At 45.3% G+C, this 576,716-nt stretch overlaps 5 protein-coding genes across 9 annotated transcripts; 2 read left to right on the top strand and 3 right to left on the bottom strand.

The window, feature by feature from the left end:
• Positions 1–231,054: 231,054 nt before the first annotated feature.
• Trib1 (tribbles pseudokinase 1) lies at positions 231,055–239,086 on the bottom strand. The gene is made up of 3 exons (XM_057792677.1): positions 237,871–239,086; positions 235,775–236,067; positions 231,055–233,374 (listed from the first exon to the last, which is right to left on the bottom strand). The coding sequence occupies exons 1-3, from the start codon at positions 238,228–238,230 to the stop codon at positions 232,909–232,911; spliced, it is 1,119 nt and encodes a 372-aa protein (XP_057648660.1). The 5' UTR covers positions 238,231–239,086; the 3' UTR covers positions 231,055–232,908.
• A 47,954-nt stretch (positions 239,087–287,040) lies between these two features.
• Nsmce2 (NSE2 (MMS21) homolog, SMC5-SMC6 complex SUMO ligase) lies at positions 287,041–492,110 on the bottom strand. 5 transcript variants are annotated; one of them, XR_009058472.1, is made up of 8 exons: positions 492,011–492,110; positions 487,320–487,490; positions 447,999–448,105; positions 415,541–415,694; positions 296,407–296,507; positions 295,968–296,074; positions 295,056–295,185; positions 287,285–287,389 (listed from the first exon to the last, which is right to left on the bottom strand). XR_009058472.1 is itself a non-coding variant. In XM_057791843.1 (7 exons), exons 2-7 carry the CDS (start codon positions 487,474–487,476, stop codon positions 287,272–287,274), a joined length of 744 nt encoding a protein of 247 aa, XP_057647826.1. In that variant the 5' UTR covers positions 487,477–487,490; positions 492,011–492,110; the 3' UTR covers positions 287,041–287,271. The 5 variants fall into 5 exon arrangements, 4 of the variants coding, with proteins under 4 accessions (XP_057647826.1, XP_057647827.1, XP_057647830.1 ...); XM_057791843.1 differs by lacking the exon at positions 295,056–295,185 and having other exon boundaries at positions 287,041–287,389; XM_057791844.1 differs by lacking the exons at positions 295,056–295,185; positions 295,968–296,074; positions 296,407–296,507 and having other exon boundaries at positions 287,041–287,389.
• Positions 492,111–492,158: 48 nt separating this feature from the next.
• Washc5 (WASH complex subunit 5) lies at positions 492,159–533,769 on the top strand. The gene is made up of 29 exons (XM_057792118.1): positions 492,159–492,300; positions 494,326–494,635; positions 495,076–495,221; positions 495,953–496,037; positions 497,040–497,140; positions 498,565–498,757; positions 499,311–499,463; positions 502,606–502,719; positions 504,613–504,784; positions 507,685–507,812; positions 509,629–509,758; positions 511,805–511,917; positions 513,185–513,351; positions 513,428–513,503; positions 514,646–514,756; positions 515,563–515,703; positions 516,391–516,471; positions 516,997–517,098; positions 517,783–517,962; positions 519,131–519,255; positions 521,239–521,401; positions 522,152–522,254; positions 522,351–522,430; positions 523,182–523,285; positions 524,004–524,133; positions 525,605–525,701; positions 527,620–527,773; positions 529,221–529,308; positions 533,387–533,769. Exons 2-29 carry the CDS (start codon positions 494,450–494,452, stop codon positions 533,441–533,443), a joined length of 3,480 nt encoding a protein of 1,159 aa, XP_057648101.1. The 5' UTR covers positions 492,159–492,300; positions 494,326–494,449; the 3' UTR covers positions 533,444–533,769.
• Positions 533,770–535,769: 2,000 nt separating this feature from the next.
• Sqle (squalene epoxidase) lies at positions 535,770–554,600 on the bottom strand. Its single transcript, XM_057792784.1, has 11 exons — positions 553,500–554,600; positions 551,433–551,685; positions 545,045–545,225; positions 543,124–543,220; positions 542,280–542,393; positions 542,025–542,196; positions 541,425–541,520; positions 539,980–540,122; positions 539,523–539,619; positions 537,314–537,401; positions 535,770–536,234 (listed from the first exon to the last, which is right to left on the bottom strand). The coding sequence occupies exons 1-11, from the start codon at positions 553,785–553,787 to the stop codon at positions 536,042–536,044; spliced, it is 1,722 nt and encodes a 573-aa protein (XP_057648767.1). The 5' UTR covers positions 553,788–554,600; the 3' UTR covers positions 535,770–536,041.
• Positions 554,601–566,553: 11,953 nt separating this feature from the next.
• On the top strand, positions 566,554–567,256 carry LOC130888970 (U1 small nuclear ribonucleoprotein C). The gene has a single exon (XM_057792387.1). The coding sequence runs from the start codon at positions 566,570–566,572 to the stop codon at positions 567,047–567,049; it is 480 nt and encodes a 159-aa protein (XP_057648370.1). The 5' UTR covers positions 566,554–566,569; the 3' UTR covers positions 567,050–567,256.
• Positions 567,257–576,716: the final 9,460 nt, after the last annotated feature.

Genomic DNA, 576,716 nt, shown 5'->3' with positions numbered 1-576,716 from the left:
CTATGGTGGCTTCAGGCACTGAGTCCCTCTCTATGCAAAAAGCCTGGGAAATTCAGCTTCCCTTATAACAGAGCAATGGTAATGAGGTTATTCATTTCCCCAAGAAGCGCTGTGGTAATCAGTCCCTTAGCTGAGTGCTCTCGCACTAAAGCTTCCCCACAAACATAAGCCCAACAATCAGTACACTAATTGAAATGCCAAGTTGAAGTTCAATAGATGCTTGCTGCTGGGGTCAGAGTCATTACCAGCCGTTAAATGTTATATGTAAAGATCCATGAGGACATGCAGCTCCAGTTGTGTGCTTTAACCCTTCCCACACCCACTGTGGGAAGGAACAGAGAAAACAAGACACATCGGGGGCAGTAGGGGGCAGTGGGCAGGAGCAAGACTGCTCTAGTGCAGGAACTGGCTGTAGGCTTAGCTGGGGAAAAGCGGAGGAATCCAGGCTCTCAGAAAGCTGATGGCAACAACTTCAAACCGCTTTCTTTACTAAAGAGTGCTATATCAGGAATGCCCAAGACTTGGGCATCAGACCTTGATGCCAAACATGGACAACTTCAGCTCTTTTTTTCACACCCATAAAGCAAACATCATAATGTTTGGATCTTGGAATTGCCAGAATTATTCGTTTAAATGCTAAGATGCATGTCTAATCAAGCAGCAGTTACTGAAGAAATAGAACCATCACCAACAACAGCAAACCAGAATCCCAGCCAACAATCTCCATTGTGAAGTTTACAGAACTGGGAACTCTTAATGGGGGTATGAAGATGAACATAGCCTAGTAAACTTTTTTTAAGATTCATTTATTTATGTTATGTGTATTAAATACTCTATCTACACATACACTTTTATGCCAGAAGAGGGCATCAGCTCCCATTATAGATGATGTAAGCCACCATATGGTTGCTGGGAACTGAACTCAGGACCTCTGGACGAACAGCCAGTGCTCTTACCTGCTGAGCCATCTTTCCAGGCCCTTGGCCTATGAAACTTTAGTAAGGAGATATGCATCACATACTCTGGGATTGGGGTCTGTGCTGTATTCTGTGTAAGTCAGCACTTGCAGTACTCAAGAAAACTAGCACAGACTGAAGCTATTGCACAGCAAGGGTCAAGAAACAAGAAGCCCAGCATGCCTGTTTTCAAGGGCCATTGCGTTTCCCTCTGGCACTTGGCCTCCTAGAGTTGAAACAGAAATAAAATTTCAAAGTCAGCTGCAGAAGGAACCGAGTATCTCATAAACAAGGTATTTCAAGACAGGGCACACGCTGCAGACAGGTGAGAGCCCGGTACTTGAAAGGAAGGGATGGAACTTTGAGTTCATCTTGCCCATCTTAGTTCCCTAAGCCTGCATAATAAACAACCACAGATTCAGGTCCTCACAAGAGAAGGGTTCTCTGCCAGAATCCCAAGATCTGGAAATTCTAATTCCAGTTAATAGCTAAGCTACAGGGCCTCTAGAGGTTCCAGTGGTTCCTGGTGATGTTTGGTTTCTATGGCAGCATCACTCCAACCTCTATCCCATGTCAAGTTGTTCTGCATCTCTGGGTCTTCTTATGTAGCCTAGACGGATGTTGTCATAGGATTCTGGGCCCACCTATGTATTTAAGGTGGTTTCGTCTCAAGATGCTTGCCTTAATTACACCTGCAGAGAATTTTGGCCAGGTATATTCACAGGGTCCGAGCATTGGGGCATAGAAATATTCGAGGAAGAGGTGCCATTATTCAACCCACTACAGTACCCCGAGGTTCCATTATGTTTGAAACTTCTTCCCATCGGTTCTTTCCTCTCTCCTATCAGCTGCATCAATCTCTCATTTGCCTGCCCAGACCCAAAAGCAAGACTTTGTCTCCTAGAACCCAGCCCTGCAGTGTTTCTTCATGCAGTAAATATTAAACATCTTGAAGAATTGTCTAGACATGGAACTTTAACTTCCTTACAACCCACTGGGCCTTAATCCCTCGGAACAGGGCTTCTGCCTGTACTAGTAAATTAAACAGTCCTCTCCAAGGCCTCATCTCTCTTCACAACCCCCTCCCTCCCTTGGCCCCAGCCACATTGGCCTTTGGCTGATTCTGATCTAAAGGCTTGCGTATTTTAACATAGTTCATCCTTCTTCCGAGAACACCTTCTTAGTACTCCAGGGAAACGGCACTAATCCGTAAATACATATATAGAAAGAGACTTCTTTAGGGGATTGGTTCATATAATTATGGAGGATGGCAAGGTCAAAGCCTTCAGCATAGTTGTGCAGAGTCAGAAAGATCCAGTACTGCAATCTGAGCCCTGAGGACTTGGGCTGAAAAACCAAGAAGAGCTGGTGTTCAAGTTCAAGCAGGAAGGCCACAGTTCTCTCTTGTACTGGGGCGTCAGGCTTTTCTTCCATTCAGGCTTTAATAATTGGATGTGAGCCACCAACATTTTGAAGGGCAACCTGCTCTCCTCAGATTTCACTGGTTTAAACCATGCCCTCCTTTGAAAATACCCTCACAGAAACATGAGGTAGAACCTTTGGTCACGTGACTGAGCACTGTGGCACTTGCGAGTCGGCAGATAAAAATTCAACTTCAAATTTCACTTAGCAGGTATGGTACACCAGCCTGTAATTCAGAACTTGGGAGGCAGAAGGAGAAGGATTTGCTGCAAGTTTGTGAGCAACCTGGTCTACATGGAGGTTTCTAGCCTCCTCAGAGCTACAGAGTAGGACCCTGCCTCAAAAAAATTAAGTAAATAAAACCATGCAATATCTCTACTACTTGTAATAGAAAGCTTACGACTCAAGTTTCTGACCCCTCATCAAACATTACTGTTTAAAAAGTCCTCTTATGTCATTCACTCTAAAGTAGAATCTATGGTTTGGTTTGATTTGTTATACAGGTAGCAAGGTTCAGTGTCTAAGACTACCATATTATTTGCGTATGTATTTAGTCTCTGTCATTTCTGCCATCATCGTCACTAGATATATGATATTGAGGAAGTTTATCTTGGTCACCATTTTAGCCCCACTGTATCAATTACTGCATCACACATAGTAGGGACTATGTTAGCCGGTGTTAGTTTGGGGGCCAAACTGAAGATGGAGTTCAAAGCGCAAAAGATACATTCTGGATAACATCTGTGAAAGACAAAAGGATGGGGCGGCAAGAACCATGGAACCAAAATGCAACTCAGATTTGTGGGAAAGAGGTAGAAGAAGAATCTTAGATTGGAGGCAATTCTAACAAAATTTCAGCCAGCCCAATGGGGAGTCTTTGAGACGAGTTTTGCATCCTTAGGGCCGGTCCTCCATCTCCAGTCACTGACTGGTCACCACATCAAGACACGAGCCATCAGTAACAGTGCATGGTTAACCTAGAGGACAGAGGCTGGGCTGGTCATTTGCACAGTCAACTCGGGTACAAGGTGACTATTAGGTTATTATATGGATGTCTTTTGGCCGTGACTTGCTGCAGCTGTCCTGAGCATATGTCAAGGCTGGACATCATGTCCCTCTTCTGCCATCAGTGAAACTTTCTTGGCCTCTTTGTGCTGGCATGGCTTCTCCTGGCTTCCCTTCTTCCTCTCTAGCTCTTCTTCCCCTTTTGTCCTCCCTTTTTCCCCTCAACCCCAAAATAAATTTCTCTCCTGTTGTGGTTTGAATAAGAAGTATCCCCCAAAAGGTGTCTGCTGATGTGGTCAAAGGAGCCTCGGGTCCATCCCAGGCTGCTAATCCAACCTGACATCCACATGGTGCTGGCTTTGACAGCATGAAAAAACACAAGAGTAAGAGTAAGGGGGTCATGGATTCTTCTCGTTTTCAGAGAGCTGCTGAGGTCAGGCAATGTGTGGCAATGCTTGTGTCACTAAGAGGAGGCCTTGTGAGGACAAGCAACCTGAAAGAGCATTGCAAGACACCGTGAAAATAAAGCCTGGGTTTCAATAGAGATCCCAAGATGTTTGCTATGCCACAGTCGTGAGACATCTGCTCAGAAGGAGCTACAAACAGGGAGTGGAACTAGCCCAAGAGAAAGATGTATATTGCAGGCATCAAAGATGGAGGGGTAGAGCCTCTACCAAAGAAGGCCTTTGAAACTAAAGTCCCAGACACAGTACAGCTATAAGATTTGGTGTTTGACCTGCTGGGCCTCAGTCTTATTTTGATGCAGTATTTCCTCACTACGCCTCCCATTCTCCCCTTGGAATGGGAATGTATAATCTACACCACTGTATGTTACAAGGGGATATCTTGCTTTATGATGTTACAGGAAAGTTGGACTAACTGCATTTTGCATTATGGTGTGGGCATAAGCTATGGGGATCAGGGAGTGGAATGCTATGGTTTGAATGAGAAATGTCAGGTATTTTAATCGTTGGTGGTCACGTTTGGAGAGGTTATTGGAACTTTGATGGCATGAAGGCTTGCTAGATCAAGTGCGTCACTGGGATGAACCTTGAGATTTCCTAACCTTGCTCTCTCTACTTCCAGATCACTCTTTGTTTCCTGTGTTTGATTGAGAGCTTGAGATGTGATATCTCAGCTTCCTGCTCTGGCTCCTACCACTGTGCCGCCCCTACCATTATGGACTTCTACTCCTCTGGCACTTTCAGCCAAAATAAACTCGAAGTTGCTTTTGGTTATAGAGTTCTATTACAGCAACAGAAAGGAACTAATACCCCCCCCCCCAAGTGACCTTCCAGGCCTCCTCCTTCTGCCTCTCGGTCCTGCACACCTCAAGGCACATACGGTCACTGCCTTCGTAGTTTGGGTTTTATTAGTGTGGTATTATTTGGTGTTATTACTGCAGAGCACTCTTTGTGTGCCTGCCCTTGCACTGAACCTCCACTTGCATCGTCTCAGTTATCCTCATTCAGCTCCCAAAGAAATCTTACTATTCCACTTTAGAGGTACAGAAATTGAGACTCCGAGGGGCTACTTATCCAAAGTTCACATAGCTTATAAACTGCCAGAATTAAAACTCAGGTCGATGCAACCCTTCAGTCTGTCTTCCAGCTAGTCGGAAGACTGGCAAGAGTCAGCATGTCTTCTTTCAACTTGCATGTCAATCAAAATGCAGCTTGTAGGGGATGCAGCGTGGTTGCTGTGGTTTAGGGGCCATATTATACAATTCCTTAGAGCCCGGAAGGGCCTGGTGTAGCTGAGCAGACAGCAGGTGCCGGGTGGCCACCTGGGCCACACTTGCTGTGGAGGCACTGACAGCCCTGAAGGGGTTAAGAGCTCTGGTGGAGAGGGTCTGGCTGTGGGCCACTTCTTCTAAATAATAAGCCCCTGGTATTCTTGCTAATGACATTCTCACTGCTTCAGGTTTTACTCGCAGGAGTAATGAATTAATTAGTGAATATGGGTGAGAAGCTCTTTGAAGCTGTAAAAAGCCCACAGTACAGATGCTAAGCAAAGGAACCAAACAGACTAAATCAGAGAGCCCATGAGGGCCAGCTGGCTCTTGGGGAAGCAGCCCCCAGCTCTCTCTGAGGACAAGTGCAGACAGAACAAAGGAAAGTCAAAAATTCCTTGAAAGAGCACCCAAGACCTGTGCCTGCCATCAGAGGCTCCCTGGCCCATTCTGGGGGTCTAGCAAACAGTCACACGGTCTTCTCGTTCCCACGAATTGGCAGTAGTCCCTGTGGGACTGTGGGGGGGGGGTACCTGAGGCCACTGTTGCCGTCCGGCTGTGCCTTGCCCCGAGCTACTCCATTTGATGCAAAACAATTTCTCAGACGTTACTTTGCCCTGAGAGATGGCATTTGATTCCATCTGAGGACGGAAGATGACTCTGTACCTTGGACATGTAAGAGACACATCTGTCTTGTGCCACCAGCAAGGCACACACTGGTAAATGACTTATTCCTAAACATAGAGAGGGTGCAGCCCTACAAGCTTATCAAAATAAACTGAGTGTATAGGAAGACAAGTATTTCCTAAAGTCATATCAGGAAAACTAAACCCAATGACTTGCCAGATATATCAGACCAAAAAAAGGGTACAACTCCCTCACCTGGGTGCCATAAAGAGAAGATCTCTAATATTACAATGGCAGTCACACCACTGGCTTGCCACCTGACCACCTGACACATGCAAGGAACATATAGGCAGAGAGCTTCCAGTTGTTCCAGAGGTTTGGGCCTGGCATGTCTATGTTGTTGATAGAGTCCACTTACACCTTTCACCCACGCATCTGTCTAGACCTGCTGTCTGTCTATCTGTCTCTCCATTCATTCAGACCCAGCTCTGCCGTTTTCTTCCTCGGCTTCTGAGATCTTGCACCGCTTTTCTGCAGTTCTATGGTGGCTCTGCAGCCTGAACAGCAGCAGCAGCAACATCTGCAGCAGGTCTCTGACCTGGTCCATTATCTCATCCCCAGAGAGACTCTCTTTGTATCCTTCCAGGTCTCCTTTTCCACCTCTCTGACCTCGTGGAAACTCCTTGAACTCTGTGCTTAAGCCTCTTTAACCCTATATAGCCATTCTACATTTAATAGATAATTTAATGTATAAATGCAACCTACATTTATACATATAGAGAGATCATTTACTATGTGCAGCTATGTAGAAGGATGGGGGAGAGATAAGCAACAATAAGGCTATTTGAAATGGCCTTAAGGGGTCATATTATTTTATATTTACCTAAAATTACATATAATGCATATACATGTATATTTATGCATATATGTGTGTATATAATATATATTGATTATATAGCATCCCACTTGGACTGTGAATTTGACACTGTGGAAGGACAGAAGCATTATGTCTATATTTCTGACATAGTATGCTCAGGACACCATGTAGTGAACACAGCATGGAAGAGAGACACATCATCACTGTCTGCCATGGCTGTTATAGTGGTTTCTTTTCTGCTACAAGATATACAGAAATATTGTAGATGTGTGTGTGTGTGTGTGTATTCTCAATATCCGGGGGCCCACCACAACCAAAGCCACATTTGACTTCTTACTGCATCAACTATGGCAGAAGAGGAGACCAAGTAAGAGATCATGAACTAGGAGACAGAGAAAGACCAAAGCCTGCTATTGGGAAGCTATTCTCGGGAAGAAAGGCCTTGGGAGCAGGTCCCTGCATGGGGAGCTCTTCGTGTTAAAATCATGCTTTTCACAAGCATATCGTCTCATGAGATATCCCATCCTTATCAACGTTAGGTTTCTGAGCAAAGTGACATTGATTGTTGCTATGGGAAACAGCGTAACACTCCTGCTTTTGGGAGAGTGGATCCAGACTGTCCCCATGGATGTCACCTGGAAAGAGAACTCAACCTCAAAGGCAAGATAATGTGAGGGCTATTGGCCACATCTGAAGGGCTGATTCCTCCAAATAGAGCTGGAAGGCCAGACTGGGAGCTCAAAGGATGAAGGATAGCTCATACAAGCAGGCATTGAAGAAATTTGGGAGCATGGTGTTTGAACCAGAAGTGAAAAAACTGGCCTTTGGAGTTGGGAGTGTCACTCTGTAGCCTTGAATAACCTAGAACTCAATCCCAGGTGAGACAAACGCTGTCTCTGCAGAGCCCTCAGCTGCTCCAGTCTTGGGCAAGCTCTGTATCAGCCATGGCCATGATCCTATCATCTCAACACACTGGAACACTCCACCTGCCCCAGCCTCCCTCCTGGGGCTGTGCATGGAACTGGGTCAGCACATACCGAACGTGGGACTTAAATTGAACTGCTGAAACCCATAACTCAGTAGGATGCTGAGAAGGACCTGAGGGTCAAGAATACTCAGGAACACACTAAGGACCCTTCAACCAAAATTTCACAGCGACGTCAGGAGAGGCAAGCTAGGATCTCCAAAAACTTGAAGCAAACATCTAACTGTAAAATCATAAGGGACTCAATAGCACCACCTTCTGTCAATAAGAAAAACTACAAGCAGCCAAATTTGAAATCAGTATTAATAAGATGTTGAGGCCTTCAAAAATCATTTACTGGGTCAAGACTCTGAGGGGAAATGAGGCTTACAAGAGACAAAACAGATTGTTGAAAACAGGGGCAAAGGAGAAACGTGTGTTTGAGACTCCAAGCCTGTCTCCGTGGGTGTTCTATCTAAGGCTGAGGAGGCAATTGTGTCTTGATTATTAGAGAAGGGGAGGAGGAAGAAAAAGAGGAAGAAGATGAAGAGAAGGAGCATAATGAAAATGTTTAACCCTGGAATGAGCAGCATGCAATTTATATTAGCAATGTCCCCATTTTGCATGGCCACCAGTTGGATTAAAGACTCATGTCCTGGTGGCACAGCAGAGGTTCTCCGGCCACAGGGCTGCACCGCCACCAGAGAAGCATGAACTGGAGCACAGAGATGCCACTGCAGCCACCTCCTAGTTGTCTTGTCCAATTCTGTTCCCTATGAAGGAGGGAGGGAAGCTAGAGTTCTTCCAGGAAAACAAATACCTGGGACACTGCACGCTGCTCACCGTTACCGGTAGCAGGGGCCTCCCCATTGACATTTCAAAGGCAAGCATGGAGTTTGCTCATGTTTCCTGGTGTTTTCAAACATTCCTAAACATCAGCAGTTGAACTTCGGGACTGTTTAAGGACAAACAGAATGTCATCTTTCCTGCTTTGTGTCCAGAACAGAATTCCACAGTGACCACTGGCATAGATAGACCTGGGCTTGTCAATTGTTCAAGAAAAAAAATGCAGATCCCTTCCCCCACACAGAAGGGCCAAGAAAACAGAGAGCCACAATCCCAAGAAGACTGCTTTCTTTGTTTCTGGTTTTTATTTGCCCTGGTTTGGTCTGGTCTGTTCTGAGGCAAGGTCTCTCTATTATGTAGCTCTGGCTTCCTGGAACTTGCTAGTAGGCCAGGCTAGCCTTGAACTCATGTAGACAAACCTGCCTCTGCCTCCCAAGTACTAGGATTTTAAAAGCACTCTACCACACCTGCTCTTCCCAAGAGGACAGCTTTTTAAACACTGTCTGATATAATAGCAAATGGTTTCTCCTCAGTCAGCAATGGGACTTGGGGCCACAGAGAAAGTGTTCTGATACCCACCCTTGCCTAGAATGGCCTCCAGACTTCTCATTCATCACAGTTCTCTGGTTCACGAAAATGTAATCATTCGTGGGTTCTTCACTCCTCACTCGACATCTATCCTGCCTACAACTTGTACTCCTATTCAAACACTGAACAATGCCATTTCCCTAACCCCAGCCAATCTTCAGCCAGGTACTCTGGGTCAGCCGAGATTTAATGGTGTTACAATCTTCCTGTATCCACTAGGAAAGCAGACCCACTCAATGCATCAGAGAGCCTGTTGTAGTTCCTGAACTCAGCAAGTCAGGCTTCATCCTATGCACAGGCTGCATAGTCAGAGCTAAGTGGCTGCTGGCATTCATTAAATAGCTCAGTGATGTCCAGTCCAGAATCAAGACCCTTCCCCTGACTGTTTTTGCTGCTCAATGTTTCAAGCTTTCAAGAATCAGTAGGAAATGGAGGGGAAAGGCCTTGCCTGCTGCCTCTCTCTCTACTTCATTATTCTTCCCAGAACTGTACATAAGTCTTCCCAGGGCACATAACAGATCCAGAACCCAGTGACAGAGTCACTTCTGCTCTTATTGCTGCAAGATGCCATGTCCTTTCTCTGCTCTTCTCTAATACCCATGTGAGTTCACCTTCTTCTGATAATTCCTGGCTCCTCAATCACAGCGATCAATCCTGTTCCCTCTGCAGGCTCTATCTGATGGTGTCACAACCTTCTCATGTCAAGAACATATTCACTTAGTTTAGCAGAAAGGCTGGTGGCGAAGTGTAGACTGAACCACCAGGGCTTTATCATCTTTAATGTATTAACTTATCAGAAAGTTCTTACCTGAGCTCGTATCTTGAAATGAACCCCCTACTCTTTCCTCTAGAAGTCTGAGATTTTAGGATCTAACACTGAGATCTTTGATCCATTTGGAATTGATTTTTTATGAGATGAGAAAGAAGGATCAAGTTTGACGCTTCTCCATTTAGAGAGCCGGGTTTCCCCAGCATCATTTGTGGAAGATGTCGTGTTTTCTACAGTCTTTTTGGCATCTGCGTAAGCTGTCAGGTGCCCACAGGTGAATGGACTTCCATCTGGGTCCTCAATTCAATTCCACTGTCATTGTGTCTGGTTTTGTGCCAGTATCAAGCAAGCTTTACTCCTGTGACTCTGCAGTAGAACTTGCCATCATGAATGGTATACCTCCAGCAGTGTTTCTATTATCCAGGGCCATTGGAGCTATCTGAGTTTTTGTGTTTCCATAAGACCTTTTTCGTTGCTTTTTTTTTTTAATTTGCCTGAAGAATTGCCTTGGAATCGTATTAAGATTGGGTTGAATCTGCAGATCGCCTTTGGTGGAATGGTAGTTTTCACAGTATCAATCCTACCATTCCATGAGCATGAAGATCTTTGCGCCTTTTTTGTTGTTGTTGTTATCGCTTCACTTTCTTGTGTTAGAACATTTTCATTGTAGAGGTTTATTCCATGGTATTTTGTAGCTCCTGTAAATAGGATTGTCTCTAGGGCCTTTCTGTCTCACATATTAGTCTTCAGCATATGGGAATGCTACTGATTTGGCTGCGTTGGTTCTGCTGCCTTTCATCTTATTGAAAATAGTTATCAGCTCCAGGGATTTCCTCATGGAGTCACTGTGCGTAGAATCACATCATCCGCAAACAGGGATACTTTGACCCCTTCCTCTCCTGCTTGAATCCCTTTTATTTCTTTCCCTTAGTTTATTTCTCTGGCTGACTTCAAGAACTACATTGAATAGAAATGCCAAGAGTTCTTCATGTTAGTGGGAATGTGTCAAGTTTTTTCCCCATTTCGCATGACGGTGGCTAGAATTGTTTTATACAGCTTTTATTGTTTTGAGATACATTCATTCCTAGTCTCTCCTGGGATTCTGTCATGAAGAGATTTTGTTTTTTCTTCATCTATTGAGATTATTGTGTTATCTCCTTGAGTCCATTTATCTAATAAATTACATTTATTGATATACTTGAAGCTGAACAGGTCCTGCAGGTACTAACAGCTTAAACACCCTCTTAACACTACCTTCATTATATCTTGTAGGTTTGTAGGTTATATTTTTCATTTCCATTCAATTCTATTTTATTTCCTTCTTTATTTCTTCAGTGTCCCATTCACCATTGCATCATTTATCATTCCTGAGTTGATATGTTTTCTGTACTTCTCTTCGTATTGATTTATAACTTTATACCATTGTGGTTATCTATCCCAGTTACTGTATTTGTTAAGGCTTGTTTTATGCCCAACATATAACCTATTTTTAGAAAGTTGTCTTAGTTGGGGTTTCTGTTGCTGTGAAGAGACACTATGGCCATGGCAACTCTTAGAAAGAAAACTATTTAACTGGGGACTGGTTTAGAGTTCCAAGATTTAGTTCATTGTCACAATGACAGGAAGCATGGCAGCACGCAGGTAGACATGATGCTGGAGAAGGAGCTGAGAGCTTTACATCCAGATCCAAAGGCAGCAGAAAGAGAGAGTGAGCCACTAGGTTGCCTTGAGCTTCTGAAAGCTCAAAGCTCACCCGCCAGTGACACAGTTCCTTCAACAAGGCCACACCTCCTAAGAGTATCACTCCCTATGGGCCTATGAGAACCATTTTTATTCAAACTACCACAAAAATGACCCATGAACTACTGAGAATAATGTCTATTCTTTGGTGTTTAGGTGGAATGTTCTGCAAGTGCCTTGGTCTCTCTGATATATAGTGTCACTTAACTCCACTGTTTCTCTCCAATTGATGTTCCCAATGGTGAAAGTGGGGTATCCAGATAATCCTGTGACTGTGGTGGGATCAATCTGTGGCATTGCAGTATTTTATAAATTTATAATTTTATAAAATTAAGTGCATATATTTTGAGGAAGAAAATTTCCTCTTGATGGGTGGTTCCCTTGATCAGGACAAAGTGACCCTCTTTCTCTCTTCTGACTAGATTTAGGTTAAAGTCTATTTTTGGAAGATATTAAAATAGCAACTCCTGCCTGCTTCCTGGTTTCATTTGCTTGGAATGACTTTTTCCTTCCTTTCAATCTAAAATAGTGCTACATCTTTGATCAAGATGTATGATTCCTGGAGGCAGCAAATATATGGATCCTATTTTTTTAATCCCATATGTTAGTCTGTGTCTTCTGAGGGGGAATTGAGAACATTGATATAAAGACTTATTATTTAAAGGTGCATGCTGATTTCTGACATTTTGTACATTTTGTGGTGTTTGATAATTCCTCAGTGCTCTTTTTTTCTAATGAGTGACTGAGCATCTTTTATTTTTCCCTCTTGTAGCCTCTGGGATGTGTTTATCTTCCTTTTTAGTCCAAAGCATTCCATATAATAATCCTCTATAGTGTGGATTTTGTGGTCATCTATTCTTTTGGTATGGTTTTTATTATGGAAAGTTCTTCTTTTGCCTTCAATTGCAACAGTGAGTTTTTGTCTGGGTATATGAGGCTAGGCAGCAGTTAAGAACTTCCTGAGTTTGGAATACATCATTCCAAACCCTTCTTGATTTTAAAGTTCTTGAATAAAAAGTCAGTAGCTATTCTGATAGGCCTGACTCTATGTGACCTGGTCCTTCTCTCTTTCGGCTTCTAATATGCTTCCTTTGTTCTATCTATTTGTTGTTTTAACTATGCTATGGCAGAGGGAGTTTATTTTCTGATCCTGCCTATTGAACATTCTGTGTGCCTCTTGTATCTGGATGGACTTTTTCTTTTTCTAGATTTTGGGAAAGTTCTTCTGTGGTTTGATTTTAAATAGTTTCTATGTCTTTCATATGAAATTCTTCCCCTTCTTTATGCTCATAGTTCATGAATTTTGCATTTTCATAGGGTCCCAAAATTCTTGCATTTTTCAGTAATACTTTTTAAATTTACCATTGATCTTGACTGAAAATCCAATTCTTGTGTTTTGCCTCCAAATCCTTATATTTTGTCTTCTGTGTGACCCGCTCTAGAGACTTTCCACCGAGCTTCTCTTTTACTCTGTTGTGTTTTTCATTTCTATTGTCACTGATGTCTTAGAGATCAGGTACTATCCCTAGTCAACCCCTGCGAGTTATGCAGAGTCAGCAGGAACAGTCACTTTCCAGAGGTTACCTCACTCTGATAACTGAATATCAGATGCCTACAAAGCAAACAATTAGTAGGCATTAATTATTTTACACCTGACAGTCACGCCTTTAATCCCAGCACTCGGGAGGCAGAGGCAAGCAGATCTCTGTGAGTTTAAGGTCAGCCTGATCTATGAAGTGAGTTCCAGGACAGCCAGAACTGTTACATAGAGAAACTCTGTCTCAAAAAAAAGAAGAAGAAGAAAAGAAAAGAATTAAGCCGGGCGGTGGTGGCGCATACCTTTAATCCCAGCACTCGGGAGGCAGAGGCAGGTGAATCTCTGTGAGTTCGAGGCCAGCCTGGTCTACAAGAGCTAGTGCCAGGACAGGCTCCAAAGCTACAGAGAAACCCTGTCTTGAAAAACTAAAAAAAAAAAAAAAAGAAAAAAGAAAAAAAAAAGAAAAAGAAAAGAATTAAACCTGACTTCTCAGTGGAGACTCTAGAGCCAAAAGAACCTGGACAGATGTTTTACAAACTCTAAGAGACCACAGATGCCAGCAGCCCGGACTGCTATACCCAGAAAAATATTCAATAACAATAGGTGAGAAAAGAGACATTCCAAGATAAAAACAAAATTTAAGTAATATCGATCTACAAATTCAGCCTTACAGAAGGTGCTAGATAAAAACTTCAGCCTGAAGAGCTTAATCACTCCTGAGAAAACTCATGGATACACAATCCCAAGCCGGCAAATAAAGAGGGGGGGGGGAGGGGACACCACAACAACAATATAACAATAACCAAGAAACTGCTCATTGATAATTCTCAACATCAAGGGTCCCAAGTCCACAACAAAGAAAGACACAGACTAGCAGAAAGGATGGGAAAAGAGGATTCATCTTTCTGCTGCACCCAAGAAACACACCTTAACATCAAACATATACATCATTTCAGGGTAAAAGGATGGAAAAAGAAATTCCATGCAAATGCCCTAAGAAACAAACCAGTATAGTGATTTTAATATCTAAAAAGATAGAGCTCGAACCTAAACTAATCAGAATAATCACTACATGCTCATCAAATAAAAAATTCACCAAGAGGGCATGGCAATTCATAGCACCTATGCACCAAAAACAAGGGTACCGAAATTCATGAAAGAAACACTACTACAGCTTAAATTACATATTGACCATAACACACTGATAGTAGGTGAATTTGATACCCAATTCTTGCCAATAGGCAGGTCATCAAGACAAAAGGTAAACAGATAATTGCTGAAGCTAACTGATGTCATAAATCAAATGGCCTTAACAGATATTTATAGAATATTTCACCAAACATAAAAGAATATGCCTGTTCTCAGCACATCATGGAACTTTATCCAAAACTGACCACATACTTGGACACAAAGCAAGTCTCAACAGATACAAGAAAACAAAATGAAATAATACCCTGCATTCTACCAGACTACCAGGGATTAAAGCTGGATATCAACAACACAAACAACAGACAGCTTACAAATTCACGGAAACCAAACAACTCACTACTGAATGAAAAATTGGTCAAGACAGGAATTAAGAAAGAAAACACAGATATTCTAGAATTGAATGAAAATGAATACACATCATACCCAAACTTATGAGAAACAATGAAGGCTGTTCTAAGAGGCAAGTTCATAGCAGTAAGTGTCTACATAAAAAAAAAAAATTAAAAAGATCTCATACTTGTAACTTAACAGCACACCTGAAAGTTCTATAACAGGAAGGAAGGAAGGAAGGAAGGAAGGAAGGAAGGAAGGAAGGAAGGAAGGAAGGAAGGAAGAAAGAAAGTCATACCCTAAAGGAGTAGATGGCAAGAAATCATCAAACTCGGGAATGAAATAAATAAAACAGGAACAACTTTAAAAAAAAAAAAAAGAAACAAAGAGTTGTTTCTTTGAGAGAATCAGTAAGATTGACAAACCCTTATCCAAATTAAAAAGCAAAGAGAGAATATCCAAATTAACAAAATTAGAAATGAAAAGGGGCACATAATAGCAAACGCTGAGGAAATCCAGAGAATCACAAGGTCATACTTTAAAACCTTTTCTCCACCAAATTGGAAAATCTAAATAATAATAATAATAATAATAATAATAATTTTGTCAGCAGATTTACCAAAGTTAAATCAAGATCAAATAAGTAATTTAAACAGACCCACAACCCCTAATGAAATAAAGTTGGCAGTAAAATCAAAAACGAGACAAGACTGTCCACTTTCTCCATATCTATTCAGTATAGCACTTGAAGTCTTAGGCAAAGACAACTGAAAGGGATCAAGGGGATACTAGTTGGGAAATGCAGGGACATATGCAGACCAGAATAGCAATGAAGGCAGCTGTTGAGTTGTTTAACTAAGCTTAAACCATAAACTTAGCTAAAAATATTATGTTTTTTTTTCTTGTAACTCAACTGTGAAGTTCTTGAGTATGAACTTTATAGATGACAAACACCAAGTCACAATGTGAAAAGTGTAGACACTGAATGAGTTGCTTTCCTTGTAGGGTTCCACCCTAGAGTGTTCTTACTCTATCCGCTATATTTCTTACAGGGCAGGAGCCATGTTTTATACTTTGGGAATCTGCATGTGGAAATACAATAATTATCTAGAATATAGCAAGGCAACAACTTACAGAATGAAGACATTGTGTCATGAAATATATTAATGAATGAACAAACAAATGAATGAATGAATTTCTCTACCCACTAGATTATAAATTTCTCACAAGCAGAAGCTTTATACCTTATACTTTTCTGCACTTCCTAAAAAACAAAAGTGTTGATGGTGGTGGTGGGGTGGTGATTGTGTTAGTGGTATGACCATCATAATGGCCTCCATGACTTCTTCGAGTCCTTCACCTTTTCCCTTCCTCCCAAATAGATCATGCACCTGAGAAACTCTCCAACCTCACAGAACTGTTGGAAGAAGCAAATGACAATGTGTCAGAGCAACATTTTGCAAATATAAAACATTCTTCGAATGGTTTTACCCTCCAGGGCAGTCCCTAGCTTTGAAAGAAAGTGGCTGTCCAACCACTTTAGCAAAGACCTGTGCTCTGGAAAACACCTGGGGCCATATCTTGTCATATGTTAAAAGGTTTCAGAACAAAACCACATCTTGTCTAGGCAGAAATACAGCAGCTTCAAAGTCCCTGGTCCTAAAAAGGCTCTGATCGACTCTCTATCCCCAGACGCGGTGTCTGATGGAATCCTAGCCTACCCTCGCTCTTTTACTCAGGATAGGGCACCGAGACGAGGCTCTTACAAGGCTGTGAAGCCTTTGTCTTTTCTGCCAGGGTGACAAATACCTGAGGGGTCCGAACCTGTCAGAGCTCTCCACAGGACTCTGGCAGCTATCAGAATCCTGCTCCAAGACTCCAGATCAAACACTCGTCAGCCGTGATCGGGAGAAGTCATTCTCCTCTCTAGTCTTAGTTCCCTTTAAGTCACTACGTCTTCGAAGTGGATGTGTTCTGCATCCCTCAAAAGCCTGCAATTAAACAGTCCTTTCCCTTTCTTACGTCTGGAACATTCCAGAATCAAACAAGCTTCTTGGACTTTCACAGGCGCTTCCCCTACCCCGGACAGAAACTTGGCTTTCATCCTGTTTCTAGCTACAGCCCATGCACATTCCCCAAGGTTCTGTCTCTGACCCTCTCTTCTCCACAACGCTTGCCACCTTTTAAAGTATTTCCCTTATTTCCCTTGCTATCAGATGGCAAGAATCTGCATAATGGTGAGGATAGCTGCCTGTCTTATTCACTGTCCTGAACAATGCATCTGGCACATTGTGGGGCTCAACACTATCTGTTAAATGCCCATAACATGCTTACTGAGCACCTATTGTGCTTTAGGTTCTGAGCCTAGCAATAACATTTAAAGAGCCCTTGAGATGCTATCTAGCACAGGAAACAAATTGAGGTCAGATAAATCCATTGATCAAGAAAACAGGAGTAGACATGTATGGATGATGGACTTGAATGGTCCAGCAGAAGAGCTAATTCATTGTGTGGGGCACTGCTTAGTGAGAACTACCCAAGGGCTTGACCCCACTCTGAGTAGTAAGATAAACAACACTGCCCAGAGACAGGGAAGCAGAGCAGTTTCTTCCAAAACAAAAAGAGGGCTTATTCTAGAAAGCACTACAGGCAAGATCCTGTCCTTTACTAGAAGAGGTATTTAGCCCTGAGATTATTTAATAAGTGTGTTGAGTGAATTAATAAGTTATTCAAATAAGAAGAGGCAATACAGACACTTTCTGTCTCTGTGGCTCTCTGCCTGCGTTGCTGTGGTCCATGACTAAAACCTCCTCCCTAACAAAGGTAAGTTTGGAAGGAAAATATTTCCCTCTGCCCTTAAGGTTCCATAACTGATTTTATGATAAACTGACAACAGTCACATTATCATGTGAAAACCTACAAATTTCACGGAGAAAGTGTAGATGCCCAAAAGAATGGTGAGATTTTTTTGTAGTTAAAAATAAAGCATAGAGTAAAGGAAGGGAGAAAATGGCGTTCTTAGGAAAGAGGCCGGTGGGAACATAGATGGGCCAGGTATGATGGCTGTGCCTTCTCAGTGTGGTACCGACTTCTGTCTCCATCTCCTGGGATAGAAGTGCATCTTCCTTGTTGATGAGGCTCCCAGGAATGGGACTGAGGACAACAGCATTCCCTGTGGGTCATCTATCCTCAGGCAGGAGAGGGGTTCAGAGAAAGCTCCTCCGGGCCTCTGATACTTCCAAGTCACTTCAGCTCAAAATAATCAACGTTCCAAAGTGGCACACTTGAAGGGGCGCATCCTTGGCTCCTCCAGTTCCCAGGGAAAGTTAACACTATACAGCTCTAGAGATGTCCTCACCAGCAGCCTTGGTGAAAGTCCACCTTTCCAAGCAAAACTGATGTTTTAATCACTGGAACAGATCATTATTAAAAATTTTATTAATTATTAGATAATGTAATTATTAAGTATTAAATAATTTAATTTTTCAACTTGAAATAAGACGCTGAGGAAAAGCTAGTTGCAACAAGGAAATTTTGATGGGGGCTCCAGCAGAACAGAGCAGGGGACAGAAAGAAAGGACTTCTGGCATGTTTGGCAAATCTGGTCTGTGCCTTTTGGGTATGGCCCACAAGCTAAGAAAAACTTTTGTGTTTTTAAATCACAGGTGGGAAAAACAATAATAATAATAATTACTACTTTGTGACACATGAAAATTGTACAATATTCAGATGTCCACTTGGCCACCACATTTTTTCTGGGACACACACAATGTGCTCACTCGCCTGTACGCCATCTGTGGGTGGTTCCTTTCCCTCACAAGCCCCAAAGGCATATTTAAGCGCTCCCGACAGACTGCACGGTCCATGCGGCCAAAGTGTTTGCCATCTGTGCTGTATGGGAAGTGGGTGCAGGAACAGAGAGTGAATTCCCAACTTCGCAGGACATCAGCATCACCTGGATAGATTTACACTGTCTCTATACATCTGCCCAACTCTCAGAGACCTTTGAAAACTATCAAAGTCAAGCTCACTGATGGCCGGTCCAGCAAGGTCTTCATAGCACACAACAAGGGTTCATTCTCTGGGCATCTCTAAACATGAGGCCTAACAACGGCTCTAGGCAGTGAGTTCTTTCCTTTCAAGCCCTTGGGTCCTTGTTAAGTGCCTGAGACCCTTTTCTCCTCTTGTCAGTAAAGCCTTGTGGGGGAGGGGGGCAGCCTGGCATCATGGAAGGAGTCATCTCCTTGACTACTTAAGGATTACGTGGTCACAAGTACTTGAGACTCAGGTTTTCAGCTGAACAGTGAGGTATATACAGAATCCTGCCGCGCCCCAGTGAGATTATGATTCCCCACGGGCATGCATTTCATTCCTTGGATGCTGCAAGCTAGTTCCTAGCTACTGGGTCCATTTTAATAGACAAGGGCAGGTGCCAAAAGTTAAAGGTTAAGGCAGGTAAAGTCACTCTCCTACAAGTTCTCTGCCAATCATATGAAAATAGGGCTCGAATCAAATGGTGTATGTGTTGACTTCGCTAGGCCGTGGATCTAGATAGAGAATAATTTAACCTGATACCTCCCTCTTCTTCTCCCTTCTGCATCTCCCTCTTCCTCCTCTCTTCTCCCTGCTCTGTTTCCTTGAAGAGCACTCCTAAACATACAGGGATTCGTTAGACAAGCATCCATTAGTATAAGACGAAAACAATTCATGAAACTTGGTCCATAAGCTCAATGAATGCACAGTCCCCTCTATTCACCACCCGGCCACTTTGCATGCCAAAATAATATTCCATCAGTCAGAATTAGGTTGCCCTTCTAATTGGCACCAGGCAGCCAGAATCCCGGGTGTGGGAGAAACCTGTAAACAGCAAGCCCTAAGCACAAATCCTGAAGACACAGGCCCCAGTTTGTCAGGTTCTTGGGCCTTGGGCTTGCAAGTTTAAGGTTTTCTCTGAAACATTTAACTCAATCCACAACATGTGATAAGCACCGATTTTGCTAATAAACATAGCTTTCTAATACCCATTATACTTATTAATAGCCCACCTACACCTGTATCACCAATGAAAACCCATTTCTTAACTTATTGCACTAATTAGCAAGATCACTAGTATTAACAAAGGAAAAAAGAAACAAAAGGGCACAGGGCAGTTTCCAGAATGTGAGCGTTCTCATTGGGTTGCCTGCTGGCTGATCCTGAGACATGAGCTCCTGATTGACAGTAATTGGTGGCACCTGGGGTGTGGTTGAGACTAACTGGTGCACATATGCAAACACACTTTGGTTCCGGAATAGCTGAAAGCAGATCACCAACATTGTAACTGTGTGGTACAAAAGATGGTATGTTCCTAAGTCCAGTTTTAATCTCCTTCAAGAGATCCTAGCACCCAGAGATCCTCTAGCTTCTCCTTTGAGGTCACAGGAGGACCCCCTCCCCGAGTCTTATGCCCCCAGCATTGAAGAAATCCCACTGACATTGGTGCAGTTCTTCTGGTGGACTCCTGGTAAGAGATGAACTGAGGCCTGAGTTCTAGAACCCCCACCAAGGCTGGAAGCCCAGGCCTAGATCTTGTCTAGATATGCCACATGTTATGTCCCTCTGAAGCTCAGGACATGAAGTTCCATCCACCACACATCTCCCAAATTCCCCCAGCCCCACTGATCCTCCTGAAAGACCTCCGGAGTGGGAAACTCTCACTCAAGTCTCGGAATAACACAACCCCCCCAGGAACATGGGCTCAACCCAGACAAAACCCCAGCACTGAAAGAGGAAAGTGGACACAAAGTCTCACCCCTAACCTAGAAGCTACTTAGAGTTGATACCTACCTGCTAAGAGAGAGAAAAAAGTCTCTTTTCTCCAATGGAGTGACACTGGGCATATCAACCACACTCTAGTGCCGGCCCCGTGCACGTGAGTAGTTGACCAACACAAAGGCTTGGGGCCTTAGAGGTAGGCCTTAAGGGTTATGGGTGGCCACTCCGCTTCTGTCCTGGCTCTTCACTTCCCGGTTGATGCCATGTGAGGTGTCTCTACCTTAGTTCCTACCACCATGACTACAAGATGAGCCTATCTCTGTGCCTTCTAGGCCATACTGGAAGACATCCTCTGAGCCATGACACAAAATAAAAGTCTCCTCTCTCAAGATACTTCTGGAAGGTATTTTGCCAGAGCAACAGAAGAATAACTAACATGGGCAGTGATTTGGCTCATAGGCCACCATAGTCTGCTGACCCCTGTTCTAGAATAGTATTCATCAGTGGGAGCTAATGTCAGAAAAAAAGAAAGGAACCAAGGAGATGGCTCAGTGAGGAAAGGTGCTTGCTGCTGTGTTTGACAATCTGAGTTCCATCCCTGAGAGCAATAAAGGGGACAGAGGGAACTGACCCCAACAACTTGTCCTCTGAGCATATGTGACTTGGGATCTGAGTCCACACAAGAAAGAGAAATGAAGGGAGGGAGGGAGGGAGGGAGGGAGGGAGGGAGGGAGGGAGGGAGGGAGGGAGGAAAAATTTTAAAGAGAGTCAACCAATGAATGACCAAGCACCTTCAAGCACAATAAAGTTCATATAAAAAAATAAGTGAATAAAAAACAAATAAAATCATATTCTGCAATCTTTACCATGTTTGCAAAGATCAAAGGATGAATCAAAATGGAAATTAGAAAATATTTAGAACTAGATGATTATAAAGACACGAGTTCACCTAACGTGGTATTTAGACTAAAATTACAGCCTTTAATATTGCATTAGACAAAGAAGAAAGATTGAAAATTAATGAGCTCAGCTTGCAATCACTTCGGGAAAGAACAACAGAATAAATCCAAAGAATGTAGAAGAAAATATATAATAAAGACAAGGGGAAATGCTGCGAAATTGGAAACCAAAACACAAAACAGGAATAGGCAAGCTAAAAGCCGATTATTTGAAAGGAACAATAAAACAGACACGCAGCGGGAACTCAGCTACACCCACACTGCAAACAGGCTTGGAATAGCAGGAATCAAGACTGTTCCAGTTCGCACCACCAGGAATGACAGGTCGAGGAGATTAGAGAGAAAGCTGAAGTTTTGTTAACTGAAGACTACAAAGGGTTGGGATTTGCACTGCGGGTTCTCCTCTCCCCAGGTCCCTGCACTGTTTTGTGCTTTTTCAGAAAACCCTTTTCATGCCTGACTCTGGGTCCTCCACCGAACTCTCCTTCCCTCTTAACTGAGGGACCATCTCACCCCAGTGTCGCTGGGGAAAAGGAACCTTTAAGGGAACAGCCCGTTCGGGAGACTCAGTTCAGAGTCCACTTCACCATATGCCTTGCACCCATTTTGTTGCAAACCCCACTCCTTTACAGCCATAATAGCTGCCTCTTCCTGGCCTCATTTTTCGAAATAAGCATTTTCTGTTGCTTTTTCCCCAGGTTTCTCCCTGCAGGTCTTTTCTGTCCCACCAGCAACCTCATTAATATACACATGAACCAGTACAGCCAACTCTTAACCCAGCTCCCAGACGCCTGCCACTTCCCCGCCAGATCTCCAAGGCAACCACAGTTTAACTTCCTTTTTAAAAATTAAAAAGAAAAAAAAAATTCTCTCAGGTTCCAAAAGCAGCCACATCTCTTCCCACCTGTCAGAGGAAAGGCCCCGAACTGACGCTAGCCAGATTTTAGGTTCCCACTTAACCCCTGCTCCCGTGCCCACTCCTGTCTGGCCTTCACCTTCCTGTGGACATGCTCACTGCAGCTCTCCTCCTCCTTGCTCATTAAGGACGCCCTCCAGGAACTCTCCTACACATTCAGCTCTCTCAGACTCTCCTGAGCTTCACGCTGCATGCAGGCTCCGGGGGTGTCACTTGGAAACACTTCATGAGTGGTTTCTTCTAGTAATTATTCTTCAAATAATTGCTAAGTATTTGCACCTGAAGACCTTTATTAGAACAGAGTCACAGATTGATTATATATATATATATATATATCCCAATTAATGATGCTATATGTATTAATATAATTAATTGGTTTGTGCATAGTATATTATATGTAAGTATATATGATATCTATATATCTCCATATAGAGAGAGAAAGAGATCCAGAAACAATTCCAGGGAGTGGAACAGGCAGATAGATATATTGGGGTCTTTGGAATAAAAAATCATTCCACAGCAGTGAGAATAGACAAGCCATCACAACCGTGTGTGAGTATGTGTGTGAGTATGTGCGTGTCCACCCCTCAAAACTGAAAGCTAAGTAAGCTTCACGACTGGAAGCCAGTACTGCAGTCTCCACAAGTACGATGAGAGAAAAATGTGAAGGCCAGACTAGGACATTATGAAATCTCCTGGGAAACCGACAATTCTACTTCTGAGTCTGAGTCCTTGCGAAAGGCGTATTCCCTTTGTTAAAATTCATGAGTGCGACCCACAAGAGGGCACCATTAAAATGGTGGAGAAACGGGAGTGAAAAAGAAGCAGAGCGGTTCACATGCTGTGGAGACGACCGAAGTGAAGAGAAGGCGGTGAGGAAGAGGTTGATGTGAGCGGCCTTTGCTTCCACTTGAGGCCATGGTGATATCCAGCCCCGACTGCTGCCAAGGGCCATGTTGGGGTCCCTGCTCCTGCTGCAGCTGGGCTCTGTATTGACATTCATGGCCCCTGTTACCACTGGGGGCCTTGTGAACCACAAGTGTTGAAATCCGAGGGCCATGCTGAGCTGGCCCCACCCTTTGCTGGCTCTGGGAGATCTGGCCCTGCTACTCTGTGACTGTTGAAGCTGGAGCGCTGGCCCCACCACTCACCACAGGGCATAGGAGAGCTGCCCCTGATGGTGTGGGTGCCAGAGAGCTGGCTCAACCCCTTGCCTCAGGCAGGTGGTCCCAAGGTGAGGCTGGAACTAAACAGCTCAGCTACCACCCAGACCCACATCCAGTGCTTTGAGTTTGCCCAACCCAACATCTACCCCATCTATGACCTGCCAGAGCATGTCCTATGGAACCAGAGCTTCAGAATCTCCATGACTTAGGACAACACCAAGATACCCAAGAGGAGTTTCAGTGAGGGTCCAGCATTGATGGTGTACCAAAAGCTGGAGACCTTGAACCAGACAGACAACTGATTTCAATGAACAATTCCAAGTAAAGCTGTTTGGACCAAAGAGTGGACTGCGTGACACCCGCAGCTCCCAAAGCCACTGAGATGAATGAAGCGGTGATGGAGAGGCAGAGAAAATGGAGGGGTGAAATGTTTGGGGGTTTTTTAATTAATTTTTATTTTATTTTGGCAGGGGACACTGCAAGGGTGAAGGCTGGATAGGGAGGGACTGAGAAATGAGTGGGATTGGGGTACATGATGTGAACTTCCCAAAGAATCAATAAAAAGAGTTTTAAAAAAATTCATGTGTATGTACACATTTACAGGGTATTCACTTTACTGGAAAAAGGCATGCAGTAAGCACACACTAAGTGCCAGGCCCCACATGAGAAACACAGGGAATCTAGAAAAAGCAGGGCCCTCGGTGGTTGGGAGTCTAGTTCCAGAAGGAGAAGAGCAGCCACACGGCCATGCAAAGATTCAGATGGTATCCCAGACATAGCACAGACGGGCATGACCCACTAACTGCTTGAGTCCTGGAGATGCTTGACTCTGAACCCGCTTCTCAGGGATGATATTCCAGGAGAGTTCTCAAGATCGTGGCTTCTCACTTCCTCTATTCCCATCCACACATAAGCCCGCACACACATAATTTATGACTCCTTGGACGGAGATGTCACTAAAGAGCAACATCAGTGTGTGCCTTTTCTTTGTAGCTGGGAACAGGGCAGGACTTCAGACAGGTAGGTCTGGGAGCTTGAAGATTTAGAGATGAAAAATATGACTAACACCAATGAGTTTTCATATTATTGTTATTTGGTGATATCTCAGTCCAAGGAATCATAAATTATGGCCCAGGAGCAACACAAAGAACCATCAAAAAATCTCATCCATGAGGGCCGGTTGTCACCAGCCTTCTTGTACCTGGTAAGAAACAGATGGTTTCACCTCCAGGCATATATTCTCTCTCTCTCTTTCTCTCTCTCTTTCTCTCTCTCTTTCTCTCTCTCTTTCTCTCTCTCTCTCTCTCTCTCTCTCTCTCTCTCTCTCTCTCTCTCCCCCTTCCTCCGCCCTCCCTTCTTCTTCTCTCTCTCCCTGCCGCCATTGAGTGTTGTTGAGTTTGTGTTGCTGTGTTGGCTGACTACTCCTTGGTCTATGGTCTACCCTGGCTGTACGGTCACTATGCCAGAGATTGCACCATTAAAGAAAACTGACTTCCCCTTTCTCAGCAGAAATCAAATGCTCCTCAGCTAGGGATGGGGCTTCATGGCCACCTCCCCTCCACCGTGCTGGGATTTTGTTTGGCTTGAGCTTGTGTAGGTCTATGCACATTGTCATGACTACAGTGAGTTCACATGTGCCTTTGCCCTTTGGTGTCTCTGAAACAGCTTCCTCGAAGTCATCTGCCATCTCTGGTTGCTATGATATTTCTGCTCCTTCCTCATTATGGATTCCTGAACCTTGAGGGAAGGGCTGTGGTACAGACACTCCATTTAGGTCTGAGCACTAGGATCCCATTTTCTTTTTTATGCTGTCCAAGATCCTAGCCCAGGGAATGCTACCACCCACAATGCTGACTTCGGCGATTGATCTAATCAAGATAATAGCCTGCAGGCATGCCCAAAGGCTATCTTCCCTGCTAGTCTAGACAGTATCAAGTTGACAGTTGAGATTAGCAGTGTGGGGGTGGGAATTTATCTAGAAAGAGGGACTCTGCCCCTGCTTCTTCCACAAAGCAGCGAGGACAAACAGGAAGGGCTCAGGAGGAGCCCAGTGCAGTAAGTGCTACGTTATAAGAGAAAATGCAAACAAGAAACAGGTGAAAAGGCCACCTGGCAATGAAGACAAATTGGAGTTAAGGGTTTACAAGCCACGAACTGTCAGCCACCATAAGAAGCTAAGTGGCCGTTCTCCCTGCAAAGACATCATGACCACGGCAACATCTTGTTCTTGTCTTCTGGCCTCTGGAATGACAAAATACATTTCTTCTTTAACTGGTCGTGGTACTTCGTTATGGCAGCCCAAAGATGTACGCTAATGTGCTCACAGCAACAAGTCACCGTTTTGAATATCTACAGGTGGCGTGTGCACCTCACCTTTGCCCTATTCAGTAAGACTTTGTAACCAAGGAGACATTTCTACCTCTCGGCTTTGAAAATCTAACAAGAAAAGCTCCCAGAAATGGTAAAGAACAAAGATTAATTGTTCCTCCGCCTGCTCCCTATATGACACTTGTCAATCTTTGTGACCTAGTTCCTGCTTGCATAGCATGCCTGCCGAGGTCACAGTGGCAGCCGTTGCTACTACCAGTTCTCTTTGTTACATGAGGACTCATCGTCAGTTGGCATCCCCTCTTCCTTTCTGTAACACCATTGGAGAGGTTCTAGAAGATCCCAAGGAGTGAGTAGCCATGGGCAAGTTTATTTGCCATCCCAAGCCTGTGACTCTATACAGTCAGCCAAGAAGGAGAAAGTAGCCAGAGAAACTGAACAGCCTGTGAGGTCCTTGACTCATCAGAAAGCAGAGAAAGAGAACAAAGGGTCCTCATTTCCTTTGATGTATGAGCCACATCTGTACCTCCTCCTGTCCCAGGTAGGAATGCCTCATCCCACACCAGCTGTCCGTGAACACCAATTCTCTCCCAAACACTCCCATCTCCTTGCCATCTATTACTGCCTCGTGGAGGTTACTTGAGTGGTCTGGTCCATTACCATCATGGTGGGGAGCATGGTGGCATGCAGGCCAACGTGGTGCTGGAGGAGGAGCTGAGGAGCCTACAACTTGTAGGCAACAGGAAGTCAACTGTGACACTAAGGTGTATCCTGAGCATAGGAAACCTCAAAATTTGCCCCCACAGTAACACACGCCCTCCAACGAAGCCACACCTTCTAATAGTGCCACTCTTTGTGAGATTAAGGGAGCCAATTACATTCAAACTACCACACCTTTCTTCCTTAAGTTGCTTCTGTGGGGCATTTGATCACAGCAATGAGAGAAGTAACTAATGCATCCCTGGGATACAGAAGGTGAATGGATCCCAGCTGACACCTAACAAAGTAAAACGTACATGCCTCCAGGCTTGTCAGCCATCAGAACTTCAGGGTTTGAACTACAGCACAACTGAACCAAAGCACAGCTAGTACAGACCCCACAGACAATCCTGAACCAATGCACAGCTAGTACAGACCCCACAGACAATCCTGAACCAAAGCACAGCTAATATAGACCCCACAGACAATCCTGAACCAATGGGCACACCATGGATTAAGCAATAAATCGTCCTTTGTTAAATAGTTTGGGCATTTAGCTTTTGCTTTCTGCCAAGGGATAAAGAGGGATACCAGCCCACACAGACAAGGAAACAAAGGATGAAAAGCAAAGCCCAGGACGTGGTTCCACAACAGCCCACCCTATCTGCACCCGCTAGTTCATTTGTTCTCTACACGTGGGTCGTGACTCCACAGGGGCTGCATAACAGATATTTACATTATAATTTATAACAATAGCATAGTTGCAGTTATGAAGTAGCAACGAAATAATTTTATGATGGAGGGGTCACGACAACCTGAGGAACTGTGTTAAAGGGCAACAACATTAGGAAGGCGGAGAACCGCTGCTCTCTTCTTCCACAAAGCGACACCAAGACGGGACTGGACAAACAGGAGATTCACTACCGGTAAAGAAAGGAGAAGGAACAGCAGAAAACGTTCCAACAGTGATGAAGTCTGGACACCATGAAAGGAGAAAGCAAAGGGACCACTGGGAAGAAAATATCCCAGTGCTGAGACAGTTTCCACCAGGACAGTGGGAGGCCCCGAAGCCAGGGCTGCCCCTGAGGCACTCAGTTAAGAGCCAGCAGCCAGAGCAGCCAGGGCACACAGCTCTGGGAGTACCAAGTGGCGGCTGTGGATGAGCTGAGCCCCTGCAGTGGGTTCTTTCAAGAAAGAGATAGAAGCGGTGTGGTGTCGCTGTGGTCTGCGAGGGTTAGCGGAGGAAGCTTGGGTAAAGTGGAAAGTGGGGTATGTTAGCAATAAAATCCAAACGACATGCCCCCATGGCCCTTTGCTTGCTGCCTTTAACACTGAGATGATATCATTCCAGGACCCGAGGTTCCCAAGGGTGGATGGGTCCCCGCACCTGCGCTCACTGCTTTTCCTGGGACCAACACAGACCACGGTAGTCACTCCCAGTCCTCGTTTCACACAGAAGACAGATGGCACACAGAGGAGAGGAGGATGGTACCCAGGATCACACCATCAAACGGAGGCCAGATCCTAGAATCTCCAAGATCTATACAGGATTAGTGAGGAGACAGCGTCTAGATTTCAGTGTCTAGATTTCAGGATGGCATGTGCTGTGAGGTTCGTTCATTCACTCCACATTCGTTTCTTCAGCATCTACTAGTTTATTAAGCATCTACTATGTGGATGCTGCCTCTGGAGACGGGGAAAAGCGGTGAGCGCAGGTGTGGGGGACCCGGGGACCCACCCACCATTGGGGAACTTTGACTCTTTGATGATGCAGCTCAGAAACACAGTTTCAGGACCCCAGGCTTGGCTCTAAATCCACCTGGGGTTGAACAAGGTCTCTCCCTGCTGTGTGCAAGCTGCATATTCTTTCCTATGCCAGTGAGGTCAATTACTCTCTCACAGTTTTGCAGTAAAGTTTTTCCAGACTCGCAAGTCAGTGCTTTTATTAATTACTGTATTAGCTGTTTTACATACCCTAATTATCTCCCCACGGCACAGACAATGGCCTTTTTTAAGGCTTTTTTTTTCTTTCTCTTTCTGGTAAAAATAGAAAATATGAATATGTATGGATTTCTAACCTTTTTCAGAAAACACAACATGAGCGCCACCTTCTGGCGAAAATGAGAAATATCAACATTGATTCTCACAGTCTCGACTAGAATGACAACTATGATAATAAAAATATTAATGAGTCAGATCTCGGGAGGCAGAGGCAGGCGGATCTCAGTGAGTTCGAGGACATCCTCGTCTCAGAGCTAGTTCCAGGGCTGCCAGGGCTACACAGAGAAACTGTCTCAATAAAACAAAAAAAATCAAATAAAAACATAATAGAGACAACAATTTTTTCTGTCAAGTGTCTTAATTCCTCTAATGGTATAATTAATTATTCTAAAATCTATAATAAAACTATAGTTAACACTGGCCAAAACATGTCATGGTGAGCATGGGTGGTAGCATGGGCATTTCTACAGTCTGAGAGTTGGAGATCAAGTCTGTGATATTTACAACCCAACTGGCTGATTTCTACTGTTCCCTGAAATTTAAAGGCTTTGAAGTAGAAGGGAAAATTGGGGAAGTGAACTGCATGGCAACTTCCTCAAGATAAAACTTCCGTCTTGAAAAGACGCTCTTTAATACACAGGATGTTCAAAGGGAAGGTGAAAAGAGTCCACTTTGCGGGAGTGTTCCTGGAGCTCATGAAGCAAGCAATCTGAATGCTACAGGAAGTCCCTGAAACTAACACAATCCAAGAGAGTCCTGCCTCTGCAAACACATAACACTAAGGATCATGAAGAGACTCTTGGAAAAGCTTGGGTGTCTAGAAGACGCTCAATTCAACTAAGCCACTTAGAACAAGCAGAGATAACATGAACTCTCAGCTGAGCTACCTAGACCTGGACCAGGCAGCTCAGCTAAGTTGCCTAGAAGCATGAGACTGGCCAGGCTGCCTGGAAGAGGCTCACACCCACTGAGCCACTACTCTCTAAAATGTTGAGCTGCCTGCAGATTCTGCAATTCTAGTACATTCTCTCCCATTCTGGGTTAGGCTTTGGGTGGGATGCGGCTGTCTTTGAGTTGCTTCCAATAAAACTCACTACTTCACCAAGTTGCTCTTTGATGCTATCCTTACTTTTGGATCTGTCATCAGCTCCCTATCTGAGGTTAAGTAGACAGTTATCAATGTCTCCCTAGGTACCCTAGTTAGTAGTTGGTGCTGTTTTAGTTTGGTTTGGGATTTTGTTTTTGTTTTTGTTTTTATTTGACACAAACCGAAGTCATTTGGGAAAGGGGAAATTGGATTGAGCAGCCTGTCGGCAGCCTATGGAGAAGTTTTTTGATTAATTATTGCTGTGGGAAGACCCAGACCACTGTGGGTGGTGCCACCCTTCCTTGAGCAGGTTGGTTTTATTGAAAGAAAGAAAGAAAGAAAGAAAGAAAGAAAGAAAGAAAGAAGAAAGATAGATAGATAGATAGATAGATAGATAGATAGATAGATAGATAGAAAAACAAAACAACCAGACTGAGCAAGCCATGAGGAGCAAGCCAGTAAGCAGCACTCCTCCATGGTCTCTGTATCAGCTCCACTGTCCTCATGTCCTTCCCTGATCAACTGGGACCTAAGAGTTGTAAGCTGAAATAGGTCCCTTCCTCCTCAAGTTGCTTGGAGTCTGTAGTAGGAGGATGCTTGTTTGTTTCCCGGCCACTCAGACTCCTGAAATAATCACACAGAAACTATATTATTTAAATCACTGCTTGGCCAAACACTTAAGTGTATTGCTAGCTAGCTCTTATATCTTTGGTTAACCCACTTCTATTATTTTATATTTTACTATGAGGTTCGTAGTCTACCGGCAAGGTTCTATCTGACAGCTTGCATCTTTCCCCTCTGGTGACTCCATGGCATCTCGTGACTCCACCTTCTTTCTTCCAGCATTCAGTTTAGTTTTCCCACCTAGCTCCACTCTACTAAGCCAGTGGCGGAAACAGATTCTTTATTCATTAACCAATAAAGGCTACACATTTACAGAAGGACTTCCCATACCCAGAGGCATAGTGTTTTATCACAGCCTAGAAAATTTAAGAGCCCAGGAATAATGTCACACAGCAGACTGTCCCAGGGGCTAGATGGTGCAACCAAGATCTGAATTCCTTTTATTCTTCACTCATGCATGAGTTCAGACTTCCTGGCTCCCCAGTCCTCACTACCTAGCAAACTGGTGGGGCCCTCAGCCTACAAACAAGCCAAACTTTTAACACACATACATACACACACACACACACACAAGCACCTATAAGCACATGCACTACCTAGCACCGACTGGTTCTGCAATTAGCCACTGCTGTGTTACAACCAAGAACAGCAGGCATCACACTGTTGAAGCCATCTTGCCTCTGCAACAGCATTTAACACTCATCAACAACAATTCACTGCTGTTTGTTTAAGAAGGGAGGAATCCAGGCTAGGGAGATGGCTCAGTGCTTAAGAGTGCTGGCTGCTCTTCCCAAAGAAACCTGTTCAATTCCCAGCACCCACTCGGCAGCTCAAACCTGTCTGTAACTCCCGTTCCTGGATTTCTTGACACCCTCACACAGATATACGTGCAGTCAAAACACCAATGCACGTAGAATAAAAATAAATTATTTTTAAAAAAAGAAAGAAGGAAGGAATTCCGAGGTCACAGCCACCCCGAGCCAGACAGGTGAGTTTGCATGCAACTCCGCTCTTCACTTCAGTTTCCTCGATGAGGATAATACTCCCGAGCTGTGAAGAGCTCGGTGATGTAATTAAAAGGACTTCATGTTGGGAAGAGCTCCATCAGGTATTCAACCCTCTAACTGATGAGAAAGCTCCTACACAATACCGTTTTATGACCTGCAAATCCTCCGCGGCCTGTGAAGCAAGTTAGACACGACTGAGAGCTAAAGACTCCGGAGCTATGACACGCTATGTGATTATGCATTGTTACCTTAGTAGACAGATGGGTGAGGAGCCCATGGGGACTTCGAGATTCCACTGTTGCTGAGCATTTCCGTGTCCTGGGCTCCACGTGAATGCTGCTGAACAACAGCAGCGTGTTCAGGATACGCCGCGGTGCAGTGTTCGAGGCTCTGTCTACAGAGCAGAAGGAAGATGACCCTCTTTCCATTTCTCCCAGGCTGATGCACTAGGACCAATGGGGAGTTGTGGAGAAGTCAGCGGCGCCTCCTCCTGGACAATAGCAAAAGCGCAGCACCGAAACAGCTCCCTGTTCTGATTCTGTGTACCCTGTCCGTCTCCAACAAGCCTGAGGTTCCCAGAGGAAAGCCACGCCTGTGTTAAAGTCTATGAGACAGACTAACTGATTAGGGTTTTTCAATTACGGAATGCTAAAGTTCCTACCCAGCACCAAACCATCTTGGGCTATCATTAGTTCCTCAATGATCACCATTGCCCACCTCTGTCTAATTTAACACTCTTGTGGCGATCACATGAAACCTCTTAGGATGTAGTAACAGACCACTAGGTCTCACCAATACAAAGCTAAGAGCATCATCAGGTAACACTGAAAATCCATAGCGGAGACTTCCCATGGTTGGCCATATAAAACTCTTTAGTTTTAGTTTCCTTTGGTTCTATAAACATAAAACCTATTTTCTAGTATTGATAAAGACTCTGGAGTCAGACATTGGGGTGACATCCTGATAGATCAAAGAAGCAGTGGAGGAGCGACCAGCCGACCTTCTCTCCACACTTTCTAGACCCAAAAGGAAGAAAGAGAAGCTCAACAATCTCCTAGTCCCTCCCTACTCCTTCCTGTGTCTTTCTATCTGTATCCTGAGTCCTCCAAATTCTCTATGACTAATTCTTGTCAACTAGTTGCTGACTCCACCCTCGGATTCAAGGTTAATGTTATTAGCACAACCTAGGGGTGTTAGAGCGTGATCAACTATCCCACAACAAAAACCTTCAAGAAACTGTTAACACCTTGCACCTTGGTATTTGGGGTAAACTGAATCTGAATTCCTGGACCATGGTCCCTGATATTTGGCTCCAGAATAAACTCCTGTTCTCTTCGAGGCGATGTTGACACTGCTGACTATGCCTCAATTCCACCTCCCTTTCTTCCACATGGTGAGCAAGGTCACTCAGAACAAAAACTACACACTTTCCAGTGTTTTCTCAGGTGTGCGTGGTCATGTTCCACCAATGGAATGTAAACAAACTGACTGCACTAGATTCTGGGAAATTCCAGGAACCTTCGAAACGGTTGGCTGAGCTCACTGTCCTTTCCGTCAGCTTTCCTCCTGACTGTGTTTGAAAGTAGACAAGACCGTGGAAACTCCATTCGGGGCCATGAAGGACGGTGGCCTTGGACATGGATAGACAGAATAACCCAATTTGGGGGGACCGTGTGGGGTAAAACCGTCACGGGAATCCTGCATGGAATTGCCTGTGTTTGTTCTGTGAGGAGTGTATACCTCTTCAAGCTACTGTCACCTTGAAGTTTCCATTGTCCACCACCAAACATAACCCAAGCTGACACAGTTTGCCGCCATTCTCAGGCCGTGCCAGCATGGCTTCCCTGCCAAGATGAACAGGATAGAAGAGTGTGGGAAAACAGAGCTTTTTATCCAGTGGCTTCCCAGTACCAGCAATGTAGTGGGCATGAGATCCCTGTGCACCGTCAAATTCACCATAGAAATCAACCATATCACAAATAATTTGTTCAAATGTTGACTTCAAAGTACCTACCGCATCCCAAGTGTTCAGTCTATGTGGGAGGCAAGACACGGTCTCAAACCTCAAGTCTCCCAGTCTGACAGAAGGTGAAGATGGCTAAGTCACAGAGCTTGTGCTACAGCAGTGACATCTGATGGTCCCTGGGGACAGGTAAATGACAAGATACAGGCTTGCTCATAAGGAGTTCTGGGAGACAGTTTCTTTTTTTTTTTTTTTTTTTTTTTTTTTTTTTTTTTTTTTGGTTTTTCGAGACAGGGTTTCTCTGTGGTTTTGGAGCCTGTCCTGGAACTAGCTCTTGTAGACCAGGCTGGTCTCGAACTCACAGAGATCCGCCTGCCTCTGCCTCCCGAGTGCTGGGATTAAAGGCGTGCGCCACCACCGCCCGGCTAGTTTCTTAAAGCGGATGTTTGAACATGGTCTTAGGGTAATGGGCCATCCGGAATGGAAAGAATGGGGGCACACCCCGGGCAAGCAACGGAGGGCTGAGGCCAGCAGATGTCACCCTATCACCCTATCATAGACCATAGACCACAGACCGAGGCGTGGGGGTGCCCAAGTGACCCCTGTGGCCTTTGCTGGCTTTCACTTGCCTAGTGACTCAAAGGATGATGTGGAAAAGCTGTGGGCTCAGGGGTGGCTTCTAACTAGGACAGCTTCTGCATTTCAGGCCACTGGTAACGGGTAATGAGAGAGAGCAGCTCTGTAGATAGAAAGGGAGGAAATATCGAAGGGCTCACGGCAGGGAGACAGAGATGTGGGTTTAGCAAATGAGAGGTGTCGCTGACGCCATATGTGGAGATGACAGGAGCAGGCCTGCTGTTTCTTTGCCTGGCCCTCAGTGAGGGCAGTCCTAACCCCACGACTACAGGAACCCCAAGGGGACAAGTGATACCACCATGGAGACTTCTCTACATAAGAACTGGTCTTAATGTATGGAGTATCTCAACAAGGCTTTCAGTGACCTGTCCCACCCCCACCCTGCTACCCCACCCCCACAGCCATGCAGGTCTGCTTTCTCCAAATCAAGAACATAGTCCCCGGCCTGACTAGAACTTGCAGGAATAATCTAGGTTGTGTGAAGGATGGTGGATGTCTTGAGTGCCAGGCACCGACACCATCATTGTGATTTAGCCCAGCAAATGACAGGAGTGATGCCATGACCGTTAGACATATTGTACAGACAAATAAACAGAAACTTGAGAAAGCCAGGAGTGACGTAGCAAACATCTCAGAGCCACTACATAGAAGATTCCATCACCAATTCTGAGCTTTTTCTTCAGCAGCAGAGGTCACCAGTGTGAGCAAGGCAGGCCATCTGGACCAGAATGGCTGAGGGCACTTTAAAACGCCTTCCCTCACAGTCGTGGTTATGACCGGTACAGTACCGTGTGAGGAAAGTGTCTTGGAGCCATCACACTAGTGATCTGCCACATGTGAGCAATGGAGCCTTCAACAAGTCACATAGGGCCTTGGTTCTCTTGTCTGAGAACTTGGCACCGGTGTTTCAGGGCACAGCGTGTGGTTAGGTGGTTCAGATAGACCGGACTAGATTGTGGGGAGTCAACAAAGACGCTGAAAATGCAGCCGTCACCGTTGTTCTATGATTTAATCCCCAAAAATGACACAGAAAGGGGAGGGCATCTGTGGATGACGCTGCAGGAGACGTCAAAGGGCTGAATCCCAAAGGGTTTAGGACAGGGAGCAGTTGAATGACTTGGTTTCTATGCTGGGTTTTGTGTCACTGTTATTTCTCAAGAAACATCACCAGACCTGCTGTTGGGACAGGTCATCTGCTGGGAGTATGACGTCAGGGATTCTCAGGTGAGCCAGGAGCTTGATGGTAACTCCATCTTGCTCAAGCTGCTAACTCTGTTCTCTAAGAAAGGAACTGCAATTGCTTATAATGACCACGAGGGGGGGCAAATAGAGCTGCATGAAGAAAACAATTCTTAACTACTTAACTACTATCCACTTTGTTTTCTCCCATGCTGTTTCTTTTCTTACAAATGCCTGGCTCTACCCCTTTATCCGATTGTCAGCTTCCCAACTGGCTTCTTCATAGCCTAACCAACATAAGCCGCAGAGGATGGGAGAGCCAAGGACACCAACACTGTGCTGCTGACCTAAGATTGACCTTGACTGGCAATCTCTAGCCTTCCCGGGTTTCCACCCTGTTTCTCCAGCATGACCATCTGTTCTGTGACTTCCAGACAGACTTCCAGGCTCACAGTCTCCCTCCGCAGCTTGCACAATGGCAGAAGTTGCTAGATGCTCCCCAATCCTGTTTCCTCTTTTCCCAAGGCACGCAAGACCACCGGATCTCCCTTGCAGTAGTCAGCTCAGTAGGATTCTGGCCAATGGGGGCTCATCACAGCCTCTGACCTATTGCCACACTTTCTCTTCCCCTTCCACAATGACTTCAAGAGCTCCTTGGTTAAGACGACAGTCACAAAATGGAAAGGGCCAGGTCCTCACGTAGCTCTTCACTGAAAAGGCACACTCCCAATTGCCACATACTAAGTAGCATTAAAGGATAAATAACTATAAAACCAACAAGAGCGGAAGGATGTTGGCAAGAAAATCTGGAGTTTACTTCTTAGACTGGCACCAGCCATAACCCCTAGCTAACCCAATTCCCCTCGTCACTGGCACTGCTGTTACTGTCATGGTTATTGTTAGTTAGTACAGTAGCTGTTCAAACGGTCTTAGTGGTGGTGTTTGGGTAAAGACCTGGAGAGAAACACTTCCCACAGAGCGGTCCCAAATGTAATGTATGCTACAGGGAGCTTTGAAAGACAAGAAGGCAGGACAACTACATCCTGGTTGCAGGGAGAAGCAAGCAAGCAGTTTAACAAGAGCCGTGAACATGCAGTTAGCTGGGGCATTTCAACCCTGAATTTCTAGAACAGGGTTGGGTGCTTTGCCCTGGACTTTTCAGGGTGGGGGATAGAAACCAAAGATGGCTTCAGCTGAGACAAGATAGAGAAACCTTTGTCCTGTTACAGTAGAATGTGTCATTATTAAATTACCAATAATGTGTAGAATGTGCATGATTAGACATTTGTTCTTGACCCCTGTGAGGCAGCTACTTTGTACGAGGTCCAGTCATCCATTGGGATCCACAGAGGATAATTTCTGTGAGCACTCATGTCTTTTATATAATGATGCTACATTTGCATATGACCTGTGCACATTCTCTTGTATCCTTTAAGTCACCTCTGGATTGTTCATTACACCTAACACGGTGTCAACGAACAACGAGCATCACGGTGACACTTCACTGTTAGAGAATGGACACTCGCTACAGATACAGTTTTCCCCAGATGTTGGTGGCTGGCACTGCCTGAGGATGTGGAATCTACAGATGCAGAAGCACTGGATCTGGAAGGCCACCTGGACTGGAGACCTCCACAGCTACAGCAGGACCACTCAGATGATCAAGAGTCTGATGTATGTGATGCTCGGCACAGACCAGGTAATGAATACAGAGAACGGTGCAGAGACAGTTGTGACGAAGATGGTCCCATAACTGGCAGGATTGTTTCCTTGATCTGCCTTCCACTCCTCGGATAACTTCAGGAATTCATGGGTGTTATCGATTCCATCAAATCCTGAAATCCTTAACCTTGCATCTGTAAGGTTAATCTATACCATTGGAAACGCCAGCCTCAACCGACACAGCTAAAGCAATGACCTGTTCAGGCCTCACTCCCACCCCGGCCCCCACCCGGTCCCTCGTCTACAAAATGGAAATGATAACACCCGCCTCCACACGAAGACTGAAAACCAATCCGTAGACGCAGAGCAGGCTCGTGAACAGAGCCTCTGTCCCTTCTCAAGACTTTCCCTGACACTAAGCCAAGAGTGACAGCCAAGCTGAGCACCCGGGCAAGCAGCCGCTGTTACCGCTGTTTGTCTCAGCCTTGATAGGAACTGGAGGTGTGGGAGAGAGGCGTGTCCCCGCTTCTTGATCTGCAGGAATGCCCTGAGGAGTTAGCTACTGCTGCAGACTCACGCAATCCACCCGCAGAAATGCACTCGTGAGCAAGCTGCATTTTCAGCCACCTTCTAGGGAAATCGGACACAGCAGTCCCCAGTTTTCATAATATTTAATCATTTCTTTCTTAACATCTTATATTGCTCAATGTTCCTTATTTTTTGGTAGGGGAGAAGGTGTTCAAGACAATATATCTTGGTGTAACAGCCCTAGCTGACCTGGAACTCGCCCTGTAGACCAGGCTGGCCTTGAACGCAAAGATCCACCTGCCTCTGCCTCCTGAGTGATGGGATTAAACACACGTGCCACCACTGTCTGGCCTCAGTATTCCTTCTTAAGTACACAGTAGATCCTCCAGATTTGTGTGTTCCACATTTCTATGGTGGATTTAAACAACTAGGAGGATCAGTGTCCAACACACAGTAGGGAGGCAGCTGGGAGGATCAGTGCCCAGCACACAGTAGTAGAGAGGCAGCTGGGAGGATCCATGCTCAGCACACAGTAGGCACTTGATAAACAGTAGTTATTTTCATTATGAATGAACACACTTGCTACAGATAGAAAACAACCCCAAAGGCTGGGGATGTAGCTCAGTTGGGAGACTGCTTGTCTTACACTCATGAGGCCATGTGTTCTGTCCCCAACACTGCACACACAGAGAAAATGAAAAGAGCCACAAAACGGTGGGCATAAGCCGTTAACCAGCAATACAGCCAGCACTCCGGTTGTAACGCATGCCAAACAGTCCTCCTAAAGAGTACCTTCAAAGGACAGCTACCTAGGGGTTATTTTAGTGTGGCTTTAGACTTGCTTTCCCATTTCTCGCTTGCCTGAGAGCTGGACCGTGCAGAGAAAACCGATGTCCTAATCCACTGTTTTGGTTCCTCTAGAGGCAGCCAGAAGACACACATCTGCCCCGAGCTCTTGTGGGAAACAAAGCTACTTCTCAAAGCCAGTTGCTCAACCCCAGCCTCATTAGCACTTTCTACTTCTTGAGGTTTGTTTATCTACAGATCTCAACCTGCCTCCAAACATTCATTAATACTCCCAACACCCTGTGAGCCCAGAATCACAGTCCCCATTCTGCAGAAGGGGAAAATGATAGACAGGGCAATTAAGTGATGGGCCATTAAGTGAGGAACTGTGGCAAGAAGGGAAGCAAAGGCTCCTGAAGATCCAGGCTGGGGGGAGGGGTGGCACCCCACAGACCAGGTGCCCTGGGACGGACCCACGCGGGACAGAAGGCCACATTGTTCCCTTTGCTGGTAGCATACTCGGGGTGAGGTCAAATCCCAGCTTGGGGTCAAATCCCTGCACTCTGACAGACATGTGTATGTCAGACATTTTTGTTGTTTGAAAAGCCGTGGAAGCTCCCCCAAAGAACCAATTGCCCCTCCCATTCGGCTGCTACCAGAGCAGTGAAGGTGATTGGGGTGTTTCCTGTTAAACCAGATTCGAGTGGGAGATTATAGCCCAGAAAAAGGAAGAGGCCTGTAGCCATCCTAAGGAAGGTGGCTAAGAAAACAGATGCATCATCCAGCAAAGCAAGGTAAAGGATGGAAGTGGACGATGGGACAAGAGTTTAGGAGCCACAGGAGGTTCAAAGCTTAGATGAGGAAGACGCACAGAGAATCATCAGAGTGTGAGGCACTTCTAATTCAGCAAGAAAGCTTTTAGAGTTTGTTCAAAACAAAGAACTAGAACATTTATGTGAGCTCTCAACTCATTTATCAGGTCAAAGGCCCCACCTCTCTCTCAACTGTTGCTCTAGGGATTAAATTCCAACACAGGAAGTGAGGTGTACATCCAAAACCCTGCAGCTTCTAAGTGCCGTACACTGATCCCATGAAGCCACCAAATATTTTTAAGAAGCTTAACTCCATGAAGAAAAGTTCATAATAAATAAATGAGGGGGAACTGGAGAAATGATGACTCAGCAGTTATGAGGGCAAAAGACTGGGGTTCACACATAACTCACAACCATTGGTAATTCAAGTTCCAGGGGACGCAGTGCTGTCCTCTGGCCTCCAAACACTAGGCACACACATGCAGATACACAGACATACATGCAAGTAAACACAAATATTCATAAAATAAAAATACATAAATCCTTTTGAGCCAGTCCTTGGTAGGCTCCACCCATCTGCGTGTACCCTATATCTGTGGACCACCTATCAAAAACAAATGCTCATCACTGTGACCCTCAAGGCACATCTGGCTTCTGGAAGATACCCAGAACCACCCAAAAAAAGACAAACTTGGGAACAGAACTATTACCAGCAACTAGGCCTCCACACTGTCCTGTTTGGCTGGGCTGTTTTAGCCAGAACCTCCCATTCTGAGGCACACATGATATACTGTAAGAGCTCCACCATTCAGAGGTAGCAGGCTGTGAGGGTTTCCTTAAAGAGAACATGACCTATGTCCTGCACCACACATCTCTGCGGCTTCAGCAGCTCCATCCTCCTGCAGAGCCCTTCTTTGGGGTTCCCGTGTGCTTTTTTTCACAAAGCATGGCTTCTTCCCTTAAAGGGTCCAGCATGTCTGACTCCACAGACCACATGCTAATTCACCATTGCTCAGGGAAAAAAAAGAAGAAAGTCTAAACGTTGGAAAGAGGTTGATAAAACCTAAGGAAGTCCAACCTCATTAAAGCCAGAGAATTAAAGCTATCTTCTCAATGTCCTGGCACTGAGGTCTTGACGTTTTACCCATTGCTGAACTGATGGAGGCAAAAGATGTCAGCCAAGTTCAGGGCCTGTTCTAGTTGCTGCTCCTACGTGACTGTAGCTCGTCAGTGCTTTTCCCGATGTCTTCTTCCTGCCTTCCATGTTCCTAAACTAAAGCTGAAAGTGGTACATTGTACAAAGTTAGGAAGCTGAGCATTAATGTGCACACCAATCACACACCAGTTTGGATTCAATTGAATATTTATTTAGGGGAAACTTACAGAACACCAAACAGCCAGGAAAGGAGTCTAGTCGCTGGGGCAAGAGGCGGGAGCAAGAGCCAGAACCAAGAGTGAGCAGAGGCTTGCCGCTCTTTTTTAAAAAAAAAAGAGAAATAGACCACGCCCCAGTGGGCTGGTATTTCAGCGGCTATTGGCTGAAGGAGCGGAAGGAGCTTTGGCAGCCGAGCCTTGTGTGACTTTTCCTTGTAAGACATGAGCAAACATCTATTCACCCCAGATATGTCATCAACAACAGGCTGAAGAAATAATCCCACCCAAGTCTAACTTAGTGGGTTTACTAGGGCTTGCTTACAGGAGTGTGGATAAAGAGTTCCAGGAGCATGATGACCCAAAGGCAGCTACATCAACAAAAGCCCACCCCATCCTGGACAATGCCTCACAAAACTGCATCCCTGGAGCTCCGAGCATGAGTTGTAGGAAGCTTGGATAATCAAAGAGTCTCCCCCTCCCCCAGTCATTTTTACCCTTTAGATAGGTTTGTGGGAGGGTCCTCATAATTCTCGTAAGTTTCAGGAAGTTCTTACAACTGTGAGTTTTGACTACTGACTGGGCCTTGTCAGTAAGTCTTGACCAGCCTCCCTCAGGGATGAAGGGAATAGATAGATAGCTACATAACCCTCAGAAAAACTTGGGCCTGGGGGCTGGGGAGATGGCTCAGTGGTTAAGAGCTTTGCCTGCTCTTCCAAAGGTCCTGAGTTCAATTCCTGGCAACCACATGGTGGCTCACAACCATCTGTAATGAGGTCTGGTGCCCTCTTCTGACCTGCAGTCACACACACCCAGAATATTGTATACATAACAAATAAATAAATATAAAAAGAAAAAAAACTTGGGCCTGACAGCGTCACATTAATAACCCAGAGACCACTGCACGACCCAAACCCACTCTCTGTGGTACGGATTACAGGCTCTGGCAATTGGCTTGCCATTCAGGGCGCTCTCATTGGCAGCAAAGAACTATGCAAAGAACTTTGTAAGGCCCCCACACTTGAGGATGAAGGCACTAGGATGCTGAGGAAGACACGGGTCACACATTTCCCCTGAGCTGTGCCCTCTGTCCCTCTTGAAGCCGGTGCTTGGCGATTCTCGCACCACTTAAAGCCCTCTTGATAAACGCAGGAATCTCTGTGACTCTCCATGGAACCTCCCTGTGGGTCTAAGCCCAGAGACGCCTGGCTCTCAGCTTGTCTAGACACCCAAGGGAAGATTCACTTGCAGCTGATAGAGGAGGCCAGGCAGGAATTACTGAGCAAACTCCTACAAAAGGTAGAGGTTAGAGAAATGGGGATGGCAGGGGTCATAGCACTTAACCACTTTCCCAGAGCACATGTGGAGCATCTAATCACCGTTTCCTTTTGTTTCACAGAGGAAGCAAAAGGAGAATTTTCCGTCGGGCTACTGATGGAAACGTGTACATCAAACAGAGGAGGCCAACCTATTGAGTTCAGCAAGGGTTCCCAGCCTGGTAGTCACTGGCCCTGGAGCGGGTACATTTTAAACAGTCTCCAGGATATAGGCTTTGAGATGACATCCCTGGCCATGATCTTTTATCTTATCTAAGATCCACAATAAAAAAAATAAATAAAAATGTGTTTGTAGGGATCGCAGGCCCCACTCATTTGAGGATTTTCTTATTAATGTCCAGTAAAACAAACAAACAAAATCTTTCCCCAATCAAAGTCTATCATTTGGCCAAGATGAGGAACGAAGGAGCCTTCCAAGAGCCCTTAACAAATGTTTTGTTCTTACAATGGAACTCAGTAGCCCCAGATTTCTCTGAACAGGACAATTACCTGTTGCTTTATCCACAAACTCAAGGTTTGTTTTCTTGATGATTTTTGGAGGACTATTTGATTGTATATGATGAGCTGGTTTGTTTGTATTCTAGAATTGCTCACTCCACCTCTGAGTTCACTGTTTTTACTGTGTTTACATTCAGTAAGCCTCTAACCTCAGTTCCGGAGCCCAGGGAAACAGAGACACACGCAGCTATGATTGAGTAGCTTACCTTGCCTCCTGACTTTTTCTCATTGGCGCAGTGTCTCATTGTGTAGCCTAAGTTCCCCTCTGTCTCCTGACCCTCCTCTTCCCAAGTGCTGGGATTACTGACATGAATCACTATACTCAGCTGGCTCTTGACTCTCAACCCCATTCCTGGGCACAATTTCTTCTGCCTTGTCAAACACAGAAAGATGATAGAGAGGGAGAATGTGAGCTTCAAATTCTAGTGGATGAAACACAGGTCTCCATCATCACCTTATTACTGGTGTAGTTTGTGGTTGCTGCTGGTTTTATTCTATTGCAGGATGCTGTCTGAGTCTTAAGAAAGCTACCAGAGACTTCCACCAGCATCTGAATCTCCAATAAGTTTGAATTTACGACGTGTTTGTAGCGCCTCTGAGTCAGTCGGTGCCATTCGCATGCACAATAGTGATTGACAAATGTCTAGGAGTTACTTTGGACTTGTGATCTTCAGTTCCCCAGGAAAGAACACCCTACAGGCCAACTTAATACATCAAATCCTTGTCTTCTAGGCTAGAATGGAGTCAGTCTCTGAGAGCATAGACCAATGCTGAAAAAAAAGCCAATTTTCATAAAGATTCATGCTCTGCCACCAGCACTGAAGAGCTTGGGTTCAGCCTTTCTAGAGGAGCTATCAATTTTCTAACTAAGTCCAAGAGGTCTATCCTTCACCCTTTCCCCTCATCCTAAATCCTCCCAAACCCTAAAGAGATCTTTAAGGGAGTGGATCATTGCAAATAAGAGATTCTTTGAGGACTTTTGAGACAAGTTAGCCAAAAAAAAGGAACCCGGAACCCTGGGCCAAGTAGATCTGGTTTGAGTCTTAGCTCTGACTTTCACTAGCTACAAGATAAGCAAAAATACAAACTTCTGGCCCTATTTTCAGTTAACAATGAGAGTACAAATTCCTACCTGTCTGATTGGTCAAAAATGAAACCTGCATGTAAAATGCTAGAATCCTGCATGTAAAATGCTAGAATCCTGCCAAGAGCATGTTGCACACTCAGTGACATTTCCAGTTTGCACACACACACACTGTCTAGAAAGTGAAGGGGTCAGTGGGTAACCTGTATAACTTACCCTGAACCTTGGTTTCTTCACGTGTAAAGTGACCCTAGAGGAACCTACCTCAGACCGTTCTTGTGAGGATTAAACGAGTCAGTTCATGTACTAGCACCTCATGCTTAAGAAATAGACATGTCCCTTCCAGAAATCCTTTAACAAGATGAAAAAAGAGAGAGAGAGTGTGTGGATTCTGGCAATGAAAACAAGAGTAAAGAATATCCATAAAACACCACATCAAATCACATCACTTCCTCTCTCAGACACTGTCCATGGGTCCTTAGTGCCTGAAATTGTAGAATTCAAATGCCAGGTCATCTTCCAATCTTATTTCCTGCCATTGCAAATTGGTCTTTCTACACCATTGTTGGGTAACACGGGTCTACTCGTGCTTATTTTCACAACGCTCTTGAATCTCATTGCTCCTCTCTGTGGTTCTGTGGTTCAAGCAAACACGTACTCCTATGGAATGCTTATCTCCCATCTTGTCATTCTAAGTCTGTGTCTGGGCCCTTGGGGATCATCTGTGGTCTGTATCTGTCAGTCAAGACAGTTTCTCACTACTCCAGGGCACCCACAGGTGTATCTCTGTCATCCATAAGCCATTGTTAAAGGGTGGAATGACACAGGGTAGGGATTGTTTTCTCAACATCCACTGCTAACCTCAGCAGATATGTTAATCAACCCTGTTAAAGTACATGCTTAGAATCTGTGTGACATTTTTAGCATCCGTTGCCCATGACCTCAACTTGTCCAGAAACAATCCCAAGTTATCCACGGAGCCTGTCATGGAAAACCATGCCAAAATCCAGCCACCCTGCTCTTGAGGTTGTCCTGAGACACCTAATCTTATCACTGTACTCACATTATAAATGGGCTTAGACCGAAGTATCAGGTTCGTTTTTTTCATGATGGGCTAGCCTCTGCTGCAGTGACAAGCTGGTACGCTGGTTAGTTTAACTGTCAACTTGACCCAACCTACAATGACCTGGGAAGAATCTTAATTAGAAAATCTCCACATCAGGTTGGCCTGTGGGCAAGTCTGTGGGAAGCTGTACTGATTATTAATTGATACAGAAAGACCCAGCCCAGTGTGGGCAGCAGCACTCCCTAGGCCGACAGTCTTGAACAGAAGAAGAGGAGAGAAACGGAGCTGGCAAGCAAGGAACAAAGCAATCATTCTCTCTTTCCTCTTGACTGTTCATGCTATGTAATTAGTTGTTTGATGTCTCGCCTTAATCTCCCTAAAATGATGGACTGCAACCTGAAATTATAAGCTAAAATAAACCCTTTCTCCTCCAAGTGGCTTCCTGTCATGTAATTATGACATCAACAAACTAGAGCAGTCAGGAAATCTCTGCCGCTTAAACCTCTGCAACTTTATTCTCCCGCGCAAATGCGGTGCAGGGAGGGTCAAACAGGAAACTGCATCAGGCTGGACGGTCACCTGGAACAGCATCCTCCAAGGCTGCCAAGGCAAAAAAGGAGAGGGCTACATGAGGCATAGCCATGAACAGTCACATTTCCAAGCTGATCCCAGGGCACTGCACCTGCCTAACTGTGAAACGTCGGGACAAAAATGAGTCTTTGGTGGCACTAGCTGTCTCTGTAATACCTGGGTGTGTTGGTGTGACCTCACGGTGACTCCCTGACACCCGCTCCCCCTCCCCCCCACCATGGTCATTCACCTTAAATACTCAGCTGCAGAATCATCCATGCTGACGCTTGGGACGGATTCCATTAGCATCAGCCACTTTAGTCATAAGTGCCGGTCCAACCACCTAGATGTTCCCAAATATTGCTCAAGAAGTCCCTTTCATGTCTAATCCTCTGACCACCCGAGGAAAAGAACTCTCCGTTCAGAACAACTTGCTTGATTAGTCTGATTAATGAATTTCTGAAGTTATTTTGGTTGGTCCTCCCACCCTTGACGCCACAATTCGCCTGTGGCAACTTGTGTGTAGATTAACGAGGCTTTCAGGAGTGAGTGGAAAAGTGTTCATTACCTTAATTATCCACACCTTCAATTGAGGGCAGCGCAGGCTGCCGGGACACAGCAGAGCATCTGCTCTAGAGAGGAGCCTTTGCTTAGTGTTGCTCCGCCAGTGGGGTGTCCCTGGAAAGGCAAGAAGGCGAGGAACCGGGGGGAAAGTAGATGCAAAGCCAGAGATAACAGGGAATCTTTAGCATGAGTAGCTGGTTGCATGCTAAATGCAATTATTAAGCCACAAGGACAGATAAGCCTGTTGAAGCGGATGCCTTCCCATACGGCTACCCGGCTTAATCCTTATATGGCTCGGGGTTTAATCATCCCTAAGTCAGCACGAACAATCAAACAACAAAATGCCGAGTCTAGCCTCCTCCTGGACCCATCTGATATCATGTCTCATTTCTGCACTTTGGACCAAGACTCAGTGGCTCAGAGCCTTCCCAGGGTTCCTAAGTACAGCGAGTGCCTTCGGTCCAGTGACCCACCCCTCCCCCAGGGACCTAGTCCAATGTCTGAACTTCCACCTGGAGGGGGAGGGGGGAGTTGTACAGCTTCCCCGCTGCCCCTCTACTGCCAAGATGCCTGTTGCTCCTCTCATTTGCACTTTTGCGGGGCTCTGCCCACTAAGACTTCCAATTATTGTCCCATATGTGGGGCATTCACTTTGGCCTTCCCCACCATTTCCATCACTTCTGTCACAAAGCATCAAGTAGCACTCCCTGCTGGCCCCTGTGGCATAAGGGCAGTACATGGTACTTACAGACGAGGCTCATCCTCAGAGAACAGTCATTCAGGAAAGGGGGCTCCAGAATCTTCCAACTGCTCTTCCTCAAATTCTTGTGATGAGGAGAATCCCTGGAACCTTCTCAACTACCAGACTCAGAGCCCTAGCAAAGAAATTTTAAGCCGAAGCCTAAATATTTTCAACACCCAGGAAGTTCTTATTGTGAAGCAAATATGGAAAGCACAGGAAAATGACCCTGTGACCGTAGTAGTGACTATTCATTAAGGTTTTATGTTAGCCAAGGTGTGTGTGTGTGTGTGGTGTGTGTGTGTGTGCCTTGATGCCTCACCAAGTCTTTGCAGGTAGATGGTAAATTACCACTCTGACATTGAAAAAGCTGAGATCGAGATCGGTTGATTAATTGCTTAGAATCAAACAGTAATTAGTGTAGCAAAGCCAAGATGCAACGCTTCCTCTCCACAGTCCCGCGGCCCCATCATCTAAAACAACCCGCTGTGAAAGCATACATAGCAAGTAGAGAGTGGGGTTCAGGGAAGGGGTGATAGCTCGGCCGATAGAGTGCCTGCTGTACACACATGAGGACCTGAGTTCCCACGCCAGCCCCCACATGACAAGCCAAGCATGGGAGCTCACAGTTGGAACCCCAGGGCTGAGGAGTCAGAGACAGGTAGATCCTTGAGATTCATCATAGCCATCCAGTCTTACCTACGTGTGAGCTTCAGGCCAATGAGAAACGCTGGCTCAAAACACAAGGTGAATAACTCCTGAAGAACCCCACCTCTGCCTGCACATGCGTGCAAGAACATACATGTGCCCACATTATGCCCTTGCATATATATACATACACACACATTAAATAAAATTTTGAAAAATGAAGATCTGAACTTTTGGGGATTATTAGCAATAACAACAAATATCAAGCAATGTCTATGTGTTTTCAGTCTCTATATGCATTCTTATTCTAATATATAATCAGCATTATAAAATGTAACTTAAGTAGCCACTTTTAAAAGGTAAAACCAAGATGCAGTGAACAATTTTAATTACCTTAACTTTACAAAAGAATCTCTGATAACCTCTTTTGCTCCACATCCCCCAAATGACAATGATAAAAATTATTTTACTGCAGGCAGCCCCAGCTGCTAGGAGTTCCTGAGTGTAGGCCCTGTTATGTCAGAAGACTCTGGTTCTTACTCCAGTAGATGGCTCCGCACTCATGCACATAAAACAAAAGGACATGAAGTTAGACCCGTGAGATGTTTGGGGGAGTCCAGGAGGAGTTGAAGAGGGGGGCTAAGGGGTGGATATGATCAAAGCATAATGTCTAGATTATGAAATTCTCCAAGAGTAGAAATCATTTTACAAAGAGTTAAGATGTCATAGAAACTATTTCACTGGCAACCGTGTGTTTTTGAACACGCATTCCTAGTTTTCTTCAGTGGGATTTAACTGTTTTGACATTGTAATTGATGGTTTCCTTCCAAAGTCAGCAGTTTTGAATTTGCCTTTAATGGCTGTCACATCTGGAAAAGATGCCTCAGAAGGACACCAGATCCTAGTCACATACTGGGTGCCCACGTGGATGAGTGGCAATACCCCTTTTAAATGCTGCTGACCGGTTATGCAAAGGCTGTGATGGAATTTGGCTGGCAAATTTCCAACTTCCCCAATGAAAATGTGATTTCCCACAATCTTCTGGACATCTCTTTTAAAAAGCACAATGAATTAGATCAGTGCCTACCCTAATCATCGGAGAGGCTTCCTCCAGCAGCTGATGGGAGCAGATGCAGAGACTCACAGCCAAATGTTAGGTGGAGAGAGAGCCCGTATAGGAGATCTCCACTGGGTCCCTCCCCTCAGAGCTCAGGAGGAGGAAGAATGATGGGAGCCAGAGAGGTCGAGGACAACAGTAGATTACAACCCACAGAATCAATTAAGCGGGGCTCATAGGGGCTCACAGAGACTGAAGAGGCAACCGTGGAGCCTGCATGGGTCTACCTTAGGTCCTCTGCATATGTTATGGTTGTTTAGCTTGGTGTTCTTATGGGACTCCCAACAGTAGGAGTGGAGGTGTCTTTGACTCTTTTGTCTGACTCTTGGGACTCTTTTCCTCCTACTAGGTGGCCTTGTCCAGCCTTGATAAGAGGGTATGTGCCTAGTCTTAATTATATCTTATGATGTCACGTCCATTTGATATCCGTAAGTGGTCTGTTCTTTTCTGAAGGGAAATGGAGGAGGGGTGGATCTGGGGTGGGGGTGGGGTGCTGGGGTTAGTGGAAGGAGGGGAAACTGCAGTTGGGGTGTATTGGGAGGAGAATAATTTTTTAAAGGACATTGAGTTCAATGTTCATGGAAATATTTCATCTAGAAATTTAAGACAGGCTATAGGATCCTATATATATATATATATGTATATATATATATATATATTTGGGAGCAGATATATAGATAAGAAGCTAGACTTGGTCATTCCAGCACTCAGGAGGCTGAGGCAGCCTGGGATATATAGCTAAACCTTGTCTCAAAATCAGAAAAATATAGGGATGTAGTGTAGGGTGTAATGTGGCTATGTTCAACCGGCATTGCATCAAAGTCATGTTCAACATGGCTAGCAGAGAACCGTCAAATCACAAATGCTAAAAGCCTTCAGAAAATAGGCATCTATTTTGTTCTCATTCGAGAATAATGTGTACAGGCTGGAGATGTTGCCGGGTGGTAGAGAACTTGCTTAACATGCAGAAGGACCCAAGTTCAAACCTCATCGTGGCAAGAAAAAAAAGAAAGCAATAGTAACACTCACGAAGAAAAGTGTGCATACGCTGAGAGATGGATGTGTTCTCATAATGCAGACACGCCCTGTTAAACCGTCTCTGTGATCCTAGGGGCTCTGCCAGACCTTGCCAGTCATTCCTCACCTCAGGCACACACCCTTCAAAGAGAATTGCCATCTTAATTTTGTCCAGTTGCAATTGACTAATTGAGTGATTGATTGATTGTGGAGCTGGAACACAGTTGCTTTTTGTTGGGGCATTTTATCACAGCAATAGAAATAAAACTCCACATAATATACCAAGCCCCATATTGCTTAATTCAGGGACTGCCAAACGTAAGCACCACAGCCACCTGCATCCCCCATGACACAGTGACAGGCACGGTGTCTATTTTGCACTTACAGATACTTCTAAGATTTCTTATAATCATTTCTCAGCTTTAAAAAATACCAGGTTGCTAAGCAATGTGGTGCACACCGTTAATTCTAGTATTCTGGAGGCAGAGGCAGGAGCATCGCTGAGTTCAAGACTGCCCCAGTCTACATGTGAATTCCAACCACGTGAGGCTCCATGGTGACACTGGTTTTAGAAAAGGAAAGGCCTAGTTCCAGTTACTGAAGAGGCTGCGACAGGAGGATTGCTTGAGTCTCTGGGTGTGACAGCAGCCAGGGAAACTTAACACAATTCCGCTTCTTTAAAAAGATGTGCCTACTAACCGTAAGTCTTCTAATGCTAGATGCTGATTCAACGAAAAGCAGAGATCATGTAGCTTGCCCAAGTTCTCTTGCAAGCAAGAGGCAGAGTCATGGTCCACACCCCATCTTCCTGCTGCTGATGCAGAGGAGCTCCAGTATATAAGCACCTCAAGAAAGGAGAAGCAGCCTTAGTGGCATTCCCACCACAGTCAAGGGCAAGGCAAGATGCCTGCTACAATCACGCCAACATCAATTTAAAGCCCCCAACGCTGGAAAGTAGACAGTCAGCAAAGGCGACAAACAGAATCGGGAGGAAGGGGACATAGATCCTGGTCCTTCAGCAGAAACCTGGGGAGGTGACCCCAGATTCCACACCTGTAAGGGGAGACTTCTTTCCTCTGCAGATTGGCTAGTCAGCTCAGCCTGCTACCACGCTGGAGTCAGACAGCATGAGTCCTAGCTGAAGCCCCACTGCTTACACCTGGACGAACTTAGGCAAGCGTTTGTCTTAAAAGCCTCTGTGTCCTTGGACCTCTCTGCAGCAATGTTTGCTTGGTGGGTTGTCTAAGGCGTGTATCAGTGATATGGTGACATTTGGAGCCCAAATTTTGGAACTAGCCAATGGATCCTCAGTCCTATGACGCATCATTGGCTGTAGGTCGTGAATATGATTCTCTGCATTTCTGTGCCCCATCTCCTGTAGAGTGGGATGATGCTATCAGCCTTTGACGGCCATCAAGGCAGTTAGGACGAGCTGGTGTTCGCTAAGTCCTTAGAGCAGCAGCGGGCAGAGCAGTGCTACCGGAGCAACTGTCAAATAAACTCTAGCTGAAGAAGCAGAGTGTGGCTGTGCACAGCAGCAATCCCAGCACTGAGGGAGCCAAGGCAAAATGATCAAAAGTTCGAAGCCAACCTAAGCTATATAACAAGACCCTGCCTTATAATAAATAAACAAAATATTTAGTTCCTGCATCAACAAACAAGGCTAATGTTCCTGAGGAAGGACACTCAGAGCTGTCCTCTGGCTTACATACACACAAAAGCGCACACACACACACACACACACACACAGAGAGCTACACATATACAAACACACACATATACAAATAAACAGGAAGTGAGAACAAGAGACCAAAGTACATATGTGCATGTATGAAAATGTCAAGGGGAAATTGATGATTTAAGTTTTTATGCGATTTACGTTTTAATTTTTAAAGGGGGAACATTTAACAGGAAATTGAATCTTTGGAAGGGGAGGCTTTTTCCCTCCACATCACAGAAAAGGATTTTCAGCTGATTCAGAATTTCGTCTAAGAAGAAACCCCAGACTCTGGGTGCCTCACCTTTTGCAGAGTAGGGTTTTAGCGCGAGAGAAGTTTGCTTCTCTGCTCAACTCCCAACTCTCAATTTTTGAACAACAGTCCCCACCAAGCCTGGCCAGGAGGACAGAGAAGAGTGGGACCCCGAGGGCGTCCCCGTTTGGTTGCCACGGCGCCATCTGTTGGTGCTGACCTGCTCTAACACCGTATGCTTTAGAGAGGCGAGCTCAAGTCAAACCCCTGGCACCGAGCAGGTATTGAGTAAGCCCTTCCTGTCTCCACGTGCCTCCCCTCGGAAGATTCCGATTATTCCGGGCCTGAAAGCAGGCTTCCTCAGGCCATGGCCACACGCCTAGATGACTCACACCTAATTCCTGTAACACTAATCTGCAGGGCTCCAGTTTAGGCCAGCTGATCTCTGAGTCCGCCACCCCTCCTGACAAATATTAGCAAGAATAACACTGCACACCAGGGATGTTTCAGGCACTCTGCTGCTAGGCGCCCAGAACACAGCCATGAACTAATACGGGAAGGAGATTAACAAATAGACCATAACAAGTTCTGTTAGGTGGGATCGCCGAGGAGACATCCCGGCTCAAAATGGGGCAGGGACGGGAGGAAGGAACAATTGCACAACATCAGCTGTGTGGTAAGCACAGCTCCATGCATTTCCTTTTATTAACACATTCAACCCTTACAAGCATTCTGCAAGGCAGGTGAGGTATTCCCAACTTACAGTCAGGATAAATGAAGAGCAGAGAGAGTCAGAAAGCAAAGCCGCGCATCGAGGACACAGGAGACTCCGTGTGCGCGTGCGCGGTGGGATTCCAGCCCCAAAGATGTCTGCCATCACCTGGTTTCTACAATGGGCATTTGCCTGTAATCCCACCCTTTTCTCTTTAGGATTCTAATTGTGGAACTCGAAAAAAAAAAAGAGTAAAGAACACCTAGACTGTTGATGCCAGACTGTCATCAGGAGCGAATCTCATTCTCTGAGGAACTGTCGCTAGGATCATTGCTGCCCGTAGGATGATCCTCCGGGGTGACCGTTTGAATGTGCAGGCGTCAGTCATAACGTGACTGCATCCACTTAAGTCCAGTTCGGTGAACTGGGGCCTAATATGATCAGATCTTGTACCAGAGGCCACATCCCATCTCTACCCTGACTCTGACATCACTCAGGGGACATCTCACAAAAGGAGGCAGAATACACTGTAAGAACCAGAACGCCCACTAAACCAGACAGTATTATCTAGACAAGCAGAAAAAGCTGTACCCTGTACCTGGAATTTCCTTTGGACCGCCAGCCAGCCCAAATAAAGACACGGAGACTTATTATTACTTATGAATGCTCAGCCTTATCTTTGGTTTGTCCACTAGGTCATTTAACTCAGTTTAACTTGTTCCTATCCATCTATGTTTTACCTCTGGAGTTTTTAGCCTTTCTTTCATTCTGTATGTCCTGCTTTCCTGCTTCCTCCATGGCCCCTCACATGTCCCTGATGACTCTTTTTCTTCCTTCTCCAAACCTAAATTCCTCTTCCTACTTACTTTCCCTGCCCAGAAGTCCCACCTATACCTCCTCCCTGGCTAATGGCCATTCAACTTCTTAGCAGACCAATCAGGTGCCTTAGGCAGACAAGGTAAAACAACAACACATCTTTACATAGTTAAACAGATACAACACACCTTTGCAAAGTTAAACAAATATTCCACAACAAGGACCCATGGAATCTCAACAATATGGTTACCTAAACAAGACCTGCATAATGGCAGCTCCAGTTGACATGACAGTGTAGTTAGGGAATTTTTGCAAAGTCCCTTCCCTAGATGAAGACCTACAGGTGATCAATGGGAGAGGAAGAATCGGTTTTCTCCAGGGGCAGCCGCTGGACAGGCTGCCCAATTCCAAGTGGTCAGCCCTGTACATCTGTACATATAAGCAAAACTACAAAGGACTCAGTAAGCTGTGTCTGTGTTGTATATGTGTTCCTTCTGCCCCCTCTTCTGTGGCATTCCCTCAACCTTGGGGGCTGGGAACAGTTTGGTGTAGCTATCCCATTTATGACTGTGTACTCCCGGTCACTTATTCACCGCGCTTGAACAGCTATGCCTCTCTGCATTAACTACCACTACAAAAAGACATTTCCCTGACCAAGGTTGGAGGACAGGGAGGGGTGCTGTGCAATGCTGTCCTCTGATCATGACACACGGGCTGCATACATGAACTCACAGCAGCTGTGGCTATTTACGTAAGATCAGAAGCCAGTTAAAAATCCCAGCACGGTTGGGGAAAGGATTTCCAAGTCCCCAGCCCTAGCTGATGAACTCTTGGCAGTTAATGACTGCTAGGGGGAGGGAAAGTCACTTTTCTTTGAGAAAGAGTCACAGGTAGGTTGCCATGCTCCCAGTGGATGACCCCATATCTGTGCACAAATAGGCAGCGCTAATTGGACTCAGTGGGTTAAAAATAATAATACAAGCTTAAAGAAGAGGATATGGAATTAGAAGGGAGATAGGTTAGAACTCTGGTTCTCAACCTTCCTAACGCTGTGACCCCCAACCATAAATTTTCATTGCTACTTCATAACTGTAATTTACTACTGTTATGAATAATAATATGAATATCTATGTTTTCTGATGGTCTCACACAATCCCTGTGAAAGGGTTTTTTGACTTCCATGGGTCCTGACCCACAGGTTGAGAACCACTGTGATTTAGAGGGTTCTGAGGGGATTGGAAAGGAAAGAAGGAGAAGAAATGATTCAGACACATTGTATACGTGTGTGGAAGTTTTAGAAAGTAAATAAAAATTATTATTTAAAAGGAATACACCTCGTGGGATGTAAAAGATGTAGAATCATTGTGTGGTGTTTCAAAAGTGATGCTTAATTTAAAAAGAACGCTGAGCATACGCCCCAATATTCATACACACACACACACTTCCGGTCTCCTCCCTTGCAAATACATTCAGACAATGTGACTGGTTCTGATGCATCATGAGCGGAATAATATGGAAACTAAAAGCCCATATGTCTCTTTCATCCCCTCCTTCCCCTCCTGCAGTGGCACCAAATGCTATGTGTTCTATATTATGTAACTAAAAATTAGCAAGAATTCACAATCTTCACCATGCTTCAGTAGCATGAGACACACACAGCTACTATGTGGAACAACTAAAGTGTGTGTGTGCGTTATTCTGTTATGGAAGCACAGCATAGCAGAACCTGACTAACACCTAACTGGTAGACCTGGGGCCATAGGGAATATTTTTATCTCTTTTTCTCATACCTCTCCAAATCATGTGAACTTCTCTAACTTGCTTTTGAGTTTTGTTGCTGTTGTTTTGCTTCCACATACTCTGGATTATTTTCACCATGCCAGCCAGTAGCGTGAAATTCCTTTCGACTTGCATGATCTCTTCTCTAGGTCAATGCCGCAAACTGACCATGACCCCCCAGACAAGCTTGAGTTGCAACATAACGGGTCCAACGCCCTCCCAATTCTATTAGTAGGGATCTGTCAGTGTGCTCGGGGAAGGAGGAGCTGTGTCTGTGTGTAGGAAAAGAGGAGCATGATAGTGGTGGTGTTGTGGGGAGGATTCATATCAGGTGTATCGGGAAGGAAGGAGTCATGACCCGTATTGGGGAGGAAGGGGTTATGGCAGGTGTGTTGGGAAGGGAGGAGTCATCACAGGTGTGTTGAGTTAGGAATTATGGCAGGTATGTTAGAAAGGGAGGAGTCATACCACACGTGCTAGAGGTTGGAAGAGTCATGTCAGATGTCTTATGGGGGGAGGAGTCATGACAGGTGTGTTGAGCTAGAAATTATGACTGATGAGTTAGAGAGGGAGGAGCTAGAAATTATGGCCAGTGTGTTGGAAGAGGGAGGAGTCATGTCAGGTGTGTTGCTGATGAGAGAATTCTGTCAAGTGTGCTGGGGGAGGAAGGACTAGAGTCGGGTTGCTGGGGGATGAGGGAATCATGACAAATGTGTTGTGGAAGGCCTTACGATATCGGTGCATTTGTAGCTCCCAAAGATTCAAATTCCAAGTACCACGGGTGCACTACTAAGCATATATAGTCCTTGCAAAACTTTTTCTCTTTTATTTTTGAGACAGTTTTTTTTTATTTTGGTTTTTGTTGTCATTGTTGTCGTTGTTGTTATTTTAAGAACTCGTGGTCCTCCTGACTTGGCCTTCTGAATGTTGTGTTAACAGACACACACCATTATGCCAGGCACCGTTGGTTAATGAAGACCCAGAAAGTATGATACATTTCCTGAGGTTACCACCCAGCTGAAGGGCGAAAGCCACACTGAGAGAGGTTTAAGACAAAGCAGCAAAATTAGGTTGGTGCTTCTCCCATCTGACCACAGCCAGGGTGAAGAAGGGCAGCTCAATGTCATCTACAGTGATGGATACTCTTGCCCAGATGAGATCAGAATCTAGATCCATTGGTAAAAGCTGCTGTTGATAAATGCTGAGCAAGCTGGGAGTGATCCAGAAGTTGGCAGGAGAGGTGGGTGATGAGGATGCTGGGTGGTCCTTTGCATTAAAGGAGAGGAGCGCTTGGCCCCTGGGATTCAGGGCAGTCGACCTGGACTACACATCATCCACCCTGTGGTCTGGAGACACTGGGAACTAGAGGACTCAACCCTGCTACCAAGGTGTGAAAACCTGGCAGGCCAAAGGAGCCCCCATTGTAGGCTGGGAGAGGACATTGAGCTTGGCGGAGAGGGCTACCACATGAGCCTGTGTTAAACTCACACTCCAACTATGAGCCCAGGTATTCATATCAACATCTCTGAGCTACAATTTCTTGCTCTGCCTCAGTTCAAAAGCCTGCACTCAACCAGCCTGGTCTACAAGAGCTAGTTCCAGGACAGGCTCTAAAACCACAGAGAAACCCTGTCTTAAAAAAACAAACAAACAAAAAAAAAAAAGCCTGCACTCACCACGAAAGGTTAGTGTAAAGGTTAAAAATGAGACCTCTCCAGATGTCAGGCTCTTTAACAGGTGCTGGGACTGAGCGAGACATTTCTTACCTTTCTCCCACTAGACACCAGTCCTCCTATAGCTGCTGATCCCACGAGTCACTACTTATTACCACTGGATAATAAGCAGGGGGAACTACACACTGACATTTAAATGGCCGCTTCATTTAAACATTTTGTGATAAGCTTCTGAATCAGCAGCTGCCTTGGAGCATGGCTCACACTGAACAGTAAAGGCCCTGGGAAACTTTAATTAAAAGGATCCCAGTGCCTCCACTCACATCCAGGAAGTGGAATTCAAACAGCCTCGGTGACCAGCATGCGTGGCAGAGCTTGGGGGCCATTATCCAAAGGCCATTCCCTACCCCCATGCTCTCAAAAGGACATCCATCCCAGGTCACTCTGAAGCCAGGATGCTCAGTCAAGCACCTTGGCTAGCCACCGTGTGACATTTCATCTCCTTTTGAGAAAACAATAGTTTAGCACACTCCATCCAGGCCAGCACAGTTCCCTGAGGCTGGGCTCCTGCTTTTCCAAGAGATAATTCATGGCTGTTACAACAAAGAGCAAGGGATGAAAGATGAGGAACCCTTCAAAGTCTCTATCTCACTGTAGATCATGAGACAGTTTCCAGGCTTGCTATTTTGTAACAGATCTGCTTGAAGCCCAAGGAACCTGAGATCCCAGGGCCCCCAAATCAGAAAGAAGAAATCGTAATTTTAATGTCAATTCTCTCAAGCATAAAAGAGGAAGGCAGGTCATCTTGTCCCCAGACAAGCAATGACCAGGTTACATCCAAAGAACTGAACCTTGAAAGCTCTCTTTGTCTGTGGCTAAGAGTAGGGATGAATGAGAATGGTGGAAGGGAGGGTGTTTCCCTGGGCAGCGTTGTTTGAAGCAATCCCAGGAAAGACGCCTGTCCAGCAGAGAGTCAAGAAGGGCCTGGCGCTGAAGGCTGAAGCTCAAAGCCACCTTGAGCAGAAAATGACAGGTCTCTGCCGAAAAACGCTCTCAATCTCAGAGCTCTAAACCTCAAACCCGATTGAAATTGTTTTGTGTGGATGTGCGTGTGTGGTTTTAATTAGTGAAGAGGCTGGTCACAGAGCGACCACCACTGTTCTTCAGCCAACAACTTTCCTATTTCACTTGCAGGAAAGACGGGGCAGTTAAAGCATAGAAATATAAGTGCAGGGTGCAGATAGGAGTCCCGGAAGGTCCAGGAGGAGAAAGGGCCCTCCCGGGTTAAAGTGATATCTACATAGGAAACCAACATAACCCAGTGAAAACAGGCCCTGCCTCTGATTCTAATATAGAACAGTTGTGTTCTTCCCATCAAGGGAAGGCTGGGAGGGAGAGGGAGGAAAAGCAGCTAACCCCAGCCGAGGTCAAATGTACGGCTGTGAACCCACAGTCCTGTGAGCCGAGGCAGGAAGATGCAGCACCTGTCGGGGATACTACCCCACATCATTCCAGCTCCAAAACCCAGGGACGAAAGACCTTTTATTTCCCATACATCTCCCCTCAGTCTTTATTTATGAAACCAACACATATCCCAGACATACACAGTGTCTCCAAGAGTCACAGAAGTTGTAGGAAAAGAAACCGGGTTCTTTACTCTTCTCAGGAAAAGAAGAGTACAATCCCCGACAAAGAGTCTCAGGCGATTTCATGTGCTTTAATGCAAATGGCTTTCAACATTTTCTCTTTGTTTACCTTAAGACTGAGAGTTGCATGGGAAGAGCCAAAAAAATAAATCAGATCAGAGTGGGTGGCGACGACTATCGCTGATAATGCTTGCATCCTGCCTCATTGCCCAGTACTCAGCAAAACGTGCAGGCGGGCTCTTGCTCCTGCACCCAACACTTCCTCTGGACCATGGGAAAAGTGAGGCATCCCTCCCCCGGAGATGCTCTCCCAAGGTGTTGCAGCAATCTCTCTGAGCCAGAGAGCACATGAAGGAAGAAGGCAGCTGATGTTTATTGAGTGTTAAGTGGGTACTTTATTTAATCCTCACAATTATCCTATGCAATAAAAAAAATCATCGCCCCCACTTTGGAGATGAGACACCTCCAGGTTTTGCAGATAAACTGACTGGTCCAAGATGACAGAACAGTAGGACTGAGCAGTAGGACCGGATCTGGAAGCCAAGCCTACAGACGATGTGCTGTGGGAAACATGGGTAAACAGTCCAGGGTGGATACGGCCTTTTAGGCCAACAGAGGAAATCAATTGGCACTACCAACTTCAAGCAGAAGATCAAGGATGATAAGTGGTAATAAATGTGTAATGCCTCCGGAGGAACAGCCTGACACCAGCACCTAGAACACCACCAAAGGACAGAGTGCATTTGAAGGGGCCGGAAAAGGTGTGCAGAGCCACATAGAGGAGGGCTGGGGAGAAAGGAGAAGTGGGTACACAGTGGGAAAACACACAGCTAATATCTGGCTGTCCTGGTACCTGACAAATGAGCAACTCAGTAAGGTGGTGACCTTCAGAAGATCCTTCGGGCCATTCACGGCTGCCTCTGAAAGTCCTTCAGCTAGTGTGGCCGTGTTTCCCTTCCCATCCCTGGCACTGTGTCCCTTTGTACCCTATCCACCCTTGAGTGCCAATGTGGCTCCTCTCCAATGAGCACCTGCAGTTCCATCATCTCTCATATCGTGGCACTGAGCAGTCAGCAAGTAACCGCCCGTCTATGTGTCTGTACGTGCTGTAAAGCTTTGCTTGTCCGGGAGGGGGCACATACAGTACTTGATACTAAACACAGAACTTGATATGGGAAGGAATTAGCAAGAGCAAGAAGAGTGGGTGTCTGGAGAAATGAAAGAACAGAGGAAGAGGGGAGAAGGGTGTGGGGAGGAGATGGGATCAGATACTGCACTGGGCAAGAAGGAGGAGGCCTAAGATATCAAACAAGTTTGTTCAGCATATTTATTTATTTATTTATTTATTTATTTATTTATTTATTTATTTATTATGTCTACAACATTTTGCCTCCATGTATGCCCGCATGCCAGAAGAGGGCGCCAGATCTCATTACAGATGGTGGTGAGTCACCATGTGGTTGCTGGGAATTGAACTCAGGACCTCTGGAAGAGCAGCCAGTGCTCTTAACCACCGAGCCATCTCTCCAGCCCTGTTCAGCATTTTTATGATTCATCGTGTGTGTGTGTGTGTGTGTGTGTGTGTGTGTGTGTGCGCGCAGGCATGCATGGTAAATGTATAGATGTCACAGGACAACTTTCAATAATCAGTTCTCACCTTCCACCTTGTTGAGGCGGAGTCTCTAAGCTGCATACTCCAGGCAGTGTCCACTGGTTTTCTCTGCCCCCATCTCACCATGGGAGGTCTGAGGTTACCAGTTCACACCACTCCATTGGTTCTCTTCTCTGCCTCCCGTCTCGCCGTGGGAGTTCTGGGATTGCCAGTTCACACCACCACGTGAATCAATCCTGAGTCACCAGGCTTGCGCAGCTAGAATTTTTACTTCCTTTCACCAGCCCTTGCTCAGGACTTATTCTGTGGAGACGAAGACTCTAGCGGGTGGCAAGGAGAGAAGCAGTGACTCTTTCATCAGATGGCAGTGAATGAACAGGGAGAGGGAATTGGTGAGAGAAACAAGAGTACTCTTCAGATACATTTGGTGACAGTACAGACCAGAAATGAAGAGACAAGCATACAAGCAGATTGCTGTTTCAAAAAAAAAAAAAAAAAAAACTGTCCCAGGGAGGGGATGGAGAGAAAGCCCTTCGCCCTTCCAGACTGTTGGAAACATATAGGCACGTGCTGTTCCTGAAGCTTCCCAACATTCCACGAAGACAGGGATAACTGCTATGGGCAGGTCTGGGGAGCAGTGAGAAAGGGCCAATGGCTCATAGGAACTCTCCAGAAATTCTCCATAAATAAGCATTGGCAAGAACACCTCAGGGAAACGCCTATTACATGACTAAGACTCTGAGAAATCCCTGCCCATGGCCAGGCAGAAACTGTGACAGTCAAATCTATCACAGGGCTTCTGGGAGCGCTTAGATTATGGGCTGTGGGAATCTTGGGCCATAAAACTTTCGCTGAGCTGCCAGAGTACCTGGCCGTGCAATTAAGGAGGATGCTCTCAAGCACATCAAAAGGTGATCTCAGGAGGCTTCCTCCTCCCCGTGAGGAAGGCAGGAGTCGGTCTCATTATCCTTATTTCACAGATGAGAAAAGTAGGTTCCCTGATGACTAAGTCCCTCGCCTCAAGTCAAACAGCCAGCAAAGGGTGGGACCCAAAAATAACCCTATCAGTCACCAGACTGGCAAGACACCATCATCCGGAGCTTCCTGTGACAAAGCAGGTGGCTGTTCCTGGGAAGTCTGGGTCATGTTTAGAGTGTCAGGGGGGCAGGGTGGTCCACAGGGGCTCTTGCAGCTTCTCAGCACACATGGACTGTAGCAGTGTACACACTTGCGGATGTGCTGTGTGATCTAGCTACGTGCGTATTGACAGCATTCTCGTGTTAGTATCTTATGAAGCTGAAGACTCAGTAGCCAAGCCTAAGCAGTCGACTCCTGGGCACACACAGATGCAGAACATTTCCGAAAGTGCACGCAACCCTAGCCGCCACCCGATAGATCCTTTTTCAGCTTCGTGTGATGTGGCTGGCTATCCACTGCAGTTATGGCCTCACTTTTCCCGGGACACGAATGACTAGAGACTAGGTCCGCGTCAGCAAACAGCAGACACTTGGAACACCTCTTTCGTGGAGCTGTTGAGAGCACTCAAGGACCTACAGCAGGCCACATGCATAGCAAAGAGAGTTTTAACAGTCGGTATCCAACAGCACTGATTTTGCAAGTCATCCAAGTTTGAACAGTGAACCCGTAATCTCATCTCTTCACAGGCCAAATACCAAGAAATGAAATGCAAGTTTTCCTCTTTTACTAGTTCTTTCTCATCCAGGCCAAGGAAGTTCATTCTTGTCATTTGTTTTTAATAATATGTTTGAGATATAATATAATCACATCATTTTCCCTTCCTGTCCCTCCTGTGTGCCCCTCTTGTTCTGTTTCAAATTCATGTTCTATTTCTAATGCAAATTTCAAATTCAAAGCCATGATATATAAATATGTATAAATAAATATATTTGCATATATGCGTATAAATATATGCATATATATATATATATTTCTAAATACAGCCTGCTCAGTCTGTTGCTTGTATGCATGTTTTCAGGGCTGACCATTGGCATTGGCTAACCAATCACTGTGCTCGTCTCTGGAGGATACATTTCTCCCCCTCTCAGCATTCCTTAGTTTCCTGCATATGAAAAGAAGTTTTAAAGCCACCAGAAAGGAACATACAGGAAATGTGGGACACTGTGAAAACAAACCAAACACTCTAATTCATAACAATCTCAGTTAACTATCACGTTTGAAAAAGAAGTGGTTTATCAGGCTTGCCACAAGGGACATTTGGTAGAGCAGGAAACTTCAGAATCACAGAGATGGGCCCAGCTTATGGTGGCTTTGAAGATCCCTCTAGGTCTCCCCCTTGTAGCTCCATGGTCTTGTCACTGCTGCCTGGTTATCAGTGGTTCCATACCCAGTCCACTGAAGGCAGCAATAGACAGGCCAAAGGCGAGACAACACACAGCGTCTTTGTTTAAACACTGCACAGTCTTCTGGCCCCTCAGACATCAGGGCTGTCTCATGTGTATCATCCTAACAGCCCATCCCATGTGTCACCTGCTGTCTGGTGATTATCTCCCACCTCTACTTTCTTACCCAAAGTTCCTCTCTCTATTTGAGGTCTTAGTCACAAGAATGCACATGTGTCTCTCTCAGGGAACGTAAGGGAAATAATGTTTCCAATGGTGACGCTCCACTCACGAAGAACAAGAGCGAGCAGGTAGATGCCAAGCCCTCTCACTTTATTCTCTCACCATGATGCCTCAGTACAGTTAAGTCTGAAGAACCCACAGCATCAACCGACTCGGTCATACACCCTCTATGTGGCTCCTCAACTCTTTACTGGGACTCTTTAAGGTCACCCCCAAATTAAATGCTATGTCCCTGCTCGGGGTCTTCTTTCTGGAAAATGGAATCCAAATAAGATCTTCAATAAAGGCAGGTTTTGTGTGTTAGACACTCAGATAACGTAACAATTACTAAACCACGTAGATGTTGGCCTGTGTGTGGAGAGCTCTCAAAAGAAACCAACGGCCAGTTACTTCTCTGTGGCTTCCTGCAGTCACAGCTCAAACTTCTTTCAGTTTCCCATCATGCTCTAGGCTTGGCAAACCTTCTCCTCGGCTCTCTGTCTGCCAGTGGCTGTCTGGTCCATTTAGCAGCTGACTGGGTCCTAACGTTGTGGATGCTGTCTCCCTGGAGAGACAAACAGAATGAAGGAAAGGCTCACTGGCCAATTTGAACAAATGCAAGTTTGCATCATGCCTTTATTTAAACTTTCCAACATTTGTTTGTTGCCTCCATTGGCAGCCATCACTGAGTCATGCTAACATAATCTGCTCCATCCTTGCTTGGCATAAATTTGTACATTTTGTTGTTGTTGTTGTTTTAATGTTATATTGAGACTGAAATTCAGGCTTTATGCGTGCTAGACAAGCATTCTTCCGGTGAACCAAGATTCGGTGTTAGATTTTTTTCTTTTAATTATTGAATTAAAAAGTATATTTTTGTTGATTACTGGATAGGGGGTGCCCAGAGTTACTGGCTCACTCACGTTATCCTACTATGGATGGCCAATATGAACAGACTGGTAGAACATGAGCCCTACAAGAATGTGTGACAGCCACGGCTGAGACTTTGGAAACAGGTCAATTAGGCTCCCCAGTGTTAAGGGGGAGCTGGTCTTTGACTCACCCAGTGCCACCTGCCCACTATGCCCCCTGACTGTTTTCCTTCCAACTCACAGACGTTAAGGAAAGAGCAAGTAAAGAAAGCACACTATGGCTCTTTCCCTACACGATCTTCAGAGACCCTCACGCATCCATCCCATCTGAGGGGAAGCATCTCACACGGAATACACCTGAGCTCTACAGCTAGTACACGCTTCCAACAGGGCCTGAGAGAGTTCGCCCACATTCCCACGCAGTCTTCAACTGGCCCTTGAGGGTCTTATCCTCCAGAAAATTTTTATCAGTATTTTAACCTTCAAAGAAAAGTTTTACACAAAAATGCATAGTCAAATTTGTTGTGCCTTGAGGTGGTTATAGAGGTCCCCATGTGCCTTCTGGTCAGTGTGATTGATTTCTTCTGTTGCTGGGTTCCACATAGCCACAAACTTGGAGGTTTAATGCAACACACATCTGCTTTCTCCCTTTCTGAGGGTCTATTTCAGGTATGATTATAGTGGGTGTTGCGCTTTGTGTCTTGCTGAGCAATAAACAAAATGTCTGGCAGGCTAGGTCTCATCTGGAGAATCAACCGGAAAGAAGGGACATTTAGGCCCATTAGATTATTGGCAGAAAGAAGTTCTTATACCTACTCCATTGAAGGCCCCGGCTTCCGGTTGGTTGATGCTAAAGGCCCTCCTTACAGCTCACCTCTCACCTGCGTTTCCTAGACTCATGTCCCAATATGGGTGCCAGCTTTGTCCAGCCCTTACAAGAGTCAGATAAGGCAAGGTCTCATCTACCATAATAGAATTACCTGAAAGACACTGTGGCCTTTGCCATGTTTTGTGCTTTAGGAACAAGTCAGCAATCCTGCAGTTGATCAAAGAGAGGGAATATCACAATGGCATGAACCCCAGAATGTAAATATCGTGAGGGCCTAAAGTAGGTCCCCAATGAGGACACTTAAACTCTAGCCCCTGTACCACAGTCTCTTCTAATACAGAACCGTCACCAGCAGGTGGCTACAACCTCATACCTTCCCCAGTCCACTACTAGGTAGGTGAAGGGTCTGGCCCCAGGCATAGCTCTACTTAACCACCAACAATCACACAATTGGTTTGCATTTGGGTCTCATTTCCTTAGAAATGCTGGGACATTTGCATTGAATTACACATTGTAGCCTCATCTATTTTTATATGAGAATGATTTTTCAGATATCTGCTGGTTAAGAATTGACAAGTTTGAAGCTGGGCTATGGTGGTGCACACCTTTAATCCCAGCACTTGGGAGGCAGAGGCGGGTGGATCTCTGTGAGTTCGAAGCCAGCCTGGTCTACAGATCACATTCCAGGACAGTCAGAGTTGTTACACAGAAAAACTCTATCTTAAGCCTCGCTCACCCCACCCCACCCCCACCAAAAAAAAAAAGAAAGAGTTCTCGTTGCCCCAGCAGAACGGACATTATCAAGGAGGCAGGTGACAGCAAACGCTGGCAGGATGTAGGAAAGGAGGAGCCTTTATTCACTGCCAAGGGCAATTAAAGGTGCATAACCACTGTGGAACCAAGTAAGGATTTCTCAAAACCCTAAAAGGGGAACTACCATGTAACCCGGTCCATCCCACTCTCGGGTATATACCCAAAAGACTTAAGTCACCATACCACAGAGACACTTTCACATCCGTGTCTATTGTCACACTGCAGACCTGGAACCAGCCTGAATGTCCCTCAGCAGATGAACAGAAAAGGAAAACTTAGTACATTTACATGATGGCATTTTATTCCCTTAATAGTTTCCATTAGTTATATTCTATTAACTAATATTTTCTGATGCGATATCTTAATTTGCTCCCAGTGGTGCACTTTAAACCACCAAGTACTGACACGTTTATTACCCAACAGTAAACAGCTCCGTCTCCCTTGACCTGCGGTTTGTGCCCTGTGCTCTAGAAAGCACCATTGAAACGCAAGAGCATTAAGGCCCTGGCCCGTGGGGGCAGGCAGGATGGTGACGGAAGAAGGAGGGTTAACTCGAGTGAGGAGCGTCTGTGAAGGATCTGGTTCCGGCTCTCTCCAGACCCAGCAGCTGTGTGAACAGAGTGAAATCATTTCCCGTTCTGTAAAGTGGAATTAATGATAAATGCCTTTCTTACATCACACTGTTATTACGAAACTCAAATTACAGAACCCGAGTGAAAGCTTTGTAATATGCGGGGTTATAGACCCAGGAAGGGGTGGAAATCACCGACACTATCATCAGCATCTTTACTGCAGGCTGTTATAAGGTAAAACCAATAAAAGTTATAATGCAGCAGGCAAAGTCCAGCCAAGTCAACAGAAACCACTCTGAGTGTTGGGAACCAGGGGAAATTCAGGTAGAAAATGAGAGGGCAAGGAAGGCTCAAACCGGTGATCAACCCAGGAAAGCAAAGAGATGCTACTACCCCTAGCCAGACTGGCAAAGGAGGGAGGCGAGCTCAGAGGTGCCCAAGATCTGGAGTCACTTCCTAAAGAATCCCCGCAGAAACAAGGTCATCTCGGTTGATGGTTCCCAGTGGTCAGCAGCACTGACTAAACTCACAGTGTGCAAAGAAAGGAGACAGAACTCTGAGTGAATAAGAAAGTGTGGGTGAGATGAGCCCTTTATCCCAGGCCCAACAAGAAGACCTTTGGCTCCAAGCTCTGCTGCTGCTGGCTTAGGATGGCCCTTGCTCCAACATTTAGAACAGCAAGCCCCTTCCCTTCTATAATGTAAGGACACAGACTCTGACACATCAGCCTCCCCTTCTAGAACCAACACCGAGAGGCCAAAAAGAAAGGTGATGGTATAGAAGGGTGTCTTTACCAGATTTATTCATGTTGTGACCTAACAGTTAAGGAGAAGGGGCCTGTGGCCATCCATAATTTATATAAAGCCATGAGACAGACCCTAACATAAATTTGACTGTGAGACTGGCTGGTTGGTCCTTTCAGGGACAGGGGGATACCTGGGCCTGATGTTGTCTCCCTTTCAGTTATAAATTTTGGTAAGCTGTTGTTCAACCCTGGGCAGTGGAACATGGTATCTTAAAAGATATCCTCCCTTTTTTTTTTTTTTTTTTTTTTTTTTTTTTTGGTTTTTCGAGACAGGGTTTCTCTGTGGTTTTGGTGCCTGTCCTGAACTAGCTCTTGTAGACCAGGCTGGTCTTGAACTCACAGAGATCCGCCTGCCTCTGCCTCCCAAGTGCTGGGATTAAAGGCGTGCGCCACCACCGCCCAGCCTAAGATATCCCATTTTTGAAAGAGAAAAGAATTTAGAATTTTTTGGAGGCTAGGAGATTTCCCCTCCCTCCATCACGGGCCTGGCAAAACTCTCAGGAAGTCCTCCCTCGGAGGTTAGTCTGTTTCTACTAAGCACATAAAATCGGTTTGTGTACACGTGCACACACACGCACACACATGCACACAAACAGTGTTCTTGAGGAGTAAAGACATTCATGGAAAAGGCGGGGGTCGGAGGGGTGTTGAAAAAACTATAGCACTGGCCTTTGTGTAAGACGTGCATGAGATGGGGCTCCCTTGTCTAAAGACGCCGCTATTGCTTTGGCAGAGAAATTCCTTAAGTCACACTTGATCTTCCGGCTTTCGATATGACACCTACAAGCTGGTGAGCTCTAATTTCAGGAACCAACCAAACACACACACACCACACACACACACACCACACACACACACACACGAGAAGCTAGACTTTAACCCAAAAAAGGAGAACAAAGGCAAGATTCCTGTGAACTTAAAAGAAATGCGAGCTGGTAACTAATGAAGAAATGGAAACTAAAAAAGCCTTCCTGCCCTACAGGTCGAAACATGGAGTCTCATTTCCTAAAAACTTGACAACAGCCCTTGTGTGAGAGGACCAGAAACCAGTCTTTATGATATTGGGATCCCCAGGGCCCTTAGATGTAGAACCTCCCTGTGCCATAGAGACGGACATGACTGTTCTCCTCGCGCACCTCTTTGAACTTGCCCCACGTTTCTAAGGGATGCTATGTCCAAGTCACTCAGGTGGTGCACTACACAGATGGTAAGGGAGGCTATGTCCAAGTTACTCAGGTGATGCACCGCACAGATCGTAAGGGACGTTAGGTCTAAGTCACTGAGGTGGTGCACTGCACAGATGGTAAGGGATGCTATGTCTAAGTCACTCAGGTGGTGCACTGCACAGATCGTAAGAGACATTAGGTCTAAGTCACTGAGGTGGTGCACTGCACAGATCATAAGGGACGCTAGGTCTAAGTCACTCAGGTGGTGCACTGCACTGATCATAAGAGACGCTAGGTCTAAGTCACTCAGGTGGTGCACTGACAAATGGTAAGGGATGCTATGTCTAAGTCACTCAGGTGGTGCACTGCACAGATCGTAAGGGACGTTAGGTCTAAGTCACTCAGGTGGTGCACTGCACAGATCATAAGGGAAGCTAGGTCTAAGTCACTCAGGTAGTGCACTGCACAAATGGTAAGGGATGCTATGTCTAAGTCACTCAGGTGGTGCACTGCACAGATCGTAAGAGACATTAGGTCTAATCACTCAGGTGGTGCACTGCACAGATCGTAAGAGACATTAGGTCTAAGTCACTGAGGTGGTGCACTGCACAGATCATAAGGGACGCTAGGTCTAAGTCACTCAGGTGGTGCACTGCACAGATCGTAAGAGACGTTAGGTCTAATCACTCAGGTGGTGCACTGCACAGATCGTAAGAGACGTTAGGTCTAAGTCACTCAGGTGGTGCACTGCACAGATCATAAGGGACGCTAGGTCTAAGTCACTCAGGTGGTGCACTGCACAGATCATAAGGGACGCTAGGTCTAAGTCACTCAGGTGGTGCACTGCACAGATCGTAAGAGACATTAGGTCTAAGTCACTCAGGTGGTGCACTGCACAGACTGGGAGGTGACACTTCTACCCAACATTATGACTGGAGCCATCCCAGAATTATAGAGTGCTTCTACCAACCCATGTTTGCCCCTTGACTCTATGACATGGACGCCCACAAGGCCATGATTCTATGTGAGTCAGTCCCTTCTCTGTCCCTGATCCCTAGTTCAGTAACCAGTACCTAAGCAGAACCTCAGTAAAATCCTCAGAATTAAGAAGCAAGAAATTGGAGAAGGTGGCTTGCACCTCTCTCAGACACTGAATAAGCCAATAGTTCAAAGAACAAAACTTTATGAGAATATGCCTGTGTCTTGAATTAGCCTTTAGAGAAGATGTATAGCCCAGAAGTTAACATAACTGGTTCTGAGGTTTAAAAAAGGTGGTGATGGGAATCTGGGTTTAAATCACAGCTCCACAACTTACTGGGCCACACTGAGCAAGCTCCAAAACTACCCTGAGGCTGAATCTCCTTATGTGTGAGAAGTCAATGAGATGAAGCCCCCATACAGGGCCTGACACGGTAACACTTGACAAACGCATTCAGCCACAGTCAAGAACTTACGATGTCAACTAATCAATTTAACTAACAGTGGTCCCTGAGAGCAAATGTTACCCACCCAGACATATCATCCCAGGAAAAAGACTGTGTTCAAGACCTGTGAAGTGTGGAGGGAAGGAAGAAGAGGAGGAAGAGGGAGAAGAGAAGGGAAGAGGAGAGTGGCAGAAAGGTGAGGAAGAAGACTAAAGATGATGGAAGGGAGTCTGGAAGGGGGGTTACTGGCAGGGTCAGAGGGGTGCATCTCCTATTCTGCCATCCCTGACTCTGGGACTCTGAGCCAATCCATCTCTCTGTCTCACTCTGATATTTTAAGATGAAAGTTCAGTTCCCCCAGGGTCCTGTGGTGTCACACCAGTGGGGAGCCGAGACAGGCAGGCTCTTGGTCCTGCTTGCAACACTCCCTCTGCGTCTGCAGAGGGTGCTGCTGAGTTAGGAAGAAGCAACCTCCGCTTCCAAGCTACGTTCCTAGCAGACAGGATCTAGGGAAATCTGCTTAGTGCTGAGAACACCTGTGGCAGAGGAGTCTCCCTGTTTCCTTTCCTGCCTACCCAGCTTCTCTGATGCCCTCCCAGCTTTGTGGACGTAGAGAGACTTCTGGTTCTGCCACCCAGGTCCCGTTTCCAGCTGGTGACCTTGCGCTAAGTTGCCTTGTTCTCTCGAGGTCTCTTACAGTCGCCACAATAAGAAATTACAATGCTGGGCGTGGGTAAGCTTTGTGAAAAATTCTCATCATTTGCAGAGCACTGGGCTGGGCACCTGGTGGGGACTCAAGACAGACAGCTTCCCTTTCTTCAAGGCATTCCGGTGAATGCGGTCAACACAGGAAAAAGACCAGGGTGCGATGCTGAGTGAAGACGCAATGACTCTAGGACTGTCCCTCTGTGACAGGACTCACCTGTTCATGTTCGCTTTGGGCTTCAGGGAGCTGATAAAATCCTCAGTGAACGTATGAGCATGACCACGCCAAGGACCCCAATGCCTCAGACTCTTGGCAGTGACAAAACCCTTCCCTGGTCCACATGTGGATGTTGATAGTGTACAGAAAATATCCATGGTGATGTGTTTACAACCTGAGAGTGTTCCCTTATGGAAACCCCCACCCAGACCAGTTAAACCCGCAACCTTCTTCAGCTGAATACATCAAACCCACCTCCTCAACTCAGATGGCTAAACTGCTGAGTTCCCCTATAGCGGATGCATCTCCATCAGCGTGCATGACCCACCTGACCCCAGCTTTCCCGTGCCTGGGTCTGTGCCTTCTCCTTATTCTCTGTTGTCCCAGTTAGGTCAATCCCTGTGCCAGGCAGATGATGGTATTGCACACCTGATTGAGTCCCCGCAAGGACACATGGGTGCTTTATTCTTTCCTGGTTTCCCAAAGCCAGATGCAACTATCACCTTAATGAATGGCCAATGCAGTGGCTGCATGCCTTCACTCAGCTTCTTGTGGGCTCTATCTCTTCAGAAACATGCAGAGCTGCCATCTTCCCATACCCAGACCCCAGGGCATGGATGCGCTCAGTAAATGTGCTCTTGTCAGAATACAGTTTTCTCTTCATACACTGAGAACCTTTTGTGCGCATGACAGACTAGTTAGTATTGAACAAAGACAAGGCCCTGGAGACCAGAGATCTCACCGCTAAGGAAGATGCCCAGAGCCGGGAGAGCACAAAAGAGCACTAGAGAGCACATCCCGAGAAGATGCAAATTCTAGAAAACTAAGGCAAAAGATCATCGTATGACATTTGCCACGCTCATCTCTGCCACGGCCGTCACTGTTTATGGCCACTTGTTCTCTGCAGAGAGCTAGGTGTCATGACTAGTAAGTACCACTTTGCCAATGGAGAAACTGAGATTCAGGGGGAAAGACTTTCCCAGGGTGGCAGCGCCGGGCAGAAGGGCCAGAGAATGTGGGTCCTCTGCTCCAACGGACCAGTCTCATAAGAGCGGGTCCTAGAGAGGAAACAATTGTGACAGAGAGAAAATGAGATCTACAGTATGAAAAATCATCAAGAGCTGGCTTCTGTCATGTGACTCGTGAGCTCCAGGCCCCGGGCGAGGTTGGCATTGTAGTTGTCCCGCTACAGAGTTTTTAAGGAACAAACTGTCATGACCCTTAGGCTGTACTTGAAGAAATGTAAGGTCTCTCAAGGCGCGGCTAGGATGCAGGTCACAGGCCACTACAGAGAGCTGCGGAAGCACAAGGAATGAGCCCCTAGCCTTCCCCGGGGAGTAGAAACCGCACAGAGCATGACACACGAATGTCTTCAAGGATGCGAACAAAGAGTTCAAACAGAGAAGGCACATGATGCAGAGGCCTGGCGTAGATGACACAGTATCCTTGGAGAAGCTTGAGAAACTGGTCTGCTCTGTGGGGTACTGAGACCATGTCTGAAACACATCTTCAAAGCCTCTTCCCCAGGAGACTTAGAACTCTAGATGGCTCCTGGGGCAGCGAGGGTCACATCAGATGTCTAACCGGGGGACTCTGAGGAAAAGGAAATGCTCCACCCACTTCTCCATGTACCCTCAACCTCTCAGGAATCTGGGCCACCACAGAAAGACCCTCAGGCTCCTTATGAAGGAGCCTGTCGCAGGTCCCATCCAGCTTCCACAGACCATGGAAATAATTCATAGTGACAGAGCGTGTTTGTGTGGGATGGCTGCCAACTGTTGGCTTCTTCAGCCTCAGGGCCTCCTCTGGCTCCACTGACCAACCAGGGCCTGGGAGGAATCTGTTCTCAGTGATGGAGGCCATAGAACAGCCCAGATGCCCCACCTCCCAACACCACCTGTCCCAAGCAGGGTCAAAAAAGCCACTCTCTTAGGGTTGGTGAGGTCATCACCATGGCAACCAGGGAGGTCATGTCTCCCTCTTAAACCCGTGATGGCCTGCGGGGGCTGTCAGACTCCTGGTACATTTCTCAGAAATATGCTAGAAAGGCTTGGCATAACCTAAGGGAGCAGAACTTGCCTTTTGCCTCAGCCTGCAGAGGCCAAGGCTCAGCCCAACACTTTCTTCCTCACCTAGAACCATTAGAGTACCTCAGTGCCTGTGTTCTCACAAAGGGATCCCAAAGAAGACCCTCTAAGGACCACACCATCGCTGCCTCTATCGTAAAAGCCAAATTCACCCATCAAACTGAGGAAAGAGCCAAATGCATCGCAGACATGGCAAAGACGAGCTGTCGTCTCTGATTTAAAGGCATCTGTGAGCAAGCTTTGTTGACACCACAGGTAACACAGTGTGGCACCCAGCTCTACAGGTTGCAAGCTTGCGGCTAAACCAAGTTTGTGAGAGTTTGTTTGTTTGGTTTCTTAACTCAAGCGTGTGTGGAGCTTAAGGAACCGTTCAGGGCATTTGCTCAAATGTAGGCAGCAGAGGAGATGACTGAGCTGAGGCTGAACTGCTCTCCTTCAGGACCAATAAGCACACTTCTACAGACTGCATGGACTGTGAGGGTCACTCCTCTCTTGCAAACAGGAGTTATCTTGTTAAATGTACGTGTTCTACTGAGCAATGATACATTCAGTAGTGGCTTACAGAGAAGATCAGCAGTATTTATATCCACACATTTATGAGCATCCAAGGACGTGCGTTTAGAAACACAAGTGTGGTCAATTATTTCTCATGGTCGTTATTTTCCATAGAACCGCCATGAATATTTTAATTAGAGAATCGTTAAACCCTTGCTCCAAGGGAAAACAGAGGGCTGGGCTCCTCGTGGCCTCTGGTTATAACATTTCATCAAGCCATCCAAATGCATCTTTATTTCATGTGTTTTTATTAAAGGCATCCTATTTAATAGACTTGATACATTAACACCGACTCCACAGGCAACAGCATGGTCTCAGGATGAAGGAAGTTTATCTGACGTGCACATTTGCTCTGAAAGGTGTGTTACAGCTTCTTCATCCTTAGGCCCATTGGACAGTACTTCAGCACTTGTGGGGGGCACTCCACCCCCCAAAGAAAGCACAGAGAAGTGTTCAAAGCATGGAACTAAATGGCCCCCAGAAAGACATGTTTACAGTATGGACTAAAATAAGAAGCCTGAACTTTGACCTGTTTTACAGCCCCAGGAGTATGGGTGTTATGTGAGTCCAAATCTCACTGCTCTGTTGAAGTCCGTGAATGGCTGAGAACGTACTATGAGAATCTATTTGGGGACTATATGTATAAATATTAGCACATAGGAGACTTTGAAAAGAGAATGTGCAGAATAAAAATTGTGTGCATGTGCGTTTATTTTTACACATATAGTAATCCATATGATCATGCAGATGTAAAATATATTAAATGCATAACTGTGGTCCCAGATTGCAGACTATCAGGAACCACCTTCTCCAGCTGTTCCAGGAAGCCAGGGACCCACTAAGCTTGCCTTGGTGACTCTAAAGTACAGATCTAGACACCAGAGCTCATGCAGGGAGTCCTTTGTGAAGTTGTCGGGGGAGGGGGAAGCGTTCTCAAAGCACCTCATGATTGCCCTCTACACAGAAGCATCCTTCCAGCATCCCTGAGATCAATGACGCTGGGGCCCAAAGTTTCACCAGGGCTGCTCCTTTAAGCCCTCACAGGCCTTGGCTTCTGACTTCTTTGTTTCCACATCCTCACAGTTAGACACAGAAGGTGGAGGCCACATCTGAGGAGTCTATCTGTGCTCTGAGCATCCAGCCCAGGACTGAGCGCCCAGAAGCCCTCTGAACACAAAGCCACAGAACCTTAAAGCTTGCCCAGCCCAGTCTCCTCAAAGTGAGGGCCCTGGACAAATCATAACGGTCAGAAATGTGACTCCCCAGTCTCCTCCCTCTTCCTGCTGAATTGGAACTTCTGAGGTGGTGGTGGGAGAGGGTCAATATTCTGCACTGTACCAAGTTTTCCAGTATATTCTAATAACGCCTATTATATTTGCAAAGCTTTGTGTCCGTCATGCACACCTCAGCACACTTTTACAGATGAGAACTGAAGGTGTAGCAATAGAACCTGTATCCCCCCAGGGCCACACAGATAGACAGCTAAGGTTAGATGTGGAACTAGAGTCCATGCCCCCACCTAACTCTGTGCTCCTGAGCATCCCATGACAATGAGGACTTTCATAGGTGCCTCATGAAGCCCAGTCCTTCATAGTGTATCTCAGGATGAGTGGTCCTCTTGCTCAGGGCTGCCTACCTTCCTCTTCTCTCTCCTCTGGCTCCTTCTCCTGCCTTCTATCTCTTCTTCCTTCCTCTTCTCCTCCAAACCCTATCCCAAGGAAGTAGCTTAAGCTTTCTGTGAGCCCATTTCCTTCACACATGAAAAAGGAACACACACATATAAACACAACACACACACATACATACACAGAGATTCACACACACATATAAACACAACACACACAGACACACAGAGACACACACTCACACATGCACAGACACAGACATACACAGAGATTCACACACACATAAACACAACACACATAGACACAGACACAGAGACATACACACTCACACACAGACATACATACACAGAGATTCACGCACACACACATATAAACACAACACACAGAGATATACACACAGAGACACACACACACCATCCAGGAGCCCGGCTCAAGTCAGAGAACCCATAGCTTTCAAACAGACGCTTGTGTTGTCTTGAATGGGATGAGTTAGAGGAAAAGACTCAAGAATGAAACACACTCCCACCCAGGAGTGACACAGTCCCTTCCAACATTCCTACCATTAACCTGCCCCTCCTCCCACCCTCCCCCACTGCAGTCCCAGCATGAGTCGTGCCTCTCTCTGCAGCGTAAGCAAGTGAGCAGGGTTACACTCAGAGGCAGCTAGGTGGATGTTCTGGGAGGCAGTTAGGGTTTCTCAGAATGAGTCATTTTTTCAAAAATAACAAAACCTCTCGACATCACTTGATTTCAGCCTCCTCTTGTAACCTCTTTTGCAACTGCATTCCAAGCACGCCTGATTTCTTTCTCAGGCCCAGGGCAAGGCCCACTCCCTGCTGAAAGGCTTTGCTGGCAGACAAAGAGCTGGAGCCCAGGCCCAGAGCCCGGGACTCTGGCAGGGTCTGGTCCAGAAGGCAGTGGGGCTCCAGAGGAGGCAGAGCAGGCTGGAGGACAGAGGGTCAGTGGGTGAGAGGGACAAGAGATGGGGAGACCGGCTTGGCCTAGACCCACAGTGACTCACTGGACTCTGACAAACTTCACTCTCTCTGTGTCTGCCCCACCCTCATTAGGATTGGCCAACCATCCTGAGAGCGATACCTACATTTGCTCAACAACCACAGTTTCACCCAGCTCAGTGCCCTTCACTGCCTCGGTGTGAGATGTGGGTAGCTCATGGTTCCAGACACTTAGCGATGCTGAAGGATTTGCCCAACCAGACCCTGATGCTGACAAGATGGCTGCCACCATCTACTGAGCCATGTACTGAACTGATTGTATCTCATTTACCCTTTATTCATTAGTTCCGGTAGATAAGTTAGTTCACTCTGTCTCCTAGATGGGAAAACCAAGGCTCCGAGAGGCTAAGCAATTTATCCAGAGTCACAAAGTGAGTGACAGAGCTGTAACGGAAACCCATTTGGGTCTGGCCACAAAGCTTACGTCTTTTCCACAGTGTGGCGTGAAGACACTGCTCTCAGGGAACTTCGCACAGTACTCTACTGGACTTAGCATCGTGGAATTTCATGAATGCTTTGCCTACCTCGATCCTAGGGGGTTCTTGAAGCGTGGAGAGTGGTTTGAATCCTTGTGTACTCAGCTTATAGCTTAGTAATTAACAGATAAACACAAAAGCACAGATTTGATCTCCAGACTGCAGACTGCAGATCTGCCCATGCCACACACACACACACACACACACACACACACAAACATGCACACACATAGTGATACCTACACTTTCAAACTCTTGAAAACCGTGGTCCCTAAGCAGCCCCTGTTTCAGTCTAACTCCTATATTCCCCATCTAGCAAAGACTCTTCACTCTTGGGTTTCAGTTTCCCATTTCTGCAAATACAGAGTTGAACAAGGGAAGCTGGGCAACAGAGGCTCTCAATACAGATGGTTCTGGAAGCAATTTGGGTTTTGTAAAGAAAACAGAGCCTAGCTGAATAGCATATGTTGCCTGAAAGGATGGGGTAAAGCCCATTAACAAAAGTCACATCATTGACCAAGCTCACTTTGACTCCTAGACCCTTGCAAAGCAAGCTGAAGAAATCGTAATTCTGCGTGGATAAACCAGCTGTGAAAAAGATATATTCCTTCTATTGTATTTTTTCTTTTGCTTGTTTTTTGCCTGTTGCTGCAATTTAAAAAAAAAAAAAAAGCAACTCGGGAGAGAGGGTTCGTTTCAGCTCATAGTTTAAGGGCTCCATCATGATGGGGGATTTGAGGCAGCAGGAGCCTGAAGCAGCTGACCATAGCACATCTACAATCAGGACACACAGAGATGGATGCATCCTGATATTACTGTCTTCCTCTGCTTATATAATCCTGGATCCTAGTCAGGGAACATCCTTACCCATAGTCAAGATGGCTGTGCCTGTCAGTTAAGATAGTCCTTCACAGGCATGCCCAGAGTCCATCTGCCAGATGATTCTAGATTCTGTCAAGTTGACAGTTAATACCAAGCATAACATGTAAAAACCTCACCTCTATGCCCCTTCATCAGGCTCCACTCAAGTGCCTTTCCTGTTGAATCTGCCTTGATATTGGTGTTGCCTGGGCAACACATACCTTGTTTATGTACCTCCCTCAATTAACTTGTACTCCAGGTGGCTCTCAGCCTCTGAGCACTGATCAAAAATCAACCCAAAGCAGTCATGATGACAGCATGTATTCACTGATCCCATATTATGAAGAAACCCTCTACCCTTCTTGGGGTACATTAGCATACACCCTCACTGTAGCAGCGTGAGGACCTTCTGTAATTTGACTGGCTCAGCAGTGTTCCTCTCCTTGTGCCCATTTTACATGTGCAGGAGCTGAGACAGGAACTGATGGACTTCGCAGCCCTGCGTAGCCAGGACCAGAAGAGTCCATTGCCCAACTGTCACACCCCGGACCAGCAGTTCTCAACCTGGGGGTTGTGACCCCTTTGGGGATCAAACAACTCTTTCACAAGGGTCACATATCAGATACCTTGCCGATCAAATATTTACAGTACGATTTCTAACAGCAGCAAAATTATAGTTATGAAGTAGCAACAAAAATAATTTTATGGTTGGGGATCACAACAACATGAGGAGTTGTATTTCTGTATTCTGCTTTCCCCAGGGTCACGGTGGTGGTTAATCTAGGCTGTGAGCTTGACCGGATCTGGAATCAACTAAAAGTCCAGACAATGGCTTTCTGGACACTTCTATAAAACCCACCCAAAGTGTCAGGGGCACCTTTCAGAGGCAGTCCAGATAAAGGAGCTGGGAAAACATATGCATGTGCATGCACACACACACAACACAGCACAAACAAATAATGCTGTGATTGTAGCTCACTGGTAGAGCTCTAGCTTAGCATGTGCAAGGCTCTGGGATCCTTTCCAACCCCATGAATACATAAAACTACATAAACAATTCCTGAATCTCCCTTGTCCTCTGTGTGACTAGGTCACATTCCCCTCCTTTCTGCCTTAAATTTCCTATAACAAAATATGACGAATTATAGCCATCTCCTGAGGTGCTATGAATTTATGCATTTATGTATACACACATAAGCACACACACATGCACATGTGTATACACAAACACACACACATATACTAATAATAAAAGAAAAAGAGGCTACTAATGTGAGGGGTGGCATGCAAGAAGTTGGAGGGAGGGGACTTAGAAAGGCCTAGAGGGAGAGAAGGAAGGGGGAAGAGATGTAATTGTATTTTAACTACAACAAATAAGTAAATATTGAGACTATTAAAAAATAAATGGTATTGGCCATTCAAAGCATTTCCATGCTCAGTGCCTCACCCTGGCTTCAGGTGAGAACCACAAACAATGAGAGCACAGTGGGCACCTCACCACCTCCATCTCCACAGCAACTCCTTTCTAGATCCCTCAATAGGGTTGTGAAATGTGAGAAGATACCAAAGTTCGAGTCCCTCCAGTTCATCCTAAAAATAGTCAGTGTTTCTCTGTTCATTCTACAAGCTCAGCAAGTTGCCTCTAAGGGAACTAGGGGATTGTGAAAGGCGATCTTTCTAAACTAGGGTCAAATGTTCTTTACCCAAAAGGAACTCACAAGGGTGCAGGGCTGGTCCAGTGAGAGGTCTTCCCACCAGGCCGAGGCCCAGTCTAGATTCCCCCAAAGCAAGAGGACACTGGGACAACATGCTTTCCACAAAGGATGACCATGCCTCTCATATTTACGCATTCAACTCTAATTGTCTGGAAGCACTGGCTGAAAACTACAGCTCCAAAACTGGAAGGGGAAGAGGATGCAGAAATGAAAGCGTTCCCTTGACCAGGCTGTAGGACAAAATCCTCATGCACTTCAGAATAGGCACATGAGCAATGATGGTGGTGATGACGATGAAGATGATGATGATGGTAGTGATAGTGGCGATGATGATGATGACGATGATACGATGATGATAGTGGTGGTGATTGATGGTAGTGATGGTAGTGATGGTCGTGGTGATGGTGGTGATGGTGTTAATGGTAGTGATGGTGGTGATGACAATGACAATGATAATGATTATGATGGTGATGGTGGTGATGATGATGGTGGTGGTGATGATGGTGATGATGATGATGTTGATAATAATAGTAATGATGGTGGTGGTGATGATAATGGTAGTGATGGTGGGGATAATAATGATGGTGATGGTGACAGTGGTGGTGGTGATGATAACATTTGCTGAGCATTTATGGGTTGCCCCCACATTTTCAAAGCTGTACCTCCATCATCCACTCTTACCCTTACCTTGAGGTAATAGAGTAAACATTTGTCCCCGTTCTGAGATGGGAAAAAAAACAGTTATCAAAATGAAGTTACTCAGATGGAGTCTTCAGAAAGTCTGCCTAGACGGATTTCCACAGGTGTGGATGTTAGGGGAGCATCTTGCCTGTAGAAGGGCTCCAGCTGTGGAAACTAAAGCACTGTAACCCTCCTGTCACTTTAATGGACTTTCTCAACTTCTCCTCACTCGCTAGAGTTCCCTCTTCCGGAAGTTCTTTCCTATCAACTTCTCTGTTTCTACTTATCCCTCAAAATCTAACACATTTGACCTTTCTCTCAAAAAAAGACAGCCCCCTCCCAGCCCCACTTCTGTTCTTTCAATCCTTTTTACAATTTGCCCATCCCTATAGATCATTAAATTCCACTAGCCAACAGTTCTGATTGACTGCATCTTTGGCTTATTCTGATTGGCTACATTTTGACTTATTTTGATTGGCTGCACCTTTCCCTTATTCTGACTGCATGTTTTCAGCATCACCATTGGTAATCAAGGGAGCTCTCCTCCAAAGCAAAGGCTTCAGTCATCTCTGTATCTCCAAAACGAGGAAAGTGAAGAAATGGTTCCTCCTGTGAACCTAGTGAGCCCTGAGCCCCCTGAGCCACGCTTGTAGCCTATGGGTTGGAAGCTATGTGGAACAGAGTTAAACATGGAAATGACCAAATGAGACACAGCAAGAATAAACATAAAAGCTCGTATGGCAGCACAAGAGCCTGAGAGCATTCTGCAGGAGCTGTGTGCAACCGCAGTCAGCAGGAGGAACAACCTGGGCTTTCTAAGATCTAAAAACAGACAGCACCAGCTCTGAATGCAAGCTGACCATCCTCCCAGCACGCTGCTGGATGACCCAACTGCCACGCAATGGGGACAAAAGCAGGAATCGTGCTATTGTTTTTTGTGAAACTTTGTGGGGGGGGGACCGACAGCTCCGATCATATATCCTCTATTCTGTGTTCTCTCCAGCCTGCCTCCTCCAGCGTTTCCCTCTCATCCAGAGGAGAAGACAGCCACGTGCGTCTTTTAAAAGGCCTAGCCTCTTCAAAAGCACGAATCAGGTGGTAGAGATTTGCTTTACCCGAAACCTCCACTTCAGAAACCGCTCACTGCTAAATCACCAGCTGGGTGCCAAAAAAGGGAATTTTGTTTGTTGATTTGTTGCTGTTTTCAGAAACCTGGTTTGAAGGAGGACCCTAAGAGAGACATAAATGGATCTACATAGGAAAGAGAAAAAGACAAGATCTCCATAGTAAATTAGGAACATGGGGGTCACAGGAGAGGGTGGAAGGGGAGAAGGGAGGAAGGGAGGGGAGCATAGAAAAAATATATAGCTCAATAAAAACAATTTTAAAAAGGACACATCAAAGCACAAGAAAAAAAAAAGAAACCTGGTTTGTGTTTTTCTCCTCTGAACATTAATGGATATAGACCTGGAACAATGGTGTGAGACTTGGGGTCCAGTATTGAGGTAAAACTAGAGGAGGACCAGAAGGCCAGAGCTACTCTGCAGGTAGGACTCCTCTCCACCCAGGAGGCCTCTATAAACAATTATCGCAAAGTAAGTACCTTGAGGTGGTCCACCAAATGTAAAGAGTCCTCGTGGTCAAACAATGCCCTGCCCTGCCCTTAAAGATCCTGATGGCCAGTTAGTTATTCAAGGATCCAACCTAAACAATTAGTTTAGCTTTATTTTTCATAATATGTTTAAGTGTGGGTATGTGTGTGTGTTAGATGTGTGTAGGCAAATATGTGTTTTCAAGTACCAATGCATGTGCACATACGTATCCGTGTCTATACGGAGGCCCGAAGTTGATGTCAGGTGTCTTCTTCGATTTCTCTCTGTTTTGTTACAGAGGCAGGTTCTGTTCCTGGACTCAGAACTGGCGAACTCCGTATCTCTTAGCTCACCCCGGAATTCCTGGTCTTCCCTCCTGAGTGCTGGGATTGTAGGAGGTCACCACACTTGCCCAGCTCTCACGCGGGTTCTTGGGATGTGAACTGTGGTCCTTATGATTTGTGCGGTAAGCACCTTGTCTGCTAAGTCATTTCCCCAGCTCCTTGTTGGCCTTATTTAAATCCCCTTTCATAAACTTACATTGTCACCAGCCTGTCAGGAACAAAGATATTCTTGTGTTCCTCACGCTGGCTATCAGACTATTGAAACAATGGACCCTCAGAAACTGGAATTCCCCCAGGAATCTCATGCTGGAGGAGGGGAAAGCCTAAAGCCTGGACCAGCCTGGGGAGGAGGCAGGAGATTTCACCAGGAACCCAGACAGTGATGAACAGGACCACATCTTGACCAGGATGGCTTAAACTCCAGCCCTCTGCTTAACCTGACTTCAGGACCCCAAAGACTGACTTGGCAGAATCAGTGGATCTCTTTACCCCTCTTTCCAGTCTGATCACATCAAATAGATTTCCTCTTTATGCTCTCCGCTATTACCTTGACTGCTTTGATCTACTTATTAAAGAGTGGTGGCTAAGCCTGGCTTCTTGAGGAACAGACTGCATGTGATTCTAAGACTGGAAACAGTATAGATACGATGGAGCCATTGTCTGGAGAGACTTAAGAAAGACCAACTCTGAGGTACAAGCCTCGTATCTGTAGCAGAAGATCTGGGCTGGAATCCCAGCGGCACCACACACTGTCCATAAGACCCAGACATGTTATTCTAACCATGCTCTAGTCTTTCCTTTCCTCAAATATAAAGGGGAAATGATCATAGACCCACCTTGTCAGACAGGGTGGGCCTGAGAATTCATTGTCACCACACATGACGTTCTTGGAACAGACCCAGCCCAGAGTAAACATCGCATGGCTATCAACTACAGCTGGACTCACTCCAGTTCACATAGAGAAATAGGCACGAAAGACCTCAGAGAGGCCTTCTAATTCAGACCCAGATTTCAGGGAAATAATAAGAGTCATCTGGCCACAAGGGAAATGGAGTGAAAACCAAAGCAAAGCGAGAAGAACAAAGGATGGCCAGCCTTTGGTGTCCACCATGGTAACTTCAAACAATAGTTGACAGAATGGGAACTGGTCCAGACCTCTTCTGCCATCACTGTTTCTGAGCATGAAGCCCAGCCATGTCAACCTCCTGCTATGTGACCTGAGGCCAGATTCAATAGGACTTACCCTTCCAGGGATTGAGTGAACATCAGTGATCAATGCCTACCATCCCACAAGAACAGATTAACACTCTTTATGTAATGTTAACCTTCAGTGCTTAGTTTTATTTGGAGCTGAGGATCCCTCCTTAGAATCACATGTACCATCAGAATCCTAGACCTAGTGTATCTAGGAGGTGATCTAGACCCAAGCCTTTTTTGCCTAACAAGGAAATAGAATCTAGAGAAAGAAGATTGGTCACCTGGCAAACAACGGTGAAGGGAAAGGGTAGCCTTCCTACAGTGTCTCAAAGGAAAGGCCCCTAGGAAGTTGCACGACATTAGGGAGATGTGTCAGCGCTGAAGGAGCCCAATGAGCACTCAAGACCAGCCCTTCCTGATGCCAAACCCTGCTCCACTGAGACACATCATGATCTGGAGTTGTCTATCACAAGCATAAAATGGCCAACTGACGCTCAAGCTTGAGACAGACTTACTCTCTTACAAGTCACACAAAGACCTCTTGGTGGTGGCCCTCCCATTTGGATCTGCAGCCCCAGTTCTTCTAAGGAGCCTTCTCTGGACAGCCCTTCCCATTCTGAACACCTCCAAGGCTTACTGGCAGCATCCGGATGAATAGCTGTCGATCATAACCTTGTTCTAGAAAAGAGTGTCGCCACAGCTTGCCAGCACACGTTCCCACCAGCCTAGACAAAATGATGAGCTCCAGACCAGTAGGAGATTCTGTCACAATAAGATTGACAGCAATAAAGGAAGAGACTTGAATATTCTCTTGGACTCTGCGTGTATACTCACAAGTGTGTATAGACACACACTCACACACACGGGGCGGGGAGGGACATATACTGCATAGGGAAGGAAGGAAGGAAGGAAGGAAGGAAGGAAGGAAGGAAGGAAGGAAGGAAGGAAGGAAGGAAGGAAGGAAGAAAAAGCCATGAGTATGTCAACACATTTGAGAAACTGAGTTGGGAAGATCACAAGTTCAAGGCCTATTTGGAATCCATAGTGAGATCCTATCTCAGAGCAGAGACAAGAGAGGAGAGGAGGGGAGAGGAGAGGAGGAAAGGGGAGAGGAGGGGAGGAGAGGGGAGGAGGTGGGGTGGGGAGCAGAGAGAAGGGAGGGGAGAAGAGGAGAAGAGAGATGCAGAGGGGAGGGAGAGACTGGTTGTACTCCTTTTTCTCGGTTTTCAAAGCCAGCAATGGCCCACCATGTCTTTCTCATGCCGCGTCTCTGCCCATCTTCCCTGTTGATCCAGAAGTACCTCTGTGTTTGAAAACCATGTGATCAGTCTGGGCCTTCATCGGGGTGCTTTTTTTTACTACATAATATTTTCTCAGGGTCCAAGGACTCAGGTGTGGGCATGTTTGGAAGGCTTTTGTCCTGAAATCACCTCCACCAAAGGCCCATGTTGCTAGTAAGGTCATCTTCTGAGACCTGTTTCCAGACATTCTGCCGTGTGCCCTTGCCCAATCCACTCTCCAATGGTTCCAAGACAGAGGCATTCATCCATCACTCAATGGAGCAAATTAAGTAGCTAATGAATCAGCTCATGCATGATTCTCACCAAGCCAGCCACACCCTGAAATAAGCAGCAGAGATTCACAGAAAGCGCAGACTTTAACGACATCAAGCCCTAGATTTGAGCCCCAGTTCTGCCCTTCACCTTGCGAAAATTGCTCAACATTTCTCAACCTCCCTTTCCTTGCCTGTAAAAGCACATAGGGATGATTTGTATCCCATAGGGCTAAACGCAGGAAATACAAGACCAGTCGTGACTGTTATTATCTGTTACCCATATCCACAGTGGCGTGTGGGGATCCGAGTACCAGGAGCTGTGTTTGCACCTCCTGAGGTGAGAACAATAGACGGTAGAGCAAAATGAGTGACAGAGACGTGGTGGCCACAAGAGTAGGGTTCCATCTGCCAGAGAGCAGGAGCCTGACATCCCACTGAACTGAGAGACAGGGTCCTGGAGTTACATTACATCCACCCAGGACACACACACCCGACATGCCTCTAGGTAAAGTTCATATGTGGGGCTATTTCGTGAATGTTTACAATCAAGGAGCAAAAGTCGGCCTTCGGCCTCAGTTTCTTCATCCCTAGGTGGGAATAACAATTATTAACTTCAGAACAGAACAAGAACAAGAACAGGATGGGTCTCAGCAAGGCAAACTTTTCTGGGGCTCCTAAAGGTAGACATTGCCAAATTCATTGTACACATAAAGAAGTTGAAGGTGAGACCCAAATATTTACTTCCTGTGAGTTTGCAGGGCCTGTATGGTGACAACAGTGCTGTTGGTTACGAGAACAAGGACAGTGGGCCCCTCGAGAGACTTGTGCCTCTACCTTTTGGCGTGGCTTTGGTGTGGTCTAAGCAGAAGGGGCTTTAGTGTGGTCTAAGTGCAAGGGTCCCTCTCTGTTGTCCTGCACTCCCCACCCTTCCATCCTTGCCTTCTCTGGTTCTCCCCCCAACAGCCAGGGCAACGGTGACTTTTTCATCACTTACCTGCTTCTTACAAGGTCTCTTTTGTCACCTAAGTTACTTTCCTAAGTCTTCGAAGCCATCCCGGGTCTGCTCTGCCCCTCTCTGATGCCCAAACCTACCCTGGCTTGTCATCCTCTCCCCTCTGGTTATCCCTGGGATGCACGTACATACCGCAGGACCTTGTCCTGGCTGCCCCTCATTCTGGAGCCCTCAGCTGTACATCACGGGACCGTTGTCCCTCCTTGTTCCCAACCCCAAACCTGATATTACCTTTTTCATATATCCTCCTCTAAGCCACCTTCTCAAAATAACTCCTGTGACCAATCTTTTTCTAAATTTTGTTTTCTTTTTTTTTCTTTTTTTTTGAAGAAGGGTATTATGTAGCCCAGCCTGGTCTTGAACTTACAACATAGCCAAGGATGATCTTGATTTTCTGATCCTCCTGCCTCTGCTTCCCATTTGCTGGGATTATGCATTATGTGCCCATACCACTGGGGCTAGAGATTGAACTGGGGCTTTCTAAATGCCAGGCAAACACTCTATCAACTGAGCTACATGCTGGACACCACCCCCCAGCCCATCCTACCAATATTAATCTCCTTATCCTATTTCATTTCTCATCTAAATATGCACCCTCTGACCAATGAGGATCTGGTACCTCTGCTTATGGTCTCCCCTCCCCACCCCACCCTCCACCCACCCAGGAAAATGCAAGCCTATTTCCAACCTTCTTCACTGCTGGGTCCTGGATGCTGAGAGCAGAGCCAGCCCGTAGCAGAGCTGACCCAGAGCAGGTGCTCTTGGCACACAGCACACGTGCAGCAGAAAGCATAGATTATCTGGCTCCCCTGGGTGCCCTGTGGTGCAGTGAGGGAGTTCAGGGGTCACCCAACTGACTGGGGAGGCGGTGGGGCTGAGCTGTTCAGAGGAAGAAGGAACTACAGGGGTTGCTGACAGCTGCCTCTGGGCCCCTGGAGGGCACAGCTAGAAAGACAGAACTTCCCCCTCCTCCTCCAGGAGCGAGCAGACAGCACCAAAAGTTATGTGCACTGCACGCCGCCGCCCCCCCCCCCAGCAGGAGGAGGCACAGGAGCCCAGAGCAGTGTTTTCAGAGCCTGCTGCAGTAGCTGACTTTATGCAAAAAGATGAGAACCTGTCCCTTGTAGAAGAAACTCATGACTATGGCAGTGGACAGAAGGAGGAAGGCAGCAGGAACATGAGAAGGATGTGGCAGAAGTCAGAACACACACACACACACACGAGTTGGGTATGTGTACTCTCTATCACATGAGCATGTGCACACATGCACACATCTCACAAGCACATATCTACACAAGCACGTACGTACTTGCACTCACAGACACTCTACCATATGCAGACACACATTTACACACGAACACCCTGTATTTGTTTTCTCATCTCTCACAAAATGCCTGACAGAAACAAATTAAAGGCATTATGATGTGTGTAGGCTCACAGTCTTGGAGGGATTTCAGTCCATCACAGGGGCACAGACACTGCAGAGCGGCTATGAGGCAGACTAACAGAGCTCTTCACGGCGCAGACAGGCAGAACGAGAAGCAGAGATGCTCTTCAAAGGATAATGGTATTCTTCTGTCAGCTACGCCCAGTGTCCCAAAGGTCCCACCACCTTCCAAAACAGCCTCACCAGGGAGGATCATAATTCAAATGCATGAGCTCCATGGAGTTCCTTCCCATTCAAACCATAGCACACACTTCACATAGACATGTGTTCTCAATTCACACACACACACAAACATTCACAATCACACGCAAATACTCTGACACAGTCACACATACTGTTACATACACAGTCAACTCTCTTCCACACTTTTATACACTTGCACACACACAAATGCTGACACCCTCACTCTCAAACACACACTCACAAGCAGGCCACACACCCACGCATCTGAAAGTCAATTAGGAGCCTCCTTCCTGTGTTTCCTAAACACCCATGAGTCATTTTTTGTCTGGACTGCCTCTCCTGAGTGTGAGAAAGCTGAGGGCAGGGACCGTCCTGTGATTACTGAAACATGCCAACACAGTCTCAGCATGTCGGTGTCCTGTGCATTCAACATGCGGGGTCTCCTGTGCAGCTGCCCTGCATGCTGAGCTGCATTTAAGTCCTTCTCAGTCCTGTGGGGTAGGAATTAAAACCCTTCTTTACAGAAATGGAAACAGAGGTTGAGAAACGTAAACTGCTGTCACAGGGTAACACAGCGGGGGAGGAAAAATGAGGGCTCCCCAGAGAAGCTTAACTCAAGAGTCACAGCCTTCACCACCACATGAAGCTCTCAGCCCAGGCCTGCTGGGCACTGGGAGGTTAATGAGGATTGGCCAAAGCCAACTCTCCCTATGAAGGAAAATTAAGAGCTGAGACCCAGACAATATACACATCCCATCTAGAACTTCAAGGAGGAAAATGGGCTAATGTGAGAGGACCCTCCAAGTCCACAAGAAGACCATGGGGTAGATGCCTACCTCTGGGAAAACTAGGGAGTATGTGGCTCCCTCCTTGTTGCCTGCACACTTACTCATGTGCACGCAGATTACACGCTCCCAATGAACATACACAGAGACACACATTCATACATGCACTACACACACTCATTTCTCACAAGCATACACACACGAGTACTCATGCAGACAAACTATCACATGTTCTCTACTGCTCACACTTAACACGCGCACAAGCTGCTATTTATGCTATCATCCCTGTGTTGACACACCTGACAGAAACTGCGTCAGGGAAGAAAGGTTCATTTTGCTCACAGGTTCAAAGGAATTTCAGTCAAAGGCCTTCTTGGTGCCATCACAGCCAGGTACCAACTGACAGTCTAGGAATTTCCTTTTCTGTGGTTACAGCACGGGTAACTGGTGGTATAGGTCAAGAGAATGGGGGGGGGGGGGTCTTGAAGAATCCAATCTGTTACATGCTCAGAAAATGAACCGAGAAAGAACACAGGCTTGATGGTGCAACTCTTGTTTGCCTACCATTTGACTTCTCACAGGAAGTACTCTCAAGGGTATTTTGTCCCCTTGTTGGCCAGTTCCTCATTGAGAAATTTTCTTCTATTGATGACACTTAGACATCTCAGCTCCTAAAGTGATGATTGGACTTTTTTTTTCAATATCCACTTCCAGGTTTGTGTTTAAACTTCTTCATTCATTTGGAAATGCAGAAAGGATTTCCAAATACTTGCCAAACAACTCTTGTGAGCCTTGAAGACTGTCCCCAAACCCCGACTGTTACTTCTCAAAGTCATGCAGCAGAAAGTTGAATCCCTCTGTCTCTTCTTCCTCTCCCCGACCCCTACTCAGTGAGGTTTACAAACCCTTTAAGATTCCATTAGATATTATGGAACAACATAGTAAAATTCATTGGGGTTAGGGAGAAATATAACATTAACCCATGGTAATACTATATCAGAAGTTAGTGGAATAACCATAATGCCAGAAACTTCTTTATACCACAGCCTGGGGACCAAAAGAGAAAACACCATCGTCTGTTAAGGTGAACCCTGGGAGAGTTCACTCAACCTCATCCTACATCTAGTTCATCTTCCAGGCTCTCTGTTTTCTGTCCTTTCAATAATGATGGGTCAAAGCTCCTGGTCCCTGCTGGTCCCTTCTCATCCTTTAGGGTAATTCCCTGCTCAGCACCACTGTGTTCCCATCATGCCTTGCACTAGCTGAGCTGTGTCATCCCTACCTCTGCCCATGTTCACCTTTTCCCTCTGTAATTTCCTACTCATGCCAAGACACAGCTCCTACTCAGCATGGGTACCCGCAAAGCCCCAAACTACACTGTGACCCCAAGGAGCCCCGAGCTCCCACCTCCACTCTTATTACCTTGAGATGAAGAAACATTTGTTGACCAGTCCACCTCCCAGAGTGGACTCTGTTCTGAGAAAACACAGAGGCTGGCACTGGGTCCTCCCCAGGTCCCATGGTCCAGAGCAGGAAATAGCAAGGTTAGTGCCCAGGGAAGCATTGTCTGCAACCTGGCTCCACACCCTTCCTTTGTTCTTCTCACCTAAGTGAGCATGCAAATGTTCTCAGGTCTCACCCACAGAAATGGGATCTCCAGGTAAGTTCTAAGTGACTAGATCTGTCAGTCACAGACATTTAAGGAACTGCAGGTGATGGCTTAGAAAAGACAGCATTGGGGGCCCCAAGAAGAGACTGGTGTTGGGAGTCCCAGCATTCGATAATTTGGGGGAAACAAGTGACTTCCATGCAAATCAGGGCCCTTGAGTACACATGTTCAATGCCCCACACCATTTATCTCCCTGGAAATTCATCAGAGAAAAACATTCTTGGAGTATTGAACTTAATACCTGGTTCAATAAAAAGCCCTATGACAAGCTTTTCCAGATGCTGTACATAACTATAAAAATAGTACAGAACCTGAACCGGTGACCTCATCTAATATCATAACAAGTCTATGGAATTGGTCTTATCGCCATCACCACCACTATATGGATGAAGAAATTAAGGAGCAGAGAAACTACGTAAGTCGCCTCAGACCACGCATCTGAGAGGCAAAAGGACTGCGAGGCAAAACCCCTCTCTTCACCAAAAGATTCTCAGTGCCTTCTGGAAGGAAGAGGGCAGGGGATGCCATTAAACAGGAACCAGGAAACCCCTGCCACATGACTTGGGCCTGATCGACATCGTCCTGACCCTTGGTTTCTTCATCATTTGCCTCTGAGCCCAAGTTTACTCATGGCTCAGGACAACATCACTTCCTCTCCTGAGTCGTTCCTAACCACTGCATAGTAGGTCAGTACAGAGCTCACCCGCCCTTCCTTTGTGCCTTCCTTGGATCCCTTGTTATAATCCTTGTGCATCAGTCAGTCAGGTCTGTGTAACAAGTCACTCCAAAACTCATTTGCTTTAAACCATGAGCCAACAAACATTTCAGTAAAGGACTAGAGAGTAAATATTTTGGGCCATGCCTATCTTGTGCAGCTACTCACCTCTGCCTATGAAACCCAAGGGCAACTAGAGACAATATGGAAATAAATGGGTACAACTCTACTCTAAGAAAACAGAGAGTTGTCATGCTCACAGGCCACACTCTTCCCATTGCTGCTGCAAACAACAAGCAATGCTCATGGTCCTGAATCTATAAGCTATCTAAACCCTCTGTTGATCTTGGGACAGAATCCACTGAGTATGGTTGAAATGTCGCATGTCCCTGAACCCACCTGGTCGAGTACCCAGGGCTGACAGATCTAAGGTTTTATTTACATAGCTGGTAGTTATCAAAGGGAGAGATGATTGAGTCTGGGTCTTTCATGATCGAGGTGGTTACTTACATTTGTTCTAGAAACCGAAAGCTTCCTAGGTAGGGTAGAAGCAAGGACAGTTAAGGCCCTAACACCAAACTGTTCCATTCTCACTTCAACCACATTTGACAAAAACACATGGCAAAATCAGTCCAAGTCCAAGAGTCAGAGAGACAGTTTCCATCTCTTGGTAGGAAGAGCCAGACATCCCATTGCAGAAGGTGTGAACATAGTGCCGTCTACAGTACTGGCCGTTTATTTTCTGTCACATGCTGTGGTCACCACCATACACGTGTGTACACTACCAGTGTCTCCCTCCTTTTAGGCAGCAAACACCCTGAAGAAGGGCCTCTAAGTCTCGTCCATCTTTTTATCTCCAGAGTGTATGTGGTACCTAGACTGGAGTCTCCAATTCATCTGTCTCCATCAGCACCACCTCTACCTTGCTCCAAAGCGTGGTCGACTCTCATCCACATCCAACGCCTTCTGACTAATCTATCTACAACCACTTTTGTGTCTTTATAGTCAGCCTCTTCTTAACCTCCAAGAGGCCTTAAAAATCCAAACCCAATTATATGAACTTACGCACCATCCCCAAATTAAAACTCCCATTTCCCTTCAATGCGTCTTTAACCTTTAATGAGCACAGAGGATCTTGTGCCAACGCCTGCCTGCCCTTCCTTCCTTTCCTTGTACATCATTCCCTCTATCTTCTCACCTACCTAGAAACGCTTCTCCCTACCCCGCAAGCCTCTGTACCACTGTTCTCTCTGCTCAACCCTTCCTCCTCACTTTGATAACTGGTTTCCAGATCACAGCTCACGTGTCCCTTTCTTGAGTAAGTCTTTTCTAACTCCCAAGTTGGAGTCAGTGTTCCTTACTTCTTGTTCTCCCCAAACCTGACTCATTTCCTTTGATAAGATCTCATTTATAGCACCCATGACAATGAACACAAGATTGCGCTTCTTCTTCCCTCTCAGGTTCCAAATTCCACTGGACTCAGGGTGACATTCAGAGCCAGCACAGTGTGGACTCTTGGGCTGGCACTCAACAAGCCTCTGCGGGATCAGCAGAATTGTGTAGATGGGAACTTCTATCTATCCCATGGCAGTGGATTCAGACGGGGCTTCAGCAACAAGTCCACAGCATGGCTACGGGACGACTCGTGTACACTAACCCCTGGAGAGGCACTGGCATCATCAGTAAGATAAGCAGGTTAGGCAGGGCAGGTACAGAGGAACTCTGAGTGCCTAGTGGGGAGGGTGGGGACCTGTAGCAGTGTAAGGAAGGGACCCAAGGGGAAGCCTGGGGAACCAGATCCTTTCACCCTGAGTCTGGCGCTTCTGCTACTCTAACAACACAGCTGGTCAACAACGGCGATGGGAAAGCCAGCAGAGAGAACCAGCACAGCACAGCCAGGAGCCATGCGGGTTTGGCACCCAAAGTCCTAGGCTACAACTCTGGTCTGTTTTCCTGAATTTGGGGCAAATAACTTCCCAAGCCTCATGTCATAATTTGTAAAATGGGGCCGGAAATAGATAATCCCCTCACAACATGAATATAAAATGCCAAAAGAAAGAGCTGATGAGGAAAGATGCTGTATTAAGAGCTGTGAGTCAGACATACCCATAGAGGCTGCAAAAGACAGGATTGACAACAATCTCCCCATTTTATGGATTGGGAAGTCAAGGTTCAGAAGTAGTCAGGAACTGGCCCCACAGTGTTTGGTTAGCAAAAATGGGGATCTGGGATTCCATCTGTGTCATGTTCTTTTCTTCTGTTTGGAGACTTAGCCACTAAGGAGACAAGGATATTATATTCAGTTCCTAGTGGTTATGCCCCAAAATGAAGGTCAGCTATGCCTTCTTCCTTCTTCCTGTCTGACCCTCCTGGCCAAATGGCAAAGCAGAACCCCATGGCCCTACCACATCCCTCACATCACCAACCATGACTATTTCCTCTCTTCCTGGCCTTGAACAAGTAAGGTGACCTTCCTAAAGCTTGGCGAAAGCTTCCTCTTTCCATCAAATGGGTCAAATCGTCATACCTCCCGCCCAGGGCCATCAAGAGGAACAGCTGAGTCACCTGTGACAACTGTAAGTGGCCTAGCGGTACCCACAGCAAAGGACCTGCAGGACAGGACACAGCCGGACACCTCAGGAGTGACTCTCCCGAAAGGTTGCCTGACCCATCGAGAGGCCCACTTGTTTCTGTAATGATCTACTCATTCTGAAACTCGAGGGCTTCAACCAACCCTCAGGGTCAACCGGGCCCTGCTTTTCTGTTTGCTTCACTCCCTCCGGCTGCCTTTTCTTGAGAGAAAAGGACTGTCAAAGGAGGTTGCCCTGAATTTCTAAGCAATTTGTTTTTCTTTCTCTCCCTTACCACCACTTTGTTTTTTTCTTCTTATGATTGCATACAATTTCAAACAGGATCGTCACTTACAGTCTCGGAGGCAGCCTCCTACCCTAGATCCCATGCCCAGCTCTGCAGCCACCCATACTCCAAAACCACAGGTCTCCTTTGAGGCCAGATCATGTGGCATCTGAGGGCTCCTTGGCCTTGGAGTGGCAATGGGCAGGCCAGGATTCTGATTGTTTTTACTATAAACTACTCATTCCTAATGTCCACGGGACATCCTGCCCTCACCACATAGTGCTTAGTTGTGGTCAGACCCACCTACTCCTACCTCTGTGTCCCAACATTGGAAACCAGGCCAACCAAGGTCAAACCATGGGCAAGCGGAACACCAACATGAATAACTCATGGTTTCCTGCCTCCTGGATCCCCCGATGTAATCAGGAGATGTCACATTAGGAGAGTCACTTTCGGAAGGATGCTCCTTAGGTCTCATCCATTACTGTCACTGCAGTATAAAGTGGCCTTAATTTAGCAGACAAGAAAGGAAGTATAATCAAATGATTTTTAAAAGGCAAGACTATTCAAGACAACACACCAGACAAGGTAAGAGAGTGTATAACCAGAGGGCAGACACACACTAAAAATAGCCTTTGGCCTTGAATTTGCCTTGTGGCAGGGCCAGGCCAACGGTTGTCTTCAGAATGGCGTTAACTAAGAGGCGACAGTTCTGTTTATAGGACTGGCTATTTATTTTAGCAAATTTTATGTGGTATATGTATGTGTTTGAGGGCCACTGTAAGGAAGTTCTTTATAAATCCAGTCTGCTTTTATAGAGCACTTGACAGAGGCAACGTAAGGGAGGAGGGATCAATTCTGGCTCATGGTTCAGGAGATGCAGTCCATTATGTTGGGGAAGGCAGAGGCAGTGGGAGTACAAGACAGCTGCTTACGCTGGTAAGGCATCAAAGTTGGGTACAGAGTGCGTGCTTGGCATAACCCACAAACCCTTACCCCATCTGGCTGGGCTCCATGTCTCCAACATTCTATAGCCTCCTAACGCAGCGTTCCCCCACCTGGGGGCCACCTATCTATTTTAACCCATGAATCTATGGGAGATGTTTGACCTTCAATCTGTAAGGTTGACCATTTTCATCATCACAAAAACCATCATGTTTAATAATACCTCTGTCTTACAAATGAAGAAACTGAGGCACAGAAGAGTCCCATCATTTGCCCAGAGTCACACAGCCTCTGCTTGTGGAACTGAAATCCAAACCAGTCAGTCTGGCTGGAAAATTTATGCCATTGATCTCTATTCTGTAATAACAAGAATGCAAAGTCATTTGCATGATTTGGGTCATTTTAGACGCATAAATGCACAAGTTCCTACAAAAAACTAAGTCATTTTCAATATTTAACTTAAAAAAGACTTGTCTTAAGAAGGGTCATCAAGCCGGGCGGGGGTGGCGGAGTGGCATGGACCACATGGCGACCGTTACTGCTTGAGGATGTTCCAGCATTTCAACTTTGTGGGTCACAATTCTCCAGCACCTCTTACTTTCTTCTATAATGAGTCTCTCTATTATGCCTTTCCTTTTGGGAAATTTTGTGCGGTTTTAAAGGATGAAAATGTATACAATGGCAGCCTCTCTAAACAAAATAATTCTTTGGAAAACAATCCCCACCACCGTGGAGTCATAGAGTGTGATAACGCCACCTGTTCCCATACACATTAACACCGATCTGCTAGGAAGTTTCGATGAGTAGTATATGTTTGATAAACAAGGTACATTTGATAATCAATATTTATAAACTCTTAAAGTCTAGTCAGGTTCACAGTAATATTTGTCGAGTTTTGTCTTTGCTCACTTTTAAGTTTTAGCTATATGGACGAACTAAGCCATACCAGAACCTGCAATATTCTTTAATGGAATGTCTGATTCTCCCAAGAAAGCCTTTTCCCCAAGGTCAGGCATTTGGGTAAGTCCCCATTCCGCTAGGGCCTTGAAGAAAGTTCTGACTTGCTATAAAGAGAGACAAATTCTAATCTCTGGCAAGAGGAACTTGTGGCCCTTCCATTAACACATGACTGGTGCCTGTTGTCAAGGTCCATGCTGGCTTCCTCAACCCCGATCTCAAGCTGCACCCCAGCTCACATGCCTTCTGTCCACCATTTAATCGGATATGCAGCTGTAGAATATAAAAGGTATACTCTTTCTTCAATAAATACACTGGCAGCCATCCCAATTCAGATTATGTGTGTTTCTTCCTCTCCTCTCACGAACACACATATTCCTCTTTGGGACCTGAACACAGCCCCATCCTCCCACCTCCGGCCGACGCTGGTCTCTGGCAGCAGAGGCCTTTAAATCTGCTACTCGGGAGGCAGAGGCAGGGGGATCACTGTGAGTTTGAGGCCAGCCTGGTCTACAAAGCAAGTTCCAGGACAGCCAGAGCTACACAGAGACATTCTGTCTCAAAAACCCAAAGGAAGAGGAGGAAGAGGAAGCATCAAGGTGGCAAGGACCACCATCTGAGAACAGCTTGTAAGCCTGAGGGTGACATTCATCAGCTTGTACTTTTAACTTCTTCCTCAAGTATTGCTGAGTTCCCCTCTGCCTGGACCAGATTCTGAGCACAGTCACCACAAGGCTATTGTGGCCCTTCTTGTCAGAGCTGGCAGTCTGGACAGCAGCCCAACCCTCAGCAAGTACACCCAGGTGACAGATGGCAGATGCGGGCCGGTTTGCTGTGGGAAAACCCAAGTGGCATCTAACTCCAGGTTCAAGAGGAGTGACATTTAAGCTGAGGCACAGCATAGAAACATCAGATGATGAGGTCAGGGTAGTGGGGGAAATGTACAAAGGGCACATGGGGGTTGACTTGTGAAAGGATGGTTGTTGTCTATATCCTTTAACCTTATCAAAAACCATGCAGGACAAAAAAATGTGGGTGAGGGTTTTAATTCCAGCCAAGTCCATTCCATCAGCTGGCATGCAGCATCCTCAAGACAGGTGGCCTCTATTCCAACCTTTCTCATGGGAGCCAGAAACAGCATCTCTTTGCCTGCCCATCTCCTTAGGCTCTTCCTGAGAAAATGCATCATTCTTTCAGGTCCCCTTTTTGGTTCCTCCCCCGGTACATGTGTGGCCAACCTATAGAGCCTCAGAGGGGACCGTGTTAAGAGCCAAGCATCCCGGAACCCTGCACCAAATGTTTTCTGGGAAGTTCTCATGTGTTTCCAGAAGCCTTTAGACTCTCAGTTCTCATTCCAGTTGGTGACAAGTGGCTTTCTCCGCTGACCTGACTCCGCTCCATGCCTAGTAAGAGAAGTTGATGAAGTTATTATTTTACCGTGTTGGGAAAAAGCAGGTGAGAAATCTGAGTCAAGCAAGAGCAGGTCTTTTCAAGCCTGGACCATAGGGTAAAGCACACTGTAAGTTTTTATGTAACTAATCTTCATAGCAACCCTACGAAGCAAGTACTATGATCATCGCTAGTTTGCAGCAAAGAATGTTGATATCCCAGAAAACTAAGTGACCTGCCTAGGGTCCCCAACTAGCCTATGGCAATGCTGCCCCAGTCAGATGAACAGTGTTCCTTCTGAGGTTCCCTAATCCAACCTATGTGTGGTGGTCTATTTGATCTGGCTCCAAGCCCTGGCCTCCAGCATCGTAGCCCACCATCCCTAGTAATCGCGTGCGCCTCTGAGCAGTTGTTCATGTGTGTGCCTCCTCTGGGATGCCTTTCCCTGCATTCTCTGGTTGCTGGGTCCAGGCTGACCCTGTATGTCTCTGGTGTGTGTGTGTGTGTGTGTATGTGTGTGTGTGTGTGTGTGTGTGTTTTACACACACATATACTCACATTTATGTACATGGTATGGGCTACATGTTGTAGGTAGGTGCATTCACCTGAGTGCTATGAAATGATCCATCTGTACACTGTGAAGATGTGTTGCTCTCATTGTTATTAAAGACTGGCCAAAACTAGGCAGGTAGAGGTCAGGCAGGATTTAGGGACAAAAAGAGAGAGAGAGTGGGGAAGGAGGAGGGTGGAGTCACCAGCTAGACACAAAGGAAACAGGAGATGAAGATGTGCTTGAAGTAGGTACTGCCACATGGTAGAGTGTAGATAAGAAATACAGGTTCCTTTAAGTTGAAAGAGCTAGTTAGTAACAAGCCTAAGCTATCAGCCGAGCATTTACAATTAATAATAAGCCTCTGTGCTTATTATAATTGGAAAGTCAGATGGTAGGACAGAGCTGACTGGCGGGACACAGAAAGTCCACCTACACCTGAGTTTATAAGTGTGTGTGCTTGTGTGGGTACACACAGAAGCCAGAAAAGGACATTAAGTACCTATATTGTTCTCCCTTTTAGTCCCTGGTGTTACAGACATGCATGCCCATGCCTGACTTTTTACAAGAGTTCTGGGGATTTGAACTCAGGTCCTCACATTTGCTCTGCACAGCCCCCAGGTTGAACCTTCAGAGCAGCCCACTGTGACATCATCCTGGACCATAGACTTTCACCTCTCCTGTCTCATACACGTGTTTCATTACAGAGTGACTCATAGGTACTTACCTCACTGCGTACTTGTCTCCCCATGGGATTAGGAGCTCCCTGAGGGCAGGGCCTGACAGACTAGCTATGACAGCCCAGCAGGCTCCATGCCCAGTGTCACCTACACTCAGTCCCTCTCTAGCCAGAATTCCCTTCCTGTTTGCTTAGGCAGACCCTATGGGGACTGAAGTACCATGACCGTGGGGCACAGCAAATGAGATGGCCACAGTGTCACCTTCCAATAGTTTTCTGGAGCTCACTGAGGCAGGTGCTGCATCAGATGACTTAAGCAACTGAGATTTATGTGCATGTAACTCTGGAGGCTGAAGTCCGAGACTCAAGTGTCAGCAGGCTTGGTGTGTCCCAAGGTGACTCCCCTTGGCTGCTTGACAGCTGTCTCCTTCCTGTGTTTTCATATGGTCCTCCTATATGGAGTCTGGGTTCGAGCTCCCCCTTTTGACGGAGACTCTAACTGTTGGATTAATATCCAGCCCAATGACCTCCATAAGCATTACAACCCCAATGGTGTCAAGTAAACAGTAGGTACTTCTTGTCGGGCCCTATCCCCAGTACAGGCACATTTGAGGTCATGGAGATTCTAACTTGCAGTATATAATTTAAAACATCTGAATCCTGTCCATAGCACATATCAGCTTCCTTCCTTCTTTTCCCCAAGTCATGTGCACACTGGGTTAGACTCATTAAAGGACAAGTTGGGAATATTCAAAATACCAAGTCAAAATGTTCAGTAGCAGGTCTCCAGGTCTTCTTTTGACCCACGGAGCCCTTAGCAAATTCTGTCTGGCTTCCATATTCTAAGTGTCCACACACACACACACACACACACACACACACCCCTACACATACACACCTACACACACACACACACACTAACACCCAAAGCTAAACCACGGGAGAAGACTGGAAGGCATGGGATGCGACTATCCTCAGGAAGCCATGTCTTCACTGGTCAGGAAGGCTTGGCCAGTTCTCAGACTCTACCAGAGCTCAGGCCTCTGGAGTTGCTTAGCAACCCCCATGCCAGATGCTCCTAGCCACCCACAGAGCTTCTGAAAACTTCTCTTTACCCAAGCTTAGCCTTGGCACTTCCAGGAAAGGGAGGGAAATACCAAGCAACTGATTATCCTCCTTCTAGTCTCAAAACTGGCAAATAAGGAAACCGCTACTCTACTACAAGGAGCCGGGGAATGGTCCCCACACCCCTAACCCCACAGCTTCTCCTCTCCACAGTTCATCACGTCAGCAACGTCAAGGTCGCCCTCCTCAGTGAGTTAGTCAAAACCCTCTGCCTATGCCCCAGTATCAGGCTCCAATTAATAGCAAGACCAGAATACTTGGGTTTAAATCCCATCTGGAGAACTTTCTAGTCATGTGACTTTGGACAGTTTCATTAACTTCTGCTTATGTTAGGGTTTGGGTGACAAATGATCCCTCCGGGAGCGCATGTTTAAACAATTGGTCCTTAGTTGGTGACTCTATTTCAGGAGGTTATAGAACTTTGGGGAGGTGGGGCCTAGCTGAAGGAAATGTGTCTCTCTTTATAGCCTAGCTCCATTTACTTCCCTATCTCTGCTTTCTGGTACCCAGAGATGTGAGCAAACACCTTGGGGCTCCTCCCATCACCATGCTCCTCCACCATAAGGAACACTCCTCTATCTGTTAAGTTTCTCCTTCTCAAGTAATTGGTCATAGTGACAAGAAAAGTTAGTAATATGCTGTGCTTCAGGTTTATAACCCATAAGATAGGGACAATAACAGCTTTCTCTTTATAGCATTAGTACATAAATTACTGGCCAGCCTCAACAGGTTCCTACGTTCCAGGGTAGAGGCATGTGGATTAGAAATGTCAGGCAGAATAAACAGATACAGAGCTGTAGGATAGTACTGGGAGGGCAACCCAGTGAATACTAAATGTGCCCACGTTTATTTCTTATGATCTTTAAATACCCCAATCCACCAGAGGTGAAGAAAGCAAAAGATTTTTTTTTAATCATGAGAAAAGGAACAAACAAAGGGATTACCATCTTAATACCCAAAACACCAAGCAACCACACCCTAGGTCAAGACTTCCTGTTAGTAGCCACACCTCAAGTTAAATCTGTCAATAGCCTTGAAGGAGCAAGACTAAGCCTGAACTCTCTGACCTTTAGTCAAGGTGGACCGGATCGACTTCTGTGGGCTCCCACAATAAATGAAATGAGTTGATCTGTGTGAAGCATATAGAATAGTCTCTAGAACACATAACATTGTATGTAGACATTTGTTAATTTAGTCACACACGCTCTGTTCTACGACACATCCGTCATAAGGTGACAAGTATTCCTAAGGATCCATGGGGACAAGGCCTCTTTCCTGGCAAACACAGGTCTTAAAAGGCAAGGAGGGGCTCCCCATTGAAGTGGAGCAGCAGAGGGAGGGATGGGACATGGGCACAGAATGACTGGGGTTTGAAAGGGTGTGATGTGTCTGAGCCAGGACAGATGAGTGTTGCTAGAACCGGAAGTAGGAGGCTGGACCAAAGGAGCTGAGGTTGAGAGAGGAGGGAGACCAAAACTGAAAACTCAACTGAGGGCCGGAGGGGTGTCGCCATGCCACACTTGTCCTTAGAGTGGGGAGCCTCCGCTTGTCCTTGTTCACCTGCCCTTGCTCTCAACAAGCTCCAAGTCAGAGCTGGGACCCAGACGCAGGGAGCGGTGAGAGAACTGACATAGAAAACTCAAGGAAGGAGGAGACGATGATCCTGGACTCTGGGTAGTCCCCGCTGAGCGTGGGATGTGGCAGTGCTTTCCAGGAGGGAGGAGTACAGTTGGCTAAGGAAGGGCCTGAGCCTTCCCTGTGGGATGTAAAGGAAGGATGTTCCAGTCTGTGAGAAGGCACCAGAGCATGAACCCGTAGGCCCCTGGGAGACCTGCTGATGGCCTGCCCAACTGTAGTAAACGGTGCACCGGCGCCGAGGAGAACAGAGGAGGAGGTGACCAGAGATGGCCGCAGACTGAGGACTTGTATCACCATCTAGAATGCAATGGACTGAGTAGAAAAACTGCTAGAATGGGTAGGGTGGGATTGGAGATACTTTCGAGAAAGAACCCTGATACCGGCAGAGAAAAGAGGTAAAAACGTTGCTGGAGGTTGGGGGATGCTTGGTCATCATTGACAGTGAAAAGGACAAGCCAGCCATGATAGAAAGGGACAAAGGAAATGGACAACCTAGGGGAAAGGCAAGGTGGCCTGTGGACTACTTGAGTTGGCAGTGCCTGGAAGACAGGAATATACAGGCTGGATACAGGTGCTCAGGTGGCCAGGAAAGACAGCAATTTGAAGGACATTGCCACTGACATAGGAAAAGGGTCACAAGAGGAGGCAAAAGAGCCAGAGACACCCCCATGCCCACTGTGAGGAGTCCTACAGAAACCCTAACCTAAACAACCACAACATATGTGCAGAGGGCTTAGAGCAGACCCAAGCAGGCTCTGTGATTGTCACTCCAGTCTCTTGATCCCCTCGGAGCCCTGCTTAGTTGATTCTGTGTGCCGTGTTTTCCTGGGGACATCCGCGCTTTTATAAACATTGCTTTCATTAAAGTCTCTCTCCATCATAAAGATGGAAAGTGGATATATGGGAGGTAAGTAGGTAGCCGGGACAGGAAAAGACACAATGGAAATGGGAACAAGATAACCAGAGGGGCAGAAGTCAAGAGAATAATGAACTACGTATCAAGTGGACATTCCCTTCGTTAAAAGGGAGGCTTTGGGTTTGCCACAAGAAGGTCAGTGATGACCTCAGTGAAAGTAGTTTCAGAATGTGAGGGAGTCGGTTGGTGATGTCAAGGATAAGGGGGAGATGGGGAAGTGAGATATTAGTTTTTCCCTTATCTCCACCTAAAAGTCTGATTGACATACGGCCTCCTCCACAAGCTTTCCTCTGTGGCCCCTAGGCGTTCACTGGGCTGCCTGCCTGTCTCAGCTCCCAGTCCCAGGTCCGTTACTATATATACGCAATTGTAGAATTTTATACAGCATACAGTTACATGTACACTGGGCTTGAGTCTCACCCATCTCCTCTACTTCCTGCGGAGAAAGCTTATCTTGTCTGATTTGGCCTGAGCAGGCTCTGGGATCCCTGCCAGCCCATTTGCCCCACAAGAATGAGAGGTGTCTCTCCAGCTGCCACTCATCTGAGGCCTCATAGATGGCCAGCCTCCATGGGAGAAGCACAGCACACCCTTCCAGCATCTTTGTTCTCTTGTCTAGAAAAAATGTAGGGGCATCCCATGCTCCTGTGACTCGATAGCCACAGACATACCTTCTCTCCTACTCTGGGCCTAGCCAAGGCCAAAGGCATCTACTACAAGCACCTGAGCTGTCCAGTCCCTTGCATTTCTGAAGGCGCCCAGCTGCTCCTGCCCAGCTGCCTCGGGTGCCACTACCTAGGCCTGTCATTCAGGGTGAGTCAGTTCAGCCTTGACCACACAGGCACACACAGCACCAGCCAAGGAGGCATCACCCACACAGGGAAGAACTATTTATAACCAGCCACAAAGCTGACACCGTGGAGCACTTCCGGAGCTGTGCTGGCTTGGTACTCGGCATCGACTCAGCCTCCCAACAACGGTGCTTTTCTGATCCCAGCTTCTAAAACAGGAACCTGGAAAAGATCTGGGCCTGAAATAATTTGATATCTTCAGATCCAAATATCTCCTCTTGGCAAAGTCATGAGGGAATGAGCTAGGAAGGGGAAGGCAACCTACAGTTTTGCTGGGGGAGTGGGGGGACAGGAGCTTTCTCTATGCAGGTCTCACAGCGAACAGCACAACAGACCACTATTTTATGGGTGGTCCTGCTGAACTCCAAAGGGCTGCAGACTTCCCAAATTAGCGACAGAGCACAGGGCTAATGGTTTAAACTCAAGCATCCCTCTTCCGTTGAATCTCCTTGATTATTGGCAACTCAAAGAGACAGGCAATGTTACTCCTCTTGTGCTGACAATAAAAGTAAAGCTGGGGAAGATCAGAATGTCCTGATTAAGCTTGTCTGGAAGTGTGAGATCTGAGGATGGGAAGTGACAAGCAGGTCAGAACTGGGGGAGGGTCTTGCGACGCTCCCATATCCGTTCTCATGGACTAAGGCTTGTGCTTGCCGTGGAGGGGAGAGGAGAGGGTGATGCTGCCACCCACTCTGTGTCTTCCCTGCTTCACTCTGTCCTGGCTTGGTTCCCAAGCCAACCAGAGAATGACTGGGCTTCTTAGAAAATGAGTCAGTCACAGTGCATGGAAAAGAAGCTGTTTGTCCTGTTTTCTGGGCCCAAGTAGAGGTTGCCCTTGCACAATCGTGCAAGACTCCCAGGTAACACCAGGCTTAGAAAGTCTGTGACTTCTGAGACTTCAAGACCTGTCTAATCTCCCTGGTCAGTTTTCATATTGATCATCTGTTTGGGTCCATCCCTCCAGGCTCAACCTAAAGAGACAATGCATGGCTGATGGTCCAGCCAGAACTCTAGATAAGCCTTGCATTATTCCATTTTACCAAGACTGGACAACAGCTAGCTCCCCCAGGACTTAACCATTATCTTAATTTTTTTCAGGATTCCCTAAAGAAGCCAGTGCCCCCAGACAACAGGAAGCAGTCTAGAGAACACAATGCCCACATTCCCAAGAGATGGGGTGGATAGATTTTGGTCACTTGGTAGGTTATGGATGCTTGTCATTGTTTAGGAGGGTTGGTTACAAATTGTTATTGGTCATGTTCAGAAAAAGAAACTGAGCAAAGGAAATTAGACTCAGGGATCTCTTTTTGAAGAAAAAAGGGGGCATATAGTATAGAAGTGATGGGATAAAAGGGTAGATTGCTGAGTTTGCTTTTGAACAACCACTAGTCTCAAATATTTCACATTGGTATGGATTTTTATATATCGATGCAAATTTAAGGTTATTTTTGTTACACTACATATACTTCTATTCTTGTTTGAGATACTGTATCTAGCAGTTCATTTTAAAACAATTGATGTAAAGTTTTAGTTCTTGAAAGCTATTTAGGACAATAAGGAAATACAGGTTAGAGTCATCTATTAAAAATCAAACTTATAGTTATGCTAGGTATGTTTTCAAGGTCATACAAAGATATATTTTAGATAGGTAACCTTCAAATATTTCAAATACCTACAGAATATGGCATCTAAAATATTTTAATAACATAAGGCTTTTCATGATAGCAAGACACGTCTGCTCTTAGCAGCACCAATTTACTACAAAAAAGGATGATGGGCAGCAAAGAACTTCCATATAAGTTTGCTTTCTTGTGGCAAAAGCTAGCCAGGGCAAAGAAACTTCCCTTGCCTCAATTGCTGACAGTATACTGTCCAAATTGGACAAGCAAGACACAAAAAAAGACAGCTACTGAACTTGCTAAGACAAGGTAGGATAGTCCTTCAAAATTCCTGCTGTAGAGAGAAGTCTGTCAGATATTCTGGGTCTGTAGACCAAAGATAGATGCCCAACATTGCATAGGAACCTTGGGTGACTGTCCAGGCAGTCAGATGTCTCTGTTGTTTTGGAATTGGTTTGCACTGTACTTCCTGCTTACTCAGGGAATATATCCTTCTGGGGTCTTTGATAGAGTTGAAGACTAGGTAGCCATGGGTACGGTTTTCCTTAGTTTTTCCTTAGTCATGATAGAAAGTTAATTAGGTACACAACTTTGGACTCACCAACTTCTCTCGAGCTTGGGACAGATTCCCTCCATTCTTTTCTCAGATAATATATATGCCTTTGAGGGAAAAAATGTTATCTAGCTCATGCCTCACAATCTCCATGTAGGCTCTTTAGCCTGTTCCAAGTTGCCCAACAAGGAGCTGGCATAGTTCAGCCTTCCCTCAAGTCCTAAACCTAATCCTACCTGCATCACTGACTCTGGGCTTTCATGGAGCCCTCTCAGGGGTTGTTGATTTCCAGAAAGACACGTGGCTGACTCCCAAGTTTTCACAGAGGTTTCCTAGGGTCTCTCGGAAAGTGACAGAAGCTACAAATGGTTATAAACTTTATCTCCTCCCCCAATTCTTCATAAATTTGAGATATAAATTTAGCAAAGGCCAGGGAACACATCTTGAGAACCCACTGACAATCACAGAGTCTCCCAGACTCTTCAGTCCACCAAATCTGTACTTCAGAAGTGGAAACGTAGCAAGTCCACCCTGAGGACTCTCTCCTGGAGAAAGCAACAGCTAAAGCTCAGGTGTGGAAGCTTAATCAGATCACAGGACCACTGGGAAGAAGCGAGGTGACTTTCCTCCAGTCCCTGCCTTCATGGACCAACTGGCTGCAGTGTGAGCCCAACTGTTTTCCCTGGAAGAGACCACTGGCCACTGTACTCAGGGACCTCTACTGCCCCTTCCTTGGACCTTAGAAACCAGAGACATAATGACTTTATACTATTTTATATTTAATTGCACACTCAGTTTAACAAATATTAAGCCCCCCTGGCTTAAGAACCATCAAAGGATGCTTTCTGAGAGGCAGATGGGGGTGTCTTGCACCCACCCCAGGTGCAGGGACCAGAATTTCCCAGGGAGCTCCCAGGCAAATCTGCTGCCAAGAAGGGCCAGTTCGATTTGGTGCCAGGGCTGGGAACCACGAAGCCTAAAATTAACCACTAGAAATTAGCACCCAGCACCTACTTAGTACCAAGGAGAGTCACCACAGTGAACGTCACCACTAGCCAGCCAAGTGAGTCTTCTTAGTTCTGTTGCAATAAGCAGGCAGAGAAAGAGTGTGCTCGCAGCAGTTAAGGGGCTTCCTGATCCCCACATGACGCTGTGAGGCAGGACTCGGAGCCCTGCCAGTCATTCCTATGCCCCTGTCTTCTGAGTCTATGGTAGGAAACCTTCTGTACTCCTGTATCCTTGGGATGCAGAACAAGTCAGACCCTGCCTCATCATGGTGCCAGCATGAATGGAGATGGCTGGCACAAAGCTAACATGATGCTCTCTGAGAAGAGTAAATCAGGGTTCTAAAGGCTGGCAGAGTCCATGGTGACGTGATGAGACCCTGAGGAGGGACCAAGGGAGGCATTTGAGAGAGGAGACACGACCTTTGAACTGGGTAATAATCCCAAGGCATTTCTGCCTGCTATCTCGCCATTTGTATATTTAGATTACATACCTACACCAGACCATCCATGCGATGCTCTGTTTCTAACATCCTGACTCCTTGGGGGTCTCACATCTCCCTCTGGGCTTGCAGCAGACCCTTCTCTCCCTTCTTCCCCACTCTACCTCCCATGCATTAGCTTCCTAGGGTAGGATTGGGTGGCTCAGAGAGCCCTCAAAGCCAGGACTGTCTGATCAGCTAGGACATGGAGACATTATAGAGTGAGCTAAGGAAGGAGAGTGGCCTGGACCACACCCAGGTTATGAGTCACAGCCCCAGACCCCTGAGAAAGGGGGCTGATAAGAACCACTTCCCTGGGAAGTCAGGGAGGGAGATGAGATAAGAAGAGAAAGTGCTTTGAGCACCTCAGAAGAAAGAAGCCACAAGCAGACCCAAGGTGTTATTACCATCATTATGCCTCAATTAAAGGGACAGGCATCTGACTCCATGAGGACTCATTAACTCCTGCAGCCCACACACGGCTGTATTTTAATGTGATTTCGTTTTTATTATTAACAGATAAGACCTTAAAATACTCAAAATCATTCCGGCATGTAAAGACTCCCTTCCGGCTGGGTGGGGTCTCTTCCTTCCCACGGGGCCAAGAGAAGGGCCATGCAAGGGCGAGTGGGTTAGTGCTAACCCTAGGTCATCTTTACAAAGATTCTGGAGCTACATCTTGACTTCTGAGTCCATTTTCCAAATCATCCTTCTCCTGCCCCCTTCACACCTTTCTTTCCTCAATCTCTCCCCTCCTCCATCATATCTGGCCCTCCATGAATGAGTGCTGGAAGAGTTGAATGGACATGCAAAGAAGAAAGAATAGTCAGATCCAGCACTTGCCCTCAAGCGGATAAATGTGGGGCATTCATCCTTCACTGGTCTAGCTTTGAGAACTTCACTCTGTGCCAAGGCTGTGGAACAGCAGCATGAATGACACCCATTCCTGGCCACAGGGACTACACTCTTGCAGGTGGAAAGTGACCCTCAAGCACCACAAAAGCCTGGCCCATCAGGATTTTCCATCTACCTAGAGTCTCTGAGCAATTTTGGGGAATTCATTCAAAAACTTTTTTAGAAAATTGTTTTCCCGTTCCCCATAAATGTATGAGCTGAAAAGCTGATGAAAACCTGGAACTTGGGAGGTCCCCCTCCTGGGGAAAGCCCGCCTGACAAGGAAGGGAATATGGACAAAGTAGAACTAGAAGAAAACAGCACCTGAGACCCCTGATTCCAGTCAGAACTGAAGTCACCTGTTGTGCGTTGAGCCCGAATAGGGCTCCATCAGCTCATGGGTTTGAATGCTTGGTCCCCACATGTTGAAGCTGCTTTGAGAAGTTGTGGAAGAAGGGAGAGTCCTGCTAGAAGAAGTGGCCCATTTGGGGTGGGCCTTGAGGTTTTACAGGCCAACCCCACTTCCTGTCTACTCTAGGCCTCCTGGCTTTGAAAGCTTCATCCTATTCCGACCACCATGTCTTCCCTATCGTGATAGGCTATAGTTCTGAAGCCATGAACTAAGATAAACCTTTGCTTCTTCAAGTTGCTTCTTGTCAGATATCTGGTGACAGCAACAAACAAAGTAATTAGCATATGCCATGCACTTGACCCTCGCGACTGTAAGACGCAGTGGGGTCACATTTATAAGCTTAAAAACAACGTAGTCCTGACTCATCTGGGTCTCAACACTTCATGTCCTACTTGAGCTCCCTGGAACCCAGCAATCAGTGAGTGATTGGCTGAGACCACACACGCTCTTGATACCTGCCTCCTGCATGAGGTAATCTAGGCTCCATTGTGAAACTGGCTGAGGCTAGTCTCCAGCTGAGATGCATCTTCAGGGAGCCCCTTCCATCCCCACTGAGACATCCTTCACTACCTACAGTTTCCTCCCGAGTCCTCCCTCCATAAATCGGTGACATAAAAACTCAACTCGGAAGTACAAGTAGAAAGAATAAAAAGAAAAAAAAAAGAAACAAGATCCAGGCCCAGGGTGATAGTGGAACAATGATGCTAGAGGCCATGGGGCATGAAGAGAACGCTATGCTATCACTGCACTCCTCAATACACACAGGTTGGGAGGTCCCTTAATTAGCCCGAGATGTCCTATTCACCTTAGGATAAACAGACTAAAGCTTGCGCAAGGTCATGCGCGCTGCCGTGGGGAATTGCACCCAGATCCACCCAGCCCAGCGCCGCCACATCCCCTTCTCGCTCTGCAGCATATCTTGTACGAGCAGATGAACCCTGTAGAGCACTGTATATGGTCCAGCCCCGGCAAATGTGCTGGTCGGGGGCTCGGAAAGGAGTTCGAGCCCAGCCTTTGCTTCTAAACGCCGCCACTTGAAAAGCTTAACTTCTCTGGGCCTGACTTTCTGATTCTGAAAAGCAGTAAGATTGAGGTGCTACCTATCTCCCAACTGCAGTCTTGGGGTGCTTTGTGACATTTCTAGAATGTGTTCAATTTTATTTTGCCCATCTGCTTCTCCAGTCACAATGAGGGCCTGAGCCCCTGAGAACGCATATGCAGTCTGTTGGTCGATGCTTGCAGCTCCGGAGCAAGCACATGGGAGATAACGGCTGAGCTGAATAACATGAATGGGGTGGGATTAAATGATGCAGTCATTTCAGTGCTACCGTGAGCCCCTCCTAAACTGGTCATCAATGGTTTTGCGGTAATATGTATTCCGCAAAGCCTATTCTCTGTACAGCTTTCTCACCTTCCAGCCTTCCCAGGAACCCCAAAAGGGCTAATGAGAGGAGAAGACCTCAGAATTGTAAAAGAAGGAAATCCTTCTCAGCAGGGTCCCAGGTTCCTCTTCAGCTCATATGTAAGGATCTCCTAGACCATAGTTCACATTCACGAGATGGTCACCTCCCGCTCATGCTCCCTAGCTGGGCTGTGCCCTGTCCTCCTGTCCTCAGCCAGCAGCAGCCTTGTAGTGGCATTTCAAATGTATTTTAATAAATACAGACTGCCTGAAGATCAGAAAGTAAAACAGCCCCACTGGTCAGCCTTACAGACCAGGTTATGGTAACACATACCTTTAATCCCAGTAGCTATAATGACACGCACCTTTAATCCCAGTAGCCATAATACTTGCCATAGAGATTGGGTGGTGCATGCCTTTGATCCCAGCCCTAAAGAGGAGCACAAGACAGGGCGAGACAGCTCTCAGAGGCAGTCTCATTCTGAGATTCCAGGAGGCAGGATCACCATTTCAGACTGAGGTCCAGGTAAGAGCCAGTGGCTGGCTGTTTTGCTTTTTGGATCTTCAGACTGAACCCCAGTGTCTGACCCTGAGTTTTTATTAATCGTGCTTCACAACCTCACATCACCAGTTACCTCACCAAGAAGTTTTATAGGCATCCTGACCCTGCTTCTTTCTCCTTCACTTCCTGTTTTTGAGCTTCCTGTCCCGATCACTTCCCCACGTGGCCACATCTTTGCACCGCTGGCAGGCGAATTCAGTAGCATCTCTGGCTTAGATGCTTGGCTAAATCTAAAAGTTCCCCCATGTGCTCAAGCTTCAAATGCTTGCTCCCCAAGTAGTGGTCCTATACTGAATGAACAGACCCTTCTAGAAGGTGGAGTTCCGCTGATGGAAATACTTCACTAAGGCCAAACCCTTGAAGACTATATATACCCAGTCCCTGGATCTTGCCACACTGCTTCCTCATCAGCTAGGATGTGAACAGCCTCTGACACACACTCCCACTGTCCCCCTTTCAACGGACAAGCCATACCTGCCCACCATGATCATTGTGGAATATTCCTTCACCCTGTGTGTCCCTATAATTGGTTTAGTAAAGTGCTGAACGGCCATTAGCTAGGCAGGAAGAGGTTAGGCGGGACTTCTGAGGACAGAGAACTCTGGAAAGAAGAAACAGGAGTCGAGATCAGGACACGAAGAGAGCAAGACATGCAGGAGGAGAGGAAAAAGCCACGAGCCATGTGGCAACATGTAGATTAAAAGAAATGAATTCATTTAACCGGTAAGAGCTAGTGGGACAAGCCTAAGCTATAGGCCGAGCTTTCATAGTTGATAATAAGTCTCCGTGTCGCTTCTTGTGAGCTGTCAACACAAAGAAATATCTGCCTACACATGATGTACAGAGACCCTCTGAAACCATGACCCAAAAGAAATCCTTCATTCTTCAGCTATCGCAGCAACGTGAGAGTAACTAATAAGGAATGCCTTAGGTGGTGTCCAAAATCTTTATCATGACAGGAGTGGTTCCATGTGACCTCTGCTTGACCTTAGCCACACCCACAGCTCATCTTTCCACTCCATCTCATTTGTTCATTCTGCCCCTTTCCCTACGGCCCCCCACCACCACCCTGCACAGCCTATACTCCTGCCACTAGGACTTCTTGGCTCTTGCCCAGGCCTAGAAGTCCATTCTTAGGATATGTCTAGCCATTGCACTTCCTCTTGTGTCTCATTCCAGACTGATGTCACTCTTCTCCTTTGTACTCAAGGGCTAGGTCCTTACCTACTCTTCTTGCCCTGCCTTCAACACTTCCGTGACACCCAGGGCTTTACCAGCTAATGCTTTTCTTACTTGTTCATCACCTGGTTTTTGCACAGATTCAACATGTCTTGCCCACAGCTCTGTCCTCAAATCCTGGAACCGTGCATGATCAATAGCAGAATCTAGGGATTAGATGAACGAAAGAGTAAACAAGAAAGGGGGAAAGCAAAGGAGTGTGTGGGCAGGTCCTATACTGCATCTTCACTGTGCCCATCCTGAAAAGTCTCCTCTCCTCTTCTGAAAGGGTCCCACTTAGTCCTGCTGGATGCAAGAAGGTCTTTCCCGGTGTCTGGAACATCAGGTGACTCTCTGTTTCATGGAGCATGGGGTATCCCAAGATTTCAGTAAGCCTGGCTGCAGCCTGTATCTATACTCTGCAGTCACCGACCCAATCCCATTGGTGTGTGTGTGTGTGTGTGTGTGTGTGTGTGTGTGTGTGTGTGAATTTCTCCTCCTGCTCTAACATAGCTCCTCAAGGCCTGGTACTATTTTACATTAAAATGAGAACCGAACCAGATAGGGGAGGAACCGAGCCAGATAGGTATACCCCTGAAAATGATCTCAGCCCTCATAGGGATTAACTCAGAGCAGAAGGTTTGGGACATGACATAGTATCAAACAAATGTAGCCTGAATTCCTTCCCTTTTGTGCCTTTATTGAATGCTACCAATATAGAGGCTCTGGGTTAGGTAATACAAGAAAGGAAAAATAGCCATAAGCCCGAACCCTGCCTGCTAAGCGTTTATGATCCAGTTACAACATCAGTCTGAATCATAAGTAATCACCATATAAGACTATCAGCTAAGTGCTTGAGAGAGCCCCACCTCCAGAATTCCATTTCTTTCTATTGAACAATCCCAGGATCTGGCCCCGTGCCCACGAAGCACCTGGGGCTCAGTCCCCTTTATCTCACCAGGCAGTATTCTGTTCCACAGCGTACCATCCACACTAATGTTCCCCTCTCCATCTTCCTGTTGACTCTTCTCCAGGGGTGTGTGTGTGTGTGTTACAGTGAGCTTGCCCCAGACAAAGTGCATGTTGCTAAAGCCACTCCTGAGCCATATCTGCAGAATATGCTGTCCCCACACCTGGGAACTGTTTATGAGGCTTGAACTCACCAGTTTGCCCTAGCAAACCCATCCAGTTGGGCAATGCAGTCAAACGGCCTGGGAGAGGAGAAATGTTGAGAGTCCAAGGGTCCCAGTGAGACAGAACTTGGCAGAAAAGGGCTCAGGAGCCTTTGGGTAAAGGCAAGGTGATTTAGATACACACACTTGGGGAGGGCAGGGAGTTGGTGGGGGGAGATGTCCCAGATACCACAAGAAAGCAGATGAGTTGGGAAAGAAGACGTTGTTGGACTGAGACCCGGGAGTTGCCGAAGTTTCTCAAATTCCACCACCCCCACCTTGAGTTGCTGAGATTATGAAATAATTCAGATTTATAATTATCTCTACTGAAGAACTGAAAAACCCAGAACCCCCCAGCCCATCTCTGGTGGCTTTTAAAGACTGCAGATTGGACTTGCCACAACCCCATGAGCACTTTAGGGATCAGCGCACAGGTCCCCACAAAACACAGCTTCATGGATGTCAGCATAGAGAAGAGTTACTTCATCTATTAGCTGGCAATTGAAATGCCAGGTGGAAACAACGTGTTGAAATGCAGAATAGATGCATCCCCACCCGGAGGCATGATGAAACACTTGGAAGAAGCTTTCGTAGGCAGTTGGCACATGTATGGGAGGGGGGGGGGGGAATGCTGGGCTAGGGACTCTCAGCTTCAGTAGCCAGACTTGAACATGAGTCCCCTGTGCCTGAAGGCAGCAAGGCAGAGGGAAAGGAAAGAGGGGCTCCCGGGGGGTCAGCACATCTGCAAGGCGGCTGCAGGGATGGGAGCCTAAACAAGGTACAATTTGCCAAATAGATTCAACTCCTAGCAGCCTTACAGAGTCTCGGCTTTATAGCTGAGCATCCTGATGAGTGGGATGGGAGGAGTTCTCCAAATTCCTAAAAGTTCATAGTGAGAAAGGTTGGAAGATACATATATATCCCCAGAATGGGCGGGGGGTAATGAGGAAGACAAAAAAAAAGGGAAGGAAGAAGGAGGGGGGAAGAAGAAAGAGAAGGATGGAAAGAGACGGGAGAGAGGAGCAGAGTAAAACGCTGTTTGCATCTGAAAGGCAGAGGCTCCAGACGTCTGAAAGTGATTTCCCGCTGGTGCACGGAATAGTGTGTGTATGAATGTGTGCAAGTGCGTGTGGACATGCATGCAGCTGGGTTAGAATGGTGCACAGATGCGCTCTCTCTTGCTGTGCTGTTGTTGCATGTGAGCCTGTGTATGTTGACACGGTATATGCTTGCATGCAGCGCCTTACAAGACTCGGAAGAGCTGGAACGGTACCATGACCTGCCATGTGCTGGCTCTGTGACCTTCAGTAAGTCATGGCTCCAAGCTGCCTCTCAGTTTTCTGGCATGTTCTTCATAGGACATTGCTTACCACGTAAAAGTCATCCAGTTAATATTTACTAAGTACTATCACTTTAGGGCAATGCTCTCTAGTTAAGGAGATAAAGAAAATGAGAATCATATGCAAGACTACTCTCTTGGTTCTTGACACATAATAGAAGCTCAATAATTATTGGGTTTGTCCCTTTGGGGCAGTACCACTATGAACCTCTACCAGCTCCTGAGCTCATTTCCGGAGGTTTCTGAGTCCCCATTGAGTTATGTATTAACCAGGCAGCTTAGCCCTGCTCTCAGGCAAAAACATCCCACATATGCAAATTTAAAAACAAGATTGAATTTTAACAGCTTGGAAATCTGAGGTCAGATTTGCTTTTGGCAATTTGGGATGGGGGGGGGGGCAGGCAGCTCTGTGAATGACCTGAGGTCCCGACTTCCTGTCTGGGTGTCGCACGTGTGGTTCACAATCACACGCGGCAGGAATTGTTATCACCCTGCAGTGGAAGTGGCCGGGGCCCAGAGAGGTTGAGTAAGCAATCCACCACCACAATTCTCACCACAGGCTGGCAGAGCTAATTCCAAACCCACCAAGCGATACTCAGAACGGGGGAAGGTAAGCATCTCTGCACCTGGGCAGGTAGCACGAGGCCTCTACCGGCTCAGCCAGCAAACATCTCAAAATCTCTTGCTAGTGAGCCGCCGTTCAGTATTGCCAGATGGAGCCAGGGCCGTGTGGCAATCAGAAAACTAGTCAGGTGGCACTGGTTAGTGCCTCTGAGGTATTTCACAAACATGGGGAACAAACACATTCGGTGTTGCAATCCTGGCCACCCGGAGCTGCCGCGTTGGCTGGTTTTTTTTTTTTTTTTTTTGATTTTTTTTTTTTTTTTGAGAACAGCATCCCCCCCCCCCCGCCCCCCGTAGACAAGGGGTTTGAGTTTGGAGGCTGAAGGCACTGGTAGGCAGAGACCAGAGGCCCTGCCCCCTGGAAGACCCAGCTCTTTCTAACCCAGTGCCCTCACAGCCAAAGCCAGGGAGAAGGGAGTGTAACCAAGAGTTACCCTTCAAAGCCCCCAGTGAGTCAGTCACTCCAGCTCTCCCGTGTGTCATCTTTTCCCCGTCGCATCCCTCAACAGGATCATGACCGCTCACGGCCTTCTGCCTAGACCCCAGGCATGCCCGTTCTTCGCCACCTCCACGTCCAGGAAACACTATCTCCTCCCTTAGGATGAGCCATTCGCCCTGTAATCCTCCAAACAAAAGCTAATGAAGCCTGCATCTCCTTGGAATTTCACAATGCCCTCTGGGGTGATTAGGCTCCCTGGTACGAAGTGCCCCATAAACTCGGAGCCCAACTGCAATTGCATTCCTCTTGTTTCCCTAATTAATCTCCCGAGCACCTGCCTGGAAAGCAGGAAGTTCGAAAGGCTCCTCGGTGGAGGTTTTCTCACTGCCCAGTGAATTGTTCCAAAGCCTGGTGGAAGGCCCAATAAAATGAATCCCCTTCAAACACCGGGCCAGAAGGAACTGGTGTGTATTAAGGTTGACAAATTCTCTCTACCACTCTGTCGTGGATTCTCACCACGCAACTGCTTTCATATGTATAGGCTCCAAAGCCAAATTCCTGACCTGCAGCCAGCGCCCCCCGTCGACCACTGACAATATTGGTCCCCTGATTCTTTGTCTCGTGCTTGCCTTTTCCCAGGACCCAAGAGGATGTCAGGCGCTCTGAGGAAGGATCCATTTCCACTTCTCACGGATCTTTCTCTCCAGGTCCCTGGACCACTGTGGCGAGTGGGCGGCTTGCTATGAAATCGCTAGTTAGGGAAGGAGAGTATTTCCGCCACAGCTGCCCTTCTTGGGATGCTGATATTCTCCTGCCTGAATCGTGTGTGCCCAGGAGAGAATCTGCCAAGTGGGAATAGGCTTTGTCCCCCTTCCCTGATGTGGGATCTCTCCCTGCCTCCACATGCATACCAGCGAGGAGCCCTCCTTTCTGTCCCAGCCGCTCCACTCTCTAGACAGGTGTCAGCCCCAGGAGATTAGGGCCCCACTTCAACAATTACCGGCTCATCATGATGTTAGTAACCGCTTGAAGGCATAGCCAGAGGAAAGCAACCATGATGGGGGCTTGGGAGAGGGAAGTCTACTCTCTGCTTCTAACACCAGTGATCCTGGTTAACCCCAATAGCAGCGAGAGTGAGCTTGCTGCCTTCTATCAAGGAAATGTGGCTCTGATCTCTGAACTCTGAACTTCGGAAGGAGACTCAATTCTGTGATATGGATCAAAGTCTTTCTCCAGCCAGCCCGAAGAGTCAGTGCTACCAGTGAGGTCAGACTAAAGAAACAGCTAAACTCCTTAGAGGGACAAAGGAGTCACAGGGGCATCCGCAAGACTAGGTGCTCTGTTCACAGATATAAACAGTGAAACAGACCCTAGCTCTACCCTGTGTCTAGACCTGGAACAGATCAGTGGTAAGGACTCTGAGCTCACTGTAGTTCCATTCAGCCTGTGAAGAGAGAAAAAAGCTACCAAAAAGGCAGAGATAGGATGAGAAGAAAATTCAACCAGAGAAGCTAGCTTGTTTTTATCTGAAGCAGCTTGGGAAGTCTTCCTGGAGGAGTGAGCATTTTAACTGGGTCTTTGAACTACAAATCCTAATAATCACTTCAACCCGCTAACTATAGTTGACATTTGTTATATGCAAGGCGCCATATAAACCCTTCTCGTTACTATTGCCTCGTGTTGGATAATTCTATGGGCAGATGGTGTTGCTATTTCCAGTATACAGGTGAGGACTATACTAGCATGATGACCCAGCCAGTAGCTGTTGCAGTGGGGCCCCAATCTCATGGGGCGGACACTCAGCTGCCTAGAGAGAGGACAGGCTGGGACAAAGGGAAAGAAGGGCTCCTCGCTGGTGTCATGTGGGGGCAGGGAGAGAACCCACATCAGGGAAGGGGGACAAAGCCTATTCCCACTTGACAGAGAGTCTTTCTGCCCACAACAGATAACAAATTCGAGGCAAATTAAGGTGATTTTTGCTTTCAGAAGAGCAATGAAAAGCAGAAACAACTGAGGTGTTTGCTCCAAAGTTCCTCCAGTGAAAAAAAATTGAAAAGAAGGGAAATGACTAAAGTACCCATTTCCCCAAAAATAATAGTCAGCATTTACTAGGGGCACGGTGTATGGTGGTCTCTAGCTAGTACTGGCTCAACTGACTGCCCCAATAAAGCCCTCTAAAAATGTAAGCTATGGTCCACAGGTGAACCATGCATCAGGCATTGTTCTAGACGCCTCTATACTTCTAAAACGCATCTAATCTGTACAACTCTATAGACATTGAATATTGTTATCTCTCCTTGACAGAAAAGGAAACTGTGGCACAGAACAATTAAGTATTTTTCAGAAAGTAATATGGTCAGTCAAGAGAAGGACCAGGATATAAACTCACATAGTCTGACTCTAAATTCGTGCAACTTGCCACTAAATATTTTTTTGCATAAAGTAGACATTATTGTCCACATAAGCTAAACAAAGAAAGGGCGGTCCAGCATGATTCTATGAATCCTCCCATAATGTAGGCAGGGGAAAAAAAAATCTATATTTTTGCCCAACAGTCAAAGGGCAACAGCAACCCCAGTCCCACCTCTAACTTGTGGTATTCCGTGCACTGGTCACCCCACCCCCTCTACTGCCCCTTTGTGGCATCACCTGAAGAACAAGGCAGTAAAGCCAAAACAATGCCCTGGTCAAAACCAGGACACAGCCACAGCTGTAGTGTTAGCACCCTGTGGTTTCCACTACCTGGGAAGTAAACCAATCTCGCTGGTAGGCAAACCACAACCAAACCTCAACAGCTCTCCGCATGCAAATGAGGATACTCCCAGACTCCTGCTGGCACTTGTGGTAGCCTCCCCTCTAGTCACCTACGGCCTCTCCCACCTCTTTGCGGCGGGGAGAGGCTCTGTTTTCTCTCCTTGAATCTTGTAACTTAACTTTGCCCAACTGAATGTGGCAGACATAATGTTCTCGAGCCCCCGATCTGGCTCCAAGCATTGGAGAACTTCTCTCCCTGCCTTAGAATCTAGCTGTGGAAAAGCTTGGACCACACGACAAAGATGGGAGCCGCCTGGAGAAGCAGAGTCTGAAGACACAGACAGCCATCTCGGATAGGCTCACCCCAGGCAGCCCCCCGCTGAGGGCGGCTGACTAACTGTAGCTACCCCCCCCCACACACACACAGCAGAGAACTATTTGGAAAAATGCTATATGTTGTTTGAAACTTCTACACTTTGAGCGATTAGTTATGAAATCTTAAAAAAAAAAAAAAAAAAAAAAACCTTCCGCTTCCTGAACCATATCTTTTTTTTACTACAAAAGATTTCCCTGTTTTCCAGATACAATTTGAGTGATACACATATGAGCTTACAAATACTATGACATCACACAAAAGACCTGCGTAAGTTCAATCAGACACTATCCTGGAACTGTGAAGGAGAAGTGAACACAATGCTCACCCCTCTTCAGAAGCTATATGCATTTTTTTGTTGATGGAAAGGAAAAAAAAAATCAGTTTTCTCTAATGCAGTATTAATGTGTATGTCAACCACACACTAAAGTAGAAACCATGCCCAAAAATTGTTGGTGAACACAAAATTAAAAATAATTCCATGCCTTTTTCATGGTTCTCATTTTGTTTTGATATTATAGACTTTTTGAGTGGTAAAAAAAAAAAAAAAAGATTTCCCTGTTTTCTCACTAGTGTTGGTGTCCACCAAATCATAGCACCCAAGGGTGCTCACACCTTCATGACTAAGGGTAACTTCTGCCCTAAGGCAAAGGGCAGTAATGTGGCTTCCTTCATTTAGCATGAGTACCTTTCTGTGCCAGGCATATGCAGGAGCCAAGGATCTTGTCATTTAAAAACACAGTCAATGCCTGTAAGAAGACATGGTTGGGAGGGAGGGAAGGGAGGTTGGTCTGATCTTAGCAAAGAGGATGGATTCACTCGTGCTTTTCATTCGACATCTCCTGAGTACCTACTGTGTGGGAAGGACTATTCTATTCGTTAGAGATAGATGATAGATATAGATAGATAGATAGATAGATAGATAGATAGATAGATAGATAGATAGATAGATAGAGATAGATAGATGATAGATAGATGATAGATAGATGATTAGATAGATAGATGATTAGATAGATATAGATAGATGATAGATAGATAGATAGATAGATAGATAGATAGATAGATAGATAGATAGATAATAGATAATAGATAGATAGATAGATAGATAGATAGATAGATAGATAGATAGATGATGGAGATAGATGATAGATAGATGATTAGATAGATAGATAGATGATTAGATAGATAGATAGATAGATAGATAGATAGATAGATAGATAGATAGATAGATAGATAGAAGCAAAGTGCTAGTCTTGCAAGCATGAGGAGCTGAGTTCAAACCCTGGAACCTACAGACGAGAAGGAAGAAAAGATTCCTGCTAGTTTTCCCTGACCATCACACCTGCGTTGTAGTATGCATAGATGATTGGTATGTAGATAGATAGATAGATAGATAGATAGATAGATAGATAGATAGACAGACAGATAAAGATCCAGGCCCTTGATCACTTTGTATATTGAAGACTTTCATTCTAATCACACAGAATTACAAATGACTTAGCAAGAGCACAGAGAAACCAAGCACTGATGTGGTCAAAGCAATGTGCCTTCTCTTTCTGTCCTTTCTTCTGTCTTCATGTGTGTAGTCATGTGCACATGTGCAGTACGTCTTGTTTATTATATTTTTAAAGTTACCTTTTATGCGTACACATACATACTACAACACAGCTGTGGTGGCCAGAGGAAACTAGCGGGAGTCTTTCCTTCCTTCTACTGCGTGGGTCCCAGGGTTTGAACTCAGTTCCTCATGTTTGCAAGGCTAGCACTTTGCTTTTACTTAAAGAATATTCATTTCTTTCCCCACAGTTTTTTCATAATCCTGGGATCAAAGTCTGAGGCGAAAGTGCTAGAGCATCTGGTTTCTTCTGAGCCATTTCCTTTGTGTCTCCCATGGTCTTTTTTCTGTGTGCATGAACTCCCCAGTGCATTCAGGATAGCAAACAATGTCCCTTCTTCTTAAAGAAAGAGCCCAGGCTTTGGTCCATCATTTATCAGCTATGTGAATTTGAACAAGATCCCCAGCAATTTGCCCTTCACTTTCCTAACTTGTAAAATTAGTTTGCTAACAATCCCACATTCCTGATTGTGATAGCAGTCATTTAAATGGGGCTAGAGACATGGCTCGACAGTTAAGAACACTTGCTGGAGGACATGGGTTTGATTCCCAGCACCCACATGGAGGAGGCTCGCAGACATCTGTAACTCCAGTTTCAGGGACCTGATGCCCTTTTCTGGTCTCTGTCAATACCAGGTGTGTACAACGTCCACAGACACATAGGCAGGCCAAACACTGACACACATAAAATAAAATATATATTTTTTTAAAAAGTGAGTTATTATTTGTAAAGCATACAGAATAGCTTACAGTGCCTATTTTAAAGTCATATTGGCCTCTGTTGGGTGAATCTTAGAAATAAAACAAACTCAAATGACTTGATGAGCTCAAGTTCAGAGAGTCACTAACCAGGCTGGAGCTGAGTCAGGCCAAGCACTGTTTCCATCCCCTCCACTCTGCTTCCAACCAGACCTGTGCTTCGGTTTTCAGTGAGGGGGCTGGTCGTCTGTGCGCCTCCTCAGCACACACTGTCCACGGAGATGTCTTTGCTCATTCGCTCAAATATCCAATGGGAAAGGATTCCTGAGGTTTCTTATATACTCCATTAGCCTCACACCTAAAATCAATAAAACATTCTTCTTTAATTTAGAACCTGGAGGGGAAAGGTGAGTGAACATGTACTTGTCTTTTTCATTACCCGGGATGGCTAGTCTTGGTTGTCAACTTGACTACATCTGGAATTAACTAAAACCCAAATAGCTGGACACACCTCTGAGGCTTTTTTTTTTAATTAAATAGTTTGAAATGGGAAGACCCACTTTAACCTGGACCGTGTCTTCTGCCGGCAGCCTAAATAAAGGACATAAAAGAAGGAAGCTTGCTCTGAGTTTGCCTTCTTGCTCGTGCTTCCCCTAGCAAGTCCATCCCTTCACTGGCATAGAACCTACTTCTTTGGAATTCCCAGTATAATACTGAAGACCGGCTGAGACATTCGGCCCCATAGACTGAACAACTTGACTGCTGGATTCTTGGGCCTTTGGTTGGTAGATAGCCATTGTTGGACTAGCTGGATCACACACAGTGTGTACACCATTCTAATAAATCCCCTGTGTGTGTGTATAAATAAATAAATAACACATAGGATGAATATATATTCATGTATATGTGCATATATGTGTTCATCATATATATTCATATATCATATATTCATTGTAAAACTTCTGTTCCTCTGGAGAACACTGACTAATGCATTACCCCTCTAGATCTCTTAGATCACATGTAAGGACTTTGGAGATGACGCAGAAAGCGTGCTCACTGTCCAGGTGTGTTAAGTCAGAATTAAAGGGTTAAATTCTTCCGCCTTGTAGCCGGACACTGCCTGGAACGGTGGATTCTTCAGATAGTCTACTTCCTATGCTCTGGCCATCCTGGTCCCCATTTCAGAAATGCTCGTCTGGGAGCACTCAGTCCAGGCTCTGCAGCTGGCATTTGCCCTTCCGTCAGGGTGGAAAGCAAGGGTGACGGGAAGACCGTAGTTCTCATCTGCAGCCTGGCTTCTCTCCACATCGCATCGATGACACAACTCGCTACTCTGAGGAGCACTTTCCAATCTCCACTGAGATCTGTTGGATGAGCATCCCAGTTTCCATCGCAGCCAGGCACCGGCAGCTGTGGGTGGGGGCGTGGACGCAGCTCTAGTCCATCCTAGGATCTGGGAAGACGGCTGCACTTACCTCCTCACCAGCCGGAAACCCAGCCAAGCATAACAGGGCTGCCGCTGAGGTCTTGAGGAACCAAAATGGAAAAGAGCCCAAGTCAGGGCTACAAACGCCAAGGTCATCAGAGAAGCAGGCTCATCTACCCCTGCTGATGGAATTGTCCCAAAGGGAAAGATTTAACTTGTTTTAGGAACTAGTCAGAGCCTGGATTGGGCGCGTCGCCAGTGTATTACGAGAACAATCTCTGGGAAACGGGGAATGGAGTTCTTGCCAAGCAGACCAAATCTCTGGAGCCTGACATGTAGTGGCCCCTGATACTCAGCCAGCCCCTCATTCCTTGGGACCTCCCTCATCACTGCCAGCACCAGACAAGTTCAGAGGTGCTCCGTATTCAACCATGTATGCAGAGTTCCTGTAGTGCAGAAGTTAGAGAGGGGCAAGGAACCGCCTCTGCCCTCCAGGCCTTTGTCTGGAACATAGATAATTACAATACAATGCCATAGATGCTGCAATGTTCTGCAATGTGTACGGCTCATTCCCAGAACCCAGAGAGAGGTGCAACTCATCCTGCCTGAACAACCCCAGAAGCCTCCAGAGGTGAGAAACATGCGTCTGTCCTTGTTCAGACAACACTGATGAAGTGACTTTTAGGTTCTGAGCAAAGACCAGGACTGGCCAGGGACAGAGTGAAGGTGGGAAGTTTCCAGAGGGCTTGTCCAACTGTCCCTGCCCCTGCCAAGGGACAGTCCAAAGCATCTCCCCTGAAGAAATCGTTTGCTGCTAACTTCAGCATCCTGTCTTTGTGAACCAACCAAGACATGCCTACAGAGACCCTGAGAATCTCCCAGAGCCCCAACAATACCTGCCAACTTAGCCCCAAGAAGGAAACCAGTGTCCTTGTCCTCATACCCTGAACAGTCAACCTGTGAAAGAAAACTAAAGACAAGCCAATGAGGTTCTAAACCGAGTGATCACGTGCAAAAGCCCACATACAATTAAGGACAAAATTAGGAACAAAGATGGCTCTCGCCTCCTAGAAGGCACTGGTTAAAAATTCATGGACCACTCTCTATGTGAACAGCTGTTCCCAGAGAAAAGCTGCCAGGCCATAGAGAAAGGAGGCTCCGACTTCCTGTGACTTGGTCACAGGGCCTCCCACGATCCCAGGGTCAAGAATGGGCTCAAATTAGCCTTCGTGGAAGGGAAGTGGACTCTTTAAGAGAGCTGTCTCACCTTGCAGGTAGAACTGTCCTCATGGGTGGCTGAGGAGGCACCTATAGGGCTGAACATGGGAGTCTGTCACACACAGCCCTGTACGAGAAGTCAGGAAAGAAGGAAGGAGGTAGGGATGGATAGAGGAAGGGCCAATGGGAGAGGAAAAATGGAAGAGAAGCAGAGAAAGACAGAGGGAGAAAGGCAAGGAGGGAGGGGAGGTAGAAAACTTGCATTTCTTTGCAATGGCATAAAACCCCATGAGACAGATTTTCTTGACCCTGTTTTACAAACAACAACAACAAAAATATGAGGCTATGGGAACTGAAGGAAATCACTGAAGGTCAAAACCCTAGTCAACAGAGATCCGGTCCAAATCCTGAGGACTCTGAATCGTGTGCTTTTTCTAGACAGCCCAGATAAAAATAGCTCCCCAGTATCAAGCATATGCTATGCCAATTGCTGGGATGGCGTTTTACAAACGCAGCTTCACCCAGCACAGCAGGCCATGCCCAGCTGCCTCTGCAGCACAGGGGGAATAGTCAGGGCCACCCCAGGGACTTGGCGCCCTGATGGCAGGATTTGGGAAATGATGGGAGTAGTCATGGTGATCCGTAGGGGCATGCAGCCTGGTAGAAACCCACTTTCCAGTAGCCAGCCACACCTCTGAGCAAACACAGTAGGTGAGGCCTGACTTGAGTCTTGTCCCTGCTCTCTGCCCATCAAGGGCCTTGCACCAGCCCACCCACTGACCGCACATGGTAGGGAATGCAAATTGAAGCCATGATTCCAGAAATTCGGTTTCTCTACGCTGCTAAAACACCGCTAACTAAAGGATCGTCCTGTGCCTAGAGAGTCTGCCTGCCTCTCTTTCCTGAGGTTAGAAATAACCATTTCTTTGGATGCCTCAATGCTTTTAACAGACTCTCGGGCCTTTAAGTAACTTTAATAAGCAGAACTAACTAAGCCTGTGACACCACCATAGCGCAGGTTACTTGGTTGATTCATTTCGCCATTTCTAATATTTTGAAATTGGCAGCTCAAATTAGAAACATTCATTTGCTGTGCACCCATCAACCCCATTCATCTCCAGATATTTATTTATTTTGTCATACACACTGAAGCTCTGCAGTCATTAAACAATAACTCCACGGCCCTCTCCTAGCCCATAGCGACCATGGCTCTATTGCTGTTTGTCTGACCCAGACGATGCTAGATTTCCTACAGGAGGAATTAGACAGCCTTTGTCCCTGAGTATCTTGACTCATTTCACGTAGCATAAAGTCCTCATGGCTCATTCAACCTTGTACTTGTGTCTAAGTTTTCTTCCTTGTAAAGGCTGAGTGATGTTCCACTACATACACATACCAGCTTTTGGTCATCTCTTTGCCCTTCAAGGATGCTTGATTTCATTTTTATTTTTTTAGATTTATTTTAGCTTTATGTGTATGAATGTTCTGCCTGCGTGTTTGCATGGACACTATATGTATCCATGCCTGGTGCCCACAGAGATCAGAAAAGGGGGTCAGATCCCCTGGAACTGGAATTATGGATGGGAGCGAACTGTCACATGGGTACTGGGACCCGAACCCAGGCTTCAGCAAGAGCAACAAGGGCTCTATCCAGCCTCATGCTTGGTTTAATTTTAAAAGTCACTGCAGTCTAAAGGCCTAGAAATTATTTCTCCAGCCTGTTAGGATTCAGGCGTTATGCTGGCCCCTGTCGCCTGGCAGAATGAGGCAAGCAGTACTTTGGCCAGCCCAGAATCCTATGGCTGCTCAATCACACAGCTACAAAAGGTCCCTTTAAGAGACAAGCTCCAACCATCCCCACTCTCTTCCCGCTGTTCTTCTGAAAAATTAAGCAGGTCTCTGCCCCTCTCTTTCCTAACCCTTTCCGGTTTGATCTCAATAAAATGCTTCACGCAGGCTGTGTCTGTAAGGCGTATTTGTCTGTCCCTCAGACCACCGCGGTTTGGACCCACCCGTCGCCAAGGTCCCTCCCACCCACAACAACACAGCCTCTGTGCAAGTTTAAGGAATGGGGTGTTCGCTGCCCTCCTTACTCAGGCAAAAACCAAGCACCTCTTGGCAAAGACCCAAAACCCCCTATCTTTTCTTTGCGGGGATGGAGCAGGGAAACAGGGGTCCTCTATTGTACCCCCTTGCTGTCTTAGAACTTGTAAAACAGACTGTCCTCAGACTCACAGAGCTCTGCCTGCCTCTGCCGCCCAAGCTGCGCCTCATCCAGAGCAGCCTTAACCCCTATTTATTTAACCTGCTCAAGGTACTGACCAGCCATGAGAAACATTAAGTCCCTAACTTTGGGAATGCAAAAGCAACCCCGACTGTGGGATTCAGAGTATCAAGTGACCACACCACCCCCAAGCCCAGGGTAATGGGCTAGCCAGGAACTCAGCAGAGTCAAGTGGCTTGCCTAGCGTTGGGTTTGGTGGGCAGAAGGAAAATGCGAGCATCTCCCCAAGGAAGCATTAGGTCATTAGCTTGGCCTTTCACACCACCCAATTGTGGGGTTAGGCAAGGGCTAGCGGTGTGAGGGGTCAAACCACCACAGGGACTTCTCCTCCTCCTGAAGAGACCCAGTGGGGGAAATGTCAGATACGCTCACTGCATGTCACCAGTCAGTCACCACGCATTGATTTGGCACTATTTCTTGATAAAGTCAGGCTCGTCTCTATACCGTGGAGGAGCCACAAGGAGGTGGAAACGGGGCTCCTACCCTCGCCGAGTATAGACTTGTGGAGGCTCACCAGCTTTCGTGTCTGAGAGAAACCTTGGTGTCCCAGCCCCATGTTCTCTTGTGGAAGAAATTTGATGAGATTAAGACTTCCCACCTGGCCGGGCGGTGGTGGCGCACGCCTTTAATCCCAGCACTTGGGAGGCAGAGGCAGGTGGATCTCTGTGAGTTTGAGACCAGCCTGGTCTACAAGAGCTAGTTCCAGGACAGGCTCCAAAACCACAGAGAAACCCTGTCTCGAAAAACCAAAAAAAAAAAAAAGACTTCCCACCTGGTTGTGCCACAAATCTTCCCTTCTCGCAGAAAGAAGAGAAAGAAGGTGGAGACACTTATCTATGTGATCAGTGAGATCAGGAGAAGAAAACAAGGCAAGTCCTTCTGCAATCTCTTTAGGAATTGCCTCAGGCTGTGTCTGTAGAATCGTGTTTGTGAGGAAGAACTCTGGGCTTGCCTAATGGTGCCATTGATGGGCTGGACAAGCCTGTGTAACTCTAGGGAGCAGCGTTTATGGAACTCACTGTGGGTCACAAACTTCCGCCACTGCCACCTTCTAAACCTCCATGGCTCTGTGTGTCCTGAGCTAGAGAGAGGAAACGTCCATTACTTTGGGCCCCTTAGAATAACCATCGCTTACAGTCACTACAAAAAAACTCTAAATCTCTGCATCGTCGCTCTATCAAAGTTTTAGATTTCAATTCGCAAAATCCAGAGATGGTGTTTCTCTCAGAGAGGTTCCATGGAAAAAGGCTCCATCGTATGGCTTCCAAGTCAATCCAGAGAGGCTTAGCCCTACCATAGTGAATGCCTCCTAGACCTGCTACAGAATGCTTTTCGGAGCAGACCAGGAAATGTTACAGATCACTTCTAACTACTCTGCACTGGGAAAAGTCCACAGTACTACCCGGCAAAGAGGAGCCTAGAAAATGTGTTTCTTTTTTCAATGTGCCCCAGAGACAAGAGGAGAGTGAGATGTTGGCGAACTTGAGTGTGTGCTTCCAGACCCGTCGGGGTCTGGCCCCTTCAATCTGAAGATAAAGATTTGGAGATTCAAAGTGCAGAACTAGGTTTCCCCAAACACACATTTAGCAACAGAGCTGGGGTGGGGGGAGAACTCACAGAAACTAAACAAAGGAGGAGAGGGGGTGAAGCCAGAGAGGGCTCAGAACCCAGGTGAGCATGCACCCTACAGCAGGGACAGGCGAGCTCCCTGTCCCTAGAGAAAGACAAACAGAAGCTGACCGGATGGAAAGGTTAGTCATCGAATCTTCCAGTAGACCCCTGGATGACAGCAGCGGTTCCCACAGTGTCGCTCTCCAGGGCCCTTTCATAATTTTCCCCTTTGGACCTCGTGTTTTGAAAGATTATGTGTAGCAAACAAACTGTACTTATTGGGTAATAACAAATACATTTCCCCACTTACTCATGAAGGGTGTGTGTGTGTGTGTGTGTGGGCGTGTGTGTGTGTGTGAGTGAGTGTTTCACCCACAACTGGACATGCTCACTTTGAACTCCATGACTACCATGTATTTGATTTCTTAATCATGTTCCAGTAACGTCTGTGACGTCACCAACAGCCAATCAAATCTTCTGAACCACGCTTATATCTCTGATTTAGCTCCAGTCAGATCAAAGACACTAAGAGTTTAGTTAGTCTACATGGTCCCCACATACGATGAAATAACAACTTTAAAGAGAGTCTAAAAGAGCGCTCCTAGGCCCACCGCACCACATAGGACACAAGAGAACTCAAGAGGCTAGCTCCAAGAGTCCCTTTAAAGTTCCTGCGCACTGAGTTCCTCTCAGGGGCCACCAGCAGCAGCACTTGCTGTCTCAACCCAACCCCAGCTGTTACCCTCTGGATGTGAAATGTCACCCACAGACTCACCCACAGGTGACACTGTTTGGAGAAGTTGTGACATCTTTGGGACATACTGCCTTGGTGGCAGGTGGAGACTCCTGGGGTAAACCTTGTAGGATTACAGACTAGCCCCCACTTCCAGTTCTGTCCTCTGCTCCCTGGTCCTCCAAAATGTGAACCAGCCATGCCACAAGCACCAACCACCACAGACAGAATCACTCCATGTTATAATGTACTACAGGCCAAGATAAATCTTTCATCCCTTAAATGCTATGGTCAGGTACTATGTCCCAGTGGGGAAAAAGTATTATACCAACAGACAATCCAAGTGTGTTTGGTCGGTTGGTTTGAGTTGTTTTGTTGGTTGGTTGGATGATTGGTTAGTTTGATTTAGGGTTTTTGTTCTTGGGGTGGAGGGTTTTTTTTTTCATTAAATATAAATTTTCTTAAAGACAAGGACCGTGTCTCTTTATTCCTATCATCTGTCTTGGTACTCAATAATTATCACAAAAAGTTAAAAATCTAGATATGGATATGACAGACTCCACCTTCTGCTTAAAAGTCAGGCTGGTGAACAGAAGAAAAGAAAACAGCTCGCTTGAACTTGGCTGGATCAAAAAGTCAGTCAAAGACGTCATAGCTGAAAGAACATTTCCCTCCCCAACCAAATGCTCTACCTGAGTGTGCCCTTGACTCTGGGGCCCTGGAGGTCTTCTCTTCCCTTTTATCCTTTCTGTATAGGCAGGGCCTAAGCCGGTACCTGTGCACAGCTGACCTTGACAAATTAACTAACCTGGTCTCCCTTCTATGCCAGCTTTCTTCTCCAGCCCTGCTGTTCTAGCTCTGAACCCCACTACGCACTTCTTGCCCAATATTGCTGACAGCAAACAGCCTAACTTATGTGTAGGCTGGACGCCAATTCTCAGAAGTGTCCTGCATACAGAATAGCTCATTTATAATTAATCATTAATTAATACCAGGCATGCCTGAAATCAAAGGCACCTAAGAGCTCATGAAATTCCTAATTTGGGACTAAAATAATTACTTTTTATGAAAGTATTAGTTACTTTTTTATTGCTGTGATAAAATACATGTCCAAGGCAACTCATAGAAGGAAGTGTTTATTTGAACGTATGGTTCGGGATGGCCCCTCATAGTAGGGAAACAGAGGCATAGTGACTAGAACAGGATATGGGAACATCTTAAATCCCAAGTCAGAGGCAGAGAAATCCAACTGGGAATAACATGATTTTTGAAACCTCAGAGCCTGCCTACAGTGACATAGTTCCTTCAGCAAGGCTGCACCTCCTAAGCATCCCCAAATAGTGCCACCAACTGGGCACCAAGTATTCAAATACCTGAGCCTACGGAGAATATTCTCATTCAAACCACCATGATCAAATACATCCCTAATTTGTGTAATGGTTTTTATCCTGTATAGCTATTGTTTATATTCTGCCTTGATCAGCGAAGACTCTGAGTGGCATGAACTGTTAGCCTCTCCCCTCCTTTTTAGGCCTGATATTTATATTTCTAGAAGAAGTAAGGGTTTTCTTCCATGTCTCAGTTCCCTTAGATCCCCAGAATTACCAAGAACACAGAATCTCCAACAAATACGTGTGTAAATGGAGACTATACTTTCATCCTCGGCCACCCAGAATCGAGTAATCACATAGAAACTATATTAATTACAACACTGCTTGGCCAGTGACTGGGCATATTTCTAGCTAGCTCTTACATCTTAAATTAACCCATCTCTATTAATCTGTGTGTCAACATGAGGCTGTGACTTATGGGAAAGGTTCTGGTAGCAGCATCTTTCTCCTTTGGCAGCTACATAGCATCTCCTTAACAACACCTACTCTCTCTATATATCTCTGTTCAGACTTCCCACCTGGCTTTACTCTGCTAAGCCATTGACCAAAACGGCTTTATTCATCAACCAATAACAGCAACACATATACAGAAGGACATCCCACATCATAAGTGTTCTACCAGAACAGCAGGGTCACGGAGAATGTCCTTACTACCCTGCTCTTGAACTTCGGATGACTTACCCCAGACTATAAATGCTTCCTTGTGGGTGTGAATAATTTATTTCCCACCCTGTTACTAGACCACCAGCAGAGGCCCTGTCTGTTGTCATGTATCCCCAGTGCCTAGCCCACAGATGAGCACACAGGACCTGCTCATTTTCCAACCAGTGACTGCATGGGTGAATGACTGAATGACTCTTCTCTGTTCACTTAAAAGCAGTTCAGAGTCCTGTCTCATCTCCACTTTGCTCCAGAGAAATAATGACACCTAAGTTATTACATGGTCATAATGGTGACGTTATTATGTGACACAGGGTAACTCACATAACCTTGAAGTGGCACATATTCTTCATATGAGCAAATGAATGAGGTGGGGGAATAGATAATTTTTTTGTAAGCTGTAGTTTCCAGTATTCTGGGAATCGGTAGAAACCCTTCAAAGGTCCCTGATAAAAAAGGGAGAGCAAGAAGATGCGGGTCCTAGAAGATGCAAGACCAAGAAGCTCTGCTTTCAACTAAGAAATCTTTATTCTAGAATTCTAGCACTTAGTCATAGGCCACACAGTAACACCATCATGCCAAATATGGTCCAAATCAAGATAATGAAACCTTGTGATATATGATGATACATAATCTCTGACCTTAGTCCCTGGAGGCTGAAGTAGGCAGATCTCCAATCTAAGACTAGCCTAAACTACACATTGAGACCTTGCCTCAAAAACCAAAACCAGGCAAAGAAGAGAGTGTGAGCTGTCTCAAACAGTAATGTAGGATGGGTATTGTTAATAAAGCAAATTAATATGTTGACTGTATAAAGTTATGAGTAAAAGGCTCCAGGTGAGAGGAAGAGAGGCTTCTTGGGCTTACTTAAGGTAAGTCAGGAGAACAGGGGAAAGGAGGAACCAGCTCTCCAGGCACCGATCAAGCAAAGGCAGAACACCGGGAGGGCTGGGAGTACAGTGCATGAACTGTTGAAGGTAATGACCTTTGCATGGTGGAACTTGGGGTCACAAGCAGGCAGACTACTTTCCTTTGGCATGTTCCTGACTTTAGAGTTTTTGCCTGTATGTGCTGTTTCCCTAGCAAAGGAAAACTCTCAGGTTTGTCCTCCTATAACTTAGCTCCCCATATTAATTTCACTAGAAGCTGCATCTGCACATCTACTTATCCCCATATTCAACTGGTATCTGGCATTGGTCACCCTTGGCAGTGCCCTCTAACACCATCTCTGGGTTTGTAATTGTGCCGGTCAGTGTAAAGGTAATGGCATGACTCATGCAAGGGCTAGAACCACTTTCATAATGAGGTGTTGAAACAGTCACGGGTGTGCAGCCCAGATCAGTCTGCTGGAAAACTACATATATGTTCCTTCCACTCCAGCCACTAGCCAATGACCAGTCGACTATGAACACTTGAGGGAGCTCAGCTGAAACTATCCAGGCATAACCTGGACCACAGACCTGCCCAGCAGAACTCTGAGCCAAATAACTGTTGCCAGACCAAAGTCTTAGGAGGGTTGTGGCTTTCTTGTTTTCATTTTTATTTTAAATAAGTCAACAACAGGTAAATGACAGAAATTATATTAGCTGTGTAGCTCCTGAGGAAAGTGCTGTGGGTTTTTTTTTAATTAAAAAAATGTAAAGGCCTTATAGCAAAATTGACCAACTGTGCACAAAGGGTCACTTTTGTTATTTGAGGAAGGGTTTCTCTGTGCAGCCCTGGACCTCCTGAAACTTGCTCTGTAGATATCTGATGCCTCTGCCTCCTGAGTGCTGGAGTTAAAGGCAAGGTCCACCACTGTCTGGCCAAAGGGTCACTTTTTAAGTGAAATTTAGATAAAAGCTGTGGGTGGCTGAAGACAGCAGACTCTCACAGTAATCTCATAAAGCATTTAGAATTTCTGACCACAAGATCCCATCCAAACCAGACGGTGGTGGCGCATGCTTTTAATTCCAGCACTTAGGAGGCAGAGGCAGGTGGATCTCTGTGAGTTCAAGGCCACCCTGGTCTACAAGAGCTAGTTCCAGAACAGGCTCCAAAGCTACAGAGAAACTCTGTCTCAAAATCAATCAGTCAATCAATCAATCATCAATCAATCACATCCAAAGCTTATCTGGCCATATTACTGTTGGGCTCTCTTGAGATCATATAGCATGCTGTAGTGACTAATTAAATTTCATTCAACATGTTTGTATCTTTACAACACAGCTATGTCTTACATTTTCCCACAAACCTTTTCCTAGGGGTATTCATGAGGCATAAGGTAGGAACATAATTCCTGTGTTGAGTAGTTTTAAGTGGTTATGCCCCAAAATTCTGACAGAGGTGATTATTATTTTGGGCTCATGGCTTCAGTGGACTCAGCCTCTGCCCTGCTGCCTTTGAGCGCTGTGACAGAGCATCATGGTAGCGGGAGCGTGTGAAGGAAGAGAGAGAGAGTTGCTCACGTCATAGCAGGTGAGAGGCAGAGCAACAGGAAACGGCCTATCTCTACCCAGCGACTGCCACACGAAGTTTCCAGGACCTACAAAATAACATCATCAGGCAAGGACCAAGTATTAAAAGCACAGACTGGTCAGGGGCTGGGGGAAGGGGCACTTCAGATACAAACCATAATAGCCTCTTAGCTGAAGCCCAGCCCTCAAGATGGTCTCCCATCCACACTTATCACCTCACTGGGCACAAGCAGTCTTGAAGATAAGTGTGGTTAACCTAACCGACAATTGAGGTCATGAGCCAAAGAGAAGCTAACAGGTCATAGCTCATGGTTCTAAGTCCTCGTGTTTGGCACTCAGTTCTCTCACCCATGATCTTCATTGTGCTGGCTCTGAGAGACCTGCAGGCACGCATTAGATGGACTTGCGCTACCAATGATGCTCTCCGACTCTAACTTCTGGTCCAAAAACTGAACGGTACCAACTAGCATCTATGTAGCGTTTGCTGACTGCTGGTCCTGTTCTGAGCATTGCGGGTGCATGACACATAGCCTTGTCACAAGCCCATGAGGTCGGTACTCTATCATCATTGCATCCAATGAAGTAAGGCCCATGCTAAGTCAGATGACCACCGTCACAAGCAAATAAGCATACAAATCCAAGTCTCAGGCCCGAGTGTGGCAGTTCCTTAGCTGATGTTCCCAGGCCAGGAAGGGCCACTGCTCAAGGCCACTGCACTGAGCACTCCAGACTGGTTTGTGTGCAATGAGGGTCTTCAATGCTAGAGACAGGACAGTTTCAGGACACTGGAACCCGGGGTCACTGGAGTTAGGACGGAGATTATCCATCGGTAGGCCTCAGGCCACATCTAGCCCTCTCTGTTCAGATCACAGGGTATTTTTGGAATAAAATGGAGTTTGTTTTGTGCTATACAACTACATAAGGGCCTGTCCTGGAGTGTGATAGGTATACTAAGTGACTCCTTTTGTCAGTGAGTATTAACTTCAAATAACTTCTTGGCTAGGGGTGGGACCCTGTGTCTACTTCCCCCTCAGTGATGGGACCCTGTCTGCCTTCAATCTATGTAAGTCTTGTACATGGGCTCAGTGTGTGTGTGTGTGTGTGTGTGTGTATGTGTGTGTGTGTGCACAAATACATTCACATTCATTTGTTTGTAGAGGCCCAAGGTTGATATTGGATGCTTTCCTCTGCTGCTCTTGCTTCTACACTGAGGCAGGGGCTCTCACTAACCCTAGAGGGCATTATTTCAGCTCTAACTAACCACCTTGCCCTGAGGATCCAGTCTCTACTTCCCACACACCGAGATTTTATAGGGGGGCCACCATGCCCACCTGGGATTTTATGGGTTCTGGGTAGTTCTCACACTTGGGCATCAAATGACCCATTGATTCATCTCTCCAGCCCTCTGACCCACCCTGGCACTACTTAAAATGCCAGGAGATGCAGTGCCCTGGGTGTGTGTGCATAATGGTGTGCCAACAATCCAATGGGTTCCAGCTCAGCAGCCAGTAGCCACTGGGCCCTGCCATCGTTTTAATAGCCACCCTCCATCCCCCACAGTTCACATGTGTTTGCCTGTGCTAAGTCTAGCCTACCTGGCTCCTTTCTGTGCCTGACCAGATGTTAGGTGCACTCGAGTGTGTGGTCTAGCTTATCAGCATCACCCTGACTCACTAGAGAAAGGTTTCTCCACCTTTCCTGTACCCTTGAGTCACCCAGGCAGCTCTGAATGGGGCCAGGACACACCCAAGCCCCGTAAAATGAGACTCTCTGGAAGTGGGTCTGGGGTACAAAATTCACCAGATTCCCAAATTCTCAAAGCTGACCCAAAGTTCAGCTCTCCTATCAATCATCAAGAAAGGGATCAGAATGCACAGGATGGGCCAGGCCAGAGCTAAGGGTCTACACCTCCCATCAGCTCCTAGGGGAAGCAATGCTTTATCTCCAGGGACCACACAAGAAAGGACCAAAGACAGCTAGCTCCTCCTGGCCTGTGCTCTCCTGGCCTGGTAGGTTCCCTATAAGTTCCTGTCTCCTCTGCGACTGGCCAACACCGGTAACTGAAAAGCCCAGAGAGGGGCGAGGCCTCCTAGAATCAAGAACACCTAACTTTTCACATTTTGCTCCCACCACCTCCCCGCTGCCATCAGGGCAACTCTCCCATCTATCCAAGTCCCAACATCCACTGTGTACGCTAGGAGAAAGGACAAGGGTGACACCCCAAGACAAAGCCAGCCCTTGCAGGGTCTGTTTCTGGGTGCAAAGGTGTTTCAGGTGGCCATTCTCTGTGGAAAGGGCTTCAGTGAAGGGCACATGGGTAGCAGTGAAGAGCTTGGCCCCAGAAGAGTGGGAACTGATAGAGAAGAGAAAGCTGCATCAAGAGGCTGCAGCTGAGATGGCCCTTGGGACAGCCCCCCCTCTCCAAAGAGGGCACCCCACAGTGCCTGACTCAGAGGGTTGTGAGCTCAGCTCCAGGCTGGCGGCTGGAAGGGTGAGTCAGAGGGTGTGTGAACTTCTTCCCTGGCCAAATATGGGCTCTCTGCTCTGGTTTGCCATTCTCCCCTGGCAGAGGCCGAAAGCTGCATCTGCTCCGCGGGACAGTGAGGTCCCTGACAAAAATGGAAACTATTCCTCCCTCTGCTCACCCCCTCCACTCCCGGGCCAGTGGGTGGCATTTCGCTGCACACTGTCCTGCTACCTTGCAGCCTCTCCCACTGCACGGTTGCTCATCCCATCTCGTTATCGGTGGCATAAAACAGATAAGCAGCCCCAGCAGGCTTTGAAGCTGTGGTTTTCTCATGACAGAATCCTGCTGGGATCTCATAGACTCTTTAAAACCACAGAATGGGAAGCGAGGGGGAAGGAGAATTCTCTCACCCACACACAACACATAGAACATGCTAGATCTGATCAACTATTCTGTTCCCTACATGAAGAGAGAGAGAGAGAAAGAGAGAGAGAGAGAGAGAGAGAGAGAGAGAGAGAGAGAGAGATCCTCTGCCAACAGACTTTGAATTCCTTGAGGAAATACCTTACATAGCATACTTTATACGCCAAGCGCTGCTCTCAAAATCTCAAATTAGCTCACTTACCACGAGGCTTCACTCGTACATCCTTACCACAAGCCCCTGAGGGCAGTGCTATTATTAGACCCATTTTACAGATGAGGAGCTTGAGTCTCAGAGAGAGTAACTTACTCAAGTCACACAGCCAGCATGTGGAGCCAACAGTCCAGTCCCCAAACCCCAGTCTCACACTCGGTATACCCTGGGTAGAACTGAATTCATTTTGTGTCTCTGATGTCCCTCACAGTGCCCGGTGCATGCTGGGTAATAATAACTGTGGACCAAGTGAGTAGAATGATTAGTGTCTGCTTCCTGATTAGACAATGGATTTTGGATGGGTTTGCCACACCCATCCAACATCACCCAAAATGTGTTGCGTCCTAAGCAGCCCACTGATAACTCCATAAGTTATCCCACTTTCTAAATCAGCTTTAGAAACTGTCAGCTTGGGCAGGCGTGATGGCCCAGCAGATAAAGGCACTTTGCCACACAAACCTGGTGACCTGAGTTCAACTCTTGGAGTTCTTGTAGAGTTAGGCAGTAGTAAACCCTCCTTACTAAGTTTTCCTTTAACCTCTACACACATGCTCATACACACACACACACACACACACAAATGCTGGAATGCATAAGCACACACACATGTACACGCACAATCATTTATTTTAATAATTTCATTTAATTTAAAAAAAAAATTCATCAGCTTACCCAAATGCCAGAAGCTATGCTCAGGCCTGCTCCCTTCCCCTTGCCCCTTCCCACCAGGCGACTGGCCACCCTAGGTGTCGCTGGTGCCTTTGAAGTCAACTGTTAAGATCAAAGAATGTAGCCCAGCTGCAGAGAGCTAACCTAGGATGGACAAAGTCCAATCTCACAGCGCTACAGGAGAAAGAGATACCACTGTACTCACGCCCCACCTCTGCTGCACAAACAAGTTGGGATTCTCTCTTCTGTCTTTGTTATCTTTGCAAAGCGGGTAGCAGAAGAAGAACCCAGCAGGAGTCTTGGTCACAGAATGTGGGGCGAGTCCATCTAGGGCTCTAAGTCCCTCATCCACACCTCGGTCTTCCCCTAGCCTCATTTCCTAAAGGAAAGAAACAGCACGGTAAACCCCACACAGGCAAGTTCTGTGGCCTCAGCCAAGATGGACACAGTCTCCAGGGGAGACGATCTCAGCTAATAGAACAGTGTCCATTCAGGAGAGCCGTAGCCAGGAGTCACCGAGGAAGCCCAAGCAGCATCCAGGGCTGTCCCTGCGAAATAGGATGAATTCAGTAAGCATGGCCACATACGTGGTTGGAATCCGTTCTAAATGGTGCCATGCGCACAGCTCTGTGTGATACATGACCTCAATCAGTTTTCCTCTCCAAAGAAAACTATGGCTGCACTGGCTTTTTGGTTCCCTTTCCTATGTCTCTCTGATTATCTGACCGTCCTTCACAGTACCCTCTACGGGCTTACACAGCAAGCCAAACGATGGAGCAGACAATGGGCGTGGCAAATAGCAGGAAACTTCATTGCTACAGAAGATGCAGAGGACCAGTGCAGATGCAGACGCGGGATGTGATATGAGATCAAGTTCGAGCCTGTGTATGATATTAAATTCCGTCCTCCAGTCCTCCCATGTGCCCCCACCTCTGGGGGGAGGGAGGTTAGTAGATATTAAGGCCAGTGCCTCACACATGCTAGGCAAGCACTCCGTCATTGAGCTATGTCACCAATCCCCTTTTCTTTTCTTTTCTTTTCTTTTTTTTTTTAACTGTGTGTTTTGAGACAGGGTTCACCAAGTTGTCCAGACTGGCCTTGACTCCGTGCTCCTCTCTGCAGCTAGGATGAGAGACCTGAGCCAAAAAGAGCCCTCGGAGTACGGAAAGTTCAAGGCAAATTACCAAGTGTAACAATTCTGCATAACAGGCTGTTGAAGGCTGGAGTTCAACAGCATCCTGCCGGCTGCCTTGCCAGGAAAATGTAGCAATGGAGAGAGGAAATATTCCTGCTGGGGGTGGGGGGAGGCTCTCCAAAACGTCAGAAAATATGAAAGAAATTATACTGCATTTGCATCGCTAGCAACTTACTGGGGTGGTAAAAGATCACCTGCTTGGCCAATATATGTTAAATAAAGGGGGAAAAATTAAGAAACTAATGCTTTAAGCCAGGTGTGGTGACTCACACCTCTAATGCCAGCACTCAAGAGGTAAAGTAGGAGATTGATTCAGATTTGAGGACAGCCTGAGCTACAGAGTGAATTCCAGGCCAGCCTGGGCTACAGAGTAAGAGCCCTGGGCCCTGTCTCAAATCAATCTCTCTCTCTCTCTCTCTCTCTCTCTCTCTCTCTCTCTCTCTCTCTCTCTCTCTCTCATACACACACACACACACACATTATGGTTTGGATTAGGTGGTCAATAAATTATGATGCACAGGCCAAGCTATGAACAGTTTTATTGCCTCACGGCCACGCTTGTTCCTTTACATATTCTGGTCACTTTGTACTGCCTAAGTGACTGAGGTGACTATAAAAGAGAGTTTACGGCCACCAACCCTGAAACAGAAGCTGGGTGCGGTAACACAGACCTATAATTTCAGCACTCTGGAGACTGGGGCAGTGATGGGTCAGTCATGTTCCAGCGTGAGGTCCCATGCCTTGTGAGACCAGATGTACCAAGTGGGACCCGGTTATTACAAAAAGGTCCTGGTGCCTGCTTAGCAACTGCTTTTTCTCACTGATCCCTCTCCAGCCCTGTGTTCTGTCATCATTGAGGGCTGTTAGACAAGTCAAGACCCCGTAATGAATAGCCCAGAAACGTGTGCAGTAACCCACACGGCTTCCGGGGTGCTGCCTCTTCGCTCCACAGAGAGATGATCTACACTGCCGGCCTTGTCTCTAAGGCGTGATGGAAAATTTTCTGAAGTCCTTGAATTTATTTTTGTTCTCAAACAAGCGCTTACTCCTGACTCCCAGGCTTGGTATCATTTGTGTACAAGAGACCTGCCCTCACTGAACATCTCACTTGGATTGCGGCAGTGTCAGCGTCAGAGAGCGCTTCTGCCTCCCTGGGCCAATGGGCTCTTTTCCCCTTCGACCTTGATGGGACCTTGCAGCCTTTGTTTGCTCTGGGCTCTGCGGTCCTCCCGAAATTCTTCCGTACAAGTCCACAAACGCTCCTTTATTGCACGGGGCTTGGCTCATCACCTGCTATTGACTAAGCCGAGGAAACACTGATCTCATTCTCAGTGCCCTGAAACATTTCATTCTTCATTGTTCTTTTAAATATTTCACTTTCATCACCATCTGCCGGTAAATGCCTCAGTAGAGGTAGGGCCTATGAGGCCACAGAACCTCGCAGCCCTGTTTTTTTTAAAAAGCAATTAAATTATTAGTATTCTTTTATGTGGCAAGACAGTGCCTGATACACAGTTAAGTCCTTATTATGTTTTAGTGGAGTACCCAAATTAAGAATTCTTTTTTTTTTTTATTGTTTACCATTTTCAACTGTGCTCTTGAGAATTTGTTAGCTTTGCAAGTGACTTCGATTTTTGTATGTAACCAGCGACTGGGATGTTTTTTTCCTTGAAATTACTAGGTAGTAAATGTTTTAGACTTACTATGTAGTCTAGGATAGCTGCAAACTCCCCGCCCTTCTACCCTAATATTTTTTTACCCTTAGCTGTAGGCATTTGTCTTATTTTGAACACAGTATTTTTATGAAATCTTTAAGAATTTTATACATGTACATAATATACTGTGATCATATTCACCCCTGACTCCTCCCTCTAACTCCTCTTATATCCACCCCCTCTCTCCCTGCCAACTTCAAGTCGTTTTCTTTTAATAACCCAGTTGTTAGAGTACTTGTTTAGCATGCACAAAGCCCAGGGCCATTTGCAACACCACAAATAACCATATGTAAGTCCAGTGAGACAGCTCAGTGGGTAAAGGTATTTTCCAATAGGCAATAGGAGTTTGATCCCTGCAAAGGTAGAGGGTGAGAACCAACTCTATAAAATTGTCCTTTGACCTGGTCACACATACCATGACCCATATACACACCCACACCCTTGCACAAACACATCATGAAACACACGCCCAACAGTCAATTTTTATTTTGTCTTTTTCTTTCACTTTTTAAAAGATGTGGTGGTCCAGGCTTGTAACCCCAGCACTCAGAAGATAGAGTCAAGATCAAGAGACAAGGTCATTTTCATTTATATAGTGACTGCAAGACGAGCCTAGCTACATAAGACCAACACACACACACACACACACACACACACACACATCCATAAAGGATCTGCTTTGGCCTATGGCAGGGAAGAATATAGTAAGGCAGGAAATTCAAACAGAGATAGAGGAGGAAAGAAGGCAGAGTCAGGGAGATGCCGTGCAGCTGCCAAAGGAGAAAGATTCCGCTACCTTACTGATAAGCCACAGCCTCATGGCAATACACAGATTAATAGTAATGGGTTAATTTAAGGTGTAAGAACTAGCAAAGAATATGCCTGAGCCATCAAACAGTATTGTAATTAATATAGTTTCTGGGTGATTATCCGGGTCTGGGTGGCTGGGAAGTGAAGGCACAATCTCCATTTACTGGAAGGAATCTTATATTTAAAGATCCTGACCAACAAGAAGAGCAATGGTGTTTAATTGATCCTGTCTCACCCACAATGACCTGACTAACATTCTAGATGTGAATTCTATTCCTAAGGCTTGCTATCCTGTCAATAATCAGATGCTTTCTGGAATAGGCTGTCAGATGTCATGGCGATGAAATGACCACATGGTTCATAATGACATAATCCTACGTATTCAAAACCTAACTTAAGATTGACTTTATTTTGAACCATGTATATTGGGGGTAGGTTTGTGTGTGAGTGCAGGTACCCATGGAGGCTTGAAGAAGGCACTGAGCTCCCTTGGAGCTGGAGTTCCAAGTAGTTGTGAGCCACCAGTTATGGGTACTGGGAACTGAATTCAAGTCCTCTGGGAGATCAAGAAACATTCTTTATCTTTTTTATTTCTTTTTTTCTTGGGTTTTTTTTTTTTTTTTTTTGAGACAGGGTTTCTCTGTGTAGCTTTGGAGCCTGTCCTGGTACTCACTCTGTAGACCAGGCTGACTCAAAGAGAGCTAGCTGCCTGCCTCTGCCTCCTAAGTGCTGGAATTAAAGGTGTGTGCCACCACTGCTGGGTGTCAATAAGCACTCTTAACCAATGAGCCATCCCTCCAGCCCTCAAAGACTATTAAAACATACAAACAAAAATACCTACTTTAATAGTTCCAAAATCACCCACATAGCTCCTCATCTGCCTGATCAAAGTCATCTCCTGTGGAAACCTACCAATAATGAGTTTGAGGAATTTGGGTCCCCCACATGCCTCCAATCAGGCATTGTCTTTGCTGGGCATGAGGGTTTATTACGCAACTCTGTTCTGGAGATAATGATACTGAAGTCTGAACAAAGCTACATTGCTGCACCTCTGGTTTCTCAAGCCACTCTGAGAGAATGGCCTCAGCAGGTATCTTTGGCACTGGAAGAACAGAGATCTATGCAAGGAGGTGTTTATTTCCTTACACAGAGCAGTCAGCCCCAGTAGCTCTGTGTTAACGGGTTGTTTACAGGCCCTTGAGTTCCTGGGAACCCGGAGTGACATCAGGCTGTATTTCCGGAGGTTGACCAGATGAACCACCTCTTCAACAGTGACACCTGCCCCAGCTCTCCCTTTGCTCTGGACATCTCCTCCACATTCTTGAAGCCGAATTAGTCTCCTCACAGCTTCTGAAATAACCTGTGTCCTCTACTGCTGGCAATGTCTGCCATTCTGGCCTCCTACCTCCCCTGTGTTGGGAGAGGGGACACTACTCATCCCCTGGGCCTCCATGTGTCTTATTTTCTCCATGAGTCCTTTTGCCCCCTCTCCCAGTGTGCCTGCGCTCTTGCATATTCTGTCTTCTTTCCAGTGGTTCTGTCTTGGTTAAAACATCTGGTTGTAAAAACAAAAGGTAAAGCATCGGCCCAGGGACCACTCTGCCTGGGTATAAACTTTGGCTCTTCCCTTTTTTGGTTTTCCTTTTTTCCAGGGGAGTGCACGGATGTAGTCCCCCAGTACCACGATTATGCAGCCGAGTTTCCCACATTTGGGGAAATGGCAAGAGTCAGCACATTCGCAGCGCAATGGATAAGCCCCTTGGCTCTTCCTTTTAATTACTCTTTGACCTGAGCAAATTCCTAATCTTTAAGCCTCTGTGATGGCTGGAATGTCCCTCACAGGTCAAGCATAGTGTTCCAAGCACTTACACAGAAGCAGGAGGATTCTAAAAGTTCTAGGCCTTCCTAGTTCACAAAATGAGTCCATGTCAAGCCTGGGGTACATGGTGAGACCTTGCTCCCCCCACCCCCACCCAGCTCCCAACAAACCAAAACAACTGTAGAAATAGTGTGGAAGTTTCCTAAAATCCATAACTATTTTTTTAAAAAAAAAAGCTGAAAATATAATTACTGTCTGACAATTACACCATCCCCTGTCTACATCCCAGACAGATCTCAAGTCCACAGAGATATTCACTTGCTCTCCCCTTCCACTGCTGGTACCAGTCATAGACGCCAGGAAACAGAACCAGCCTCAATGCCTGTCAACAGACAAAGGGATGAAGACAACATGGGCCATAAACACACTCTGTGCAGCCACAAAGGAAAGTGAGATCATGAGGGGCTGGGAAGGTGGATCAGCAGTCAAGAGCGCTCGTTGCTCTTGCAGAGTACCAGGGTTTAGTTCCCAGCACCCACACGGTGTCTCATAATCATCTATAACTCCAGGTCCAGGGGATCCAATATCCTCTTCTTAACTCCACACTACGCAAATTATGCCAGACAAAGTCCTAATGCTTTTTCTCATGCAGAACCTAAATTTAAATTTCACATATATACATATGTGTTTATGTATGTGGTGTATGAGTCATGAATGGGGAGGAAGAGATCTTAGGGAGATAGAAATAGAGAAAGCAAAGGATTACACACATAGGAAATCAGTAGAAGTCTAACTAGGGAAAGAAGGAGACCCAGACAGGGGTGGGAGGGGGACAGGAGTGGCAGAACAGAGAGAATGAGAACACTATATGAACGAATGTGTGAAGATTCTATGGTGAAACACCTCACTTAGAGTCCTACCTTAAAAAGAAAATCAAAGAAAGAAGAAAAACTATTTCCTTAAAACGCCTGTGTTTGAGTACTTGGTCCCCAACTGGTGGTGCTGTTTGGAGGTGTTGGGGGGAGTCACAGACCTTTTGGACATGGGGCCCAGCTGGAGCTATTAAATCACTAGAGATGGGCCTCAAAGGTTACACCTGCTTCTGTTTCAGCCTGGGCTCTCTGCTTCCTGCTTGTCATGTGAGAAGCAGCTGCTGCAAACTCCCACCACCATGGACCAACCCAATCCAGCCACGAGGCCTCCCCACCACAATGGACTGTACCTTCTGAAACTGTGAACCAAAGTAAGTGCCTTCCATTGAGACACTCCTGTGTCGCACTTGGTCCCAGGGATAAGAGAAGCTACCCAACCTCAGCGGAAGCCTTCCCTGGGATGAGAAAACTCTTAGAATAATGCCCGGAACAAAGCAGATTCAGTCATGTGGAATCCGCTATTTTCTGGTCCACCCCTTCACTAGGCTGAAGTTGTGACTGCAGAGGTTGTGTATCTACCATCTCTTAGCACGGCACCAGACACAGAGTGAATCCTCAATAAATACTTCCCATGTGAATAAATGGATGTGGGTAGCACTAGAGGCTGCCCATACCTGTCGAACCCCTGACTCAAGGACCCAGTGACTCAGTTTATTTGCTCTGAGATGCACAACAGATAGGGAGAGCTGCTTCCAGGCCCCACTGTGGAGCTGGGCCCCCAGCACAGTTGATCATCCTACTAGAGTTGGGCAATCCCAGGTGGCATGATGCTGCAGGGACACTCTGTGTTGACGAGTGGTAACTTGTCTTTATGGCTCGGAATCTACTGGAAGATTTCAGGGGCTAAGACTCAACAAGAGCCTCGGCAGCTGCTCGCAGCAGCCAGCCCCTGAATCACCAGTCCCTTAGCTGTGTCCCCGGGCCTACAGCTGGCTGCCCCTGCTCTCCGATTGCTGCAGGCCAGCTCCACCTTCCTTTTGGTAGTCAGATGCCACCACACCCTTTAGAGAGCTTCCTGGGTGGAAATCCTTTCTCTCTGCTCGGAACTCCCACTGCCCTTTATCTCTTCTGGGCACCTGGCATCTTGGAGTTCCATTATCTGTGAAGTAGATAACAATGCCTGCTTCAGAGGTAGGCTGTAAAGAGAGTCTTGCTTTTGTAGGCACTTGCTTAGGTATTATTGCATTGTCTCCAAGTGCCCAGAAGCCTGGGATCACCTACTCTGTCTACTCTGTGACCCTGTTCTCCATACAGCATCTTGTTCCTAAGCTTCCAATCTATGCACAGTGGCTCAATCAAAAAGCCAAGCAGGAAACAAATCAACGGTGGCAATGGAGCAATGAGATTCACACCAAAAAAGGAATTATCGTTTGAGTATTTTCTTTGTCTTTTCTTTCTCTTTACTCTTTCATTCTCATCTCTTCTTCATTCTATTCACAAACTAGAAATAGCTGCACCAAGTCAACCACCTCTCTCCCAGAAAAGGAATTTACAGCTGCATAGTATCTCAGGGTTTCATTTCATTAACCCAGGAACATGAACTTGGCTGCACAAAGACATACATATGTATTCACACCCTGGGAGTGGTTTGAAGAAGGGAGTGGGTGTTCCAGTGTCCCCACGTGCAACGTGGGCCTGGGTTGCAATCAGTTACCTCCTTCATCCTCTTGCCCCATCTCAGGAGCTTCCCTCCCTGACAGCCACATGTCACCACCTGTACACAGATGCAACAAAGGTCACCAAAACTGTTGCCTACTCTTCAACAAACAAGGACCTCTCTTCCCACATGACTCTGTAGGAACCTACAGGAAGGCCTGGAGAATTTCATGTTAGGGTGGTTATGGGTAGGAGTCACTGCCTGATGTCTTAGTAGTTGTAGACAGAGGGACATGTCTACTTTGGAGACTCCGTTGTATTCATGGAGACCCGTCGCTTTCACAAAATATCTGTCTTGTCTCCGCCCTTCTTTTCCTTGCCTATGTCCTGAGCTGATAAATACACACCCAGATTCTGGGTAAGGTGGCGCTGGCCAGAAGTTGCCCCATCTACCTTATCAGCCCAACTCACCTGCCATATCCAGGCCTGTCCCTTATACACTCAAGGGTGAGGCTCAGCTCAGATGGTTACAAGTTGTTGGGGTGAAGCAAGCTGACTTGCCTGGCACTTGAGGCCGAGCCAAGCCCAGGCCACCCAAAGAAGCCCAGAGTGGGTCTTTCAGGTAGCAGGATGCTGAGGTGAGAACACGGGAGATCCGCCAGACTTCATAGGCCCAGGCAGAGGTCTCATCTTAAGACTGTGGCTAGTTCCAACTCAGAACCTCAGCCTCCATCCCTATTCCCATGGCCCTTGCAAGAGGGGGCAAGTGTTCAGATATTGGACGTCAAGTGGATACGCCAAGTACTGTAATTGATCCATCTGAATCAAACCAGCCCTTGTGAGATGCACCAATACTTTATGTGCCCCTATAAAAGAAAATAATGATCGTTACTAAAGAATGGCAGGACAGGTCTTGGTCAATTAGAATGTTTGCTACTTGCCGGAAGCTTTTTAAGATTTGTTAAGGATGCACCCATGGAAAAGAAAAATATGAATGAATAGATTGCTTACAGCATCCTAAAGTCTGCTGTGCAGTTATGGGGACCTGAGTTTGGTTCCCTAGAGCCCACATGAAACTTGTGTGTGGTGGCATGGACCTCTAACTGCAGTGTGAGAACAGTCTGAAACACATGGGTGCTGGCCCTTTCCGCATCCCACTCCTCAGGCTCCTGCCTGGGCCACCTAGAGCCCAGGAACGGCTACAAGGAGGAGGGTCCTCTTCTTCAGAGAGGGCCACACTCTTGTCCCAGGAGTTCTCCTGATCAGCTGATGTCATTTTGTGTGATTGACATGTAGACAGTGAATGGCATCACTGAGAGCTCCTTCCTTCCTTAATGTGATAAACTGTGAAATCTTGATGATGACTACTAAGTACTGAACAGCGGGGACTTTGTAAGATCCATGCTAAGTCTACACCTCAGGTAGGTCTCTCTCTCTCTCTCTCTCTCTCTCTCTCTCTCTCTCTCTCTCTCTTTCTCCCCTTTTTCTCCTCTCTCCTGTCTCTCTTTGAGACATGTAATGACATGCCCTAACCTCATGGCCTTAGTGTGTGCCATGCTCACACTGGTGACATGCTCTAACTCACTTCATGCTCCCAGCACACCTATAAGGTAACTGATACTGTCATTGTTTTGCCTATGAGGAGGGGAATAGGTCATGGACACAGGTTGATTGACTACAATGAGTAGAAAACTGGGATCTGAGTTCAGAAGTCCAGTTCCAGGGTCCACAGTTAGACACCCCACTCAACGTTCTATCAATGTGCCCATTATACGTGTAAGAGGCCTACTTTGTGTTCAGAGATACAAAAGGTAAAAGCTCAACGCCATTTTGTCTGCCTCCAAAGCTCATGTCAATCATCAGCTTTCCAAACTAGGTATTTGGCTAGAGTTCTGTAGTTTGGCATCCCGGGCACCATGTAATAAAATTAACTGTCTTCCTTTCCTCTTGAAGATGCAGGTGATACATGATGGTTGTGGCTGGAAGGTCTCATTTCTGCTTCTTTACTCATTGAAACCATTTCTAAAACATTCCTGATGGGTGAGGTCTAACCAAGGGTCTTATACAGTAGCAGGACAATCAGACTGCATCCAAGAGATTTAACTGTAGCCAAAAAGGACAAATCGCTACTAACAGCTCACACCATCTTGTCTACCATGCGGGGACATGGTTCCAGAAGTAGAGCTACATATAGAGGAAGGGAGGTCTCTAATAAGCCACTTGATAGACAGCCACAGAATCTTGAAGAGCGAGGATTAACTAATTTAAAAGTAATGTCTTTGCAACCCCATTCTGTAGCTCTCCCTAAATCTTCTGAAAAATTGGCCATGCTGGCAACGTTCTTGCGGAATGATTGACTATTAGTGGATCTTGAAGAAAGGTGTTGAGTCCCACCATCCATGTGAGCACAGGGGCAGGAAAGAGGATGCAGGAGAACCCAGCTGAGTCCAGGGGGACACGGAAGCCTACTACATTAGCATTGATGCCAAAACTTTGTTGTTTGTTGACCACCAGTGCCTAAATGTTCTGACTTTCAAGGACTTTCTGTCAGAGTCCTTACTGGACTCCCGCCCGCTCCCCCTCAGCCTCACGTGACCCCAGACCCACAATCTGGGCTTGGTAATTGGTTTTCTATTGAGAATGACCTCAGCTCCCGGGGCTATCTCCCACAGGTGAGTTTCTAGATTAACCCTCCCTGCTTTGACTCCAAGATAACTAAAGAAGCCGTGACTGAGCTGGGTGTGGTGATAAACACCTGGCAGCCCAGCACACAGGAGAAGTTTCAGGAGTTCAAGGCCAGCCCCAAGAGTACAGTGAGTTTGAAGACGGTGGGCTCAAACAAACTACAACATTAAAAATAATAATAATGTTGATGATGAGTCTTTTCAAAGAATCACTGGGACTGGAGAGATGGTTCAGTTGCTAAAGGCTAGACCCACAACCCAAACATCAGGAGTCCCAGGATGGCAGCAGCCTCTCTCCATGGCTTAGAGACTTTTTGGAAAGACTCACAGCAAAATCAGCAGACAAAGAGAGGCATCAGGTCAGCCTTGGAGACACAGGCCCAAGCGCCTCTTCAGATGGAGCTCAGAGTACCTTCTACAGATGAGAAGAGACAGCCTGGGTCTGTTTCTGTCGCTGTCACTGTCCCCAGGTCTGCTGTTCTTCCACAAAGAACTTTTGCAACAAAGATACACCTGCCCCTAAGACCTCTGCAGATTCAGCCAGCACCTCCAGGCTGACCTTCCAGAACCCTCTCCTACCACAGCCACAAGCTCTTTCCTGATAGCTTGCACATGGCTTTCCCTGCTGAAAATCCTCCAATGCCTCTGTTGTCTTTCACAAGCCTCTCCTGTGGCTGGGCGAGGACCACCTTGCCATTGACCACATGGCCTTCTCACTTCTTTAGCCACCCTTCCTGTCTTCTCTCCCCTCTTCCTTTCCAGTGTTCTTCTAAGCCTACACCCAGCTCTACAATTCCATAGCCGCTAGCTAGGTGTCATGGTCTGTACCTGGAATCCCAGCATTAGGGAGGCTAAGGCTGGAGTTCTGAACTAGAGACCAGCTTGAGCTGCAAGATGAGACTCTGTCCTGGTGCCCCCAGCCCACTAGTCGGTCTACACAAAACACCAACCCGCTCACCTGTCTGTGACATCACGTGAGCAGTTCTGGGATCTTCGGAGTCTACGGGTCACATGTCCTTCCATCACATGTGGTGGGCCAGGTACGGGTGGGCCTGATTACTGTCATATGTCACCTCATTCAGCCTTCTTCATAACCCTGTAAAGCCGATAAGGACAATGAGGCTCTGATGGGAAAACAGAGAAGAAATGGTTTTGGCTCCCGGTTCAACACACAGTTTTGGAATGCTTGCGCATAACAAGTATTATATCATGGACTCAAGTTAAAGGGAAGCTATGCTACCTCCCTTTGGCCTTGCAGCATTGAAGGCTGAGAAGTTCTTCCAGGTGCCTGATCTAAATTCCTTCAGCTGCAACTCAAGCCTGTTCCTACCTCCCCACCCCCACCCCCATCCTCAGATAAGTACAAAAACAACAACAGTTGCTGATGAGATCGCCTAGCCTCAGTTGCCTCACAGGCCTGAGATAAGCCCCACAGAACAGGCTTTCGTAGCTCCCTTGGTGTAGCCTCCACCCAGCACCGTCACCAGCTCAGCCCCTGCCCAGAGCTAACCTAGGCCAATAGCTTCAGGGGAGTCTGAACTCAGGAGGCAGGATAGAGAAAGCTGAGAGCTGGCAGCTCCTCTCAGCTGCTCACTTTTGGGGACGTGGCCACAGGTGACATCCTGTGAGAAGCTGCGTTGCCTCATCTGAGAGGCTCCCCTAGTTAGGAAAGTAAAATGGCCGGTGGTGCGCATGCCTGGGCTCTGCCACGTTCTCAGGTCCTCCTACGAGATGCAGGCCACAGAAAACGCCTCTTCTGGGGCTTAGAAAGGAACAAAAGGACCACTGTAACCATCCAATGTAGTTTGTAGATACTCACGCCTGACCCTATGGGACGCCGGACAGGCTCAGTAAATATCTGATAAGGAAAACACTGGAAAAAGTGAATGCAAGGGGGACGGGGTAAGCAAACGAATTAGCATATGATTAAGTAGACCAAAGGAGTGAATGAGTAGATAGAAGAATGAATCAAAATGAGTAAGTAAATGAGTGCACCAAGGAATAAACACCGGGGCGGTTTAATGAATGAATCTGAGAGGAAAGAGTGACAGGGTGATTGAATGAAAAGCATGAACCGACTAACTGAGAGGATGCTGAATGGGTAGACAGGTGGATGTGGGGTGGACTTGGATGGGCAAGAGGATGAATGGATTGTAGACGGATGAAGGGATCATGGCTGGAGTGAATAACTCAGTTAGCAATGTCTTAAAGGCAGGCTGATGATGGAAATTATGGGCTTCTGTGAGGTCAGCAGCTAAGCCTGCTCAAGTCCTTGTATTACTTCCAGCCACTAGTTCACTGTCTATACAAAATAAGAATTCCCCTAGACAGGCAGGAGTCGGGGGGTGCCTCCGTGCTTGCTGCAGTCATGAGGTCCTCAGAACCCACATAAAAGCCAAGTCTAGTGGTGTGGACATGTGCTGCAGCACTGAGGGAGTGTAGGCAGAGCTAGAAAGATCTAGAGCCAGAAAGACTCACTGGCCAGCAGACAGTAAGCTCTGGGTTCCCCTGTCCCCAAAACAATACGATGAAGAAGAGACAAAGAAGACATCCTAAAGTCAACCCCTTCACACACACACACACACACACACACACACACACAGGAATTCTCATAAGCATGTGTTGGATGAACAAATGACAGAGATAACCCTTAGCTATCTTTTTTTTTTTTTTTTTTTTTTTTTTTTTTTTTGGTTTTTCGAGACAGGGTTTCTCTGTAGCTTTGGTGCCCGTCCCGGAACTAGCTCTTGTAGACCAGGCTGGCCTCGAACTCCCAGAGATCCGCCTGCCTCTGCCTCCCGAGTCCTGGGATTAAAGGCGTGCGCCACCACCGACTGGCCTTAGCCATCTTTAGTGCATTATACAGCAGTAAATCTTCAGGGATTCTTGGAGTCAGGCAGGTCTAGTGTCAAGTGCACTCTGCATGTCCTAAGATGCGTGTTCCAGCAAAGGGTTCTTAACCTCTAGGAGCCTTGATTCCTCTTCTTAAATGGGGGACATCCTTGGCTGCCTCACTGCACAGCAGGAGGGATTAGAGGAGACATTGCGCAAGGACCCTCGGCAGGCATCTTGCACACAGAAGGCGCTGGGTAAGGAAGCATTTCCTCTCGGACCCCAGATGCATCCCTTCCTCTGTTGGCCCGAGCCCACCAGCCCCAGTGTCCTCTGAAGCTCCTCCGGCTATGAGCTCACGGTCTTTTAGGGAACAGATACAGCGCAGGCCGCTCTACTAGGAAGTAGGGTGATGAAAGCCATAGGGTAAACTGTGCATATTGCAACATCTCGGCAGCTTTCGGTCCAGAAGACCAGCGACTTCTGTTTCAAGTAGAGCGCAGAAGGAGGAACCAAAGATTCATTCTAGGGAAAATCAAAGAAACCTTAAAAAAAAAAAAAAAAAATCAGTGGGATGTGGGTGCTTTAGCCGATCAGCTGAGGAACTGTGCGTGGAAAAGTAACCTTAGAAGATGTGGGGGGAGCAAGATACACTGTTTGGAAGGTTAAAGAACTTAACCCAAAAATGAAAAGACAGTGTGGTAGATTACAGAGCCAGAGTCTGAAAGAGACATGACCCAAGCTTCCCATCTAAACAAACACCAGCCGGGACCCCGTCTGCCACGGTGGACTCTGTGAGATGAAGACACCAGCTAGGACCCCATCTGCCACGGTGGACTCTGTAGGCTAGAGAGGCCAGCCGGGACCCCGTCTGCCATGGGGGACTCTGTAGGCTGGAGACGCCAGCCAGGACCCCGTCTGCCATGGTGGGCTCTGTTGTCTTTGTTGCTGTGTGTGCTCATTACTTCCTTATTATTGAGATAACATATTGACAAGAGCAACCTAAGCAAGGAAACGTTTATTATGCTTCAGCATTTCTGAAGTATTAGTATAAAGTGGTGAGGAAGGTGTGAAAGAACAGCGTGAGGGAGGCATGAGGGAGGCATGAGGACAGCATGAGGACAGCGTGAGGACAGTGTGAGGGAGGCATGAGGGAGGCGTGAGGAGAGCGTGAGGACGGAGTGAGGACAGCATGAGGACAGTGTGAGGGAGGTGTGAGGGAGGGAATGGTCCATCTGTGGTAGCAGAGGCCGACAAAACTATTCACAGGAATTACATCAGGACACAGAGAGAGCTAGAACAGAACCAGAAATGGCTACAGCCTTCAAGACCCACTCCTAGTGACCTACTTCTACCAACAAAGCTCTCTGTCCCAAAGGTTCCACAACCTTCCAAACAGCACCGCCATCTGGGAAGGAAGTGTTCAAACACGGGAGTCTGTGGGGGACATTTCAGGCTCAAACTATAACCCCACAGGAGAAACGGCCAAGGACATCTGGTTTCCTTGAGCACCAGCTTCAAATTCACAGCCTGAGGGTAATGAAGGTGTGAGCAAGGAATGCTGGGTAGTGAGAAGCCAGCCTCTTCTGTTGCCGTGGTAAGGGAGGGTTCAGCCTCCTGACATCTTCATAAGATGGAAACATCCTCCAAGTCCAACAAGACCTTTCCGGTACTGAGTGGTCCCAAAGGTTTATATGTGATTTAAAAAAAAAATCAGCAGTAAGTGAGCCAAACAACAACAACAACAACAACAACTGTTGTCTTAATTTCCTTTCTGTTACTGTGAAAAACCCTGACAAAAATCAACTTAGGAGTCTATTTTGATTTGCAGTTCCAGGCTATAGTCCCATCATTTCACCACTGTAGAGAAGTCAAGGCAGGAACCGGAAGCAACTAGTCACAGTCAGTATATGCTAAATACTCAGCCAACCTTCTATCCTCCTCTTCCATCCAGGGTCCCAAACTGGGGAATGGTACCTCCCACTTTCGAGCTGAATCTCCCAACATCAAAAAAGGCAATTAAGATAATCCCCCCACTCCACAGACATGCCCACTGGCCAACCTGGTCTAGACAGTCCCTCACTGAGATTCCTTTTCCAGGCAGTTCTAGGTTGTGTCAAATTGACAATTAAAACTAACCCATGTGATGACACTAACTGAGCTCACCATGAAACAAGGCAACAACGGAGAAGGGAACTTGGCAGGCTGTGCAGTCAGAACCAGAACAAAAAGGAGTATTAGAGGAACCAGAAAGAAACTCATATGTATAATAGCCAACAGGGTGTGGTGACAATGGATGTCAAAATAGTAGTTTGGGAAGGACCAACAGATCCCAAACATCTTTGACAGCATCTGAGATGAAGCAATGAGTTGAGAACAGCCACTGGAAAGTAAGGAGAAAAACAGGATCATAGAGAAGTCACTAAGAGCGGCTAGAGGAAGACGGGAGAGAGCTGTGACAGGGTAGGGGTAGAGCTTGGAGATTGACTGCAGTGCATGGAGAAGTGGTCTCAGGCATGAGAGATTTAGGGAAGCATCATCTAAACCGAGATATTCTGGGCTCTGGATCCAAACAGAAGGTGGAGGGTACGTACGTGTTCAATAATTACAAGGCCTTCCTTCTCTGATCTTAGTGTGAAGCTGGGGTCTGGAAGAAGGGGAAATGGAAGTTGGTGATATGAGAGCCACAGGAGACACACTTCTCTCTGCAAAGAGGGGTGAGCAGCACTAGGGGAGAGACGCCCAAAGATGAATCCTGCCTGTTCTCCTGAAAGAAGAAAATCATACAGGGAAATTTTTAAATTGAAGAGGTACCTACTTTTTCCCACTGATTTCCTATTGTAGCAAATTCTTGTAAACACCGTAGTTTTCAATGCCACAGACTTGTGATCTCGCTGCTCTGGAGGCTGGAAATCCAAAGGTTTAGGAAAGGCTGCCTTTCCTCTGGAGTCTTGGGGAAACTCATGGTCTGCCCTTCCTGATTATAGAAACCACCGACATTTCTTGGCTCATGGGCCCTTTCCTTTCATGGTTAACTTGGGCTCTCACTCTCCTCCAGTGGTTGCCTCTGTCATCACACCTCTCCTCTCGCTCTGACTCCTCCGTCTCTGACTTACAAAGACTTACGGAATGACGTCAATCTCCTGGCTTTGGCTTTGGGTGTGTAAGGTAATGTACGTGCACATTTGGGGAATTAAGACACAGGCAGCTTGCAGGAAAGAGGCTTCCAAAGGATCATCATCTTCTTTACTTAAAGAAAATGAAAAGGAAGGGAAAGGAGAAAAAGTCAAGAACTGAACCATGCTGCAGATGATCACCTAAGAGAAAGCAATCACCATGCTCTGGGTTGAATGTCCCTGCCCCCCCCCCCCCGTAATCTCATAAGGAGTGGCACTATTAGGAGGTATGACTCTGTTGGAGTAGATGTGGCCATGTTGGAGAAGGTGGGCTTTGAGCTCTGATATATGCTCAAGCCATGCCCAGGGTCTCAGTTCACTTCCGGTTGCCTTCAAGGCAAAGACGTAGGACACTGGACTACTTCTCCAGCACCATGTCTGCCTGCATGTCACCATGTCACACCATGACAATAATGGACTAAACCTCTGAAAGTGTAAGCCGCCCCAATTAAGTGTTTTTCCTTAATAAGAGTTGCTGTGGTCATGGTATCTCTTCACAGCAACAGAAACCCTAACTAAGAAGCCAACTGTTTTAGATTTCTTATATTACCTAGTTTTCCTTTTACCCACTGTCCCTAAGTCTTGAATGTAAGACTGAGTTTCTTAAACTTCCCCCTTTTGGGAGTCCTGAAAATTCTTACATGACCTCACACACAAAGGTATATAGATAGGGATAAACATCGAACCATAACTGACCATAAAGAAATTCCTCTTTAAACAATTCTTTGGTACACATATAATTTTACCATTGAGTAAAGATGAAAATTGACATATTCATGAGGTGGGTGTGTTCATTTCACAGAAGGAATTAGATCTTGCTTAATATTTGTTTCTGCATGACATAGAAGCATCTTCTGTGTTTTTCAGAGTTGATTGATATTTTGATATTTTTAACTATCAATGCAAAGAACATTATTCCATGTGAATATATAGTTCAAAATGACAGGCTATGTTAAGGGCCTTGTAAGAAACTGATGGAAATTCTGTCCTAATCCCAAGCCAGTTTTTATTAAAAACTTTTCACAAAACTCAAGCACATCAAACAACAACGTTTGAAGTCGTGTTCTAAGAATACAGTACAAATACACACTGAAGAATGATGGTGGGAGAAATCTTTTTTTTTTTTGCATAGTTAAATCATTATTTTACTAGAAAATCAGGAAAAAGAGCACATAGTGTGTCCAAAACCAAAGCCACAGTAAGGTCATATAATATAATTCAGCTAAGCTCTGCCACAGTCCCCTGGGGTTCATTGCACATGAGATTTTAAGTGAATTTTTGACTGTTGCGTGTTCCAGAGCCTTTTACTGTTCTTTTCTCACAGCCCCACGTGCAGCTACCTGGCCCACAACAGGAAGCAATCTGAAGTTTAAGTAGCTGGCTCTAGGGAAGATCTGAGCAACTGTAAGGAGCCCAGTGCTTTCCCCAATGTACACAAGGATTCCTGGAGCTGGAAATGTATCATCTGGTATCCTCTGCCTCGTCCATATCAGTCACCTCTCCCCACTGTAGACATGTCACCCTTGTTTGAATTCAGTAGATATCACAGATACCCAAACCCACAACTTTTATAAAAATTTAAGACACAGCAGGAGATAACTTCCATGTAAGGGTTGATACTGTGTTGGCTCCTCAGGTCTCCCCATGGAGGGACCTCTCCATACGGAACCTCTTTTTCAGTGACCTTTCTAAACCCCCTGCCCCATCTGGAAAGTGGGTTTCTCAGAACAAGGTTATAAGGGGCAAAGTTTAGCTCCTAATGAGTTGTTCTGTGGGAACCGAAGCCTGAATGAGATGCTGGGAATAACTGGGAATTCCCAAGAAGGCACTGAGGACTGGCAGGGAAAGTTGGGGTGCAGAAAAAAAAACAGAATTCCAAATGCTCTCCCTCTATAGAGACTTGCATCTTTGTATAAGTTGGGAAAAGCACACTGCCGGTGTGATGATATCTCAGTTATTCCTCCAGGCTCCACTGTACACAGAGATGCCAGTATTGAGTACCTAAGGTATGCTGAGCCCAGCTCAGGACATCAGGAAACAAAGGCCACCATGGGATGCATCATCACTTGAGAATACTCTCTAGCCAGAGGATGAAACCATGAACATCCTCTCTACACTAGATCACAACACCCTCATAACACCAACAAAGCAGGTATTCTTGCTGTACACATTTGTCAGGTGGGAAAATTGAGACAGGAAATAGATAACTTTCCACACAATGATGTAATCCTACCCCATATACAATAAAGTCCCACGGATGTTAAGAACAGGCACGGAGGATAGCATGGGACAAAAGATGCATTTTTAAACTTCTAGCTGTTAAAATATATCTTCCACTATCTAGACTTTGAACATCAACAAAAACTTATGAACTCTTACATGCAGTGTTAGAGCTAGATCTGCAGGACCCCCCAGTGTCTATGCTTGAGCCAATTCAGCCTTTCTAATCTTTTGTCTAACATCCAGCTGAAATGGGGGCACAGTGGCACCTGTACGGTATCCCAGCATTCACGATGCTAGGACAAAAGGATTGCTGTGAGTCTGAAGCCAGCTGGGGTTCCTAAGACCCTGCTCAGAAAAGTGTCTGAGATCACTTAACACATCAGCCTCAGAAAAGGACTGAAAGTCACAGAGCGAGGGAGGGAGAGAAGGTGGAGACAAGGAGAGATGGAACCTGAATCAGACGCCATGTCGTCAGTTGGCTGGAAACAGTGGTTTCTGCCGAATGCAATTAGTCAAGTGGAGACCTGTCTCCAGGAGAGACGACTGCAAATGCAAAACCACTCTTCAAAGGCTCCGGGCCGATGTGTGTCACCGGGTGCTTGTGTGCATCCATGGCCTCAGAGGAGATGGCAGAGAGGGACAAGGAGGAAAGACGGGCAGAGAGCAGAGTTTCACTGTGGCTGATGATGCCAGGAGCTATAAATAACAGTGTCGACTCCCAAGGGGTGACTTAGTGGAAAGAGCTGGTGCGGTTGCCTGAAAGCTGGGCTCATGCTGCTTTCTGAAAAGTGATGGCCTTTTGATTGCACTTTTATAAGGGAGTTCTAATGATAGATTTCTGGTGTTCTTTGTAATTCTACTTAAGTATTAAATTGTGTCATTAATATTGAGTATAATAGTGGATTTGTAACACAAAAATCACTAACCTAACAAAGCGCTTTGGGATATCCAAATCAGTTATTGTCATCAAAATGACCATGTTTTATCCCTAGAACTGACCTTGAGGGAAGTTGTCCCTAAGATGGTCTTGGGTGGACCACCCTACTCTGCATTATGCCCTTATATTTCTCTTCCTTTGAACATGGATCAAATAACTTCTCTCTCACAAACAGAACATGGTAAGTGTCAGATCAGAGTACAGAAGATTTTGACTTCCATCTTTTTTCTGCTCCTTCTCTTGCCCTTTAACTCTTCCACATGCCTAATATCCTTTGCTATATTGGGAGCAGCTCTGTGGAAAGGAACTCATTAAGGCTTCTGCTCATATGCAAGAAAGAACCAGGGTCCTCCACCCAAAAGGAACTGAATCATCTAAACATCAGGGAGCTTAGAAACAGACCCTTCCCTGTTGGTGACAGCAGCTGACATGCTGTGCCTACAAGAGGCCTTGAGATACACTTGCCTGAGCACTCTAGGATTTCTGCCTCATAGAACCTGTGAGTTAATAAATGGGTTTTGCTTTAGGACCCTAACTCTAGGGTAACTCTTTGTCTTGCACATCTCCCAGGAGCCTACAGCCTTGATGAACAGTAGTCTTACTAAGGAACCTTGTAGAAGACAGCACCCCAACTCCCGTTTGCCAACCCCGATTGGACAGGGTGGTATTTGGTTCTTGTCTCCTGAATGATAAAGGAGATTGAATCCTCTATTGTTCTAATGAAGTGCGTGTTGGTAGTCATTTAGATAGCTTTAGGATAGTGGCTAGTCCCCCCCTCAAAAAAAGAGGCACGAGAAACTTGGAACTTTTGATGCCACGTTTAGTCTCTGGAGAGAAAAGAAAGATCGGAGGCTGAGTTATTCACCAAAGTTCAAAGATGTCATCAATTATGTCTACACAATACAACTTCCATGAAGACCAGCGAACAACTGGGTTTTGCTTGGCAGGGTAGTACCTGCCTGTAATCCCATCACTCAGGGGGCTGAAGCAGGAAGACTGTGAGCTTCAGGTCAGTCTGGGTAACATATACCAAGACCTTGTGGGGCCGGGGAGTGGGTTTGGAGAGCTTGCAAGTCGCAAACTCCTCTACAGGCTAGGAGGCTGGCTCATACCAGCTCTGTGGGGAGTGAAGCCTCTATGCTGAGGCCCATTTCCTGAATATCATCTGTGCCCTTTCTAATCAAACAACAGTCATATGTCAGGTATTTCCTGGGCTCTTATGAGCTGTCCTAGTAAATTATCTACCCAGGCAGGGTTGTAGGAACCCTCCAGCAACTGTTGTCATGTAGGGACAGAGAATAAGCAGCCTGGTGACCTTCTGTTTGGAATTAGTATCTGGGACTGGAACTGTCCCTCAAGCCTGTGACATCTAACACTAACTCTGGACGGACACACGGACACACACACACTCACACACACACACACCACACACACCATTGATGTCAGAGACTTGGAGAGTTAGTTTGTGCAAGAAAACACACACACACACACACACACACACATTGGGTATCCAGAGTGTTGTGAGTAAAAAATAGCTCAGTGACCCTCACAAGACTGAAAAACCCAGGAGATAAGAAAATCACTTCCTAGAATTAGCAGACTCCCAAGGCCATGGGAAAGGTGAGAAGAGAGTAGGCTGACGACCGTCTGACCTTTAGGAAATTTCCCGTGAGTCATTCCAGAACCCGTAGGCTCTAGAGCCTTCTCCAACCACAGGACCGAGAAGCTACCCACAACTCCCCCAGAGCATTTTCCTGAGATGAGGGAGAGAGGAGGGGCCCCAGACATCAAGCTAGGATCTGTTCCCCTTTCATTGGAACCCCACCTTCCACCCGAGCCTCACCACCGGGAGAGCTGGTGAACTTACCCCTTTCTTTGACTGGTGAGAGTGGCCTAAGCCTCATTCAGCTTTCTGGGGCTCCTGGAGGTCATGCGGGTTACTCAGGATCTGACAGTTAGAGGGAGTGATGTTTCCAGCCCCACGGTGGCCAGATGGTCTTCTCATAACACCAGCTTTGTGCCCTTCCCAAGAGCTAAGGGACAGAGTGAGGGAGAGCACTTAGCAGCAAAATCCCAGAGAAGAGACACTACACAATTCTGCAGTTTGGGGCACTGATAGAGCTGAAGGCAGAGGAGGGCAGAGGTCAACCGCAGGTGTTTTTCCTCAGTTTAACCACCTTGTTTTTTTTTTTTTTCTCTCTCTCTCCCTGGCCTGGAGTTCATTAAGCAGACGAGGCAGGCTCTCCAGCAATCCCCAGAACCATACAATGCCAACCAGGCACAATATTTTCACGCGGGTTCCAGAGATCAAACCCAGGTCCTCAAGCATGTTCAGAGACCTATTCCACATCCTCCCGGCACGTACGTGTGTTCGCTGGAGGTGTTCTTCAGCGTTCTGGGCTCACAGTCCTTCTCCTGCAACCTGGCCCAGCTTTTCACAAGCAGAACAGATAGATAGATGGCAGGCAGCATTCTGCTGGGGACAATGCTCAAAGGCACTTGAAGGCTATAAGGCTGTCCTGTTTGAAATGATGAAAAGTTATGGAGATGAATTGGAAGTGATGGTTGCACAGTGATATAAATGTACTTAACGCCACCAAACAGTCGGCTTCCAAATGGTTCAATTATTATATATAATATATTACTACAATGAAGAGAGAGTATACACACCAAGTCTACCATGAGTTCTCTCTGAGTTGGTGGGAAGATTTCAATGCTATGTCCTTCAAAGGGTTCTACAAGACATTCTAAGACCCCGAGACCATGAAGCTGGTCTACTTTCCTTCAGGGAGCCTGCAGCATCACAGAGCAGGTAGAAGGATAGAATTTCCAAGGCGACACCTCAGGCAGCGTCAGGGCTCAGAGGACAACGAAAGGCCACCCGTTCCAGTCTCCTCTTTTGATAGAGGAGTTGAGTGCCCAAGAAGAAGGAACCGACCCGCACATTCTGTCAATGGACACAAGAGTCAGAGCCAGACAAGACATAGGAAGAACAGAGATGGGAGTCTAGCCCCATCACTGGTGTGCTTTGTGGCCACTGATCTGACTTCACCTCCCTGGCCTTCAGCTTGGTCATCACTGAAAGGAGAGGGAAGATTACACCGAGTCACCCTCCAAGGTCTTATGAGGAGGCTATGGGTTGGGGCATCCTGGGTACCAGGCAGAGTCGGGTTCCTGGTGCTTCAGCTCACCATCCGAGCCCAGGAACCTTTCGCTGAGACACTGCTCTTCCTCCAACCTGGCCTGGCGCTTCACAAACAGCATAGATAGGTAGATAGCAGGCGGACTGACTTCCTACTCTCTTAGGCCTTGACAGGAAAAGATACTCAGGTGGTCTCAAGACAGCTTCCATTTCCTGGAACAAACCAGAGGACATTTTGTCTCCCATCCCTACAATCCCTCCTTCCTCATTGCGCTGCCTTGGGTGATTCCTGTACCTGGAAAGAGGAAGATGGGTCTAAACACGGAGGCCAGGCTTCTTAGACCTTCTACGTGTGTCTCTCAATCTATGGATGGATGGAGGCAATGACCTTTATAACTGAGAAAACTGAGTCAGGATGCTGAGGAACTGGCCCAAAGCCCGGACACCGGTGAGCTGCAACTCTAACCCAGAGTCTTTAGAAAGAAAACAATAAAACTGTACGGGGGGGGGAGGCGGGGATTCAGAGATGTCTCAGTGGTTAAGAATATTGGTTGTTCTTTCAGAGGACCCAGGTTTGATTTCTAGTACCCACATGGTGGCTCACAACTGTCTCTAACTCCAGTCCCGAGTGATTTGATGCCTCCTTCTGGCCTCCACAGGGCACCAGACACACACATGGTGCACAGACACAGATGCAAGCAAAATACCAATATACATAAAAATATTTTTAACAGCCTGGTCTACAAAGCAAGTTCCAGGGCATCCAGAGCTGTTGCTCCGAGAAACCTTGTCTCAAAAATATATAAAACACAACAACAAAATCCTGGATTTGGGGGTTTTGAAAAAAAAAAAAAATTGTGTAGCTCCTCACAACACACCAATCCTCAGGTTCTATTTTCTCACGTGTCAAAGTGTCATTGATGGTGTGGCCCTAGTTGGCAGTTTGAAGAATCCTCATAGAATTCCCTCATGAATGCACCTAGTAGGTGTGCTCAGGAGATGAATATTATCATCTCTTCCACAAGGAATCACCCCAGTCTTTCTCTGTGGCCCAAGCAGCCCAGTTCCTGCCCTTTTTGATAACACATCCAGGTCTGTTTGGTGCCATCAACCCCATTACATCACCACGCCTCACCAGTGACATAAGCCCTCCATTCTTACCCATCCTGGCGCAGCCCACGCCTGCTGACACATCTTCCTGAGATTCAAAGGCAGATGCTCTGTTAGTTTGCTGTGCTGCTGGAGGACAAAACTAAGTCCTCGGGATCAGCATCCTCACCCCCCCTCTTGCCTCAAAGACTAAGGAATGGTTCCAGGAGCCAGGGTCTTGGAGTTGACACTCAAGGTACAAGAGGCAGGCTCATCCCATCCAGCGTGCCCCATCAATCCCTGGAGCTGAGACTACAAGGCATGAGTCACCGAGTACCGTGTCATGGTAACACAGAAAAAAGAACTGCCTGCTAAAATCTGTCTGCAATGAGAACCAAAAGGGGCTGATGATAGCAAAGCCAGCCTGAGTTCACAGGATTGGGTCTCTGCTTATATATCCATTCAAAAACAGTTTTTAAACACTATGTGCCAGAGCTATTGACCGGAAACTCTGGTGAAGCCTAAGGCAGAGTTCCTGCTTCAAATTATTATATGTTTGAGCGCAATGGTTCTCACCCTTCCCAATGCTGTGACCCTTTAATACAGTTCCTTATATTGTGATGACCCCCACCAACCACAAAATTATGTTTGTTATTACTTCATAACTGTAATTTTGCTCCTGTTATGAACCATACTGTAAATGTCTGTGTTTTCTGATGATCTTAAGCGACCCCTGTGAAAGGGTCACTCAACCACCCCAGGGGGTCATGACCCACAGGTTGGGAACCACTGCTCTAGTGGCTAGCACAGATGGGTAGTCAAGGAAAGCCAACTAAACCAGAGCGCTGCAGGCTGTGGAAAGCTCTTTGCAGAAAACAAAGGCACCGAAGCAAGCTAGTGGTTACTAATTCAGTGGAGTACCGAAGAGGTTAACCTGAAATCCACACAATACAAGGAGCAGGGCTGGAACATTCTAGAAGACGGTCACCCATGCAAAGTCTAAGAAGCCAGCTGGCATACTCAAAGATTCAAAAGTGTGTACGATTGCTGGGGGGGGGGGGGTAAAGAAAGGTGAAGGCTGAGAAATTATGAGGGATATGACAACAGGTGTGTGTGTGTGTGTGTGTGTGTGTGTGTGTGTGTGTGTGTGTGTAGACCAGAAGTCAACCTCACCTCCAGTATCTTTCCTTAGGCTCTATCCATAAGAAAAGATTGCAAATACCCTGGAGACTGTCCCCACTGCTGAAGGGCAAGAACAGCTCCCACAGCTCCTGTTCACAGGACAGGAAGGCAGCTCAGAACCTCTCAAGGTCAGCATACTTCTGCCTTGTAGAAGCCGGATCTGCCCAGATGCCACGGAGTGACTGGAGTCGGCCAGGACCTGGAATGCACACACAGGGAGAGGCCACAGCTCTTCGCATCTACTATGTGTGGGTTCTCTTTCCTCCTCACACGATGGCTGCTTTTTCTCAGATGAGGCAAACTTCCTAGAGTCCTACAGAGGAGTCGAAGGCACCATTCTCTAAGTTGGGCTGTTTGAGGTTTATATAAACACAATAAAGCCTCTTTATCCATATAGGATTCATATGGAGCCCTCCAGTAAATGCCTGAAACCTCAGACCATGCCAAACCCAGCAGTTAGGTTTTTTCTTGTATGCATACTGCCAATAAGGTGCATTTATAAATTTAACACACAAAGAACTCTAAAACAATAAGCAATAATAAAATCAAATAGTATACTATAAGTTGGACATGGTGGAGGACGATCCTGAAGCCCTTGGGGGTCATCAAGTCCATCTCCTTATTGAATTACCAGACATCTGAAGCCCAGAGGTGGGAAATGACTTATTTTAGAAAGGCTCTTGACTGCAAGTCACAGAACCCAATCCATATGCGTGTCTCATCTAGGGAATCCATAGGTCATTAGTTGCTGTGTGAACCCAGCCACTCAGCTACACTGGAGCCATTCTGCCTCTCTGTTCTGTCAGCTTAGTATGGATGATCTGTAGGCTTTCCAAGATAGCCTCTACATCTGCAGAAAGCTGAAACTGCTGTTATTTCAAGACTTCCTTGGGACAAGGTCCACTCCCAAGCTTTCTCAGTGGCCATTGGCATGATCAGCTGGACTATGGGCTGGGAGCAGCAGGGCCTCCTTGGCTACTGGCTAGAAGCCACTGCCAGTTCTATGCCATGTGGACTTCTCTAAGAGGCAACTTAGCAAAATGGCTTCCTGTTTCATCAAATCAAGCAAAGAAGCAAGCAAAAAGACACAAATGACTACCAGCACACACAAATATATAATGCACATAGGAGCATCTAGAAAGTGGCAGATACCACACGAGACACAGAGACTGCACAATATGTATGTGTACACATATGTATGTGTTAGGGCACAAGTATGTACATATATTTTTCCATATATATTTTTAGAAGAAAAGTTCCTTATGGTTTACCACAAGCAATGTATTCCTATATTTTATATTTAGTTAAAATCACTTTTTAAAAATGATAATTACAATCTAGCAATTGATTTTATGGCCCACTAATAGTTAATGATCTCCAGTTTGAAAATATAAGCATAGACATCAAGTTTCTTGAGTTTATGCTCTCGTACTCTCAAGCTTAGTACCGTTAAGCAAAGGACTTACTAGTGTCTCCCAGTTTATAGCCTGGATACAGGTCTTAATGCCAACTATTGGATTACGTGGGTGTGGGGACTGAATGCATATGAGCCCAAAGCACAGATGAGCATACAGGAAACAGAAGATGCCACATGAGACATAGAGACTACACAACACAGACATTCTTCCCTGCTATTGGCTGATGGCAATAGGGCACCGCCTCCTGGCAGAGGAGCCTATACTGTTGAACACAGATATTATGAATCAGGTACTAATCCGGCCCTGGGGGAGCTTAGATTCCAGAGCTGAGTCACAAACTGAGTTGGTACACAAAGGGTGGTGTCCCGGTTATAATACAAAGAGATGGAGTTAAAGACAATGGTGCTCAGAGATGGGAGGAGTGTCTTCCAAACGGAGAGACCAAATGCCCTCGGGAGCCATGTCTACGCATTCAACAAGGGAGCCCCAGGCCCCAGGACACCCCTGACCTATAAGACGTGCCTTAGAAATTGACATGGGAAAGTCGATGAATGCCTCTAACTCTGAGGAGAGACCAGAAATGCAGCAGTCAACAGATAAGAAATTCCAGGAAGGGAAACCCATAGAAATCTCTTGAGAAGGCTCAAAGACAAAGTTTCACTAAATGAAGTCAGACCCATCCCAGGAGAAGCAGAATCAATTGTCTCCTTGCTTCCTTAGCCTGTATCTGCCCAAAAAACCTGAAAAGGAAAATTAGGAATTCAGATGTGGAGACATGGATTCCAGTTTGGCTAGTCCTTTCCTCTCAGTCTATCAGATGAAAGACGGACAAAACAGTTCACAAACTGATTTCCAGGCCTGTAAGTTCTCCGTTCTGTATGTCCCTCTCTTTCTTCTCACCCTTCTGATTACCCCAGGATGGTCCATTATGAGTTGCTCTTGTCAGCTTTTTGGAATGTTTGGTTCAGAATCACAGGCCACAAAAAGCTGAGTTCAAAGTATTCTGCTTACTACTACTATGAAATGGATTCCTTCAACACTCAGTGGTATAACACCGTCCTTTATTTTGTTTCTGGTTTTGTGGGCTGAAAATTTGGGGCTGGACTAAAAATGCTTACTTCAGAGAAGATCTCATGAAGATGTACTGTATTGATCTAAACAGTGATGAGTGACGGGCTTCTCAAATGCATCCATTCTCAGTCCAGGATGCTGGTAGCTAAGGGTAGCTCTGGTGAGGTGGTCAGAGAAAGCTCTAGAATGTCGCTGTCTTGAGGGTGTCAGCTTTCTTACCTGCCGTAATGAGTGACCAAAGAGAGGTAAGTAGCTTTGTGGGCTTTTATGAGTCTAGGATCTCAAGCAAAGCCTCTGGCACTCTCTGTCACTCACAACAGAGGCACGGAGACCAACCCAGATTCAAAGGACAGGAATGCGGACTTCACTTATGAGTGAAAGGCAGGCCAAAGAACTTGCAGAGTTATCTTAAAACAATCCTTCCCTAGCCCGGACAACCCCCACAGTGCCCTTGAAACATCCTGTGATTGGTGCATGTCTACAGAAGTCCTTCCTGACAAGACCCAACCTTTTCAATCCCTTTTCTCTGTAATCATTACTTGGTGTCCTGTGGCCCACTCCTCTAAGCCCCAAGTCTATGCAAGATCCCAAGACTGCTCACAGAATGAGCCTAATAAAGCAATATCAGTCGTTGTGAGGGAAGAAAAGAAGCCAAGGGGTACACTTATTGTCCAAATCCTGATGGATTCTGATGTTCATTGTGGCCCTATATTTGGAGTTCTTAACCACACACACACACACAAAAAAAAAAAAAAAAATCTCTCGATCAATAGGACTAGACATGGGAAAATATATCTGAGATGTTGATTTCTACATTCTCTCTAATTTTAACCCCCGACAGTCTGGTAGAATACCCACCTAGGAACGAACTGAGCCTAACTAAAGGGACATGGTTTCCATCCACTGTCTCTAAGTTATCACATATTTGTAGCCCACCTGATGTTGGTGGACCATTGACAAAACCATGCCAAAAGAAACCAGTGCTACAGTGAGATGGATAATGGATTACCATGGCATGGCCGGAAATGAACCTAAAAGGACCGCGTGCAATCTGTCAGTGAACTGCGAGTCTTCCCATCCTTCCTTTCCTTTAACCACCTTTGTTCTCACACCTCCTTCCATGATATAGTCGAATTTCTACCCATAAGCCGCCTCGTTTGTCAGCCTTTTTCCTTCCTGCAGATAGGTGAATATAGATTCCACGAAAGCAAGATCTACTCCCATTGCATCTGCGCTTCAGAATCGGATACACGATGGACTTCTGATAAACACTTTGGAATGGCCAAATCGCTCAACCATCAACCTTCCTGGAAGGGCACAGTCAGAGAAAGGTAGGTTAGCAAAGGAAAGCGAGAACACAGAATGGGATAAGATGGCATGAGAAGGGAGGGGTAGCCGCTGAAGATGAAAGTCCGAAGGAAGAACTCAACTCCAGGCAGTGTCATGGATGAGTAATGGCTTTTCAACAGTCTTTGCGCGCTCAACCCTCCTGGGAAGCTTCTAAAGCATATAATGGCCAAGTCTACCCGCTAGCTTTTAGTTACCCAGTGGTCACTGGGATGAGGCCCAAGCATCGTTATTTTCTGAAGGTTTCTGTATGATATGGGTTTGTACATTGTCGTGACAAAAAAATGTGTGAATGGAACTGTCATCTCTGTCCCTCTATGTTCTTATTCTCCCATAAGCTGGGCTGGCTGTGGACTGCAGCCAATGTCTTCCACACCCTAAGAAGTGGGCATTCTGAAGTTGCTCTATTTCTGAGGAGAGAATGAGGACTTGGACACCTTAGAATCTCATTCCCCTCCAAGACTGATGGCCCCCACTGTCTTTCTCCAGCTGACCAGCTAACAGCAAATCCTCACACGTGCGCACACACACGCACACGGAAGCCCACAAAGATCCTTTGAGACCCCAGCTCCTAGCTGAAATCACTTCAGCTCTTTTGAAAATAAAGATTATAATGACTTCATCTACTCTCCCCTGAGTGCTGACAGGTAAGCTGATGCTGTGGTAACCCACGTTAAATAGCAATAGGTCACACTTGGTGTGCTTTCAGAATATTCCAGATATCCTGCTTTCAGTTTTGCCACCTCTAGGAGGAAAGTACTTTTACCTCCATCCAAAGACGAACACACTCGGACCCACAATCATCTAAAGGACACACCTACAAACACACAGCTAACAAAGCCAAAACGCCTGGCTGTCAACTCTGGTTTCTCAGTGTCCACTGAGGCCTCTGCGAAGCCCACCTGAGGACGTCTTGCAAATCCTCCCTCACCCCTGTGACAGTCTTCCTCGCCCAGGCTGGTCATAAACGCACAGCCCTGCTGCCTCACCCTGAGTGCTAGGATTCCAGAAGTCTGTCGCCATGGCTGTCTTCCTCTTGTGTGCTGAACAGCGTGCTCAGCTGGGAGAGACTGTTCCCTGATTTTACAGAAGAGAAAGTGGGGCTCAGCTCTGGCCACAGACTCACTCACTCACTCCAAGAGGCCCTGTGGGATTTGAGCCTCAAGCTCCTTCCAAAGCCTGGCGGTTCCCAACCACTTCTCTTGGTGTTTGAAAAAGCAAGAAGGGCCTTTTCCCGCCAAACAGGTGCCAGAAATCTCTTTCTTGGGCTATGCAGATGAGAAACCTCTGGAACTCGCAGGCTCAGAGCTTGTATCACTTCCTTGAAAGTGCATCCCACCCCTCCCTCAGTAGAGACAAGGAGCTGCTGCAGATTGGATGGAACGGGTTGCCAGCTGAAGCTCAGGTGAGTGACCTGACGTAGGTCCCTGCTGTCGAGGCAGCCAGACCCCAGGGACCACACCCAAATCCTCTGGGAAGCTGCAGCTCGCACCCTCGTCCTCCTCCCACGACCTAGGGTGCAGGCGCTGCTGATTCATTTTAAGAAGCTTCGTTTTTCACAGCGGCATGAGGAAGGACTTGTCCCCCCGCCAGAGCCACGTGTGTTTGCTATGATTCATCCTGTTGCCTGCAACCTCCTCAAAAAAAGAGAAAGAAATAGAGTCCTTACGCAACCAGGAGACTCTGGGAGCCATGCAGTACCGGGGCTTCCCCTCTTAGTCACCCACTAGGCCTAGGTCCACTTCCACGCAGCCACGGGAACTCGGAGGGACAGGCATATGCCCCAAAGAGGAACTGAGCACATTAGCAAACCGGGCGAAGGCCACCCCTCAGGGTTGGCGGGTGCGATGAGGCAAGACAGCAGCTGTGCAGGTCCTATGAAGCGCAATGTGCACGGTCAACAAAAACTCTGGGGCCCATGAGGGCCCTACCCTGAGCTCTCTGGCCCCAGGCCATCTTGAACAGAAGAAAATGACAAGGACGTGTCCCTGCTGTGCAAATGGGGGGGGGGATGTACGAGCGGCCTTGCCTAAAGCGGGCCTGTGAGCCCCAGCAGAAGCCTGTGGAGATGACCCCACCTGGTGTGGTCCTGAAGGTGTTCCTGCTCCACCATGGTCTCCAGTGGCTTTGCCTCTTTCTTCTGGAAGCTAGTTGTGGGCGCTCGGATCACACACACATACCAGCATCTGGACTTAGAGTCTTTGACGCCACTGTTTGAGCTGGCGGGTTTTGTTTAGTTATTGTTGGTTTAAAGTAGATATTGGAGGCTTGAGAAGGGATTATCTCGTCCAACCCCTTACCAATAATGAAGCTGGGCCCAGAAAGAGAAGGCACATACTAAAGTCACAGAACAACTAGGGGCAAGGCTGGGCTTGAACTTGACTGTGGACTGAGTAGTTGAACATGGCTGGCTCCCATCCCTCCCTCCAACTCAGCCTCTTTCTCCCTCTCCTCCTGCTCTCCCTCTCCACATTCTACCCACTTTGCCCAGATGCGCCGAGCACTCTCCCACCTCAGGGCCTATGCCCTGTCATCTCTGCCTTAATCTGAGTCTCATGACTGTCTCTGCTCTAATGTCAACTCCTCAGTTACCTTCTCTGACTTCTCTTCTACATGGGTGCCCTCCTGTGTTCCCCTCATTCTCTCCCTTGGCTTTATATTTCCTGTTGGTACAGTCCGACTGTTCACTACATCTGTTGTCATCCAGTGCCTGGCTCCTGCCCCTGTCCCTGCCCTTGCCCCTCACCCTGCCCCTCTCCCAGTCCCTGCCCCTGACCTTACCATAGCTCCTGTCTCTGCTTATGGTCCTTCCTCCCTGCCCCTGCCCCAGCCCTATAAGAACCGGAGACCCCAGAGGATCGGATTTGGTCCCAGGCTGCATGGGTGCACCAAGGCAGCACCCAGAACCTAGCAACTGCTTCATCTGTGTTTGTCAGGTGCCTGGATGACTTGTGCAGTGGTCACGCCCATGAGTTGCATCCCACCAAGCTAGACGCCAGTTGTTGACCAGTCCCCAAGGTTACACGTTTCTCTTCAGAGATCAGCTCATAAATTCCACCACCAAGAATAGAATCCCCGTCAGTTTTGTCAACCAACAAGTCAGAAAACCTGTCCCAGGCAGGAACCCTGGGAAATGCCATCCCAATAATGGTACTCCCAGCCAAAAAGTGCTCAGATTGTGGTGGGGACCTGACTCCACCCTTCACAGACTTCCCTCCCTTTCACTAGAAGCCACCATCTTGTTTTCATCCTGTCAACTACAGAGTAACTCCATACTTGACGTGCACCGCATAATCAGGGTATGCGTGCTTCTGTCATTTGTTTTGCACGTGAGGCCCCCGGAAGCAGGAAAGGCAAGCTGCTGCCTCACGTGGTACAGCTAATGAGGGGACCCAATGGCTCTCAAAGCCCAGGTTCAACGAATGTGAATCTCCAAGCACCACCTCCCCAACCAATGTAGTTCACCCCAACCTGGGTGCTTGAAGAGACATAGAATTTCTGCCTTGGCTTATGAAGTTCAGTCCAGAAGGGGCTCTGAGCAACCCCACCCCTGTTTGGACTTTTCTAGAAAGCAGAAAAAAAGAGACAAAGCTGAGGACTGAAGAAGTTTATTAAGTTGACCTGATGAAGCAAGTGTGAGAGGTGGGGAGTGGGAAAACCAGTCCTGGCGTGGGTTGCTGCAGTCTGCTCGTGACCAGGGTGTCCGCGACATCTTCCAGGACCTTGAGTTTCCAGGCCTCACTGGCGCAGAGCTCAGTGGTCCCTATTCCCAGCCACTGTTCCTCATAGGAGTAAGAGGCTGGGAATCAGAGCTTGCATGGACCCATCTAGTGCTCCATACACCAGAGCAGCCCGCAGATGTGTATGTCCCCCCCCCACCCCCAGCAGCACGGCTGGGAGTGAGTCCTCACCTGCCCTGGTGACAGTCTTGAAGGTCATCCAAGTCTATTTGTTTAAAAGGAAAAGCGGCCACCCCCACACAGTTGTGGCCATCAGAGAGACATGATTATATGTCAGTAAATTTGCAGCAACTTCCTGTGACTAAGAGCTGGAGTGAGGGGCCCCCACCAGCCCCAGCACTCACAGGGCTCCCGAGTCCCCTTTTCTATTGGGTGGCTGGCATCTCTCAGTCACCATAAAGCTCCACGAGGCACCAGGTCATCCAAGGCGAGCAGCCCCTGTTCAGCCTCTTACCGGGTTTCTCTGCTCACGCAGGCCCTCCCAGAGCCCTGGTGACTCAGTCTCTTCCAGTGGGACAGCTTCCAATGCCTGCGACTGCCTCCCAGATTCCTAGTTTTGCACATAGGGACACTAAGGGGCAACAACTAGCCTAAGGCTCTTCTCCACATTGTAGAAGCATCTTGTTTTGTTGGTGGGACCTGGAAAAGCCCCATCATCTGCAGGGTCCAGCACAAAAGCAAAAAGAAAAACATGGAGCCCCTTGTTCACAAATGATGCCGATTCCCACATGACACACTAGAACCATGGAAATCACTCAGGGTACTGTTCTTGAAGGCAGGTCCCTATACATATCATATGACCACGAAGCTGACCTATTATAGACCCCAGCTCTCCCAGAGAAATCCCAAACAGACTGGGTGGGCACTTTCAGGAGGACAGCATTCTTGAATTGCAGATGAACCTAGGTCAGAAAGCCATTTGGCACCGCACCAGCTCCAAAGCTCAGGTGAAATTTGCTGACCCCATCTAGGCCTCGGGTTCTTCAAGTGTAAAGTGGGAACCAGGAGGCACATAGAGACACGAGCAAATGTGGTGTCTTTGGGTTTCACCCCTCATCAGCTTCTGCTCTAGCTCAAGGACCAGAGTAGTCACGTATATGCGCATGTGCACACATAAACACCATACCCTCACCACTACCATCACCTCAAGCATGATCATAGCAACAAATTAATAGACGGGCAAAGTGGGAAACAATGCCCCAGCCATGCACCTAGGGCCGGTGCCCAGTGAGGAGGAAGATTGGACGGGACCAGGCACTCCCAGGGTCGAGCACTGACACCTGGTTCCAAGGAAGGACCAGAAGTCCCTAAGGCCCTTGTGCCTCTTTCTCACCCTGGGTTTGTCATGAAAGAAGGCAAGCAAGGGAGACAAGGTTACGTGGGGCTGCCACTGACTCACCCCATCACTGTAGATAGGTCACAAATGATGCTCCTGAGCCTCCACTGGCCCATCACCAAAACTGGGCTAATGATGCCAGCGACTGGCCTTGGCGACAAGACGGTAGAGAGCAGTCATTAGGCTGCTGTCATTGTGCCTTAGCTAATAATACACTGCACTGGGTGAGGCCAGGAGGACCCTCTGGGGAGCTTTGGGGAAACACATTCTTCTCTGTCTTCAAAGCCTCCCTGAGAAGTAGGTGGGAGGCAAGTCTCATGGGAAGAGAGGAAAATGAGGCAGCCTCAAAAGATAAGCACCTTTGTGGCAGAGGTGTATAAACGAAGGCCATGGCGAGGAGCCCTGGGAGAGCCGTCGTATTCTTCATGACTGTGGGCAAACTGAGAGAACGGATTGTTCATGGGTCCAGGGCAGAATGGTTTTCTCACGGCGCAACAAAATGTCTGACAAAGTTAGTTTAAGGAAGGACTCGTTTGGGCTCCAGTCAGTCAGGGTAGTAGTAGTGAAGTCACAGGGGCAATAGTGCAAGGCAGGAGATCACATCATGTCGGCAGTCAGGAAGCAGGAAACACTGCTGCACTGTTTAAAGTGAGTCTTCCCACCTCGATTCGCCTCATCTGGAAAAATCCTTCACAAACTCTCCCAGTGGTTTGTCTCCTAGGGGACTCTAGACCCTGTCAAGCTGACAGTATTAACCATTGTGATATTAACCATCTATCATGGTGGGGAGGACAGAGCAGACCACATTATAGTGGAAGGGTAGCCAAGAGGATCAAGGAAGGATCCAAGGCAAGATACAGCCCATAAGAACACTCCCTGGGCCGGGCGGTGGTGGCGCACACCTTTAATCCCAGCACTCGGGAGGCAGAGACAGGTGGATCTCTGTGAGTTGGAGGCCAGCCTGGTCTACAAGAGCTAGTCCCAGGACAGGAACCAAAAAAGCTACGGAGAAACCCTGTCTCGAAAAATAAATCAAAAAAAAAAAAAAAAAAAGAACACTCCCTGGAGGCATACTACCTTTCACCTTCTCCAATAATGCCGTCAAGTATAATTTACCAAGGGGCTAATCTATTGATTAAGTCAGAGCCTTTGCAATCTAACTGCCTCTGGAAACTCATCATTGACAAGGCCAGAAAGGTCCTTGACTAACCCCCAATCCCTTCCTAAATGCAATGGGGTTCACAACCAAGGTTTACCATTATGCTTGGTGACCCCAGGAGAGGAAGGTGACTGGAGACACTTTGCTTTGTGTGACAGACACACTTGAGTAGAAGCATCATCTGCCAGGTGGCCTTGGGAGGTTACCCCATATGGAAGCTTCCTCATGCAGAGGCAACAGTGAGGCCCATTTTCAGAGTCTGGTAAATAAGAAGTTGGTGAAGGCAAACATTGGTGTCAGTAAACCCACTCTGAGGACCATTCTGCCCCAAGGGAAAAGTACAACCATGATGGCAAATGCCGATTGCCAGCTCGACAAGATCTAACATCACTTAGCACACTATATGGAAGACTGGGCACGACTATATGGAAGTTTCTAGAGTGGGTTTAGTAAGGTGGAAAGACCCACCCTACACGTGGGACACCATTCAATGGGTTGGGGTTCCAGACTGAATACGGAGTCGGGAAATAGGGCTCCAGCACTCATCTCTTTGTTTCCCCGACTAGAGACACTCTGTAACCAGCGCCTCATCTCCTGCTCCCATGCCTTCACCATCATGACAGCCCATATCCTAGAACTGTAAGCCCAAAGAATTCTTCTTCCAGTTGACTTTGCAGAGTACTTTTGTCATGGCAACAAGAAAAGGAACTACAATAACACCAGTGGCAACTCCACCTCAAATCTGCTCGGGACATTTCAAAAGTGGCTTCTTGAATCTTCTCTTCGTCATTGTTGTGCCCAACTAGTCCATCAGTCCTTGGACTCGGGAACTAGGGCAGCGTAGGTCAGTGACTAGGTTTCCACAGCCATCCTGGGGATGCCTGTCCCTGGCTTCCCTGCCCAGGGCAAATGACAAGAGAAGGTAGGGGAAAGGGAGAAACATATTTACTGAGTACCTACTTAGTCCCCCAAGCCTGTGCACCTGCCGCAGATACAAACTGCCACAACATCTCCCAACAAGGTTTTTCTCTCATTCATCTGAGAGAATGTTGGCTCAGAGAGGTGAAGTGAACTGCCTAAGGCCGCAGAGTTCCTGAGACGCTGAGCCAAGATCCAAACTGAGGTCCTAGAGTCTCTCAAACACAGTCTGGTGCCCAAGGCCAGAAAGCTGCTAGAGTTGGTATCAGGTTCTGAGATGATCTTGCCCAATCAATCAGTTTGGGGCTGAAGATACAGTACTGTGCTGAGGTCCAGGAACTAGTTTGGGGAAACTGAGGTCAAGGCAGAGTTTTGCTAAGGACCTCGTCTTCCCCTGAGGGTAGGGTAGCTGCGGGCAGGAGGCCTGGAGCACTGGCCACAGATGCATGCTGGTTCTTGATGCAGGGACTTGGAGCCACGAGAGCCAGTAAGGGTAAAGTGGAGGCAGCAATGGCCCCTTCGGTCACAGCAGATGCGTCCGGTCATATGGCCACCAGCTAAAGGCCTCCTAATGCCAGACCTGGAGAAGCTGGCAAGCACATGTGTGGCCACACTCCCCAGTGAATGGAAGACATTAACCACGTGGTGTAGTTAGGGAAACAAAAGTTCAAGGAAGTGGATTGCCCAAGGCTACACTGTGCACAGAAACAGAAGTCCAGAGCAAAGGCGTTGTTGCTGTTTCTGTCCAGGGTGCCACTGGGCCAAGGGAAGGGGACTTTAGCAACTGTGGGATGCACTGTCTGAACCAGGATACTCCTGAGAGACAAAGGATGTCCTGTTCATTACGTGACGACAGCACCAGCAAAAATTGCTCAGGCAAACCACGTGGTTCCCTGGGCCAGGAGCTTGTGACTGTCAGTCAGTTAAGAAAATCAAATGTTACAATTCTTTCTCCACTCAGCGGACTCACAAACTAGGGCTCGGTGAAGGTGATAAAAGCTATCCTAAGCTCACAGGCAGATGCTAAATCATAACATAGATAGAACTTGGGTCTTGCAAGAAGAAGAAGCACGGACAATGGTTGATTGTCAAGGCCACCACCCTGGGAAGGAGTCATAACTGTAGCTGGCATCTGTCTGTTCTGATGAAGTTGTGTCTCTGACAAGCTGGGTTTTTTTTTTTTCCAATATTTTTAACTAAAATTTTCAATTATCCCATCCAGGAAAGGGGAGCCCAAGAATGCTGCTTCAGTGGGAGGAGCAGAAAGGATGCTACACAGCCAGGGGACTGGGTCATTTCACGGCTGCAGGGAGGTCGCAGGATCCATGGCATAGGGTGTATTCTGAGCCCCCGTGCATGGCATGGCCTCCAGGGCAACAGTCTCTGTAAGAGAAGTCCACGGCTTCCTTCCTCATTGTTCTTCTAAGATAACTCAAAAGCAAGCAGCAGTAGGGTCTGGCACCCAAGAGGACTCTGAGTGACAAAACAGCTCCAGACAAGGGACTGAAGTCAGTGCCGAGACAGTCAGGAAAGGGACAAGGAGGTCCTGGCCCTGCCAGAAGACAGTGGACCACACCCCACCCAGGGAAGGTCACACTGGCCTGGGTCTTCAGGATAGCTGAAGATCCTGCAATCCCTCCACAGCCCCGCCTTCTGACCCAGCTATTGGATCCTCAGTCTTACCTTCCAGCCCTCTGCTTTCTAAGAGTTCCTTCCTCTTTCTGTATTTACCCCACCCCCAGCCTGTACCCAGTTATCCCCAGCCCAAAGCTTGGGGTGACTTTCAGGAACCTGTCATTGTGAAAAACCCAAACCACTCCTAGCTTGTGTCTCTAGCTACCTGGTGGAGCAAAAGTGAGGACTAGGTCCAGGTAATGAGGCTGGCAGGGTCAGAATAGACCTAACTGGCCAACAGGAAGAGTCCATGGTCAATACAGTCTCTTCCCAAACCCACAGCACAGACACCACCACACACAGATCTGAAAGAGTCTGGCGCAGGACAGGCACAGAAGACTCCCCCCTCGGGTGAGAGTCAAGCGCCAGTCACGGTTTCTGCTATTCACCTGGGGGACTCAAACTAAGTCTCAGCATCGTTATGAAGCCAACTGCAACCCTGCCAAATGCTCACACTTTATAAACTGCCTATGTAGCTGAGCGAGCGCTCGTTTTACTGATGGTTTAAAAATAAGGTCTGGAGGTGAAGTCAGTTGCCCCGAGACACTCTGCTGAGAGTGAACACAGCACACGGGAACCCAGTTAAGCCTGGAGTGGAAGCCAGTGTTTCTACTATGTGGGTTCCAAGAGACATTTTAGGTAAGACAGACTTTGCTCCCATCGTCGGTCCCCCATCACTCCGATGAACTCAGCTCCAGATTAAAGACCTTAAGCACCTACAAGCTGAGAGAAACATCCCGAATGGAAGTCAGGTGTGGTGTGGGAGGAAGCAGATAAACAATCAGAGGCTCTGGAGACACCAGCTGAAGGGACATGATGGGAATCTTCGAAGATGGTCACACTGGGCAGCAGACCACCATCACCATCATCAACATTACCACCATCACCATCAACATTACCACCACCATCAACATCACCACCACCATCAACATCACCACCATCATCAACATCACCACCACCACCATCAACATCACCACCACCATCAACATCACCACCACCATCATCACCACCACCATCAACATCACCATCAACATCACCACCACCATCAACATCACCACCACCATCAACATCACCACCACCATCAACATCACCACCACCACCACCATCAACATCACCATCAACATCACCACCACCATCAACATCACCACCATCATCAACATCACCACCACCACCATCAACATCACCATCAACATCACCACCACCATCAACATCACCACCACCATCACCACCACCACCACCATCAACATCACCACCACCACCCTAATGCCAGATCTCACTCACCTCAGCCCTCTCTTTTCTGGTCCCACTGCCCTCGCACTTGCAGAACTGCATTCACCCCCAAAGCATTTCTCAATCTCTGAGGAGTCATGTCTCCACTCTGATGCCAAGGAGAATTTTCTAAAGTGCCACGCTGTTCAGGTTATGCTCTTTCCCCTGAATCTTCCTTGGCTCTCAAAGCCCCCCAAAATTAACTTCCACTGTCTTGATGTATGATCCCACCTCCACCCTCATGCCTCACCCATTCCACATCTGCTATGACACATGCTTTTTATGGCTGATGTACATGTCTCAGTCCCCTGAAGGGGCCTAGTTCCTTCTGGCATCTGTGGTCCTCCAAACACATGCTCTCCTGGCCCTCTCTCCTCGGCAGCTAGCAGGAAGCCAAGCCCTGGCCCTGGAAACACACACAGGGAAGAGACCTTCAGAGCAGTGTTTCTTGGCCGTGAAAGGCCTGTCACTTGTCCTCTGCTACACTTAGTCACCCCTGCAGGTGACTTTGCTAAGCAGCAGACTTCCTCAGGGGACGTGGCATGGCACAGCATGGAGGGTGAAGGGGCAGATAAGAGAGTAAAGGCTGCATTTCTGGTCTGTGTGCTGAGTGCCCATACTGACCAAGCTGGAAACACCGGATCTCAAAATGTCTTCCTGGCAAGAACCAGGGTTCTCTGTAACTCATGAGCAAACTGACATCCTGGTCCAATCTGTGCTCCAAACCCAACCTCTTCCCTGGTTCTGGTTCATTCTGGCTTCTAACTCTCTGCATCTTTCCTTCTGGGAACCTTGTACTTCCTATGGAGATCAATGCAAACGTGACTTCCATTAGACACCCTGGACCAGAGGCCATCTCTCTCTCCTCTGTACTGGGCCTGAGCTTCATCTGTGTGCTGCCAGCTGCCCAACCACCACAGGTCTTACAGGGGAAATCTCGGGTCTACTGGGAGACTGTGAGATGCAAGTTGGGGGAGCCTGTAGCCGTACAGACCTCACAGACTCCAGGTACCTGGCCACCTGCTGCTTTCTGGGCTCGACTTGGCCCCAGTCCCAGCCAGCTGGACATATTTCCTATTACTTCTGTGATAAACTTCCACAAATACAGCAAGCTGAAAACAAGATAACTTTATCACGTTTCCATTTTGGAGGACACAAAACCAAACTGGGCCACTGGACTAAAATCACAATGCAGACAGTGTGTTATCTCTTCCTGGTGGCTCCCTCTCTCTCTGATTTTGGAGTCGGTATGGCGTGACTTAAAACCATTTCTCCATCCTCCACTCAAACCATTGCATAAGTCTAACTCCACCATGGCCCTGCTCTAACTCTGCCTCTCCTCTTTCTTCTAAAGCCACTGTGATTACGCAAGGCCACCCCAACAATCTGGAATCAACAACCATCTCAGCAACCTTAACCACGTATTATATCCTTTTGTCACCTGATGTAGCGTGTCCCCAGAGCCCAAGGATAAGATGGCTGTTATAACTGTTAACTTGACACAATCTAGAACCACCTGAAAAGAGTCTCAGTGAGGCATTGTACACATTAGGTTGGCCAGTGGGCGTATATGGGGGGCCAGTCTTAGTTAAGTTCATTGCTATGGGAAGACAGACCACTGAGGCGGTGCCGTTCCTTAGCCCGTGACCCTGAGCCATATGAAGGTAGAGAAATTGAGCTGAGCACAAGCAAGCAAACATCTGTGTAGTCATCCTCTCTGTTCTTGGTTACAGGTGTGATATGACTAGCAAGTTCAAAGTTCTAGCCTTGACTTCCCTACAAAGGTAGACTGTAAGCCTAAAATTCCAAGCGGAAATTAAACCCTTTTCTCTTTTAAGTTGTTTTTTTTTGGGGGGGGGGCATGGTATTTTATCACAAGAGAAAAGAGACAGGGACAAGGAATTTGGAGGTGTGGGAAAGGGGATGTTCAGCCCAAGCACCAACTGTAGCCCTAAATGAAACAACTAAAACTTCGCTAGAAACGCTAAGGAATTGAGCAATGGTAGAGCGTTTACCTGGCATCCGGTCCCTGATACATCCCACTGAGAGGGGGGCTTGGGGACTATGGGACACAGGGTGATGCTCCTAGCCTCCATCACTTTGTTCTTCCATTCCCATTTAGTTTTTGATTGTAAAAAATTAATAACTTTTAATAGTCGCTAGATACACTGTACATTTCTGACAGGGTGGCACTGGGATGCTGAGGAAGGGGAATCGTGAGTTGGAGGCTATCCTGGGCTACATGGTATAACCTCAGTCATCCCACACTCCTATAGAAAATGTAAATGTCCAACTTGGCACCTCTCGGTATTTAGCCAAAGCATGCCCAGTGATCTGCAGTTACATGATACTTGGTCCCCAAACTGGGATAGGTAAAGCAAAAGCCAGTTGTGGAGTTGAGGGATGAAACTGGAACATCCCACCCCCAGAATCCTTAGCATGGTACCAGAAGCCCTGAGGAGATAGAAGAGCAAAGTGACAGAGACTAGGAACACCATCTTGTGTCCCATAGTCCCCAAGTCCTTTCAGTGAGATATATCACTGGCTGGTAGCAAGCTGTTAAGTTACTTCACTTTGCTAGAAATCTAGTCAAGAGCTTTTGGCCAAAGCCAGGGAAGGCATCTCTCAGGTAAAAGTACAAGCACCAGGAAGGATTGCTGAAAAAGGCATCTGGGGACCAGGGACAATATGATCGCAAAGTTCCCACCTTCACTACAGACCGGAAGTTCTTTGATAGTGGCTGCTTACACCCACACAAGTTACTGAACTGTGGAATGCTGGGAAATAAGAAGTTCATGGAGTGGACAGGGTTTTGCCTCCACCACACTGGTCAAACAGAGAGATGATGTCCCCTGTGGGGACTTCTGCAGAGCCACATCTAGGCTGGGTGCCTCCCAAAAAGTGACTGTCACCTCCCAAGTGGACCTCAAGAAAGGACAAGTCAGTTGCCTTTGTGTCCATTATGAGGAGAAGAAGAGGTGTCAGTAAACGGAGCTCCACAAAACTCGAAAGTGCTTACAATCAACAGGAAAGGAAAGCCCCGCCTCCAGGTCCCCCTTTGAAGCGATTTCACAAACTGAATTCCTTTCCTTTGACCAACTTTCCCAATCCTTACATATTTACCTTGCGGGGGAGGCTGACGACACACTCCGAGCCCCATTCCCTACAGCTGGGGTCACTCTATGGGACCCCTTGAAACACCCCCAGCTCCCTACAAGAGTCCAGAACCTCCCTGCAGAGCAAAGTTTCCACCAGGGAGGTGACATACCACAGTCACCTATCGGGGGGGTCACAAGGCTCCCACTACACAGGTGCAAAAGCAAAGGCGTGGATGAGTCGGGAATTTACCCAAGATTCACCCTTTGCCTATAACACTAGAGCCCAAGGGATTGGCCCACCACGTGGCCATGTTTCAAGCCTTGGGTTTGCTTAGTTCAAGTATTATGTAAGTCTCCAAAAAGCTCTTTCACTGGGTTATCTCTATTAGTATCAACTCTCTCCGAAATAAAAACAAGAAATTCCATAACGTGTGTGTGCATACGTGTGTGTGTGTGTGCGTGTGTGTGTTGCAGTGTGTATGCACATGCAAGTGCACGTGTAGGTCAGAAAACAACCTCACCGAGCTTCCTCCTTGCTTTTGAGAAAAAGTCTCCCATTGGCCTATAAATTGCCAATGAGGTGAAGCTGACTGTACAGTGAGCCAGGGATCAGCCATTCTCTGCCTCCTCAGCCCTGCAGTTCAAAGCACACACCACCATCCTCAGGCCCTCACACTTGTAAGACAAATACTTAGTTTCCAACTGGGTTATCCCCCCCTCCCCCAGCCCTGTTTTCTTTTGGTGTATAGGCAGAGTCCTGGCCCTCTGTGTAGTCCAATCTGGCCTTGAATTGTCAGCAATCCTCCTGCCTCTGCTTCCTTAGGCTCATGTAGCTATGTCCACCTAAGAAATTGTAACCTTATTAAATCCCTCATGAGCACAGCAAACACACTGAACGTTGTTGTGTGATAAGACTTTCTCTGGAGAGACTTGCACATCTACTCACCCAGATAGGGAGCCCATGACAGACCAAAGTACAGATACCACCAAAGTCCGACTTGGTGGACCGACCAGTCAGTTTTATTAAGGTTATTAAAGGAGTATGGGTGAGGGGGTACTGACAGGAGCAGAAATTATTCAGGCATCTACATCATCAAAGCCCACCCCGGCATGGAAAACAGTCCACAAAAGCTGAGAACCTGGACCACACTGCACAGCCTGTGGGCAGCTCAGCAGTTTGAAGAGTGTCTCTTCCAGGTGACTAGTCTAAACCTCTTCCAGAGAGTAGGTTGGCTTCCGCTTCTTCCAGGCAGAAAGTTGGTCTCATCTCAAAAGCCTTCCTTATCACTTAGCTTGTCTGAGAGTGACTCTCAGCAGCTTGGCTTATTTTCTCTAGGAGGGAGGGGCCTAGTGAATCTGGTTCGTTTCAGGGACTTCCTGAAGAATATTCTGAGTTATTTGCCTGCCTGTTTAAGGAGTTTCACTGTAGAATAGAATGCTTCGATTTAGGAGGAGACTGTTACACAACACACATATACAAAAATAATGTCTATTCATAAAAAAATAACTATTTTTAAAACACTAAGAGGCTAATGCTATTTTCTCTTTTGCAAATTGTCTGCTGTTGGCCTTAAGAGAAACCAGCTAGATTTAGCTATCTGCTTCTATATTCGCTGTACGGCAGTGTGTAACCTGGAATAAAGCAGAAGAAAGTCCTGGGCTCTAACAGGGTTCCCAAACCAGGTTTTGAGAATCTCTCCACTACATCATATTACCTCATTTCTAAGAGTCCAAACTCAAGTTCCAAAAACTCCATTTACACAGAATAGACATTTAATATGTTTGCTCAGTGAATAAATGAGCCAGTCTGAAGCAAACATGGATGGGGTGGCAGGAAGGGAGTCAAGGCTTACATCTAAAACAAGACTTGGCCTTTGTCAGTGGGTTCCCATTACATAGGCACTTCTCTATAGTGGGGAGGTAGAAGAGGGCCATCAATAAAACATCCGGACACAGGGCTTCTTTGAATGATTATGCAAGTTGAGCACTCTGTTACTGCTAGAATCTCTGGAATGGCCTGTGGGGATTAAAATCCAGTCCACACGCTGTAGATGGCAGGGAAGAAGAGAGGCATTGTTCTAATCAAATAGCACTGCTGGGTGTCCCAGCTGCAAAGGACCTGCCCTGGGTGTGAGTTCCCTAAACTCTTCCCAGGACAGAGGAGGATTAAACAAGACTCAGATGTGTGGATTCAGGGCCGCAGGATGCTTCAGCCAGGAGAGGCAGTAGGCCATGCAACAGAGCTGGGACCCAAGCTCTCTTCAGTTCCGCTCACAGGACCATGGCTTGCCTGGACCTATTTTTGCAAACATAGGAAGGAGGCTCAAGAGTCCATGGACTGTCACCTACTGCCTATGCACTACCTAGAAAAGACACAGAAGAGGTGACCAACCAGTCTGAGGTTCTTAGCTGTGCTGCTGTGCTTCCGGGATAATTTTGTCCCCTGGAAGACATTTGCCAGTGTCCAAAATGTGTTTGGTAACCATAGACATAAACACGAGATAGGAGTCTCCTGGCCTCTCATGAGCAAAGATAGAAAAGGCACTCAACATGCAAGAATACACAGTAAATACTCAGGTGGCCAAGTTCTGCCCGATAGAGGGGGAAAAAAAAACAAGCCCAAGATCAGGCCACAGAATCACCAATCCCTGAGCTTGAGCTTGCCCCAAGACTGGGCCACCAAATCCCACCAATCCCAGGCCACCCTGGAAAGCTCTTCCCCACACCTCCACCCAAGGAAGCCTCTATAAAGCCTGACTTCTGCTCCGTTCTTTGTTACTTCTCTCTGGAGCAGAGGCAGCCGCCCTCCCTCCTGTAACTGTTCAAGTAAATCTCTCGGGTAAGGTTTGTTGTGCGGTGTGACTTTGAGGTCTTCCTTGGCTCCCAGCTGCCACGATACCTTTCCCCGCAGAGCTGCAATGTTTACAGCCAACCCGCCCCCCTCCCCTAAAGGAGAAGTGTGCTGAGGCTGAGGAATGCCAAGCGATGGAAAGAATTTGGGCTCTGACCTCCAAGGTTCCGGGCGCCAAGCCCAGCTCTGTCCCTGTCTAGCTCTGTAACACATCACCGCATCACCATCTAGTCAGTAAAGTGCAGGTAATAATAGCTGTCTCGCAAGATGGTGGTAAGGACTGGATGGGGAAAGGGGTGGGAGCCTCTGCAGATGCCGGCCCCCAAACCAGACGAGCCAGGAGCTGGGTGAAGAGGACTCTATCCCTCATGTCCAGTGGCTTGTCATTGGTGCCTGCCTAATGGATACCTTGGTGTTTCTTCCTATCAAGTTTTTCACAACGAGCTGCCACAAGTCCAGGCAAGGCATGGCCATGTGTGTGGACAGAAGTTGGGCCCCTGAGAAACCAGAGGGGTTATGGGTAAACAGGAAGCTTTCCCAAAGAAGCAAGCTTAGGTGATTGATATTTGGATTCTCCCCACTCCAGTCTTTCCCCCATCAAAAACAAAAGGGAAAATAGTTTATTCAACTTGCTAAAAATAATAATAATGACTAACAGTAAAGATATGAGACCTTTGTAATTAGCCTAACAATAATCATGACATAAACTGAATTTTCCCATTTCAAACCATTATCTTGCTTTGGTTTTATTTGTTCTCCTCCTCTTCTTCCTCTTCTTTTTACTTTAGTTTGTTTATTTTTTTATTTATTTAAGACAAGGTCTCATTTAGCCTAGTCTGGCCTCCACCTAGTTGTGCCAACGAGGATGACTTTGAACTCCTGGTCCTCTGACTTCCACCTCCCCAGTACTGGGCTTCCAAGTGTGAGCTACCAAGTCCTGACTCAAATCATTTTCTCATAGGGTAGGAACTGGCCTTTGGGAACATTGCCCCGAGTATCCGTGCAGTGATGCCATGAGACTGGACCCACTGGCGGAACTTGGGTTTGTCCTTAGCGCCTCCACAGGGCGAGTTTGTGCAGTCACACAAGGCTTAGGATGAAATGAGATTTGTGGCCCATTTGTGACAGCGGGGATCCACGGAGAGGAAGACGGCCAGCTGCTGCCCAAGAGCTGAAATGACATGTGCAAAAGTCCAGGGACAACAGCCCCAAAGAGGTCAGCCCTGGAGAAGGTCTGGAGACACTATCTGAGTAAGGCCCCAGGGCTCCACAGGGTGAGTTAGGAAGGAGTGAGTCACCAGGCATCCTTCGGCAGAGAGGAAGCAAGGTCTCACTGAGTTACTGGGAAGCTACTGCTCATGCTCCAGCCAATCCCTGGCCCATTCCCCACCCCAGCCATCCCTGGGTCCTCTCCTGCCCTCCTGGGTCCCTCATACATCCCAGACCAGGAATCACCTTCCCCTCTCTGAACCCTGGCTTCCTAGTTTTAGCAAAGACTTGGCCTGGTGGTAGAGATCTGTAATTCCAGCTACTCAGAATTATCAAACCGTCCAAGGTCTGCCTGGGCTACAGCAAGCAACTTCAAGACCAACCTAGGCTACTTAGCAAGATTCTGTCTCAGAACAGATGATAGATAGATAGATAGATAGATAGATAGATAGATAGATAGATAGATAGATAGATAGATAGATAGATGATAGATAGATAGATAGATAGATAGATAGATAGATAGATAGATAGAGCAAAACAAGATACGAAGGGAGGGGGACTGACTGACACTCCAGGACCCTATACAAAGTTGCTAGAGGCTAGCCTGGAAGACCAGACCTTCTTAACCAAAGACTTCTAGCTTCCCTCCAGCAGTTCACCCTCTCAACTGCCTCCTCCAGATCCAAGACACTTTTGGCTGCCTCCAAGGGACCAAACATGACCTCCTCCCCACCACAAGTGCCTTGGGGAGACCTTGCCTTAAACACAATGACAGACAAATTCAGACCTAAAAGCTTGCATGGGACCAAGTCCTGATCAAGACAGGATGAGGGAAACTGACTTTACCCTTACCAAATAACCCACCTCCCACAGTGGTAATCACAAGCACGCCACTTGTGGAAACCCTAGGGCTGGGCCCAGGATTGAGCTTCTACTCATTCCCACATCTGTTATCTATCCTTCCAGTGCGTACACACAGCCGCAGGGCATTAAGGACCAGCGAAGAAAAGTCAAGGATACAGTCTCTGGTGTCTGGATGAGAACCCCACATTCCTCGAGTTAGCCCACTCCCTGGAGCCCGCTCGTCTGGATGGCCACCCCACGCACCCCACATCCACCCACACCGAGCTCTTCTCCCTAATTCAGTAGGAAGGCTGGGGTGCTGAGACATCTATTTCCACCTTTCACAGCATGTGTTACAGTTGGGACTAAGAAGCTCAGCACAGCAGTGTGCTGGAAAGTTAATGCATTTCCCAAAGCCATAGCCCCAGCTGGTGTGACTTCTAGCTCCTTCTCCTGCGTCCCATGAATGTGACCCACGGACATACGGACATACAGCAGTCACCTGTCCACAAGAAGGCTGAATTTCAGCATGCCGAAGTGGCAGACCTAATGAGCCTCACATCATGGTGGAATAGAAATCTGTTCTAGGTCTCTCTGCCCACTTTCTAGCCCTCCAGACCTCTTGCTTTGTGGGAATCTAAACCCCTAGTTATTGAAGCTGCCGTGCGTTAGGTTTGCCTCCCCTTTCCAGTGGGCACCTTCTTGGCACATCATTCTTTTCCTAATTCCTGACCCCACCCAGCACAAAGCACAGCCAAGTCACGCTTGATGTGACACTCCTGACCAGCGGCACTATTGTCCTGCTCTCCCACAAACAGCCCACCTTCACCATGATAGGATGATTTGGGAAGAGAAAAGATGTCACCCGAAAGCCAGAGAGCACCCGTGTTCTTCCCTCTCCTGAGTCAGGACAGGTTGACCTGTCTGAATTCCCACCCCCTCTCAGAGCAGAACCGTTCTATATCGTGAAAAATGATGAGGGAGACGAGAGGCGGAGGGAAGAAGTTTAAAAAGGGAGGAGGATGGAAACAAAATCCTCAGCCTTCTCTAATAACCTCATTTGCAGCTACACACGGCGGCACACGCCTTTAATCCCAGCACTCAGGAAGCAGGGGCAGGTGGATCTCCATGAGCCTGAGACCAGCCTAGCCTCATAGTGAGTTCCAGACCAGACCCTGTCTAACCAAAAGAAGAAGAAGAATTTCATTTCCAAATCCTGGCCGCATTGCTTATTTGTCATGTTGTTGAGCAATGCCTCCAGGGGCCCAGAGGAATGCTCAAGGAACATCCTCCAACCAGGGGTGACCTAATCAGAATGACCAATGGCTTTGAAGTGGTCGAACCAGGTCCGCTCACTCACACAGGAGCCGAGGAGGAGGAGCTCGAGGAGGCATTCAGGGCCTTGGTCACAGGACACTTCTTACTAAAGCCACGCCCCTCCCCATCGGGATTTAGTAGCACCTGCTGAGGGATGGGAGAGCCTGGAAGGGATGAGGAGGCACATCTTCAGCAGAAAGAGTGAGGAAGGTGGCTCCTCCCGGTGAGCCCCAGAACACCTTCAGAATCTCCTATGGTGTCAAGAGTATGGGAATCGAGGGCATGCTGAAGCCAGAGATGCTGCCCAGAGAACCGCAGCTCCACCGAAGGAGGAGAATATCTTCAAGGGGCTTTGCCTAGCCCCAAGCAAAAGAAATGAAGAGTTTGCCAGCTGAAGGACCAAGACAGCGGAAGCTCGGGGTTGGCCACGAGGAAAGAAAGCATAGTTCACAAGCTAGAGAAAAGGAGGCAGAATTCCAAGGGCCTTGAGAGGCAGCCATAGAGGTGGCTGGGTAGGGCCCTGGGGGATGTCTTGAACAGGGACAGTTGAACTTTGCTTAACTGGCCCAGGGGAATATCACTTTTTCCACAGTGACCCAGCGTCCATGCATAAAGCACACACATGTGGAAGAAAAGAAATGCGGGCCAGAGGTGAAGAAGAGGACCAGGGCATCTGCGCACGTTTGTTCGTCATTGTGGTTCTTAACTATATTAAGTTTACAAAGCATGGGATTTCCTTAAGACTTTTTCACACCTCCCTCGTTTTGGCTAACCTACCCACCCCGTCCCCACTCGAACCTTCCATTCAGTGCTCCGATCACGTGTGTTCTGTCTGTGATAATTTTATCTGGTCTGTAAGGGGAAGAATGGCCCCAATAATATCAAGGACATAAAAGACACAGTCAGAAGTGACCTCGGGGTGCCACGCCTCTCTTTGCCCCTGTGCACCCAGTGTCTTGGAGTGAAGGGTCCTCCTCTGGTCTATGGTCTGCGGGTGTGTGTTTCACGTCTCTTTCACCATCTGTTCCTAACATCCATGAAACAGGCAATATACATTTCTACTAAGGTTGGGGGGCATACTCTCTCTGTGTCTTCTGGATTCTGTGCCATGGGTCTCAGGAGAGCCTGGCGTATTGGCTTCGTTCTGGCCTTAGACAACCTCAAAACTAGGAAAGACCTAAGGAATGCGTTGGCTCGAAACTCCCCTTTAGAAACACAGAAGATATGATGAATATTATGGAAGAGGAGAGAGGTTTCAATAAGGAAAAAGAACACAGGTCATTGAAAGATCTAGCTGTGTGCTGTCCAACACCCTGGTCACCGGCCACATATTGTGACAGAGCACTGGAAATGTGACCTCACCAGATGAGGTGAGCTGTGAGCACAGGTCCTGTCCAGACTTAGGGTTTGATGTGGGGGCAGGAAAGAATGGAAGCAGCTGTGTTTTGAGATTAGAATAGTTTGGATATGTTCACTTATTACCAAAATTACTTTTACTTTTTTTTGTAGTTTTGAAAATACAACTCCCACTCCTGAACTTCTGAGTATTCCTATGTTCCCACTGCTGAACTTCTGAGTATTCCCATGTATATAGTACACACTTACCTGGAGGCCTCCAGAAAACATCCCTTCCTCTCCGAGCCTTAATTTCCCAAGATAGAAAATGGGTACAATAATGCCTGGCCCTTGGGATTGTTAATAAGAACTAACTGGATACATGAACGTGGTTTGAGATATTAAGGAGGTGTGGAGTGAGCAGCTGGGTGGTGACTGGAGAGGGAGTCGTCATGACGGTGGCAGTGGTGGTCGCGTTGACAGGGGCAGCCAGGACACGTTGGTGGGAGCGGTGAAGGTCTTGTTGGTAGTGGTGCTGATATAGTACTGATATGGTACTGATATGGTACTGATATGGTACTGATGTGGTACTGATGTGGTACTGATGTGGTACTGATATGGGATTGGTGGTGTGATGAGTGGTAGTAATGGTGGTGGTGGTGGTGGTGGTGGCGAAAGCGTTGGTGGCGATAACAGCTGTCGTATTGATGGTGGCACCCCGGTGGCTGTGGGTGGTGGTGTTGAGGACAACTGTTGTAACTGGGAGAATGGTGGCGGTGATGGGTTGGTGGTGATGGTGGTGGCAGGAATGGGAGTGTTGGTAGGGTAGCAGTGATGGCTGAGGTCTTAGTGACTCAGACCCGGGGCCAAGGGGAGCAACGGAAAGCGTGAAGACTTTCTAATAATTTGACCTTCCAGGAAACACTCACAGAAACACCTACCAGAAAGCATGGCAGACAACCACCACCCACTTTGATGTTAGGGCCGTATTAAAGCAAACCACTGTTACCAACCATACAGACCCACACCAACCTTTACAAAAGCCCAAGTCACCATTTTCTGTTTCAGAGTCCAGGCCCCGCCCCCATGACACACCCACAGGCCCCTATTCGTCTCTAACTTCTGCGGACACCTGGGGCTGTTTCTTCCAAGGTAGCAGGAAGCCTGTCACCCTGAGGCAGCTATCCTTACCCAGACCACAGCACCTCAGATGGGATTTCCCAACCATGCTTTTTTTTTTTCTCTGCTCATTGCCAGAGACCCAAAGGTCCCCAGGGCTCCAGAAAGTAGAAAAGGGCCCCAAACTTGGCCTAAAGGGACCAGCTCCCTGCTAGGTCCATGCCCCAGAGCAATCACTGTTGCAATGGTGGTCTCGTAACCACTGCTTACAAACCTGGTTAGGCAAGCTGCTTTTGCGTGATGGAGCTATCTTGAGTAAACAGCATCCTATGTCCCCTGCCGGTCACTTGCTCAAGATATTGCTGGAGATTGCATTAGAGCCACTGACACACAGGGTTTTGAAAATGAAAACAAGTTCTCTGACTTATGATCAGATAGCACATTTAACTCATTCGCGATTGCACCAAGCTTTCCCAAGGCCCCAGGCCACACAATGAATATTGCCACAGTGCAGACAGAAGATGCTGGGGATGGTTAGAACCTCAGGTCTCCAAGCCTGGGGAATATGATGAGGCTTTTAAAGGCAAAGGGGGTCAGATGGGGTTTACATTCCCTTGGCTTTAGAAGCCGCATGTAGGCCCCTGGGACTTTTCAGCTTCTTAGACTGACCTGGGGCACAGATCTGCCTCCCAGGGGGTTGGGAGATTGCAGGGTTCTTCTGGCTACCTTCCTTCCTGATAGGGACTCTGAATCTAAAGGAAGGGAAAGCAAGGATCTTTTTTTCTTTTTCGTGTGTGTGTGTGTGTGTGTGTGTGTGTGTGTGTTTCCAAACACATGGGCTCTCATTAAACATATAGCTTACCAATTCCATTAGACAGGCTAGCCAGTGGGCCCCAGCGGCCCTCCTGGCCTGGCCTCCCTGACCCTAGGATTTCAGGCGCATACCGCCACACCTGCCTTTTTGTTTTCTAACACAGATTCCGGGCATCAAACTCAGGTCTTCATGATTGCACTGCAGGTGCTTTGCCTACAGAGCTGTCTTGCAAGCCCAGCACGGATAGATTCTTGGCATCTATCACCCTGTATCAGCATCAAACCTGCACCCTACTGCCTTAAACCAGCAAAGATTCGCTCATTTCTCGCAGCTCCTGCCGCTTCTCCCCTGCTGGTTTTGACCCAGCTCGAGAACACATTAGCTTGTGTTTGCTGGCTGGTCAGTTGGAACAGAAAGTCCAAGATGGTCTCTTTTGTGAGCTTGGTGGGAAGTGCTTGGCTGTTGCTGGGAACCTTGATCCTCCTGACAGCCTCTCCTGCCCATTCCACGTGGCTCTTGCCCACAGAGGTCTCAGGAACCTAGCCCAAACAGTAAAGATGAGAAAGCCGTAAAGGATCAATATCAGCCCAGATCCAATAAGCAGGGGAGCAGACTCTGGCTCTTGATGAGAGTCACTGACAGAAATATGTTTTTCAAGCCATTGCGAGGCCTGAGAATCAAAATGACTCCATGGAAATTTCCCCACCATTAGAAAATACATTAGCTGTATTTTCCAGAGCAAAAGTCTAGGCTCACAAAATGACAAAGAACTTTTTGCTGACTTGTGGACCTGTGTACAGAGGTGATCTTACGGGTTTCTGGGTTTCCGTGCAGTTTCGTATACACTGCAGTATGGATACTGAACTTTTAAGCAACTTTTGGCTGGTCTTTTAAGACATTTGGGGGACAATGGGGATGTAGCTCAATATCCTGAGGTATTAGGGGAGCTGTGATTGTACAGGTTACTCTTCTTGTTGTCATGAACAAATACCTGACAAGAAGGGACTCATCTGGGCTCACAGTCTGAGGGGATACAGTCCATCATGGCAGGGAAGCCATGGGGGTATGCGGCTGCATGGTGGCAGGAGCTTGTGGTGGCTTGTTCACATCGCAGCGGACCAGTAAGCAAGGAGAGTCTGGGGCCAGATTTGGGGCTGAGCTATAATGCTAAAGGTCTATCCCCCATCTCACTTCCTCCAGCTTGACATCACCGGCAAAAGGTTCCACAACCTCCCCAAATGGTACTGTCATCACCAAACCAACTGTTCAAACACATGAGCCTATGGAGAATATTTTATATTCAAACTGTAACACTTGGAAAGTATTTCCAAATTCCAAGTCCCCGAGCTCACCCAAAGCCTGCTGGGTAAAGCCAATCCTGTTGGGCACAATGAGGTGAGGCTGTGAGAAGCAGCCTGGGACTTCCAATAGGAGTGGGCCGTACTTCCAAGAGCTCTCTCAGTGATTAAAGTTCACGGCCAGGGTTTAGGTCTGCAGGCTTACCAGACAAGACTTATGGGAGAGATCACTAAAATGGGATATGGAACAAGGTGGAATAGATGTAACTTGTCTTTAGGGAGAGACTCCTGCACCCGAACACACAGAGCTTGAACTGCGGTCTAGACTTCAGCAAAGTACAGCCCTTCTCTCAAATTATAGCCAATGCCCTGTGTGTTGCACGGGGTTCTTTTGACTTTGCCGCAGAATTCATTAACCCTCCATGGCTCCATGAAGTCGATGCTATTGCAAGTTCATTTTATAAGTAGGAAAAGCGGGCTTATGAGAGGTTACATGATTTGTCCAAAGTCACACAACTAATAAAGACATAGAATTGGAATTCAAGCCCAAGTTACCTAACTTAAGAGGTTATGTCCTTACCAATTAGACCAGCCACATCAATTGCATGTTCAGAGGTCACTCTCCTGGGGGCTATCACCCACCCCAGGCCATAAGCAACCTGCCCAGAAAAGTGCCAGGCCTGGTGGGGTGGGGGTCAGGCAGCATTCTCTGGCTCATTAGCTAATCCTAACCAGAAGCTTTCAACTCAGTTGCTCATATTTCAAACCTCTAGCAGAAAGGCATGGCTACATCCAATTTTAGAGATTAGGGAATAAAATACGGAAATTAACTCAGTATCAAAGCGCCAGGAAGAGGCAAAGCAGGACTTTAAACCCAGGCTCCAGAACCCTATTTTCTGGTTTGTTTGCTTGCAGGTTTGTGTCTGTGTGTGTCTGTGTGTGTGTGTGTGCGCACACACGTGCGCTTACATGGGCTCACATATGTTACACGTGTGCAAGGCCCACTAAGACCAGAAGATACCATCGGATCCCCTGGAACTGTAGTTATGACTGACTGAGAGCCACCATGTAGAGGGTAGGGACCAAAGTCAGATTTTCCACAAGAGCAACAGTGCTCTCGGCCATTAGCCATCTCTCCAGCCCACGGGGTCTTGTTTCTGACCACTGTGGTTCCCCAATGTCTGTGTGGATTTCTGCTAACAAGTCTACCTACCTGGGAATATTCCAAACATAATGCAAATAGACATCTCATACGTCAGTGACTTCATAACGCATATGCAGGCTGAAGGGACAAGGCCCACTAAAGCATGTGACTCTGGCAGACCTTGTCCTTTTCCCCATTCCCTCTGCCTTGCTCAAAACCACTAGATTACATTCCTAAACTAGCCACCAAGATCTATTCCCTTATCGGCCACTTCCCCCCTCCTGAGGCTGACTACCAAAGTCCAGCAATCAGAAGCCCCCTTTGGTTCACCTAATTAACTTGCCCAGTTAAAATTAAACACCTCCTCCTAACACAAGGTTTCCCCCTTTGCCTTTATAATCTGCCCATTTGCCTATGTGTCCACGCCTGTCTCCGCTCTACTCAGAGGCAGCCCTTTGTCCCTGCCCCCTTTTCCTTGTCTCCTTCCCCTGCTCCCTCATCCTCTGCCTCCTTTAGCATCGCATCCTAGCCCATTCTGACATGGATCTCTCCTTCTCCTCTTAAAAATGATACCTGCAAGTTGGTTTGCTGCTGTTTTCTTCCCTGCTTAATAAAGGCTTTCTCCGTGAAAACGGGTGTTTGGGTTGGTTTGTGCTCAATCCAGAGTCCAGAAGCAAGCCCCTGCTGTGCAGGGTGGGGAGGGTGTCTCCTTCAAAGGCCATGTGAATGGATACCATTTTCTGTAGTCACGGTACTCGTGAGTCTACAAAGATGCCCACTTCAGGACCTTTCGGGAAGGTTGTGGGGAGGAGCCCAGCAGACTCCAGCACAGCCTCAGTGATGGCTACTCCTGATCTCATCACTTCTGAGAATGACTGAGTGTCTGTGGGCCAGAGCCCAGCTTCAAGGCTACAACCTATAGGATGGTGCCGTGGCAAGTAGCCACTAGGAGTTCTGTGCCCGCGGCTACAGCCCCCTGGCTCCCTTATGTCACAGACATCTACCCTCCCCACATTGAGTACCGGAGCAAAGTGTGTAAGCATGCCAGCCCTGCAGGGCACGGCAGTCCACTGTGAACAGGAGAGAACCTGGGGTATAAGGAAGGAGTTCATAACCTGTGTCTTAGGCCATTGTGCTCAAAAACGGCAAAACTTGGACCAGAGAGATAGCTTAGCATTTAAGGGCATACACACACCAATAAATACAATTGAAAAGTCTATTTTTAAAAAAGACAGAACCTGGTTCTTCCTGTCCATCCTGTCAACTGGATTCCTTCCAAGACCTCTCAAAGGGGATTCAGCGGGGATTCTGGGAAACAAAGATGAGGGTCACATGACCAGTAGGCCAACCAGGGCAGGCCTCTTACCTTCCAAAAGATGTGCTTCCCCCTCCAGCTTCCACCCTTTGGCCGGGTCGTTTGTCCTGACGTCCCTGCATCTTGGTTCCTGAAAGAAAAGGACACATTTCTACTTTCTAAAGCTAACTCACTGGGGACTCCTGATGTCACCAGGTGGACTGCTCAGCACCAAGAGAAAAAAGCTAAGTCTTGGCCAGTGGCTATGCTAAAGGCCGAGAGCCACGATGTCCAGGAGACAGTTTCAGGCTGCTGGTTGGACGATGGGATCTGCTGACATAGGAGGGGTGTGTGGGGTTGTATTCTAAGAAAGCCAGAGTCACAAAGCATCAGGGAAAGTACTATCGAGGCATAGGGCACTGTTCTAAGGACTGTGTCTTGAACCTGGGCTGAAGGCCAGGTTGTCCCTGATGGTTGTCCCAGAAGAGATGGGATCTGAGGAGCACCTATCACCAAAATACAGCAGGTGCTGGGCTGTGTCTGTCTGCTGGGTTCCCACCATGGCCCCAAGATCCTGGCCCTGCCCCCTCCACCCTTTCCCAATCCTCATTTTGCAATCAGTGAGCCTGACCCAGTAAACATCTGCAGCCCGAGGAGAGCCCATCATCCTCACCCTTTCCCATGTGTTTCCAAAAAGAGCCCAGGGCAGTGGAGGAGGGGTCTAGACATCACATGAGTTCTGGCCCCAGCCTGAGCCCCAGCCACCCAATCTCGGCTTCCAGACCAGTCCCCAGCCTAGCTGGAAAAAGACACTCGCTGGCCAATAAGCTAGAATGTGACTCGCTGCGGCTTCTAAGTGGACAGAGGCAGGTGGCAGGAGAGGCTGTAGGTCAAAGTTCAGGCAACGTTTGAAACTGGCTTCATCTTCCACACTGTACAGTTGAGGGAGTCAAAGCACAAAGATTTATTCTCTCTGCCCAGTGTTTGATAGGTGCCTATAGGATGCACGGGGTACTGGAGGCATTGTGTGAGCCTGGAAAGGACTGGAGAAGCTGCCTCCAGCATCAGGTAGAGAAACCACGTGAGCAGATGGGGTCTGTGCAGTGCCTGCCTCCCACGGTGAGTGAACGCCAGGTGGCCGGAGTCTCTCTTTAGAGCTACATGGAAATGACTGTCTTCCTTGGCCCCACAGCCCCTTCCCCACATCTGGACACATGCCAGCTCTGCTTCGGCAACATGCTCTTACAACAGCCGCGTACCTCGTCTGAGTTCTGACTCTAGGGGAACCATAACTTAGATGCTTATTTCAGCCCACTTCCAGCTGATGCAAGGTCCTTTGAAGATGCTTAATAAATGCCTGGATGGATTGCCCATTAAAGACTGCCCTGTTTTCTCTAACAAAAAGAGGTTTAAAAATTTCAGAATGAATAGATCATGGATGGATGGGTGGGTGGATGGGTGGGTGAATAGATGCAGCAATGGAAATTACTAGAAAGGCATTCTAGGAGGAAACTGAACCAATAAAAGTAGGTTAAAAAAAAGTCAGGCCCCCCTCAGGAAAGATGACCTCCCACTCCTTGTGTCCAAGGCCCTATCTCCTGGACACTAGGACAGAGATGCAGCCTAAAAAGCAAACACGAGGGTAATATAGGCAAGGCCTATGTGGGAGAAAAGGAACACTGTCATGATGTGGATTCTTTTATATACATATATATGTGTATATATATGTGCGTGTATGTGTATACATATATGTGTGTGCATATACATATATATATCCTGACCACAGTTTTCTCTCCCCCTCTCCTCTTAGCCTTCCCCCCACCTCCCCTCTGCCTCCCCCCCCATCTACTCCTCCCCAATTTCTATTCAGAAAAGGGCAGGCCTTCTATGAATATCAACAACGCATGGCATATCAAGTTTCAGTGAGACTAAGCACCTCCCCATGTAATAAGTCTGGGCAAGGAGACCCAGTATGAGGAATGGGGTTCCAAAAGTCAACAAAAGAGTCAGAGACAGCCCCTGCTCACACTGTTAGGAGTCCCACAAGGAGACCAAGCTACACAACTGTCACATACATGCAGAGGGCCTAGGTTATTTCTTCGTTTTGTTTTATCTGAGACATGTAGCCCAGGCTGATCTCAGATCTTTATTGTCCAGCCCTAGCCTCCTGAGAACTGGGACTCCAGGAGCACACCACCACGATGAAATGACGGTTTCCAGTGTGCCAAGAGGTCCAGGTACTGAAGGCTTGGTCCTCAGCTGTGGCGCTACTGGGAACTAACACAGCGTTTCATGGAAGACAGGTCACTGGAAGTGTGCCCTTGAGGGGAGCACTGCTCTTTTCCCCTCCCTCACTCTTTCTCTCTCTGCCATAAGAAACATAAGCAGCTATGGTATGGCACACTGTCCCACCAGGATGCTTTGTCGCCCACGTGAGGCAGTTATAAACAGAGACTCTGAAACTGGGTCTCTGAGAATAAACCTTCCTTCCTTTTAAGCTGATTCTTTCAAGTAGCTCGTCACAGTGATAGAAAACCCACGAATACGTGGATCAGCCCCTCTGTCTGGCCATGGAAGCGAAGGCTATTTCTAAGATGTCTGGGTAGTGATTTGTTTTCTGTGCATCTGTCATAATGAGTTTTACAATGTATATATTTTATATAACACATCACTGAAGTGGATGCGATTTCCTTTAATAATTAACTTTATTACAAAAGTAGTGGATGTTGTTGGTAAACCCCCTGGCCAGGCAGTGAACAGAGTACACAGTTGGGCAGATGCAAAAGCACCGTGGCCAACACCAGCGCCACCTGAGCTCAACAGCAGAGGCAGCAGGAGGCATGGTGGTCCATGAAGGGCCTAGCTTCACACATGCCTCCTACATGATCCCCTTTGCCCTGGACCAAGCAGCCACCTGCCTGGTTAGGAAGGTCCGAGTGGAGAAGGAGGACTTATGCAAGCTCTTCAGAGAAGCCATGATTCCTCACGCTACTGTCTCTCAGAGCCAACGACATCACACAATTAACCAAATCCGTTGTCACTGAAGCTGTAGTACACCAGACAAGGAGCAGCTGTCTGATGTTCTAGTACTATTTCCCTACCTAAGGTGAGTGCCATAGTCCAGCTTCTGATGCTGTCGCTGTACAAGGCAGCCTGCGTAACTCGTGAAGAACAGGGGTTCTGGAAGTTGCCTTTCAAGAGTTTAGTGCTGACATCTGCTTGGCTTCTTCTAGTGAGGGCCTCCTTGCTGTATCAGAACATGGCCAAGGGCATCCTCTAGTAAGAGAGAACAAACTGGCTCTCAGAGATGGATTTTAAGCATTTTATTTTTGCCAAAGAGAGAAGTATATATACGTTTTTCATGTGAGTGGGTACACTATGTAGGCCAGAGGTCAACATCTGATCTCTCTTCCTCTATCATGCCCCATCTTATCTTTGGAGACAGGACTGAGCCTGAAGCTCACCGTTTCAAAGAGACTGGCTGGGTGGCAGCCCCGGAGCCTCCCAGTGCTAGGGTTACAGACACACACTGCACCTGGCTCTTACGTGACTGCTGAAGATCTGAACTCGGGTCCCCTTGCTTACACAGCAGGCACTTCAGAGACTGGGCCGTCTTCCCAACCCACTAGTAAATTTTATAACATTTCCATCCCATAATCCATTAATCCACAAATGAATGAATCTGTTAAGCCATTAATCCATCAGTGAATGAGTTCATTCACCAAAGCAAAGCCTATGCCCAATCATCTCCCACAGGCGCCACCATTCAGCACTGCTGCACTTCGAGCCAAATTTCCAGTATGTAAGCACGACAGGGGGACCCCACATTCAAACCCTGACGGTGGCCTCAGGGTGGGTCCTGAATCTTTCACGGCCTGTGGCATTCTCTTGAGAACACTCTTCGTGACCACCCTGGAGCCAGACTGCCAGAGCTGAGGTCCCCACAGGAAGGTTTACTTCTCTGTGCTTCGGCTCTTGGGAAAAGGGGGTGTCCACTAGAACCACCGCATAGGGCCAGTGGACTGACAAAGGGGGTGTCCACTAGAACCACCACGTAGGACCAGTGAAAAGCTGAAAGAGCCAGTGCAAGCATCACCTGAGGAGTATGTGAAGAGACTCAGTGTCCAGGCCCCAACCCAGAGTGGAGCCTTCATATACATGTGTGTGTATGGTGTGTGTGTGTGTGTGTGTGTCTTGAATACTCGACCAGGACTGAGAAGCACTGAGCCCACTGAAAAGCACACAGCACAGTGACTGTCACAAGTCTGAGGACCCGACACAAGCCTGAGGGAAGGGGGTGCTAAGGTGCCTGTAACCCCAGCACTGATGAGGGAGAGAGAGGAAGATCCCTAGGGCTCACTGGCCAGCTGAGTTCAGGGCCAGTGAGAAACCCTATTTCAAAACAAAACAAAAATGGACAGCTTCTGATGAACAACACTTAAGGTTTGACCTCTGGTCTCCACATATATGTATGCACATATAGACATGCATACACAAATGCACAGACAGACAGAGAGAGACGGAGAACACAACTCATGATGAGCCTCTCCTGAATGTGTACAGATGTTTCAGTTACACTCCCTAACCGATGATATAATTATCGCTGATATCTGTCTCTCCAGATGTTTTCACCCCTGGCTTCCACAACACACACCTCACTTTGACTCCTTCTGTTCTAGTTTCTTCTGTTCCTGTGATCAAAATCCAGCTCAGAGGAGGAGAGGGTTTATGTCATCCTACAGCCCAGGTCACAGTCCATCACTGTCTCTGAGCAAAACAGCTCTTGAGTCATTGCAGGGAGCTACTGGATCCCCTGAATTAGCTCTAGAGCAGTGATGAGGTAGCAATGATAGATAGATGATAGATAGATACATAGATAGATAGATAGATACATACATACATAGATACATAGATACATAGATACATAGATACATACATAGATACATAGATAGATACTACATTTTAATAAAATATATTTGATGTGAAGAGACACCATGACCACAGCAACTCTTAGAAAAGAAAACATGTAATTGGGGATTTGTTTACAGTTCCAGAGGGTTAGTCTGTTGTTATTATCATCATGGTGAAAGCATGGCAGCTCACCAGGCCCTGGAGCACTGGCTGAGAGCTACATCCTGATCCCCAGTCAGAGAAAAAGGGAGCCTGGGCCTGGCGTTGACTTTTGAAATCTCAGAGCCCACCCCCATGGCACACTTCCGCCAACGAGGCCACACCTCCTAATCTTTCTAGACCTTTCAAACAGTTCTACTCCTTGATAACTAAGCATTCAAATATATAGGCCTTTAGGGGGCCCTTCTTACTCAAATTACCATACCTGCCCTCAGTGCTGAGATGTGGGATTCTGCTTTCAGGTTTAAACATGGCTGCAAACAAGGTAAGAAAGTAGGGCAGGTTGGTCCTACTGATGCGCAGTTGTTTGATGCTTAGAGCTCTTGCCTGGCATGCTCAAGACTCTGAGTTGGAGCCTCAGCATAAATGAATGAAAGAAAGAAAGAAAGAAAGAAAGAAAGAAAGAAAGAAAGAAAGAAAGAAAGAAAGAATATGTAAATAAGGTCATAGTGCCTCCTGCAATCAATATTGGTCCCTACCAAACGTATCAGACTTTCAATAAATAAATAAATGGTGTTACTAAATTGGTATGGAAAAGATGGGTTGCCACGGTGATGAGGGTGAGGCAGGCAAGGGAAAGAGGCAGGAAGGAACAGAGCATTGCTGAGCATCCACTGTGGACCCAATGCCTGAAGCTTCACATTTCGTCTCAAGAACCTTAGAAGGAGAGGAATCTACAGGCCGCTTTCCAGCTATGTGTAATAAAGGACCAGTGCTGGGTCCCAGACTATCTCCACACCCCCAGGGAGCTCTACAGCTCAAAAGGAGAAAAAGCCAAGTTTGCCTTGGTTCACACAGCTCTCACTCAAATCGCCGGCCCCTCAGCACCAAAGAAATTGCAGCTTGATAGAAGATAGCATTTTATCCAAACTTGTGGGAAAAAAAACAGGCAAGAAAAGAAACCTAAGCATGTAGACTAAAAATGTGGTTTTTAAAATTAAAGATTTGTATTAAAATCTTTTTACCTCTCCTTTATTCTGCAGATGCCAGCAAGACTCCCCTTGTGTCTCGCTGGCATCTGTCATGCACCTAGGCTCATCCTGCATTCCTCTCTTTCCCTGTAAGTCCCGCCTGTTCTCTCCTGCCCAGCTACTGGCCACTCAGCTCTTTATTGAACCAATCACAACAACACATCTTCACACAGTGCAAACAAATACCCCACAATACACACCTGTAATTCTAGCCCCGTCAGAGACATGGGATTCCCCGGGCAAACTGACTGGCAAGAGTAACCCGTGTAGTTGAACTCTTGAGTTTGACTGAGAAATGCTGCCTCAGTGAACAAGGTAGAACATTGGTGGGGTTGATTCCAGGCGGCATCAGGTTTCCACATGAAAGACTGTGTTTGCGTGTGCGTTCATGCACACACACACACACACATACACACAAGGTGGCGGGGACGACAAGAAATACCCTCCTTGTTGTTTAGAAGAATAGGCCTTGGGTCCCTCAGAGGCTCACAAAGTTTGACTAACTAAGCTACTAAGACTTCTGTTGAGCAAGGTTCATGAAAATTGCAAGTCTGCTTTGAATGGAAAATTTGGGCTCAGAGAATCTGTGATTAGGACAGAGACCTAGGGAAGTAGAGCAGGTTGATTCTGCTAATTTATTGCTACTGATCTGCCGTTAAGTGAGTTGACAGCTTTGTGAATTACAATCACCTTTGGGTTTTTTTTAAGCCCAAATAAGATGGTACATTAACAAATAGATAAGTAGATGATAGATAGATAGATAAGATAGATAATAGACAGAATACATTAATCTTTTTTTTTTTTTTTTTTTGGTTTTTTCGAGACTGGGTTTCTCTGTGGTTTTGGAGCCTGTCCTGGAACTAGCTCTTGTAGACCAGGCTGGTCTCGAACTCACAGAGATCCGCCTGCCTCTGCTTCCCGAGTGCTGGGATTAAAGGTGTGTGCCACCACCACCCGGCAGAATACATTAATCTTAATAGAAATTTAGAAGTGTAACTGATTCCAGCCTTAGGGAACAGAAAATAGAGCCTAAATCTCTTTCCCCTGCAGAACTAGACACAAGCAAGATCAAGCCAAGCTCCCTGGTGAGACCACACTGGCCTTCTCTGGGATCAAATATGTAGCAAGAACTCATGGCTGCCAATTCTCTTTTCTTTTTTCTTCCAGGGCATAGCCCGTTCCTCCTGGTCTGGGAGGTGCCCCCTATAACATGATTATTCCAGACAGCTATTCCATCATCATCCTCTGGGGCAGCTAAGGAGGTGGAGACCACATCCTAAACTGGCTTTGGGCTGCTCAGTTTGGCCAGACCACAGGACAACAATAAGCACACGAAGGGCTGGGTCCTGCAGCGCCTTCGAGCCGGGACTCCCAGGCCCCTATCATATCTTTATCTCCTGATGTTGCAACCTCCATAATTGCCACATTCGCATCCAGGCCGGCTGTCTCAACCTCAGCCTGGGCACCTGTCGCAATGAGCACCCAAATGATTAGCCACCTCCTTCCCGCCCAAGTAGAAAAAAAAAATGGGATCCCAATCTGTCCAGCACCCTGTTCCCTGGAGCTGGGCTCTGTCTTCCGGACAAGTTTTTCCAGAAGTCCTGCACATATGACCACAAGTGCACCGTTTGGCATAGCAACTCTGGGGACAGGAGACCTTGCTTCAGGCCCCCAAACCTTTTACCCATTTTGTTAACAAATATCTCTTGAGACTTTTTCTTGGGGGGGGGGTGTTACAGATACGTTTTAAGAAGGGTCTGTCTGTGACATCCAACCTCCTACCAGTTGTGGGAGAGAGAAGACAAAGGGTGTGGGGACGGGGAGAGTGACTGCCAGCTGATGGGACACCTGCCATGACTCACTCCCTTCAACAAGAATGCTCTAGACAGAATGCTCTGTGTGGCCCTGGAGATCTGCGTGACCTCTCTGAGCCTTGGGGCCTGGCAATATGTAGGATTAAGTCACTTTCTGAATTATCTAGAAGCTTCTACCTAAGATAGTCTACATCTGAACCTAACATCCTTCACGTCCTGCTGGCCTTTCAATACTGATGCCAAGGGCTGGGCATGGGGAGCACACCTATGGTCCTGGCCTTAAAGAGTCTAAGAATGGAAGTCTGTCCCCACTTCAGGGCCAGTCTGGGCTACGAAGTCAAACTCTCCCATCTCCAAAACCTAAAACTGGATGCTAGTAAAAAGAACCCACGCTTAGTGCCGTCTGCGTGGGGGAGGAGAAGGCTGTAAGGAACTTGACAGAGACTGGAGGGGAGACAGGAACAGACCCCAGGGAGGGCTCTGAATGGAGGAAGAGCAGAGCGATCTTGGAGACAGTGAACAAATGGAATGCTCGTCTCTGTGAGTCTGCCTCTCCAAACCCCCAGAACATTCCTTTACAGAATTTTCCATTTCCTAAGACACGAGGCTGCATTGCTCAACAATTGTGTTGTTTCTCACGGGTGCTCCGGGCCCATTCCCAGAGATGATATCAGTCTAAGGCCGTGGATTACCACATGAATTCAGTCAGCAATGGTTGGCTGGGTAGCCCCTCTCCTGGTGCCTCTCCCACTCTGCTCAACTCCCCCTGGCATTTTCTCTCTGAAAGCAATGAGTACCTAAACCATTATCCACCTCTGGCATCTTCCATCTCACCACACAGCCTAAGAATGGCTCTGGGTTCAAATCCAGACTCTGCCATTGAAGAGCTCTGTGCGCTACAAACCTAAGTTTTCTAATCTGTAAAATGGAAAGAAACCTAATACTCAAAGCACAGGTTCACCAGGAAAATTAAAGAAATGTAATAAATATAACCAGGAAAATTAAATAAGTGTACTAAATATAGTTGCTAAGAGGACTGGCACCTAGTCAACACGCCACAAAATAAGTGACAAATCACAGTGAATTCTGATTCCCTCCTGTGCACTGTGTCCCCATTAGTCCTAAGGCCTGCTCCAGCCGCTGCCCAGGAAATGCACTTAGAGATTACTACGACTTGGTCCAGCGTAGCCCAAGGGTGACACACAGGCTTCTGAGACCTACTTCCTGGGTGGTTGGCCCCAGACAATCAGTTCACCTTGGTATCTGTATCCATAAAACGCAGATTAAAATCATTCCCGCCTGGAAAGATTGCTGTGTAGATAAGCAGGCGCCACGGAGGGCTCAGGAGAGCTCAGGAGTTAGGTTAACTCTGGCGTCTCTCCTGTGGGTCAGTGACTTTGTTCTGTGAGGGCTCTCAGGGGAGAACAGGAACTATGGAGAACAAAAGCAAAGGATACAAAGTGCCTTCTTTTTCTCTCCCTCTCACCCCAAATAAGGAAAAAAAAAATCTTTTCTTACTCACACGGCTTGCCAGCTTGCGGTGTGAAAGGCAGCCTTGGTCTACAGAGAGCCAACATCTTCGCTCTGCTCCAGGCCTGCCACCGATCCCTACACATCCTTAGTCCGCAGTAGCTGGCCGAATTCTCCGCCAATTAAGTTATTCACATAATTAGTCCACTCACCTTCCTTTCCCTTCATGAAAGGAAGAAAACTAAAGTGCGCAGGCAAGTTGCTACGTCTCGGTCCGGACGTGTATGTGGACCACAGTCATGTCTCACCACGGGGATGGGAGTTAAAAGGTACCGAGCTCAGTGGCGCTTTCTGTGGCTTCCAGATTCTGCCAGGAGACAGGAGCTACACAACAGGTTACTGGGAAAGGAGCTGCCTTGTCTGAGCAAGACAGAGCTCCACGGAGATGGGCTCTTCCCAACTCAATAAATCTCAAAGCCCTTTCACAGACTCAGAAAGTGATGTCAAGCTGCTCCGTGCATGCAGGATCATGCATCTAGTTGCACTCATGCAGGATCCTGCAGCTGATCAGCTGCACCAAGGAAGACTGAGTCCCCAAGAAGGAGCAGAGGAGTCAGAAGGGGATCCTGGAGGAGGTAATGTTTGTGGGCTGACACAGGAGAGGAGTCAGCACTCTCCTGTCATGAAAATAACACACCAACCAAAGGCTCATAACCTACATACTGCATACTGTCCTGAAGTCTGGAAGTGCAGGATCCAGACATTTGCAGAGTCTGTCCAGTGAGGGCTGCTATCTGCCGTATAGGGGGTGCCTTCCGCTGGGTCTTCCCACGGTGGAAAACCCTCTGGAGCCTCCTTATAAGGGGCTCATCTCATCCACAAATGCTCCATACCAGGGTCTAATACCCTCCCACAAAGATCCTGCCTCCTCATTCCATCCCTTTGGGAGTTTGAGTGAGCTTGGAAAGGAGACCACTCAGGCCCCACTGCAGTAAAGAGCACCTTTATCTACCAGCACCCAGTTTGAAGCAAAAGCTCCGAAAGTCAGAAAGACACACGTAAAACCTGGAAAACCCACATGTAGAGCAAGACACCCTGACCCCAGAGGTAGCCTAGACCTCTTGCAGTGCCTGGGAGAGGCACCTCCCACAGCTATGCCATCTTTTGGTAGGCTGTCTCTTCTAAAAACTTCTGCTCGTGACAACACCCACAAAAAAACAAAACAAAAAAAAGGACAATTAGAAATCAGAAGTTTTGTGAGCGCAAGACAAAATGGAAAATGTCTTCAGAAAAAGACAAACAACAAAACCAGAAGGACCGGTTCAAACTGGTAAATTAAGGGAACCAAGCTGTTTAAGGACAAATTCAGGTAGTTCAAGCCCACCTGGAACTTTCCACAGGAATCCAGGGTGACCTTGAGCTTCTGATTTTCCTGCCTCTACCGCTGGAGTGCTAGGTTTATAAGCACGTGGCACCAGGTCTGATGTGTGCTGAGTTGGGAATGGAACTTGGGACTTCCTGCACGCTAAGAAGGTGCTCTACCAATCTAGCTCCCTCTCCAACTCCAGTTCTGTGGCTTTCTGAAGCAAAGACAGGAAGTTAACAGGAGGGAACAGTAGAATGTGGCACACAAAACCCATGGGTCTGAGGCCACCACTTCTTAAACTGGAAGCAAACTTCTAAGCCCTCTCCTGTGCTTGGCTGAGAGAAAACCATCTCCACGGCTTACCTACGCTCTGGGAAGCCAATCTGTTCCCTCCCCCGTGGGGCCCCCTTTAATAACCAAAGCACACGGCTTCCTGTAAACAGGCCCAGCCAGGAATTAACTTCTTTCTCCCATCTTCCTCTGCATTTCAGCTCGGCAGGCTGTTCCAGACCAGAGCTTGCCCCCACCTTACCAGGAAGGGGCAACAGTAGTTCACAGACTTTCCATAGCTTTCCCCAGTGTCCTGTTGGCCCTGAATCTCCCTGGAACCCACCCAAGATGTATTTCAGGGTTGACATTGCGTGACATTATATGGCTGCTCACACCCAAGCCAGCAACTGCTGACCCAGGCTAATTTGAGACAGTTTTCGTGTGTGCTGAGCCCAGTGGCCTATGCTGCAGCCTTCCCAGCCTTCCCATTGGGGCCTTGGCCAGAAAAGGGCACCAAAGGTAACATGGGCTAGACTAACTGAATTTAAAGGCTGCCAATCTAAATCTGTTTTTTAAAGAAAAAGAGACACAATGACACGAAAAAGAGTGTACTTGGGTGCCAAAAAAAGAAAAAAGAAAAAAAAAACTGGACTTAAAGGCCAACTACAATACTTACTAACAGTGTGACCAAAGGCTATTCCTCCTCCCCAGGCCTCATTCCCTGGCAGATACAAATGAGAGAGCAAAGGCTTAAATGTGGCCAGTGGAGTAAATCCTCCATCAATGCTGGCCCTTGCTGAACCTTTCCTGTTTCTGGTATTCATGGTCAGCCTTCTGAGGACAAGAATTGACCATCAGCTTCACAAGATCTAGGAATAAAAGAGCTAAGCCTCTAGGCACGGCTCTGAGAAATGTTCTAGAATGGTTCATCGAAATGGGAAAACCCCAGCCAGGCAGTGGTGGCACACGCCTTTAATCCCAGCACTCAGGAGGCTAAGGCAGGAGGATCTCTGTGAGTTCAAGGCCAGCCTGGTCTACAGAGCTAGTTCCCGGACAGGCTCCAAAGCTACAGAGAAACCCTGTCTCGGAAAACCAAAAAAAAAAAAAAAAAGAAAGAAAGAAAAGAAAAAGAAATGGGAAAGCCCACCCTAAATGTAACAGCACCATTCAGTGGGTGTGGCTCCTGAACTAAGTAAAAAAAGGAGACCATGAACTGAGCACTAGAATTCGCCTCTCTCTGCTTCCTGACTGCAGGTGCAAGGTGACCAGCTGCCTTGCACGCCTGCCTCCATGGAAGGATGCACCAGCTCCAAGGAGAACCAGAAATCAGAACAACTCCCAACTGTGAGCTGAAACAAACACTTCTCCCTACAGCAGCTTCCATTAAGCATTTCGATCTGGCCCCAGGAAAGGAAAGCCAAGCCCCTCACAGACACAGACAGTATGCTCGGCCTCCGCACTTCAAAGCGCTACATCAGAAGCAGGAGTAAAAGACCTTGGTCAGGTACCTCGTGCATCAAGAAGAGAGACCGGCTGAGGTCAGAGCAGCAGCCACACCAGTGTAGGGGTGCGTCGCCTTAGGAGTTGGCCACTGAAGATGAAAGGAAGACTGAGGAGAGGAAAAGAGGGTCTCAGGAAGTGGCTTGGAGGCCGTGAAGAGCATCAGGAAAGATGTACCAGGAGTGAGAGCCCCAGCCTATAACTGGTGTTTTCCATTTGGGAGGACACTAGATCCAGGCAAGTCATAGTGATGAAGTCGCCTCAAGGCAGTGGGGTGGGGGTGGGGGGGTGAAGGGAGAATGGATGGGTTGGATATGAAGGAATAAATCGGATTTGAAAATCTAAAGCCAGTAGGAAAATCAAGATTGGTGACATCCTGAAACAGGAAGAGTCACAAGATGGAGAAGACGAGTCTAAAGAATAGTCAGACTCCAGGAGTTTAGTTGGGTCCATGAGGAGAAGCATCAATAAGATGGGGTGAATGAGTGACGGAAAGCAAGTTTGGCAGAAAATAGCCCTGGAGGCCTGGGAGGCAGTGTTGGGACATAACTGATCACTTTCCTCCTTGTTGTGATAAAACACCAGACAAGAAATAATTTAAAGGAAGGAAAGCTTACTCTGCATTATTCTTCCACGGGGGCTACAGTCCATCATGGTGGGAAAGGCATGATGGCAGTCGCAGGAGGCCAGCAGTGATCTCAGTCCATCACAGCAGGGAGTGACAGCAGAACCCTGAGCCCCTGGTCACATCACATCCATCTGTGTGTGTCCATATGGTGCCACCCATATTTAAGGCAAGTCTTCAAGTTAACCTACTAACCCTTCACAGATGTGACTCTAGATCTTCTCAACAGACAACAGAAACCAGCACACGAACCACAGAGAAGGGAGTCTGTAAGTCAGAACTGGTGTAGGGGATGGGCTTCTGCCCAACATTCTAATGGGAATTCTGAGAGCAGCGGACAAGTTTGCTCACTCACCCAAAATTCACTCTCCTTTACCATACAAACCTTGTTTGTTCATCCAGACTGGAACAGCAAAAGGCTAAGGTGTCCATCACCAGACCACTAGAGAAACACATGCTGTATGGTGGAATACTTCTTCAAATGGGGAAGGACCATCCCTGAGCTGTTACCAGTAACACTACATGTCAGTTGGATATAGGAATCACTCATCCCATAGCGAGCCCAGAAAATCAATGGAAGGATTCCAGTTCTCAGCTGCCATGTGGGCGCTGGGAAATTAAACCCAAGTCCCCTGGAAGAACAGCCAATGTTCTTAACTGCTGAGCCATCTCTCCAACCCCCATGATAAAAACATTAGACTGAAGTCCATCACAGTTGGGTCTGTTATGAGTTTGAGGCCAGCCTCATCTACACAGTGAGTTCCAGGCCAGCCGGGGCTATGGAGTGAGACCTTGTCTCAAAAATACCAAAATAAAAATAAATAAACAGACAGATAATAAATAAATAAAGCAAAGCATTCTTCTTCCATGTTCATTTATCTGTGCAGCAACCAGAAGGTGCTGCCCACATTTAAGATCCATCATCCCACTTAAAATAATCTGATCAAGAAAACCTGGCACAGGCGCACCTGGCACCTGGCATTTTAATTGATTCCAGATACGGTTAAGTCGAAAACCAAGATTAGCTACCACAAAACTGCATACTTGAATACATTTTAGTAGACGTAAATTCTACTTCATGAGAAATGACAGTGCAGGGCCAGTGAGATGGTTCAGTGACTAAAGGCGCTTGCTGCCAAACTTGAAGACCTGAGTTCTGTTCCAAGGATTCATCTAGTCACTCATGGCTGAGGGGACTATGTAACATAGCAAAGTGGACCTAGTTGCCAGGATGCAGAGAGAAGCAAGGAGAGCTTGCCATGCTGAAGAAAGGTACCACCATGTGGTAGAACATAGATAAGAAATATGGTTTAGGTTGTAAGAGTTAGTTAGTAATAAGCCTAAGCTATCGGCTGAGCATTTATAACTAATTATAAGACTCTGTGCGGTTATTTGGGAGCTGGGTGGTGGAATAAAAAAGTCAGCCTACAAATGGCACCCAATGTGTGGCACCAGATGTTGCTATTTCTTTTACCATTTATTATAAAATAAAACTTGGGGACAAATATTAAAGATAAGAACCTGAGAGAATCACCAGCAACTGCAACACACACGGCCACCATTCACTTCCCAGCTCAAAAGGACCCACACAACCCCTTGGCCCCTCCTTCCTCTTCTGAGGGCCTTTCTTTCCCTTGTCCCAAGTCAGCCAGGGAACTCCCATGATCCATTCCAGCCAGCTGAGCGTGAATGTGAACCTTGCCTCTCAAACCAAATGCTCTGCTTTATTAGACATCAACCTACAACACAGGCAAAATCCCTGTCACACGAGTGCTGGCTGCCAGGTTCTCCCAGCATCCCTCAGTCTCTTCCTTTTATGAGGCCCTCCTGGCTGACATACTCTGTTCGCTACCCTAAACTTCTCCAGCTCAGCTGGGCTGCCCTTCCCTATAAATCCAACCGTTTTCCTGTGCTGGTCCTTTTTCCCTTTTGGTCTACCCTTTTACCCTCTTAGGCAGTCTCTTGGCCCAGGCTGCCCCTCTTGGTCAAAAGCTCCTCTTCTCTCTCTCCTTCCCACTTCTCACCTGGTTTCACTCAGTCTGGGGATGTTCACTCAGGACTCTCCCAGATGTCTTTGTCTTTACTATGCTCTCTCTTTTATCTATGATAAATCTTCTCCTCCACCATACCTAGGAGTGGTCGTGTCCTTTTTTATATCTTTTTTATATCTTGTTTTCGTCCAGCTCCCACCCATTGTCCTCCGACTTCTGTGTGCACCCCGTGGCACATACACACTAAAATACATAAAATGTAAATAAACCTTCAATTAAAACAAAATTGATAATGAAAATAATTAACTTAATTTGAGGTGAGTCAAGTAGTTAAATAAATACAAATGCCATAAAAATTGGAACTAGAGAAAGAAAGGTTTGACTAAAGAGGAAAACGGTCAAAGTTAATTCAAGGCACTTGATCAAGGGGAACTACACACTGGACTCTGAGCTTCCCAGGAAGCAAAGCAAAAGAAAGAAAAAGATACATTCATAACATCTTCTACAACCATAAGAGAAAAAAAAAAACCCTCAGTGTTCATGAAATAAAGCCCACTCACAGAGATAAGGTAACTTTCGGGCATTATGGGAACTCAGAGAAGGAACTGACTCATGCTACTTGGGAAAACCAGGAAATGCTACAAAGATGAGGGAGAAAAAGAAAAAAAAATAGCCCTCGTTGATCTGGGAAGGCTGGATAAAACGGGGTGGGCTCAGCCTTGAAGTGGGAAATGACGGCTTAACTCATTTCCTGGACGCCCTGCAGCCCCAGCAGAGACACCCAAGAGGTCAAGATCTCAGTAAGCAGGAAGGAGGCTGGAGCTGAGAGCCTCGGGCTGTTTCTACGGAGCCTGAGGCTGGAATGGTCACTCCAGGGCAGGCAGTTCACGGTTCACCAGTGTGCAGAGACCCACGCGGCACGGGTCAAACCTCAGCTGTGTCCTGTTCCGGAATGTCCCAGGGACATCCAGCCTGTTGCTACTAGCCATTGGTAGGGGAGGGAGGGTGGTCCCCCATGGCTGGCAGAAGTATCAGTAACCCCAGGCAGGACAGGTTGGGATTTCAGAGACGGTCTTGGCTCCTTCATCAGCTGAGGGCTGCCCCTGCCCACAGGATGACCTCTTCCCCCAGCTAACGAGGCTTCCTAGTCGTGGCGGACTACCCACACTCCGGAACGCACTACTCCTGAGTCAGGGCTTCGGCGTCAGCCCCTTTCCCACATTCGGGGTTTACGGCTGACAGAAATTGTTTCACAGCACTGGCTGAGAGAAGATGAGGCCGTCATCCAGGAAACCACCCTGATAAGTCACCCGTGGGCTAGCAGAGCATTCTGGAACAGTCCTCTGCATCCTCGGGGAAGGGAAGCGTGGGGCTATAATGAGACTCAAGTGGAAAGCGCTGTGTCAGGGAATAGCAGCGCTGAGCTATGAGGATGACACATTCACTTTTTTCTAAGGGTACAAAGTTGCTGCAGGATGCAGGGACAATGAATGCACACCTGTTCCCCCAGCCCCCAGTGTTCACTAGGGCTAAGAGTCACAGTGCTACACTCTGACAAGCCGGATGCCTGATGACCCAACCTCTCATTTGGCTACAGCAGGGAAAGCTTGAAGAATGACTTCCTAGGTAGTATTGAATAACTTTCTTCTGGGGAGGCACTGGGAGCTCGTTCTGATGGAGTACCTTTGCTCTCTTCTCTGGACACCTGCCTTTCTTTCTCTCCTTGCCTGGGACAATGGGCTTCTGAAGCGACAACAGACCTGTCCCGTGTGAGGCTCTGTCCCCAGCATCTGAGCTGTAGACCTTCACCAACATGCATGCTCTAGGCAGGCAGGCCAGGAGAGATTCTGTAGGCCTTGTTCCTCCAACTCTGTGGTTGACATGGTGCCCTCTAGGTGGACCCTGCAGCTCTCCAGACTGAGCAAGAAGGGCAGGGTTCCCATGGTCTTCCCAATGCCAGCTCTCCCAGGGATATACTATGTACCAGTCAAGTTCTTAGACAACTTCACAGTGGTTGTGTTCATATAGCACCTTGAGGTTTCCAAGAACTGTCAATCAAGCTTCCCACAGCCCCTTAAAGCAAGAGCTGTCAATCAAGCTCTAAGCTCTGTATGGAGAGGGGAACAGAGATGCAAGTGTTGCTGATCACGGGGCAAGCAGACTAGCAGTCAAACTGTCTGGCAGCTTGGGCTTTCGGTCCGGAGGTTAGGGGAGAGCTGTGGGACAGGCCTACAATCCTCTTCCACCTTTCACCCCACCCTCTAGAGTTGTTTCCTACCCTGCTAGATGGATCACGCTTCTAGAACAAGGTTCCAGGGCCATATCATGAGGAATTGTAGCTCAGCTACTCACTGGTTGAACAATCATGGGTGGATTACTCAACTGTGTACCATACTTTCCTCATCTATAGAACGGGACTGATATGGGCCCATGCCATACACACGGCATGAAATAAGCTGGACCCTGAAGGCCACACCTGAGCAACTCATTCAGTGTTCAAACACAAGCTAACTGCTTTGTGGGTTTGGGGCTTCCTCTTGACTGATGAGAGGATGTTGAAGATGGAGGTGGTTGCTGGAAGTCCAGATCTGTGGAATGCTGAGCACTGCTGGGTTGTTCATTTTAAAATGGTTGGTTTGGGGTGGGGATGGGGCACAGTCCACAGAGAGCTTTCCTCGCATGCATAAAGTCCTGGGCTCGATCACCACCACTAGATAAGCCAGGATGGTGTCACACATCTGTCCTCTCAACACTTGGGAGGTAGAAGCAAGAGGACCAGTGGTTCAAGACCCCTCCTCAGCTACATAGTAAGTCTGAGGTCAGCCTACATGAGACCCTTTCTCAATGGAGGGGTCGGGTGATTTTGTTATCTGAATTTCACCCAAATATAAAAATAGTGAAATTTATTAAATTTTGTATGTGTGTATTTGAGCCAGTCTTTCTTTTTTCTTTTTTTTCTTTTCAACAAAGTTATACTCATTTTAGAATTTTTTCTTTTTTCTTTTTTTTTAAAAAAACGAAAACAAACTATCTTTTTTTTATTATACATAACAATCCAAGTTCCCACTCCCTCCTCTCCTCCCATTCTCTCTACATACCCTCCCACCCCACCCCATCCAATCCTCAGAGAGGGTAAGGCACATTGCTTTGGGGAAGGGCTAAGGCCCTCTCTACTATATCTAGACTGAGCAAAGTATCATCCAAAGAGAATGCATTCCCAAAAAGCCAGTACATGCAGTTCAGATAAATCCCGGTACCACTGCCAGTGACCACTCATCTTCCCCAGCCATAAAACTGTCAACCACATTCAGAGGGACTAGTTTGGACCTATGCTTGTTCCTCCCCAGTCTGGCTGGAGTTGGTAAATTCCCATTAGTTCAGGTAGACTGTTTCAGTGGGTGAACCCGTCATCATCTTGACCTCTTTGCTCATATTCTCACTCTTCCCACTCTTCAACTGGACTTTGGAGCTCAGTCCAGTGCTCCTATGTGGGCCTCTGCCTCTGTTTCCATCAGTTGCTGGATGAAGGTTCTATGGTGATATTTAAGATATTCATCAGCCTGACTACAGGGCAAGTCAAGATCGGGCCCTCTCTCCCCAATTGCTTAGGGTCTTAGCTGGGGTCATCCTTGTGGATTCCTGGGAATTTCTCTAGAGCCAGGTTTCTTGCTAACCCTATAATGACTCCCTCAATCAAGATATCTCTTTCCTTGCTCTCATCTCTGTCCTTCTTCCTTCTTGACTATCCCATTCCCTCAAGTTCTCCTCACCCCTCCCCTTCTCCCCTCCTCTTCTCCTTCCACCTTCCCTTCTTCCCCTACCCCCATGCTCCTAATTTTGTCAGCCGATCTTGTTAGTTTCCACTTTCCAGGTGGATCTATATATGTTTTTCTTTGCTTCTGTAAAGCAAAGGATACAGTCAATATAACAAAAAGGCAGCCTATTGAGTGGGAAAAAAATCTTCACCAACCCCACATCAAACAAAGGATTGATTTCCAAAATATATAAATGACTTAAGAAATTAGACATCAAAATTCTAAATAACCCAATTAAAAAATGGGGTACAGAACTAAACAAAAAATTTTCAACAGAAGAATCTCAAATGACCAAAAGATATTTAAGGTAATGTTCAACATCCTTAGCCATCAGGTAAATGCAAATCAAAACAAACCTGAGTTACCATCTTACACCTGTAAGAATGGCTAAGATCAAAACCACCAATGATAGCTTATGCTGGAGAGGATGTGGAGTAAGGGGAACACTCATCCATTGCTGGTGGGAATGCAAACTTGTTCAACCACTTTGCAAATCAGAATGGCAGTTTCTCAGAAAATTGGGAATCAACCTACCTCAGGATCCAGCAATACCACTCTTGGGCATATACCCAAAAGATGCTCAATCATACTACAAAGGCATTTGTTCAACTATGTTCATAGCAGCATTATTTGTAATAGTTAGAACCTGGAAACAACCTAGATGCCCCTCAACCAAAGAATGGATAAAGAGGTGTGGCACATTTACACATTAGAGTACTACTCAGTGGTAAAAAAAAAAAAAAAAAAAAAAAACAATAGCATTTTGAATTTTACATGCAAATGGATGGAATTAGAAAACACTATCCTGAGTAAGGTAATTCAGACCCAAAAAGATGAATATGTACTCACTCATAAGTGGATACTAGTTATAACAAAGGATATTGAGCCTATAGTTCATGATCCTAGAGAGATGGAGTCTTACTATATAGTCCTAGCTGGCTTGGAATTCCCTATGTAGACCAGCCTGGCCTTGAACTCATGATGATCCTCCAGCCTCTGTTTCTCCACTGCTCAGATAAAAACACACATATTACCACACCTTATGTTTATTTGTCTTATTATATTTACTTATTTTGTGTGTGAATGTGTACATGCTCACATGTGTGCACATATGTGTGGTTCATGGTCATGTGGAGGCTAGAGGTGGCCAAAATCTAATGTCCTCCTCTGGATTCTTCAACTTATTTTTTTAAAGATTTTTTTAAATGTGTTTTGCCTGCATGCATGTATATGCACCACATGCATGCCTGGTGCCCTGCAGAGGCCAGAAAAGACTGTCAGATGCCCTGGAACTGGAGCTACTGATGGTTGCTAGCTGCCATGTGGGTGCTGGAAACCAAATCCAGGTCCACTCTGTGCAAAAGCAACAAGTGCTCTTAACCACCTTAGTTTTTGAGACAGGGTCTCTCACTAGACCTGGAGCTTACCAGCTAAACTAGCCAGCCTGGAGATTACCAGCTAAACTAGCCAGCCTGGAACTTACCAGCTAAACTAGCCAGCCAGCAATCCCCAAGGATCTTTCTGTTTCATTCTCCCCAGCACTGGAATTACAAGCATGCACTGTCATACCTAATGTTCCATAAGGGTTCTGGGGATTGAAACTCAGTTCTTAGTTTATACAGCAGTCACTTTACTGACTGCGCTCTCTGCTGGGTTCTAGTTACTGACTTTAAAGTGAGCAGACACATCTCGGTGATAGAAATCAGAAGTGACTACATAAGGTTGGGGAAGATAATGACTCAGACTAGATATGAAGGAGCCTGGGAGAAACGTTCCAAATCTTAATCTAACTGGGAGTTACATGGCTGCATTGATAGGCAAAGAATAAACCATGTTCTGTGCTCGAAACTTGCACACTTAGTATGGGGATCCTTGTAGAGTGGGTTAAGCAGCCTGACACACATAAACACTTGGTAACGAGCAGTAGACCTTACAGTATCAGTATCTCGTACCATTACCAAAGGTGGGTGGAGAAAAGCACAACCAGGAGCTTTTACAGAAGCCGCCTTTTTCTAGGAAACTCTCAGAGAGACTCCTTTCATTAATCTTCTGTGGAGCCTGAACCTTCTGGCTGGAGATCTAATCCTCATTGCCTGCGCACTCCTAGAGATCGGCTCGCCATGAGCTATGTGGAAACAAGTCAGGGATTTAAGGATTAGGCTTGGTAGCTGTGCCCCAACCTCTGTCCTCTGCCAGTTGGGTGCAGAGCAAAGCACCCACTACCCCACGGGCAGAAAAGCTTGGAGGAAAACATCACCCCTGGCACCCCAACATTTAATGGTTCTTGGTAGATGGCTCTTGTTAAAGGCCGCCTTTACTGTCTCCTCACAGGAGGAACTGCCCTGTTTATTTTATTGGCATCTCCTGTCCAGCTGTGTTTGCCTGACATGTAATCCAAACCTCCACAGGACTGCAAAAAACCCAGCCACATACCTTTCTCTCTAGGTCTGTGACATGAGTCTTTTCTTTCCAAACTCAGCGCCATGCAGAGAAGATTCCCAACTCTCCCAGAATGCATCGGGGACTGAACAAGTGCATAAGGAAGGAGGGAAAGAAAGGCCCAGGGCTCCCAGGCCTGGCAGACAGACCCTTGGTAGTAGTCAGCTCGTCCCTTCTGACTCTAAGATTCTCTGGAGAAGAAGACGTGCCCACAGAAAGGGATGGTCTGGGGTGGGCTCTGTATACAGTGATGTATGGCTTTGTCTGGATCTATCCCATTCCCTTCCAGAACTATCAATGTCTAGAAATGGCAGAGGTTTTACTCTGGAGGTGGGAAGAATCAAGAGGGGGACAAAAAATGCCTGTGATTTTTGTTTTGTATTTGGGGATCGAGTCCTCTTGCCCCTTATCAGGGAGATGAATTTGCAAAAACATACTGTCAACTGCAAGACAAGTTCGCCTAAACAAACAAACTGAATTGATATCTGAAAAATAAGGGTGTCTCTTTGCCACTCAGTCTTCATTCCTCACAATCCATAACCCTCATCTAATCATGAGGAAGGTACCCGATGAGCCTTCCTCAAGGAGAAATACAGAACAATTAGCTTGAGCCAGGTCTGGTGACACAGGCCTGCCATCCCAGCTAAAACCATTGGGAGAGTTTCAGCATCTTGCTCAGAGAAAGTACTGTATATGCAATAGCTCTTGACACAGGCTGTCCTGTCCCACAATGTATAACATCCAACCTGACTCCACATGCCCCTTGGGAGTCTGGGTATACTCCTGGCCCCATTATTTATTAACTGTGTAACCTTGGGCAAGTTACCTGCTCTCTCTGGGCCTCTGTTTTGAGTCTCGGTAAATTAAAGATAATAACAGTATCTATTGCCTGGGGCTATGGGATGGCTTAGATGGGTTAATGAAGTAAGTCAGGGCTGGGCACACAGCTATCCTTGGGTTTCCTGTTAGTGTCGATCCCTCACTGGCACCCTCATGACCCACTCCAGCCCCTGTGTCTGCAAGGTGCTGGCCTTTGCCCTTCACACCCTCACAAATGTTACACAAGCTCCCTGGGGACCCACTCGATAGGTCCTGATGGTCTGGGCTTCACAGGTCCCTCTACTCTGCCTTCACTATCCAGGGTCATGTTAGACACCATGTCTCATTACCTGCTGCTTCTCCGTGGCTCCTGGCCAAGCCCTGTGTGCATAGTATGACCACTGGGTTGCTTGTTACTCACAGGCTCTGGAGTCTGGCAGTCTTGAGTTCACATCCTGGCTCTGACATTTACTAGCTGTGCGGCCCTGAGTAAGCTGCTCAGCCTCTCTGAACCCCACTACTATATGGAGAGAACTGCCATTAGAATAAACCCAGAGGTGTTTGGAGACTGGGGCCATAGCATCCGGCACGAAGGAAGTCATGAATGAAGGTTCCCACAGTTGGGGCTCGGTGTGTAGAGGGCAGTAGCCACACTGGAGTATGAAAAAGAATTAGTGATAAAAATTTGAGCCTTAACAGCGCTCAAGCATGGAAGGCGCAGCTCCATCCCTCAGTGAGAGCTGTTGGAGTCAACAGCAAAGTGGCCCTCCTTGTGGGGAGGAGTCTGTGGATGGGAAGAGAGTTGGGACAGATTATTTTCCATTAACACAGCGGCTTTTGACACAGTCACTGTAATCACCTGCTTCTTCAAATGAGATGAATTTTGCAGCTCCTCGGGATTCCTGGCTTCTTCCTCACTTCTGCCTCCCAGGAGACTATGGAGGCCTGCAGCATGCACAATCTGGGCTAAAGCTACATAGCCGAAGGGAGCCCAAGGCACCAGCGTGGGTGAGGCGATCCCCACCGGCTGCATGCCTGGCCTGTCGCCTGCCTGGGCTCCGTGCAAATGGCTCTCATTACCAAACTCTTTCCCAATCTGCTCTTTGCGCAAGTCCAGGACAGACCTCTGTGAACACCCCCAGGAGCCCAGCCCACTTGCCGCTGGCCTGGTGACTTCATTACCCACCAGCCTACCCTTGCAGATAGAGAGAGAGCACCCAGATAGGCAGATTGAAGCCCCAAGACTGGTGGCCCTTTTTGCACATTGTACGCATCCTCCCCAGAACAGTGGGCATAACCTTCCCGCCTTGGTCTGTCTTAGGAATTTCTTCTGCTGAGATGAAATATCATGGCCATTTGTATATTGGAGGGCTACTGATTTGTTTGCGTTAGTTTTGTATTCTGTTACTTTGCTGACAGTGTTTGTGAGCTGTAGGAGCTTCCCGGTGAAATTTTCAGGGTCATTATATGTATGGTTTTGTATCACTTATAAACAAAGACAATTTGAACTCTTCCTTTGCAGTTTGTATCCCCTTGATCTCGTTCAGTTGTCTTATTCCAGCTAAGACTTCAAGTATTATATTGGATATGTATGGAGAAAATGAAGAGACTTGTCTTGTTCCTGGTTTTAGTGGAATTGCTTTGAGTTTCTCTCCATTGAAGTGGGTGTTGGCTATGGGCTTGCTGTAAAGTGCCTTTACTATATTGAGTGTGTCCTTTGTATCCCTAATCTCTCTATGACCTTTATCATGAAGGTATGTTGGATTTTGCCAAAAAGCCTTTTCTGCATCTAATGAGATGATCATGTGGCTTTGTCTTTCAGTTTGCTTATATAGTGGATTACATTTATTGATTACATACGTTGACCCATCTCTGCATCTCTGGTATAAATCCTACTTGATCATGGTGAATTATCTTTTTGTTGTGTTCTCAGATTTGGTCTGCAAACATTTTGTTGAGAAATTTTGTCTCCATGATCATAAAGGAAATTGGTCTATAATTCTCTTTCATTGTCGGGTCTTTATGTGATCAGGGTAACTGTGGCCTCATAAAAAAAAAAGGGGGTTCAATTCTCTTTCTGTTTCTATTTTCTGGATTGATTTAAGGAGTATTGCTATTAATTCTTCTTTGAAAGTCTGGTAGAGTTATGTGCTAAAACCATTGGGTCCTGGGATTTTGGGTGGGATACTTTTAATTACTGCTTCTATTTTACTAGAGTTTATAACCCTGCCTAAATTGCTTATCTGATCTCTATTTAGCTTTGGTAAGAATATCAAGAAAATTTCTGTTTCTTTTAGATTGTCCAGTTTGGTAGAGTACAGGTGTATTAGTGTTCTGTTGCTGTGAAGAAACACAATAACCATGGCAACTCTTTGTTGTGTTTTGGTTTGGTTTGGGGTGGTTTTTTTTGTTTGTTTGTTTTGTTTTTTTTTGTTTGTTTGTTTTTTTCCTTTTTCTGTATAGCCCTGGCTGTCCTGGAATTCATTTCAAAGACCAGGTTGTTCTTGAACTTGTAAATCTGCCTGCCTCTTCCTCCCAAATACTGAGATTAAAGGCATGTACCCCCACTGACCAACATGACAATTCTTATAAAGGAAAGCATTTAATTGGAGCTGGCTTACAGTTCAGAGGTTTAGTCCATTGTCATTACGGTGGGAAGCATGGCGGCACACAGGCAGACATACTGCTGAAGAAGTAGCTGAGAGTTCTACATCTGGATTCAGAGGCAGCAGGAAGAGAGAGCGAGCCACTGGGCCTGGCTTGGGTTTCTGAAACCCCAAAAGCCCACCCCCAGTGACATACTTCCTCTGACAAGGCCAGACCTACTCGAATAAGACCACAGCTCCTAATCCCTCTCAAGTAGTGCCATTCCCTGAGGACTAAGTACTCAAATATATGAGCATATGGGGGGATTTCTCATTCAACCGCAACAGCAGGTTTTTCAAGTATGTCCATATGACGCTCTAGATTTTCTGTGTCTGTTGTTATATCCTCGTTTTCATATTTAATTTTGTTAATTTAGATATTCTCCCTCCACCTATTGGTTAATTTGGGTAAGAGCTTGTCAACCACCAATTTTCTCAAAGAGCCAGTTTTTTGTTTGCTTCTTCTTTGTGTTGTGTTTGTTGTTGTTATTTCTGTTTTATTAATTTCAGTCCTCAGTTTACTTTTGCTATCTATTCCTTTTGGTTGTGATTTCTCCTTTGTGTTCTAGATCTTTCAGTTGTGCTGTAAGTTATTAGTATGAGATCTCCCCATTTTTTTTCTGTAGGCACTTGGTGCTATGACTTGTCTTAGAAATGCCTTCCTTTCATCCCATAAGTTTGGGTGTGACGTATACCCATTTTCATTCAGTTCTAAAAAGTCTTTCTCTTTGACCCATTTTTTACTCAGACAGTTGTTCAGTTCCCATGAGTTTGTAAGCTTTCTGTTGTTCCTGTTGTTGATGATATGAAGCTTTACTCTGTAGCTATGAGACAGGATGCAGGTGCTATTTCATTTTTTTTTATTTGTTAAGACTTATTCTGTGTCTGAGTATGTTGTCAATTTTGAATAAAGTTTCATGAGGTGCATACAAATGACAAACAAACTGAGAAAGAAATCAGGGAAAACACACCTTTCATAACAGCCTCAAATAATATGAAATATCTTAGAGTAACTCTAACCTAGCAAGTAAAAAACTTATATGACAAAAGCTTCAGAACACTCAGCTCTAAATAGGACATCTCCATCAAATCTCTCCCTTCCGAGATCAGGGAACCCTGCAGAAGAGGAGGCAGGAAGAATGTAAAGGCCAGAGGGGAATGAGGACATCGAGACAACAAGGCCCTAAATCAGCATGACCAAAGCATAGCTGAACTCACAGAGAGTAAGACAGCATGCACAGGGCCTGTACAGGTCTGCACCAGGTCCTCTGCATATATATTATGGCTTCCAATTTAGTGGGGTTTTTAATGGGAATCCTGAGTATGCAAATGAGTGGGTCTCTGTTTCTTGTGCCTTCTTTTGGGCTCTTTTCCTCTGTTCATTTTGTCCAATTCTAATGTGTTAGTTTTTGTTTTATATTATTATATTATATCATATCATTATCAATTACAAGCCTTTTTGTTTTCTACTTAGGAGCATAAAGGGAGTGGATCTAGATGGGAAAGGAGGTAGGGAGAAACTTGGAGGAGTAGAAGAAAGGAAAACCAAAATCAGAATGCATTGTGTGAGGGGGGAAAATTTACTTTCAACAAAAGGAAAAAAAATGTGATCAAAAAGCAACTTGGGGATTATTTGGCTTGTTCTTCTGGGTAATAGCTCATCACTTATGTCAGCTATCTTCTGTTTTTGGTTGTGAGCCCAGCCTTTAATGGCTGAGCCATCTCTCCAGCCCCACTCACGTCAATTATCAATCAAGAAAATACACCACAAGCTGATGTGCAATTCCCCTCTGTATACTGTGTATATGTTTTATTACCATGGGTTAGTAAAGAAGCTGTTTCAGCCGATGACTTAGCAGAGTAAAGCCAGGTGGGAAATCTGAACAGAGATACAGGAAGAGAGTAGGATGAGTCAGGGAGATGCCGTGTAGCTGCCAAAGGAGAAAGACGCACAGAACCCTTTCCAGTAGGCCACAGCCTCGTGGTGATACAGAATAATAAAAATAGGTTAATTCAAGATAAAAGACTTAGCCAGAAATATGCCTAAGCTATTGGTCAAGCAGTATTGTAATTAATATGGTTTCTGTGTGATTATTTGGGTCTGGACGGCCTTGAATGAAAGAGTAGTTTCCATCTACAGCAAGCCAGTATGGTGGGGGCATTTTCTCAGTTGAAGTTCCCTCTTCCAAAATGACTCTAGCTTGTGCCAATGTGTCACAAAACTAACCAGCGCACTCTCTGGGAAAAGAATCCTGCTGCTGTAGTTAGATGATGGATCTTGGAAATAATCCCTGAGCTTGCTCTGTGTCATGTATAAAAATAACTCGGAATGCACACAAGACCAACTGAAATGCAAAACGCTAAACTCTGGAATCCTTTGAATGCCTGTCTTCAATCCCAGAGCATATAAGGATCTAGACCAGCCTTGCCCAGCTGCACAGAGACATAGAGAATTACAAGCCAACGTGGGCTGTGATTTATCCTTCCCTTTCCCTCTCCCCCCATGCACACACATATACATATATACATACACACAAAATTAAAAAAGAAAAAAATTTAAAATTAACAGAACTATAAAAATTTTTAGAAGAAAATAAACATAAAATATTTTGTGACTTTAGGTTAGACCAGAGAAATCTTAAAACAGAAAATGAAAGGAAACTAAACATTTGGGCTATTATATGAAAATATAAAGCTTTGGGGTAGGCAGTGGTGGCACACGCCTTTAATCCTAGCACTGGGGAGGCAGAGGTAGGTGCATAACTATAAGTTCTAGGCCAGCCTGCTCTTCCAAGCAAGTTCCAGAACAGCCGGGGCTACAAAGAAAGACCCTCTATTGACAAAAATAAAATAAATAAGTAAAAATATAAAACTTCACCTTTTCAAAAGGCATTCTTTAAATGTCTTTAAAAGCTAGGTGTGGTGGCACGTGCCTATCATTCCAGCTCAAGGCACCCAGAAGACTGAGGCAAGAGAAGAGAAATTTCTGAGCAGACCTGAACTACTACAGTTGAATCTGTCTCAAAAAGTGAGAGAAATTAAAAAAGAACACACTTTTTAAAACATCTGACAAAATAAGCCACCGAATATGAGTGAGTGCCATCATATGGGTTTTCATTGCTGTGAAGAGATGCCATGACCATGGCAACTCCTGATAGGAAAACATTCAATTAGATGGCTGGCTTACAGTTTCAGAGGTTCAGTCCATTATCACCACAGCAGGGAGCATGGCACTATGTAAGTAAATGTGGCGCTGGAGCTGAGAGTGCTACACCTGGCAAGTAACAGGAAGTCACCTGACAGTCACACTGAAGGAAACTTGAGCAAACAAGACCTCAAAGCCCGCCCTCATAGTGACACACTTCCTCCAACGAGGCCACACCTCCTAAGAGTGCTACTCCTTTGGGGGTCATTTTCTTTCAAACCACCACGGGGAGGAACCAGAGCAAAATAGATACTATCTGAAAAAAGAAAAAAATACTTGCATCTGAAATATAAAAAGAGCTCCACAATTCAAAGAATAGAACAAACATCCCAATGTAAAAACAGGCAGAATGAAAAAAAAAAATAGGCAAAATGCTTTACCTCAGAGAAGAGATTCAGGTGGCAGGTGCCCATGGAAAAGGACGGTGCTCAACCTCGTTTGTCACTGGGGAAAGGGAAATGGGACTGCGGTGAGCCAGTGATGCAGATCTCCTGGATCTCTAAATACAAACCAACCGGAGTCTCTCAGAGACAGAGCCTCCTTTCCCGGTGCACCCCACAGCTCTCCACACTGCAAATGACTTTCTCACAAAACAGCGTAGCCTTTGAACACACCTGTGCACTGTTGGTGGCTACTTTGAGCGTGTCTAGATTGCTTATGGTACCTGATGCTGTGTAACTGTGTAAATGCTAGGTGAACCGCGGCTGCGTTGCTCACGGAACGATACCAAGGGGGAGAATCCGTACACGTGTGCAGCAGGTGATGTTTTTCCAGTATGTCTAGGTCCCTGGATGAAAACAAGCATGGTAATCTGAGGCCCCTCAGCGTTGTCAAGGACGCAGCTGTCCCAAGTGCGTTCCCACTCCACTGCTGGGGTTGCTCGGCTGACAATGCCATTGTTTCTCTTCAAATCAAAGCAAAGAAGCTGCAGCCCTGTTTGTAGGCGCTTGCCCAGGAGACGCGAAGACGCTCAAAAGCATGAACACAAACGTTGGCGGGGAGCTTCACAGCAATCCCCATTTGGGAAAGCCTAGATGTCTGTCTAATGCTGAAAGGAAGAACAGTAGACAACCTATAGGACCAGAGTCTCCTTCCGAGGAAAGAAGAGGAAAGCGGGTAAAACTGCCACCCCCCGCATAAGGGAAGCTGCAGCCGGAGGATCCTGAATTCGAGAGCAGTCTGAGCTCCACAGTGAGAAGTCTCCAAGGAGGGGAAGAGGAAGAAAACAGGGATGTGTGGGGCTTGCTAGCTGGATCTCTTTGCCAAATTGCATCCACCTGCACAGTGGGGAAAAGTTCACTTTGTGGAAAAAGAGACCTCACTAAAGATGGTTTTTTTAAATAACATAAAACAGGAGCTGGGAATATAGCTCAGTCAGTAGTCCGGCACACACGAGGACCCGGGTTTGAGCTCTGGCATGGCATAAAGCAGGCATGGAGACACAAGCCTGTAGTTCCAGCACTGCGGAGGCAGAGGCGGGAAGATGAGAAGTTCAAAACTATTCGCTTCATTTCTCCCCCCACCCCCTTCAATGGTGTGGAAATCAGAAAGGCTGGCAGTAGTCATAGCTCACTGGAGCGGAAGTCAGAAAGGCTGGCTAGCGGTGCAGCGGCAGAGTAATGGCGACGCACGTCCTCCGCATGCGTAAAACCCTGAGTACCAGGCTCAGCTCCGAAAGAACAACTGAACAGAAAATCATGAGCCCTGGGGATGTTGCTCAGTGTGTGAAATCAGCGTGTGTGAGACCCCAGCACCACACACAAAACGAACCAGTTCCTTAAGATCAAAGAGTCTACAGGTAGGAGAAGCGGCATAAGGATGCTGGCTGTCCACAAGTGTTTCTCCCACTCGCCCCATCCCTCGGCGGCTTCAGGCACCCTACGTTCCTTGTAATTTGGGAAATAACCCTCTCGGCCCAGGTATGGCTGCTGTTGTAGTTAGGTTTCTGTCGCTGTGACGACACCATGCCTAAAAGTGGCCCCGGGGAGGAATGGTTTTATTTGGCTCACACATCCCCGTCACAGTGCATTGCGGAAAAAGTCAGGACGAGGACTCAAGCAGGAGCAGAAGCAGAAACCGTGGAGGAAAACTGTTTAGTGGCTTGTGTTCCCGGGGGCTGCTCAGCTTGCTTCCTTACACAACACATCTGCCTGGGATGGCAATGCCCACGGTGGGCCCTCCCACATGGGTCATCAGTCAAGAAAATGCCCCACAGATGTGCCCACAAGCTAACCTGCCAATTCAGGTTCCCACACTCCAGGTAACTCTGGTTTGTGTCGGGTACAGCGGTGCACATCTGTCATCCCAGACCAGGAGAGTCTGAGGCCGGAGAGAGGCCAGCCTGATCTACAGAGCGAGTTCCAGGACAGCCAGGGCTATACCAAGAAACCCCGTCTAGAGAAAAAAACAAACAAACAAACAAACAAACAAGTCATTGTAGTGGTTCTGATTTGGGGTGTGCCTTATGTCACGTGTTTTTGTAAAGGCCTTTCACAGATAAGGAAACAGAGGCATAGGGAGATTTTAAATTTCCTGTCAGGCTTCACTAGGGAGCTTCAGACCTGGAATTCCCGCCTAGAGATTCCAGCTCCAGGCATTTGCTCTTCAGAAAAGCTGCCTCTGCTTGTGTGCCCCGGGGTATCACCTGTGGGTGCCAGTTGGATCCTTCCAACTCTCAAGCCCATTAGGGTTAAGGCGCCCACAGGGGACTCCAGGTGAGACTAGATTGCACAGGACTTGGAGCTGACACAGCAACTCTACCTGCAGAGCGGCTAAAAGCCTGGCCTCTGGAGTGCCGAGGAATATTCTGTCTGGCCCAAACGCTGGATTTTACTCTGGTCACCCCTCCAGGGCTCCGCCCACCGCTGGGCAGATGGCCTGTCCAGTAACTCTGCTAGTCCCTAGCTTGACTGGACGAAACGGATATGCCTGCGTCCAGGCCGTCAGCACCACTTCAGGAAGCAGAGTGGGGATGAAGCCAAGGGCATGCTGAGCCAGCACAGACTGCTCAGAGTGTTCCAGCAGAAGGCTGGGGAAGGAGCCTGGAGGTCATGTGCACCCAGGCCTCCCACTGAGCAAATGGGAAAGTCAGGTCCAGACAAGGGCGGTGGTTTGCCTCCTCCTCAGACTCCTGCCACCGTGTTTTGGGACACAGGAAGATGCCAGCCTTGGAAAGCCACACCCCTGCCTATGTAACAAGTCACTTAGCATCCAAGTCTTTTTTTTTTTTCTCTTGTTCCCAGAGTGGCCTTGACCTCACTAGAGTCTCAGATTCACAGAAATCCTCCTGCCTTCAGCCTCGTGAGAACTGGGATTACAAGCCTGTGCCATCACACCTGGGTATCAGCCAAGTCTTCAATCCCATCTCCCTGTAGGAAGGAGATGATGATAGTCTGGAGGAGCCCACCAATCCTGCTCAGGTGGCTGTGATTGCAACAATTCCTCTGTACGTGGTACCCTTGTTGGTGTGTTCCAAGTAGTCCAGGTTTCAGGGTTCAGCTCCTCTCAGCTGAGACGAAGCTTCTGTTCCAAAGTGGGCCTTTTCCCAGGCTGCTGGAGGTTCTCAGGGCAGCGGCAGCGCCAGCCTCACCCAGGAGCTGGCTGGAAATGCAGAGAGAGGCTCAACTGCCACCCAACCCTGATGAACAGGCTCTGCCTCCCAACGAGCACCCCACCCCACCCCTGAGAAGCCCTACTCATCACTTTTTCCTTCCTTCCCTTCTTCCTCACTCCTTCCTTTCCTTTTTACCTTGGCTGCTGCTGTTGTTGTTTTCGGAGACAGGGTTTCTCTGTGTAGACTTGTCTGTCCTGGAACTCGCTCTGTAGACCAGGCTGACCTCGAACTCAGAGATCCACTTGACTCTGCCTCCTAGTGCTGGTATTATTAAAGGCTTGTGCCACCGCCACCTTTCCTTTTATTTTTATTTCTTTACTTTAAAAGGCAGGGAGAGGTCCTAGCCATGTTGCTCAAACTGGTCTCAAATTCTGGGGCTTAAGCAAGGCATAATGGCTAACATACCCTTGTTATTCCAGCATTCAAGGGACTCCTGCAGCAAAATGACCCTAAGTTCAAGGCCAGCTGGGGCTACCTGTCAGGAACATAACAAACCAAGGACCTAATACTAGCTCTGATGGAAGAGTACTTACCCAGCACACACAGAGCCCTAGCTTGCCCCTGCCACTACATGAGCCTCTTGTGCCAACACTGGGAAGCAGGAGGAAGGGTCATTCTGCTATATTGGTTTTTTGTTTTGGGTTCGTTTGTTTGTTTTTCAAAACAGGGTTTCTTTGTGTAACAGCCCTACCTGTCCTGGAACTAGCTCTTATAGACCAGGCTGGCCTCGAACTCAAAGAAATCCACCTGCCCTTGCCTCCCAATTGCTGGGATTAAAGGGGTGAACCACCACCCAGATATATTGGGAGTTTTAAGGCCAATCTGGGCTAGAGACCCTGTAAAGAAAGGAAGAAAGAAAGGAAGAAAGGAAGAAAGAAAGAAAGAAAGAAAGAAAGAAAGAAAGAAAGAAAGAAAGAAAGAGGAAGAAGAAGAAGAAGAAGAAGAAGAAGAAGAAGAAGAAGAAGAAGAAGAAGAAGAAGAAGAAGAAGAAAAGAAAGGAGAGAGAGAGAGAGAGAAGGAGAGAAGGAAAGAAGAAAAGAAGGGCCGGGCGATAGTGGCGCATGCCTTTAATCCCAGCACTCGGGAGGCAGAGGCAGGCGGATCTCTGTGAGTTGGAGACCAGCCTGGTCTACAGAGCTAGTTCCAGGACAGGCTCCAAAGCCACAGAGAAAGCCTGTCTCAAAAAAAAAGCAAAAAAAAAAAAAAAAGAAGAAGAAGAAGAAAAGAAGGAAAGACAGATAGGAACACCTAGGGCTCAAGAAATCCCCCTGCCTCAGCCTGTGAAGCAATGGGAACTCCAGGCCATGGGCATGTACATCAATGTACAGTTGTATTAGAAGGGACGCTTGGTTTTGGCCTGTTATTTTATTGGCAACATGGGCCAAACACATTTTTTTTTTTACCATTTGGAAAATATATCATGAATTCTTATTGCCCATCTCACAGATAAGAAGGCTGAGGCAGGTGGCAGAAAGTAATAGCGGCATACTCCAAACTGTGGGCCTCTGTAACCCCAGGCTTCTCTGCCTCCGTAGAGCCTGGGGTTGTGATAAGTCTGAAGCCCCACTCTCCTGGTTTGCTCAAAGTCTTTGCTTTTGAATCAGGCACCGACTGGGAGTTGGGGACTTCAAGTCTCCTTCTGCCAGCGGAGGGGCATGTCCTGACCCAAGAGGGGTGCTGGTGGCTGTGTGAACTCAGAAGAGCCAGAGGCACAACTAATGTTAACAGGCAGCCTGCACAGCTGTGGGTCGCGGTGACCAGTGGGCTCTGCTCCCTGCCACAGCTGATGAAGACAGCCAGCGCTCCGGCTCTGGCACCCTTGGAGCCCAGGAGGGAGGATGGCAGCCACTGTCCTCATCACCACACACCATTGTACGGGTGAGGCCACGGCAGCTCCAGGGAGTGTTGAAATTGTTGAAGGCTGCAGAGCCCATGAGTGTGTATCTAGGGTTCAAGTCCAGGTCTGCTTGCCTTCCAACCTTGGCTCTTCCCATCTCCCTGGGACTCTGAATTTTGAGCCTGCCTGCTGTTGAGAGACCTGGACTGCAGAATCCTTCCAGGTACAGCCCTGCAAGGGAGGTTGTCACTCTTGGGGACCAGCCATTTCGCATGACTTTTCTAGGTCGTGAGGCAGCTAGGGACAGATCTGGGATTTAAAACCCACATTCTCGCCGGGCAGTGGTGGCGCACACCTTTAACCCCAGCACTTGGGAGGCAGAGGCAGGCGGATCTCTGTGAGTTCGAGACCAGCCTGGTCTATAAGAGCTAGTTCCAGGACAGGCTCCAAAACCACAGAGAAACGCTGTCTCGAAAAACCAAAATAAATAAATAAATAAATAAATAAATAAATAAATAAATAAATAAATAAATAAAACCCGTATTCTCTGTCTCTCTAACCCAAAAGACCAAGTAATTTCTTTATTTCCAACCTCAGGGGCGTCAGGTGCCCCGCCTCCACCATGCCCCTTCAGAGACCTCGACGCTCCATACAGGTCGACTGACCTGACAGGACTTTTAAAACTGATAAAACATGAAAATATGGCTGCTCAGGGCTTTAGAGCCCTTGTTGCTCTCGTACAAGACCTGGGTTCAACTCCCAGAATCCACATGGTAGCCCATAACCACCCGTAACTCCAGTTCCAAGAACTTCCCTCTTCTGGCCTCCACAGGCACCAGGCATGCATGGCATGTGGTAAACACACGCAGGCAAAAGAATGGCACGTATAAATTTAAATATGTAAATCTAAAAAAGAGAAACATGAAAATGGACATGTACTCAAAGAGAGAATCCATTCTCATGAGATCCTTCATATTCTGATCCCTGTTATATTTGCTCTGTGGTGTTGAGTAAATTCCTTGAGCTCTCTGGGCTCTCTAATATTTACCCGTAAAGTGAGGTTGATCAGGATCCATATCGCACAGAATTAAATGAACCGTGCTTTAAAAATACACCTTTATTCCCAGCACTTGGGAGGCAGAGACGGTGGATCTCTGTGAGTTCTAGGCCAGCCTGGTCTACAGAGTAAGTTCTAGGACAGCCAGGAACATGTCAAGACCCCGTCTCAAGAAACAAATTGCCCGGGCGGTGGTGGCACACGCCTTTAATCCCAGCACTCGGGAGGCAGAGGCAGGCGGATCTCTGTGAGTTCGAGACCAGCCTGGTCTACAAGAGCCTGTTCCAGGACAGACTCCAAAACCACAGAGAAACCCTGTCTTGAAAAACCAAAAAAAAGAAAAGAAAAGAAACAAATTGCCTCCAGCCATGCTGGAAAGCATTCTCACAGTGAGGATTCTGTCAGTAACAGACTATCCAGCAGGGTATCGAGGACAGGCTAAGTGTTTGGGGACTGTCTGGGAAGTGTCACCCAAAATTCACTTCCCCATTGCAGAAGTGGAAATTACATCAGTCAGTGACTGCTCAGAAAGCAATTCTACCTTCAGTGATTGAGAAAGGAAATTGCAGCCAGGCACAACAAGATGACGATGGTGCACTCCTATAATCTCAACACTCCTGGCCGAGCCAGGAAGGCCTTGAGAGTTCAAGGCCAGCCAGAACTAAGTAGCAGATTCTGATAGCAACAGAGTCGTCCTCAGATTCTGTGAAAGAAAGAAGGGGGTGGGGAGGAAGGGAGGGGGAAGAAAACGAAGAGAAGAAGGGAGAAAAGAGAGAAACGGAGAGGGGAGGGGAGGGAGGGAGGAAGATGGGGAGAACAGAGGGATGACACAGGGTTGAGCTTTGACTGGCTTCACCAGTTGGATGTCTCCTTTCTTCAATCCTAAAACCTGGAGTGGGCTCTGCGATGTCCTCACCTCCCAGGGACACAGCAAGCCCTCGAACTGGAGTCGTGACGAGAAATGCCTTTGAGAGCAAATCCCCAGACCCCTCTCTCTATGAGCCAAGGCCAAGTCTGCTCTCGAGTCACACCAGCCTCACCCAGCTAACGAGGCAGGAATGAGAGAGCGTGAATGTGCACTGGGGCTGGACACCAAAGCCACCATAGCCAGGGCTGGGCCAGGGCAGGAGTGTGGTGACTAGAGGAGGACACGAGGAGTCACGACCACAGTCACTGATCCAAAGGCTTCTGACAGAGTGCAAGGAGGTGCCACCTCGACTGTCTGATGACCCACCAGCCTTTGGGAGAGCCTCGGTGTCGCTCCAAAGCAGTTGGTGCTCGGCTATGACTTCTAGGCCTCAAGCCTCGGCTTCCACTGGCTGAAAACAGGGCAAGTGTGAGCCAAACCTCTTCTTTATTGTTTGTTTGCCTGTTTCTTAGAGACAGGGTCTCACTTTGTAGCTCTGATGTCATTGTGTAGACCAGAACTCATTATGTAGACCAGGCTGGCCTTGATCTCACAGAGATCCCTCTGCCTCTGCCTCCCAAATGCTGGAATTAATGGCATGTACTACCATGCCTGACTAGATAAGCCTATTTTAAAATGAGCTTCTTATTTTGGAATAATTTCAAGTTACCAGAAAGTTACAAAGAAAGTACGAAGGGTTCTCCCACCGCTGCCACGCAGGGTCTTCCCCTTTTACTTTTTTTGTTCATTTGGAATGCTTGTCACAACAAAGAGAGCGTGACGCGTGATTGTGATTCATTGAACTCTAGGTTTAAGTCAGACTAACTAGCGTTTGTTTTGAACCCAGGGCCTTGTGAACATCAGTCATTCCAGCCCTCTTCTTACTTTGTATCTTGAAAGAGGGTCTTGCTCAGCTCTCCAGGTTGGCCTTGAATTTGCGGTAGTCCACCCCGGTTTTGAACTCCTGTCCTGACCTCCCAAGGAGTTGGGATTACCAGCCTATGCCACCAGGCCTGGCTCAGACTATTTGCCGTTCATTATTACTAGTGTGTGTTTTTTCTCAGTTCCAGATACCATACTGTCTTGTTTACGAAGTCGCCTCCGGGCTTTGAAAATGGAAGCAGGCCATCTCACTGAGGGACCCGGGTGTACTCTCATCAAATAGATACAGTGCTGCGTGACTCTAGAATGATGCAAGGCAGGTGGCCGTAACCCCCCCCCCACACACACACACACACACACACACAGAGTACTGGGAGCAACCACTAGCAAATTCACGTGAAGTACTTAGCTGGATTTTTAGAATGCCAAGGACTTATCCTGGATCCACACCCACCAGTACTGGCCCAGTGCATCGTACACTGTGGCACAAAGAAGCCAACAAAAACCACCAGCAAAAAGGGCTGCTCAAAGAAAAAGAGTGGGGGAGGGGGGTGTGGTCTTGCTAGTCTAGCAAGTCAGAACCAACCAGGAAAGGCCAGGACAGAAAAGGACAGAGCTCTCCAACCCAATGAGCCTGACATCTCACCTCTGTGGCTGTGAGACTCTAGCCACTCTTCAGCCTGTGTCTCATGCCTTACAACAGGGTCTCCAAGGAAATGAACTGGGACCTTCCATAAACATCCGGCGAATAGACAAGCAAATAAGGGGTGATTCTTAATTCTGATGCTTCTGTTGCCCCCTCCTCTTCCTCTGCTCTTCCTTCTCCTCTTCCACCCCTACCCCCTCTTCTTTATCTTACGTCTATTTTTGATGTGTCTGGAGGATATTCGTGTGTGTGAGCCTGCAGGCGCACAGACCTATTGTTCAGCAGCACCCTCCTCCATCACTCTTCACCTTATTGTGTTGAGACAGGTCTATTGCTAAACCTGAAGCTCGTGGTTTTGGCCGGGCTGGCCATTGAGCTCCAGGATCCTCTTGTCTCTATCCCATATTACTGGGGTTACAGGAATGCACACCATACTTGACTCTTTTTTTAACATAGGGGCTGTGGATTCAAACGCAGGCAAGCATGCTTGTATACTGAGTGCTCTAACCCAGCGAGCCATCTTCCCTGCTCTTTGTGTCCAATTTACACATGCGTTTGAGTACAGGCATGTGTAAATTGGTTCTTCCCTTTCCCTGCCTTGTTTTTGTTTGGTTGGTTTAGTGTTCTTTGGCATGCCGTTGTTGTTATTGTTGTTTGAGACAGGCGTTCACAGGGTAGCCCTTACTGGCCTAGAACTTGTTCTGTCATCCAGCCTGGCCTCACACTGACAGAGAGTTGCCTGCTTCTGCTTCCCATGTGCTCGGGTTAAGCTCTACCCCCCAAGTGCTAGGATTTCGGGACAGTACGCCACATCCACACCCCACCTTTTTTTTACGGGAAGAATTGTTCTCCTGTTTCTACCACTGTGCTGTGTCCTCCAGTCTAGTCTGCGCAGAAGTCTCCCAGAGGTTCTCCAGCCCCTGCCTCCCATTTTTGCCATGGGAGATGGCAGTATCTGGGATCTGGTGCTGGTTCTGGAGCTCAACTCGAGTCACGAGACCTTGGAAGATGGTGTTTTTACCATGAAGCCATTTCCTTGCGACCCCCCTCCTCTAGCATTTTTCTTATTTTGGAAACAGGGTCTCATGTGTCCCAAGCTGTCCTTGAACTCCTTATATACCATGAACGCTCCTGAAGGTCTGAGTTCTGGGTTGACAGACATGTATCACCAAGCTCTGCTGGTGCAGTACTGGGCATCCAACCCAGGGGCCATGCTTGCTAGGCACAGAGCTTTCTACCCCCCCCCCCCCCCCATCTTCCAGGAACTATGAAGTCACTGAGATCATTAAGGAATGTGCTGAAGGCTCTTGTACTGGTTCCCAGGGATTGGTGCCGGGATCTTCCCCTTTTTGCTTGCTTGTTTGTTTACTTTCTGGGAGGAGTGGATGATTAGCTATGAATTCGTCCTCCCTTTCCCAGCCAAAGCCATGTTGAAAAGCCAATTCCATCACCTCCATTGCTACAACACCTTTCCTCATCCGGGAGGAAATTAGGCAAGGAAACCAGCCTGGGTCCGGCTCTGAGAGGAGTCACAGGGCTGTTCCCACAGCTGCCCCGGCAAGGATGGCGTGGGACCTGTTTCCACAGAATCACAAAACAGCAGCAGAAGGGACAAAAGAAATCAAACAACGTCACTTCTGCTTAAAAGACAATAGGAACAGCAAAATGTTCGGACATGGGATGAGACCATGCTTCCAAGATCTCTACTTTTGTGGTTCTGTGACTCGGAGGTCCACTAGACTCTGAGCTGCTGGAGGGTCTCCATCCATCCATCCATCCATCCATCCATCCATCCATCTCTTGGTCCACCCACTTCTCCCACGACCGCCCCCTTATCCATCCACCCATCACTTCTCATCCATGACATTTGACCTTTCCCTTCAGTCGGCACTGTGCTAAGTGACAGAGAAGAGCAAGGCTTCAGCAGTCACTAGCACTGAGTCTCAGCCACATTCTCCTAAGGTCCACCACAGTCTAGGTTTGGCTAGGTATAGGACATGCTTGTTGAGTGAATGGTGGAGCCCTCATTTTTTGCTAATGTTTCTGTTTATTGACTAATATACCAGATCATTTTTGAAGATATAGATGGGTCTGAGGACTCTGCATTTGAGTTGTTTCCAAAACACCTTTCTTTGGCACTTGTTACCAGGAGCCAGTACGGCAGTATGCAGGCTCAGAACACTAGGCATGGAGCCTACAGGGCCAAGTTCATATCCTCGCTAGGAGCTGGCTCCTCTTGAGCAGCTACTGGGAGACACTTGAGCCTTCATTTTCTCAAGCATAAGACGGGGAAATATTTGACTTGCCTAGGTCACGAAAGGAGGGGACCTTCTAGAAGGATGCAGTGAACCAAAGTGAGGCAAAAGAAGAAAACTTCTAGAAATTCCGGGTTTAACGGCACACACGTGTGAGCCCCAGCCTTCACAGGGCTAAGGCAGGAGGACTGAGCTCAGGGTCAGCCTATAGATAGTATGATAGTGTGGTGTTCCGACCCACTCAAATGTCAAACGTGTAAGGGACACAAGAGAAACTAAACGTGAGCGAACCCCCACTCATGGCACCCTTCTCTCAGCCAGCTGGGAGCCAGCACCCCTGCCCTGATCTGTTCTCAGGAGATGAAATATGTGTGTCCATGGTATCGCACATCAGCCTGGCCCACATTTCTCCCCAACCGATACATGTAACAACAGTACAAAGGGGTGTTGTAACCTTAATTGCTTGCAGTGTTTTGAAATCCTCAGATTAAAGCGAGGGAAGTCCAAAGTATTCACTCTGTGTGTGCCCAAGCTGTTGCACCAAGCCGGCCTGGGTTCACTGGAGCAGGAAGACATTACAGCACGGGTTCTGTGTGCGTTCTCCGGGAACTCGGGGTTGAAGGTCCTGTTCGCAGAGAGGCCAGGACCAACCCTTCTACCAGTTTCGTTTGGGGTTTGGTGGATTTTTTTACTCTGGGAGGTTGAGTCAAGGGTCTCACATAGCTCAGACTGGCCTCAGACTCGCAAAGTAGCCGAGGCTGGCCTTGAACTCCTGATTCTCTTGCCTCAGCCTCCCAAGTGCTGGGATTAGAGGAATGCACCACCACACTTGGCCAGCCCACCAGCCATCTGCTCTTTTCTCGCACGAGTTCTGACTTGGTGTGCTCTCTCTGTTCTTTGTGGTTCCTGAGTCACATGGCCCACACTACAATGACTCTGATACCACGGGTCTGCTTTTCTAAGCTACCTCTAGCTGAATGTCAGCAAAGGACAGAAAAAAGGAAAGTCACCTGGCACTTGCGCCAGGTTTTTCCTGTGGGCCCAGAGCTGGCAGTTAGACTTCGTGGTTCCGTTTAGTTAAAATTTTATCTCTTCAGAAAACCAGTCTCTCTAGGACTATCCAAGGCCAAGCAGTCACCCTAAACACACACACAAAGGAGCAACACTGAACTGAGGGACTCCTCAGGCTGTGGTTGTATATTTATACACCCACATATATGTGCACACGTGTGTACATTAACAATAATTAAACAGAAAGGTCATGAATTTGAGGAGAGAGGGCGACACTAGAGGAATTGGGAGATAATGAGGGGTAGAAATGATGTAAATAAAGTATTTTTTATTCATGTATAAAATTCTCAAAAGAAGAGGTTTTTATTTTTAAAAAAATGTATCTCGTGCCGGGCGATGGTGGCGCACGCCTTTAATCCCAGCACTTGGGAGGCAGAGGCAGGCGGATCTCTATGAGTTCGAGACCAGCCAGGTCTACAAGAGCTAGTTCCAGGACAGGCTCCAAAGCCACAGAGAAACCCTGTCTCGAAAAACCAAAAAAAAAAAAAAAAAAAATGTATCTCGTGAACCAGGCATGGTAGCCCACACTGTAATCCCAGCACTTTTGGGAGAATGCGGCAGGACTGGGTTTGAAAGCAGCCTGGGTTACAATAGTAGTGCCCTGTCTCAAACAAGCGAATACCAAAAAAAACCAAAACAAAACGAACAAAAATAACAAACAAACCCAAAAACCAAGAAAGGGTATAATCAGTAGTGGGTGACTTGGGAACCAGTGTCAGGCAGGGATGGACAGAGCCTGAGGGCACCCATGTCCTGTCTTAGGTGCTAGATCTGACTTTCTCTTTCTGAGGATTCACAGTACATGGTGGTATGGGGGCTCGCACAGCACTTACAGGACAACTTACAGGTCAGTTCCCTGCTCTCACCAGGTGGATGCTGGGAATCAGATTGAGGTTGTCAGGCTTGGTAGCAGGCGCGCATTTTCCAAGAGTCATTTCCCCAGCACTGAGGCTTTGCTTACTTTCTAAAACGTCTTTATTAACTTTGGGGAATTTCATAGTTGACTTGCATATATTTGATCATATTTGCCTCCCACTCCTTCCCCTCTTCCTAGATCTACCACCAATGCCTTCCCGATGCTCTCCCAACTTTCTTATAGCCCAGATTCCAGTTTGTGCTGTCCATGGGCATGGGGCCCCAGCCATCAGTAGGGCCTCAGCTTGGGGAGGAGACATGTGAGCCCTTCCCGCCTCCTTGCTCACTCAGTTTTAATCAGTCTGATTTGCTTTGTTTAAAAGAGATTTCAAAGACGCAGTGACGCTAAGAACCTAGTTTAGCCATCTTTTCTAATTCCGTGACCCCGGCTCATGTTTGCTAAGCAGTTTTTTCCTTGTTTTCATGTTTATACTTACAGAGTGGGCAGAAATGCCATCATTATTATTATTATAATTGGGTCTAAAGTTGGAGGGGCAGGTGTCTTCTGGAACCTACATGACCCTTTCTCTATCAAGATGAACGAAGGTCATGAAATTCTGTTGGGGACCCTGTGACACTCTTGTGGGGTATTCAGAGCTTTTCTCTATTCTCCATGTCCCTAACACTAAAAGCCAGAGAATTCTTCTCATTGTTTTTTGTCCAATTGCTATATAGTCCCTTGCTATATAGTCCAGGCTGGTCTTGAACTCTTGGCTTGCCTGTCTCAGCTTCCCAAAGTATTAGGATGACAAGACAGATGTCAATCGTCCATGCGTGTCAAAAGTCAGCCAGTTCTTCAACCCCAAAATGCATGTTATGCTCCCTCCAAAGCTTCCAACCCAGCTCACAGCACCCACAAACCGCATTTCGCATCTGAGTCCTGCCCACTAAAGCACACATGCTCAACGACACACACAAAAAGCAGCTTCCAGGCAAGCATATTGGCACGTGCCTTTAATCTCTGTGATTTCAAGGCCAGCTCAGTCTGCACAGCAAATTAAATTACCTGTCATCAAGGACTACTGTCAAAAATAAAAAAAAAAAAAAAAAAACCCAAACCATTCTTCTGTCTTCTGTGAGACACTAAGCCCCTGAAGTCAAAGGCCCTGTCTTTGTGGCCTGGACCAGCTACAGGAGGCAGAGTGCCTACGAAGGAGACTCACCACACTTCTTTACGAAACCAGATTTATTAAAAGTTCTCTACAAGTCAGCAACAGTGTGCCACTATCACCTTTCCACATGCTCACAGGACACCTAGTGTTTCCAGCTGTCCAGGCGAATGCCTGGGCCAGGCCCGAGTCCTCAGCCAGGGATCACAGATACAAGAGCTGGACAACCCCAACCGAGGTCTGTCCCTGCTCCTCCCAGAGTCCCACCATCCTGTCAAGGTCATATTGAACAGGCAGTCCTTCACATTTCAAGTGGCTCTGGACACACAGGTTCCTCAGACAGACACAGACGACAAGACGAGCCTTGGAGCTGAACGACAACAACTGCACATATGTATAAAAGGTAAAATGTATATACAAATATAAAGTACACGGTACGTGAGGTATACACGGCATTCTCACAATGTTAGTAGTCTGCCTAGGCATAGCCCTTGAAGACACCTGCCTGCTTCTGGGCCATTTCTCAAAATACAGTAATTCTGTTACCCGTTTAACCACCTGGTGTCAGCACTGTCCCAGACAGTGACTGCTATTTCATCTGTATTTTTTTTGTTTTGTTTTGTTTTTTAATGCGACTTCCGGCAGCTTCCCCAGAGAAGTTTGGTTTCTTGCAGGGAGTTAAGTGTCCATCTCCAGAAGCATTCAGGCCGAGGTTGGGTTCCCACCTGTGGATGCCGAAGCAGGGGATTTCCGACAGGCAGTTAGAAGCCAGAATTTGCATGGGAAGAACGTTAAAGTCCTTTCCGGCTATGTCTTCGAGGTTCAGTCTGTCACGCCAGAGACAGCATCAGGATGGAGTCACAAGCCACACAACACACGAGGTCCAAAGAGCCCATGGGAAACTGAAGACCCTGGATGCCAGAGACCCAGCATACTCATGGGACAGCGGTGTCCAGTTTCATTCTGAATATTAGTCTGACAAGCTTCCAAAGACTATCTCAAATTCTCTTTCTTTGAAGCCCAAAGATGGTTCACACATGCTCCAGAGAGAACAGGATGGGAATCTCCTCACCCCTGTCCTCAGACACAAACGTTCCACCCCGAGACGGTCTTGGGGTGAGGCATAAAGCTGAATGCTGCGTTTGACGAGCGGCTCAAGAGCTAACAGATACCAAGGGATCAAATTAATTTTTTAAGAAAACATTGCTGTCTGACTGAGCTCCGAGGGTTTGAATCTCCCAATATTTTTCCACAATTAGCTCGTGAGTGTTTTCATGGCTGCCCAGGACAGGTTCCAAGGTGGGTGGCGGGAGGGGTGCAATATTATTGCATAGGAGGTCTTGGCAAACGCTGGGGGGAAAAGAGTCTGGATTCAGGCAGGCTCTGGAGCTTCTCAGTCTGTTCCAACCCTGGAGCAGTCAGAGGAGAGTGTACAGCAAGGGCGAGGGTAAAAACAAAACAGAAAAACTTCTGGTCAGAGAAACTTCAGCAGCAAGTAGAACCTTCAAAGACAAGTCCAAAGGCGGCAGGTTTGTCACCCCGGCCGATCAGCCACCTTGTTAAAATGCCACTGTGTGATATGCTTCCTTTCCCATTCAAATGTTCGAGTTCATCACCCCGACCACGTGGGATAGCCATACTCTTCCATTAGCTTCCAAACATGGGACTCCCTCGTATCCGAGGCTGGGACAGGTGTGACGGTTCATCGAGAAGAGGACACCTCTGCAGAGCAGCTAATCTGAGTGAGTTCTGCTCAAATGAAGTCACTCGGCCCAGAGAGGCAGCACCACACTGAGCCCCATGGGGACAATTGTGCTCCGTCCCCAAATCTGGCTGGCACCATGTAAGAGGGCCTGCCCGTCATTAGAAATGGAAATGCCATGTGTGAGAATTATGAGGTTTCTGAGGTTTTTTGGGGGGAGGGGGTTAGCAGAAGAAGGAACTAATGTCACTGTCCTCCTGGTACTCGGGAACGATCTGGTCTGAAGTTCCTATTTCTGAGTCAATATACCCTGGTTCCAAGACATACTCGAACCAGGGATGGAGTAAGATCTCGGGAGCTGTGAGTCTCTCAGAAGGTTCTCGTCTCAGGAGGCTGCGGATGAGGCACCTGGCTTTCGGGGAAACATGCTCGGGAATGCAGAACTGTCCACGGCGGATTTTGGAGAAAAGGGCACTCGGGTCTGAGTCATGAAAGGGGTATCGTCCAACCAAAAGTGTATAGAGCATCACCCCAAGGCTCCAAACATCGGCCGCCTTTCCAGAGTAGGTCCCAGTAGTGTTGAGGATCTCGGGGCTCACATAGGCTGGGCAGCCATGTTTGTCTGAGAGCGCATCGTCTTCCCCCTTGATTATGTGTGTATCTTCCAGACTTTCCAGTCTAAGCTGGGTTCTGTGGGAGACGGAAATGAAGTGATTATTTTCAGATCAGCTGCCACGGGAAAACAAGGCCTTCCCAATAACAGTGCCCAGAGGCACTAACAGCCAAGGCCGCAGGAATGCCATTTACCCCTTCATCTAGTAAGCGCTGGCCTGCAAGCATCCAAGACTAGCGATTTCACAAACCAATACAAACTGCAATAAATATTTGCAAAGTATTGAGAGCGCCCGGGGCGGAGGGGTATGATGCAAAGTCACAAATAATATTCATGATGCTAGAGCTTGTAAGAGATATCCTAATAGGGTTACGCAACTGACAAAGTTCACATTGCAGAACGGAGAGCTGGTTTCAGGGGAAGACTGACATGTTCTACAAAAGCTGTCAGAGAAGAACAAGCGTCTGTAGCCTCCTTCCTTAGGTAGGGCCTATGTATCCTACAGGTCACTAGTTTCTCACCATGACACTGACTGCCCAGGCTGGTGACACTCCTGCCCACATTAAGAAAATTTTGTTCACCTGAGTCCTATCTGCAATAACTATAGTGGGGAAGAGGCGAGGAGATGCTTGGTTGCGTTTTTGGGGCTGTTTCCCTGTAAAGAACACTTAGCCAAGACAGAGAAATTATGGGAAGAAACACAAGAGGCTGACGGATCTGAGGAGTATGGGGCCCTGAAACACCCCAGGGCTGCAGATCAATGTACACTTTATCCTATATGAGAGTCTCTGTTGAAGTCATTGGAGGATGTGAAGGAAAACACAGAACCCAAGACTAAAACGGAAAGAAACTGTAGTCTAGAAGATCTCTGGCCAAAGGACCGCTTAGGAAGCTGCAGGTGCCTCCGCATATAGAACCAGCCACCCACATCTCCTAGGTCCCCCACAGCCTCATGTGGGACACCTCTAATATCCGGTGCCTGCTTCTCGGAGAAAGAGGCCTCTTTCAGTAATTCACTTGTTGTGAAGTTACACACAAGTGTTTGGTCAATTCCTTTTCCTCTCAAAGGTCTGGTGGTTTCTTTCTTTCTTTTTTTTTTTTTTCTTTTCCAGCCTTCCTGTTCCCTGGAGTGTAGCATACATGTGCTAACTTCGGTGTGTCCTCAGCATGACCTCCCTGTTATGTAAAATACCCATTGGTTCTGTAAACGGAAAATATGACTCAACCCACACTGTCTGCCCCTGATTGGCTCCTGTAGTACTAAAACCCTGCACCTGTGCTGGTTACATGAATAGCGTCAGCCTGCCGTTGCTTAACCCTCGGGTTACCAAACCCTATGCCCATGACACTGGCCTGTGCAATGCAGATTTCAAAAGCCAGTGAGGAGGTGTGCAGCACATGTTTCAAAAAAAAAAAAAAAAAAAGGGGGCATCACTATTATCAAAGAAGCACATTCCAGGAACTGGACACTTCTTCACAGCAAACAGTTTGCTTCTCTTTGCTAATCAGGATGTTTCAATAGTTAGTGCGAGGTCAGATACAAATGCATACTTGGAGGACTTCAGCCTGGGCTTTTTAGGGGGATCTGGAGCTAAGGTAAAAGTGAACAGGTAGGGTTAAGTCCTGTGTAACTATATTCAACAAAGTAACTCACTCCCACAGGACAATTCTACAGTTCCCATCTTCCTACCACAGATGTAGTATGTCTACAGAATGGAGTATACAGTCTGTCTCACATAGGTTCCGAAATTCTCTTGGTGAAACCTCCACTTCAAATCTCAATGTCTCCCCAGTCCCTTATCAAGCACATCTTGTCCTTGATGAGGTAAGCCAAGAACTATATTTAGCAGGGCATGCTAGCCAACTTCCATTTATTATTCAATGTGGTTATTTTCTGAAGATGGAGCTGATGTGATTACTAAAAACTCACCAGAGAATGGGAACAAACTATTACGGGGTATGGGGGTGGGGGGCAGGCTGAAACAAAGCAGGAACGCAGTGTGGTAGGGACAGCTGGAATCCTGCAAACACAAGAGCCTAACTAGCTCTGTAATGCCTTCTAGGTACACAAGAGCCACTTGCTGGAAGCAAGGACTTGACCACCTCTAGGAGTATTTTCTTTCCCCCCAGAAGACTGACCTTTCTGACAAGGGGAAATAAGCCTGCGCCTGGGACAGAAGTAGGAAGGGCATTTGGTCAACAGGCAGTATCCACAAAAGCACCGGGGTGTCTCTAGGCTTCACTACACTCCATCCACCAACAGAGCAGACAATAAACCAAGCCTGACCATGAATTTCCAGAAGCAGAACTTAATGCTAAACCAGGAAGACCCAAGCCCTTGAGTTTGGCTGGCTCACACCTAACTGTATGACCTGTATCTTTGGTTTTTGTTGTTTTGTTTTTGTTTGTTTTGTTTTGGTTTTTTTTTTTTTTTTTGGTTCCAAAAGGCCACAGGAGGTGCTGTGGCAGCTGCTCACCTCTCCTCCGTGGAGAAGACAAATTTCCTAAGCTTCAGGTCCCCCAGAACGATGGCCGACTGGTGGCAGTGGGCAACGGCGGAAACAATCTGCTTGAAGAGTCGAGCAGCCTCCTCTTCCCGAAGCCTTTTCCGGCTCCGCACATAGGAGTGCATGTCCCCAAAGTCCTTCTCAAAGAAGACATAGGCTTTGCTCTCCCCGAGGACCACCTCCACAATGCCGGTGATGTTTTGGTGCGATGGCAGCTGGATGTAGGGCCTGATTTTGTCCTGGTAGTGTTTAATTGGAAACACCTGCAGAGAGAACGCAGTCTGTTTAGGGGGGCCGGAAAGTCAGGAGCTGCCCCCCAAGTCCTATATGAAGCTGGATTGAAGTTCTCAACCTTTGGATATTCCATTCTCTCTGCCTCTTAAGCAGCTCCACTGCTATAATAATCTTAAAACCAGTCACACCTCGGGATCTGGGCTAGCATCTTCCAAAGCCTGATGTCTTTTCCAAAGCCTTTTGTCTTTTGGGGACTGTCAGTTCCTGGGAGTCAAGGCCAGCTCCCTGATGTGGCTCTTCCTACCACAGTAGGCTGTCAGTAGTCAAGGGAATGGACCCCAGCAAACCCAGAAGGCTCAGCACAGCACAGTCAAGGAATGTGGTGACTTTGCAGCCTCCAAGGGGAAGCAGGGGCAGCAAACATGCAGAGCTGTCATTAGTCAGAAGGAACCGATGACTGGGAGGGAGAGACTGACATGGCAGCCTTAAGCAACCTGCTTATGGCTGTGACTCAGGTGGAAGCAGCCTGGAGTTACCTTCTCACAGGAGGGGATGGACACCTCTGAAAGGCCGTTCTCATGTTTGTTTACACGCCCCCCCCCGCCCTACTTGCCCCACCCCCAGAACGGGTAGCAAATTCTCTAAGAAGCTGCAGCCTGGTCTCTTTAAGGACCTTTTGTTCAGTCTGGTTACTCATATCCTAGACGCAACTGGAAATGGTGACACACGGGCTGTCACCATCTGGATCCAGCTATCATCTGCTCGGAGGAACTGGAAGGGGTTGCACAATGACCCAGACCCACCCCACCTCTGAGGTAGCTGCTCTGGTACCAACTGGGGGGGGACGGAATCCCTTTGCTGTCCTCTCCGCCCGCCCCATCCACCCCTCCGCAAGTTTCTCTCTCGAAACTGTTCTCATCCACCAAGAAGAGTTTCTTTCTCTGGGCTTAACCATCCATCTGAGATTTCACGCGGGTGGACAGTAGGTGGCAGCAGCAAGCAGGGAGGGGGGAGTTCAGGTGAGTTGCTGAAAACCCAGGAGCTGCTTTTACTCCGGGGAAATGAAAGGAGTCGGTGGGGCTCTGGGTGGGCCGGAGGTGTGAGTGTCCGCCTCACAAAGCGCAGAATGCGCAAGCCGTCCTCGGCTACCCGCTCTAGATCATCCCGTCTCGTGTTGTATTCCTCCTAATGTTGCAATGAAAATTGCTGGTCCCAAACTAAAGAGAGTCCCTGAGAGCTTTTCGGCACTCCTACACAGGCCAGAAGCCCCTCCCAAGCTTAAGGCCCCCCTCCCACCGCTCCCTGGGGTGGACTGTATTCTGGCCCCAGCGGGAGTTCAAGTCTCAATTCCCTGGGTAAAAGCCCCACACCGTCTATGCACAGCCTGTGTCCGTGAACCTCCGGCAAAGAGCTTGCCAGTTGCTCCAAGTCCCAAGGAGGCACCCACTGCAGGGCGTCCTTCCAGGACAGGGGGAGGAGGTGGGGGGGGGGGGATGAGAGCAGGGCAATGGCATGGCCCTGGAATCCATTGCAATTTCAGACTTAAATGGAACGCCACGCGCTAGCAACTCTGAGCGCCAAAGAAAAGAACAGAGATAAAAGAAATGAACCCTGCACTTCCTCTAGACCGCCGAACCTTCACCCTAACACTCCACAGGAACCCCCTCAACCTCCAAAAAGACGAAGCTGACCAAAATCCCTCCTTCTCAGACTCAACGCCCGCGTCTGCTCTGCCAAACCCAAGCGCTGGCCGGAGCGTGATCCGGGTGGGCAGGAACCCAAGCACTTCTATAGACCACCCAGGCCAGCAACCCCCGCCCCAGGATGCTTACCTTGCAGCGCAACTCGCGGCCGGTGTGTATGCACAGCGCCCGGGACACATGCTCGCGCTCAGCTAGGGGCAGCAGCAGGTAGTCGGCGATGCGGCTGGGCCCGGGTGCGCTCGCACAGCTGCCGCCGGTCCCCTGCGCAGAGGGCGGAGGCTGCGGACTGCAGGGCGAGCCCGGGGGACTGAGGTAGTCTGGGGGGCTCGAGCACTCAGAAAGGCGCGGACACTTGGCCGCCACGGCCGCCGCGTCGTCCGCGTCCAGCAGCCGTTTGGCCGGGGAAGCCCGGGCAGCGGGGAATAGTAGAGCCGGACCCCGGGGCTGTGAGGCGCCGCTGAGTGCAAAGCGCACGGGACCGACCCGCATCGCGGCCCTGGCCGGAGCGGCCCCGGCTTTGTAAATCCCCGGATCCGCGCTGCGACTTCTTCCAGCCCTCGGGATGGAGTTTGCAGATGGAGCTTGTGTCGGCCCCCAAGAGGAGCAAAACGAGAGCCGTTCCTGTAAGCTGGCGTTGCACACGAGGACCACGCTGGTCACGCGTCCGAGAGTGGGAACTGCGTGGGGTCTCCAGACCCCCGCAAGCACCAGGTCCGGGCACCTCGCTGGAGGCGGGGGCCGCTATTGTTGCCGAGACTGTGGATAGTCCGGGACGTGGAGGCGGTCCGAGTTCCCGGGTGTTGAGCCTCGAAGACAGGATTCCGCAGGCTCGGCGGCTTCCCAGAGCAAACGCACTTCCCAAAGCAATTAGTCTTGAGTAAAAGCCGGCACAACTTTTCCGCGCAGCTCGGGATCCTGCGCGCTTCTGGGCTCCGGGCGTGTGAGCGAGCGAGACGCGCTCAGAGAGAGTGACTGAGTATGAGTGTGTGCGCTGCACTGATCCTGGCCAGTGCACTCCTTCTCCTTTTCCTCCACCTCCTCCGCCTCCCGGTGACTCACGCTGTATACACACACACACACACACACACACACACACTCACTCACAGGCCGGGCTGTGTAAACAGTTGGGAAGCCGGGTTGTGCAATGAGGTGGCTGCGACGACTCCGGCCCCGTCGCCCGGCTCACAGTCACCGGAGCGGAGGGAGGAGACTTGGGGGAGGGGTAATGGAGTTGGAAGCCGGGACAGTGGGGGTGGCCGGAGGCCTGGGGATGCTCCCGACAGCGCGCGCCTGGGCGCAGGTGGGATCGTCCTGTGCCGTCTTGGGCGCGCGCACACGCCCCACGGGCTAGGCTGGGCAGCAGGCGGCGCGCACCCTACCGCAAGCCCGCGGGCTCAGCGCTGTTAGCCGAAGGAGGGGGCGGAGGAAACGCTCCCGTGACGTCAGGGTCCCGGGGAAGTGGGCGGGAGGGGCGGGGCGGCGGGGGCGAAACGACTGCTGATTGGTGCGCGCGCATCATTCACACAACACAATGGATCGCAAGCTCCCGGCCGGCGCGCGCACCTCGGGGCTCCGCACCGGCAGCTGGCTGCAACCCAGCGGTCACGCCTTTACTCCGGTGGGACCTCCCCGCGGCTTTACACTTGGGGAGCTCCCGGTGGAGCTGTGGGCGCCGCCGAGTCGCGGCTACAGCCGGAGGAAGGGGCGAGAGGAAAGGTGATGAATTCTATTATCAGTCATTCACCCCCCACGCGGTAGTTCCGGGGAAGACCTGTGCGTGGTAGTGAATGTGGCTTTTTTTCCTTTTCCTGCCTCCTCCCAGCTCTAATCCCTAGCGTCTGTTCGCTTCCACAAATAGAACCTTCTGTTGGATGAAATAAAAGCAAACACTGGGCCTTCTGCTCTGCCTCCACCTCCACGCCCCCTCCCGCGCCTGCCGCCCGCCCGGATTGCACGGAAATAGCTTCCCCAGGCTCCTGGGCCGCCCCTTCGCGGTGACTCGCAGAAAGAGCTTCCTGAGCCCCGGCCGGTGGGAAACAAAGGATGTGGGGAACTGGCGGAAGGGGCCCACGTGGCAGCCGCCAGATTCCTGTCCCCTCCCACCTCAGTACACGCCCTAGGGTATAGGATGCCGGTGCGGTCCAGGGTATTGGGGACATTCTATCCACAGCCAGGGATAGATACTACCTGCACCCGGACAAGATCGTGTGTGTGCGTTCTTGCAGTATGAGTTGGGTGCTCTTGAAACTAGTTCTGGAAACAGCTTGCAATCACACTTTGTGTTGTTAAGTTTTGTGTGTGTGTGTGTGTGTGTGTGTGTTGGTTTTTTGGGGGTTTTTTTTTCCCCTTCTTTCGCAAACCAGGTCAGTTTGGAGTCCCTGGATCCTCACTCAACACAGATACCTATTATCAAAGTCCTTTCTTGTACTTATGCTGAACAATTTTCTAAAACCAGGTCAAGCCCAAGAATAAATTCATTAATTCTCCAGCCATTCAATAGACGCTAATTAAGCATCTCCAAGGGCTAGACGCTGGGGATTAGAAGATTTAGATTGAAACGGTAATGTTGATTGGCATCAGTTGCGGCCTGGGGTAGGGGTCCGGGGTCCTTGTGCTTAGCACTTTGCACAGGTTGCCGCACTTTAACGCTCGCTTTAAAGGGTTACATTTTGCCCCATTTGATGAAGAAACTCTTAACCTCCTTGCTGTGTCTCCTTCAAAGTCTGTACGTTTCCTGAGCCTCCTGCCAAGGCTAAGTGAAGCCCTCACGCTTATTGAGTACTCAGCGGAGTCTCGGAAGACACTACAGTTTGCGGAGAAAAGGAACCACTGGGGAGGCCTCTATCTGCAACGTGCTGGACTGGGGATTAGGAGAGCGGCGCAGAAGAGAACTAACTTCGACCACAAGGGGCAGGGAAGCGCAGAAGGGAAGGGCAGCTCCCAGGAAGGCAGGGAGCTGGCTCTTCTTCATAGGTTGTTGGAAGCAGGTCTGTTTAAGAAGTTTCTAGACCCTGAGGTTTTCTACCTGACCGCATTCTCTCCTGACGACAGCTAAAGATCTGCTGAGCTGCCAGCGGGGCGTCTGTTACTGGATGGTAAACCCAGTACGGTTCTGGGTATTTTAACCAAATGTTGTAAATTTACAGCCTCACTGACCACCACTGTTCCATGACACCTCAGCTAAACATGTGTGCTCTCCTACCCTGCTCGACTCCCTGGGAGTCTCTCCTCTTGCCCAGTGTGACCAGTGGGAGCCTCTGGAAGACCATGCGCAGGTAGGATGCAGAGGAGAGTTACCTGGAGACATACTTCTCGGAGAACCTGGCTTGGGTGTCCAGCTATAGCAGTCTGTCTGGTGATGATCCCCCTCATCCACTCTTCTCTTTGAGACTGGATTTTCCTCCCTGGTTGTTGTAAGGGCATATCAGAAGCTCTTTTGGAAACTGCCTTGGCTAAGAAGGTCACGCTGTCCTTCTCAGGAGATCCACATCCTGTGACTCTACAGGAGAAAGGATAATACCCGGGTCTTCTAGCCAGGGCCTGTACCACCTCGACATTTCTATTTTCCACGCTCGGAGCTGGAGGCAACTGAAGCCTTCTTAGATTGTGGTGAGCCCAGCTATTCCTGCTCCATCCACCTCCATCTCTGCCTTCCACGTCCTGCATTCTGTTTCTCGTTTCCCGGGGAGTGCAGTCCCGGGGAGTGCAGCCCTCTTCATGGATTCTGGCTCCTGGGATCAGATGACACCACCTTGTCCTCCAGTCCTAGGGTGACAGCAACTTCCTGATGTTAAATTCTGAGTCACCTAGGCAGTGTGCTTTGTTCTTTTTTATTCCTGCTTTTCCAATACCTTTGGAATCCGTTCCCCATATTAAATTCTTTCTACTAAACTTGTTGACCTGAATTCTGCTTCCTTGTGTAAGCCCCTCCTCTGCCTGTCCCCAGTTTGGTGCAAGGCTGTATACTAGATTCCTGCAGTGAGCTTCTGAAACCATCCTATCAGCCAATGGCAAATACCTACTATGTGTCAGAGTACCTACTAAATGCTGGGGTTGCAGGCATACACAGGTAAAGCTGTCCTCTGCTCCCTTAATCCAGTTTTGTTTTCTTTGGCACAACTATAAAGGAACTCTTGAGACTTGAACCTGATCACATCAGGCAGGTCCTGGCCTCACACTGAAGGACTCACAGAGAAAATGCACACCCCCACACTGGGAAAGTAGACCTTCATTCAGGTCCTGCTTCATTCTCAAGACTGTCTTTCTGATCTCCTGGTCTCTTGTCCTACCCACGCCAGGTCCTGGCAAGGCCCCAAGACACCTGCCAGTTCACACCTCTGCCCAGCTCCCCATAATGTTCCCTCCCACCTGAATCTTGCTTCTCCCTCTGCCACGTGAATGGGCTCTCACTCAGCCTGCAATGCACCTGTATTTCCCCAGCACCCGCAGTGAGGGGTGAATGGCATCCAAATGCAACGAAGCCGCATCTTCTGTGACCCTTTCCACTGGACTGCACTCCCAGGAAAGGGAGGTTCAGACCTTACTCACTCTAGTCCCAGCTCAAGGTCTGTCGTGCAAGAGGGGTTCAGCAAGTGCCCATGCAATAAGGGTCACCCACAGGGACAGCAGGCGGTAAGAGACAATTTAAAAACCCACATTTGGGCAGAGACAGGGCTGGACACTTCACGACACATTTCAGAGTTCAACCCAGAGCCCTGGAAGACGGGAGACTGTAGGTGGCCCAAGAAAGCAGGAATTTAAGCTTTGAAGCTATGTGTGCAGGGATGGACACACGGACCACTGGCGAGCCTGCCATCGGGAAGGACAAGAGCAAGGGACAGAGGTTGTCTTGGTTTTGGTCCTGGGTCTTTCTTTGCTGCCAAGTCTGGATTGAACTTCCGGCTTCTCAGGCACCGAGCCTTCAAGCCAACTGCCTTTCTGTACCTTGCTCACCTCACCTGTGAAAGGGTATAAGAAAGACCTGCTTTTCTTTCCCTGCAAAGGAAACAGATAGAAGCATAGAAAGTGACCTGTACTTGAATGTGAGGTGACCAGGATTATGAAGGCTTGCCATAGGCCAGAATTCAAAGGCTTTTACCTTAAAAACCCAAGACAATGAATAAAACGTATTAGTCAATAGAATGCAAGCAGGAAATAATTCATCCCGGCTAAATGGTGATGTTGGCTGTATAACAATGCCTACCACATGGTGTTACTGGTAAGTGTCTCTGGTACATTGGCAATGTGAGTTAGAAGCCAGACTCATCGCTGATTTGGGGTGTGGGTGTGAGCACATGCCCTGCATAGCCCCAGCAATGTTCTGAGTTGACACCTGGTGCTCAGTACTGGTTGAGTTGGAGGAGAGGTTGATTTACCTCTGACTTTTCAGGAACTTAACACATTGCACAACACAGGGAAGCCCTATTGATTTTTCTGGATGGGGTTGAGCTACTAATGTGCTCTGGCTTAATTCATTCCGGCAAGTGTGAAGGGAGGTGCATGGCCCCAATGCTGGAGGGTGCTGAGAGCCCCTGCATCAAGCAGGACATGGCGGTACCACCTGAAGTCCCATTTCTACCTCCCTGCTGTTGTGGGATAATCTTTTTGCACACTGTAAAGAAGGGCCGGGCGGTGGTGGCGCATGCCTTTAATCCCAGCACTTGGGAGGCAGAGGCAGGCGGATCTCTGTGAGTTCGAGACCAGCCTGGTCTACAAGAGCTAGTTCCAGGACAGGCTCCAAAACCACAGAGAAACCCTGTCTCGAAAAACCAAAATAAATAAATAAATAAATAAATAAGAAAGAAAGAAAGAAAGAAAGAAAGAAAGAAAGAAAGAAAGAAAGAAAGAAAGAAGTACAGGTGCCTAAGGCACCCTCTGATTGGTTTAATAAAGAGCTGAATGGCCAATAGCTAGGCAGGAGAGGATAGGCGGGATTTCTGGGCAGAGAGAGGATCTCAGAGGGTTAGAATCTAGGTTAGCCAGACACACCGGTGGGATACAGAAGCAAGTTGGATGTAGAAAGTGGGAGAGAGGTAAAACGTCACGCGGCAGAACATAGATTAATAGAAACAGGTGAATTTAAGTTATAAGAGCTAGTTGGGAAAAGCTAAAAGCCAAGCTTTTATAATTAATAATATGTCTCTGTGTCATTATTTGCAGGTTGGTGGTTCCAAAAGAAAGTCCGACCACACCTTGCTTTCTGCATACAAGTCTTCCCAGCCACACAGAAGATGTGGATTGGCGTATTACATTCCCTAAACCCAAGTTCCAAAGGATGAAGAGTAAACTTTTCTTTTCTTTTTTTTTTTTTTTTTTTTGGTTTTTCGAGACAGGGTTTCTCTGTAGCTTTGGAGCCTGTCCTGGAACTCCCTTTGTAGACCAGGCTGGCCTCGAACTCACAGAGATCCGCCTGCCTCTGCCCCCCGAGTGCTGGGATTAAAGGCGTGCACCACCACCGCCCGGCAAAGAGTAAACTTTTTAATCTGCTTGGGGAAGACAATATTTCGAAAGCTGGGACAGAAATAGACATGCATTATGTTGCTACCGTGTACCAGACCCTTTCCTATTGTTTGATGTTCAAAGCAACCTTAGAAAATGCTACCACCCGCTGAATAGATGCAGGAACAGGCTAAGAGAAGCTAAGCAACCTGTGTGGTGTCTGGACGTTGGCTGCGCCAAAATTCGACCCCAGCTGGCAGGTCCCAGCTATGCTTTTTTCTACTTTTGGTACCATTCCTCTCTCCAAATGGAAAGAAAACTTAGTTTGAGTGGTCACCTTACTAGATTGCCTGGATTGGCCTTGAACTTCTGGGTTCAAGTGATTTTCCGGCCTCAGGTTTCTGAGTAGCTGGGACTATGAGCATGCACCAGTGTGTCCAACTTATGATGAGGAATTCGGTCCAAACACTTCTTTTATTATACGAGCAGAGATCTTCGCTGGCCTTCTCCTTGCTACCGTGGGGGGGGGGGCAGTGGACAAGAGGACAAGTGGGGCTTCTGGTCTTTGACTGTGTCTCCTCTTCTTGCTGTGCTCCAGCCGTCATCAAACATGGGCCTCAGAGTCAGGCCATGGATATTGAAGCTGACATGTCCACGAAGCTGAGTTTGGTGGGCTATCTTATAATCCTAACACTCTGAAGGCCGAGACAGAAGCACAAATCCAGCCTGGTCTATAATAGCCAGCCATTATCTCAGAAAGAAAAAACCAAAAATCACCTGAATGGGGTTGTATAGATTAGTGGTAGAGTGCCTGCCTGCCTGCCTTGCATAAGGCTCTGGGTTCAAGTCCCAGGACACACACACACACACACACAATTCTTTCTAGTCAGCAGTCAGGTGTGGTAGCACACACCTACGCACCTGCACCTGTAATCTCACTACGTGGGAGATAGCAGCAGGAGGATCAGGAGTTCAAGGCTATTGTAAATGGTTTGAATAGGAAAGGCCCCTGTAGACTCAGGTGTTTGAATGCTTGGCCCATAGGGAGTGGCACTATTTGGAGGTGTGGCCTTGATGGAGGAAGTGTGGCATTGTGGGTGTGGGCTTTGAGGTCTCACAACCTCAAACTACTACCAGTGTGGGACACAGGTCTCCCTCTGCTGCCTGCAGATCAAGGTGTAAAACTCTCAGCACTTTCTCCAGCACCATGTCTGCCTGCACACTGCCACATCCTGCCATGACCATAACGGACTAAACCTCTGAACTGTAAGCCAGTCCCTATTAAATGTTTTTCTTTGTAAGAGTTGTGTAGTCATGGTGTTTCTGCATAGCAATAGAAACCCTAATTAAGACACTTATCTTCACTTGGGCGGTGAAGGCCCATGCCTTTCTTTAATCCCAGCTCTCGGGAGGCAAAGGATTCCAGTGAGTTCAAGGCCAGCCTTGTCTAAATGGGAATTCCAGGATAGTTGGGACTGTTACTCAGAGAAACCCTATCTCAAAAACAAAACAAACAACCCAAACAAACAAAGACACTTATCCTCACCTACAGCACTGGTTCTGGGTCAGTCTGGGCTGCCACTCCCCTCAAATAGATAACAGTCAAAAACCAGACTTCTACTTTCTAGAAACAGGTTCTAGACCTTTGAGAGACAGAATTATAGGGCCCCAAATACCTAGCAAGTCAGGTGGAGGTTTTGCAGAGGCACCCCTGCATTGTCCTGTGGAGAAGGATGTTTGGGTTATCGGGTATAAAGACCCCTCCCAACTGGACGGTTCCCAGGACTTTACCAAAACCCTCCCTCCCACTGGACCTGATGCTTGTAACTGCCTGCTACTTTGAAATAGTTTTCCTTTTGACTTGCTCTACAGTTTGTACAATCTCTGCACCCGGTGAATGCAGAGGTGTGAGCAGCATTCACAGAAATGCAAACAGTATAACCCAGCGCACAGAGGGGAGAGGATTATCAAGCTTGGAAAGGAGCGGGAATCTGCTGGAGAGGCTTCTGAGGGCTGCCGGCGGCATAGGCAGTAATATCGCTTCCTCCCTGCCGCTTGTACAAATCTTTGCATGCTCCATCAGAGAAGCTGGACTGGAGGTCCCCTGGGCAGAGACTAGGGACTTCTAGAACCGGGGAGAGCTACTGTTGTGCGCGCGCGCGCGTGCACACACACACACACACACACACACACTCGCATCTCGGAAATCTCTCTTGACTCCTGGCTCTTGGTTCTTTTTGTCTTCATTCCTCATTTAGCACCTAGGCAAAGACCAGCCTCCCCATCCCTGGACTGACAAATCTCTCTAGTTCTAGCCTAGGCTTGGCAAACTGTCAACCTTCCAAGGGTCCCCTTCAGGCTGGGAAGCAGCTGGGACAGAGGCAGCATAAAGTAGCTGGTGTTGAAGGAAACCATTGTCACCTGGACTGTTACTTTTATGTAGGCCATAGTCTCTCTATTATAAGTGGAAGGGGCATATGTCCGTGGCAGAAGAGACTTGGGTTCAAGACCTGGTTTCACTACTGACTCTCAGGATGAATTTAGACCATTCCCCTCTTAGGTGGACCACGCCCCCCAGGGCCTTTTCCTTTGTCTTTTTTCCTTTTCTGAATGAAGATGCCAAACTGAAGGTTTTCAAACTGGGTTCCCTGTATCCTTTCGACTTTGCAGAGCTTCAAGGAAGGAGCATGAGGCGGCTGTGGAAGTCTAGGCCTCCGCCATTCCACCGTCCATCCATTGTGCTATACCACAATGCTTCTGTAAGATACCATGGATTTAGAGAGAAAAGCCTGAAAGCCACTGGCTTTGGTGGTCCTGGAAATCTCATCTATTAGAACGCTGACAGCCTTCATTTAGTTCAGTCTCACTCCGTCACCCAGCCCTTGATCGCAATGCTCAAACAGCCTTCCTGCCTCAGTTTCCCTTCGCCTTGCTGCCTTAGTTACTTTCCTCATTTCTGTGAGAAAATACTGGACAGAAGCAACTTAAGGAGGAGGGCTTATCTCCCTCACACTCAGAGTACACAGTCCGCTGTGGCAGGGAAGGCGTGACGGCTGGAGTGTCCGGCAGAAACACAGAGAGGTGAATGCTGGCGTCCAGCTTGATTTCTTCTTTTTTTATTGTTTATTTGGTTGGTTTTTTGTCTTTTTTGGTTTTTTTGTTTTTTTGTTTGTTTGTTTGTTTGTCTGTTTGCTGGCTTTCTTCCGAGATAAGGTTTCTCTGTGCAGCCCTGGCTGTCCTGGAACTCACTCTAAAGACCAGGTTGGCCTTGAACTCACAGAGATCCACCTGCCTCTACTTCCCGAGTGCTGGGAATAAAGGCATGCGCCACCACTGCCCAGAATGCCCTTTTGGTTCAGCCTAGAAACACAGCCCAGGGGATAGTGCCACTCATGTTGAGAATGCGTCTACTGACCTCAGTTGACTCAGTCTAGAGCCTCCCTGCCAGCCATACTAAGATATTTGTCTCATAGATGATTCTAGATCCAGTTAAATAAATAATCAGTGTTACGCATCATAGCTAGTATCTCATAGGTATAGGCAGGTATCTCATTGGTATAGGCAGGTATCTCATAGGCACTATAAGTATATATATATATATATATATATATATATATATATATATATATATATATATATCCAACAAGTCAAGCTACATCTTTTGAGTGTCACAAGTCATCAGGTAGGAACCTACAGGCCAAGCATGTCTCTCACACTTTGTGATCCTATCTCAATACCAGGGACTCCCTGGGACACGAGGCATGACTGCCTCAGTCCCTAACACCCAACACTCACAGTCACAGCTGACCCCTAAAGACCTTTGAATTACTTCCCTAGAAAGACCCCCACAAGGCTGGGCGGTGGTGGCGCACGCCTTTAATCCCAGCACTTGGGAGGCAGAGGCAGGCGGATCTCTGTGAGTTCGAGACCAGCCTGGTCTACAGAGCTAGTTCCAGGAAAGGCTCCAAAGCTACAGAGAAACCCTGTCTCGAAAAACCAAAAAAAAAAAAAAAAAAAAAGAAAGACCCCCACAAGACCCTCTGTCCCTGTGCAGTGCTCTCAACAGCAAAAAGTGGGAGATAACAGAGGTGCCCCCACTGAGGGAGGGCCACAGGGGAAGAAAGTAGCCTGGGGGAAAGGAGTTCCCTGATTTCCCCCTGCCTGCCTAGCCAGACCACTGCTCAGTTCATTGCCACTTTCCTTTTGAGAGACAGAGACCCCCTTGAGTCTAGCTGTCTGTCTGTGTCGGCCCATGCAGTCCAAGGAAAGCATGCTTTCAAACTCACTTGGCTCAGTCACCAGGAGCCACACAGTTTTTCCTTTGTTCACTGAGACAGTGGGGCTTACAGCCCCAAGCAGACAGGTAAGCACCCCACAGGCCCTGAGAATAGCGTGTCCTAAAGTTTACAGGAAGCTCTCCAGGTGACAGCCCTAGCTGGGCCTGTCCTCCACTGTTCAAGGCACCAGGAAAGAGAGAGAGGAAGCTGCCTCAGAAGTGAAGGTCCCACCTTGGAAGAGACCATCCTTACCCACCTATAGGTCCTGCAGATTGTCATCCCAAATCTCCCAAGTGTGGGGGTGGTTTGTTACCTAGCAATAGACACCTGGAACAACAGTCTAGAACTTTCTGGAGGAATCGGAAATTTAAGCAGGTTCTATGACATTCGCCTATGTTGTTACGGTTTGAATGTGACGTGTCCTCATGGGCTCATATGTTCGAACACTTAGCTTGTGGTACTGCTTGGGCTGCGGCTTGGCCAGCAGAAGTGCGTCACTGGGGATGGGCCTTGGTTCTAGTTCCTGATTCACCATGATGTGAACAAGCAGCAGCTGCAAGCTCTTGCCATCACAAATGCAGTGCCTCCCAACACCACGCCTTCCCTGCCCAGCTGGGCCTGCCTTACCCCGGCAACTGTGAGCCCAGATAAGCCGCTCCCCTCTCAAGCTACTTCTGCTGGCTGTCATAGCGGTGAAGAAAGCTGATCTTTGCTGACCCGAACAGGCTCCCTTTGCTCTAAACTGTACCTTCCACCCATCAGAGCTCAGTCAGCAGAGTGGAGCCAGGCTCCTTCCCTGGTGTGTACAGCCACGTGTGAGGGACTGGCTAGCCACGTGTGAGGGGCTTGCTACCCACAGCCACCCTCTCCCGTCCTGCCAGCATCCAGGCAAGCAGAACTGAAACACACTTACAGTGGCCCTCTTAGCCCCTCAAGCATCTCCAGGATTTGGGGAGGCCCCACTTCAGACCTTGGAAGCTTCTCCCTCACACCAGTGAGTCATCTTGACACATGAAGCATTTGTCAGAAGCAGATATAAAAATACACCCACGGGCTGCTTTTTTTTTTCTTTTTCTTATGAGGAAAAAGGAAGGGAGGGAGGGGGAGAGAGACAGACAGAGCAGGGAGAGAGAGAGCATATCTCACAGTGATGTGATCTGAGGTCTGTGAGCTATTTTGAAGTCATCCATCTTGCCTCCTGAGACATGTCACTTTCTCTGACTCCACCAGCACTTGGCCTTGGTGGCAGCCAGCCAAGAGTGGCGCCCTCCCTTCGTCAAGGAAGCCAGGTGTGGGAAGGAAGCAGGACTGTTTGGTCTCTAGGATATCCATTTAAAAGCTCTCTAGGTTGGTGGCTTTTCTGACAGCAATAGCCCTGAGGATGACGGCAGAGAGTGAACAGAAGGGTGGGGTGGGCCTCAGTCGCTGAAGGAGTCATGGCGGTCCTTCCCTCTCCACTTCCTGGTGGAGGGCTATTTGCTTTTGTGACGATGGGTAATTCACCTATGCTGACACCTGTCACTGTGTCACTCACTGCATTTTGTAGACATAATCTCATTCGTCCTCACAGCAGTCCGGTGGTAGAAACTCCATTTTCTAACTGAGGAGAAGGGGGCTCAGAGAAGCCAAATATTTCATCCAAAGTCACACGGCAAAAATGACCAGGAGTCTGAGTTTAAATCCAGGTTTGGTATACTGCAAAGGGCGTCACTGCTCCCTCCTCTTCCCTTCCCAAGCTTGTTGTCATCTGAATCCATCCCTTCAAGAGGTGACAGAGTAATGTTTCTAGGGGAGTGTGACTAGGGGCCTCATCTGAGGGTCTAGCTTCTGCAAAACATAATTCAATATGCTAAAAACGTTTTAGACCAGGATTTTGGAAAGGACCCTTACCCACGCCAGAGTCATTTGCCACCTGGCCCATGTTTACTGAGCTCCTACTTTGTGCCAGACATTGTGTTGGGCACAGGGCACAGGGACAAGGAGTGCCAAGGAGCAAGAAGGCAGCTAGCTGTACTGGAAGGTCTCACAGACCAACTCTGCAACCCGAAGCTGTCCTCAGACCTTGGAGTGTGTCTGAGGTGCCTGGCCTTGAAGTTGTTCCTGGAATTTGATATCCTGCCGCCCTCCCGCACGGTGAGAATCCGGTTGTTAGAGGCACAGAGCACAGCAGGACGTCCGCATCAGCAAATCAATGAAAACATTACTGTGTCCAGAGGAGGAGCCGGCCGGCCTTCAGGAAGTGACTTGTGCTGGTGGAATCTGCAAAGGCAGCAGATATTAAGGAGGGTCTGTCAGCGAGGGTGACCCAGAGCTGTCCCCCACCCCGCCCCGTGGGGGGGGGGATGTCATCTCAAGGACGCAGTTCTGATCCCCTTATGTTCTCAGCCATGCGGAGGGGTTGACGATGCATCTTGAACCTGTGTCCGGAAGGAGCCATTCCTGGTAGGTGGAATTTAGAGGCACGGGTTCCTTCCACTATGGACCCTGAACTTCAGGAGCAGGGGTCAAGGTCAGGTCTCAGAAACGTCCCGGGTGTGGCCGGCTGGCAGATGAGACTCGGAGGGTACAGGCGCTCAGCTAAGAATGCACAGCCAGCTGCTGCAGCTCATCTGTAGCATCCGTGCCAATAGCATCAGAATCCTAACGATGGCACATTCTACAAATGAAATGATTCGTAACTTTCACTACACAGCCTTGTAATTGTTCCATTTTTCTGTTTGTTTGTTCATACGTGCGCATGCAGGTGTACATCTGTATGTGGGTGTACGTGCATGTTTGGCTGAGGGGGGGGCAGAGGTCAACTTCACTCAGGTGTTGTTCCTCAGGAGTCGTTTGCTTTAAAACAAATTTATCACATTTAATTCATTAATTTCATGTGTGTGTCCGAGTGTGCACCTGCCGTGGTACACGTGTGGAGGTCAGAGGACAACTTTTGGGAGACCCCGGGATTGAACTCTGGTCTTCAGGCTGGGCAGCAAGCGCCTTTACCCTCGGAGCCATCCCACTGACCCCATTTTCATCTGTGTGTGTGTGCACGAACATGCCACTGCACACTAACATGTGGAGGTCAGAGGAGCACGTTCAGGAGTTGCCTCTCTCCTACCAGCCAGGTCCTAGTGATCAAACTCCAGGTCACCTGACTTGGTGGGCAAGCAACTTTATCCACTGAGCCATCGCCGAGGCCCCACTTTGTTTTCGGAGACAGAATCTCTCATGGGCCTGGATCTTGTCCATCAGGGTACACTAGCTGGCCAGTGGAGAGCCCCAGAGACTTGCCTATCTCCGTAGCCCAGAGCAGGTCTGGGTGTTGGACTCAGGCCCGTGAGCTTCAGCAAGTTCTTTTTTTTTTTTTTTTTTTTTTTTGGTTTTTCGAGACAGGGTTTCTCTGTAGCTTTGGAGCCTGTCCTGGAACTCCCTTTGTAGACCAAGCTGGCCTCGAACTCACTGAGATCCGCCTGCCTCTGCCTCCCGAGCTCTGGGATTAAAGGCGTGCACCACCACCGCCCCGCCAAAGGCAAGTTCTTTTATCAACTGAACTATGCCCCCGGCCCCATGTTGATGCTTTAAGACTGGGTCTCTTGTAGCCAAGACTGGTCTCAGGAGTTAGCTGAGGATGACCTTGAACTTCCCACCTCCTCCTCCTCTGTGCTGGGGCACTGTGCCCACCGGAATTGTTCCATTTTATTATGACTAATGTCAGTCTCTTGGAAATGTTAACACAGATCTGCTTGCATGGGGTAACGTATGATGTGTATAGGGTTCCACAGTTTCAAACACCCATTGGAAGTATAACAGGTAGCCCTGTGAATAAAGGAGAGCACGGAACAGTCTTCACCGTACCCACATTAGCTCCCCAGTACACTGTCACATGTCACTTGTGGGCTCCTCAGACTACAGACTTGGCCCTGTGTCCCACCATGAGTCCCAGGATGATGGAGCACCAGGGATATGCATCCTGGACATGCTCTGATCTGAATGACTAACAGACTGTTTTCTGAGGTAGCCAGCCGCCGGCCATCAGTCAGCCAAGGAGGCAGACTTGGGAGACGCGACTTTACCCACATCTGGACTGTGGCTTCCAGATGCAGAACTGTGAGAGAATAAATGTCTGATCCATCCTCTGCCTGTCTGTGATGTTCATAATGTCGACCTTCACGCACCAGCAGCAGCGACAGATTCATCCGGTCCAATGGCACCATGGTGGCACTGGAGAAAACTGGAGGCCAGGTCTATGGAGGAAGGACCATATCAGGTGTTGGCACACGGACATCACCACCTGTCACCCGGGTCTTTCTGCCCTTTCCAGACGTCCTTTCTGTCTTTCTCCAGACAAACAGGAGGCCGCTATATGAGTTGCCTTCTGCTCCCTGAATCCCCTCACTCCCCGGTCTTTGCTCTAGATTACCTGGCTAGGATGGAGGATGCTGTCCCCTAACCTGGTCTCCGGCACTGGAAACTAGTCTGACCCTCTTAGTGGGGTGCCCCTGACCAAATAAATCATCGTTTTCAGTTCTTTGGAGACAGTGACTGTGCTGATAAATGCCTCAGCGGTTTGTCCTGCGCTATGGTGTTGGCCTCTTTCCACAGTATAAATTCTCCCACGGTGGCTGCTGTCACGAGGTCACAGAATAAGGGGCACCCAGTTGTCATCTCTAGCATGGCATTGCTGCGGGAACCTCCCCCCCCCATTATCTTCAACAATAACAATAAACAGGCCCTTATCTAGTTGAGGCCACCTCACCAATGGTGTTTATGAGATAATAGTTCACGGAGTGGATGATGGTTAAAAGTGTTCCAAGCAAGGCGAGGGAGGGTATGGGAAAGTCTGGCAGCCGTTGTGCCCTTGAAAGGGTTCCCTCCACTTACTCCCAGGCCACTACAAAAAGAAAATGAAATAGAAATAGGGCCAGCCAGGGTCTGTCGGGTGAGGACTCTTGCTGTTGTCTTCAGGGAGCACCCCCTTCTTCATACAATCACTCCCTCTGTTCCCAAGCTCTGACTCCCTCTCAGTCCCATCCAAGGCCAGCCACCATAAAGGCCACCATTGATGGCCACTTCCTCTGCAGGAGGCCCTGGCTAGGCCCTCCTAGCCCCTTTCACACAGAATTCACATCACTGCCCTGTGGACTCGTGGGGTGTGGTCTCATCCAGTAGCCGAAGTTCAAGGTCAGAGGACTGGGTTTGAGGTTGGGGTAGCAGAGCTGGTTTTTCTGGGTGGCTGCTGAGGCACACTGAGCCACCCAGAGGGGCCAAATAAAGTGATAACAGTGACCACGGCTTACAGTTACTGAAAAATTCATTTAAAATGTAAGGATGGATGGGTATAAGTGGCACACACCTGAGAACTAGCACTTGAGAGGCTAAGGCAGGAGGATTGCCTTGAGTTTAAGGTCAACCAGAGCTAAGATGACCCTGTCTGTCTGGAAAGAAAAAACAAAAAAACCAAGTCACCATCACCACCACCACCAACAACAAAATGTAAAGTGGAGAATGAAGCCCAGTGGGTAGAATGCTTGCTTAACTTGAATGCAGGTTAGACTAACACCACGTAAAATAGGTGTGGTGGTGCAAGCTTGTGATCCCAGGACTCTGGAGGCTGAAGGAAGAGAATCAGAAGTTCAAGGTTATCCTTGGCTACAAGACTCTCTAAAGAAAAAGAAAAGAAGGAAACATAAGAATACAGTGTGTATTTTGTACTTTCTTCTTGAATCCGCACCCCCTCTGAAGATGGCAAGGCAAAACTCCCGCTCTCACTCAGAGAAGGTATGTGACTTTTCTGGGCCCCAGATTCTCCCCTTTCATTCCCTAGGGGCGCTGGCTTTGGCTTCCTGCTTTCCCCCCTCTCGTGGCTCTGAAAAGAGTCCTTTCCGGGGCGTTTGGGACTGCTCCAAGATCCCAGTGTCCTTGCCACTGGCACTGTCTGGGTGGTGGGAAAGGAAATATCTCGCTTTCCCCTCCAGCCAACCTCCGGCTGGCCGAGCTGGCACCTGGGCGGGGAAGAAGGGAGAATAGAGCCATTCAGTCTTTTCCTGCTGCAATCACAGATTGCAAAATCCTGGCATCTTTCTGCACTTTATGGAGGGTGGTGACTCGGAGCCATGCAGGGAGTCCCACACTTGCCCAGGTGCCAGAACCAGGCCCCTCAGGTCACATGCTAGTTTAGGATAGCCAACCCCAAGCTGGGCTGATGTGAACCCCTTAAAATACCGCAGTCGCCCACAGTTCGCTCCTCTGATCACCAGATGCCCTGGGTGGGAGGGGTCAAGCCAAGTATCAATTAACAACTGGACATTGATTTGTCCAAGGTCACGGGAGGATGACCCCTGAGGAACCAAGTCTGGGGCTCATTTCTCATTGCTGGGGGTGCACAGGGGCAGTGGGGAGAGGCTGCCAGGAGGGGCTCAAGCAGAAAGCAAGAAGAGGCCTGCAGACAGACTGGCTCAAGGATAAATCAGCACTCTGCAGCAGCAGGCAAGTCGCCCACCCGCTCTGAGCTCTTCTCTTAAGTTGAGGAAGTGGTACTCTTGTACCTGTCTTGTGATTCCAGCTACCCAGGAGGCTGAAACAGTAGGATCCCAAGTTTAAGGCCTTCCTGGGCCACAGAGAGTATATCCAAGGGCAGTCCAGGCAACTTAGTGAAATATCCTAGTTCAGAAATTTAACAAGTGCTGGGACTGGAGCGATGGCTATGCAGTTGAGAGTACTGACTGCTTGTCCAGAGACCCTGCGTCAGAGTCCTGGTACCCACACGGAGGCTCACAACCACCGGTCACTTCAGTTTCAGGACACGTAGTGCACAGACGTCCATGCAGGCAAAACACCCATAGAATAAAATAAATGTTTAAAACATTTTAAGAGGTTAAAAAAAAAGCTAAATACATCTCAGTGGTGGAGTGCTTGCCTAGCATATATGAGTTAAGTCCCCTATACTGCAAAAAAATTAATGAGTCTGAACTCTAGGACTTGAAATGCCTGGGTTTTCATCCTGGCTGCTCTGCTTCGAGGCCGTATGACTTTGAGTAAGCCACTTAACAGTTTCCTCATCTGTGAAATGAGCATTTAACCCCCAGATAGAAGTGTGTTATGAAGAATTCTCCGCTAATATAAGTAAGGCTTTTAGTACAGGCCTGGCATATGGAAATAGTCGCCATTATGATGGGCATGGTGGTACATGCCTGGAATCCTAGCTTAAGAGGCTGAGGGAGGAGGGGATCATGCATTCAAGATCAATCTAGCCTTTATAGTGAGACCCCCCCCCCGTCTCAAAAAACTTTTTGGGATGTAGTTCAATAATAAAACACTTGCTTAGCCTGTATAGAGCCCTGGGTTTGACTGTAATACATACATACATACATACATACATACATACATACATATACACATACATACATGAATGAAGTACACATTTTTAAAATTAACATTATTGGCAGAGTAAAGATGAAGAGAATGTTTAAAGATTACAGGAACCGTTGTGCAGGTATTCAAGTATTCAAGTGAGTGTGTGGGCATGCGTGTGTATATGTGTGGTGCACGTGCACAGGAGGGTTCTCTGTAGGTGAACTTTTCTGTCCCACCAGTTAGCTCTGTCCCACCAGCTGGCTCCCAAAATAACCACACAGAGACTTATTATTAATTATAAGTGCTCAGCCAATAGTTTAGGCTTTTTACTAACTAGCTCTTACTTTTTTTTTTTTTTTTTTGGTTTTTCGAGACAGGGTTTCTCTGTGGTTTTGGAGCCTGTCCTGGAACTAGCTCTTGTAGACCAGGCTGGTCTCGAACTCACAGAGATCCGCCTGCCTCTGCCTCCCGAGTGCTGGGATTAAAGGCGTGTGCCACCACCGCCCGGCTTTAGCTCTTACATTTTAAATTAACCTGTAATCTACCAAAATTTTTTCAGCCTGTTCATCTCTTGCTTCCTCTACGTTTTGCTGGCGACTCCACCTCTCTTCACCCCAGCGTTTTCTCAGTCTGACTCTCCCTCCTAACCTCTTCCTGACTAGCTATTGGCTAGTCAGCTCTTTATTAAACCAACGAGAGCAACACATCTTCACAATGTACAAAAGGATTATTCCACAGTAATCTCTCTCCCCTACAATCTTCCAGGAAGGAGGAAGACAAAGCAGATGTGAAGCCTGCCTGACCTTAAGATCTCTCTTTCTGCAATGGGCACTGACCTTTCCCACTCCGAGCCCTGTTAGGGCTTCCACTGCCTCCAGTCATTGCCAACACTGGGCCAGGACTCTTGGAGGGGGCAGTCATCCCCACGCGGAAATCTTCCTGCCAGGGTTGTCAGAGAACAATGCAATCCCTTTGGCTGCAGGGTTTCCTAACTATCAGTAGGGAGTCATCTCCCTTCACAGAAGACCTGGTCAGGGCCTGCATTGGTCCAGGAGGGTAAACTCAGAAGTCAATCCCGGCATCCCCAGGTGAGGCTTGCGGCAGAAGTCTCAAGCAGAAGGGTGCTGTTCTCTGGTGGTGCTTGCTGCCCCGTGTCAAGGTCCAGAAGAGGCAACGGAATACCGTGGGACCTGGGTCACAGATTTCTCCACTGGGGTGATTTGCCTCCTTCGCTCCTCCCTACACCAGACCCTCCCCCAACTGCACCAGACACTGGCAACTTGCAACGACAATCATGAGGTTACAATTAATTAGGGTTCATGTTCCTACATTTAAAAAAAAATCAAGGGGCTGGCAAGATGTCTCGTCCAATAAAACCTTGCCGCTCAGGCACGACCACCTGAGTTTGATCCCCAGGACCCGCATGGCACAAAGAGAAAGCCAGCTACCACAGGCTGTCCTCTGACCCCCACACTGTGCCATGATAGGCATGTGTCCCACTCCCCATAAAGAAAGAAATGCTTTTTAAAGAGAAGAATGAGATAGTGAGACCCTGCCTCATAAATAAACAGACAGACAGGCAGATAGAAGAGGAGGAGGGGAAAATCATTTTAAGCTTGCACAGGGTGTTTGGGTTTTCTGGTTTGCCTGTCGGGATTTGGGGGTTTGGGGGGTCCGTAGCACAATGATGACAAAGCCAATCATATCATGATTCTATTGGGCTTTCTTTCATTATTTCAAAGTGGTGCCTGTCACCCCAGGTATCCCGTTCCGAAGAGAACAGTAATTTTGTTGGTGTCTGTTCCAGCCTGTTAATTACTGTTCCTTAAGCTTTCGCTGCAAAATTCAGGGTTTTAAACTGTGATCATTTATGACTGCAAAGCCTGAGCTCTGAGCATTTCAGTTCCCGTGTCTATGCCCTCCTGACCCCAGCCAGGCCGGTGTTTGAGCATTCACACTTCCGGATGCTGGGGGCTGGAGCCTGAGCCCTCCTTGGAGTTGTCCTGCCATGCCTGGCCCTCCAGTTCTTTGCCAGCTTCTCTCAGGGAACACTGGACTGATTGTCACTCTCAGGACAGGAGCCGGCCTGAGTAACTGAGAGCTGGGAGATCAGATCGGGGCTGCAGAAGCTTGGAAGCTCACTTGCAAGGGCACAGCCAGGGGAGGGACTTATAAGGTGATAGAGGACATCACCGTGCAAGAGTTGCAAGGTCCTCTTTCCAGCATTTGGGGTATTTGATATTCTGAATGCCTTCCATGTGTAAGATACCGGGGACACAAGAGTGTATCTTGTCCCTTGTCAGGACTGTGGGAACTTGAGCACACTCATATACAGAAAGTCCAGGGTACCCAGCCAAGAGACACAAGAGAAAGGAAGGGGACAGACAACTCAATGGCACAGCCAAATGCTACTTCCCAGAGTACTGGCCAAAACATAAAAGCCTTATTAAAAGTATAAGGGAACCAAGCAACTTCCACACTGCTAATCCCACTCCCTTGCCTCATAGGCCTTCTGCATAGGGTTCTTGCCCCCACCCCTCTTTTTCCAGAATATCCCAGTTTTGAGCTGAAAAGATATTTCCCCAAGTTGAGCCAGCTTGGTCAGCTGGTTACCCCAGCTCTCAAAGCCAACGATTACCTTTCTATATCACTGGTTATAGTAAGAAATCACATATGCACCAATTCCATCAGGATCAGCGGCCACAGCTACCCCATTTCCTGGTATGGCCTCATCTGTTCTTTTGCTGTAGATGGGACCCTGAACACTAGGCTACTCTAGGCTAGCACTCTGTTATCGAGCTACACTAGCCTCCCAGTCTCTGAGATCTCCCTCTGTAGCCTAGGCTAGCCTCGAACTCATAACCCTCCTGCCTTCTCTATCTCCTGAATGACGAGTCACAATGTGTACCCTCACACCAGGTCTCAGTTCATCTTTGCGGAGGAGAAGAAAGGAAAAGATGCTAAAACAAAGAAAGAAAAGAAACGGGGAGGAGAGAAGGAAGGTTGATGGGGTTCATCCCATAGGGCTATACTGAGACTCAAATGAGCAGATGTTTACAAAGGACAGCATGGTGCCTGGCACAGCAAGTCATATTGCTACCGTCATTAACGTGCTAATAATGGCGCTCACCTACCGAAATGGCTCCCTGTGGCTTGGTGTTTTCATGTACTAGGGGCACACTCCTAGGACCCCAGGGCCCCGAGGGGACACCTTACTCAGAGTCTCTCTGTGGACCAGGGACAGAGGCCGCCCACAGAGACTCATGAGGACAGAGTCAAGGAGACTTTGGTCACCGCTAGACTTGAGCCATGGTAGGGGCCTGACTGAAGACGTTCCTTCTCTCACAGGAGGGAAAAGCACCTAGTGCACATGAGCCACAGCCCCCTAGGGAAGAGTCACCTTGGGAATCGGTTGGTTCCTGTGCTACGTCAGCATTGCTTTCTTCTAGTGAGACCCCATGCTTCCCTTCATCCTGTTCACTCGACCTGACCTTGACTGCAAAGCTGTTTTATTCACTGCTCTGCAAACCCTGAGAGGCCCAGGGCCCCTCATGGCCTCTTGTCTGAATGAGTAGGGGAAAGGGCTTGTCTGGGGAGGTCTGAAGTTCCAGTCCCCAGTCTACGGGCAGCACTGAGCAGAACTGACTCGCTTCCCACCTCTGGGGCTCAGTTTGTTCATCTGCAGATCCAGAGGGTTACAGTTTGGAAGGGTAGCACTGGTTCCCAGTCCAGACCAATGAATGGGACAGGGGAGATGCCCTAGCGGTTCAGAGTCAATGAGTTTGAACTGGGGAGTTGAAAGGTAAGCATGCTACCCAGTGGTTTATGGAGTAGCTGAGGAGGTTGATGAGTCCTGACTTATGCAGTTGACTAGAGACCCCAGGACATAGATGGCTCCAATTACAAGTCAAATTTGAAGGCCTGAACAACCCAAGAAGGCCTGTTGAACAGCTGGAGTTGTAGTATGGAGTCCGTCAGACTCAGGCCCAGCAAGACTTGAAGGTCCCTTCGAACCTGGTTGCAAGAGAAAAACCCCTAAAATCTCAGCTCCAAGAATAAGTTCCCTCTGACCTGGGGGAGAATGTTCTGCTCAGACCTGATTGGATGAGGCCCACCCACATCAGGGAGCCTGGTCTACCTTGTTTAGTCTGTGGCTTTAAATGCTAAACTTTTCAAATATCCCCTTACAGAAACTCCCACAATAACGTTTAACCAAATAATCTGGGCCCTCTATCGCCCGGGCCAGGCGTACCGTCAAATCAGCTGTCACAGATATTTTTGGAGCTTCTTCCAGATGGTTCTGCAAGCTGCTGGACAGAACCTGCAGGAATAGAGTGGAATTGTTTTTCTCATTTACAGCAAATGAGAAAAATAACGAGAGTGTTTTCCTTAGAATGAAATGCCTTCAATAAAAAAGGACTGTGACTTTTAAGTCCTTCCATGGAAATAGTGCTCGCTCTCTCTCCCTCCCTCCCCCCTTTCTCCTGATTAGTTTAGATTTTTAGACATGAAAGGTTCAGTTTAATCCTCAGTGTATAATCCTGGCATGCGATGAAACTGAGAGACAGCGCCTCATGGGTGGCATTCAGGACGTTGCCCTCTTCTGCCTGCTGCGTTGCCGTACCACAGGTCCACAACAATGAGAGAATGACTGTGGTCCAGGCCCTCTAAAGCTCTGAGACAAGAAAAACCTTTTCTCGTTATGAGTTCATTGTCTCAAGTATTTTGTAACCACGATAGAAAACCGATTAACAATGTCCTTTCAGTCCAAATAAAAATTTAGTAATAGCTGGCCCACAAATTTGAAGGGAAATGTTATTAATTATTGAAATGAAAGCATCCAGGAGTCTGGATGTGTGAGGCTCACCCGGGCAGTCCTGCAGAGCATAGCCAGTCCTACTCACTGTCTGGGCAGATATCTGCTTCTGCTAAAGGAAAGTGACTGTTGCTAGGGTGACAGCAATGACTCCAAGGCTAATGCCCTCCTTAATAAGAGGTCTTGGAGCATTTGAAACGTAGTCTAATTGTTGTAAGTGTAAACTTCTATGTTGTGTTTCAAAGCCTTAATATGAGTGAAAGAATAAAACACCTCACAACTATTTTTATATTGATTACGTGTTGAAATGTTAATATTTTGGATATACTGGGTTGAAGAAAATATATTATTAAAATTAATTTTGCCCATTTATTTCTTTTTTTAAATGTGGTACTAGGCGATAAGAAATTATACACTTATGTGGGACTTGTTACATTCCTCCTGGACAGCATAGGGCCGGCCCTTCTCATTTGCAAATCCTTCCCAGGGTAGATGGCAGCTGCATCAATCAGGCTCTGATTGTATAGAAAACCACCCCGGATTGTTGAAGAATATTATATATTTAATCATGTAAAAATGTGTTGTTACATCTGTTTCTGCTGCCTCCGTTAACAGTGGAAAGATGTGCTGCATTTGTTTAATGATGAAAAGGTATGCTGCTGTTTCACCTTGCCTGCCTAAGGCACCCGATAAAAAGCTGACTGGCCAATAGCTGGGCAGAGAGAGGGAGAGACAGGGCTGGTGGGCAGAGAGAATAACGAGGAGGGGAAATCTGGGCTCGAGAGAAGAAAGAAGAGAATGAGGGAGAAAGAGAGGGACACGCCTGGGACCAGAAGCCAGGCAGCTGCCAGGCAGACATAGAGACAGCAGGAAAGTAACATCTACAGAAAGAGAAATAAAAAAAAAATCCCAAGGCAAAACGTAAAGAGAAACAGATTAAAATGAGAGCTAAGCTAGGCTGAGCATTCATAACTAATAATAAGTCTCTGTGTCGTGATTTGGGAGCTGGTTCCTCCAAGGAAAGGTCTGCTACCCCAGATGGTAGTGGGTGATTAAACTACAGGCATGGACTTACTAACGTTCTGAATCAGTGTGGACTGGGCTCATATGGGCAGTCCGGGAGAGTCAGCCAGGCCTACTCAGTGTCTGGGCAGTTATCTGCTTCCCCTTCAGGAAACTGACTGACCATTGTCGCGTCGCTAGGGTGACAGCAAAGACTCCAAGGCCAATGCCCCTCCTTAACATCCACAAGGTCAGTCAGGACAGTCTACCTGACGTCTCAGGGCTCCATTGAGAAGAGAATTGAAGCTGCAGGGGACTTGAGCGCCAGGCTCAGATGTACACACTATCGTTTCCACCATCGTGGCTTGTCCCGTACAAGTCAGAGAACCATTTAGACTCAAGATCTGGGCCAGCTGCCTCTTTACTGAGAAGAAATGCCGAGAGTTGTTCTCCTTACACCGACTGAGTGGCCACAAACATTTGCTCCAAAGGTGGCGTATTCCTTGTTCTAGGGACCCTGCTCTTTGCTAGGGCCTCTTTATGATTTGAACATACGCGTCCTCCCCAAAGTCACAGATCCAGACCTGGGACTCCGTGTACAAGCATTAAGAGAGAAGGCTTAAGCCATAGGGATCCTCTCTTTCCCGGAATGAGCATAGAAGGGCTGGAGGAAACCAGTTTATGCCCACCTTCTGCCAGAAAACAGTGTTCAAATGATGCGGGAACAAGGTACCATCCCAGAAATAGAGGGAAGTCTCCCTGGAGATACCACACCAGCTAGCCCCTTCATCTTCGACCTCTCAGCTTCCAGAACAGTGAAAAACAAATTTCTGTTCCTTACAAATTACCTTGTGTAATATATTTTGATCTAGCAGGGCAAATAAACTAACACGGGCCTTTCCCTTCATAGAATAAGATATTAACGAATAATTTTGCAAGTCAAGCGTGGTGGTGCACGCCTTTAATCCCAGGAGGCAGAGGCAGGTGGATCTCTGAGTTTGAGGCCAGTTTAGTCTACAAAGCAAGTTCCAGAACTGCCAGGGATAAACAGAAAAGCCCTGTCTCCAAAAACCAAATAAAGTGAAATATTTCACAACACTGTTGTAACAAGGAGTAGAACCAAGCCTGGGCTCATCACTGCACATCTATTTTGTTCTGCACGTTTATTTCTTCTGCAGTTTCAAGGAAATAAAAAAGCGAAGACACCATACCTTCCTCCCCCACTGGAGAAGTCATGGCCACTCTTTGTGACTGAGCAGACACAGGGACCTAGGGCAATAACTTAGCCACCTGGGAGCTTTTTCAGGTAACAGAGGTCGGAACAGCCATCCATTGAGTGGGTTGCCGTTTCCCCAGTTAACTGCCTTTTGATTACCTTGCAAAGCTGTCCAGGGCTTTTCCCCAGTCAAGTGGTGAGCCAGTGCTCTGTTCCCAGAGACCTCTTGGAAGCCACTGGTAATGGACGAGCACAATTAGCGGTCCACGTGGTGCTAACAGCTGCATCTGCTGACTGTTAGAATCTGAGTGGCGCTCCCAGCTCCCCACTTTTCTGAAGCAGATGGGCTGGACACTCTATCTTCCTCTGCATAGATACAACAGCTAAGGTTCCCAGGTGTCCAAGCGTTCTGAGAGAGCATGCCAAGTCCGACTCCAGACAAAAGCGAATGCTGAATCAGAACGTCCACAGCTCTGGTCATGTTCCTAACCAGGCTTCCTGCGTGACACCTGTGGGAAGCTGGCTCAGTGCACATGGCTCAAGTCAAAGATTGATGAGAAAAGCTTCTGAGCGGCCATAGGGATGTGGAGGGCTGGCTGGCCCTTCAGACCCCTGAAGTTGTGGATGGCAGATGCCTCAGAATCAAATCACTCTTGACTTCTTCCCACACAGGGGTAGGTGCCTGGTCACTGTGCTGTTTCTGCATCCTGTCTCCTTCACTCTAGATCTGTTTAGAAAGCCTATTAGTGTTACAGCCTTACAGCCACAAAGCCCCACCTCTTCTGCGCCTTCTTCTGGGAGGGTGGTTTCCAGTCTTTCCCCACGAACTGGTTTCCCTGTGACCTGATTTCCAGCAATCTGGAGTAAATCAACGATCCCTGAGCTCAGAGGGTTGGCTGGTGAAGGCCATTCAGGAAGGCAGTAAGCATTTGGCCACCTCTCCAAAGGTGCTCTCTGGGCCCAGAGGTCCACAGGACAGGGAACTCTGCTGGCGGTGTTGTGTTTGCCCAAAGCCCCGGTGTCCCAGGCCATGCTGACCCTATAACATGCTCCCAGAAGCTAGGCTGGGTGGAGAGAGTTCAACCCTGCTAACACAGGGCTGGAGTACTTCAGTCCCGGAACTGTGGGAAGTCTCAACACTCATGGGAATTAGGCAGTAACCCTTGGGAACAGAGAGGGTTTGTCCCTGGTGTTCAGAGGCCAGAGACCTGGCATTTCATTCCCAGCATCTCTGCGTCTTCCTGTTCCCGTGAAGGAGGAGCCCTATTCCCAGACACAGACTACACAGGCTGTGCTGCAGTCGGCAAAGCTCTCTCGGGCACTGCCTCGTGCTAAGAAAACAATCTGTAGTGTGTCACCATTTGAGGATTAGTGAAATAATTATGAGCTGTGACTTCTGAGTAATTCAGTCAGACTGATGACTGAGGCCACCAGAGGGGTGAGTGCGGTTGTCACCAGGTCAGTGAGAGAAGGTGGCATCAGGTGCCTCCCAGAAGGGCCGATCCCCGTGGGAACCCACAGGAAACCCAACCAGGCTCTCACGAAGGCGGCACACCCCTAACACAACCAGTTAGGCGAACGGGAGGCCACTTAACCAGCACACCCTGGCATGCCACTCCACGTGGAGGGCACACCATTTATAACTGTGATGCTCTGGTCACCAGGGTCTGAGAGCAGTGCTGTTAGGGCAAAGTACGTCTTTTGGCACTCTACCTGCTGGTCCATGGAGTCCTGGGAAGGACAGGCAGGAGTGTATGTTCAGGAGAGGCTGTTGGTACCATCTGTGCCACATGTTCAGGGACTGTGGCTTCGAGTAAGGTCCAACCAGCACCACCTCTCTGGAGCCAACTCACATCTTAGGGTGTTTAGAAGTGAGGCTGGGAACAGAAACGACTGAGTGAGGGGGCAGCCTATAGAACAGGAAAAACCTTGGCCAGCTATACATCTGACAGAGAATGAATATGTGCAACTCAAAAGAAATTAAATGACAGGAAGAGAAACAAACCAACTAATAATGAGAGACAGTTCTCAAAAAACAGGAGGTACAAGTGGCCAATGAGTGTGAGAAAACCATTCAACTCCATAAGCCTTCACAGAAATGCAAATAAAATCTACGTGGGATTCCACCTTGTCCCCGGTCAGAATGGCCATCATCAAGAAAACAAATGGCAATAAAAGCTGGTGACAGCATGGACAGAAGAGAGCCCTTAATCACCGCTGGTAGGATTGCAGTCTAAGCCAGCCACTGTGATAATCAGCATGTCATCCCTCAAAACACAAAGATAGATAGTCCATATGACCAGCCATCCCTCTTCTTGGTGCTGGCCTGAAAGTTTCTGTGTCGGCCAATCACAGAGACATTTGCACATCCGTGTTTATTGTAATCCTGTATGAACTTCAGAATAGATAAAGAAAATGAATATGATTTATATACACAATAGACGTTTTCAGGCATAGAAAGGGAGCTGTGAAGATGGGTCAGGAGGTAGACGTGCTTGCCACGAAAGCCCGCTGAAATGAGTTCTATCCTGGAACGTCACGAAGAAAGCAGATGTGGTGGTGCACATCTGCATTGCCAGCAGTCCTCTGCTGAGGTGGGAGGGGGAGCAGGCCAGCTAGACCAGGGCGTGCATCATGGTGGAACGGAGAAGGACCCCGCCTCAACAAGGTAGAAGGAGAGAAACCTCCTGCAAGGTGTCCTCCAGAATCATGATATAGATACCCTCACTCACCTCTCTCTCCATATCCCCACCACACACAAAGAGTACATACATACATACATACATACATACATACACACACATTTAATAAATGAAGTTATGTCATGTGCAGGAAAAGTGATGCAACTGGAGATAATTATATTAAATGAATAAAGTCAGTCTCAAGAAGACAAATATTGTATGTTTTATCTCACTCTTAGGTCCTAGATAGTATAGATACATGAAATCATGCATGTACTGGTGATGAGTGAAACCAAACCTGTCTAGGAAACAACAGATAGCAGAGAAAGGGACGGGAGGGGGAGAGTAGCAGGGAGCAGGGTGTAGGTGGGCGTCCTCAACCCACACTTTATAGTGCGTGACAATGGCTTCATGCAACTCCGTATAGACAATTTAAAAAGCTTTAAGAAAAGAGAGAGAGGCCCAGAGAGATGGCTCAGTGGTTAAGAGCACATGCTGCTCTATCCAGAGGACCTGAGTTCGGATCCCATCACTCACACTGGGCAGCTCACAATATGAGCCCTGCTGGAGGGAAACCTGGCTCCCCCAGGGTCCTGAACTCACATGCACATACCTACACACAGATACATCTTAAAAATAATAGACCAGGTGGTGGTGACACATGCCTTTAATCCCAGCACATGGGAGGCAGAAGCAGGCAGATCTCTGTGAGTTTGAGGCCAGCCTGGGCTACAAGAACTAGTTCCAGGACAGGTTCCAAAGCCACAGAGATACCCTGTCTCGAAAAACCAAAAATAAATAAATAATAAAAATAAATATTTAATGAACAGAGTAAGAAAAGGGGCTGTCTATGTAGCTCGCCTGTTGGGTACAAGGCCTTGGGTTCAGCCCCTAGCATTGCTGTCACACATAAAGAAGTAGTACGCTTTCACACACTAAACATTCAACCACCGGAGATGCTTTATTCCATTGGCAAACACACACTAAACGCTTGCTGTGTGCTGCGTGCCTTGAACAGTGGTGAACAAGGAGGTGGCCATCCAAAGGAAGCAGCTGGATGACAAGGTGACAACCCAGGATGGGCAGTTCTCCGAGGGCAGGGACAGGGTTGCCAGAAGAAGCTGAGGGGAGAGTCTGCTGAAGGATTCTACTAGAGGGGTTCAGGGATGAACCTCAAGTCCGTGGTAGGCAAAAGCATGGTCAGCACCCACATGGAGGCTCCAGGCCCTACCTTCTGCCCTCTGCTCCCAGGTGGGCCGTCTCAGAACATCCAGGGGGTGGAACTGGGCCAACTCAAGGCTGGAGAGCCAGCTCACGGTGACATCACTGCTCAGAGTATTCCAGGCTTCTCTGCCAGGGGCTGGGCAACCTACATCTCTACCCAGAGAGGTCAACTTTGGGTATGACTGCCAGTTTCCACTCGCCTAATGAAAGATATCGAGCTATTTCTAGCTCATGGCTTTTATCAAAAAAGCTGCCATGGACACACATGACCACATGTGCTTGGATATTATCATTTCTCCAGAGTAACTTTCCAGGAGAATGGTGGTGTCAGGACAAGGACACATTGAATTTTGTGAGAAGCTTGTAAACTGGCTTTCAAAGTTTTTGTTGTTTGGGTTTGGGTTTGTAGATAGGATCTCACTGTGTTGCCCAGGCTGGTCTTGAAGATTTGACCTCAAGAAATTCTGTCTCTGCCTTCTGAGTGGCTAGAACTACAGACACATGACCGCACACCTGGCTGGTAGAACGATTTCATAGTTTACTGGTGTAGGTAGGTTCTAGGCACTCCACTTCCTGGACATTCAATGTGGTGTGTGGTCCCTCTCTTATTTTAGCTGTTAGAACAGAAGTGCCACAGGGGCGCACCCTGTGGCTTTACTAATTTCCACATATCAAAGGACTAGCAACACTGGATGGCTTTGAATGCGCTTACCATTTATTTAACTTCTTGTTTGTATTTTGTTTTTCTCTGCATAGCCCTGGCTGTCCCCGAGCTCACTCTAGAGGGCAGGCTGGCCTTGAACTCACAGAGATCCACCTGCCTCTGCTTCCCGATTGGTATGATTAAAGGTGTGTGCCACCACCACCCCATTTTCCTTTTGTTCCTTTCTTTCATGAAGTATCTGTTCAGATATTTCGCCTTTTGTGGTTTTCTTGTTTTGATTTGATTTTGATACAATGACTTGCTACATAGCCCCCGTTGTTCTGAGCTCATTTGTTTGTGTTTGAGACAGGGTTTCACTGTGTAACACTGCCTGGCCTGGAACTCCCTGTGGAGTCCTCAAACCCAGAGAACCACCTCTGTCTCTCAAATGCTGGGATTAAAAGTGTCCCACCCCACTAGGGACCCATAATTTAATCATTGTGTCCCATCTTCCCCCTTATTATTAAGTTTTGACTATTCTGTTATATTCTGGAAATAGGTTCACTCTCCCAGTATTTCTGAGTATTGAACCCAAGGACTCCCACATGCTGACCTGAGCTATACCCCAGCCCCTGGCTATAAACACATCATTAGATATAGGATCTGCAAATCTTTCCCCAAAATTTGTGACCTACTTAACAGATTGTTCTGATAGCAGATGTTTTTTGAATTTTCACCAAGTACAATTTATCTGTTTTTTGGTTTATTGTTTTAGAATCATATCTAAGAAGTCTTTGCTTAAACCAAGCCCAAGACCAAGGCCATCACGTCATTTTTCTTCTTTTTCTTTTTTAAAGAATCCTTATAGTTTTAGGTTTCACAAGTAGAATTATGAACTGCTTTTAGTCACATTTTGCTTGTGGCATGGGCATGGATCCAAGTTCAATTTTTAGAATATGGGTATCCAAGTCTCCAAGCGCCATTCATTGAAAAATAAAATCTTTTTTATTTGCCTTTATATCTTTGTTTTTAAAAGTCAGTTGTCACCGGATGTGGTGGCACATACCTTTAATCCCAGTGCTCAGGGAGCAGTGGCAGGTGGATTTCTGTGAGTTCCAAGCCACTCTGGCCTACATGGCTAGTGTCAGGTCAAGCAGGGTTACACAGCGAGACTCTATCTCAAGAAAATTAAAATTAAAAATTAGGTATCCCTGGGTTTACTGATACACACCTATAATTCCCAGCACTTTGGAGGTTGAGGCAGGAGGCTTCTGAGTTTGAGACCAGCCTGGGATACATAGAGTAACACTGTTTTAAAAAGCCAGGGGGCTGGGGAGATGGCTAAGTGGTTAGACACCAAGTATGAGGACTACAGTCCGGATTCTTAGAACCCACATAAACCGAGGGCTGGGGCAGAGCAGCCCAGTGGATCCCCAGAGAAAGCTGGCTATTGACACTAAGCATACAGGAGAGCTCTGGGTTTGAGAGATTCTGCCTCTAAGAACCAGGTAAGGGGTGAGCAAGCAAGACTCCAGTATCAAGATGGAGCCTTCATACATGTTCACACATGTGCCTGCATACGCACTCCATGTGCACCTACACACATGCAAGCATTCATATATGCATACAAACCACATACACACGAAAAAGAAAATTCAAGGACTCATGTGTGGCTCAGAGAATTCTTGCCTGGCAGATTATAAAGCTTTGGGTTCGATCCCTAGTTTTCAGAAAATAAAATGTAAAGAGTAAACATGAACTAGTTAGCTGCCCACGTGTGCTTAGCTGCTTCTGATCTCTGGGGTCCCATTGGTCCTTTCTCTCTCCACTCCAATGCCATGGGACCGCTGTATTATACTAGAAGGGCCTGAAGTCAGCAGTGTTCTTCAGAGTCCTTTGCTTACTCCAGGCCTTAGCTTTTACATATTAAGTTTACTAGCGGTTTATTAATTTATCAAAAAAATGCAGAAGGACTTCACATCTGGTAGTTGTGGAAAAATCTGGAGTTTTTCTCAACCCTTCCTTCCTTCCTTCCTTCCTTCCTTCCTTCCTTCCTTCCTTCCTTCCTTCCTTCCTTCCTTTCTTTATTTCTTAATATAGACTCTTGTGTCTCCCAATCCAGGCTCAAATTTGCTACAGAGTTGAGAATGACCTTGAACTTCTGACCCTCCAGTCTCCACCTTCTCAGTGCTTGGATTAGAGGTGTCAGCCACCACCTCTGTTCACATGGCATCAGCGATGGAGTCCAGGGTCTCTTGCTGCTCGGTGAGCACTCTACCAACTGCGCTCCAGCCCTGGGCTTCAGTCTTGAGAAACACTGCCTCTGCACTGCAGACATTTCCTCCTCCCTCCCCTCCTTCCCCCTCCCTCCCCTCCCCTCCCTGCCCTCCCCTCCCCTGTCCTCCATCCCCTCTTGTCCCTCCCCTCTCGTCCCTCCTCTAGCTTCCCCTCCCTCCCCTTTCTTTTCCATTGCTAGGGATAGAACCCATGACCTCACTGTACTATGCAAGTACCCTGTGTCATGTGTGGCAAGGCTAGTAAGCCCCTAATCCCCTTTGTGCAACAGGGGAAACTGAGGATCAGAAAGACCGTGATGGGCCACCCTGGTCACCCAGCACTTAGGTGGGTTCTGGGGCTATGAACTCCAGTTCATATGTTTGGGTTTGCACAGTGAGCTCTTTAAACCACTGAGTGAGACGGCTTTCTCTCAGCCCCTTAGCTTTTTGAGGCAGGGTTTCTCTCTCTCTGTAGACCAGGCTGGTCTCAGACTCACAATCCTTCTGCCACAGCCTCTGGAGTGCTGGGAATTACAAGTGTGTGGCACTGTAGTCCCGCAGCTAGTGTGTAGCAGAAATAAGGCTTTGGAGGGAGAGGGTGGGATGGGGTCTCCCAATGTGGCTCTGGCCAGGCCCAAACGACCCCCCTCCCCAATGAATCCAGGCATGCACCACCATATGCAATAAGCCTGCACTTATGCATGCAGCATCGTGCACAGCTCACAAATAAGTCTGCGCCCACTTGTGTGACGCTCCAGACCCGGGGTCTTCTATCTTTCCCTGCCTCTCTGTAGAGGGGTCTCCAACAAGCTGAACAAAGGAGAACCATCACTGTTTCCGGTAAGCTTTAAAAAAAAATCAGTCTCAAAAACCGAGTGCCACATAAGCGTATTTCCGTTGCCCTTATTTGAACGTTTCCCTCTGGCTTCCCTCACACGTGGGCGTCAGTCTTAATAGGAAAACCATATGCCTTTGTTCCCCTTCAACTTTCCTTGCTGGCAAGAACACAGCTACACGAGGAAGAGGGGAGAGGAAGTGGGACATGTTAAGGAAGGAGGGAGTCTGGCTTTGAAGTACGGAAGAACTTCGGAATGGCGAGGGCTGTCCTAGCACTGTCTGGAAATGCCAAAAGGAAGGATGCTTTTCAAGTCTGGAGATCCTAGGGTTCCCCTCCCAGAAGGCCAGCAACCGCATCTGTGCTTTCAGATGGCAAAGGGCACTAGAAACCAGCCCTTTGGCCCTCGGGATGCATCCTCCCAGGTGCAAGATTGACAGACATGGGGGTTCCCAGGCTAGCTCACTCTTCCCGTAGGACCCCAGTGGCGCTGACGCAAGCAGATATAGCAGTTATGAAAGACTGGCTTGTCTTGCGCTCGTTTCCCTGGAAACAGTTCCTGAGATGGGAATGTTCATGTGGGAGGCGTGAGGAGCTCTTGGGAACAACATCCGTGGGGTGAAGGAAGCAGACTGGGTAAAGTGACTTCGAAAGAGACCTCAGCAGAGGAGTTGGTCCCTTCGCCGCTCCCCAGCCAAGCTTCTTCTGCAAAGGGAAAGGATCTACCACAAGCCTTCAGCAGTGTTCCTGGCCGCTGGACGAATGATCGCCTGTGCGTTGGCAACATACAGACATCCTTCCGGTGCCCTGCCGCGTACTCCGCGGGCTGAGGGTCTCTACACGCCTCTTCTCCCTGCTCATGGGCTCTAACCACTAATGCTTCCTTACAGAAGGCAGAATTAACACCAAAATCACCTTGACAGGCCTAGAACAGGTTCCTTACCAACTTACCTGGGGAGAGCAGACTAAGAGGGTAGCACTACATTCATAGTAATGCCCAAAACTTGTTCTTCTGGGCCCTTCACAAGACTCACCTGCACCCAAACGGATCCCTGCTTAAGCTCCGTGCTATGTGACCCTCAGAAGGGCAGAGCCCTGTCCATGCCAAGCACTTTGGTCTGTGTCCAGTAGGGGCAGGGCCCCTGGCAGTGACTTAGGATAGCGGGTCCTACCCACCACTTTACTTTCCTATGACTCTAAAGAGATATGCTACGCTTCAATCTTTGTTTTGGTTTTTCCCCTGGGCTATCAATATGCAATGAGACCCTCTCTAGTGGTGCTGGGCAGTTTCTCGTCAACCCTGTGGTCACGAGGGGAGGCCAAGTGTGGTGGGAGGTTAAGATTGAATCTGGGTGAGGGCTATGAATTTGAGGCCAGGTTGGTCTCTATAGGAAGTCCCAGGTTAGGAAGAGCTACATAGTGAGATATGATGTCTCAGAAAACCAAAAATAAGATTAAAAAAAATAAATGGAAGTTGGAGAAGATGACTCAGTCAGTAAAGTTCTTCTGAGGTAACCATGGAGACCTGACTCCAATTCCTCATCACATACATTTAAAAAAATAATAAAAAATAAAAAGACAAGCTTGGTGGCACATCTGTTTACCAGTACTGGAGGAAGGGGTCAACCAGGTTGGTATGGGAGGTGGTGGTGGCAGTGTGTGTGTGTGTGTGTGTGTGTGTGTGTGTGTCTGTGTCTGTCTGTATCCATGTTTCTGTGTGTAAAGAGCATGGAAGAGCTCAGGTGAGGTAAACAGTACCCGCAAAGGCCACAGGAACCCAGGACCTTAGTTTTCGAGACTTCTAGTTGTCTGGCAATGCTGAGGGCACCGTGGGAGGGGGGTGGAGGCTGCAGAGGACAGAAAGGGGGGTGTCGGGAAAGGGAACAGCTGGGAAGAGGCCCCCAAAACACCAGCATCTCAACTGAGGAAGAACGAAGCTGGATAAGTTATCAGTTGAGATGAACCCAGAACAGAGTCAGGCTGGGGACAGCTGCAGGTGATCCCGCCTTCCAGAGTCCGAATGGCTGGAGCTTCCCCGATCTTTCAGGACACTGATTCTTAGCATTATGGTCTTTAACAAAGCACAGAAAACGGTACCACAGAATATAGTTCCTCTCTTGAAATTCAGATCCTTAGGCCCCCTTTACAGTCTACAGCAATTACAGTTCTTAAAACCCTCCGTGTCTTCTTTTAACCTTGAAGTTGCCCTGAGGCTGGGCTGGGGCCATCAAGTGGGATCAAGGAAACTGGGGAACAGGGGGCACACTGTCCCTGGCCTGTTGTGGGGTGGTTCTCAGGCTAGCCCTACCTGATCTCTCCTGAACTGAACACGATGCCTAGAGTCTGGGAAAGCAGGATGAGGGGCAGCTAACGAGCCAGGCGGTGAGCATGCGCTTGGTAGCCCACTCTCCTAACCTGCTCCCATATTTAAATTCTCCGTGCTGAACGAAAGCACACTGGACAGATGGTCCATGGCCTTGTAGCCTCTGAATCCATGACTACCCTCAGGCATCCTAGAGGTCCTTCTGCTCTCAACTAACCAATGGGAGACTCACTTCCAATTGATACCTTGTACGGAACTCCAGTCCCAGGCTTTGATTTGTCCTCTGTGGTTTGGGAAGGACAGTCACACAGAGATGACAAGAAACTGTTAGCAGCTGTCTATCACGTGCATGTTCCGAAGATTGCTCCTGCCTTGGTTCCGTTGGTGTTTCCGGCTCCTTCCTCTGGGTGGCAGTGGGGGTGGGGAATCCAATTGTCCCTACAGGTGCCACTTCCTTCTTCTCCCATCTGCCACAGAGTTGAGTCAGAGTGGCTTTGTGTTGTCTTCCTTGGCAGAAAAAAGGACACTATGGTGTCGAATCTTGTGAGGATGGTAGCACCGCACCTAGTATCGTTGGAGAAACAGGCTTCTAACAGGCGTGTGTGAGGGGTTTTCTAGGTGAGGTGAGCGGAGGTGGGAAGACCTACCTGGGGTGTGGGCGGCCCCATGCCATAACTGGGGTTCTGGAATGATTAGAAAGGGGAGCAGGAACTGAGCACAGTGAGTCCTGTCTGACTGTATGTGCGACATCACTGGCCCCTTATACTCCTGCCCACCATGCCTTCCCCCTATCAGCTGTGAGCCAAAACCAACCCTTTCTTCTGGAACCACTTCGTTCAGGTATTTAGTCACAGGGAAGAGAAACACAGTGAAGTCACTAAGACAGATGGCAGAGGCGACTCCGTTCAGACCCCACAGGGCCCTTTTCAGATGAGAAAAGTTTACTAAATCTCAGCACAGCTTCCTTCTAGATTTTTGTGACTTAACTGTCCCTGGGTTCTTTAACTTATGCTTTACTTTGCCCTTTTCTCATCTCTCCTCCTCTTTCCCTTATTTTTCTCTCTTTTTTTCTTTAAAACTGAGTTTTCTGCTGCCCATTGTTTCCTAAATGAACCATGTGACATGCCTAATGTTTCTACAGACCCTGAAGACCCACACAGAAATGTGTGTTCACTGTCATTCCTGGGTCCTTCTGCTGGAATCCCCAAGAGGAACCCGTGTTCTCATTTGTTTGATCTTTGCCCTCCTAATACTTTCCCCCACCCTCCGCCCCGCCCTGGGAGCAGTTTCTGGGCTTATGTTGCTTGCTCCTACCTCTCCAAATCAGTCCCTTTTCATTGCCAAATCAATCTGTAAAGTATTTCCTGAGTACTGTATCCTGAAGGATTTCACTGACCTGGAAACACAATTAACTTTTCACAATTATCTTGAAAAAGACCAAGTTACATGGAGAGAGTCTGTGCATTTATATAGAAAATTAACCCTTGCATTTACTTGTCTTTACTATAACAAAATACCCCAGACACGCTAATTTTGTAGGGCAAAGGAGTTTATCCAGTTCATAGTTCTCAACACTAGTAAAAACAGAACGGGTCTTCCCTTCTCTACTTGGCTCTGTCACCTCATCGTGGATAACAGCAGAAGGAAGAAGTCACATCTTGGAACAGGAAGACAGAAAGAGACAGATGGGTACTCACAACTTCATCTAAGGGCTGAAGACCTCCCTCCAGGCCTCACTTCCCAGTAAGCCACTCTGGGGGCCTAGACTCCAGTCTATGCATCTTGGGGGGGGGAGCACTGAATCAATATCTAACTCACAACACTTCACTCCAGTCCTGATTCCTCCCTGCCTACCCCCCAAGCTATCCCATTTCGAAGCAGGCTGGTACTTTGAATAGTCTTCACGCATCCTGGTGAACTCAAGGGCAGGACCCAGCTGTTTGAAAGCACGGTAGGCCTCCACCCATGCACTCCAACCCAACTTCATAAGCCCTGCTCCAGAGATCCCGCCCCGGCTCTGCGCAATGTTTCGTTCAACCTGGATATAGTTCCAAGAGGCAAGCAAATTAGAGGACCACACTTCCACTCAAAAGCTCCGAGGGGAGAAGCTGATGGAAGCCACCTTGGGTTACCACCCGTCAGAATGCGAAGCTGGCACTTGGCATCTGGAGGTCCAGCTGTTCAAAGAACCCTCTACTTCCCCAAATGTTGCTTCTGAGAGTCCACCTTCGCAGAGCCGAAGTGACCTGGGAGATGTGGTAAGCCCAGGTCGCACAGGGAAAAGCCCATCTGGGGATTGAATGTACCCTCGGTGGCAGCCCCTTGAAAGCAGCCTGGTTTCAGTTTGTCCTCAGGTGAATCATAAGCCACCAGCCAGCTGTCAGTGCACCCTTGGCTTGTTTTCTTTGGCTGACATTAAACAGCCTCCCTCGACATGGTGCTCAATACAAGTCACGCGTTACTTCAAAGGCAAACAGAGCCACGGGGAAAATAGATCTGCAGCCTGCAAGGGCTCTGAGGACTCAAGCTGTCTTTTCCTTGTGAAGTGCCAAAGGCTGGCAGGGGATGTCACCTACTTCAACACATCCTGTAGGGACATACCGGTGAGTTCATGGTCACTGATTGGGAGGGTGGCTGAAACTCACAACTGAGCTCAGGTGGCGGGACCCAGGGTGGGCAATGCTGGGCTCCCCAACAAGGCATGTGTCTGGCTTACACGTCTCATGTGGAACTCAGATGAACTGGTCAGCACAAACCACTCTTTGTGGAAGTCAGCGCTGAAATTCTGGCCGCAGTGGGCGGGCTAGCCCACCTTGATGGCTAGCCAACACTTCCTCCCTGCTGGCATCAGCGTGCTCTCAAGGGACTTCTTAGTTTCCTTGCTGGGTAGAGTGTGGAGGGAGGGCTGTAGGGGAGCCCTGGTGAGTGGGGAAGGTTTGGGCCCCACCCCTGCAAGAACCCTAGAGCGGACAGCCGGGATGATGTTAGGTGCCTCATAAACACCAGACTGGAGCTAAAGCTTGGCGAAGCGTTGCCTGGCATTCATGTTTCTAGCCTTGTTAGAGTACTTGCCCAGCCTTGGATCCCTTCCAGCACTCCACAAACCAACGGTGGTGACACGTACTTGCAAGCCTAGAGCACTTGGGAGGTTGAGGCAGGAAGATCAGAAGTTCAAGGTCAGTCTCATTTATAAAATTAATTTGGCCAGTGGTGGTGGCACACGCCTTTAATCCCAGCACTTGGGAGATAGAGGCCGGTGGATCTCTGTGAGTTCGAGGCCAGCCTAGTCTACAAGAGCTAGTTCCAGGACAGGCTCCAAAGCTACAGAGAAACCCTGTCTCGGAAAAACAAAAAAGCAAAACAAACAAACAAAAAAGAAATGAAAAGGAAAAACCCAAAATGAATTTGAGGCAAAGCTGGATACATAAGACCCCGTCCAAGAAAAAGAAAAGAAAGAAAAGGAGAAAGAAAATAGGAAAGCATAGATTTCTTCTACTATATCACATATGCTGCATGTCGAGTGACATACTGGTAATTCCATGTGTTTTGTTATTTAGGAGAAAGCTTTTAAAAAGTGGGCCAGTTGATGTCATTCCAAACAGCGAAGTGAGTAAGGCACACGTGGTGCCAGATCTGATGGGAGCCCCGAAACAGACGATCTTTAGGAAGCACAGTCTAGTACATTGCACCACGCACACCGAAATATTAGCCGAGCCTCCCTCTCAGTGGGTGGAGGATTGGAGGGTGGCTCAAACCCTGCGTGTTAGTTTCTTTTCTTGTCACGGACAAGGAGGGAAGAAGCTGTGTTTTGGTTAAGAGTCTCATTGGGCGTTATCTCTCCCTTGTGGCAGGAAAGGCATGACACTTGGGAGGGCAGCAAGAACACATGATAGTGAGTCCTGACATCACGCTGGGTCAGGGAGCAGGATACACAGGAGGGAGCCAGAAGACAGGGCCTTCGAGGCTCTGTCCTAGGGTTGGCTGGGATAGACAGGCAGGCAGGTGGAGGGAGGGGGAAGGGAAGAGAGTCCACGGATGATCTTATGTCTGTAAGACAGCGCTAATCCTCTGGTCTGTTCTGAGGGAACACTAGGGGCTGTGCCCCATTTTTCAGATATTCCCCATACCTTAGACCATGTAATCATGGGTTTGCTCTGATATCTAGCAGAAGAATTGCATCAATGATGTAGATTCTTCTCTCCCCTTCGCGGATGGAGAAGTCCCGTTTCTTGTCTAAGAAATGACAAACCAGCCACTGGTTGCAAGAAATGTGTCTTGGAACCTAAAGCACACATTTACTCTCCATTTAATTGCAGAATCTAGGAAGAGACCTGGTCAGTTGTCCTCATCAACGTAGACCGTGAAACCCAACATGGACAAGTTCGACAGAACCGCCATATATGGGCTGCCCGTGCATGCTTCAGCATTGCCAGGGCATAAATTTCAAACTCAAATTTCAATCACAGAACCAAGAAGAGGTCCAGAAGGTCCAGAGACTGAGGCAGGGGTTATTGGGTTTCCAAGATCAGCCCGAGTTACATAACCAAACCCTCAAACAAAAAAGCAAACAGAAAGGATATGAGGAGCAGTTATTGGCAAATGCAGGGCAGAGAGCTGGGATGTGTTTTCCTGTCTTCCATCCCTCATCTCCTGTCTATGACTCTTCCTAGGCCACAATGAACCGAACTCACTTAAAAAAAAAAAAAAGGAAGTAGTCCAGACAGGTCGGGGACTCCCTCTATGGGCAGAGATGCTGGGCTGGGCATGCATGGGGTTCCCTTAAGGGCTTTCCACATTTGTTCTGTGGCCTGTCCCACCCAACCAGCTTTCTTCTGCTGCATCCTCCGCATACTGGTGCTGCTTTAGTGTGTGTGTGTGTGTGTGTGTGTGTGTGTGTGTGTGGTCTAGTTCAACCCTGTTGCTTGGCCTTGGCCAAGATGATTGTCTTGGCATCAGTTTCCCCATCTACACCCAGGCTGTTGGATGAATGGACTAATGGTTGCAAAAAGTGCCAGAGGAGTTCTCATTGATGCCTAATACTTCAGGTCTGCGAGAAATCGTAACGGTGTTAGTTACACATTCTTCTGGTATAATTTTCTTTCTTTCTTTCTTTCTTCCTTTCTTTCTTTCTTTCTTTCTTTCTTTCTTTCTTTCTTTCTTTCTTTCTCCCTTTTTCTTTTCAGACACAGGATTTCTCTGTAACTCTGGCTGTTCTGGAACTAGCTTGGTAGACCATGCTAGCCTCGAACTCACAGAGATCCACCTGCCTCTGCCTCTTGAGTGCTGGAAATAAAAACATTTGCCACCACCACCCTGGCAGGAATCCCATCTTTTATTGCTTACTCTGGCCAGGAGGAGCCTGGTGAATCTGGTCAGTTTCAGGGACTTCCTGAAGCTATTTTGAGTTGTGTTCCTTCCTGATGTAAGGGTTTTCTTGCAGGATGAAATGTTTTAATCTCAGAGGAAACTGTTGCATAAGATCTACACAAAAAATTTATTTCCACTACCCTATTTTGTCTTAGTTCTGGTCCTGTTGCTGTAACCAAATACTCCAACAAATGTAATTTAAAGGAGAAAGCTTTTGGCGTTTTTGTGTTTTGTTTTTTGGCTCACAGTGCCAGAGTATAGTCCATCATGGCAGGGAAGGCATGGCAACAGGAGCATGTGGGAACTGCTTGGGCTTCAAGAGCTATTGCTTAAAAATAAATAAAAATATTAAAAGCACTAGGCTTACAAGGGAATACATGATATTGAAGATGAATACAAGATATTGAAACACGAAGTGAAAGCAGTTTTATAGGAGACAAGTTTTTGTTAACAGTAAGATCTGGTAGTCGCTTTAATAAATACTGTATTTTATCACTTCAAGCATTTTTTTTTCCTGTTTTCCTATCTTCTCTGGGAAGTCCAAGTCATGTATAGTAGGGTGCCTGGTGTGCTGGGGTTCAGTGGCGCTCTGTTCTTCTTATGCTCTCACTCCCCGCCCCACCTCACCATTGTATTTCAATGTGGAGCTTCTATTACTGTAGCGCCAGACTCTCTTCTCTTTCTACCTTGGGAGCAAATCTGCTTCCCCCTAGTGTCTCAGCCTCCTTTCCTGTTGCTGGGATACACGCCTTGATGGAAGCAACCCAAGGGAGAAAGGGTTTTATTTGGCTCACAGTTCCAGGTTCTACAGTCCATCACGGCCAGGAATTCAAGGTGGCAGGCAGGAGCTTGAAGCAGCTACTCATGCCCCATCCATGGTCAAGAGCAGAGGAGGATACACTCTGCTTGCTCAGCTAGCTTTCCCCATCCTCACAGAATCCAGGATTTCCTGCCAGGGCACAGCACCAATGAGAGTGGGAGGGCCTTCGTACCTTAATCCTGCAATCAAGATACTGTTCTTCATTGTCTTGTCTGAAGACCAACCAGATCGAGATACTCCATCCCTGAGACTCTCTCTTCCTGCAGTATGCCAAGCTGACAATTAAAACTAACACATCCATCCAAGGCGTGTTTCATTGTCAATATCCTTTTTATATCTAAAAATTTGAATTGTTATTGTTTTTCTCCATGGTGTTTCATTACATTCTCACACTTTCCTCTACATTTACGGGCTTATGGTATCTGCATTCAACAGCTGACGTCCTCGCTGTCTAACTCCGTCATTTGTGTCATGTCTTCACCTCTTTCTATTGCATCTTTCTTCATCATAACTATATTTGTTTGTTTCTTTGCATACCTGGAATTTTTGCTTCGATATCAGACCTTGTTTTTCCTCTTCCTTCTTCTTTGTTTGTTGTTTTTTTTTTTTTTTTTACCACAATCCTACAGTTCCAAGATTAGCCTCAAACTTGTTGTGTGGCAGAGGACAACCTTGAGCCCCCCCCACCCGCCCCGCCGGAACCTTCTGAATTTGGGGACTGCAGGCACTGGAGCTGGGTATTTGTTGCGGCACTAACGGAGTCCAGTTGCTGTAACAAACGATCCGGGTTTTCAGCTATTAACAGGCTGGCCCTCCTCGCATTTGCTTATTTCCCCCCTTTGAGGTCATCTATAAATACCGTTAGTAAATGCAAGAGCATCCTTTATTCTAGGGTTCACTTTGCCCCACTCTATCAGGTAGCCCACAAATGACAAAGTTTTCCCCTCTGACTGTTTGGGTGGAAGCATTACCCCAGGCCCTGCCATCTATATGTCCAAAGAATGTTTGGATGGAAGCTCCACCCCAAGCCCCCTTCCTTTCCCCTGGAGCTGCCTCAGCCTAGACTCCATCCCCAAGAACATGCCCACAGGGTATTTAAACTGCCCCCCAGAGAACAAATGCATGGTTTTCCAGTCTTCCTTTCTGTCTCCTCTCCCGGGGGCTGGAAGGCCACCCAGGAACGTGGTACCTATCAAACCTGGACTTTTTCTAATCCGGTTTGATTTAGTCCAATTTGGATTATTGCGTCAGCCGAGAGGTTTATAGGAGTGCGGAAACTTTTCACTGACAAGCAGGAAAAGCAACTGTTCTGGGTGGAGTGAAATGCTCTTGTTCCTCGGGCTCTTCTTGCGGTTCTTCCCCTGCCTCAGGTGCTTTCCTCAAAGGCCCTGCTGATGACTCAGACCATGGTGCGTCTCTCAGGCTGGTCCTCCTGCAAGCGGCTCTCTTTTCTTCTTCTCCTGACCTGGGAGGTTCTGGCCTCTGGACTCCTCCACTGGACAACACAATTCACACGATGAGGGCTCATGGATGCCCACAGATTTGTGTCCTTTGTTGCTTGTGATTGTATGCCTGCAGGAGGCCCACATTGGGCAGCTGGCTAGTTATGGTTGCCGGCTCACAAAGAATCTAGAGATGCTGACTAGGAGTCCAGAGGACAGTAAAAACAAGGCTGGGGGTGATGGAGCCTGGGTCCAAGGCTGGGGATGATGGAGCCTGGGTCCAAGGCTGGGAGTGATGGAGCCTGGGTCCAAGGCTGGGGGTGATGGAGCATGGGTACTCTGCTGGCTGGGCTAGAACCCAGACCCGCCGCTGTGACAGTAGGCAAGCTCTATCGGCCGAGCTACATAGTCAGTCTTTATTTTTATATCACTTTTTAAATTAACTGGCTTATTCTTTTATGCATGCTGGGGATCTAATAAAGGGTTTTTAACATGCCAGATAAGAGCGCTACGACTGAGCTACTGGAATTTAATTGTTTCAGTGTCTGTGCCAACTAAGAAAAGCCCTTTGGAAGGGGAATTTAAGTGCCGTTCCAGACTAGCACGAAACACGGCATAAAGTAGGCCTTGCAAATATTTACTGAATAACAGTCAAGTATCCAATGTACACATTCGCTTCAAATGTACTAAAGTCCCTGCTCTCCTTCCAAAGGCCTGAGGAGTTCCTCCAAGACCAATTCATTGTAAACGTAACACGGATCTTAGAGTTGTTAAAAAGAACTTAGGCAAATATCTGAATCTTCAATGTTTATGGGCGAAGCCTAGAACTGGAACGGATGCACTCTGGGTCCCCTGTGCAGGTCAAACTGCAGCAGGAGGCTGGAAGGGAGCTGAAATGTGGGGGTTGGGGGGAAGGACGACACAGGAGTGAAGAGTAGGAAGATGCAAAATGGCATTATCCAATAGGGATTCAGAAAACTAACGTGGGCAGGGCGCTATCCAATAGGGATTCAGAAGACTAACATGGGCAGGGCACTATCCAATAGGGATTCAGAAGATTAACATGGGCAGGGCAAGATTAGAATCAGGAGCCCCTAAAGGCTGGAGGAGAGTCACGTGAGGCAAGGGAGGTGGGTCTATGCAAAAAAGAGAGAGCAAATAGAGAACTCGGCACCAGACTGGGGGTGGGGGCTGGTCTCAGAAACCACTGTGTGGGAGTTAAGAGAGGGAGGTGGTTAGCTGAGATGTGGGCCCTGAGGCACAGAGCTTTGTGTGAACCCTTGCTGCTCTCTGTTCCTGTCTGGGATTAACCAAACACAAGGCCGTGTCCTTGGGCAAAGGATAAAACTGAACCTCCGTTTAATCACCTGTAAACTGGAGCGTTAGCAACCTCTGGGGTTCCAAGGAGGATTAGTTGGGTGATAACCTGAAGGCAGTGGTCTCAGCGGTTCCCTTGAGTCCGGCAGTTCCCTGTTCATGTCAGGGGCATCGCAGCTGGGACAGCACTTGCCGCAGGAGCAGGGTCCAGCTGGACCATCCGTGTGAAGTTTTCTATGGGGAGTGGGGAGACTGTCTAAGCTGTTGGCTTTTCTGGTAATGTTTAAAGCTCACCAAGTTGGAAGGTTTTTCAAAGAGCTAGCGATTAAAGAAAAAAGTGACAACTACACATTTGTTCGCATCTTAGTAATTAATACCCAAAAGATGGAGCTAGTGAGTCCTCTCACAGGGCCTCGCTCTGTTGCAAGCGGGATTTGGACTTGTCCTTGGAAAGAAATGCACTTTTTCCTATCTCAACTCTGATTAGGAACTGCTCCCTTTCAGGGGATTTCTGTATTGAATTCTGTTGCTGCCGTACCAGGTCTGCACCCGCAGCGTGAGGTCGTGCAGCGTATAGTTCGTGCTCTACTGCTGAGATGCGCATCCCGTTAATTTTTTACTTTATTGTGAAACAAGGGCTTGGTAAACTGCCAGGATGGCCTTGAACTTGTGTTCCTCCTGATTCAGCCTCCAAATTAATGGGATTACAGACGTGTATTCCATTCCAAACCAGATTCTTTCTCCTCCCCCTCCTTCTTTTTGAGGCAGAGTCACACTAGGGAGATTGCTCAGGCTGGTCTCAAACTCCCACTGAGTGATTCTCCTACCTCAGCCTCTTGAATGATGGATGGTATTACAAATAGGCACACACACACACCAGGAAAAATATGAAAGAATTATGAAGAAATAGTTCCAGTGTTTTTGGAAACTCTTGTAACCAGACATTTAATACACATGCCAAACTGTGACTGACAATCAGATTATAAACCTTCAAAGAAAATGATCCTCTGGTGTGGTGGTGCATGTCTTTAATTCCAGCCCTTGGAAAGCAGAGGCAGGAGGATCTTTATTAGTTCAGGTCAAACCAAAGATATATACATAGTGAGAAAAAAGAAAGAAGGAAGATAGAAAGGAAAGAAGGAAGGAAGGAGAGAGAGACAGACAGACAAACAGACAGACCAGTGCACATTCCACATCCTACAACTGGCAAAGGCAAACCCTTGCTAGGAAGAGGAATGGTGTTATTTGGGACTTTTTCCAGCTGATAAAGTATCTGCAGCAATATACAGACCTCTCTTTGGAAAGAGCTGGGAAGATGGACATCGAATCTTAGGCAAGCCTTGTGTGCTGGCTCCTATCTGCTAAACCAAGCATTGCACAAAAGAGTCACATTCCAAGAGAAGTGTGTTTGTTCTGGCTTAAACATAATCATTTCCTCAGGAAAGCCCGATTCAGATAAAGCCCATTAGGAAACTCACAATCTCCCGGTTTGCAGGAAATGGAATGTCTCTATTTATTTTGAATCCTAAGAAAATGCGTTAAACATTTCTGTTTAGAGCGTGCTTTTCGACTAGAAGGCCTGTTTACAGTTCCTGGCCCCGACCTTGAGCAGGCCACACCTCTATTGGGTGCATTTTAATCAGGCTTATTTTCACTAATGTATTTACAAAGGCTTTAGTTTTAAATGTGGTTTTGGATGTTTTCATTTATTAACTTCTTTCTAGAATGCAAAGCCACGGCATCTTCATTCGTGTGTCATCGCACTTCTCGTTCACCCATCTCCCCGCTCTCCTCCCCCAGTCCGCCTTCCTCTGAACACGTTTTCGGACACTAAGTAAATATTTAAGGAAGAAGGAAGCAGGAGATTAGGGGTCCAGTCCTTAAGTTCTGGTCCCAACCCAGTCGCTTCTGAGCTGTCATTCTTGACAATGTCTTTGCATCTTAGCGCTGAAAAGCGGGAACAGCGGCCACTAGGTGGGCTGGAAGATGACGGGCGCTGATACTTGGCACTCAAGAAACATCAGCCCTTGTTCATGCTTTCCTGGGTGCAATGTATGCTTCCCAGGGCTTAATTAAGCAGTCCAGTAGATTAAAAGGGCTGCCGAGGGGGTCAGCAGACCAGCACTCTTCACACAATCAGAATGAGATGGAAGAGTCTAACTGACATTCACCTATTCATGGAAGACAGGGTCTTGCTAGGCAGCCTAGGCTGGTCTCCAGCTCCGGGTCCTCCTGAGTACTGGGATCACTGCTGCGTATCACCAGGCCCAGTTCTCTCTGTCAAACACATGTACCTGCTGATCTTAGTCCTGTTAATGCAGAGACTGATAGGGCTGGGAAATCTCTTTAATTAAAAGTTATATAATTTCCCCCACTTCTCTTTCCGCCCTTCAATTCTTTCCATGTATCCCCACCTTGCCCTCTCTCAAACTCATGGCTTCTATTTAATTGTTACGTTTATATTTATGCCTATACATAGTGGTATTTATGTTTTAATAAATAAAGTTTGTCTAAAGATCAGAAGGCAAAACTCAGTCACTAGAAGCTAGGCAGTGGTGTCACACACCTTTAATCCCAGGATTTGGGAGACAGAGGCAGATGGGTCTCTGTGAGTTCAAGGCCACCCTGGGCATACTTATTCTCTGCATTTTGATTGGTTGTGGTTTTCTATAATGGTCTCCATCGGCTGCAAGGAGAAGTTTCTTTTCTTTTTCTCTCTCTTTTTTCCTTTTTCTTTTTTTTTTTTTTGAGACAGGGTTTCTCGTGTAGACCAGGCTGGCCTCAAACTCACAGAGATCGCCTTCCTCTGCCTCCTGAGTACTGGGATTAAAGGCGTGCACCACCACCACCCAGCAATCAAGGAGAAGTTTCCTCAAAGAGACCTTATCTGTGGGTATAAAGACAAATATTTGGAATGCAGTTGGGGATGATGCTGGTTTAGTGAAGTGGTGGGTTTACATTCTCTCCAGGTCCATGGCCTCACTGGTCCTGGGGAGGCTAGGTTTCTAGCACCAGTCAGGATTTCCATCTTGTCAACTGGGTCTTAAGTCCGGTTTAAAAGTTGTTGGTTTCTGCCAATGTATGTGTGTCACTAATACATCCTTAAGGATACTGTGGCATGTTGAGTTGTGGTAAGGTTCAGAGCTGGGTAGGACTACTGGTTGCTTCCCTCTCTTGGCATCTCCCGGTACCATCTGCACAGTTCAATGCAACCAACCTAGTGAAGAGGAAGCTTATGGAATGGGAGAGAATCTCTGCCAGCCATACATCTGACATAGTCTTAATATCCAGAACATATAAAGAACTAAAAAAAGTGAGAATCAAAAACAAAACAAAACAAAAAAAATTAAATACGAAGACAAATGAGGGGCCGAAGAGACAGCTCAGTGGTTAAGAACACTTGCTGCTCTTTCAGAGGACCTGAATTCAGTTCCTAGCAACCACATTAGGGGACTCACAAGGACCTCTATAGTTCTAGCTCGAGGGCATCTGACACCCACTTCTAGCCTCCATAGCCACCTATACATGTGGTATACCTGAACAGACACACAGACAGACACATACACACAAGTAAAACAATTAAAATAAATCTTAAAATAACAAAAATAAGAACAAACCATTGGAAAAAATGGGCTTAGGATCTGAACAGAGTTCTCAAAACAAGGAAAATACGGCTAAGAAATATTTCAAAACGTGTTCACTGTCCTTAGCAACTAGAGAAATGTCAAATCAATTTCATCTTCCTCTAGTCAGAATGGGGAAAATCAATGAAACAACAGAGAGCAAATGCTGGGGAGGATGTGGGGCAGGGTGGGGTTGGAACTGGTAGAGCCACTTTGGAAATCAGTGTGGGGAGTCCCAAAGCAGCTAAAATTAAATCCCAGCTACACCCCTCCTCAGCATCCGCCAAGGGACTTGACCTGAGACCCCACAGATACAGCACTGATTGCTGCGGCTCTATCCCCTATAACTAGGTAACGGAACAATATAGATCTCCTTCAGCTGAGGAATGGATGATGAAAATGTGGTACTTAGGGCTGGAGAGATGGCTCAGAGGTTAAGAACATTGCCTGCTCTTCCAAAGGTCCTGAGTTCAATTCCCAGCAACCACATGGTGGCTCACAACCATCTGTAATGGGGTCTGGTGCCCTCTTCTGGCCTGCAGGCATACACACAGACAGAATGTTGTCTACATAAATAAATAAATTAAAAAAAAAACGTGGTACTTGTCACTGTGCAATACTACTTAGCTGTAAAGAAGAAAACAAAACCTGAAGGTCAATGGATGGAAATAGAAAAGATCGTATTAATCAAGAAAGACAAACGTTTGGTCTCTCATTTGAGGCTCCTAGTTCCAAATCTTCAGATGTAAGTGTGCAACCTGGAGTGACTGCAGAAACCAGGGAAGTAAAGAGGGACCATGGTGGGGGAGGGAAACAGGAGAGAGAGAGAGAAAGGGTGGGGAATGACAGGGCACAAGTGATTTGAGGGAGGAAAAGGGAAGAATGGAGGACTTGAAGTAGGGAATGGGCAAAGATAAACACAGATGAGCATAAAATAATAGACATGTCTGAAAAAGTCATATCTTCCTACCGAAAACTACAGGTCTGTGTATACATATCATATACATACAGAGTTCAAGTAAGTAATTTCCATCTGGCCGATACCGCTCCTCACAAGAGCCATAAACTAACATCGTTAGTTAGGATTGTCCAAGAGCTTCCCTAAACACTATAGGCTGTTGCTATTCCCCTTCGCTGCCCCAAGAAGCTTAAGATAAGTCGCTGTTGCTGAAGACACCATGAACTGTAGAGACAGAGCCCAGAGGATGAAGTCACCGGCAAGTAGCATCCTGCGGTGAGATCAGCAGAGTGCTCAGGATGTGGTGGCTTCCCATGTGACACCTGAGGCCCTCCTAGGGATGCAGCCAAGCTTACATTATGGCATTACCTACAGTTGCCCTGGGGAGTGTGGTCCTGGGACATTCCACACCATTCAGAAACTCACAACAAATGAAAACATCTACAACAGCACTGTCAGTCACGCCGAGTACATAGGAGGGTCCGCTGGCTTCACTTCACAACCAGATGCTGCTGTTGGCTTTGCTTACAGAAACTGCTTGCTGCTCGGTTGGCGTGATTCTCTGCTTTTCTATTTTAATTACCACCCCAAAGACATGTTTCCGCTGAAACAATTATAAGAACCATTCAGAAGCAGGAGCGACAAAGAAGATCTGTACCTTAGGAACCCCTTATGCACTGGAAGAAATACAGACTGGACATGCTGAGGATTATCAAAGTTTTATTTAAAACTCCAGAGCACTTGAAAATAAAGAGTATAATGTACTTGTGTTTTAGTTCGTAACTTGAAAATGCATTCAATTAAATTAGCCATCAGGTGTTACCCTAAACGCAGCGTGCTGGTCAGTCAGCCCTGAATTGCGTTCTAAGCTCACTCTCAGGAGGCTGGGGTGGAGGTAGGCTGCTGGCATCCCTGTGGGCAGGGGGGCTTGTTCCTACTCAGAGTGGCGTTTTTTCTTCTTGTTGTGGCTCTCGATTGCCCTTCTCAGGGCTTCATCTGGGATGAGATCCGACATTCTCATGTCTATGTGACTACAGCCAATTTTGGGGCAGCTGTGAGGGAGAAAGCAAACTGTCAGTCCATCTCTGTTCCAGGCCTTGAGCGCTAACTTCATAGTCAGGCGCTGAAACGAGACCAGTTTATGAAAGAACCGGAACAAAGACAAACCCCTCGACACTCAGAGGCATGCAAACGCCCTATTCAAGAGCGGCTTGGTTTGGAGCTGGGGATGCAAGCGGATGTGTGAAGCGGCACCTACAACTAGGAGCTTGCTTTGTCACAGGAGGCAGGCAGTCACCAAGTAGCCAAGTACCATGCCACAACAGCAGAGAAGCAATGCAGGGTGGAGGGAACACAGGGTCGGAGCGGCTGGGAAGGAAGGGTGGAAACAGGCCGCCTGTGGCCTGGGCTGCCTACAAGGCTTAGACAGGTGTTCTGCAGGGAGAGCGAAGGAATTTGGAGGTGAGATCAGGGGCAAGGGGACACTTTGGATTATTATTTTATTTTGCTATTATTTTCCGTTTTGTTTTGACTTACAGTCTCACATAGCCCAGGCTGTCCTTGAACTTCCTCCGTAGAGGGGAATGAATTTCCTATTGCTTCCATCTCCCAGGTGCTAGGATTGCAGGCATGTACCACCAAGACCTGGCTATACGCTGTGCTGGGGGTCAAACCCGGGCTTTATGCACGGCAGGCAAATGCTCTACCAACTAAGCTGCATCATCCTCAGCCCTGGATCTCATTTTAACTATGAAAAGAACACCACCCCCCCCAACCCCTGCTGGAGCTTTCTCAGATAGTGCGGGGGGGGGGGGGGTGTGTGTGTGATGCTACTTCACAGAGGACAGAGGGATGAATGAAGCAGAGAAAACTGCTGGGTGTCCCACAGAGGTGCAGCAAGGGTTGCATGCCCTGGCAGAGACAGATTCTAGCACACACGAGGATGAGAGACCTGCAGAACCTATGGATGGAAGTCAAGACGGATAAAGAAAGGGAAGACAGATAGACGGGCAACTGCAGGGCCCTGTTCTGCGGTGGGAAGGAATGGGGCCAGGAGTCCTGCCTGGACTATGTCCCTCTGAATGCCACTTGGCCTCTCAGTGGAGACACTGAGAGGGGCATTAGTGATTGGCCAGGTGCCTGACGTGGGGGAATTAAGAATGTGAGTCACCAGAAAAGGGTGTGGTTCAAGGACCGGCTTGGCCTTAGCCAGGGCAGTATTTGGACTGAGTCACCTGATCTCTTTACTATGAACAAGATCTGGGCAGGGCTGGGCTCCAGTGTTCGGAGTCAAGCTCATGTAGGTCCTGAATTCTCTCAATCAGCTACTGGTTGGTAGCCCAGATAAACTTTCTGAGCTTGGGTCCCCCTGCTTTAAAATATGGACAGGGTCCCCATTCCACATGGCCACAGCCCCCACTTTGCGTTCTCCTAGACTGGCCACTACTCTCTTGGGAAGTTATCTGGTCCGTCTGTACTCACAGAGACCCAGTGCACGCACGCACCATTCACACATTCAGGGGGCTTCTGTGTGATCAGTGCAGGGCCACCTAACCCAAAGTACAAACATGGCTCTGGCCCACACAAAGCTTGGCCCCAGGACCTGAGATGGCTCTAAACAGCCAGCAAACACAGGAGAAATGTAAAAGGCAGAGGGAAGAGAAGCTGACCTGAGAGCTACAATTCCTCAGATCATAGGAAAGAAAAGGTTTTCTTGGTCTTGATATTGGAATTAAGGAGGCTTCGAAGCACAGTGGCTTTCATTGGTGCAATGGATGGTAAGCTTAAGGACAGGAATTAATTTTAAAATGCTGAATGTGCCCTGTACATTCAAGCACGTGAGGTTTTTTGTTTTTTTGATAGGGTCTTGCTATGTAGCCCTAGCTGCCCACCCCAGCTTGTCCCTTGTGCTCTGAAATCTCTAGGTATGAGATGATGCAGACACACACACACTCGTTTTAGAACCGGGAACTGTCACTCCCTAGGCTTCCCTGATGCCGAAATGCAGAACAGGCATTTTGGAAGTAAACTTCCCTGATGGGCAAAGCCCTGGGCTCTGTTTGTGACTACCAGGCCTCAGGAGCACGGACTCCTGAGAACAAGGTCTATCTCCATCTGCCAGACAGTGAGTAAGCCGTGGGGAGGGAAGTGGAGGGGGAGGGGGAAGGACTTCCTGATGACATCAGTGGCTTTAGTCAGTAAATGAGGGCATTCTGAGAATGGCTGATGGAAGGAACCATACCACTTGGCTGCAGAGGAGGCGCCCACACTCATGTGGATGGGCTGGAGCTCAGTGAGATCTGTGTCATGCAGAGACAAGCTCTAGGGACAGAGACACAAACCAAGCAGTACTTCCAAGGGCGGCTAGGGGACCTGACGGCAAAGGTACAACTTGAAGATGGAAGAGCTGAGGGGGGGATCGAGTGTGCTAGACCAGACTGAACCGCATAGAAAGTTCTAGGCAAGCCTGGGCTACACAGTGAGGCATCTCCAGAAAAGTGGCAAGGCCCTGGCAGTCAGCTCCCCTGGTACTGACACTGTACAAACTACTACACAAGGTTTTTCCTGCAGACAGAGGGAACACTCTGGCACAGTGAGAATCAAGTGGGCCCTTTATGCCAAAGCAAAGGGTTATGCCCACACAGCCATTGCTGTGCTAAACCATAGCTACCAGTCCCATCTCCTCAAAACAAGATGGCTCAGCGAGTGACAGGGTGCAAACCACTGAACAGCATGAATGCATCTCTGGGGAGACTTCCTGGAGGTGAGGCCAGCACAGGAACCAGGGTACAGCCTCGTCTCCCACCCCACCCCGCCCCACAGAAACAAACAAGGTTTTTAAACTAAAAAGGCCAAGAAAAGGCCATGATGTCACGGGCCTGAATCAGGGCACTCCTGCTCTGAGAAACAACACAACCCAAGCATCAGGCCGTAATCCCCAGGACATCCTGGTGAGCAAGTCAGGTGTGGCAACATCAGCTCCCGCATCATCTCCTTGAAGGGCTCAGACCCACAGGCCTGGAAGGAGAGGCTGATCCTGAGCCTGGGTCAACCACAGGGCAGCGCATTCCTTAACAGCGTGGGGCATACTTCAGTATCTACTAAGGAAAGGCCTCAGGGTGCAGAGGGTCCCAAGGTGCTGCGGGAATCTGCCCCCCCCCCCCCCCCGGTCTCAACTTATGATCACACACCATAGTGAGTAGCAAGGGGCTCAGATCTGGGTCCTAAGAATGCTAGTTTCTGATCCCTAAGCTCCAGGAAGTGGGTGTACAGATACCTCTGGCAGCAAGAGCTGGGCGGATTCCTGTCATACCTACACACAGGAGCAACTGTCCCGTGTCCTCCGAGTCCAGGGTGGTGTGTCCCAGAGCAGTGAGAGAAGTGTGATGACTGGCAGCCATGAGTGCCCCACAGCTGTTTGCTCACGCTGTCCACCAGCAGGCTTCCCGTCAGGTGTATATGCCGCTGTGTGCATGTGCACACGTATGCATGCAGTGGAGGTCAGAGGACATCCTCAGCCGTCCTCGGGTACGAGCACATTTATTTATTTTTGAGACAGGGTCCTTCATGGCCTAGAGCTTGCTAAGTATACACTAGGCTGGCCGGCCACTGTGCCCCGGGCTGCCTGTTTCTACTCCTCCCCGCAGTGCTGGGATAATACATGCCCGGTCAAAGTTGGCACTTGAATGTGAGTTTTGCGGATGAGCTTGAGCCTGAAGGAGCTGGCTCCCTGTCTTCTCCACAGCCAGAGATGTGCTACGACAGATCTGGCAGGAATTCCCTGTCAGCTCTCGAGTCCCAGGAATTTTGAGTTGATGACGTTATTTCCACTCGAGAGATAAAGAATCTGCTTGAGAGGCCCAGTGACTTGCTGCTAAGGGAATTCTGCTTTGACATCACACACTTCTGCTCACTTCACGTTGCCTGACATACTTTGAATGACTGCTGAGGATCCGGCTCAGTACGAGAAAAACAAAACAAACGGCTGGTGTCAAAATCAGCCACAGCTTATTACCATGAAAATCAGCAGGCAGCTTTACTTGTGAGATAATAGCTTTATGATTAAGAGGAATATTTTAGGAAACAAATCTAACAATATACTTAGGGTGAAAAGCTCCACAAGAATATTCCGCCTCAAGTCAGTGGCAAGCTCTCCAGGGACTGAAGCATGCTGGGAAAGTTCAGATGGTACCCAGTAACACAGTGTGCCCGGGACTCCAGTAACATAACATAATTGGAACAGGAGAAAGAGTTCTCCAACAGGATATGTCGGAGACATTTCTTAAATACCGCTTCATGGGAAATGGCAACACTGTGTGCTGAATCAGAAACCTATGGAGCAAACTGTGTACAGACTGTGGGTTCTAATCTGCTGCCACGTGTGCCCTGCATTTGACACTGGTTCCTGGGACTGTAGCACCTCTCGACTTGGGTGTGGTTTAGGCTGCTTCCCACAGGGGCTTCTACCTCTGGCGCTGTAACTGATGAACAAGAAACTGTCTGGAGCTGATTGCAGGATCTAAGCCGGGTGCTGGGGGCCGTGGTGAGGAGACCTCTTTCCAGGCCAAGGCTCTGCCTAGCTTGCCTCTCCAGAGCTGTGTGGCAAACAGTGACAGCTGCCCCACCTTTATACTCTGAGCCGCATAATTGTTATGGCCACCTCGGTCACCTTCTCAGGACAGAGCTCACAGGCCTGCGCCTCTGATTTGTTTAAGTAGCTGTACCGCTGTGATCTCAGACTTGGATGGCCTGAACTTAGCCCCTAAGAAGCCCTTCTAGACTTTCCCTCTTCTATATCTCTCTAGACCAGCAGCAGCTAGCAGCTGAGTCTGGACACTCAACAGAAACGGCAGTCATCACCCCCTCTTTCTGTTCTCCCACTTTCAGTCCGTTGCCACATTCGTCAGGGGTGCTGCACACCCCAGGTATGTGCTCCTTCTCTGTGAGAGAGCCCGGTGTAGGGGCAGCAGCACAGGCCTGTCCCCTGTCCCCTGCACTGCTTCTGGGGTAACTTCCTCAACTCCAGGATGGCTCCTCTTAATGCTCCCCCTTTTTTAACAAGGTCTCCTGTGCCTGTGGGGTAAGGCTGGCAGATGTTGGTGAAAGCTGGCCAAAGCTTGGAGACGATGATTAAGGGGCCATGGTTACTGAGCCTCACTGTGTGTGTGCTTGGTGCTTTAGCTACTTTACAAATATCTCATTCAAGTTTCAAATGCACGGACAAGAAAACTACACTAACCACTGTCAATTTACAGACGAGGAAAACAATGAAACTGACATTCCTGGCCTCTATCATAGATCTCTGGCCTATTTGTTGCTCTATCATCTATGGACTCGGTCCATTTTCCCGCCACCAACAGTAACCACCATCACACGAACTGCCCACTGAGGGAAAGCTGGCCAGATGCGGTGAGGCTCTTGTCAAGGACCTAGTTTTTGATGGGTGTGGAGGCCTATGCCTTTAATCCAAGCACTCAATAGGCAGGGGCAGGTGGATCACTGGGAGTTCAAGGCCAGTGTGGACTACACAGTGAGTTCTAGGACAGCCAGGGCTACACAGGGAGACTGTCTCAAAAAACTAAAACCAAACCAAACCAAAAACAAAAAAGGAGAATCAAACAAAAACCCAAACAAGACAGTTAAAAATTATTTTGCTATTTTCTATGTCTATAAGGTTTGCCTGCAGGTATGTCTGTTGCACCATGGCCATGCTGGTACGAAAGCCAGAAGAGGACGTGGGATCACTGAGAGCTAGCGCTTCAGGTGGGTGTGAGAGCTGAACTCGGGTCCTGCGGAAGAGCAGCTAGTGCTTTTAACTGCGGAGCCATCTCTCTGCTGCGCATGCGCATCCACGCTGCGCCACACAGCATCATCGTAGCTTTGGTTCTGAATACTTGAGTGCAATCTGCTGTGATCCCTGTCGCACCACACAGCGCCAAGGAAAACCTCGGCTCAGATTTGAGACAACTGTGTCTTATAAATTGCTGTGTTTTTTTTTCTGTACATGTTTTCTGCTCTTATAGAAACAGTGATTTAACAGCAGAAAAGACAGTATTTTCCTACGACTATTCCACAGATTGGAGTAGATCACTGTATCTTTGCATTGTAATGTAGTAGAATGTTTGATTTTACAAATTGGTGAGTTACTGAATTAGATTTCCATAAAAAATTGTAAAATGAATTTTGGCTTGAAATTAGGACAAAATTTCCAACAGTTTCTAAAATGGCTGTAAACATAGTTCCACCAATTTTTGTTCTATGTATTTATGATGTTCTCAACATTGACAATAATCAAAAGTTCTAATCAGCTGAAAAACATACTCTATTCTGCAGTATCAACTATTCAGTCAATATTTATCTTTATGTAAAATCAGACACATCTATCTCATTAGTATATAGATTTGCTTTTACCTTTAATAAATGGTTATATATATATATGTGTGTGTGTGTGTGTGTGTGTGTGTTGCAGAGCTGTTTTAGGATAAGTTTGTTTATAATTTATTGTTGTCAAATGTTTATATATATACATATATGTATATATATAGCCAGGGCTGAGGGGGCTGGGGGAATGGCTCAGTGGTTAGATCACTTGCTGTGCAAATAGGAGGACCAGAGGGCAGATCCCTGGAGCCCATGGTGCCACACCTATAATTCCAAACTCAGAAAGGGGGACAGGGAGCAGGGATCTCCAGGGGGACACTCTGGCTAGTAAGACCAACCTGTATCTGCAAGTTTGGGGTTTCAGAGACCCTATCTCTAAGAGGAAGGTGGAAGAGAAACCAAGGAAGATCCCTGAAAGCAACATTGGGCCTCTACATGTATGTGCGCATAATGTACATGCACACCCCTCCACATGTACACCCATACATGTGAATACACACACATGCAAACACATCACACACATATACACATGGAAAGGAGAAAAGGGGGAACATCTGACCTAGTAAAAAGGGGTGACCAATGGAAAAACATTAGGAGGACTGGCCTACAAGCACTCCCTCACCGTTCCCTGGCATCAGGCCTGGTAGGAACGTCATCGTTATACACCTCTAGCCTTCTTCCACTTGGACTTAATGGTGACTATTAGACTACAAAAACTTGTGGGGTGTCTGCCACCCTAACCATGGAAGCGTGACGTGCAAAGAAGGCATCTCTAGATGACAAGTGCTAAGTGCTTGCAAGTACGGTGAGCAATTCAGAACAGGCAAAGGGCTCTGGAAAGTCGGAGTGGATACTTGAAAGGGCCACTGATGTGTGGGAATGTTCTGCCGCCGGCCCTGAGGCTGCTGGTGGGAAATGGAATCATGCCTTGTAGTCCCCGGCCCTTTCCACCCATTCGTAGTGGGCACAGTGACCCTTCCTGGCTCGTGAGAAGGAACACCAGGAAGAAATTAGTGGAAAGGGAAGGCTTGGAAGTCCAGTAACAAAATTATGCTCAAAGGGAAATGTCAAGGTCATTAGGGAAATACCACATTTGGACTATGAGGCGGAAATGCAAAACAGCTAGATAGAGATGAACTAATGGTCTACGTTTGGCAGCCATTAGGCTGCAAAACAACTTTTCTTCTAGAATAAATCCTGTAAATTACTTGACTGAATGGCCAAGGAGCTTCTCCAGTCTCTAGGAGCTATTTCTCAGCCCACACCCACATGGGGAGGGGAGGGGAATTCCGATTCTTGGTCTGGATGATGCAGAAGCAAAGCACACATCAAAGGGACCTGCTATCAGAGCCTGAGAACGGTCACACCTGCCATTCCATTCCTGCGATAAGAGCTCAGGAGATGCCAAAACCAGTCAGCTCCAGTGTGGCCCACTGAGGACTCTCGTCACGGGCACAGGGCCGTGGTCCTGGGGTTGGGAGGTAGGGAGAGAAGGGACGGAAGATTCCGAGTTAAACAAATTCTCACGGGTGAGTTAGCCATGGATTTCTTGAAACCGTCTGTGCAGCATTCCTCTGATAAGGCAGACCACTGGATACGAACGCTTGTCTTAGGAGGTTTACGTTACTGTGTTTACAACAAAGTGTCATAGCAGAAAGCACAGAGTAAGGTAATTTCCTCTTGGTTAAGTAGACACTGGTAGGGGTGGTGTGTGTCTCTCTTATCATAGTTCTGTAGATCCTCAGCTACTCTGGTTTGCTGTTTGTGTGTGCATGTGTGTGCATGTGTGTGTGTGCGTGTGTGTGTGTGAGAGAGAAAGAGACAGAGAGAGAGAAACAAGAGTATCAGTCTCATGCAGACTGGCCTCAAACTCTCCGTGAGGCTGAAGATAATCTCTAATGTCTCAATCCCATCTTCACCCATTGCTGGGTTACAGGCATGAGTGTCCGCGCCTAATTTGTGTGCTGCCTTCCTGTATGCTAGGTAAGCACTCCGCGCACTGAGCTAGTCCTTGGCTGCCTTTGACACAGCAGGATTCACTAGACTCCTGCTATCTACGGCCTCCAACCCAGCCTCCTCCTCCTGTTTTGATGGTGTGCCTGAAGTACCTTCAATGTCCTCTGAACACTGCTCTTGCCAGAAAGCCGCTTTCCTTGTGGACAGTCTGGGCAGAGCCCAGACTAGGGAAGACTTTCTATGACATGCCCTGAGGACCACCAAGGTGTTCTTCTTCCTCCAGCACCCACTCACCAGGCCTTCTTCTTCCTCTTGTGCTTGGACTCAATCATGCGAACAATGGCTTCCTCTTCGTAGGTGTGACCGCACACTTTATTTTTCACTGGCTTCTTCATTTCCAGCTACGATTAAGGAGAGATTAGGCTTTCAGGTATACTTACCATCCACTTCCAAGTTGTGTCGCCCCCACCCTGCCCCAAATATTAGCTCTGTGATCAGGAAATGCAGGGCTCCAGGGGTCTCTGGGCTCTGACTCTATTCCCAGGCCCTAGTGCATATGATTGAATAAATGTGTTTTTTAGCCACAAACCTCCCAGGTATACAATTTGAGCTCATCACTTTTCTTTCTTTGCTTCCTCCCTCACAGTGAGATAGCAGAAGGTAAATGGGAACCCTTCTGGCCCTGTGAAACTAACCTAACTGTATTTTCTTTGAGGGGAAAGAGGAGGCATACCTGTGTTATGGGGCAGATGAGATTGGTCTGGCTCTGGGTCACAATCATATCTTCATCAATTCCTTCTGTGTATCCATTCTCTCTGTCTGCATGCAGACCGTCTAGAGGAAGAAAGGGGGCTGTGAGCTTGCTTGGCCCAGGAGCCTGCCAGGGAGAGGCAGGAAGGGCAGGAAGTTCCTCAGGGCCTATCTGACCTCAGCCTCTGCACCAGGCACTTGGAAGACGTAAGTTAACCTTCTGCTTTTATTGGGATCCCAAAGGGTCCCCAATTCTGCCCGCTTTAGATAAGGAATCCAAGACCCAGAGCTGTAAAATAAGACTTTACAAAGTTCATAGAATTAATCTGTAAGGGCAAACTGCTTAGAAACAAAGGCTGTGGTTGCCAGAGTCGGGGACCTGGTCTCTTCAGGGTCCAGTTACAGGCTTTGGGCTAGCAAGGTGTTGTATTTAAAAGTCTGCTTCGGAGCTTTGGTGCCAAGACAAATGGAGAAAACAAACAAACAAACAAACAAACAAACAAACAAACATGGCTCCTGGTTCAGAGAAACAGTCAGTAGACAGGACCTACTGCTATACAGTGCAGAAACCGTCAAACTTTGGAAAGTATGATTTGAACTCCTTTGAGGTCTTGGATGTTACTGAGGACTCCAAGGAACTTTTTCAAAATATGGGTTGTATTTATCAATATTTAATGTAGTAGCTATTAAGACTAAAGAATTAAAAAGTACATTTATTGCTTCACTTAAAAATAATTGCAACAATCCCATCCCATTATGTGTCAATAAAAATAACTTTTTTTTAAAGCTTGTTTCCCCCCTCCAAGCCAGGACTTCTTTGTGAAACGCTCCTGAGTGTCCTGGGACTCTCTCTGTAGGCCAGGCTGGCCTTTGCTCCCGAGGGCTGAGACGTGCACTTAACAGCGTGTGCTACCACGCCTGGCTCATATAAATAACATTTTAAAAGTTAAAAGTAATTATGTTTCCCAGAACAAACCAAAGTGTACTGTTTTCTGGTTTTGTAAATATCTTAGATGTTTGGCTTCAAAGGAGAAGACAGGAGGAGGAGCTTCGAGAAGGCAGATTCCAGTATCTGTCTGGCATGCAGCCCCTCACAGTGCCAGTGTCTCACGGAGCATGTATGAAGGAAAGAGTGGCGAGGCTAATGACGTCACAGCGCCATTGTGAAGACAGCTGACCTGGAGGCCACCCTGAAGCGCTGGCCTGCACTGGGGACTGCTGCGCATGACTGTGAGGCTGCTAATGCAGAGCCATCTGCCTCCAAAATTTCCTTCTCCTGCAGCCCGCTTGCCCTTTACGAGGAAAACACGGGACGGGGCGACTTCTGAGTGAGATAGGAGGGGTGAATTCCTTTCTGAAGAAAGGCTACAGGCTGATGCTCTCTAAACCCCAAAGTCTGAGATCTGCAAGATCCCCAGACTTACAACATTTTGTGGACTGATATGACACCAGCCTTGGACAGAGCCACTGTGAAACTTTGCTTCATAGATATAATTATTTAAAATACTGTACAAAATCAGAGTCAGATTTAGCTTGAGTGGTTTCTTTCTGGTGAGGACTTCTGTCTAATATGTCACACAGATTTCTTCCAAGCTATGTGTAGAAACTGTATAAGGAATTTAAGGAAATTTCTACGTGTAACGAATCCTATCCTCAAGGTATCTTATTATGCATATGCCAACGTTTTAAAATCCCAAACCTGGCACACTCTGGTCCTGAGCATTCAGGGTAAGGGCTATTTAACCTATGCTTGTCAACTGTCTGTCGATGGCCTATTCCTTCCTCCATTTTGGTAGACTATAGATCTAAAACCACGTTCCTGTCAAGGTGTGGGAGCAAAGCCCTCGACTCTGGGTCAGATGGTTTTTGTAAACCTTTCCATTATGGAATTACTTTGGGCCTCTCCTCAGGCTGGGTGAAGTGTTTGTCTGTCTGTCTAGAAAGATACTACTGAGGCAGGACAAGGACTTGAAGTTTTTGTTCAAGGCCATCTAGTGGGTGAACGGTTGGAGGTTAGAGGGTCTGCCCTAAGTGCTCTGTAGAGGGTCCCCTTTCTCTGTTTGTGTGGGAGCGTCAACTCCTAAACCAGCGCTTACTCTTTGAAAAGGTGAGGATGAGGACGCTGGACTCCCAAGCAGAACATTTGAAACCGCACAGCATCAGGGTGCAGTGCCTGGGACCTGACACCTTTTCAAGGATGAGACCTTGGAAACCACTTACTGCTAGGCATCTCAAAATCTGAAATCCTTTTGAGTGTACACAGGCCTCCAAATTTCTGACTTTGGAACATTTAAGATTTCAGCTCTCTGGATTATGAACGTTCAACTAATCTTGTCTATCCAAGCATACACAAGTCCAAAACTGGGGCACTATGGTCTTAAGTATTCCTCAGAAGTTTTTAGTCCATTATTCTAAACAAGCTAACTGCCAACTTAAAATCAACTCATGGCCTACAAATGTATTTATTATTTGTTTATCCTAACTAATTGCTTATTTAGTAATAATAATGCTTCATTTGGAATCAATATAAAGGCCAGATCTAGTATTTAACTTGATAAAGATTCCCAAGTATGCAAAGTTAATTGGTGAGAAACTAATGGCCAGTGACAAATCAGTTAGCTAATCTATTTCCAAAGCAAAATCGAAAAAACAATTTAAAAAAACCTGTCAGCAATAAAATGGCGTTGAATATGGAAGGTGCCACATTTTGGTATGTTTGCTGTGAAATAAGGTGTGATATGATTGCATCTGTATGTTTACTGTGATATGAGGTGGGGCTTCTGTAAACAGTGCTCATACCTATGAAGGGCTGCATGCCTCCTGAGCCCTGGGCTTGGCATTCATAGGAGGGGAGTCAGACTCCTTAAAGGGTCCTTTATCAACTAGCAACTCAGGAAACTGGGCAGGTAGTGTGAAAAAGGCAAGAGGCAGGCTGGGGAGTCATGACACCCCTGGAATTCACTTTCCAAAGCTGCCTCCAGTGGGCTGTTGCCTCCTAGTCCTGATGTTTGTTTCTGATAGTCGAAATAAAAGGAGCTCCTTGTGACTTTCTTGCTGAGTTTATTCTGAGCGGATGGCAGATTTCTGACTATAAATGTTACAGTGTGGAATTCACCGGAAAATCTGTTAGCTGTACAGCAGAGTTCAGCCTGTGTGAAAGACTGTGGGCTTGTTGGTTATTTTCTATTTTTAAATTTCAAAAGGTAGAGGAAGCAAGAAAGCACAACCCAAATGCAATGCCAACCGCTAGGGAGGGCTGAGTGGGGAACTAAGCGATGGTAGAGATCACGAAAAGGGAGGTAACAAAGAGAGAAGGGGTGAATGCCAACAGTGAGTAATAGCCCACAGACCGAGAGTCTAAAAGGGGAAAGACTGCAATGGCGACACTTCTCCAAAGACATTTCCTCACCCTACACCTGTATTAATAGAAAATGACATTAATGCTGGGGTTTTACAAGGTGCTCGCAAAAGGTTGCATCTGGCAATAAATATCACTTACGGTGGTTTAGCTGATCCAGAGGACAGAACTGTATGGTGTATGTGGTCAAGGCCAAGCCGGGGGAAAGATATAGATCTGCTGGAACCACAGATATTTTAAAAGTGGGATTAGCTGCTGTCTGAAGTCTCTTTATTCGAGAACACCAAGAGTCAAACAAAAGTACAGATTCTGTTTAAAACCGGCCAGGGCGCTCACAGGGTGCCTGCCTCCCCACGTTCTAGAGCGGGACTACCTGAATGCTGCAAACATGTGCTGGTTCTAGAATGCTCCATCACCAAGGGGTCTCATCAGGACTACTAATAGCTCACTTGCTGACGACTGCTCCAGTAACTTGATATTATTTCATCTAATACTTGTATAAAACCTGTGAAGGACTGTATTGTTATTTCTATTGTATAGATAAGGTTTTAAGCCCCATGATATTTCTAAGGCAACTGTAGAAGCTAGACATATAATAAAGAAGCAATTGGATTAAGTCAATATAATCTTTATTAAGGAATTACAAAATGTTCCTGGCTATGCATAGGTAAGCAATCAAATGAGATGTCTTATTTTCTATACTGAGCTTTCCACACGCCTGGGTTCTAAATACATGCATTAAATCAGGCATAGGTGAAAACTAACTGAAAAACATCTCTGTCTGTATTGAACATGCACAGACCTTTTATTCTTGCTGTATCTCTTCTTTACATAGCATTCACAACTAAATTGAGTACGGTGAGTGACCTGGAGATGACTTAGGACTACAAGAGGCTGTGTGTTCTGGGCAAACGCTCTGCCATTGTGTCTAAGGGACTTGAATGTCTCAGAGATAACCCCTCATGGCTACTGAGAGATGGCTGGACAGGCATATATAAGCAATATCGTTAGGTAAATATGCTAGCCGTTAACTTCTAACCAATGGGTAGGTATCAGAACCCCTATGCTTGGGCTCAGGGACCAAGCACCATGCTGCGGAGGAAAGCCTGCATACAAACCAAGATTACAGTGGATGGACGCAGCAAGGTAGGAGTTAGGTAATAACATGATTGGTTGATAGATGTTTCTCCCAATCCCTACCTCTAAGACAGGATCTTATATAGTGGAGGATGGTCTCACATTTATTATGCAGCTAAGGATGACTTTGGACTTCTGATTTCTTGCCTGTCTCTATCTCCTGAGTGATGGGATTACAATTGTGTACCACCATACCTAGCTTATGTGGTACTGGGTTTTGTGTAAGGAAGCAAGCTAGATCCCAAAGTCCTGGACTTTATATATTTACTATTTATTGTACATGTGTGAGAATATGCCATGTGTGTGGGGGCCCTCAGAGGCTAGAAGAAGGGATTAGATTCCCTGGAGCTGGAGTTACAGGTAGTTATAAATTCCCTGATAGGGGTATAGGGTCCCAAACTCAGATCCTCTGGAAGAGTAAGAATCAATGAGCCATCTTAATCAATAAACTATCTTCCCAGTGCCTGAATAAATATATAACCTTTCTTTCTTTTTCGATGTCATGAAATGAAATACCAAAGAAAGTAGAAACAATGCAAGTGATGGATGCAGTCTTTCCCAAGTTTACCATGTCCTAGTGACACAGGCAGCTGGAGTGTGGCAGGGTGGGCATGGAGTAGACAAGATGTGGGCTTAGCATTAGTCAGTTGCGGCTGTGAAGGTTGAGGCCTTTGGTCTTTCTCATCTCCTTCACTACCACCCAGTTGCTCAAGGCTGAACTTGTAGGAGTCATTCTGAATACTGTTTCTGTTACTCCTCACGTTCAGCCCACTGTCAAGTTCTACGACTCTGGGCCTTCTGCCTGGTCACTTCCTGCCTCTGATATGTAATCCAGCTCAAACCATGACCATCTCCTGCCGAGACAGCGGCAGTTCCTCCTGGCTGATGCCGACTCAGTAACGGCCACACCACACATGGTCACAGCTGTGATCAACTCCACTGCCACCAGTCACCCACTACCGGCCATATTCAAGTTACCCTGGCCTTTGCTCCTTGTTGGGAGCATGGCAAATTCCTTCCTGTCTGTGGGCCTTTCCATTAACCTGCTGGGAATGTTCTCCCTGCCCTTTGCTTGTTCCACTCTTTCTTGTCATTTAAAATGTCAACTGAAACGTCATCTGGAGAGGGCTTTTCTGAGGTTCCAAGCGGCAGAAGCCACTGACGCCTAGCGCTGTGCTGGGCGGGTACACATCCACATCCACACGCGCTGTGCTGGGCGGGTACACATCCACATCCACACGCGCTGTGCTGGGCGGGTACACATCCACATCCACACGCGCTGTGCTGGGCGGGTACACATCCACACGCGCTGTGCTGGGCGGGTACACATCCACATCCACACGCGCTGTGCTGGGCGGGTACACATCCACACGCTGTGCTGGGCGGGTACACATCCACACGCGCTGTGCTGGGCGGGTACACATCCACACGCTGTGCTGGGCGGGTACACATCCACACGCGCTGTGCTCTTGCGTGTCTCCCTTCCTCCTTCTCAGCTCCCTCATCTCTTCCAGGAAGCCAAGGCCTTTGTGGTCTTCTTATGGTTGCTAGAGTCTAAAATAGTCATGGTGGATAGTAGGTCTTCAATAAACATTAGGTTGGTAAAGTGCTTCATCCAATAAGGCAGAAGCTTACTTTTTCACAAGATTATACTTGCACATTTAATAGACCTGGATACACACACAATCTCACTCAATAATTTTACACATTGTAGTCAGATAAGAGAGGACTTCACTGTAGGTCTGGGTGCAGCCCTGGACCCTGGATTACATGTCAAAGGCAGGAAGTAAATATAAGTTTTACAATTACAGTAGGCTGTGTGGTAATTACAAAGGAGAATCCAGACATGGTCTTGTGGTCACAAAATACATTTGGTTCTGGCCACACACAGCCTAGCATTAGTCACTTGTCTGTCTTCAGGATCCCAAATTTGGCTACTTGTTAGACAGTTTCATGCTAGTGGGAAATACATGCGGATTGCTATGTACTTTTTCAATTAGGCCAGAATAGTTTCTAAAAGCACTTTTCTCTCAAAAATAGTGGTACACGGAGGAAATGCTATGCAAATATTTGCTGCCTGCTGAGATTTTCACTTGCAATATTCTGGGACAGCGTATTTAGACAGGATGAGCAGGTGGGTGCACAGAAGATGGAGGCATAGCTCACCGAATCCCAGTTGGAAACTCTGCAGTTCAAACAAGACTGCTTTTGTACCAGCTATGACTCGGCTAGAGGGGCCCTACCTGAATACCCAGCCTCATATCGCAACGAGAAAGTTCTGTGACAGCAGGCTCAGCCCCTCGGGTTGGAAGCAAGAGCTGTGTGTTTGTGTGTCTGGGTGTCTGTGCGTGCTGAGGGCCCTCCTATGACTTTGGGCATCTAGTTCTGTACCTCAGTTTCTTCTTGGGACTGGTGGTCTGTTCTGAACAGCAGCTTCTCAGCTAAGCTTCCCTTCTGGAGAGAACTTGGCCCTGGCTCGCAGCACTTCCTGTGTCAGTGCAGTGTCTGCTGTGTGAACAGCTTTCCACAACTAAGGCGTGCGTCATGTTCAGACTGGGTCTACGGAACAGAGGATCTGCTGCATGCTAGAACTTTCACAGGATGACAAGTCACCAAACAAACGTTTCAACAAAAATATTCCGTGAACAGAGGGTAACACAATGTCATCAGATCAACAGCTGCAATGAAAGATGGATCCAACAACAGCTATTTTGCAGGTATCTGTATTTAGGTATATACTTAATATGATAGAATTAAAACACCGAGATTTTGAACCATTACTGGTATTATGATTATGACGATTACTGTTAAGACAAGGTCGTGCTAAGCAGTCCAGGCTCCTCTCAAGCTCTCCATCCTCCTGTCTCGGCTTCCTAAGTGCTGTAATCATAGACCTGAGTCATCACACTTGGCTGGTCAGCAGCACTATTTTTACCTATCACTACGTACTTGAAAAAAAAGTTCTGTCCTGGGAGAGGCCAATCACATAGAGGGCACCCAAAGACAGGTGTCTTCATGAGAATGTACACAGACCTCTGGAAAGCAGGTTCCCAGAGAAAGCAGGGCCGCCTCTTAGGAAAGCTGTTTTCCTAGAGGCATCAATGATGAAGACCTTTGACCAGAATATATACACAAATGCTCTATTTTTGAGGCAGGATTTTCATATATCAGTTCTTGAATTCACAATTCCCCTGACTCCACTTCCCAAATGCTAGGATTAGATGTTCACCACCATGCCTGCCATACTTGGCTTTAACACTCTGCTGCCTCCTTAGATGTGTCTCCTCCACGACACCTCAGACCGATGTTCTGAAGGATGTTCTCCTGTTCTCCTCCTGTTCTTTGTAGAACCATACTCTACAGTCATCTCTGGTCCACGCACTTGGAGAAACCACCTCCACCTGAACCACTCCAACCTCCCTGACCTCCCCCAGCCCTCAGCAGCCAGCATCCTTTCTTTGCCTTCTATTCTGCACACTTTTAGCTTTAACTTCCTCATTTATATGGTTTTATAGGAATGTAACTTTTCATCAGTGACCTTGGAGGTTCCTTGTGATGCAATCACAAGATGGAACCTGATACAAATACGCTTGCTGCTCCTGTGTGAGGAATGGCAGGTGAAAGAGGTGCCTCAAATGAAGTACTGAAGCACTCCTAGAGATGGGGTGAGGAGAGGGGTACAGGTGAACCTCCTGGGGAAGATGGCAATGAAGCCACGCTCCAGGAAGGTGTGGTAAGAGGGAAGGATCTCCAGGCAGCCAGAATTATAGTACTTAAGAACAAGGTGACTGGACACAGCATGCTCGAACCTGCCTTGTTCAGTTAGCCAGGTCTCCCTGGGCAGGCTATCTCAGCCATAAGATGGACTAATGGTGGTGTTTACATCATGGAGCTATCTGACGACTAAAGGAGCGGACATGGGGTTGGTGTTGCTGGTGTAAAGTATTTGAGACAGGATAGTCTCAGGTAGCCTGGGTCAGCTTTGAACTTACATTTGTTTTATAGATTGTGTGTGTGTGCATGTGTACCTCCACATATTTGCAAGGGCGCGCACACACACACATGTACAATGCATGTGGGGGATCAAAGCACAACTTGCAGGAATTGGTTTTCTTCTATCATGGGAGTTCTGGGCATTAAACTCAAGTCATCAGGATTGGTGGATATAACTGAGCCATCTCACTGGCCCTATCTTGAATTCTGGATCTTCCTGCCTCCATCTCCCAAACACTAGGATTACTGGTGTCAGAAGGGTGCTTGACAAAAAGCAAGTGCACTGTTAGCAGTATTAGAATGTTTATTGACATTATTATTCAAATTCTCATGAAGTGAGCATCCAGCGCGCACCTGTAACACATGTGCAGTCAGCTGAATCGTCCCAAAGAACCTGCAAATGGGCTGGCCTAGGGTTCTGTACAGGGCAAAACCTTCCATGCCCCTGGCAGTGGTGAAGCCTAAATTAGCCTGGCATGTGCAATTTGCTGACACAGAACTCTCAAAATCGTCAATCTGTTGTCTGCTTTCCTTCCCTGGCTCTTTCGACATATGTTTGGCGATCTCACAGGCAAAGAGTAAAGAGTTTCAGATCATTCCTATGGACGAGTCAACATTTTAATAATACATATTTTCCATTTACCAACTTATCTACTATTAGTTTAGACATGTCTTTTGTCTTCAGCTGATATCACACATTAAGTTGCTTTTACCTATTAAATACTGTCAAAATACAAAAACATCAAAACCCATGCATTTATCTGGTGGGGACAAAAAGCCACCTAGGTAAGACTGGGCTATGTTATTACCTGGCAATAAAAATTTCACCTTTAGGTTTTTTTTTTTTTTTTGAAACAGGGTTTCTCTGTGTGGTTTTGGAGCAATAAGTACTGAAAACAGTGCTTCCAACTTATTTATTTATTTATTTATTTATGAAACAGGGTTTCTCTGTGTGGTTTTGGAGCCTATTCTGGAACTCACACTATAGACCAGGCTGGCCTTGAACTCACAGAACTCACTGCCTTTGCCTCTGGAGAGTTGGGATTAAAGGCATGCCCACTGCCTGGTGCCCATCTGTACTTTTAAAAAGAGAGCTGTGGTCATCATTAAGCAACATTAGGAAATCCAATGCACACATTCAAATTCCTTGTTTAGTCCAACTGACAAACAAACAAACACGGACCTCACCTACCGAGAAGACTTTGATCAGCTATCACCGATAAGGTGTACATCTCGATTATGTAGATTTACACACAGTCTACTGAAAGGAAAGATGGAAGAAATCCCCTTAAGGTTTATATTCTTATCCTTGTTGTGGTGGTCTTGCTGTGGAGCTCAGGCTGGCCTCCTACGTAATACACAGCCCAGGCTGGCCTTAAGCTGTGGTCCTCAGCCTCCTGAGAGCGGGGACCATAGGCATGTACCCCCATATCCAGTTTCACCCTTCTATGTTTTCTTATATTAGAGGGTGGTGAGTGTCAAGTTCCAGGTCTGAGGGCAGTCTGACACTACTCCTGATCCCATCCACTCTTTCTTTAAGCCATCTTTCTGGCTTGTCCTCTTCATTCTTAGTGCTGCTCTTCCAAGCCAAACCCCTTGTGTTTCCTGTTTTCCTTATTACACAAAGTTCTTTGCTCACCCATTTTTCCAGTTTATTCTTTGTATCCCAGCTAGATAGGTCTACAATTATAGTCTCTGATAGGACAAGGCGCTTCACTGGCACCTAGAGAATCCTGGTCTCTCATGGCTTCCTACCTCAAACCCAAGCCCAGCATCCGTACAAACTACTTATATTTTGTCCAACTCTGCCATGTTCTTTCGTTACCTCTTCCTTCTTCCCCCACCAATCCCTGGCCATTCTTCAAGACTCAATTCAAGTCTTCCCTCTGCGTGGTCCTACAGCAGAGGAACACCCCGCTCCAGCTCCACTTCGTCACTTCCCCACCAGGCTACAGACTCCCTGATGGAGGGGACCCTGCCTCCTTCATCTTCCCACTGTCATCACGACAGAAGAAGCAGGAGCTTCGTGGATGTTCAGTGAAGGCCCAGCAACTGAAGCAGGAGCTTTTGGTGTGGTTATGTGTAAACTGATTCTCCTCAGCCCCTGCAGGGATCAAACCCAGGACCTCAAGCCTGCAAGGCAAGTGCCCACCAGTGAGCCACATACCCAGAGACCTAAGAAGACTAGTGTTGCTGATTGTCTTGAGTCAGGGACTCACAGTCTCAAGCCCTGACTTGCCTGAGTCTCGCTATGTTACCCAAGCTGGCCTTGAAAGCGTGGCTCCTGCTAGGATTACAGACATGAGCTACCAAGGGTGGCTAAGAAGACTGTTTGGAAGGCAATTACTTTAGAGGACAATGACTTGGTTTGATGTGATTTCTCATTTTTCCAGAAGTCACATGACACCACCCAAGCCACATCACTGTACAGTCTCCATGCCACGCCACTCAGCCAGAACTAAATGCCCCAAAGTCAGATGTCATATTCCCAGATGTAAACAACATCAGAGTAGGGCCTTACATAAATTCTGATCCTCTTCCTTTGCCCCAAAGCATTTGAATCCAGAGGAGCATATAACAGTTATAAAAATGTGTCTACTGTTTAACCTTGTTGAATCTACCAAGTAGGGAAATCTGCAACTGTAGAAACTTAAGCATAGCAGCTTCTATAATTAAAAATGTATTTTTACAAATAAAAACACCTGAAAATAGATATTTGATAGAGTGTGGATTTAGAAAAATATGTTTATTTTAAATTATGTGTATATGTGGGTTTGTGCATATGAGTGCAGGTACCTTCAGAGTCCAGAAGGGGGCATCAGCCCTCCTGGGACTGGGGCTGCAGATGGTTCTGAGTAGCCCAACACAGTCCCTGGGCAATAAACTTGGGTTCCCTGTGAGAGAAGTTCATACTCTTATAATCACTAAGCTGTCTCTCCAGTCTCCAGACTAAGGATTTTTATTCTGTATAGTGCCAGGTGAATGCTCTAATCCTGAACCCCATCCCAGCCCCAGACTGAAGTTAAGTAAACCACAGCACTGTTACTTGTAATGTTTCCCCCCTTTTTGAGGCAGGTCTCCTGCACTCCAGCCTGATGATCTGAGCTAATTCCCAGAAGTCCACATGGTAGAAGAGGGTAATTAAGCCCCACAAGATGTCCTTTGACATCGACATGTATGCTGTAGGATGCACGTGACCCTCCCACCCCCAAAGTACACACACAAAAATATTTTCAAGAGTTAACTAGCATATAGAAAAAATAGAGAGAAAATATGATGAGCTGTGTGGTCCACCATGTGCAGCTGACATGGTTACAGTAACTGTGAGCACCAAAAGAGGAGTCAGGAACTGTTTCTGAGCCTTTTCCACACCATCATGAGATCAGGCAAAATTTATGAGACTGGTAAGATCGATGATACTGTTGGTGGCCACATTTATCCCATCTGTCAAACTGAAACAGATGATGAAACAAAACCCAAAGATCAAGCTATTTAAAAAAGGAACTGAGATTTATAAACTCTCAGCTTTATAAATACAATGTTTTAATTTTCATGAGGACAGGGATTACGACACTATTTGAATCCCTGATATATTCTAGATGGTCTATCGTATAAGATATAAGCTAGTACACTGATATCTTATTCATATCATTAAGTCAACTAATTAACGGAATGAATCAATTTACCCATGTGCCTTAGTTACTGTTCTATTGCTGTGAAGAAGACACCATGGGAAAGTACTCAACTGGGGACTTGCTTACAGGTTCAGAGGCTTAGTCCATCATCATCATGGCGGGGAGCATGGCGGACAGCATTGTGCTGGAGTAGGAGTTGAGAGCTACATCTGATCCGCAGGCAGAGAGAGTATGACTGGCTCTGGCATGGGCTTTTGAACCGCAAAGCCTACCCCAATGTCACACTTCTTCCAACAAGGTCACACCTCCTAATCCTTCTAACCCTATCAGACAGTTTAGAGTGCCTCGTTACTAAGGAATCAAATATTTGAGCCTATAGGGGCTATTTTTATTCCAATCACCACACCACAGCGTCTCTTCTAACTTTGGCACCTCTGGACAAAACACTAGTCAAGTGGCTGTGCAGACAGTGAGAAGTGAAGAAGAGAATAAGGCTAGCCCTATTATCGTGGTTTGTTTCCTAAAGCTTCTCAAAGTCAAAGCTGAACTGTAATCCTTAAACGTGGCTGTTTTAGGAGAACGTGCAGAAGGGAGCAAGAACCTGTGTTCTTGTCACCGGTGGTTGCCAGTCCCACCTGCCAGTGTCCAGTGCAGTCCTGGGGCTGACAAGACAGGCGCGCGTTTCCTTGCAGATCCAGACTTAATCAAGAATCATCAGAAATACTCAGGGTGAGAATCGGAAAATGCCACAGACCTTTCACAGCAACTACATAAGCTTATGTTTCCTTTTAAATGGGTGCTGCTGTTCCTACTCTATCATTTTACCCTCATGGGGGTCCACAGAGGTCAGGGAGGGTACTGGAGCCCCCCAACTGGAGCTGTGGGTAGCTGTTGACTACACTGGGGTGCAGGGAACTGAACCGAGGTCCCCCGCAACAAAAGCTTCCAGTTATGAGCCACCTTACCCGTTCCCTTTATTTCATGCTTCCTTTTAATATCTTTTTTGCTAAAGAGTGTTAAGATTGACTTTTGAGTCAGGTGTGGTGGCTCAGCCCTTTAATCCCAGCACTCGAAAGGCTGAGGCAGGAGGACTGCCATGAGTTTGAGGCCAGCCTGGGCTACAGTAGGAGCATGTATCTCAAAAAAAAAAAAAAAAATGCATGTAATCCCCAGACTCAAGAGGCTGAGGAGATGGCTCAGTCGTTAAGAATACTTGCTGCTTTTACAAACAAGCCAGGTTGGACCCAGAACCCACACGGTGGTTCACAACCATCTTTAACTCCAGTTCCAGGAGGACCCAATGCTCTGTCCTTTTATGACCTCCAAGGGGACCAGATATACGTGTGTGTGTGTGTGTGTGTGTGTGTGTACATACATATACACATATACATACATAGAGAGTCAAAACACATATACTGAAAAAATTCAAGGCTAGACTGGACAACACAGTAAAGTTCTGTCTCAAAACAATCCCCTCACAAAATATATACAAAATAAGCAAAATAAATAAACAAACAAAAACTCCAACTCCCTATGTTGGCACAAGGTACTTAATTTTTTTTTTCTTTTTAAAGCCAGGAGGTTAACCTCTAAAGTATGTTTATTATGGAAGAAAATTTTTATTTTTTTATTTTTTTAGTCAAGGTCTGCCTGCCTTCAAGAGTGCTGGGACTGGCTGGCCTAGGAAGAAATTTTAAATGTCAAAGCTTGAGGGTTCTTAACCATCCTGTCACCATGATGTCACAAAGCTACCCACAGAGTAGCTTGGCTCCTGGCTGGCCAAGTGGCCAGGTCATCAGGGTGGGACTTCCTGAGCTAAAGTAACATCCACAGTCTGCCCTCAGCTTGCACAGCTCTGTCTGAAGTTAGGCCAACAAAGAACGTCCCACCCGAGGGGAAAGTTCTGCTGACTGAAAGAAATAAAAGAGAGGAGAAGAAGAGGGAGCAGGAAGGAAGACGCAAGGAGCTGGCAGATGACGGTGATTGACTGAAAACCCATGAAAGCACCCACTGATGAAGCTCCTAAGTTCCTGTCCCCTTTCCTTGTCCCACCCCCACGTCCGGGTCTCTCTGGAAGCCTTCTCACACATGCAGGAAGACACAGGACTGCACAATAAGGATCAGCTCAGGACACAGCTCTGGTGGATGTATACAATAGATGTGAGTCATTTGCTCATTCTGTAAACACTTAAAACGTCATGACATTCACGGGGCTTCCCAATGTGCTTAGCACGGAACGCTTGGTCTTTTCTGTCCTCACTTCCAGGAAAGCCAGGGAGGGCAGACCTTGTTCACTGGAAGGTTGTATGTTCCAGGTAGGTGAGGAGAGTGGAGCAATTGTGGGAACATGGCCGCAGCATTGACACAGGTCATGATGTATACAAGCCTTGTCTCTGCCACACAGAAGGAAGGAACCAAGACGGGTCCAGGAAGGCACTCTACCAAGGCTCTGCCTTCTCTGGAGAGCTCCCAGGAGTCCCCAGGAGACCCCCAACTGCACCGTGGGGAAGTAAACACATCCTTCAGAATTACGTGTTATCGGCCACGGTGGCTCACTAATCTGCATGCTTTCCATGGCCGGCTTTCACTACCTCTAGACTCCCATGCATGGTACACAGGCAAGGGCACAGTGGTGGGATGTGGACTGCACTCTTCTAGGGTCCTTGTTGATTTCCAACCACTCTGCTCACTCTCCAGCTCGTCTGCAGAGAAGGGGGTTCTATTTCCTGTAGGCATATACACAGGGGCTTGGGCAGAGTCCAGGCCTCAGAACCACTGGCTGGCTCTGCCACCAACTTTGGACGGGTATTTCCTTAACGTGCCCTCTTCTCCATCTCATTAGGCCACTGTGAAGACGAACTAAAACATCTTGCCCTCATCAGAGAGAGGGGAGGGAAACCCCAGTAAATGGATTAAGGTGGCAACAAAGCCAGAAACAACATGAGGACTCTGGGAATGGTTTCTGAAAAACAAAGGAAGTTGACTGGCTGGCCTGTCTTTCTGCTTTCAAACCTGTGGTGGTCTGAGTCTTAGATTTGGGTGCCTGTGGTCCTACACCACAGAAGATAGTATTGCTGTGAGTGGAACATCTTATTGGTAAGTGGGGACAAAAAATAAATAAATAAAATTAAAAAAAGAGTAAGAAAAGAGAAAGTGAGAGGAGAAAGCTCCCAAGCACTTGCTTTATGAACTCCATGAAGATTCCAGATAATTGCCACCCTGAGGAGACAATGAAGAAGGCACTGTGGGTTCAAATGCAATTCCTACATGGGATGCTGGGCCGGATCTGCATCATTCTGAATGCAGCAATGAACTGACATCGCCCAGCATGGCGGAGGACAAGACAGCTCTCAGGGTCCCCAGACCACAGCTCTCTTCCTTAGCTATACCATGTGGTGCTGATGACAAGCAAGTAAATCCGGAGCAGCAACTGGAGGCTATGGGATGAGCTTCCCTAACGCCGAGCCCTGAGCTACAAGCCCTGTGGGGGACAGGTAGGCAGGGGCTTCAAGAGCAGAGAGAAGAAGCACACTAAAAATAAATGAAGGGTGAACATCAAGGAGGCAGAGAAATTGCACAGGGGATGTAATCAGCACGCTAATTACAGGGTCATAATTAGGAGCACTGGAATGAAATTAAGAAGAGGGAGATTTTAATTGTCAGGAAGAGCTCTAAGGGAGAGATGGCTTCTCACACTGCACAAGACTGAAGGCCATTCATCCTAACAAAGCTGGCCCAAACGAGCTGGCAAGTATTTAAAGCAAATTTATTTTTGTTACCCAAAGTAGGCTAGGTTACTTGATGACACAGAGGCCTCTTGTATCTAATTTTATCATCTTGTTCTTATTCTAAATTAAATAGTAAAAAAAAAAGTTAATGATAAAGAAGCCCATGAATATTTCATTCCAAAAGTGTGATTCAGCTTCTAAGGAGATCAAAGTAGTAAAGCCAGTACAAATAGAACGACATAGGCAAACATGCTCCCATGGACAGCAGAGTGACGGATGAGGAAGGAATCCTAAAATACAGCTTTATTTTCCAGAATGAATACTGAGATAGAATTAAACTCAGTCAGCCACGGTCAGTGGCTGTACAGAGTATCTGTTTCCTTTCCCTTCTTTCTTGCTCTTTGAGACAGGGTCTTGTCGAGGCTGGTTGTGAACTCACCGGTATCTGAGGCTGACCTTGAACTCCTGCCTCTGTCTCCCAGTACTGGAATTACAGGCATGTGGCATCATGCCGGGCTCCAGCTTCAGCCTAGTTTCATGATGACTCTTGGAGTGTTATCACCCCTGTCAGAGGAAAACTGAGACCCGAAGCCGAAGGATGGTCAAGTTTCATGTGTTAAAGACACTGGAGGTTTCGATTTCTAAGATCAGGAGCAAACCTTAAAGAATTCTCTCTTCCTCATTTAGGAGCCTGAGAAATGATTCATGCAACTTTCATTTGGCAACTGTCTGGGCATGGAGGGCAGGGTTGAGACGAGGCAGGCAAGGTATCCTGTGGCATAGCAAGTGTGGGGAGCACACACAGAGGTGAGCTCTGGGATGGGGGAGCACTCAGGGAGGCCTTGTGCGATGATTACAGAAGGGACAGTGATACTGGGGGTCACCCAAGGGAAAGGAGGGCGAGATGAGCGACTGCAGGCAAACCTGTGACGCAGGCACTGTCACCCATTTTCCACAGAGGGCACAGGGACATAAATTCTCAAGAGATGTACAAAGCCCTTATGTCAATTACACCAGTGACCAAAGCACCCCAGAGGAGGTTTTCTCAACATCACTTGACACTTTCCAAAATGGTAATTGATTAAAAAGCCCACATAGGAACATGCTGGCACCTGCTATCAAGGTAAGTTCCACCCATGTTCAAGAGGCCCTAAACATAGGAACATGCTTGCCTGGTTCCTCACACACCCCCTACTGAGGTAAGTTCCCGCCATGCTTGGGAGGCCCTGTGTGCACTAAGGGAAGTAAGACAAGAGTTCACTGCCTTGTGCTGGGACAGAAAGTGCCATGACAACATGTGGCAGGTGTTCTGTGAGCTCTAGCAAGACTCCTGAGAGGAACGGCACTGCAGGGAAGCTCAGGGGAAAGCAGGGCACTGGGAGACATCCGCACTGAGGGAGACAAGCCAGGGCATGGGCAGGAGAGCAGGCACAGCAGAAAGGCTCCAGACGCTGCGGAAGACCTTTGCACGGCAGCCGGGCAGCAGGTGCAGTCTAAAATGTACCTCTGCTTGGCAGTCACACAGAACATCTTGACAGGATTTCCCTAGGGTCAGTCTGATCTTGTGAGGAGGTACTAAGTGTTCTCCAGTCTGTCTGTGCATCCTTGACCTTCATGTCCATTGTGAATCTCAGTCTGGAGCTACAATTAGCTTTTAGTGGGAATCTTTGTAAAAACCCTTTTTCTGAATTCAGATCTCAAGGTGTCTGAAGCCACATGATGCCCCGGGTCAGGTCCTATCAAAACGATTACCATACACCTTGCTTCTCATCACGTTACTACTGTTGGATAAAATTCATCTAAACCCCACTGCTGACAGCAGGCACCGTGTTCAGAAAGAACAGTCTGCAGCCGGACTCAGTCCGCAGCACTCAGGATAGTATAATGCAGGCAGGCTTTCATCTTGTGCCATGTTAACTATATAACTATGTAATTGCTAACTTGCTTTTTCTCCTCTGCATCACCTCTAACGTTCCGGTAAAATGCTCTCTGTCTGGCTAATCAAGGCAGAAGTGGGTCATCCCTATGCTTATGCTCTGCCTGGGAATTTTGATGCAATAGTTACTTGTATGCTGCAGTCAGAACAAGGCAGGCTTTCTTCCTAAGTAGAAAGGGAACATGGCTTTTCAAAAGAAAAGTGAAAAGAGACTCAAGTTGAGGGAACTTTGGGAGGCCTTGCAGGAGGAAACTTGTATTCACTTGACTCCAGTATGTGGAAAAGGCTTTTTATTTCATAGGCAGGCGCTGATTCCTTCTCTGGCCAAACCACATCAACAGATAGCTTTTGGGTTAGGTGTTTACTAACTGGAAGAAAGCAGCACTTTGGAGGAACAGGCAGAATGACCTGAAAGCCCTGTCTTTGTGACCGGGAAGGTAGGCTATATATACTTTTCTCTTGACCCTATTCCTTCTCCAGTCTGAAAATTGAAGCATGAGAACAGGCAGGAGGGCAGACACCAGAGTCTCCAGAGCCCACTCTGGTTTTAAACCCTTTATAATCGCCATCAGACCATCTTAAAAAAACAAGCCGGCAGACCAAAGTTTTTGTGGCTATCTGGCTCAGGCAACCCAAACAACTCCCAACACTGAGCCCACTGATTGCCTGGGACTTCAAGAGTCAACCTGCTTACAAGCCAAACTTGCACAACATCCTAATTTATGTTACAGAAATAAATGGCCATTAGTAACCTGGCAAATAAAATTTGGATTTCAAGTGATGAAAACATGTTTCACTGTGACCAATATTAAGTAAATTGAGCAACAGAGGTGGTTACCCAAGTATAGCATGTAGGTGCAATGTGGCTATTACTAACATTCTGGAAACTGTGTTACAAGAGTCAGTGGCCTATAGAGAGGAATTATGTTGAGACCCGTCACACACTTGGAGGGGAGCAGGGCTGCAAGTCAGCCACAAGAGTACAACTGAATTCAGGGGCTGTGATGTGTCTTCCCAGGGAGATGAAGTACACTTTTGCTACTCTTGGAGCCAGACCTTTGCCCATCTGTCTCTTCTCACCTTAAGATTACAAAGATCTCAATCACACACAGGTAGCCCGGCTTTTTCAAATTTAATTGTGTTTTAGCAAAGATCACCAACTAGTTGTGATTCACATTAAGTCACAGTTCGTTGGTGGCAGGTAGCCCATGTCACTGAATGGGTAAACAAAAAGGACATGGGGGTTATAGGGGTATTTCCGGACACAATGGCCTGCACTCGTTTGGAGAGACAAGCCCCATCATTCCCGGATGACTAATACTCAGTCCTCCACCTACTGAGCAGCACAATGCACACGGCACACGGCATGGCAATGTGAACTCAACTGTGTGAATTTCCTTGTGGCCAGCTTCTGTCATTTCAGGTCTGCAGTACTAAGGCACCAGGCTTCCACTAGTTCTCAGAACGCTATTCTGATCCTGATTTCTTCACAACTTCTGGCTCTGTACATAACTAGCCTTCCTTGCTCTTCTCCAATGCCCAGCTGAGGCAGCAGGGACACAGAAGACACAGCAGAGTCAGGCCTGGGAAAAGTCTGCCTCTCCCTTACCTGCCTGTGTACTCAGTGCCTCTTTTCTGCATGTGTAAATGGGATGCTGAATTTGCAGGTCTATTGAAAAGATTTAAACGAGTTTCTAACCTAATGAATAACTGACCAATGTGGTCAGCACAGAAATGCTGCTAAGTCTTTCTTCCTTTCCCCTTCCCTGGATTCTAGGAGACTAGATGTGTTTACCTTTTCTTCCTGTCTAAAAGCTGTCTTTCCCAACTTTAAAAAAAGAAATATCAACGATCCATTCCTATAGGAGCTGGTCCTGCCAGGCTTACGTCCCCTCTTTTCTCTCCATTGCAAGGCTGGCATGATAGATAACATACGGCCTCCCCGAGTTTGCAATTTTTCCATTACTAGTCATATCCATTCATGTATTCAATATTGAACGCACATGGGCCTGTGACAGACTTTGGGGGAGTCCAGGTCACTGAACACTGTGCTATCATCTGTAGAGATGATACACTAACATATTCATTTGCTTTGACCTTTTCTTGGTTGGGCATGGTCTATTCTCGATGCTAAACACTCCGATTCATCAGTAAAGCTGATTAGAAATGACATCCTTTCTCTTTCTGAGGTACCTTCCTCTTTCCTATCTTGATGGGTGATGCCACCATGCCAATGATCTGCCAAGTAAGCAACCTCTTGTCATTTTCCATTTGTCCTTTCTTAAGCATCATTAAGACAATGACAAGAACTTGAGCTATTTTCCTGCTCTTTCCAATCATTACTACCCACCTTCAACCACCATTTTATTCCTCTCTTTGTTTGCAGGTCCAGATAGAAACTTTCAATAACCTCCTATTTGGGTATCTCTAACACCCCTCCCCCCCAACACCCTGAGAGAGGCCTCAGGAAGGAACCAGCAAAAGCATGAATACCGTCTCCTGAGGGACCTGTGCTTCTGAGCAAGCCACCAGGTCTGTGTGGGCATTCATTGGCACAGATCACTGATTTGGATGAAACTACTTGTCTGAAAGGCTGTTTTGAGGGAAAAGACATTTTATGCAACATGCTAGACATTGGACATGGCATGAATAGCTGTTCAGGAATGGTAGTGGTGATTTCAACCCACCTGAACCACTTCCCACCACCCACTCAGCTGACAGGATCCATCACAGTCCTGTCCGTTGGTAATTGTTTGGTGAGTTTTGGACTCTTCAGATTCCTACTCTGATCTCTCTCCAGGTGTGAAACAGCTATATCCACTGCGCCACAGCCGGGTTAATTCAAGATACTACATGATTATTTTTCGGGGCACAATTCTTCTCAAACACATGCCCATGGTCACTTATGATATGGACTGGTATCCCAGACCTCATTTCCAGATGTCCCTGAAATGCCAACTCCTAATGAAAGCCTTCCTGATGGAATAGAGGAAACTCCCTTGAGGAAACCAATTCTGCTCCACTGCATCCTATCATCTGCTCCCAAATTCCCATGTGACCTGAGCTAGGTACTTCCCTTCTCTATGTCAACTGGGCAGGTAGGATACATTCAAACCATTCTTGGCTGGGAGATCAGATTGCTAGTGCTATCTGATCTGTGGCTCCCATGTCTTCTCCTGTCCTGAGGGTAACCTGTAAGCCTTCGGTCTTCCTTGATGTCTCCAAGGGGAGAGCCCATTATCTGGGTAAGTCCCTTAGTGCAGCCCAATACACCGTGGCATACAAGAATAATGTGTGCATTTAGATGACAATGATCAAAGCATCTCCAGCAAGGCACTGACAGCTGCCACTACATGACTCAGACCTCTCTGAAAAAAGGCTTAATTTAGCACCTTTCAGTTGTCTCCAGAATAGTCTGTCAGTAAAGGACACAGTGAACGGAACATCTTTTAACTCACTTAGCACCACAGTGGGCCTTTAAGGTCAGAAGGCTCTCTCTAGCAGAGACTCATTTGCCCTTTCTCCTCAGCCAGTAGAGAACTAGAGAACCGGGGCAGCCTTGGGAAGACCCCGTACTAGCTGAGAGTGAACCCGAGGCTGGCCTTGGTCACTAACTAGCCCCGGGAGGGACATTGGGGGAATCAGGAATCACTTTTCCTCTTGGGCCTGTTTTTCTCATCTGGAAAATGGCTGTGGCAATGGCTCCCAAACTTGTAAAGTCTTGGTTCTCCACTCCTGGGGATTCTGACTCTGCTGGCCTGGCATGAGCACAGGACACTGTTTTCTGTATGACTCCCACTTGGGAACAAGTGCTGCATTCTCAGCTTGGTGTTTCCCCGCAGACAATGCTGTCTCCTTCAAGTTCTCAAAGTAATTAGATCCCTCCCTCCTTCTCTTTAGAACCAAAGTGGACAGTTTCCATGTATATTGCATGGTAGCTCACCATGTGCATGAGAACCCAAAGAGTTTTGAAATTAAGGATCGGTTCATAAGACTCAATAGCTACTCAAGGGTCCGCTGAAGAGGTGATCTTATTTTGACAGAAACCCAAGGTCAAGTGCAGCAACCCCAAACTGAGCAAGTATCTTTTACCAGGCAGGGAAACAGATGGGACACAGCAGAGAGCAGGCTGCTCTACAGCACGTGGGCATGCCTCTAAAGTGAACACTGCAGCTGCAGGTGGTAGCTCATGCCTGTGACCCCAGCACCCAAAGAGTGCTGAAGCAGGAGAATTGTCGTGAGTTTGAGGCCAGCGTGGGCTACCGGTCTCAAACAAAAACAGGACCAATGAGATGGCTCAGCAGATAAACGGGCTTGCCATCAAGCTTGGTGAGCTGTGTTTGAATCCCAGGACTTACAGGTCAGAAAGAGAGAACTGACTCCTGCGTGTTGTCTTCTGAACTCAGAGGGTAGCAGAGCATACACAAGCCTCCCCCAATAAGTAAATGCCAAAGCAAACAAACAACAGCAACAATAAAACACCACCAGCACATCTGATTCACTTATTACAAGCTTAGACACTCAGTGCTGTCTTACCAAAGTAAGTGCTCTAAGAACCTGTCTTGTGATGAGAGCTGTGAAGCATTGCAGGGTACGGCCCAGCCCTCTGCTATGCATATTATACAAATTACTTCATTTAATGGAAGCAACTCTGATGCTAGTGTTTCTCTTCATGTCTGTTAAAACTGGAACCCTAAAACCCAGTCAAATCTAAGCATATTTGATTCAACAAACCGTACAATGCTATTACTGTGACTTTAATACCCAATGAATTTATGACAGATGTTTAGCAAATTTGCCAATTTTCTGAGCATATATGAACTGGACACAGAAATACCCCTTTTTCAGAATTTTCAAGAGACTTTACTTAGGAGAATGTGGATGCATGGGGAGAGAAACTAAAATGCAGAATCTAGCTCCCACTCGTGATGATGATTTCCTCCTGTGTGTGACCTTGACGTTAGTTTTCCTACGTCTGTGGTTCGTATCAACTGAGGATGCCAGCAGCTACTTACGTGGCAGGGACGATGTGAAAATTAAGTAGATTAGGTCCACAATCTAAAGTAGCTTTGATCATTTCACAGGAAAGTGCCCAATAAAATCTGCAACTAGGATCTGTCCTTGCAAAAGCTGCGGCTGACTGAAGTTTCTAAGCAGCAGCCCAGAGTCCAGACTTCCTCCGTGCCTCTCTAAACCTGGCTCCTCCATGCTACCCACAGTAATCATGTGGTTGGTGATTGGAACTGGAAATGAAATAAGCTTGTTCAAGCTCTTTGCAAAAGGCTTTAGGTGGTAAAATAGTGAAATAATTTCCAATAACACACTCTGATGTGAGGACACTGCCCCAAATTGTGTTGAGAAGTTCCAATTGACAGGAAAACACAGATCAAGAGTATCAGCTTCTGTTAAAAATCTAGAACATAGTTTTTAAACCTCAGTGGGGAAGAATGCCTATTTTCTGACTTTCCCATACTGCTTTCCTGTCCTGTGTGGCTGTCCTACGACACAGCATTTGACATGTACAGTGTTTCATGATCTTTTTATTATCTACTCTTCCAGTATTCTGTGAGTGAGGACCTGGGGACTGGTAGCCACCTGCAGGAGGAAATAACCACAGGAGTCTAGCTGCTTAATGCTCTGACGTCATTTTCTCCCTGAATCTATGGCTCTGCTTCCACAGTGCACAGCACAAAACATAAGAGCCTAATGTGTAAAGGGAACAAGAGGGGACTTTTAGTGGACTTGGTATTACATTAATACTGAAAAGGCTGTGGCCATCTAGTCCAAGACCTGACCTACAACTGAGCCCATGGAGAGGCAAGATCTCTAGGCTACTTGTCCCCACCTAAGGGAACCTGCTCCACACTATTTCCTTTCCCCCCACTGCCATGTTCTAGATCTGAATTCTCTTTTCGTTGACACCTGATATACACTCAAGGCTTTAAGGAATGACTCTCATTGGATGTCTGGGATACATGAAGCTTTCCAAGTGTGAGCTTATCATGGTCTACAGATTGGATTTATGATGTGGAGCTATGAGACTTTGGGATTAGCTTCCTCCCCGAGGAGGGCAGTGGAATGGATCTTCACACTTCTTCATGGTGCACCCCAGAGTGAGTTCTGTTTTCTCCTAGCCAGAGGTGGCTTACTTCCCCTTCCTACTTACTCCTGGGTCATCACATCCTCTCCCCTGGCTCAAACTCCCATCAGTGGTCTGAGCGTTAGGGGCCCTAGGTAAAGGGTGATCCACCTAGTTTTGGTTTAAATTTCCCACCTTAGTGAGGGAAGTTTGAGGGTTATGGCATTCTAGGCAGTTACTTCAGTAAGAGTAACAATTACTAATATTACTCTTCCTGGCACTGTATCAATGAGGATCTGGTGACCAACAGCCAACCTGCAGATGAGGATGACCATGCTGCTCCTGGCGGGCTTGGACCTCATATGCAGAACGGGCTGGTCTCTTGCTGCTGCCTCTCTAGTGCTGGGACTACAGATGTGTACCATCTTCACCGAGCGCTGCTGTGTGCCAGGCCCTGAGTGGAATCCACACTGTGTACAGTCTCAGTTGGTGAGCTGTTACACTATTCTCTGAGGCAGGCTACCACATTGTTCCCATCACAGACAGGGAAACTGGGGCACAGACAGGTGAATTTACCTGATGCCACCCAGCAAATGAGGCTCACTCGCATATGTTACCACCATCTTGTAACACAGGGCCTGCAGATCCTCAAAACCGGATAAACCCAGCAGAGCACACTGGATAGACGTGCTGCTGGGAATGTGCTCAGGCTGGCTGCAACCAAGGTGGACAGCGATGTCACCTGACTGAACACACCATGACACTCATTCAAGAGGAAATCTGGGGAACTAAATTGCAAATGGGACAGCAATGGCAGGCTGCTTCTGTAGCTGCTTCCATGGAAGACCCAGCTCAAGCTGGCCTTGCTCTGGGTTGAAGCTCTTGCTGTACCAAGCTGAACAGCTCCCGGGGAACCTGCAAGGCTGCACCAGGGCCTTTAATACTTCCCAAGACACACTTCCCACAACTTGTAAGGAAAGGATAGTCACCAATGAGGACAGAGGCTAGTGGGCCTTGCCCCAGCTCAGACTAGGATTTTACCACACTGTCAGCCCTCACCTTGGTAGTGCTGTGGCAGTGATTCAGGAGTGCCTGCCTTTGTATGAGAACTAATCAACTAGCTACCGTGGTAACAGTTCAGTCCTAGGTGATTCTGGACACAGCTATTCCCAGTTCTAAGGCCTGCAGATGGGAGGAAAGGCCAGATACAATGTGGGAACTGCAGGCTCACGGAAGCAGTAACTAGACGTTTCCTCCTGTGCACTGGGACTAGATGACCTCGGATATTATTTCCAGCTGTAACATTTTAAGACTATCACTCCCTTGGCACTGAAATGAAAGAGCCAGAGAATGGAAACCCAGCTGACCTAAATTAGAGCAGAGGCTGATAGCGCTTCTGAAGAATACTGATTCATGCTGGAGACTCAGTTCCTAGTCCAGAGACGCTATGTGCTGGTCTGTGACCATCTTTGGAAAACCCTGGGTCGGGTTCTCACAAGAGGGCTGCTACTTGCCACCTCTCCTTGGCCTGGTAGCAAGTTCCCAAAGCAGCAGGGCTAAGCATCCAAGCTCAACAATGTGCATAATATACTCGCTATGCTGTTACAAACCCCAGCCCAGGCTCTCAGCACCCCAGTCCTTACACATCGGGAGCACTCCACATTCTTCTAACACGTTTACTTTATTCTCTTCCTGCCAGAAGCTAATGAAACATGGAAATCAATCCTGAAACAAAGAATATTTCACTTAGTCCTGCCCATCTTTCAAGGACGACAAGATCTTGTGAAGAAGTAGTTAATCTCTTCCAAAGACAGGCAACATGAAGCTTCATAAATCAAGGTTACAGCACTGCTACTGATGGATACAGTTCTGACTTCTCTCTGTGGCAAGTCTGTAGGAAGAAGGAATTGCGCAGAATTGTATAATGTCCCCCGCATTATCTCACTGAATAGCCTTGGCTACCCTGGAACTCACTATGTAGACCAGGCTGGCCTCGAACTCAGAGATTCTCTGCTTCTGCCTCCCAAGTGCTGGGATTAAAGGCATGTGCTATCATGCCTGGCAGGACAATGTCTCCTCTTAAGAGATCATCTATTAAAATGTGGAAAAGTGGCCAGTGTGGCGACTCCCTCCCTTCCCTTAAAGGTCACTAAAGCAAACATCGCTATTGTTTTATGAGACTGAGGCAGCATGTCCTTGCACGTGCTAGTCCAGTGACGTACACTGAGCTAGACTCCCAGCCCAGTAGTTTCTAGAAATGTAGAAAACTTCATAGTTATGATAGGTTCTTGAGTATGGCCATGTGTTCTTGGGCAGTTATTTATTTGGTTTTTGGTGGAGACAGTGTACTTACTGCTCTGTAGCCTAAGCTTGCTTCAAAGTTGAGATCTTCCCGCTTTAGTTTCTCTAGTGCTGGGATCACAGGTGTGCTCTACCACATCTGGCTGAAGAGACTATTTTAATCCATACTAATATCAAGAGATTCAAAGGGAGTGCCCAGGTCACCTCTTCATTCACCCATTCAGATGCATTCAAAGATGTCAAGAGTTTTGGTAAATCCATTCACCAACCCTGGTGGTAAGCAGTGCCTGACTATGCCTCCCCTCAACAGCATCTGATGTAGATTTGTCTTCAAATCCTACAACAAATGTATTCATAAATTTCGTGACTACTTAAATTGGGGGCAGGGGTCCAACGGGCCAAATGTTCAAGTCCTATGATATTCCTAAAGCAATTTTACTTCCCACAGCTTTTGGTACCTTCTACTCTGTGACAGCATCTTAACGGAGAAACACTTAGCTGTGGTCTTGGATGAGATACAATTCTCATGTAATGTAAAAAAAAAATAGTTGTTTTTTTTTCTATTTGAAATCAAAAGGCTTGAAAAATACTAGTTTTTTTCAATGTGATTAAGAAACGAGGCGTAACATATTTTAGTTACTTGGGACAAACTCATAACATTAACTTTTTAGCCACAATGCTGGTTAAAGTTCTTAAGAGGATAGTTATTACATTTAAAAGCACACAGACCAGTAAACAAAAGGAGCTACTGGTCTGGGGTGGAGCTCATAGGATTCTAGCAGTGTGCTTGAGGCCCTGGGTTCAGTTTCCAATAATGAAAACAAAACAAAACAAAACAAAAACAAAAGATCAACAAGTTCAATTATATTTCTTTAAAAAAAATCATTAACATATCTTTGTATGCATGTGTTTCTGGGTGGAACTGGAGTTCTGGGATAGTCGATGTAGCACAGGATGGCTTTGAACTTGTGATCCTCTTGCTTTAGCTTCTCAAACTGTGGGTCATCACATCTAGCTCAACATATATTGTTTTGCACCTTTATTTCACAACTAATAATTTATCGGTGTGATCATTTCATATTGGACATACAGATTAACTTCCTTTTAAAACTCAGTTGCACAATATTCTGTTGTGTAGCCATCTGGAATTCACTGAGCGAATCCCTACCAAGGAACATCTACGCAGCCGCCATCCTCCCCTTAATGAGGCAGAGTGATCAATCCACAAAGGGCTGAGTCTGGTAAGGCTGACAGGTGCACACATCGTGCAATCATCACTACAATCCAGCACGCCAGAGTTTCCTTGTGCTCACATCTGCATCTCCCTGCTCCTCCCCAGGCAGCAACTGACTTCAAATACTTTAGGCCAGTTTGTATGGCAAAGAATTTTATCAAAGTGGTACCACATAGCAAGTGTTCTCCTTTGGTCAGGTCTGGCTCCTTGCTGCACATTTCCAGCTTGGCCATTTTTGTTTCCTGGGTAGTTCTGAATTTCTGCCTATGGGCATACCACAGAACATGTACACAGTCATCAGTTATGGGATGTCTGGGGTGTTTCCAACTCGGAACAATTACAATCAAAGCTGATGTGGACATTACTGCAGAAGTCTTCATATGGTATATGCTTTAAATGCTCTTAGCAAATACTCAGAGAGGGCTGCCTTGCTCATATGGTCTACAATACGCCTAATTTTGAAAGAGACTGTTGAGTTGCTTCCTAAAGTATTTGTATCAACCAACATCTTCATCTGCAGGAAAGAGAGTAAGGTCCCCAGTAGCTTTGGTAACTTTCGGTATGGTCAATAGCTTAGCTGTCCTGGAACTAGCTCTTGTAGACTAGGTTGGCCTTAAACTCACAGAGATCCGCCTGATTTCTAAGGTTTATTAAGGAAATGAATACTGCACACATGAATCACAATCCCCTGCCTCTCTCCAGCTGATAAGTGGTCCTCTGACTTTCTTCAAGGATTGGTTTTTGGAATGAATAACTTTAAAATTGTCATAGTATCCACCCTTTGGTGGATGGCTTCTGGGCTTCCCACAGCTTGAATGCACATGAGTATGGATCAGCAGGGGCTTATTCTCCAAATGACACAAAACAGCCTTACTTCTTGTTCTTTTCCTCTATCAGCAGTGCTGCTCCACTGCATTCAGGGTAAACCAGTGATCAGTATCGCTGATGGGCAGCTGCCCCAGAGTTAACAAAGCCAGGACCATTCAAGTTACTGTATGGAAATGCGGTTTGGGTGGGCAGAGTTTCTAAGCATGGGGGAAAGGAGAGACGTAGCAACAGCCCTTCTAGGGGACCACTGGCTTTAGATCACAGCCTTTTTACTCAGGTGGAATCGAATTTATGGTTTGCTAGAAGTGGAGGCAGTGTGTGAAGTAAGAAGTGATGGTTATTAAGACCAGATGGCTATCTCTAGCAGTTCCTGAAGACTGGGGTCCCCGAACACTGGGGCTTCCTGTCCTTGGATGACCGATGCATACTCATCTCTAGTGCCACTAGCACACGGAGAACAGACTATATACCAGGCATATGCTTTCTTTATAGTGTTGCCCGGGTGTTTTCCATTAGTTCTGTTTTTCCCAAGGCAGTGAGAAGGTGCATTTGTTGTACGCTTTCTACAGTGTTAAGTAAGTTATACTGAGCTTCAGTGTGTGCTGTGGAAGGCAGGAAACCTACAGAGAAACAACTCAAGCGAGGGGACTGGACTCTGAGGGGAAAATGTGCCTTTCACTCGCTTGTTTAGAGATGAAGATGGCATTTGTCATCAGTCCCAGTTGTGAATAAAACTAGCAACGAAGGGAAGCAAATGCATGTAGTTGAGCCTGACAAGCCCACCTCTCCAGGGAAAATGCGGCTGAGCACAGTTACAATGACAAAATTACCATGGACCCTAAATTTGCACACCTCAACATCTCCTTATGCCAATGGTTCTCAACCTTCCTAGTGCTGTGACTGTTCCTTATTTTGTGGGGAGCCCCTGCCATACAATTATTGTCACTGCTACTTTATAACTCTAACTTTGCTACTGTTGTGAACTGTGATATAAACATTTGACATGCAAGATATCCGATATGTGACCCTGTGAAAGGGTCATTTGACCCCCAGCCGCTGCCTCAGGCCTATGGAACATTCAGACGGTGTCTGCACTATATATTGAGAAAGGAGAGGCAGAGAGCCAACATTTGTTGCTGACAGTGTGGCCGAGCACTGCGCCAGCAAGCAGTTCTCAAGAGTCTGGCATGTCCACAAAGAAGTTTTATTCCTTCATTTTATAGATGGGGACACTGAGGCTTCTGGCCTGTGAAATGATTCACCTAACACATGGACACAAGGTGATCTGAAAAGAGGTCATGTTTTCATGTCAAGACACCACATGGGGTCATATGATTGAGTGTAGGGGCTGCCAAACCAGCTGGCAACAGTGCAAAGTGTCTCAACATTCAGTGACCACCACTTCTTCAAAATCAGCATGTTGTGAGTTTAAAGGGTTTCCTGTGACTTCACAGCAGCCTGGGGTTCTAGACCTGTTACGTGTGAACTCTGTGTTGTATGTGCCAACGTATGTGCAGTGCCAATGAATGCTACCTGCAGCACCTTGATTCAATAGATTCAACACGGCTGTATGTTAGTAACTGCGGTGTTTTTCTGCTCTTATGGGAAACACAACAGTTTAATTACTGAAAACAAAGGCTTTCCACTGTCATTCCTCAGCCTGTGAGTATCGAATTAGCGTTCTCTCTTTTTTTTTCTTCCTTTTTTTTATTTTTTCAGACAGTGTTTCCCTGTGTAGCTTTGGAGCCTGTTCTGGAACTAGCTCTAGTAGACCAGGCTGGCCTTGAACTCACAGAGATCTGCCTGCCTCTGCCTCCCAGGCGTAGGGATTAAAGGTATGTGCCACCGCTGCCCAGCTGAATTAGTGTTCTTTAGATTATATTTTGTTGGAATATTTGATTCGGCTCTGAAGAAGGCTAAAGGTGTTTCATGCTCAGCCAAGACCTCATTCTTTACATAAAGGTAAACAAGCATATCCTCCTGGCTAGTATGCAAACATACGTTCTTTTTCAATAAATGCTAAAATTATATGTGTACTGAAGAACTAAAATAAAATCTGTTTTTGATTTACGACCTGCCTATTTTACATAGTTATATAACACGAGGCTTCTAGTTAAAGTTTCTCAAGAGACGAGCCTGGAGTGGACACAGTCACGCATCCCAGGTCCGTGGCTCACAACCCAGCCCCTGACGGTGCTCCGCACAGTTCACTTCATACTCAGCACCGCAGAGGACGCTGTCTCGTCTTCACAGCAGAGGATGGACTCAGAGGAAGAGGAAATGCTTGAGGCCACGTAGCTCCTTTTAGTTCTAGAGTTTACACAGGGTTGCTCTGCTACTAGGAAACTCATGGGTCCTAATCCTCCCCAGTGGCATCCATCCCTAGTCCTTGAATCTTCCCTCTGCAACCCACACACACAGGAAACGAGAGAGTAAAGAAAGGCTCTAGTCACACAAGAAAAGCCAGAGATGCGGTCGTCTGCACGTCACAGCTCACGTGGCTGCCTGGACCTAACCATAACTTCTTCCTGGAAACCCCTCAGTCAGGGGCTAGTTACCTTTTTAGACCCTTCGTACCCTCCCTGGAATGAGCTACTCCCTTGCCCTTTATTAGTTCTGCTTTGTTCACACCTCTGCTCACCATATGGAACCCCAGAGCCCCCCATCTGGACCCCCAGAGCCTCAGTCGCCTGTCGCATCGCCAACAGCTGGCAGGGGTGCTCAGCAATGGCATACAACAAATGAAGTCCGTGTACAGAACGGAAGTCTGTGGGTCCAGACAGCACTGGCCCTGGCCATGGAAAAATAATCCCACTTCCAGGATCACCAACCCACTTCTAGAGGTGGGGGAGAAGAAGAGAACTGGCAAACCACCACCACCACCACCACCACTTACCCTTGGTTATTTTCAGGGAGTGGTCATGAGTCTAAAAATGCAAAGCTCCTAGAAAGGAAACTGCAAATCTAAAAAGCACATTACTGATTTATGGGCTTTGCATAAGCTTTTAATGGTGGGGAGGAATTGGCCTGCTGCTCCCATATCCACTTAGGCATTAAAGACTTTGCTTCTGGTTGCTAAATTATTTTGAACAAATTATCACCTTCACCCATGCACCTCCCATCTCTGCATGTTTCTACCTTATTTGATTACCAGTCTTTGAAGCCCACAAGCTATTCTCACTTTCCATTATCTCAAGTCACTCCCCTGCCGGCCCTGTATGGCCTGCAGTTGCTCACTCTGGGGGCCCAGGAGGACTTGGGGGGTTGGAAGCTAAGAGGAAGAATGCATCAGGAGCTCTCCACTGCCATCTGATGGGGCCCTGCGTCTCACCTCCACTTGGTGACTTCCTCCACTCTTCGGTCTATTCTGCAAAGCCAATCTCTCCTACTTGCTGAGCAAAGAACAGCTTGAATTTTCCATCCTCCTTTGTCACCGTGCTTTGTCACCGAGGAAGGTGGAGCACAGGGAAGCTCTTGAAGCTACTATAAGTCAGGAGCCGAGAGTGGGGGTGAAGAGATGTCTCCTTCATTGTGTGGTGCTGGGGTGTGGGCAAGAGGAGTTGCTGGCAAGGCTGAGCTGTCACTGATTGCTCAGAGCAGGCACATGTGTGGCTCCTAGGATGATACAGGGCTGTACTCCCAGCACTCAGGAGCTGAGTGGAATCATGAGTTTGAAGCAGCAGCCTGGGCTACACATTGAAACCCCATTATATACTAAAAAGGAAAAGCAACTGGGCTGAAGGTACAGGTCAATGGTAGAGTCTACCATGGCCTGGTCTGGGTTCCATCACCAGTACCCCCAAAAAAAGAAGAGGAAGAAAAACAGAAAACTGGGACAATTCTGAAATCCCATAAGTGAAATCAACTACTATGGTTTTCTCCCTGTACTGACTTATTTTTATCAGAGCTCACTTCTACCATTCAGGGCTTAGCTCCACTTCTTCCCATGCCCCAGCTCCATCTGCTTTCTTATGGCTGCTTAAACAGCAAAATCAGTCCAGCCCCAGGGCCTTTGCCCACGCTCCATTCCTTCTTTGCATTCTGTTTGTGCTGCTGTCTTGCGGCTCAGCAGGGAAGGTCACTTTTCTCACCACCCTTTAACAGGCCCCCTCATTCCGACATCAGCCATCTCTTGACTGTCTCACCCCGTTTGGCCACTGGGCAGAAAGTGATCACATCGCCTTGCACAGACACCCGCCCTCTTGCCTTTGCCCTGCGCAGCATACCTTCTACCACCCCAAGCTGTCACTCGTGTGCTGTTGGCACTATGGCTGCGGCAGGGATTTATAAGAGATTTCTGTTAGCCCCAGGTAATTCAAGACGTCCAGTTACAAAGCCACTTCCCAAGCATCTGCAAGAACTTGTTCATTAGAGTTCTCTAAAGGAACAGAATTGAAACCATCCCATCTTGCAATGCTTCTGCCTTCAGCCCAGCTCCTGAGATGTAACAAGTACATCTTTTGAAAAGCAAGGGACAGAGACATGAGTGTTGATTAAACACTTTGGAACGTTTATCATTCCTGAGGTTTTAGTCCTTCTGTGATCCTATCATTATCTTATTTTCACGATCATAATCATTTCCTTGCTCTATTTCACCATTTGAGTTCCCATGAATGATTCCAAATTTCTTAATTTCCAAGTAACACATTCAGCTCTTCAGATTGTTTCCAAAGCGGGCGGGGAACTCCCTCAAGACTGCAGCTGACAACCCCTTAACCAGGAAAAGACAACGAATGCTAATCACCAGAAAAGCTGCAGTTTACAGGAAAGAAAGGGGAAGTGCTGATGTATTGCGCAACACCCCTGAATAAAGCAGGCCTTAGCAACAGAGTGGCTCACAGATGCTGACAACTTCATCAAGCATCCCTGGTGACATCATAAACTATGTGTAGCGAATTCTGTTTTAAAGGCTCATTTTAATTATGTGTATATGTGTGAGTATGTGCACGTCTGAGTGACAACGCCACTGGAGTTCAGAAGAGGGTGTCAGATCCCCTGGAACTAGAGTTACAGGGCTGTGAGCTGCCTAACATGGGTGCTGGGAACTGAACTTGGGTCCTCTGCAGGAACAGTATGTGCTTTTAACTGCTGAATCTTTTTAGTTCCAAATTGATGTTCTTATTGTCTTCATGTTTTTCAAAGACTAAGGTAACAGTAAGACCTCTCTGAAGGATTTTGAATGAGAACTGAAAAACATCAAACAGTCTATAGAGCCAGACTTTGCAGAGACTCCTTGTAATTTTTCCTTCCCTCCCTCCCTCCCTCCCTCCCTCCCTCCCTCCCTCCCTCCCTCCCTCCCTCCCTCTCTTCTCTCTCTCTCTCTCTCTCTCTCTCCCTCTCCCTCTCCCTCTCCCTCTCTCCCCCTCTCTTTTTACACAGGGTCTTACCATGTAACTCTGGCTGTCCTGGAACTGCCTAGACCAGGCTGGCCTGAAACTCACAGAGACCTACCTCCTTCTATCGGTGTGAGTTGGTAGCCAGGCGGTGGCAGCTCACGCCATTAATCAAGTGAGTTCCAGGACATCCAGGGCTACACAGAGAAACTCTGTCTCTATAAACCAAAAAGGTGTGAGTGCTTATCCCTGGCCATGGCTTCTCTTTGTATTTATCGTGTAGATGTGCACATGCTCACGTGCTGGCACACGTTTATGAGAGGGTAAAGTGTGTGTGTGTGGGGGCAGAGAACGAAGGGGGTCTTGATTTTCTCAGCAGGAGGACAGCCTGGATGTCAAGCTCAGAAGATGACATCTCCACCTCTCCTGGACTTGTGCCACCACATCTGACTTCCTTCAGATGTGAGCTGGGATCAGAGACGGGTCCCTGCATTTGCAAGGGAAGTACTTTACTGAGTTCCCTCCACCCCAGCCTGGGCTGTAAGTAAAACAAGTAAATGAGCTAAAGGAATTTTTCTCTGCTGTATGATCCCACCCAGCACCGAGGACAGTAATTTCCTTAGCTGGAAATGACTCGGTAGAGGAAAGGAACTGTCTGCTTCTGCTGCTGCTGCAGCGAATTAGATCCAAGTCCTCTGCTAGAGGACAAAAACAAATGCCTGGGCAGTCCCGGAACACACCTTTCCCCCATGACACAAAGACAGCAAGCAGGACAGCTGATTGGATCTCTAACTTCTCTTCAGAATCAGTTTTCATTGCAGGTATTAATCTAACAAGGTAAGAGATGGCACTGGGTTTCCCCTGTAGTCAATATGAAACCATCAGTAAGCCATATCCTGTATTGTGTTTTATAACAAGTGATTATACCCAAGGCATTGCATAAACATGCCTGGTTAATGGTTACAGTGCAATCCAGCAGGAGCAATGATGCTGACATTCAGTGCCTTAATACATGAATAGAACATTTGAAAAAGTGGGCTGCGGGAGGCTGAAGTGAGCCACAGTGCCCCATCCCCAGGGCCGGATGAGCCTTCACTGAGAAGTGCTCTTGGGAAGAAGTCTGATGAGAGCGAGATGTTGCTCTTTAGGGTCACACCAGTGAGGAGACACAAAGAACAGGAAACTACGATATCAACGTTATTTTGAGAACTGTACTGAATACCCACAGTGCACAGGCACACTTGCACTGACCCAGACAGCCACCTCTCTCACTTACTGGGCACCCCTCACACACCAGGCACTGCTCCAAACATTAGCCACGTATTATTTCTGTTAGCCCCTGTGACAATCTTGTAATGCCAATTCTCAGTTCAGGGATGAAAAGACCAAGGAGCGGAAAAGGTTACATAACTGGCCGCCTCTCCCAGTTGGTGGGCTGGAAAAGGAACTCCCTGCTCTCCGATTGCAGCCTTAGTGACGCATCGTCTCTACTCGACATTTTGGGGCTCTGTCCCAAGTGCTCTGCAGGGTCCTACCAAAATGGTTCACGTATTTTTCTGATGTTTCACGCTAGTAATTACACAACCGATTAGTTTCCCAACAGAAAGATACCATCTACTGTTTCTGTTTAACCAAGACTTCATTCTACTTTAGTCTACTTAAATTCATGGCAGAAATGAAAATGAAATTGGCCCCCAGTCCACATGTTTATGATCTTTTTGAGGTTCTCACAGGGGAGATTTCCTTCTTAAGAACCTCTGAGCCACAGACTCGGCTGCTTCTTGTTTTGACAGTCCAATCGTATTAGATCATGCTCTAGCACAATGTGGGCCTTGCTCAATACTCTGAAATTTCAGACCTACCAAAGCTATGAACAACTTTTTGATTGAGGAGTCCACGACCTCAAGTGAAACTGGAGTCATGGGAATCGGGAGAAATGAACAAACCCCTGCTACGGTAAAGGAAAACACGACAACAGTGGAATGTCCTGAGCCAAGGCTCCAGAGTGGGAGGAGCCTCTAACACCGGTGACCCTCCTCACCGGCACAGTCACAGCCACCAAGCCTCCAAGGACTCCACATGCTGGCCTCCTGTCAAGTGTTCAAACTGCCCTCGAGCAGTTGGCAGGTGGCCAGAGAACAAAGAAGTCTAGGGAAAGGGCAAATTTTGCCGACCCAGGCTAGGTAGCCTGAATGGATCCACGAGAGGGCCCGGCTATGCACCTGGTAAGGAAAAGGTGCAAGGGTGGGGGCAAATGGCTTCCTGACACGATGATCTTCAAACACTTGTTCGCATTACCTTTGTCCTGTGTGGCCTCATGACTCAGTTTTCAAGCCCGTGGAAGCGAAACAGGTATCTCATTTCCCCTCGCAGCTCCACACTCCCGTCCCCACAGCCAGCCTATAACCTCAAACTCTCTCAGCAGCCAGAAGTGGAGGACTAAGGAGAGGGTCAAAAGTTGGCTAGCTGTTTAGCCTGCACAGCTGGTAGGAACCAGAGGAGCATAAAATGCTACCGTGGAAAGGTCAAAGGGAAAACAACACAGAAAGCCACCAGGTAGGGATCATTTTCAACTGTGCCACTTTAGAAAAGCACCAGCCAAAGAATATTTCACTCAGGAGTTTTCATCTTCAGTTGAACTCAAAGCCTGAGACTCAGCACCCTGTTAAATTAGGTCAGGAGAGTGATGAAAAGGATTTTTGCTTTTCACTTGGGATTATATTATAGAGGGAATGGCACAGGGCTCTGTCGGAACACTGATAAACCTGCAAATATATAGGAAGTGTGCCAGCCTGAAGCTCCCTCAAGGTGGAAGGGCCAATGAGGCGCCTCTCTTTCACTCAAGCACACTGTGTCTACGTGGCCAGCCTGTGCTTTCAGAGATGGCACGGAGAAAAGCTGGAAATGCTGACTGGGAAGTGAAACCTTCCAACTGGAGTATTCAAGCAATTGATGCGTGTGCATATGACTCTCCTGGCCAAGCCAAACAATCTGGGGTTGGACCCAGAATCCCGAGAGCTGGTGTGTGACCTCAGTGACCACAGCGATGGCTCTTAACCCTTACACCACTGAGAGTAAACAAGTGCTGGCTTGTCTTCTGCAGTCACCTCCACTGCTATTTAGTCAAAAGACTCTTTGTAGCTCTACCCTGTGGGACCTTCCAAGAGAGCCCAAGAAGGCGATGGGCCTCTTTCACTGAAAATGTCAAGTCTGTAACTGCTGAGGAGGTGTTCTGAGATCTTTGTGGGGATTTAGGGAGTAGTCAGTCAGGAAGATGAGGTGTTTGGTGGCTTCATACTGAGGTGTGACCACCTGCTCTGACCTCTCCAATTTCTCATTTAAAACTGCAGGGTTTGTTCCTTGCTCTGCGACCGCCAAATGAGCCCAACAAATACTTCACATGGGGCTGTCAACGGGCAGCTCAATAGATCTGCTGGAAAATTCCGTTCAGCTACAGAGAAGACCGCATCCCCTATGATTTGACACACCTTATGAGACAGAGACCAGGCCAAGGCTGCCTTCTTGCTGGCCCACTGTGCCTACGATAAGCCATGCTTTCAAAGCCCTCTCTCTTGGCTGTCAGACTTTTTTTTTTTTTTAAATATTTATTTATTTATTATATATACAATATTCTGTCTGTGTGTACGCCTGCAGGTCAGGAGAGGGCACCAGACCTCATTACAGATGGTTGTGAGCCACCATGTGGTTGCTGGGAATTGAACTCAGGACCTTTGGAAGAGCAAGCAGTGCTCTTAACCTCTGAGCCATCTCTCCAGCCCCACTTTTTTATTTTTTTAAAAAATTTATTTTTATTTATGTGTAGGTACCTGTGTAGGTGTATTCAGGTGCTTGCAGAGACCAGAAAAGGGTTTCAGATGTCCTGGAGCTGGAGTTACAGGCAGTTGTGAGCCATCTGATGTCAGTGCTGAAGAGTGAACTCAGGTTTCTGCAAAAGCAGCAAGTGCCCTTAACTGCCGAGCTATCTCTTCAGTCCCTGAGCCTGGCAGGATCACCTGCTGCCTTTGCAAGCAACTCTCTGTTGCCTCCCTGGAGACAGTGTCACCTGCTTTACAGCAAGGCTTTACTCTGCTTATTTGGGTTAAAGCAGAAAACCCATGTCAAAAGCTTATCACAGTGCCTGGTATATCCTGTGAGCTCAATAATCCCTAACAGTTGTTTTCATTCTTCCTCCAGTTATTACTTACAGTGGCTGATAGGGCTTGTGCCATCTGGGCCCGTAAGCTCTGTTCTCATCTCTTTCCCTTCTTCTTTCCCTTTCCAAGGGACTTCATCACCACTCATAAAATGTGCCAGGCTGACTCCCACACCACAGGTCGGACTCTGTATGGACTGACTGCTGAGTTTACCCCAGGTGCCGAGAACAGTGTCTGGCATACAGCATACTGGCAACGGTCATGAAAGGAACACACTGGCTTGAATGCTAAACTAGCTTCTACAGAAAATGGAGCTCGGACTGCAGAAGTCCTTGTATGTTTCTTAGTTAAAAGCTAACAAGTTGTTCCTTTTGCCACCAGGAGTGAGTTCACTCAGTGTCAGCCTCCACCCCATGTCCACAGAGTAGTGTGGCATAGTGAGGTTCTATTATTATTCCTTATCTTGAGAAGAAAGACAAGTGGAGAGTGGTGTGGAGAGAATTGTCTGTATTCTGTCAATCATGTTATAAATAAACGCTGATTGGCCAGGCAGGAAATATAGGCGGGAAAACATGACAGGAAGTAGAAATGATGTAATGAGAATAGGAGAATTCTGGGAAGGAGGAAGTTGATTCTTCCCACTCCTGCCCAGATCACCGAAGCAGCAGGATGTGATCTGCCTCACTGAAAAAGGTACTGAGCCACATAGCTAACATAGATCAGAAAAATGGGTTAATCAAGATGTGAGAGTTAGCCAGTGAGAGGCTAGAGCTAATGGGCCAATCAGCTTATAATTTATGGAGACCTATGTGTGATTTTCTTTGGGACTAAACAGCTGGGGAACTGGGCAGGACAAAAACCACAACAACAAACAAGCAGGCCTGACCCCTCCATGTTACAGGAGAGAGGTTAGTCTACTAAAGGGCACTGGGATGACACCAGGAGTCACTGGCCAGAGTGGTATCTATTCCGATGGCTTTGGAGATATGGCTTACTGCAGCTCTCTTGATGGTGATGTACCATGGGTCCCTCTTCCCTGCGGTCCTAACTGCTGAGGGCCTAGCATGTTCCCTCCTGAGTCCTACCAAGTGGTGATGGAGGAGAGTAGGTGACAGACCAGAGGCAAGAAAGCAAGTCCCAAGTATCTGATTCTATTGAAATCATACAAGTCCAGCTACCCATTCTGAGATTAAAAATAATGTCTAAAAACATTCAAATAATGTTAAGACCTGAAGCTAGTACTAGTAGGTCATATCAGACATTACTTGGAGCTGAGGTGACGCTAGGGAGGCCGATGTCTACAAACTGCCCACGAGTGACCAAATGGATGCCTCCCTCTCCTATGGACTTCAAGCATGGGGACAATGTCCTTTGCAGATGTACACTCCAGTGTCTCGTAAGAAATGCCTTTAATCCCAGCACTTGGGAGGCAGAGGCAGGCGGATCTCTGTGAGTTCGAGACCAGCCTGGTCTACAAGAGCTAGTTCCAGGACAGGCTCCAAAACCACAGAGAAACCCTGTCTCGAAAAACCAAAAAAAAAAAAAAAAAAAAAAAAGGAAATGCTCAATAAAGGGCTGTTGAATGGGACAGTGCCACCCTGTTGAGACAGCACAGCCTCTAATCTGCCGCCTTGTCACCTTTTATTTGGTTTAGCCTGAGATCTAAATGGCATGGCCTTGCAGTAAGCCAGTTCCAGCAAAAGAAAGCTAAAATCAATGGTCAGAGCACAGTTTTTCAAGTTATGTGCCATTTCCTTAAATGAATGCTTGCTACAAGTCAAAAGTTCTTCATTCTCAATACAGTAATTACCCCGAACTCCCACTGAATAAAAGCACTACAGGAACTGCTGTTCTCTTGGGGGAGCGCCTCTCACTTTTGCAAAGCAGGGTGTTGACAAGCGCCTCCTCCCTTTTGGGTAAGGGACGTGGTGATGACATGCCTGTGTCCACCAGGATGTTTAGACCCTCCCGACTCCACTGTGCAGACCTAAAACTGTAAATGATGTAGTAGCTGACACCGCGACTGTTTTCAAGATTTGCTTTCATAGTTCACGGGGTCACAGCAGAGGGGAAACCAAACAGAAGAAAAGCAATGCGCTCCTTTTCAGCTGCATCATAAAGTCATAAAGTATGGTATCCTTCAGCAGTGAGTGGGGGTGAGGGCGGCACCTCCATATCTCCGGAACAACTGTTTCAGGCTCTGAGCTGGCTCCTTACCACTGTCCTGTTTTAATCCTGATTTGAGCTGTATAGTCATCAAGAGAGTGATTTAAAAAGCCACTCTGCTTATTCTGAAGTGATGCTCACAGGGATCTTAAATTGGTCACAAGAGGCCACATACCACAGGGTACTGAAATGAATCACAAGCTCTCTGGGTGGGGTCTAAACTAAAACAAAACAAAAAACAAAAAGAAACCCATAAGTGAATTAGGTGTAGAGTCACCATTAAGAGTCCTGCTCGTGCTCAGTAGTATTCAATTCGTTTGAAAGAAATAATATATTATTTTAAATTATGTGCTGTGTGTATCTCTGTATGTGGGTAGGTATACAAGTGAGGGCAGGTGGCCGTAGAAAGCAGAAGGCAGCATTGGACTCCCCTCAGCTGAGTTACAGGCAGTGAGCTGTCTGACAATGAACAAACCCGGATCCTCTGCAAGAGCAGTGTTTGTGCTTAACCACCGAGCCATCTCTCCGGGCCCTCCACTTAATTCTTCAAAGAGCCTGGCCCACTTTTATGGGTCAGCAAAGTACTGTGAGGACAGGTTAGCTCCTAGCACTGCCTGGCTACCGAAGTGCAGCCCCAGAATTGGAAGCTTTGACTGTGGTTCCTCAGAAGGGAGGAATCAGTCAGGTTGATTTCAATCGCTGGCTTACACTCAGAGGGCCCAGACTTGAAGCAGCTTTCTTAATCCCACCTCGGGTTTCTTCTCATCTGTGAAATGGGCACATTAACAATGCACCCTCAGAGGGCTGAGGTAAGGACAAGTGAACTAACTTATAAAGATGCTTGCAACAGTGCCTGGCATCCAGTCAGCATTATTTTTGCAATTACCTGACTTCAAAGCTCAGGCTGCTTCTTCCACATCAAGGGTTAATATTACAAAGCATACATATTCATATTCTGATACATTGCATAATTGTTTAGCTTATTGGAAGCAATCAACAAACGTTTCCTAATTAAGGCATCCCACCCTAGTTCTCAGTGTGTGTCATTCTAGAAGGAATGGTTTTAAGAACAAGACTCAATGAACATAAAATTTCCTTAAACTCAGAGAAATAATCCCTATTAGAATACTCAGGGAGTCTTCTCCCAAAGGGGGTCACTTAGAGAGTGCATTAAAGAATTGCTTCTACATGTGTGGTAGGGGAAGAGCGGGCGAGGGAAGCTCCGGGGACACAGGCTGACTCCAAGAGCTTCCTTCTGCACGGGCATCTTCACAGGGATGCAGCACTAGCTCCAGCATACTCGGACACTCACCTTAACCGGAGAGCGCACAATCACAACAAAGCAAGAGGCTGCTCAAAGTGTGTGTGTGTGTGTGTGTGTGTGTGTGAGAGAGAGAGAGAGAGAGAGAGAGATAAAAGAGAGAGAGAGATTAGCTTGCTGATATTTAGAATCCTCACAGTACAGTAAGGTAATGGCAATTTCCTTGAGCAAGTGACTGAGGATAACAACATTTGCAGCGAGGAAGTATACTCAGGTTCTGAACACTCTTATTTTCTATGTAAAATCAGAAAATCAGTTCAAGTAGCGTCCCTTTTTTATTTTACTTTCATAAGAGAACAAGCAAAATTTCAAATCCATTTTTGTTCCACAGAAGCACATTTGATCATTTTCTTACAGAACAAACCAGTTGGCTTCTCCTCGGCCTTCATTCCCTCTGTTCTAGGAGGCAAAGGAGCCCGAAGTTTCCTGTATAAATCACCACAGCCAAACTCAAAAGGCGAACAGAAATAAGCTCCACCACAGCCAAACCCATCAGTTAGCTTCTTAGTCTGGGTAAGCTCTCGTCTAGCCTTTAGAGCCTTGCTCTGCCTCATATACCTCCTCCCTTCCACTCCTCCTAGGGTACCGGGAGGTGGGGAACCATCCTACATCCCTTCTCCTCCACTCCTCCTAGGGTACCAGGAGGTGGGGAACCATCCTACATCCCTTCTCCTCCACTCCTCCTAGGGTATTCACTATGTCTGCTCCACAGACAAGTTGAGCTATGGGGCAAACAATATGGCAAGCACTGACCTTCATCACACCTCACTTGGAGGACAACTGTGTTTACCTCAGAGGGCGCTGCATGGCTCTCACATAACACTTAGCACACAGGATGGTTTAGTAAGGACTTGCCATCATTCATTTTTCTATTACTTGAGGGCTAGTCATTTATATTTTGGTTGTGAGCTTAGCCTTTAACGGCTGAGCCATCTCTCCAGCCCTATTTTTTTTTTTTTTTTTGGTTTTTCGAGACAGGGTTTCTCTGTGGTTTTGGAGCCTGTCCTGGAACTAGCTCTTATAGACCAGGCTGGTCTCGAACTCACAGAGATCCGCCTGCCTCTGCCTCCCAAGTGCTGGGATTAAAGGTGTGCACCACCACCGCCCGGCTGGGGCTAGTCATTTAAAAATCAGAACTAAACCGCAGTTCCTACAGCACATCACTGAATAGTATTTGGTTCCTCTGTGGAGTTCGGAAGGCACACAGGTGAGGATTATCTCGTGGTCCAGGACCTTTAGAAAAGCAACACCATAACTGGGTCACGATGTGCTTGCTTCACCCAGAGCAGTGTTTTAATTAACAAAAGAGTGTCAAAAGTGAATTCACGAAGGCTTAACTCCAGCTTCGTTAAGTTGTCGCCTCCCATTACTCTGGAGTGGCAAAATTCAAGTTCTGCCCATCAGTCTAGTTATTTCCAGCACTCCCAGCTGGGCCCCAAGCCCACATTAGGTTGAGGAGCAGAAAAGACAGAGTACGAAGGGACAACTTTCTATTCTTCTTTCTCTTTCCCTTTGTCCCCTACAGGAGTGCACAGTGCACAGGAGGCTGAGCTCTGGTGTGGCTCTCGGTGTGCCAGAGAGGAGGATGGGTCTTCAGGGAGGTGCTCCTTCCTGGGGGAGCTTCCTGAGGCATGCTGGGACTCTTTCTAGAGAGAGCAGCTTCTGAATTTGGCTCAGTAGTCTTTCCTCCTTCAACACCCCTTCTTTTCTCATTCTGTACACACTGGAGAGCTGGCGAAACTCACACTCCCAAGCTGCACATGACGTTCTTTCCACAACAGAAACAAGGATGGCAGACGAGGAGCTCCAAAGAGACAGAAGGCGCAAGAACTGACAAAAACATCAGAGAAGCAGACAGAGGCAAGGGCTGAAAGCGGCACAGCTTTTACTGGAAACAAAGGACAGGGAGGCACACGAGTCAGAAAAGGGCTCTTGCCTCTCTTCTGCAGTCAGAACCTGAGGTCATCACAGCAACATGACAGTCGAGGAAGGCTTAGCTTAAGGAGTTTCTGGTGGCAGATTCTCGGCCCATGCTGAGACACAGAGTAGGGAGAAAGGGTTTACTGTGCTATAAACCACCTTTAATCTCAACCAACAAAACCAGAGTCACACATCTCCATTTTCAAGTGTTCACCTAGTGACACCACATTGGGGTCTAACCACAGTGCTGTCTGGATTAGCCAGTACAGTCACATAATAGCACTGGAGGAGCTAGGATAAAGAACACTGTGAATGAATTTGTACTGCAAAACAAATGTCCCAGGTGGATGTGCAATCTTCATTATATATATATATATATATATATATATATATATATATATATATATATTGGTTTATCGAGACAGGGTTTCTCTGTAGCTTTGGAGCCTGTCCTGGAACTAGCTCTTATAGACCAGGCTGGCCTCGAACTCCAGAGATCCGCCTGCCTCTGCCTCTCGAGTGATATTTTATATTTTTTTTTAACAAGTATAACCTCATGAACAACATTTATCTGGTATAGAACTAGCTTGTTTCAGAAAGCCAATCCAGTCATATGAAGTGATTTTTCACATAAAAGTACAAGACTTAAATTTTTGCCCTAGGTTAGTAATATAAACACCACAGAAATGAATCCATTGGGGAAATGTAAGCCAAAACAATGAGACCCCACTTCACACCCACTACAGTGGCTGCAGTAAGAAGGACAGGCAGTAACAAGTGCTGGCTGAGGACGTGGAGCAATTGGAACCCTCAGACACTGCTGGTGGAAATGTAAAATGGCGCCGTCGCTGTGGGAAACAGCCTGGCAGTTCCTAAAAGGGATAAACATAAGAGTTACCATATGACCCAGTAGTTACACTCTGAGATAAACACCACAAGAAATGAAAACAAAATCTCATGTCTACTTGTACACAAACATTCAGGCAGCATTATTCATCACAGGCAAAAGAGAAAAACAAGCAAGATGATCACCAACACTTGAGTGGATAAAGGTGACATGTCTGTACAATGGATTAAGAGGCATGAAAGGGAGTAAGTGTGGATACATGCTTCAACATGGATGAAACTGGAAAGCATCATGCTGAATCAAAGGAGCCAGACAAACCAGACTACATGAACATACTTGTATGCAAAATCCCAAACAGCAAGTCTACAGAGAAAAAACTTCCATGTACAGTTGCTGGAGTTGGGGGAGCTTGGAAGAAAATGGGAAGTGAATACTAATAGAGGTTTTTTTTCTTTTGCTACACTTGTCAAAATGGTTACACAGCTATGTAAACATGTGGAAGCCAGTGAACATGTGAATTCTATACTATGTGATTCTATCAATAAAGCTGACCCAGAAGACTCATAGGACATAAGAGGAAAGATGACATGTAATGCATGGTCCCAGTATCATCCAAACTTTGGAGAGGGAAGAATCTATAGCAATCAGTCACTGAGGTCTGCAGTTGCTTATACAGAAGCTTCAAGTAAGCACCAACAGGAGCTGTTCTAATGAATAAAGCAAGGTAAAAGCTCTGTGAAGTACACTCTTAGATCTGGTTTGCTTTCACAGTGATTTCTTGGTTAGTATTGGCAACAAATATGCTAGCTTAGCTCCAAAACCCCCACATTTCTTAGATTCTTTTACCCCTGGTCCCTTTTACCATCACCAAGATCACTAGAGACAATCCAACATATAGACCAAACACATCCTGGCATATCTTTAAAACCTGCCTGCACGTCCTAAAGAGAATATATCTTTTGCTCGTTATTTGTAAAAGTTTATTCCAATCTCCTTATAAGATCGACTGAATTCTTAACTCCTATTGTAAACTTAGCCACTTGATACTGTTTTATAATTACATCAAACTCTGGGCGGGGAGTCTATCATTTGAAACTGGAAAATAAGAATTAAAAAATGTCAGTCAATATTAAAAGATACCAACTAACATTTTGTGGCATGTATTTATATTTTGTTTGTTTTTATGATAATCTCTTAGCAGCTAATACTTTAAACGAACCAGTAAATGTTTAAATGCAAACCAGTGTTTATGTATGTGCCAAGATTATGAACAGATAATATGCAAACAGAAAGTTATGACTACCATTGCCATCCTCTTGGGATGAACAGGTGATATTCATACAGCTCCCTTGTGTTCTGACACCTGTTGAAAGGTTTCGTTCTAGTTCTATGTCTTCCTCCCTCTCTCCTTCCCAGAACTGTACACCACAATTCTGCTTTGCATTTATTCAAACATTTACTGCCTATTTGTATCACCAGACTATAATTTCCATGAAGGCAGAGCTAATATTTTCTTCTGCTTATTGAATAAAGGCACAATGATTGCCCGTGGTTGGGCACTTCTCTATGTACTACAGCAGGAAGCATGAACCTGGCGTAAGGGGAGCCATCAGCTGGAAGATGCAGGCAATCAGGCTATAAGAACCGTGTACCTGCTCAGGACTGCTACTCTGTGCTTTTCACTTCATGCTTCCCTGGAGTTTCGTGGTGGAAAGGTGGTCAATCTAGCACATGACAGCCCACTCTGTCTGAGAATTGCCTGCTTTGTGTCTGGGTGGATACTATGGCATCACACTTCCATCACATGGCCCTGTCTCCTTGGCCATAGTTGTTGGGACCACAGGGATTTCTGACCTATGCCACACCAACCAATTTCCTTCTGAGAAGTTGAAACTGGAACTGAGATATTTCAACTCAGTATGGATTCTTTAGTTGAACTGAAAGAAGACAGAGAACCTGGAGTGGTAAGAGGAAGCCATCTTTTGCCAGATGGCCAGGGAGGCTGGTTTAGAGAGAAATGAAGAGGCACTATATGGAAAAAATGCAGGTGTTCTAGTGTAGTGATGTTTCACTTGTGTTTTAATAAATCAAGCTTGCCTGAAGATCAGAGAGAAAAACACTCCCAATCCCACTGGTCAGCCTTACAGACCTGGCAGTTGTGACACACACACTTTTAGTCCCAGCAGCCACACTAGGTAGCCATAAAAATGGGGCAGTAGTGGTGCATGTCTTTAATCCCAGCCCTAGAGGGGAACATAAGACAGGAGGAGACAGCTCTCAGACACAGTCTCATTTTGAGATTCCTGGAGGCAGGATCGCCATTTCAGACTGAGATAGAGGTAAGAGCCAGTGGCTGGCTGCTTTGCTTTTCTGACCTTCAGGTTGAACCCCAATATCGGTCTCTGGGTTTTTATTAATCATGCTACATTCTAGAAAGAGATAATTTCTATTTCTAATGCCTGCTTTAGTCCCTTATGAGAAAAAACTATTTGCCCTAAATGTTTACTTAAATTTGTAATTTTGTTTTGCTAAAGTCAACTTGTGTTGGTACCCTTTTGCTTTTAATAACAACTTTGAGACATGTCTAGTTGTTCTGAATATTAAGACCCACATTCTCACCATTTTTATAGCACAGACTTGAGGTCTATTACCAGACAGTGTAACTTTCCTCAATGCCATGACAACACTGCAGCTGTCATTCTAATATTATGCGTCTTGGGTGTTTACCTAGAACTTTCCTGCTTTCTTCACTAGGGATTTTCTAATAGAGTCTCATTTTATTCAAAGGTAGAATGTCAAAACCCAGTATTCCTTAAACTTCACACACAACAATACTATCATATGCATATACCAGCTTTTGTGGCTAGTTTGCAGGCAGGGTAGAAAATAATTCCTCTTATAAACATCAATGGCATATTTGCACTCATAACAAGAAGGCTTTGATAGTAAATGCTTTGATTGAGACACAGCAATTGGGCAACTAGTCTGATTAACAACTGTTGACTGGAGAAGCTAGAACTTGAACTCACCCGAAATACAAGAACGGCTCTTAGCTTGGACTCAAGAAACTTGACCTGTACATTCGGGTGAGTGGGAAGAGATCTAGTCTACAGAGAGATCGGTAGTAGCACACCCACAAACATCTGGTGCTTTCCATGTCTTTTTTTTTTTTTTTTTGCCTTGTATGAGCTTACAGTTAACTCTAGAAACCAGACAAAGACAAGGAGACCACACCTTACTTGGATGGGAGGCATCTAAACCACCTCTGGGTAGGCCAGAGTGCTGGATGTGAGAGAATAAGCAGCAGGTGAGTACGAATAAAGGCAGAGAAGGGATCAGGGATGGAGGGGTACGTGTTAACATCCAGTGTTCCCAAACAACTGTGCAAACAAGGCACGCTGGACAAGTACCTGTAGATTATTTCCTCCAAGAATCTCCCCCAAATTGCTAACACATTTCTTGCATTCTGATTTTTCTAGAAAGTCCCATCCTATTCAACAAATATTTACTGGGGACACATTAAGTTTTAGACATTGCTGTAGACAGGGAAGTACAAAGAACAAATTAAGATAATAGTATTTATTCTAAAGAAACACCCAGCAATGAAGCCTCAAGCCTTGACAGATAAAGAACTTTAACAACAAAAGCTGAGAGAAGCGTTGCAGACACAAAAGGTAACGGCCCTGGGAAAGGGCTATGGCACGGCGAGAGAGGAGATTTGAGAAATACCAGAGGAGCAGAAGGATGGAGTTGCAGTTACTGGGAGAGGAGGACGAAGGCTGGACTAGTCATGACCAGTGTGCTCTGGGGAGTGAATGATGACCCACTTATGTGGGCACTGAAGGAAGGAAAAGGGACATGTTGACCCTGAGATGCTCCGGAGATATCCCAAAGGAGAGAGAACGGAGCAGTAAGGGTGAGATCGTAAGGGAAGACCTCATGAAGAAGAATGAAGGTGGAATGGGTGCTAAAGCCATGGTAACCACTGAAATGAACAGGCAGGGACAGGACAAAGAAGGGTAAATGTCCAAAAAGAGAATCCTGAACAACCGTGTTTGAAGTATGGGCGCAGGAGCGGAGAAGGGAATCCGCAAGAGAACACAAGAAGGGAGTGAGAACACTGCCATCAACAGAATCAGCACAGTGGTGCACACCTCTAGTCTCAAATACTTACAGGGCTGGAGAAGGGATATAGTCTGAGCCCAGGAGTTAGAAATCAGTCTGGGCAACATAGTGAGACCCTCCCTCAAAACACCACCAACAAACCCAAGAGCACTGCCTGGAAACACTGAGGTGATGGAGAGAGTCTGAGTTAACAGAGGGCGGAAGCTTGGGCCAGATGCAGCCAATGAGCGTTTCCTGAGACGTTTCACTGAATGGTGGAGGCTCTCAGAAGTCTGTAGTTCAAGAAAAAAAATGAACGTAGGGAGTATCTCTGGTAAGACCTCTCCTTTGAGGGGAAGGAAGAGGGACAGCCCCAGCTACAGAAGAATAACCTCTGCTGCCTTTTCTTTCTGAAGGAGAGACTTGAGTGGCTGTGCAAGCAGAGAGAACAGGCAACTGCAGGTAATGGCAAGAGAAGGCTTTCTGAGTTAGGGCATCTATCTGAACAACACTTGGCTGCTGCTGTCTCTTGCCAGGAGAGCTGTGGAAAGACAGGAAGTAAGTCAGCAGCAGCAGGTACATGGCAATGTGGAAGGAAACTCACAGCAAATCCAGAGACGCAAATTCTGTACTGTATTGATTTCAAGGTTTCTTACATGACTGGTAAAATCCTACAGATGAAGGACATATGTGGTGGGGTTAGAGGAAGGTCACCCAACACCTGATGTTTTGGGATAAATAATCATTGCACAGAGAAGACTTTCTTAGGATACAAAAGAACGAGAATTGCACCTGAATTCCAGCTTTGCCGCAAATTGACCCTTGGCTTTGGGTAACGTCTTCTGGCAATGGTATAGCTCTCAATTTCTTCCCCTACCACATGGAAGGAACTGACACCACAGCAAGGCTTAGTGAGGCGTGGGTCACTCAGAGATGTGAAAGTGTCTGAACAATCTGAAAACAAATTGGGCAGTTATTACAGACTCCCCCCTCCCTCCCTCCCTCCTTCCCTCTCTCCCTCCCTTCCTTCCAGTTATTACTGATCATTAGCATTAGCCTTCTATTAGCATGACAGCTTTCAGCTTGACTGATAACTTCCTCTGCTTCCAGATAGTTTGTGATCTTGAGAAAGGGTTAGGTTACATGTTGGCAGGGGAGTCAGGGCATTTAGTTCTCCTGGGCACTGGAAGGCAGGGAACAAATACTGCCTTCTCTCTGTCTGTGGGGGGAGTTGTGTGTCAATGGGCAATGGGGACTATGGAATGATACTTAGAGGAACATCCCAATGGTTAAGGACTCAAGTTACCAAACATGTAATCCTGAGCAACTCCAGTTCATTAAACTTTAGTCAGTTCATCTCTAAAATGGGACTAGCTGGAACAATAACGTGTACCCTTAAGATGCTGTAAGGATTAAAACACTTTGTGTATATGTATATGCATGCATGTGTGTACAGAGAATTCCTAGACTGTTATAAGTGCTCCATAAATGGCAGCTACTACCAATTATGCGTGTTCTTACACACTGGGGTGGTTTACTGATATTCACTGTGCCGGACAATGCTAAGAGCTTTATAGGGAGAATGAGGCCTGAAATAAAATGCACATTGCTACTCAGTCTCTAGGAGAAGGCAGATGGGGTCTACCTTTTTCTTTGGATTGTCAGGGTATAAAACCATTCTCAGCAAATATGGACACTTAGGAACTATGGGGAAGGAATGGGAAGGATGGACAGATGCAAAGCTCGCGTGTTAGAAACACAATTTCCAATGTAACGCTGTGGATAGCTGAGGCACCAACAAGTTCCTAGGTCAGGGGAGCCCTGTCCCCATGAGTTATCAATGTCCTTTTCATAGGAGTGGGTTATTTCTTGAACGCAGGCAGAGTGCGTGACTTAGCAGTAGAGAGCTTATCTAACATTCACGAAAACTTGGGTTTGATGCCCACCAGCAGCAGCAGCACCACCACCACCAGCAGCAGCCACTGAGATGCCCCTTCTGTTTCTTGTTCTTCTGAATTCTACCATCAGATAACACAGTCTAATGGCCCTTGCCAGGTTCTAGCACCTTGACATTAGATCAACTAACCAGTCATGGAATTCTGTTGCAATGATACAAAACAGACTAAGAAGACGCCAAGAGTTGCTAACTGAGGTGCTAGGAAAGTCAAAATAGACACAGGGTTATCCTGGAAGTACTGGATGTGGTGAAGCCTTCCTGAAAGAGCCCTGTGCCATACCTTTTAACACTTTTGTTGAGATAGGGTCCCCTACAGCCAACGCTGGCCTCGAATTCCTTCTGTAGCTGAGGATGACCTTCATCCTCCTGCCTCTACCTCCCAAGTGGAACACTACCATGCCTTTTTTATGTGGTGCTGGGGACTGAGCCCAGGGCTTCATGCATCTATGTAAGCACTCTAGCAACTGAGCTACACTGTCAGCCTGACGCCTTGGCCTTACTCCACATTCTGGTATACTGGTTCTCTGCACCTGGAAAGTGGCAATGGACATTATATTTTGAGTTTGCTAACAAAGATTACTCAAGGCAAACATCTGTTGCCTTCCAGAGCAAACCATTCAGGCTACTTTTAACAGCACGTTCTTCTGATCTAGTTCAATTGATACTTGCCACACTGCATGGGAATTCATTTGTCTTAGGTCCTAACTATATTTAGAACTCTTTTCACGCTGCATCACTCAAACAGATGCCTGGACAGCTGTTGTGACTTCTTTCCTAGAATCTCACTAAGATGTAGATTTCAGTAGGTTTTTAAAAATAGACGACCCAGGTGTTAGCTCTGAGTCAATTAGTACACCAGCTATAAAGATAATGCGTGAGGGAAACAGGGTTCTCGTCAACCTGTTTTCACTTGGCTGTTGTATCCCCCCACACACCAAAATAAAAATCAACTTCTTCTTGACTATTATACCATAGTCTTGGTTACTGTTGATTACTGTTGTAATATTATCACAGAATGAAATGATCCAATAGGCCCTTTCTAGAGAGTTCCATCCTAATAATACTTACTGGGCACTGTGCAAACGGTCTGCAAATGCTTTCAAAACACAGTATAATGTTTTCTTTCAGGAGAATTAAGATACTGAAGGCAACTTGAATAGCATGACTCGAATGTTAGAAGTCACAGAGACAGCTGACTGACTTATCCTGGGGTCTGAGCAGTGCTGAGCAAAGATGGAACAGTTCTAGTCCACGTCCTCACTTCTGAAACAAGGCTAAGCACCAAACAATACTTTTTCATATGTGAAACCTTTATGCACTTTCATATGTAATTACACTTTATCTTTGGGTCTTTTCAATCATACTGATCTTCACAAACATCAACTAAGCAGTAGCTCGGTGGCCACAATTACTAAGAGGCACAGTAGTGGCTGAACCCAGGCCTTCAAAGTTCAATGGTTTTGTAATTAAAAACAATAGCAGCAGCAGTAGTTGATAACTGCAATGCATTTGCCACGTGTGAGGTACTGGAGAGTTGATGTAATTATTGTAACTCTGTGATGTAGATAGTATTACTGTGGGTGGAATATCATACACCATGAAACTGTTTCATGTACAAATTATTAAAAATATTGCATAAAATTTATCTTTGGCCCACGTGTATATAGAGTATATACTGAGCAAAATGTTAATGAATTTTATTTTGAAACTTGGAATTTATCACATTATATACATGTAACAAATGATGATATCAGAAAAAATCCCCCCACGCCTGAGTCTTTTGGATGAGAGATACTTAGCCTGTGCTACTGCCACTTAGGCAGAAAGCAAGATCACAGATTGCTAAAGTAATATGCCCACACTAACACTGCTGTCATGAAGCAAGGTTTAAGCCAGGCACTGGCTCTATGCTTGCTCTTTCAACAGTTCTGCTAGACTGACCTCCCACAATAGCACAGCTGCGCTCATCAAAATCTCTCAGTTCCCTTCCATGACTCAGGCAAAATTACTTGCAAGCAGCCAGAATCCAGCCAAGGCTGCCCAAGAGGCTCCACACTGCTACACTCATGTGTATAACACAGGTCCCAAATGCTGTGGCCTCCTGCCCTCACACAATGGCAGATACTCTGAAGATGTGGGCAGGTTAGTATTATTTTTGCTGCCTAAGCTTTGGGTGTCACACAGGTGGTGTAGGAGAACTGTATGCTGAAGTGAACTTTGGAAACGACCAAGTATTCATCAGGGAGAATGGAGTACTGACTTTTTCTGGGTTATATCTCTATCTCTCTTAAAAGACAAAAGCGACAATCTGAAGAGATAAATAACTATTACATCAAGGGAACTAGCATCCCCTATACAACCTCCCAATCACATAGGACCTGTAATTTAGAAACAGGTTTTGTTCAGCTACAGTGTTCTGAAAATTTTAATCAGCAGTGAATATTTAAAAAGCATCATTCCAATTTCCGCTTTCTCTAGAAAACTGAGAGCAGTAGACAGGGCAGGGCATTTGCTCTCCAGCCAGGGCCTACAAAGGCACCAGATCACTCATGTAACTGCTTTCTGGCCCCTCTAGTGCTGAGTGTGCTGAGCCACACAGAGGATGTCCTGGACGTGCAGCAGAGCCCGTGGGGATTCCTGTATTCCCTTCAGGACACTCCACCAGGCTTGCTGGGTAACACAATGAGTGGTAATTTAGATGCTTAATGACTGTGATGGGTAATCTTCATTGTCAACTTCATTTGACCCAGAATCACCATGGAAACACACCTTTGAGTGCATCTATGGGGGTGTTTCCAAAAAGATTTAACTTAGAAGCAAAGACTCACCCTGAATGTGGACGCCACCACTCCCAGGGGACCGGTGTTGAGCACCAGCAGTTAGATCTCCCTGCTTCCCGACTGTGGGCACAACGGGGCCAGCTGTGCTCCTGCTGCCATGGCTTCTCCATTATGAGAACCCTTCCGTCGTTCAGATCTGTTTGTCAGGTATTCTGTCTTAGCTACGAGAATGGTAACTAATACAGTGACCAAGCTTGGGTCTTTGCCTTAGCAGCTAAACTGGTAGGCAGCTCAACCTCAAACATTCCTCTTCAACACTGAAACACCATCAGAATCATACATCAGGCTGGGCCCTGCTTATGGCTCTAGAGTAAACGACCCACCCTGTTGCAGGGCCCACTCTGCACAGTGAAGGGAAATAGCTTACTAGATCACACCCACAGACTCGAAGGAAGAAAGTCTGTCACTGGTGTCACTGGCCAAAAGCTCAGAGTCCTTGAAAGCCATTTAAATATGCTTATGATCATCACAAAGATTGTAGGTAAGGAGCAGAGCTGAGATTGCATTGACTCAGTCCCGGTACCCTAGCAGGTTTCTTCCTAGAAAATGTCTAGGGTCTCCTGCAGCTGAGCTACTGTGAGGAAGACTATGGGTTTGTAAGGCAGGATCAGGAGGTGAGCATGCCTCCTGAAATTATTAAATTTACACATTTACTTTATCCAAATATAGTCACAAATTAACTATAACTATAATGAGATGTCCTTCACCAACTTGGATTTTCTGTTTCTAATTATTTCTAACTAAAAGTGTTACCTCAATTAGTCAACAAGTTGCTACTAAATCAGGTGCCTTAAATAAGTAATCTACATAATTTAAGGGCTTTCTCCCGTCAGGGTCCTAAACAAGAACTAAAAGCATACAAGGGGGAAAAAGTATAGCTAGAATAAATCATCAGTCCTGGTTTATACTATAATCAGCTGAACTTTAAACAGAACCTTTTTAAAGTAAGTTTAGCACAATCATTTCTAAATGGTTTTTTTCTAATACTGTGTGCAATAAGAGGCCATCAATGCTCATATTGTTAAAAAGAAAACCCCGATTGTTACGTGCTGTTTCAAAAAGCAGTGTGCACAAAGGCTAACAAAACGTTAAGTGGAAGAGCACAAGGGGCTTAGCAGACACCGCAAGCACAGGGCACCTCCGGGGATCTACAAACAGCTCTGGCAATCAAAGCCAGTCCCCCAATTTGTAAAGGCCATCTCTGAGGAAGCACTGGGCCTAGTTCTCTCTCTCCTCAGCCAAGGAGAAAGTTTATCAGGAACTCTTACCCAGGATGGAAAGGGTTAACTCTTGCCTAGCTCACAGTATCCATGTTCCTGCTTGTGCTACTAAGAAGGAAGTGCTGAAAAATTACCACTGAATGTGTCAACTGATAGCTCTGGGTGCTGGAGAAAATGAGCCCTTCAACATTTCATCAGCAGTCACTAGATGAGGACAGAAAGATGGGTTCTGCCCTTGGGGAACTTATCTTGGGACAGGAAACAAGAAGTGACAAATGAGAGGGTGTGGTAGCTCATACCTGTAAAACTCAGCACTTGGGGGACAGAGGCAGGACTGGTTTGAGTTCCAGGGCAGCCCAGCTACACAGTGAGGCATTGTCTCAACAAAACAAAAATATAAAGATAAACAACAACAACAAACAAGCTCGCTCTTCCTCTGTCCTACACTCGACATTAATTTGAGGATGGGGCCAATAACTATATTGAGTTTACCAAGTCCTATCTCTCCTAATATACTGCTTTCATAAGGACAGATACCTTTACGGCCGATGAAAGACAGGACTTTAGTCAAAGGGGGAAAAGTGGATACTGGAAAATGTCACTTCACAAGCAACGATCTCCTGAGATGGCAGGTGAGCACGGAAAGCAGCCAGCACTGCACACGGGTACACTTACTTCCTCACAAGGTTGGATGACGCATTGGGTTATTTTTAAAAATTATATGCTAGGATTTTAAGCTGAGTAGTGAGGAAGCTCGCAGCAGTTTCTCTGTCTTGTTAAATGTCTGCTATTCATGCCAACCAGAAATGCCCTAACCTAGGACCTCTACCTTGCATCGGATGCAAACTTAAGCAGCTTTGACACGGCTTAGTCCTGTCTCCAGACTTCATTCTCTCCCCTAACAAAATGCTTGTACCACAACAGACTTTGCTATACATTTATTTGAGAGAAGTCCTAGACTGATCCTAGAACTCCAGTAATGAGACTGTCTCACGAGGAAGCTACTTTTCTAACATCAGCATAGAAAATGTTAGGGCTCCCGCTGCCCCCACCAAGCATGTGCCTCGCACAGGGGAAAACCCAAGCCTTGAGCTATCTCAGAGCCCCATCTGTTCTAACTGCCTCAAGCTACAGCTCAGCTCGCAGGTGCGCCGAACCACATCTATCAAAATATTTACCCCTGAAATAGCTTTGTAATAAGAGTGGAATGTCTTTTTTGATGATTTCCTTTGAAAAATACATATGTATTTAACTGGCAACTCCAAACTTTCAGAGTGGGGAGATCCCATGAATCTACTTAGAAAAACCTCCCTGACGCTGGTTACAGTGGCTCTTCCTTGGGCACTGGCAAGCACAGTAGCTTAACATGGCTCACACACCCACATTTGACTCTGTTCTAACTCCATTTCCATCTTGGCCCCCTTGTGCTGGTAAGAAGGATGGGGTGAGCCTTTCACAGAAATGACACACGAATGCTAGGAGCTGCCAGCGAAAGCTACAAGATCTCTGGCAACTTCCCAGCAGGATCAGGTCGTTCTCAGCATCTGGGACTGTGATATGTATTACTGAAGGAGAAACCAAAACAACACCCAAAGGAAGAAAGAGAGGTCTTCCTGACTGAAGCAGAAGCATACCAAAATCTACCCACCTTTCAGCTTCAGCAAGGGCTGAGGAAATACCTCTACCATACTGTCAGCGCATAATCAGTTCCTGAAACAATGGCTCAGCATTTGAGTCACCCAGAGCATGAAGGGCAAGGGGAAAGGTCAGTTCCGGCATGCTTCACAAAAGCAAACAAGGAGCTGGAGCGGGAGCCAGCAATGTACAGGGCATGGCAAACACCGGTCTTGGCTTCATCTACCCTTGTCTTCTGCCCTCAGGCTTCTCCAGCCTCCCCCAACTTCCTCTCTTCCAAAGGAACCAGAGAAGGGTGGGGAACAAACCTGAGAGGAGGGCCAGGAGCCTGCTCCAGGACGCCCCCTCCATGCCACTGGAGAACTCCAAAGATGGTGTAGTGTCTCTGGAACTGCTTTAGAAATTCTCTTTCTCTTGGTACTTAAGTGAACACCTTTGCTTCTTCCCTCCACACAACACACATCATTTCACTATAATCAATTAATATTTCACTATAATCAATTAAAACCTAGCAAGTATCTCTTGAGCTATGTGAAATGTGGCCCCTGATAACTTATTTTTAAGATCTCAAGTATGCTTATTTTTTGGATCCTCCTCTGCTATTATATCAAATAATTAAAGTTATATTCAAAATTGATTTAAAATATTTTTCTAGCCAAACATTTTTCAAAGAGTTTTTGCATTTTTTTGTCTTGGAATTATTTGGTGGCTGGTTATTCACTGAATTATAGTCTGCAGTGATGTCTCAGCAATCACAGCTGAGTTAAGCATTTAAAGACAATTTTTTTTGGGGGGGGGGTTCGAGACAGGGTTTCTCTGTGGTTTTGGAGCCTGTCCTGGAACTAGCTCTTGTAGACCAGGCTGGTCTCGAACTCAATATTTTTGTTTATAAATTTGTAGCAAACCTACATCTAAGCCTGTGCTAGCTTTCATTTGGTCATCATATTCCTAATGTCTAAGAAGTACCAGTGCTTGACTTGGGAGACAGAAAGGCCCCTGGAGAAGGCGAACAGCCCCTCCGCCTCCCGTGCGGGGACTAACAGGAAGGTGCAGAAGAAGAAAAGACTCCTGGATGAAGTGGTCACCGGAACCCATGCCACAGAGCCCCAAACTCAGCGGGACAGCAGACAGGACAGGTCAGCACACAACAATCCCTATGCCTGTCCAATGAGGGTCACAAAAATGCAGAGACACTTTCCATGCACTGGAGGGACTTATAGCCTTGGAGGATATAGGTGCTGGCATATGGAGCGTGAAACAGAAAGCAAAAACTGTCAAAAAGACCCCAAGTACCTCGAGACCTCATGTAAGCAGTGCACAAGGAGTAATAATGGGACGTGACACGCCTACTGCAGGAGTGCAAGGAGTAATAACGGAATGTAACACGCCTACCATGGGAGCCATTCACACTGCCATTTTTGTAAACAGCTTCCCAGTGCCATGGAAAGCTCAGGGGTGGGGGGTGGGATAACAAGGTTTTCTAGAAGTGGTGGCTTCAGGCAGGACTGTGAAAGACAGGTGGAAAGCTTTTCCACTTACAAGCAGAGTGACTCCTATGAGTTTTCTTTTGCACACACGTAACGGGGCCAATAGCACAAACTTTACTGGGTTTCTAGGGGTGAGAAGAAAACGGATGATGAGGAACAGACACAGTGAAAACTTAAAAGGGAAATGTATGGATGCCAGTACCAGTGTCAAATCTCCTCTCCTTTGTCTTTTTGCTTTCTCCTTAATTCAAATGCTCATGGCGTTTCTACCACGTCGGCCATTCTATTAGACACTGTATATATCAACAGGAACAATGTTCACATGATTTCTGCCTTCATGAGTTCTTAATGAAATTATATTCTACTGGTAGAGATAGGAGGATGGTAGAGTAGGCAGAAGATTCAGTATGACCAAAGGCAAAGCAAGACATAGGGAGGGTCTGAAAATGACCAGTCCTTCAACTCATTAGAAGCAAGGGAGAAGAGAACTTAAGGAAAGAGGGACTCATGGAAGGCTGACAGGAAGCAGGAAACGAGCTCAGTAACAGTATGGCAGAGACTAAGAGGTGAACGAGCATATCTGCTCTCAGTTCTGCTCACTTGGTAAGGGTTCCCTGGGGGACTGCATATGAACCTATACTTGGCATATATTGGCATAATGGTGGCTTACACTACGACCAGGGCTGGAAGATGGGTAGATAAGACATCCTCTATCTGAGTGAAATTGAGCAGCCAGTCTCGGTAGATCCTAGAACACCGGGGCAGGACAAGGGACAGAGTCTGGCTGAAATGATGGTGCAGCAGAAGAGGTGATCAAAGCGGTCTCGAGCGCTGGTGGCTGCTCTAGTAAATATGCCAAGTGTGCAATGTGGATTGGGCTGAATCCCTAATGTGAGCAGTACTGGTCAATAAATAACTTCTTCCTTCCCTCCTTTCCTGAAAGGACTGGAGGTCCACATACAGAACATTTTGGAGGCCTGGAAAAGGAAGGCAAAAATGGGGAGAGTCAGGAGGGTGAATATACACGTGGCAGGGCATGGGCAGTAAAATGCAAACTAGGAATTAGAAATCAGGAGGGAGTGAGGGGAGGCTAGCCCACTGATTTGCTTAGCTGTAATCTGGGCACAGTCTTGTAGCTACCAAGAGTTGACTCAGGACAAGCAGGAAGTAGCATTCTTTTCCTGGGGCTCACAGCCCACCAGGCAAGAGTGTCTTAGCCTTTACAGTGCAGGATGACACCGGTGGCCAAGGACCGGGTCCAGGACAGCTGCAGCACGACTAGGAACAGGGATACTATGGCGGAAAGTGGGGGAAATTTCACAAAAGCCTCAGGGAAGGCTACAGCCTTCAAACGGTATTCAAAGTTTCCAAATGATGTTACTCTAGGGAAAGAATGAGTGTGTGGGAGGGAATGCGTGCATGTGTGTGAGTGTGTGTGTAATCTGAGGATACGTGTGTGTGTGTGTGTGTGTGTGTGTGATCTGAGGATCCTTGTGTGTGTGTGGGCAGGGGGAATCTGAGGATCCTTGTGTGTGCATGTGATCTGAGGTTCCGTGTGTGTGTGTGTGTGTGTGAGATCTGTGTATGGGGGGGGGGGTCTGAGGATCCCTGACCCCAGCCATGATGCTGAAGGCATTCAGAATGATGGAGAAGATGGCAGAAAGTAATGACCCAGGTGCTGAACTCACCTAGGATAATTAATAAACACTGCTTTCATCATGTCCAGATCATCCTGCAAAATTTCAAAAGCAAGTAAGAGTAGGGATGAGTTAAATTGTTAACAACAGAGCTCTGCTGATGGTCGGAGGAAAGACGATGCACCCGGCCTTAACTGAGACCAATAATCTAAGGGACAAGTGTTCCCAGAACTGGAAAAGCTGTGTCTTTATGCAAGAAAAATGTCCCCAACTGAAAACTGGCAGACAACTGCCAATTAAATGAGAAAGGAACTTCATGAGAACTTGGAAAGTTTTCAAAAGCTAGTATTGTATATATATATATATATATATATATATATATATATATACACACATATATACATTTGTATGTACACACACACATATATATATCTCAAATTTACAGGGATTAAGATGAAATACAAGGAACATTTTCTGAATTTATTATTTTTAATGTGTAGGTGTGAGACCAGAGATGTTGGAAGTTGGAGTTAGTTACAGGCAGTTGTGGCCCATCCAACCAATGTGTTGGGAACACACCTCAGGTCCTCTGGAGAGCCCTTAAAGTGGGGAGCCATCTTTCTAAGCCCATTTGATGAATTAGAAAAAAAAAAATGGTTATACTAATATACTCTGGAACTCTTCTCTTTTCATTTCATTTTCATTATTTTTGATTTGAAATCTTAAATGCTTGACACTTTTTGTGTGTGTGTATGTGTGTGTCCCTCTTTACCTCTGCAAGCAAAGGAAGCAAAGGAAGACAGGGAGGGCAAACAGTTTGAAGGCCAAGAGGAAGTCCTCGAAAGATGACATCACCATCTGCATGTATCACCTGCATGCAGACAGAGGAAGGAACATATGCCAGGAGCATGGCAAAAGTGTTAAGGTGAGGAGTCTTGGCAAAACTAGGCAGTGACCAGCCCCAGGTAACATGAGGAGACAGAGATTGTTAAGAAAGTAACACACGCCGGGCGGTGGTGGCGCACGCCTTTAATCCCAGCACTTGGGAGGGAGAGGCAGGCGGATCTCTGTGAGTTCGAGACCAGCCTGGTCTACAAGAGCTAGTTCCAGGACAGGCTCCAAAACCACAGAGAAACCCTGTCTCGAAAAACCAAAAAAAAAAAAAAAAAAGAAAAAAAAAAGAAAAAAAGAAAGTAACACACGTGATCTGGGGTCTGCAACACCACAGTACAGTAGCCCAATATCATAGGGTAGAAATGGAGACATAAGAAGGACACCAGCTCATCTCAGTCTGCAATCTCATCCGGCTACGGGCCACCATTAAGACACTAGTCTTCAGCTTTGTCCATCTCACAGGCCACTCTGGTATACTGAGAGAAATTCAGAGGACAAGTCAATGACTCATACAAAACTGTAGCTATATGCTACAGTAAAGAATTAAATTAAAAAGTTATGACTTCAAATAATGGCCATAAACCAAAAGTTGGAAAGGTAGTTTTAAAATATACTTTCTATTTCTTTTGAACTAAAACCAAATTTAGGATGCTGTAGGAAGGCAGTTCAAACGAAAGCTAATTGTGTTTAATGAACTAACCAGGAAGGCATTGTGAAAAGTATGGTGCAACCAAATGCTCAGCTAATTACTGTGAGATCAAATAACCGTTGCCATAGTTACTGCACACTGTTTTCCATAATAACTTTTATCACTTCAATAAATCTTTGTGACGCAACAAATATAAAAAGTTTACTGTAACATGACTATAATGTTTTGGAAGGCACACACTGACAGCTGACTGACTGAAATCACCTTCCCATATTTATCCATGAATAGGGGGTGGGCCAGTACCTGATTGGCTCAAGACTGAAATCTCTCACTCACTGGCTTTAATAGTTGAATTTACCTGGGCCTGTCATACAACAGAAAAGTCAATGGCCATTTCAGCATGATTACACTTTGTCTCTGAAGTTATGAAGCAGGGACTGTCAAACTTGATGGAGGGTAGCTGACATGTACCACGATTTAATCCTTCCCACGCTGGTAGAAGCCCGAGTTCCTGCCCGTGTCACCCACTTCCCTCTTGGGAGGGATTTCAGCCAAGATCGCATTCTCCAGCACACACGCACACACACACACACACACACACACACACACACACTGTGATAAATGATCGGCTGCTCTGTTAGTTGAAGTGATGTCACAGTTTCACTAGAAAATGAACATTTTTTTTTCCCTTCGATACACACTAGGACTTAAGCCCTCACTGTATTTCTGTCCCTTCTCTATCATATGCAGGGCTTTGTCATCTGGGCGCCTTCGCTCTTCAAACATTTTGCTCACTTAACTTCAAAACCTCAATGCTGAGATTTATAAACAGTGAGGTGGAAAACATGGTATAATACGCTAAGACTGGTGATAAATTTCTAGTTTGAGTTTGATAAGATAAAGAAAACTACAAATTCAAAAGCAGTCTGCAGATTCAAAGGCTGTATTGCCTTAGGGTAAGTCACTGAGTATCTTTGGGTTTTTCCCGTTTAAAAAAGAAAAAGAGGAAAGAATCCCCACCTACTAACTCCCAGGGACGTTATGCAGATCAATTACTTTGAGATCTTTGAAGATATAAAGTGCTAGGGATAGTAATCATTATCAAGATGAAACACAAAACATACATATGATTAAAGAGCTATTAAAAAGCAGGTTCGAAAGCCAGTATCAAAAGGATATCCAACTGCAATAAAAACGAGCATGCATGCTGCAGCACCCTGAGGTGGAGACCTCAGTGTTTCACTAGTGAAACCTGATTCATACCTATTTAGTACTGTTCCAAAGGTCTCAGCTTGAAGAGGCCCAAAGCCATTTCATTGTGAGTTTCAAAGATGAACAGTGAGGACTCCTGTCAGTGACTGAATCAGTCTGATGACTCACTTGTTATAACCTTCACGTTAGAGAGCCCAAGGCCAGCACCAGTCACAGGTACCCCCAATGCCTAGGCTAAAAACTTGTCCAACACTACTGGTTCTTATTCCCTTCCACTGCTTCTATTCAGCTAGTTACAGATCTCCTAACCAGCTCTCAAATTCAGTTCCTTCTCTCAAGTTCAATTCTTCTTCTCTATGGCCATATGGATAATACCTCAATTCAGATCTTCCTGCCTCTAGTTTTCTCTCTCCCTTCTCTCTTCTTCATGCTTCCTAGAGCACGACACAATTCCAATCATGACTTGTTTCTGTTCAAGACAATTAACTGGGCTGGAGAGATGGTTCAGAGGGTAAGAGTGTCTGGATCCCAGAACCTATGTGAGAAACCTAGGTGTCCTTCCACTGTAGCTCTAGCGCTGTGGAGGGCTGAGACAGGATAGCTGGGGTCTGCTGGCCACCAGCCTAGCTCTGGGTTCAGTGCATAAGGCTCAAGAGAATACGGAAGAGAATGAAAAAGCCTGTCATCCTTCCTTGGCCCTCATATGCACACACACACGAGAGAGAGAGAGAGAGAGAGAGAGAGAGAGAGAGAGAGAGAGAGAGAGAGAGAGAGAGTTAGTTGCGGGGAACAAATTGACATTGGCTACTGTCTGCAGGATAAAATTCAGGTTCCTTGGTAAGTCCTGTAAGAATTTTGTTAACTCACTTGCCTACATTGTATACTGTCTCCAACTTCATAGTCTCTTTCATTCTCTGTGTGTGCATGAAGAAGCCCCAGGTCAGCCCCAGGTACTGTTGCTGACAGGCTGTAATGTTCTCCCCCTGCCCCTCTCTTCTCTCTTTCTTCCTTGTTTTTTTGAGACAGGGTTTCTCTGTGTAGTTTCGGCTGTCCTGAATCTGTCTACCTTGCTTCTTGAGACAGGGTGTTTTTGTTTTTTTTTGTTTTTTTTTTTTACTGGCTGGAGCTCACAGATTAGGTAAGGCTGGCTGGTCACTGAGTCACCGTACCCAGCTTTTTTATGCTGATGGAACTTAGTTCTTCCCACTTGGAGTTATCTCTTCTGCTCCTACATTCCCTTTATTTCTTAAAACACTTCTTTCCTTCTTTCTCTCCAGAGCTCCCTTCAGTGCAGCCGCTGTACCACCATTCCAGGCTCAGCTCTGCTACATGTGAAATATGCGTGACTCAGAGAATCACGAGGCGGGGCAGTGGCGGCCTGGCATAAAGTGTGCCTGTACACAGTAAGCGCTGAATGAATGAATGAATGAATGAATGAATGAATGAACAAACCCTTCCAGAGGACAAGTAACATTAACTTCCTGTGTTGTACTCTCACCTCAGAAACAGCCTTGGGTTTCCTGATGCTTTAACTATAGATGACAATGATGGCTTTGGATGTCTTGCTATGGAGACTCTTCGTTACAGACCTGGGTCACTTGAGTTCACCTTTTAAGCTTCTGCAGCCTATCACATGTCATGAACTCTTGTCAAGGAGCAAGTGCTGAGAGCAGAAGAGAGAGGGCGATCTTTCAGGGGCTATGATCCCTGTATGCTCCCCTTTGTCAGAACCCTGCTGTAAGAAACATCTCTGCAGCCAAGCCATGACAGGCACAGGATGTCACATGGAGCTCAGCACACAGAACTCGGTTCCACACACTTGGAGTCGGCTCCTCAACCCCACCTCTCGCCTGACACTTCACTCTTTCAAACACCCTCACCTTACAGTCCAGCCATCGCTTTCCTGTCCATGTTCCCTCAAGCAGGGAGCGAATGCAGAAGGACGCCATCTTACTCTGCCATGTTTTATTTGCTCCACAGATGAAGCAAGAAAGGAAAGATACAGTATACTACCCTTCCTCACTCTGGGATGCTACTGGACACATAAAAATAATTACCCATGCATGACCCAGCGCCCTTTTGCTCAAAGTTCAGTAGATTCTAGTCCATTCTGGGCAATGACAATGACAGCTATGCTCTGTGGGAATAAGAAAGAAAACTATAAAACATAAAAATACATTACAAAGAAGTCAAGCTCCTCTTTCAATCTTTGCCAATTAAAAAGTAAGTATTTCAATCAAGTTGATGTAACATGAGACCACTGAATGTCTACTTAGTGTTCAGGGAAAAAACAGTCTCATCACACAAATGTAAAGCGGCTCCTTTTACTTTAGCTTCCTCCTGGTTGTTTTCGGAGCTCAAGCCCACTCCTGGGACTGCTCTGGAGATGTGATCTTCGGGCACGGGATCTTGGTCACCACTGACCATGTTGTTCTTCCTGAAACCACTTCCTCTCATGCCTCCAGCACTAACCTAGGTCCTGACTCTTTCCCCACCACAGACTGTTTGCTTTTTTCTTTTGTTTTTTGAGACAGGGTTTCTCTGTGTAGCCCTGGCTGTCCTGGAACTTCTCTGTAGACCAGGCTGACCTCAAACTCAGAGATCCGCATGCTTCTGCCTCCAGAGTGCTGGAATTAAAGGTGGGTGCCATTGCTGCCCGACACAACACAAACTGTTCTTATGATGTCTCTCTTCCCAGTCAATGGCAGTGTGCGCATCCTAGCCTTTCTGTTCTATTTGTATCTCTAACAACCTGCGGGGTACTGTACTGTGTACACACCATTGTTTCTGTTCTATTTGTATCTCTAACAACCTGCGGGGTACTGTACTGTGTACACACCATTGTTTCTGTTCTATTTGTATCTCTAACAACCTGCGGGGTACTGTACTGTGTACACATCATTGTTTCAAAGAGAACACATGAAAGACCACCTACCCCTCTACTTTGCAGTTTCTCTACATTTTTTTGTTAATGATTCGGCATTCTCTAGGCCAGGACTGATGAAGCACAAAAGGAGGCTTTTTGTTTGCTTTTCTCTCCTCTTCCCTCCTATAATTAGCAGACTAATAGGGGCTAATGCTATTTTTTCTTCCATTTATCTAATAACAGAGGAAACTGCCATTCTTCCCCTTTCTCACTAACCAAATGTTGGCCAGCACAAACAACAACAACAACAACAACAACAAAACAACAGAAAATCTATTCACACAATCAAGTACCCTTCTGGCCTCTTTTCTGCATTAAACTTCTGCAACACCATTTATCCATCCCCACTCAGGTCTTCTACAGTTCAGTGTGGCCTGTTGGATAGACACTAAGTCATCCAGCCCTGTACTGAGCTCCTCAGCAGTGTGGCCCAGACCCTTAGGTTCCATTCTCCCAGTTCCCACAAGAACTCCACAGAAACAAAAGTCTCTGTACAAACTACTCTCACTATAGTAAGACAGCGAAAATGGATGCTTAGAAATGAGACCTTCCTCCTTCTATGTCTGATTCTCAGACCAAGTCAAGGCCTGAAGCTGTGAGTCAGTTTTATCTCGTGCTATTCTCAGGGATGCGGAAACTCTCCCCACATCTCTTTTCTTTGCAACAGACACTGCAGTATTCCAAAATAAAGTCCCTTTGCCTTCAATTTCCTTTACCTCTAAGATTTAATTGTAAAGTAAAACACCAATTTACTCCTGCTCTTACCTTCTATTTCTAAACTCAGACTTCCAGTAATTCCCCAACAGATATACTGGACCTGAAATTCCCAGGCAAAGACAAGGGAAACACTCATTCGGAGAGTGTCCCGCTCTTTCCAATGTACTGCAATGGATAACTGATACACTGATGTGAGATTCCCCTGTGTATGCTGTGAATACCACTGGTTAATTAAGAAGCTGCTTTGGGCCTATTGCAGTGCAGAATAGATCAAGGCAGAAATCCCAAGCAGATAGAGTCAAAGAGACACCATGTAGTCGCTGCAGGAGACAGACACGCCAGAACCTTGCCAGTAAACCACGAGTCTGGTGGTGAAATATAAAATAATAGAAATGGGTTAAGATGTAAGAGTTAGTTAGAAATACACTTAAGCTACTGGCCAGATAGTATTGCAATTAATAAAGTTTCTGTGTAATTATTTTGGGTCTGGGCGAATGGGAAAGGAACAAGCAGTCTCTACCTACAAAATGTCTCCCAATGTGGGGCACACATTCTAGAAAACAAGATCATAATGAGAGATAAAAATCATCACACATTTGCATGTATTCCTCCATAGAAATAATGACAATGCTAACTGGGTTTGACTATTTTTATTGTTCAAGAAATTTCCACCAGATGTAGTAGTTGCCACCTGTAATCCCAAATCCGAATTCCCAGGAGGCTGAAACATGAGGGATTATATCAAGTGTAAGGCCATGTTGGCTTATAGAGTGAGATCCTCTCTCAGTGAGCCCCCCTCCAAAAAAAAAAAAAAAACTCACTAAAAAAATGATCTGTAGAAATTTGTACCTTATAGATTCAGAGTTTATGTATGTTTGGCTTTGTTTTAGAACCTGGGATCCTCTATTCCCAGGGAGTTGAGATTCCAAGCATGCAGTGTTCCCACCTGGTTCTTTAAAACATGCCCCTGAATTTAATCACCCTTCTGTTCTACAATGTCTTAGTCACTAAGAGAACACACCTCTCCTTCTCTGGCTCATTCAGAGTTGACTCTATTCAAATACTCGTTTCTGTTTAGTTTGGGCTGTTTGCTTTGATGTAACCTAGACTGGCCTTAAGCTCAAAATTCCCCTGCCTCACCATCTCCCAAGGGCTGGTATCACAGACATATACCACATCAGACTTCTTAACTCAGGCCACAAAATCTTGTTCTCCTCAAAGCAGCTGTCTTGAAATATGCCCTTGGCAGAAACACTCACAAAGTCACAAATCAAAAGATGTAAAAGAACAGAGGGCACATGATTTAAATACTCAGAACAAAAATGCAGAAAGGTCAAAGGGAGCTGAGGATAGTTTAAAATAGTGAGACTCAAAAGCCTAAGAGAATTTAAAGACAATCGGGCATTTTAAGTGGAATGATGAGAAGGCCATGTGATCTGGAGTCAAACGCAGGCTCTGCTACTTTAGGCCATGTGACTGAGCCGCTCACAGTCTCCAAGGCAGGGTGGCACCAGGGTGACCTGAGGGAAGCACTGGTCTCAGAAACAAAAATCTAAGGGTATGTGAAACAAAGTAAAATAACCAAACTATTCATGGTGAGTAATAATTTAATGCAATAATCTAAAAATCAATGTAAAGCATCTGTGATGAATAATATACAATTTGAAATAAATTTCAGTTTCTTACCATATAATTCAATAATTTACCTCACCCCCTTAAATTCTGCACCTGAAAGGAGTGCCTCGCCCTCGTTCCAACTCTGCTCTGGGCCTGAGATTTTTTGTTTGTGAAGACGGTGACAGTGAGTTGTGAGGCTTTAACGGAACACCTGCGTGTGTCAAGCAAGACACTGGAAAAGGCAGGCACAGGTTAGCTGGTGGTGTTACCTTGGTCAAGGAGAGGAAAGGGTTAAGATCAAACAATGGCCTGATAATGCTCTGGAAAATAACTAGCACACTGCCCCACTTCTCTCTCCTATCCTGTGCCCCTTTCCACAGGGCTCTCTGGGAATCTGAAATGGATCAGCCTACTCTGTGCTAGACCCTGCTGTCACAGAGTGCACCCCAGAGAAGCCACACAAGGTAGTTTTTCAGCATAATCAATTGACTCTGCTCTTTTGAATATTATCAAATGATAGTTATCAAAAGGCAGGGATATGAAAGGAATAAAAAACTAAAAGAAATGCTAAGGTTTAAAAAAAAAACAAACCTATATTTGTGAGAGGCCGGTGTGGGCTGTGCCCCAGACTTTGTGAGAACCAACTCTGCTACTGCTTTTAGGGTTTGCTGTGGGGAGGGCCTGCAGAGTTCTGCCCTTGGATTCTATCACGGTGATGGTTAGGTTTGTGTGTTCATTTGAGAGCCAGGCAAGCACTAGATCCACAATCCGGAGAACAGTGCAGTTGCTCATCTTCAAAAAGTTGCCCTGGCAGCAGAGCGCCAACAAATCTCAATGAGACTGATGCTTTTATTTGTTTGAGCCAGGTGTTGAGTGGGTTCCAAGCACTGAAGAGAACTGGCATCTGAAAGTGATTATTGTTGGTCTGAGGTTTTGTTTTCCTTCTTTGAGACAGGATCTACGTAGCCCTTGCTGTCGCTGAATTCATCCAGATCTCTGACTGTCTCCACCTCCCTAATGCTGGGATCAAAGGTGTGCATCACCATGCTGACCAGTTTGTAGTTTTCTTTGAGAGAAGGTCTTACTGCACAGCCCAGGCTGGCTTCAAACTCACGATCTTCCCGCCTTGGACTGCCTGGTGCTGGGATTATGTTGTGAGTCATCACTCTCAGCTGCGAGGGATTGGATTCTTGAGTTTGTACATGATGGAGTTTACTTTAGTGTAGTACACACACACACACACACGTACACGTACACATGCTCTGCAGAGGACAACTTTAGGTTACCATCCTCAGGAACACCATTCTCCTCCTTTAGAGCAAGGTCTCTCATTGGTCTACAGCTCACCAATTAGGCAAGCCTGGCTGGCCAGTGAGCCCTAGGGTCTTCCTGGCTCTGCTTTCCCAGTGCTGGGATTACACGTGCATGCGACCATGCCTGCTGGCTCTTTTATATGGATTCTGGGAATCAAACTCCTGAGTGAGTTATCTCTCTGTCCAGATCACATTTCATACCTCATTCTAAAATATTAGCACAGAAGACATGACAGCTAATTAAATATGAAACTGGAAATAATGTCTTATTACCATATCCTAGCAGGTACCCTGTATCTATCAGAGGACCTTTAGAAACATCTAGGGGGAAAACAGATAACTCTAATCCCTGTAATTAAGTCCAGGATTTACATTTGGTCACTCTCAGTTTTCAAATTCAAGTCTATGTTTCTTGAGGTCAGAGGCCAATTTACATTTTACCCTTTCTCTGCCCCTTTATCCAAGCACTTTATAACTAACATTATAGATAGATAGATAGATAGATAGATAGATAGATAGATAGATAGATAGATAGATAGATAGATAGACAGATAGATAGACAGACAGACAACACCCTTTGCTGAATTAATGTAGTATACAGGTACAGGCTGGGTCATCTTTCCTGTGAGAGTCTTACTTGCTATAATTATTCCCCACCACCTCACTCTGAAGTCTCCACCCCATGAGCAGGAAGTGGCAGTTATATATTTATATGTACAACAGGCACACAGCCTTTACACTTTTCACAGAGGCAATGAGATGACCCAAACCATAGCCAGTTACAAGACTGTCCCTTGTCTCTATACAAACAAGGCCCAATACTTCCCAAAGCGCTTTCCAAACGACTATTTCATTCGATACTTACACCAATGCTATGAAGTAAACGGAGTGAGCAACAGCATTTCAGAAGGGAAGAAACCTACACTGAACTGGTCTCCAGTCAAGCCACCCAGCCAATCAATGAGTTCTGGAGAAAACTGACTTCTAATGTAACACTTACAATGTTACATCAGACTGTGGAGCTGAAAGCACATTTCAAGTTTCAAAGTGCCTGACATAGAACTGGCATACCATAAGTTCTGACTGTCTTATTTATTGTTGTTACCTAGTATCTAGAGCAATTCTTGGCACAATGAACAATGAATGGACGGGTAATAATGAATGGGTGAATGAATGAGTGGCAAGACAAGGGGAAGGGATGACTCACCGACCTTGGCTATTCAGACAGGAGTTTTCAGAAAACTGTAAGAAATTGGTTTTGTAAGTTTGCTTCCACGTTGTTTCTGTACTTCCTTATCTAGCTAGCTTTAAAACTAGATGTTTTCTCCTGACCTACTTTCAAAGTTAACCTTTAAATCTCTTGGTGATGACATCTTACGGATTAAATATTTGTTCTGTTGAAAGTATATACTAGCTCAGACAAGGAAAAAAACAAAAAATAATCCCTAAGTGTAAACACATTAATTAAATTTCCAGGATTCAAAATACTAATGAAAGAGTTGCTAAGTATGCTACTCTCCAGGGAGAACATTAGGTGCCAACAGTCAAAGGCTAGTCAGGCTGGGCTGCACCTCAGCAGTGGAACACTCAAGGCCCCAGTTCAGCCCCCAGCGCCAACCAAACAGACCTGAGCACACAAATAGCAGCACACAAAAACAAAGCTCAACAGCAGGAAAAACCCACCCAGAAGCTGCATAAACAGCTGTCGTTATGATACTGGATCCGACCAGATCTGAACACCTGAGAGAACACCAGTGTTAGTATTTCTGACCTGAACTGACCACCTTCCCATTTCCTGACCCAGATGGACAAAACGGGGTTTAGCTGGCAGTGCTTGCTGTACACACAAGGGCGACTGTCAATGTAGGGTAATGAACACCACACACACACCAGTAACAAGTCAGAGTCTGCGGGGTGCTTACTTGGTTGACCTTTCTCCCCTTCCTCACTGAAACAGATATGAATGATGTCAAAGTTACTGAACACTCTTCCCTGTACACATCATTCAACACATCTGCCTCTGGGCTAATGCAGTCATGTTCTGCCTGAAAATACATGTGCTGCAGGGAATTCTTAGAACTAAACTGGACAGAATAGCAAAGGACTGGCTAGATTCAAGCTCTCATATAAGATGGTCAGGCCCAGAGTAGAAAACGAGACTAAGCTGGTTCAGCATTCAGCAAGCAATAAAGCCACAGAATTGTAGGAGCACAGCCATGGTTAGTCTGTGGACCAAAGCCTGCCTCACACTGCAGTCACCCTTCGGCTAAGTGCTACCTTGGCAGACTGCAATGACTTCATCTTTATCTTCTGAGTCCATTCTGAAAAACACATTGTCACAAAGGGCTGACACCAGTGACTTAGCCTAAGGTGCCAGACTCTCCCAGGTAAAGTCATACTAAGGGCCACTCCCTTCTGCTAAACTGAATCACCACCGAGACATCTGCCAGATCTCTTGACCTGAAACCCAACCTGAGGGGAGCAGCAGAGGTACCCCAGCTCTAGCTGTGACATCGACTCTGGCCTCTAGGATATTAATGAACCTGTTTAGATCATTTATATATTTTAAAGAAACGTGTACCGAGCAATGTTTATAGACGACAGGATCTAGCCCTGAATGAAGACACTTTACACACAATACAGCAATACTGAGTTCTTAAAGAACTGACAGACAGGTACTGTGTAGGAACTTCATGATCGCATAGGATCTTCTGACCCTCAGGACAGGATTTACTCTTCCTACTTCACAAACACTGAAGCTCAGCCCCAGTTAGTTACAGGGATTCTCGTAATTACAGTAGAGGATCTCAGCAGCTACCTGGCACAATTGCTTCCTGAGCTGCTCGGATGTGGCAGTGCTAGCCTGGACTAACCCCACAGCTAGCTAGCCCTACAGCCCACTGTGGTGGACACTGAGCTCCACACTGTAGTCTGCCGTATCTGAAGAAAGCTGGAAGCAGAAGGTTTCCTTTCTATTTGTATCTCATCCACTTACAAGGTGTGTGACCTGAAACCCCAAGACTCACACTGCACTCCCTGGTCCCTAAATGAGGGAGTATCACCCTTTCTTACCTTTTCTCTCAGAGGGACTAGAAGTAGGAACTTAGAAGGCAGAAAGCACATATAAACGTAAGCTCCTGCTTTCAGGGTTATTCTTGTTACACGTGTGGGAGCTGCAGTAACAGGAGGTCGGCAAGGTAGGGTGCAGCTGGTCCAGAGTTGTTTGGGGAGACCCAACCTGCATACCTGTATTCCTGTATACCTGGGCAATCCTTCTCCAGGAGTCATCCTTGACTGACATGGGACTATTCTTTGAAAAGCTCCATGCACAGGTCGGAAATAAACTGTGGGACAATGCTCAGTATACAACATGTTATGCCAAAGAAATTCCAACTTACTTCCTCCAGTCACATCTTTGCTACATGAAGCCCCTCACCCGCTCCTGTCTCTCCCTGCCTCCCTCCATTACCCTTACCCCTACTCCTTTCATTTGTTTTTCTGTGATTAGTCTAATTTTTGACGGCCTTCTAGAATTTTTCTATTGTGTCTGTTAGAATCTCAATGGCATTACATTTTGCAAACACGTGTTGGTGTATCACTGGTGTGCCTGGTGCCTATGGAGACCAGAAGACGGCAGTGTGTCTCCTAGAACAGAGTTACAGATGGTTGTGAGCTACCATGTGGGTGCTTGGAATTGAACCCATCGGAAGAACAGCCAGTGCTCTCAGCCACTGAGCAATCGATTTCTAGCCCTCTATGTTGTTACTTTAAAAATGAATAAAGTTGCTTATCTTCAAGTTTCATTATGCACATACTGATTTAAACAAAACTTCCTTGCTATACAAAGTCTGTTCCATTGCTTCTGAAGACAACATATTTTCCCACAGCCTAGGCCAATGAGGCCACGAGGTGGAAGAACTGGGCTGTGTTGTTTGAACAAAAGCATTCAGCTCAGCACACTCCTTAGGCACTTGGCAGAATAAAACTGGATCTCCAATATCAACTAGGTCTTCTGGGTCACCCATCCATCCTTCTTGCCTATTATGAGCCAGAATTTATTCCTATTTCTTCAAAGGATTACTTTAAAATGCACCTTTTCCATCAACATAGCTACAAATAAAGTCCTGCTTTATTCTCTTCTCCCAGTGGACAATTTGGGTCCTATTTCATAGAAAACAATTAAGTCCAACAACCATGATCTTCAATTTCCTGCCATATTCTAAAAGCGTTTATATCTATTCCTATCCTCTCTATATATCCCTCTAACTTCCAAGGATTTCCCATGATTCTCTGCTCTTCTGTTTTCAGCTGGAGTCACCTTCATTTCTTCATTTTGGTTTTGTTGTTTTCTTTTAATCATTTCTTCTTGAATGGCATAACCCTTCTCAGGACATGTTCCCCTAATTACTATTCAGACCTCAGTTTTATCATTGGTGTCTCTCCTCCTCCTTCACCCAGCCGGAATAGCAGTACCAGGATGGCTTTCCACCTGTCCTCACTGGTTCAGGAGACAAGCTCCATCCCCATTTTCCTGGAAATTCATTCTGCCCACCTCTTTGGTAGGCTCATTTCCTCGAACCGTCTTCTCAAAATCAGGATGTGGTTCAGAGTTCGCCTCACAGCCCTTCTTTTCATTGTGAGCTTATCCGCTAATGATGTCAATCACCACCTCACTGACTCTGGACACCATTAAATCTATTTGCAGCTTAAATCTCTGTCGTCTTTTGACTTATCCTTCTAATTTCCTTGCTGAGATCCCTTCAGAGATGCCGCAGGGTTGAGTCCAGCACATCACAGCTGGACTGGTCAGCTCTGCCCTCTATTTACACTCCTCGCGTTTCCCCATCCTCCAGTTCTGGTAGAGCCAGAATCTGGCACTCACCTAACTTAAAAACTAGGGAGTCTCCCTTTATTTTTATCATTCCTCCTTACAATTGGTTACCAGGGTCAAACCAAACAAAAATAAAGACCTCTCTAACTAAGCAACAACAGAACCGATTAGACACTTTTCCCTCTCTATCTTCATTGCCGTCTTAATCCAGGCCTTTGCTGTCCTTGCCTAGACAACATAAGGCTACATAACCATCGTCCTAATGCTTCCAGTTCCTAAGACCACACACTGCCCTGGAACTTGTGGCAACTCTACTGTCGTACTCTCCCTAGTGCTGAGATTATAGGCTTGAGCTACCAGGCCCAATAACTCCCTCAAATCCACCTTCCTTATTACTGAGAGAAGATCTGTCTAAAACACACACTCCAGCAACAACCTGAACGTTCATAACTCCTCTGCATGGCATACTGCTTTATACCTCACTGTTTCTGCTCATACCACTGTCTTCCCTGCTCAGAAGACTACACTCTTTTCTCCTACCCAGTTTAACAGTTCAGTTGTTAACTTCCTTGATTATGAAGAAAGGATTAGATATCTCTCTTCAGTTTTCATGTGATACCCAATCCATACTACCCTTGCTATAATTTTACATTTTTGCACACCTACTTATATGCCTAGCTCCTGGTCCTGCAAACAAAGTACTCAGATACTCTGGCTTAACACAAAAGTCACTCTCCTTTTTTATACCTGAATCTACAATTTGGAAAAGTCACCGTGATGACTCCTCTGTTTTACACAGCATCAGCTAGAGCACCCACTTGGCTAGCAAGCAGGCACCAGGTACAGCGTCTCACTGGTTAGGTCTTTCAACAGGGTAGCTCGGACATCATTACAGCACGGCAGCTGTGCTCCAGGAGTGAGCATCTCGGGAAACGGGAGGTAGAAGCTGGACCCAGAAATGGATACGATGTGTGAGTCACTTCTGTTGCTTACACCATATTCTACTGCGGCAGATTCTCACCTTTTCACCAAACACGTGTCCAAGAACTTGAAAGTGGGGAGAAGGTTTGTTTTCAATGCCCACACATTCTTCTTTGAGGCTGTGTGCTCTTCTGGGACTCAGCTGACACGACATGGGTCTGCTGAATGAATGGATTCATTACCAAAATGAATTGCCCCCAAAGAGCTTTCCAGCATCAGTCAGCATCACTGCAGCTGATTCCAGCCACATCAATTAGTAGCAGGCACAAGGCTCAAAGGAAATCAGGCTTTAAAATCTTATATAACAATTTACAAAAGGGGGAAAATTCACGGGCTAATTAAATGATAATCTTCCATTTTACCAAGAGCAGCTGAGTTGAAAAAAAAGAAATTCAGCAAAGAAACTGACGGAGGTGGTTGTCATCAGAAAGGAGGGCAGCGATTCAGGCTTTGCTCTACAGAAGGGAATACACACTATTTACTGCTGACTTTCCTTCAAGTCACAACCAATTAAACTTCAAAGTCTGAATGAGTGGCTTTATTTTCTTGCCTGTAAGTAGGGGGCATAGTTTACTTGTATAAACTGGGACTCATTTATAGACATCATTGTGATTCAGCTACATAATTGGGAGTCATCTCTTGGGGACATGTTCTGTAGCACATCGATGACTCAAACACTGTGCACAGACATCACACAGCCATCACACTCAATCTGAAAAAATACACAAGATTTTTTTTAGCCTCCTCAAATCAGGCAGACTGAAAACAGAGATGCTGGCAGCAGAGGCAGGGTTGTTTCATGTAAATGTTCAAGTCAAAGGAACTGTAACCAGTTATCCAGAAAGGAAAGGGCTTCCTGGTGCTGTGGAGACAGAACCTCAACATGTAACCAGGCGGGCTTTATGTTCTAGATCTCCTTGCTTCTAACCTCTCAAGGCAAGTATCATCATGCCCGATTAGAGGTGAGTGCTGAGGAAATCCAAATTTCAAATTAGATTGCTGAACTGGCAGCGATACCCAGCCGTTACCTTGAGAAACATGTGGCAGAAAGCAGTCTAGGCTTTCTGAGGAGCTTTCCAGATATTAGACAATCCCAGAGGTGGTGACAATTCTGACTACAAGAAGAGGAACAAAAACATCGACAGTAACAGCCAACTAAATGACTACAGGGAGCGTTTTACCAGGACACAGTAAAACCAGTTTCCTGTGAACACAGGCATATTCTTCTTTTCGGCCTCTTCTTGCATTGTAGAACAGTCAAGAAATGGAATAGTCTCCTTCCAAACCAGACTGTCTATGTGACTCCACATGGCCCTCTCCAGAGGAAAGGTACACGACTAATTTAGCAATTCCCGAGTAAAGATAAGGCGCCAGAGCTTGCACACCAAGGACTTTTATCTTCAGTTCTTGCCCTGTTTCCCAAGCTACTGTTGTTGCCCATCGCCCAACTGAGCAACTTACAAAATCCCCTGCCTAGGTCAGAGTCAAAGTAGAAAGTGCAGAAACAAGGCCTCTCAGTCTACATGACAGATATGCAGGAATTTCCCAAATCCTCATCCATAAAGACTGTATCTGGCTTTTTTTTTTTTTTTTTTTTTTTTTTGCTTAGCTCCGTGTAAGCAGCTGTCTTAGAGTGTGTGAGCTCCTAGGTTGGCTCTCCAACACCAGAAAGAAAAACTGAATGTAATTCGAAACATTTTGTTTTGTTTCGTTTTTCCAGACAGGGTTTTGTAGACTAGGCTGGCCTCAAACTCACAGAGATCCGCCTGTCTCTGCCTCCAGAGTGCTGGGATTAAATGCGTGTGCTACCACTGCCTGGCACTTCTATACATTTTTAAGGAGTAATCTACTGGATGTAGGTTCTATGAAGAAAATTAGGGTAGTCGCTAATCTGATTATGGGCAAGGCCAGTTCACGCACCCTCCACTATTGCTAGGAGTCTTAGCTGGCGTCATCCTTGTAGATTCCTGGGACTTTCCCTAGCACCTGGTTTCTCCCTAACCCCATAATGGGGGATGATATAAGCGAGGGCGGGGGGGGAGGGGGTCATGAGTGGGAAAACCACAGAGACAGCTGATCCAAACTAGTGGGATCTCACAGACTCTAGACTGATAACTGGGGAACCTGCCTGGGACCGAACTAGGCCCTTTGAATACAGATGACAGTTATGTGGCTTGATCTGTTGGAGGGCACTGGCAGTAGACCAGGACTTATCCTGGGTGCATGAACTGGCTTTTTGGAGTCCATTATCTATAGTGGGATACCTTGTTCAGTTTTGATATGGGGTGAGGGGCTTGGTCCTTCCTCAACTTGGTATACCAGACTTTGTTGGCTCCTCAAGGAGGCCTTACCCCTCTCAGGAGTGGATGGGGGAAGGTGGAGGGGGTGGAAAAAGGGGAGGGAGGGAGAACTGGGGCTAGTACGTAAAATTTAAAAAACTTTTAGAGAAAAAAAGAGTAATCAATATATAATTAAAATTTTCAAAATAACCGAAAATAATTTTACGAAAATTTATTCAAAAATTTACTCAAAATGGCTGTGAATGGCATTGATAAAAACAGAACTTAAAGATTGCCTCTCCCTGCTAAAATGCAAAGTTGAGATATGCTGATCCTTAAATTCTGTTGGACAGTAAAAGAACAGCTACTTCCTGTGCAGTCTAGTCTATCTCAAAGCATGGGAAAATAGGAAGAACTTCTGGGCTTATATTTGGTTAGGTAGAATATCTTGACCAAATTATTTCCCCTCTTCTTTTTTATTAAGGCAAAATTAATAAACCATATATATTTAAAGTCTACATCTGAAGAGAGAGTTGTGTGTGTGAAGTGATGACCCCATTCAAGATTATTAACATGGCCAATACCTAATTTGCCATATTTTCCCAGGAGGCGAAGACAGAGAGAGAGAGAGAGAGAGAGAGAGAGAGAGAGAGAGAGAGAGAGAGAGAGAGAGAGAGAGGACAACATTCACTATTTAAATAAAATACTGACCCTGATGGAGACTTTGTTGTTTGTTGCGGGATGGGGGTGGGGGGAGGTATGGTTTGTTATTTTGTTTTGACATGGTTTCTCCATATAACACAGGCAGGTTGGCTGCCAGCCCAGGAGCCTCTGCCTCCCAAATATGGCAATCAGCAGTGTATAACACCCAGTCTTCCTGAAGCTGTGGCTTCGTAGGCAATGTGAAATGAATTGTTAGAGGGAGCTAAATTCCACAGCAAGATTGCAGCTGAGCCTTAATTCACAAACTCAGTCTCCAGTCTCTCTGCACTCTGCTGCCACCAGAGGACAAGGAGCCAAGAAAGGGGACGCTTACCAGCAGGCTTTTTAATATGCTCGGTGTCACTTCCGGGGCAAACCAGTAAGAGCTAGGGTGGGTCTGACCAAAGTAGCCCTTTTAAAGACATATTAAAGGAAGAAGACAGACCGAGTGGCGTGAACATTTGCAAGAGTTTGGGAAGGAAGCTGAAGTCATTCCCTGGAAAAGGAGACAGAACGAAGAAAAGGGGAGACGCAGGTAATTCACATGGAGTGTCATCAGTTGAAAGGTGTATACTTTGAGGGCTGGAGAGGGCTCAGCAAGGAAGAGCACACACTGTTTCTGCAGAGGACCCGAGTTTGAGTTCCCAGGACCCACACTGAGTAGCATAGTTGTAACTCTTGCTTCAGGGTACCTAGTGCCTCTGACTTCTTGCACTACAGACAAACACATAATTAAAAGTCATGGTTGAAAAACTTAAAACGCATACACTTTCTTGTATCTAAACCTGTACGTGTCTAGGTCGGGTAAGTGTCGCCTTAGTTGTGTATTAAATAACAGGCCTTTCATTTGGCAGTTTATGGTTTGAAATCACTGTGCATATTACCTTATTAATGGGAGCTTATATTTAACTTTTATAGTCCATAAGAGCCGTGCGTAGAGATAAATGGCAGGCAGGCCAGGAGTTAAGAAATCTGTGGAGTACCCAAGAGCCATTTCAAGTGTCCTCACCCTAGCTGTGCTCCTGCAGTAAATCTTATCTGTTAGGGTAAACCTTAAACGCAGGTTGACTTACTGCAGAACACGATTGATGGTGCACTGTGCTTTAACACTGTGCTAAGGGGGAACTGGAGAGATGGCTCAACTCAACGGGTTAAAAGAGGGGCAAACATGAGCGCCTGAGTTCAGGTCCCAGCACTCAGCCAGATGTGAGCAGGTGTACACCTGAAACCGCAAGAGCTGGGGTGGGGGCAGGGACAGAGACAGGAGGAACCGCCTCACTGCTCTCTCTGTGCGCTATGGGCTCCATCTCAGAAGACAAATCACATTCTTTACACTTTCCGGGTTTCTCCTATTTCTGTGAGCTTGCCAGGCCTGGTTCTCATGCCCTGTTCTCATTCTATCACATTTCCTGGGTACTCTCACCCATCTCTTGACAACTGCCACCTCTATCAGTGGGTTGTAAAGTCTTCTCCGGAACAGTGTTTATACAGGAACACACTCTCGTCAGTAACATCGCTCACCTGATAAACTACTTCTCAACCACAGGAACACCCTAAAGTCCCAAAGGAACAATTGTAGCTTGTGGAGCTGTTTTCTATGCCCAGGAAACTGTCTGACTCCATCTCTCTAGTGAATGATACTATCTGACCATTAATACACTGCCTGCGGTCTCAAGGACAGAGATGGCGTCATTTGTTCACCAGCATATGTGATAGAGAGTCTACCGTCCCAGCACAGCAAATATTTCTGGAAACAACGAGTTCATCTAGTCACTAAATTTTATGATTTCCAATTCATATCTTTTCACTCATCCACTTTTTAAATGCACATTTCTCACTATGTTGCTAAGGAACCACTGTTTACGTGACTAAGCGGCCCATTCTTCCAGTTAGCAAGCTCACACCCTCCAGCCCATTTCCCATGCTGTAGTCATAATTTTACTTTCAGGTAGAGATCAGTTCTTATCACACCTCAACTTACTGCCCTCAAAATAAAATTCAAGGCTTAAGAGGTGGTTCAGTGCTCCGCAAGTCTGACGGCCCCAGTTCAATTCACAGTAGAAGGGAAGAACAAATTCTCAAAAGCTGTCCTCCGGTTTCTGCACACACCATGCCTGGCCCCTACAATAGCAAGTAAAATACTCTGGTTCTTTTGTACATGACATAAAGTCATTTTCTCATGTGTGCATGTATCACACATGTGTGCATTTTAAGACAAGGATGATTTTAAACTATAAGGCCAAGGATTAACTCATGATCCTCATGTCTTTACTTCTTAAACACTGGAATTACAAGCATGCACCACCATACACAGCTTCTACAAGAACTTTATATCCAGGGCTCCTTTAACCTGGAAGAACAATTCAGATGACACTAAGAATTTCTTTGTGCTTAAATGACACACAGAAAACTTGTACGACATTTTCCTCAAAGTATTCTGTATGCTACACCTCCCCTTTTCTGCATCTATTCTACACAATATCTGCATGCCCACCTGTTTGGTCTGGTACACTGACATTTATCATGGGTGGGCTAGTGGCTTTTTCCCAGGTTGCATCTCAGTACTGTGCAGAGTTCTTGACGGAGTTCACATTCAATAAATATCTGGTAAATGACTGATTTCAAACATTAGTGACCACGGGAACATAGGCAACTTTGGATTTCCATCGTGGCTCAGGAATCTGAATGTAGCTGGGACCCACAAGTGGTATGCAGGGGCGGGCCTACTGTACTCGACATTCGACATACACTTTTTTTTTTAAAGAATCATTTTCAGATTGTCAAGAATCACTAATCCTAAAAATTTAACATTTAGCTGGGAGGTATTTGGTTCAAACAGGAGATTTCAAAGTCTATTATAAACTAACTTAAACTATAATATATTCAACCAACACACAAAAGCACATAGGGATTTGCTTATGACTTCAAGCCTTTACAGGAAAGTCTACCGAAAGGGGGCTGGAACCAGAGGAGATAGAAGGCTGTAAATGACTGAAGAAAAACAGATGTCAGAAAAAGAATTCCGAAACACAGTTGAGAGAGAAGACACCCCCTGCCTGCTCTGGCGCTGTGTCGGTCCTGGTGTAGCCAGGCACGCAGGGTTGGATTCAGAGCAGAAGATGTCAGTCTAAAGATAGCAGTATCATTTTGAAATTGTTCTTTGGTTTGCTTTGATGCTGCCCAGCTTCAGAACAGTCCTGTTCCACAGTCGAGCTGTCTTCAGTCTAGTGAATTACTCTTTCCAAGACCCTAACCTTCAAGGAAAGAAACAAGGGAAAAGGCAAACATCTGCCTGGGCCCATGGGATCACAGTGGCAAACACCTGTGACCTCTCAGCTGACATTTCTCTGGTCTTCTCTTATGTGTGGCTTATGTGCTTTTCTACTTGCAGGATCTGGGTCATATACACGCACGATAATAGAAAGAGGGAATATAGGTTCTGAAAAACAGGTTCAAGAGTGCTGTGTAAGTGGAAACACTGAGGGTGTTCATCCTCTCATTTACTAAAGGATTATAATTTTCCTTTTTAAACAATAGTAACATTTCTCTTATTAGCACATAACATAATTCATTGCCTAGTTTGTTTTTAACAGTGCTAAAGTTTGTATTATAAGGTAATGCACTAAATATCCCACTGAGATTGGGGTGTATGGACACTACCTCGCCTGGTATCCTGAACAGTCCAGATGTCTTACTCTGAAGTACCTCTGCCATAAAGGATCCAAACTAGACCCTGCTACTCATTCTTCATCCAAGGGAATCAGGAAGCCACAGATTGAGGAATTTGGTCAAAGGACCTAGAGTGGCTAATTATAATCTAAGTAATCACAAATGGTCCATAATTATCTGGTAACAATTTGATCCTATGTTATTCAACACCAGTACCCAAGAACAGTTCTGTAATAACCACGGATGGAGAGAACTTTCACCAGATCCTTTAACAGCCCCTGCAGGATCCATTTTGTTTCAGGGTTTCAACTCTATCAATAATACTGTAACTGTTATAAACAAGTACTTTTTGAAGAACCTACTTTGCAAAAAGTAAAGCCTGGCAAGACTGCATTTGCCTGTCCTACCAGAAATGCTGCAAAGTCTCACTCTACTGGCAATACACACACACTCATGCACAGCTGATATATTTGAAATTTGTAAACTGAGCCCTACTCTGCATGTGCTCCCAATGAATTTATCATGGAATTTAATGACGAGTCATTTCAGTTGGGCATTGTGGGAAGAAAGAAAACAGGGAAGATGGTGACTCTTAACATTTCAGGTAATAACACAGTTACTGAATACAATGACCCATTTCTAAGAGCCAAAGATTTACCTAGAGCTGCAGTAGCTTTTGCCCTTTTGTCTACACTGATGACATTTTGGTCTTATAAGAAATAGGTGTTGGGCTGGAGAGATGGCTCAGAGGTTAAGGGAACTGACTGCTGTTCCGGAGGTCCTGAGTTCAATTCCCAGCAACCACATGATGACACACACCCATCTATAATGAGATCTGGTGCCAAGAACACTATATACATAATAAATAAATTTTAAAAAAGAAGAAAAAGAAATAGGTGTTAAAGATCTGGCTTAAGTTCCACTGTACTCAAAGAGACCTTGTGTTTTATTTTCTTTTATAAGGATGCATAAGACTTGAATCTCTTTCAAAAGCTGTTGGGTCTGTTCTAAGGAAAGAGAGACAGATGAGAGCAAAAGAAAAAAATCTATAGCCTGCTCTACTTGCATCCTTAATCTGGCTGAATTCATTGTGTCTTCCATCTTCTTCGGGTTTCACTACTGCAAGAGAGATGAGGTTAGGAAGTGTCTTGACCATAAGGCCAGGTCAATGTTGACAATGAAATGAGAGCCTGAGAAGTGTTTGTGAAATCAGAACTGGAATAATTTGCTGGAGGTCTTCATGATGTGACACCTACAATGGATGTACCATCCACTCTCATAGGCACGGAATTTGCAAAACCAAACAAATACTCACCCAGAAGAGCAACTATCACCAAGGCAATGGCTTAGCATCATTAATAACTCAAATGTACTCATTATTATTTTGTTGTCATTTTGAAAGAGTCTTGCTAACTTTTCCAAGATGATCACCTTGCAACCACCTCCTAAGTGTTGGGATTACAGGTGGATGCCACCAAACCAAATTTTAGAAGTTCTTAACATGTTATATATGGAAAGAATTACTCTGATGAAGTGTAAAGTGCAGGATAGTCAATGTTCATGACAAGAGGGATGGGCCAACATTGTGGACATCTAGCAAGCAGAATCAAGAGAGTCCTACAAGGAAGTGTTTGCCTCAAGGAGCCTTGCAGACTGTCACCCATATTACTGATTGGGCATAGAAATCCAGAATTACTCTAACAAAACTCACAAAGACACTGATGCATTAGAAGAATAAAGAAGGTAGCTTTATTAATTTACAGTGAACAACAGGAGAATCGGGCACATCTGTATTAGCTGTGGTGAGCTATCTCCTTGGGAAGGCAAACAACCAGAGGGTTTGGTATTCATGGAAGCAGAACAAGTGCAATGAATCATGCAGAATTACAGTGCATGCATGGCACAAGGCTCTGGGAAACAGGAATAGCCACCAGCCAGGCCAACTTGTTTGCCTCAACCTGGCAGGTATTGGTCTGACCATGCTGTTAAGAGCTCTACAGTTTCCACTGACAGCCTTTCGTTGTTCTCTGTTTGGAGACAGAACTCTTGTAATGAACACTATATACATGTGAGTGAGCGAGCATGTATGTGTTTAAGATGTTAGCATCTTATCTTCACTTAGTATATAGTAATTTGCCATCCAAGATCACATTCTTGCATGGCTGGTGATATGACTCCCTGGCAGAGTGCTTGTACCACATATATGAGCATCAATCAAAACCAACCAACCAATCCCAGATCATGTTATCTCTCTTTGAGCTATTAGGCATTCACTTCTCAGTTCAGTCATTTCCAGTGGGTATTTTCATTTTGCTGTTTTTCTGGGATTAAGAGGGCTACCACATGGTGAATTCTACATTTGCCTACAGTTCCACAAAGTGCTGGTTAAGTTCAAAACAAACTGTATTTACTGTGCCAATTTTATGACCACTGCCATGCCAAAGCAATGTCACATCTCCAAGTGTTCTAAGAAAATGCTTTATGTGTTGGGTGTCTACAGCTCTGTTCCTTTTCAGGCACATTCATTCATTCATCACTAGTATTGTCAGTTTTCCTATGTATTAGGATTTATTAGGTACAAGAAATACAAAGATAAATATGCCACTGTTTTGGTCCTTTTAAGAGCCTAGAGTTTAGCAAAGAAGAAAGATGAGGTTACAATAAATAAATAAAGAAAAGAAAAAAAAAAGAAAAAGGAACTATATCACATGGTACAGCGAAGGAATATCTTCTATCTAGGGGTAGAGACAAAAAGTCTAACTTTAAAAACTGGATTCTAAAAAGTAAACATTCAAAGCATAATAAAAGAAATAAGTTTCTTTCTTCCTCTTTTATAGTTATTAAGAATGACTTCCATTTGTTGTTCATTATTTCTAGATGTTATGGTTTTCGTCTCTTTAAGAGGCAAGCCATGCCCACTCCCAGTGACCCCTGCCCTCCCCCCACCATCTTGGATTCTCTCTGTCCCTTCTTGGCATGCACGTGTCTCCCCGCTTCCCCCATTCTGTCTCTTTTTTCTCTTCTTCCCCCACACTCTCTCTTTCCTCTAAATAATAAATATTCAGTTCTACTCCATACAATGTGTCTGCCCGCATGTCTCCCACCCATGCGCCCACCTGCTGCGCGCGCATGGCAGGACTGGGCCACCCCGGAGACCTTGCAGCATTTTTAAAACTAGATATTTTTCTATTGACTAGCACACACATATTTTATATAAATATAAACACAAATTAATGTGCTTATATAAATGCATAATATTCACATACTATACACTCTACTTATAGAAATATACGTGCACCATTTATATAAAACACATGCAATAATTCACATTATATCCATATTTTTGTAACTTCTTTTATACTGAATTATTTATTGCAAGTTATATTAATAAATGTATACTGAAAAGCACACAGAAATAGTTTAGAAGAGAATTATTTTATATAGCTACTATCAGGTCAATAAATAAAAAATTCTAGCACTTGCAGAAATTCCCTGCTTTTAGCACCCTGAATCCCTGACCTAAATTTTATGGTAATCCTTCAGCAGCTTTCTTTGCATTTTTATTATCCCCAGGCACAGGAAGTAAGCAGTTGCCTGCAGGTCCTTAGGGTGACAGCAGCTTTAGCTCTTGAGAGCCTCCCTGCTGCTTGCTTTCTTTTAGAAAAGCTTCTTGTTTCCAAAATAAGAATGTGAATGAGATTTGAGTTTTGAAATTGCAAGCCATCTTTGCACAAGGGTTACTATTCCTAAGCAGGGTGGACTGTGCCTCGGGAACAACAGCAAGGTGGAGGAGATGAAAGTGCTTACTTGCTTTGAGGCTAATTCCATAAATACGCATCCAGTACATTCAAAGCTTTCAGTAAAAGGGTTGCTCAAATGACCTATATGCAGTATCTCCAGGAAAGAAGAACTTCTCTGAACTTCCTTCATTGTGTCAGAATTATAGGATAAATGGAAATTCTTTGTTGTTGCTTTTTGAGACAGGGTATCTCTATATGTAGGGCAGGAAGTATCGAGAGGGAGGGGGAATGGACTGGGGGGAGGAGAAGAGGAGTGGGGATGGGGGAGGGGAGTGGGGGGAGGGGGCAATGTGTGGGAGGAGGGGGAGGGAAATGGGAAACGGGGAGCAGTTGGAAATTTTATTAAAAAAAGAATAAAAAATAAATAAATAAAAATAAATAAATAAATAAATAAATAAACAAACAAACAACTGCCCTGGCTGTCCTGAACTCACTCTGCACACCAGGTTGGCCTTGAATTTATAGACATCCATCTGTCTCTGCCTCCCGAGTGCTGGAACAAAAGGTATGTGCCACCACAGCCTAGCTATAAACAGAGATGTGATGTAGGAGGGTCTTCTGTTTTGTGTTGATTTCATTGGTTAAATAAAGAAACTGCCTTGGCCTTTTAATGGACAGCAGCTTAGATAGGCGGAGTAGAGAGAACAGAATGCTGGGAGAAAGAAAGCAGAGTCAGGCAGACGCCATGGCCCTCCTCTCCAAGATGGATGCCAGTTAGACTCTTCCCGGTAAGCCACAGTCAAGTGGCGATACAGATTATTAGAAATGGGTTGAATCATTATGTAAGAGCTAGCCAATAAGAGGTTGGAACTAATGGGCCAGGCAGTGTTTAAAAGAATACAGTTTCTGTGTTATTATTTCTGGGGCTAAGTTAGCTGTGTGGGAGCCGGGCAGGATGAAAAGCAGGCCTGCTCACCTCATCACTACAGAGATGGAATTATTCATGGGATTATAACTTCTAAGGCGTTGAGAAGCAAACAGTTTGATTTTCCACAGTACACAGAGGCATGACTGTTAGAATACACAGCAATGGCTACTTTACCGGTCTGGATTTAGGAAATTCCACTTTCAAATATTCTATATCCTTCTTGAAATGGACATTGCCAGGTGTAGTAACACATTCCTTTAATCCCAGCACTTGGGAGGCAGAGGCGGGTGGATTTCTGAGTCTGAGGCTAACCTGGCTTACATAGTGAGTTCCAGAACAGTCTGAGTTACATAGTGAGACTCTGCTTCAAAACATCGCTCCCTCAAAGCACACTACTTTTATAGCTAGGAAAAAGCAAAATTAACAACATACCTCAAAGGAAAACTGCAGTGATATTTTATTTGTGTTTTAATAAATAAAGTTTGCCTGAAGATCAGAGTACAGAGCTAAGCCACTAGAGGCCAGGGAATGATGGCATACCCCTTTAATCCCAGGACTCAAAGCTACCATGGGCTACAGATTGAATCTGTCTAAAAAGAGAAATAAAACTCACACACTCAGGAGTCACATGCCTCTAATCCCAGCACTAGGGAGATGGAGACAGGAGTGATGTGGCTGAGGAGAGAGAGAGAGAGAGAGAGAGAGAGAGAGAGAGAGAGAGAGAGAGATAAGGAGGCTATAAGAGCTCATTGCAGTCTGAGGATTGGTAGAAAGCACTGTAGTCTGCAGTCATGCTGAGGAGAGGACTGTCCCTTTGTTTGTCTGCCTCTTGATAGAGGTAAGCACTCTCTAGTGGCTTGGCTAGTTTGCGTTTCTGATCTTCAGCTTGAACCCCAATATCTGTCTCTGGGTTTTTATCAGTTGTGCTACAGAAAGCACATACAACAAAAAGGAACCAGAAAATAGAAATGCTTGGGAAGGCTTTTGAGGAAAGGGAGGACTGTGCGACTGTGTAACTAGCAGAGCTGAAATGAGAAGACAGAGATAAGGAACGGACATTAGGCAAGAAATGGAAATGGTACTTGAAAAGCTACACAAAGTGGTTGCTTAGCAACCAAAGCATCCTTGGTACCACCTCAGTATCCTAGCTAGTGGTTCAAGCTAACTCCAATTCACACCAAGAACATGATAAAGAGTACTTAACAGAGTCATAGCATAAAATGTGGATCCTACTAATTGAAGAGTTTTATAACCAGTTAAAAGAAACTAGAGATAATTACAAGGGAGTAACAGTATCTAAAAGGAATGCCAAAGAGTAGTTTGTACAGAATATGAGGAAACATAACTTGTCAGGTTTCATTCAAAGGCTTGTCTGCCTATGTAGACAGCACAGCCTCACAGGGTCATGGTAAGCATTAAATGTCCTTCATATGGTACTGGTTTGCATTAGCTTACGTCTCAGCTACTGCTGGAGCAGATGTTTTTTTGTGCTGTAAGGGTCAGAACTGATGCCCTGGTCATAGAATAGAAAAGACAAAGCCAAGAGAATTTTCCAAATGCATCATCCAAAGGGATCCAGAAAATGGATGCAGGGAAGGAGGGAGACAGGCAGAAGAGTGACGTCCTTTGCAGACACTGACCTGTGAGCACAGCAAAGATTCGTCCTGTTCCTACCGTGTGAGTGTCAGCCCTTCAATATCTGATACCTGAAACCCACATGGGAGCAGAACTGCCTTGTCGTAATACAAAGACAGCTTGGAATTTTAAGAGACAAAAGTGTTACTTACACTTGGTTTATTTAAAAAATTAAAAATGAATGAGAATCTTCAAAGCACACAGACACTCAAAATAAACTAAATTTAATTATTGCATTGGGTAAAAGTTTACAATAAAACAAACAACAAAAAAACAATGAAAATGAAGTATTTAGTGGTTCTAATGTACTGAGCCTTAATTTTATTGACCGACGGATGGACAAGCTCTCTCCCACTGAGTTTCTCTTAATTTTCATTTTTACTTTCACCTTTTATGTTGTATAGTGCTGGGGATCAAACCTGGGGCCTTCCCATGTCAAACAAGAATTGCTCTGAGCTGTGCTGTCCACACAAACTGCCTTTCCATTCTCTCTTAAATTATATGCTACAAGCTCAGGATATAGTCTTAAAACAGAAGGCATTATAGTAGTAAAAAATTCCAGAGGTCATAAAGCTTGAGAACTATGACACGGAAGTGACCCACCACACTGCAGGCTCCGTACTTTTCTGTAAGGTCAAATTCTTCTAGGAGGTGACAGGGCTGACAACTGTATCACTCAGACTCCAGATTTAGTTACAACTCTGGAATGTCACCATCCCTTTGCAATGCAGCTGGTCACTATCACATGAGAATCTTGAGAAACAAAATTCCATTTACCTGCTGGCTCCTATAAGAGAATAACTTATTCACAAATAGTCTTTCAGTCTAAACTATCAATGATATTAAAAATTATATTACATTTATTTGTGGGGCCGAAGGGGGGAGGATGTGTGTGCCACAGTGCACAAGGAGCACAGCGCATGGGAAGAGATCAGAGGACAGCTTGCGGGAGTCAGTTCTTTCCTTCCATCAGACGGGTCATGGAGACCAAACTCTGTTTGCTAGGCTTGGCTGTAAGTGCCTTTCCCTGCCGAGCCATTTCCCCAGCCCAGGATTTCCTTCTTTAAAGAATGTTAAGAATATTTCTACATGTGATGCTTTAAAGGAGAAGGTAGGAGCAGAGCAGCAGGAACACATCCCTGTTGTGCAGCAAAAGCAGGAGGATGTGAGAGGTGCAGATGATAAAAAAAATCCGTCTATGAGTTGTGAACTGCTGACAATGGAGATAAAGCCACATGCAACTGTGCCTTGGTTGTGCGTCTGAAATAAAAATGGGCACATGCCTAACTTTTGTACCTAAAAAGGAACATAACAGTGTTATTAATAGTACTGACCTAAATGTGTCACCAAAACATTGGGCTGTCAAGAGTCTGTGATGCTTACTTGTTCAACAAAAATATCAAAATTCACACCAGACAATAATCCTTATATGAACTGTGTTTATATAAAGCACTTTCATATTCACTACCTCAACTAACCTTCATGACAAAACTGTGGGTTTACATACAAACATGCAACAAGGAGTATGGCCAGAGCCCTGTAGCAACAGAAAGGAAACACGGTTTCTGATCTAGTCAGGATAGCCTTTGAATAAACATCTGGTCTCTGACAGCTTACCAACGGTGAAGGGCTACTTAGAACAACAGTCTCATGTATGTCAGTCACCATGTTCCTGAAATGCTCAGTTCTGTCTGTGCTGGCCAAACCCAGGGCAGCAATATAGATGATGTACACTATCATTCCCCCTGCCAAATCTTTACCATGGAGCTTGAGACTTCAGGATCAGATCGCTCGTGACTGCCTGTAAAACAAGTATCTTCTCCTAACATACCCTATAATGCATGCCTCGACCCCAAGACAAAAGATTTATTCCATGGAAATAGTTCTATATAATCTGCCCTCTCAAAGATTCTATAAAATAATACTTTAAAAAGTAAGGGGCCAGGACAGCATATATTAAATACAAACCATATATAATTTTTTCCCCAGTGCTACGAAGTGAATCCAGGACCTCTGACATTGTAAAATGTTGTAATTTATAATCAACCACCAATTTATAACATGATTTTGTTCAAAACCTCATCCTGTATTTCAAAGTCTCAAAATTTTTCTGCTCATCCAGATCAGCTGATCTACTATGTAAGAGCTCAGTAACAGGTTACTAAACGCTGATTCTTCCACGAGAACTAATGTCCCTCCCTGCTGCCCTCTGGTCTCAAAGGAAGAAGGCAGGTTAAGATCCACCAGACAGAAGGCCCTGATTTTGGTTTGGCTCTTCTTCCACTGGGAATGTCTCTAAGTTAGGTGCTTGTTTTCATATCATCTGGTCCTACTGCACTAAGATTCATTATATAAATTTGACCTAGATTGGCAATTTCTTTGTCTTTTCTCAGTAGTGTAATAAAAGAAAAAAGCTGTTAATGAGCAGCTTAGAATAGTCAAACTATTCATCAGACATCCAATATACATAAGGACAAAACACAGGGAAAAACAAGACGGTTGGATTTTATGAGATAAAGAAGAGCTACAGTTGTTCTTATCTCTACTCCCCAAAGGAGAAACAGGACTTGACTATCAACAGCAAAAGATTCAACTGGCTGCAATTTAAAAAAAATGGCACTCTTTGGGCCAAAATGGTGGTGCACATCTGTCCCCGTACTCTGGAGGCCAGGCCAGGATGTTTCTAAAGATGAGTCCAGCATGGGCTACATAATGAGATTATGTTTCAAGAAACAAACAAAACAAAAACAACAACAACAAAACCCAATTATAAATAACAATGTTGTGATATTTCATTTGTATTTTAATAAATAAAGTTTGCCTGAAGATCAGAGAGTAAAACAGCCACACTGGTCAGCCCTACAGACCAGGAAGTGGTGGCACACACCTTTAATCCCAGTAGCCACACTAGTTAGCCATAGTGGTAATGGTGCATGTCTTTTTCCCAGGACTAGAGAGAAATATAAAACGTAAGGAAACAGGTCTCAGGCTCAGTCTCATTCTGAGGATTCATGGAGGCAGAAGAGGAAGAGAGATGTTAGGATTCTTGTCTTTATAGAATTAAAATGCCTCATAAAATGAGGACTAATTGGTAGAGGGCTGGCCAAAAGGAAAGGAAAATTATATTCTTGAGAAAGTGACCTTCTGAGCTGAGAGTGCAGGACCAGCACGGGAGGGGTGGAAGCAAGAGGCCAGCACAGCTACAGAAGGCTGCTTCAGAAACCAAGGCATCCTGATGCTTACAGGACTGCCTGGGAGCCGCATGGAGAGCTAACAGCAGTATTCTGAGGAGCCTGAGCAGGAACTGTACTAGTTTCCAATGTCATCAGGTTTTCATGCGGGATCAAACATGGAGGTTTGCATGTGTTAAGCAAGTGTTTTTCCACTGAGCTTATACACCTGATCTATTTTAATTTAGATCACCAAGGATAATCAAATGATAGAACACTCAAGGAGACTCCTGATTTGCTTTTATTTGCTTTTTGACTCCAGGCTTTTAAATCCATAAATGCCCTGCTAGAGAAAGTAGGCTTGGAGAGAAAATACCATATTAGTCTGAGGAGAATAGAAGTTTGGGACCACCAATTTCCTGAAATCCTCCCAGCACTCCCAGCTCTGTATAAAACATTTTCAGATAGAAGCACTTGTTTGGGTACCTGAAATATAGACTGCTTGAAACCAAACTCGACATCTTTTCTTCCCTTCTATCAGACCCACTCCACATTCCTAATCAGTTCTAGTTATTTGTAAAATGCAGACACAGAAAATCCACTAGAATCTCTCTCCTTCCCTCCTTCTACCCTCTCTTGCAGTGCTAAGGACGAACCCAACCCATGCCAGACAAGTGTTCTGTTGCTAAGCTATAGCCCAGTTCCAAATTGTCAAATCTTATGCGGTTTTACATGCTCAAAAGAACTGTACTAACACAGGTTTGTGGTTTTAAAGAAAATTTGGATCCTCTGGGTAAACATCCAGGAGTTCTATAGCTGGGTCAGAGGGAAGATCTACTTTAATGTTTTGAGAAACCACCATGCTGACTTCTACAGTGGCTGGACAAGTTTACATTCCACCAGCAGTGATTAAGGGTCCCTTTGTCTATATCTTTGCAAGCACTTGTTTTTTGTTTTCTTAATGAATGCCATTCTGACTGGGGTAAGATGGAATCTCAATGCAGTTTGATCTAAACCTCAAAGTAGAAGGTTTTCGTTTTTGTTTTTTCCCTCCGTGCTTAGTGGACATTAGTATTTCCTCTTTTGAGAACTGTTTGTTAATTTCATTAGTCTGTTTGTTGACTGGGCTGTTTGATTTCTTGTTGCTTAGTTTTTTTAAACTTGTAAAAAGATGCTAAATATTAATGCGCTCGAAGATGGATAGCTAACAAAGGTTCTCTCCCATTCAGTAGGCTGTCTCTTGATTAACTGTTTTTGTTGTGTGGACGCTTTTTAATTTCCATTGCTGGCTTTATTTCCCGAGTGGCTGAGGTCCCATTGAGAAAGTCCTTGCTTGTTCATATCATGAAGCGTTCCCCCACTTTCCCCTCTAGCAGCTTCAGCACTTCCAGTCTTAAATTTAGACTCTGATCCATTTGTGGTCGACTCTTGAGAAGGTTAAAAAACAGGGTTCTAACTAGTCAAATAATGGCATTCATCAAGGAGCAAATGTGATAACATTAACACAGTTTCTAGTGTTTTCTAGAATCAACATCAACCTTTGTAGTACAAAGCAAGCATGGACTTCAGATCTAGGCTTGGGTTTGGTCCTGCCTTGTATAAGTTTTGTGACTTAGGATTTCTGCTGAGCTTCTGCTTCCACCTGGGAGTGGAGATGTGAACGGTTCATCAGATTGTTCGCTAACCTCGAAGGTTATATAAAGGAGGGAGCTTAGCCCAGAGCCAGCTACACGCTGATAAGTAACGCTGTTGTACAACGGATCCCTTTTCTCCCTCAGATATGCCCCATGACTGACAAGATAACATATGCTCTCAGTCCTCTTTGGCTGACTCTACACACCATTTCCTTAGCCTCAGGTGCCCTTTCTAGCTTTCTCCAGTGAAATCCTACCCAGGCTTTGAGGCCTAGCTCAAATGTCAATGCTTCCAGGAAGTCTTCCCTTCATTCTTTGATCAAAAAATCCATCACGTACCCTTGTGTCTTCCTAGTACAACTCCTGCAGCTTTACTTTAACACTTATTTATACACTGCCTGCACTAAACTATGAGCATTGCCAAGGCAGAAGAAGCCATGCTTTTTCTTGCTTTTATTCTCAGTAACTGCACGGAAGGGCTGTCATAAATGTTCACTGATTCAGTATATAAATGTTGAAATTTTTTTCCCCAAAGGAGAAAAATATTGCCAAAGCAAAATACCAGTTACTTATATTAAACTTTGAAATAATTTTTATAAAAAAAATCTAAAAATACTATTGATTTTAATTTTAACAATATACAAAACAACAAAGAAATGTTCTAAAATTGTGCGATGTTGATGCTTAATATTCAATGCCTAAGTAAGATATGGTTTTAAAATTGTCAAAATGACTTAAAGAAGCAATGATGACATCAACTGCTATCATAAATGACCAGCAAATGAATAATCAGAGACTATACTGATCCTGACTTTCCAAATACCTCCTAGAGACCAAGACTAAAGAAATACACAAGAAGCTAACATTGCTACTTAAGTAATAAGATTATAGGCAATTTTTTGCCTTCTTTATTAGCTTGGTTGAGGCCTCAATAAGTAAGAACCAAGGGAACTATCTATCCAGGGTGGTCAACAAAGCCCAGCCTAGCTTCCCAGCGCTTACATGGAAATCTCAGCTGAGCTGGGCCATCTACACGTGGGGGGAGGGGGCGAGGGAGAGGACAGGGAAGCAGCTGTACACCTACCTCCTGCCTACTTTCTGTACTTGGCCACCCGTGTCCTCATCTGCACCATGTTCCTTACAAAGGACGCACTGTCTTCAGTTACAAGTCACCCACGTGAGGACAAACTCACAGCTACCAACCTTCCATTTCTGGCGGATTTCTAAACTGTTCTTTTAAAGCTCCAGGACTGGGCTTGTTTGAAACACAAAACTGAACCACAAAATCGCTCTCCTTATGCGAGGGCTTTGGGTGAGAACATGTTGTTTCCATGGTGCATTGCCTCAGATCCCAGCAGGTCAACTTAACATGCCAAGAAAATACTCAGGACAAAATTCTGCATTCTGAATTATTTATATTTTTGAAGAAAACTATGTTCATTCATATTTTTGAGTAGACATAATAGTGAATGGAGCCCAAATACTATATGCTATGTGACAAGTCCAAGACAACAGGAAAAACACAGGATACAACAGTTAATGAAAAGCTATCAAAACTCATCTCTTGGAAATTATTACTTAAAAAAATCAAAAAATAGATAGTATTCTATCTGAAAATGTGTTCAGTAGTTACAGTGCATAATTTAACTTTATCTAACAGTACGATAATTTGTTTACAACTGCCAAAAGCAAACTCCCTGATGTAGAATATAAAATGTCCTTGCAAGACAGCTTTGTTAAGCAAATAAATTTAATTTGCTCCCATGTAAAAATTTTCTTGGAAAACAAACCAAGAAATTAAAAGGGAATCCCTTGCTAAATAAAACAAACATGTTCTGAAACCCAGGAACGAGTTGCTGGGGGTTGTCCTAGGGGAATGCTTTGTCCTCCGAACTCTCAGAACCTTCCAGGTGCTGGCCAATGGCTGGCCAAGAGAGCGGGATGAGCAGCTGATTTCCACTTGCTTCTCCTCTTTGTAGCTCTTGGGAATTCTGACAGAGTTGGAATGAAACAGAAGCTGCAGGCTCGAGAGCTGGTTAGTAGTCTGTCAGAAGAATGAGTGATGAGGGACTGCAGACGGGCAGATGGATGGACAGAAAAGCTCTTAGAGACCCTAACCTGACAGGACAGAGGACCATTGCCATCCATGAAAGGAAAGCTTTACTCTGTTCGGCTAATCCCCTACCTGACATTGGCCCCTGAGCTTCTCCAAGTGACAAAACTCAATACATAGAGGAAAGGTATAAGAACATCAAATTCTCAGCCTCAACACAGGATCACCAGATTCAGCCTAGAAAAGACAAGATGCCCAAGTGGCAGAATGGTAAAGTGAATTCGAGGACAGCCTCATCTACATAGTGAGTTCCAGGACAGCTAGTGTCCTATAGTTAGAACCAGTCTCTAAATAAATAAATGAAAAAAAAAATAAGTGAACAAATGAATAAATGAATGGATGAACAAACAAATGAAAATTAGAGCAAAATTTTAAAGGAGGACGGGCTGAGAGCACAGTTCAGTAGAGAGCATTTACAGGGTGCTGGAGAAGCCCTAGGTTCAGTTCCTAGGACCATGAAACAACAGTGGTATGCTTTTCAATTGAATGGTTCTTAACAAGATAACGAATAAAATCCTGTCATTTGCACAATGTTGGTAGATCTTTAGGTTGAATGGAACAAGGGCACAGAAACACAAACAGCACTTTATGACTCACTGATGAAAGCCAGGAAGTGAGTCTTGTACAGGGTAGGGGATGGTACAGTGATCACTAGAGTTGCAGAAGAAAAGAGAGACAAGCATTAAGAAGGACCTCCAGGGCCTGGGAAGGGTGTTGGAGGAGGAACAGACAGTGGAAGGAACTGAGGGCATAAGAAAGGCAGATGGATATAACCTTTATCTCATTAATAAGGGAATCTCATTAATCTTTCATAATTAGTATGTGTTAATAATTATTTTGAAAGCAAGTAACATTAAAAATAATTAAAATGGTTTGTCTATTAGGAGGGTTGAGATGGTAGTCAATAGGGGACAGGGTAGGAGTGAAGTCTGTCTGTCTGTCCCTAGTTGCATCATATCAGTATTAAACTATGTAAATATGGGTTTGAAGAGATGGTTGAGTAGTTAAAAGCACCTGCTGCTCTTCCAGAGGAGTCACATTTGATTCTCCGCACCTACATGGCAGCTCACAACCATCTGTAACTCCAGTTCCAGGGAATCCAACACCCTCTTCTGGGCTCTGGATATCAAGCACTAAAGTATTACATAGACGTACATGTAGGAAAAACACCCATAACATATAAAACTCAAAGAAAATTGTGCAAATATACCTCACCAACTGAAGCATTTATGAAGGTAAAACATTAACAACAAATGGACAGAGGATCCAAACCAGTATTTCTCACAAAGAATATATGGAAAACCCTCCAGAGAAACACAAATGCAAATCACAAGAGGACAGCACCTTGCTCACTTAGAGAGAACATTACCAAAGGCAAAAAGTAACCAATATTCGAGAGAATGTAGGAGGAGTAAGAATTAATACAGTCATTGCAGAAAACAGAATGGAGCTTCCAGAAAAGAAGAAAACAGGCCCCAAAGTAGAATTACTACATATGATCTAGCAATCTCTTCTCTATGAATAAGCTGCCAAATGATTAAAAATTAGTGCCAACTCTTCTCCCAGGTCCAATAAATACAACATTGTCTGCAATAGCCAACATATATATGAAGCTATATTTTTCAATGGATGAACACATATGCATGCACGTGTGCACGCACACACACAGAAATATTATTCAGCAACAAAAAGAGGGAAGTTTGTCATCTGCAACAATATGGGTGAACCTGGAGAACATTTTAAATTAGGCACTGAAAAATGAACAGAGAACAGATTGACTTCAGAGTAGGATCTAAAAAGTTGACTTCAAGATAGTTAAGAGTTGAATTTACCAAAGTGTATGTATGGGGAAAGGTAGAAGTTGGGAAAAGAGGTGAGGTTTATCAAAGGTAGAATAGGTTTGGATAATCATAGCACAGGACCACATTTAATGATGATATATAATTCAAAGTTTGTAAGTAGATTTTGGATAGTTTCACCATTAGAAAGTAGATGAAGCTGGCGGTGGTGGCACACATCTTTAATCCCAGCACTCAGGAGGCAGAGGCAGACTGATCTCTGTGAATTCAAGACTAGGCCTGGTCTACAAAGTGCCAAGTGCCAAGATAGCCAAGGATATTACACAGAGAAAACTCTGTCTCAAAAAACCAAAACAAACAAACAAACAAACAAACAAACAAACCAAAACAAAAAAACTCCAAAACTTTCTGGCAGGCAAAAGATGATACACATAAAATAACAAAATAAGTTTTAGCCAGGTGGTGGTGGTGCATACCTTTAATCCTAGCACTCAGGAGGTAGAGGCAGATGGATTTCTGTGAATTTGAGGCAAGCCTGGTCTACAAAGAGAGTTTCAAGACAGCCAGGGCTGTTACACAGAGAAACCCTGTCTCAAAAAACCAAAATAAATAAATAATAAATAGTCAAGTAAGTAATAAAAGGAAGTAGATGCAGTGCCAAGCATGTCAACTAGCTTGAGTTATTCTACATTGTAGAAGCCAAAGTCCTACTAAGAAGTCACAATATGCCCCATAAAGTTATTTTTTGAAAATTAGAAACATTTGAAAATAGTTACTACTACAAAAGTTATATGATTGTGCCTAGTTCTTTAAAACATATGAATAATTTAATAATTTGATTGACTGCCAAGTTAATATACTGTTTTTTTAGAATATTCTAATTTCTGGCATATAGTAAAGGTTCAATAAATTATTACTACACAACTGAACAGAAGCAGAAAAACAAAGTTATACAGACCAAATAAAGTGAACAGTAGTCCAGTCTGTAAAACCCGGATTTAGTTAAGTGTACATCAAGTTCTTCTTTATAGGGATCCTGCCTGAGGTCTTACACTTGATACCTTTTCTACACACACACACACACACACACACACACACACACACACACACACGTGTGGGTGGAGGGTAGAAAGGGGTAATATGTATCTGATCTACAGTAATAGAGTGCTACTGGGTTATACTGAGACTCAACTAGGCTAACCCCTTAACTTTACAACTGAAACGGTTTAATTGCCCAAACCCTATTGAGCTCACTTTCAAGACAAGCCAAAAATTAACGTGCCTCCAAAATGCAGCTATCAGCATAGAGTGTGCATGACCAGGGGTCAAGGGAATGCTAAGGCAAGACCCATGTTCCCTTCTCCAGCTCTAAGGCAGGGATGTTATCCTTTTGGGAAAAAACACTTCAGGCATATTCTTGGCAGCTACGAGGCCAGAGTCAGAAAGTCCATTCAGTGTAAGGGATCACTGACTGCAGAATAAGGAACTGTGTATTACATCCAAGACTTGGCAGCAGCTCAATCTCGAGACATTAGCTTCATAGGACCATCACACATCTCCTGGAAATGCATAGAGATCCCCGAGCTTTACTGGGAAGAAAATCGAATAAACAGATCTCATGCCTCTGAAAGGGTTTTGGGTGTGGTTGAGACGGCTGACTTTGAAAACTTAGCAACACAGGATACACTATGAGTAAGTTTTTTAAAAAAAGGAAAAACCACCAAAACCAAACCAAAGCTAACTCACCAGGTCCTTCTGAAAGGGTTCTTTTATTAATTTCAGTGAAGTCAAGCAGAGAACAAGTTGTAATATGAAACACAATTTATGCAACTATGTTGAAATTCTCTACCAGAGTTGCATCTCCTAATGTAAGATTTTATGGTAAAATAATTTCAAAATACTATCAAAAGTCAGGCTAAGCTCATTTTGGTTTTAAAACTGTCACAGAAAAACTCTTTTCTATATAAGTCATTGAAATTCTAAGACAAAATGATAGTGTGTTTAAATTAGAAAAAAAATTTGAGGAGCTGAAACTAAACCTCAATTGAAATTATACTGTTAGGCAACTCCAAAAGCTAAACAAAAACATATTAAAATAGAAATTGCAACATCAAGGGAAAACCACCCTCATATAGAGTTCTAGACTCAGCCACGGCTGACTCCAAGATGAGATGAACTGATCCTTCCTAGGTTTTCCCACAGTCAGCCAACAGGCAACTCACTATTTCACAGTCACTGGGTTTACTAAGGGAAAGGCATGTGAGGCCTTTTAAAAGTCAACAGAGATCCCATGGGTGGGTCTGGTCTGCCTTTCAAAACCCATGAACTTCCCATTTGATAATCTCAAGAAGGAGAGTATTTCCTAAGTTAAACACCCAGCCGAGCCAGCGAGCAAGCAGTACAGCAGGCTGCAGTACTACACCCCTCCCTGGTAAGAAAGAAAGAAAAAAAGAGCTTTGGGAATGGCACAGTCGGCTTGTCTGGTAATGTCAGAAGATTAATGAATCCTGCTTAATAGTACTGCTGGGTTCTTTTTTAACAAAACTTCCAGAAGCCCCAATACCTAAACTAAAATTTCCATATAATCCCTTATAAAATAAAGTCTTAAAGTAACCACAGAATTCTGAGAATCTTGCTTTTCCAGAAAGCCCAAGAAAAATACTTTAGTTTCACCATTCTCAAATTCATTTGACATAGAAACAAAATAAACATATTACTCTATTTAATATCATTGCACAAGCAAATTCACAAGAATGAAATGTGTTCAGAGTTCCTAGAAAAAATGTAGCAATACAGGCTGCCAACTTGTTCAATGTCAAGCTCCAGGCAGCGCAGCAGCACCAGCGTGTGACTCAGACTGAATCACGCTTAAGCTATTTTTGCTTTTAAAGTCCTGCCAGGAGCTGTGTTAATATTCAACCCAGAGTAAATTTAGCTCAACAAGAAAACAAGTGTTTCCATGGTTGCTTCTTCACAGTGTTTATGGTATGGTATAGTGCAGTCATTAGGCCCAGGAGCCCAGCCAGATCAACCAAGTTAAAATGCTCATCTTTCATTTACATCCAAGCTTTGAAACATGGGAAAGAGCAAATGTAACTCAGGCTATCCTGTCTGCTGCCTACCTGCCTCCTCAGATCCCCACTGGCAGCTATGCAGTGAGCGCATCACTGAAGGCTCCTGTTGAAGTGCACACTGAAGGAGCTCTGATAGACTGCTGAGAGACTGCTGCTCACAGGCTTTACTTGGCTTTACAGTATGAGTCAAAATGACATTTCTCTAGCAGTGGAGGGATAGCAGATTAAAGTACCTAAAGAACTTAGCAAAAGCAACAGAAAATTTGGTGGACAGATACCACATTGAATCTTGACACAGGATCACATACGGTCACAGTCTGTCTACACGGCTGACACTCAGAGGTGCTGTACAATAAAGCAGTTACAGGCAAAGATCAGGAAAGATCAGATTGTCTCTATGCTGGAGAAAAAAAAAACACATAATATAACCCCCTTATTGTTTTCTGCCACAGAAAAAGTTTGCTTACTACACTATAGGGGGCAGCAGGCTGGGTAGCAACACCAGAGAGCCACCGGCAGCCCATTTTAACCACTGTTAAGTACACAATTCATCAGTGCTATAGTTCCAATTCTGAGTGTCCCTAGAAGGCCAACAACACAGAAGCTTGGTCCTAGCTTGTAATATTGCGGTGAGGTGTATGTAATCTTTAAATTGTAGGGTTCATTCCCATCTCTCTCTTTGCCTCCTTGTTCCCATGAGGTAAAGAGGCCTCCCCTTCTGGGTGTTCTAGTCACAGTAGACTGTGCTGACACAGACCCAAAACAATAGTGTCAAGTGACCATGGACCAGGGGCTCTGAAACCACGGACTGAAATAACCCTTTCCTTCTGGAAAGTCTATTGTCTCGGGTATTGTGTTACAGTAACAGAAAGCTGACACAATTAGGGTTAACGACATTACCATTATTATAAAAGATATCTCCAGAAACTTTCATCGTAGAAGACGAAAAACCTACTAATTGTTTAAAAAGCCCTATTTTCAGAATATGCTATTTCTATTCCAAATACACATAAGGCTTTTGTGCTTGGTAGCAGAGTGAATGAGAAGATGGAGGAACAGATGCTAGCATTTCCCTAACCAGAGCTACTCATTCCTGGTATTACTAGCATCATCTCAACATAGTGGCTAGGGTTTCACTCAGCAAAAGTAATCAGTCAGCTTTCCCAGCAGAGATATCTGTGGTAGAATGCACATACCTCGGAATATACACAAAATCATAGAACTTCTTATAGCTAACTTTTATATAGGAAAGAGAGAAAAGGTTAGGTTTCGCTACCAGTGTAAACACTGACACCGTGCACAGCATGCACACAGACTATGGCAGAGAACAATAGAAAAGCATGGAGACCCCTGCTCTAAAGGCCACAATACCTGAGAAGCTGGGGAAGTGTTTCCTGTATTTTCCTTCCCGGTGCAATGTTTTTATACACTTACGTGGCCACCACTGCAAAGGAACACCACCAGAAAAGATGAGAAACTGTAACCAAGTAAGGCAAGTCTGTAGAAGAGCCAAAGGGTCTGGCAGAGCTGTGATGACAGGACTGAGCACAGGAACAGTCACACAAACAGCCTCACTGAAGAGTCATGCTCCAAGGAAAAAAATATTCATCTTTACATAAGCAGGATGCCCAGAAAATTATTCATGGCAGTTCGATATTTGGAAAAAGCTTTGCAAGAGTAGTCAACAGGATCTTTTGAAACTCGTGGCTCGAGGGAACACCGTGGAAGGCACCCTGATGACAGGAAAGGCCCAAACTGCCAGAACTCTCTTGAATGGGCTCTGTAACTCCAGGTTCAGAACATAGGCCAGGCCTTGGCATGCAGCACTGGTGCTTAAAAGGAACATGTGCACCAAAAAGCATGTACCAAGCTACAAGCCTGCAAAACACTTGAAACCCACACTTTCTAAATGGGTAGTTACTGTATAGTAACTGTGTAGGTAACTTTCAAATCTCAACACCTTGGGGAATAGAAGTAATGTATAAAATAATGACCTTCTGACTCACTTGATCACTGACCTTATTAACTCAACTTTACCTGAAAGGTTTGGGTTAGAGGAATATAAAGTAGCTAAATCTCTACAAAAAGAATATGCTTGCCGGGCGGTGGTGGCTCATGCCTTTAATCCCAGCACTTGGGAGGCAGAGGCAGGTGGATCTCTGTGAGTTCGAGACCAACCTGGTCTACAAGAGCTAGCTCCAGGACAGGCTCCAAAACCACAGAGAAACCCTGTCTCGAAAAACCAAAAGAAAAAAAAACAAAAACAAAAACAAAAAAAACAAACAAACAAAAAAAAAAGAATATGCTTGGAGCTAAGCAGAGGCATATGTGAGAGAAAACTGAACAGTTGAAGAGTGAGTTTTCTTTGAGAAGCCACACATCATTTTACTCAGCAATTCTAGGTCTGGACACATACACAAAAGAACTGAAGGCAGGAATTCAAACAGACAGATATAATCCAATATCTACAGCAACATGACTAACTGAAAAGGAGAACCTCAAATGTCCACCAGTAGACGAATGTTTGAACAAAATGTGGTACAAACAAGAAAATTACCTACCATTGTGATACGGGTGATGGGCCAATTTTGAAGCCAGTGTAGCGCATACACTTGTATTCGTACCTAGAATAATCAAATACATCCAGACAGGAAGCAATACAATGGAAACCAATCAGAAGGGGATGAAGAATTTCTATTTAGTGAGTATAAAATTTCTGTTTGAGAATCTGAAAAAGCTCCAGGGGTGCACAATGAAATGTACAATGCAAATGCACTTAACACCAAAAACTGCAAAGTTAACAGGATTATGGTAAAGTTTATGTGTAAATCTAAAATATAACACACATCAAAATATACAGCAGAATAAGCCACGGTGGAAACAGACTTTAATAGCAATAATATAGCAACAATTGCTTATCTACTATAACTATATGCCTTGTCAATGCTCTCCCCTAAAAAAAGGAGAACTAGTAGTACTTGTGGGTAGGGTACATGACGAACTCTGCACTGTTTGATTCTTTAATTCTAACGTTGCTCTGAGAAATACAGTCAGTTAGGAATCTAAAATGGCTGAAAGACACTTAAGGAAATGCTCAACATTCTTAGCCATCAGAGAAATGCAAATCAAAACAACTCTGAGATTCCATCTTACACCTGTAAGAATGGCCAAGATCAAAAACACTGATGATAACTTACGCTGGAGAGGTTGTGGGGTAAAGGGAACACTCCTGCATTGCTGGTGGGAGTGTAAGCTGGTACAGCCCCTTTGGATATCAGTGTGGCGATTTCTCGGAAAATTAGGAAACAACCTTCCTCAAGACCCAGCAATACCACTTTTGGGTATATACCCAAAGGATGCTCAATCGTGCCACAAGGACACGTGCTCAACTATGTTCATAGCAGCACTTTGTCACAGCCAGAACCTGGAAACAACCTAAATGCCCCTCAACCTAAGAATGGATAAGGAAAATCTGGTATATTTACACAGCAGAAAAAAAAAATGACATCTTGAAATTTGTGGGCAAATGGATGGAGCTAGAAAACATATCGAGTGAGGTAACCCAGGCCCAGAAAGACAAATATCACATGTACTTTTAGACATAAAGCAAAGAAAATCAGCCTACAAATCACAGTCCCAGAGAACCTAGACAACAATGAGGACCTTAAGAGAGACATACATAGATCTAATCTATATGGAAAGTATAAAAAGACAAGATATCCTGAGTAAATTGGGAGCACGGGAACCATGGGAGAGGGTTGAAGGGGAGGGGAGAGGAAGAGAAAAATGTATAGCTCAATAAAATCAATAAAAAGAAAAATGACTGTATTTTAAATACAGGCCATAACCTAGTAGTGTGAGTCAAAAATAATAACAATCATTCCCAGGGTGGGGGGTAGTCAAAAGAGAAAACAAAGAAGACTAGAGAACAAACAGTCTAAAAAAAAAAGAAGCAGGACAGAAAGATGGCTCAGTGAGTAAAGGGGCTTGCTGCCAAGCATGCCAATCCGAGTTCAACACCCAGGACCTGGTATAAGGAGAAGAATCACCCAGAAGTTGTTCTCCTCGACCTCCAAACACATGACTTGTGAACACACATGGAGAAATTAATAAATGTATTTTTAATTAAAAAGTACAGCTTGTTAATTAAATAATGATTCTAAGAAGAGCAAAGGGGGTTAATCTGTGTCAAACTCCCATCTGCTGTGAAGCATCTTGCACTGGCTCCTCACTAACCCATTTCCTCGTGGGGATACTGAGCTTCCACAATGCAGCCTTCTTGCTTAGTTTTAGCTTCCTTTCTTGCAATGTGACCTCGTCTCTAACGCCCATGTATCCCCTAGTCCTGGAGGCTGGGACTCTAGATTTCCCTGTTTTCCTGGGCCCTTGGTGCGCCTATGCTCCCTTGGTTGCTTACCTTGCTCTGGCCTATAACTTCTCTTGACCCCTGCTTTGTGCTTATTTTGGCTTGAGGGGACTGGCCTAGTATTGGCGTTTGGTACTCTAAATCTAGACACAGATCCCTAATTCTGTCTTCTAATCTCATATTTATTTTGCTGTAAGGCACAACTCATCCTGGCAGTAATTACATAGAAAGAACAGAGGGATGATACTGGTCAAAATTACAATACTCAAGACATTTCTTAATACTATAGATAAGAGTTTTTCTTCAACATAAACTGGTTCCTCATAAAGGTCTTAAAGCAGACCTTTATTATAGCTTCTAATGTTCTGCCTGAATATGATGTTCACCAAGTATTTAGATACAGAGAATGGTAAACATGGATGTTTACATGGAAAGACAAAAAGATACAGATACAAAAGGGGTGTTTCAAATGGAGTCTAATGGCAAGGTGGTACTTCTTCACATGTATTCCAAGACTATCAACCTTATCACTGTGGAAGCCAAATAACCAGAACCATTTGGGCTCCAGGTTACATGTGCACTCTACAACCTGGAGATGGAAGGGAGACAGGCAAGAAGAAAAGCAGACTGAACGCCTTATGTCAGCTCTACTGCTAGGACAATATTAAGTGACATCATCCTCTAAAGACACCTAAAGAGAAGCTCAGGTGTAGAGAGGTAAGGACAGTGAAATTACACTAAGAATGGCTAGCCCTTTAGATACAACATGTGGTACTGATTGAACTGAGGGATGTGGATAACGTAAGGATTAGCATTAAATAAAATGCATCTCTATGGAGTCGTCTCCAAAAAGTTTAAATTATTCAGTAAGGACCAGCTAAAAAACAAAGTTTATAAAGCAAATTTATTTTTCAAATTTAGAAAAGGAAATTCCCCAATTTCTACCAGTTTAGACCTTACCTAGATCTAGATACACTTGTAAAAAGTACCAGTTGCCATTACTCAATGGGGGTTTCCTGAGTTTTGTTCATTTTGGCTTTCCACATCAGTAGGGAAACACACTTGTTTCTGTTTTCCCCAATCGATATCTGGGTAAGCACTGCTCAACGACAATGGAATGGGCCCTTCGCTTGTAGAATGAGTGCGCTTTTCTAAGTTTTCCAAACGGCACCCACACCAGAAAAGAAGAAACGACCTGCTTCAGCATACTCCCAGCACTGCGCTGCTGCGGCTGTATGATCTCAGGCTCTGTACTTGGTGCCACTCGAAAAACTATCTTTCATTAAATAATTACCTTCTTGAGAAAACATGACTCCATTCTAAACTCAGCGGGATTCTTACCTCTCCACTTACTCAAACTCTAGTTCTTAGTCTTACCCAAACCTCACTCTCTCTACGAAGCCATCGCCCTGCTTTCTCAGGTTGGTAATTACATGGACCAGGACTCCAGCATCTGCCTCCTCCTCCTCCTGCTCCAGCTCAGCAACACAACGTTCTCATCTCCTTCTGAACAGTCATTTGTGTCCATTTGTTACATTAAATATCTTCATTGCTCTGTTTAAAGGACGATAGCAAATACATCATATCCTATCTTCTAGTAAAGCGATAGCTGGCACTTACTGGATATAAATGTTGCCTATCCTAAAAGGATACAAATTGCTTAGAATAAGGAATACACTAACATTTCCTTTACTTTTACTAAATATCTGGTCTGTGGTCAGGTATGAGAAAGAAGAGTCAACAAATGCTGTAGAAGTGAAGGAACTGTAGCTGAACTCTACTGGGCCATATTCTTTCTTCAAGCTGATCTGATCCCTGAATAAGCATCCATGTCCCAGACTACACAGGTGAGCTGGAAGAAAGAGTCCTTCAAATGCCCTGGCTCTTCAGGGGCACACACACATTCCAAGGACACGGTGAAAAACAGACACACTGCCATGCTACTTCAGCAATTACAAATAAATATTGCAGTAGTTTTTAAATGAACCAATAAACATGAGCTGTTGAGGCAGACTGAAGACCTGCAGTTTGCTATGCACCCAAACCAGCCTCAAACTTGAGATCTTCCTGCCTCTGCCCCCAAGAGCTGGGATTACAGGCATGTGTCACTACAACTAGCCATCATACGACTGATATTTTGTTCTCCAAATTTACTTATTGGAGGGGGATAAGGTATCTTTAAATTTTTTTTGAAATTATAAAATAATTACATCATTTACCCACCCTCCCATGGAATTTTCCACGCCTTATTTTCTGAGGTCTAATAGCCTCTTCAGCCAGTATTCTGCCAGCACAATGCTTCTTGTATCTGTTCTCACAGTTAGTCTGCAGCAGCTAAGGACCTCGTCAGCATTCAATGGACCACCGTAAGCAAGAACGCTTTCCATTCCAGTCTATCCTAAGTGCCACACCAGCTTTACCTTCTTCAGGTTCAAACTCAACCACATGATGCAGCGAATGAAAAACTGAACACTCTCCATTATTTAATTAAATTGGCTTAATTAAGGAAAAAAATGACTATTAGTCAGTCCAACCTACCCTTGTAATCGTTTCTCTCATATACTCAAAATGCCATTTAATTGGATCACTTGCACCTCACACTTTTTCTTCTATTTCTGTTCATAGACAACACACACACGTATGTACACACACAACCCAATGCATAGACACACTAATTTAAACATTATCATTATATAATAAAATCTTTTGTACGTGAATAGTTTTCTCAAAGCTTTGACTGCTCCTGAATTTTCCTATTGAGTACTACAGAGAAATATATGTATATAAAGTATTTATTCAATTATCACATTAGCATTGAATGCCAAAAAATACAATTACCAAAAAATATATTATGGCATTGGTACACCTTTGAATCTACATTGGTTATAACTATCTTAGATTATCATGGAATTATGTTAAGTTTAACCTTCAGATGAAGCCTTTTATTAATCTTAACTACAGGGATGATACTTATAATCTATAACTTGAATACTCAACTTTCAACCCTTTGTTCCTGTAAGACATCCTCTTTCCTCTTCCCCATATGGTACCCAGTCCCCAGACTATGCTTAACCAGGTCAGTGTCCAAAGAATAGCTCACTACCTCTCAAAGCTTGTTCTCATAATGTAATAATGCATTTTCTATTTTTACAGACTGGGTCATGGGGAACTTGCTATTTGCATCAAATGAGTCAGGCAAGATGAGAAAATGGTATATTTTAGTTCCTGTATCTACTGGGATACACTGCAACCAAAAGCAGAGGACACAGAATGGTTTGCTGGCCTAGCCAGCGGACAGACTTGTGATCACTCAAACATTAAAAGTTGGATATTTTAATATTAAGTTCTATTCTCCATAGTCTAATGCAAATCAATTGGCATATTTCAAAGTTCCCATAAGTTTATTCTTATTCCTCTTCTTCCCAAACAACCTAGCACACATTTTCCTAATTGTTGTCACACAGTTCTCCCCAGATTGGGACTTCCTCCCTTAAGGGTCTCACAGGAGAAATACGCATTTCCTTTACTTTTGAATAGACTAATGGAAGTCTGTGATGTCTGCAGAAAGACAGAGGGGTGGGCTTCCTATAAGCAAAGGAAGAAAGAAAAGAGGTGGAAATGTACCACGAAGAGATGAGCAGGTCTGGAGGTGAAGGAGAACTTAGTACTTTCTAGGGATTATGAATGAGTGTCTGGGATGAAAGACTAGAGAGAAGGGAGGAAAGGAGTCAGATAGCCTTTACTACTCCAGAGGGCTGACGGGAGCCACCAAAAGAACATGGATCCATTTCTGACAGTTTCACAAGTACAAGCGCCATCAGATCTACCCTGTGCAATCATCAATCATCTTGGAAGACTGCAAGACAGCAAGCTGGAGCTGAGCGTATATATAGCTAGTAGTAGAAAAAAAAACAGGAAGAACAGGAGAGAGCCTTGGGAGAAGTTTCCAGGAACAGAACTAGATGGCACAGTTTATGAAGTGACTGATGCCCTCTTTAAAGATTTATTTTGTATTTCAGGGTTTTTTGTTGTTGTTGTTAATGTGTGTGTGTGTGTGTAAATATCAATGCCCATGGAGGTCAGAAGAGTGTGTTAGATCCCTTGGAGCTGGAGTTAGAGGCAGCTGTGAACTGCCCTGTGTGGGGGCTGGAAACTGAACTCAAGTCCACTGACACTCTTAACTGTTGAGCCATCTCTCCAGTCCCTTTACCTATCTCTAACAAGAAGAATTTTTTTTTCTTTTTGCTTTTAGTGCGTATAAAATAAAAGCACTGTGTTTTAAAGCAAAAGGAAAATATTTGTAAATAGGCTACTATAGATTCTTGACTGCAATACTACCAAATGTAAGAATCATGGTCAGTTTGATGTTTTGAAGGGGAGACAAGATCAATGCCACAACAGAACAGAAATAGTGGACACTGTCAATCAAGGCTGATGCTGACGGAGGGAATGGAAAGTTCTTGAGCCTAAGTTATAAGTTTCCTACTTTATGCAATCGAAATTAAGTCAAAGTTTAGTGTTACCTAAGAAAAGGAGGAAGAATCTTCCATCAAGAAGGACTCAGTGGTCAAATTGGGTGAGGAAGTTTGCCAGAAAGTCTGGCATCTCCAGCCAATTGGCAGCCACACACTGTAGAAAGACAGGCCAAGGTGCCCTTGGTGAAAAGGGACAGGAGGTCTTGTCTTATCCTCTCATGCTCAGGACTAGTATGTGTCGAACATTTGCCATGGAGGGAAAAGAAGGGGGAGAACACCCTGGATGCATGAACACACACAATCTTCTCTAGGTTTTTATTCCTCAAGTAAATATTAAGTCCTAGTTCCACAGCAATTCCTTAGGGTGCAGATTACCAAGGGGGATAGTCTGCTTTCACTTACGTGATATTTTAACCAAATATAAACTGCACACTAAAGATGAAAGGAGGAATCTCACAAAAGAAGGCTGATACATTTATGTGAAGCTGAAAATCATATCTTTTATTTATTTAAAATAACCTAGTGATATTTAGTCTTTAAAGCTCTTCCTGAAAATCTTTCATCTATCTAATCCTTCAGATTTTAAATATCTTCTCTGGATTTCTTGTTTTATTTTACTTGAGACCAAGTAGCTCAGCCTGTAGCTCAGGCTGGCCTCAAACTTGCTATATAGTTGAGGTTAGCCTCAAAGCCCTGCTCCTCCTGCCATAGCCTCCCAAGTGCTAGGATCAGAAACGTGCTGTTGCTATATGCAATTTTGTTTCTCCAGATCTTATATGCCATTTTCTAGAACTCCCACCTCTCCTCCGAACAACCCCCTTGCCTCACCCATGAAAGGAATCAATTACTTAACTATTTCTCAAACCTTCCCAATGCTACACACAGGAGTTACCTATTCACTGAAAGGAAAAATTAACAAGGAAGCCATACATATGGGGTGCGAGAGCCAAAAGAAATATGGACATCTATGTACCTCAAAGTAATTCTTCTACAAACCTATTACCAGCTTTCAATCTTTCCAAGAGGAGGAAGCAGTGTGGGCTGCATGTGTCACAAGGTGTGCCAGGCTGACTGTGGAGGCCATGTAAAAGGATTCTCAGCAAGAGCCACTTTTCCAGAAAGCCATTTTGCCTCCTTCCCCTCTCTATTGTAGATCTTACTATGCAGGACCCTGGGGGAGATGAAGCCTGGAAGTAGATTAACAGGAGATATGAACTGGAGGCAAAGCCCAGCGGGTTACGCACTTGTCCCGCAAAAACTAGGTCCTTGACCTGACTGATCCCCAGCACCAAACAAAACAAAGCCTCAGTGAGGACGGACACACACACACACCCCTGTGTATGTGTGTATACAAAAGTTATTACACCATCTTTTCTTTAAAATGAAGTTTACTAAATAATCAAGTTCTGACAGAAGATTCCATGTTCATGTCCTCCAGCTCAATCTACCAAAGAATCCCTAACATACTGAAGGCTCATACGACACACGATAATGATATAGGTCCACAACATCTGTTTATAATGAGTATGTTTTCATCCCAAGCACAGGCCGGCTCACTATATGGGTAAGACTATTCTTTTTTGTTCTTTCAAAAGGCAAGATCTGTCGCCCGGGCTGATCTAGAACTCACTACATTACATATTTCAGTCCGCCTTGAGCTCATGGAGATCCTCCTGCCTCAGCCTCCCACATACGAAGACTGCAGTTACGGTTCACTACACCCATTTAACAATTATTAAGCACTCAGTCTCTGCTTCCCTATCAAGAAAATGCTGCCAAACCAATATACACTGAAAATACGACCTCTTCCCTTCCCACGGCTTTTCATTCACACCTTGTCACTTACAGAGCATTCCTCACTACTTCACAGTCCACCCTTCATTAAAATCCCTTAGCAATGTCGCAAAATGACTAACCTACGCTGAGTTTGTTTCTTTGTACTTACGAATTCATGCCACTGATAGAACCTCTTAAAATGTTTACCCTTCTACATTGAGATATAAACAAAAATCATCAGAGTAAATGAACCAGGAAACGAATATTTAGGGAGTCTGTTAGTTTATAAAGTCCTTTTAGACACAGGATCTTATCTAATCCTTCTACAGTATTGTGGGCTGGTTAGTATCAATCTTATTAGTGTTATTATCATAGAATCATACTTTGCAAGAGTAAAATCCCCCAAGTTAATAAAAAAAATATATATAGACTACTACTTCGTTGGACACAATCTCAACTTATATTTTCTCTTCTCAAATTTGCTGGTGATTGCTAGTCTTAGCCATCTTATTAACACGTGAATTAAACACAAGTATGCACACATACCTCAGTATAAAAAATGTATACAAATAAACACATGTACTCAAGAATCACAAAGAAAAGTACTGTATTGTCAATAAAATACTTATCAGAGTTGGGTTAACTAAATGCCAAAGACCAGAATGTAGGTTCTGTGATAACAGAGACTTTTTTATTTATTCATGTTTTTCAGCACACTTAATAGTTACTGAATGAATGAATGCTAAGTGCAATATTCAGCATAAAAATAAGGCTCTCCAATATAGCCAGGTGTGTACCCAGAAGGCTTAGGCAGGAAGACCATCAAGTTCAAGGCAGACAGGACTACCAATCGAGACAAGATCACATTCAAGACACCAAGTACACTGTAGTTCATGAGGCGATAGCTGGGTAACCAGTATGTGCTTCTAACTAAACTAGGCTATTCATGGATGAATCTTCTCTTTTGGATAAGAAGCACATGAAGTCTGGATCTAGTGTCAGATTTGAATCGATGTTCAAGCAAGCTGTACTGGATTGGTTATTTTTAGCCTGACTGTACATTAACACCACTTGGGAACTTTAATGCCTACAGGCCTACCTAAATCTCCCTGCTGGGGAATGAGGCCTGGATTTTTGTCATTTTGTTTAATGTTCACAGTTGCTCCTGATGTCTAGTAAGAGGTGAGCACCTCTACTGGAGACAATGGTTCTCAAACTCAGAATATAGGAAAAATTAAAATTCAATTCGTCTTCTCTCACAACTTTAGAGTCAACTGGTCTGCAGTAGAACATGGCAGTTCATACTTAACATTTCCAGGTAGCACTAACACTGTTGACATTTGGGGGTTATTGTATTTACATATATTTTTGGGGTAGGATCTCATGAAGCCCTGGCTGGCCTCGATCTTGCTATATAGATGAAAATGATCCTAAATTTCCGCACTGCCCATTGCTGAGGTACAGACCACTATACTTGACTTTTGCTGGTGTATGTGGAATAAATTAAAAGCAAATATAGAGCTGGGTGGTGGTGGCACACGCCTTTAATCCCAGCACTCTGGAGGCAGAGGCAGGTGGATCTCTGTGAGCTTGAGGCCAGCCTGGTCTACCAAGAGCTAGTTTCAGGACAGGCATCAAAATCTACACAGGGAAACCCTGTCTTGAAAAACAAACAACAACAAAAAAGAAAAAATGTAATAATTGACTAGAGAAATATGAACATTACATGATAATTAAAATACAAAAATAATCAAAAAGGTAAGTTAAAACTGTAAGATACCATCACATACTAGTTAGAATGACTAAATTTAAAATAGAGCCAAACTAACTTTTGTGCTGGTAGTGGTGCATAGCAACCAGAACCCTCTTGTGCTGTATGCTGGAAAACATTTGATCAGTTTCTTTAAGCAAAACACCATATACTTAACACACAAGTCATCAATGCCATGGTTAGGTAACTACCCAAGGGAAATGCAAACCTACACCCACATCAAAGCACGTAGGTGGATGTTTAGAGCAGCTCTGCTCACGAAAGCCACAAGTGACAGCCACAGAATTGCTCTTCAACGGGTAATGGATAAATGCACCACACATGTGACAGATGACTACTCAGAAATCACCACCAAGTTGCTGATGTCAACAGCACCAACGGTAGACCACTATGCATTCTGGTAAATGAAAGTAGCCACTCAAAGGGCTGCAGGCTGTGTTGTTCCATTTATTCATCATTGTGAAAGACTTAAAATCAACAGTAGTTGCCAGTGGCTGAAGATGTTGGGAGGTGTCAATTATAAGGGGACAAAAAGAATTTTGGGAGGAGACGGAACTGTACAAGAAACTCAATTTTGCAGAACCTCATCTGTCGAACAGAACTACAGGTCCAATCACTCCTTCACATTGCTGCTAAGTAATACACATGTTTCGAAGATAAAACACGCCTTCTATACATCGACAAAAGTCAAACTTCTCATCTCCAAAGCAAATAAAATTCAACCTGAAAATAAAAAAAAAAAAAAAAAAAACATGCCTTCTACAGAAACAGAAAACACTGCACCCCTGCTTCCCGCAGACACAAAGTGTTAGTGTTGGTTCAGAAGAGCCATTCATTCTTTCTGCTGCTTCCAGAACGACATGACACAGCACTAACAAAGACAGCAACAGCAGGTGAATCCTGACTTGGTGACAGGTGAGCACAGTAGCGGCATGCTCAGATGAGTTTGCTGGCCAGCATGGAGTAAGAGTGTCTTTGAAGTCTCAGGAAATAACACACCTTTTGTTTTACTTTATACTTGCAGCCCTCCACACTCTGCAGTGGCAGAGGATGGCACGCAGGGCCTGCATGTCTGGGCCACGCACTCCAGACCTAAACTACAGCCCCAGACTTTATTCATCTTTTCTAAGAAAACACCCTCCCAAGCAGCGTTTTTGTTGTTTCTAGCTTGTAGCAGTGTTTAGTGGTGGAAAACAATTAGTTTTTTTTTAAACAATTAGTTTTTTATTGACATTATACAGACTCATTTAGAAGGTGGAGTACAAGTGCACACATACTCCTTGGAATTGAGGATGGAGGTGGGATAGATCACAATGCCACCCAGCAGTGCGTGGTTGTGAAGGTGGTTTGCAGGGATCTTCTGCACATGCTAATTAGCTATTTCTGTGAATTCCTTTTGAAAGTCTTCATTCCTGGGTTCGGCATTAACGTTTTTCTTTCTATTATGTTATAACTTCTCATAGAGCCTGAATATCCTCTAGCCTTTGCAAAATACATGATAGGTCAATATTCTGTACCAACTTATAGTTTGCTTACTCATTTCCTGAATAGTTTCTTTGTCTTTTAATGAGTTAAATGTTTCAAAATTTGATGAAATCTACTTGAGTTTTTGCTTGAGACAGGGTATAATTATCTAGCTCAAGCTGCTTTCAGCCCCACATCCGTTCTCTTTTCTCAGCTTCCAGAGTTCTGGGATTGCAGGCATGTGCCACTACACTCAGGTAAAGTCTCCTTTACATACAATCATACTAAACATTTTAACTTTTATTTATTATTTATTATTTTTTGAGGCAGCCTCAGGCTACATGTAGTGCATGCCAGTCTGGAACTCATGTAGCTCATGCTGGTTTAAACTTCCTGCCTCGTCTTCCAAGTATGGGCATACGGGCATGAGCTACCAGGCCTGGAGCTAATATTAAACTTTGTACCCTACTTTAAAAACTCTTAGTAGTATAAGCATTTAATCCCTAAGGTTATTTTTAAAGGTAAAAATTCTACATCATCAGTGTAGCATATTTAACTAACCTTCTACTGATAGTAGTTCAAATTATTATTTATGCATTAATTAGAATTAGTATTGAAAGGGATACCACTGCACTGAATCAATTTTGCTCCACTCTTTCTGAACATCTACCTAAGGAAGATTTTCAGATACATAATTTCTAAGAAAATTAATTCAGATGGAAATATAGAGGCAGTGTGTATTCTGACAACTAAGCATGTCACACTCCAACAGTTGATGAAGAAGTCTTAAAAAGACCCAAAGATAGAAACTGAGTGGCCAGAAGGGGCACAGCAGCCTTTTACTCCCAATATCATGTTTTTGTTGTATTACATGAATGGATGCTTCTAAAACTTTAAGTTGAAATTAAATGTAGCAAGTCACTATTGTTCTGAATGTGCAAGAGTATACCAGTTGGCTTGATTTCAAATGTTGTCCACTAGCAATGCATTCTGTCAGGAGCTCTGTGCAGCTCATGGGTCAGCTGCAGCCAAGTCTCCGCCCAGCCCTGCCCCCATAACTGCTACCATATGTGTAAAGAATACTCAATCCCAGGTGTTTTTTAAAGCCAAATAGCAATTATTAACTTGACACATTTTGTTTCACTTTAAAGTTTCAGAACAATTAACTGACTCTTGCCCACTTGCTATATGCAAACACAGTAATACTGAGCTGCCAGCTTCTATTTAAAAATCTTTTTGAAACACAAATATAAGCATGTCTTAAAAAGAACCCCAAGGTACTAGAAATGCTTAATAATATGTCTGATATTTGGATTATATATAGATTACAAAACCGAAACCTTTCTAATTTCTGTAACAACAACTTGACAGTGTAATTATTTCCTTAAGTATAACATCTGTCAGCTCCGGAGCATGGAGGCTCTGGTCTTCCTAGAGTCCAGCTGCCTCCTAGTATGAGTAACAGCACCCTCATAAAAGCCACAACGAGAGAAACACCCACAGTTTAGTTGTTCCAATTGCTGCTGACTCAGTTGTACCTTGACAAGGGAGCTTCCTTTACTAACTTTAAATATAGCCATCTCTCATTCTAAAACTTTCCTTTTCCTTGTGAATGTATGTGCCAGCTTCATGGCCTGACTGAAACACTGGGTAAACACCTCCACAAGTCTCATTATACAGTGTGAGGTCTGCTAAAAACAGGACCCCGCAGTGTTTGTTCATTCCTTTCCCCATGTGGATACTGTAAAGACTGAAATGAGGATGCGTGCGCCAGTTTACTGTGTGTTAGGCTTGAAATAAATTTCACAGAACTTGCAGTAAACGTGTGATGTAATGAATATCCCATTCCTCTGCCAAAACACAGCAGCTATTTACGAGGGAAATGTCAGTCTCGGTGCTGCGTATCAAACGCACTGTTAGGATCACGGGCTTGAGCAAAGAAGAAGAGTACGCAATGTCTGTTGGATCTCAACTCCCTGCTAGGAACAGTTTCCTGTCGGCTAGACAGACAGACTCCCCTCAAGGGCATCAGAGCACAGTTCCATGATTGGGGACCCCGATGAATTACTACTTGACAGTCTTACAAGTTCCTCTCTCAAAAAATGAGTGAAATATTTAAGAGAAAAGAGTCTTTTTCAAGAGTTGGGAGAACTTGAGATAAACAGAACATGTTCCCATCTTTTTTGTGAGGTTCTGGAACCCTTAGGATGTGGCATGTAGCTTAAAGAAATAGGTCAGCAGGGACAGGTCTGGAGGTATATCTTGTCCCTGGCCCTTCCTAGTCAGCCAAGAAGTGGGCAAACTTCTCCACAGGCTACTGCTGTCATGATGTGCAAGCACATGAACACGGACTGAAATCTTGGAAACTGTGAACCATAATTTTCCTCCCTGAGGTTGTTTCTGCCAGGTGCTTTTACCACAACATGGAGGGAAACAACCACAACAGGGCATCAGGTATCCAAGGGATAAAAATGATGTGTTCAAAGGAGCCGGATCTGATACGTAGTTTATCTACAAGACATAATCACTCTAACATTACTATATGCAAATAAAACATGTTATCTTTGGAGTAATTCTATCCTTAGACAAGTACAGCTAATCCATTAGGCTTACATTCTAGGGATGGGAAACACTAGCACTTGCACTGGCTCCTCTTCCCTGCAGGAACCGATCAGCATCTTCTTTCCTACAGAGCCTAAGCCCAACCTCAGGAAGTTCCTGAATATATTGTTCCACAGAGCCCCTACTGATGACAGGCAATATGAGCAGACTAGAAAAAATGTTCTGACTTTCCTCACATTAATACTTGTTTCTGACATTGTCTTTGCTTTTGATTTATTATGTTAATGGTCCTCACATTATTTTATGTCTGTATATATTGTCTTTGTCCTCGAGTACTAAGTGCTCAACTTGTATTCATCTGAGACTATCAACTACATGAATTAATGCAGAACAAGCAATCTACATTAAAGTGTTCTGAATACCCTAAGAAAAATGTGTGGTATTTGGGCAGTGAGCAGAGAATCAAGAGTTAAAAAACTAAGAAACTCTTCTTATTTCTGAATGTTGTTTAGATCAGGAATCAGTAAACTTCTTCTGTAAAGCCCCAAGATAGCACATATTATAAGCTCTGTGGACCAGTGGTTTGTGATGCAACATGGAGTCTGAAATGACATTGTGAAAGCTGCACAGACAATACATAAACAAGAGAGCATGTCAGGGCTCCAGTCAACCTACTTATAAACACTGAAAGCAGATTTTCATGTTATTTTCACATCACTAAGTGTACCCCTGCTTTGAGTCCCCCAACAACTGAAAATTTCCTCCAATAATTACAGCTAAAAAAAAAAAAAAACTATTCCTGGTTTGTCAGCTGAATTTATATCAAACATCTCAGATCTGGTATTTTAAAAATGGGAAATTCTGGTGGTCTGAAAACGCAACTACTATTCAAATGCGTGAGACCTTTCTTTCTTTCCACCGGAACAAGGTACACAGAGCAATGCAAAAGCAAGGGAGAGGGCCCAGCTGCTTTGTGGGCCAGAAGTTGAGCTTTGTAAAAATGAGAAGCAATGCCTTCTTGTCTCAGTAAATTTTCTTATGTTTGGGGAGTAGTTACACTTCACATCAAATGTTGTTTATATTTAACATGCAATGGGCATAGTTCTTAAAATAGAAAATTATGTTTTGATCCTCAGTTCTGATTACTAACAGGATAACTACTGAGGCACACACGCGCGAATTGAAGCCCTGGAACCCCAGCAGTGTATACTAAGTGTGTCAAAGAGGCATGGGATCACAAACTTTGAGAACTAGCTGCTTAGCTCTGGCAAGGGGAATGTGACTGCAGCGGAGTGTGCCTAGTCCTGCCCACCACTAACTACCTCCGTCCTCCACCTTAATGAAACCCTGTTCAAGAACTACATGACATTTCTTTCATTAAATTATGATTTGATAAAGTAAATTCCCTGCAAATTATACCTCACATAATGAATATGGAGAACATATCATGGATGTTTTCATGAAAGAACAACCTTTTACATACATATTTCAGTTGTTTTTATCTTTTAAGATAGTCTTGCCATACAGTTCTGGCTGGCCTGGAACTCATGACGTAGACCAGGCTGGCCCCAAACTTCAGTGATCCGCTCACCTCTACTCATGAACGCTGGGATTACAGGCCTGCCCCACTATGCCTGGATCTCACTTCAGCTTTTACTTCATCAAAATAGGCAACTACAAGCAAGGATCTGTCTCTCACTTCTATTTTCCAATCTTTAAAAACAAAAGATTATTATTTCAACTCCTTAACTGCAGAACATATCTCAGAGCAGATTCACTAGCCCATTTAATAAGTCACAGCGTACCTCGGATCTGGACTAACAATCACTATGAGAGCTTGGTCCCAATCAAGAGTCTCACAGGAGAGTGGGGGAAAAAAAAAAGCCATCAGACATCCTGCAAATTTAACTCACAGTGATATATATATATGCACTTTATTTTATTTGTTTTTTTTCAAGACAGGGTTTCTCTGTGGATTTGGAGCCTGTCCTGGAACTAGCTCTTGTAGACCAGGCTGGCCTCAAACTCACAGAGATCCGCCTGCCTCTGCTTCCCGAGTGCTGGGATTAAAGGCGTGCGCCACCACCGCCCGGCTCTACTAGCACTTTAAAAGAATACCAATATTCTGTTTGCTATTCAAGATCTAGACCTTTAAAAGTAACATTTTAGGGGAAATTAAAGGGAAAGTTCTGTTAATCCCAGTGTTGCAATGCATGAGGAACTCTTACATAAGGAAGCATTTTGTTCAATATGAATTTACTTTGTCATTAGATTTAACTATCCAAAGGACGTGAAGGGCTGGACCTGGGGAAACATACCTCTCTTCGTTCTCTCTCCTCTCTCTCGCTCCATAATAATTACAACTTCAATACTTACTTTGCTGCATTACGTGCTCTTAATTAGGAATTTCCCCCAAGACCATATTATTCTAAAGGTCATTATAATTTCTTTTACAGAACAATAACTTTGTGAGTTGACAAAGAGGAATGATTTTTTTTTATATTTACTCCTTAGTTTTTATTATGAAATATTGTTAAAGTAAGGGATTCTTTTTTTTTTTGGTTTTTCGAGACAGGGTTTCTCTGTAGCTTTGGAGCCTGTCCTGGAGACCAGGCTGGCCTCGAACTCACAGAGATCCGCCTGCCTCTGCCTCCCGAGTTCTGGGATTAAAGGCGTGCGCCACCACCGCCCGGCTTAAAGTAAGGGATTCTGACCCGATGTTATATCTGTCATAATCTGTAGAACCAAGTACCCTAAACTTAAAAGTATGTGTCTGAGAAATGTGAAAACTGAAAAGCCCATCCTGTCTCCTCTAGGGGTTACTCTCTATTCAGGGAATAGTACAAAATTACTGTAGAAGGATTTTGGTAGAGACAATATTCAATGAAGAAGCAAACAGAGGGAAAATGCTTACTGTTTAAATCTACAGAACAGCAACAGTCTCATCATGATTGCAAAACTTTCTAAATTGTGAAACTTAAGTTATTTGTAAAATAGACAAAACTAAAGCAGCTTCCTCAGTCATTTTTGAGATCTCAGCACCAATTTAAAGAAAACATTCCTATTTAGAAGAAGGCCTACTTTAAAACACAAATCGCTACACTGAGTACATCTATGGCCACAAGATGAATCTATGTCACGTGTGCCATCCCTGCTCTGTCAGTAAACAAATGAACTTGAAAGACGAGTAATGCTAAAGAGGAAAAATTTATCTGCTCTTTTATACCGTTCTTTAAGGAATAAATGAATCTCAATTCTAAAACAAACCAAAACAAAAAGACCCTACACAACTAAATAGATTCACAGACCAAAAAAGACGTAATTCACTTGACACTGTTTTGAGAACCACATGGAAACCAGAGAGAATGGAGCACTGGTTCTCCACTGTGCATCAGACATGTTATTTCTGGTACACTCTAAGATAGTGTGTGTGTGTGTGTGTGTGTGATGAATTATTTGCTGAATCTCATTTTCAAGTCAAAATTATGCCAATTAAAAACCGTAAACATAACAGTCGTCTAAAGTAGAAGCCAATTTAAAATCACATGGAAGGAATTAACAGTACCCAGGGCACAGCGTCAGAGGGACTTGGACTGTGTTTGAGAAGAACACTGAGGGACCTTCTCCAATGATGCTCCACAGCAGCAAACAGGAACAAACAGACTCTAGAGCTTGGCACAGCAGTTCATATTTTGAAAGAATTACCACCATCATCTGAATAAAATGGTTTCCCATTTTATTTTGTTTTCCAAATTTCCCTCCCAAGCAGTGAGACACTTTGTGGAAACTGTAGGCTTTCAGAAATGGACAGGTGACTGGCACTAAAATTAGACAGACACAAAACTGCAACAGGACAAGGCACTCAGGAGGAGGAAGCAAGCACAGGAGAGACACTACCAAGCCCGTGGTTCGGAACTGCTCACGGTTCAGGTCCCTCACGTCAAAAGCCAAAGCAAAGCGGCCGACTTACATTGCTTCTTCAGCTCCCTCAGCTGCTGCTTATACTGCACAAACTTTTCATTGTCTTTAAAGTCAGCATCAGAATTCTTATCCTGCAAAGCCAAAAATTTCTTCTCCACTAGTAATTTTAAATCTGGCACTTTTTCTGGACGTTCTTCTTTTACCTAAGGAAGACAAGAAATTCATCTAAGTTAGAGACCAGAGTTGTCAACAAGGGTTACTGGATACTGTTAACCTCATTTAGTTCAAAAGACAGTAGGGAAGAAAAAGATTCTCCCCAGAGGTAACAAGAATACTCAGAAAAGGTGCTGGGACTCATCCTGTACCTGCTGGTTCTGCCTTCCCTGACGCCCCCACACCGCCTGTCTCTGTATCCATCCACTCGCTGAAAACTGCAGATGAGGCCAGGCAACAGCCCAGACCTGGGCATCGTTGCCCTTCCTTCACTAATGCCTGCTCGGCCTGTCCCTTTGTGAACAGCAGTTACTCCACTGTTAGTCTCAAGTGTCCTCTTCTAGCCCTTGACCAGCTAGTGACAGCGATGCCCCACAATAACAACAGAAACTAAGGCTTCAATCTTGGCCTCCATAGTTCCCCGGCCTAACAAGGAGTGAGTGTCCACTTGTTCTGTTCAAAGCCAAACTCTCAATGTATGTTCTTCTCCCTAAATATTATAAAAATTTCAGCCACGCAGAAATATCAAACATATCAGATCGTGAACATTACATTCTTAATCACAGCCCCAATCACACTTGGCTCTGTTTGCACTACCACATCTGTACCATCTGTCTTGTCCCTGAGTTTGTCTTACCTAACTTAGATCCTCATCTCCTTTAGAACAATGTTCAGGAGCAGGAGCAGCAGCAGCAGCAGCAGCAGCAGCAGCAGCAGCACTCTATTAGAGCCCCTGGTCCATCTTTCTTTCTTTCTTTTTTTTTTTTTTTTTTTTTTTTTTTGATTTTTTGAGACAGGGTTTCTCCGTAGCTTTTTGGTTCCTGTCCTGGAACTAGCTCTTGTAGTCCAGGCTGGCCTTGAACTCACAGAGATCCGCCTGCCTCTGCCTCCCGAGTGCTGGGATTAAAGGCGTGTGCCACCACCGCCCAACTCCTGGTCCATCTTTCTGAGTGTGGCCCATACCTTTGTGGTTTTCCCTTTGTTTGTATGGAATGGCGGGCAGTGCCTTGGTTCTAAACAAGCTACCCCACATCGGCAGTAGAGTCGGAGACCTGTGAGGTTGGGTCCACTCTTTCAGGATTCAGTTCAGGAAACAATCTCCTTCTCTATGAAGTAAGTGAAATTTGCTTCATGTCTTAAATGTTTTCACTGCTCACACCACCACTACCACTCATCTCTCCGCCATTTCTGACCGCAAAAGCCTTTTAAGGCCAAGCATTCCCATCTAAATAGCAAGTTTTCTAGTGTGGAGAAAATAATAAGGGGCTGGAGAGATGGCTCAGTGGTTTAGAGCACTGCTGGCTCTTCCAAAGGTCCTGAGTTCAATTCCCAGCAATCACAACCATTTGTAATGAGATCTGGTGCCTCTTCTGGCCTGCAGGCAGAGCACTGAGAACACTGTATACATAATAAATAAAACTTTAAAAAAATAATAATAATAAGCAACTTCGTCTTTACTCCCTAGGCCACTGGGGACAATTACAGGACAAGAGACAGGGAGGAGGGCTGGCGGTACAGCTACCTGGATCTTGAAGAGTAAACGTGTAAACTTTCCGTTGGTAAACTCAAGGAGCTGTTGCCAGGAGCAAGCTAGCTCTTCATCTTCTCAGAACCCACCAGAGATGACCTAACCTTCCATATTACAGATGAGGAAATGAAAATCAGACATAACAGGTCTTGTATACAGCACTGGGGCTCCCACCATTAGCTCTGGTTTTGCTTTGGTGCGAGGGTAGAACCTGCTGAATGCTAAGCACATGCTCTACCACTCGCTACAGCCCAGCCTCTGCCAGAAAATCTTAAATGCCAGTGGGACTTGGGTCTTGGCCTATCAGTGATGTCCACAGAATATGATTTTGGAAAAGGAGAAAGATCTTGACATCCAGTTCCATTCCATTTCCTTCTTTAGGTTTTCATTTATTATTATAAATTATGTGTATGTACATGTGTCTCTGTGTGGGTATGGACATGTGAGTGCAGGTGCCTACACAGAGGCTAGCAGTTTCGGATAGCCCTCCCTACCCCACCCCTTAGGACTGCTGGAGCCACGTAACATAGGTGCTGGGAATCAAACTCAGGAAGTCTGGACGAGCAGCCACCTCTCTGCCCTTACTTTCTATTTGTGTCCACCTGGCAGAGAAGAGCCAGTTTCTACTTCCTCGCTCTTGGGTTCTAGTTACCACACCTCCGCTCCTCCTGCTCTGCTCACCGCTGTGCTGACAGCCACTAAAAAACTCCCCTTGTTGTCTTTTTCTCCTACTAAAACAGAAACTCTTTGAAAGATGTCTGGTTTATCACTATATTGCAAGTATCTGGCAGACAGATAGGAGTTAGTACTCTAATTATTTCAAATTCATATTAATAGGACCAAACGGACTTAATCTAATAAAAGCCAAAATTATCAACTTATTAATATTACTGAAATATATAATTTCTGGGTTGGAAGACAGCTTATAGACCATCTAAACTTGATCTTTTTAAAGTTTTAAATGTTTTAAAATGTTAAGAAATATTGTTAGGCATCATTACTTGGTATTTTTTTGTTCCCTGTGTTTGACTCTATCCCAGGTCTCTGGGCCATCCAGTCTCTGGGTCCTGGCATTCCAGGCAGTGAGTGTCGGGGTGGGCTCATTCTCGTGGCATGGAACTGAGGCTGGACCAATCATTGGTTGGCCACTCCCACAATCTCTGGACCCACCTAGGCCCTCTACATATATGTGACAGTTGAGTAACTTGGTCTACTGGTGGGACTTCTAACAGTGGGAGCAGGGGCTGTCCCTAATGCTTTGGCTGGCTCTTGGGAATCGATTCCTCATACTGGGCTGCCTTGCCCAGTCTTAATACAATGGCAAGAGCTTAGTCCTACCTCAACTTGATATGCCATGCTTTGTTAACTGTGGAAGACCTGTCCCTTTATGAGCAAAAACAGAGGAGTGGATTGGAGGGAGGCAAGGGTAGGGAATGGGAGGAGAGGAAGGAGGGAAAATTGCTATTGGGATATAAAATAAATAAATAAATTTAATTTTAAAAAGCTAAAAAGTTAAAAAGTTAATTTTAAAAATCTAAGTTTAAAAACTTAAGTTTAAATTTTAAAAGTTAATATAAAAGAAGTTAAAGGACTTATCTTCTACCCTCTAATTAAAGAAAATTCTTGATTTTATTTCAAATTAGCGTGATGTATTTCTAAGTTCTCAAACCGACCAATGAACATGAAGCAAAAGATTGCCCACTGTGACCATCTTTAATCACAGAGAAGAAAATTATTTTCTTTGCTTAACTGCTATGGCTTTTGTTTCTGTTTTTGTTTCTTTTCCCCCCCAAGACAGGATTTTTCTGTGTAGCCCTGGCTGACCTGGAACTCACCCTGTAGACCAAGCTGTTCTCAAACTCAGAGATGCACCTGCCTCTGCCTCCCAAGTGATCCCAAGTGCTGGGATTAAAGTGCTCCACCACTCCCTGATTAATTGCTAGGATTCTGATGAGCTAGGCAGAAGTGAAAATTTAAGCAGAATGCCAAAAATGTCCCCAGTCATACTTATGCAGCAGAGTGAGAGAAGTGTCTTATGCTGTGTCACTTGGCCATGCTTGAGTCACTACCATGATGTGCTTCAAGGACAAGTTTCATAAAATTTTCTAAATAGCTCCTGAAAAGCTAAAGAACCAATAAAACTCAATTAGAAAAGACATGGCAAATTTAATAGTTTAATAATACATATTAAAGAAAATAGGAGCTGTGAGCCAATGGTGACCAGCTAGCCTCCTTTACTATACATGACAAAATAAGATGAGACAAATTCCAGACTAAGGCATCAAGAGTTCAGGGTAATCTCAGATCCAAACTGCTCTTTCTATAGAGAAGGGTTCAGGCTCTTTCTAGGTTTACAGAAGAAAATGGACTCACATTCACCTACGACAATGGAAGCATGGCAGAAAAGTGATCAGAAAGGCAGATGAGGCTTCTTAAAGAGTCTGACCAATCTGAAATCAGGTCACGAGCTGGGATGATGAGCAAATATCTGAGCAGATGATAAGGAAAACTCGTTCAGCCTTGACATGAATGTTTGCGCCTAGTCTTACTGCATCTTGTTATGCCATGTTTGGTTGATATCCCTGGGAGGCCTGCTCTTATCTGAAGGGAAATGGAGGAGCAGTGGATCTGGGGGAGCAGGAAAATGGGGGTTGCTGGGAAGAGAGAAGAAATGGGAAACTGCATTTGGGATGTACTCTATGATAGAAGAATAAATCAAAAGAAAAAAGTGTTCTTCATCAGCGAAGTCCTTAAAGCACTCAGCAAATGCAATCCCTGCAATTCCCATAACTCAGTTACAATAGCCACTGCAGCACTACACAGAGGACAGGGTGGAGAGTAATAATGGAGCCAGGAATCATCATTTGAAGTCAACAAAATATGAAACACGAATAGAAAGCAAAACTTTCAAAGCTGATAATATTCACTTTATTGGTATTTATGAAATGTGTCAAATATTCAATACACACACATTTTTATCCATTCACCCATCTATTCTAAAATATTACATATAATATATAAATTACAATAAAATATATAACAAAAGGCAGTAGAACAATCTGTTCATTTATGTTTCCTTTCTTTTTCTTTTTTCATCTGGGATACCAAGTGAACCCAGCATCTCACACATGCTATACAAACACACAATACAGCTACATCCTAAACTTTCTTTCTCCTTTTTATTTTAAAGCAGATCCTCACTAAACCTGAAGCCCAGGCAGACCTTAAACTTGGAGTCCTCTTGCTTCAGCTTCCCCAGTAGCAGAGGTTACATGCCTACATTATACCATCTGCCCCCCTTTCTGAAACAAGGTCTTGATAAACAGTTATGGCTGCCTTGGCAAAGATTACTTCCTTTTCTTATCTCCCACTGGCCTTCTTGCAATCCATCCATCCCCAGCATTGGTTGAGCACCTGTGGGCCTGCTGGGAAATGACTCTTGCCAGCAGGTGAGACAGTCAGTAGCTGCTCTGAAGTGTGTAAGAGTCTGAAAGGGACCTTCAGTGTCAGCTGTAGTTTCTAACTTGGGCTTTCTTGTTTCCCTTTAAGGGAAAAAAAAAAACAACTTGTCTTAAAAAAACTGTTCCTTTCTTCTGTGACATTCCTCACTCCTGATTCTTTCCCAGTTTCTTTCTTCCTTTTTCACACCATCCAGAACTAAGAGAATCCGGATATTTTAGTGGCAAGGAAGAGCAAAGTAGCAGGAACCAAGTCATGGGAAAAAGAGGCAGGTGTGTCATCTGCACAGAGAATGAAATGAGGTGGGTGAGATGAGCACGGCCACCAGGACAGCCCTGGTTCCACTTCAGACTGTGCTGACAGACAGTCTCCTGGAAACCTTCAGATTCTTGTCATCTCTTTACTAGAAAACAGAAATGAGTGAGTGTGTGTGTGTGTGTGTGTGTGTGTATAGTAATATCAAAACAACAAAACCCTTCTGATGTTTAAACTTTGGCATATGGTAGATGATCAGAAGTTGCATTCCTTTCCTTCCAACATCAGTACAGACACGTTAACATGTTCGAAGATGGAGAGGATGCAATGGGGAAACATAAACAAAAAACACTAAAAGCAAGAAGTAATAGATGTCACTTGGAAAAGAAAATCAAGAACTATGAAGATGTAATGTAGGAGCTCAGCGATCTTCTTTGGTTTGTTTGAGACAAGGTTTTTTTGTGTAGCTCCAGCGGTCCTAGAATTTGCTCTGTGGATCCAGGTTGGTCTCGAACTCTGAGATCCTCCTGCCTCTGCCTCCTGAGTGCAGGGATTAAAGGTGTGAGCCACCATCGTCCCACTGAACACAGCAGCTTTTAACAAGTACTGGAGTGTTCAGAGCTGGGTTAGCAAAAATATACAAAAGAGTCTCAGGTAACAGCCAGAATAGTGTAGCGTCAGAGAGAACTGCTATCCCGATCCATATGGCTGCTACACAGAATCCTGCAGACTCTGGAATTTAAATTGGAAATCCAGATTTATAAGGAGCACTTTCTGTTTTTTAGAACAACATAGGGGTCAAATTATAGATCAGCTTGAAGACTACAAGCTTGATTCCCCCATATTTACGAAAGTAGTTTTGAAATCAGGCATGGTGGTGTGGTCCTGTAATCCCAACATGAAGGAGTGGAAGCAGGAAGATCAAGGAGTCCAAGGGCATCCTGGGCCACATAGTTTAAGGCCAATGTAGGCTACCTAAGATCCTAACTAATAAATAAATAAATAAGTACTTCTGTGCCTACAGTTTATGAGCTTGGGTTAAACCCAGGCCTGTCTCATGCTATACCACCGAGTTTTATTTCCAGCTCCTGAAACTTCCTTTTATGTGGGGTAGTGGGCAGCAGAAGGTGTGTGGAAGAGAGGACAATAATGGAATCCACTTAGACATACTAATCTAAGGTGTTAAAAATAAAAATTTGGGCCCTAGACTTAGAGACGAGATTCCACTACTCACTGAAGGACCCTAGAAAAGCCACTGTATGCATCCAACTCAGATTTCCTCTCATAAGGGTAGGAATGACAGTATTCATTTCACAAATTTGCTGAGAATAAATGAAACAAAGCAATAAAGCCCTCTGCCACCTGGCAGAGTATTCTATAATGAGGGGTTGTTATTATTGCTATGATTACTATTGTGCTTAGCATTACAGAGACAGATCTGCAGAGTGGCTGGATCCACAGGTCTGCACTCAGTTAAGGCTGGAGACACCCACATGGAGGCCTCCATGAACAGATTGTAATGGAAACCATGGAAATGAATGAGATCACCAAGGAGATTGAATAAATGGAAACACAAGAAGGACCAAGATAGAACTTTGGAGAATATCACATTTAACAGACAGCTAGAAGAGTTAAAAAAGAAATCCTGTAAGAGTTAACAAGTCAACCAAAGAAAGTGCCCTAAAATTTGGAAAGGAATTTTAAGAAGTGTCAAATGTCTCAGAGAGGCTGAGCTAAATAAAGATTAAGAAGAGCCCATGCAGCTCAGTTTGAGTCATCTGGGACTCTGGCAAGAGAAGAGCAAGGCACAAATTTTGCTCATGCCAAATACCCAGACCTTGTTCAATAAATCATTTCAAAAGGATGAAGCAGTAATGCAAAAACCACACAAATCTCCAAACACCCCTTAATGAACTGCTCAGCTTTGGCTTAAAAATCAATTGTGAATATTTAACTGCATTTAAAAAATTATTTATTGATATGTATGTGGGCATGTGCATGCTACATTGCACATGGCAAGAGGTCAGAGGACAACTTTTGGTCATTGTTTCTTTCCTTCCACCATGTGGGTCTGGGGGATTGGTCTCAGGTTGTCAGGCTTGGTAGCAAGGACCCTTACCTGCTGAGATCTCTCTCTGGCTCCTTAGTGACATTTTAACTAAAACCCAATCTGGCTGCTTGCGACTGCAGCCATTTCCTCCAGGGACAGGTAATCAATGAGCTGACTTAATTATTCTGGTGGCTACTCCTTCCTCTAAACAGAAGCCAGTATTTGTTTGTTTGTGTAGGGGTACTGGTAGAAACAAAAGATGGAACTCAATTGTAACCATACTGAAACTGAGTACTACTTTCACTATGTTCAAATAGAAATAGTAATAAAGTTATAATATGATAATATACCTCATTTCTTCTGAATAATACTGCATGCATGTGTAATTACTCAAAAGTGTGTCATTTTATTGCCACAGGGCAAAGTCAAGATCTCCTCCTCCTGCAATTACCATTATTGCCTTACAGGCATCATTTCACTGGGAGGGGAGATCACAGGAGTGTGAGATATTAATGGTCTGAGTCATTCACACACTTCATGAATCATGTGAGAATCTAGTATAAAATTAGTCATTCTTGTAACTGAACTGAGAATCTCAGATGGATTGATTGACTGACTTTCAAATGACCAGTTAGATGTCTGGCTTCCAAATACAAAATACCTAATGCTTTCCAGTCTGCCTTCAGAAGTTTACCACGGCACACATTAGTGTGACAAAATTTGCTTTTACTCTGCCTAGTAAGAACATTCAGTATTATAATTTCTTGTTAGCTGGATCTAAAGCTATGGGACCTGGTTTATGCTAGAAACATACAGAGAATTGGCTCAACTGTTCTGAGAATACTCATTCAACAAATATTTACTGAGTCCCAATTGAGTGTTAGGCATTATGCTAAGCACTAAAGCATTTATGGTAGCTGGCCCACACTTGTGACACGTCACCAATCCAACTGATCATACACGGGGTACATTAATATTAGGCTAACACTGTCTCCACCTATACATAACAAAAGGGCTTAGTGAAAATTTTATTAAAAAGTATATGTCAAAGACATGCTATGCTATGCTTTCGATGTGGATACCCTCATTGTATGTACATATGAAAACATGCTATACTTTCTCTATTTTATTATACTCTTTCATGCTTAAAAATATCCATACATTTTTAATGATGACCAGCATGGAACTGTTCCCTTCATCTTACGCCAGTTTCTTTTGCTATTGTACAGTGTACACTAACCTCTACTGGAGCAAATATTTGTAGTTTGGTATGTTTCCTAGCATCGTTATTTAGCAAGAATCTGACTTCTAACTAAACACTTGAGAGAAAATACTTCCTTGTGGTTCATTATGACACATGGAGTGGACTTTACAGTTTGCCAAGGTGTTGTAACACCACCACTGAGCAGTCCCAATCAGACACAGAACACCTTTCTTCCTTCAAGCTGCTTAGATAAGAATTGAAAAAGAGTAAGGTCAAACCTTTATGTATGTTATTGACCTGGTTCTAATGGCCAGTCCTGTTAGAGTAAAACCAAAGACAGCAGCCCTAAGGCGGCCTGCCATCTTCGCTATCTGTCACTAAGGACTTCTGCTGCTGAAAACCAGCTAGCATGCTGCTCATGGCACTCTGTTCACCCTGAGGTTGGGACCAACAGGATCAACTGGTGCACTCAGAAGACAGCTTGAGGCTTCTCGTTTCCCTGAGAGAACAAAGAGAGATGCTGCTCTGACCTATAAGGGTTTGTTTGTTTGTTATGGAGGAATATTCTTTTGACAACATTTTAAAAAATATGCACAATTCACTTATTCATATATTTATGTACCTAGTAATTTACTGATTTACTGAATATCTATTACAAATGACCCTGTGCTAGCCATCAGAAGATATATGGATTATCAAATTAGTTGGTCCCTGTTACTATCTTGGGGTTTAGGATCTGGTGGGGGAAAGAAGCATTCTTCAACTAGTTAAAGAGATTATGACACACTATGGTAAGCACTCCTTGGAAGAAAGCTCATTGGATGTTAGGGAAGCATCTAGTGAAATAACTACCGAGAGCACCATTTCAGACAACCTTAAGTGCTCAGCCTAAAACAGTCCATAGCAAAGGCAGGGTGGGATGAGGATTGTGGATGTTGCTAACAAACAGCCCATCTTTAACTCCAAGTGGCTCAAAGCCCCAAGTTCAAAAACAGATACAAGGGGCAGACAGCTACTTATACAAGGTCAAAGTGGGGCAGTGACAGAAAGGATCAACTCATTCAGGTCTCCCTTTCACACCATCAATACTGTGAAAGCATGAAGGACTCCAGGCAACTATCCAAACCACTCTTGGTCACATGCGAGTTCTCACATGAAAAGACACTCTGACCTGGAACTGTCTTTGCCATCCACCATGCTTCTATCATCCACAGATTGAGCCAATGCCTTATTAGCTGCCATGGTATCTCACTGGAGAGCCTACAGTGAAGCAGTACATTGATGAGGTTGATGCTAACTAAGAGGATTTAAGGTTCTTACCATGCAGCTTAACATCCAGAAAGAGATGCTAAAGTCACCATCTGAAGACTCAGTTCTAGCACCTCATGAGGTTAGCTAAGGTGGCACTCCGCTGATACTGAAAACTAGAGACTGTCAGACATTGCTTCTCCTAGAGCCAGAGTGAACCGAGTAGGGGCAATGAAACTGGGTCTCTTCCCTTAGTCACATCTGATGAGCGGCTTACACCCCCACCCCACCCCATCTTATAGCAGTTCTGGTTCTACCGGTTAGACAGTTTCTGAACCCAAGTGAAGAATGATTGTCCAAGGACTCAGCAACGTCTCTATTGATATGGAAGTTCAAACAGAAGCCTAGCACTTCTTAGGGCCTCTTGTCACAATCAGAAAGAAAAAAAAGGCTAAACACTGAATGGTGACTGTCAAGGGTCATCAGGATTGCTACTAGAGAGTAAGGAAAGACAAGGCTGACTATGGAATCCCTCTCTCTCTCTCTCTCTCTCTCTCTCTCTCTCTGTTCGGCCATAACTAGTGGTAAAGGAAAATGGATGGCAGAAATCACTACATACAGGTAAAGTGACCAAGATCTTAGGCCTTCATGTTTGGAAACCTAAGTATCATCAGCTGAGAAATGGCCAAGGGTCAAAAGAACATGGAATGAGCACTAGAGAGAGAAGTACTAACTGTGGGTCAGGATCATGGGCAAAGCTAAGGTATGGTGTGGGTGGTAGGGAGCAGAGAGTTTCTATTTTCCTAATAGGCTAGCCTCAAACTTGTAACAGTTTTGCCTCAGCATCTGGAACACTGGGAATATAGACATATGCCAACACACACTGCTCATTCATATTCCCCCCTTTTGATATGCACATATTTATGTTTTTAATTAATCTCTTTACGTTTCCTCACTCTCCCTTTTTCTTAACAGCTTATAAAACAAGTTGGCAGTTCAGTAGTTACTGAGCACTGGTAGGGAATATGAAGAGAGAGCTCAGCCCCGGCATCCGATTAGAGACTGGAAACAGCAGCTGACATTTTATTCTCCTCTGTCCCCTTATTGAGGAGAGAACACAGCAGACGTGAAAGAAGGCTGCATGCATGTGTTAAGAGGCAGCATGTCACTGCTGCTGCTGCTGCTTTTGCAAATTTAAGCCTCAAAGAAGTGTAGACATTCAGAGGGTGAGTGGCTGAACTTACCTGTCTAATTCCGGAACACATTTAGGTTTGGGAAAGTTCTTACCTTGGTAGTGATACTTCACTTGAGAACAACCATTAATTCTTTACAGCAAGAATACAGATGGCACCTTGGCCTTTGTCTGTGACACTCCAATTCTTGAGAGAGACACAAGAACAGTACTCACAGAAGGTGCTAGCATAGTCTATGGAACGAACTAGATTCCCTTGAGCTTTAGCCTTCAAATCCCTTAGGTCTCACACAAGCTGAACACTCTTGGGCAAATAAGTCTCTCAGAAGATCAATTTCCTCACATAGAACCCTGCTTAATTCAAAAGCTGTCCCATCAAATGACAGTGTACAAACAAAAGGCAGAGGTTTCCAACTCCAGTAGTCTAGCCACTGTGCTTGTGAAGTCACTTAAATTGTGAGACTTTCAGTATACTGCCACAATTTCAGGTGCTTAGCAGACACACAGTTAGCAGCAACCATCTGCACAGTACAAAATGGGTTCATTAGGGCACAAAGTTCTTTTGGAAAACAGTGGCTGAGAGAATACTTCTTGGATGCTCAAATGGTACCTGCTCTATTATTATTATTATTATTATTATTATTATTATTATTATTATTATTATTATTATAGTACTCTTAGGATCACATTGCTATCAATATTATAATAGGTAGTTTAAGATGGAGCCAACTTAAACTATAGTAGAGAAGGTAGGTAGACAAGGAAAAGCAGTTACAATTCAAAAGGACAAAGATCTCTAACAGCAAGTGCAGATTCCTTAAACTAACCTTTTTTTTTTTCTGCACTGTATTGAGACACGTAGGTGCTTCACACACAGTGACTAACTGCAAGTACTCAAAGAGCTCAGAGTCAGTGGAGTCCTTATTTTGGTAGGTATGCTAAATCACGAAGATTAGCATTTAACTTCTACTGTGGATTTTATTAGCTAAGTCCTAAGAGCCTAGTAGGGGTCACACCTGCTCAGAATACTGAGGATACAACAGAGAGACCAAGTCCCTGCTCTAGTGGAGTTTGCACTAGCTGAGTGGAAGAAAAATACGCTAAAAAGTGGGAGCAGGCAAGCTCTTCTGTGATGGAGGGTGAGGGTAGTGAGCCTGGGGTTCGAGTAGCTAGAGACACAGAGAAAATGAGGCCAGTGAGGGGCACAAAAGGGGAACAGTAGATTGCTACAGGTGTCTAAGCAGAACGTAGCGACGGTACGGTTTAGGTTGACAACAGTAGGAGGTGGTCAGCTTCCAATTAAGCATTTGAAAAGACAGAAATAATTATTTCTTGAGGAAAAGCAAAAAATACTTTGTTGGTAGTCAAGATATGGGCTCTGAAACTAGACCACTCTGGTGTTTTGTTTGATTAAATTGATATGAAAATGTGAGAAACAGATAATTTGGAAGAAAAATACTTAAATTTGGTTTTAGAAAATTATATGCTCAATGAAGTGGAAATGAAAAGAAGGAAGTTATACATCTAAGAGGGGGTTTTGAAGAAAACACTAGGTTCCAGCTACAAATGATGAAACTGTTCAGAAAGCATACAGGGGAATCCCTTTGGTCCAGAGAGATCAGATGGCATCAAGGAGGTCAGTCAAAAAAGACCAAACTGAACAGGAAGAGTGAGAAAGTTATCTGAAAGAGAAAGACCACTCCAAGCAGGGACCCACTGGGGCAAGCGGAGTGAGTGCCATCCCAAGCACTAGCCTAAAAGGACAGGAAAGGGGACCACAGAGGTAAGCAGCACAAACCACACAAGCTGGACTAAGGAATAATCAAGAAGAAAAACTGTGCAAAAGGCAGGTGAATTTCAAATATCCAAAGCTCTCTTGGGCCCTTGAGAAAACAAGCTTGCCCTGGAAGCTGGAAAACCGTGAAAGCAGGCGTAGAGGTAGGTGACCTAGCTTAAGAATCAGTAAAATTTGGAGGAGGGAAGTGAGATATGAGGATCCAAAAGGAGTAAAGCAGCCAGATTTCTGATGTGAGAAACAGCTACTGAGTAGAAGGTACTACTGTAAGTTCTTCACCCCCTCCCTGCAAAAAAAAAAGTTAAGAGGAAATTTTTAATTTAGGATATTGACATTAAGAAATGTGTAACACAATAAAATAGAAAATGTAAACTATATCACTGACTTTGTGTATATGGTTCTCATACAAGAAATCGGGAGTGGAGACTGGGGTGTGGGACTCAGCAGCACAGTGTGAAATAGAAAAGACGAAGAAGAAGGAGGAATACCAAGAACTGAAAGGTCTAGAAAGATCCACTAGAGCCCCTCAGGTAAGTTGGAAGGTCTGGCCAGAAGCTAACAACAAAATCAGATATGTTCTAAAATGTAAAGGAACAGAATTTGGGAAAGTAACAGTAATCAATACAGAGAGGTGACAAAAAGACCCAGACCACAACCTCTGGAAGTCACAGGTGTGTTGCCCTGTGAGATCCAGGTAACTGTCAGCCTTGCCCTTCTGTCTGCAGTACTTTAGGTAAGGATGGATACATGCTGTAGTGGATGCAGCACTCCATGAGGCCTTTTGACAGAGGACCCCACAAAACGCTGCCATTTTACTGTCACACGCCTCATTTATCTGAGACAAAGAAGCCCAACTAAAGTGGAAATTACAACGTGACAAGGAATTGTCAAATTCTGCTGTTTGTGACTTCTGCGGGTGTGCACTGATATTCTCTCCTCCACCTGTGGAAGGTGGTACAGTAATGCAGGCAGAGCAATGGAGCATGATCAGATCTACACCCTTATAAAGAGTACTCAGGAGCAGAGCCTGAACGAAGTGCTGGTGTCTGGAACTTAGTCCTCCAAGCCTCCAAAACTGCACACGTGGCACAAAATATGGCAGGAACTGGTCTCAACCTTCTAATGCTGTGCTCCTAGAATACAGTTCCTCGTGTCGTAGTGACTCCCATCCATAAAATTATCTTTGTTCCTACTTCATAACTGTAATTTTTCTACCATTATGAATTGTTATGTAAATATCTGTGTTTTCTGATGGTTTTAGGCGACCCTATGAACGGGTCGTTCCACCCACAGTTGAGAATCACTGCTCCAAATGCAGCCTAAACTGCAGAAATTTCTGAGAGCCTGTTCAAGGGGCTTTACTTAAGACACTTCAGCATTTACACAGAGAACTGTACTTTTGGCACTGTTTTCCACTGTCATCTGAACTTCTGATATAGATATTGTGGCAATCTTAAGAGGCAGCTTTAAACCCACAAAGTAGTCACAGACAAACATGTTATATAGAAGTTAGACTCATCCGTGATTTCAAATTCTTCTAAGTCTTAAAATGATAAGTCAGGTACTGTTTATCAAATGAAATATTCTAACTTCATGACTAAGAAGACCTTTGGACGACCACACTTGCAGCCTAGTTTCGGCAGATATTGCCTAGGCAGCACTCAGGGCACACACATTTCTATCAAAGACTAAAGTCCCTGCTCCCCTTTCTTATTCTCAGCTCCCCAATGATGTCAAAGTGTGCTAACTTCCTCCAGTACTTCCATTTCTACTGTAGAAAACACCACACTTCGTCAAATAAAAATAGAGACGACATTCCTGTTGTGGTCTGAATGTGAAATGCTCTCCACAGGCTCATGTATGTGAACACTTGGTTCCCAGCTAGTGGGGCTGTTAGGGAGGTGGAGCCTCAGGAAAGTGAGTCACTAAGGGCAGGCCTTGAGGCTTACTAGGCTGAGCTCACTTCTGTCTGCTCTGCCTCCTACCTCATATCCTTGATGCCATGCCTTCCTTACCATGGCAGATAATATCCCTTCTTAAGTTGTAAATCAAAATAAAGCCTTCCTCCCTTAAGTTGCTTCCTGTAAGGCTGTCTTAGGGTTTCTATTGCTGTGAAAATACACTATGACCACAGCAACTCTTATAAAGAAACATTTAATTGGGGTGGCTCATGTCCATTATCATCATGAAGGGGAGCATGGCAGTGTGCAGGCAGACATGGTGCTGGAGCTAAGAGTCCAACATCTTGCAGGCAACAGGAAGTCGACTGCCTGGCACACTGAGTGAAGCTTAAGAAAAAGACCTCAAAACCTGCTCCCTCAGTGACACCCTTCCTCCAATAAGACCACACTGATGTGGGAAGTCCTTCTGTATATGTGCTGCTTTTATTGGTTAATGAATAAAGAAGCTGCTTAGGCCTAGGCAGGACAGAATAGAGCTAGACAGGAAAACTAAACTGAATGCTGGGAGAAAGTAGACAGAGTCAGAGAGACATGTAGCCACTGCAGGAGATAGATGCTGTACGAGACCTTACCGGTAAGCCACAACCAAGTGGCAATGCACAGATTAATAGAAATGGGTTAATTTAAGATATAAGAGTTAGCCAGGAATATGCCTAAGCTATTGTGCAAACAGTATTGCAATTAATATAGTTTCCGTGTTATTATTTTGGGTCTCTGTGGCCAGGAACGAACAAGGAGCCTCCACCTCCACCACACCTCCTAATGGTGCCACTCCCTTTGGGGGCCATTTTATTTCAAACCACCACACAGGCATATAGTCACAATAAAGAAAAAAATAAAAAATAAAAAATACATAATTTCTGAAAGGGAAATAAAATAAGTCCACTGCTGTTTTCATATCTAGTCTTTTCCTATTCCTTCAGAATAATTTCTTTTAGAGCACTATTGTTTTCTGATGAACTTCCTAACTCTTTCCATTATAGTCTCAATACACATAACATGGTCCTTTCCCATCAAGTATATTACATCAAATTTAATGTTCTGAACAATCAAAGTCTTAACTATGGAGGACCTCAAGCTTATACAAATTTAGATAAGCTTTTCTTGTTTCCATAACTCAGCAGTGGCTGGTGATACTGAGGTTGACCTGGCGATGAAGAATAATCTTGTAGTAGACTTCAATAATAAAGCACAGAGAGCATGACGAAAGTTGTTTCGTGTTCTTTAGGCACATATCTAAATCCCAGTACTTGGTGGACTGAGGCAGGAGGCTATGCAGTGAGTTCAAGGCCAGTCTGGGCTATGAGGTGAGTTCGAGGCCAGTCTGGTCTATACAGTGAGTTTGAGGTCAGTCTGGGATACATAACAAAACGCCAATTTAAAAAAAACTAAACAAACAAATAAACATGTCTTGCTCCAGTCTTTGTGTCAGAGTGTGCACGAAGGGGCATGAGGTGAATAGTGCAATAGTGTGTGCATGGAGGGGTGCAGGATGGGAGATGTTGCAGTGCTCATGGATGGGTGTGGGGTGAAAAATAGCTGAGTGTACATAGAAAGTACAGAGGTCATGGGGTAAAACAAGTCAGAGTGTGCACATGGAGGGCCATGGAATAATAGATGTTCAAGTGTGCACGTGGAGGGCTATGGAGTAAGAGATGTCTGAGTGTGCACATGGAGGGCTAGGGAGTAACAGATGTCCGAGTGTGCACGTGGAGGGCTAGGGAGTAATAGATGTCCGAGTGTGCACGTGGAGGGCCACAGAATAATAGATGGTCAAGTGTGCATGTGGAGGGCCATGGAGTAAGAGATGTCAGAGTGTGCACATGGGGGGCCACGGAGTAAGAGATGTCCAAGTGTGCACGTGGAGGGCCATGGAGTAAGAGATGTCTGAGTTTGCACGTGGACAGACACGGAGTAAGAGATGTCTGAGTGTGTGCTGGGCACGGGGTGAGCCATGTCAGAGTGTGTGTGCATGGAGGTGCATGAGGTCAGACAGCAGGACTAAGGACACATACTTTGTGCTCTGTCTGTGAGGAAGCAGAAACATGGGAGAAGAAAAGTCCAGTGCTGAACCTCAAGAGAGCCTGTTCTTTCCAAGGATCATCACAGGAAGCCCACCTGGGGAGTACTAATGGGGTCATCTTCCCCCCTCTCTTGGATCTTAGCCACAGCCCCACAAGTTAGAAGGTCTTAACAAACAGACTGACACATCTCTATCATGACCTAAAAGAAAAGGAAATGTTGTTTTCTCCTTCCTACTGTCACTAGTTGATGAACCTACTGAGCAGACGAGGAAATTATCTATCGGGTGATTTAACATTTTTTTCTTGAAACCATAAATTATCTCTAAGTGACACACAGTTTCTAATGATTAAGTCTGATTTCAATTTGGTCTGTATGCTGCGCCTCATTCTTACAGTCCAGGGAGAGGACAATGAAAGAGTAAAGGGCTGGACCTTCCCCTCCTCAGCTTTCATACCTCACAGGAGGCAACAGCTCGACGGCCAACGGCCAAATGACTAGCGCCCCAGCACTTCTCTCCCGCTCCTTGTCATTCTCATGCTCCGCTCACTCCAGCACAGATGCTCTCAGATGCTGCCTTCTTTGTAAAGAACCTAGTTTTTCTTGCCAAAATTGCTTCCCAAAAGGAGATCTATCAAATGGCCTTTGCCAGCTCTCTCCCGTCCTGGATACAGTAACAGCTATACTATGGGAAAATTCAAACAATAAAGCAAAGCCCAAGGTTTTGATGCTTCACTGCCTATGAAGTACCTTTTAGAATAATGCATGCAGTTTGATTCTCATTAGTTAGAGAAATTAAAGAATACCTCTGATTACTGATAAGACCCAATTACTGATAAGCTGAAATTACAGAATGTCAACCAAAACAGAAAATACAATATAAGAGACTAAGCATTCCTATGCCAAAAATTCATTATCCAACGTTCCCAAATCTGAATCTTTTGAGCAACAATATGATTCCATAGTAGGAAACTCCACAACCAACATTATACAGTAGATCACAGTCAAAATGCATGCACAACAGAAATTTTATTAAAACCATGTATGGTATCATCAACTTGTGTATAAAGTCTATATGAAACACAAATGAATTTTGTGTCCAGACCTGGGTCCCATTCCTGAAATGCCTCACTATGTATGCAAGCATGTCTTCCTCCTTCCTTCCTTCCTTCCTTCCTTCCTTCCTTCCTTCCTTCCTTCCTTCCTTCCTTCCTTTCCTTCCTTCCTTCCTTTTCTTCCTTCCTTCCTTTTCTTCCTTCCTTCCTTTTCCTTCCTTCCTTCCTTTCCTTCCTTCCTTCCTTTTCCTTCCTTCCTTCCTTCCTTCCTTCCTTCCTTCCTTCCTTCCTTCCTTCCCTTCCTTCCTTTTCCTTCCTTCCTTCCTTTCCTTCCTTCCTTTTCCTTCCTTCCTTCCTTCCTTCCTTCCTTTTCCTTCCTTCCTTCCTTTCCTTCCTTCCTTTTCCTTCCTTCCTTTCCTTCCTTCCTTTTCCTTCCTTCCTTCCTTCCTTCCTTCCTTCCTTCCTTCCTTCCTTCCTTCCTTCCTTCCTTTCTTTCTTAAGATTTATTATTTAGTATGCATACAGTGTTCTGCCTGCATGTATTCCTGAAGGCCAGAAGAGAGCACCAGATCTCATTACAGGTGGTTGTAAATTGTGAATGTGGTTGCTAGGAACTGAACTCTGGACCTCTGTAAGAAGCAGTCAGTACTCTTAACCTCTGAGTCATCTCTCCAGCCCATATGCAAGTATTTCAAATCCAAAACATTCTGAAGTCTCAAACAGTTCTCCTCCCAAATGTCTCAGATACGAGTGTTCAGCCTGCATATCCTAACGCTATAAGACCACCTTGTTAAACCCTACATTCCCAGACTAGTGCTGGCACACACCTTTGATCCCAGCACTCAGGAGGCAGAAGCAAGCAGATCTTTGTAAGTTCATGGCTAGCCTGGTCTATATAGCAAGTTTGGGCCAGCCAAAGATACACAGTTAAATAGTATCACAAATTGTTTACCCTATCATGATCAACTTCAACCTCATCATCATCCTCGGCCTCACCATCAGGCCCTCTAGCTATAACCCATCTGCCCCCGTTAATACTTTACACCAGAAGTGTTCAAGGCTGTGGCCGGTGCAAAATGCCACCTGATGCTATAAAAGCTCCCAAACCAGCCTTTTATTTCTAGTTTTAAATTTTCATTTCACAAAATCTGTAGGTTCAGAGATTCAAAAAGGAGTTCTATAATCTCAATGTCTACTAGGCACAAAACATTGAAGCCCATGACCTTCATTTAATTCCTGAGATCACCGTATGAGGTATCATCATCCTCTTTACAGATAAGGAAGAACAAAGGTTTGTGAGGATGCATAGCTAACTGAATGCCACGTGGTCAGGTAGTGGAGAAGCAGCAATAAGGCTTGCTCTCCAGACTTCAATTCAGAGTTCTTTCCTCCTGTCAGGCAATCGCTCTCCACACATCCCACCTAACCTGACACACAGACCACATCATCACCTTCTTCCAAGAAGCAATGCCATCCTTATTCTTCTAACAGATGAAGAACAAGGCTTCGGGCTAACATGACAAGGAGGAAGTGATTTCTCAGGAAGTGGGGGTATAGCTCCATGATGGAGCACGTGAATAGCATGCGTGAGGCCCTGGGTTCAATCCCCGGTACCAAAAGTAACGACATCCAATACTGTGTGGCATGCACTGGAGGGATGTCAGCCAGGCTCTCTGTTACCATGGAAAGCACTGAACATTTTAATAAACTCAAACATAAAGCATCTCACTGACAGGAGAGAAAGTCAGTCTCCGTTCTCTTTTACTTTAAGTCCCTAAAATCCCTGTATATCCACAATACTGCCACCTTCAACATAAAACAAAGTGGTTCTAGAAGAGTCAATTAAAAATGCTTTATTTTGGTATAAAAGTTACACGTATTTAACAATATTCTTCTCCTCAAACAGATAACACTAATGGGATCCCTCCTTTACACATGATAAATCAGTGTGGAGGGGCACATATGCTTGATTAAACTTCTCAAATCTTTACTTTTGAGAGTTTTATAACATATAGGCAAGATTCTAAATACACTTTATAACTAAGATGAGATAAAAGTTATTTTCTCTCAACTGACAGCTACATCCTAAGTGAATTTAACATACTACATTAATCTTGAATACAGAAACATAATGGGAAAAAAAGCCTTAAATCCTGCATAGAAGGAAAAGTGAGGCTTTAAGTCCACTCCTTGAGAGCAGCAAGGTGACCTGGGTTAGTCTTCGAGCCTTGCTCAGGCGCAGAGGCAAAGGGAGCCACGTTTTCTAACTGCATAAGGTTATCAGGCTCATTACTAAGGAGGTTTGAGAGCCAAAAAGGCTTCTCACTCCTGGCACACAAGTCTGGATTCAACTCTTCTTGCTCATGGGGTAGGGGACTGAAGTTTGTGCTGGTATTTACAGATCTGGGTTTAGGAAGCCTTGGGCGCACAGTAAGGAAGCAGGGAAAACCAAAGAGAAGTGACTTCAGTATTTCTCACCTGGATCTCAACTAGGAGAGCACTTTTCACAAACTGATATCCATACAACCAATGTGCTTTTCCACTGCATACAGAAACTGGACCAAAATAACCTACTTATGCTTACACATTTCTTAAGCAGCTAGTCTGGAAACTTAGCTACTGAATTGATTTCTGTGAGGGCCAGTGGTCCATGATTCATTTTAAAAAATCTAAATACTGGGATGTATCTTTCTCTTACCAGCTCCAAGAGTTCAGAAATTCCCCTCATCTTCTCTGGAGAAGCATCAGAAAGTGTCTTTCAGTCTTCGACACTGTGCCCATTTATGTATGCACTGTTACATGGATGGGCCGCTAGTCTCCAGCAGCTGCATAATCACCTTGGTTTTGGCAGAGGTGAGGGTGTGGGGATTGGGTGGTGTCAAAATATATCTCTGTCTAATTTTGCTTTATGTAAATTGCTCTCTGAGGTACATAAGACAAATACTACTGCTGCCCCATCTTAGCAATGAGAAGACCAAAGTACAGAAGTTGCAAGACTGGCCCAAAGTCAGAGTCTGGTAGGGCTAGGGTATGAAACCAGGTTCTTATTTCCCAGCCCAATCTCCCTTATCAGTCAGATAACAACTAGTCAGCAAAATGGGGCAAGGGACAGAAAGGTGACTGTGGTTTATCCAGACCTTATTTTTAGACTAATCATATATGGTTTTATGAATTATTACTAACTCTGGTTCTTTATTGTTTCACAATGAGCTAGCCACTAAGACCATCTGCCAGAGTATAAATTATTTTAACCTAATCACTATTTCTCCTTGCCATGCAGAGAAGTTCACTTCAAGAGTTTCACAAGGAAGTGACTGAGAGGCTGAGCAAGCTGGCTGCATGGTCTCTCGGCAGGCAGGTGGATAGGGAAGACTACCAAAAGGCGACAGCATCGAAGGCAAACGTGAATGTGGGTCTTACACGTCTTCCTCTCAGCCTAAGCTGTGAGGCAGGAAAGTAGCCATGAGGAAAATGATCTGCTGCCATGTGTTCAGACTTAGGGGCTTAGAAGGGGAAGCCCACGTAAAGCAGCACACAGTAGATACTCAGCTCAGTGAGTGCTTGCCTAGCATGCACAATGCTTTGAGTTCAAAAAAATATCAAGAAAAGAAAATGGGGGCAGGGTGAGAGCTAACAGGCCAAGACAGTGGAACACACTTTCACCTCCAAGGACTTTCACAGGCTCTCTCTTCTTAGACATCAAGATACTACTGTCAGATAGGTGAGGGCAGGTACTGCTGGGTTTGCTAATGGGCATAGAGTCTAAGAAACTTGCTGAAGGTCACACAGCTATTTAGTGGATGTGTGCAGAAGAGAATGCAACAATTACATTGATCACCAAGACAAAGACTTACTACTATAGCAGCATCATGTATGACACAGTATGTTTGAGAGAAATGCACTTCAATTTCATGTCCTGATTGAGTAATTTCACTGTTGCTAAAGAAAATACAGTATAACATGTTCTAATTTCATCATGTCATATTATATCCTGTCATATTATTTATAGGTGTTCCAAGAGTATATCAAGAGTTTCTGCCAAAATAGAAATAAGCAGATGATGTTTGGAGCATTTTTTAAAAACATGGTTTAATTATGCCTTACACGTCAAATTCATTTTCTTTGTAAGCACACTTAGGATTCAGTCCACTCTGAGGTACCGTTTAGTATCTTATGGGACACATTAGGCTTCTGTTTCCCATTAAGGCTGAACTCACCCTTAGTGTGTCAGGGGGTGACCCACAAGGTCACTAGGGCTTGCTTCTCAGTCTCAACCCCATTCCAAGAACCACAAGCTATGGAGGCATCTGGAAGGCAGGACTGAGCATGTGCAAACTGACAAGTGCCAGCTGAGGGGAAGGTAAAAAGCAAAAGTGTCCAGATGTCTGGGAATCATTTATGCGTGCAGCCACATTCAACTATTTCTGGTCACTGCTTCCAACTGCAAGAACACTGATCAGGTCTTTCTAACTAGCACTTTCTTGTCAAACATAATGAAATCATTATTTTAAGATGAAAAGAAAGGAAAAAAAGATAATTTTTAAAACCATTCATAACTGACTGTATTACTCTACCTCACAAAGAAATGAAATGCAAAAATATCTAGTGTTTTAAATGATCAAGTCAGCTCGAGGTTCTGAGAGCAAAAGAGAGAAGCCTTCTCTGGACTTGCAGTGAGTGTGCTGAGCAGCGGCTCCACATTGCAAAGCAAGCTTGGCCGTACCATGGTAACTGCAAACTCACCAGGGCCTGGGAACACAACATCCTACACTTTCCCTATTATTCTCTTGCTTGTTAATGGCTTACGAATATTATATCTGAAATACAACTGACACATGACACATAAATAAACATTTATATCAATAATAAAAAGTACATAATCTGACACACTGTTCTGGCCAATACAATACCACTACCAAAGATATCAACAGTTTTTCAATAGGTATGATGAACAAAGTAAATAAGACTTAAAGGTGTGACACACAGATCAATATATAGGATAATTTAATAATCTATTATATACAGAGAAACATATTTAGGGCTTCGTTTCTGTTACTTACATAAAATACATTATTCTTGAACTAGAAATCTTGTTTACCTTAATTATCTAGTGCTTATTTTAAAAGAAGCCCCATCACCATACACTAGCTGACCCTGACTACTATGAACAAAAACACACGCAGTTGCTAGCAGAGAACCTCGGCTTCAGCTGGCCGGATGCCATGCTGCTCACTGCCAGGTTGCTCACTGGCCCTGGTTTCTACCTTATTCTTTGAGGTCACAATACGTTCAACAGCAGTAAATTCAATCCCAGCCAGCTCTCTGCTCCAATTTCTGGAGAAATCCCTTCCACAGAAGGGGAAAGAAGTTTCCCACCGCCCACTCCAGTCTCCACATGAGCTAAAATTCCCTTCGGGATGCTGTCTGAATCTGGCCAAGGGAGAGGATGACTCTTCTCCATGGAACTTCCTGCACAATCTGATGACATGCGACAGAGTGTTTCAGGTGCTTTCAGGATGTCACCTCCCATCCTTCCCAGAACCTATACTGCTACCCCATACTCAGCAGAAACTGAGGCTCAAGGCCAAAGTGTCCATGAGCAGCATTTACTAAGTCTGTCCTTTCTCTCAAACTAGATCGCTGTTAAAATGATGTTACAGCTGTCTTAGGGACAAATCAATGGGCTTCCACATCTCTACTAGCTAAAGTATGTTATGATCACTAACTGAACGACTTAATTATGAGATCAATAAACAACTCCTTCAACTCCCTAGGTCAGTATGCATTTATTTTATAGTGAACCTGAACATCTGGTGACTCCCCGGGTCAAACTCTTTGCCTGCCTCTCCTTGTCACCCACTCACAGCCACTGCCAGATGGCGAGGAAAAGTCTGAACCCCAAGCTTAGTTCTTGTCAACTACAGAGAAAAGGTGACTCTGGAGAGAGATGAAAATGTAGGTCCAGGAGTGTAAAACCTTTGGTCCACAGGCTGCATGCACCCCATGACAGCTATGAATGCAACCCAATGCAAACTTGTGAACTTACTTAAAACAAGACATTCTTCTATGTGGTTTTTTGTTTGTTTGTTTGTTTGTTTTTGTTTTTGTTTTTTTTTTGGTCACAGTGACAGATTCTTGATAAGAAGTGAAGGGAGAAATGAAATATTCCGGTCTTTAGTTCTGGGGATACAGTCCATCATGGTGGGGAGGCAAAGCAGAGGAAGGGGGGCCCCCAGCTCTGCAGAGGGAGGCTTCTGTACATCCTGACCTCCTCCGGGTAATCCACACTCACTACCCAGCCTCACCTCTTAAAGTTCTCCCAAAACAGCACTCCCAAGTAAGGATCAAGTGTCCAGACACATGAGCCTGTGACGTCACAGTCCACAATCCCACCCTCAATCTTTCTCTCCTCTGCAGGCTCTTGGTAAGAGCTACCCTTCAGCCCACTCTGCAGTTCCCGTCTTCCACTCCTGTCGTTCTTTTCGTCCTTCCCATCATCAACCCTCTTCTGACCTCTACAGGCACTGCACATTTATGAATGTGAGTCACATACATATATTCAGGCATAACACTCAAACACATATTTTAAATCTTACAAAAAATTAGGAGGATGTGATTATAGCAGCATTTTAAAAAGTAGATTCTGTGGAGTGTCAGTCTTTCCCTAGGTGTTTTCTCATTAGCTCAGTTAAGGAAATTTCTAAATATCCTTTCCTCTGGAGAATCACATTGCACTAAAGCACATTAGAGGCTTTGCAGTATTTAAGGAAATTCTTTTATCAAGCATTCCTCAAGCTTACTGACCACAAAATCCTGTTCTCCTATTATACTTATTCACATCCTAATTAATTCGTATTATGGAGCAAACTTTTGAAAATACTGCACTGGAGGCACAAGGACTACTAAAGTGCTAAGCATTTTATGGTTCTGATTAAGATCCAACACTTAATACCAAACAGACACTAAGATGGATTTCTGTGACTATAAAAATGAACCTCACTGTAAGAATGCTCATCTCAAGCAGCCATGTTACTTGATAACTAAGAGAACTATCTAGAGTCTTTCCTATAGAACATCTCACTAGTGAGCTGTATATCCAAGCCTAAATCCATGTATAAGACAAACAAGTACCAAACACAAATGCAACTTTAAAATAACTGTAGAGGGAGCTCTAAAGGACCAAGATAAAAATCAGTAAGCACGGAAATGGATCCCAAGGCCAAGTAACTGACAACTTAATTCCCAAAAGTGTAACGTCCACTTCAAGGCAACGGTCCTACAGAAGGAAAGATCACAATGATCTGGCTCATCCATCAGCTTCTGGCCTGAGTTGCTGAAAGGCTGAATCCCATCTGGTTCTGGAGTATTCAGTGTGGAACACAGGAAGTAGACAAGAGGGTGGGCTCCTGGGCATTGGCCATTTGGGTCCAAAGCTTCTACCTGCTTCTCTCTTCCGTCATCTAACCTTGCTGGTCCACTGCCTGGCTCCTCCCATGCTCAGGAATCTGCTGTCCTTAGGCTTTATAACCCTAGATACTTTCCCTTCCTCAGTGAATGGCTCGGGATGTCTAGAAGAATGGGGTGGATTTGGACACATGCTCAGTAGATAATCACACCTAGCAGCCACATCCTCTGGCCTAGAATTTCCTTCAAACACTGGGAAATAAGGTATTAGCTATCTAAGTGAGCAATTCTTTTCAAACTAGGTTTCACTAAAATGATAAGATTACCTACAGGGGCTGGGCATGGTAGTGAATGCCATTAATTCTAGCACCTAGGAGAAATAATCAGGTAAATCTTTAAATTCAAGGCCAGTCTGGCGCACGTAGTGAGTTCCAGGCTAGCAAGTCTACATAGTGAGTCCCTGTCTGAATGGGGGGGGCGGGGTGAGAGTGGGGTGGGTATTACCTATAGGGCTGCATGTAGTAGTAGATATTACAGTTAACTTTAAAGAAAAAAAAAGAGGCCTTTAATCTCAGCACCAGAGAGGCAGAGGCAGGCAAATCTCTGAGTTGAAGGCCAGCCTGGTCTACAAAGTGAGTTCCATGTCAGCCAAGGCTACACAGAGAAATCCTGTCTCAAAAAACAAAACAAAACAAAACAAAAAAGCAACAAAAAAGAAAATGAACCAATAACCCCCCCCCCAAAACTTACCAGCGGATGAAGGGTGAAAGGTGAGAGGGCACAGGGAAGTGGCACATCAGAAATGGCCGAAATTCATTGCATAATGATGGGACTGAGGTAAACTATACTTTGACCTAGCTTGTACTTTTATTATACCTGGTTTTCAACACTGTATATGAAGTACATTTCTATTCTCACTCTCAACATATTAACCATAAAAGGCAGATAACATTCCAGGTTAGCATATCAAATAAAAACCACAGTAAGCAGAATAGGGCAGACTTGGTGAGAAACACAAAGGAGCCAATGCAGCACCTAGCTAGTCCAGTTAGGAAGAAAAGCATTTGCTCTCCTCGGGCTTTCAGTAAAAACATTCTAGACATTGCCTCCCAAACAAAACCAGCTGTGGGACTGCAATCCGATTCAAATGCTTAAGTCTTACATAACTGTAAGATGTAAGGAGGGCAAAACAGAGTCTTGAGGAATATGAAGAAAACACACAGGCTATATATTTCTAAGCACTTAACTCAGCAAAGTAAACACCACAGGTGAAGTCTCATGCTTCTTCTAAGAGCTGGAGCTTGCTCTAAAAGAATAGTCCAGGGGCTGGAGAGATGGCTCAGAGGTTAAGAGCATTGCCTGCTCTTCCAAAGGTCCTGAGTTCAATTCCCAGCAACCATATGGTGGCTCACAACCATCTGTAATGGGGTTTGGTGTCCACTTATGACCTTCAGCCATACACACAGACAGAATATTGTATACATAATAAATAAATATTTAAAAAAATAAGAAAGTAAAAGAGTAGTCCAAAGAAATCTCAAATTCCACTACCTTCCATAAGCTCTATGACTATACGAGATATTATATTTTATCACTGATGACTGATTATTTATGGGACTAAGATAAACCAGTTAAATCATTTGTCATCAAGCTTTAAAGTTCCCATTCATGTTCATCATCAGAATTAAGATCATTAAAAAATTTGTGAGGGCCATCAAGATGGCTGAGGGTAAAGGTGCTTGTGGTTAAACCTGATAACCTGAGTTCAATCCCTGGGCCCCACATGGTAGAAAGAGAGAGCCAGCTGTGAGCTGTCCTCCGACCTCCCCAGGCACAGTAGCCCAAGGTGTTTTTGCTGTCTCTTACTTGAAAGACAGATTGGGGGAGGGGAGCTTGAGCTGGCCTGGTACTCATCTTCCCCATCTACCTTCACTAATCTAAAGGCCACAGGCCAAATTGTAGGTGTAGGTGCAAACACTAATAACACAATGAGAAACACACATGAGTATCACTGGATTTATTCAATTAGTCAAATTTCAGAAGTAACCTCTACTTGAGAAATAGAATCATAGTAATTAAACTATTCTTAAATCTGATACTGGCATGACATGCATTACCAGGCAGAGTACCTGGCAGGGGGTCAGCTCAAATTCTGCTAGCAGCTCTATCACTGACGTCTGGCAGGTTATGCCACCACTGTACTTCAGGTTCTGACCTTTGAGGGTAGGCATGGTCATCTGCTTTTCTGAAATTTAGAATTTGGAATAACCAAGGCCCTTGAATCTTTGATGTGAAGACCATGAGAAGGAACTAAAGAGATGGCTCAGCTCAGTGATGGTTAAGAGTACTTATACTTAATTCTCTTGCAGAGAACCCAGTTTCTGGTTCAACCGGGCAGTTTACAACCAGCGGTTACTCCAGTTCCAGGGGATATGACGCCCTCTTTTGGTTTACATGGGCACCTGCATGCATGTGGTACACATAAACCGGCGCATACACACATACACACAAATAAAAACTATATACATCTTAAAAAAATAAATACATAAACAAAGATGATCAGAAATGGGGGTAGGGTATGTAGCTTAATTAGTAGAGTGCTTGCCTCGCTTGCACGAAGAAGTTCAGAGTTCGATTCCCACCATCCCATAAGTCTGGGCGCAGTGGTACACATCTGGAATCCCACAGTTGCAAGTTCAAATGTCTGGGGCTATATGAGATTGTCTCAATTAAATAAATAAGTAAAAAATTAAAGACCATTACAAATAAGGTGCTCTCGCTTTTGACAAATGTCACACTCAAAAGTTAGTTATCTTTCACTCTCCAATCCACTCTTCTCAGAAACATCCCTTCTTCAGGAAGGAGTCTTCTATCAACCATCAAAGATACTATGCTTGGAGTCATTAAACTGCCCACAGTGCTCTGTTTTCCATTTGTAGCACACACACAGTGATAGTAATTAAATAACAGTTATTGCTCTTTTTTAAATGTTTGTATTCTGCTCTAGACTTAAGACAGAGATAAAGATCATGTGGTTCTCGCTCAGTGACTTCCGACGTCCTCCATCACCAAGTGCTTGCCAGACAGGTGTGCGGTACACGCTTATTCATTAGACGTTTGTGGGGAAAGACAGCCAGTGGAGTCCCTCCTCAGAAAGCTGGGGAGGACTGGCAGGGCCACTGAAATCTAATGTTAAGAACATCACTCTGTCTCCACACAAGATGGAAGATGGGTTTTTCCAGGGCAGTTAACTGTAATAAAGAAAGTTCCTATACCACTTAGGTATCATTATCAGTGTACCATTTCATACCTTCCACAACACTTTTATAACACGTGTGGTCTCATGACCAAAACTCTCCATCCAAATAACTCATAGGTATAAAAGCCACTCATCCTGAAAGTTTTTATAAATGTTTTAGAAATTGGTCATTTTTGTAGTACTCACAACATAATATTCCCTCTACAAACAAACTTGCTAAAACAAGGTCCTTTTTTTTTTCCTTTAGGTCCTTTAAAACCTTTAGGTTTTAGACCACTGAAATGAATACTGATTCCTAATTAAACCTCAGACTTACGGGATATAGTGATCCTATTTTCTCAAAGGACAGAGGGAGGCAATCTGAGCACTTCTGCTAACTGCTAACAGGACTTCCCAGGGAATTACTGGTAAATTAACCCAGACAGCTAAGATCCCACAGTAAACTTCCCAAGTTGCATGAGTTCCGAATTCTAAGGGGAAAGTAGACTAGAAAGCTGTCTGTTGAAGTGATAAGTAATGAGTGAAGCAATGTCTTTTTAAAGCTTTTCTGTGACTATGCAAAAGTCCATGAACAGAAAGATCATGAGCCACATTTGGAACAAGCTAAGTGGAAGTATTATAGCTTCAAAAATCCATGACAGAAGAAGGTTAGATGAGACCCAAGGTTTCCCATCATCTACTGCATTTCTTACCAGTCTGACTTACAACTTCATTTTAGAGACCATGAACACTTAACATGTTAACCTAATAAGCTTATCTTGCATCTCTTGAGTTTTAAAGTAGAACAAGATCATGAAAAGTATCCAAAACTGCAGTTAACTAAACAAAGTATGTTTTAGGAAGTGTATGCTCCACCTTTCCAAGGTGTTCTTTAGAAATCTGGGTGTGAAGCGATGCAGTATCTGATAGCTCCAGCGAGCGCTATGGAGGCCCAACTGTGTTGATACACAGTCTCTAATCTGGTCCATAGAACAGTACTGTGAAAATGCTTTTGTGATAAAATGAAGAACATAAGGTTCCAGAATAACTCTTGACCAAGGATGCTAACTAAGGAAGTGGGAGAACTATCCCCTCCAATCCCTAGATTGCTGTTAATTCTAAAGGGCTGGGCTGCTCTGGCCCCTCCCCAGCCGCTACTCATTCTTTATAACTCAGCACAAGCCACAAAACCAATCCCATACCTTTAAGTATGGAAAATTGGATCACAACGTTTCCCTCAAAATCACACCTGTGCCCACTGAGGCTCTGACTGCACATCTCAGAAGCATGTCTCAGACAACTATGGTCTTGTGTGACATTTGCACACACAATGTAATTTGGCCAGAAAAGGAAAAGAAGCAGTTCTCTCTCACACAAAATCTCAGGAATCCTGTAACAAGCATCAGAATCTCTAAATCCACTCACTCCATGCCCAGTGAAGTGATGGCCAAAAAGAAGAAAAGAGTGAGGGAAATGGATGAGACCTGCACCCAGATGACAGAAATGCATCTAACTACTGAATGCATGTGTGCTGTGGCGTATTCTTTGTGTTTAACTTTTTCTTTAAGAGTACTGGAGGCTAGGCGTGGTGGCACATGCCTTTATTTTCAGCACATGAGAAGCAGAGGCATTGAATTCCTGACCAGCCAGTAATAAATAGTGAGAATCTGTCTCACAACAATGAACAGTACTTGAAGGCACCGAGAGAACTGAAGAGTTATATTTTTCTTTTAACAGTACATCAAGTATCTGTGACTCTTAAAGTTTAAGGGGGAAAACTAAATTCTTTGACTCCAAAATCTTGTGGGTTTTTTTTTTTGGGGGGGGGTGTCACTCCTACAGGCCATATGGATACACTTGCATACATCAAAGCTAAAGGTGGTTATCAAATAACACCCACAGAAAATACAGGGTAAAGCAAGGTTGAGCCTTAGAAAAAGCCTGACTCTGATCTTTAGTCGCAAACACACCATATTCTTTAAAGTCAATAAAATATATATGAGTAGTTTTCAACTGTGGATACATATTAGTAATAGAATCATAAAAAATAAAACAACAACAACAAAAACTCCACTGTTATCTCAGGCCTGCTCCAGATATGTGACAAAAAAAAAAAAGCCGGGCGTTGGTGGCGCACGCCTTTAATCCCAGCACTCGGGAGGCAGAGGCAGGCGAATCTCTGTGAGTTCAAGTCCAGCCTGGTCTACAAGAGCTAGTTCCAGGAGAGGCTCCAAAACCACAGAGAAACCCTGTCTCGAAAAACCAAAAAAAAAAAAAAAAAAAAAAGTAGGAGCTAACTGAATGGTTCTATAGCTCAACCAGAATTAAAAACCTTTGGTCTAGTTTGAGTGTGGTAACAAATGCCTATAATCCTAGCTGAGGACGGAGGGCAGCGAAACTGACCTAGGAAGGCCCTGTCTCAAGAAGAAAGTAAAGAAGAAGAAAAGAAGGAGACAAAGAAGAGAAGGAAGAGGAGTAGGAGCAGGAAGACAGGGAGAAAAAAAGATAAACAAACAAAAAAGAGATGCCCTGTTCTAGTGCTTTCTGGCTGACTGCTTTATTACCCACTTTCAAATATGATGCCACCAAAATGTATTTTCATACCAAAAAATTATTCTGAGAGCTAGAGATGGCTCAGTGGTTAAGAACTCTGGCTTTTCTTTCAGAGGTGTTGAGATCAATTTCCCAGCAATCATTTGGTAGCTCACAGCCACCTAAAATGGGATCTGATGCCCTCTTCTAGCATGCAGCCAAACATTAAACAAATAAATAAACAAACAAGTAAGCCTTTAGCCAGTGGTGGTGGTGGTAGCCAGCATTTGGGAGGCAGAGGCAGGCCGATCTCTGTGAGTTCAAGGCCAACATGGTCTACAGAGCGTGTTCCAGGACAGCCAGGGCTACACAGAGAAATCCTGCCTCAAAAAATAAAACAAAACAAAAAAACTTATTCAGAGGACTAAACCTAAGTTATAATAGCCAAAAACAATTTGAATGAGTTATTACTATTCTCAATCACAGTTATATTATACCAAAGACTAGTCATACAAAAACAGGAAAAAAATCTGTATTTAATGCTCATTTCAGTGGCTTAAGTATTAGACAACACATAAAATTTTATCTTCACCTAAATAGTAGCTGGTCTTGTTAAATACTTGCTCTTTGGAATTTTCCCACAGCCATAAGAAGAAAAGGCAAATAAAGAAACCAGAAGTGCAAGCCACCTTATTACACAGGTATCCGAAATCACTTCAACGGGGAGTTTCCGTGGCTCAGAGACAAAGGACTTCTCAGAAGCATTACTGCAATCTTATTGCTCATTTCTTACTCAACACAGCACTGCCAAAGAGGATGTTGCTTCCTTCCCACCTTAACTGCTTTCTGTGTTGTTCCGGTGACAGCTGGAGTCAGTAGAGAGAAGTCTGGCCTCTGGAACAACCCAAATGCCAACTTTCTTTATTTTTAAACTTTCTCTAAATGCTTCCATGTTATCTGATACTAAAAATCTTGCAAGCGATGCATATTACTTAAAGCTAGAGAACAAGTAACCAAACCTGGTCTAAGTTACATGCTTAAGCAAATCTGACAATAGAAACAAGCTGTACACACTTTCAATGTTTTAGTGAAAATCTGCTCACATTTGAGAGGGCTTACACTAAAAGTTTTCAAACAAAAATGCAAGACAATGTAAAATGCATTTCACATGCTAACTAGCCTAGGTGCCTTGCTGGAAAATATTAAAGATTCCTGGTCCATGAGTGTCCTGATCAACAGCTGCTTTAGTAAGGACAAGGAGATATTAAGGGTAGAAAAGAATTTTGATTTTGTTTCCATTTCTAGAGCAGAGGGCTGTAAGCAAATATTCAGGGAAGTGGAACAGACTTACATGATTTATCGTAGACTGGAGAGCCTTAACATAATGGTTTAGCTCTCGATCCATTTTAGCAAATTCAACCATGGCCCTGTCCATACTGTATTCACTGCTCACTTCAGCTGAAAGAGAAAAAGAAATTGTGAATATTATTTTCCACTCCAAATGCCACATCTGGAAAAAGTTCAAACGAAATAACCTCCAAAGGGCTAATTTGTAAAAATACTACATTTTTCTCCAAAATCTCTTCAACAATCAACTTTGCCTATTTGTATGTCCCTCCCTTTCCAGAACTTTCAAGGATTGGGAGTGATTTGGGTGAGGGGTTGTTTGCCTCTCTCATGTAACATCTCCCTTTTCTTTCCTCGCCTCTGTCCTCTTGTAGAACAAGACAAATTTCTGTGCCTTCCCCAGCCTGCTGCATCTGACACATACACAGATTGGCTATGTTGTTATTACAAAAGAGGATTAAAGATTAAGAAAACAAAATGAACCACAAAAATCCTCAATTCTGAGCTCTGGCCTCTCTGTTGCCCTTCTGCAGCACATCTGGAGAAAGGCTCCAAGCCACTCCAGCTGTGTTCTCCACAATTCTGTTCTCAGGATCACAGTCTTCATCCCTTCTCATGTTCCCGCCCCTCAGGCTACACTGTTCTTCAACTGCAGTTCTCAGCTCCTCCAGACATCCTCTGGGCTCTGGAGCCTTAGTTAAGGCTACCTGCAGTCATACTTCCTTCCTTGGGCTTTGATGCTTACTACAACTTGGCTGGGAGTAGACTGGAGAAGGAAAAAGAAACCCACCATCCAGAGGATCTGGATTGCTGCTGGATTCTATAGCATATATTTCAACCATCAAACTTGCCCCACCTAGGGGCTAGAGATGGCTCAGACATTTCAGAGTACACACAGCTCTTTCTGTGGATCTGAGTTCTGCTCCCAGCTCTCACAACTACCTGTAACTCCAGCTTCATCTGATACCTCTTTTGACTTCCTTGGATACCTGCACTTACATGCACAAAAGTTCTCCCCACCCCACACCTGCTGTGGGATAATGGTCTATACCCTGTCACTTATATTTTAAGTAAGTGCTGATTGACCAGTAGCCAGGCAGGAAGTAGAGGCAGAGCAACGAGAATTCTGGGAAGAGGGAAGCGCATTCTGTAGTTGTGACCCAGCCACAGAGGAAGCAAGATGTGACTGCCTCGCTGGAAAAGGTACCAAGCCACATGGCCAACACAGACAAGAATTATGGGCTAATATAAGTTATAAGAACTAGTTAATAAGAAGAGCCTGAGATACTGGGCCAATTGGTTTATAATTGATGTAGACCTCTGTGTGATTCTTTGGGACTGAATGACTGTAGGACCAGGCAAGACAGAAATTTCAGTCAACACACACCCAACCCCACACATACATAATTAAAGGTAAAATACATCTTTTAAAAACTGCCACACTTAGCCAGGTATGGTGGCACAGGTAGGTAACCCCAGTACTCAGGAGTACGAGGTCAGCCTAGCGTACATTTGCCGCATTTCAACATTCCCCACCCAACACATACGCACGCACACACATGCACTCATGCACACACGCACACACATACATATTTTCACAGAGTCTTTCCTAAGATTCTTTATCAGATTTAATCTGCACATCCTTCAAGACTTGAGCTCAAATTCCATCTGTTCCGAAATTATACCAACCTAGAAGAAACTATTTGCTTAATTTAACACACCTACACTTCATATTTGGCACCATAAATAATTGTGCCTTTCTTACATTTTTCCGTGGATAAGAATGGTGTGCTAGGATTTCTGAGACCTAAAAAAGTTGTAGAATTAATCTTTCTTCTATATTCTCCTAGATCTGGAATGTCCAACCTGATATTCTATAGAATTAAAATAGAGAATTTTCCCATCCTCACAGGTAACTTTCAGTGCTATCTAGGACAACAAACAAGTTACCCACTGAATGGAGAACACCAGCCAAGTTCAGCCATTCAAAAGTCCAGGATGCGCTAGTCTAAGAGTACTCGCAACCAACCACACAGACGGAAGCTGCTAAAACCAACTGTGAGGCAACAGAGAGAACACAGAGAAAAGGTCGGAGGGAACCAGAATCCTACAAAGAACCTGGAGGCAGAGATGCTTCTAAGCAGCACTCAGGGTTAGAAATAATTTTTATTACCCATATATCTAATTGCACTCCCCTCACCAAACATGGTCTGGGGAGGCTCGGGATACTGAAATGTCTTCAATATGCCATCCTATGAGCTTATTAGACTCAGCCCTTTCTATCAGTAATTGAATAAACCCACATGAAATATATGAACATTGACTTCCAAGCCAATATACACATTGAGAAGCCCCATGGGGAGAACGTAAGGCCTCTGGGAGAACCTGTCACCTGGCACATTGATTAAGAAACTGTTCCAAGAAGTTAGCACAATAACTAGCTGAAGTATGTCCCCCACCTCCACCCCGCAAGCCAAGTCCAGAGGGCACAGATAATCCCTACTCTGAATTATAAAATTCTAGCTGTCTGTAAGCAAGCCAGTATGAGGCTGCTGTACACGTCTACCGTGCCACGCCGATCAACATTGTTTCTAACACTATGCAGACCCACTGGAGCCTGTACCACCTAACAGACCAAGTGGGACTCGGTAAAGCAAGAGTCACAGAACAACCAATTCCTTGAAGAGAGTTTCTGTTTCGTTTTGTTTTTTCCTATTCAGGCAAACTCCAGGAAAACAAAGAATAATATAATCACTGGAAGAGGGCTTCATTTTAGATTGAAATATTCTGATGCTTACATAATTGGAGAAGTCTCTAACCGGATGAGGCTGGCCTGCTTATGGTTCTTCTAAAGTCAGACAAACCTATAATTATGCAATCTCAGCAGCCACGCTATTCATTAGACACGTCATCTGTTGCTCAATGTTAAAACGCATCAACAGCAGTAACTATTACTATTCTCTGCTTTGAAGCGCTGAAAAAGCATTGAAGCAGGAATGGGGGGCTTAGTGCTAGAATGAAACTCAACTTCAAACAAAATTCATGAGACTTTAATGGGAGGAAGATGATGACTGAGGCAAGAACAAAAAATGAAGGCCAAACAGTGGCCATTGCTACCTACCAGTTGTCCTGAATGTGAAAGACCATGGCAAAAAGAAGAGTCAGAGCTGAGAAAGGAGGGAGGAGACGAATTAAGTTGCTTTTATGGAGATAGACTCTCGAGTAGGAATGACTCCAGGTTGTGGCTAAAACTGCCAGAAGTAAGCATGGCAACATGGTGTCCTTATGTGGCGCAGCGTGGGAGCATGAGACGTTTTCCCCATGCAGTACTAACACTGTCTAGGGTTGGTTCACACCTATTTGCTCGGTATAATTTTCTAGGTCACGGGTTTAAAAGCAACAGCAGAGGGGGGAAGCAGTTCTTTATCGTGGCATGGCTGAGTCCACCTGGTTATGATCAATAGACCAATAGATTGCTGTTGCCGACCACGACCAGATTAGTGAGGGCGGATGGAAGTGCCGCAGCTCTAGACCAACTACTCTACACAGGGCCTTCCCTAACCGCAGGTGGCTGTGCTGCAGCCCAAGGCATGCACCCAGAGGTTTGGGAAGTAGAGTTGAAAGCCATTCATGATCTCTTAGTCTTCACTAGCACTGCCTTCAGTGAAACAAACATCAAAGTCTAGGTTTGCCCTCCTTGTCTCTCCAAGTAAACCACACACAGGGACCACCGCTCCTTGTGTGTCTTTTTGATGTGCCCTACTGAAAGCTCCCCACGATCTCAGCTATAAGGTCTTTTCCCAGACATCTCTCTACTGTCCAGAATAGGTCCAAATATTTCATCCCTTATCGATCAATAAAGCCTCTTTACCTTTACAAGTAGGACATGTGTGCACACACACTAGGGAGGCACACCCTCAAAACAAATGTTGCCTACTTACTCTTCCCACCTGCGTATCTGATTCAGGTGAACAGCTTTGTCCACGGCTAAGCGATTTTCTGAAATTTTGTCCTAAACAAATAAAATAAAAACTGTGGGATCAGGTTAACTTTTCTATTTTACAAAGCTACAAATAAGCATGCCTGGACAGAAACCATACGTGTAGTTGGTGAAATTCAACATCATGTATTTTATTAGTGAATTACCACGCTAAGACAAAGCAGACATTTAGTGTTGCTAAGGGTTGCTGACTATGAGTCAACATGACTCACACACTCAGAAGAATCTGATAAACATTAAATGTCATAAAGGACATATACCATTTTGGCAAGAAAGAAGGAAGGCAGCAAGAGGTTGTCTGACTTTATTTTATATTTCTTAGAAAAAATAGCACATGTAGCTAGAAGATCTTATTTTCTGAAAATTGGGAATAAGTACTTCCAGATCTCTTCGAAAAAGAACTTGATTCTTCAATATTTTATTGAAAAGGCACTTACTCTTTTTTTGAAGAAATGCAAACAGATGACAATATAAACCATGCCCTGAACTTCTCACTGTCAAAATCAAAACCAAAACATTACTTCTCTGTAAAATCAGCTCCAATTATCTATCTCTAGTGACATATATCTCTGTGTGTGTCTCCTGGCAGACAGATATTAAGCAATCAACAATCATCAGGAGTTGAATTTAATGACTTAGTCACTGCTTGAGCAATCTTTAATAGAAACTGGTTACTTCTCACTACACTGCACTTCAAAGTTGTAATTATTCCTCCACACAGATATTAGTGTGGTAAAATTAAAACTGAATCCCCACATTACAACTGCAACCCACTGGAGGTAAGAGCGGAGTATCAGGGGCATGACATAAGCTAGTCAGCAGTTTGTTTCTTCCGAAACTCCAGAAGAAATCTCGGAGAATCCTTCACCCTAACTCCATCTGCCTGCCTACAGCTCTCCTATCACGTGACAAACACAAAAGTGGGAAGCTACCTACTACATAACAAAAAGGCAGCTCTGGAATCCAGATGTAAACCCATCTCAATTACTTTATTACAGGCTGTGTAGTCTTTGGAAGGACAGTTTCCACATCTCTATAATGGTTACCAAAACAGTACTGGGGGCTGGAGAGATGGCTGAGTGACTAAGAGCACTTGTTATTCTTGAGAGAACCAGGAATCAATTCCCAGGACCTATATGGCAGCTCACGAGAACCTGTACCTCAGATCCAGACGTGACACCTTCCCTGGCCTCTGGCAGCACAGGTGTGCATGTGGTACACACTCATGCATCCAGGCGTCTGCCTCATACACTCATAAAACTAAAAACAATAAAAAGATAAAGAATATCACCAAATTCATAAAGTTGTTATCAGGATTAAAGAAGACATATAGGTACAGTGCTCAGTGCAAAGCCTGGTTCTGAGTAAGCACTAACCAAACATATCTGTCACTAAAACCACTGCAAGAGTAGATAGCTAATCTACAAATGTAACATGTCCAAATCCTAAAAGCATCCTGCCCTCAGAACTAAAAAGTAACAAGTTTGAACTAACTTGCAAAGCACCAAGAACTCACAGACTTCATGTTCAGTGAGAAGTGTTACAGACACTTCTTCCCAAATCCAGAAATTTCTTTACCTCACAGATGTTCCCTGAGCACTACCTACACATCAGGCAGGAGGACTGCCTTAAAGGAAAAGAAACAGCAGCTACCACTGTCACAGGAGACAGAAATGGGTTAGCAAAAGGCCATGGTTGTTCACCAAACCGGGGTAGAGGCTAAACAAATGGTTGGACTGCTCCCCATGGAGACTGATTCAGAAGTAAAATAGTCAGACAAAAACACTGGTGATGAACAAAGAAACCATGAGCGGAAAAACTGAGCAGCCCTCAACGGGCACTCTGTACTAGATCTGTGAACACACTACCTCCTGATTCAACATAAATTGGCTATTATTAAGCACACAATAGAGATAAGGAAACTAACTCCCAGAGAGGTGAAATCATCCAGCCAGGTCATGGACTTAATAAATAGTGGAGTTATGACTTGACGTTAGCACCGGAGGCACAAGCCACAGTGTCTGAACTAACTACCACAGAAATAGACAAAGCATACTTCATACAGAAGCCACGGGTAATGCATGTGCTGTGCCTTATCTAAAGGCTTCCTGCTGAATCGCCTTCATCTGAGAGGAAAAGAGAAGGACTAGTTCCCTGTGCTCCTCCTCACACTCCATCACCCTTCATCAGACAGACAAAGGAAACATTTGCTGGCACCCAATAAACTACCATGTCACAAATCACAGAAATGAATGCTGCCAGCTACTAAAGTACCATGGGCTCCTCTCATCTTACAACACACTCAGAGACTCTCTTGTCCCCACAAGGTTTCAGCGTCAGGTCTTTCAACCATCCACTTCTCCCTACTAGACTGGAAAGAACAGTGAGGTCCAGGATGGAGGAAGGAGTCACAGCAGCACTGCCCATCAAACATCATTTCTGTCCCAGGACTTGGAGACCCAGGAAAGAAGCTTAGGGAACAGAGTTTGGCTCCTGCACAACTTTCAGGCAGTAAAGACAAAGAGGAATATCTTCTGAAAAACCTCTAATGGTGACTGAGAAACTGAAAGATGATACTGGTAAATCATCCAAACACCATACCTCAAACATAGAAGACCCATGAAAAATGAAGGCTATTTTCCTTTACTAATTATACTACCCAATATTCTCAACATAAATCTCACTTAAGCTAGTAATGCTGAGTTATGAGGTTTCGCCACATATTTAAAAACAATGCTTTAAGACTGATAAAGCACGTGGTTGAGAACTGACATGACACACTAATGGTGTCTCCAGCCTGCAAGCTCTCTGCCTAATCAACATGCTATAAGGTCACTGACAGGGTAATCTTGTCACAGAGCTGTTTTATGTATGACATGGCACCTTCTGAAAATGACTACAGACATCAAAACAGTGAAAGACAAAATGGAATTAAAGACTCAAAACGTGACACGTTAGGAGAAGTGATTTTCAGTCTCCCAAGTGGAATCACAGTGTCCTTTAGCTGCCTCGTCTTCCTGTACAGGAACAAATAAAAAGAGAACATGGCCTCTTTTAACTCCAGGATAACTTTAACTGCTCTAAAGTAACAACATAAAAGCAAACAAAAGTAAGTTCCATGTGAAAAAGAAGGACAGGCGACACTATGTGAGGAAGAGAACCGCAGGGCAGGGAAGAAAGCTCACAGGCGCTCACCACCCAGCGGCGCTCACCACCCAGCGGCGCTCACCACCCGGCAGTCTCCGCACCTGGCATCTGCTGTGTCCTGAACAACAGGGCAGCAGTGCACCTGCTCACAGACAGTGCTGACAAGTTGTGACCCACTCAGAATGCCCTCAGGAACACAGACAAGCCACCTGGACTCTGACTTGGTGTGACGAGAAAGTCTGCTCCACAGCTGAGTTAGTTCTCTCAGAAAAGGCTGGTGCAGCACCGGGCAGAGGTAACAACCAACCTGAACTGCTCTACACACAAACTTACCTGCACCTCATAGCCCTTCTGTAGCGTGACCGTATTCTTGCTTTATGTGGTTCATGAGACGACTACAGACAGAATAACTTGATTCTACCTCAGCATCAGAAGCAAGACTTGAACCTCACACCTCCCCTCTAGAGCTCAGCTCAGGCAAGCTTCCTCCTGGGCCAAACCAAGTCTTCATTTCCTTAGTGATGTCAGTCCTTTAAAGACGGGACGGGGACAGTTAATCTTCACTTCCTGCAATCTTTCATTAAATCTTTTCTTCCAAAACAAATAACAATCACCAATAAGCTGGCCTGCCTTCATTTGTCATTTTTAAAGATGGATTCCAGGACGGAAAGTAAGGATTGTAAGCACAGGTCAAGCGATGGCTACAGTGCCACTATCACACTTACATCACTATGTCAAAAGTACTTCAGCTGTGCAACTAAAACAAGCAACAAACAAACAAACAAAAAACACTGAGGGAAACTGATATTAAGCCAGACCGCTTCCTTCATTTATTAGAGTTGCTGAATTTTTTTAACCTAAGTTAAAACTCTAAGTTGATCAAAATTCACGTTTCTGAAATCTGGAACACTTATTTCATTCATGAGGTGAGTTCTTTCTGAATCTCATCTGTCACCTAATTATCAGCAGGCCTCTCAAACATTCTGTGGTGCTTTGACTTGACAACAGTGCCTTTCCTTAGTTTTTTCCTTCAGTTAGTTATATAAACAGCTAATATCTGGAGAGGGCTTATGTGCCAGGCACTAAGTCATTCATTCACACGTATGGTCTCACTTGATCCTTATGATGGGTTTGTAAAGAAGATACTATTGCCACCTCATGGACAAAAACATAGCCCGGAGGGCCCAAGTACACTGAACTGAAGCCACATGAGCTAATGAACAATGGAGAGGACTCAGATCAGGGTCTATGACAAAACAGAATCCATTTCCCAACTATATCTGTCATTTTATCACCGTGGGGCAGAAGCCAAGTCCAGGGCAGAGTCCTCACCAGACATGTGAAGATTGGAGAGCAGCCTTACTGCAGGATGTCAATCACTCTAGAGGGGAAAAGATGGAGGGAGCAGTGGATGAGAAGGACCAGACTACCAAGTCCATGAAATGAGATAGCTACCCGAGGAGAAGCGCTAACAGTCTTAACCTACAAATAAGGGGAGCAGACCTGGACTACATAGTGAAACCGTATCTCAAAACAACAGTAACAAATCCAAACAAACCATATCTCTGCATTTATTTTAAATTATCTTAAAGTCTGTAATAAGAAAAAGATTACTAGGTCTAGTTTGTGAAAATAGTTAATGAAGAAACAAATTAAACAACTTAAGTCATAAAAAAAGAACCTAACTTGATGCATGAATTTTTAGAATGCCTGCTAACTTTGTTATCTTGCTGGATCTACAATCTCTGTTATTGATCTAACTCTTGGATGTTGTTTAAGTGGGAAATATTTTGGTCTGAGAAACATTTCTTTAAGGAAAGAGAAAGAGAAAGGCTATAATAAAAAAGGGAAAAAGTTATGTTGTGTTCATATGCTGTATTCATAAGGATTCTCTAGAGTAAGAGCTTAGAGAATACCCCCCCCCCTCTCTCTCTATATATATATATGCATAGAAAGAGGATTCATTAGACTGACCTACAGGCTGTGATCTAGCTAATCCAGCAATAGCTGCCTATGAACAGAAAGTTCAAGAATCCAGTAGTTACTAAATCCATGAGGGTGGTCGTCTCCGTCAGTCTTCAGTACACATTGGAACCCCAGAGAAGTGGATTCTAATACCAGTCAAGGAATGGTCGTGCTAGGGAGAGTAAGGGCAAGCAGGCAAATAACAAAAGCTTCCTTCTTCTCTGTCCTTATACAGGCTTCCTGCAGAAAGCAAGGTCCAGATAAGATCTGGACTAAAAGTGTGCCTTCCTACCTCAAAGTAGATCCTTCCATTTCAAATTAAGTGGAAATCCCTCACAGGCATGCCCTGTATTTTTGGATGTGTTACTTCCAGATGTAGTCAAGTTGACAACCAAGAATAACCACTGAAACATAATTTCTGTGATTATTTTTAAAAAGTCAAATAAATTCAATTTTATACAAATAATAGCAAACCAATCAGTTAAAATTTAAATCACTGGCAATTCCAGAAACTCAGCCTATGATAATTTACTACAAACCACACCATAATGCCTGTGCTGTCCTCATATTTGTACTTTCACATCATTCAAGTTCCTGAAAAGGTCCATCTCAGGCATCAGACAGTACATCTCGGACATCATATGGTACGTCTCGGGCATTGTAAGGTATGTTTTGGGAATCGCAAGGTATGTCTGGCATCAAAGGGTAATTGTTTGGTTTCTTACACTTGTACTTACATTAGTTATCTTACAATTTATTGTTTTCCACGTAATTGCCCTAAATCAGCAATGATGTCCAAGATTGTTTGCCTTCCCATTTAAAAAAAAAATTGCATAATGAACTATAGACACTTAAACCTACTAGAAACTTACCAAGGAACTTGCTGGTAAGTAAAGTAAACTATAATAAAATGACCACCCACTACTGTATCTGGTTTGGGAAAACAGTTACAATCAAGTATAAAACAAGAAATAAAGAACTACTAATTATTCACTAAGCACGTGGTTCTGGACTCCACAGCACCAATTAGAACACTGCAGCAGTATTTATAAGATGGGAGGCTCCAGCAGATCACAGCCCACACACAAGCACCCAGCTATAACAACCAAACAGAAGCAGAGCAAATTCCAGACCTAAACCCTGACGTCACTGTGGCTGCTCCTCTCAGCATGCTCCACATCTCACTAGTCAAGAAGTTCCTTCTACCCTGCCCACCGCCATCAACAAGCGCCCGTCCCCGACCAGAGCTGCCTTGTTTCTCTCCTGACTGCTTCTCCTATAGTCACTGCTCTGCTTCCCGTGTGATTTACCCTGCCAATTTCTTTTCTTTCTAATCCTTTTCCCAATTCTCTTTCTTTGATGTTATATTCTTCTTTATCAAATACCTGCTATTATGCTTCTATTTCTGACCAAGATGGGTGAACAGTTTATTCTCTGGTCTCCAGCAAACAAATAAAAAAAAGATACAAGATAAAGTTTTAAAGGTTTTTAAGATACTAACCATGTGCAAAGAGAAAGGGAGGAGAGTGGCTAGAAGCCTATGACGTAGGCTTCCAGGCTGTAGGCACACAAGATAAACCAAAATCTCAGCTGACTTTTCTACAGTGCTAAACTAATTATAAAATACATAGGATATGCAGGAACCCAGAATGAACATAGTCTTGAAAGAGTAAACGCCGGGGGTACAATACTACCTGATTTGAAGATTACAAGGCTCCACTATCAGGATAATGTGGTGTTGGCATAAACACCAACAGAGATTGAGAGAAGAGAGTCCAGAAGCAGATACGCACAGACAACTGATCTAACAAAGGTACGAGGGCAATTCACCTGAGGGAAATTTGTCTGCAAGTGGTGCTGGGACCACAGGGAAAGAGAAGCAGAAAGAGAGGGAAAAGGAGAAAAGACAGAAAAGAAAGAGGAGGAAAAGGTAAAGCAAAAGGTGAAGGGGAGAAGAGAGCAGCGACCGAGGATGAAAAGGAAAAAGCGGAACAGACGCGTCCCTCATACCTTAGGCCACACACTACGTGCAAAACCAAACTTTGAGGGGAAAAGATTACAGAAGAAAACCTTTGGAAACAAGTTTGGCAAAAGACTTAGATATGTTACCCAAAGCATAGTCCATAAGAGAACAAATTGATAAGCTACATGTCATCAAAATAAAAGACTTCTGCTCTTTAAAATAGTCTGTTTAAAACACAGACTGGAAGAAAATATAAATTATATCTGATGAAAAATATATACTCAGAATATAAAAAGTCTTTAAGTTTTGTAAATAAAAAAAGTTCAACAACAAATAAAGACAAATACAATAGCAACTTCACCAGAGACGAGTGTCAAAGAAACACATGAAAGGTTCCCAATTTTGTTAAAAATTAGGGTGATACAAGCTAAAAATGGCAACAAAAAAAAAAAACCCAACAGCAAGCTACCACTGAATAGGCTAAGCCTACGAAGTCTGCCTGGACCTGGCTTTCCAAAGGAAGCAGGACCTAAAACTCCACTCTGCTCCACACAGCAATTTTTCATTCCTAGGCAAGTATCTTATGAAAAAGCACATTTAATATAAGTTATGTGATCACAATGACTCATACGGACTTTAGAATACAAATGTTTTGCTGAACTTTGTGCTGGGTTTTGAATCAGGGCCTCCTTATGTAGTATAAGCTGTCCTCACACTCAGTATCCTCCAGCCGTGGCCTCCTGTGTGGTGGGATTACAGGTGTACATGCCTGGCACTCACCCATTACAATGTTTATGTAAAATGTAGAAACATTTTTTAAACAAATCATTAATAAAACTAATATTACCCCCTTCCAAAATTAAAAAAACAAGAAAGAAAGAAATACAAACAAAACCCATCAGTAGAGTCTCCTGTCAGTTCGCTGGTGTGTGACTGCTTTCTATTACGTGTTTCCTGTAGTTCAGTGGTTCTGAGTACAGACAGCCCAGGAGCATCCACTTTGCCCATGAACTTGCTAGAAAAACCAATCACAGAGGCCTAAACCAGAAGACTTACTCGGCAATCCTGGGGCACAGCTCAACACTAAACAGTGACAAAAAGTAACCCGTATCTTTACAAGACCTGCAGGTGATCTACCTTAATGCACAGGAAAATGTAAAGCCAGTGTTCTGTCGTGCCATTTAAAGTCACAGTCATGCCCGGCAGAGACGGTACATGCCTTTGATCCCAGAACTCAGGAGACAGAGGCAGGCGGATCTCTGTGAATTTAAGGCCAGCCTGGTCTACAAAGCAAGTTCCAGGGCAGTCAGGACTGTTACACAGAGAAATCCTGTCTCGAAAAACCTAAGTAGATAAATAAATAAAGTCAGAGTCTTAGACTGCCTCTTGTCTTAGATTCTTTTCTTAATTCACAGAATTTTTAGACCAAAAAAGGATCAAATCATTGTTTTCAACAAATCTAGAACTCAACCAGCTGTTCTCTATTTTTATGTTCCTAAATTATTTTAAGCCTTCATCAAACTAGAAAACTAAAACTGAGTGTGAAGTTCCATAAATAATGCTTTCTACAAAAGTGTTTGTTTTAAAGTAAGCTCTGCTCTTAAATATCCTAGCCACTATTCACGCACATCTATTTTTGCAACTGCATCCAGCACTCCTTCTACAGTCTCTAGATTTGCTTCCAGTTTTAGCTACAAATTGTCACTTTCTAGTGAACATCTGTGAGGCTTTTCATCAGACTCACCCAAAAGGATACATTTTAAAATCTAGTTACTTTCTGCAGCTTTTGCACAGATAGGATAAAAACAGTGAAAGTGGAGAAACATCCGAGGCTAAAGCAGGACATCTGGGCCCAAAACTGATTTAATCTGAGACCTTGGGTTAAAAACTTAATCTTTCCAGGACTCGGTATCCTTATGCAAAAAGGGAGCTGAAATAAGTGAACTAGAAAAAGCCCATTAAAGGCTTAAGGCCTGATAAATATGCAAGTTTATTCTAATTCTATGAATATTGCACTTTACATTGATGTGCTATTGCTAAGTTACTATGTTTAATGTTTTTAAAATTATTTTAAGATACATGCATCTTCACAGTACTCCCTAGAGTGTAGAACACTGAAGAAAATGAATACAAATATAGCACCAAAATGGCATTAAAAATTTTAATCTTCTTATTCTTTCTTGGATTAGTTAATTTATCTGTGAAACTATGGGAATATGGTCATGAGTCCTTCCCCAGAAGCTTTGCTTTTGTACTCTTGCTAACGACCTATACTTTGGATGAAGACTGTCTGGGTTTAAATTCTGGGTCCATTACCAAAGACATTTCTGCAATCTCAAGTTGTGATATAAACTTTCTTTTCAGAAGTTTCCTCTAAGTTAAATAATTAAAGAAAAACATTTAGCATAGAACCTAACTAACATAGAATAAAGAGTAAGCATTAGATAGCTTACTAATATTACCTACATACGGTATTGATCTTTTAACCAGAATGTTACCAGAAGGGATTTGCAATTCAATTTAGTAAACTAATTTAGGCGGGCTACACACCCAAAGTCAGGGGCTCAGGATCTTCGGCTGGTTTGTTTGTTCACTGTTTTGTTTTTCCAGACAGGGTTTCTCTGTGTAGCCTGGGATCTCCTGAACCTTACTCTGTTGACCAGACTGGTCATGAAGAACTTTAGTTCATGTATGACTCTGAGTTCTCTAGAAGAACAGAATTTAAAGAATGAATATACATATGGAATTTATTACAATGGCTTACAGGTTATGGTCCAGCTAATCCAAAAATTCAGTAGCTATTTCATCCACAAGGCTGGATGTCTCAGATGGTCTTCAGTATACATGGGAATTCCAAAGAAGTAGGTTCTGATGCCAGTGAAGGGATGGACTTGCTAGAGCAAGTGTCCTTCTTCTGTTTTTTATATAGGCTGCCAGCAGAAAGTGTGGCCAAGATTTAAGGTGTATCTTCCCATTTCAAAAGATCTGGATTAAAAGTGAACCTTCCCACCTCAAAGATCTGGATGAGAAGTGTGTCTCTCCACTTCAAGTGATTCAATTAGGAAAAATCCCTCACAGGTGTACCCAGCCATTTGGGGTTTTAGTTAATTCCAGATGTAGTCAAGTTGACAACCAAGAATAACCATCCCAGTGCATATAAAGCATGAAGGAAACAGGATGGCAACAATCAGGGACGAGAGGCTCCTTGGAGAGACTAGACTATGGCAAAAGCTTTTAACCATCTTAACCATTTTACAGCACCTGCCTAATGTGGGAAAGGTCCTGGTTTGATCATCAGCACTACAAAAACAAAAAGAAAATAAACAAACAAAAATCATCAAAACATATGACAAACCTGCCTGAAAGGAGTAGGGAGAAAGGAACTGACCTGTCTAACTATGGGCAATGGTGTTTTGGAACTCTAAGAATAAAGGCAAAAAGAACCATATGTAACCCTGTGAACTAGTTCATTACCTGTTACCGAAGAACGCTAATGACTCTGAAAATGATTTAATTTGTAGTGGAGCTAAACAAATAAATGGATGGCGGATGGTGGGAGCCATGTTTCTTAATGTTGGGAGAGTGATGAGATAGGGCATCAAGGGAGAAAAATACCTAGTATTTAACCATGGAATACTACAGTTGAAGACATCAGATCCACATGGATGCACACAGGATGTCAGGTGGATGCAGACACAGGCATTAGCTACGAGCATAAGCACTCACCAACTTTGATGAAAGCTATCCAGGGACCAGATCTTAGTTTCTAAATACCAATTTCCAGTAAGAAGAACCGAGAATCCTTGGAGATGCCACTGATAATATGACCAGGGTGGAGGGAAGACAATTCCCCCCTTCTATTAAACATACATTCTTATCTCATACAACAGAATCTGAAAATAGTTTATCCTCTCTCTACTCCTCCAACTTCCTCTCTACCTCATCTCCCATAAAGATCCACTTTCTTTCTGTATCCAATTAGAAAAAAAAAAATAGGCTTCTAAGAGACAACAAAACAAAATACAGTAAGATTAAAACTTATAGTGAAATTATCACATGAAGTTATTGCACTATTATGATTAAAACATTATAGTGAAGTTGGACAAGACAAGGCAACAGAAAAATAAAAGAGTTCCAAGAGAAGGCACAAGAATCAAAGACCTACTCATTCATACATTCAGGAGTCCCATAAAAGTAGTAAACTAAACCCTACATACAGTATGTAAAGCAGAGAACCACGCGGGCCCTGGGTTGCTGCTTCAGTCTCTGTGAGTTCATATGAGCCACGCTCAGTTGTTTTAGAGGGACCTGTTCTCCTGTCTCCTCCTCTGTGGAGTTCCCTGAACTCTGAGGGGAGGGATTTGATGGAGATATCTTGTCTAGAACTGTGTGTTCCCAACATAAGCAAATACAACACATCTTTGCAAAGTTAAACAAATATTCTGCAACAGTGCCCCCTCTCTGCCTCTCTCTTCTCTTCTCGTCTTGGTCTCCTCTCCAACCCCACCCCCCAAGCCTCCAGAGAGGACAAAACCTGCTGTGCCTTGATTTCAAGCTTTAGATTTCAAACCCATGAGAACAAGCTTGTGAAGCTTCATGATGGCATCCCCTGAGAACCAGGATAGTGACAGGCGCCCAAACAGAAACCATTGGCTTTTCAAAGAAAATTAAAGTCATGTATGTCCATAAGCATGTATGTGCAGTTACACATCTGTGTAAGTTGGAATCATTACTGTGTTTTGTAAAACTACCGTATGGTGGAAAATGGTGGCTAAAGAGACAATCAATAAATATTTTATCTATGAAAGAAGAAAAAAGAACTGCATGCTCCAAGGGGGGGAAACAATTTTTAAGGAATTCCAACTCTAGACACTCACCCTTTCAAGAGGTGGGACTTCTTCCTTTGTGTACACAGAGCTGGTGACTTGCTTCCAAAAGGCAGTATGGATACAGGTGCGCGTAAAAACGCTACAGTAAAGACACCTGGCAAACACTGCCAGGGCCAAGTGATGATGTGTTTGGCTTCCTTCTTCCAAAAACATATAACCCCAATCAGCTCATAAGAAAAAACATCAAAGTCCAACTGAGGGACATTCTATGTAAGGTTTCTTAAATCTGTCAAACATTAAAACAAAAACAAAAACAACAAAAAATTAAACAAGCAAACAAACAAAAAAACCAAAAAAAAAAAAAAAAAAAAGGCCACACAATGCAAAAAGTGAATAAATGCAATGTGGAAGCCCAGACTGGATCATGGACAATGCCTTGAAAAGGACACTAGTAAAATGTAATAAAACAGGAGTTTGTTTTGTGTAGTTCTGAACAATGTACTAAGCACTACGGTCTGAACAAGTAAGGGCACCGGTGAGGACATTTGGGAACTCTCATATTCATTTCAAGTTTTTGTAAGTCTAACATTATTTCAAAATAAAAAGGCGCCGGGCGATGGTGGCGCACGCCTTTAATCCCAGCACTCGGGAGGCAGAGGCAGGCGGATCTCTGTGAGTTCGAGACCAGCCTGGTCTACAAGAGCTAGTTCCAGGACAGGTTCCAAAGCCACAGAGAAACCCTGTCTCGAAAAACCAAAAAATAAAAAATAAATAAATAAAAAATAAAAATAAAAAGGCTATTTTTAAAAAGGAGAGTGCAAAGTAGAACAAAAGAAACTGCAAAATAATAATAATTGTTATAAAACGGCTCGAGAGAGACCTTGGCAGGTCCCATGACAGGTGAGGGACAGACAAATATTCCATACAGAGTTTGAGTGTGGAGTTTATTTGCGATAAAGAGAATGGGAAGGGAAGAGAAAACAGGAGAGACAGAGAGGGAGACAATTTACAACAATAATAATAACAATTCTTAATTGTTATTTAGTGTAGAGAATTTTATTTGCATGTAAATAAGACACTGGCTAGAAAATATTCCGGCAACTTTCCCTTAATATTCAGAATACCAATGAAACACATAGGCACATCGCCAAAGCCTCTGCCAGCACCACCTTTAAAAGAAAGGGCTAAGGATCAGAGCAGTACATGTCTGCTCCACAGCTCCCATGATAGCTGAGAAGAAGGATCATTTGAGCCTATAAAGCTTTGGAAGCTAACCTGGGCAACATGGCAAGACCATAGTTCAAAGTAAATCCTGCACAACAAAAGGAGTAACTGTCTCAAACCAAGGATAACCACAAAAAGAAGGCAGTCCACTATAAGTCTTCCATGCAGAAAAAGGCAAGCTCAAAGAAATGAAGCAATCCCTCAAGCTAGTAGATAGAGAATTTATATTTTAATTCATGACTCTGTATTTTGTACAAAACCAATTCTGAGCCTAAGACTCCAAGGGAGCTATCTTTTCAAACGCAAAGGGTTGAAACAATTATACCAAAAACAAAATAACTAACCAATGAAATGTGAATACTATGTCCCAGCTCAGTGAAGAGCATTTTAGATACATTCCTTACTACTTAAAGCAACGCTAAGGAAGGCAGGAGTTACGGAGATGTCTATGAGCACATGATTAAGTACTGGGAAGACATTCACTGCGATTTTACAACATATCACTATTTTATAAATGGAAAAGACAAAAGTTAAAAGTCACAATGCTACTAAAACTGGCAGTGCTGCGTTTGAAACAAGTGCATGATTCTGTGGTTCTGAAAAGCCCAACATTATTTCACCCAGGCAACCAAAGGACTATGTTCCCTCTGGGGGGGGGGGGTACCCTCTTCATCTCATCTTGGCTCTCCTGCATCTTGGACAAAGTTCATTCCCAAAGAAAAGTGCTGAAGCTTTCACCACTGCTGGTGGTAACAGCCTGGAACCAAGTTGAAGTTAATCTTCAATCTGAACCACTTGCAGCTCCCTGAATCTGCCAGGTACTGGGGACCAAGTCTCCATGGTTCTCAGTCATTTCTGCACATTGTGGGGGCAAAGGTACCAAGTGCTCTTCTGTTCCAAATTATCTTGTCAAGGATACTTATGTAAGCACAAAACCTCCAAGGACTGAGATGGTCTCTGCCTCCAAAATCATACAGCTAATGTCTTTTGGGGTCTAACATGTTTACTGCCCTCCCCAAAACCCTGGGTCCGCTGAGCCTGAGGTCCCTCAGCTGTGACATCAACCCTCCTGGGCCCTCCCATATCATCCCATAGAGCATGAAGCATGGAGACAGGAAGGTGAACCCTCACACGACTTGATGTATGCCAATAAAAGACCTTTGTCTCTGACTCAGAGGGCTCGCACCTCTCTAGCATCCAAGAAAATCCCAGGCAAACTTGTCAGCTTGTATATAGGGGAAAGTTCTCATCAAGTTTTTCTTTTCTCTTTAATTTTTTAATTCTATTTTATTTTTCAACATAGGATTGATAGATTCTTTCTGAGTAGCCCTGGCTGTCCTGGAACTTACTCTGTAGACCAGACTGGCCTTGAAATGGAAGATCTGTCTGCTTCTGCCTCCCAAGAGCTGGGATTAAGGCGCATACCACCCCACCTGATTCATTAAGTTTTTCTAGTCTGTGTTTTTCTCAGAATTGTTTTCTCCCACTCAACGTGGAAGAGTTACTCATCTTTAATGCTACAGCAGCCCGTGTGAAATCTGTCCTGAAGGCCCTCATCTACAATTTCCCACCAACTCCATGGTTACCACGCTGTTTCGAGGAAAAGGTTTGTATCCCAGCACCTTGACAGACCTATTCCACCTGCTTATCTGCATATTACACCACTCATCAATCGAGCCCCCGCTCAAAATTCATACTCAGCCAGCACCCATGAATGGGACTGCTTGAAACTTGCTGCTGGGCTCTATCAAGAGAAGTCGCACCAGCACCAACAGAAACACCAGACAGCTGTGTCAAGATCACAACCTTGTATACTTCAGTAAACACTATCACGAAAGTAAAAGGACAGCACATAATGGAAAAAAAATCTGCAAGTCATATGTCAGACACAAAGCTTTTATCAGACTATCGAAGAACTTAAAAAACTGGATTAAAAATGTGCACAGGAAGCCGGGCGGTGGTGGCGCATGCCTTTAATCCCAGCACTCGGGAGGCAGAGGCAGGCAGATCTCTGGGAGTTCGAGGCCAGCCTGGTCTACAAGAGCTAGTTCCGGGACCGGCACCAAAGCTACAGAGAAACCCTGTCTCGAAACCCCCTCCCCCCCAAAAAAAATGTGCACAGGATATGAACAGTAACTTCTCTAGTGATTTCTCTAATGGCCCAAAGCATATGGCTTTATTAATCATAGAAATGCCGATCAAAGCCACACTGAGAAACTAACATGAAAATAGATGCCTAGCCGCATAATTAATATTGTACTAGTTACTTTTTTGTTGCTGTGATAAAATACCATGTGACCAAAAGCAATTTATCAAAGAAATGGTTTATTTTATATGGTTCCAGAATCCATCATGGCTGGGAGGCATGGCAACAGGCAGCAATCGGCAAGCATGGTGGCAGGAAGCCGAGAGCTCACATCTTCAAATGCAAGAGCAAAGTAGAGAAAGCAAACTCGGAGCAGGGAAGGCTGTAAAATCTGTGGGCTGTCTCCCAGTGACAAACTTCCTTCAGCAAGGCTGCACCTCCTAAACCTCTCCAAAGGGCACCACCTACTGGGGACCGAATACATCAAATACCTGAGCCCAGGGAGGACATTTCTCATCCAGACCACCACAGGCATCCAAACAATAATTCAGTAATATTAACAACAGCTGGGAGAACTACAAAATGTGGTATAAATACACAGTAGAGTATTATTCAATTATACAAAAAGATGAAACGCTGATTAAATGCTGATAGATGTAACATAGATAAACCTTGCAACATGAGCCAAGCAAAACACTCCAACCAAAAGAACACATTTTATAAAAAAAAATGAAATCATTTCTATATGAAATTTCCACAACAGATAAATCCACAGCCATAGAGCCATAGTATATCAGTGGCTCCTGCAGAGACTAGAAGGCAACAGCTAATGGATGCAGGGTCTGTTTCCTTTCTTTGCCCTCCCTCTCGCTTCCTCTCTTCCCATTACTATACAACCCAGGCTGGGCCTTAAACTCATAATACTCCTGCCTCAGCCTCTTGTGCAGGAGTGACCAGTGTATATCACCACACCTGGCCAGGGGTTGAGTTTTTGAGGTAAGATTGTGGCAATGGTTCTGTGTATCCATGAATATTCTAAAAAACACTAAATTATACACTTTAGATGGGTAGATAATACAGTGAGTGGGTAAATTACAAAATTTTTTAAAAAATTAAAAGGCTGATGGAGTTTCAGAGCATTTAATGAAGGACTAAAAAAGAAAAGTAGACTAGAATATGTAAAATCCAGTAAAACAAATTTTAGGTAATAAACACTATGCCCACAAAATAAATTTCTTAAAAAATAACCTATATCCCATAACTACACATTTATTATTTATTAACTAATATTGTTCATACAAAAGCAATTAAGATTGAGAACAAGCTGAAACAAACAAAATATGTGTATGTGTTTATGATACATACATTCAATTTAGCACAACAGAAGCTAATGGGATATGAAACCACTCTGTGACTTTGTGACTTCAGGCAAATCACTTCCCCTCTGGTTTTAGCTATCTCATCTGTCAAATGTCTAGTTCATTTTCCGAAGGCTGTTGAGAGAAAACTTCTGGAATAAGGTCTACAAGCAGTAGAAGACACCTTATTAACTTTATGTTACTAGGAGAAGGGCTTGCCAAGTAGAGAGGGATGAACAGACAGTGAAACAAACTTCAGAAACTAAAAGAATTCTGTAAAATACATCATTAAAATACATGAGCTTCAGTATAGATGTACCTAACTCTAGATTAATGTCAGAAGTAAGATTTGTCGATAATATGGCATGGAAGCTTCTAAGGCTCACATCTAATTTAAAAATTAGTTTCTACTAGAAATTAATAGCCCAGTAACTCATACACATAGCACATGCAAGAATCATTTCCAATGAGGGTTTGAGAGATCAAACTCAGGAAGTCAGGCTTCATTGCAAGTGCCTTTTGAGCCATTTTGTTGGCCCACAAGTGACATTCTCGCCACAACTTCTTTGAAGACACTATTTTATATTTCCAGTTTTGAAAATTTTCATCATTACAGATATGAGAAGACACTACCACAGAATAATTTTTATCTAGAACAGGAATCAAGGAAGTGCAGCTCACTGCCGACCAATATCATCATTTGTTTTAGATACTCCTCAGCTGAGGTTACTCCAAGATACTTTAGAACACAATGCCAAAACGTGCAAAACAGGACATAACTAAGTGTCAGACATAGACAAACTTCTATGTCTGTCTGGTGGTGTGAATATACACAAGAAAACATCTCAGCGAAAAGAAGCGTGTTCCATCATCCCGATGGATGAACGCACAGCACACCCAGAGGACCCCAAGCAGAGATGGCACTTAGCCTCAGCTGTGACTGAGGAGCAGGCGCCCACCAGCACTCAACAGGGAAAGAACATCGCAGGAACAGGAAGCAATGGAAGTTTACAGAGCACACGGAGTGGCACTTAAAGCAGGTCTCTATGGCTGGAGTGTGTACGGAGGGATGTCACCAGTGACACCACATTCTGGTGAGCTATCTCAGTAGTTTATCATGGGTGGACAAGTTAATAGCTAGCTGTTCAGGAGAGGAAATGCCAGCTGCTGTGGGAATAGAGAAATGATGAAACATGGACAATCTATAGAGACCATTATTGATAATCAAGATGCATAAATACAGAGTCCAGAGAAAGGCTGCCCAGTGGTTAAGAGCACACACTGCTCTTGCAGAGAACCTACATTTGGTTCCCAGCACTCAGCATGATGCAGTTTACAATCACCTCACAGCGCTCCAGGGGATCCCATGCTCTTTTCTGGACTTGGCACATGCACTCGCATGTGCACATACCCACACAGATACGATCTTTTCCGTAAGTCACCTACTCCACAGAATATACTAGCAGGTTGTTCTGTAACAAACGACGAGGTGAAGGACTTCCTGGCTCTTGTTTTGTTCAGACACACTGACAATCTACTAAGTACCATGTCACTTACTACCATGTAGCGCTCCTAATCTTTGCAAGCATACATATTTGCCAAAGCTGCTAGCAACACCATTAACCTTCAAGGCATGGGCTAAAAATTAACTGGTGATCAGTCAACAAAAAAAAAAAAGAGTTAACAATTATCTAATAATTGAAACCAAAAAGGTTCAAATAAACATTTGGATCAGTTTTATGTGATACTCTACAGTTCTGTAGTGTAAAATATCATGTTGTAGTTTGCCCATGCACTATATTAGAATCCAGAGTCCCCAGGTGCAGAAGTCACTGCTAAGAGCTGATGGGCCATACCCTGCCCCTATAACCAGCTCCACTTACACAGCCCTCACAAAGTCAAATCTGCCTCTTCCTTTTGCTAATCAAAATCTAAAGCAACCTGACTGTGGTCACATATTAACTAGGCCTCCTTCCACACAGTATGAGACTTCCCCCTCCCTCTTAAACCTTAGTGAATAGACACCTTCCTGTCTGGCAGGACTAAAGCCTCTAGCATCAGCCTGGACCACAGCGCACGCTATGGTTCTAATAAATCCCCTGTTCTAAAGACAACTGAACCCAATATTTCTTTTTCTTAAACACACTCTTTCTCTTCTCACTGCAAAATCCTAACACACAGTCCAGAAGAAAACTGAAATCTTTGTCTTCAAGTAAAAGTGACCATAGCAGCCGTTGCCAGTTTTCAGTGGCAGTAAATCAGAATTTAAATACTCTCCCAGCTCTTCTCTCTCAGGACCACATACGGAGAAAGCACTGCCAGTGCAGAACTCCTCACTGGGGGGAACTTCCCTAGCTAGCGCCCCTTTCTTCTCGATTAGTCAGCTTATTCTGGACCAGACACTAAATAGCTGCAAAGAACAAAGCCAAACCAGAGGTGCTTGTATATACCTGTAATCTTGGCCTTCTGGAGGATAAGGCAGGAGGATTGTGAGTTTGAGGGCAGCCTGGGCTACACTGTAAGACCCCGTCAGTAAAAGTCACTAAGCAGGGAATGAGTGTGTTATAAAAGGTGACTTTCAACTCTTCTAATAATCCTAAGAATCACAATGAACTCACAATGAGAAACTGTCAGTTTTAAATCAACCTTTACCATCAGGGCTCACTAAAGGGCAAGAACAGATCCAAAGGTAAAAGAAGCTGCCTTTCAACTTTGGTCTCTGATTCCACAGGCCTTAAAAAAATACCATGCAAGAATATGCCTCTTGCAACTATGGTCACATGCAAAAATGAAGCAAGACGCGCATCTGTTTGGAGCTGGCCTCAAATGCCTCCAGTTCTTCTCCAAACCAGGTTCATAACTCCCACCCACAGAGAGAAAGCCAGGGCCTGAGGCAGCACCCAGGGACAAGCAAATTAGCATTCCCAAGGTCAATTGCTGACAGGCTTAATTGTTTACAGCAACTAGAATATGCTGGCTGCTGAAGTTAAGAGGCTTAACCTTCCAGCTTGCCCAACACCATATGAAACTGATTTACCACATCAGCTACAAAATATGAAGTACTGTAGTTGTGGATTCAAATGAACACACATTTCATACAGAAGCAAATGAAACAGGATCCCCCGAAATGCTGCACTTTTCATTTTAAGCTGGCTAAACAATGTGGGGAAAAACCTAAAATAGTAGCCATGCCAACAGCAAAAGTGGCAAGTACAGGAGAAAATGAGAGTGTCTCATTCTTCCAAATGTTTGATTTGAATACCCACCAGAACTGCTAAGAAGTTGAAGGTCTAGCTGATCTGGCCATCCCTTATTATTTCTTACCTTTCTCTGTCACAGAGAAGTGAGACAGCCTATGTGATCTGTCATCTCATGTGTTAGCTATGTGTCACGTGTGGCTAATAAGCATAAAGAAAGAGACTAGTGTGGACTCTGGTGTACTGTAGGATTTTGATTTCAGTACCCTCTCTATGTTAAAATATCTCCTTAGGAACTTTCATATTTATTACATATAAAAATACTTTATTTTAATTTATTTTTAAATTTTTATTTATTTATGCTTATGGGTGTTTTGACTGCATATAAGTCTGGCACCATGTACATTTCTAATAACAATAGTGCCTAGAAGCAGGTGTATGACTACCTGGGTCCTGGGTATTGAACCTGGATCCTCTGGAAAAGCAGCCAATCCTCTTAACCACTGAGCCTTCTCTTTGGCCCCTAAATAGCATTTTAGATACAGTAAGTGAAAGAAAGCATTATAAATCTCTCCATTCTCCTTAATTTTTGAAAATGAGGACAGTAAAAAATTTCAAATTACACATGTGGTGAACACTACAGATTTATCAGACTGCACTTCTACACAAAAGTAATGCGATACAGAAATGTACAGTACGAATACATAACTTCATTTGTAGCCACGGAAACAGGAAAAGAATAAGCTGGCTAATAACCTCTAGAAGAATCAAGCCAGTTTCAGAATCATGCCATCCTCATAAAAGCTCCTTTCCATTGACCACAGACATGGAACCTGATGTCATTAAAAGAGGACTATAGTGCTTCAAATAATGCTTCTACCGTCTGTTCTACTTCCGCCCTCCTGTCATCTCTGCTTAGCAATAAGCCCGCCCCAGCCCTTGCCAATGACGGAGACACACTGTAGTGCTGGCCTGGCCTTTTAATCCGATTGCGGGGTTCCTATTTACTTGTTCTGTGTTAGGCCTTTTCATACCCAGTTGGGTCACTGAAATCTAACCAAAGCTTCAGCTCCAAAGGCCAAGAAAAAAACAAAACAAAAAAAATCTGAGAAGTAAACAGAACCAATAGAAAAAGTCTATTGTCAAGGGTCTAGAAAACCCAAAGAGTATTTAGGTACAATATATAACATGAAAAAAAAAGCAAAAAAAAAAAAAAAAAAAAAAAACAGAAAGTGGCTCATTCACTATTTCAAAGTCAGACAAGTACAGGACAGAGCAAGCCATCCCCTCTACACGTACAGCACAAAGCAAGCCATCCCCTCTACACGTACAGGACAGAGCAAGCCATCCCCTCTACACCTCTACACGTACAGGACAGAGCAAGCCATCCCCTCTACACCTCTACACGTACAGGACAGAGCAAGCCATCCCCTCTACACCTCTACACGTACAGGACAAAGCAAGCCATCCCCTCTACGGGCACCACCATGTGGAAAACTGATGGCAGTTCTTAGGCTGTTTCAGTGGTTGAAGAAAGAACACCTGGAGGTGTGGGTCAGCTGGGATGTAGGGAATGACACTCCGAGGAAAGAGGAGGGGAGGAGAGGCAAAGAGAGCAGAAACTTGTTCACAAGAGCTCCTTAAAATGGAACTGCTCAACTTTTTGACTAGGGACGCTATAGGCAGTGTGTTTCACACCTTTTAACCTTCCACCACTCTTCCAAACGCAACTGAAAAAAGGACAAAATTATAAATCTTCATATGAACAGATATTTTAAGGTGATTCTAAAAGTTTACAAATCAAAATCCAGTAGTTTAGAAGCATAAATTCCACTGTCTTATGAGTTACAGGATATATGTTTTTATACATTTTGGTTATGATCCTAACCTTTCACAGCTGAGCCATCTCTCCAGTTCTGTTTTTATATATTTTAAAAGAATTGTTTCTTTATTTTTATATATGTCTTTATTTTATTTTATTTTTATTTTTATTTTATGTGTGTAACATAAAATACTTGTTGCATCTATGTATATGCAGAAACCTCTGTGCCCAGTGCTCCTGGGGCCAGCAGGCAGCACAGGGTCCCTAGAACTGGCAGATGTCTGTAGGCAGCCAGTACTCTAGCTGAGCCAGCTCTCCCGCTCCTATATTTCTGTTTTGCAACAAGTCCTGCAGCAATCCCCAGTAAATAAAATGAACAGCATGAATAACTGAAAAGGAGTCCACAGAATGAGAACAATGTTCATTCTAGGTGAGCTGATCTTGAAAGACTGGAATGGCAATATTCCTAGTTTCCTAGGTTTGAAAGAATCAGAACATCTTTACTTTTTATGTATATGGAGCAGATCAGGCTTCAGAATGCTAAATTGTGATAACCTGATGAATCTTTTACACAACCTAAACTCTGATCAAGAAACCTAGGACCAGTCAGCCAATGAGTACCCTCTAGGAAGTGTTCTGATGCCATCTAGTGGCGGGTCTCCTACAGCGTGGGACCTGGCTCATGTTCTCTCTCAAAGTGTGGTCCCTGGCATTAGCAGTACCTGGAATCTTGGGAATGCAAATCGCTGTGCTATTCAGAATTATGGAAACTATGCAGGTAGAGACCAGCGACCTGTTCTATGGAGATTTCTCAGTGGTTCTAATTCACCCTCAAATTTGAGAGCGCTGGTATAGACAGTTCTGAAGTTCAAAGTCTTTAAAATTGTTTTAAATTAACAAAAAAGCTCATTCTAGACAGAAAGTCATTTTTCATTCTGGATAAATACATGTTCTTACTAAGGAACAGTGATATGGGATTCTCCTCTGTATCATGTGAATATGTTTATTACCATTGGTTAATAAAGAAGCTGCTTTGGCCTATGGCAGGGCAGAACAGAGCTAGGCAGGAAAACTAAACTGAATGAAGGGATAAAGAAAGCGAAGTCAGGGAAATGCCATGTAGTAAGAGGCCAGAACCTTACTGGTAGGTCTCAGCCTCATGGCTGATTATAGATGAATAGAAATGGGTTGATTTAAGAAGAGCTAGCTAGCAATATGCCTAAGCCATTGATCAAACAATACTGAATTAATATGGTTTCTGTGTGATTATTCAGGTCTGGGTGGCCGGAAATGAATGCACAGTCTCCATTTACAGAACAGTCTTAAAAGCCACCCACAAACCTGGTGTCATGGTGGCACACACCTTTAATCCCAGCAGAGACAGGCAGATCTCTGGTTTACATACTGAGTTCCAGGACAGCCAAGGCTACACAGAGAAACCTGGTCTCAAACACAGAAGAGGGGTGGAGAGACGTCATCTACTACCACATATTTAAATATTTCAGCACCTGATACGCATTACGTGGGTTCCAAACTCCCAAGATGTCCAAGGAGCGTCAGAGGGCTTTGTCACCAGACAACCCATTTCAAGGGATCACAGCACTAAAACAACCTACAAAATACCATTTAAATTCAAGCAACTATATGAAACAAAGGCAAAGCATTAACTGCTCTCAGTAGGAAAGGGTATGCCACAGCACTGTGGCTAAAGACAGAAGGAGGGAAGAACCAAGGAGGACAAGTGGGTGGTTTTAAATTATGGGTCACCTACCCTAATAACAGACACCATGGCTAGCCCACTGCAATACATGCAGATCTGAGGAAGTCTTGCAAGTCTTGCTAACTGTCTTTTCTAGTCAGCTCTTAGAGGAGAAGCACTGACGTACACTGTGGGACTAGTTTTACTGAACCTTGCTGTTTTCCAACTTGGTATTTAAGGAAGCCGGCTTCGCCTCTATGTGCTTTTGGAGGGGAGGGCTTTGAACTTTAAAAGTATCTATTTATTCATCAAGAGTCCTATGCCTAAAACTTTAAAACGAATCAGAGATGGATCCCTTAAGCAGCCACTGCTACAAGTCAGTACCATCCCTTGCTCTGGAGTTCAAGTCAAGAGTAGCGTTTGTGGAGGGAGCAACTGTGAAGTGCCAGGCTTATGGTCCGTGCCTCCAACCCAGAGGAGCATCATAAGACTTGCTTTACTGCTCTGTTCTATCTTGTCCTATCAATGTAGAGACTTAGACACGTAGGGAACAACTAGTTAAATCTAACACTGTAAGGACTGCACATGCTGATGATTCTTTGTTTTTTTCTTTTTTCATTTTTGAGACAAGTTTCTCTATGTAGCCCTGGCTGTCTTCGAACTCACTCTGTAGACCAGGCTGGTCTCAAACTCACAGAGATTCACCTGCATCTGCCTCCCCAGTGCTGGCATTAAAAGTGTGCATCGGCCCCATATTGATATTTCTCACAGCTTTTCTCTTTTCCTTTTCAAACCTTCTCTTATCAATGTTTAACAACTTCCCCATCATTACTGCCCTTACACGTAAGGCTTTGTGCTGTACAGAATATGGGCCTTCACCATACCTCATCTTTGCTAGTTCAAACACTTCGGTCATTCATCAGACATATGTCTGTCAAAAAATTGAAATTTCGACTTAGGTTTCCTCATTTTTAATATAAAATAATACAGACTCCATATACCACATTTAAAACTACAAAATACACCCAACTATGCTGGGCATATCACTAATAGGCAGTTGCTACAGTTTGAATAATCAACGTCTCCCGAAGGCCTGCTGTATTATAGAGCTGGTGCATTGGGAGGTGTGGTGCCTTCGAGAGGAAAGGGTTTGAGGGAAGTGCTTAGGTCACTAGTGGCATGGTCTTGAATGGGAACTGAGATCCTGAGTCCTTCCTCCTTTCTTGCTTGCTGGCAGGGATAATGAGTGCCTTCCATAATATGCTGCCTTACTAGAGATCCCAAGGGATCACGGACTAGAAACTCCAAACCAAGGAGGCAAAGATGTCTTTTCTAAGTTAGTTATCCCAGGTGTTCTGTAACGGAGACACAAAGCTGCCTGACACAGATGTCGAGGGTTACCACCATCCACCAACAGCTACTAGGAGGAAGAGAAAAAAAAGAGTCTAAGCTAGAGATAATAACTGTGTTCAAATTCAAATTCCCTATGTGTGTTCTGGCTTAAGTTATTTCAACTCAGTGAGCCTATCTTCCTGACAGACCGAGGATGCAGCATTTATCTCACTCAGTGACGTTCACTACCTGCACCTTCATTCGGATGGGCCTGTCTTATCTATGGCGACTCCCTTTGCTCCTCTTCCCTCAACAGCTTGGAAACTGGCTGCACCAAGAGGCTTATCCCAGGTCAAGATTAAGAAAGACACACATGGCAATGACACAGTTAAACTTACACATGTCTAAAGCTACGTCAAGGTGCAGGGAAACTTCACCAACAAAGGAAGCAGGCAATTCTAACACTACTCCAGAACAGTGGGGTTTGGGGCCTTTGATAAAAGTTGGTTAAAAAGTAGCTGCAGAGTCACGCAGCAGGGCTGAGAGCTGCTCAACAACCAGCTCTCAGCTTGCCGAGGAGCGGCGGGTTAGCAGCACTTGCCCGTATCCACAGGTGAAGTCGGTACTCCAAGCATGGCCTTTAGACCCCAGCACTCAAGTGCCTTAAATGCCTGACTGACTGATTCACCCAATAAGCATTTACAGAGAACTTAAAATATACAAGTCCCAGGGTCAGGCTCAGAGACCGGAAGACGCATGCCTATACATGAATCCTACAGTCAAAGACTCAACAATCCAGGCTAGCTACAGAATCAGGACACAAACAAATGCACAGGAAACCCTCTGAATACTAGGAAGAGCTCTAGCTGACAGGCAGAACAACTAAAGCTCCAGTCATTTTTTACCTCAAGAAGCCTTAACACTGCCCCTGTGCTTCCTAATTTCCAAATCTGCAAAATCTCAAGTGGAAAGCACTTTCCCAAAGTTCACTAACATGTGTAAACATGCATGTGGGCATGCGCATATGCTATACCTCATCCTAGGCAGTATTGACACGCTCATCTTTATTGTGGAGGGGCTATCCATGCATGTCTATGTCATAATCCTGGTTTAACTTTTCCAATCACTTTAAAAAGATTTGTTCATAAACACTTAGAATTTCTTCCTTTCCTAGGCAGCTAGCTGTACTGGGGAAAGTTTTACAATGAGAACATTAAGAGGTTTGTAATATATTTTCCTATTGGTTGCCTTAGTCAGAAATGGCAACCAATAGCCAGCAGAGGGCAGTAGCATGCATAATCCAAATTATAACAACCTAATTTTTTAAAGTGTCTATGGCAACTCCTAGAGTACAAAATGGCCCACTGCTCTGTGTGTGTGTGTGTGTAAATTCAGTACATACATGAATAGGAAATGTGTGATTCACACAAATATTCATTGACATGGATATACATATAAATGAAAGAGTTAGACAATTAGGAGAAATTTTATAGTAATCATCCTATCCTTTTAGGTTTTAAACAGATCATTCCATACACTATGTGTTAACTACTTACCAGGTTGTCCTCATCAGTGCTCTATTGCTGGGAAGAGACACAATGACCTTGGCAATGCCCACACTTTCTGAGGTTCAGTCCATTTGCCCCTTGGAGACAGCAAGGCAGCACACAGGCTGAGAGTTCTACAGGCTGAAGGCAACAGGAGAGAGCCCACCCCCAGTGACATATTTCCTCCAACAAGGCCACACCTCCTAATCCTTTCAAACAGCACCACTCCCTGGTGACCAAGCATCACAGAGGTCATACCAGCGATAGAAAGGGGGGGGGGGACCTGACAATAAAGATGGAGCTTATACAGGACAGACAAAGACAGTAACATGAACAAACAAACCCAACAGTACAGTGCATAAATAGGAAGTATAAATAGCAGGAAAAGAACAACAACCAGAGCAGAAAGGCGAGTCAGACATTCTGAGAAGAGTAAGGTAAGGGTTTGTTAATAATCTTAAATTCTGAGGGTTTAAATACACCGGGCAAAGTGATTAAGAGTACAGAGCTTATGTGTTTGTGGCCAGGGATGCAGCTCGGTTAGTGAAAGACTTGCATACATGTAGCTCTGGGCTTCATGACAGCAACACATAAAACTGGGCATGGTGGCAAATGCCCATTATCTCCAAGTCTAGAGACAGAGGGCAGGAAGATCAAAAGTTCAAGGTACTCCTCAGGCATTTAAGGCCTGAATTTAAGGCAGCCTGGAACTGACCTGGAAAGTTCCTCCCAACTTTTATAGTGCTGAAGAGCTGCTAGGGGAGAAAAGTTATCGACAGGCCTACCCAAGGGCAGGCCCTACGAGAGAGGCACGGCTACTGCGACTGTAACCAACTGTTTTCTGACTGGATCTGCGGCCTGATACTGGAAACCTTGTCAAAACCCTGCGACCAGAGGATATAAACCTTAGGGGGACTTACTACTACAGCTTCGCTAGCCAGGCATCTTGTCAGCTTGCTCTCTGAATATTTATGATTCCATCTGTACATCAGTACTGCTCTCAACGTTGGCCAGAGAAGCAAGCAGGCAGCAGCCAAGGCAGAGAACCACAACCAAGGCAAAAGCCGAGCATGCAACAGTCAAGGACGCGCCCTGAATGAGTCGTGACTCCCTGCAAGGTCAGGCAGCACGCGGAAGACAGGGTGACAAGAACACAGAGCTAAAGTGTGGGGAGGAAGCTGCGACTGCTGCCTCCCGGAAAGGACAAGGTCATCACGCCCGTGCATTCGCCAGGAATTCCTACAGGAATCTGCACAAGCTCAAGCCAGTGCAGACAAGATAGGGACCCACGAGCTCCATCCCTAGCTGAAGAGCTATTGACAACTGATGGCTACCAGGGGAAGGGGTCATTCTTCTTCAGGGAAGTGACCACTGGTAGGTTGCCCATGCTCCTGCAAACAGCACTAGTTGGACTTTGAGTTTTTGGGTTCAAGCCTTATATGCCTGAAGATTACCTTGAACTTCTGACATTTTTTTTGGGGGGGGAGTACCTTCTGATTTTTTAACAGAGAGGAAAAGTGTTGTGGTGGGGGCTAAAGGGAGTGAGACAAGAGAACTAAGGGTGGATGTGATCAAGACATGTTGTACATATGTATGAAATTGTCAAAGAATAAAATATTAAATTAAGGTTTTTTTTCAATTTTATACAACAAAAAAATCACAAATTTTTGCAACCTTGACTGGCCAGGACCTGACATTATACAAGTCTGGACACTATTCACTGTAGAACATCTATACAAAGGGCTACAGCTGGGTTATTCATTGAAACGTAAATCTGACAGCTGTCACTAGCCAAGTAAAGGTTTAGTCTCCTACCATCACAACAAGCTTGGACAAAGACCGCCTAAGTCAGTATAATGACATCAAAATGTTCCAGCTGCTTCATACGAGGGCCATTTTTCTTAAGTATTTACCTTCATGCGTGTGCATGTCTGTCCAAGTGTATACAGATAGCATGCAGGAGCCCTTGAACATCAGAAGAGGCACTGAAACTGGAGTTTCAGACAGATGTGAGCTGCCATGTGAGTGCTGGGAACCAAATCCAGGTTCTCTGCGAGAAGAGTAAGTGCTCTTGGCTACTGAGCTCTCTCTCTCTCTCTCTCTCTCTCTCTGTTCTCAGTTCTATCTTTAAGACAGAAAAAGGTAAAGCCAAGAAAGCACAATCTCTGGCATGAGAACTGAAGGCATCATGGTATCGGTTGTTGGAGTTGTAGTTCAGTAGATGGAGTGCTTGCCTAGTATGGACAAAATCTTAGGTTAGATCTCCAGCAGCAGACAGACCACATGTGGTGGCTCATGCCTTCAATAAGGAGATGGAGGCAGGAAGAACAGAAATTCAAGGCCATCATGGACTACACATGACCCTGTCTCAAAAAAATAAAATCAGTAACAGCTGTTTTTATACTGCAGTCAGTTGGTCGATTCACAAACAACAGAAATGAGTCCAGACACAGAGGAATACAGGTGAGGCTTCTTTATTAGGACACCCAGCTCAAGCAAGATGCAGAAACAGAACAAATCAAGCCAGCATCTCCCCAAACAAAGGAAAAGGGTACTCAATATAAGAAAACCTCTGCCCAACAGTTCCCATCAGGACACTACGTACAAATTAAGAGATTGGAAATTTGTAAGGAGTCTAGTCCCAACTGTTGGGGCCAGCTCTTCCACTCAAAAGATGATTCAAACTGTGGAATGTCAGGTCCTTCGTGTTCAGGGTCTGGGCTGAGGAGAGTGCTCACTGGTCAGCTCCATTTGTGGAGTAAGGCAAATCCCTGGAAGGCAAACTCAGACTTAGGTGAGCTGAGCAGTTACATTTTTTTCCTCGAGGAAAATCTCATACAGTGTATTTTTATAATATTTTTCTATTCTTATTTTTATTTTTTCTTTTAGACAGGGTCTTACTATGTAGCCCTGGATCTCTATACAGAATAGGCTGGCCTCAAACTCAGAAATCTATACTTGTCTATCTTTTGTGTGTTGGGATTAAAGGTGTGTGCAACCACAAAGCATTTATGACAAAGGATAATGGTTCAGGGAAGAAACTGAGGTAATTTCCCTATGCTCAAATCTGTACTGTACTAATTTCTAATTCTGTGGCCCTGGGAAAAGTATTTAACTTCTCTAAGTCTGAGCTCTGTCATTCAAAAAGTGAAGATAACTTCATTCTACATCATAGGATTGGTGACAGGATCATGTGAGGATCCAAATAAAAACACACAGCCAGCACAATGAAAGTCTGCAATAAACTCACTTTTATCTTTATGGTCATTATCATCAATACCATACTTGGAGACAGATCAAAAAACATACTATCAGACTATAGTAACTATGGTCTTTTTGCCACAGCTCTAGAATCCTAGGGAAACAGACAAAAAAAAACCTCTCCATCCAACCTGGTTATTTCATTAATAATGTATATTCCCTATGGAATACTTTTCCCAGGGCCACAGAATTAGAAATTAGTACAGTACAGATTTGAGCATAAGGAAATTACATTTCTAACCATGTTCTCATAGATGACGAGATTCTAGTCTTCCACAAGGATGACTCCAGTTAAGACTCCTAGCAATAGCGAAGAGGGTGCCTAAACTGGCCTTCTCCTATAATCAGATTGGTGAATATTCCAACAGTCATCATAGAGACTTCTAGTAATTGATGGAACCAGATGCAGAGATCCACAACCAAGCACGAGGCCAAGCTCCGGGAATCCAGTCAAAGAGAGGGAGAAGGGAATATATGAGCAAGGGAGGTCAAGATCATGATGGAAGAATCTACAGAGACAGCTGACCAAGTGCACAGAAACTCATGACTTCTAGACTAACAGCTGGGGAGCCTCCAAGGGACAGAACTAGGCCCTCTGCCTGTGGGAGACAGTTGTGTAGCTTGGTCTATCTGAGGGGCCCTGACAGTAGGACCAGGATTTATCCATAGTACATGAGCTAGCTTGTCAGAGCCCATTCCCTATGGTGAGATGCCATGTTCAGTCTTATTGCAGGGGGAAGAAGCTTGGTCCTGTCTCAACTTAATGGGCCAGGCTTTGTTGACTCCCCATGGGAGCCCTTACCCTTTGGGAGGAGTGGATAGGAGGTAGGCTGGGGGACGGGGAAGTAGGAGAGGCAGGAGGAGGGGTGAGAGGGAGAATTGTGGTTGGTATGTAAAGTGAAACTTAAAAAAATAAATAAATAATAAAAGAAAGATTCTATCCTTTCTAATGTCTGGATAGAATTGCATAATATATAATATGCAACTATATAACATATTATATATAATAAATGTATTTCAATATATAATGTGTATATTTTATATGTACATATAATGCAATATATAACAGGTAATACTAGGCTATGTCAACCAGACAAGTTAAAAGTAACCATCACAATGTCTAAGAAGGTATGCCTAAACTTGTTTGAATACTGTACAGTATAAGTATCAAAATGTCACATGGTACCCCCAAAATATCCACTTTTATTTGCCAATTTTTAAAAAGTACCAAGAAAAATGTCTTACACTAAAAACGATTGTTTTCTATAAAACTTTGGAAGGGTCTGTAATTTTATTTTTATGTAACTTAGGCCATGAGGAATTAATTTAATGTACAATAGACTATGATTAGAGTTTGGGGCTTTTATAAATGCTTGGAAATCCCTGTAAAAAAGGGAAAGCTATACTAACAATTTGGAAATATAACAAAAATTTCTTGAATTTTAAGTAACATTTTAATTGACAACATATGCCTTCTGTTTAATTATATTAAGCCAAAATGTTCAATGGTTTAAAAAAAAAAAAAAAAACCTCCCCTAATGAACGAGTGCTTGCGCGGATGGGTCGCCCTCAGCCTTGTCTCTGAAAGACTTTCTCTCACCATCCGCCTCTTGCTTGTCAGCATTCAAATTCAGTTTCCTAAAACAGCTCACCAGACTGGACTAGAGCCCACAGGTAGACAGATCAAGACCATACTTGTAAAAACTATAAGACATGGCTGTTTGTTGTTGTTGTTTATCATGGAGTATTTTCGGCTGCACAAAAGCCTTGTGGGGAAATACTGTGGGTGCCCTGACATGAACCACAGCAGTGGCACCTAAGGACACCAGTGTGGACACTCTCCATCCTCTCTCACAGTACAGAAATGTCACCTTGATGACCAGCACAGCTTACTGTATTTACTGCATCTCCATCGTTAGGGACATCTCTTCATACAGTGTGATGCAGAGGTAAACGTGTATGAAACACTGCTACTCCACACCCTGACAGCTGAACAGGGACGTACCTTGGGTGTGTTACAGGCTTTGTTTCCATTGTGCTTTTGATGCAGAGAATGACATTACAGGCAAACTGGGATCACTGAAACCTGAGCATCTACGGGAAATGAAGAACGTGAGTCTGAATCTAAAGGACAACACCTAACAGGTTTTGGTGCTAATAAGAATTTTAAACAAAAATTCCAATTATGAAGAATCTGTGATTACCTTATGAAAGTCTGCGATGTCCCTCATAAGTTCAGAGGCGCTAGCAAATTATCCGCATCCTTGCAACATCTTATCCATTTCCCACTGAACTGGCATTTTAATACATATGTGTCTTCAAATAAGATGGCAAAGTCATGAAAGAAGGAAGTATTTTATATTCATCTGTGTCCTTTTAAAATCCCAGCACTGGATGAGACACAGAATAGTTACTTTGTAATGTTTATTAGCTACCCTGGCAGTAACTGAGACACGAAGAGTGCTTCCACAGACAGTACTGGTACTGCAGGCTGCTCCTCACTGCATCTGCACATGGCCAGACTCTTCAGCTCCTGGTTTTCTTCTCCATATAACTTAGTCAAAATTCATCTTGTGAGCTTTTTTTTTTTAATTAAAAACCAAGTATTTGCTGCAAATTTAACCCAAATAATCAGGATAAATAAATCCAGCTCTTTTTATGTGTTTGAGTGTGTTATCTGCATTCATATACATGTGCACCACATGCATGGCTGGTGCCCATGAAGGTCAGAAGAGTGGGTCAGACCTCTTACAACTCGAGTTATGGCTGGTTTTGAGCTACCAAGTGGGTGCTGGGGATCAAATCTGGGTCCCACGTAAGAATAAATGTTCTTATCCACTAAGCGTTCTCTCCAGTCCCTAAAAAAAAAAAATTTAATAAATATTTACTGACTATAGCTCTAAAGTAAGGACTGGCACGCTTTAAGTTAATGGTCCATCACCACCAAGAACAGGATCCAAATCAGATGGAGCAGGGTCAAGACACTGACGGCCATCACTAAAGAGATCATAGGTGACTGATGCTGCCAGGCATGAAGGAGTGACTGGGATAGACATGGGCATCTTTTCAAGAATTTACAAAAGCTGGCCAAAACAATGCTGTAACTACTTTCAGACAACAGGACACACCCAGACCAGAATTAGGGAGGAAGGATCCACACTGAGCATAGCAGCTTAAAGGATGAGAAGACTCTGGAGCGCAGGGAGGCGGAGGCAGCAGGAGCTTGCAAAACAGAGTGTTAGGAGCAAGCTATGAATCAGTCCAGGCATTCCCTGGAATCTGGTGCTGAATCCTGAGACACTGAGGACAATTGCTGGGAGCCAAGAAGCAAACCATTCGCAGAGAACTTGGAAACACTTGAATTCTACCCATCCAGAGTCAAGTGAAGCTGCTGAACCTCCAGAGAACAATGAGAGGCAACACGATGCTAGCCCTACTAAAGGCTACTGTATTAGTCAGGATTCTCTAGAGGAAGAGGATTTATAACTAGATAGATAGATAGATAGATAGATAGATAGATAGATAGATAGATAGATAGATAGATAGATAGATAGATGATAGAAGCTATATACATAGTGAGAGGAATTTTATTGGAATAGCTTGCAGGCTGTGATCCAGCTAGTCAACAGTAGCGGTCTACCAACAGAAGGCCCAAAAAATGAGTAGTTGTTCATGAGGCTGGATGTCTCAGTTGATCTTCAGTATACATGGAAATCCCAAAAGAGTAGGCTCTGAGACCAGTGAAGGAATGGATTTGCCAGTGAGAGTAAGAACAAGCAGGCAAAGAGCGAAAGCTTCCTTCTTCCATGTCCTTTATACAGGCTGACAGCAGAGCGTGGGGCCCAAATGAAAACTGGACCTTCCCTCAACAAATGATCTGAATTAAAGTTGGATATTCCTATCTCAAAAGATACAGAGTAAAAGTGGGTCTTTCTACTTCAAATGATTCAATTAGGAAAAAAAAAAATCCCTTACAGGTGTACCATGCCACTTGGGTTTTAGTTAATTCCAGATGTAGTCAAGTTCACAACTAAGAATAGGCATCACAACTACCCTACACCCACCCAAATTACAAAGCTTATCAATACTAAAAATAGAGCCACCTAATCCACAAATTATTTGGTTTCCCATCAAAACAAATTTCAACTCTCTTTAAAAGTGAGTTTTTGCCTAGAACCAGGCAGTGGGGGCACACGACTTTAATCCCAGCACTTGGGAGGCAGAGGCAGGCGGATCTCTGGGAGTTCGAGGTCAGCCTGGTCTACAAGAGCGCTCCAAAGCTACAGAGAAACCTTGTCTCAAAGAAACAAACAAAAAAAAAAAGTCTGTTTTCTATTGTTGTGATAAACACCACAAACAAGAGCAAATTAAAGAAGGAAAGGGTCCGTTTCCGCTCAGAGGCTGCAGTCCTTCTATCGAGGGAAGCCAAAGCAGAAGTGTGAAGCAGAAGCCATGCAGGAACACTGCTCCCGGCCTGCTCTGCCACTCTTCCCGTCCAGTCCAGGCCCACCTGCCTGAGGATGGCACAGCCCACAGTGGGCTGGGCCCTTCCACATCAATTAGCAATGATGTCCAGTCTGAACAGGACAATTCTTCAGATGAGGCTACCTCTTCCAAGGTGTCTCCAAGTTTGTTTCAGGTTGACAGCTAAGGAAGCCAACTACGACAGAAGACAACAAAACTTGAACTGGCAACATAATACACATGAGGAAATCAGACTAGAAGGACACTGAGAAAAGGACAGCAATGACAGGCAATGATGTAAAACAGATACCAAAACCACGCTTCACAGGCTCAAGGACAGAGAAGGCGCTAGCAAGATGTACAACGCAAGCCTGATAATATAGATTATATGTTACATTGGCATTATCATATAATATATATTTATGTGCCTATTATATAAAATAATCTTTAAAAATGAATAGGAAAACATAAAAATAAAACTTAAAAAATGAATAAGAAAACAAGAACATGACAAAAAGAGAAATGTAAAAGTGGACACAAAAGGTTCCATTTAATCCTGTTGTGTTGTTGAAACAGCATAGTAACCATAAATTTTAAATTCACTATATAGAATTGACAGCAGACCACAGAAAATACGACAAATGAATTTAAAAACACAGCACAGAAACTACTCAAAGTCAGAGGAAAAAACAACACAGAAAACCAAGCCCTATGTGATTTATATCAAGCAATCTCATCTACATGTAATTTGAATCATAAAAGGAAAGGAGACTGGAGAGCGGGAAATACATGAAGAAATAGCAACAGAAACTCTTCCAACTTGACACTTAGGTCCTTAAAACTCAATCAGGATAGGCAAAGAGAAAAACATGTCAAAGCCCATCACAAACTGTTCAAACATAGTACCATTTAAGGAAAAATAAAAAAGATACTTTGCCACTCCCCTGGCTCTCAATACATCAAAAAGTAATAATAACTTTAGCCCCAAAAAGGAAAGAGCATTGTTCAAAATCTTCTACTTAAAAATCACCAGAGCAGAATTCTTCCTGTGAGGCCTTCCTCTGCTGGTATCCCTGGCATCTGCGGAGCCTATGTGCAGCATGATCAAGCATGAACTACGTAAAGTGACGGTGAGCCAGCGCATTCACGGACCTTCTGGTTCACGTACATCAACTTTAGATTGCATGTGCTCCATCAGAAACCTTACTGTCCTTGTTCAGGAACTTCTGGGACACCTCTGAGTGGAGGCCAACTGCACTGTATGGCTATGCCAGGTTACAGAACAGGATGAGAAAATGTGTCCAGAGGGATTAAACGCCTAGCTCAAGAACATGCAAAGAGCATCCCCAGAGTAATGCAGCCACACCGTTACCTCAGAGTAGACACACACACACACACACACACACAGAGCGAGTTTTACATATCACTTACTCTGAGTCTCCACAAGGTCCAGGGCAACACTAGAAACTGTGTCCATTGCAGAGCTGATGCAGGCTTGGAAGTTTTTTAAGGAGGAGAGAGCGGACTCCACACCACTGAAGGATATGTAACGAGTGGAACCTGAATTTGTACTGGAACGCCCTGGCATCTTGAAATTGTTACCTAAAATTTCAAACACAACGGGAAGAGTTCTAAGTCACAAAAAAAAACCTACGGGAAAAGAGCACAGCAGTAACACTCAATAACGACTGCACTCAATAACCATGTGCTACCCGTGACCTGCAGGCAGTGCCCAGAGGACACCGAGGCCATCAAACACACACACGCAATAAAATATGGGGACGGGAACTATCTTCAGTGTTTAAGAAGGAGAACATCCCCTTCTTGATGCTTCAAAGAATTCTACAAAACCCAGTTCTTACTAGCCTAACACATACAGACGATAAAGACTGTCCATGACATATTTCCTTTTACCACAAGAAAATAAAGCTTAATAAGATTTTTTAAACCTATAGCTTTTAACTTACCTAATATATATATATGTGTGTGTGTGTGTGTGTGTGTGTGTGTGTGTGTGTGCATTTTGAACTCTTAAAAAAAAATCTGGTTTTGATAGTTCCTTAAGCTCCAATAGATTTGCACCTGCAATTATCTCAGACTCAGTAAAAGCAGGATTTCTACACAGACATCTTACCTCACAGCGGTTTATCTATTATAGTTGTAGTTACCCCCCTCATATTAAATACTCCCTTATCTATTCCTTTAAACACCAACTCTTTAAGCTTTGGACCCCTTGTCTACATAGACATCTTGGCTTTTTTCGGGAGCCTCCTGAGATCTGCTCCATTGAAACAACTAGAAAAGCGCAGCACTTGTGCTGGCTTTAAACGGCAGCAGGCTGCTGCTAAAGCTGCGCGGCACCGTGAGGGAAAACGGTTTCTGGGACTCAGAGAGACAGAAGATGAACTCAGGCTCATGGGACCAGAGGCCAGCCGGCAAGTCCTTCGCTCCTCTTCGAAGGAAGAGGCCACGCCGGTGTAGCTTCCGGTCCACAATCTGCATCAGAACTCACTCTTGTTCTTCCTCCTCTCACAGTACCAGTTTCGTTTCACACCCCAGCTGCTACTGCAGCTTCTCCACTACTGCTTTCAACTGGGTTTGTTCCTTTATTCCACAAACAGGAACTAAAGGGCCGGGCGGTGGTGGCGCACGCCTTTAATTCCAGCACTTGGGAGGCAGAGGCAGGCGGATCTCTGTGAGTTCAAGACCAGCCTGGTCTACAAGAGCTAGTTCCAGGACAGGCTCCAAAGCCACAGAGAAACCCTGTCTCGAAAAAAAACAACAAAAAAAAAAAAAAAAAAAAGGAACTAAAGGTCTCACCATGTAAATTCTAAGGCTCATTTTAAAAACACAGGGTAGAAAAGGGGGAGAGCACGGGGGGTGGGGGAGGCGCTAAAGTGCTGGCTTTTACCTTAGAGGTATCAGGTTAACATAAATAGTCACAATACCACAGTTGCTGATTCAAACACCTTGTCTAACAAACAAGAAGTATCGTCCTAAAGGCCAGGCAACTTCTCTGAGCATGGGGATATGGTGGTTTTCAAGGTAAATACTACAAGACTTTTACTTTCAAGTACTACTTGGTTTATTCTAATTCAGTGAAAAACTGCCATATGCCAGGCAGCGTTCTATGCTCCAGAAATGTTCAGCCTCTGTTCCCTGGGAGCTCTCCAGTTCATGGGGTCAGACGTGCAAATATGCCATGGAGACAGCACAGATTACTTGTATAATAAAGGGACGATGAAATGCCTGACTTAGCCCTCACAATGAGGAAAAGGTATATAAAATACACAGCACAGACAGTTGCAAAGAGCATACAACTCTCTAGGCATCTACTTGAGTTTTTCTTGTACAGAAAATGGGCCCTATTTCTGCCTTTGGTTTCTCACAGGGTCTCACTATACAGCCCAACTGGCCTCAACTCAGAGCAATACTCTTGCCACTCAAATGCTGAGATGGTAGTCATGCCCGGCCCTCAGCCCTGGCTTAGAAATACCCATGACACCTGACACTACAAACTCCTGATGTTTGCTCGCCCACTTGCACCGAAGACCCAGATTGCTACTTCACTGGGAGAGCAGAAACCACCACAGAGGTTCCCTCCACCCTACCAGCCTCAGTTTCTGCATTTTATTTTCTTCTCGTGCTGAGTGAGCTAACTGTGCCCAGGCGGACCACCTCCACTTTACATTAGACCTTCTCCTTCTTCTCTCAGCAATCCTCCCCGCTTTCCTCTATCACCGATTCTCTCCTCCTCCACACCATTCTCCACAGCAAACCAAAGACACCTTCTCCCTTTAATCTTAAAAACATCCTCCCGCCACCCCCTCTGAGAGTGTCCCATGCTTCTGTGCTCATGCTGGTGGCCAAGCTCTCCTATATATAGGCATGTTTCCATTTGTCCCCAAACCCTTTCTCCCTGTCCTTGCTGGTGTATCTACCAGGCTTCCCACACCTCCCACTTCACTGGACCTGCTCTCAGGGCCACCATTGCAGCCCTTATCCCTCCCTCAGGGATCAGCGTCTCCTCTTCCACGCCTTCAGCCTCTCATCGCTTCCCGTATCTTTCCTGTGAGCTGTCTAGAGTTCCATTCACAACTGCGAATCCCTCCACATCCCCAGCATGTACATATTCTTCACTTTTCCCCTCCCCAGTCTCACCTATCTGCTAAGGTCTGAATGTCTGGATCCTCAGCCCCAATTTCTATGTTGAAATCCTGCTGTCCAAAGTGGTGATATAAGAAGATAAGGCCTTCGGGGAGGTGACGAGATCCACCCTCCAGAACGAAATTAGTCCCCTTAAAAAAAGGAGCTCCAGAGAGCTCTCTTGCCTTCCTACTGCCCTCCCAACCACTGAAGGAAACAGCAAGGCCATGCCATTTACAAAACAGAAAACAGGTCTTCACCAGACACTCAATATGATGGTTAATCAGCCTTGGAATTCTCAGCCTCTAAAATTGAAAGACAAAAGTTTTAAACTGTTGGGACATACTATCTGATATAGACATCTGAACATTCTAACACTGGTCCTCCGGCCTTGGCTTGTTAGGACCTGGGGGCTCATCCGCAGGGAATATTCAACACCATGTGGAGACATTTTTAGTTTGGGGGACATGGACTAGTATCCACGGAGCAGAGGCCGGAGATACTGATACAATCCTATCATGTGCATCTGTCTCCGCTACCAAGAGTCATCTGAAAACAAACTGTCATCATCACCTGGGTTAAGACACACTGGCATACGGGCTGGAGAAGATGGCTCAGAGGTTAAGAGCACTGGCTGCTCTTCCAGAGGTTCTGAGTTCAAGTTCCCTGCACCCACATGGTGGCTCACAACTACCTATGAGATCTGGTGTCCTATTCTAGCATGCAGGCAGACAGAATACTGTGTATATATAATAAATAAGTAAATCTTTTTTTAAAAAAGTAAGTAGGGGCTGGAGAGATGGCTCAGAGGTTAAGAGCACTGCTTGCTCTTCCAAAGGTCCTGAGTTCAATTCCCAGCAACCACATGGTGGCTCACAACCATCTGTAATGAGGTCTGGTGCCCTCTCCTGATCTGCAGGCGGACACACAGACAGAATATTGTATACATAATAAATAAATAAATATTAAAAAAAAATAAAAAAATAAAAAAGTAAGTAAAAAATACTGATTTAATTCAACCTCTTCTTGGAACCTCTTTCCAATAACATTGATCTTTTTGTTCCCAGGACCCATAGCCTCCAAGACAATCTAAACAGAGTCATGCGCTTCCTGGGGTCTCACCAAGTTAATCAGGCTCAGCACACCACTTTGCCTCCCTTATATTCCTGGAAGAGCTGCTGTCAATTAAGCCAGTTATTCACGTATACAGAGCAACACTGCTCTACATGTTTCTGTGCAGCACCGTAGTAGGCACAGAGGAAATAACCACGAAGGTAGGACCCTAACCTCCCTTAAACCAAGGTGGCATCTTCAACAGAGTTGTGTCTCCTTTTCTGGCACGCCAGCATAGACATAGACACCCTTCAAGCCTTCCCTCGCCCATGGCTCCTTCCCGTCTCCATGCCATCACAGTTCCCACCAGACATTTCTCCTACAAAGCCAGCTATTTGCTTACGTCTGCCAGTCCCTTACGCTGGGGCCTCCTTAACCTGGAACATGCATTAGCTGCGAAACGATCCACGAAAACCAAGTGGTCAGGAAGGATTTGTTGAGCCCATCAAAGTAACAACAAAAACTATGGCCATTTCCAGGTCTGCCCATGCCCAACAAGGTGAGCCCCCGACTTCGTTCACATCAAGGCAGTAGCTCACAACTTACCTCTACCTGCAGAAACGAAATAGCACCTGTGGCCTTGAGTACATCTCAACCAACTCTTCAAGCCTCTGCTTTTAAAGTCAGTTCAAACCAGATTTCTTTCTTTTTCTTTTTCTTTTTTTTTTTTTAATCACGCAGAGGTGAAGGATGAGAGGCTGCAGTGGTGGGGCGCGGGGAGGGGGGGGGAATAACCTGCCTCCGTCTCGCTGCTGCGGGTGAAAAGGGCCGCGCCCACAGCCACAGCCCAAGTCCCCGGAGCTCAGGGGGAGGCGACAACGCCTGCCAACCCTCCCCCATCGCGGTGCCTCTTCGCTTCTTACCTGGCAGCTCAGTTGCATCTACCTGAACGTCGCAAGGCCAGACTCCAAATCCTTTCCTCAGCCCACTACTCCAGCGGCTGAAACGCCCCGCGCGCGCTCTGCGTCATCAGTCGGCGCCCGCGAGTGATCACATGATGCCTGACCTGGGCCTTTCCCCGCAAGTCACGTGATGGGTTGGGGAAAGCCAGGACAGAAACCAGGGTCCCGCTCCACCCTTTAGGGGGATCTCTGGGGCTGGAGAGAGGGACCCGGGTGCTCAGTCTGCGCAGCGAGCGTCGGACGGCTGAAAGGTGAGTCAGAGGCGCGCCTGCAGTTTCGAGGTCCTTTCCCCCCAGCTCCCGTAGGCTGCGTCGGGTGCACCGGGGCGGAGAAACCTAGGTCCTGCAGGGTTGGGGCTGCATCCTTGCTATCGCCTACGCCTTAATGGAAATCTCTCTTGCACGCGTCTTTGAAGCATTAGGGGTGATGCTCAGCTACGTAGTCCGTAACTGAGTGTGGAAGTTTCTCGAAGCGGTGCCCTGGTGATGGGGTTGATCTTTCATTTACGCTCGAGAAAACCGTGTAGTCACTGACATGAAGGCTTCTACACGAGCGAAAGGGTTGAATAAAAGTTCTGTCACTCACTTTAAGTTTGGGCAAGTCTCTTCTCACGACCCCTAATGCCCCTCACTCACCTAAGGTATGATGCTAAAGTTCTTTGTGGGAGGGGGCGGCTTCTAATGGGTCATGATTCGTCTATGATAGGAAAATAACAGTTGGTCTCCTGATTTCTGTATAGATGTGGAGTAGTGAAGGAGTTTTATTGCTCCCATCCACAACCAGGGACGTTCTCCTTAGGTGTTCTTAAGGAGTCATGAATCAGGCTGCAGTGGTCAAGCTTATTCCAGAACTTTTCTGGAAGAGCATCCATTCTGAATTTGAGATCGTTGCTTTCTTCTTTGTGGAATTGTGGTTTTATGAAAAGATAAAAATAGATCCATCGTTTGTCCTCTGGATCGGGACAACAATGCTGTTCTTAAAAACAAGCTCCTTTAGCCGAGCAGTGGTGGCGCACGCCTCGGGAGGCAGAGGCAGGCGGAACTCTGTGAGTTCGAGACCAGCCTGGTTTACAAGAGCTAGTTCCAGGACAGGCTCTAAAACCACAGAGAAATCCTGTCTCGAAAAAACAAAAAACAAGCTCCTTTGACAAGAAATTCTTTTTTCTTCTTTTTTTGTTGATATTTATTGAGCTCTACATTTTTCTCTGCTCCCTCTCCCCTTGCCCTTCAATCCTCCCCCCAAGGTCCCCATGCTCCCAATTTACTTAGGAGATCTTGTCTTTTTCTACTTTCTACTTCCCATATGGATTAGATCTATGTAAGTTTCTCTTAGTGTCCTCATTGTTGTCTAAGTTCTGTGGGATTGTGGTTTGTAGTCTGGCTTTCTTTGCTTTATGTTTAAAAACCACCTATGAGTGAGTACATGTGATAATTGTCTTGCTGTGTCTGTTACCTCACTCAAAATAATGTTTTCTAGCTCCATCCATTTTCCTGCAAAATTCAAGCTGTCATTTTTTTTTCTGCTGTGTAGTACTCCATTGTGTAAATGTACCACATTTTTCTTATCCATTCTTCAATCGAGGGGCATTTAGGTTGTTTCCAGGTTCTGGCTATGACAAACCATGCTGCTATGAACATAGTAGAAAACATGTCCTTGTGGCATGATTGAGCATCCTTTAGATATATACCCAAAAGTGGTATTGCTGTGCCTTGGATAAATGCCTCGAAATGATATACCCAGATGTGTCTCTGACTTGTAATGTTTGCAGTTGTGAAAATATCAACTAGCAGGGTGTGTTGTGCAGTTAGGTTACACTAGGTTGCACAAGCCCAGTAGCCCTAACGCCGGCTCAGAAATGAGCTGTACCCTCCGTCTTTTTCCATGAGAAGTGAGCAAAGGCTGGAAGAGAGGCCAGTGGTTTGGTTCTACAAAAGTCCTTGTGGTGCTAACCTTTATTGTCAACTTAACCGGCTTTGAAATCACCTGTGAATCTGCCTTTAGGGGTGTCTTCAGAGGGGTTCAACTAAGAAGGAAAGCCTTTCCCTGAGTTTAATGTCATTCCAGAGGTTGGAGTCCTAAACTGAGTAAAAGGGAAGAAAGAAGGAAGTGACCTAACACCACCAGTATTCATCTCTCCCCGAATATTGGGGAATAAACGCCTTCTCCTCATACCAGAGCTCATTGACATAGTTTTCTGGGGTTGTATATGTATTTCAAAAGCATATACACACATTTCTTTTTTTAAAAAAAAGTTAACTTTTCTTTTTTCAATACAGGTTCTTTTAATGGAGCAGCCATTTGGTCTACGGTCCTGGCTTCCACTCATGATCCACAGACTCCAGCTCTGAGGCCATTAATCATTCCCACCATCGTGGTGTGGAGTAGCAGGTCGCCGTCACGATGCTAGACTTCCTGGCTGAGAATAACCTCTGTGGCCAGGCAATCCTGAGGATCGTTTCCTGTGGCAATGCCATCATTGCCGAGGTGCTGCGGCTGTCTGAGTTCATTCCAGCTGTGTTCCGGCTGAAAGACCGGGCTGACCAGCAGAGATATGGAGACATCATATTTGACTTCAGCTATTTTAAGGTGCTTTTCCTCGTGGCCTTGGTATTCCTGTCAAAAACAAAAAAACAAAAAAAAAAAAAAAAAGCAGCTGTTCTCTGGGAGCCACAGGGTCTGAATAGGAAAGTGATTATGGAGCATTAAAAAGACAGCTTTCAACCAAAATTAACACCAACTCCTAACTTGAAAATAAGGAAAGGAAGGGTACTATGTGGAAAGTCCTAACACAACATTTACAGAGAGCAACCTGTAACATGGTGCCTTTGCCTGAAATACATTTAAAAGCATGCTCATCTTGGCTGAGGTTCACCCAGAGGCTTTTTCATTCTAGGATTGCATGGCCGTCTTCTCTTCTGTCACTCTGCTACGTAACAACCTTAGAGCGTAATGTTACGGCACCCTGGAGCAGTTTCCAGCCAATAGGCCTTTAATGACTTCTAACACAACTGTGTTTTCCTTCTTAGGGTCCAGAGTTCTGGGAAAGCAAACTGGAAGCCAAACCTGAGCTACAGGATTTAGATGAAGAATTTCGGGAAAACAACATAGAAATTGTGACCAGGTTCTACTTAGCCTTTCAAAGTGTGCATAAATACATCGTAGACTTAAACAGGTATTGATTGTTGAATTTAATGACAGCTTATTCTAGTGGACTAGCAGAGAAGGAGGGACCCAGCAGAACATGTATGCCATTCTCAGAGCTAACTCGTCCCTGCCATGCCTTGAGGTAGTTCATTCTATCTCCCCTCCTGTAACAGGTTCTAGTAAACTCTTCTGCAGTCTTTAGTTTGTGATCCTGTGCTAACACTTTAGATGTAACATTAATTTGCAAACAAGCATTTGTTGTTTTGTTTTGTTTTAATTTGAGACAGGCTTTCACTGTGTTTCCCAGACTGGTGTTGAGTTTACAATCTGCCTGCTTCTGCCCCCAGAGTGAGTGGGATGACAAGCCTGTTCCGTCAGGCTCGGCTCATATTAGTAGTTCTTAAGAGCTTACCAATCACACACACACACACACACACACACACTTTTACCAATTCCTTGACTTTAGCCACTATTCCTTGTCACGTTCCTATGCCATTACTTCTGAGCTGCTGCTATTTTGTAATTCAAGAGTAGGGACTATTCCTTCGATTTTGAAGAGCCATAAGTGTTAACCTATGGCCCCAAATCACCATGAGTTATATCTCTAGGACACTAAGGTTCATAAGCATAGCAAAGACTACAAAGGAACTAAGGCCAGAATGCCTGGTGTCCTGCCTTGTCTTTGAAAAGTCTTTCCTTCCTCAAAGCTGTTACATCTTCTGTTTACATTAATATCTTATCCTTGTATTTTGCTTCTAGATACCTCGATGATCTCAATGAAGGAGTTTATATTCAACAAACCTTAGAAACTGTGCTTCTCAATGAGGATGGAAAACAGCTTCTAGTAAGTATTAGTGATTGGAAAGTAACATATTCAGGAATATGAAACAGCTCCATGTGGTAGCACGTGACTTTAATCCTGCACTTGGGAGTCAAAGGCAATTGGATCTCTGTGAGGACAAGGTTAGCCTAGTCTACACCGCAAGTTCAAGGACAGTCAGAGCTAATATAGAGAAGCCCTGTCTCAGTAATAATAATGGTAATGATAATATGAAACAGCATCAGTGCATGCAGAATACCATTCCACAAAGAAAAGAAGAAGGCCTAATAGTTATCTTTCAAGTTTAGAATGTGTGAATGTTGAATGAAATGAGTAATGGAAGAAAAGATTATGTTGTGTTATGAGCTTCCTTTGTATAAGAAGTCCTTCTTTGGGGTTGGGGATTTAGCTCAGTGTTAGAGCACTTGTCTAGCAAGCATAAGACCCTGGGTTTGGTTCTCAGCTCCTGGTGGCGGAGAGAGTCTTCAACAAGCCAAAGGTAGAAGCGTAGTATTTGGGAGTCATAGGCAGATGGATCTCTGAGTTCAAGCCCAGCCTACTCTATAGAGTGAGTTCTAGGACAACCAGGGCTATTCAGAGAAACCCTGTCTCAGAAAAAGAAAAAGTCCATCTTCTTTTTGCATCCAAAACATTGAGCTGGTACTTTCCATGGTGATCATTTAAAAAATGTCTATCAGAACCAATGTGGTGGCCATGTCTGTAATCTTGTAAACTTGGGAAGTAGGAAGAGACAGAAAGATTAGTTCAAGATTATCTGTATTCAGAGAATTGAGATTTCATTTTGGTATCACAAGCAAAATAATCACTAGAAATTAAAATTGGTTTGAGTCTATTTTTAAAGCCCATTCTGCACAACAGTTGAGAGCCCTTTGTAGAAAAACATACATTGACTTTGAAATATAAATCCAACTTTATTGGGGGCATGTGAGCAGAGTGATCATTTGTACCACTGTCAACTTCAATCCTTGCAGACAGGTCTTGTGAATTTGTCCTTTTTCTTCATAGTGTGAAGCCCTGTACTTATATGGAGTTATGCTTCTTGTCATTGACCAGAAGATTGAAGGAGAAGTCAGAGAGAGGATGCTGGTTTCTTATTATCGATACAGGTATTCCTGGCCTAGCCTGCACACCCCTAAAGCACTGCTCCTGTACTACTGGGAACAGTGGCCTGTGGTGAAGGATGCTACAGTACACACATCTTCTGAACACACCGAAAGAACATTACCCTTTTATGTGTTATAGTTAACAAATAGCATTCCATAAAACCTGTATAGAATATGAAATCTAAGACCTAGTAATATAGAGATATGATGATAATGTACTTGTTATAAAGCGGGACTCTGAACTCTGAATGTTTTAACTTGAGGATAAATTTTAAGGAATTTTAAAATTCGCAAATGTTTTGCTTTTGAAGTTTTCTTTTTTAGTTTTCAAACAAGATGCCTTGGCACCCATAAAGAATGAAGGAGCTTTCTGTTGTCATTCTCATGTGGATGACCGGAAAGCTGTCCTTCTGGACCAGGTGGAAAGTGGTTCCCCCAATACAGGCATAGACACAGAAACACCCCAGGTCTTGTGTTACGTGCGTCTGCAGAACTGTATGGTTGCAGGAAGTAAGGTCCCAGGATCCACCTTGCCAGCTTTTTAATATTAGCACCTTCCATGGAGGATTTCCATCTTTTGAAAAACTGTGTACAAAAAATGGATGCATGGAGCTGGAGAACTAGCTTAGCCATTAAGAATATATGCAGATTTCTGCCTGGTGGTGGTGGCATACGCCTTTAATCCCAGCACTTGGGAGGCAGAGGCAGGTGGATCTCTGTGAGTTCAAGGCCAGCCAGGTCTACAAGAGCTAGTTCCAGGACAGGATCCAAAGCTATAGAGAAATCCTGCCTCTAAAAACCAAATATATATATATATTTACAGACTTCTGAAAGACCCAACCGAGTTCATTTCCCAGCACCCACATCGGGCAGCTCACAACCACCTATCCCTCATTCCAGGGGATCCAGTGCCCTCTTTTAGCCTCTACAAGCGTCTGTATGCATGTGGAGATATCACACACACACGCATACGCATGCACACACGCACGCACCCTGCATAACTTATTTGGTAGTCAGACCTGAATCTGGAATCATTTGGAGTCAAGACCTACTCAGAACAGATGTGGCTATCTAGCATCTTCTTTTATCTTATTTCTGTAAGATAATTTTGCTCTTAATTATTAATACCTTGATCTTAAGACACCAACTCAAACCCTGCTGTGGTATTCTGTAGTGTATTCCAAATACTGTAGTGCTTGCTTTATAGTTGGCAAGTATGATGAGACAAATCAGCTCCAGGGGTTTGGAAAGTGGGCAGAGAACCAATACCTACCCTTCAAATAGGCTTTTCAGATGTGTGCTTTTGAATGGTAGGACTCAAATGGACCCACTGTCGTTTCAGGATGGAGTCCTTTGCTTTTAGACTTACATGTTTCTGACATGTGATGTCTTTGGTTCTTTTGTTTCCCATTGTGAACTTGATCCAGTGCCGCTCGTTCCTCTGCTGATTCAAATATGGATGATATCTGTAAGCTGCTGCGAAGTACTGGGTATTCCAGCCAGCCTGGAGCCAAAAGACCACCCAACTATCCCGAGAGCTATTTCCAGAGAGTGCCTATCAACGAAACTTTTATCAGCATGGTCATCGGACGCCTGAGATCTGATGACATTTACAACCAGGTAGGAATTGGGGGGGCCTTAATAATTTAAAAGGTAGAATATACTTTCTTCCTCGACTACTCCTTTTCATATTTCTTCCTTCCAGTGAATCAAAACAGCAGCTAGAAACTATTTGTAAAAGCATTTAAACAGTGCTGCAGGGTCAAGGAGAGGAGCTGTTAAGTTTGGGAGAATCTGAGGTTTCAGGGAGAAGATGGGATGTGAGCAGTTAGAAAGAGGATGTATTCTTTTAAGTCGTCTGTTCAAGAAACAGTTATTAAGCGTGTATGGTATGTTCATTCATGGGCTAGGTGCTGGCTATTCATCACCAAAGAAGGTAGATTCTGGTGCCTACCCAGAGTGGACTTGTGGCTTAGGAAGGAAAATACCTACCAGAGTTGTGCATGTTAGTTTAAGGGGAAACCGGTGTGCACTGGAGCGTGTAGCAGTGGTGGCAGGATTGCAGCAGCTGACACAGTGGAACCAAAGGGCAGTCTAGACAGAGCTGGCAGCTGAGCAGGCCTGGAAAGATCCTGTAGCGTGTGAGAGTTAACTCTGGGATGTTGTGTTGCAGGTCTCTGCCTACCCACTGCCAGAACATCGCAGCACTGCCCTGGCGAATCAAGCCGCCATGCTGTATGTGATTCTCTATTTTGAACCTTCCATTCTTCACACCCACCAAGCAAAAATGAGAGAGATCGTGGATAAATATTTTCCAGATAACTGGGCAAGTATTCCTCCCTTTTGTGAGTCTGTCACACAACTAACTCCCTGGGGCCAAGTATGTAATACACATTAGTGACCCAGAGGCAGGGGGATCAGGAACTCGGTCATTCTCAGCTGCTTAGTGATTTCAAGGCCTGATTGGATGGGCAGAGAGATGGGGAGGACCTAGGAGCAGTTGGGTGTGGGAAACCATAAACTATATTGTATGGAATTTTTTAACTAAAAATTCTTTTAAACAGAAATATGCAGAACCCTTTTATTCTTTTGTCTTTTTTCCCCTTTTATTTATTTTGTGTGTTTCCATGTGTAAAGGTCAGAAGAGAACTTGGGGAAGTCATTTCCTTCTGCCATGTGGGTCCCAGGGATTGAACTCCGGTCCTTGAGCTTGTTGGCAGGCTCTCTCACCTTCTGAGCCACCTTTCCAGTCCTGTTATTTTGGCCTTTAATATAGAAGCCAAAAAAAAATTATAAATAATTGGACACAGACAAAAAAAATCATTGGAGCAAAATTATCCTGTGTGGTGAGAGTTTTATGAATCATGACATGAAGAACTAACCAGTTAATTAAAAAAAAATTCTACATTTTCATTAAAATAGATACTCTGAAAGTAAAACTATGTATTAAAATATATCTTAATTTGGCTATTGAAAATATAAGCCAGGATTGTTTATTCTTTATGTTTTATGAACAAAGGTTGGCTATATGAATTTAGAGGTTGTGAACCTAGCCTTTAATTACTGAGCCATCATGGCTTAGTGGTTAAGAGCACTGCCTGCTCTTCCAAAAGGTCCTGAGTTCAATTCCCAGCAACCACATGGTGGCTCACAACCATCTGTAAGGAGATCTGGTGCCCTCTTGAGACCTGGTCAGTCGTCCTCATCAACTTAGACCATGAAACCCAATATAGACAAGTTCAACAGAACCACCATATACGGGCTGCCCATGCATGTTTCAGCATTGCCAGGGCATACATTTCTAATTTCATATGAGCTTAAAGTCTTTTATGAACTTTTATGAACTTAAGCTAGCAGAGTTCACTTAACTTGTCAAATTTTGAATAGGAATTTCACTTTCACAGTTAAATTTTACCTGTAAGATGACTATGATAGAGCCGGGTGGTGGTAGCACGCGCCTTTAATCCCAGCACTCAGGAGGCAGAGGCAGGCGGATCTCTGTGAGTTCGAGGCCAGCCTGGTCTACAAGAGCTAGTTCCAGGACAGGAACCAAAAGCTACGGAGAAACCCTGTCTTAAAAATTCAAAAAAAAAAGATGACTATGGTAGATCTAGTAAGGTTTAGGCTACTGCAGGGTGTGCTTGTAACATGTAAACTTTGTTTCATGTAAAACTGTCAACACACCTGTCATATGTGAAATGTTTCCAGAGCAAGGAGTTTTTACGGTAATGCAGTGGATTGGGTCAGGTTCTGCTCCTCTTCTCACTACTCAATCTCAGTGGCCTAGTCACACTGCCTGTCTGTTAAAAGACACTCTCAGTTCCCCGGCAGTGTGAGAACAACCAGCAGTTAGGTGAGGGTTACTGTCAACCTGTGAATTGAACTCAGGTTAAGTTGAGCAACCAAAAGGAAACTCTAGTAGTTTTGCTTTATGTTGATAAACTGAATCATTTTGACCATAGTGCTATAATCACAGCATCCTGAATTATATACCTAAAAGTGCACCTCCCACACAAATGTGACCCAATAGATTTTTTAAAAGATATGCCAGACAAATGTAAACCAGTAAACACAACTTATGAGAAATTATCAGACAATAGAAAATGTGAAAGAAAATCATTAATAGAGATAAGGAGATATCATATAAAATGCTTAAGATGGATAATCCACAGAGATGATTAACAGCTGTGAAATTATATGTACTCAATAACACCCTCAAAATACATAAAACAAAATTCTCGGATTCACATGGGAAAATAGACAAATTTAATCATGTCAGAAAAAAAATTTATACATCTTTTCCAAATATAAATTGTTTCATAAATGTTATATATGTGCTTAACGTATATATATATATATATTGAATATGTGGTAAATCATAAAAGAAAGAAGCTGATAAACTATATTTTCTCAATATAGTGCAATCCAGTTATAATTAAGTATTAAAAGGATGTATTTAAATGTTTGAGAAAAAATACCCAGATGGCTTTTGTGTAAAAGAAGAAGCCATATTATAAATCAAAAGCCAAAAACCGTAGAGTTGTGCAGTATGAAAGTGCACACAACAAACCTGTGGGCACTGGGTAAAAGTTCTCTTAAAGGAGGTTATGATGTGAAATTTACTTTCTAAAAAACAAGATTGAAAGGTAATGAATTAGGGGCTGGAGCGATAACTCGGTGGTTAAGACATGGCTGCTCTTGCAGAGGACCTGAGTTTGAGTCCCAGCACCTACAGGACAGCTCACAACTGTCCACACTGCAAGTCCAGATCTGGCGCCTTTCTGTGACTCAGTGGGCACACAAATGATTCACAAGTGAGTACAGGAAAGCACCCGTACACATAAAATACAGATTAAAAATCACTTAACGTTGACAGCAATAGACTTGTCTGAGAGCTCTCAGGAGTCCTATGTGACTTTAGGTGTGTGTATGCGTGTGTGTGTGTGTGTGTGCGTGCGTGCGTGTGTGTGCGCGCGCGCACGCATGTGGGGGGGGGCGTGGTATGGTGAGGCATGCACAAGTGCCAGAGCTCAAGGGATCAAATTTAAATCACCAGGCCTGTATGGCAAATGCCTTTTCTCACTGAGCCATCATCTTACCATTGCTATCAGTGATTTAAGAGCCTAAAAATTAGAAAACTGAGCACTTGGATGGTGCCATTGAGAGACCTTGTCTCCAAAAAAGGGGGGGGGGGGCGCTTCCTCTTATTAGTCACTGCTTTTCTCTTCCTGTGATTTTCTCCATCTAGGTCTCTAACACTCAGCGGTTTGGAAGGGTGAGGTCACTTCACGTCCTTTACCCTGAAAAGCAAACTTGTCACTGTTTCTTTGGAGAGCACTAGGTTTTCACTAGTATGAATTAAAACTGGAAAGAGAGGACACTTGTGTGCACTACTTTGCATTTCCCCGCCCCTTTCCTTGATGGAAGCAGATGCTGGGCAGGTACTGAGTGGCTGTCTCCTCTTTCAGGTCATCAGCATCTATATGGGCATCACCGTTAATCTAGCCGATGCTTGGGAACCGTACAAAGCTGCGAAAACTGCTTTAAACAATACCCTTGACCTCTCAAACGTCAAAGAGCAGGTAGGTTTGCGCTGACCAGGGAGCACCCTAGGAGGTCAATCCTGGCTCACGGGAAACAAGCTAGGTACACGTCCATGGAGTTGGGAAAATATGCTCCTGTACATCTTACTGCATGACTAGAAGGTAAAATGTGCACATCAGAATTATTTATAGGTTTTAAACTTGTGTGGGAGAGGAAATACAGACTGGGGACCTAAGAAAGATTCCGTACCTAAGATGAGTCAGTGGGACAGGGCCACAGTTGACTTTGTTGTTCTTGTGTGAAGCCCTTGTCCTGTGAACAGAGCTGGATTGAAGTTTAGCAGTAGGATGGATGCTAAGATGACAATGAGTGGTAGTCTACTCCTGTAGGTGGAGTCATCCCTTCTGGGGCGCTGATTGGTTTACAGAAGCACAGGACGCTATATGCATTTCTGAGTTATGTGGCTCTATTTGGTAAGAACACCAGGCAGAAGGAAATAGCAGAAGAGATAGAGGAATATAAATAAAATCTTTTCAAATTTGAAATTTCAAATTTTCAAAAAATTAAGTACACAAAAACGTGTATTTAATATTTCTTAATGGCTGCGTTCTCCTGCTTGGCTATCTGGGTCATAAAGTTTTCCACTGTAGATGGAACAATATTGACTCAAAAACCTCTGTCATGTTTTATCCAAGTAAATTGAATTCCTTAAATAATGCACAGTGTTATTTCAGTGTTGGCCTGGCTCCCAGAGTGTATTCGGGAAGTGGGTTCAGTGCTTACTGATGTCAGGGCATTAAGTTTTCATTACTCAAATTCTTTTCCAAATTTGCATTTTCTCATTGTGACATTTTAAGTTTCTTCAGAGCTTTAAGCCAGGTTAACTAGGTTAGCAAGGTTTAATAGTGGACCTTTACTGTAGTAAAATCAAATGGCCAGAATTGCAAAGGATTCTTTAAAAAATCATAACTTTGATCAGCTGAGATCTTCATTTTATCAAGCTTTGTAAACCTGTGGGCATTTTGTCCTTTGGGTGTGGTGATCCCAGGATTTAAAGACTAAGGCAGAATAGGTCTAGACAGCAAGACCCTGACAGAAAACGCCAAACAAAAGTCTAATCTTTGGAGCATGTCTCGTCTTTCCTGCATTTGTCAACCACAATAGGAAGAACGGGCAACTGGGTCTCTGTTTTTGTGTTTCTTTTCCATCCAAGAGTTGAAGGGCTCAAGCCAGCATAGTGGCACACACCTTTAATTCCAGCAGTTGGGAGAAAAGCAAGCAGCTTTTGGAGTTCGAAGCCTGACTGGTCTGTGTGGTGAGTTCCAGGACAGCAGAGCTACATAGTGAGATCCTGTCTTCAAACAAACAAGCAAACATATAGACAAAAAGAAGATGAAAAAGAAAAAAAATTGAAAAGATCAGAGAGACCACCTAGTCCAGTTCAGCATTAGACAAAGAAAATAATATACAATATAAGGATAAACCCATCAGTATTTAATCACACCCCAAACTAAAACTGAGTTTCAAAATTTTAAGTACAATGTTCCTTTAAAAATGGCTAATAAAACCAGTCTTGGTGGTGAATGCTTTTAGTCCCATTACTCAGGAGGCAGAGGCAGGTGGATCTCTTGAGTTCAAAGCCAGCGTGGTCTGTAGAGCTAGTTCCAAGGTACATGGTGACAAGGTACCCTGTCTCAAAAAAAAAAAAAAAAATCCAATAATCAGTTGCCCTATTGCTGTAACTATAATACGTGTGCTATTGCCTCATATAGAAATGAAGTTATCAAGAAGGGAAGTGGGGAGGGAGAGATGGGGTGGAGAGAGATAAAGGAGAGGCTTGTACTTGTCAGAGGATTCAGCTGGATGGGAGTCATTTTCAGGATAGCCGTTCTCCCATCTGATTCCAGCTGTCCATCTTTTTAATTTCAAAGGCCAGCAGATACGCCAGTGTCAGCGAAAGAGTGCACGCTCAGGTGCAGCAGTTTCTGAAAGAGGGATACTTGAGGGAGGAGGTGCTTCTGGACAATATCCCAAGGCTGCTCAACTGCCTGAGAGATTGCAACGTCGCCATCCGCTGGCTGATGCTTCACACGGCCGACTCAGGTAAGGCACACAAGGGGGCGTGGGGCTCGTATCCTGCCCCACAGTAAGGTCAGCTTCACAAGGCAGAGTATTTAGCCGAGGGCAAGTCAGTAAATGAGAAACAAGTTGGCTTCTTAAGGTAGTGATGTTTGTGTCAACTTGGAGAAGTCAGTGGCCCACCTGAGCAGATGTCGTCTGTTAGGTAGGCACTGGGATGTGGCTGGCAAATACGAGGACTTTGGGCTCCCATGTTGAAGAAGCTGATCACTGATCACACTGGGTAGATGAGCTGTGAACATCTAAGAAGAGATAACTGCAGACTTGTGATAGCGTCATGCTTCTACCCACCTTCTCCACAGCTGTCCATGTCCTCATCCTTAGACCCTCTCAGTGCATGTGGAAGAATGAGGAGGACATTGCCTATCAGCTGACCTTACATTATCCCAGGAGACCCTATGTAATCAAAGAGAGTCTTAAATCAGAAGAGCGATGCAGGCAGATCAGAACCAGAGATGTGCCACCAGGCATATGACTTGACCAATCAGTGCTGTCTTTAAAGGTTCAAAGGCCCCAAGCCAAAGAGTGCAGGCAGCCTTTAGAGGCTAAAAGGGGCAAGAAAAGGAATTTCCCTTAATTTAGGGGTATGTACCCTTTTGACTGTGATATGATGCTGTCTTCTATAAATGTGGTGGACCACATTCATAGCTATTCTGGGATTTGTGTGGTCCTCACACCACGGGTGTGAGGACATACCTTCTTAACCTGCTGATACTGTTAGCAATCCAACCTGCTGAATTTTATTTAGTGTATGTTCTTGTGTCCATGTATACATTCTGTGTGTGTGTTTGTGTACACATACATGCACACATAGTATGTCACCGGATAACTTTCAGGTGTTAGTTCTCTCCTTTCAGCATTGGGACCTGGGACTTGAACTCGGATTATCAGATTATGAAACCAAGGCTTTTACTCACAGAGCCACACTGCCAGCCCTGCTAACATCTTGGTTTTAGTTCAGTGGACCCTGTTTCACACTTTGTAGCTCTAAAATGTAAAAAACTAAATTTGTGTTGTTTAAAGCTACTGTTTGGGCCAACCTGTCAGAACAGCTCCAAGAAACTAATGAAAGGTCCCAAGTAGCATGTCAGAGCTGGCTGTGTGGAACCTATAATGTGAGTCCTGGCAGGGTTGAAATGGATGAACAGAGGTCAAAGAAGGCTCCACCAGAAGGCAGGAATTAGGAAGATTTTGATTAAACTAAAGGGAAGAAATTCTGGACCACAGACGTTATCAGAATTGGAAGTAGAGAAAGCGTGAGAGCCTACTGAGTGGAGAGCCTCCCAGAGCAGATAATTTGGTGGCCTCAAACTCTTCTGGGTCGTGGCTGTCTTTGAAACCTTCTGTTCATACAGTTTGGCATTAGGTTCAGGAGCTTCTCACATTGTGTGAAAAGTCTCCCCAGGATCCATGAACTATGACTTTAAGACCAGTGATAAAATCTCAGAAAAGAGTAGATACTTGAGACTCTGAGCATCTTCAGACATGGTATATTGACAGAGGTTTCTGTCCTGCCCAGTCCTGCAGTCATTCAGTCCCAAAGAAACACACAGAGGCCTACATTAATTATAAACTGGTTGGCCTATCAGCTCAGGCTTCTTATTAACTCTTATATCTTATATTAACCCATAATTCTTGTCTGTGTTAGCCACATTGCTTGGTACCTTTTATCAGTGAAGCATTCTCATCATGCTTCCTCTGCATCTGAGTGATGACTACAGACCAAGCCTTTCCTCTTCCCAGCATTCTCCTATTCTGGTCAACCCGCCTATACTTCCTGCCTGGTTGCCCGACCTATACTTCCTGCCTGGCTACTGGCCAATCAGCATTTTATTAAACTAATACAAGTGACAGATCTTTATAGGGTACAAGAGTATTATCCCACAGCAATGGTACACTTGTTTAGAAAATACATTGTAAACATTCATTGACTCATCTAGAACTGTATACTACCACCTCAAGAGTTGTGTATTCAGCAACCCTGCAAAATTCTTTGCTTGCTTCCTTTGGTTTTGTTTTTATTTTATTTTCTGAGACAAGGTTGTGCCAAGTAGCCATGCTTGGTCCTGGAACTGCTAAGTAGATCTGACTGGCCTTGAACCTAATCTACTCAGGAGCTACAATGCAGATGGATGCTACCACACAGGAGGAACCCTGTGCTTTTCATCTCTTACCCAGTCAGCTTTCCTTGGGGGACCTACCTGTGTAGGCCTCACTAGGAAGTTCAGCAAACATTGGAGCATTGTGTAGGACCTTCTACTCCCCGTAGCCTCTTCTCACAGCTCCTGTAGCCAGATGCTCTCATCCCACTGCCTGCCATCCATTTCCACCTCTTGGGAGCCATTCACAGTTGGGTTTCTCTATGTCTTTGAGAATATGTGGCATCTCTCCAGCTTCTTAAATGTTTTTCACATAAGCAGAAGTTTTCTGGGCTTTGCTTCTTAGTGCGTAGGTCCATGTACACTTTACCCACAGTGTAAATTTAATCATCTAAGTCACACACTTTTAAGACTTTTTGTTGTTATCTGTGTGCATATGTCTGTGCTATATGTCAGATCCCTTGGAGCTAGAGTTTCACTTTTGAGCTGTTTGATATGGGTGCTGGAAAACAAACTTGTCCTCTGGAAGAGGAATTGTCCTGGACTGCCGACCATCTCTCTAGCCCCACTGGCCAGCTTTTGATACATTGAGTTTCTGCTGCACAAACTCCTTTTCTGATTTCAAGACTTTACCCCATTGGCATGGTTTATAACCTTCCCTATCAAACTCACATAAACCACACAAGTGCTCACTCTACCCTGCCCCATCTTGTTTCATGGGTGATTTTATACACTGAATCAGTGGGAAATTCTTCTTCTTTCTAGCCTGTGACCCAAACAACAAACGTCTTCGTCAAATCAAGGACCAGATTCTGACAGACTCTAGGTACAATCCCAAGATCCTCTTCCAATTGCTGTTGGATACTGCACAATTTGAGTTTATACTCAAAGAGGTAAAAGTATTAAATGAATAACCTTGGTCTTTGTTTTTTTGTTGTTGTTGTTGTTGTTGTTGTTTAAAAATATTTTTCAGAAAAGATTATGATTTAGTTGTGTCTCTGACTCAAGCTACAGATTTTGTTTGTCTAGATCTGTTTTATATAGAAGATTACAGAATTAGGCATGTAACAATTATTTAGTGATGGAGAAAGTATACCTGGTTGTGGACATTAGTCTAATGAAGAGTATGGTAATTCATGAGAATCACTCTTGTGAAAACACATGTGAAAACCGGGATTTGGCTCTGGGAAGATGACTCAGGTTAATGGCTTACTGAGTGTCTTAATTAGTGTTACTAATATTGCTATGATGAAACACCATTACTAAAGAAACTGAGGGAGGAAAGAATTTATTTGACTTACATTTCCACACCACTACTCATCATCAAAAGAAGTCAGGACAAGAATTCCAACAGGGAAAGACCTGGAGGTAGGAGCTGATGCAGAGGCCTTGGAGGGTTGCTGCTTACTGACTTGCTCTTCATGGCTTGCTCCGTCTGCTTTCTTATGGAACCCAGGACCACCAGCCCAAGGGTAGCATCAACCATAACCATCTGGGCCCTCCCCCATCCACCACTAATTAAGAAAATGCCCTTCAAGCTTGCCTACAGCCTGATCTTGTGGAGACATTTTCTTATTTGATATTCCCTCTTCTTAGGTGACTTTAACTTGTGTCAAGTTGACATAAAACCCACCTAGTACACTGCGGAGGCTTAAGGAGTACAATCCGGATCCCTAGAACCCACTTACATGCCAGGTGGATGTGGTAGCCCACCAGTACTAACAACTTCCTGAGGCAGGATGGGATCTGAGAGGTGTATGTTATGTATGTTATGTGTATGTGTGTTCTCATGTGTAGGTGCATTATGTGAGGGTGCACACATATGGAGGCCAGAGTTGATGCTGGGTGCCTTCTTAAATCATATGCAATTTATTTATAGAGCATGGTTGTCTTAGTGACAGTCTCTATTGCTGTGAAGAGACACCATGACGATGGCAATTTTTATAAAGCAAAACATTTAATTGAGGTTGGCTTATAGTTTCCCAGGGTAAGTCCATTACAGTCATGGTAAGAAGCATGGCAGCATGCAAGCAGTCATGATATTGGAGAAGGAGCCCAGAGTTCCATATCTCCACCCTTCTCACCGCCATCTCCACCCCCCACACGGTTTCTCTGTGCAACAGCTCTGGCTATCCTAGAACTTTGTAGACCACCCTAGCCTTGAACTCACAGAGATCCGCCTGCCTCTGCCTCCTGAGTGCTAGGATTAAAGGTGTGCACCACCACTGCCCAGCTGAGTTCTACATCTTGATCCCTAGGCAACAGGAAGTAAACATCCCACCACACTGGATGTAGCTTGAACATAAACCTCAGAGCCCGCTTCCACAGTGACTCTAACAAGGCCATACATACTCCAACAAGTTCACACCTCCTTATAGTGTCACTTACTGTGGGGGCCATTTTCTGTCAAACCACCACAATGGTCTCTTACCAAACCCAGAACTCAGCAAATTCGGCTAGTCTTGCTAGCTGGTTCTGCCTGTGGGATCTCCTTTCTCTGCCTCCACACCTGCTTGGTTTTTGTATGAGTTCTGGGGATCTGAACTATCGTCCTTACCTGGACCACAAGCACCTTATCCCCTGAGCCACATCTCCAGCCCTCTGTCATATATTTTTTTTAAAGTAAATAGGGATTTATTGATGATCTCTTTGTAAACTGTCTGATCTGAATTTTCTCTTAAGTACTGAATCTTTCTATCCTGTCAACAGATGTTCAAGCAGATGCTTTCAGAGAAGCAGTCAAAGTGGGAACATTACAAGAAGGAGGGCTCAGAGCGGATGACCGAGCTGGCTGATGTCTTTTCAGGGGTGAAACCGCTAACCCGAGTGGAGAAAAATGGTAACTGCTAAAGATGTGTTTGAGATGTGTGCTTATATAAAGCCTTATAAAATGGTTGTGACTTTTTATCATTGCTGTCAGAAAATACCTGGCAAAACAAGGAAGGTTTATTTTGACTCCCACTTTGAGGGCACAGCCCATCATGGCAGAGGAGGTGTGGAGGTGGGGGTGTGAGGCAGCTGGTTACCTTGCATCTGAGGTCAGGAAGAGGGGAGGGGTAAGTGCTGGTGCTCAGCTCACTTTTTTTTAAGTATGAGATCTCAGCCAATGGGATGGTGCCACCCACAGTCAGAGTGGGTTGCCCCTCATTGGTGAACCCTCTCTGGAAAGGCCCTCACAGACATACCCAGAGGTGTATCTCCTAGGTGGTTCTCAACCCTGACAAGCTGATGATCAAGATTAACCATCACACACTGAGTTAAAAAGTCCTGATCTCATCATGGTGTGCTCTGTCCCCTACGGCAGTACTTACAGCAGTCTGTAGTTTAGCTTGTGCTGCTTCTAGCTTGTTCTCCCTTGGGCAACAACCAAAGATGCTCTAAACACCATGTTTTATATCTTTGAAATATGAACCAGGGGTTCCTATAACTGGTTCATTGCTAGGGTTGAGAGCCATGATCTTCCCACCCCAATATTAGATAAAATTGAGGTGTGTATTTATTTGAAATTGGGGGAAGGAAATGAAGGTCAAAGACCTCTTGAGATCTTCTAGAAGTACATGTCACCTGAGGTTATTAGTAACAACTGACCTAGATTCTAAGATTATTATCTTCTATTCTTGATAAGTTGTTTTAGGGTTTCTGTAATTGTAAAAAGACACCATGACCATGGCAACTCTAACAAAGGAAACCATTTAATTTGGACTGGCTTACAGTTTCAGAGATTTAGTCAGTTATTGTCATGTGAAATGTGGTGGCCTGAACAGACATGGCATTGGAGAAGGAGTTGAGATTCCTATGTCTTCACCCACAGGCAACAAGAAGTGGTCTGTCTCACTGGGTGTAGATTGAGCATAGGAAACCTCAGAGTCCTCCCCCACCCATGGACACTCCTCCAGCAAGGCCACACTCCCACCAGGGCCACTCCCTTTACAGGACATTTTCTTTCAAACTATCACAGGTATTTTCCAGAGCACCTGCCATCTAGTGGCAGAAGTGGGGGTCACCAGCTGTTATTTAAAGGAAACATCTCAAATTTTACATTAATGATTATGATCCTGGGTCTTTTAGGAAATCTTACTTATAGAAAAATTATAGCATCTTGTCATATTTTTTAAGATAAGAACCTTATGAATTTTCTCCCAGAGTTACAGAGCTGTCTGAGCAGTTTAGAGCACTTGCTGTTATTGTAGAGGACCCAGTCTTGGTTCCCAGCACCCACGTGACAGTTCAAGTGCCTATAACTCCAGTTCCATGGTCCTGATGCCCTCTTCTGGCATCTGCAGGCATTGCACACATGTGGCACATATACATGTGTGTAGGCAAACATACATACCCATCAAATATAAATAAGGAAATCTTTTTTACAAATCTCTCCCAAAAGACCACCCTGACTACTGGTCATGTTACAAATGGCACCCCTTAAACTGTTCAGAATTCCCACAACTTTCTGCTCGCACCTCAGAGTTTTTGACACGTTGATCTTCACCTTGCCCAGAAACCTCTGCTCATGTCTGTCCATCACCTTGATAGATAACCTTTATTTCTGACAACCCAAATATTTATCTACCTTCACTTCTTCAGAAAACAGTAACTCCATGTTCTTTCCAGCAGTCCGAGCCCTCCCATGCCCCATGAGCACCTTAGCACTTAGCATTTGCAGCTTAAGTGTGAGTCTTTAATCCTTAGCGGTGAGTGTCACAGACAATCTGGTATGCTGTGCTAGGGTACACACCCTTCACATTGTTGGCGGTGGTCAGAGAATTGTTGGGAGTGATGTTACACACCTGGTAAAAGCTGTGAGAACTATATTCGTAAAAGATAAATTCAATTCAAAGCTACAAGGATTTGGGGTTTCAGTATGCTTTCCTTTTTTCTGTATTAACAGAAAATCTTCAAGCTTGGTTCAGAGAAATCTCAAAACAAATACTGTCACTAAATTATGATGATTCTACTGCTGCAGGCAGAAAGACTGTGCAGCTAATACAAGCTTTGGAGGAGGTAAGTGTTACAAAATATTTGTTTAACTATGCAAAGATGTGTTGCATTTGTTTAATTATATAAAGATCTGTTGTTTTCCCTTTCCTGTCCAAAGAACATGATTGGTCTAATAAAAAGCTGAATGGCCAATAGGAAGGGAGTAGGTGTATGTGGGACTTTCAGATAGGGAGAGTAAGAAGGAGGAGGAATTGAGACTCAGGAAAAGAAGAAAGAGAGACACCAGGCAGACGCCAGGGGCCAGACAGACAGACCCGAAGAAGCAGGAAAGTAGGACTATTGGGGAGATTGTCATAAGGTATAAAAACAAAATTGTAATTCTGTGCCTTCTTTTAGGTATGTAAAATATTGTGTGCCTTTGGGAGAGAAATACTAGAAGTAAATACACAAAAAATAAAAGTAGTTTGTTATATAATGTTATTATCCTTGTAAGTAGTCTATTTTCTGAAATGCTTTATATACTAAAAAATACCTGTATACCCAAAGAAATGACTCTAGCTCAGATTCTTAAATGCTTAGCTGTCTGTTTATATGGATTTAAAATGTGAAATAATCATGTTAGAGCACTACCTCAGGCTCCATTGTTTAAGACATCAGCTATACTCTATCCATTAAGTATAGTTAATATTTTCCACTCTCCATACTTTCTTACAATTTTTTTTTCTGTTTCTTTAAGCTTATTTTGATAGTCACTATAAATAAGTAGCAACTTCATCTACTACCTCGTTAGCTCAGGGCACCTCACTCCAGAACAGCTACAAATGAGTGCTTGTTTGGGGATTTCCTAATCTATAGTAGCACTAAAAATAAAAACAGCTTTGTAAGCCTCAGTATTTTTTGGCCTTATTTATTTTGGCATGTGGCCCAAGCCTCTTGAGTGACACATGAAAATTTGAGGACTGTAGGAAACCTCGAAAACATGGTATTGTTCTGTACCAGTACATTGGTTGTGCTGTGACTCTCTATGATCTTAGTAGTGTGGACATCCTCAGGAAGAAGGTGGCCTCCAGGGTGTATGTATTTCTTCTGCAATGGAGGGTGAGCCTGCTGGCATGTCAGGTTGTCTACACACACCATGGGAGCAGGGAGGAGAGTTTTCTAATCCTAGACACTTGTACTTTCTTAGAACTTGCCTTAGAGATTTCTGAAGCTTAATGTGAAATGAAAAATTTGGTCAAGAAATTGTTGGCGAGTGGTGAACTTTCTTGGAAGTATTCAAGGAAAGGGTTGTACTGAAGAATTCTTTTAATAAATGGATCATGTAACGCAGGTTCAAGAGTTTCACCAGTTAGAATCAAATCTGCAAGTTTGCCAGTTTCTCGCTGATACCCGCAAATTTCTCCATCAAATGATCAGAACCATTAACATTAAGGAGGAAGTCTTGATCACAATGCAAATCGTTGGGGACCTTTCGTTTGCCTGGCAGTTAATTGACAGGTAATGTGGACACGCTGATGTTTACCTGTGATGAAGGCCGCGTGTCCATCTGCTTATCATGTGTCCCTCTTTACAGTTTCACATCCATCATGCAAGAAAGCATAAGGGTTAACCCATCCATGGTTACCAAACTCAGAGCCACGTTCCTCAAGGTAAGCAGGGAATGGCAACATCCGTCTTCCAGCAGAGGGAAGACTCGGCTTTGCTCTACCCTCATTGGTCAGTGTATGATACTCTCCCCTGTGCATTCAACCTTTAGGAAATAGTTCATAAACATCTATGAAAATGGTGTAGGTTGGGCTGGAGAGATGGCTCAGAGGTTAAGAGCACTGACTGCTCTTCCAGAGGTCTTGAGTTCAATTCCCAGCAACCACATAGTGGCTCATAATCATATATAATATGATCTGGGGCTCTGTTCTGCTCTCAGGCACACATGCAGGCAGGATACCGTATACATAGTTAATAAAATTTAAAAAAAAAGGAAAGAAAATGCCATAGGTCCTGCAGCATCAAACATCCAGCCAAGGTTTAGTTCTTTATGTAAAAATGAACATCCATTTCATGAGTATGCAAATTTACTTTCATCTTTAGTATAAATGATAAAAGTCTGGAGAGATGGTTCCGCGGTTAAGACCATTGGCTGCTCTTCCAGAGGACCTGGGTTCAATTCCCAGCACCCACACAACAGCTCACAACTGTCTGTAACTCCAGTTCCAGGGGCTCCCACACCCCATGCAGACATGAATGCTGACAAAATACCAGCGCACATAAAACAAAATTAAATAAAAACCTTTAAAAAATAAGAAAACGAATGGTAAAAGTAGAATGTATGATTTACAGTAAGTCTGTGGCTCGTTCTCCTAAGTGTTTGCTCTGTAGGCCTGCGTTGTGCACTGGGCCTCACCACAGCTTATTGGATGAAAAGGAGTCATGACTGCAAGGAGCTCCGGGGGTAGCAGCCTCCAGCTCCAGGGAGCCTCCGAGTGGCCACCGCAGCTTCTCCACCCGCTCCCAGCACTGCTGCGTCAGTCTGTGGTGGGCCTGATAACTGACGTGGCGCCCACGTCCCCAGCTGCTGCCGGTGATCAGTGCGAGAAACCCTGCCACAGTAACTGATGGCTGCGGGCTGTTTTGTTTTAGTTTAATATTTTGTCAGAAACTATTTGAGGCATTGCTGAGGTTTGCTGCTTGTTTTCCTCTAAGCTCAAATGTTGCATTAGAAATCCCACTTTTGGGAAAGAGATTTCTAGGGCGTTTATGAAGCAAGAAACAGATGTGTGTTGTTTCCTTGCAGCTTGCCTCTGCCCTTGATCTTCCCCTGCTGCGTATTAATCAAGCAAACAGCCCTGACCTTCTGAGTGTGTCTCAGTATTACTCGGGAGAACTGGTGTCCTACGTGAGGAAGGTAAGAAGTGCCTCTGGCTGCGTTTCGGTGACTAAAACAGTGCACTGCTGGTGCTTCCTGTCCTCCAGGTTTCTTCCCAGAAATTTCCAATACCCAAAAATAAGCAATCATTACTGCAACTGTAGATGTGAAGTGTGATTTTGCTCTTTAAGGAAGTCACACTGGTTTTCACACGCTCTCGGCCTTGTCACCCCTTCAGAGTCAGAGCTGGCTGCTCAGGGACAGAGTACAACTCACATTCCCTTAGCAGAACCCAGTCCGAGTCTTCATGAGAACATTAGTTCTTGCTCCAGTCACTGTGATGGGTCAATGACCCAGCCTTGTCTGAATTCAGAGTCAGTTTATGTCATGCGTGGCTGAGAACTTCCTGACGTTGCCAACATCTTGAGCATTGGTCTTTTAAAGTCTGTAACAGGAGCTTGATAAATCATCCTGAGCACTTTGAGGATTAACTCTGTATTCTCTGGCAGTTGATGGCAGGAGAAAGTGAGCCAAGTGTTTTGGTTTTGTTTTGCAATAGCTTTCTGTGCAGCACTGGCAGGCCTGGGATTTTCTGTGTAGACCAGGATGGCCTTGAACTCACAAGAAATTTTTCCTGCCTCCCTGGTGCTGAGATTAAAGGCATGTGCCACATGTCCAGTGCTTTATAACAGTTTTGAAGATAGTTCTTTTAAGTTTCTCAGCATCTCTGTGAGCAAACTGCCATGCTGCCCACTGGTCCCCTTCTTGCTGTCATCTTCATTATTCATCAGCTGAAAAAATAGTGCGGACACTCAATTGTGTTCTTCCTTGTCTTTTCATCAAAGGTTTTGCAGATCATTCCAGAAAGCATGTTCACATCTCTTCTGAAGATCATAAAGCTTCAGACCCATGACATCATTGAAGTACCTACCCGCCTGGACAAGGACAAGCTGAGGGACTACGCTCAGCTTGGCCCACGATATGAGGTGCCATATTCCTTTGGTTTCTGTCTTTTGATATTTAAAGCCCAAACCATGAAACATCGCAATCATGTGGCTCCTGGAGTATCCCAGGGACCAGCCATCAATCATGTGATTGTGTTCTTGCACTCTCAGTGGTGGCGTGGTTTGCAGTTCTTAGTGTGCTCACACCGTGACTCTTGATGTTTCACCAGTGTCTCCGAGAGCCTGTTTACCCGCGTGTTCTCTGTAGAGCTGCAGCGCTTTTCTCTTCCTTGTTCTTCCTGTGCTGCACAACCTGGACTCCTCACATCCACGCTCCTTTGTGCATTCGATACTCGACTTAGAATTACATCCCAGTAAACCCATCATAAGTTGAAAATATTGTAAAAGAAAATGCATTCAGTGCAATCAGGCAGCTGGTTATTACAGCTCATCTTGAAGCCAGTCCTGAAGTTTAGACCTGAGACATAGAACCCAGAGAAGGACAAATAACTGCTGTCGGGGACTGTCCCCAGCATATCCAGCAGCAGTCTTTCCCTTCTACACAGAGCCTCACTTCCATCCCTGGTGCATGCACACCAGTGTCCTTTACACAGCCACACATTCATTTCCTGTAGCCTTTGCAGGACTGTCGACCAGTTGCTTAGCCTTGCATAGCAGTGAGGGTTCTCTCCCGTGAAGTCCTTCATCTCCCCTTTCTCTCTGCTGAAGGTTGCCAAGCTTACTCATGCCATCTCCATCTTTACCGAGGGCATCTTGATGATGAAAACAACCCTGGTGGGCATTATAAAGGTAACAGCCATGCTGCTGCTCTGTGGGGCCCGTGACTATTGGTTTGATTTTATGGGAATTCCGTGTGGAACAGGAAGGAATGTGACCATGCCGTTGTGCCGCTCCGCAACTTTGTTCAAACTCGTTTGTTGGTGGAGGAAGAGAGCATTATGATCCTGATTGTTCAGGGTTCAGGACAAACTGTGACTTGAACTTGGAATTTCTTGTCACCCTCTCCTGCTGGCTGTACAGAAAGTCACTTTGCATTTAACGAAGTTAAATTAATCGTGGAGCAATTAAAAATTGTCCATATGTGCTATCTTTTTAATATGTTGTAAAATTATTATAAAACTTCCTGAGATGAAAAGAGCCCTGTGGAGGCAACAGGATTAATAATTCAGTCCACCACCAGAAAAATGAAATAGGGGCAGAAATTTAAAAATCTAAATCACTTAGAGACGAGGTAAGAAAATGCTGTGTTGCAGATTCTTCCAGCCCTCTGCTCTGTTTTCCTGACTGCATTGAATGACTCTGATTTGCACTTAGGTGGATCCCAAGCAATTGCTGGAAGATGGAATAAGGAAAGAGCTAGTTAAGCGAGTTGCTTTCGCCCTCCACAGGGGACTGATATTCAACCCTCGGGCCAAGGTACAGTCGATCTGTCATTCAGCTCACACTGTGCACCAGAACACCCAACTAGATAGGCCCTTCCCTCCCCTGCATTTCCAGTATGTGACATGGGGTGCAAACAACTGACATGCTCTTTGATCCTTCTGTAGTCTACTCATAAGGAAACCCCTTGAAAAGCAATGCTGTCTCCCCCTGCTCATCCCGCGTTTAAGAACTGAACTGAGACTTATGACTCAGAATTACTTATTGTCAAAGACCTCGTTTACCATAAAGCAGGCAGAAACTATAAAGACTGGGTTTTTTTAAGTTTGCATTATCTATTTAAAAGTATGGTGATTTTTCTAATGAGAAAATGAATAATCCTGAAATGTTTCCATAAGATATGTTTCCCTTCAGTGAATTCACCTTAAGTATTATGTGTAGAGTATGAGATGCAGTCATCAGCAGATTCTGGAGGAATCATCAGTGTTCATCTTTATGTCTTTCCTATGAAGCTTTCTTCCCAAATGAGTGTAGTCTGTCCTTGGCTGAGGGTCTAACCGCACTGTCAGTCAGTCTTGCTGCAGAAGGAAGTATTCTAAAGCCGTGACTGTGTCTGAAACCACCACTAAGGTCCCTTAGTTAGTGTGTCATTTAAGTCTAATGTAGGCGTTAGTGTTGACAGTTTGCTCCCATTGACAGTTTTCCTGTCCTTGTGCATAGCCAAGTGAGTTGATGCCCAAGCTGAAAGACCTGGGAGCCACCATGGATGGGTTCCATCGTTCTTTTGAGTACATACAGGACTATGTCAGCATCTATGGTCTGAAGATTTGGCAGGAGGAAGTCTCTCGTATTATAAATTATAATGTGGAGCAAGAATGTAATAACTTCTTAAGAACAAAGGTATTTAACAAGTTTTTTTTCAATTCTTGACTATATTCATTATTTCTCATATTTAAGATACACACTCCAAGTTTCAGGAATCCCAACAAGAAAGTTTTTGGTTGTTGTTTTGTCTAATAGTTTTACTGAAAATCAGTACTGAAGTCCCACAGAGCACCTTTAGGAGACTTCAGGATAAAAGGAGAGTTGACGTGGGACCTGACCTCGCAGAGCTTTCTGTGCAACACAGAAAGCAGGGGTAGCCAAGTGGCTGTAGCAGCTGCTGCTCTGCTTGTTAGAAGCCAGCAGGTTGAGATGCAAGGTGCAGGACCTCTGGACTTTGTGATGCTGTTGGCTTGAGCAGGGCCCCCCAGAACCCTCCCATTGCAGCGCTGCCATCCTACGTCCCCCAGGCCATGCATGGGTTTCTGTTTCCTCAGGTCCCAGCACTTACTGCTATCCACTCCCTAACTTCCACTGACCTCATGGGGCGTGAGGGTGACTTTTATTGATGCATGCTTCCCTAATGGCTGTCTAGTATCTTCACGTGTTTATTGGCCATGTGTGTATATCTTCTTTGAAAAGTGGATTGCTTTTCTTTTTTCTTTTCTTTTTTTTTTTTTTCATGAACCTCAGAATAGCACCAAACTCCAGTGCTGCTGCTTTAGACAGACAAGGCACTGACACATGCAGGTGACACTGTCCAAAGATTATTTAAGCTAATGCTAGTTTAGATTTTCCAGATTACACTGTCCGTCTCTACTCATAAGACAAAAAAGACCAAGTCTCTCCTGTCTCTCCTTATCTCTCACTTTCCTGCAGCCCAGGCTAGCATCCAACTCCCTTTTCAGCCAAGGATGACCTTGAACTTGCTCTCCTGCCTCCCCCTCCTTACTTCTATAATTCCAGGCCTGAATTGCTGTGCCTGGTTGATGTGGCCCTGTGGATGGCACCCAGGGCATTGCTCATGCTAGGCAGGTACCCTGCCAGCTGGGCTGCATCTCCAGCCCCTTTTAACAGTTGTTTCTTCTCTGTTTTGATGTTCTGTGTAGCCTTTGGGACTTTGCTGTTGATTTAAAATTTTCTCTTCAAAACCAAGCAACATTTGTTATTGTTCATGCAGTGCTTGTGAGATTATGTGAGTTACATTATCAGAGCTGAAGGAGACATTTATGGTTTTATGTTCCAGATTCAAGACTGGCAGAGTATGTACCAGTCCACTCACATTCCAATACCCAAGTTCGCGCCCGTGGATGAGTCCATAACGTTTATCGGTCGTCTCTGCAGAGAAATCTTGAGGATCACAGACCCAAAGTAAGTATTTCTGAGTGTGGCTGAGCTTCAGGCCACAAGACATTTGAGCCTGTGTCACTGAAGTGTGCTCCCTTGTGCCCAGTCTTGTACTTGTCAGCTCATCCTGACCATTAAAGATGGCATGCTTATGTCTTAGCCGAGGACCCGAGTACTGTCCAGTGACCACTCAGCATGCCAGCCACGGCTATGTACTTACTCCTTGTAATAATCTCGGGAGGTAGGCATTGTTGCTCTTACCTCTTCAAAGATGAAATCTAGACACAATAGCTTACTCTCCTGCCCAGCATAACACAGTTGGCAAACAGTGTGCTAGACCATGCCAAGTTTCTGCTCCCAAAGGACTACGAGTCAAGGTCATACCATGTCCAATGGGTCCACCCTAGTCACATGGGTCCATGTAACTTCAGCATGACTGGGTGGAAATCTCACGTAATTAAATCTATTCCTCAGAATATCAGGTGGGTACCGTGGGCCCTCTCAGTAAATCCAGCTAAACCCATTGACTCTCCCTTTGAGCCTCAGATGAAGCAGTACACTAAGACCACCTGAGGAAAGAGCAGGCTCAGGTCTTGTGGCTCAGTTGTGTGCATGTGCTCACAGAGGACCACAATAGATAGAGTTGCCCAGAGGAAGACATGCGCCTCTTTCTCTCCCCGCCCACCTGTGTCCTGTTGAATGCGTGTGCATTCCTTCAGCACTCCATACTGTCCTCTAGTCTGGCACTATTTCGTCTCAAGATTTGTGAAAGTCGGTAAACTGTAGGTAAACCTTTTGAGATTTCTAGCCGATTTTTTCTGCCACAAGCAAGACAAGAAACAGTCCTTTGTGTCTGTGGCTTAAATTACCGAGCCCGTCTAGAAACTGCCCTGCCTGGCACCCTGCTCACACTTTCAGGGGAGATTAGATGTGACTGGGGATTCATTATCAGAACCAGGGTCCTCTCAGATGTCACATCCAAAGTGCCAGCATGTGTGTGGATGGTGGTGTTTATAACATGAGACCTACATGTATGGCTGGTGGTGTTTATAAAATGAGACCAACATGTGTAAAGTTTGTTGGAACTGTAAAGGCTGGGACTACACCCCTTTCCTGCTGAATCAGATTATCTAGGAGTGGACTTTGGACATCTGTGCCTTCTGCAGACCCTACTAGTCACTCAAGGCCCCTCCTGCATGATTGAGACCCAAAGCTTTGAAATGATATAATCTTGCAGTCAGGCCTACCTTGCCCTCTGCCATCTCCCCTTTAAGTCAGGGGTTAACTGGCTTGTATTTCACAGAGCTTATGAGGGTGACATAGGATAACTTGAGTGCTCAGTAGATGATGTTGGGTTTCTGCCACTGTCATCATTGTACTGTGTTCCCAAGACTAAAGAGAATCAATGAGGGGTTCCAAGAAGATGGGCATCAACCATTTAGTGAGCTGGGAAGGAAGCACACAGCTTCATCTTCCCCCTCAGATGTCACCGTCAAAGATCCTAAGTTTCTTCTTTACCAGTGGGATTGATACTAGACTCTCATCTGTCCTCAGTCTCTGGAAATTTCAAGAAGCATCCTGTAAAAGGGTAGCTGGGCCCTAGAGTCCTCCAGCCCGGCAGCTGAACTTAACTTTGTCTTCTCAGCATGGTTCCCAGGAGTAGCTCAGCCGAGTGGAAATAAATGAAACCAAGGAAGCATACAGTGGGGAAAGGAGACCTTGCTGAGGTTTACCTTCTGTGACATCAGGCAACCATCAGGCAGACAAGGTTGAGTATCTGGACAGAAGTGAGGAAACACCAAACACAAGTCCTAACCAGTAGTGCCTGCTCGCACTGCGACCCCAGCACTCAGGAGGTCGAGGCAGGGCTGGTGCACATCCAGGCTATGCCAGACTGTATGGTAGACTGTAAAACAACGAAGGCATGCAGCCTGTGCCCTGGCTTGTGATACCCCAGCTCCTGTCCCACACCTCTGAGCTGGGACTTTGGTTGTACCTTTGTTTTAGAATGACATGCTACATAGACCAGCTGAACACTTGGTATGACATGAAGACTCATCAGGAGGTCACCAGCAGTCGGCTCTTCTCAGAAATCCAGAACACCTTGGGGACTTTTGGCCTGAATGGATTGGACCGACTTCTGTGCTTCATGATTGTGAAAGAATTACAGGTGAGCCAGGAACCCCGTGCCAGCTGCTTCCCTTGTGGCTGCGCTAAAATATCTGACAAGCAACTTAAGGACAGAAGGCTGTATTTTGGCTCACAGTTTGAGAGCCTGGTCCATCGTGGAGGGGAAGGCCTGGCTTCCAGAATGACTTCTACTGTGGTCACACTGCTCCTGTATAAGGAAGCAGAGAGAGATGGATGTCAATGCTTGGTCCACTTTCTGCCCTTAATTCAGACTTGGACCCCAGCTTATGGGATGGTGTTGCCCCTGTTTGGCGTGGGTCTTCCCTTTGACATTAAACTTCTCTGGAAGCATCCAGACACACTTTACACTTTGCCAAGAAGACAAAGACTGCCTGTTACAGACCTGCATGTCTGGTTTCTGCCTGGGAAGCATAACAACAGGTCTCACCTGACAAATTAAACTCAGTGTCCTCCGTGATTTCTCACCCTGATGTGAGGCCTGGCTGACTTGACTAGGCAGACAGGAACTGATGGTAGACTAGGACTTCTTTGGGCAGCATTGCCATTCTAGGGGTAGACTGCTTTAGTTGATTTCAGTTTGGGAAAGGGAAGCTTGTGCTGGAAACTTTATCTCCTCCTTACAGCCACTGCTCCTAGGAGGAACCTGGGTATGCTTCCTTTCCATTTAGAGGTTGTCTGACTGAGGTAGACGATGTTCTATACAGCATCTGAATTAACTGGAGTTTGGGGTTGTTATATTTGGATTTTAAACATGGCTTCTTGTTTGTAGAATTTCCTCAGTATGTTTCAGAAAATTATCCTGAGAGATAGAACTGTTCAAGATACTTTAAAAACACTTATGAATGCTGTCAGCCCCCTAAAAAGCATTGTAGGTAAGTGTCCGAGATTCGCCAAGGCAGAACTGATGCTGTATTATTATAACCAACCTTTCTGGATTTACTGAACTCAGATTGTATTTTAACTTTCAGCAAATTCCAGTAAAGTTTATCTTTCCGCCATCACTAAAACACAGAAGATTTGGACCACTTACCTGGAAGCCATAATGAAGGTATGCTATGGGAAACAGGCTAGTCAATACTATGTAAAGAAAGTATGGGGGACGCAGGAATAACTAACACTGTTTTGTAAATTACTATTTTCCTATGACTTCATGTTGATGGAAATCTATTCCTTTCATGGCTGAAACAGAACTTCTGCAGATTCTTGTTATGTCTCACGCCATTCGTTCCTTTATCCTTCTCTCTGGAGCTACCACCCACTGGGCTCTTCATGGACCCATAGCTTCCCACTTGCTCAAGTTCATAGAACACTCTGGTCTGTCATCTGAAGCCTGTGGTCCTCGCAGCATTATAGCAGAGCAATTGTCCCTTTCCCTCCTGACTACCTCAATGTTCAGAAGCGGGGATCTTTGGGAGCATAAATTATCCATATGCTATGAATAAAACACTGTGTCTTTGCAAATGAGGAATAAAGGCAAATGAACCAATTAACTATTTAGATGACCACTAGCTTTTTTTAGAATCTGGCAAGAGCACAGTGAAGCCACTGGCCTGGACTACTCCATGGTGCTAGGAAAGGTTTATCATACATATGAAGCTGCAGTGTGGCTCTCTCTGGTGACAGAGAGAACAACCAGAGACATTTGGAAGAGGCGCTGCTATGGCTGCCTCGGAGACAGTGTAGCGGACTGGTGACTGCCAAAGGCACATCCCTCAGAGCCACTCCAGCTCTGTGTGCAGGCTAGTGACGACTCTCAAGTACCCTGCGTGTCACCTCTGCATTCTGTCACTGGTTCTCAGGTTGGACAGATGCAGATCCTGAGACAGCAGATTGCCAATGAGCTAAACTCCTCGTGTCGATTTGACTCCAGACATCTGGCCGCTGCCCTGGACAACCTCAATAAGTAAGTGCCGGGGTCTGAGGCAGCAGCGTGTGGGCTCACGCTGTCCACCCCCAAGCACCCACATTCACATCTTGTTCGTGTAAGGTCTCTGGGTTTTTCACGTGTGTTGCTCACATAACATACAGTAGCACCCATGTTCCAGCTTAAAAAACTGTTGCTAACAGAATTGACAAGAGGTGGACTCTAAGGAGCTAAGCAGTGGTTACCCAGAGAGCAGGGGAGAGAGGACCAACACATCCTGGGTGCACACATACCCTCCCTTCCAACTGCTATTCTCCACCTTTCTTTATGCTCAGATAACTAATCCAGGCTTCTCCATCCCAACGTCAGCTCTGCTAACAAAATAGTTCTTAGAAACAGTTTGGCCCAGTTTGGCCAAGGAGGGATTGGAGAGATGATTCTGCAGTTAAGAGCACTGGCTGCTCTTTCAGAAGACCAGTGTTTGGTTACCAGCACCCTGTCGCACAGCTAACAGCTACCTGTGACTCTAGCTCCAAGGGATCAGAGGCCCTCATCTGGCCTCCATGGGCGCGCACAGACACACACACTTTTTTTTTCTTTTGTAATCTCAGTAGTGAAAGCACTTGATTTAACTTGACTCCAAGAGATAAAGTGATTCTAGGTCAGATCGGGAGTCCTAAGGACAAGACTCAGGGACAGATGTATAAACTCAGCTGACCGACCGCTCATGTTTATTGTTGCTTCTCTCCCCCTTTAGGGCTCTCTTGGCTGACATTGAAGCCCACTATCGGGACCCTTCGCTTCCCTACCCCAAAGAAGATAACACACTCTTATATGAAATCACAGCCTATCTGGAGGCAGCTGGCATTCACAACCCACTGAATAAGGTTAATGACTAAATATGAAATTGAATGGAGGGGTGGGTACAGGACTGTGTGATACAAAAGGTGACTTTGTCCAGGTAACACATCTCTGTGAAAATGTTCCAGAAACCTGCATTCAGCCCCCAGAACCCCATGCTGTCAGGTTCCAGCCTTTTTTAAATGATGTCACCTCCCTGCCTGTGAGACTGGTACTGGTCAGGGTTCTGGAAAAGTAAATGCACTATCGGTGTGGGTTCACTTGGAGCTGGAAAGGCCACACTGCTCTGTCTTGCTTGCAAATGCTTCCCCATGGTGACCAATGGAAACTGCAGTTACAAATGCCAAGCTTCTCTGTTCTCAACTCCGAGCTCCAGAACCCATTGAGAGATGCAGGGTTTCTCATGAGTCAGTGCTAGATCTTATATGGCGGTGCCTGTCCTCAGCTGCCTGCACTTGATGTATTTCCTATGTTTGAGTGTTTATATGTGTTGATGCAGAAACATGTCCATTTTAGAGGGCTACCCTGGTTACTTTCGAAGATTTTAAATCATATTAATAAAACCCTGTCACAAAATATACCGCCGATGATGAACGTAAAGGGTGGTTGACATCAGAGTGCTTTGTGGAGCAGCCCCGGGAAACAGGCCAGCCTTAGTGAAGGGCCTGAGGCTTGCAGAGATCAAGGGCTACCCTGGGCCTCCTCACTAATCGGGGAACTGGCCAGTGAAAGAGCCTGGGCTCTGAACCAGGGTGCTGCCTTGTCTTCTGTGGACTGGAGGCCTGCTGAGGGGTGGCATGGCTTTGTCTGCCCTGACTTTTCTGCCATGTTCACTGGGGGGGAGGCTGCCTGTGGGAAGCATATGACAAAGGAGGCTTTGCTTTCTTCCTCAGCGTCTGCTGTCGCTTTCTGCTCTCTGCTGCCTGGATCTTTTCTCTCTTCCTTTTGTCTCAGGCTCCCTCCCTTGCCCTACGTCTCTTCACTACTCTTTCTTTTTAAAGATTTGCCCACTTATGTGTAAGTGCACCGTATGTCTGCCTGATGCCCAAGGAGACCAGAAGATGATGTCAGATCCCCGGGAACTGGAGTTGAGGACAGTTGTGTGCTACTATGTTAGTGCTGGAAACTGAACCTGAGTCCTCTGAAGAATCCCCATCGTTAGCTGAGCCATCTTTCCAGCCCCACACCTTCACTGCTCTTGATTTTGCTGTCCCTATCATCCTTACTTGTCACCTGTTGCCCCTCCTTTTAGAAGTGATAATAATAGGGTTGGGGGAGGAGCTCCAGTCTGTAAGGAAAGGAGTAAAGCATGTAGGTGCCTGTATTTACCTGTGGCCTTAGGAAGTAAATCTCCAGAGGCAGCAAATGATGGAACTCCTCCTATGGCAGGCCATCAGAAGAGCAAACAGACAGACAGCAGAGCTTTTTGTTTGAAACGTGTTCTGTGATACTCTGTAATATGAAAAAACCGTCCATCTCTCTATCTTTCTCTTCCAGATTTACATAACAACGAAGCGCTTACCCTACTTCCCCATCGTCAACTTTCTCTTCTTGATTGCTCAGTTGCCAAAGCTTCAGTATAACAAAAATCTAGGTATGATGCCAAGGTTTTCCTTTTAATAAACAAGCAGTAGATGAGTGTGTGAGGACAGCATTCTGAATCAGGCTTTCGTAACCAAGTGCACATGGATAAAACAGTGCCATTGTGTCGCTGCCACATAATACCATTGACGGGATGTGCACAGTGGGGTCCAAGCCAGCTGAGCACACCCGCCTCTTACAGATGTGCAACTTCTTTACTTGGGTCTCTTCATTCAGTACATGAGTAACTGATTATGGTGTGAAAGAAACTTCTTTATGATCATGTTTGTTCCTGTGAGTATCCATGTGCTGCTGGCTACCAGAATAAGTGAGTATCTCAGACTACAATGTACACATGGTTACATGTGAGAATGTTTGCTACAGACAGCACATACCCAAGGCTTCTTCTGTAGATGTCCCGGCTGGTAATATAACTGATTTGTGTTGTTGTTCATCAGTTTACTGTGAGCATTACTATCATTACCCAGGAGATTCCCAGGTCCTTCCTCTGTCTCCAGACTTTGCATCTGACCAAGTGGAATTTTTTAATCCACTGCGTATCTGGTTGGTTTAAAAAGTGCTCTCAGAGCCCAGCAGTACTGCCTTTCAGTCACTCGCACTGTGAGGACATTTCTACAGATCTGTATTACTGTTTTCTTAGACACTTTAAACTGTGTCTCTTCCTTGTTTTCCTTCCTAGGTTCTAAAATGTTTTTAAAGTAAACTGTGGAGTCTCTGGGTTTTTTAATCCTCTCATTCAGAAACATTCCCTGGTCCTAGGCATTGTCCCTCTGCCAGTCCCTATTCTGCCTACTACCACACACAGTGCCTTTGGTCAGTAATCGCTGCGTAAGGGAGGGAGGGCACCGTGTTGATTGGATTCCAACTTGGCCTCTTCCTGCCAAGTGCTCACAGGTGCTGATCCCTTCTGCTCACATTGGTCAATCCAGCTAACGACCATCCCTGTTAGTGGGAAGCTTCGTCTCCAGACTGAGAAATGCTCGTCTCTCAGCGGTCCCTGTGACTATTGAATATTCCCTCACAGACTTTGGTTTACCCGTTCATTTTTTAGTAACTGTAGTTTAATCTTTTACGCTAAGACTTATGAACCATCCAAGTTATTGTTTGCACCTGGTGTAAGGTGGGGTCAGGTTCATCATCCTCAGCCCCTCCATGAGGCTATCCAATTCAGTATCATGTTTTGACAAAATTTCTCTTTCTCCAGTAATTTGTTGGTTATATTTGTGGAAAGTCAATGGATTATCTGAAGGTCAGACTGTTTCAGGCCTCTGTCCTGATGCACTGATAAGTCTGTCTTCATGCCAGTACTGTTGAGTGTAACCTTATAGCCTTGAAGGCAGGCGGTGTGCGTCTTCTAACATTTCCGTTTTTCCCTGTGAAGGCCCTAAACTCTCCTGCTTAGCATAGCCATCCCGGCAGCAGAAGTCCCCAGTGAGAAAGCCAGGCAGTGGCATCCAGGCCACCCCGGTCTTCCTTCTTCCACTGTCCTGACTTGAGCAGATTCATTTCTTATCTTAATGTTCAATATTGTTTTTTAAAAACATTTTAACCAGAATTTTAACTGATTTTACTTAGTAAGGTGCTTCTGGGTATCTAGAATGCCATGCTGCCATTAGCTCTAGTCAAGTTAAGGCAAGGTTTGTATCCTCATTTACATGAATGTACATCTCAAGTCTCTACCACTTGGGCATTAATAGCGTAGAACAAAATAAACAGTAATGATAAAAACTAAACCCTTCAGACATTAGGATGTTCCATGAACCTTGCAGCTAGTTTAAGGGGTAGACCAGAATTACTGTTTCCTCAAAATAATCCCCTGCCAGCCGTGGTGACATTGATGAGGACTGCTATTTGGCGACCACTGTCAGAAGCAAGGCGCTCACTGGGCATTGTATCTTTCTTCCCCACAGGCATGGTCTGCCGGAAACCTGCCGACCCCGTGGACTGGCCACCGCTTGTCCTGGGACTGCTCACTCTGCTGAAGCAGTTTCATTCCCGGTACACCGAGCAGTTCCTGGCCCTGACCGGCCAGTTTATTCGCTCCACAATGGAGCAGTGCACAAGGTACAGAGGACCAATCAGAAACAGTGGGCTTTAGTGTCACCAACCTCCCGTGACAAATCCCTCATTGCTGTCCTGGCAGACAGGCAGGCAGCTTCTCCTCTATGAACAAGTCAGGGCACCTCCCCATGTCTGGAGCAGTCACCTCCAGTGCTTATCCTTGGTCACCCTGCCATGGTATTTTCCATAGTTGTACTGGCAGGGACATTGTAAAACTGGATCTTGATGGAGATTAGTAGGCATTATTAGATTTCTTTCTATTAGAAAGAAAGTGCAGACCTGTGACTCCGCCACGTTGGCTTCAGCTCAGAGCCCAGCGAGCCCTGCACTCCTGCTGGAGCACCACTAAGTCCTACTCCTCAGTGTGAGCACCATTCAAATATGGCTCCAGTCACCAAAGGGGAATCAGACACCTCGGTGTGCCTATCACCGAGACATGGCCCCACTCAGTCAAAGGGGAGTCTACTCAGTCTGACCACCAGTAAGACATGGATTCCCACACTAAAGAGGAGTGCTTCCTCAGTGTCAAGGCCAGGGAAAAGGCTAGTCTGTCATGTATAACAAGACATATAAACCTTCGATTTCTTCTAATTCTTTGCTCCCTTCTCTTCAATTGGGGATTTCCTAGGCTAGGAAAAAACAAAAGCCATGGCTTTAGGCTGCTGCAACCTGAGCTTCCTTCTCTGCTGCCTGAAAGGGTCAGCCTAGCTCAAACATTTCTGTCTTGTTACAGTGTAAAGTTAACAGATTACCATCTGTTTCTGTTCTGCTATGCTAGGATCTCATATGTGCAAGCAAGCACTCTAAAGCTAGGCCACACCCTGTCCTCCTTTTACTCTGGAGACATTGTTTCACTGTTCCTCAACCTGTCCCTGGATTTAGTCTATAGCCCAGGTAGTTGTTAAATGTACAGTTCTCCTGCAACAGCCGCCAGAGTGGATGGAATTGTCCTGGCTAGTCATTTATTTTCAAATGAGTGCGCAAAACAAATGTGGCTAAGAGATTAGAGGATGGGAAAGTACGGGAGCCCGTCAGGCATTGAGTCACGGAGTGCGAGAGACATGAAGATGGGTGTAAATGGACTACAGGACACTTTATAAGCCGACAACAAGGTTAGGGTTGGGATTTTTTCTTTAATTACATCTATTTATGTGTGTGCATGTGGAGGTCAGAAAACAACCTTCAGGGAACCAGTTCTCTTCCTCAGGTGGATTCTGGGGATGGGACTCAAGCCATCATCACACTTGATGGCAGGTGCTTTTACCCATCGCACCAGCTCATGGCTAGGTTGTTTTCTGCAAGGTTGATTCCTAAATAAGAGTAGGATAATTATTTCATAGGAATCAAGGGGTGCCCTATGGGTTTGTTAGAGCTTTGGCATGCTGCTCATTAGTCGAGTAAGGGCCTGTTAACATTCAAAGCAGCTGACTGACCCAGACTTCTTTTACAGCCAGAAGATGCCTGAAATGCCTGCAGATGCTGTGGGTGCCCTTCTCTTCCTGGAGGATTATGTCCGGTATACAAAGCTCCCCCGCAGGGTAAGCCACAGAGACCAGAGGGTGACAGTGATGACATGTCGCTCTTCAGCAGATGCCCCTCAGCCCCTCCCTTGCGCTCCATCGTGCCTCTTCCCTGCACAGTGAAGGGCTTCTGTCCCCCTCCTCAGGGCAAGCAAGGAAGAGATTTCTAACTGGCCAGGGAAAGAAATGGCCGTGGGTGCCCTGTTCTTTTTTTTTTTTTTTTTTTTTTTTGGTTTTTCGAGACAGGGTTTCTCTGTGGTTTTTGGAGCCTGTCCTGGAACTAGCTCTTGTAGACCAGGCTGGTCTCGAACTCACAGAGATCCGTCTGCCTCTGCCTCCCAAGTGCTGGGATTAGGGTGCCCTGTTCTTTATCTCCCTAACAGCCTAGGGCCCAGCACCTAAGTCCATGCCACAGCCACAGCTGTATATGGCCACTGCTTCCAAAAATGAAGAAGTGCTTTTTTTTTTAATATTTATTTATTTATTATGTATACAGTATTCTGTGTGTATGCCTGCAGGCCAGAAGAGGGCACAAGACCCATTACAGATGGTTGTGAGCCACCATGTGGTTGCTGGGTATTGAACTCAGGACCTTTGGAAGAGCAGGCAATGCTCTTAACCTCTGAGCCATCACTTCAGCCCCGAAGAAGTGCTTTTTATCTTCTGGCAAAGTCCTTCTTTGCCCCCCTAAATAATATCACCCTTGGGAAGTTTAAACACAAAGCTTGATTTAAGAAATGTAAAGACCTATAACAAATGCTGAAAAAAAAATGGTTTCCCCTTTTTTAAACATTAATAGTTAAAAATGGGATTGTCTGGTAGAGGCGCTTGCTACTAAACCTGACTGTCTGAGTCCCAGAACCCAAATGGCAGAAAGAGAAATCTGGTCCCCGCAGGATGTCCTCTGACCTCTAGAGGCATTCAGCGGCTGTGTGCATAAGTAATATGTGTGGAAAAGTCTCTTCTTAGTGGGAGGCACTTTCTAACAACAACAGCCAAAGCTGATGGATGAGCATCTCCATGAGCATGCAGTACTTCGTGAAAGGACAGCAGCAGTCTTGTCGGGCTGTGAAAGCCACGTGACAACTACCGACACCTCCTGTTCTCATCGTGTAGATGATAGATGATCTGAGTGTGACAGATCTGGAAGAAATAAAGCAAGTGCTGCCTACTAAGAATGTAATGAGAGCCTCATAGAATCATGGGGAAACTTTCTAAATGAGCTCAGATCGTTGGTAGAGCAAGCCCTGGGTTCAACACCAGTACTGAAAAAAATTCAAAGGTGAATAAAAGTTGGGGGTAGTGGCACACACATTTAATCCCAGCACTTTTGAGGCAGAGGCGGGTAGATATCTATGAATTTGAAATCAGCCTGGTCTATATAGCAAGTTCCAGGCCAGCCAAGGTTTATAGAATGAGATCTTGTCTCAAAAAACAAATAAAAATAAGTTTAATAACCTACTTAAATAATAAATGGGCAAAATGAAATCACTTAAAATGAGAAAAAAGTTCCATTCACAGAAGTATAAAAGAAATTGTAGCTGGGCGGTGGTGGCACACGCCTTTAATCCCAGCACTTGGGAGGCAGAGGCAGGCGGATCTCTGTGACTTCGAGGCCAGCCTGCCCTAGAAGAGCTAGTTCCAGGGCAGGAACCAAAAAGCTACAGAGAAACCCTGTCTCGAAAATCAAAATAAAATAAAATAAAATAAATTGTATAATTCATGGCCGGGCAGTGGTGGTGCTTGCCAGGAGGCAGAGGCAGGCTCTCTGAGTTCAAGGCCAACCTGGTCTACTTAGTGAGTTCTAGGACAGGCTCCAAAGCTAGAGAGAAACCCTGTCTCAAAAAAAACAAAGAAAAAAGAGGAAAGAAAGAAATAGTATAATTAAGACTACTACTAGAGATTGGAACAATGGCTCAGTGGTTAAGAGCACATACTGTTCTTGCAGAGGACCTGAGTTCAATTCCCCATACCCACATTAGCCAGCTCAAAACTGCCTGTAACTTCAGCTCCAAGGTATCTGACATGCCTTTTAAAAATATAAATGTACTCTTTAAAATAATAGACACTAGAAGAATATATCTTGCTTCTGAGAACCCTTTTCTCAACTAACCTCATGCTTAAACTTCTCAAAATCTTAAGATTTGAACATCTGTGTTTCAGATGAGGGGACTTCAAATTATACATTTGGGTGGGATACCTAGTTTTATAGATTTATGTAATTATAATCAAAGCCCCAGTTAATCTTTAACTTGCTTTTTTAAAAATGTTACGACTTTTTATAAAGGACTTCAGAAAACATTATTACAATCCAGATATTAATGCCTATAATTACAGAAACGGAAGTGGTGTGGTGCTGGTAAGAGACCAGCAGGGCCAGTGCACATTCTGTGCATGTAACTGTGCACAGGACAAAGTGGTACCTCACATCGGGAGAGAAACAGGCCACAGTTATGTGGTGGCTTGGGACACTCACAGTGTGGGCGCAAAATGGCACCCACGTTGTTAAAACCAATGGCAGAAGCAGGTTAGAACCAAAGTTAGAAGACATTTAGATAAATGTGTACCAACACAACTTTCTCACCGTAACACATAAAAGATGTCTAATTTATGCCAGATTAAATTATGTCCAATGCCTCTGAAAAAAATAAGAGATGGATAGGAATAAATCCTATAAATCAAAAAAGTGGACATTTCCTTAATTTATAATGTTCTCATTCAACTCAATAAAGAAAAAGATCACCTGTTCAGTAGAGAGATAGGTAAAGGACATTAACAGGCCGTGTTTTAGGGTAAACGTTTAGAAAAGGTGTGACCTTATATCCAAGGTGCAAGCTAACCTAGATTGGCGACAAGGGAAATGTTGGGCCCTGTGCTTGGAAAGGTTTATTCTCCACGATGTGGATGGCAGTGTAGCAACCCCAGCCTCTGAGGGGAATTTAGCTTTATCTATCTTTTTAAACTCTGATGATATATTTATCCTAGTCCCAGAAATTCTGCTGCTAGGAATTTACCTGCTAAAGATTAACATATACAATACATAAAATGTGCAAATGTCCACCAGTATATGTTCAAGGGTATGGATACATTTTCAGAGCTAACAGATTACAAGGTCCATCCACCCTTCCATAATGAGCTGTAACCATAATCTTGCTTCTGAGCACCCCCCCCCTTTTTTTACTGACCTCTATTAAAATATCTTCAATAAAATCTCTATGATTAAATGTTACTGATCCCGATTTTGAGTGAGTGTGGACTGTAAAAATACCATTTTGGCCAGGCGGTGGTGGCGCACGCCTTTAATCCCAGCACTCGGGAAGCAGAGGCAGGCAGATCTCTGTGAGTTCGAGACCAGCCTGGTCTACAAGAGCTAGTTCCAGGACAGGCTCCAAAACCACAGAGAAACCCTGTCTCGAAAAACCAAAAAAAAAAAAAAAAAATACCATTTTGTTTGTTTTTTTGAGACAGGGTTTCTCTGTCTTGGAACATGTTTTGTGGACAGGCTAGTCTTGCCTCCACCTTCCCAGTACTAGGATTAAAGGCGAGGGCCACCACCACAGCCAGAATACAAATTTAAATATTGGTATTAGTGTCTCAGGATTTTTGTGCTGTCCACATTTACCGCATGTTCTCTATCTTCAGGAGAGAGGAGGAGGGAGGGAGGGAGGGAGGGAGGGAGAGGGAGGGAGGGAGGGAGGGAGAGAGAGAGAGAGAGAGATTTCCCACCCCACCCCTGCCTCCTCCTTCTCCTAAAAAGTTAAGGAATGCAGGCCTTTCAAGACCTTCACATTCCTTCCCTCTGGCTCCAGATTTCTCCTCATTGCCTCTCAGATATGTATTTCTAGATCAAAGTGTTCTCAAAACCCAAGCCTATAGTTGGAGGCAGCGGTCTCCCCTCAAGTGTTGTATTAGTGGTACACAATAAGGAGACACTAAGACACCAACCATGAAAGAGCTGTTTCCTAGTTTACCTGTGTGCATCAGCACCTCATCTTATTACAACAGATAACTCACTTCTTGAATTGTCATATGTGAAATTGTGATTTTTTTTAGCTCAAATGCTATGAATAATTTTAACTTCTGCTTTCTATTCCAGGTGGCCGAAGCACATGTGCCTAACTTCATTTTTGATGAGTTCCGAACAGTCCTGTGACTTCTGCTCCAGTGACAGGACTGGCCTCATTAGCTTCCTGTAACTAAAGTGAACTTGGGAACGGAAAGAAACTTGACTACTCATGCAACTCGCGTTGTTCCCTCCCCTGTGGGAATCATCAGCCGTTCTGGGGAAGATGACTCGGCTCTAATGTACTGTTGAAATCATGCTATTATATGGAATTTGTATCATGTAGAAGCAGAACTGTTTTATACTTGCCTCTTCTAAATACTAAGTGTAACTGTGATGGATGAATCCTTTTAGTTTTATGTTCTAAAGAACTATTTGTGCAACTTCAGGTCTTCAGTAAAATAATATTGCCAGTACTGAGTTGCCCTGTTTGTGATTCAAAGACTAACACCCTGTAAGGAACCCTACCTGGAAGGTGACAGATGGCTGGGGGTGGGGGTGGGAGCTAGGTAGGCCTGTAAGGAACATTGACAGCCCAGTAGTAGACTCAGTTCATGTCCTATCTGCTATATGCTGTGTTCTGAGGTTTGCCATCTTCTAGTCCCAGACGCCAACATAAACAGGCTGCTAGCCTTAAGATTGTCTTTTTCTTTATTTGGGAGGCAGGAGGGGCGGAGGAAGGGATGGGGGTTATAAAGGTTTAATGACAAACTTTTTTTTTAACTTTATTTTTACTGAGCTCTACATTTTTCTCTGCTCTCCTCCCTGCCTCTCTCCTCCCCTTCTACCCTCCCCCATGGTCCCCATGCTCCCAATTTACTCAGAAGATCTTGTCTTTTTCTACATCCCATGTAGATTAGATCTATGTATGTCTCTCTTAGGGTCCTTACTGTCGTCTAGGTTCTCTGGAATTGTGATTTGTAGGCTGGTTTTCTTTGTTTAAAAAACACTTATGAGCCGGGCGGTGGTGGCGCACGCCTTTAATCCCAGCACTTGGGAGGCAGAGGCAGGCGGATCTCTGTGAGTTCGAGACCAGCCTGGTCTACAAGAGCTAGTTCCAGGACAGGCTCCAAAACCACAGAGAAACCCTGTCTCGAAAAACCAAAAAAAAACAAAACAAAAAAAAAACAACAACAACAAAAAAAAAAACACTTATGAGTGCATTTGATAATTGTCTTCCTGGGTCTGGGTCTGAGTTACCTCACTCAAAATGATGTTTCCTAAATCCATCCCTTTGCCCACAAATTTCAAGATGTCATTATTTCTTTTCTGCTGTGTAGTACTCCATTGTGTAAATGTACCACATTTTCCTTATTCATTCTTTTGTTGAGGGGCATTTAGGTTGTTTCCAGGTTCTGGCTATGACAAGCAATGCTGCTATGAACATAGTTGAGCACATGTCCTTGTGGCACGATTGAGCATCCTTTGGATATATACCCAAAAGTGGTATTTCTGGGAAGGTTGTTTACTAATTTTCTGGGAAATCGCCACCCTGACATTCAAAGAGGCTGTACCAGCTTGCACTCCCACCAGCAATGCAGAAGTGTTCCCTTTTCCCCACAACCTCTCCAGCATAAGTTGTCATCAGTGTTTTTGATCTTGGCCATTCTTACAGGTCTAAGATGTTTTGATTTGCATTTCTCTGATGACTAAGGATGTGACAAACTCTTAAGACTCAAATATCATAACTTGTTTCTCCATGAACACGGTTCTGAAAGGGAGCTGCCATTCCACAGGATAACATGGATGAGACATGCCAAGAGTCTGCCTGAACCTGGATCTAGTGATTCCCATGGCCTAGCCTCCAGGTTAAGCAAGAGACCTGCCTCAAATATATGTAATGGGAAGAGGGATTAAGGAAAACACATGGCAGGGGGATGGAGAGATGGCTCAGAGGCAAAGAGCACTGGCTGCTCTTCCAGAGGTCCTGAGTTCAAATCCCAGCAACCACATGGTGGCTCACAACCATCTGTAATAAAATCTGGTGTCCTCTTCTGTACTGTAGGATACATGCAGGAAGAACCCTGTATACATAATAAATAAAAATCTTTAAAAAAAAAAAAAAAAAGACACATGGTATCAATTCAGACCTCCACATGCAAACGTGTACCAACCCATGTATGCCTGAATATATATGCACACACACAATGGTAAATAGAACATGCTTAATAACTGCACTTTATACCCCACTTGGGATATCTTTTTGGGAACCATGAGGCTATATAAAGAAGTCTACAACATAAAAACAAAATAGGCATCTAATCTACATGGGAAGTAGAAAAAGATCTGAGTAAACTGGGGGCGTGGGGATCACGGGAAAGGGGGTAGAAAGGGAAGGAAGCGGATAAAAATATATAGCTCAATAAAGACAATTTTAGAAAAGTTTAAAATTTAAAAAAAATTTTTAAAGGCATAAGAGTTTATTCTTCATTTTATTTGCATGTCCCAGTGAATCACCCCAAATACTGAAATCAAGAAAAACTTCAGTGTTAGCACGAATTTGTGGAAACAATCATTCTTTTAAACATCTAGCTTATTTGACCCTTCATTTTCAATTGTAAATTAAGGCATATATTTACATGCTTATACACAAGCTTGGTCCTTGAGTCTCCAAGGAAGTCACACAGTTCTATGCTATATACATCCTCTTCAAGTCTCAATGGACTTGACTTCCAAGTGGTTTCCCCTTCAATGAATCAGATACTTCATTTCTGCGTAGATGAGAGGAAATATTATAGAACACGCTTTGTACAGTACAGCACCACTACTGAAAAGGGCTCGGGGTTTTGTAGCCCACGGCTCAGATTTAAAGCAGAAATACGTGGCATAGACAGCAACGGCAAAGAAGTGTCGGATCAACACTAGAGGGTGCGGAGACAATCTGTGGAGACAGAAAAGAGCCATACTGTTTCAGGTCACAAAGGTCCTAACTGTGTCATCAATAGAAGCTTAAGGCACTCTACATCTGAAGACTTACCAAGCTTATCTGCATTTGATGGCAAAAATGAATTTTTACAATATATTATAAAAATCTACTTAGAATAACCCTTTTGAGAATGGCCATTCTCACTTTTTTTTTTTTTTTTGGTTTTTCGAGACAGGGTTTCTCTGTGGTTTTGGAGCCTGTCCTGGAAGTAGCTCTTGTAGACCAGGCTGGTCTCGAACTCACAGAGATCCGCCTGCCTCTGCCTCCTGAGTGCTGGGATTAAAGGCGTGCGCCACCACCGCCCCGCGCCATTCTCACTCTTAAGTCCTATTTTTTTCAGCTGTTTTCTTTCACTAATCTTGGGATCCAAACTGAAGTACAAAGTAGCCTGCTGTGGTCTCGGTTGGCATCAGAACTGATATTCTGATTATAGATCAGGAAGAGGAGCCTTGAAGAATTCACTTCTCAGACTTCCCAAGAATACATCTGCACTAGCAGAACTACTACTGAATTTCAAGCCAGTAAGATTAATAGCTGAGTTCAGAGTTCTCAGCTATCCTTGGCTCCTGGAGATCAGACATGAAGACACCACAGGTGAAAACCACACTTCAATTTTACTTGGCAGGTTTAGCCACCTCATTCCATTTCTAATCAGTGTGTGTCCTGGAGGACGGACAGCACAGTGCTAACCCTGTCCTTTGTTCATTACTTGATGCCACTTCTTACATTTTTTTTACTTTGTATTAGCATGCACGTGCGCGCACACACATGCATGATGTGGGGGAGGGCACACGCTATAGCACACATGTGGAGGTCAGAGGACAACTTTGTAGAGTCCATTCTTTTCATGGGTTCTAGGGATCGAACTAGGGATGCCAAGCTATTGCAGCAAGCACTTTATCCTCTGAGACAGCACCCTGGCCTCTTGGGGCTACTTGTGACTTAGATACTAACGGCTAACAGGCTAGAACTAAACATCCATGGGGTAAAGACTGGCATAAACTGAGTGTTTTCCTTCTGCTGTTAGAACTTACACAGAAAGCAGCCCAACAGGACCCGCCACACATTCTCCACCAAGTTTAAAATAAAGAAAGCAAGCTTTTCGTAGCTGGTGCAAGGAATCTAAAATAAAACGTAGACGTTATTATTCATTTATCTTATAGTGTTAATGATTATGTCATAAAAAAATAATGAAGATATAAAAATGCCAAACATGACAATTTCTTCAAAGCCCTAGAATTCAATAATCAGGAGTTTTTACCCTCCCAAGTTAACAGTCTAAGTGGTAATATGAGTACGGATTATCTGTCCCCGTTAATTCTGCTAATACTTAGGACTTATGAGTTACTTTTAAATTATGTATGATTTTGTTGTAAATTAATTAAATGACACCGAATATTTTATAAGTGCTTACTATAAAAACACAATTCTAGCAACACAATTCCCGGGTTCTGAAGTGCCTAACCCATAGTGCTTGGTCAGCACTAGTTATCAAGAAGGGAAACTCTGCCTTATCTACACATAACTTCTTAATACATTTTGAAGCCTTCAAAACATAATTAATAATAAATAACTTTTGGGTTTTTTGGTTTTTTTGAGACAGGGTTTCTCTGTTTAGCCCTGGTTGTCTGGAACTTAGCTTTGTAGACTAGGCTGGCCTTGAACTCAACAAGATCTGCCTGCCTTTGCCTCCTGAGTCCTGAGATTAAATGTGTGCACCATAAATAAATATTAAATAAATAAATAAATGTGTGTAAATGTGTGCACCATAAATAAATAAATAAATAAATAAATAAATAAATAAATAAATAAATGTGTGTGCCACCACCCCAGCTAGATTTTTTTTTCACAAGATTTTTTTTTTTTTTTTTTTTTTTGGTTTTTCGAGACAGGGTTTCTCTGTGGTTTTGGAGCCTGTCCTGGAACTAGCTCTTGTAGACCAGGCTGGCCTCGAACTCACAGAGATCCGCCTGCCTCTGCCTCCCGAGTGCTGGGATTAAAGGCGTGCGCCACCACCACCCAGCACATCACAAGATTTTTTTAAACATGAAATACAGTAAACTTTTTTTTCGAGACAGGGTTTCTCTGTAGCTTTTGGAGCCTGTCTTGGAACTAGCTCTTGTAGACCAGGCTGGTCTCGAACTCACAGACATCCGCCTGCCACTGCCTCCAGAGTGCTGGGATTAAAGGTGTGTGCCACCACTGCCTGGCATGAAATATGGTAAACTTTTGTTCCATAAAGTTCTTCCCTCCCCTGATCTATCATTAACTTTGTAATGTTGTTAGCAGCTTTGATATGTAAGAATTCAAGAGCTTAGAAAAACTCCAAACTTAAAACTTGTTCCTCTTATGTGCCCAAGCAGCCACTGTAGCTCCCACTCCAGTTCAGCAGCCCTGCCTAGAAAACACTATGGATGATCCTTGGTGCTGGATGGCTCTAGTCTGTGAGAATCATCTCTTCCAATGCACACCAATCAGCTCAAGCAAGAGCTTGAAGCATCTCAAATCCACGTTTACTTTTTTTTTGTCTGTTTTTAAAATTAATTTTTATTTAGTTCTTTGAGTGTGATTCAGGGGTAGGGGTGCAAATGTCAGACTGTCATTTGTTTTGAGACGCAATCTTATTATGTAGCTCAAGCTGACATCTCAATCCTCCTGCCTCAGCCTCCTGAGGGCTAGGAGAGCAAGCATGTACCTCCACACCTAGCTCAGAATTTCAGACCTTCATTATTAGGAATGTTTGACCTATGGACAGAGTGGCCAGCCTCTCTCCACTACAGAAAACAAGACAAAGCAGATGGCCATTTCCAGTGAGTGCCACTCCACTCATGCCCTATAACAGGAAAGAAACCCCAGGCTCAGGCTGAGGTGCTGATTCATGTGTAAGTAATATGTCAAAAGAAATTCAAGCTAGTGTCAAGTAAAAAACCACACTGCTTTTCCATACCTGGCCAGGCGAGGATACACATCCTCTAGTCTGGACCAGAGGCACTGAATGAATGTGTTACTGAGATACACTAGGGATGTTCTCTAAGGAACAGCAACAGCCTTCAGACGAAGTGGTAGATACATGATGCTCAGACACAAAAAGGAACTATCAAATTAGCAGCTGGCAAAGTTGGGTAAACTGTGATTACAGACTAACTACTTTAACTACTAACTTTTGCATTTAAGTCCCTTACCTAACAAAACTTAAAACTCTGTACAAATCAGTGAAGTTCACTTAAAAACATCTAAACTTACCATCTGTACCAGAAAATAATTCATACAAAGCCTGCGCCAGCACATTCACAACAAAGGAATGGGTCCTTTTCCTTGACCAATAGAAGGACTTTTTGGCCTAAAAAAGAAAATATTGTTTATTATATAGTTAAAAAGAAAATAAGCATAAGCTAATGTTTATGATCTCCTCAAAATGCTATCTGTCCAAGGCCAACCTGCAGGCAGTAGTGCCAAACTCACTCTCAGGGCAGTGGGTCATATGATACTGAGCTAAGCTTACACATCTGAGCAGAGCGGCCTGAACCCATTTGGTGTAGCATATACTTAAGCATACAAATCAAAGATTCAGATTCAAGCCTGAACAAGACTATGAATGCAGGCTTCCAAGCACAGATTCCCACGAGGGTCCCCTGCCTCACATCCCTAGACAGAATGTATTTTAAGCCATTTGCGGGGGAGGAAAACTCGAGATTCTTACCTGGAAAACAGCAGCGTCATCATAAAGGTCAGGAATGTCTTTTAACAGTTTTCTCCATAATTTTACATCTTTTAAAGCAACTGTCATTCCTCCACCAGTAAGAGGATGCCTCAGGTTATATGCATCTCCCAGAAGGAGAACGCCTATGGGAGAAGAACTAAGATCATGAAATCCTGGACAGCTCTGAAACAAAAAAGTTAGTGCTAAAAACTTATGATTGACATGAGCTAAAATCCCAAGAATGAATTCAAATTAAATTTGCTTTCTGAGTAACTTAACATTCTATATCTCAACAAAGCTGCAAGTCCTATTGTCTATAGAGGATAAAACTAAATATTAAACACGTACCCTGCTAGCCATATGGTGTGCACCTAGAATCTGTTCTTGGGAAGCAGAGGCAGGACAGACCCAGGAGTTCAAGGTCATCCTCTGCCATATAGTTTTAGTCTGGGTTTTATAAGATCTTTTCTTGGAGGGGAGGGGGATGTGGAGAAGGGGTACTGGAGAAATGGCTTAGCAGGTAGGAGTGCTTGCTACTCTTGCAGAGGACCTGTTTGGTTCCCAGCACCCACATAGGACCACTGTAGCTCTAGCTCCAAGGATCCCGACGCCCTCTGCTAGCCTCTGAGGCCCTGCACACACATGGCGAGCACACATGTAAGTTAAAATAAAAGTAAATCTTTAGCCAGGCGTGGTCCTGCACAACTTCAATCCAGTCCTCAGGAGGCAGAGAATGGTGGATTTCTTGGAGTTATGGAGTTTGAGGTCAGACTGGTCTACATCAGGCCAGGCAAGACTGCACAGTAAGATCTTCCAAAAAGTAAAGAATAAACCTTTAAAATAGGGATTGAAAACACAAGTATACCCCAGCTATCAATCACTATGACACCTGACCAAAATACCAGTTACAGGAATAGACTTGAGTTCCTAGAAATGCTACCGTATCTCAGCCACCCTGCGGCAGGCTTTGCACAGTCTATTCCCTCTTAGTCCCACCTCTCACTGTCTACCTTTTTATTGAAGCAACGTCTGCCCTAACCACCCTTCCATTTCAGAACCTCCCTCCCAACCCTGGACACCCCTGTGGTAGCGGGAATGGAGCTTTATGGGAACTGTTCTCAATACCACTGTGAATTCATCTTCTTGCTCTTACTAGAAAAGTGGTCTTCCACAGGTCAATGGAGTAACTTTTAAATCCCTTTTTGTACTCTCAATGGCTGCATGGTGTCTTCCACAAAGTCAGAGTTCAATAATAATTGTATCATAAAACTATGATGTTGGGAACACGTTAAGGTAACCAGTGCTCCTTCTCCTGCTCTTTCTGGCCATGTGAACTTACTACTCCAAGGTAACCAATTCTCAGCTTCATGTTATTTCCCGACCACATATCTAATCACATGTCATCTGAAGTGAGGGCAGCATTATAAAATACTGCTAAGCGATACCTCGTTTGTTCACAGGGGAAGGAGGAAGGAAGCTTGCTGGCATGGTCCGCAGACGAGAGTTCTGAGAGGCCTCCAGGAACGGTTCCTTCACGTGGTCTGCAATCAATGCCATCCAAACCAAATAAGTGGTTTGGAGCACTTCGGTTTCAAATTAGCATACATCTTCTTATCAAGCATAAAAGAATACTTAACTGTGTATGGGTTGTGGCTGTTACACAGTTCCCTGCAATAAACCACTAATTACCTACTTTATTTATAAAACTATCCATTAAGCACCTCATTGTGCATGTTAAGGAATGACTAAGGAATGTACGAGAAAACAGATGTAAATAACATACACAGATGAACAGAACAGAGAGATGAGAAGAAATGAGTCAAATTTACATCAGACAGGAGAAACCACGTTAACTGACAGCTGTCTGTATTTAGCTTTTACCATGCGCCCATTCTAATATCACAGGAAATACACTGCACATTCACAGAGAGCTGTGCTGATCTCTGGGCCTCTTTAGACACCACACTCAGGAAACTGGAAAAGAGGCTCTTGTGAGATTTACTTTAGACTGTAGATGACAATGAAGGTAAAATCCTATTTCTTACCAGGCATTTGTGGGTAAATTTGTTCGGCCATGTATTCTCTTAAATTCCTTGGCATTTCCCCACGGATATCAACAAGTACCCGCGTTTCATTGGCTGAAATCTGGTAGATGAGAACTGGACTTGGATTGACTAGAACAAGCTCTGCAAAATTGGCTTTAAACTGTGGTGCGTTCTAAAAAAATAACGAGAAAATTTTTTAATAATTTTCAAATCTCAGGTTGCTCTTATTTTTCTACAATTACAACTCCTCCATACCTTCATAAGGAAGCCAACAAAATGAGATGAAACAGAAACTTTATTGGAGACGAGGTTCTTCCTGAACTTGGAGAAAAGCCCATCTGCAACAACAGTCAATGGGGCGTGGAGCTCCTATAGAACAGAAGAACACCCAGCAATGGTTAGAGGCACGCAAAAGGTCCATCCTTCTGAAACAAAGAGTGTACAGGAAAATATGTACCCAAAGCAACCTGTGGATATAAGAGGATGAAGCCCTAAAGGTGATACTTCCTGAGTCCCTAGAGGTCATCTCCCTTTGCTGTTCTGAAACCAAAGCTATCAAAACTCTCCGCCATGCTGGATGAGAGGAAGAACTTCAAAGCAAACACAGGCCACGGAAGACTGAAGCTCATCACAAACTCCAACAACTGCCCAGATTCATTATAAAATCACCTACCCTCATGTGCTGCTGTTTAATGCGTGGTTACACAGAAGAAGCACTTTTATACACATGACAATGTGTACTGATACACAACACCATGAGCATGGAACCTGGTGGCCCTACCAGAGTCCAGTTTCTAGAAAGGGACAACCCTGCACAACAGTCTAGAAGAGCCCTTTGCCTCTTTCTTTTTAAGAGACCAACATTAACATACACTAGAAGCGATTTTACTGTTACTTGCTTCCAACATTTTCCTAATTCTGAGTATAACCACATAAACAGTAATAACACTGTCCTCTGAGCTCCATCCCTGGGACCCACATGACCTCCACACACACACACACTGCAGCATGCACACTCCACACATACAAAATAATACAGAATTTCGAAAGGAATAGGGAGAACACCTCCTAGGAAGAAGTGACCTTCCCTAGTTCTCACCTTGGTGTCTCCAGTCTCCTTGTCCTTGTACTGCACTCCTGTCACGGCGCCGTCTTCCTCTAGCAACTGAAGCACAACACCTTCTATAAACTTCACACTAAAGAAGGAACAAAAGCACACGGTTAGAGCAGCACGCTTGAGCAATGACCCTTAGCTATGGACTCTCTAAGCCTTGCCTTGCACTCATAGGAACTGGACACATGGATGTGCCTGACTGTACAAAGCAAGAAGTCTGCAACAATGCAAAGCAGAAAGCTAGCACGTTTAGAATCATGTGAGGTTTTCACTTTGTAATGTATACCAAACACATATTACAAATGTAATTACTTTTAAAGCTGCATGTCTTCAATCATTCATTTAAAAAAAGAATACTGAGAAACCTAATAAAACAGTCAGACATAAAAGGGAAGAATTATTAGAATCATATTTGTTAAGGACACAGTATTGAAATCCCTCTAGATTAGTACCACTCCAGAGCTCATCAGAGATTTCTTTGTCCAGTGCACAGTGTTAATATAGAAACTCACAACAGGTCAAAGTGCAGAGTGAGCGTCTGTGGCATGCTCAGCCACGAATAGCACATCTACCTCACACCTTCCGCTAGGCTCAGAGATCACTGCACAAAGCGGGCAGAGAGGATGTAAGAGCCTGAGGCTGGGGAGGACAGAAAAACAGCGGAGTCTTCTGGACACAGCGGGCCCACTGCACGTCTGAACTCACGGCAGCTATGGCTGCCTGCACGAGATCAAGCTGGTCTACATTCCAGCATGGAGGGCAGAGGGACTCATGAGCCCCCAGACCAAAGAAGTAGTGAGCAGTTGATAGCTGCCAGGGAAAAGAGAGCTGGCTTTCTTTAGGGATGTGGTACCTGATGGGTTGACCATGCTGTGATGGATAGCCTCACATCCGTGAGAATATAAGCAGTACAAACTGTATTCAGTGAGTCAGTAAAAAAATAAAAGGACATGAAGGTGGGAGTGATAAAGACATGGTGGAGTGGATCTGGGAGGAGTCAGGGTAAATAAGGTCAAAATACATTGTATGCATGTATGAAATTCTCAAAGAATTGATTATATGTTTTTAAAAATAAAATGGCATTTGACAAATTTCAAACGTAATTATATCCATCAGAAAGATCATAACTTTTCTATTTGAGGCATGTTCCCACTTTTACATAACGAACACTCCACTTCTGTGAACAGCAAACATTTCAGCCCTCAGGAAAAGTCCACCAACTTCTTCACTTTGTCAACACGGCGGCCTGTTTCAACCACATGAGTGCTCTCATGTTTGGAACTTCCTTAATCAGCATTAAAAGACATCAGGCAAATACAAGTTAATAATCAAGACAAGCAGCCAGTCCTGTAAGGCTAGGTTCTTGGTAAAAGAGGAAGAGGGATTTCTTCTTGCCATCCTCTGTTCTTTCTAGAAAAAGTACTGTAACCACCAACAAAGACTCAAGTGGGCACACACGGGCATGTGCTGTAGCCACAGCTCTAAGCTGGCCTCTAAATGCCAATCAAATAATAATCACCTAAATCTTACTTAAAGGTCTCAATATTCTTTATAGAGACACTAAATATATCTTAATTATGGATCATTTTATTATACCTATGCCATCTAGACCATGCCAAAAATTTTGAACAACACTAATGAAATCTCACCTGTATAAAAAGACACATTTTTATTCTATATATATTATTATATTATACATAAGCATGTGTATAGATGCCTGAGGAAGGCAGAAGAGGGCATCAGATCCTCTGAATCTGGAGCTACAGGTGGTTGTGAGCCATGACATAGGTGCCAAGAACCAAACTCCAGCCCTCTCCAACAACAGAAAGGACTGTCAACTGCTAAGCCACCACACCAGGGCTCAGGCTTGGCTCTTTAACATTATATGTTTAAAGTTGTGTCTTACTTGGGCTCTGCCATAGCTGCTTTCCGGAGACTCATGATGAATTTGCCATGGTGGAAAGCAACTCCGTTCTGCACTTGGTTGTTTTCTGACACCGGGTATGGAATTTGAACTTCAGATCTGCTTTCATAATCGTGAACTATGTAGCCGTGTATAAGATGGGCATTGAAACCCTCTACTGTATCTGCAAAAATAAATCAGTTCAAATAACTTTATTAATATGCTGAGAGTTACCAAGAAAGACACCAAGAGACAGACATAGATATTGAAAATAAGGCTCTCCCTTACAAAGCTGTAAGACCGGCTGGAGAACAGAACAACTGATACAACTATTACAAAACCCTTCAATATTTCCAGAAGACAAGTGCACAGCTGCACTTCAGGTTAACAGCTGTCATTCAGGTCTGTGACTGCTTCACCTCAGAGACAAGCAAGAAAAACAACAAGAGATGAGCTAAACCATGTTCCTCTCCTGAGGGAACCTGCTCTGTTCACAAAGACACAGAACCCAGTTTGTCCTTCTGAACATGTGTCCCAATGTAGAAACAGAGGGGGTCAGGTGGGAAAAGGAGGGAAGGAAAAGAGAAAATAAAATACCATTAAAACTCTTTATAAAGGTCCCAATTTATACATAAAGATTCAGTATATGAAAAGTAGATTTCCCAACCAAATATAACAGATAGTTTCTAAATGCTGATAGTTCCTACTGCCTATGAAAATTGAGTCAAGATAAACTGTAGAGTAATTTTAGTAAATCTAAACCAGAAAGCAAAACAGTCTTAGTTTTTTTACATTTAAGGCAAAAAAAAAATTTTAAAGAACCAATTGAAAATTTGAGAAATTTAAAAATTAATGTCAATTATAGGAAAGATGTCAAATAAAACAAAGCATCACTATTTGTGCATAAAATTCACTCACTAAAAATATTAATATGCAAGAAATAGTGAACAGAAAGTGTAGCAGTAATCCATTCAAAGCAATACAGATAGAGTCAGTAAACAAATTAGAATAAGCCTGGCATGTTGGCCTGTGCCTGAGACTTCAGTATTGGGGAGTCGAGACAAAACCTGAAAAGGTTTGTCCCAGTATCAAAATATATTCATGTTTTAATATTTCATGTATTTTTATTTTATGTGTATGAGAGTTTTACCTACACGTATGTATGTGTCCACAGGCACGTCTGGTGCCTGTGGAGCCCAGAGGGCATTAGATGCCCTGCAAGTGTAGTTTCCAGATGGTTGTGAGACATCATGTGAGGTCTGGGAGCCAAGCCCAGGTCCTCTGTGAGAGCAGCACACAACTATGCATGGAAGTAAGCATCCACTGTAAGCTAAAGGTGGAATCACACGTAAGAAACCCAGGCTTGGCATGGTGGTACACACCATTAATCCCAGTAGAGAGGCAGGCACATCTCTCTGAGACCAGCCTGGTCTACAAAGTAGATTAAATTCCAGGCTAGCCATGGTTACATACCCTGACCCTGTACCCCAAAAAACACAGCTTTGTGTTCTGACTTCATGCAAAGCTCTGAACTTTAAGCTGAAGAGTCCCATAAATAAATGTTATCAAAAATCGCAGGAGACACAGGAAGTTCTAAATATGTAAAAAAAATTCAGTATATGCAGAATAGAGCACTTTCATGTGTAAGTATCAACCTGAAAGATGTCGGTTTGCTTTTTAATCAGAATCTTGGAAATGTTTTTCCATAAAGCTTAAAAACATGACTCTAAATTATATACAAACAAGAGTCAGGAGGTCTAACAAAAAAACAGATAATACTAAAGAAAATAAAGCTAAGGATAGTGAATACTAGATCCTGAGACATGGTATAGGCATAACTATAATGCATTAGTTGTAAGATTTATGGATTTTGGGCTGGAGAGATGGCTCAGTGATTAAGAGCACTGACTGCTCTTCCAGAGGACCCGGGTTCAATTCTCAGCACCCACATGACAGCTCACAACTGTCTGAAGAATGCACATAAAATAAAGTTAAATAAACCATAAAATATTTAAAAAATAAAAAAAAGATTTATGGATATTAAGTACAATCTCTATGGCAATCAATTCACTAATAAAAAGTCCACAATCCAGGATGGATCACTTGATATTATGTTAGAAAGCCTTTATCTGGGGGCTGGAGAGATGGCTCAGTGGTTAAGAGCATTGCCTGCTCTTTCAAAGGTCCTGAGTTCAATTCCCAGCAACCACATGGTGGCTCACAACCATCTGTAATGAGGTCTGGTGCCCTCTTCTGGCCTTCAGGAAAACACACAGACAGAACATTGTATACATAATAAATAAATATATAAAAAAGAAAAAAGAAAAGAAAGCCTTTATCTGCAATGTAACCATTCCAAGTAATTCTACCACACACAGTTCATCAAACCTGAGGGAAATAAACATAGTTAATGTTTAAAGAACTCTTACTGGCAATAGTAAAGGTATACTGGATAAATACCTGGAGGGTTGTTCTCAATCCTCTGGGGACGGTGCAATGGTTAAGAGTTTGCTTTGCTCTTCCAAGGGACCCAAGCTCAATTCCTGACAACTATATCAGATGATCACAACCACCTATAGTCCAGCTCCCCATAGGCACCTGTACTCACATGCATGCACATACACATCACACACACACACCACTGACACACACAAATAAATAAATCTTAAAAAAAAAAAAAGAGCCGGGCGGTGGTGGCGCACGCCTTTAATCCCAGCACTCGGGAGGCAGAGGCAGGCGGATCTCTGTGAGTTCGAGACCAGCCTGGTCTACAAGAGCTAGTTCCAGGACAGGCTCCAAAACCACAGAGAAACCCTGTCTCGAAAAACCAAAAAAAAAAAAAAAAAAAAAAAAAAAAGAATCCACTGGGACTTGTAGCCATAACCGTGTAGCTGTTTCCTGAAGCTAGATCTATAAAATACTATCTAATCTTTAGTGTGAAATCATTTCTGATTAGCTGAAGTTTATATATAAGGTTAATAAAATCCTCCTTCTGGATATTGACACACCTGCTTGATGCAAGGTGGTCTGTTAAGGAATCTGTAAGAACAGCCATGGAACCTTCCTTCTTTGTAAAGCCATGGTTTTGTTTGGTTCAAGAGCATGGCATCTTTTTGCTTTCCTCTGTGTTATCTCTTTTGGGGCCTGCTTTGACTCCCCATCACCTCCCTGATCTATACTTGCACGTCCCAGAGCTCAGTCCTGAACTTCTTGGCAACAGTTAACCTTGCGTAACTTCTATGGCCCATCCCTTTCTCACCTAAATGAGAAATCTCACCTAAATCTAACACCTGATTCATCAGGAGGTTCTACCCTCTTCCTGCAAGATAAATTCCCAGTACAGGTCACATGCCTCTACTACTGTGGCTGTGTCCTAAGTCACCAGCCCCTACAGATTGTGCAATAGCTTCCAAGATGACCTTTTTTCTGGCTTTACCACTCCATGGTCTTTTTCCTACTCAGAATGTAGTTTTAGATAATATTCTTGATCACCACTTTTAAAATGTGGGCCTTAATAGCTCTTTACATTTCCAGTGACTTCCCTTTGGAGAAAAAAAAACAAACAAAACAACAACAACAACAAAAAACAGACCTTTATAGTGGACACCACAAACCCACAGGATCAAGCCCCACTGCTATCTGCCACCTTCTCCAGTTGACTTTCCTCCACTCGCAACACTAAAGGTTCTCAGGCTTGACAGCTCTTTCCAGAAGACAAAAGCTCTCCTGGTCTCCAAGGCTTATTCTCCACCTTCATTTCTTTACTCCAAGGTAACTTCTCATGACAAAAACTATCCCCACCAACTTGCTATTCCACTATTTCTGATTTTCTTTAGTTCCTTCCTACAATCTTCAGTCTATCTACTGTTTTAAAAATGTATTGTCTTTTAGGATTCCCCCTTTAGCATCCGCTAAGTTGTAGTCTCAGAAATAGACCAAAGCCTACTTGTCAATGTTTTTAAAGCAGTTGTTGAAGGAGTCATTCTCAGTCAGCTGTGTGCTGATCAAAGTCTGGCTCCAAGCACAGTAAGTGCCCTGAGCTCTCCATTTCAGGCTTTCTCTTGCTGACAACGATGAGGATATTTCAAGGGAAAAACTTGTGTGTTTATTTTTATCCCTGTCACTGACATATAACAATTGTTATGTGTTTACAGGGGTCTAATGCGATGGTTGAAGTCTTGCACCTTGACAATAAAATTATGAAACTCAGTATATTCATCACCTTAAAAAATATATTTGCCACTCTCAGCCACAGCATCAGCTTCTCCTCTCTCCCTTATCATACATTACTATAAAAAAAAAAAAAAAGCACTCTTGTATCAAATACACCTCCATTGGCCTTATATTCCTATCTAATTTTGTCCTAGCTCTGTATCCTGCCATCAAATTAGTTTCTCAAGAAATGACTCAGCTGGCTGGTCACTGGTTGCTCTTCCAGAGAACCATAGTTCAGTGCTCACAACCATCAGATCCAGAGGATCAACAACCTCCTCCGGCCTTCCTGGGCACCAGGCACCATGTGAGACATAAAATATACATAGGCAAAACACTCAAACATATAATAATTTTTTGTTAAATTTTAAAATCTCATACAGAAATAGTTTTCTACAGGTTAGGGATCTGCTCATGGGTAGGGTGCTTGCTGTGTATGCACAAGTCTCTAAGTTCAATCTCCAACATCAGAGGAAGGGGAAAAAATAGTTTTGTAGTTTCAAATTATGACGTCTCCCTCTCATTTCAGCTTAGGTTTCCTTGTTATTGCCACATACTGACAAGTCCAGGGGTGAGTGTTCTTCCACTCCTCCCACCTAGCATTTGGTCAGCAAACATGGCACAGCTGTCCCTTCCCTTCCTGGTATAAACCCATGTCTTTCAAAGCAGCTGCTTGAGGCAAAAACCTAAGGATTGCTTTATGCGTGCATGCATGCGTGTAACCCCTGCCTCTTATCAAGTGTCCACTTTCCTTTACAATTTGCTACCAGCCAGCACATCAGTTAAAAACACCACCACTGCTAATTTGGGCTCAGAACGAGCTCCTCCAGACTCCTAACTGGATCCTTGCTACCCCACCATCACAATCTTAGTCTATTCTTGGGGGGTTGTTTTTTGTTTGTTTGTTTTGAGACAAGGTCTCTCTCTGTACCCCTGACTGTCCAAGAACTCTCTATGTAGATCAGACTGGCCCTGAACACAGATACACCTGCCTGTGCCTCCCAAGTGTTGGCATTGAAAGTGTGGCGCCACGCCTACCTTATACTCTATTCTTCATACGGTATCCATGTTTGTTTCCCCAAACGCCATTGTAGATAAGTGGCGATATGGGACCCAACGAACTATAAAGTGAGCTCTGAATTGTGATCTTTAACAGCAAAGCCAGAGAATTTTAAAAAGCAAACTAGAAGAAATTTCGGAAGTAGAGATGGGGATCAGCGGCAAAATAGTTATTAACCTGGGGCAGGCCTGAGTTTGAGCCCTAGGCCCACTAAAAAGGGGGGAAACCTCAGCCTGAAATACGTACGGCTTCACTGAGCCACGATGTAACAGGTGCAGCACTGTGCTGTGCTGAGTGAGGAGTTGCTGGAGCTGCACTGCTGCAGACACAAAATGGTGTCATGTCATATTCCTGCTCCGCTGCGTATGAAGCCTACATGGTCTAGCTTCTGCCTCCCTCTTCAGCCTTCAGGACAAGTCATCTTCCTTCCCCATCACCCACTGCTTTCTCTATGTATCTCCTTCTCAATGCACAAAGTATTGTTCTGAATGGTCTACGTGTCCAAATTCACTTAGTCCTCATAATATGTGAAACAGAGGGTCTTCAAACGCCTTTCTTATAAATGAAGGAATAAATCATACACAGAAGGCTAAGTTACTAGGTTTAAAGTTAGTCACAAGGCATACAGCTTTGTTTGTGGCTTCTCACCTTACAGCTGAGTTCCTTCTGTGCTCTACGTCTCAAGAGTATCTGTCTTGACCATTAGTACACGCTGGCACTCAGTATAACTCCTCATTCAAAGACAGCAGTAAATAAACATTTTCCAGATGAATGTGAGAAGTACATAAAAAGCACCGGCTGAGTAAATGAATCATCCATAAACACAAGATCTGAGGGAATAACCCCACGCCAGAAGCATATCACACACTCTAGAAGTGATAGCTCTGGGCAATGAGTTTAGTGTCTTCGTAGAGACAGTCCATTTTAGACGTTTCATTATGTCGTTATGTCTAAGCAGCCTCTTCTCACACTACTAAACGTTTCTGTTCTTCGCTCTCTGTCACATAACGTGTTTAGCAAATATAAGTTTTACAAGGAAGGAAGGAAGGAAGGCAGATTAGTCTAAAGTGAAGGGCACTCATTTTTACCATCTAACTCCTGAAAATCAGATACACCTACCTCCGAGGCCCAGCTCTTTAAGAACATGGTAACCACCTGGCTGCAGAAGCTCACCAACAATTCTGTCAGGCTCTTTTAAATCTCTCTCGATTACCGTCACCTTTCTTCCATCTCTGGAAAGAACCGTTGCCAAGGTAGATCCGAGTACACCAGCCCCCACAATGATAACTTCCGGATCATTCAGAGAAGATGCTGACACTGAGGTAGCTGCTCCTGTCAATGTTGTTTCTGAAATACTGGCTTCTTTTCTGCACTGTTTAACAAAAAGAACATTATGCTTTCAAATCAATTGACTTAAATCATATTACTACCACATAAGCTACTAGACTTTTACATCTTGAACAAAAACTGGACCACAAACATTTATTAAACCAAATCAATGGTGTATTTTAAAATCCAGGCGATATATAAAAATCAGTATCAAAATTCTGATTGCCTAATTATTGCTAAATAGAAATGTATGTATCCCAATAAAAATGAACATATATTCCTTTTTCTGGACTTACTAATTAGAAAGTGTTGTTATATGAACATATTTAGAAATCCATATCCAGTCAGATACTATAAATATGTATCATGAAGTTCAAAGACACAACCTAGGACAAACCCTAGCATTTAATCACTCAACTCTGCAAGCTCATATTGAGCATCTACAGGTGTGGTTCTCCCCCAGCTTCTGACTGTCCCTGTTACATATGTGTCAGTGGGCACTCAACACACTCCAGCAGCTCCCTGGTTTCCAGGGAAGAAGAAAGCCTGAAGCAGGCAAAATGAAACCAGTCCGCAGGTTTACAATTCAGTTTTCCTACCGCACAAATTCTCTACACAGCACTGTGACAGTCATAGTACTCCAGCTACCGGGACCAGAATTCAACCTCAAGGGGAGGTCTCCAAAATACAAACCCCAGAGTTCTTACCTTAAGAAGTAAGGCCTCACCTCCAATCCGCAAGCACCATACCCACCAAATAGTAACAGAATACACCCACTGTAGACTAGTGACAACGGCTAGTTACTTACTAGATGGCCATGCACCCGGCATTCTGCAAATATGAAGTCACTTAACTCCCTGTCTACAAGCGACGGTGGTGCCACCCTCACCTAACAGAACAGGAAAGTGATTTGTGCAGAAATGAACCCATTCCTAAAGTGTCACAGCCAGTACTGGCACAGCCAAAATTAGAATCCAAAGCTAATCTGTACTATGGACATGACAAAATAAAGCAGATCCAAGAGTCTGCGTTGCTTTGTGGATAACTAACTCATTCTATCTGGCCACAACCTTCTATGCCAGGCTGGATAACCTGCTACAGTCTCACAGCTAATATCCCTGTTATTGTTATTATTAATATTATAACTATTATTATTATTAGGGAAAAATCAAGCATTGTTCCTCTCACTCTTAAGTCTTTCCAATGTTCTTGGGGGAAAACTTCAAATATCACGTCTGGCTTATACTAGTCTCCCTCTCTCTTATCTCCCGCCACAGGCCTCCGTCTTTCCCTGACGGTAATAACAAGTATTCAAAGATTCCGTCTCTGACACAGAACCATCATTCAACTATTATTGACTTCGGACCTGACGCCACTGGTTTATTCATTGCTTCAGTGACTAGGAGGAAGGATCTCTGCCAGCCTTTAAAGTGTTGAACATTTTTACTGCTTTTCAAACTGTTCTGTTACTTTCCCCTGTCAGCTGTCACTTCCCTAAGTAGCCTTACCTGTCACACCACAACGCTTTCTTCTCAGGTACAAATAACATCCTTATCCAAGGATTTAAATAAAAGCCACTCTCATTCCGTCCTCCAAATGAAAAGCTAACATTGCCTATCCAACAAATAGCCAAGCCCTTACCCAACAATCAGACAACACTAAATAAATTCTCTTGTCTTTCCGAAAATCAAGGATCATAACCATACACAATCCAGAACTTTAAAAAAAAAAAAAAACTCAACTTACATGAGAATATTGAAGTTTCTAGGTCATCACTTTCCTGACTTTTAATGAAACCGTAAACTTTAGTCACCTCGATCTGACGCCATTCATTCGCCCACTGTGGAACCAACCTACCTTACTGGACTCCAGCTCCTCTTTCTTTTCTGGTTCAGGGGGTGACTTGGCCCAGAAGAAGCCAATAAGAGGCAGAGCTGAGAGAATATCAGAGAAGGCAGCGAACTGGGAGCCACTCTGCTGGCGACCGAGGAGGCCCGCGTTTCGATGGCGACAGCGGTAGGAGAGCACCAGGCCCAGCGACAGGAACACCAGCACGCACAAGAGGAGCTCCTTGTTGGCCAGGGTGACATCCCCGCATTTCTTATAAAAATAGGTGAAGGTAGCAATGCCAAGAAAAGTCCACATGGCTCAAAAGCTTCTTTGGTGCCAAGGCTGAGGATTTGGGGGTTTTTTGTTTTGATTTGATTTGATTTGTTTTGGGGTGGTCTTTTTTTTTTCCCTCGGGAGGGGTTTGATGATTAAAACTTTCTCCCCAAAATGTGGTTCTCAAAAGGGGCCTGGGACACTCGCCCAACCCCTTCCTGCCAACAGTTTCAGGATCACGAGTCAAATGAGATCAATTTTTGAAATCATTCAGAGTACAAACGTAATCTTAAGTTGTTCAGGACTTAGCAGCATTTAAAGCCTGCCTACAGCACCTGATTAGAGACCCTTCTTCATTCAGCCAAATGACAGGTGTCTCTATATTTACACTGGGGTAAGGGGTACAAGTGTTGCTATATACTTCGATGTCCACTCTTCGGGCTGTAAATGGTCTTTTGTCAGTTGCAGCAAGTGCTCGGTAGGAAGGAGTTGGCATACAAGGATGAGGGTGCTGGGAAAGCTGCCCCTAAGCGACACTGCCCGGCAGCCTCCAACAAAAGATGGCCCAGGAGTCCCGAAGCACGGCTGGAGCGGGGCAGCGCAGCTCTCCCCGGAGACCTCGCCTCAGCCAGGCCCGAAGTCACGGCCCGGAACCTGCCCGACCGCCACTTGCCTTCCTCGAGGGTGAATGGCTGTCTCCGGACAGCGTCCGTCAGAGCTCGGTGAGGACGCGGGACAGCCGGGTCCCCAGCATCCCTCGCGGACAGTAACCAGAGTAACCACCGCGCACCCCGCTCGCAACCCGGCCCCACGAGCTTCAGCCACCCGGCGGGCTCGGCCCAGCCGAGGGACCAGGGGGCGGGGCTCCGACCCGGCACCGCCCCGCGAGTGGACCCCGCCTCCCTCGCCGCTCCGGACCAATGAGAGCGCGCACCGCGCGGTAGGCTGAGATGGCGCTATGGCGCGTTCGGCCAATGGCAGGAGGCTCACTCCGCGCGGCGCCAGTCGCGGAGGCGCTAGGGCGATGTTGCGTGGTGCGGGGCGGGCGCGTGGGGTGGGCGCCGGCCCGGTGGGCGGATGGGGCGGTGCCTGCTCGGCTGGGCTCCAGCGGGGTCCTCCGGTCCCACCTGCGGAGGGTGGAGCTGGCTCTGGAGGAACGCCTGGTGGCCGTGCACAGCCCTGGCGTAACCGAGCTCATAGAGGCCGCCCGGCGGACTGTGGGCACGGGCTGAAAATACGTGAAGGACGTGACACACCAGCGATCCTGGCGTCATTCGTGGACGCAGGCTGAAGGGAAAGAAGCGAGTCGTGGGAAGTGGAGCACGCCTTTAATCCCGGAACTAGGGAGGCAGGAAGATCTCGGTCTGCCGATCGTGTTCCAGACCCGTCAAAGCTACGTAGTGAGACTTTGCTCAAAAAAAAAAAAAAAAAAAAAAAAGGGGGATAGCCAGGCGGTGGTGGCGCACGCCTTTAATCCCAGCACTCGGGAGACAGAGGCAGGCGAATCTCTGTGAGTTCGAGGCCAGCCTGGTCTACAATAGCTAGTTTTGGGACAGGCTCCAAAGCTACAGAGAAACCCTGTCTCGGAAAAACAAAAACAAAACAAAACAAAAAGTGATCCAATTAACAGCAACACCGAAACTGTCTAATAAGATTCTTTTATGTTTCAAGCACTGTGCCAGAAGCTTTGCAAACATTTATTCAAACTTTACAGCCACCTTCCCAAAGAGGTATTTATTTACCTTTGCTTCACAGGTGAAGGAGGTGAGCGGTTTATCTACCATAGTTCATGACACTGATCATTTTATAGCCCCACAACTACTGCCATGCAACCTTGCAACCGAGTTCCTCAACGGTACCATTGAATTATCAAACATTCATTGACTTCTTAGTTACCTGTGTCCATGTTAATTCTGCAAGACCTTGCCCTGGGAGGTTACTATTTATAATTGTGGCAATATTTCATGACCTACAAAAGTAAAGTGTAAAATTCGATGTTTACCTTCTTTATAAAAGTAGAAACTCACCCTTAAATACTTGTCCCATATCTTTGTTAGTTTCTGCTGTCCTTTTTAGTCTTGCAACAATTCAAAAAGGTACAATTGTTTAACCAGTATGCTGTATCATAAGGAAAGAAATAAAACTCATGTAACTAGTTATTCCTCCCCCCTGTGCACGCCGTTTACCGCAGCCACAATTGATCCTATGTAGCTCCGCATTTCTTTTTTTTTTTTTGACTTATTTAATTTATGCATTTTGTATACATGTACATCTGCACATCAGTAGAAGGCATTAGATCCCATGGTACTACAGTAATAACCGCCATATGACTTCTAGGACTTGAACTCAGGACCTCAGGAAGAGCAGTCAGTGCTCTTAACTGCTGAGCCATCTTTCCAGCCCTAACTCCACATTGCCTTTTTTTTTTTTTTTTCTTTTTTTGGTTTTTCCAGACAGGGTTTCTCTGTGTAACAGTCCTGGCTGTCCTGCAACTCACTCTGTAGACCAGGCTGGTCTCAAACTCACAGAGATCCACCTGCCTCTGCCTCCCAAGTGCTGGAATAAAGGCATGTGCAGCCACTTTCTGTCCCTAGCTCCACATTCCTCATGTACATCTCTCCATGTTCATGAAATATTTCTTGAATCCAACATAAGCTGAAATCCTGGGGAATTTAAAGGAGTCTTGACCTTCCTAATTGTGTATCATCTTTGGCCACTAGTAAGAGAAAATAAGATGTATCTAATACTTTCAAATGCACATTTCCACAGGACATAGGATAGGATGAATTCTCGGTTGTCAGATGCATAAACCAAACCAAGAGGCAAAATAAAACTGCCGCTCCTAAAGCTGAGGACTCGTATCCAAAGGTTAAACACAGAATTAACTCAGGGAAAAGACTGTCCACATTTAAAATGGGATTTGAGCCAAGCATGGTGGCACACACCTTTAATCCCAGCACTCAAAGGCAAGGCAGAAGCAAGCAGATCTCTGAGTTCAAGGCCAGCCTGGTTTGCAGGGCAAGTTCCAGGAAAGCCAGAGCTACACAGAGAAATCCTATCTTGAAAAACAAATGAAAAAAAATTTAAATGGGTATTTTCTTTTTTAGGCACAGAAAACATTCAAGAAATCGCATCATTTGCTTAAACTTATCTTTCCCTGGGTAGGCCCACAAAGCACGTAATGAACTATCTCCATTTGTTCAGACAAAATACAATAATTCAATTGCAGTCCCAGCTTCCACTTGTCTTTTTGCTTAGTCCTGAGTGTAGGTGGGGCTTTCTGTCCCACCAGCCCTGCCTACACATAGGAATACTCTTTATATTTTTCTTTGAAGCTATTTCTATCTCACCTTGATTTTTATAGCTTTATTTATTTATTTAGAGACAAAGTTTCTCTGTGTAGCCCTGGCTGTCCTGGAACTCCCTCTGTAGATTGATCAGGTTGGCCTCCAACTCAGAGATCCACCTGCCTCTGCCTCTGGAATGTTGGGATTAAGGGCTTGCACCATCACTGCCTGGCTTCAAATTTTTTTTAATGATAATGATGTCTACCTTTTCTTAGAGGTATCTCTCACTGATGATCTCATACCGTGTTGATGTGGGCCTTGCTGTTCATTAAACTTGGACGCTGTTTTTTTCCAGATTGTTTGGCAAACACAACAAAGAAACTTCAGAGGACAGTGAGCATAGAGCACCTTAATTCTAATGGTCTAATAAGGAGAAAAAAAGAACCCAGCCAGGCCCTGGGACTCAAGAATTTGAGGCTGGAAATGGAAGGATCGGGACCATTCTCTGGAACAGCTTCCTTGGGTCCACTCATGAAGAAAATCACCCCTTGAGGAGGCTAGAAAGGCTGGACATGGGTCTTGAGTGCTGACGGGGGTATGCACTCCTGCCGAAGCATTTCACAGTCAGCACATCTGTAAGGCTTCTCTCCTATGTGGGTTCTCTGGTGCCTGATCACATTGAGCGTCTAACTGAAGGACTCGCCGCAGTCAGGACACTTACAAGGCTTCTCTCCCGCGTGTGTCCTTTGGTGAATCAGTAGGGTTGAGCTCTGACTGAAAGACTTCTAGCGCCCAGAACACGTGTAAGGCTTCTCTCCAGTGTGTGTTTTCTGGTGTCTAATGAAGTGGGAGCTAAGGCCAAAACTGTTTCCACATTCCCAGCACTTACATGGTGTCTCTCCCAGCTGGACTCTGCACTCCTCCTTCCGCTGTAGCTCTGAGGCACGCTTTCTTCATGTTCTGTAGCACCAGAGGATTTCTTTCCTGTGTTCATTTTCTGGTTTGTTAGAAGGTTTGAACCTCAACTAAAGGTTATTCAACATTCTGGACAGCCTTAGGGGTTTTCTCATGTATGTATTCTCTGTTGCTTATTAGAGTGGAATTAGAAACCAAAGGCGCCTCCACGCCCACGACATGTATAGGGTTTTCCACCTGTGTGCGTTTGCTGGTGGCGAATCAGGCTGGAACCCTGACTGAAGTTCTTCCCGTCATTGGGGCACCTGTAGGGGTTTCCTCCAGTGTGAGTCCTGTGTTCTATTAGAACATAGCTGTGACTGAGGCCTTTCCTACAAACGGCATCCATATGGCCTCTCACTGGGATGTGATCTGTGATGCTGCTTTAGGCGAGAGCTGCTACTGACATCCTTCCCACGGGTGGCGGGACACTTGTAAAGGTTCTCTCCTGTGTGAGTTCTCTGGTGGGGAATAAGATGGGAAGTATCACTGTAGCTTTCCCACGCTCGTTATGCAGGAGGGGCTTCTCTCCTCTGTGTGTTCTTAAGTGCTGGGAACTGTTAGAAAGCTTTTCCCACATGCAGGACAGGTATACAGTTTTCCTCCACGTGTGTCCTCTGGTGTGCACGCAGGATTATTGCTGAGGCTTTGCCAGGCTTTAGCATTTGTAGGACTTCTCTCCACAGGTGAATTCCACTGGACAGAGGTGCTGATGTGTTCTCCTGAACCCCATCCTCCCATGGTAAGGTTGTTCCCCTTCTTTCCCTATAGAATCTTACCATTTCTCTGACTTGACGTCATTCTCATATGAACCATGACACCAAATCTCATCGCCCTGAAAGCGTGTCAGCATTTCCTCTGTATTTCCCTGCTTGGAATTCTGTATCCCACATCTTTAATAGCATTATGGAGCTTTCCCTTTCAGTTTATCTGCCTTGGTGTACTGATTTGAACAGTCCCCAAATTACCCTTAATTTCATCTCCTACAAGAATTTTTTTTTTTTTTCGAGACAGGGCTTCTCTGTGGTTTTGGAGCCTGTCCTGAAACTAGCTCTTGTAGACCAGGCTGGTCTCAAACTCAGAGAGATCCACCTGCCTCTGCCTCCCAAGTGCTGGGATTAAAGGCGTGCGCCACCACCGCCCGGCTGCCTACAAGAATTTTAAAAATAATAATAATAAATATAAGATAAAGCATAGTCCCTTATCTTGCCTGATAAGGAAATTCTGAACTGAAGCAAGAGAGAATAACAATGAAAAACCTCATAAAGCATTTCATAGAAAAACCTTTTTTAAGTCTGTATATATGTGTGCTTGAAGATTTCTTATCTTGAGTTTCTTTCCTTTTTTTTCTTTTTTTTTGGGGGGGGGTTGGAGACAACGTTTTTCTGGTTGTCCTGGAACTCCCTTTATAGATCAGGCTGGCCTCAATCCCACAGAGACCTGCCTGCCTCTGCCTCCCACATCTGGAATTAAAGGTGTGAATCACCACAGCCCAGTGTTACCTTGAGTTTCCATTACTATGATAAAATGCCACAGCTAAAAGCAACTTGGGGAGGAATGCTTATTTTATCTTATACTTACGTAGTTAGAAGTATTTATTAAGTATACTCTCTACCTCCCTTCTCAACCTTCACAACAAAAGAATGAAAATGAGGAGCACGGTCCATTAGAAGTCCTTTCAGGAAGTCTTCTTCTAGACATAAGTGTTCGAAATTAAGAGTCAGTCTCTTATTCCTATTAGAACTAAAAATATTTTTTAAAGATTTACAGTTATTTTATGTATATGAGTGTTTGTCTGCTTGTGTGTCTGTGCAGTCCTATGGAAGGCAGAGAGAGTATCAGATCCCCTGAGCTGGAGTTACCAGTGTAGTAAATCACCTTGTGGGTTCCGGGAAATAAACCCAGGTCCTCTGGAAGTGCAGCCAGTGCTCTTAACTGCTCGTCCATCTCTCCAGTCCCACAACAACAACAACAAAAAGTATTTATAATGCTAACCTAATCATTATTTGTCTTAACTATCCTTGCATTAAAGCATTCATAGTATTCTCAATGAATGAATACTAATAATGTCCACATGTGACTTGGAAACCCTTTAAATTAAAGAGGACAGTGTTTGTTGGAAAGAGCGTGAATAATACAACATAAAGAAATCAGGGAATTCATAAGCAGGTGCAAGAAGCAATGAAGAGAAAGAACCTTGTTTACGGTCAAAGGATATGTTGGTTGTTGACAATAAAAAGGCAGACTTTGCAATCAGTTTCAAAAAGAACATGTATGTAACCCACAACAAGAAAGTTGTTGAAAATGCACGGCTAGAGTAATCCCATCCAATAATTCCTAAATACAAAGGAGTCAAAAGAGGACATACCTCCCTGCACCCCATTGCTTCTAGAGTCTCCAATATACACGTTAGCCTAAGCTATCTTCTGCAGCTAACAACAAACTCTGATCCACTTAGAGGATTAGGAAATGCGATCACCCAGGGTCACATGGACACAGCATTCATTTCAGAACATAATGAACAGCAAGCATGATTTAGGAGGAAATAGAAGCCGGAAGGGATTGACAAAGGTGTTCATAGACAATGTTAATTCTTCCCCTACTGCTGCCTGTACCTTCCAAGCAATAAAATAAAGCACTGTTACTAATTCTCTTATCAGCCTGAGGTGTTCGAACCACTTTAGATTTTTATCTAAGCCATCTTCTGGCTGTTTTTACAGGTGTGCCCAAGGTATTAAAGAATTTCCCAAGGTCACACAACCAGAAAGTGGGAGAGCAGGCCTGAGTCCCAAGCTGATTGGACACTGCCTTTCACACCACGTATCCCCACAACCCAAAGCAGGAAACAGAGCTGACTATTATTTCCCAAGGACAAATGATCCCCAAAGAGTACCTTCATCAACTCTTGAGACTTAGTGAACCAACAAGACCACATAGCAATTAAGTGCTGGTTTGTTATAAAGGGGAAAGAGGTTGAAATTACATCTGCAGAGTTTGACGAGAATAAAAGGGAAACACCCCAATGCAAACAAAATGAAGAGGGCTGGAGAGGTGGCTCATTCTCCAGCGCACTGGCTGCTCTTCTAGGGGACTTGGATTTGATTCCCAGCACCCACCCACATAGTGGCATTCAGCCATTGAAACTCCAGTTCCAAGGGACCCGACGCCCTCTTCTGGCTTCCGTGGGCACCAGCCATGTACGTACATGGTGCACATATTTGCAGGCAAAAACACTCATACACATAAAGCAATTCTAAAAAAAAAAAAAAAAAAAAAAACCCAAACACAGAAAACGGACAGTTGCTAAATGTGCTATACTCATTTCTATCTAAGTAATTAACAGGCAATAAGTCCGTGTGGCAGATTCGTATCTCACCACTTTTCCCTAAGATATTATTAAATTCGCTAGTAAAGGAGCCCCGGGAACACTGGTTTGGCACAACAGGCACATCCAGGCCATGCATGGCAGGGAAGGGCAGTCCTTAAGGTGCCCCTGCACAGAGTAGGTTGGCTTGGGCGGTTACAGGGCGAACAGGTGAAGATGGTGGGCAGTACTTGTCTGAGAGCCTTCGGGCTTCTGCGCATCTGTGCAGACTAGACGAAGAGGGTTGTTTCCGCGGGAAACCGGTCAGGCCAGTCCCAGGGAGGTGCTGCGCCCGCTCCCGCGCCTGCGCCCTGCAGCTGTAGAACCCTGTCCAGGAGCGCCCAAAGCCTCCTTTCCCTGGAAGTAGCTCAGGTTCCCTGCACCCCAAGTCGCCCCAACTGTCTTGAAGAAAAATACCCGCCTCTTTAGGCCCCACCAACCCAGGGTTTTAGACGCCCTCGCCAGACCCGGAAGACATAACAGGAAGTTTCCACCAATACCCTTCTCTAGGAAATGGGGATGGATGGGTAAGTTCTTTCACCATAACCCTTAGAGGCCCGGAGAACTTCTTTTCTGGGATATTTGACTATTCTTGTTTCATGTTCCTCTCTCAGTTCTCAGGTGCCTCGGGTTAGGGCCTGGCTCGAAACTGTAGTTTTCTTCGCTGTCAGGGCATTGTCAGATTTACCGTCACAACCACCACCATCATCGGTAGAGTCACAAATCCAAGATAGAGGCTTCCATTATGCTGTTTCCATCACTGTGAGCGTGTTTCCCTGTCCCAAGCAGTCTGCAAGTTGAAGAACCAGAGTTCCTCCATTTTGTCCTCTGCCTCCTACTTGTGTCTTGTGTAAGCTATTTCCTGTAAAACATTTCAGTCCTCAGAAATGCCTAGGGGCAAAAGTAACAGGGTAGCCACCTGGAGAGTACAGATGACCGCAGAATGTCCTCACCCAAAGGTCAGCCGATAAAAAAATTTGACAAGCAACAGGTGAGGTTCGAAAATAAAATTTCTGAAAAGGCCCTAGACACGAGCCAATCAGGATTGAACCCATCACCCCACACCCTGCTAATGTAACTTTTCTGGGTTTTGCCTTTAATGCCCCCTAGAAGGGCAGGGGACCTCCTCTTGCCGCTGCTGCGCCAGTTGCTTTGACGAGGTCCCTGGCATGTATTGTCCAAACAATAAACCTTGCTTTTGCATTTTGGTTAGTCAGTCTCCTTGGTGGGCTCTTGGGGTTCCCATAGACAGGGCCCAACACAAGCCAGGAGAGGCCTCACCAGAAACCAACACCGAAGACAGCTTGACTTTGGACATCTGACCTCCAGGGCAGTGAGAGTGAATTTCTGTCATCTAGCCCCAACAGTCCAGAGTATTTTATTAAAGCAGAGGGAACAGACTTATACAACTGAGAAAATTAAACATTTAATTCCCAGACTCTGTGAAACTGCAGGGGCAATAACAACAGTTGTGAGAGACATTCCTGGAGGCTTGGCTCACAATCTATTTCTTGGCCCCTTCCAAAGATTCCAAAGCCCATCTAATGCCCCACCTCCATTAAAACCAACAAACAAAAACACTCCTTTTAGTCCTGGGGCAGCTCTGAGGGATTCTAGTCCCAACTGGACCTGACCGGTGCAAAGCTAACTGGTAAGAAAACTGGACTCAGGCTGGGTACAAGAACCAGGTTTGTGGGTAAAAAACACCTGCCAGCTGGCAGACAAAACTCCCTGGATGTGTAAGCCTCAACTGCAGAATGGCTGCATGGTATATAAAATGGAGGCCAGGCCTGGCAGGGTTTCATAGTGTGGCAATAAGAAACCTGTTACTGATCCCAGCACTCGGGAGGCAGAGGCAGGCGGATCTCTGTGAGTTCGAGACCAGCCTGGTCTACAGAGCTAGTTCCAGGACAGGCTCCAAAGCCACAGAGAAACCCTGTCTCGAAAAACCAAAAAAAAAAAAAAAAAAAGAAACCTGTTACTGGAAAATTCTAAAATGGATTCATTACATCGTGGGAGGTATTTAATAATAAGAAATGGATTGGATTATCTTGGCCAGGGGTAATTGACTTTGCTGTACCAAGGACCAGATAGTATATGCTATATTTAATGCTGTGGGCCATGCAGTTCCTGTCACAACCATTCATCTCTGCCAAAGGAGCAAGAGAATAAGTCGGGCGGTGGTGGTGCATGCCTTTAATCCCAGCACTCAGGAGGCAGAGGCAGGCGAATCTCTGTGAGTTCAAGGCCAGCCTGTTCTACAAGAGCTAGTTCCAGGACAGGCTCCAAAGCTACAGAGAAACCCTGTCTCAAAAAAACAAAAAACAAAAAAATGAGAGAGAGAGAGAGAGAGAGAGAGAGAGAGAGAGAGAGAGAGAGAGAGAGAGAGAGAATAGCCATATGTAAAATAAGCAACTAGGCACAGACATGTCCCAGTAAAACTGGATTTATTAAAATAGGTGACCTGTCTACCAGCTGACCTTTATCCTAGCTAAGGCGGTTACCCTCAAGCTGACCCTCAAGGACATAAGAATCAGAATGTGCTGCATTCAAAAGCATTGCTTCCCCCTCACATGGCACACAATGTAAAAATGAAATCAAGCCTTCAAAAAAAAAAAAAAACATGAAAACAAAAACAGACTAAACTCCAGCTACTGCTGGGATAGGAAAATATGGTTGAATCTAGTCTCAGCAAATGACCTTGATCTGTAGGTCAGTCTTTCCTCAAATTCAGAGATCCACCTGCCTCTGCCTCCCAAGTGCTGGTACTAACAAAGTGCATTACCACCTCCCAGCCTGGAGTCCAGTTTTAATGTCCAATAAAAACCTCCCTGGATGGAGACTTGAAGTGGCTGGCTCTTTATTCTCTGCCCCTCCTTGCAAGGTGAACCATCATTTTCTTGAACTCTGGCTCAATAAAAACTGTCTTAGTCTTTCTGCTAGTCTTCATATACTTCTCTGTCTAGGAAGATGTTCTAGGAGAGCTGTCCCTAACCTTGGGTTGCTTTACCCAAGGACCAACTTTATTTTCAAATTCTTCATTAGAGCCACTTTTTATCTGCTCACGTAGAGAACAAACATACAGTCCTTTTCACCTCAGTGCATATATTTTTCCCAACTATTCTTGACTCTATTTTATAAAGGTGTGTGTGTGTGTGTGTGTGTGTGTGTAACATGAGTGCAGTACCTGCAGGGGCCAGAAGAGGGCATCAGATCACCTGGAATAGGCCGTTAGTTGTAAGCATCCCTGATTTGGGTCCTTTGAAAGAACATTTGTTAGGCAAGTTGGCAGACATCATTCAAGAGTTAATTATTAATTCAGAAATAAATTATCTGGTGGGACAGAAAGCAAATAGAAAATGTGCAGTACAGTTATTTGTATCTACCTAATTCTTTTTTTTTTTTTTTTTTTTTTTTCCGGTGTAAGTTTTCTCTGTAGCTATGGAGCCAGTCCTGGAACTCAATCTATAGACCAGGCTGGTGTTGAACTCACAGAGACCGACCTGCTTCTGCCTCTCAAGTGCTAGGATCAAGGGTGTGTGTCATCACTGCTCAGCCCTAAATTCTTTGTTAAACATAATGTTGTCATTTATTCTCTGATAATTTCTTTTTTTTTTTTGTTTTTTTTTTTTTGCTTTTTCGAGACAGGGTTTCTCTGTGGTTTTGGAGCCTGTCCTGGAACTAGCTCTGTAGACAAGGCTGGTCTCGAACTCACAGAGATCCGCCTGCCTCTGCCTCCCGAGTGCTGGGATTAAAGGCGTGCGCCACCACCGCCCGGCTTCTGATAATTTCATATAATGTATTTGGATCATATTCATCTACCTTGTCCCAGGTGTGCTTCCATCTACCTACCCATCCAATTCCCTGTTTTCTCGCTCCCTCTCTTTTTAAAATCCAATCTAGTGTGTGCCATTCAGATACTCTTGGACTTGAGGCCTGCTCTGGAGCGCTGGCCTACCTACCAGGGTTCACGCCCTTAACAGAACTGACACTAGCTCCCACAGCAGCTACCAGTGACCAATGTCCCCTCAAATAGGGGTGAGACTTTGTGCCCATTTCCCCCAAACCCTGGCTGGTATTTTGTCGAGCTTGAGCTTGTCCAGGGTCTTGTATACATGTTCATATGTGTACCTGCCCTGAGTTCTTTTTTTGTTTGTTTGTTTTTTTGTTGTTTTTTTGTTGTTGTTTTTGGTTTTTTTTTTTTTTGAGACAGGGTTTCTCTGTGGTTTTGGAGCCTGTCCTGGAACTAGCTCTTGTAGACCAGGCTGGTCTCGAACTCACAGAGATCCGCCTGCCTCTGCCTCCCAAGTGCTGGGATTAAAGGCGTGCGCCACCACTGCCCAGCTCCTGAGTTCTTTTTTTAAATTTATTTTTATTACATGTGTTTGACTTTTATTACATGTGTGTAACTGCATGTATATGTGTCCATGTGCTGTGTGCAGGCAGTGCTTTCAGGGGTCAGAAGAGGGCACCGTATCCCATGGGACTGGAGTTACGTAGTTTTCAGCCACCACATAGGTTCTGAGAATAGATCCCTGGTCCTTTGCAAGAGCAGTCTGTGCTCTGAATCACTCAGCCATCTCTCTAACCCCTCTATTCTTTTTGTTACATTTGTATTTATTTGGTGCATACATGTGAGGGTATGTGTGTGTGTATGAAATTGAGCATGTGTGCACACACATGATGACATGCATATGGAGGCTAGAGAGAAACTTCAAGAGCCGGTTCTTTCCTTCCATCATGTAAATCATTCAGACAAAACTCAGGTCTTCAGGCTTGGTGACAAGCAGAGCCTTTATCCATGGAGCCATCTCCCCAGTTCTGTACCATTTTGTATTTTTTGTGCCTGCATGTTCTGAACAGATTTTTAAACTTGTTAAAAAAAAGGGATTAATGAAATGGAAGAGAGCAAAGATGGGGCGAACGGGTTCAAAGTACATTATACATGAATGGAAATGTCACAGTGAAACTTCATATTATGTATAATTAACATGCGCCCAAAAATAACTTTCTAAAATGTGTTGAGAAGTCAGTTGGGAAGCCAGCTGAGCATATCTGATAGAAGTATAAATCGAAATTACCAGCTTGGTCACATGAAGCCACATTAGAAAGGAGACCTGGCTTCCAGCACTCCTTCACCATGCCACATGCTAGACCGCTTACCGTGACATTTACATGGATGAAAACCTTGCCCCGGAGCCAACGGCCTGCGGAGCAACATGCCTAAGTTTTATTGTGACTACTGTGATACGTATCTTACCCATGATTCTCCATCTGTGAGAAAGACACACTGCAGCGGTCGGAAGCACAAGGAGAACGTGAAAGACTACTACCAGAAATGGATGGAAGAGCAGGCCCAGAGCCTGATTGACAAAACAACGGCTGCATTTCAACAAGGAAAGATACCTCCAGCTCCATTCTCTGCTCCTCCTCCTGCAGGGGCCATGATCCCGCCTCCCCCCAGTCTCCCGGGTCCTCCTCGCCCTGGCATGATGCCTGCACCCCACATGGGAGGCCCTCCCATGATGCCGATGATGGGTCCTCCTCCTCCTGGGATGATGCCTGTGGGACCTGCTCCTGGAATGAGGCCTCCCATGGGTGGCCATATGCCCATGATGCCCGGGCCTCCAATGATGAGACCCCCTGCTCGCCCTATGATGGTGCCCACACGGCCTGGCATGACTCGGCCAGACAGATAAGAGCGGAAAGGCTCTTTCTCAGTTTTGTATTTCTTGTTCTGTTTCAGCAGTTGATCACGGTGCTGAGCCTGGGTGTTTTCTAGCTGCATGACAAGCAAGGCTTCCCCTTTCCTGACAGAATAGTTTGGAGGGGAGAAGTGGAATTAGAAAAAGTGCAGCGCTCACTTACATCGTGAAATGTGAAAATAAAGCTGTCAGCTGTTTGCGTTAAAAAAAAAAAAAAAAAAAAAAAAAAAAAAAAAAAAAAACCTTGCCCCGAGGAGCAAAGAGCAGCCAGCAAGTGTTTGATGAGAAAGAAGAACGCAGAGGAAGGGGAGGAGGGCTGGCTCACACTCGTGTGCCATCACTTCTGCCCAGCTCAGTTTCAGACGCATTGTGCCTTATCCCTTCCACGAGTAAGGGGTAAGGATGCTGGAACTGGAATGAAAGGGAAACAGTACCCTCCCATTATTTCCAGGAAATCGTTAGTCTTTTATGAGTGTTGAGTGACTTTTCCCTTGGGAGGTGTGAACAAATGGATTCACCCCAGAAAAGGTACCAGTGACGGATGAAGGTAGTGATTTCACCAGAGTCCAATTTGGGGAACCAGTGTGTTTATTAGGATTACCCACAGAGCATGGGTGGAGGGATACTTGCATAAGCACAGATGACTCAATCTGCAGCGCCCCAAAGCTGTCCCCAGTAGACGATGACTCACAAAGTTGCCTCTCCTGGGACACGTAGGCAGCTGGCTGATTGGCCCGTCGGGAGTCCCCTCTGCCCAGGAGCTGTTACTGCTTGTGTCACCTTGGGGAGAGGCCTCACAAATCTTACCTCGGGAGGTTCCTGGGGCTCCTAAGTGCTGTCACTTCCAGAACCTTAACAATGTAGCTGGGATTTTTCTCTGTCTCGCCTGGTCCTGCTGGACCAGTTTCTTTCCCTCCTGTCTGTCCCCGCAGCCGCTTGTGAAATAGTCACTCAGAGGCTAATATTAAATATATTTGCTTGGCTGATGGCTCAAGCTATTACTGGCTAGCTCTCTCTTATAAATTAACCCATTTCTACTGATGTGTGTGGATTGCCGTGTTACCTCTGTTCTACCATCTTTCTCCTTAGGCTGCTGCTAGCATCTTTCCTCTTGGGTGGCTGGCTCACATTCCTCTCGATCCCGCCCTTCACACTTCAGCAACAGGCTGCAGGAATTAAGAAGCAAGTGATAAAGGCTTTCTGTGCATCTATAGTCTTCCTGAGACAGTGTTCAAAAAGGCAAATATCTGTTACCCAGTGTCTTAGTTGGGGTTTCTATTGCTATGAAGAGACACTATGACCATGGCAAGCCTTATAAAGGAAAACATTTAATTGGGGCTGACGTACAGATTTAGAGGTTTAGCCCACTGTCATCATGGTGGGAGGAAAGGCAGCACACAGGCAGTATGTTGCTGGAGAAGAACCTGAGAGTTCTACATCCAGATCTGCAGCCACCAGGAAGAAAGAACCTCTGGGCCTGGCTTGAGCATCTGAAACCTCAAAGCCCTGCCCCCCATGACACACTTCCTCTGGTAAAGGCACACCTACTCTTAATAGTACACTCCCTGTGAGCCTATGGGGGGCGGGAGCTTTCATTCAAACCACCACAGTAGGTTAGCCATAGAACAGGCTGGGCACAGGAATCTCCTATTCTTACCCTCCAGCCACAAAAATGAAACTGATCAATAAACTCTTAGGGCACAGTGTGTTCCAGACATTAAGTAGACAGACACCCTACTGTGATCAAGTCCCTTTGTACCTTTTTTCATTTCTTTCTTTCTTTCTTTCTTTCTTTCTTTCTTTCTTTCTTTCTTTCTTTCTTTCTTTCTTTCTTTCTTTCTTTCTTTGTTTTTTGTTCTTCAAGACAAGGTTTCTCTGTGGCTTTGGAGCCTGTCCTGGAACTAGCTCTTGTAGACCAGACTGGCCTCGAACTCACAGAGATCTGCCTGCCTCTGCCTCCCAAGTGCTGGGACTAAAGGCGTGCGCCACCACAGCCCGGCCAGCCTTCTTTTATTTCTTTTGTCCTTCAGTTCACTTACTCCGTGAGTATTTCCTGCTCCTTGTGTTGATTCCTGCACTAAACAGGTGCCCATATGTCCGTCCCGGTTCCTGGCCGACTAAGAGTGAGCTCTTTCTGTTCCTGGGTGTGCCTGTCAATGAGGGGGACTAGCTGAAACTCCTAATCCAGGTCCTCTGAGATTTGCTCTCAGCTTCCAGTTACAGACTGACTTACAAGAATTTAAACTATAGTAACTTCATCATTTACTTGAGAAATGTGCATATGGCGGGCAATTTAGAATGTGTGGTGCCGCTCCGGGGCATCTTCAAGAGATGATCACATTTCCTTTGTTCCCTTCCATCTTTAGCGTTTTGAGAACTTTTCGTTGCATGACTACAATATGGCTGCGGAAACTCCTCCCGTCATGTCTTAACGCCATCGCCTATAAAGCAGGAAGGTAAGAAGGACAGGAGGCTTCATTTCCACAAACAAATCTCCCATTATAAAGGAACTTAGTTTCCAAAATTCCCAAGAGAGGCTAGTTTATGCCAATTTGACACAAGCTGTCATCATCTGAGAGAAGGGAACTCCATTGATAAAAGGCTTCTAGAAGATGGGGCTGTAAGCAGGTAAGCCTGTAGGGCATTTTCTACAGTAATGATCAATGGAGGAGGACCCAGCCTATTGTGGGTGAGGACACTCTTGGGCTGGTGGTCTTAGGCTTTATAAAGAAAGCAGGCTGAGCAAGCCATACAGAAAAAGCCAGCCAGCAGCACCCCTCCATGGCCTCTGCATCAGTTCCTACCTCCAATCTCCTGGCCTGTTTGAGTTCTTGCCCCGACTGCCTTCGATAATGAACCGTGACTTGGATGCATAAGCATGTAAACTCCATCCTCCCCAAGTTGCTTTGGGTCATGGTGTTCATCACTGCACAGCGCAGCTGGAATTTACTACACCAGCCACCACTTAGGGGAACGGCATTGCTGTGGTTGGTTAAAGCCAATTGTGTTCCACCTCCTGGAGCTGACTGTCTTACTGTCTGGCCTCCCTAAGGGCCTCTTTTCCCTATTGGTAGATTCCAACTGTGCACCTGACTTGCCAAGTTTCTGGGATTGCAAGAATGTAAACATTGGCCGGCATGTCCCTCTTGACGATCAATTCCTCAGAGATTTGCTCATTTATCACATTTGTTTTGTACAAGCGAGGCTCACACACGCCATTTCTTCCTCTAGTCCGTACTGTGCAGTCAGCAACCATCCACATTAAACTGTGGTTGGGGGAGCAATTGGGAAAAAACTGTCACACAAATAGGAAAATTGCCACACAACATGTTGAATAGTAGGACAATTTAAAAGGAAAAAAAATTAATAGGAAAAACTAAAACCCAAATACTTTGGCCCTAGGGAATACTTTGCCTCAAGGAATAGAAGGAATTTGCAGATGAGCTCAGTTTTTTTTTATATTTATTTATTTATTATGTATACAATATTCTTTCTGCATGTATGCCTACAGGCCAGAAGAAGGCACCATACATCATTACAGATGGTTGTGAGCCACCATGTGGATGCTGGGAATTGAACTCAGGACCTTTGGAAGAGCAGGCAATGCTCTTAACCACTGAGCCATCTATCCAGCCCTGAGCTCAGTTGGTTTTGTGAAGGGTGAACAGGAGTCTGATGGATGACGGGACTCCAGGCAAAGGCAACAGTGCTCCCTCCTGTAGACGTCTGTGAAGTCGACTGTCTGGAGAACAGTCAGAACTCCAGGGTCTGAGGAAAACTCGGTACATAGCTAACGGTGAGGAACTGGGGAGAAGCAGAGGGAAGAGGCCAGATTTTAATGGATCCCCTAAGCCAAACTGAGGAATTGATTTCAAATCTTCAGACAATGGGGATTCCGGTCAATCCAGTTGACATTTTCAAGTGTGGCTGGTGAGGTAATTGGGGACAACTCAGCTGACTTTTATAATAGACCGTGCGAGGGATTACCAAGTACTTAGCCTAGCGAAGGGCTCGGGTTGCTGAGAACATTCTGAAGAGGAACTTAACAATGATGGGAGAGAACTGGATCCAGGAGGGAGGCGGGGGAAAGATTGAGTCAATGAAGACTGAGATTTGAATCTTCAAGCAAGCTGAACAGTGAGAGCACTTGCCAAAATCGCAGGCCGAACAGAAGATGCCCAAACGGAAAGGCCCTCCATATCGTGAAAACCAGAGCACACATCCCATGCCCTGCCCTGGAGGGGCTTGCTGTTTCACCAGCAGCATTTGGCTCCATTTTGGGTACGGATACAGAGGCAGGATCACTCTTCTTGTTATGCACATAGACACTACCACCTTGCTGCTGCTACCCATGAGGTATGCCCTGCAAAACAGCCTATTCCCAAACTACCCATAAACCTATCAGAATAGACTGGGCCAGGTGACTTACATGGGTATATTAAAACCACATCAGAAAAAAAAATTCTGGACTGGAGAGATGGCTCAGTAGTTAAGAGCACTAGCTGCTCTTCCGAAGTTCAAGTTCCAGCGACCACATGGTGGCTCACAACCATCTGTAATGAGATCTGGTGTCCTCTTCTGACCTGCAGGCATACACTGCATACATAATAAATAAATTAATCTTTTTTTTTACATGTCAGAAGAGGGCGCCAGATCTCATTACAGATGGTTGTGAACCACCATGTGGTCGCTGGGAATTGAACTCAGGACCTCTGGAAGAGCAGTCAGCACTCCCAAACACTGAGCCATCTCTCCAGCCCCATAAATTAATCTTTAAAAAGAAAAAAAAATAGTCCCAAGAACCTCTCACACACAGCAGACCAAGGAAAGGTACAGCCCCCTCACCTGGACCCAACGTGGAAGAAGATATCCAATGCCGGAAGATGCTGCTTCCCGCTGAGCTGCCATCTGACCACCCAGTATGTGCACCAAGGGATTGACAGGCAGAGAACTCCCAAATGGCCCGGGTGTTTAGCTCAGCTCAATCCCCACTGCTGACTCAGCCTGCAGGAATTACACTCCATCCCCTTTCCACAGTCTGCTCCTTGCCTCTCCAGCTCAACTCAGCTCTGCAGCTTGAATTTCAGCCAGTGACCCTATGGCTTGGTGGCTTGACGGCTTGGTGGCTTGGCTCCAGGACGATTCTCCAGCACCCCCAAATAGGCCAGTGGGATTCCTCATCTCCTTCTCACACCACACCAGAGGCTTCCTGTGCATTTTTATCAGCTCTTTCCCTCTGTCTCTGCTTCGGAAAGATTTATTTTATAATTTATTAGTGTCTGTGTACATGTATACAAATGCCTTGCAGAGGTCATCAGATCCTCTGGAGCAGGAGTTCAGGCGGTTGCGCACCTGTCTGTGGGGGTGTGGGAACTGAACTCCTGTCCTCAGAGAGCAGCAGGCACTCTTAACTGCTGAGCTACCTCTCCAGCCCCTCTCTTACCACTTATAAGGCCCCTTTAAAATCCCTTGAACTCTGTTGTGGCCTCTTTAACCTACATATATACACACATAGAGATGTAATTACTGTGTACTGTGTGAACTAAGCATTAAGATTGGGATACATTCTTTTTTCTTTTTTCTTTCTTTTTTTTTTTTTTTGTTTTTTTTCGAGACAGGGTTTCTCTGTAGCTTTGGTGCCCGTCCCGGAACTAGCTCTTATAGACCAGGCTAGCTACATTCTTTATTTTTATCAGCGGCCAACTGATGGGGAATCTTTGCCAACCAATTATCTTTAATGGGTGGGACCAAGTTAGGGTATGGTGGCTTTCTGGAACCCCGGAGGAAAAAAAAACGGCATGGCCCAGATGCCCTCTCTCTGTGTGTGGTTCCCTCGCAGCACAGCTGAGCTTGGACTTTTCATTCCTGTTTCATGAGATTTCCCCTTATAATAGATAAAAATATAATTGTTTTATTTTTTAGCTAGCCTGGTTATTTCCTGAATCGAGCTAACTTCTACAGCCAACCATTAGGGGAAATCAGAACTATTTGGCAAATTGCAGCCAACTAAACCAACATAGCTTATATGTTCATTATTATTATTCAGTAAATCCAGACATTGTGGAAAGGCACAACTTTTCTGGCATGGGGTGTTCATGGCAGCATATCTTTTGATTTTGGAAAGTTTTTTAATGTTAGACCAAGTCTTAGTAGTCTATGGCTGTGAAGACACGCCGTGACTAAGACAGCTCTTATAAAGAAAGCGTTTAACTGGGGACCCGCTTACAGTTTCAGAGGCTTAGTGCATCACCATCACACTAGAGAGCATGGCGGCACGCAGGTGTGGTCCTGGAGAAATAAGTGAGAGCTGCGTCCTACATCCTGTTCTGAAAGCAGAGAAAGAGAGAGTCTGGGCCTGGTGTGGGTGTTTGAACCCTAAAAGTGACACACTTCTTCCAACAAGGCCACATCACTTAGTCCTTCTCAAATATTGCCACTCCCTGGTGGCTAAGCATTCAAATATATGAGCCTGTGGGGGCCATTCTTATTTAAAGCACCACAAACTAAAAGTGAGAAGATGTATCCAAGTATACCCTAAAGAATGCCTGTCTGTTTAACATTTCCAAGTAGAATTCCTCCTGGGATTATTTTATTTTATTTTACTTTGAGATTCACATAGCCCAACCTGGTCTTGTCATGGAACTTCTGATCCTTCTGCCCATCTCCTGTGCCCAGTTTTATGGCGTGTTAGAGACTGAATCCAGGACTTCCTGCGTGCTAAGCAAGCACTCTACCAACTGAACCACACTCCCAGCCTCCATTTCATGCTTTTTAAAAAAAAAAAAAAAAATCATCCAAACTTTATAGACTATATGGAGTTTCTTCTGAGGATGATAAAATGTTTTTTTAATAGATAAAGGTGATAATTATTCAGTTCTGGGAATATACAAAAGCTATTTTGCACACTTAAAAATTGTTTACTTTTTAAGATTATAATTATATCATTTCCCCTTTTTCTTTCTTCTCTCCAAACCCTCCTTGCTCTCCCTAAAATTCATGGCCTTTTCCCCATTAATAATTGTTGTTGTTATTGGTGGTGGTGGTGGTGGTGGTGGTGTGTGTGTGTGTGTGTGTGTGTGTGTATTCCTGCTCTATCTGTATAATGTCACCTGCATGAATATGTTTTCAGGGCCAACCATTTGGTATTGGTAAGTTCTTCCCTGGACAAGACAGTTTCCCCCACTCTCAATATTCCTTCATTACCTGTAGTTCTCTGTGTAGGTTTGCAACCTCCTAGGCTTTCCCTCATCCACTTCTGTATGTCTGTTGTCCACGTTCAGCTCATGTTAAGGTAGTCATGTTGGTGACATTTTATGGGTGTAACTTCTTACATTCCTAAGACATACAATCTTACAGCAAATTCCCTATTCCCCTACTCTTAAAATCTTTATGACCCTTCTTCAGCAACGATCCCTGAGCCTTAGTGCAGAAGCTGCCTGGTGGATATATCAGTTGGGCTAGGCTCCACGGTTATGCATCTTGATTTGCTGTGGTTTTCTGTAGAGCTATCCATTTGTTGCAGAGAGAAGTTTCCTTGATGAGGGTCGAGGGCTACACTTATCTGTGACTAGAAGGACAATATTTAGGATGTAGTGAGGGCCATGCAGGTTTAGTAAAGTGGCAATTGTAGGTTCTCCTTCAAGATCCATGATGTCCAAGCTTTGGGTAGCTGGCTAGGTTTCTGGTTTCTCTTTGGTTGGGTGGCTCTTAAGTCCAATTAGAGAGCTGTTCCACTGTTACTTTGTATGTTTTTAAAATTATTTGTCCTTTGAGATTATGTCAACAAGGTATGAATGCCACTACCGTACCCTTAGGGTCATCTTGCGGTACAGTTGCTGCGGTTCATAGGCCTCATAGCTAGGTAGGATGGTTGGTTTCTTCTCTCCTTTGGAAGCCTGTGTGGTGCTTTCTGGGAGTGAGAGAGCTTGTCCTCAGGGAGGAGGCTTTTAGTCAGTTCCGGATCAAAGGCCTCCAGGCCCTGCATCTGAACTGTATGGTGTCTTCAGCAATAGGGACTTACATTCTGCCTCTCAAGAGAGGGGAAGCCAAGGACAATAGCAACAGCCTGTAATGTTTTGGGAGGCTCCTAGACAACCCTCACCCATAACTCGAAAGAGCGTTTTTCACACCTGGTGTTGAGCCTCTTGTTAGATGGTCTTGGGATCTTGGATAGAGCATTGTTGACCCCACTTTGATCATTGAGAAATTTTTGTGGTAAGTGAACCCATCGCTTGCCAATGATGCTGTTATTGTATGGGTACCTCTATACTTAAACTTCTAGAAGGTCTCTACTCATGGAGCAATTACCTTTGAAGAAGAAGATGAGAGACATATTCTTCATCTTCTTCACTTTTGACCACAAAGCAAATGGTTTGCTCTGATACCCATCCCCACCCTGATAGTTGTCTTGCTACAGGCCCAACCGGCCATCGGATGAGTCAAAGCGCTTTCTTTCAACAAGTCCATTTATCTTGGGTATCTGTACCAGGTACCAGGAACTGACAAGTTCAGGATTGAAATTAGGTAAAGCATTGTAATTTTCCCTATGTGGCCTAGGGAGAAATGGGATTCAAGTCATCCTCGGATAAACAAAGAGTTAAAAAGCTCAAGCACATGCAAGGTTGGCAGACTGGGGGAAAGACACATGGTGGGAAGGGACAGACATGGTTTTTTTTTTTCCTATCAGAATAACAACTTTGTTTTCTCTTTGCCATAGCAATTTGACCTCTGTGGGAACACTTCAGACATATATGTGAAAAAACCTGTCCCCAAGTGGAAAGCTCTTGAATTACATCGCTTAAGGAGGGGTGTGTGTGGAACATGGCAACTGTGATGTATTGCTAGTATTCTATTATAGGAGACGTGAGACAGATTCAGAATCCATGTTCCTCATTTGTTGAGCACGGAATGAACACTAGCATTTATATGTTGAGGATAAGATATGGCAGATGCTGGATAGCTGCAATCAATATTTCCCTCCATTTTTCAAAAGCGTATCAACAGTTGATTCAAGCTCAGGGTCCTGAGTTGTAGAGGACATCACGTGGTTGGCCCCTTTACTGGATCAAAGTCTCCACAAGACTAGAGGGACTTTCAGGATGATTTGACTCCTAGGCTGTGGGATGTCCACGGAGCAGAGTCTAGGCTTGAGATTCTCTCCCATCAGCTTAGAAAGGTGCTTTCCCAACTGCTCCCTAACAGGCAGGATTCTACACTGTCAGCAGGTGGCTCCAGAGGAAGCTGTTTGGTCAGACAAAATGAAAGCAGTATTGCGGAGCGAGCTGACTGCTTGATCTCTTGGTCTGCAAACGTTAGAAAAAGGAGAAAGTGATATTGTGTAAACTCTATTTAACTCAGATAAATCTGGACTTAATAGAGGAATATGACCATAGATCCTCTGTAGTGTGACCCACTCGTACTTATGTAAAGTGTGAATGTATATGTATGTATGAGAGAGACAGAGGGAGGGAGGGAGGGAGGGAGGGAGGGAGGGAGGGAGGGAGGGAGGGAGGGAGGGAGGGAGGGAGGGAGAACAAGGGGAGAGAAAGGTTAATTTTTCTAGGTGCCCCTTGACAGATTTCCCTACCGTTAGTCTCAAACGTCCTCCACCTAGTACCCACCCGACTACACACCTGGACATCAGAAGACCAAGCCTGGGCTT

This window comes from Chionomys nivalis, chromosome 17 (assembly GCF_950005125.1).
Source record: "Chionomys nivalis chromosome 17, mChiNiv1.1, whole genome shotgun sequence".
In the NCBI taxonomy this organism is placed as follows: Eukaryota; Metazoa; Chordata; class Mammalia; order Rodentia; family Cricetidae; genus Chionomys; species Chionomys nivalis.
This window is presented reverse-complemented; position numbering and strand designations above follow the sequence as displayed.

Excerpts from the sequence above, each read along its gene's own strand:
- LOC130888970 (XM_057792387.1), top strand. The coding sequence starts at position 566,570 with ATGCCTAAGTTTTATTGTGACTACTGTGATACGTATCTTACCCATGAT.
- Sqle (XM_057792784.1), bottom strand. The coding sequence starts at position 553,787 with ATGTGGACTTTTCTTGGCATTGCTACCTTCACCTATTTTTATAAGAAA. Across the intron at positions 542,394-543,123 it reads AGGAGACTGGAGACACCAAG|GAGCTCCACGCCCCATTGAC; the intron begins GTGAGAACTAGG and ends TCTGTTCTATAG. Across the intron at positions 537,402-539,522 it reads ATTATTTTCTGGTACAGATG|ATTCCTTGCACCAGCTACGA; the intron begins GTAAGTTTAGAT and ends GTTTTATTTTAG.
- Nsmce2 (XM_057791843.1), bottom strand. The coding sequence starts at position 487,476 with ATGCCAGGGCGTTCCAGTACAAATTCAGGTTCCACTCGTTACATATCC. Across the intron at positions 448,106-487,319 it reads GGACCTTGTGGAGACTCAGA|CTGAAGTGAGCAGTGAATAC; the intron begins GTAAGTGATATG and ends TTTCTCTTTCAG. Across the intron at positions 296,075-296,406 it reads TCATCTGCCCCATAACACAG|CTGGAAATGAAGAAGCCAGT; the intron begins GTATGCCTCCTC and ends CCTTAATCGTAG.
- Washc5 (XM_057792118.1), top strand. The coding sequence starts at position 494,450 with ATGCTAGACTTCCTGGCTGAGAATAACCTCTGTGGCCAGGCAATCCTG. Across the intron at positions 502,720-504,612 it reads TCTCAAACGTCAAAGAGCAG|GCCAGCAGATACGCCAGTGT; the intron begins GTAGGTTTGCGC and ends TTAATTTCAAAG. Across the intron at positions 523,286-524,003 it reads GCCCTGGACAACCTCAATAA|GGCTCTCTTGGCTGACATTG; the intron begins GTAAGTGCCGGG and ends CTCCCCCTTTAG.
- Trib1 (XM_057792677.1), bottom strand. The coding sequence starts at position 238,230 with ATGCGGGTCGGTCCCGTGCGCTTTGCACTCAGCGGCGCCTCACAGCCC. Across the intron at positions 236,068-237,870 it reads GCCGCGAGTTGCGCTGCAAG|GTGTTTCCAATTAAACACTA; the intron begins GTAAGCATCCTG and ends TTCTCTCTGCAG. Across the intron at positions 233,375-235,774 it reads GTCTTCTCCACGGAGGAGAG|AACCCAGCTTAGACTGGAAA; the intron begins GTGAGCAGCTGC and ends CGTCTCCCACAG.